A 553,737-nucleotide genomic window follows, 5' to 3' on the forward strand; every position below is an offset into this window, starting at 1 on the left:
CGTGAGCCTGTTTTGTATGATGCTGGTGGTTGTCACTGTGTTTTGTTGTAGCTGGGGGTCCAGCTGTACTTACCTCTCACATCTCCCCTTGGCTCTGGGCTCTCTCATGTTTTGTCTTGTCAAGGTCATTTCTGGCAGCTCCCAAGACCACTTGAGCTCTCTGTGGCTTTGTTACCATTATTCCTTTAAGTGCCTGGACAGGGGAGGAAGTGCAGAGGCAGAGAGAAGGAAGCTGAAAACCAAAAGTACCAAACAAAGACAAGGCGTCGCTCTGGCAGCCTGGGATCTGTTGAAGATGTCTCACTGCAGCTTGGCTGTGCCTGCTGGCCTCCCCCGGCTTTGGGAGCAGCCAGGAATTGCCCCAGTGCTGCTGGGATCGCTGAGCAATGCTCTCACCAGGAGCTGGGGAGGCTTGGTGACGTGTTCTTCCCTCGCTCCCATCCCCTGCCAGCAGCCTGGGGATGCTCAGGGGGAGCAGGGGGTGCATCAGCTTTTGTACAAGTGGGGGCTGAGAGCTTCGTCCTCAAAAACAAAACAAACCACCACCAGGCTTTTTCTGCTGTGCCTGAGCTGCCCTGGTGTGTCTTTGCCCTCTGGAGAGCTGGGTGAGAGCTGCTGGAGGAGCTCTGGAGGCAGCACACGCTGGGGACAATCTCCCACCCTGCTGCTGAGCACATCCCAAATCCCAGCTGGGGCGTGGGGTCCCCCTGGGTGGGCTGTGACCCTGCTGAGGTGGGTCCCCAGGGAGCAGGTGTGACCCCAGGCTGGGCTGGGCTGGCTGTCCCTGCTCCTGGAGCAGAGGATTTGCCTTTCCTGGAATGCCAGCAGCGTGTGTTGGAGAAACTCTGCGATTAGAAGAGCAAAAGGGCAGGGCCTGATTACTTCAGCAGGCTGAGCAGGGCTGTAAGCTCATTAAGGGGCTTGGCCTCTGCCTGCCAAGGAGGCACAGCTCAGTCCTGGCTGCTGGAGGTCCTGCAGTGCTGCTCCCGGGCCCCTGCACTGCCCTGGCCATGCTGGGCACCCTGATGACAGCGCTGTTCTTCGTGGTGAGGGTGGTCACACAGGTGAGTGCCCGCAGGGAGCTGCTGGTGCTGCTCTCACCTGCCTGGGCTGGGGAGGAGCAGCAGCTCCTCCTGCCCTGCTGGGAATGGCTCCTGTGCCTCCCAAAGCAGCCTGGGCTGAGGGCTGGGAGCGCTCTGGGGGCAGGGGAGGGCTGTGGTCTCTGCTGCTGAGTGTGGCTGAGCGGCTCTTTCTCTTCCTCTTCCTCTCCTGTCCTCTTCCCTGCTGGAAAACCTTCCCCGTGGGCAGCTGGGCACCAACCTGTTCCGTGAGGAGCCCCTGCCTTACCTGGTGTACCAGCCCCTGCCCTGGCAGATCCAGTGCGTGTCCCAGAGCCGCCGCACCAGCCGGGACAGCGAGGTGAGGGACACAGGGACAGCCAAGGGAGGGACACAGGGACAGACACCTGGTACCTGCCTGCCTAGGGAGGTGAGGGACACAGGGACAGCCAGGGGAGGGACCCTGGGACAGGGAGCTGAGGGACCCTGGGACAGGGGGCTGAGGGACACTGGGACAACCAGGACAGCCAGGGAGGGCCACTGGCACTGCCAGGACAGCCAGGTGGGGTGAGGGATGCTGGCACTGCCAGGACAGCCAGGGGAGGGACACTGGGACAGGGAGGTGAGGGACACTGGGACAGCGAGGTGAGGGACACTGGGACAGGGAGCTGAGGGACCCTGGGACTGCCAGGTGAGGCTGCTGGCATTGCCAAGACAATGAGGGGAGGGACACTGGCACTGCCAGGACAGCCAGGGGAGGGACACTGGGACAGCCAGGTGAGGCTGCTGGCATTGCCAGGACAATGAGGGGAGGGACACTGGCACTGCCAGGATAGCCAGGTGAGGGATGCTGGCACTGCCAGGACAGCTGGCTCAGGGGGTGGCAGTGCTGCTGCAGGGGCAGCCTGGAGGTTTAGGCAAGGGGGAAATGTAATGCCAGGAGGGCAGGGTAAGCTGGAAGCTGTTGGAGAGGTATTTGCAGACAAATTCAAGCTTATTTTTGGAAATGGAAATTTCCCCTGGAAGACCTGGCAGCCCAGGAGCTGCAGGTTGGTTCATGGTGTAGGGCTCCTTACTGGTTTGAAGTGCAGACCCAGTGAGGATAGCGTGTGCCAACATCCATCCATGGGCTGCAGCACCTCACAGCTCTGAGCTTGGATGCAAAGCTGTTTCCTGCCTCTCCTTGGAGGTCATCTCATAAATGCAGATTAATTAATCAGTGCTCTTTAAGGGAACCACAGGAAGATGTTCCAGTTTCCTAAAGGGACGGGAGAGTGGAAGGGTCCCTGGCTGGGCTATAAAGGGCTGCCCTCACTGCCTCTGTCTGGGATAGAGCTAACTTTTGGTTTATTTCTCTCCCTTTCCAGAGAGGCAGGAACTCCCGGCACAACAGCATCTACTCGCTTTCTGGAGAGAAAGGTGAGTGTGGAACAGGCAGGGAGGCAGGAAAAAACCCCAATCAACACAAGTTGGGGACTGTGGGTGCAGCAGGAGAGCAGGCATTGCAGTACCTGCACCCTTCTTGGCCTCTCTCTCCTTCCACAGATCTGCCTGTGACATTACTAAGGGCTGTTTGATGATGAGATGTTTGTCAGTGTGTGCAGCCTCAGCCAGTGAGGGTCCCAGTGCTGCAGGGCTGAATTTATAACCCCTCAGGTGTCTGTGCAGACCATCCCAGGAAACCTGCCCCCTTCTCCTTGTCCTGGCAGAACCACCTGGCTTTCTCCCCCTCCTCTCTCCGGGCTTGTCTCGAGGCTCTGCAGGGCTCAGCAAAGAGGATTTGAGCCCTTCTATTCCTGGACAATGCCCGTGGGGGCTGGGGGTGCCAGCCCTCCTCATGGCCTGGGGGTTCTCTGCAAGCAGGGGCAGGTCTGGGGGTGCCAGGGGAGGCTGTGGCAGAGCTGCACAGCCAGGGCTCACCCTCGCTGCCCAGCAGTGCCAGAGCTGCACAGCCAGGGCTCACCCTCGCTGCCCAGCAGTGCCCGTCCTCAACCTCTGCCCCTGGCAGGATTCACAGCTGGCAGTGTTGAACAGGGCAGGGGGGACTCCACTCCCTCCTGTTTTTCCCTTTACACCCCAGTTTCTTTCAGGCGGGAAGGGAAATGGGTTCGGGTGGGTTTACCCAGCAGCATCTGGCCCGGGGTTGCTGATGGCTGCTCGGGGGGTGCTCAGCAGTGACACACCGGCTCAGAGGAGCACCGCTGAGTGGCTTTGATGCAGTTCCTGTTGAATTTCACAATACTTCCCTGATGCCACATTAAGCGGGAGTGGGGAGGGCTCCCGTTTGTCAGCGTGAGAGCTTTATTGCTCTCAATAGCGGGGCCGGGCTTGCTCCTAATCTTATTTGTGTGCGCGAAAGTCAGCGAGCATCATAGTGCTGATTGAACGTGGGGAAGCTGCTGCCTTCGGGGAGTGGGGCTGGGTAAACAGAGGGCTCGGCAGCGCCAGGGAGGCTGGGCTTTGCTCTGCCTCCTGCTCCCTGCTCCTTCTGCCCTGGGTGCGTTCATGCCGTGGGCTCTGCAGCAAGGACAGCTGTCCTGTCTGGGGGATGGAGAGGCCACTGAGCCCAGGGGAGCCTGCTCAGGGCTGCTGGCAGGGCACTGTCTGTGCTCACTGTGATGCTGTTTGTCCCCCAGGTGATGTGACCCCTGATGCCAGCAAGGAGAGCAAGGCCACTGACCCATCTGAGAGGGCAGCCATCACCATCCAGACCCACTTCAGGAGGTACCAGCAGCAGAAGCAGGAGAAGAAGTAGCCACAGCAGGCACCTGTGGCCTGCACTGTCCCTCCTGTTTGTGTGTTCTGTACCCCAGAGACATTTGGGGTGGGGACTGTGGGCCTGCCCCCAAAAGTAGCTCCTGGTGCAGGTGTAGGTTCTCTGCCCTTGTGTTGGTGCTCACAGGGACTTCTCTGTCCTGCTCAGTCCTTCCCCAGACAGCATCACCCCCTGGGCCAGGTCACAGCTGCTGGGGACAGGGCACAGGTGTGACAGCACGTTTGGGAGCCTTGGCCAGCCCTTGAGTGATGCTGTGAGCCCCAGCAGCTGCCTGGCTGGGAGGGGGTGCTGCACAGCAGGGTCTGGTGTGCAGGCTGGTCACTGCCCAGCTGGGGTTTGTTTCACCCCAAGAACCCTCCCCTGTGCCTCCTCCTCCTCCTCCACCCTGCCTCTGGAGCCGGGTGGAAAAGTTGCCTTTGTCCCCTGGAGGCTAGGAGGGGAGCAGGAGGTGAGCTGGGAGCTGCTCTTACCTTGGGCAGAGCTGCTTGGGGTGTCCCGGCTCCAGAGCAGCCCTGGGTGGGGTCTGTCCTGAGGGTGACCCCGCTTTCCTTGCCCACACAGCCCCCTGGCAATGCCTGGAGCCCACCCAGCCCCTGGCTGCTCCTCGGCTGCATTCCTGAGCCTGATGGCTCCTTCTCTGCTGCTGGAAGGCAGAGCTGGCCTGAGGGGGCTGTTCTCCTTCCCATCCTGCTGTCGTGAGGGGCAGGGGGCTCCCTGGGGGCTCAGGGCACTGCTGGGAACTCGTGCTGTGTTAAACTGTGCAGGGCCAGGGCTGTGCCTGCTGGGGAAGGGAAGGGGAATCCTTGCTGAGATGTAGAAGGAAATCTGTACTAGCCAATTCCAATAAAGTTGTGTTAATCTCTGTTAATCTGTTCCTCTTTTTATCTTGCTAATCTGCTTACTCTCACAGCTGAACACGCTTGCCTTTGCTTCTATTTTTAACTCCCTTTCCCCCTTCTATTTCTATTGTAAGCCTGGGGTTGGTATTTTGGAGGTGCTGCCTGGCTGTGACCCTGCTTTAAGGGCTGGGCACTTGCCTTTCTTTAAAAGCTGTCTTATGTAATGGTTTATAAATGTTATGTGCTCTGATGCCTCCCCACCAGCCTGGCTGGGAAGGGTGCCCCTCTCCACATGGGATCTTCCTTGACAGAGGTTGGCTCTGAGTGGTACCTGAATAATGGCCAAAAATGATAAAAAATGGGCACAAGAAATTGTCTTAGCAGCTTGTTTCTCAAGCCCCAGAGGTGAACAGCTGCCAGGCTCTGGCCAAGGCACTTCCAGCTCTGCAGGATTCCAGGAGTTACCTTCGTTAGGAAGAAGCAGATGGCAAAGGAGGATCTGCTGGCCAGTGTGCCAGCAGGCTGGGAAGGGCACTGCAGAGCTGCAGTAACATCACTGCATTTGCATGTCATTTTAATTTGGGTACTCCAATTAAAATAAAAAAAAATCAAGGAGAGAGAGGTTGAAAAAATGACCTCTGCAGTGCTTGATTATAGCTGATGAATTAAACCCTGTCAAGAGCAAAAAAAAAAAAAAGAATAAAGAATGGTACAAATCTGTGTGTAGATACTCCAACTGCTTTGGGCTAAGATAGGAAATGGATCTGTTTGTAAGGAAAGAGCTGGAACCAGTTGGTAGCAAGCATGGAGGGGAAAGTAATGAAAACTTGAGCTCATAAATTACAGGAAAAAAAGGAAATGAAGGTGCAGTTAGTTAACTACACCTCAGACAGCACCAGAAGCTCCTTAGGAAGGGGAAGTTCTAGTTTGGGTAACTAAAACAAGAGTTAATAGTGGCCTGAGCTGTTTTTTGCCTTCGGAGCAGGTAACGAGAGGCTAGCAGCTTTCACAATCTTGTGTGAAAGGGGGGAAGTGGCATCAGCATTTCTTTGGTCTGATATTGGTGTGGCTGGTGGTGAAAACTAAGGGGAAAATAAGAACAAATTACAGGGTGAGGCGTGCTGGGTCTCACCGTGGTTCTCTGTGCTGCCCCGTGTCCTGGGGCACCTGTGCTGCCCTGAGCCACGATTCACCAGGATTCAGGGAGGCAGAGACACCAGGGTCAGGGCTCTGTGTGCATTCCAGGCTGGGCTGGATCCACCACCAAGGACAGCGGTGCTCCTTCTGCTCCCAGCTGGGGCTGGGACACATCCCAGGGAACAAAACCCTGCCCGGAGGAGCTGCTGTGCCTGGCTGGATGCTGGATCCCCTGCTGGAGCCACGCTGCACTTACCGTGAGCTGCCAGAGCTGTGCTGTGGCTCCCGAGGGCTGGGCAGCCGTTCACCCCTCCGGACGAGCTGGACCAGGATTCCTGTTTGGCACCAAGCTTTGTCCTGGGCTGGAGCTGCACTTGGTACTGCTCTCTCAGTGCTGGGGCACACTCTGGTCTGTCCTGCTCCATGGAACCATTCCCAGGTCGCTGCTCCAGTTCCTGACCCTCCTGCTGCCCCACAGCCCTGCAGGTGGCTAATTGCCTTATTATTTAATAGTCAACTCCTTGTCTTTGTATTTCTGTACTTTGGCTGCCCTGGGCTGTCCCTCTCCATCCTCCTGCCCTGTCCTGCCCCAGCCCTGCTCTGCCTCATTCCCTGCTCACTTCACAAACGCCCCGCGTATAAACATAACCTTTATTGCACACAGCGCTGGGTTTTTTTTCATAGAAAAAGGTATTAACACATAAGCATTTGCAAATTGAAGCAACTCCTGCTGTTTTCAGAACAGTAAAATAGCATGCAATGTCTCGGAGACGTTCCTTTTTTAAAACCACCGACAAGATCAGGGAGAGAAAAAAAAAAAAAAAGTCGCTGAGTCTTTCCTTGTGCCCCTTTCAAAATGATGTGAAATATATATATATGTTTACATATATATTATATTTTTAAATCTGTAACATCAAATTCTTTGTGCCCTGGTTTCTTTTTCTGTTCGGAGAAGAAGAAAATAGCTTCATTTATACAAAAGAGTCCGTTATGTACAAGTTTGTTAATTAAATATAAACGGCGCGGGGAAACGAGCAGCATCCGGCGGCGGCCCTACACCAGCGTGTAGGACTTGGAGTAGGCTCCGGCACCCTGTTTTTGAGACCTGCCCACCCCCGACGTGCTCATCTCCAGCAGTGAGTCCCTGGAGCCCCCCACTTTGGAGTGCGTGGGCACCCGCGCCTCGGCGGTGGAGACCCTGCTGCCCCCCACCCTCTGGGCATGTTGGCGTTGGGCTACGGAGAACCTGTGCTGTGGAGAACACGTTGGGCTATGGAGAACACGTTGGGCTATGGAGAACATGTTGGGCTATGGAGAGTGAGTTGGGCTATAGAGAATCTGGTCTATGGAGAACACGTTGGGCTACAGAGAACACGTTGGGCTATGGAGAGTGAGTTGGGCTATGGAGAACCTGTTCTATGGAGAGCATATTGAGCTACAAGAGAACACGTTGGGCTATGGAGAACCTGGTCTATGGAGAACGCATTGGGCTACAGAGAATGACTTGGGCTATAGAGAATGAGTTGGGCTGCAGAGAACCTGGTCTACAAGGCCTCCGACTTGACGTACAGCGGGAGGTTGCAGTAGTCACCTGCCGAGGGAAGAGCAGGCAGGTAAGGCTCTGTGGAGACCCTGCTGCCCCCCACCCTCTGGACATGTTGGCGTTGGGCTACGGAGAACCTGTGCTGTGGAGAACACGTTGGGCTACGGAGAACACATTGGGCTACAGAGAACACATTGGGCTACAGAGAATGAGTTGGGCTACGGAGAACCTGTTCTGTGGAGAACATATTGGGCTACAAAGAACACATTGGGCTATGGAGAACCTGGTCTACGGAGAACACGTTGAGCTACAGAGAACGCGTTGGGCTACAGAGAACGAGTTGGGCTATGGAGAACCTGGTCTATGGAGAACACGTTGGGCTACAGAGAACACGTTGGGCTATGGAGAGTGAGTTGGGCTATGGAGAACCTGTTCTATGGAGAGCATATTGAGCTACAAGAGAACACGTTGGGCTATGGAGAACCTGGTCTATGGAGAACGCATTGGGCTACAGAGAATGACTTGGGCTATAGAGAATGAGTTGGGCTGCAGAGAACCTGGTCTACGGAGAACACGTTGGGCTACAGAGAACACGTTGGGCTATAGAGAACACATTGGGCTATGGAGAATGACTTGGACTACGGAGAACCTGTGCTACAGAGAATGTGTTGGGCTACAGAGAACATGTTGAGCTATTGAGAACATGCTGGCCCATGGAAAATGAGTTGGGTGACAAGAACATGTTGGGCTATGAAGAAAACATTGGGCTACAGAGAACATGTTGGGCTATGGAGAACACACTGGCCCATGGAAAATGAGTTGGGCTACAGAGAACATGTTGGGCTATGAAGAAAACATTGGGCTACAGAGAATGACTTGGGCTATGGAGAACCTGTGCTACAGAGAGTGCATTGGGCTACAGAGAATGGGTCCTGTCGAGAACATGTTGTGCTACAGAGAATATGTTGGGCTCTGGAGAAGCTGTGTGCCGCAGAGAACGTGTTGTTCTATCGAGAACGTGTTGTGCTACACAGACCAGGTCCTGCAGTAGAGGGAGGACGGGCTGTGCTATAGAGAACACGCTGTGCTATAAAGAATGTGTCACATAATCATCCCAAAATTGTCCCACTCCACGCAGCGCCTGGGATGCGTCAAGCTCTAGCGTTCAACGCTGTACACAGTGTCCTGTAAAGTATGGTGATGAAATAGTGTTAATTATAACACTAAATGCACAGTGATAAATGTTACAATGTGATGTAATGCTGAATGTTCAGTGTAATACAGTATTATAATAATAACAACGTGATGCTGGAGTTCTGCTACAGGGCAGGCACAGATCCCGTTCTGTAAAGGACAGGGGGAAACGCTCCTTGTGCTCTGTGTCCCACCTGTGCCAGCGCCCAGCAGAGGGATGTGGTGTGTCCCACACCCAGCTTTACTGTGCCAAGGTGAGTGGCTGTGCTGTCATAAACCACAGCTTCTGCTGTGCTGTGTTATGGCATCATCTATAGTTAGTGCCCAAATTTAGGGCTTTTATGTCTGTGTATGGATAACCCGTGTTGTTATATTGGCTCTTATCAGTGTTGTAGGGTTTTATTTCTGTTCCATTACACTGCTCCCTTTGTGTTCTACAGCATCACCTCCAGCTGTAGGGCTTTCATTTAAGGATTTTATATGTGCATAGATGTAAAGGCCTGTTATTAGTTTGCCTTTTATATTTGCAATATATTACACCCCTAGCCACAGAGCATTACTCCTTTAATTGTACATATTGTGCAGTGTGTGCTCTAAGGGCATGGTCCTCTCTTCACAGGATGTGGAGAGAATGTGCTGCAGGATCTGTGGTATTAATAAAGGATACAGCACATATATATATGGGATTATATGTATTAGTACCTTAAGTTTACGAGTTATGGTTATGTGTATATATATAAACTTTTACATTTAAAATAAATTATGTATATTTAAATAAATATTATATTTAATAAAATAACTAGATAATAAATAAAATATAAAAATATAAGAATATAAATATTATTTGTCTAGATAAATGTACATAAATCTCTATAGAAATACATATAAATTTCTATAATAAAATATAAAAACTTTTCTATGTAGATATGTACATAAATCTATATATAAATATATAAAAATTTACATATAAGTATACATAAACCTATATGTATAAATTTTTGTATGGAAATTTAGAAATTTCTATATGAAATATAGAAATTTATATACAAATATATAAAAATCTATGTATAAATTTATTTTATAAAAAGGTATATCTTTGCAAATAAACATATAAAAATATATAGTTAAATATATAAAAATTATATAATATTTATTTTTATCTAGATAAGGCCCTGTGTTATTATATTGTCTCTTGCAGGTGTTATATTTGTTTTATTATAGCACTATTGCCTTGAAACTTGTATGCTGTATTATAGGTTCTGTAAATTCATTTTTTTTAAGGTTACAATGGTGTAATACCTAATACACTCTGTGCTACTTAAACTATGCCATAAAAATATGTGGTCTAATTTGAGGAGAAAGATGGTCCCATCATATTGTGTGTTATATAATCAGTAAATAAATTAACTATCAATTCCCACCTATGTATTTTTTTATAATCTTCCAGGTGTTGTTCTATTTCGAGGTAATAAAACTCATGGGGGTGGGAGATTGTTGGGGTCTAGCACTAAGGATAGGGGAGAAATACTGAGGAATACAAAGGAATACTGATGAATTCCACTAGAGCAGGGGGAAAATGCTGATAAACACTGAGGAATACTAAAAACAAGGCAGGAGAACCCTGAGAACACCAAAAAGTGGGAAAGGTCCTGAGGGTCTGGGGCAGTGCTGAAAAATGGGGGCGGGGAATAACAAGGAATACTGATGGATATTAAAAATGATAAAGAATATTAAGGAAGGGGAAGGAAGAGTAAAGAATAGCCAGGGATACTAAAAATGGGATGGAACACTAAAGAATGGAAAAGAATACTAAAAAACAACAACAAAAAAAGAAAAATATCAATGAATGAGGAAAGAACAGTAGGGATGCCAACAAATAGGAAGGAATTCTGAAGAATGGGAAGGAACAGTAAAGAATAGCCCGGGATACTAAAAAATTGAAGGAATCCTTAAGAATGGAAAGGAACAATAAAAAGTAGCCAGGATACTGAAAATGGGAAAGAATAATTAAAAAAAAACCATGGGGAAATACCGAGGGATGTGGAAAGAACGGTAAGGAATGCTACCAAATAGGGAGGAATACTGAAAAATGGGAAGGAACAGTAAAATACAGGGAAAAAATACTAGGGTATGGGAAGAAATCCTAAAAAATGGGGAGAAATACCAAGGAACTGGGCAAAAAAATACCGAAGATTGGGTGGAATCCCAAGGAATGGATGGAATGCCAAGGAAAGGATGAAATACTAAGAAATGGGGAACGGCGTTAAGCAGTGGAGAAAGAACATTACAGCACAGGGAGAAACACCAAGGAATATGGGACTGGGAGGACTGGGCAGGCCTCCTAAGGGTTTTGGGGAGCTTTGGGGTGCTGAGGGCGGGCAGGACCCCCACGGAGCCCGCGGGAACCTACTCTTGCTGGCGCGGTGCGGGATGGGCACGGCCACGCCCTTGCCGCGCTCGCTGTCCTGGGGCTTGGGCGGGGAGGCGGTGAAGCGGCAGATGCCGGGCTCCGACGGGGTGCTCATGGAGGTCATGCTGTCGGCGTTGTCCGTGGTGCCCGTGGTCATCTGGTCCGAGGAGCTGTCGGAGATGAAGCACTCGGTGATCTCGAACTTGGCGTGCTGCAGCTGCTCCTCCAGCTTGGCGTGCTCGTAGGCGCGCGCCAGCTCCTCGTAGGTGGACGAGGCGCTCTCCGTGGACACCATGCTGTTCCGCCCCTTGTCTGTGGGGAGAGGATGTGTCACCCACCTTGAGTTCTCCCTGGCACCAGGATTTCTCCCTGCCTTTGTCCACGGCATGGGAATGCCCCGGCTGTCCCTGCTGGGATACACCTGGCCACCTTCAAGGCCAGGTTGGATGGGACATGGAGCAACCTGGTCTAGTGGAAGGGTGGAACAAGATGAGCAATAAGGTCCCTTCCAACCCAAACCACTTGGTTTTTTAATGACTCTATCTATTTTTAATTCTACCATTTTTAATGATTCTATCCCCATAGCTGATCATGGCCCTGGCTGCTCATGGTTCCACAATCCCACTGATAAGTTTTCAGTCACCCTGAACTCACAGTTTGGGGTCTCTGTGCTCCCCAAAGCAGCAGGTCGCTGCCAGCAGCAGTGCCAGGAGGCGGTGGCCCTGCATACCTGTGTCCTGCGAGAGGCTGGCGCTGTAGCTGTCACTCTCGGTGACCGTGATGCCGTGCTGGGAGCCCACTGTCCTCCAGTCCGAGGTGAGGGTCCGTGCGGGGGTGGACGCCTGGCACTTGGTGAGTGTCCACTGGCTGGAGTACCTGTTGCGGGTGCTGTGTGCAGACTTCACGCTCTTCCTCGACACGGGGTCTATGGCACAAAGGTGGCAGAGTCACGGTGGGTCCCTTCCACTCACACCCTTCCCTCTCCCTGGAGCACAGCCTACCCCTTCTGCCTTCCCAGCAGCTGTTTTTGGGCACAGCCAGGGCTGGAGGACAGTTCCCCCACCCCTGTCCCGTGTGTACAGCCCCCAGCCTGGCCCCACACACTCACTGGTGCCGGGACGGATGTCGGACATGTCGATGAGGGGCCCCGTGTTCTGGATCAGGGCTGGGTGGTGCAGAGAGACGCCCGTGCAGAAGCTCTGGGGGTTCACTGCCTGGCTGAACTCCGTGTCGGTCACTGGGATCGTGGCTTTGTCATCCCCTGTGGGAGGGAGCTGGAGCTCAGACTCTCTCTGGCCAGGTGCTGTAGGCACCTGCTGGCCCACAGCCCATCCGTGGGTCCCCAGCACTCTGGGGCAGCAGGGGATGGCACTCTGCCTGTGCTTACCCAGCTGCTTGATGCCCTCCTTGTCCTCGATGAGGAGCTGCACCCGCGGGATGTCGATGTGCAGGCGGGGGCCCTGAGGGGGCCCCTTCACCGGCGTGTCAAAGCTGCGGTTATTCTTGCTGTGAGGTGAGAGGGGACGCAGACCCGCCCATTACCGGACAGAGCCCCGGCGGCTCCAGCCTGGCACGGGCTGGGGAATGCCACCAGCCAGCCCACCCGGGGCTCAGCTCTGCCCAGGCAAGCTCCAGTGTGGCTGCTGGGACCCTCGGGCAGGCAGGAGCAGCCAGGAGCACTGGGCTGCTGTGCCACAGAGTCACTGCCACAACCTTAAGGTCTGAAACCCAGTGAGGGCTGTACCCAGGCTTAAAAGCAGCCACGACCACCCCCAGCACCACCTCTTCCCTGCCTGCCCACCCAGTCCCAGCCACAGGCAGATGTGAGACTCACCTGATCAGCATTTCTGCCAAACTCTTCGCATCTGTGGAGGAGACACAAAAACCAAGAAGTTTTTTGTAGGGAGCAGTTTAGGGCACAACGAGGCAGCCCAGGAACACAATCTGGGGTCCCGTGCGCTGTGCCTCTGAATCCCATCTCACCTCGAAGCCTCTTCAGCCGCTTCTCCTTCCTCTTCTTGCGGATGATGAAGAGCAGGGCCACTCCCAGCGTGGCCAGGATCACGGGGCAGGCGATGGTGAAGAGCTTCTTCACGTCATCACCTTCCCCTTGGGCAGACTTGATGGGGGGGATGGTGCCTAGGGCAGAGCAGGGGCGGGTGGGCACTCAGCGTGCCGGGACCCCCCTCTCTGGCGGCGCTCCCCCAGCCCGTGTCCCCACTCACTGCCGTCGTAGTCCAGCGTGGCGAACTGCGCGGTCTCGTTGCCGCAGCCGGCGCTGTTGCAGGCCTTCATGCGCAGCTCGTACCAGGTGGCCTCGCGCAGCTCGGTCAGGAACACCTCGCTGGAGCTGTTGGTGCGCAGGCTCTGCCACACCCAGTTGCCCTTGGGCCGGTACTCCAGCACGATGGCGGTGATGGGGCAGCCCCCGCTGCTCCAGCCCTGCAGGTTCAGCCTGGCGTGCGTGGAGTTGATGTGGGTGAAGAGGTGCTGGTCCTTGCTGAAGGAGGGTTCTGCGGGAGAGGAGCAGTCAGGAGGGTGGGGAGGGGACCCTCGTGGCCTCTGGCGGGGCAGGGATGCCGCAGGCCGGGCTCACCTCTGCCGTGGGTCTTGGCCTCGATGATCTCGCTGATGCGGCCGGCGCCCACGCTGTTCTTGGCCGCCAGCTTCACCTTGTACCAGGTGCCACACTTGAGGCTCTCCAGCTTGAAGGAGCGCTCGGAGGAGCTGATGAACACGTCCTTCCACTCCTCGCTGTTGTCCACCGAGTACTGCAGCACGAAGCCTGTGGGAGCGAGGAGGGGGTCACCTCTGAGTGAAGGGGTTATGGCTGGCACAAAGCCTGTGCCCACGTCCAGCACAGCCTTGCAGTGCCAGGGCATCCATCACACACCAATTCCTGCACGGGTGGTGGTGAAACCTGCCTGCTGTGCCCACCACACAGAGCCAGGCAGAAGCCATTGCCAAGAGGAGTGTGGGCACACCCAGAACCTCCTGAGAGCTCTGGCCACACCTCGCCTGCCCCCAGCACACCCGGGATGGCCCCGCTGCTCATTTCCACGAGGGAGTGCACGCTGTGATTGACTGGTGCGAGGCTATAAAGGGAAAGCCGGAATGAAGCAGCTCCCTCGGGAGGCTGCAGGGAAGTTGCTTCTGTCATTGCAGACCGCCTCCTCTGCCGTGATGAGGAGTATTAGGAAGCACACTGTGTCCTAGATGAGCAAACCTGTTACGCTGCCATCACCAAGGCACCTGGAGACGGCTGGTCTGGGCTTCCTGGGAGAGCACAGGGACACAGGGACAGCCCCAAGGGCATCGGGGCATCTCAGGACAGCACATCCCTGCTGCCCTGGCCCTGCTGACCAAACTTTCCTGGTGCACTGAGAGGTTTGGCTGTTTCTGCAGGATATTTAGCCAATTCTCAAATAAAAATAGCAGGGAAGAGTAGGCTTCCTGCCTTGCTGTGTGCATAATGAGCTGCACGAAGCAGGGCTGGCAGGACAGCCCCGGTGCCAACACCACCCAGGTACCACCGTGGCAACGCCAGAGGGTTCAGGTGAAGGAGCTCTGGGAACACCCAGCTCCAGCTCAGTGGGGACACTTCTCACACCTTCCCACGGCCAAGGATTCCCTGTGGATGGTGACACCAGGAGCTTCCCAAAGCCACGGGCATGTGACTGCCAGCAGTGTTGACACCAGCCCTGACACCCCCGCACCACCCACCCTGGTGCCTGCCACTGCTTATTTATTTATTTTGTACATGCGGTGTGTTTTTAATATTTCTAATCCAATTATAACCAAATTTATCAACAGAGTCCGCTGGAGTGAAAGGCTGCTGGCTGGGGAGATTTGCTTGTAATTACTTTCATGCTTTTAATTAATTGTAAGCGAGGTCTCCTTCCTCGCTCCCCGCTCCCCCCTCCGCATGCAGCTGTTTCAACCTATAATTCATGAGATGAATCAGAGCAGAAAGGAGACTTGGGAAGGCTGGGATGCTCCTGGAGCCCTCCCAAAGCCCCCAGCCTGTCAGGGATGTGGGACAGCTCCTGCTCTGGTGGGTTCAGTGTGGCACCCAATGCCAGGAGACACGGAGCAACACTGGGGCTGGCCCTGGCCACCACCACCTTAGCACCCAGTGATGTGCCCTTCTTTAGCTACATCAGCCCCTGCAGCTTGTCCTAAACTCCTGACAAACCCCTCCTCAGGGCTGGCAGCCCCTGCTAAGAGCTCAGAGCCATCAGCCTCACTCTGAAGCATTTCTGAGGCATTTTGGAGAGGGGGAAACTGAGGTGCAGGTACAAAAACGTGGCACAGCGTGCCTGCAAACATGCTCCATGAGAATGAACCAGTCACAGGTCTGGGATGAGCTGCTGGCAGCAGCCCCATCGCTCACAGCAGCCCTACCTCGGATGGAGCTGCCCCCGTTGTCCCCAGGGATCCAGGCCAGCGTGATGGACGACGCCGAGGTCTTGGAGACGGTCAGGCGGGGCTGGTCTGGGGGCACTAGGGAGGAGGGAAAGCCCATGAGCACCTCACACATGCAGAGTGCCCCAAACTGTGCCCCCAAAAGTGGCAAGGAGACCTCACACTCATCCCTGCAGCAGGATGGACCCCGGGCACTGGGGATGGAGCGTGTCCGTGCAGGGCAGGCATGCGGGTGGAGCCCTCACCTTGCACCAGCAGGTTGATGATGATGGTGTCGAAGCCCCAGGTGTTGGTGGCAGTGCAGGTGTAGTAGCCGGAGTCCTCGGCCTTCACTGAGCGCAGCACCAGCGTCCCGTTGGCCTGGATCAGGCGGTGGCCGTCCACCGTCACCGGGATGGCAGAGTCCTCGCTGCCAGCAGGACAGGGGGCACATCAGCCTTGTGTGGCACAGCAGATGGCTGTGGCAACATCCCCCAGCACGGCTGGCAGCCCCCTCCATACCTGTCCTTGGTCCACTTGATGGCAGGGACCGGCTCCCCGACGGAGTTGCACGGCAGCCTCACGTCCTTCATCCAGGGCGTGGTGACGGTGCCTCCGAAGGAGATGATCTTGGCGGGGGCTTGGGGACAAGGAGGAGATCAGCCTGGGGGCAGGCCCCGTGCACAGACCCCCCCAGGTGTAAGGACACCTGGGACCCCACTGCTGCCCCTGCTCTGCCCTGGGGTCCCCCAGCCGCCGCTCCCTGCCCTGGGGCAGGGCACAGCAGCGGGGTGTGCCCCCAGGCTGGCAGCCCCCCGTACCTTTGCCCGCGGGCTCGATGGTGACCTTCTCGCTGATGTTGCCGCGGCCGGCGGAGGTGACGGCGGCCACCCAGAGCAGGTACTGCTGGCCCCGGTTCAGGTGGGCGATGCGGTAGAAGAGCTGGTCCGGGCTGGTCTCGTACTCGCTGGGAGCCTGAGGAGGGGGACACGGGAGAAGGGGAAGCTTCTGTGAGACCCCCAGCGCAGACCCCAGAGCCCCTCGCGGGTTTACCCCGGCTCGGCTCCGCTCACACCCCTCAATGCCCGGGAGAGCCGGCGGGTGTCGTGGTTCCTCCAGGGAGCCGGCAGCAGATGGCTGAGCCGGCATGCTTGTTCCCAGGAAAGGACTCTGCCCTGGCACCGCCGAGCTGCAGCAGGGCCAGCCTGCAGGCAACCCCAGCCGGGATGGCCCAAAGCCACGAGAGGCCAAGGGGGTCCCCAAAACCCACAGGGGGTCACCGCATCGCCTGCCCCAGCCCGGTGTGTGCACTGAGGACAGGGCTGGCTGTGTGCGAGCACTGGGGACAGTCCCCATCACGGCAGGGACAAAGTCAACCTGCCCCATGAGTGCCACGAGGGGATGGACACAGCACCTGGCGGTGCCACCATGCCAGCACCGGGCAGGGATGGGCTCCATGGCCCCATGGCACAGGATGGGTCTATTAAAGCATGACTTGGCAGGTGCCTGTGTGCTCACTGTCCCCACGTGTGCCCTTGTGGGGACACGGATGTGAACGTACCCCAAAACAGACACACCTATATGAATATTGCATAGTATACATAATTTTTTTTTTACCCAAATGACAGTTTTGACAAGATGCCAAGAAAACAATATCGGATCCCAGCGGTTTTACCAGTTGCTTTGATGAAAAGATTATGTTGCCCTGGAAACCAGAGGCTCAGATAGTGAAATGAGTTTGAGAAGGAGCTTTTGATAAGCACTAGTCTGCAGACCTCCCATCAACCTCTCCCTCACCAAGGAGGGATGGGGCCAGGTTGGATTTCTATTTCATTTTCGGTCAGCTGCTGGCATGTTTCCCCCTCTGGAGCAGGCGCTGAGCAGGGCAGATGCCAGAGACTGGGAACAGAGAGACCATGGGACCATTCCCTGCTGCACAGTGCCCACAGATGCCCTTGGACAATTCCGCAGTGCACCCCAAGAGGTCTTTGCTGCGGCTGCTGCCTGGCATCAGCTCTCCCTCCCGCTCCTGCCTGGCCAGCTCATCATTCCCTGGCCATTCCCAGCCCCGTTGCCATCTCGTACCGGCTGCCCCGAGCCGGGGCTGGAGCAGAAGATGGTGTACTTCCGAATGATGCCGTTGGGCTTGGCCGGCGGCAGCCAGGACACCACCACGCTGCTGGCAGAGGACGGCACAGCCTTGATCCCAGCTGGGGGACCTGGAACTGAGGAGGGACAGCGTGGCAGAGCTGGTGCCAGGAGGTTTCCAGGGTCTCTGCCCAGCTGGGAGGTGTGGCAGCACCCTGCTGTGGGGCTGGCATCCCAACCACACCCTGGGAAGCAGCTGCAATGGTGGTGGCACACACAGGCAGGGACAGGTCTGCCTGCAGGACACCTCTCCACGGGTGGCTCTGGTCCCCGTGTCAGCCAGAGGCAGGAGGGTTAATTGCAGCCCAAGCTCTGCTTTAGAAACCATGATTGGCTTTTAATGGCCATCTCCTTAATCTGTCAGCCGTACCCTGCCCAGCTGCGCCTCCCTCCCAGCATCTGGCACTTCCTAGGACACAGGCCCAGGGATGCTCTGCTAGCGAGCTAATGGCATTAAAGTAGGGCAGGCGGGGTGTAAATATTTAAATATCAGCACTTAAGGAAAAGGAAAGAGAGGGAAAGGGAAATGCCCTGCCCATGGCTGTACACAGGGGGGTTTCCCCTGTGCCCCACACAGCCCCTGGGCACGAGCGGGTGGCAAAGGCACTTACTGTCCTCCTTGGTCTGGATGTAGAGCACGCTGCTGCGGACGCCGTCGCCCGCCTGGGTGTAGGCCAGCACCTGCACGCTGTAGTTGGTGAATTTCTCCATGCCCCGCAGCTCCACTCGCTCCCGCGTGGTCGTGATGTTCTGCATCTCGCCCCACTCTGCGGGAGACAGGCCCTGTCAGCCCCTGTGCCCCCAGGGCCCCCGTGCCACCCGCTGCCCACGTGCGCTCACCTCCGTCCATGTAGAGGGACCAGAAGATGACCCGGTAGCCCTTGAGCACCCCGTTGAGGGTGCTGCGGGGGGGCTCCGACCACGAGATCACCGCCACGTCCGAGGTGATGGAGATGGCGCGCACGTTCTCGGGGGGCTGGCTGGGAACTGAGGGGGGATGAGGAGGACAATCAGCAGGAGGCTGGAGATGCCAGGCTGAAGAAGCTGTGTCCCACACAGCTGACTGCACCCACACGGACCCCGCTGTGCTGCTGGAAGCCCTCAGCCCGTCCTGCCTCCAACATCAGTTTTCCTTCTCCTGGGCCAGCGAGGTGGGTGTGAACCCTGTGCTGGTGGTGACAGGGAGGATGCTTTCCAGGAGGGGAGAGTGGGAGAGCTGACTGGATGCGAGGTAATTAGATCCCATTGCCCCGCAAGAGGTAACTCTAATTTTTATGAGCATTTAAATGATAATACATCACCATAACGATCCTCTTTGAAAATGATTATTGTTTCATATTACTTAGGTGCAAAAATATAAGCACCATGTAATTAGGGACAGAGTATAATAAACTAATACAGATAGTCCGTTTGAACAAAATGAAGGTAATATAATTATGGAAAAGACACTATTGCTAAAACAGGGGCCCTTGAATACCCCGGGAGGAGTGCTAATGCAGCCAGGAAACGATCGCGGTTTGACAGGCTAACGAGAGCCTTAATTAAGTATGAAAAACTGCTGAGCAAACGCACTGCAAAACTTTTTCCTCATTGTTTTTAAAACGACCGAGGCCATCAGTGACTGTGTCCCAGACAGAAACCTGCCTGGCACCTCAGCAGTGCCAAAATCCACCTTGCACCCTTTAGCTGTGCCACAAACCCAGTGCCACGGGTGTCCTGTGCTCCCGGCTCCTTCCCAGGGAGCTGTGAGGGCGCACACAGCCACCACCCCGGACCTGTGTGATGGGATGGGCACCAGCTGAGCGCCCTGGGTGGCACCTGGACGTGGTTTGGTCACTGGGCCATCCTTACCATCCTCCAGCGTGGTGGCGTTGATCTCGCTGGACGAGGGTCCCGTGCCCGCGCGGTTGAACGCCTGCACCACCACCCCGTACTGGGCAAACTTCTTGAGGTTGTCCAGCGTGTAGACCTCGCTGTCCCCCGTGGCCTTCATCTCCACGATGCTGTACTGCCCGTTGCTGCCCGGGCTGTTCTCCCGGTAGCCAATCTGGTAGCCACGGATCACCCCGTTCTGCAGCTCCTTCTTGGGGGCCTGAGCACAGCGAGGGCAGGACGGAGCAGTGTCACAGGGGTGGGAGGCTCGCAGGGCTCTGTGCCCCAACCATCTCTCCACAGGGGCTTTTCCCAAGGCTTTCAAGTTGTTTTCCCTCCCCAATTTTTACTGAGTGGCAAAATAGTGATAAAAAAGGTCCAGCGGGTCCTCAGAGCCACCAGAGAGGAAAGCGCTGCCTGGACAACACCAGTCCCCAGCTGGAGCAGGAGAAATCCCAAGTCTGGCAGCCTGAGAGGCCAGATTGAGATCAATCTAAACAATATTTCTCTGAAGCATTAACAAATCAATAGGGTTGATTGCAAATTTATGTTACAATGCCAGGGCGATCCATCTTGCTGAAATACTCCTAAAACGAAGTGACTTATCTTTCAAGTGAATCTTACTTTTCATTAATCTGTTTTTCAGTGCTTAAGGGGAGGTGGGGGGAGAAGCTGGAACCCTAAATTTATTGACTTAGCAGTTCATTCCCAAGTCCTAACTTTATAATCAATTTTATTTTTCATTAGGCAGCTTCGGAAAAATAAATCCGGTTCTAAGTTTTATTGATCTCTGCTCAAACACTTTGCAGTGCAGCACCTGAGTTTTTACATATTTAGCCTCTCTGCCCCATGGTCCCCCACGGACACCCTATGAGATAATGAGCTTGTTGTAAAACATGATTGATAAGAGCCCTGAGCAATAAGGCGAGCTGCTTGCCCAGCCTGCAGATTTTCCCTTTTCCTGGGAGATTCTTCCCGATTCTTGTAATATTGATGGCATGCTGGGTCTCAGGACAAGCTGGGACAGCATTTAGCCAAACCGCCATAGCTAAAAAAAGCCCACACACCATCCCAGCCTCACTCACCTTCCAGGTGACCTGGATGCTCTGGGAGGTGATGGGCTGCAAGGTGACATCCATCGGAGGGCCATCGGGAGCTGAGAGAGATGAACACAAAATTGCACATTGAGAAGGTTCAGGAGCTCCTCACCAGGAAACCCCCTGGCTTTAGCAGAGCTGTACCTCAGCCAGCTTCCCCGTGCTCCCCCTGCCCACCAGCCCCACGCCAGGAGCCCAGGGAGGCACCTGCTTCCTCGGTGCTGATGGTGAGCTCCTTGCTGGGCTCGCTGCGCCCGATCTTGTTGAAGGAGTACATGCGGATGCTGTACACCGAGGCGGGGTGCAGGTCCACGATGTTCGCCTGGTTGATGGTCGGGGAGATGTTGCGTGTGGACTGCTTAAAATCCCAGGAATCTGGAAGAGCAGCAGAGCGGGGCAGAAGGGTCAGAGCCTGGATCCCACCCAGGGTCTGCAGTGCTGAGGGGCCATGCTCAGGCAGGTGAGGTCCCCAGGCACCCCCAGCTCTTGTACCCCTGGAGAGGTGCTGCTTCTCTCTCTCGCTGTTGTGCGCTGGGGTTCAACTTTTTGCAAATATTGTCTCTTTTAATATTCCCTTTCAAATGCTTCCATCCAACAGAAATTACCATATTTCATTAATGCCGCTCTCTCCTTTCTTCATCAAAGGAACCGGGATGCAGAATATTCCCTTGGAGGCACCGGTGGGGCAGTCCCGCACCTGCCTGTGCAGGCCAGCCCCCAGCCCCACTGTGCCATGGGGAGGGGACATCACTGTCACCTACCTGACTTGTTCTTGTACTCGATATCGAAGCCGGTGATGATGCTGTTGCCGTCGAAGCGCTGCGTCCACCGCAGATTCATACTGCGGGCCTTCACCTCACGGATCTCCAGCTCCGGCGGGTCGGGGGGCTCTTGGGGACACAGGCAGGTTAGGGGCACAGCCAGAGGAGGCCCCCAGGAGCAGGGGGACGCTCCCAGCAAGGCTTTGCACCGCAGGGCTCACGCAGGGGGGATGGAGTACCTTGCACAGTGAGCTGGATCAAGCCTCTGTCCTCGCCGTAGGAGTTGATGGCGTGACAGGAGAAGAAGACGGAGTCCCCGCGGTCGGCTGGCTTCAGCTGCCAGTGTTCCAGGGAGAGGAGCCAGTTCAGACTGAGCTGCCCCAGCACCGTGCCCTGCCTACCCCTTCCATCGCTGCCTGCTCCCACCACAGTGCCACTTGCTGGAGCCGCAATCCTTCCCATGGCACTCCCAACACCCCTCTGAGCTCAGCTTTGCCACTCAGGGAGCCCAGGGCAGTGCCAAGCTCTGTGACACTCCTGGGAACCACCACACCCTCCCTGCACCTCCCTTCTTCTCTCCCACACCCAGCAAGACATCATCCTGAACATGGATGCCAGGGAGAAGAAAGAAGAAGGACAGGGCATGCCTAAGTCCCTCCATCTTGGAACCCCTGACCCCCACGTACAGAATTCCAAACCCCCCTGTACCATGCTCCAAAATTTTTCCCTTCACCCTGTGATTGCTACTACCATGCTACTTCAACTTCTGTGACCTGTAATTCTTCATACAATGTTGGTAATTTGCTCCGTGAGTTGAGATCAAATTCCCAGGTGCCTTTGGCTTCCTGCCAGTGTCTCTGAGCCCCGGCCAGGATCTTGAGCCATGCAGAGACCCCAGAGGGATGTGCTGGGTCCTGGGCAGCCCAGGCAGGCGCAGGACGCGCAGCCCTCACCTTGAGGGTGGAGATGACCTCGTCGCCGTTGTCCTTGGTGGCGATGGCGTAGCGCATGTTGCGGTCGGGGTCGATGACGGTGTCCCCCTTCTCCCAGCGGATGATGATGGGCCGCTCGCCCCGCGCCGTGCAGTTCAGCTCCTTGCTCTGGCCCTTGATGGCGATGGTGGTGTTGGGGTGGGAGGTGATCATGGCCGGGACTGCGGGCGGGCACAGTGTCACCTGTGGCTGCGGGGCCCTGCGGAGCCCAGGGAGCCAGCGAGGGCACGGCGCATGTGGCGCTCGCCCAGCGGCCCCGCAGCCGCCGGCGGAACCGTCGCGCTGCATTATACAGCTCGGGATCATAAAATAATGAAGCAGATAAATTTTATAATGCATAGCATTACACCGGGGTAGACAATAAAACGTGAAAGACAAATAACCAAGTGCACACTATAATGAAGAGAAAGCCTCCAGTCTGAGACGTGCGGGTATGAATTATTGACTAAGGTTTTACACTCCCGAGGATGAGAGGAAGAATGTTTTCCATCACGGATTTGCATAATTCACTCGTATAAACCTGGGCAGAATACAGAGTGTGATTTCCCATCAGCAAGGCCGCCTTTGCACTGCAGATGCCAGAGATATTTTTTTCCATATTCACCCCAATATACAAAGGGGGCCAGTGGGGACACCCTGTGCTGTGGTCACCACCTGGCAGGGGTGCAGGACCCAGAGGTGCTCGAGCACGGGTGCAGCCCAGATGGGGATGGCTGATCAGTGCTGTGAGGGTGCTGCACTGATCCCTGGCCTGGCTCTTCCCTGCTCCAGGAGCCAAGCTCTTTGTGCCACTCCAGTGCCTTGCAGCGGGCTGGCTGTGGCTGGCACCACACAGGAGGAACGGGCTGGGGGACCGAGGGCAGGCTGGGTAAGCAGAAAAAAATGTAATGCATAAACAAACAGCAGTGCTGAGTCCTGCAGTAATGTATGATAATGACAATCCGCAAAGGCAACACACACTGTTCTAATGGGACACAAGAGGCTCTAATGAGCTACGACTCCTCGGCTTTCTGTGGCAATGTAATTCAATTAACAGCGAAGGAAACCTTTCCTCCTGAGCTGCTGGAGTTTGTGGGGTGCAGGACAGTGCAGTGCCCACCTTGGTGCCCGTGTGACAATCCTGCCCCAAGGGGAGCACGGCACCCCCGAGCTGGCAGGGCATGGCAAAGAGCAGGGATGTTGTGGCAGCACAGCCTGGGGCACCAAGGGCCACAAGAAGCAGCCCAAGGCTTCTCCAAACTCTGCCCTGTCCCATCCCCAGTGCTCTGACACCTCTGCCTGCCTGGGTCAGGGACACACGGGGACAGAGGCAGGGCTGGGAAGGACTGTCACACCCCAGCCTCCCGTGTCCCATGGGGTGGGGACAGAGCACAGCGACAGCCGGGGGCTCTTGCCCTTGCCCCAGAGCAGGGCTGGCTGCACAGCACAGCACGAGGGCACACACAGCTGGAGGAGGGGCTCAGCACCCACTCCTGGCATGCCTTGCCATGCTCCTGCCCGCTGTCCCCTGCTCCTGCCGTGGAAAACCACTGAGAGGCATTATTTGGGACACAGGGACACTGGGGATGTGGTCCCTGCACTCAGCCCTCGTTCAGCCCAGACTGCAGCACGTGCAGCAGCAGAGGCTGTGAGGCCGTGGGGCCGAAGGGGCAGGAGAGCCCCCCAGGGCTGCAGAGCCTTGGCTGCACCGGCCCCTTCCCAGCAAGCACAGACCCCAGGAGAGGAGCTCCTTTTCAGGCTCTGCTTCACTGAAATGCACTTATTGATGTTTGATTAAAAGCAGCTCCTTGGATGTAAACATATCAACTTCTCTCAATTGCCAGCGTCCCACGGGAGCTGCACGTAGTCCAGAGCAGGAAAAGAGCACAACAAACCCCAAGAAATCCCCAAGCAGCTGTGAGGGTAGCACAGATTGGGGCACTGGTGCCTAGCACCTGCCCTGGAGCAGCTCTGCAGCTTGCAGAGGGACCACATTGCTTGGGACTGGCTGCAGGGACCTCCGTGGGTGGCTGGGGCTGCTCCTCGCCCCTCTGTGATCCTTCCCTGGGTGCAGGGACACCAATAACGTGGCATCAGCCACAGCTCACGCAGCACTCTGGGCACACAGGCTTCCTTGGAGGAGAGCTCACCTCCAACGCCTCCTGTGCCCTCCATTCTGTGCCCACCCCACCCAGCCAGCCTCTCCAGGTGCCCACAGCCTTGTTAACAAGGCCACAAGCAGAGCTGCTCCCCCTGGCAGGGCAGAGATAAGCCTGGGAACAAAGGGAGCCGACAGCCACCAGCACGCTGCTGTCCCACACCCAAATTAAGGGGCACGAGCCGCTTGGCAGAGCGCTGGTGACAACTGAATGAGAACAGTGACAAGGGTGACAAGGGCTGTGCCTGCCTCCCTCGCCCCCCTCGTTCTTGTTTGGAGCTGGCTCTGTGATGTTAATTTGATTGCACCCGTCTCAGCTTCCTTTCTACACTGATTAGCTGAGCTTCACCTGAAGCATGAGATTAATTCAAATTGCATGGAAGCAATCAGTTATGCTCGTGCTGGGTGGCAGCGAACTTCCAAAGAGGGCCGTGCCACGACCAGGGACAGGGAGCCCTCCACCTGCCCCCTGGCTGGACCCCTGGCACCGAGGTGCTGGCAGGAGCAGGCAGAGGAGCCCCCTCCCCAGTGCCCAGGGTGCTGCCGCTCCTGCAGGACCCCCGGGGAGGTGACTGTCCCCACCCCACACGCTCCCGACACCCGGGCAGGTGTGCAGCCATGTGCTAAATGGCATTTTTCACGCGCTGCTGGGCCCCTCACCTGCGCCCAGCCCAGCCCCGGGCGCACACTCAGATACTGCAGCACTGCCCACCTTCCACTCCCCGCTGGCTGCTGGTGAGCTCCTTGGACAGGGAAGGACAGGCTGCCATGCTGTGGCACCCAGGGACAGGAAAGCTTCCACCCCGTGGGTGACATTCCCCAAGCAAACCTGGTGGCTTTCCCCACCCACCACCCCCTGGCAAAAGCATCACCCAGCTGCTCCTGGCTCTGCCCAGCCCAGGGAATTCAGCGTGCCCAGAGTGTCACCCGGCTGTCCCAGCTCACCCCTGGAGTGGTACCAGGGCAGGGGATGTGTGACACCAGCAGGCTGTGGCACTGCCCTCTCCCCTGCTGACCGCCAGCACGCTTTGTTTGGGCTCTGATTAACTCTCATTTAACTCAGTCCGCAGCGGCCTGACTTTCAGGGAAAGCCAGCGCTGATCTCCCTTTAATTGGGCTGACATTTCGCTAAACAAACAAAAACCCCAAAATGAAACAAAACAAAGAGCCCATCTAATGCTTAATTGGCTGTGGCGCCTCGTCTACCTATTCATCCAAACCTTTTCAAAGGCGGCGAGGGCTCCGAGGGCTCGGGGAGATGCAAAAGCACTCGCATAATAAGGTTATGTGCTATTCAAGTCAGCAAGCAACCTGTCCTGGGATGCAATTACGGGAGCTAGCAGGGACACGGCACCAGCTCGGGCTCCCAGACTTCGCCTGCTCACTCGGGATTAATCGCCTCGACTTTGTACCTGCTCCTCATTGAAGTGCCTTGTTTGAAGTCGCTGGGTTTGATTCATCACTTGCAGGGATAAATTAAACAGCTGACAGCGAGGGGAACAGGAACCCGGGAAGGCTGAGGCTGGGTGGGGAGGGAGGGGAGAAGCCCCTGAGAGGAAGAGCTGCTGGTGTTGGGGAAGAAAGCACCAGGCTGGGGAGGGGAGGCCAGGGCATGGTGGTGACCAGAGAGGGCTGCACGTCCCCTCTGCCACAGCATCCTGGGTGGCTCCACGGCTTCACCAGCAGCCTGCATCCCCTCTGGCACAGCGTGCTCACTGCCCCATTCCCGGCATGGCCAAGGCAAAGTTTAGTCCTTCTGAGCCCAGTCCTGACCCCAGCCCCTCCTGGAGACACCAGGAGTGAGGGTGATTGCTCTGGACCCCCTCCACCACCTCCTTTTGGAGGTTTGAATGCTCCCAGCAGCAAGGAGCCCGATAACTAACACGGAGCTGGCAATTATACATTCTGCTGATAGCAACGGGAGAGCAATCCAATAACACACACAGTTCAAACACGGTGTCTAACAACACTTCCCAGCCCATCCCTGTCAAAGCAGCCCAGCTATTTCCTTTCCTGCTGGATGATGTAGATTGATTGCCTGGTTTTATTAAAGACAAAGTGTGTTTAATAGCAAAAGGGAAGCGGGTCCCTGGAGGGGAGGAATCGATGCCCTCCCGTGCCCTGCATTGATCGTGGGGATGCGTGGGGCCGAGGCTGGAGCACGGCTGGTGTGGTTGGAACCCTCAGAGCAGAGAGGGAGGCTGTGCCAGACCAGGCTCATGTCCCACAGCCACCCTCACTGTGCCCACTGACCCCCGGGGTCACCGCTGTGGCCCTGCCAGGAGCAGCTCCCTGTCCTGGTGACGACGCCCCGTGGCACTGCCCTGGGTACCTACTCTTGACGGTGAGGAACATGGACTTGCTGATGTCTGTGCCCACGCCGTTGCTGGCCTGGCAGAGGTAGTAGCCGATGTCCTCCTCCAGCACGTGGCGGATGAGCAGGGAGCTGTTGGGCAGGATCTGGATGCGGCCCGTCAGGGGGATGGGGTGGTACTGCTGGGGGTTGCCACTTCCTAGCAGGAGACACAGAGGGACAGAGTTCAGCTGAGGCAGAGCAGCTCTCGTGAGGCTCAGAGCTGGGGTGGCCATGCCCGAGGGACTGTCCCCACTCTGCACTGCCATCCCCACACACTGCCGTGACCCATCCCTACCTTTAGCGTGCTTCCACATGACTTTGGGAGGGGGGTACCCATCAACAGAGCAGTTCAGCACCCCGGCTTTTCCATAAATGCCATCTTGGTTGTTGGGCTGGACCACAAAGCGAGGAGGCACTGCGGAGTTTGGGAGAAAGGACGGTCACTGCAGGAAAATCCCCGTCAGATCCCTACAGCTCACACTGCCTGTGGGCACCGGGGTGCCGTGGCTCAGCCTGGCTCCTCACCCTCCCAAATTCCCTCTGCTGCCCTCCCTCCCAGCGGCACCGGGTGGGATTTGGGGCCGGGGGACCCCGGGCTCACCCCGCACGATGAGCTGCCGCTCGCGGCTGACGGTGGCCGCGTCGTTGCTGGCGATGCAGGTGTAGTTCCCGTTGTGCTTGAGGGACACGCTGGAGATCTGCAGGGAGCTCATGAACTCCTTGCTCTCGATGGTGACCCCGGAGCCAGAGAGGATGACGTGCCCGTCCTTCCTCCAGGTGATGTGGATGGGCATGTCCCCGGAGGAGACCACGCAGGGGATGTAGAGGAGCTGTCCGATGGAGGCTGGCGGGAACTCGAAGGGCTGGATCAGAGGAGGGACTGTCGAGGGGAGAGGCAGAGGATGCTGCAGAGCCCATCCCTGGAAAGCCTTCCTCGAGTGGGGATGGGCTGCACTGGGGCTTGGGGAAGATGTTATCCCGGGAGGAGAAGCCCAGAAACTAAAACAGGCTTTTGATGCCACCAGGAACAAGGCCAGGGGACAGCAGGAGGTGCCATCAAGCAGAGAACAGCAGGAAGATTCTCCCACCTGGCAGGGCCACCCTGCTGAGGGTGGGGTGGAGAAACGCTGACCCTGCACTGGGGAAAGCCCTGGCCACCCCCAGCACGTGCCACCCGAAATTCCAGCTCAGCATTTATCCACTCCCAGAAAAGCCATTATTAGATGGATGCTTTTCTTAAAGGCGCTGCATTCAGAACCAGCCATTATCTTTCTGATAACTTAATTAGGCAACTGCAGCAGCATCTCTGGCAATGTGGGAGGGGGAAGAAAGCGGAGAGAGGGAGACAATTAGCTTAACAAGGCTCAGCACCTGGTAGATGAGATCCTCGTTCTGCAGTCTCCATAATTAAATTAGCAGCCTGCCAATTGTCCCTTCAGCAGCAGGGAGCTGCCCTCTCGTGCAGGCACGGGGGCAGTTCCCTGGACCCCCACGCACTTCCCTGGGCTCCCACCTCCACCCTGTGCCCGTCCTGCCACTCAGGCCTTGGCACTGCTGCCTGGTCCAGGGCACGGCAAGCAGAGGCTGTCACTGTCCCCAGGTGGGAGCCACTGCCAAGGACAGGCAGGTACAGGCAGGGCTGGCCTGTCCCCCTGCCGGTGGCAGCAACGTGGCTCGAGCTGCCAGAGCCATGGAGCCAGTGCTGCCTGTTTTCCATAATTAATGAATAATTAATTGGGAATGCACTGCAGTCTATTGCAGAGCGGGGATGGCCTTGTGGACCACGCCTCTCCAAACACGCCCCTCCGGCCGCTCTGCCTGCTCCAGCTTCCCACAAACAGAGCTCACAACTCCCCTTTCCTGCCCAGATCGCTTCCCACTGCCATTCTCCTTCCTCCAGAGCTTCCAGGCTCTCGCTTGCCCGCATCCTGGAGAAGTCCTGGTTGCCCATGGTGCCACCACAGAGCCCATCCCAGCAGCTCCAATGCAGAGGTGACCCTGTGAGCAGCCTCTGCCTTCCTGTAGGGCAAAGCATCACCTCACTGTGCCCTGGTCAACCCTGCGCTCCCCAAAACTGCAGCCACCTGAGCAGAGCTGTGTGGGAGCCCCAGGACAGCACCAACCCACATGGGATTAATTAAAACCTTCAAAGATGTCTGCAGGAGTAAGGAGCTGTCAGGGCACCTTGGGGGAGGCTGGATTTTGGATTGTGTGCAGGGAAGAGGCCCCAGCAGCATCCCTGACCAGCAAAGCCCTGTGGAGCAGGGAGGTTTAAACTGGGATCCTGGGGCTCCCTGGCCAAGCAGCAGCAGCTTCACCTGGGCAGGAGTTTCCCTCAGCACGAGATGGGGATGAGGCCTCCCAAACAGGGCTGCACATCCCTGCTCCTGGGGGAGCAGTGCCAGAGGGAGCTGTAAAGCTTTTACTGCTGCGAGATGGAAGGACCTGCATAACTCACTGGTGGGATTTCACGTGGTCACCAGCACTTGGGGCCGTAAAAGCTTTATGGTGCTCCACGCCACCCCGCGCTCCTCGGGCTACACAGTGATGTTTATTCACTCCCTGACTCTCTCCTAGGGCCTTTGCTATTCTTTTCCACAGGCCTTTTATCTGAGGGCCGGAGGAATTGAGGAATTCAGCTGGGTGTAAATCTCCAGCAGTGGAATGAAGACGTCTGGCCTGTGCTGCACCATGCTCCAGCCTGCTCACCTTCCTCAGCCCGTCACCGGCCACTAATCGAGGCAGTAAATCCACACTGGGAAGGGTTCAGTAGCTGCTGCTTCCCAGGATACACAAATCCTCTGCTGAACTTCAGCATCCTGCACCCTCTGAGGGCACCTCCCAGCGAATCCCGTTATTTAAGTGCTCACAAACCCCCTGAGATGATGTCCCCACATCAGCCCTGCCTGTCCCAAGACAAGACCAACATCTCTGGCCTCTTTCCAAGCCCTGGGGCTCCACATGGATAGGGATTTATGTGAGGTGAGGAAAGCGGAGCTGGCCAAGCCCTGCAGACCCTGCACTGCCCTCAGACAGGTTATCCACAGCGTCCTCTCCCCTTTGGAAGGCTGGGAGAAGAGCATTAGCTAATCAAGTGGCAGCATCTCTAATCAGCTTGATGCGCTCTCTCGCTAACCTGATTCCTAATAAGAAAATGGTGGCTGGGAGGGGAGGGAGGGGGATCAGAGTAAATCCAGTGCACGAATCCCCAGCTGGGTGAGGGGCAGCGTGACAATTGGCCGGCTCTGTCCCCAGTGCCGCCGTGTTTGTCTGAATGATTTACTGCCAGCCCCGAGCTGGCGACGGGTAGAGGCGACCCCACAACTCCTGAGGAGGGGAGACCCGGGAGCTCCCAGCACAATCTCAGCCAGTCACTGGGAGGGAATGCATCCGGCTCAATTCATTAGGACTGATAGCTCCCTCAATGGGGCTGAATAATTGATGGCCTGGAGAAGCTTTTAAGATGTTCTGTGCGCTCGGAAGACCGAGAGTATTATTTTTTTAAAAGCTAGCACACACAGAAAAACATCGGTGAAGGTGATCCAAGCACAGGTTAGATGTTTTAATACGTTATGTTTACACCATAAATCCTTGCTCCATCACTTGTAAGGGGAAATGGATACGGCGTGGCTCGGGGCAGCTGCTGGCAGCTGGCAGGACCAGGTAGCCAAGCCAGCTCCTGAGGACTGAGCTCCACTACAGAGCATAGCCCCACCTGGCCATGCAGGCGCTCCTCTGCCTCCATCCCACGCAGGGAGATCCCAAAAGCAAGCTGGATGAGCTCTCTGAGCTCTCCCTGCCATCCATCAAGCACCCTCTCACCTTTGACGGTGACGTGGACGCTCTGGCTGATGGAGAGCTGGGGCTGGATCAGCACGCTGCACAGGTACTCTCCTTCATCCATGCCCTTCTGCACATCCATCAGCTTCAGGGTGCCGTTCTCAAAGACCACTTGGCGGTGGTTGTCGGGCAGCAGCAGGGAGTCCTTGTACCACTTGATGGAGTAATAGGGGTACCCGATGACCCTGCAGTTGATGAAAGTGTCCCTACCCGCGACCGCTGTTATGTTCTTCATGGCGCGGATGCTGGGGGGACCTACATATTGGGGAGGAAGGAAGAGGCAGGCTAGGTTAATTCCGAAGGGCCACTTGCTTGCGTGCAGATCTGCTGCTATTCCAGAGCTTCACAGGCTGAGGAGGTGACCAGGGCAGCCGGGAGCCAGCCTGGTTTGGGTGAGGAGGCGGCACGGGCTCCTCTCAGCTCGCGTGGGGACGGCTGCAGCCTCCAGCTGCTCTCCCTCACCTACCAACAGGGCTGTGCTCCCGGGGCACAGCCACACTTCAGACGGCAATCCCACTCAGTGCTGGGGGAGCTGAGCCCACACACACCACTGCTGCCCACTGCGGGAGGTTGGATGGTGTTAATTTTCTGCTCTGGGCACCGTGCCTGCCCAGCGTGCCTCCACCTGGCTCCTCTGGCAGCACCAGAGCTATGGGAGAGATGGGGAGAGCTCCCCCACCATCACAGCCTCTCTCTGCCTCTCCCAGGAGGAAGTTGCCTGCATTGTGCCAAACATCCTTGGCAAGAGCTGCTGTGGGAACCTGACTTCCACTGGCAAAAACACTTCACCTCCCTGAACCCCACTTTTCTGTGCCCCCCACTGCCAACCTGCGTGTCACTGAAAAGCCAGACAGCCACCAGTCTCTGTCTGGCTTTGGAGCTGCCTGAGGACTGGGAGAATGCTGCAGGTGAGCCTTTAAACGAGAGGTTTCATGCATCAATAATTACATTGTTCTCCCAGTCGCTGCATAAAATAGCAAAGTAATCTAAAGATTAACCCTGTCTTGACTCCTCATCCTGAGGGTGTAGCAAGATAACAGCTTAACAGGCACTCAGGATCGGCTGATGGACAGTGTTTTTCATTCTAGGACACGTTAAGAGAAGGAGCAGGAAGAAAGGAATTAGCATCTGGCTCTGTAACCATGTCTTGGGCCTGTTTGAGGGACGTGCTCTGTGCCACTGAAAAAGAAACCCGCATCTTATCTAGTGACAGCCCATCAAGAGCTGAGAGAGGGGAAAAAGGGAGACAAGGGAACATCCTCATTGAAAACGCTGCTCTGGCTTCTCCTGGCTGAGGGATGAACTTCCTCCAAATTCAGCAGTAAACGGCAGCAAAATTCCGACTCTCCTGGGATCCCAGCCAAAAAGCCACTAGATCCATTTCAAACCTGAGACACAGACAAACACAGCCCTTCAACCCTCATTCTCAGCAGACAAATAAACGCTCCCTTATCTTGTCTCGCTCCCACCTGTAAGCCTGGGAGCTTTAATTGGGGATTATTAATGGGCAGGGGCTTACACCACACCCCGTGCCTGAGAGCGCTCCCCGGCACACAGCGAGCGACGCGCTGCAGCCGTAATAACACGGTGATTAACGCGGCCATGGCTTTTAGCAGACAAAGAAAATACAGACATGACAAATCAAAGCTCATTTTCCACGATTTCACGTGCTGCCTCATCATCGTTTGTCATGGAGATCCTGGTGCCACCCGGCGCGGTGGCTGCCAAAGAGTGGGGCTCCAGTGGGGAACAGGGGCAGCTGGCAGGGCACAGGGGACCTGGGACACTTCTGGGGCTGCCACCTCCTTCTCCATGCCTGGGGTCCCTCAGGGGGTGCCTGCCCACCCCGTGCAGACCCCAAGGCGGGGCTTGGCAGAGTGAGAGCAGACCCCAATGTGGACAGTGCTGCCCTTTGACTCCTGCAAAGCCAAGCTCCAGCTCTCCAAGCCTCTGGAATGCTTTCCACTTTGTTAAACTCCCTGCTTTAAGCATCAGAGAAGCTCAACCCTGAGGGTGTGCAAGGAGTGGGGCAGGGCTTAGGGGGCGAGGCTGGGGCAGCCAGGGAGACCCACAGGGCTGGGAAGAAGAGGGAGAGGCAAGGAGGAGCGATCAGCCGGGGGGACAGAACCAAAACCAAAAAAAAAAAAGCCCAGTAAAAGTCCTATTCTGATATTTAAAAGTAGACAGGCACCTCTTACGTTTATTCGCGCTTGGTATTCGGCGCTGCCCACCGAGTTCCGCGCGGTGCACCGGTACACGCCGCCGTCCTTGATCTGCGGGCTGCTCACGTTCATGTGGCTCACGGTGGTGCCATCAGACATGGTGTACTGGTTGGAGCGGTGCCCGCTGTCCCGCGGGATGGGCTCGTCGTCCAGCGCCCAGGTGACGGTGGGTGGCGGGGCCCCCTTGGCGGCACACATCAGGGAGAACTGCTCCCCGGGGTTGACCACCTTCTCGCTGAAGGAGGAGACGATGCGGGGGGTCCCATCTGGGGGGCACCCAGCGGGATGGGGGTCAGGGAGCGGCAGCCACAGGCAGCAGCAGTCACCCGCCAGCAGGATGGCACTGAGCTCCCGCCCCGGGTTCAGCTGGGACAGGAGCCCAGCTGGTGTCCCTGTGGCAGGGAGATGCAGGCAGGGGCGAGGGGGCACAGATGCCAGCTTGAGGGGACACCTCCCTCAGCAGAGCCCATCCCTTATTACACTCAGTGGGCTGGATCATGGAGGCTGCCTGGCGAATGGGGCTGGGGATGGCAAGTCAACGCTTATTTTGGTCCTTCCCCATCCTGGCCGTGCTGTGCCCCCTGCAGCACAGAGCCCAGCAACAGGCTGGCAGCAGCCTCAGGACCCCCACCCCAGCGGGTCTCCCTGCCCTCCAGCCATGCACAAGCATCCCCTCAGAGAGGGGCAGAGGAAGAAGCCCCCAGCCCGGGAAGCCTGCTCACCCTCCAGCGTGATGATGGAGAAGTCCTGTGCCGTCTGGGACTTGCGGGTGGCGAAGCACTGGTAGGCCCCGGAGTGGCTCTTCTGGGCGGCCGTGATGAGCAGGGTCTCGTTGCTGATGCCCCGGATGGAGATGTAGTCATCCACCGCCACCAGGTCCGTGTTGCGGTACCAGCGGATGACGTACTCGGGGGACCCGCTGAGGGCACAAGAGAGGATGACGGTGCTGCCGATGCCCGTTTTGAGCTTCTTTGGTGTGAGGGTCACACGCAGAGGGTCTGTGAGAGAGGGGACAGGCGTTGGTGGTGCCGGGCAGTGCCGCGGGAGGCGGCTCATCCCCGCTGTGCTCTCCGCTCCTCCTGCCCCAGGAGTGCCAGCCTGGCTGGGTGGTAAATGTCACTGCACAATAAGGCAGGTGGCCCTGCCACCATCCTGGCTGCTGACAGCCCCTGCTTTTAACGTCAGGGTACTGTGGGCAGGATGGCTGCAAGAAGATGTGGTCCATGTGACGGGCACAGTGCTGAGCTGGGGGCACACCAGGCTGGCTCTCAGCAGGCTGGCACCGTGCTCCAGGTAAGGCAGGCACAGTGGCTCTGGCACTGCCAGGATCCTGGTGACAGGAGGAACCCCCAGGAAAGCAGCACGTGATAAATACTTGGCCTGCCCAGATGGTATTTACTGTTTGGCTAGAGCTTATTTTATGTAAATCGACATAAATTTTATGTAAATCAACAAAGCAAAGCACAGAAGCACCCAACACGTCGGACATGTGCAAGACAGTGGCTTCCAGCGAGCCAAACACTGTGCCAAAACACCAGGCTGTTGTTTGTACAGCTGTACAAGCCCCTAAAGCCGTACCCTGCTAAAGGCTGCACGTGTCAGAAGGCAGCGGGACTAAGCCCCACGCCGCTCCTCCCCGCCGGCTCTCACCTATGACCGTGAGGGTCCCGGTGACCTCTGCGGAGCCGAAGGTGTTGGTCACCTCGCAGATGTAGGTGCCGCTGTCCTCCACGCGCAGGTCGCTGATGGTCAGCCCCGTGATGCGCTTGCTCCAGCGGCTGTCGGCGGGCAGCGGCCGCCCGTCCTTGATCCACCGCACGGCCGGGTTGGGGTAGCCCGAGGCGATGCAGGGCAGCTCCACCAGCCGGCCCGCCTTCACCTCCCTGGACTGGAAGCTGTCTAACATCGTGGGGATGGACTCTGCCGGGTCTGGGGTGGGAGAAGAATTGGGCTCACCCAGGGAAGAGGGGGACGTGAGGTGTCTCGGGGACACTGGGAGACGCCCTGGCATGGTGACATCCACGAGAGACTGGCTCTCCCCACTCCCCTGAGCTGCTGGCACTGCCAGGAGTGCGTGATGCACCCCGTTATCCTTGCTGTGCCCTGTCCCACCCGGCCAGCACAGCCCTTGGCAGCCAGGACAGCAGGCACAGGTGGAGGAGGGAGGAAAACACATCCTAAATAGCTGATGGGAGGAATAAACTCAGCATCGGAGGAATTACTCAAGGTGACACCTAATTGGTGCAAAATACACAAATTTTGTGGCACATTTCAAAATTTACAAGCAAAAGGGCCCATCAGGCAGCTGGGAAAGGAGAAAATTAATCACTAAGTCTCAGGCGTGAAATTAAATTCCAGGGGAAAGAAACCTCTTTCATTACTCCCAAGCAGAAGTAAAACGCCGTGACGTGTAAATAATGACAGCGACCAGGAGGGGACCGGGCCAGATCGAAGAGCGTGATTTGGGGATGACACCTCCGGTGATGCCCCCGCACCGCCGGGACGCGTGGCAGGACGGGCACGGCCGGACCCGAGGTCCCCGAGGGGCAGGATTCGGGATCCGGCAAGCCCTGCATCTCTTCCCTGCCCTGCGGGGGTTAATTCTTGGAGCCGGTGCGGGAGCACCCGAGGATGGGAGCAGCATATGGCAGGGAGCGGGCGCGCTGCGCCGAGCGGCTGGAGCCGGGCGAACTCCCTCCCTCCCTCCCTCCCTGCCTCCCGAGTGGAGTAATTTGGGCAGTCAGCGGAGCCGGGAGCGCCCCGAGACACCCGGCACTCCGGACTGCACTGCCTCCGCCGCAGTATCGCTTGCATGTTCGTCACATCGCGTCAGGCTGCTCACATCGCGGGCTGTCACATCGCATCGCCTCCCGCTCGGGGTGACGCGCGGCACTGCCACCGCCGCGCCCGGCTCGGGCCGGGGGGCTGCGCGCTGGGGGGGCACAGCCCGGGCACTGCCAGCCCCCGGGGGGCCCCCACGGCACCTCCTGCCCCGCACCGGGGTGTCCCCTGGCTGCGGGGAGCAGAGGTGGCGGTGCCAGCGCTCCCTGTGCGCGGTGGCAGTGCTGCCCGCAGCACGGAGGGGAGTGGACAGAGGGCAGGGCTGGGTCCATCCCGGGCACAAGGGTCCCCTCCCGGGCACAGGGGCAGCCCCCCGGCCGCGCTGGCAGCCGCACGGGCTCACCTGAGACGGAGAGGCGGGCGCCGTTGCTCTGCCGCGTCTCCCCGCTGTACTTGTGCTTGGTGATACACCTGTAGGTGGACAAGGCATCTTCCTTCTGCACGTCCGATATGTACAAACCTCCATAAGAAGTAATAAAAAACCTATTTTCTGGAGACACAAAGGGAGGAGAAGAGTGAGCGAGCCTCCCCCGGCCCCAGGCCGAGCAGCCGGGTCAGGCAGAGCCCCTGCACTCCGAGCTGGCACCGGAGCTGCGGCAGGGAAAGAGGGACCCTGCTCCACCTCCCTGCACCCCCACCACATCGGGGTGCAGCTCTGGCTGAAGTTTTGGGCAGGCTGGTGAAGTTGGCTGAGCCACAGGAGCCTCGAGTGTGCAGCAGCAGCCCTGGCACTGTGGGCACAGCATTGTGGGCACAGCCTCGCCCCATCGCTCCCCCTGGCCAAGCACTCACACCTGCCCAGTGTGAAGGTGGCTTTGGGGTGTGTTTACACACACCTGGGCTGGCAGGGCTCGGGTTCAGGCGTGTGGCACAGCTCTGGCACACGCTGCTCCGCCGCCGTGCCACGCGCTCCATGGCAACGCGGCAATTAAAAGTGAATCCGTCCCGCTGAGTTAATAATTAGCTTAACTTACTTAGAATCGTGTGAAAACAAATAAGGGCTTGAGCTGATGTTTGAGCCCCGGGAGGAGGGTGGCGGGAGAGCAGCCCCCTCAGGCCAGCTGGTTTTGGAGCCTGGCACAGGGGGAAGGAGTCTTTGGCTGGCGCCTGACCCCTGTAATTCATCATGAATTATAACAGTAATTAACACCAATAGAAAGGCCCGTGTAGTGGCTACATGGAGAGCAGGATAAGCTGAGGCTCTGGAGAGGCTCCCTGCCCACCTGGAAAGCACTTTGCCCTGCCCCTCCGTGCCAAGCAAGGCTTTCACCCCCAGCTCTGTGGGGCTCTGGGGTTTATTCCAGCACAGTCCCAGCTGGGAGGGGATGCTCCATCTGCTCGGCTGCACCGTGCTGCCAGCCAAACCACCCCCTACCAAACCCCACCACTGCAGAAGGTAATTTAGTGCAGCTGAATGCTCAGAGTGAAAACCTTTAAACCCAGCCTGTAAATCAGCAACATCTGCAAATGGCTCCCTCAAGCCCTGCACAACGCCTGCTAAGCCAGGATCTAGCTGATGAGGCCAAACAACTGCTTCTACTTCCAGCACCTTTTGGAGGCACCTGGATATTCTTAATTTAGGCAAGAAGAGAGCTCCGTGGTCAGACTCAGGAGTGCAGAGTGAGCACGAGTGAGAGAGGACGAGAGGCAGATGCTCCCAGGGCACTCTGGCTCCCACACCCTGGCAGGACCCCAGGCCCAATTCCCTGCAAATACTGTGGGTGACAGACCAGCAGAGAGCAGGGATCCTCACCCAGGGAACCTGGGAGTGTCCCTGGCATGAGCCAAGGCAATGGCAGTGCCAAGCTGTGCTGGCATCACCCATTCCAGCCAGATGTGAGTGTTTACTCCAACTGCTTGATACAAGACAGTGGGGGACTCCAAACAGCAAAAAACCAGCAAATAATTAATCATAATGCCAGTCAACTGTGGCTAACAGAGGCACGGGCACCCGCCAGGCTGGCACCCCGTGCTGATCCTCCCTGGATCAGCGGGAGCTGCCATCCCCACATCTCCAGCAACACCCCTGCGACTCCATCCCTGCTGGGAGGGTTATGAGCCAAAACCTCAGCCCAAACCTCTGTGCCACGGCGTGTGGGCCCCGGCGTAGCAGCACGGGGCCCACAGCAGGCTGCAGCTGGCACCAGAGGGGCCGTGAGCGGGGTTTGTGCCCAGTGGAGCCGCCCCGGGCTCTGTGCGACCCCCGCGGAAGGGCAGGGGGAGCAGCCCCACAGCACCGCAGTCACATGCAAATCAAACATTAATTTTTCATCTCCCATCAAACCAGTAAGCGGAGAACATTGGCTGCACTGGAATTTGAGATGGGGGGAGCCGGTTTCCATGGTAACGGGGCTGTATTTTGCCAAGTGCTGGCAGCCCCAGCCCACACCCTCACACGCGGCCGTGCCTGGGGATCCACAGCCCTGTGCTGCGTGCTCTGGGCTGCAAACAAAGCCTTGTGCCCGAGATCCAGGCTCTGCACGGAGCTCCAGCCACAGCAACCTCCCCGGGGACAGGAGCTGGCAGAGATCCTGCGGGTTTAGGACCCACGGCTCCACCATGGAGTGACAGGAGGCATCTGTCTCTTGCACGGTGTGGTGACACTGCTCCATCCCGCGTGAGATCCACCCAAGCTGACAGCACAGCTTCCTTGTTTGTTTATTTATTTATTTATTTGTTTATTTATTTATTTTTCCTGGGAGGGGACAAGCGGCTCTGTCGAGGAACGTTCTGCTGGCCCCGGGGAGATGCGGGGCTGTAACTGGTGTAAGCTGCTCCAGCAGACCTCACCCAAGCGACTTATTGCTGAGTTTGCCAGGCAGATTAACGTCTGAGGGCTCCAAATAAAATCAGATCTGTCTGCCAGGAGGTGGAAAGGCTTTACAGGAAGCAGAGGATTAAGCACATCCGTGGCCAGGCTGGGGCGAGGTGCCTCTAATAACTCTTCCAGCGAGACTTGAGCTGCTGCCTTTGGAGACACCTCACCAAACCCTTGGATCAAACCAAGAGCCCACCACGAGCTGAATTCCACCTAAATTCCCAGGACCTGGCTCCTCACCTGTGGAAAGCACAAGGGTGAGAGGGGGGCTCTCCTGTGGGGTCTCACTGAGTGCACACACCCCTCTCCCACATCCAGCTGCCAGCGGAGGCCCTGAAACCCCAGCATCATTCCCAAGGGGCTCCCAATTCCAGGAGAAAGATTCCAGCCGGTGCAGGTTACCAGCTCCTGCTCCATCCAAGATAGATTTATCAAAACACCGGGGTCAGGGCTTCGGGAGGGAGCACGGTTTGTAGTTCATAAGACTAATGAGATAACTTTCCCCTGGTACTGCTGCACAATCAATAGGTGCCAGCGTTTATGAATTGGCCGCACTCGGAGCATGTGCATCCCAAGGCATCCCGGACAAATCCAATCACTCTTCGGTGTTATTTCTGGCCGCGTTTAAAGTGACAAACGCCTCCCGGGGGGAAGGCACGGAGGGGGAAGCCCCAAAGAGCAAAGGCTGTAATTTTCCACCGCTGCCACAGCGGCACTTTTCTGCTGTGGCTGCTGCTCCACCGTGCCATTTGCCCGGCATGGAGCTCGCCTGGGGTCAGGGAACATCCACAGAAATCCCAGCCAGGATGGGAACTGCGGCCTGCCCCATGGCACTGATCCCCAGTGCAGTGCCCAGTGGGGCAGGGGACACAGGCACAGGAGCGGGCTGGCATCGGTGGCCGTGCACCAGAGCTGCCTTTCATCTCAGCAGGCCGAGCCCAGCTCGTGCCACGGCAAATGCTGAGAGCAGAGGGGGCCTGGGCCGGGCACTGAGATTAAAGCTCCTGCATCCCTCCCTGGTGGAGGTGTTAAAGAGGAGCTGTGAGCCGAGCCCAATGCAAATTTCATAGGACCTGCACAAATCTGACAGATTTATTTACGTGTTTGCTGCCGTGGGGATCCCAGGGGAGCTGCAGGGCAGTCGCTGCTCCCAGCCCTTCCAAAGGCAGCAGAGCTGCGAGCTCAGCCAAAGGTTCCCACCTGGAAGAGCCATGGGCATTTGTAACATGAGTGGTGCCAGCTGAGCCAGCAGCTCGGGCTCCTCCTCATCCTCCTCATCCTCCTCTCCTCCTCATCCTCCTAATCCTCCTCTCCTCTTCATCCTTCTCTCCTCCTCATCCTCCTCTCCTCCTCATCCTCCTCTCATCCTCATCCTCCACTCCTCCTCACCCTCCTCATCCTCCTAGCCTCCCCATCTTCCTCATCCTCCTCTCCTCCTCATCTCCTCATCGTCCTCTCCTCCTCTCCTCTGCTCTTCCTCATCCTCTCCTCCTCTGCTCCTCATCCTCTCCTCCTCACCCTCCTCTCCTCATCCTCCCAGGAGCAGTGGCCCTTTTCCAACAGAAGGACCCGGTGGTTTCTGTGGGAATCAGGGCAGAGGGAGCAGCAGAGGAGGGGTGGAAATCAGGGATTCGTGACGGGCTTTCCACCTCCCCTCCCCGAGCTCCTTAACAAGCATGGCTCCATCTCCTCCCGTTACAGGATTAACACCCATCTCTCATTCTCCTCCCGCAACAAGATTTTATTTCTAATTACGCTGTAATAAAACTGGGCGTGCTCCCAGGGCTCCTTCCAAATGACTTGTCGGCACTCGGCGAGATTGAATCCTGCTCGGGCCGTTTCCGGCACCTCTGCCGGCTGTTCATTAGGCATGCATGAGGGAGAGGGTTTAAGAACAGAATTACATTTAAATGGCTTTTCTGAGAGGGAGACGTGAAACAAGAGAGAGAAGAAAAAGCAGGAAAGGTTTACAAGGAGGGTGTCACTGTCACCTCCGTGTCACACTGCTGTCCAGCAGCTGTTGTGCCAAGCCTCCACTCCTGGGGCTCCAGGGATCTCACGAGCCAAAAAAATCCAAAAGAAAACACTGGAGGGGATTTCTGAGCATCAAAATTTTGCAACAGGATGGCAACCGGGGACAGGTGTCACCAAACACTGTCACCCTGCCCAGGACACTGCACACTGGCTGCTGTGCTGGTGGAGAGGTTTTCCAGCAAAACCAGGGATTTTCCTGTCAGGAAAACACACAACCAGAACAAATATGGGATGGGCATGATCAGGAGCTGGCACTGCCAATCTGGGTGCGAGCAGGCAGCCCATGGAGCACCGGGAGCACCGCCTTTCCCTGAGGTTTTCCATTCTCCCTGGCAGTGGGCAGTTTCTGCTGCCTGGATGTTCCTTCCCAGATCCAGGCTCACGAGTCGGCAAAAACTGGGAAAACAGATGTTAGGAAAGATCTCTCTCTATTAGCTCCCTCGGAAGTGAGGTATCCTGCAGGGCTGGCAGGAGTTATTAAATCAAGAGTCATTATTTACCCAAGGGCCAGTCTTGCAAGTCATGTTCCTAGAAGTAAATCCGGAATTATGCTACCCACGGAAATGGATTCACACGGGTGTGAGGGAGAGCACAGTTTGCCTCTCCGGGTTTTAATCCACCTCTGAGTCACCGGAGCGCTTGGCAGAGGAACCCAGCAGTGTTTGGGGACACTTGGGTTTGTTTGCGTAAGCGACTTCGGGAGTGACTTACTTCCACTGAACCAGAGCACCGAGGAGGAGGAGGAGGAGAGGGGGAGGAGGAGGGATCCCCTGGGGGGGCCACGGGGCCGGGGCTTGCCCATGGAGCAGCCCCCTGCCACCAGCCACGCTGGCACTGCCAAAAGAGGAGGAATTATTCTCCCGAGGTGGTCCGGAGCCGCCTAATGCCAGCAGAAAATTACAGAACAGGATGAAGAGCATTACAAAATGAATAGGAGGGGACTAGAGATTTCCATGGCTAATCCTGTTAACGAGACAATTTCTTATCAAACTCATTATGTGGTGGAAAGCAGCGGGGAGGGAGGGAGGGGCTGGGCAGGGATGCTGGGGAGGGGGAGGGCGATGCCAGGCGAGAGGCATTCCCGGAGCATCGGGAATCGGGACGCGGCGCTGGCAGGGGAGCGGGGCAGCTCCCGAGCCCGGCTCAGCACGCCAGCCAGGGTTGTATTTCTATTTCCGAGCAGAGCTGAGTATTACTAGTGACATTTACCACCAAATAGTGCCGTCTGCTCCGGCTCCATCAGCAGCCCTCTCCCAGCGCTGAGCTGGGATTACGGCGGGCATAAAAACGTATAAAATCCACCAAGAGAACACTCAATTCAAAGAGGGAATTTTGGAGCGTCGGTTCTTTTTTCCCTTTTTTTTTTTAACCTCCAGTTACGACGAGTCTCGTTTTCCTGGAGGATGCCAAACAAAAACACTGCGGTCCACAGCTGAGCCTGTGTCTGCCCAGCTCAGGGCGGGTGGGCTGGGAGGGCAGCCCAGGGTGCCGGGGAGCCGGGCAGGGCTCTGCCCACGGAATTTTGGAGCTTCGGTTCTTTTTTCTTTTTTTTTTTTTTTGCCTTTTTTTTTCTTCTTTTTTTTAACCTCCGGTTACGACGAGTCTCGTTTTCCTGGAGGATGCCAAACAAAAACACTGCGGTCCACAGCTGAGCCTGTGTCTGCCCAGCTCAGGGCGGGTGGGCTGGGAGGGCAGCCCAGGGTGCCGGGGAGCCGGGCAGGGCTCTGCCCACCAAACCCTCCGTGCTGATTCCCGCATCCCGCTCAGCCACGCACGGGCAGAGCTGAGCAGCCTGGCGTGGAGAAACGCGGCTGTGGCTGAGTGATTCCCAAAAATCCTCACCAGCCCCTCCACCTCCAGCCCCCGAGAATCACGGGGGGGCTTCGCCGCTACTTTGTGCCCAGCATTTAATTTTCTTTTTTTTTTCTTTTTAAATTTTTTTTTCATTTGCTATTTAAAAAACCGCGGAACTAGTCAGATTTCATGCTAATGAGGAGAAAATCTGGATCGAGGACTGTGCAAAAATTTGCATCTCAAAGAGGAAAACAGGAAGTCGCTAAGAAAGGAAATTCCACGCAGAGGTAGCGGGTATGGCCATAATTAGGCTAATGCTGCTGCGTTCTGTCAGCTCGGTTCCATCAGCCCCGGGCTGGCAGGGACAGCAGAGCTCCTGCCACCGCCGCGAGTGCCAGCCCCGAGAGGGAGGCTGAGGGATGCGGGCACCAGGCTGGCAGTGCGGGATGGCACGGGACGGAGGATGGCACGGGATGGGGGATGGCATGGGATGGAACGTGGCATGGGATGGGGATGGCAAGGGATGGAACATGGCATGGGATGCATGGCACAGGATAGAACATGGCATGGGGTGGAAGATGATATGGGATGGAGGATGGCACGGGATGAAGGATGGCAAAGGATGGAGGATGGCATGGGATGGAGGATGGCAAAGGATGGAGGATGGCATGGGATGGAGGATGATATGGGATGGAGGATGATTTGGGATGGAGGATGGCACGGGATGAAGGATGGCAAAGGATGGAGGATGGCATGGGGTGGAGGATGATATGGGATGGAGGATGATATGGGATGGAACATGGCACGGGATGGAACGTGGCATAGGATGGAGGATGGCATGGGGTGGAAGATGGCAAGGGATGGAAGATGGCATGGAATGGAGGATGGCACAGGATAGAGGATGATATGGGATGGAGGATGGCACGGGACGGAGGATGGAACAGGAAATGTGGTGACCCCAATGCCCTGAGAAGAACGGCTCACAGAGAATCTGGAGCTTTTCTGACAGCACCCCCAACACCCTGGCACTGCCCACAGCCAAAGGGAGAAACCCTCATGGCCCCAGCCCCCCTGCCCACCCCAAGGCAGGTGAAGCCAGCCCCATGTGCCCAGCCCAGGCAGGTGAACCCAGCCCCAGGCAGGTGAAGCCAGCCCCACCGCCTGCCTCAGCACAGAACGAGCCATCGCTGTCCCCCATCTTGAGAGGGGCTGATTTGCAGTTTTGCATCAATTTTCCTCTGATTTTTTAATTGGGTTTTGCTGCCGCTGCAGACATTACTGTGCAAACAATTCCGAATGGCTCGAACCAAGATATTTGCTCATAAAAATCCATCACCAGCGCCGAGAATGACAGAAATGGAAAATGCCTAATGAAAACAAAGGGGAAAACAACAGGTACCCTGGTCCTTCGCCATCCATCACCAACCTCGGATTATTGATGGGAGGGGAAAAAAATTCTCCCATCTGCAATCAAATCTTGAGAAATCTTGAAAAGCCAAACACCACATAGGAGGAAATTCTTTGCCCCCACTTCAGTCTGCAGGAGTTTCGCCATAATTATAATAAGAGTGAGGCTGCTGGATAACACGAGAATTATTTTCCCCACTTACATTGTCAAATGATCATTTTGCCCTGCAGTGAAATCTCAATAATTATAATGCCGAACCGTGAAAGAACAAAGAAATAAAAAAAGCAGTGTTTTCTTCCAGGGAGCGGGGGGAGGGGGGAGCCGCCATTGCAGAACTCAAAGTGCATCCTTCCCCTAATTATCTTTTCCAGGGCTGTGCATCCCTCACCCCTTCCCCACGGCCTGAGCCCCCCGATACCTCCCTCAGCTGGAGGGGGTTGTGTGGATGGGAGCAGCCACCTCTGTGCCCAGCGTGGCAGAGATTCCCCGCTGAGGAGCGAAGCGGGAGCGGGGTTTGGGGTCCCTGGCATCGCCCCCAGCCCCAATGCCAGCCCCAGCTCTGCCAGGAGCTCCCCAGAGCGGCTGCCCACGGGCTGGGGGGAGTGCCACGGCCAAGCCAGCTGTGCCTCAGTGTCCCCTCACACCCATCCCAACCCCGACAGCCCCTCGGCAGGGGAGAGGCAAGGAGAGAGGAGAGAAAGGGGACAGAAAGCAGAGGGGGGCGTGGGGGGGTAAAGGAGGCGAGCAAGAAAAACAAGACGACAGAACGCTTGCTCCACAGCCCTCGGCTAAATTACAAACCAGTTTACTGAGGTGGAAAGCTGCAGTGAGCTGAGGAGGAATATGTGGAAACCATCTGCAGATTTAAAAATAATCTATTTTACGATCACCCTCGAACATATTCTTTTGCAGAAACCAAATAGGATTTGTTGTTGTTGTTTTGTGCAAACTGTTAGGGAAAAATTACTAGAAACATGCAGGGGGTTTTGCCTTCTTGAGTACTGAGAGGCTAAATATGCCCTTCCTTATGTTTAGAATAGTAACAGTCATCTTAAAATTAACTTGGTCTGCATCAGAGCTTAAAACAGTTGCAATTCAGAGCCTGCAAAAGCAGGACAAACCTGCGCCGGGATATCTAGCGCGTCGAGCTGACAGATGTCTTCCTACATACAGTAAATATAGGTCGTCTTTTCCTACCCAGAGAACTGTAGATCTTAATTAACCAGGCCACTAGCAGCATATGCAATGATTTTTTTCAGCTTGCTAAGTAAACCCTCCCGTGATGAGAGGGAAGGGAAACCAGAGGCACGTGAGGGGGACCCCCCTCTCTCTGCCGCGGTCAGCGCGGCCCTGGCGCCGCTGTTATTTCACGCTATAAAATCTGCCTAACGAGATGGGAAGGGTGTGGAGTGCCACATCCCCCTCCCTGTGCGTGGCCCAGCCGTGCCCAGCCAGCCCCGAGCCCCGAGCCCTGAGCCCTGAGCCCGGCTGGGCCGTGGGGCTCCGCGGACTGAACCGCGCCTGGCCTCGTCAACCGCCCCGGGATTGAATCATCCCCGGGCCCAGAGGCAAACGAGCTAATGAAATTCATGCTGCATTATGATAGAGTCGTGCCGGGCCCTCGTGGAGGGGCGCTGGGGTGGGTGGCAGGGCCTGTCACCGCCAGGCACAGGGTCCCTGTGCTCAGGGCTGAGCCTGGGCTAGCCACGTCCCAGAGGAAGGAAAGAAGTGGGTGAAGTTTTACCAGACCCTCCTGAATGAGGGTACCAGCGAGCCCCCTGCCCTCCCAGCAGCTCTCACACACAGGGTGCTCTGAACTGGTTTTTAAAAAGGCTGGATTGGAAGGAAGGGAGAGCAGAGCCCATGGCCACATCCTTGCACAGCCTGTGTTCCTACAGCCAGAATTGTGCTTGGCAGGGCGAGGACAGCACACAGAGCTCTGGAAAGGGCAGGACTGGTGCAGGCTCCCCAGAAAAAAGCTACCCAGAGACTGCAGGAAGAATTCGAGGTCAGAAACTCCCTCTGCAAAGTGGAAAACTGCGAGAGAGCTGCACATCACTGCCCTGCACCAGCTCTGAAAGAATCCTGCTGGAGCCCAGACCTCGTTTTGATCTGATGAGAAAACCCAGAAGCCTCACAAAAGAAGCTCTGTCACCTGAAGCTCAGGGGTGAAGCGGAACGATCCCGTTCGCTGTCCTGGTCCCACGTGCCTCCCATCCCCTCCTCCCCTCCCTGCTACTCACTGGGGAAAAAAAAATTCAGTGAACGCCACTCGAACAAAGAGTAGAACTTCCTCCCTGCTCATTAGTGCTGGAAAAGCAACAGAAAAAAAAAATCCCCAGGACATAACCTCCTCTTCAGCTCTGAAGTCTGAGCGGCTTGGAGAGGGTGGTTGGGTTTGTTCTTTGCCTTTCACCTCGCTGGAGCTGGCCTGCTTTGATTGTGGAGGCTCAGAGAGGGGCCCACGGCGAGGAGGGGACCCCAGACCCAGGGGGTGTGGGGAGGGCTGGCTCTGCACAGCCCCGGATCCCCACGGCTGTGGGCACAGCCCCACCAGCGCCTGGCTTGGAGGCTGGGGGCAGCTTGGTGCAGCTCACAGCGACCCTCCCAGCCCGGGGACACTCCGAGCCTTCCTCCCACCCTCCAGAGGGGTGACTCCGGGAGAAAACCACTTCTCCTCCCGTTCCCCGCGGCCAGGAGCACTCCTGGGGCTGGTGGCAGGAGAGGAGGGAGTGTGGGGTGGGACGGGGCCATCCCCTGCTCTCCCTTCCCACCATGGCCCAGCAAACACGGACTGGGACGTGTGTGAGCACAGCACCCCTTTGGGAAGGGAACAGAGGGGAGCAAGGGCCCTGCAGCCACCACAGCCACCAGTGTGCCACCACGAGCCCTTCTCCATTCCCTGCCACCCTCCCGTGGAAAGGCCCAGAGAGAACCGGGGAGCTGCACACGTTCCCGGGGGGAATCGAGCCTGGTGTTCCACCAGAGCCATGGCACAAATCCTCTGCAGAGCATCTGCCACGGGCGGGGGCTGCTCGGGCAGTGGGGAGGAGCAGCCCCGTCCTGCACCGCACATGATCCCCTGCAGCTTATCAATAATTATTAAGACAAGGCAAATGCACGTTGACCTAGTTAGATGTCCAAGGAGAAAAGCAGCCCCGGTGGCTTTGTTGAGCAACCTGGCAGTCCTGGGGGAGGCAGGCTTGGCACGGACCCTTCCCATCCAAATAATTCCCTCCTGGCCATGGGGAGCCTCGTGTGGGCACTTGTGGGTAACAGTTTAGGCTTCAGAGCCAGCAGGGAGCTACTCAAAATAATTCCCTCCTGGCCATGGGGAGCCTCGTGTGGGCACTTGTGGGTAACAGTTTAGGCTTCAAAGCCAGCAGGGAAGTATTCGGAGTTCACAACATGACCACAAAAATCATTCTGGGCCAGAAGAATTAGTGAGGTGCTGTGGGGTGCAGCATAACCCCTGTGAACCCAGCTCTGAGCAGCTCTGAGGACACCACAGGCACAGGGAAGAGAGACCCCGTGTCCTCCTGGCCCTGGCACATCCCTGGCCCCTGAGCTCGACTTAGGCAAACGCAGCCCTGCAATCAGATGTGATTTCCTAGCAACGAGCAACGAGGTGCTGGGGCAGCTCACCAGGAGAGCAGCGACCTCCACATGACTCCAAGGCCTTAAATGAGGTGAGATGCTGTCACACCACGCTGTCACCAGGTGTCCAGGGGACAGAGGGGGCTGCCCTGGCTCCCAGCACTGCTGTTAGGCCATTCGGGTTTACACAGAGCAGGACAAGAGGGCTTGGCACCCTTGGGCAGTGCCACCAGGCTGCCCATCAGCTTTGGAGGGGGAACATCCATTTGTCACCCAGACACGCACACAGCCCCCACACCCCACGCTCTAATCCCCTCAGTTTGGGGGATCAGGGAGAGCTGGGACCCCAGAACTCTCTCAGAAGGTGTGAGCCTCATCTCGCTCCCCTGCCTGACAGCTTTATGTGAGCCCTGAGCTCGCGGTGTGCTCTGCTTCCCTGCAGTGGCATTCTGGATGAATTCCCCTCATCTCGTGCAGACTCTGAAGGCTCTCGGGGTGCCCCCCACCCCGCCAGGTCGGAGCATGGCTCAGGGCAAGGGACGTGAGGGCAGTGGGGACACTGCCTGGCCAGCCTGGGGGACCCCTCCTCAGCCCCTGCCCCCTGCCCGGGGCTCCCTCGTGCTCTGCACGGTTCAGCGGTGCCTGCACAGCACTGGCTGTGCCAGGACAGCCCGAGGCCTCAGTGCCAGCTCCAGCAGGCACGGCTGGGCTGGGGACAGGCAGCAGCCCAGCCCAGGGAGCCACCACGGCTGGGTCCCCTCGGAGCAAGGGACACGGAGGGCAAAGGGACAGGATGGCATGGGCTGGGCAGTGCTCTGTGCCACTCCCCAGGGTGGCACACAGCACCCAGCCTCCCGTGCCCAGCTCCAGAGGTGACAGACCCCCTGGGCACAGCCCTTCTGTGGAGGGCAGGCACCCAAATCTCCCCCACCGGCAGCCTGGGAGCGCTGAGCCCTTCTCCCCAGCCCAGGTCCCTCTGTCCCCGCCGCGCTGCAGCCAGATCCGCCTCCAAGCGCCTCTCCAAAGGGACGGGATGCAAATGATTCCTCCCTTTCAGCTGCTCCTGGAGCCTCGCTGGCCGCTGCGCTCCCAGCAGCTGCTGCCTCGCACAGGGAGGGACGGGGAGGGCTCGGGGCTGGTTTTGGGAGCGAGGAGGGGCGAGTATTTGCACATATTTCCCTTCAGCAGCACCAAAGCTGCTGGGCACTTGTGATGGCAGCACCGTGCCCACCCTCGCTGTGCCCTTCCTGCAAGTTCCTACTCTGCCAGCTGCCTTTGCCTCCAAATTGTGACTCTCCAAACCCTGGCACCCACCACGGGCACACAAAGAAGCTCCTCGCCCAGCCTGCACAGAGGGCAGGAGGAGCTTTGGCTGCAAAAAGCTGAGCTGTCCCAGCGAGGGTGACACGGGGACAGTGGCACGGCCAGGCCAGGGCTGCTCCTCGCTGACAGACATCCATGGGTGCACAGGCTAGAGCAGCAGGGCCAGCAGCCAGCCAGTTCACACATGTTTTATTCATAAAAACACCGCAAAGTTCACGCGCGTTCGCTAATTACTCAACCTGCTCCTCTGTCAGGTGAATAATGAGGGGAAAAATAATCAGCAATTTGTTCAAAACCGCATGGAGAAGTTCCGAGTGCGTCGTGGCAGGGCTGTGCTCTGCACGCTGGAACCTGGGGCTGATGTGGTGCTGTAAAAAACCTGGGCCACCCGCCAGGGACCCCAATGTCCCAAATGCCACCGTGCCCCACACAGCCAGGGGCATTTCCAGGGGCTCCAGGGCTGTCACCGCTGCAGCTCGGAGGGGAAATGTCTTTAAAAAGCACCGAGGAGAGGAGCTCCTGCCTCCTCGGAGCGCTCAAAGCCCAGCCAGGCCTCGCTCTCTGCAGCGCTGCTAATTACCAGGGCTTTCCAGAAGGCAGGAATAATTAAAGCACCTTCCCTTTCCCTGGAGAACCAGAGCAGGAGCCTTAGTGGATGGCACAGGGAAGGGAAAGCATTCCCCAAACTTCTGTGGTTTCCTCAGGAGCCTGGCAGTGGGGCAGAGCAGGCAGGAGCCTCCCGCGGGGATGCTCCCGTCAGCACCCCAAAAGTGGGGATGGAGCCAGGGAAAAGCAGCCAGCACCACACAGCTGGGTGGGAAACCTCGGGCTGCGAGCTGGAGGAGCACTGAGGAGCCAGCACATCTGCTCCCAAGGAGCCACTTCAGCCAGGGGATTCCTGCCTCGGCACAGCAATTATTTTAAAATAAAACGATCCTCTGGAAAGGCATGACGGAGCATCAGCCCTGGAAGTTCCCTTTGCTCTCCCAAAAATCCCCATGTGCTGTGGGTGTAAAGGCAGGGCCACCAAGAGGGAGCTCTGTGGCCACTGAGAGGCCTCCTTTGGCCACCACTGCCTTTGGGCTCTGCAGCCACAGCAAAGTTGCAGTCAAGCATCAGCATCTCCACAGCAGCAAACGGGAGCGTAATCACAGAGAGGTGAGGGGAGGGAGGGAACAAAAAGCAGCAATAAATCACTCCCCTGCTGCTACCCGAGGAGATATAATTAAGTTTATGCTTAGAGTGGCATTGCTGACAGTAGTCCTGGAATGAGATAAACACATGGCATGAGGTTAAGCTGTGTGCTGAGTGGCAGGTGACACGTGTGCTCAGGAATGTCCTTGATTAGGGAGTCCCCAGACACGGAGAGCACCAGGAAATGCCTGGAAAGCTGCACACTGCGGGGCTCAGGGCAGCAGTGCTCACCCAGAACGGGCTCTGCTCCACTCAGCCCGGGGTGTCCCCCCTTCCCTGGTGCCCACCGTCACCCGTGGGTGCCCAGCTCGCCAGCCTGAGTCCTGCTTGTGCTTAAGCACAGGCTTAAATTTAAGCACAGGCTTAACTTTAAGCACATGAAATGTCCACTTATCTGCAGAGGATTACTGGTGGGCTCAGCTGCACACGCCAGGGGCCCAGCAGGGGCTGGGATGCTCAGTGTCACCTCCCGGGACAAAGGGCAGAGACAAACCCTGCAGAGGGGGTGAGAAATGACAGGGGTGCCCAGGGGACAGCCACAGAGGCTGACACTGAGCTGGCCCAGGACACTGTGGGCACTGCAGACCCTCTACTCAAACACTCCTGCACCTTTTCAAAGGCTTTCCTCGATTCTCTTAGGGGAAATTCCACAAGGCTGTGTTAATTTCCACTTACAGAAAAGAGCTTGGTGTGGGTTTTCTGGTAGCATGCAGTAATTGAAGACAACCCCCAAACAGGAGCAAGTTTTCCTAATCCAGCCTTATGACCTATTTCAAACCTTCTCATTTTAAAGAATCAGTGGAACCCTCATTCTGCCCATCCCAGAGGTTTGATGAAGACATTTCTGCAGAGAGTGACGCCGCTCCTGGGTGCTGCCCCAGGTTTTATTACCTGCTGTCCCCTCCACTGAGAGAGAGCTCAGGCCTGGCTTTAGCAGCTCAGGCCAAGGAGCAGAGAAGGACACCCCAAATGCAGCTGAGGGGACATCCAAGAGGAGCCTCTTGCTGCCCTGCAGACCCTGCCAGAGCCATCAGCGTGCCACCTCCAGCCCCTGATCCCACCCTGGCCAGGAGGAGCCTTCCAAAGCCAGCGCACGGCCCAGCTCAGCTGAGAGCCTCCAGCTGCCATCTGGACGGATCACAGGATTTTTTTTTTTTTCCATGCAAATATGAAAGAGGGGGTGGGGGAAGGCTGAGGAGAAACGAGGCTGCAAAATGAATTCAGCATCAATTATTCTAAAATATGCGTGTTAATATGGGAAGGGCTCCATGGCTGCATCCATCTCCACTTCTGTTCATTCTGAGCAGCAAAATGTGACCCGGGAAGATGACAGCATCTCGAGTCTCACTTACACAAACACGAGCCGGGCAAGGGGGGATATTAAAACGGGAGACAATGCTGCATATTAAAATGCCACAGATGGAGCTTTCTGCAGCCTTTGCAGTCTGCCTCGGAGATTATTGCTGGGCCATATTGTATTAAAAAATGGGGGGTGGGTGTGTTATTTATTTAATTTTTAAACAAATTCCATCTCCTACTCATGCCGGATGGATAAAGTGAGCTCTTGAGCTCCAGCCAGCTTTGCCAGCAAACCCACATGAAAAATGCATTTTCATTAATACAAACTGTTTGCAGTAGGTAAATTAATTCGGGAAATGGTTTTCATACATGGCAAATTATACGTTCAGTGGAAACACTGGATGACACTCCACAGTCCTAATAAAAGCCCCGTGTTTCCTGTAATGAAGCGGGACTGCCAGGTAAAGGCGGCGAGCTGGAACAATTAAACAAACAAACAAGTCAACAGCAAAGTGAAAGCTGCTGGGGCTGGGAGCCTTTCAGGCTGCTGCAGCCATCCCAGGATCCAGCTCCGCAGGTGGGCTTTCCCAGAGAGGAGGAGGAGGAGAGGAAGGAGCAGCCTGGGTCCCTTCCATCACCATGTGAGGGTCCTGCCAGGGAAGGTGCGGTGGGTTCTGAGGGCACACGGGTGTGGGCACAGCCAGGGCAGGCCCTGCCAACACTCCACCATCTCCCAAACAGGGAACAAGCCAGATCAAGCTCTTCCCTCTCGAGTTTCTCTTTGCCCTCAACCCTTCAACGTCTCCTTCAGCAGTCCCGTCCTGGGCGCCTGCTGGTGGCGAGGGAAGCGATCTATAATTGATGGGTGAGGCTGTGCCACGGCCCAGCCCCAGCCAGGATTCATCTGTTCTGCACGTAGCCTGCTCAGGTGCTGTCACGCCGCATTTACCGCGGCGTTTCACAGCCCGGCTGCTGCGGGGCCAGCCCTGGGCCTGACACCCTCGGCTCGGGGAGTCAGGGCCTCAGAGATGGCACTCGAGGTGTTCTCCATCCTGGTTTCAGGTGTATTTCCACATATTTCCCTTCAGCAGCACCAAAGCTGCTGGGCACTTGTGATGGCAGCACCGTGCCCACCCTCGCTGTGCCCTTCCTGCACCCTCTTGGGCAAGTTCCTACTCTGCCAACAGCCTTTGCCTCCAAATTGTGACTCTCCAAACCCTGGGCCAGGCAGAAGGCAGGCACAGCACCTTGGAAGTGGAGGAGCTCAGAGTGATTTGAAGAGCAGAACAAACCTCCATCCCTGCATTTGTCACGGGGAACCGAACACCACGGAAGGAGGGGGCAGCATTTCATAACAGCCTGCCACGTTAGAAAACAAAGAGTGATAAAGAATCTTTTAGTCACCTCTTAATTACATATTCCGGGTGCATTAAGAAAGGAGAAACGTATCTCAGGTCACTGCCTGTCACTGCGACAAAGGCCCGTGATGAGTTCTGTATTCAAAATATTTGCACTAATTATCAGCAGAGCTCCCCTTTGAAAGCGCTCGGAGGGGAGGCTGGTGTTTCACCCGAGGGAATCAGCTCGCAGCCCGCGCTGCCTTCGCTGCACTACACAGAAATATACTCGTGCACGGGTGTATTTTTACCAACGTGCCCGGCTATGTATCCATGGAGAAAAACCTATAAATGCCTAATGCTCGTCTTGTGGGGCTGGGGAGGGGGAGCAGCACGAGAGGGGCTCTGCTCCTCTCTCCTGCAGACGCTGGCTCAGCCACCACGGGCTCTGCTGGGTTTCCAAAGGTGGGAGCAGAGACTCTCAGCCCCGGGCGACGGCTCCAGCCACGGCTTGGTCAAATGGAAAACAAGCCTCTGCCAATGCAAATGCCCAGGGAAGGAGAGAAACGCGCTGAATGTAAATGGGACTGACCTTTAATTAGTGCATAAGGAGGCACAAGATGGGGAAAAGGCAGAACTTCCCTAGGCACCTTCCCTTTCTCCAGCACAGCAGGAATCGCTGCGTCCCCACAGCGGTGACTCTGATTTTTCAGGCAGGAGCTCCCCCAGAACATCCTCCCCCTCTCTGCCTGCTCCAGTGTCCCAGGAGGGCCAAGAGGAGGGTGAGGGATGGGCAAACAGAGGTCCCAGGCTCCCACCAGGGCTGTCTGCAGGAACCTGGGCTTGGCCTCTTCTCCCAGGCACCTTCTGGCAGGACAGGAGGCCACAGCCCCAAGCTGCACTGGGGAGGTTCAGGGCGGACATCAAGAAGAATTAAAGGGGTGTTAAACGTTGGGAGAGGCTGCCCAGGGAGGTTTGGAGTCTCCATCCCCAGAGGTGTCCAAGGAATGACAGGATGTGGCACTCAGAGCTCTGGGTGACAAGCTGGGGATTGGTCACAGGTTGGACTCGATCTTGGAGGTCTTTTCCAAACAAAATGATTCTGTGATTGTGTGCTCCTCTTGTAAGGCAAGAGAAGGGCCACAGGCACCCAGCAGGAGCTGCTTGCCCCCACGTGGCCCCTGTCAGCCAGCAGGACACAGCACAGCTCCTGCCCCTGGCTATCGTCCCCATTTGACACAAACTGACCACACCAAACGCCCTCGACAGCCCTGGAGCTGCCTGGGGCCAGCAGCCACCTCACCCCACCCCTGGGTGACATCTCGGTGTCACTCTCACAGAATTCCACATTATTTCCCTGCTTGTTGCCACCCAAGAACCAGGGAGCCCTCCCTGACCCAGCTCCTGCTCCTCAGCCAGCGTTTAATCTGAGTGGACAGCAGCAAAACCATGCAGATATAAATGGGGCAAGGAGAAAATAGCACGCTTCAGGTTCCTCGGGGAAGCATACGGGACCAGGAGACTTATTAATAAATTCTTCTTTGTTCTGTGTTGTCTGTGATAAATAGCCACACTCAGCATCAATAACCACGAACATCCTTGGCAGAGAGAGACATGCAGGAGCCCATCATGCTGCTGAGGGCAGAGAATGGATTCAATTTCGGGGCTGAAGGCAGATTTCACAGCCCTAAACAAAATTATCAGAGGGGGCTGCTGTGGCCACACGTGCAATAAATGTAAGGTTACAGCTACTGGAGCAGCAGAACGTCACCCAGGAGTTGTAAACCCTTAAGTGAGAGGATAAGAAAGAATAGCCCCGTTCAGGAGGGCGCCTTTGGAAAAATAACATTTATGTTTCTGAATCAGAAGTGTTTTTATTAAGGGAACACAACACTTCTGGAATGTTATTGCCCTAGAGATTACTCAAACTCCCACCCCTTTGCTGGCATCCAAAAGTAAATTTCCACGAGATTTTAAACACTGCTGAGACCTCAATAATTTGGGAGTAGGAGGGAAAAGAGAGCAGCAGCAAGAGACATTCCTAATGGTGAAGACATGAAAAACGCAGCTTTATTTTTTGATGATTGCATTAGATTTTTTTTTTTTTTTATCACAGAGATGAAAAATGAGCAGCTACCACCTCCTAATTCACTGCCTGGGGACTGGATTCCTCTCCGCTGCCATTTGAGGAGAGGCACTGGAAGCAGCACTGAACAGGAAATGAGTTATACTGGGGAAGAGCCTGTTCCATTGTGGAAAAATGGGGGGAAAATAGGGAAAAATAGGAACCTGGTGTAAAGGGCATACACTGAGGGCAGCAGAAAGCCCAGCACTGTGCTTAGAATGTAGAATCATGGAGTTGTTGAGGTTTGAAATCATCTAAAACCATCTGGAATTACCCAGCACTGCCAAGCCCAGCCCAATCCACGTCCCCAAGTGCCACATCTTTTAAACACTCCCAGAGATGGTGACCCCAACACTGCCCTGGGCAGCTGTGCCAGTGCCTGACAACCTTTCTGCTGAGGAAATTTCCCCTAATACCCCATCTGAACCTGTTCTGGCACCACGTGAGGCCCGTTTCCTCTTGTCCCTGACCCCTCGTGGCTGCACCCTTCTGCTGGGAGTTATGGAGAGTGTGGAGGTTCCTCTGGGGGTGGTCAGCACTGTGGACTGGTCAGCACCATGGACTGGTCAGCAAGGACTGGTCAGCACCAGGACTGTCAGCACCAGGGACTGGTCAGCAGCAGGACTGTCAGCACCATGGAGAGGTCAGCGCGGCAGAGCCGTCAGCACCGCGGACAGCGCCCGCCCAGCCGCAGGGACACCTCTCCTCTCCGCACCCATAAAAGCTGGGTTTTTGCCTTATTTTTGCCTTATTTGCCTTGTTTTTGCCTTATTCTTTCGGGGTTGTCCATGCCCAGGAGGGCGAGCAGCGGCTGCTCCGTGCCCCAGCTCTCGCACACCGCGGGCTCCCAGCGTGCCAGCGCGGCACAGGCAGCATCGGGCTCCTCATCTCTCCCTCCTCCCCCAGACACCTTTCAGCTGCCAGCGTGTGCGCCCACCCCCAGATCTGGTGACTTCCCCGGGAAGCTCCGAGGAGTAGGCAGTGCCATCCGAGGTGGCCCAGGAAGCGTACAACCGCCCGGAACACGCACGTGGACGGGAGGGGACGTGATCCAGAACCCCCATTTCCCCCAGACAGCTTCTCCCCTGAGGTATCAGCAGGATAGACACAAAATGAAGAGGAGAAACGGTTTCAAACCAGAACAGGGTCAACTGAGAGTAGATGTAAGGAAGAGATTTTTGCAATGAGGTGGTGAAACACTGGCACGGGTTGCCCAGGGAGAGGTGGCAGATGCCCCGTCCCTGGAATGTTTAAGGTCAGGTTGGACAGGGCTCCGAGCAGCCTGGCCTAGTTGAAGATGTCCCTGCTCACTGCGGTGGGCTGGACTGGATGGCCTTTAAATGTCTCTTCCAGATGAAACAATTCCATGAGTCCAAAAGGCCACCAGTGGCCACAAGCCCCAGGCCAGCTGTGCAGGCACAGAGCACCTCCCCTCCTGTCACTGCAGAGTTTGTGCAGGCACCTGGGATTGCCTGCCCACTGTGACCATATCAGCCCTTTTCCAACAGCATTAAGAGCTCAGCACTGCTGCTGAAGCTCCCTTTGGGCAACACAAGCAAGTTTCAGGCTGTTGTCACAAAAGTGAACGTGTCTTGCTGAATTTGAACCCGACTGAAAGGCACAAGTGCTCAAGGAAGCAGTTTGCACAGCAGCCTTGCATCAGGGCATCCCCCTTTTCTTTCTTGTTACTCCTCTGCTCTGTAACCACCTTTTTTTCCCCCCTCATGCTTTCACTTGGAGCACCAGAGGTTGAAAGGATAAAGTACATTAAGAGTTTTAATGCTGAGGAAGATATCAGCCTGACATTTTAATAACACTAAAGCTCTGGAATTTGCAGCATTATCACTGTAGTGCACACCTCAACGCCAGTCCCTCCACTGCGGTTCATACAAGCTCTACACCACATTAAACACCACCAGGAAAGAAATCAGCCCCTTCCATGGTGCCTGGGACAAGGATTTTCCAGCACCACGTGCAGAGACATCCCAGGGATCACCAGCTTCCCTCCCATCAGGCTGCAGACAGCTGCTCCTCGCCCTCTGCCTCCCGAAGAGCTGAGCTGTGACAACTGAAGCAATGATGCAGAGATACAAACACTGCTTCTAGCAGGGCTTTTTGTCTCAGCACAAAACCAAGCCCTCTCAAGCTCCAGTTTCCCAGTTTTCTGCACCTTGCAGGATCACCCCCAATCCTTTCCTTCTACACACCACAGTTCAGTTCAGCATCACCCGCTTCCCTTGGTGCTGTGCCTGTGTCAAGGCTGAAATTCATCCTAAATTCATCCGGTGCGTGCAAACCACGAGGATAGGATGAAGTTTGGATGACGCAGCGAGGGACAGACGAATGGGAGGGACTCTCTTAAAAACAAAGAGGGCCATTTCTGTCCACAGAAACAGGGTGGAAAGAAACAGACACCAACGAGCTCTGCTGAGAGGGACGGCTGCTCCAGCGCCCACCAGAGCTGCACAACGGGCCTGGGTGGCTGCAGGAAATTCTGGGAGCTCAGGAAAAGCAGCAGCTGCCCCATCCCTGTGTGTCCTGAGTCCCTGAGTCAGCAGCAGCCACAGCTTCACCTTCCCCCTGCTCTCACACCTTCTGTCCTGCAAGAGGAGCAGCTAAAACCATGTAAATCCAGCAGCAGAGACAAACAGAGAAGGGAAACACTCGGGTTCAGTCCTGAAACATCCCCCACCTGCACCTTCTGGTGTCTCTGCTCCAGGAACCAGCAAAGCTCTGGCCATGAAACACCCACTCAAACCCTGGTTCTGCTTCCTCAGAGGAAACCAAATTCTGTCCCTTTCTGCCCTGCTTTTATGTCTGAGTACAAAAAACCCTAAACGGGCTACAAGCATCAATCACATCTGATGTAAAAATGTAGATGTCTTAAAAAGTTACAGCCCACAAGTCTGTAAAAAATACACAACTAAAATGCAGCCAAAGCCCAGGCATTTTGGGAAGTTCAGACCAAGTGATGGGAGGGCAGAAACTGCTTCCTCTGCTGGCTTTTTGAAACACACACACACACACAGTTCTGCAAAGCCTAATGGCAACAGGCACCAGGGGACTTTGCTGGCTTCCAAAACCCCTCTCCTGTGCATGCAGCCCACACACTGGGACTGGGCTTAATGAGCAGGAATTTGAAAGCCAGCTTCGACAGAGGCTAAAAACGAGCTTAAGTTTCATGTGCAAAGTCAAATGCAAAAGTAAGTAAGTGACAGGAAGCCCGAAGAGTAAATGAGACTGTTACATCTTGTGTCTAATGAGTGACACCAGGTAACACTGGCAAATTGCTCACCTAGAGACAGCTTCAGTGAATTTCTGATGGATGAACAAGCCTTTTTTTTCCCCTCATCAGCGCACATCACAGTGAATGATGGAGCATGTTTTCCTGATGGTGCTGGGGATTGTCACAATCATTCGCTAAATCCGGTTCTGCCGGTAACACTGTGGCAGGAGAGCAAAGTGGCACTGAGTCAAATCCTCAGCTGGCATGAGCTGGAAAAGCTCCCCAAGGGTCAGCCAAGAGCAGCTGAGGGGCTCCCACCCTTGGCTTCCCACAGACAGCATCCTGGGGATAACCAAGGTGCAAGGCAGGGCGAAGCACAAATGGGCAGTGTGAGAACACCGAAGAGGCTCAGAGAGAGAGAGAGACAGTTCTGCAAGGGAGAACAAGGCGATTGTGGCCAATCTGCAGCCAGAATGAGCTGAAAACCACAACGTTTTGTGGGTTCTTCCACCAAACCAGGCCCTGAAAGCTCTGCCACGGCCAGCACTGGCACGGGCCGTGGCCGGTGTGGCAGGGCCAGGCAGCGCTGCCCGTCACGTGAGGCAGCCTCACGGCTGGGCTGCCATGCGTAAAAGGATTTACAGATGTAAAGCCACATCTCGATAACGCTTGGAACAAATCCCTGACATTCTTCACACAGCTCTGCACTAACAGGTTAGGCTCTAGCAGAGTGGAAACGGCAGCTCCCCGCTATTTCCACGTCTCCATCCCCGTTAACTGTTTGAAGGCTTCTCCCCTCGGAAGCAAGGTGGAGCTGGCTCGGAGGAGGCAGGACTCTCCGTGCTGACAATTATTCTCCATTCAGGACTAGCCATTTGCATGCAGTTCATTTGTGATGCAGAAAAGCTTGAACCTGTCATTATTGCTTGGCATCAGTACAGTGCTGTGAAAAGACACCGCTCGGAACATGCGCACAGCGCTGCACCCTGTTTTCTTTAATCTAGGCTAAAATGACAATGAGGAAAAGCAGGAGGCAGGGAGGGAGGAAGATGGGAGTGGGGAAAGCATCGTTTCCACAAACAGGAGCGATTCTCCGACAACCCAGGCGTGGGTACTGCCAGCAGAGCTCCAAAGGTTTGTCCAGGGATGATCTTGGCCGGGCTGGAAGCGAGGGGCTCCCCAGTGCCAGGGCATGCAGGTGACATTGGTGTGGTCCCCTCTGCACTGCTGCAATCTCCTCAGCAGGACGATCCCCTGGAAGGCTCCAGGAGCCACCATTTTGCTGTGCAACACCCTCTGGCCAAGCAGGAGGAGCCCAGGGGTCCTCCCTGACACGAGCCCAGCACAGCCTCCCCCCTGCTGTCCCCAAGCACAGAGAGATGGGGGTGGCAGTCAGGGCAGGGGAGCAGATGGAAGGCAAAAACCCCTTGAAAGCTCTGCTCCCCATGGCCATTTCCTGTCTCTTCCCAACACGCAGGGATCACAAATGCTTCCTCTCCAAGACCACGCTGCTGCAGCCTGCGGGGAGGGGGCAGTGCCCTCCTTTGCCAGGGGAAGGGCTGCCAGGGAACAGGGATGGAACGGCTGACACCCTGGAGAGGCCTGGGGGACAGTGGGGGACAGTGCCAGGCAGCTCTAGCCCCAGCCCCTCCATCAGCAAGCACTCCAGACCCCCCCACGTATGCTGATATTTGTGGCCATCTGTGTTCCGGACGGTGCCAGCGCCCAGCCTCTCAACACCTCCCTCCTCTCCCCGATCCAGCACCCGACACAGGCACAAAAGCACAAAAAAATCCCAGCCTTGGCAGACGCGGACCAGCCCGAGTGGTCAAAGATCAGCTCAAGCCCTGCCTGTAGCCAAGGCTTTAACAGCTCTGTCAGAACGTCTGTCAGGAACTGTTCTCGCTCCGCAGCGTCTCCCTGTCATGTCAACATCCAATTGCTTTTGGCTAACAACTCGACCTCCGTGACTGCTTGTGGTGAGACACTCCAGATCCCCAGCACAAGAGCTGCGGGAAAGCATCTCCCGGTGCCAGCCCTGTCCGTGCTGCCCGGCCGCCCCCAGCCCAGCCCAGCCCAGCCCACGCCGGGAGGAGGCAGCTCCGCCATGCGCAGGTGATTTAGGAGCCCAGATCCCATTACGATTCGTTGCCAGCAGGGAATCCAACTCCCTTGTTACCTTTCAAATGAGCAGAGCTACACATGAATATTAAACAGCACCGCGTTCTAGTCCCAGGGAAAAAAAAAAAAAAAAAGCCAGTCTTTGAGAATCCCTCATTAAGATGCACTGGACGCCTTGCTCAGGGAACCCGAGAGCCAATTAAGCAGGACTGTAACAACCCTAAAACGAAGCCGTGCCTCGTTGGGTTCCAAGCACTGGCGGAGCTGGTGCGGGTGCTCTCCCCGCGGTGCCCTGGCTGCTCCCAGTCTGTCCCAGAACACGACCCCAGTACCGAGCTATCGGCCAGGAACTGCCTCCCCCCTCCCTGCCAGGGATGAGGCTCTCCCCAAACCCCCTTCCTGCCAGCCCCTTGCCTCCTTGCTCTCTTTCCAGCGCCTTCAGCAAAGTTTATTTGCTGACTTTCAAACCCCTTTATTTCCAGGCTGGATCGAGGTAACACGATCTCACAAGCCTGACGTGTTCTCCTGACTTTGGAGGGACTCTCTCCTCCTTCTGCTCCTCATCTTCATCCTCCCTGCCTCTGCTCAGCCCCTTCTTCCAGTGCCAGCAACCCTCGCTCAAAATCAATTTCTATATTTCAGATACAAAGGTTGTTTTACTTGAAAAATGGAGCTGCCCTTCACAGAGGTAATAGAGAGATCAATACTAGTTACATCGAGTTTCCTCCTGAAAACGAGGAACTGCTGGCATTTTTCTCCTCCTGATGCAGCCAGGTGGGCTGAGCCTGCATCCCAGACCCGGGTGGGTGCTCTGCCAGAGAGCCCTGGCACCCACAGACCTTGGGAGTGGCTCCTCAAGGTCCCCTCTCCCTGCCAGCGACAGGAGGGGGTGGCGGGAAATGGAAGAGAAAATTGTGGATATAATTTATAATGCCTCATTAATTTGACAAATGCCGCTTCATGCGTGCTCTCCGTCAGCCCGTCACTGTCCCAGAAGCCACTAGATCAGCAGCTACTTCAGATGGAAAATCTACCTGCAGACCCTGCTGCTTAGAGGGAGGATTAATTGCTGCTGGTGCTCACGGGGCTGTCCTGGGTGGCGGCTGCTGCGACCCCTGCACGGGGGACAGCCACCCCACAAGGGATGAGAACAGAGATGGGGAAGGCAAGGATCACAAACAGCTCTCAGAGAAAGCATTTGACCAGCTGTAATAGCTCCTTACCAAGGCTTTTGTACAGAAGCAATCCCATAGGAAACGATTCTTCACCAAAATGAAGCTTCTGTGGAAACTTCTCATTTCAGTCACGCACTGAATTCAATTTTGTCTCCATCTGAGAGAAAGTTTCCTTTCTTCAAATCTCCCCTGCCCACAGACTGTTTGTTTCTCTACTGGAAAAGCAGTGAGATGGAAAGGGAAAAAGACACTGGGATCAGGTGGATCCTGCCTAGTGCACACCTGCAGCTTCCCCCTTCCCTGGGAGATCCCATCAGCTCCCACCGGAGCGATATTTTGGGCAGAGCCGATGGGAGAGGCAGGGGGCAGCCAGGAATGGAGCTGGTCAATCCTCCCAAAGCCAGGCAGCTCCAGCTGGAGTCCTGCAGAGCCAGACCGAGCTGGTTCCCACACCTACGGGCGCCCAGGATTGCAATCCCACCAGGAAAACAGGGAGAGGTGGCTGGAGAAGATGTATGTGCACAAGGCACCGTTAGCACAACTCCACTCACTCTGCGTTAAATAACTCTTCCAGGCCATGAGTTAAATGGCAGCACAGAGCAATCAGGGGACAATAAATCCCTGGTTATAAATTCTGGCACTAGACTGAGATGAAAATCATCATCCCCGGCTGGCCACAACTGGTCCTGGGAGCAGGCCAGGAGGGAGGAATGTCTGCTCCCAGCCCCACTCACCCTCCCCAGGGGCTGCTGCTCCCTTTGTGCCCCCTCAAAGACCCCCAGCCATCCCCAGGTGCTCCCTGGGGCGGTTTCAGCACAGTTTGCTCAGCCCCATAGCAGATTCCATTCCTTTTCCAAGCCCCGAGCTCCTGGGGTGCCCTGTGGCCACGGCCTTGTCCTCACATCCCTGCACAAGCAGCAGCCAAGGAGACAGCACATTCCCAAAGGGCTTGCAGCAGGGGGAGGGGTGCGAGGTGTCACCGATTTACCTTGCTGCATCTCAGCTCTGCCTGCTGCAGCAGTTATTTCCTGCAAATATATTGCGCTGTGGGATGCCTGCGATATTTTATAAAGTTAATAACTTTTTTTTAATTGGATGAGTTTATAGAATCGTGCGAGCAATTAACAATAATTACGTTTAAGACACTTAAATTCCAGGATGCACCACAAACACTGGAATATTAAGCTATAAAAACCCTCAATTGTACATTCAAATTACATTAAGGGTCTGTTGGAAGGAATACACTCTCAAGTTTCAAGAGCCCCACTCTGTTCTGTTTCTACAATGAGCTTACATCAGATGTTGCAGCAGCAGCCCTGTCCCCATCCTCACCCAAAGCTCGGGCAGCACACGGATCCCACACGGATGACCCTGGTTTCTCAGGGTGGTGAGCCCCAGGGCGCAGGGAAAGCTCCCCTTGCCTTTCAGCACAGCCACGGACGCTGCTCTGGGAAGGGAGCTGGGCCCAGTGCTTATTTCATTTTAATCACCAGGTGCCAAACTAAATTATTGATGTCGGTTCTCAGTGACAGGTAAGGCATTTTATCACCGTGCCTTTAATAATGCAGGAGTCATGATCCTCGGCGCTCACATGTCAGGCAATTCTCAGGTTGCCCCGCCACGCCGCCGACGTTTCCCTGTCCTCCCTTGCTCTGAGGGCTCAGCACCAGCACCCACCTGCTCCCTGGGCACGCTGCCCTCCCTGTGGGACCTGTCCCCACCTGAGCAGGAGCCTGGCTGGCAGCAGGGACAGCAGGAAGGCGGCCAGGTGAGAGAAGGGGTGGGCAGAGCCTGGCACCTCTGGAAACCCACCCCAAACGCTGTGCTGAGAAGGGGAACCCCCAATGAGGAGGGCGTGCGTCCTCCCCGTGCCCCATGCTGCAAACAGAGCCATTCCACACAGCCTGGCCACCAAGAGGGACAGGTTCAGAGCCACCAAGCTTCAGGCTGAGGAACAGAATGAACAATAGCTGCTAATGTCTCCATTTTGAGCCGTGCACACACAGCTGGCGCTGCCTCCGGGAGGGAAAGGCCTCTCCAGAGCCAGCACGGGCAGGGATTCTGGGGGAGCACGAGGTGCTCAGGAAGGGAACAACAAAGATCTGGCCGTGGGCAGCACTGCAGAGGGAGGTGGGCACCACTGGCAGCTCAGGAGCCCGGGGTGGCAGAGCCCACCTGGCACAGGCTCTGATCCAGCCCCACGGAGCAGCAGAGCCAGCAGCCAGGCCCAGGTGGCACAAAGCAAGGGGCACGGCAGAGCCAGCGCCAGGGATGCAGGGGCACTGCCAGCAGGTCCCGTGGCAGGTGCAGGTGGCTCCTGTGAGGGTCAGGGGTGGGCAGCACCCTGTCCTGCCTCCAGACCCTGCTGCACCCAGCACGGGTCTGATCCAGCCTTTGTGTTCCAACAGCACAGCCTGACATTTACAGGGGGAAAATTTTATTCCTGCTGTAAATAACCTCTAATAGTGCAGGTCATTACACTAATTACAGAAGATAATTAATTTTCCGATTCTTGTTAGGCCGCTGCATATTCCAAGAAGAGTGCTGTTCATTATTTTGCCGTGCAATTATGACCTCCCTCTCCTTCCCCTGCCAGCCCCGCCTTCAGGATTTCAACACTTTGTCAAGTTGTTTATCATGCAGCCACGGAGCTGTTGTGAAGCTGAGGGGGCGCAGGGGCTCCTCTCTGCCTCCCACCCCACCACAGGGACCACGAGAGCTCTGGGGGTGCTGCAGAACCTCCTCTCTGTCCTCAGCACCATTCCTTGGCCACGACAGGAGGATCCCAGCGAGATCACCAGCCCTTCCTGCAGCTCCAGCCACGTGCTGGATGCAGGAGAGGCCACACACCTCCCAGAGCCGTTGGGACATTCCAGCAGCCAAGGAGGGCACAGCCTCATCGACAGCAGGAAAGCTCTGTTCACTTGCTTGGAAAAGTCCCCTCCAAGAGCCCGAGCTGCTGGTGATGATTAATCTGCAGCAGATTGATGATGGCTCTCCCAGGGCAGCGCTCATTACTGAACTCAGCCTGGGAGCAGAACATCTGCAGGACCTCACTGCACCGCAGGGCTCGGTGTAGGGGCAGCCACCACCTCCCACACGCAGAGCACACAATGAAAACAACCTGGCACCAGCAGCTCTCGCAGCTTCATCATCCTCACCCTGCTCAGGACCGTAAAATGTGGCAGTGAAACAATGCACGGTGCTGGAGCTGCAGGATGTGCTTCCCAGGAGCCGAGGAGTGGCAAGGGAAAAGCAGCTTCTCCTTGGCCAGACACCTGTGGAGAGCCAGCTCTGGCTGGAGGAGTGTGCCAGATCCGGGCTGCCTGGCCCTCCAGCCACGCCGTAAATCTGGGTATCAGACGGGTTTTAGTGATAATCAATTGTAATAACTAACATGGAGCCCTTGACCAGATAAGTGGAATATTATCAGTCCAGCTGCAATTAGCAGGGGCAGATGGATGGGGGCTCAGGCAGCAGTCTGGGTGTTTTCCAGCTGCTGAGTGCCCACGATGCTTCTCCATTTGCTGCCCCCATGAATTCACCAGCAAAACCCCGTGGCTGTAGGAACCCGACACCCAGGGCCTTGCCAGGGGAGCCGGCAGAGAGCGAGGCTGCCTTCACCTGGCTCAGGTGACACGGGGAACTCGCTGTCACAGGACACCCAGCAGGTCTGAGGGGCCTCAGCAGGGCAGCTGATAACACACACACCTGCTGGCAGAGCAGAGAGAATGAATTTTTAAAAGGCACATAAACCCCTGATGCTTCAAGGCATCAGCTGAGCGCTAAGGAGGATTAGCGGGAAATATCTCCCGTGGAAAGCTTATTCCACATGATTTCCACTGAAGGGATCCTTTCATCTCCCCCTGGAGCATCTCTTCCCCTGGCCTGATGCGCCTTGGCACTTGCTGAGCTCCTGGAAGGCACAGGCAGCCCGCAAAGGTTGACAGCTGTCTCTGTTCCAATGTCACCTCCTGACTGACACCGATGTGACAGGCAGCGTGACACGGCCCAGACAGGGCAGCTATCCATCCCCGGCAGGACAGAGCTCTTCCTGATGGGACAGATGTCCCTGGGACACACAGAGGCTGTGCTTGGTGGGACAGAGCCATTCCCAATGGGACAGATGTCCCTGGGACACACAGAGGCTGTGCTTGGTGGGACAGAGCCATTCCCAATGGGACAGAAATCCCTGGGACACACAGACACCGTGCCTGGTGGGACAGAGCCGTTCCCAATGGGACAGAAATCCCTGGGACACACAGACCCCGTGCCTGGCAGGACAGAGCCATTCCTGATGGGACAGAAATCCCTGGGACACACAGACCCCGTGCCTGGCTCCGGGCAGGTGAGGTGTGAGCCTGTTTTGCTCCCACAGAGCAGCACAGTGAGGATTTGCAGCTCAGCACAGCCAGTGGTGCAGCGCAGCGCTGGGGCCTCCATGGAGCTCCACACTTCCCCACCATCTGCTCGGAAAGGGAATAAATCCCTGCCCTGGGCATTCCCTGGCAGCTTTTCCTGCCCAGCACCTCTCGGAGCACTTGCCCTGTGCCACTGTGCCAACAAGGAAGCATCAGCTGCCCCTCAGAGCCAGAGGAAGGGAAAGGGTTAAAGGAATGCCATCTCCCCTCTCCTTTGCCTTGGAAGGAGAGGCACCGAGTGCATTAAAATCTGGGTTAAAAATGGCTCTGCTCTACCTATCTTATCTTCTTTGTACTAAAAGCCTGGAAGAGCGGCAGGTTTTCACGCGGAATTTTCCCGTCTAATCCCCTTTTGTTAGCTCTGATACTGGCATTGCAATACAAACCTCGTCCGGGCGATTTAGGAGGGATTACACGCCCTCAATCCTACAGCATGTGGGAGAAAAATGTTTCCTCAAATCAAATTTTACACAAACCGGTATTTGAAAATAATCAAAGCGCAAATCCGCGCCGTGGGGATTTCTGCAGGGAGGTGAGTGGGGGGCAGGAGCTGGTGCCACCAGCACCAGGACACTGTGCCAGGGCACCCACAGGAACTCAGAGCACACCAAAAAATAACCCACGCTGGGACCTGGGTAGGAGATATGCAGAGACACGAGCAAAGTGAGGGCTTGGGAGCTGCTCCTCACCCCCTTCCCATGCCAGGTGGGTGGCAAGAGGGCACAGAAATCCAGTGCCACAGCAGCCAGGCGACAGCTCTGCCTTCTGCACGGCCAAATGAGCTCTCCAGGGCTCTGCACTCGTGTGTTTGGCTCGGCTTTCCCGATGAAATATTGCTGGTGCTGCTCCTGTAATATATATGTCACAGATGCAACCTCATTTTATTGATCTCTCCTAGCTGCCGGGATATCCATCGTGGAATTAATACGTCTGTATCACCACCAAAAAAAAAAAAAAAAAAAAAAAAAAAAAAAAGGTAAAGCCCATCTGACAGTTTCAATTAAGGAAGCGTGAAAAGCGATTTGCGTAAGAGGCTGGGGCTTGGCGGGGGAGAGCGGGGCAGCCCGCGGGCAGCGCGGCTGTACGCTCACATCTGGGTAAGTGAAGTGATTTCCTACAGGAGTTGATGGAGGCCAGACCCGAGTCGGGGCCGTGGCCATCTCCGCCTGACGAGCCCCCCGTGCCCGCTGTGCCACCCGGGGCGACAGCGGGGCCAGCGCCCTGGGCCCGGGCAGGGCACCACACGGGGGGCCAGGGAGGTGCCACAGCCCCCCGAGCTCCCGGGACACCCCCCGAGAAAGTTACACCCAAAGTAAGCATCAGGAAACAGGGAAACGCGATTTCCTGCCGAGCTCCCTGCGGTCCTCATTGCAAACTCCTTCCCTGCATCACGCCAGAGCCCCCGGACACCCTGAGCATCCTTCGCTGGGCACCGGGAAAAGCCGGGCACGGGCACTGGGAAAAGCCGGGCAGGGACAGTGGGAAAAGCCCGGCAGGGACCATGGGAAAAGCCCCGCACGGGCACTGGGAAAAGCCGGGCACGGGCACTGGGAAAAGCCGGGCACGGGCATCCGGAAAAGCCCGGCACGCTGCCAGGGGATGCCCAGGTGACACAGCTCTCCCTCCCCGGGCATTTCAGGAAGGACAGCAGGGAGCGGGAGGCTCCGGGATCGTGGCACTTGTCAAGTAAAATGATCTCCCCACATCCATGGGCTCCCGGCCGGCGGAGAGGAGGGAAATATTTCTGGTTCTGCCACGCACAGGAGAGGAAGGACAGCAGGGAGCGGGAGGCTCCGGGATCGTGGCACTTGTCAAGTAAAATGATCTCCCCACATCCATGGGCTCCCGGCCGGCGGAGAGCTGGGAAATGTTCCCGGTTCTGCCACGCACAGGAGAAGATCCCCTCGGTGCTTCCCCTCCTCTCCGCAGCATTTTGGAGAGGATCAGCAGGGAAGAAGGGAGGGAGCGCTGCCATGCCCGTGCCCTCTGCACCCAGGTGCCCCCAGCTGTCCCAGGTCCTTTTAGGCTCCTCAGCTCCACTCTGGAGCAGAGTGGAAATCCCAGATGAGCAGGGGATGTGGGGCACTCCTGCCATGCACAGTGCCCCACAAACCCTGAATGCAGACACGCTGCATCAGCTCCTTTCTCTCCCCTTGCCCCTGATTTGGGGCAAAGCTCTTAACTCCACCATAAAATTAAAAGTCGTGTGTCCAGATAAATCAATTAAGACCTTGTTTGCAACACCTACAGCTCAAGTCCCCCTGATCCCGGGTCTGACCAGCTGTCGGAACATTTGGCTTCTTCTCAGCAGGACACACAACAACACACGAGTGTTTAAAAGCACTCATCTACCAGAGGAGTAAAGCCCCTTCCTAATCCACCCTGCTGCTGAACGTGGGGCTGCCGGGTGGTCTGCAAAGCTGCTGGCCCCCAGGAGAGGGGAGGAGAGCCTGCTGGCCCCGGGAAGAGGAGGAGGAGGAGCAGTGGGAGCTGCTGGGAACCCTCTGGTCCAGCTGCCCTGAGCATCCTTTGCCCCCAGCCAGCTCCTGCCCAGCAGCTCTTTGCCCTGTCTGGTCACTGCTCAGAGCAGCACAAAGTGCTGGATGGGCCAGCCCAGACACCACGGGCAGGGAAGCAGCCCTGCTCAGCCCCTGGAAGCTGGGCTGGCACCACAGGCTGCCAGTGTCACCCCCTGTGGCCCCCAGGACTGTTCATCACTGCTGGCAGAGCAGGACAAAGAGAGATGCAGGTGAATTAGAAACCAAACCTCAGGTGCAGCTTGCTGGCTGTTCTCAGGCACAGCAAATGAAGATTCCCTCCCCAGTTTCCCCGGACTCCTGCAAACCAGCTGCTGCTCACACAGCGCTGAGCTCAGGGCCCTCGGGTGCCTTTGGCTGCCCCATCCCAGACAGGGCACACACATCACCCCTGCAGGGCATGCTCTGCCTCTTACTGCTCCTGAGCTGGGTTAAAGCAGAACAAAAAGAGCCAGAATCACACGGTGCCAGCCCGGAGGTGCCAAAGCCAGCCCTGCACCTGGGCACAGTGAGAGTGGGGACCTCAGCGTGCCAGCGTTTGGGAATCAGTCTGGAAGCTTGGACTTCTACACAAGCCATGGGCTCACAAGCCCCAGACCTGCTGCCTCCACTCCTTCCTTAAACCCACGATTAAAACACAGCTTTGACACTTGCAGAGAGCAAAGCTGATATTCCCTGAATCCCTGGCCATTCCCTGCGGCCAGGCACTCCTCCCCTGGGAGCCCAGCTGCCCCAGGCTCCACAGGGTGCTCCCCAGCACCACCAGGGCTTTCACCCCTCTGCACAGTGCACCCACAAGAATCCCCTTCTTTTCCACTCCTTCATCTCCTCCTCTTCCCTCAAGTCCCCCCTGTGAAGCTTCCTGTGTTGGACTCCAGGGATAAAAAAATGAAAAAAAAAAGGGGGAGAGAAAAAAGTAAAAGAAAAGCACGGAAAATCCCACAACAAAACAAACCAAAAAACCCTGACAACAAACCGCGTCCCTCCTGGCAAAACCCAGAGCGCCGCTTACACAACATCGTTACTCGCTCCATTATTTATAGGGCAACTGAAACATTTATTCCTACACAGAACTACCCGGCGTGCTGGGGAAGGTAACGGTGGAAATCCTCCTGGAAGAGCTAACTCCACAGCCAATCAATAAGCAGGGCAGCAAATTGCTATTAATTATGCTTGCTGGGAACCCTGGCCCGCCCCAGCCCTGCCTCTTTCTTCAATCAAGGAGAAGAAACGTTGGCTGCATAAAATAAACCCCATCCTGAGCACTGGCAAGAAATCAGTTTCAAAGTCAAAGCCACCAGATTCCAGAAGTTCTCATCCCAAACCAGGCAGTCCCAGAGCCTCCACACCTGCAGGGCCATGGTGTGGAGCTGGTTCACAGGGACGGGAGGTCCCTCACAACCAAGATTTTTCCGTTGAGCCCAACCCTCTCCAAAGACATTGAGCCTGATCCACCCCATCTCAAAGGCCAGGAAAAGCTGCCAGTGGCTCTTGGCAAAGCCTGGTGGCACTGCCACGCTCCTGTCAGTGCAGCTGTGCCCCCTGCCCCACAAACATCTTTCTGTGGCCACGGATTTCAGGGAAGGATGAGGTAATTACTGATGGGTTATGGGCAGGCTGGAGCTGGACTGTCTCAGAGTAAGGCTAATCAATAGCAGGCCATCAATAGGGCAATCAGTCACCTCTGCTGGGAACTGTGCCCCAAGGAGGCCCAAATCCCATTACTTGGGCCAGCCCCCAGTGCTGGTCCCGGAGGATCAGGGGCACTGCAATCTGCTGTTTGGGGCACACAGCACAGCAGCCCCGTGCCAGAGCTCACAGCTGGGCCTGCCCTGCCTGCACGGAGCAGAGTTAAAACAAAATTAAATTAACTCAGGCCAGGAGCCAGCTCGGTGCGGGTGCTGGAAATGAGGGATGAGGGGAGCGGCGCACCTGTGAGAGAGGACAGCTCTCTCCTGAAGGACACAGGGCTGGGCTCTGGTGCCAGGCAGCATCAGAGCCGTGTGCCCTCGAGTGACAGTCCCCCTGCACTACCAGGACAAGGGCAAAGGCATCCCTGTGCCCAGGAGCTGCACTGTCAGCATCCTCAGCAGCCTCCTCCTTCCCAGGTGCCAGCGATGGCCGGCGGCCCAGGACCAGCAGGACACGCCGTGCTGGAGGTCTCCCCCGCTTTAATAGGATCTGTCGTCTGGCAATCTAATTTGATCGAGGAAAACTAATGAAAACAGGCCCTGGTCTGCAGCACGGATTAGCCCAATCAGCCCAGAGTGGCTACTTGACTGTTCAGCTCCCTGGCACCAGCTGTGCCTGTGTGCAATCAGCCCCGAGAGCCAGCAGGCTGCATCCGCCCCAGCTGCCCCAGCGCAGGGCTGGGGGTGCAGGGCTCGGGCACCCGCCTGGAACCGGGCACAAGGACAAGCACAGGACGCTGAGAAGGAAGCACCTCCACCAGCACAGCTTTTCTTTGGCTTTAAGGGATGTCCCTGGGTTAAAACAAATCCCATTACTGAGGAGAACGGCGTGTCTGGTGCTGACTGCCTGCACTGTGTGTGCCCAGAGGTATTCACGGGGCAACACATCCCAGGACAAGGCTCATCTGTCCCCTCCAGACCCCAGGGCTGGGTCTCCAGGGCTCAGAGAGGTGGAGCAGACCCACACAAAGCATCAGAGTCACCCCAGAATGGTTTGGACCTTAAATATCATCCAGTTCTACCACGGGCAGGAACACCTTCCACTATACCAGGGTGCTCCAAGTCTTGTCCAACCTGGCCTGGAACAATTCCTGAGATGGGGCAGCCACAGCTGCTCTGGGCAACCTGTGCCAGTGTGTGGAGGAATGGGGTGGGAGAGGACGGGAGAGGGAAGAACAGTGTGGAAAACACCCAGACTGTGGCAGTCCTGGGACTCCTCGTCTGGGGACCTCCCTGGCAGCGTGAGCACAGGTCCTGCGTGGGTCCCTGCTCAGGATGGCACTCGGGGAGGCGGGGAGGAGCTGCACAGGGAGGGAAATACCTGCACCAGCAGGGGCTGTCTCCTGCTGCTGCACACCTTTGCTCAGCAGAGCAGATGCTCAGACACTCAGCCCTACACGTTCGATCACACGGTCTCCGGTGGTGCCAGGAGCCCCGGGGTGGCCAGAGCTTGTGGCACCTCTTTGTGGCCACCACCCAACGGGGTCAGGACCACGAGCCCCAGCCCCATTTCACATCCATGGGCAGAGCAGGAGGGAGCGCTGCTGGAAATGACACCGGCACTGAGATGGCTCACCAGGTGTGACAGCACAGGGCAGTTGGCACTGCCACCTCCAGCAGCACCTGGGGCTGGGGTGAGTCTCAGGGCAAGGGCCAGACGTGCTGGCAGCTCAGGGGGGTTTCTCAGCCTCTCTCCAGCCCCAGGTCCCCACACATAGGATACCAAAGAGGTGGGAGGGTTTTACTGACAGGGAGAACCTCCAAGCACACAGTGCTGGCAGAGAAGTGTGAAGCTTTAGGAATTACAGCCCTGAGCCACCTGGGACATGTGCGTATTGACTCAGCCCCGAGCCTTTAATAAGGCAGCTAACAGCATTGCTTTTACATTCATCCCTCTTACAAGCTGAACATGCCCAGGACAAGTTCACGTTCCAGCTGCAGCCCTCGCCGGGCTCAAGCGAGGGATTACCCAGCCTTGTAGCTACAGCTCACTCCTCTCCCCTTTCTTCCCTCTCTCTGTTCTGCCTCGGTGTCAGGTCAGGCAGCTCGTTCCTCTCCGTGTTTAGGTGTGTGCTGTGCCTGCAGATCACACCCCTGCCCCAGGTGAGGTGCCCCTGCCCTCTCCTTTGCAGGTGCTGCGGAGCAGGGCGCACACCACCGCTCTTTTCAAGTCCTGTTAAAGGATTCACCCAAACACTTCTGTTACTGCTGGGTCGGCCAGGAAAGCTCCCCAAAAATTCTGCACCTGCGCTCCAGAGCCACTCGCGCTGCCAGCGCCAGCAGGCTCAGCAGATTAATGTCACCGCCGCGCCGCACACACGTCTGCTGATGGAAAAGTGATGGCAGAGGGCAGGAGGAGACTTTGCACGGACATTAACACAGGCTGGAGTACATTAATATTATCGACGGGCTGTCAGCGAGGCTAAAGAGGCTGTGCCAGCCCTGAGCAGGGGATGGAGGCACCGCAGCGGCGTGGGGACAGACGGCAGTGGCGTGGGGACACACGACAGAGGTGTGGGGACACAGGGCAGTGGTGTGGGGACACAGAATAGTGGCGTGGGGACAGAGGACAGCGGTGTGGGGACACACGACAGAGGTGTGGGGACACAGGACAGAGGTGTGGGGACACAATAGTGAGGTGGGGACACATGATAGTGAAGTGGGGACACACAACAATGGTGTGGGGATACGGGACAGTGGCATGGGGTCAGAATAGTGAGGTGGGGGACACATGATAGTGGGGTGGAGACACAGGACAGCAGTGTAGGGACACACAATAGTAGGGTGGGGGCACACAACAGTGTTGTGGGGACACAGGACAGTGCTGTGGGGACATACAACAGTGGTGTGGGGACAAAAAATAGTGGGGACAGAGGACAGAGGTGTGGGGACACACAATAGTGAGGTGGGGGCACACAACAGCGGCGTGGGGACACAGGACAGCGGTGTGGGACACACAACAGTGAGTGCACTGCCTGTGGTGGGGACCACGGGGCTCTGGGCAGGAGGGCAGCGGTGGCAGCGCACAGAGCCGGTGCCAGCGGGGCTGTGGGGGCACGGGGGCCCGAGGAGAGGGAGGCAGCCTGCGAGTGCCCTGACCCGTGAAGGAGCGGCCCCGGGAAGGGCCCTGGGCCGCCCACATGCTCGCTGTCAGCTCCGCGCAGGCCGCGGCCCTGATGCCTCGGCCTCCCCCTCGCCAGGCTGCCCGCCGGGGATGGAGGGCGATGCTCGGGCACTGTGGCACACTCCGGGGAGCACCTCCCCGTGCCCACCGGCCTGGGGACACAGGGGGGACGCCACATCCCCGTCCTGCTCTGCCCCCGGCAGCCCCAGCTCCCGGCGACGGCGCGGTGCCAGCGGCGGAGCGCGGTCCTACGGCGGCGCTGAAATACGGCAGTGGGAAGTCCCCTACTGCTCCCTGTGTAGCATTTTATCTTAATAACGTTTTATCTTGGATGACAAGCCTGTATAATGTGGCTTAAAAGCCACGGCTACGCTGACACCAGAACAGGGGGAAGGAAGAAAGCTCTTCTCTCCCGTCTGATACATTTGCTGAGGTCACAGCTCGCGAACCTCTCGCTGTATCTCGCTCGCCAAGCTGGGAGCTGCTTTGTAGAGGCAGCGGCGGGAGCTCAGCCCTGCTCCTCCCTCCCACTCAGGGTTCCGGCTCTGAAGGCTCCGGCTCTGCCATTTCTTTGCAGTTCTGGCTGGGGGAGGACTGTTCTCCCCCCTCTCCATGCACTGAGTGCTGGAGGCTTCGAAGGGGAACTGCGAGGCCCTGCTGGCGGGAGGCCGAGTCCCAGGGGTGACCTGCCTGTCCCACCTGCCCCAGCAGCACAGCCCTTGCACGGCCCAGGCTGCCTCCACACCCAGGGTCACCACGTGGAGCAGCAGTCCTGCAAACCCAGCCCTGCAGCACCCAAATTTCCCGGGCGCGGCGTCCCTGCTGCGGCAGGCGCTGCAGCGATGCTGCACAGCACGGCATCGTTAGGGAGACAGCTATTCTGGTCTAATTGCCAGTGGTTCACGGCAAACGTGGCAGTCTGTGCTCGGAACAGAACCGGGGAACCACGTTAGAGACAAAGGATGCCCCAAAGAAAGGGGAAGAGCTGACATTGAACCAGAGAGGGGACAGCAGCACACAGCCAGGCTGACCTGGGGAGGGAGAAGACACTGACCCAGCACTGAGGGTTAAGCTCTTCTTGGGAGAGCTAATTTAAGGTCAGGCAAATCCTGCTGACAGATTATTTTTCACCTAAAACGTTCAGATCAGTGGCTCAGCCACCGCAGCACAGCAGGACCTGGAGAGCAGCTGGAGGAGCTGCTGGAAGTGCCGTGGGCCAGGCTGGGGAGCAGGACAGCCCTGTCCCTGTCCCTGTCCCTGTTCCTGTCCCTGTCCCTGTCCCTGTCCCTGTCCCTGTCCTTGTCCCGGCCCCACACTGGGATCCCCCACACAGCCACAGCAGCCCAGCAGCCTTTGCCAAGACCCAGGCAAATCCCAGCCTGTGGTGGTGTCCCAGGAGGGATGGGAGACCCCCCCCCACCCCAGGCTGTCACTCTGTCACCTCTGCTTTGCTGTGACAGACAGACAAGCCCCAGCTCGCAGGACCATCAATTATTCACACACTTTTTCTGAATATTGATGTTAAAAGCAAATTCCCGGCTTGCCCCTCGCCTGCACCTCCAAGGGGATTTTCACGCCACGAGGACCCAAGAATGGTTCCTGAGGAGCCACTGGGGGGGAGGGACACGTGGAGGGACCTTCACTGCCACCAGGGGTCTGCTGGCATTGGGGTCTGCACTTCAGGGTGGCATAAGAAACCTCCCGTACCACTGCTGAGGGATTCAGCCCAGCTGAAGGAGCGGGGAGGAAGCTCAGGGAATGAAGGGATGTGTCTGTCAGAGACAAAAGGAGCTTGCTCTCCCCCTCACTCGTTCATGAGAAAATATTTGCAAACAAATGCTTCCTGTTTGTGTTTATCCAACTTTGAGAGACTCCAAATGGAAGCCTGCTCCCCATACCGTATCATTACCCTTCATTATTGCAATTCTCCAGGCTTTAGGTGGCTGGAGAAGGAAACCACAGGATAATGCACCCCTCAGAAAGCTGCAGCAAGTTAAACTGGGAGAGAGGCAGGCCCAGGCAGCCCAGGGACACCAGGTGGGCACTGCCCATGCAGACCCAGCACAGCTCCTGCATCCAGGGCAGGAGAGCGAGAGCGATTCTGGCCCTTTGTGCCAAGAACAGCAGTGTCACAGCCACCGACACCTTGAGTGGCCCCAAACACCAGCATGCTCCAGCTGGATGCTTCTCCAGGCTGGAGCACCTCACCCAAGCCATGCCAAACCATCCTCACCCCTCCCTTGGCCTCCTCTGATGATGGTCTGAGTGTCCACTCATCACCAGAAGGTGCTGGAACAACCAAAGGGCAGCTGACAAATGCTGACAGGAAAGGAACGCTCTTGAAACAGGGAAGGGCTCCAAAAAGAAATCTCATTTGTAGATCATTGCCTTGATATCTCAGCATTTTTTACTTCACAGTTCTGTTTTATATAGCCCTGTTTATGGCACTGATCTCTCATCCTGCAGATTCATCTCGCATCATCGTTAAGGTTCCTCCCCAGCTTGCAGAGATGCCTGTGCTTGTCGTAAAACTCTATGTCGAAATTTCAGATTAATTAAAAGCTGTAAATTGCAAGGCCAGATGCGATAACTCACATCTTCCCCCTTCCAAAAAAAAAAAAAACCCACCAAAAAAAACAAACCAAAAAACCAACAAAAAAACCCATCAAAAAACCAAGAAACCAAATCAAAACCAACCAAAAACCAGGAAAATGAGAAAAGTGGGAAAGTCTCTTGGTTTGTGGCGTGGCTGCCCCCGAGATGGGCTCAGCCACGTCCCTCCATCCTCACTGTGACCCAGCCAGCGCTGCCACCGAGGGTCCCCAGCGACACCTGGCACGTGGCAGGGAGTGACACGGTGTCCCCAAGGTGCCACCCCAGCCGGGCTGGTGACACTGCTGCTGCTCAGAGTGCAGGGAGGGGTGCTGCTGGGCAGGGCACCGTGCCAAAGTGCCCCCGGGCAGGAGGGCAGCCCCCCAGTCACCCCAAATTCCACCCGACCGCGCTGCGCTGTCCCGCGGCGATGCCCGAGCGGGTCCCCACTGCCCACGCAGCTGTGGCAGCGTGCAGAGGGGACAGACGCCATCCCCCCGGGCTGGGGACGCTGCTCCCCGTGCCCAAGGACACTCAGGCAGCCGTGCCCACCATCTGCTCGCTGGCACGGCCAGCCCAGCCTCCAGCACCGCGGCGTGGCCTGAGCGCACGCACCCAACACTTCCACCCCTAAAACCACCCTGAGGGGGGGAACAGGAGGGGTTTCCTCCAATTCCCCCCCGTTCCAGCTGCCCCCAGCCCTCCTGCAGGCTGCTGCTCCTCCTGCTGCCCCCATCCTGTCCCTGCTGGGTGCCCAGGAGCGGGGCAGGAGCAGCATCCCTCCCTCCCTCCCTCGCCCACTGAGCTCCCGCTCGCTGCAGATCTCTTAATGCATTTCTTGGCCAAGGGTGAGGAGATTAAACACTCCATAGACGGCGAGCTGACACAAGCTGACAGACCTGAATCTTCTGCACATGCATAAGTGCCAGTCCTCATCACAAGGATGCTCATTTGCCAGCCTCATACCTATCACTTGGGCTGGGAGTCAATCTAAATAAAGCAAATTCGCTTCTTCTGAGGGGGAGAGGGAGTCGCTGGGCTGTCACAAGGTTGAGCTCAGCTGGCATCATTCTGAAGTGGAAGGTGCTGCAGGAGCAGGAAGCAGAGGGTTTCCAGCCTCCCAGGAGGGAGAGGAAGGCAGCTTTGCTTTGCTTGAAAGCTGCTGAGCCAGGAGAAAGTGCCAGCCCCAGGCCCAGGCTGCGAGGAGCTGGGCTGTGGAGTCAGAATCACGGCATCACCGAGGCTGGAAAAGCCCTCTGAGATCATCGAGGCCAACTCCAGACCTCCCTGGGCAGCCCTATCCGTGTGCCAGAGGTGAGACCAGAGCAAAGCCTGGCACAGGGCTGGCTGCTCCTGCTCACCTGAGCCAGCCCTGCCAGGACAGCACATTTCACCTCATGCCACTGTGACACAGAGCCCAGCCACCCCCAGGGACTCAGAGACTGGTTTGGCTTAAAAAGGACCTTAAAAATCCTGCAGTTCCACCCCCTGCCCTGGGCAGGGACACCTTCCACTAGACCAGGGTGCTCCAAGCCCTGTCCAACACTTCCAGGTAAAGAGGATCCACAACTTCTATCCCTCTCCTTCCCTCCTACCCCCCAGCACTTGGCTGCAAGGATTAAGACTCATTTCCAATGAAGTTTTCATTATTTTCTGCTCTCCTTCTTTATTCCCCAACTCATTTGCATTACAAAAAAATTAAACAAAAGCTGCTTTTTTGAATCTCCACTCATTACTCCCATTACATTTGTTAACATCATTATCTTCAGCTGAAGATGGCAACTATTATCAAATGTTGCAGAGCTGCTGCAGACCTCTTGCTATATTACTCTGGAAAATTGCTTTAATGCTTATGCTTTTAGTGGTTTGAAAAAACCAGCTATAGCATTAGAAGCCATAAAGAAGATAAAAAAGTGCATCATTCGATAATAAGTGCGTTTTTTCCCCTCTATACTGAAATATAAATACACGGAGGTAATGCAAGATGCAGAAGCTCTTCCTCCTCCTCCTCCTCCTCAGTGATCCAGCATGGACACTCTGATCTGACCCTCAGTGTCTCTCTGTCCAACACTTCTCTTCAGGAAAAGTTATTGTAATGAAAATTGGGATCAAAAGGAAATAACTCGAAGGACAAAATAGTTCAATTTTCCTGGATTTTGGCAAAATATTTCTGAGAAAGGAGAAAGGAGAAAGGAGAAAGGAGAAAGGAGAAAGGAGAAAGGAGAAAGGAGAAAGGAGAAAGGCCCAGGGCACGGGTGGTGAACCTCTGGATTTAGAGGGGAAGGAAAGCCCCAAGGGCAGGCTGAGGTGGCCTGGGTCTAATGCCAGGGACATGTCTCAGGGTCCCACTGTCCCCACTTCCACCTGGAAACCACCCCGGATGACCCTTGGAGCACTGGTACCATCTCTGCTCAGCCTGGCTCGGCTCGCTGGTGTCTGAGCAAGGAGAGAGGATCCAGAAAGAACGAGCTGAACACGAGCCTGAGGAAGCTGGGGAGGCCAGGCTTGGCAGGGCAGAACAGAACTGGGGCTGGGGCTTCCAAATCTCCCTCCCAAGGAGAGGATGTGTCCCCAGGGTCACCAGGAAAAGAAAACAGACAGGAAATCCTTCCCTGTGAGGTGGGCAGGCCCTGGCATGGCAGCTCTGCTGGGGCTGCCCCTGGATCCCTGGCAGTGCCCAAGGCCAGGCTGGATGGGCTTGGAGCAGCCTGGGGCAGTGGGAGGTGTCCCTGGGGACTGTGCTGGCCCTCACCCCGGCCATTCCAGCTGTGAGGATGGGACAGCATGGCCCAGGAGCTGGGACCATGCACAAATCCCACCCCAGCATGGGCAGGGCTGATTTACGGCAGCTGCAGGAGAGGTCAGGGCTTGATAGGCTTTCATCGATCAGTTAATTAAGCCCAGGCAAAACAAACCTAATGAACGCAAAAATTTACAGCCCCTGCCATGGTTCAGGTGCAGCTGGAGCTCAACCCACCCATCTTGTCTCCTAACAAGGCTGGGCTTTTGAGGGAGATCCAGACCCTGCTCTGGAGCGGGCAGGATGTGCTGCACTCCTACCTGCAGCACTAACAATGCTCCTAAACAAGATCAAACTGCCAAAACAAGGAGGCACAGAGGTGCTGAGCCCTGCCAGAGAGGAGCCCAGAGTGCGTGTGTCCCTTGGCACAGCCCTGGCACGCTCAGAGGGTGGCACACGAAGCGTGACTCCAACTGTGCACCAATGCAAAACTCACACAGCCCCTGCTGCGAGTTCACGCTTGGTCACACAGCCCACGAGACCCACACAAAGAGATTCCAATTATCACTTTGTTTTCCATCAGGCTTTTGGTGTTGATTTAAGCTGCCCAAACAAATAATTACGGTCTTATCTCCATCACGCAGCAGCATTAGCCACAATTCATCATTTTTAGCTTGTTTTGGGCATTGTGTATATATGGGTAAATAAAGAAGGAGCTCAGCCATTCCCAATTCATAGAACCTGGCATTGCAAGATGGGCATTTGGTTAAATCTGCTCTTGACTAGAACAAAAATGTAATCTCCAAAGAACTCTGCAGGAAAGAGAAACACGTGTGTGTTTTTAACAGCTTCGGGAAATGAGACCAGCAGATCTGCAGAGCTGAGGCACAAACGATGCTCCGTGGGGGCACACAGGGGTGTGGTCTGTACCCTTCCCTTCCCCAGCCTCAGGCAGGACATTCCCCACCAGATTTCCAGCTTGTGCAGCTGCAAACCAGAGCCCTGGGCACCCAGAGCCCTGGAAGAGCCCGAACCCGGCTCACCCCAGAGCCAGGCAGTGAGCTAGAACTCACGGGGAGTTCCCAGATACGACACGACAGGCTGTGCCAGAGCTCTGCCAAGAGAGATCACGGAGATGATGGCAAAGTCAATCCTTGACAGGGGCGGGCGCGTGCTGTCCATCCAGCGTTTGCAGCAGCCACAGCTCCTGTCCAAACACCGGGACGTGCCAGGATGGGGGATGGATTACACAGCAGCCGAGGGCAGGGAGCAGCTCTGAGCACGTGGCCCAAGGTGCAGGGAGAGTTCACCTGGGCACGGCAGCAATCCCTCCCTGCAAGGAGCAGCGTGGCTCCAACCTCGCCTGGCAGGGGGAAATCCCACCCGGGCACCCAGAGCCGGGCACCTGCTTGCCAGGAGGTGCTTCCCGAGCCCTGCTGCTGGTGAGCGCTGGCAGCGAGGCCCAGCTTTGCTGCCGGGTGTGAAACAAGCTGCAGAAACACCTCGGGAGGTGCCCGCGAAACCGCAGCGCCAGCGAGCCACGGGGCTGCAGGCACAGCCCAGGCTGAGAGCCACAGGGACACGGAATGGCACAGCAGGGACACCCCCTGAGCTGGCCCCGGCTCCTGCTGCCTGCAGCACGCTGCTCCTCGCCAGGGTGAAGGGTTTGTGGGGAGCAGCAGCTCCCAGCCGTCAGCTGAGGGATGGAGCAGGGTCTGGTGGGTGCAAAGCCATGATCAGCACGGGGTTTGCACCTCAGCCACCACCAGAACTCCTCAGGGATGGGGACACACAGACCTGTCCTTCCCCTGCTCCCCAGAAATGGGGACACACAGACCTGTCCTTCCCCTGCTCCCCAGGATGAGGACACACAGACCTGTCCTTCCCCTGCTCCCCAGGATGAGGACACACTGACCTGTCCTTCCCTTTGCTCCCAGAGATGGGGACACACAGACCTGTCCTTCCCTTACTCCCCAGGATGAGGACACACAGACCTGTCCTTCCCCTGCTCCCCAGAAATGGGGACACACAGACCTGTCCTTCCCTTTGCTCCCAGAAATGGGGACACACTGACCTGTCCTTCCCCTGCTCCCCAGGATGAGGACACACATCCCACCCTTCCCCTGCTCCCCAGGATGAGGACACACATCCCACCCTTCCCCTTGACCAGCACGGCGATGCTTTCCGTGCCCGCACCATTTGCTTCCCCAGCCCTGTGACAGCGTTTACAGCCCCTGGCAGTGCCCAGCTCCAAGCACCAGGCTGGTTTGGGTGAGAGAAGCCGCTTCTCCTGGAGCTGGGCCTGCCTGTGAAGGGTACCCCTGGCTAGGGATGCCTGGCACGGAGGGAAGAGCGGGCACGGCGAGGATGGGGAGGAGCGACAGCACTCAAGCAAAGAGGACCCAGCTGGTTGTGACACGCTCAGCCACGAAAAATTAGAGTTTTAAAGCTGCTTTCGGTGGAAAGACCCAGAACAGGCAACGGAGGCTCTGGAAAGGAATATTAAACACTGCAGAAATAAAAGGTATTGCTCAAGAGAAAACATAACAAGGCTGAAACCCAGCGTGGTGCAGCCTTCAGATGAAATGGAGATGAGCTGCGAATGAATTGCTCCCTCTTAAGGGAATTTGGGGCTTTTTAAGGAGGGAGGGCACACCCGTGTTCCCTTCCCGGGTGGGGTGGGGTCCAGAGATGCTCTCCAGGGCATGTGGAGGCTCCCTGGCTCTCCGTGCCAGGGCACAGCTCCCACTGGGCCCTGCCATGCTCTCCATCACCAGCTGGGCACCATCTCACCCCCGGAAGGTTCTGCATGCAAAATCCAGAGTCAGGGCAGAGCTGGAGCCCCTGGAGCACAGCCAGGGGAGGATGGCCCCAGCCCCAAGGCTGCCAGAGCTCCAGGGGCCTTTGGGCAACGCTGCCAGCCCAGGGTGGCATTGCTGGGGTGTCTGTGCAGGAGCAGGCCTTTGATGGGTCCCATCCAAATGAGAATATTCCACAATTCTGTGGTGCCCTGCAGATCCCCCAGCGCTGCACAGGTCCTGCCATGCCCCAGCCTCTCCACATGCCCCATTTCCTGTGGCACGTTCCACGAGAATCTCAGTTTCCAGTTAAAAATAACACCAGTTTCCAGCCCTCGAAGGTGCAGAAAAACGTGACCTCTAAAAATCCAGAAACTGAAAGGCAAAGCAAATGAGTCCCAAATTTGTCTACGCTATAAACGTCAATTTCTTTTTGAAAGAAATGAATGTTTTTGATGAATGTTTTCTTGAATGCCTGCTTTTGGCAGTGCTGCCATCTGTGAAAAATCTCTGCCACGCTCGCTATTAAGATTTCATTTCCAAGAAGAGCTCATAGCTGCTTTAATAAATGGTTAAAAGATTGTCAGGGGTCCAAAGGGCCAGCAGCTTGTTTACCACAAGTGGCTTCTGTCACCAAGCAAAGCACCTTTGACTGATAAGCTCAGAGCCTGCCAGATCACAGCAGCTCCCTCCCAGCACTTCCAGAAGCACTTCAGCACTTGGGAACCTGATCCCGAGGGCCTGGGAGGGACATTTCCAGTCCTGGAGAGCCCCGAGGGGTGCCACTCCACATCCCCCAGCCTGGACGGGCCTTTGGCACCTCTCATTGCCAAACAGCACAAACCTGACAGGGAGAGCCCCCGGGGCGGGCCCTGGGCTCTGAAACAGCCCCCAGACCCTTCAGAAGGGGTTGGGGGCACATCCAGCAGTGGCAGACTGAGCTGTGCCCACCAGCCTGGCACTGGGAGCACATCCAACAGCCCCAATCTGGGCTGTGCCCACCAGCCTGGCACTGGGGCACATCCAACAGCCCCAATCTGGGCTGTGCCCACCAGGCTGGCACTGGGGGCACATCCAGCAGCCCCAGCCTGGCACTGGGGGCACATCCAGCAGCCCCAGGCAGGCACTGGGGCACATCCAGCAGTGCCAGATTGAACTGTGCCCACCAGGCTGGCACTGGGGCACATCCAGCAGCCCCAGCCTGGCACTGGGAGCACATCCAACAGCCCCAATCTGGGCTGTGCCCACCAGCCTGGCACTGGGGCACATCCAGCAGCCCCAGCCTGGCACTGGGAGCACATCCAACAGCCCCAATCTGGGCTGTGCCCACCAGCCTGGCACTGGGGCACATCCAGCAGCCCCAGCCTGGCACTGGGGCACATCCAGCAGCCCCAGCCTGGCACTGGGGGCACATCCAGCAGCCCCAGCCTGGCTGTGCCCACCAGGCTGGCACCCTGCAGGGCAGGGCCCCAGGAGCCTCCCCTGTGTCAGCAGCAGGGCTCCACGCTGTGGGAGATGGAGGCCTGAAATGGCTGGTGTATTTGTAGATCCTCTGCGTGACTGAATCAAGAGGAACAATAAGATCTTTTTCCAGATTCGGCAAACATCAGTATAATAAAAAAAATTAATTATATGCTTGAACACATGCACCAGAGCAATGCCCTGTATTTTCTCCTAATTGTTCTCCAAGCCTTGCAGAGCCACATTTAAATAAAAATGAAGCAGTTATTTAAACCGCAATTAAAGATGGAGCAATTTATTTTTAAACTTGAACTATCGTCAGCAGAGCAGGAGGGGAGGAAGGGGGGCAGCCCCAGGACCCCTGGTGCCCCCCAGGGCAGGTTCCACTGGAGCCAGCTGCTGCAGGAGGAAGGCAGAGGAGCAGAGCAGAGGCTTCACCGCCCCACCAGGAGCTGCTGCTGCTCCCTCCCCGTCCCACAGCCGCTGGCACAGGGCACAGCAGCCCGTCCCTGAGCTCACAGCCCCGTGCTGTCCCAGGAAGGACGGGGGTTTGGGCTGAACCCCCCGGGAAGGCTCAGCCCTGGCTCCACAGCCTGGCTCAGCTCCTGCCCACCCCACGGGGGTTTTGGGGGGCATCTGCACCCCCGGGCTCCTTGCCTCCCAGCCAGGGGCTGGTTTGTTACCAGCCAGGTGCCCACCACCACAAGGTCAGGTTCTGCACCCTGGGACTCAGCCCTGGTGACAGCAGGCAGTGTCCCCTGCCTGGAGCAGCGAGAGGTGGCTGGGAGGGAGCTGGGGAGGGAGGCAGGGAGGAAGAGCTGCAACCACAACAAAAACCCACCCTCTCTTTTCATAAGGCAGCAGAATTTATCAGCCTGCAGCCCTTCACATCTGTCTCCTCATACAAAATGAAAGAGGCTTTGAAAAGCAGAGGAGATGAAATAAAGCCGTCTGTGTGAGGAAGCTGGCATCCCTGCCACTGTCACTGTCACCATGGCAGGAATAATGACCGCGATTGTTTCTGCATCTGGGGATGTGCACGGCTGCACGGGCAGCAGGGGGAGGGGGACGCACCCCCACACCCCCTCCCCTGCCCACGAGCCCCCTCTGGGGTGGGCTGCACACCACGAGAGGTGCTGGCTCCAGCGCTGCAGCTCCTGGCCCTGGCAGGCCCCGGGGCAGCAGCTCAGGCTCACACCAACGTGGTTTGGGACGAGCTTTGGGCTGTGCAGCTCTCACAGCACCGGGCTTTGCTGTGGCAATCACTGCCCGGGCAGGCTGTGCTCCGGGGAGAGCTGGGCCAGGGGACAGGAGCCAGCTCCTCCCTCGCAGGTGACATCTAAACAGAGTAGAGAAGGACAGGAGTGTTCTCCATGGAGAACCTGCCTGACAGCAAGCCCGTGTCTCTGAGCTGGCTCTGGTGGTTTTTGGGATGTTCTCAGGGCTGTCCTGAGCTGGATTTCCCTGGGTCCCTCCCAGCTCCCCATCTTCTGTGTTTCTGTTCTCTTCTGGGATTTTCATGTGGATTTTGGAGCATTCCAAGCCCATCAGGCTGGCAGCAGCCTGCAGGCAGAGGGGTCACTCCAAGGACCCCTGAGGGGAGGTGGCCCATGGTGATGGTGGGTTGCACCCCCAACCAGAGCCCCCAGCACCCACCTTGTCCTGGGCAGTGCAGGGAGTGCTGAGCACAGCCTCGGCTTGGGCTGCTCCAGTGCCCTACAGAAACTCCCATCCCAGAGGGTTTCAGCAAGGTCTTTAAAATGCACAAAAGCATCAGAATTTAGCAAGTGCCCCGTGAACAGGGACACGAGAGCACGGCCCCTGAGGTTCAGCAGGGACTCAGATGCTCCAGGCTCGGCTCTGGGGTCAGGCAGGAGGGTCCTGGGCTCAGCAAGGTGCACGAGGCAGGTGAGGCTCCAGGTTTCAATACAGAGCTCGAGCTGTGCCCCACAACCTTCCCTGGGGCTGGTGCAGAGCACAGGATCCTCTCACAGGGATGTGCAGGGCACACTCCAAGAGTTCCTGAGGGACTCCAGGGGAGCCCAGACACCTCTAAGGCTCACCAGCCCCAGCCCCCTCCTGCCCACATCACTCCCCTTCTCCCCACGCCACCAGTGGGGTGATCCAGGGGACTTCCCTCTTGTCCTGGCCACTGCCTGTGTGCCATTCAGTGCCACTGGAGCCCTGTACCCCAGCACAAAGGGTCACCCCGGGAGCCAGGAGACCAGCAGATCCTTCCTCCAGCTGATCTCTCCCTGCTCCTGCTCCCTGCTCTCCAGAGGAGATTTACAGCCCACTGCCTCCCCGGGGGTCTCCAGACCCTCAGGCCCCCATCCCACCCTCTCTCTACTCGCTGTTCGTCCCTTCCCTGCGGCACAGCTGCTGCTCAGGGTGCCCTAAAGCATGGCCCTGGCACAGGTACCCACAGCAGCCGTGCCCCATCCTGGCAGTGCCCAGGGCCAGGCTGGAGAGGCCTTGGAGCAGCCTGGCACAGCAGGAGGTGTCCCTGGCTGTGGCAGGGCTGGGGTGGGATGCTCTGAGGCCGCTTCCAGCCCAAACCATCCCAGGAGTGTGCGATTCCTTCTGCTGCTCTCAGCCAGAGCTCCCCTCCCCGCAGGCGCTGCCAGCAGCTCTGGTTTGGGACAGGCGGAGCTCGGTGCCACCAAATCCCCACCCGGGTCCTGCTGCAGGGCTGGGGCTGCGGGATTGGGGCAGCAGGAGGTGACAGGGACGCCGGGGTGGCCGCCTGGGCTCGGGGCTGTGCCAGGCTGCTGTTTACTTGTTGTGGTCCCTGCGTGTGCCGGGTGTGCATGCGTGTGGAGATTGTCTCCAACGTGACTCTGCATTATCGGGGCTATAATGAGTCCTTGTTAAAGTGGATTTGATGGAATAATTATATTCCAAAAAAACCTGCGGGAAAGCGCTCTCCCCTCTTAAAGGGCAGGATCATCAAACGTTCTCGCCACATTATTTGCAGTCACACCTTCTGCTGCATCTGCTCCTTTTAAAATCTCTAACTCCAATCTGATCTGAATATATAAATCTGAATTATCACAGCAAAAGGAGATGTGCTCACACCTTTTTTTATCTGTTGCCATGGCGATTAGATAAAATTCACGCCAAGTCTCTGGGGAAGGATGAAATGATTTCAGACAGAATCTCACCCCACTTGGTGAGAATAACGCCTGGAGCTACTTCCCTCTGTAACAGGTCTGGGCACATGTCGCAGCCAGAGAGGGTGGCAAGGGGTGGGGGAGAAGCCAGGACACCTTTGGCGATCTCGGGGCCGGCAGGGGAAGGTTTGAGGCTCCTGCAGAAGGGAAGGACAGGACGCGGCTCGCTGCCATCGCATCGCGCCCGGCTCTGCCCGGGGACAGCGGGGACAAGGCAGGGGACAGCCGGGACACGGCAGCGGGGTGGCCCCGTGCCCGGCCCGCTCCGCTCACAGCCTCCCGCTTCAAACCAGCCGGGCTCATCCCAATTCCGGGCAAAACGCACCCAAAAGCGCGACCCGCAGCGAGTCCCCCCTGCCCCAAAGCTCTGCGCGACGCCAAAGGCGAACAGGGGCGGCTGTTCCCGGCCGTGTTTGTTCTGTCCCGGCTTCCAGCTTTTCCCCAGGAACGGGAGCCTGATGGCCCCCAGAATGAGCCCATTGACACCAGGACAATGCCCAATTATCCGGGGCCAGGGGCACCCCCCCGCCCCGTGCCCCTCGGCAGGCAGCACCCGGGGAATGCTGAGCCCAGAAATCCCAGAAATCCCAGAAAAAACAGAAATCGCTGAACTCCAGAAATCACAGAAATACCAGAACTCCAGAAATCCCAGAAACCCCAGAAATCCCAGAAATTCCAGAAATCCCAGAAATCACAGAAATGCCAGAAATGCCAGAAATCCCAGAAATCCCAGAAATCACAGAAACCCCAGAAACCCCAGAAACACCAGAAATCCCAGAACTCCAGAAATCCCAGAAACCACATAAACCCCAAAAACCCCAGAAACCCCAGAAATCTCAGAAATCCCAGAAATCCCAGAACTCCAGGAATCCCAAAAACCCCAGAAATCCCAGCAATCCTGCCTCCTGCCTCACCCTGGACTCCCCACATCTGGGATGGATTGCAGTGGGGTTTGTGTGCAGTCCCACTTCTGTCATTTCAGAGAAAAGCAGCGCAGCCCTGGCCAGGTGGGCAGAGCACAGAGACATTTCTGGGGGGCTGGACTGCCTGGAACCCTGAGGAGCCGCTGCCCTTTCCTTGCCCAAGCACCAAAGAGCTGCTCAGAGGAGTTTCAGGACCCCAGACCCAGCCTCGGGGACATCTGAGGTGGGACAGAAAGGGCCACGCAGCCCAAGTGACACTCACAGCTGCAGCACCACAAGCAGATTAACTCAGGCAGAGATATTTTGGAAACTCCTGAAAGGCTCAGCCCACAACACACAAAAAAACCACGTCCGAAACTTCACAGAACTCAATTTTTTTTTTTTTTCAGCTCCTTCCTTCTGGCAAGCTTTACGTTTTGCTTTCCAGAGAAAAGGCTTTGTGGATAACCAGTGACTAAGTACATCCTCATCTGCGCAGCCCTCAGAGGATTTGTATTAGGCTGGTGACAAAGGCAGCACCCTTAGAAACGCTGCTACCTTGACAAGTGCTCTATTTAGAATTTTTCCAACACCACCTATCAAGTACACAACACTGAAGCAGCAAATAACAGCTCAGCTCGGGCTTTGCCAGGCTGGCAACACTCACAGCCTCCAAACCCCACTGCCCTCAGCCCCAGAGCTGTTTTGCCCTCTGGCACAGCCTGGAAAAGTGATATTTGTGCCCAGCAAGGCAAAGCTGGACACAGTGACACCCCTGAGCCAGCTGGGAGGGTTTGGTGTGTGCTCAGGGGGTTGGAAAAGCCAAGCAGTGCCCAAATAAACACCTGGCAACAGCTGAGCAGGGGCTGAAATGGCTCAAACCCCACTTGGTGGTGTCACCATTGTCTCCCTGGGTTGTTTTTGCAAACTGCAGCTGGACAGGCACCCCAGGAGTGCCCACACACCTGGGCTCCACGCTGCCACACAAAACAAGAATAAAATAATAAAAGCAAAGCTGTTTACAACGTTGAGTTCTAACGCAGCTTGCAGCAGGATTTTCTCACTCTCACTCCACGGGAGAGGGGTGGAGGGTGTGTAAAACTCTCTGCTCAGCTGCTGTGCTGCTCTCCAGCCCCTCAACACACGCCAAGTGCAGCAGGAGCAGCAGTTTGAGGTGTGATTGTCCCCCCAGCCCTGTCCTGTCACCCCTGCTGCCCCCCCAGGCACAGCAGCAGAGCCTGGCAGCGGGGCTGTGTCTGTGGCAAGGCTGCAACACGAGGCAAGATTGATTCTGATGTGAGCACCAGCAAGGCAAATGGGTTTTTGAAAGCCCTGTAATTTCTCTGCAACCCTTGACTTCTCTAAACACACAGCAGCAGAGTCAGGTGGGCACTAAACAAAAATGAGCTGCACTAATGATGATTTACGTGCGGGATAACCTGCCATAAAGAGTTTATCTCTGATTTCGGGGTAGGTTACGGCGTTGCCAAGTTAACCAAACAGCACAACTCGTCACCCACAGCCCGGGAGGGAGGCAGCAGCTCCCACCAGCAAGGCACCACCAAGGTTCTGCACCCACCAAAAGAGAAACAAGGTCTGGCTGAAAAAGTGTCAGGGGTTGGGAGACCTGTGATCCCAATTAAGGAAAAAAAAAACTATTCAGTCGTAGAATTAAAGAACAATTTGTGTTGGAAGAGACCTTAAAGTCCACCTTGTTCCTCCTCCTGCCATGGGCAAGGACACCTTCCACTGTCCCAGGCTGCTCCAAGCTGGCCTTGGACCCTGCAGGGATGGGGCAGTCACAGCCGCTCTGTGCCACATCAGAATCTCTTCCTAGAACCCGAGAAAGCTCAAAAAGGCTCCCTGCAGCCACATGTGTAGGCAGAGGCTGAGCTCACAAGAGCAGCCCCAGGGGAAGCGCTCTCTGCCCCTGTTTCTCAGCTGCAGGTGCTTTGGTTTGGTTGGGGAAAAGACATTTACTGTGCCAACAGTCACTTTAAAAGAGCTGTGTGCCACCAAGAAGTCTGGATGGAGATTTCCCCTGCCCTGCACGTCAGGACTGTTCCTCCCGTGCTGGGAAGATGCCCAGCCTTCCACAGGGAGCACTGGAGCAGAGTTCTGGGGAAAGCAGCGGGTTTGGCACGCTGGAGTCAGGAGAGAGCAGCAGTCCAGAGGCAGCCGTGAGCCCAGCTCAGAGCTCAGGTGCTGCAGTTCCTGCACACCCGGTGTCTCACCGGGCACAACCCTCCACTGGGACCAGCAGGGACCAGCAGGGGCCTCAGCACCACAGCCCAGCCTTCCTCACCTCCGCCCCGCCCCTCCCCTCATCCTCCTCGCTCAGAATCAGGGCAGACGCAGAGGTTCAGCAGAGGTCAGGGAAAAACATATTTTTGGTAACAGCAAAGCCACTTTTAGCTCTAACACACCAACAACAAAAAAAATAAGCTTCAGGCAGATACTATATTTGTAATCCAACGGCAAAACATGTTTGCTTGTGTTGACTCTGCACTGTAACACAATTTATATGTTCTGTCTTTAGGGTAATTATTGCTTTAGAATGTTAAAATCGTTCCACCCTAATTAAATCATCATATTAAAAAATCCACTGCCACAGCAAACCGGGGAACGAGTCTGGTTGGGATCACGCGAGTGTGCGGATGCTCACTTGGCAAACACACCACTGAGCCCGCTGGCCACACGGGCTCCATCCTCCAGAACCCCAGACCAAAAGATCCCCAAACCACGGAGGAAACAGCCCAGGCTGTCCTGTGGTGGACCTGCTGTCCCACCCAGCACAGGCAGCAGCCCACGGCGGGCAGAGCATCACCTGTACCACCCAAAACGCACCCAGAGCACCCCGGGGGTGGGCACTGCCAGCCACCACACAGAAATCCACTCGTGTTCCCACACCCACACAGCCTGGCAAGGGCACGGTGCCCGTCTGTCCCCTGCCAAAGGGTGCCTGCCCGGGTACTGCCAGCCCAGCACCTCCAGGCTGCACTCAGGGGGCACAGCCCAGCAGCAAGGGCCACCTCAGCCCCAGGAGAGCGGGTCATCACCCCCTCCAGGTGAGCACTTTGCTCCTTCAGCTGCTCCTGCAGCCCCAGCTCTGCTCCTGGAGCCCTCTGCTCCCCGTGGCAGCGCTGAGCCAAGGAGCAGCGCCGGGGCCTTCTGGCCTGTGAGCAAACGTCAAGCACAGAGCGCTCACTTCGGGCAAAATCCTTTAATTCCCTCTGGACGCCCCGGGGGAAGCAGTTATTGATTGCTTCACTGCCAGCTCACACGCGTGGATAGCAAAGGAGCCACGAGGTCACCCTGGCACACGGGGACACGGAGCTGTGCCCAGAGCCTGCCACAGCCAGGCAGGAACAGCTGCCAAAAAACCCCAGGGAAATAGCCAGGGGAAGCCAGCTGGCCCTGCAGAGGTGAGGGTGCTGTCCCTCCCACAGCCCCTTCCCCACGCAGGGAAGTCAGCTCCGAGTGGGACACAGCCCAGGACATGAGGCAGGGACATGGCACAGGCAGGCCAAGCAGGTTCCACCACAGGGAGAAGGCACGTGATGGCATTTTGACCAAACTCCTTTCCCGTGGTCGAATCAGTTGTGAAAATTGCCAAGAAAAGGGACTGGAGCATCATCCTGACAAGACAAACACCAGCCCTGGTGCAGCAGTCAGACACGGGCAGCAAGGGCAGGTGCTGTCCCTGCTGTCCAGGTACCCAACACATCCTGCAGAAACCAGGATACGAGTGCTGCCAAAATCCCACTGAGCATCCCTCACCCTGGGGACACACAGCCAGAGCACCCAGGAGAGCCTGGGCACCTCACCTCTGCTCTCACCAGCCTGGAGCTGCAGAATCACCAATGAAAGCCTTTGCTGGGCAGCAAAGCACAGACAACAAGCCAAAAACCAGTCCCTCCACGACAACAAATATCCCACACGGCAGAGCAGGTGAGATTTCCAGGAGAACAGGCGCTCCTCTCTTACCTGGGATGATAGAAACGGTGTCTTTCTCCCAGGACACAACGCTAACGTATTCCTGCACTGAGGAGGGGATGAGGCACTTGAAAACAGCCACGTTTCCACGCATCGACCTTTGGTCCTCCACCCGAACGGTGTACGGCTCCCTGAAAACTGTGCAGGAGAGCAGATGGTTGGTAGCATGACAGTGCTGCAGGAAAACACACACTTCCTTTTGCTAGAATCCCACGTTTCCCAAACAAACCAACCCACCCAGCCACACGCTGCTTCCATCCCAGGCACCTTCCCGGGGATTCTCTGCTGGGGAATGTGCTGCTGGGCTTGGGACAGGGGCACACCTGGCCCAGGTCCTGCTGCTGGCACCTGCCACGGTGCCCAGTGCCGCCTGAGCTTGCTCAGTGTGGGGACCAGTGACATTTTGTAGTTGTAATGTGCATTTCACCCCTGGATGCTGAAAATGCATCCTGGGAGGGACAGCTCGTGGCGCAGAGCCTGGGACCCCCCTCAAGGCACTGCAGGAGCATTTGAGGCAAGCAGATGACAATTTTCCATGTTGCCAGCACGTGTCCTGTCTCTCAGGGAGATGCACATCCCTTTGACAGCTCCGTGCTGCTCCCTGGACCAGCAGCAGTGCTCCAGGAGCACCCACCTCAGCCTCTCCAGCAAGACAGAGAGATGTCACCGACCCCAGCAACACAGACACCACAAACTGCTGGAATTTAAGTGCAAAATGCACTTGAGGGCAGCTCCCTTTTTACAGTGACAAAAACATGGAGACATTGCCATCGTGACAAATACATGTTCACTTTGTCATCTGACAGCTGGCCAGGGCAGGAGCAGCTCAACAAAGCCCTCAGCAGCCCCAGCAGGAAGGAAAAAAAGCCCTCAGCAGTCCCAGCAGGAAGGAAACCCCTCGTTCCCAGAAGGAAGGTGTTCTCCCTGGGTGGGAAGTCCCCGTGGACATCCCACACCTCACTCAGCCAGGCCAGCAGAGAGGGTGGCAGCATTCCCAGCCTGCTTTCTGGGCTTTCAGGGCTCCCTGCTCAGAGATGTGCCACGAGGGCACAGGGAGAAGCTGCACGGAAAGGGGCTGCAGAGCCAAAGCAGATTAAGCAGCAAAAGCTTCCTTAATCACCTGGAGCTGAGGTTTATTCACAGGCTTTAAAGGCCAGCAGGGACCACGAGGAGCATCCTGAATGCTCCCTGCCACCATGGGCACCCCAGCTGGGGACAGAGCCTGGCACAGACCCACAGCCAGGGCTCCTGCCAGCAGGAATAACCCTAGCAGGGGTTATTTTGGGAATAACCCCCAGGAGGGCAACACTCAGCCACAACCAGCCCACGTAAAGCTCTCCCCTGGCTGGAGAAATTTGCTCCATGTGCTCGCCAACAGCTTTCCCAAGACTTCCAGAGACATTTTTTTCCCCTCATATTTTCAGTTTCCAGTGCATTTTATTTTACTGCCTGCTTTCTGCAGCTGTCATTGGCTCTGTGTGCTGCGCTGCCATTGGGAAGCACTGGAGAGTGACTGGGGTGTGGCATGGCCAGGAGGGAGCAGCAGCTGGGGAATGCTCCACCACCATTCCCAGTGCCAGAGAGGCAGAGCAGCTCCAGGAGCTGGAGACATCCTGGTGGCCCCCCTGGACATCCACACCTCCTGCTGATGCTGGGGGGGCTGAGCTGCCAGCCCGGCAGCAGGGCTGCGCTCAGCAGGACGGGGAGGGGGGTGAGAGCCAGGATTCCCTCTCTGTGATCCCAGGGCACGAGGGATCCCAGCAGAGCCACACCGGGAGAGCAGCAGCTCCACGTTTACTACACCCCATCTGCTCCTCCAGCGCGCTGTGGTTTATAGGTAACCTGAGAGTGCTGGTAAATAATTCACCCTGCAGAAGGGGGTTAATACCCATTTACTCCACAGTACAAGGTATTAAAATAAAAAACCCTGTAGTCACTTCTGTCACGTTCCCTCTGCTAGCCCCACTTTTAATAGGTTACATAATGAAGCCATTCCTGGGCTATTAGCCCTCCTCAGCCTGGTCAATAATTTACTATAATGGCTTTTGGAATCAGCTCTTTGCCATATTCCTGCTTTTTTTTTATTTATTTAATATTTTTTTGTTCCTAATAAGCCTTGGCAAGCTGAGGCTGGGTGCTGCAGTGGGAACTGGGCTGTGGGACACTGAGGGGGACAGATGTGGCCCAGCCCCTCCCACAGCTGGAAAAAGCGGTTGGGTGAGACGATCCTGGCTCAAAGGGAGAGGAACTCTCCTGCCACCAGGCTGCAGCCACACCACTCACTGGACACCTCCGAGCTGCACATCCCACCCAGTGCTCTGCCCTCCTCCCCGCTCCATCCTGCTGCAAGAGCCCAAGGCAGCAGCCTGGCGCTTGGCAGGCCCCTGGCAGCCCACGGAGCAGAGCAGGGGGAGCCAGCCCCTCGTGCACAGCCCAAACCCACAGGCAGCTCCCACCTGCTTTGACGCGGATGTTCGGGCTCCTGATTTTGCCAGCCGAGTTCTCTGCCGTGCAGAAGTAGTCGTTGTCGTGGATGAAGCTGTTGAAGGCTGATGGCGAGAAGGGGTAGAGCTGCAAAGTCCCATTGGCATGGACATGCCGGATGTGGGGCACATCGTAGATGTCGTCACCTGTGGCCAGGTACCAGCGAAGGACGGCGCTGGGTGACCCTGCTGCCGGGCAGGGGATCACCACCCCCACTGTGCTGGAGAAGGTCACCTGCTGCAGGGAGTCGTTCACAAAGTAGAGGCTGGTTCCAACATCTTCAGCGCGTGCTGTGGGCAAAGCAGAGGCCACAACGGCACGGGGTCACTGCGGGGACTGCCAGGCCTGGTGGCACAGAGAGCCCCTGGCACAGAGACCCCTCCCCCTGGCACAGATATCCCCCCTGACACAGAGAGCCCCTGGCACTGAGACCCCCTGGTATAGAGACCCCCCAGCACAGAGAACCTCCTTGGCACAGAGAGCCCCTGGCACTGAGACCCCATGGCACAGAGAGCCCCCAGCACAGAGACCTCCCTGGAATAGAGACCCCCCTGACGTAGGAATCCCCCTGGCACAGAGAACCCTCCCCCTGGTACAGAGACCCCCCCAGCACAGAGACTCCCTGGAACAGAGACCCCCATGGCGCCGAGACCCCCTGGCACTGAGACCCTCAGCACAGAGATCCCTCCTGGTACAGAGACCCCCTGGCATAGAGACCCCCTGGAAAAGAGACCCCCATGGCACAGAGATGCCCCTGGCATAGAAACCCAAACCCCCATGGCATAGAGACCCCCCAGCACAGAGACCCCCCTGGCACAGAGAACCCTCCCCCTGGTACAGAGACCCCCCCCAGAACAGAGACCCCGTGGCACAGAGAGCCCCCCAGCACAGCCCTGAGCCCTGCGTGCGGAGCAGGGGAGCGCAGAGCATCCGTGCACGGCTGGAAGCACACAGACCACCTTCACAGGCCAGCGCTCCTGCTGCCAGCACGGATCAGGGATCACAGGCACCCCGGCAGGACAGCCAGGGGCTGTGCAGGCGGGGATGGGCACCCCGGGCAGCCCCCAAGGCTTCCCCAGGGGTGCCCAGCTGGCTCTGAGCACCCATGGCCCCGAGGAGAGCACGCCAAGCACGGCCACCAGCTCTGCTCCTCCTGCCAGCCCCGACATTCCTGTGACCCCCCAGCCCAGAGCGGCCCCATCCAGCACAGCAATGCCAACACAGCCAGTGCCCACCACTGCCAGGCAGGGCAGAGACCTCCCCTGCCACCCTACCAGTGCCTCCAAACCAGGAGAGGGCTGGAAAACCGGGATCAGGGCTGCTCCCCTCTCCCAGAGGCACAGGCAGGGAAGCTCAGACCCACCTCGCCCTCAGCCTGAGCTTCTCCTGGGCACCCGAACGAGGGCTGAGGTGGAGTTCAGGGGCACAGCCCAGGCAGAGCTTGTGGCCACCTGCATGCCCAGGAGCAGCTCTCACCACTGGAGAACTTCCTGGGAAGTAGGGAATGGACCTCTGCCCCCAACTCCTGGTCTCCAGGACCACGAGCTCCCCCTTCCCCACCCAAGCTGGCAAAATTGGCTATAAATAAGGGAGAGGAGGCCCCCAGTCACTTAGATCCGCTTTCTTTTTTTAGCTGCACTCTTTCCAAGTGGGCGGAAGGACAGGGATTGGGAAGGGCCCTCGGCGGGTGTATTAATAGCGCGGCTGAGCGCACGCCCGCGGTGCCGCAGAGCCAATAAGCAGATCAGCACCGTGCCGCGCTTCAGAACGAGCCACGGGGGACCCTCCTGACCTCGATTCCTTAACTTGGGGAGGAGGGGACGGCAGCACAGGGGAGAGGGGAAGCCTCACCCGCGCGCCTGGGCTCCGCCGGCCCGAGGAAGGGCTGGCTGAGCGGCCACGGGCGCTCCATCGCCGTGCCGAGCTTCTCCAGCCAGGTGCCCGTCCTGCCTTGGTGCCACCAGCCAACCCACTCAGGATGGCACACCCCGAGACACCCCAGCCCTTCTGGGAGCAGAGTCCTCTCCATCCTTCTCCCAGCTGGATGTTCAACCTCGCGCCTCTTTCGGCGTCTGACTCTTGCTCTCTGTGCACTGCACAGAATCGTCCCCAAAAGCGACCAGGGTTCCTCCTGTGCCACAGAAGGGATGAGCTGACAGGTCCAGCTGTGCCACCACATGAGACAACCAATTTAGAGGCCACGAAATCCTCTCCTTGTGTCCCCACGCGCCGATTCCCTGTGTCCCCACACGGGTGGAAGGAGACAAAGCCGTTTGTTTTTCCCTCCCTGGCTGAGGAGCACCAAAGACGGACGGACAGAGGAGCAAAACTCCAGGCGAGCCTTTGCAGAGCCACAGGGCCACCGCTGGGCCCTGCAGATGTCATTTTGTGACATCTCCGGGCTGGTTTGTCGTCATGAATCAGCATTTCCCTTCATCCCAGCAGCGCGGTGCTTCTCCCAAATACATGAAAGGGAAAAAAGCGCACATTTGCAGGCAGAGGAAGGGAAACAAAGCCTGCACGAGCAGCACAGAGCTATTTGTGGCTGAGCCTGAGCTGAGCAGAAGATGGCTGGAGCCAGGGCACAGCAAAAGCCACCTTCAGCCTGGCTTTGGACCAAGGACATCTGGCTGTGCCCCGTGCTCCATCCAGGATCTCTCCCCAGATCCCTCATTACAGCTTGAGGAGGCTCCTGGGGCACCCAGAGCCTGCCAGGGAAACATCTTCACCCTCAGCAGCACCAGGAGGGTTCAGAGCTGGGTGGGTGAGGGGCTGGGAGTGGAAAAATACCTCATAAACAGAGAAATTCAGATTACCCATGAAGCTTTTTCGGGTCAAAGGGGGAAAGGGATTTCTAATAGAAAATGGAGGTTATGGGATTGGCAATAGTTATGTGACAGACGTATGGAGTTAAATCCTCATAATCTCCTTTACCATTTAGCATTGAGCACCATCCTAATTCCATGTTTCATAAAACTGTCTCCAAATCACTGGGAGAGATTAAAAATTTAGAAATAGCACAGCAATATTTTTAAACCAGAAATCACTGCTCACATCTGGTCAGCTGTGCTGACCCTAACCTACATATCGAGGGCATTAATTCACATGAACCTGAGAGGAGGAGGCTGGGAGAGCTGAGATGGAACACTTTCTGCTGGGAGTGCAGCCTGGAGCCCAGCCTGGCTCCAGCTGGGAGCTGCACCGAGCCCAGCACAGGGCTGGACCCAGGCTGGCTCTGAAGGGCAGGTGTTTGAAGTTATCAGAGCTCAATCTTCCTAAATTGTGCTAAATTACAACCTAGAGCTATTGAAATATTAATATCTCTATTCGAGCTGGGAGAAGCAAGTCATTTTGCTATCATCCCTTCAGAATATTTACTAGTTTTGATGGCTGGGCTTGCTGAGCTCCAGCACCTTCAGTGACACAGCAAAGCACTGGGCTGTCCTGCAAACACCTCCTAGCTCCAGAGAGGGGCCACAAACTGTCCCCAGGATGTGCCACCATCTCTGGCAGAGGTGCAGGAGTGTGCCCTGCCCGAGCAGCTCAGCAATGCCAGCATGAAACCTCCCAGGTTCTTTCCTCCCAGGTTCTTTTCTCGCTGATTCCTTCCTCCCAGGTTCCTTCCTCCCAGGTTCTTTCCCCCCAGGTTCCTTCCTCCCGGGTTCCTTCCTCCCGGGTTCTTTCCTCCCAGGTTCCTTCCTCCCGGGTTCTTAAGTTATCAGAGCTCAATCTTCCTAAATTGTGCTAAATTACAACCTAGAGCTATTGAAATATTAATATCTCTATTCGAGCTGGGAGAAGCAAGTCATTTTGCTATCATCCCTTCAGAATATTTACTAGTTTTGATGGCTGGGCTTGCCGAGCTCCAGCACCTTCAGTGACACAGCAAAGCACTGGGCTGTCCTGCAAACACCTCCTAGCTCCAGAGAGGGGCCACAAACTGTCCCCAGGATGTGCCACCATCTCTGGCAGAGGTGCAGGAGTGTGCCCTGCCCGAGCAGCTCAGCAATGCCAGCATGAAACCCCGCAAATTCTTTCCTCCCAGGTTCTTTTCTCGCAGATTCTTTCCTCCCAGGTTCCTTCCTCCCGGGTTCTTTCTTCCCGGGTTCTTTCCTCCCAGGTTCTTTCCTCCCAGAAGAGCCCGTCCTTTTCTCAGAAGCAGATTTAGGAGCAGTCTTAGGCAAGGGCCAGCTCCGTGCCAGCCAGGGCTCTTCCTCCCGAGATAAGAGGCTTTTCCTGCTCTCCGTGCACGCCCATCACCTCTGCTGGCAGCACACAGCCGGCCCCGAGCCCACCCAAGGCCAGCGAGTCCCCCAGGTGCTTCAGCCGGGGGGAAACCTGACAGAGGCGGGGAAATGCTGGGAATTGGTGTTTTGGGGGGCTCCTGCCATCCCCCGGGCAGGCACTGCACTGGGGGTCACGTCACCCCACTGGCAGCAGTTTTCTGAGAGCCCCTTCCTGGTGAGGACCTGCCGGGGCTCCCCCCTGGAAAAAGCCCACCCGAGGGGCTCCGGAGGGGCCAGCAGGGATTCCCGAGCCGCGCTGCGGGGATGCTGAGGAGAGCAGCAGGCTAATGGCCACCTCGCAGCTCATTTATTATCCTCATTAAGGGTGTTTGACACCTGCCCTGCCCAAGGAGAGAGCGGACCCAGGCCTGGCGCTGGGAATTACAGGTAGGTGGCAAGTCCTGGTGGATCCTGCGTGCTGAGGAGAGGACAGCGATTCCATCACACCCTGCCTGCACCTGGGGAACGCTGGGGGAGCCTCCGGCCTTGCCCTGAGGAGCTCCCTCATCCCCTCCACAGCCCCTGTGCCAGCCAAGGGATGACCTTGGGGTCGATGGAGCGGGCAGTGGCACTGCCAAGCGCCCTGGAAGGATGAGGAGGGAAGCACAGGGGCTGGTCCCTCCCAAGGGGAGCTCAGGGGTGCCTGGGAGAGCAGCACATCCTCCCGGGGTGTCACCTCCCCAGCGTGTGCCAGCCCAGAGGGTTAAATTGTGACTCCTGCACGCTGTGCCACTCAGGGAAAGGTCTCAGGGGGGTGGAAATCGTGTCAGGAAATGCCAGGCAGGGCCCGGGGCGTTCAGCTGGTGCCCAGCACAGCAGCAGGTACCTGCCACAGCATCTTCCCTGCCCTGGCACTGCGATTTGGCCGCCACAGAGTCCCACCCTGGTGGCACAGCCCCTCTGGCTCGAGCACCACGCTCCTTCCCGAGGTGACAAAGCAGAGAGGGAGCGAAGGAGAGCCTGCCTCTGGTCCTCGGTGGGTAAGGGCACGGCTCAAACGTGCTCCAAGAGCCTGCTCCTTAATGCATCTGCATGGAAATTAGGGCCTGAGCCACCTCCAGCGATTACGACAGCACCCAGGCTGAGGCTGTAACCCTTGCCTGGGAAAAAATACTCTCCCGGCTGGATCCCTGCCTCTGGAACCTCCCGTGCTGCTCCTGAGAGGCCCCAGCCCCACCACACAGGGGCTGACCCAGAGCTGGACGTCCCCCAGCCCTGCCCCACCTCCCGTGCCCCCCAGCCTGGGGACCCTGAGCTCGGGGGGTGAGGAACGAGCCCGGGGGCCACAGGTGAGGGCCCCTCCCTCCCCTTCCAGAGCCACCTGCACGCCTTGGCCGTGCTGAACACAACGCCTGCGGTCCCGAGGGGACATCTGTGACATCACCCAGCCAGAGTGACAGCACCGTGTCCCCAGGGAGGTCGAAGGAGCGGGCACGAGGGGCAGGCAAGGGGACACACCACGCACGCCTGGCCTTGGGCTCCCTCCACAACGGCCAGGCCACGCTCCCAGGGCGTCACAACCTGCCTGGTGGCTTCGCCAGGTGGAGAGGAGGATTGCCACCACGCAGCCAGCAGCAGAACACACCTGGGCGAGCCCTGCCAGCCCCTCACCTCCTCCCCAAGCCGTGCTGGCTCCGCTGTCAGGGCCGGGAGCTGCCGCAGCCCTTGCCAGGCGCAGCTGGAGCAGGCAGAGCGCGAGCCTGGAGATGGAATTCCTGTTTGGTGCGGCTGTGCTGGCGGGTGATGGCGGCAGCCCGCGCCTGCTGGGGGACATTTCTGCGGGATCCACGGGCAGGGAGAGGGTGCCTCCCAAACCCTGATTATGTAAAGACCGAGAGCTGGCTCCCAGCGAGATTCCAGAGGCAAGGAACGCTCTGCACCCGGAGCTGCCCCGGCGCATCCTCCCTGAACAGCAGCATGGCCACGGCTGCCACGACCCGGCGCCTTCCTCCTTGGTGCCCGCTGTGGAAGTGGCACCGTGTAGCGTGCTGAGGTCCCTGCCCGGCTGCCAGGTGCCTCCATGCCACCCGAGGCGCGGCTCAGCCTCGCCTGCTGCCATGTCAGAATTCCTGCCACAAAGACTTCCAGCTTCATTCTCGCCCCCGGCTCACCAGCTGCTCCAGAGAAGGACGGAGCGCTGCCCATCCGTCCCCCCAGCACGCGGGGCACACGGGCAGGGATGCTGGCACCCCAACAGCGAGGCGCTGGAGCCACGGCTGCCCCAAGGCATGCCCCCAGCTCCAGAAGGGCTGTTCCACAGCACACCCCTGGCGCTCGCCCCGCGCACCAGGCACAGCCTCTTCCTGCAGAGGACAAACAGCCAGGAGCACCAGGGTGCCTTTACCCACCGCCCATGCCAAGGCAGGAGCAGCCCAGAGCCCACGGCAGGCGCAGGTAAAGGCTCTGGGCGAGCCGCCACGGTGGCTCCTGGTGCTGGGAAATTTTGGCAGGATAAACAAGCGCCGGGCACGGCGAGGAGCCGAGCACTGCAGGCTTCTCCTCCGTGCATTTAATGAGGTTTCCATGTTTCATTTCAGAGACAAACGAGCGCTGTGCCACACTGGGGGGCCGAGATGGGAGAGATTAGAATCCGCGAGCTGCACCGTTCGCTGCGCCCAGCGCGGGAACATCATGTAAATATAATGCCAATATAAATCAGGCGGCAGAGCCATCCAGCAGCATCACGCAGGGAGACGCTTCCCTGGCTCCCAGCCTCTCAGTTGTGGCCAGTCCGTTCCTCATCACACCACTCGCCTCCCCTCTGCCTGCCAGACCATCTCGCTGCTCAACTCTCCGCTTGCCAAGCACCCATTTCTGTTTATTTCATAAACAGGGGCAGAAATAAGCAGCTAGAGCCCATCAAGGGATTTCTAAACTTCAGGGGTCCCTTGGATCAAATGTTTATCTGCTTTCGGTTCATACTTGAGCTCTTGTTCTACAGCAGGAGCACGTTAAAAGGATGTGCTTCGATGCCCAGAAATATTAAGTATCTGAAAGGTTTATCATGCATTAAGCAATTCGTTTTTTTTATCCTATTATTCTAATGAAACTTCCATTGTATTGCTGTCCTCTCTCTGGAACCGCTTCGTGTTAACACTTTGCATCACCAGGACTGTTCAATGCTGAAGATATCTTTTAATTTTATTTTTTTTTTAAGAAATAAAATGTAAAATGAGGCCACGAGGAGTTGTGCTAATGGAGGCTTTTAATTTGCTCCTCTCCAAAGAGATAGCTCTGTGGGAAGAGATCCCTTTTCCAAGAAGCTGGGGCTGAAAAGATGCAAAAAGCAATAAACCAGTGCAGCTCTTTATTATTTTGACTATTGGGGGTCGAAAGGAATCATGGCATCCTCGACGGTTATTTGTTTCCAGGTTTGTTTTTTTCCTTTTAGCACGGTGAAAAATGCAAATGTAAGCAAAGCAGACGCTGGCACGTTCAGCTCAGCAGATCTGAAGCACAATAGCGATTTTGGGTAAAGCTCCCAAAAGCAGCTTCACCCCAGCTCGAATAAAGCCGCTATTCCATAATTAATAATTGATGGAATAATTGATCATCACCACACGACTGGAGAGGGTGCCCTATTAAACCTCGGTAAATATTTTTCATTGGATTAACATTCAGCTAACGGGGTAATGGGCAGCAAGAGAGGTCTCATGCAAGGAAGCAGCTCCGTCCCCTTTCTTTCACTTTCCTCATTTCCTAAAATTTCCCCCTTGCTGTTCTCAAATGTCAGAGACGATAATTAGGGCAAATGTCATTTTCCGTCCTCCGAGCAGACAATTTTCCAAGAGGTGGGCGCTTCCAGCACCCGCATCCGCAGGTCGGGTGGTGGGCAAAGAGGTAATTTATTACAGAAACATAATTAAAAATTCCCGCAGATCCGGAAATGGGCAATTCCTTTATGTAACACGGATCGATTGTTGTAACAAACGCAGTGGGATTTAAGTGCCCGTGCTCCGCGCAGCTCCTGCCTCTCTTTAATTGCATCTAGAGCAGAGACTCGCTTGGAGTATCACCTCGCTGGATGTGGGCAGCATCCACTTAATGCCCAACTTTAAATTAATCCGTAATCTTCCAGCGTGTGTCTCCTTGACACGCTTGTTCCACGGCTCTCCCCATCCCCCCCACACGTATGATTTATCTATAATCTGATTGATGCCAAGCCCTTGGGTTACACTTCACACGGCATTCCTAGGGGGAAGGATGCGAATTTTAAAGCATGGCTGGGTTTCGCCTGCTGACGGGATCGGGCTGAGAAGCGCTCGGGAGACGCGGAGCGCTCGGTCCCGGCGAGGCCCCGCCGGAGGATGCTGCGCCCGTCGGTGCGGGGTCCGGCCGCCCCGGGGGCTCGGCCGCGGAGCCGCTCCGGGATGCGCCGGCACCGAGCGGTCCTGCTCCGCGCTCCGAGCCCCGCTCCGAGCCCCGAGCCCCGCTCCGAGCCCCGAGCCCCGCTCCGAGCCCCGAGCCCCGCTCCGAGCCCCGAGCCCCGCGCTGCGCCGCGCCGTCCGGGGCGAGCGCTCCGGGAGAGCGCACCGACAACCCCGGCCACTCGGGGAGGGCGCAGCGACAGCGCGGCACCGAGAGCCCCGGGACCCCGGGGAGGTCACACCGAGCCCCCGGAGACCCCGGAGAGGGCATCTCGAAATCCCAGCAGGGCTCACCGAAACCCTCGGGACGCCGCTGAGGGCGCACCGAGAGCCCAGGAAGGAGCACCGAGAGCCCCGGGACCCCGGGGAGGGCGCACCGAGAGATGCGCGACGGCGAAACGGAGCACCGAGAGCCCCGGGGAGCGGGCAGCCCGTGCCACCCGCCCGGTCCCGCTGCCGGGGACCCCCCGCCGCCCCCGCCGCGGTCCGCACGTACCTTTCGGCAAAGAGTACAGCAGGAGAAAAGTTACCAGCCACATGCCATACAGAGCAGCTCTGGCCCCGGGCTGCGGCGCAATTGCGGAGGTGCGGTGCCCCGGCGTGCCGCGCTCCTGCCGCCGCTGCCAGCCCGGCTGAGGTGCCCAGCGCCGCTCCCGCTCCGCCCCGCTCCGCTCCCGCCCGTGGGCCGGGCTCCCGCCCGCGCCCGCCCCCCCCGAGCCGCGCAGGGCTGGGGGCGGCCGCGGCCCCCGCCGGCAGAGCCCCTTTCTCCTCCTCTTCGGCGTGCGCAGGGGCCGGCAGAGCCCCTGGCATCCCCCGGGCTGCGCTGCTCCCCGCGCTGTCAGCCCCGCTCGCCCAGCCCGGCAAAGCGGCACCGCGCAGCCCTGGCCCGGCTGAGCCCTGTGCTGGCCCGGCTGAGCCCCGTCCTGGCCCGGCTGAGCCCTGTCCTGGCCCGGCTGAGCCCTGTCCTGGCCCGGCTGAGCCCTGGCCTGGCCCGGCTGAGCCCTGGCCTGGCCCGGCTGAGCCCTGGCCTGGCCCGGCTGAGCCCTTGCCTGGCCCGGCTGAGCCCTGTTCTGGCCCGGCTGAGCCCTTGCCTGGCCCGGCTGAGCCCTGTTCTGGCCCGGCTGAGCCCTGTGCTGGCCGCAGGGATGCGGGTGAGTGACGCGCCTGGGCCAGCCGGGACTCGCACCCGCACTCCGCCGCTGCCCGGGCTGCCCGCACGCTGGGGACGAAAGCAGTGCAGCGGTTTGGGTGGGAAGGGACCTTGCAGACCACGGGGACACCTTTCAGGGTGCTCCGAGCCTTGTCCAGAGTGGCCTTGGACACTTCTGAGGGTGGGAGAGCTGGGCTCTGTCAGCCCGTGCTGCTCCCGTGAGAGGGGACACGAGCAAGACAGGGCCAGCAGATTCATTACACATTCATCCCTCCAGCCAGCAAATAACAAACAAATACCAGCTAATGCTTTACTTTGGGGTGTATTTATCCAAGGCTTAGCTCAAGCCGAAGCTTGTACTCCCCAAGACTTAGTCACACCAAAGCCAATTTGTCTGGACCGTTAGAGCATTCAGAGTGTCTTTTCTTGAAGTGATTATAGCAGGTTTTCTTTGCTTTCCAAAACAGCCTTTACAAGCCCAATTTGTTGGAAAATAAACAGAAAGAAAGATTAAAGCATTCAGATTTCAAACAAAACAACCAGCAGGAAAAACATTACGTTGGGATTTTTAAAAAGCGCTGTTTAGATTTAATTGAGAATGCAACTATCGTCACGGAAATTGGGAAAACAACAGCCCCATGGCCATTTCCAGCCCTCACTGCAAGCATTCACACCTAGAGGTGAAGAGCTCTCCGAGGGGTGCCCGTGGGTGGGAGGTTCCCATTTCAGAGCAGGGACACGGACCAGCTGCCAGGACTCAGGGTCCTCCATGCCCACCCCGTGTCCTCTGTCCCCTCCCTGCTCCCAGCCACGCTGTCACCTTAGTGACCAGCACAGCGAGGCCACTGCCACCTGCCCCCTCACAGAAACACCGTGCCCATGCTGTGCGGGTCTGCCACACCACAGCCTTCCCTCCTCTTCCTCCCCGAGGATGTGCCTCCTCTTCCTCGGCGCTGCCGAGCTCCGTAGCGCCGCCACCACCCCCTCCCCAGCCCGTTCCCAGGCCACCTCAGCGGCTCGTGGGTGTCGCAGCCCTCCCACGCGGGCACGTGCCGCTCGCCAGCCCCCTGGCCGGCGTCCCGAGGGGCGGCGAGGCGGCAGCTGATGCACACGCGGGTGCCCACACACCCCTCCGAGGTGCGTTTCAGTCGCCACCCACACCACCGTGCAGATGTTCGCTGATGCTTGGCCGGGAAATTGGTATGCAGGCCCATACCCAGGCAAGCGGCAAAGCCCGGGCTCTGGGGAGCCCCCAGCCACATGCCAGGCATCTGCCCCCTTCCCTCGGCGGCAGCTGCTGCAGGATGGCAGCACAGCCCGGCCCAGCCTGCTCGCAGAGAGCTGCCAGCCCCGGAACCCGCTACAGCACTTGGCAAAGCAGCACGCAGCCCGTCGGCCTCAGGTGTGATCGGTGCCCTCCTACACGGGGGAGTGAATGGAACGGGGATGTGTGGGCTGGCAGGGCACTCGCTGGCACAGCACCCACGGGCCCCCACAGATCCCTGTGCCAGGCATGTGAGCAGGGGGAGTAAATGCTGCTCGCCCGTTCATTTTTAGCTCCCGTGGCTGCTCAGCAGCTCTCGTGAGTTTCCTCACCATGCCCAGCTCAGAGGATCAACCCAGCACCCTGATGTCCCCCACCAAGGGCTCCTTCCTCCAGGACAGGAGCTGCTGGGAGCAGCACCAGCGTGCAAACAAGGCTGGCAGGGTGAGGGCTCAGCCCAGCTCACACTGGGGGAGCCCTGGCGAGTCCTTGAGCCGCCTGTGCCTCACTCCTGCCCCGTTTGCTCCTCCATGGATGGCTCAGCCCAGTCCCTTTGCATGGCTCAGCCCAGGCCCTCTGCCAGCTCGCTGAGCCCGGGCACACGTGCAGGGCTGGCAGCACTGGGCAGGCAGCCAGAGCTCCCAGAGCAGGAGCTCCTGCCAGCCCACACCTGGGGCTCAGCCCTTGCCACCGTTTGGGGACCGCAGCCTCCCCACGGCTGCGTTTGGATGAGCACAGGAAGCGTTTGTGTGCTGCCTTTGCATGCGCAAAGCCTGCAAAGCTGGTGTCCTGCTAGCAACCAGACTGCACCGTGTGCTTCGTGTGGCTGCGATGAGGAAAGGCAGGAAATCTCCACGGTAATTATTTGGGCAGCGCTGACCTGCGCTTGGGCAGCTCAGGCGGCTCGCGGGAATGCTGGCCAGCAGTGGCTCGTGAGGAGAGCCTGTCTCAGGCTGTCTGTAGCCACTGCCCTGCTCCCGGGCAGCCAGCAGCCTGCCAGAGCCAGCAGCCAGCCCAGCTGCACGGTTCAGAGGTGAAGCTCACATTGAGGAATTAATTCCCTGGCCCAAACTCTGCATGAGAGGAGAGATGATAGCAACGCATGCCCACGCACAGCTCTGGGAGGAGGGACCCTCTGTGCTTCACCAGGGCACAAACTGCACAGGGGGGTCCTGCTGCCTCCCCTGAGGGCGTGGGGCATCCTGCAGCCCTTTGGAAACAGCCCCCCACTTCCATCTTCCCCTTCCCTGGCATTTCTTCTGCCTCTGGGCAGAACCACACTCAGCCCCAGGCTACCCCAGAGCTCTGGGGATTGCCGCAGTGTCCGGTGCTCACACAGCTCACACACCCCGTTAGCCAGCGGGGCGTTTCCCCCTAAAGGCAATTCCACTAATACTCCAAAACCCCACTCTCCTGCGGGCACAGAGAGGAGAACAGGCATGGGGAGGGTTGGCACAGCATCCCCAGCCCCCGGGCAGCCCCAGCCGCAGTGTGCTGGGCACAGGCACCGCAGCCCGCATCCCTCCGGCCAGGGCACACCTCAGCCCAGCCGGGTCCCAGCCCCGTGCCCTCGGCCGCCCTCGCAGACAAATCCCCGGAGGAAGCGGTCATTAAAACAACAGGGCTACTTATCTGTCTGGAGCCGATTGCCGCAAAGCACTTCCCACGCATCATCATCGCCCACTTACCCTCGCAGCACCTCTGCGGGCAGGGCCAGCCCGCTGTGACCCCTCACTGCACACCCCGGCCCACGGGGACAAAGGGCTGAGTCCTGCCCAGCCCCTGCTGCCAGCCCAGTCCCCCAGTCGGGCTCTGGGGGTAACTGCAGCATGGGTTTCAGCTGATTTCGGGGTACATCTGTGTGGAAGTAGGATTCCTTCCAGCAAAACCTGTCCTGGAACCCCGTGCCTCTTCTCCCCAGTCACCCCCAACGCCAAGGCTGGCCCTGTGTGGATGCTGAGGGGGGGGGAGGACCCCACCTGGCCTGTGGCTGCAGCCCCCCGTGCCTCAGTTTCCCCCGTGGCAGAGGGGAGCAGGCTGTTGGATAAACGCCCTGAGGGTGGCCAGGGGCTTGTGCCTCAGTAGAACCCCTGCACAAACAGTGCCAGCAGCTCAGTGTACCCAAAATCCACATCCTGCTCGAGCCCCTTGGGTCGTGCGCTGCAGGAACAGCGTTTCCATGAGGGATCCCTGGCACTCGTGACTGTGAACAGACAGGACACGGAAACGGGGAACAGCTTCAGCCTTCCAGCCCAAACCATCCTGCGGTTCAGTTCTCTGCCGAGGGCTCCGCGTGCCCCTGGCCGGGCAGCCGGCAAGGAAAGGAAAAGCCTTCCCAAGGAAAAGCTCTGTCCCGGCAAGAAGCTGGGATTTGGTTCCCTCTAGTGTCTCCTGTAGTGTCGCTGCTCTCCGCGGCTGAGCGGGGACAGGGGGAGCGGGGACAGGGCCAGGGGCTTCACCGAGGAGAGCAGGGACCCTGGCCTCGCCAGCTCCAGCGGCTTTGCACAGTTTCAGCAAGCTCCAGGGGCTAGACAGGCTGCCCAGGACAGCCGTGGAGGGATTTAAAGCAGGGATTTAAAGGACAGATGTGTGCAGATGTGACCTCTGGGGGACAGGGTTTAGTGCTGGCCTTGGCAGCGTTGGTTAATGGACTTGGATGGTCTTAGAGGGGTTTTCCAACCTCTGTGACTCCAAGGCACGGTCCTGAGGCACAGGGCTGGGCGGGGACCCTCCTTTGCTTCCAGCCACGTCCCACTGTGAATCCCACTGGGAAGAGCCAGCCTGTCCATTCTGGGCTGCACTCCCACAGCGTGGCTGCCTGGGGCAGCTACTCCCAACCACCCCCTTAGGGGCAGGTGTGACATGAAATGAGGGCTGGAATGCCTTTCCTGGGGCTGCAGGGCAATTCCAGCCCTCGGAGCACTGCTGGTTTTGCCGAGGTGCTGCTGCTGGATGCGCTGCCTTTCCGGGAGCAGAGCAGAGCAGAGGGAGGCCGAGGCACGTGGCTGGCTCCCCGCCAGCCCAGCCCATCTCTCCTCTCTCCAGTGCTCCTCTCTGGCTCCCTGAGTCACCATTTGCTGCTCTCCTCTTTAAACTAACGAGGAGACATTTTGCATTCGCGTTTCCTCATGGGCGAAATGCGTCCCTGGCACCACGGGGCAGGGCTGGCAGCTCCTCCCTGGCTGCTGCTGCTGCTGCTGCCTCATCCCCTCGCTTGCAGTTGGGATGAGCACAGGCACGGACCAAGCCAGAGCCCCTCTCCCTCCTACCTGTCCATGCAGAGCCCAGCAAAGCAAACAGGGAATAAATAACCAGCGCCAAGGGGAAGCTGTTTGGCTCTGGAAGCCTTCCCGGAGGAAAAGGGCACTCCAGTTGTCCGCTGTATTATTTACCCAATCCCCTTTGTGCCGCAGAAAAAGATTTACTCTGAGAAGATTAATGGCTCAAGGGGCTGTGAGAGAAATCCCCCGGGATTGCCTGGTTCAGGGGAGAAGGCAAACACCTCCCTGCAAGGCCAGGGAGCACAGGGAGCAGGGGGAGCACAGGGAGAGGGCTGAGGGGCTGGCTTTGTCCCCTCTGATGGGGACAGTGACGCGCCCTGGGAGAGCAGGACTCTCTCATCGGGCCAGTGGCAGGAAGAAGGAGACACAGTGCCCTTTTCCTGGGGTAAGGCCAAAGCCCCAGGGCTCAACATCCACAACAAATGACTCTGGAGGCCTGGAGAGCTGCTGGCAGCCCCTCTACCCCGGCTCAGAGAGGGCACACCTCCTGTGCATCCTTCACTGCTTTGTGCCCGTCCTCTGCTGCTGGCTGGGCTGCTCACAGCCGAGCCCTGAGGAGACCCTGACTGCCAGATGTGCAAGGTTTGGGTGCTGGGCGTGCCCTGCCCTGCCCCTGTCCCCTGTTGGTGTCCCCAGCTGGGCTGTGGGGCCGTGCAGGTGCGGGTGTCCCCAAGCCGTGCAGAATAATGCCATTAATGCCATCTGGTGCCGAGACAGAGCCAGACAGGGCTTTTCACTCCCCTAATCCCCGGCCCCGGAGCCACGGGGGTCCTGTCTGGGGAGGGGAGGGCACGGCTGCGGCCCTGGCAGGCTCGGGAGCCGGCAAGGAGGGGAATCCTGGGGCTCGGGGCTGAGCACGGGCTCGCTTCACGCCCTGCTGCCTTCCTGCCTGCTGGCACCTTCAGCTTTTGGGGGACACAGCCCCACCACACACGGGAAGGGCAGGTCTGTGTGGCCAAAGCCTTCCGTGCTCCTAAACAGGCACTTTGCATAGAATCTCAGGATCATTTAGTTTGACAAACACCTCTAAGACGGATGGAGCTTAACCATTAACCATTTTGTCCCTCGGTGGAAGGGCTCCTGCTCCTGCTTGAGCTGTGCAAAGCTGCAACGAGTCTTTATTAGTGGGTCACTGTCAAGTCAAAATTATATTCCAAAATAATCTCCTTAGTGTGTTAAATAAGCACCTCAGATTAGACAAATTGCACGGATTTTGCCTAATAACCTTGCCCCAGCTAATCCTATTTTTCTGTCCATGTCTGACCTCCATCGGAGCCCACACGAACCCAGGGGTTGGTTTCTCCACCCCGGTGGTGCTGGGATGGTCGGGGTCACTGAAGGCAGCCCCTTGCACACCTGAACACCCCCAGTGGCTTCAGGCGAGGGGAGGAAACCCCCTGAGCTGGGGTTTCTCATCCAACCCATTCCCTGCTCAAGCACCCCCCAGAGTGATGAGGCTGGGAGTGAGTTCTGCACTGCATCCCCCCCGAACCCCTCCTGCTGTGCTTGTTTGGGTGCCCGAGGTCCCCTCTGGCCACAGGGGTGGGGGACAGGCAGCCCTGTGCCCTCGTCACTAGGTGTCACACGGGCCAGCTCTCCGCACAGAGAGCCAACCTCCCTCCTCCTCACTCTTCACCCAATTGCGGCAGAGTTTTCCTCTCTTTTGTCCTTTTTTTTTTTCGAGAGCTCCCACCGAGCTCCGTGCTTCACCCGAGCCCCGTTCCGCACAGAGAGGATCTCCCGGCAGGGCAGGGAGGGATTAAAAAGAGGAAAAATCCCCCAAACGCGTGGGTCAAGATAAAGGCAGTTTATAAAGTGAAAGCAGAGGGAGCGTGAGTGCAAGAAAAAGGAAAAAGGAAATGCAGGAGGTGAAATTCTCCCCTTGCCATCTGCAGGTGATGCCCAACCCCTTCTTGGGAAATCAGGATTGTTCTGTAAGGCAAATGTACCTCACAAACACCCCCCTTTCTCCTCCTTTCCCTTTTCTTCTCTACCTGAGCAGGTGTCACCTGCTCTGGGATGTCCCTTTGGTCGCTTTGGGGTTGTCCTGGCTCTGTCCCCTGCCAGGATCCTGCCCACCCCAGGGACAGCGCTGCTGTGGGAGCAGCAGGAACCCAAACTGGAGTGCTCCCAACACCTTCCCAGCTCCCAGCACAGCCCAGCAATGCCAGGGATGCCAGGGGGAGAATTAACCCCATCCCAGCCAGGCACGAGGGCACAAAGAGCCCCACAGAGCTGCCAGCTGCTGCCTGGGCACCGCAAGGGAAAGGCAGGTGCTGCAGGATCCAGGACCCGCAGCTGGGAGAAGAAACATCCGGAGCAAAGCCAGGGCCTGCCCCGTGCCTCGGGCTGCGGGAGCTTTGCTGGGTGTGCGAGGAAGGCGCCTGCAGGGCAGAAAAGTGGTTGGGTCTGGGCCAGGAGAGTGGGCGATTCAAACGCCTCGGGCACGCAGTTTAACCTCTGGGAGCTTGAACTTTATTAGCCAAGAAACTCTCGCTGGGTCTAAGAGAGGGGGAAGCACGAGGGCAATTTGCCTTCTGGCCGTGCGGGGTAATGGGTCCGGTGGAGCGGGGTGAGGGGTGGCCGCTGGCCAGGAGCGCTGGGCTTCGGCTGGAGCTCTGCTTCCGTGCTGGCATCGCAGCCCTGGGACTGCAGAGAGGCAGGGTGGCATGGCCAGCGTGCCCCTCTCCTCCCGGGACAGACGCCCAGGGGTGCTCCCCTGAAGCAGGAGCACCCCAAAGCATCGCTGGCAGCGCAGGGAGCCTTCAGCCTCCTACCTGCACCTACAGCTCCTCCTCGCTGCCTTGCCTGTGGAGCAAAAAGCAAAGGGAGAAGGGTTACACTGGGCAGTGTGGCTGAGAGAGGGGAACACGGGCTGAGCCCTGGCCCTGCCAGCTGGCAGGGCTGCAACAGGCAGCAGAGATGAAACCGTGCCATACCCACCTCCTCTTCTTCCTCCCTCCGCAGTGGAAGCGCTGGCCTGGGGGCGAGAGGAGCGACTGAGGCCGAGCTGCCCCCACCCCGTCACACCCACCCTGCAGCCCTGGCACTGCCCGCAGGCTCCTGCCCAGGCTGCCCCATGACTGCCAGTGCTGCTGCTTTCCATGGCTTTCTCCCTAAAATTGGTGGGCAGCATCCCTGCAGCAGCTGTGAGCGTGGGCACCCTGCACACAGCGGTGCCAGAACATCCAGGCAGGGCCACAGGGTGCCCTGCACACTTAGCACCGGGTCAGCCTGGGAGCTGCTGAGCTTTGAGGGCTCTGGGAGCGCTCTCTGGAAATGTCAGAGTTTTCTCGGCTATTTTTAATGAGTGACCTTCCCTCTGAAGCCCGGGCGCTGGCAGGGAAACACAAAATATTTACGTGGTCTCCCTCCCAACTCGCCCTGTGCTGGGAGCGTGCCTGGATGGAAAGTTCCCAGGCAGTCCCGGGGGCAGGCTGTGCCCACCCCGGTGCTGTGGGGGCAGAGTTGGTGACCCCCAGCCCCCTCCCGGCCAGAGGAGGGGCTGAGTGGAGCACGGAGCAGAGCCAAGAGGTGCCCGGCCCACCCAGGCACTTACTGAGGATGATGAGGAGCCCGATGACAAAAGCCACCACGGCGAAGATCAGCCCCCCGTTGCGGATGGTGTCATAGTCTGGGGAGGAGGAGGAGGAGAGCCGGGAGGTGTCAGGGCAGCCCCCGGGGGCACAGAGCCAGCAGGGTGGCAGGGGGCTGCCCGTGCCCCTGCCCTGCCTGCCCGGGCACACACTCACCATAGCTGAACCTGTCCTGGCCCTGCTCGGGCACTTGCTCTGAAAAGAGGAGAAACTCCAGTGAGAGCCACGTCCTCGGGGTGTGCAGGGAGAGAGACCAGGACCGAGGACTGCAAGTGACAGTGCTGTGACCTCCTTGGCACGTGGCTGAGCCTGGAAACTCCTGGGTCTCACCCCGGGAGCTCTAAGGTCCTGGGCAAACTCACGGGATGCACTTGCAGGCTGCACTGCAGGATGCTGGGGAGCCTTGGGGCTGCAGGTGCAGCTGCAGGCAGCGACGCAGCCCCACTGCCCTGCAGGGCTCCAGCAGCGGCTCTGTCCCCTCCGAGCACAGACTGAGCGACCCCTGAGGCTCACACCTCGCACCAATGCACCCCAACCGCCCCCCTGCATGTCACCGAGCTCGTCACCGTGTCACCGCTCCAGCCGCCTTACCTGAGTGCTCAGCCCTCTGCCGGGAGCAGCTTGAAGGAGAAATCGCCCTCAGGAGAAGCCAAACACCAGCTGTGCCAGGGGGCTGTGGAGCTCGGAGGGTCCAGCCCCACGTCTGCCCACCCCAAATCCTCATGGAGAGCTTCCCCCTCGCAGGGAGCTGTCCCCACGGAGGTGGCTGTCCTTACCGTCACCCATGGCCTCGGCGTGTCCGGCTGCGGCGGGCGCCTCGCTCTGCGAGTGGGCACCCACGGGAGCGCGCATTAATTGGGAGACAAACCTCATTAAACATTAATGGCCTCGGTGTAATGTTTATCGCAGTCACGAGGGGAGGCACAGGGCTCCCGCCCGCCTTTGGGAAAGACGGAGGGGAGGGAAGGGCAGGGGCAGCACCCACCGTGCCAGCCGCCAGGGAGGGCTGGGCACCCCGAGCTGCGCGTCCTTGTCCCGGCCCTCCCTCTGTTCCCATTGTCAGCCCCGCTGGCCTTCACCTCCCGCCGCGGTGACGAGCCAGGGACGGGCTCAGATACAGGCTGTGACTGCCTTTAGCTGGAGAGCAGCGGGCAGCACGGCCCGTCCTCACAGCCTGGCACCCAGGGTGTGCCCCCTTGGCCGGGTCAGCCCCTCCGTGCCAGCTCTGTGCCATCCCAGGGCCAGCAGGACCGCGATGTCCGTGTGCATCCCTGCCGGCGGTGGGCACCGGGATGCCGTGCCCTCCCCGGGCGGTGCCAGCCGGGCGTGGCCAGCTGCCAGGAGGGCTGTGCAATCCAGTTTGCTCTAATCTCGCCATCAGCGAGCCGGAGTCACGCGCAGAAGCCGATTAAGCGGGGCGGCCGGGGGGGAGCCGGCCCCGAGGGATGCTCCCCTTGGCAGGGCCGGGGAGCACCAACACCCAGAGCCCCCGGCAGCCCGGCCCCGGTGCCACGGGGTGCAGCCAAGCCCCAGGAGGGTGCTGGCGTGCCCTGTCCTTCTTCTTTCTTCTCCTTGGCATCCATGTTCAGGATGATGTTGGCACGTGTGGATTGGTTCATGGTGAAAGTGCACTTGCCAACAAGGGCGAAAAGTATTGGAAATTAAAGGTAAATATCTAATACGTAGTTTTTACTATAAAAGAGACAACTGCCCCATGGGCAGGGCAGAGTGCCCTTGGCTGTCTTGCTGATCAGACCTCGGCTGGACAGACAGAAAAACTTTGTAGACAAGGAACAATAAACTCAACTGAAGACCAAAAGCAAGAGTCCAGACTCCTTCTTTGAGAGCACGGCCTGCCCAGAACCGCCTTTTCCTGTGCTGGGGCAGAGACAAATCACAGCCGCCCCCGGCACTGGCCCAGGTGGGGCCGTCACAGCGGCTCTGCTGTCACCGCTGTCACCGTGCCCTGGCAGCGCTCAGCATCCGCCGGCGCGGCGCGCCAGCAGCCCGACCCCGCGGCTCCCAGAAAGCCCCGAAGTGTCCGTGGCTGCTCCCCCGCGCTCCCTTCCCACGGCTCTGGCTCTTGCTGGGCTGCAGAGGCGGGCTGGGGGGCACAAAGCCCGGCTGTGCTGCCCCTGCTCCCCTGGCCCGGCCACAATGGCACGGCGTGGGAAGCTGCCAGGCTGCCCTGGGAACGCCGCGGCCCTCGAGACAAGGCAGGCAGGCACCGATAGAAACGAGATTTTATTCCTTTCCCCTTAGGTCACAGCACAGAGCACACCAGCCCTCCAGCACAGCAGCACACTCGCCTATTTAAAAGGAGACACAATAGCTCAGTTTATTTTACAACAGTCAGGGTTTGGCCATTTCACACACCACAGGGAGCTCTTTGTTTCGTGGTAACACCGACGGCACACTAGGGACAGCACCGGGACACACACCGTGACACTCGGGGGCCGCCTGGGGTCTGCTCTGCCCGGGAGCTCTCTGCAACAGCCAGGACGGAGGGAAGGGACACAACACAAGAGACACACGCTCCCTCTGCCTGGCACAGAGCTGCCCGGTGCCACCAGGTGATGCCAAGCATGCAGGGACACCAAGCGCGCTGGGGCAGGGCCACCACAGTGGGATGGACACAGCAGAAACTCCTCTCAAAACCGTCCTGGGGGACAAGACCCCCTGCCTGGCGTGGGGATGGCACCCTGAGGGGTTTCTGTGAAGCCTTGGGGACCCCCCACCCAAGCTGGCAGCCCCCAGCCCCAGCTGAGGTTTTACCTGCCCATGGACTTAAGGAAGAGCCAAAAATCACAGGTTTGCCTCTGACCCATGAGGGGACACAGGGTGACAGTGACCTCTGGGCTCTGCACGTTGTCACAGTGCAAGCTCAGGTGTGCAAAAGCCCCGAGAATCACTCAGTGCCACTCACTGCTGCTCCACGGGGAGAGGGGACAGCTGGCACCGGGGGTGACAAGGGACAACACACAGCACTGACAGGGTGGCACAGGGGGTGACAAGGCGCCAGCAGGGGCAGGAGCACCAGGAGGAGATGCCAGTGCCCCTTCCGTGCCAGAACAAGCACAGACAGGATCTCTGTTTCTCTTTAGCCCTCAGACTGTGTCACCCACCCAGCTCTGGCTGGCGGGCAGGAGCTGGTTTGTGCTGGTTACTGAGGTCACTGCTGTGCTGCTGCCCTCACCCACAGTGCCACCGTGCTGGGCACCTCGCGGGCTTCTCTGCCACCAGGGCCTTGCCTCACACTTAAAGCAGCGTGCCACGGGTCTGACCAGGGACAGAAACGGGGAGTGCCAAGCAGGATGGGCAGGAGAGCTCCCTTCAGCCTTGAGTCCAGCGCCCCAGAGCCCCCAGCCAGGAGGGCTGAGCCGTGGGGTGTCCCTGCCTGGCTCACCCCCCACCATGGCTGTTGTGAGGCTGGGGGCATGCAGGGGCTTATTGCTGCAATGGGGACGGGTGGCCCTGAAGTGGCTGAAATGGCACTGCAGGTCCCCAAGCCCTGCCCAGAGCCAGGGGGGCCGTGCTGCTGGCACTGGGCAGGGAACGGGGGTCCCTGCTCCCGGTGCCCAGGCGTGGAGGGCACCCCGAAGGGCAGCAGCCTGCCGGTCCTGCAGAGCCCGAGTCACACGCACAGCACGAGAAGGGCGAGGAGAAAGTCACGGCTACAACATCAGCAACAACTAGCCCTAGAGGTGATGATCATGTCACAGCGACGTCACACACGGCGGGAGGCAGGGAGCGCGGTCAGCGGGGTTTGGTGGGGCTGGGAGACAGAGACCCGGCGCTGGGGCACGGAGGGGGCACGGGCACGGCAGCTCCGCGTCTCCTGGGAGGCTCCTGCTGCTGGGGTTTCAGTTTCCTCGCAGGCCACGGGCGTCCGCGCTCCCTCCTCGGGTCTCTGGCTCTGCGTGGGGAGCAGAGCAGTGGGTCACAGATGTATTTTATGAAAAATCCTTTTGTCAGGGTCTTTTCTCCCGAGAAGCTGGGAAGCCTCAGCTTCTCCATGTTTTGCTGCTTTAGGATGTGATTTGGAGAATTGTTCACCCAGCATGTGAAATTGTTTTTGCTTGGTGACCAATGACAGCCACCTGTGTCGAGGCTGTGAGCAATCACAAGATTTTATTATCATTCCTTTCTGTTCCTTCCCAGCCTTCTGATGGATCCTTTCTCTCTATTCTTTTTAGTATAGTTTTAGTATAGTATTGTAATGTAATATAATACCATAATATAATAAATAATATAATATATTATTAATTTATTATAATTATTATATTATATATTATTATAATTATTATATGTTATTATAGTTATTATATATTATTATAATCAATGTTATATATTTAATATTAAATAATATATAATATAATAAGTCAACCTTCTGAAACATGGAGTCAAGTCTCATCCTGAGACCCTTGAACACAACCACAGCAGTGGGTCAGGCTTTCCCCACACTGGTTGTACCCCAGCAGAAACTGCCAGCACGGGCTCCAGCCTTCCCCCTCTCCACAGCAGAGCCCAGGGGGTTGGGGAGCCCAGAGTGAGACACCCCGAGGAGTTCCCACCCAGCTTTCTGAACAGCCTAAACCCAAAACCACTCGGGGGCGGAGGAGCAGCAGCAAAGGAAGTGCAACACAAGAGAAAGTCCGGACAGATGCTTCCTTTTCCTGCCTGTGGACACTCGGGACATTGCCAGCACTGAGTTTCCTTGCTGTGGACCCCAGCAGTGCTCGCCCCCACCCCATCCCAGGCATGCAGAGCTGCCCGGTCCCACTGGTGTGCTCAGAGCCCCACAGGCAGCCCCAGCCGTCCCTCCCACGCTGATGTCCCCACCCAGCCTGGCCTGCACTCACAGCGTTGGCTCCTGCTCAGTTCTCTGCCTTCTGTGCCGCCGTTGCTGCAAAGGGAAGAGCAGAGGGATTTGTGGCGCCTGCCCAGCAGGCTGTGACACGGCGAGGTGGCACAGTGACACAGGGCAGGGACCTTACCGTTCGAGGTGATCAGGTTCTCTGCCTGAGCCTCCTCGTCCCCTGGAGCCCTGCAAGGAGAGGAGCACGGTGAGGGCAGCGGAATCTGTGCCCATCAGGGGTGGGATCTGTGCCAAATCAGGGGTAAGATCTGTGCCCATCAGGGACTGGGATCTGTGCCCATCAGGGGCTGGGATCTGTGCCCCATCAGGGGTGGGATCTGTGTCCATCAGGGGCTGGGATCTGTGCCCATCAGGGGTGGGATCTGTGCCCCATCAGGGGTGGGATCTGTGTCCATCAGGGGCTGGGATCTGTGCCCCATCAGGGGTAAGATCTGTGCCCATCAGGGGGGGGATCTGTGCCCATCAGGGCTGGGATCTGTGCCCCATCAGGGGTAAGATCTGTGCCCATCAGGGGTGGGATCTGTGTCCATCAGGGGCTGGGATCTGTGCCCCATCAGGGGTAAGATCTGTGCCCATCACGGACTGGGATCTGTGCCCATCAGGGCTGGGATCTGTGCCCATCAGGGGTGGGATCTGTGTCCATCAGAGGTGGGATCTGTGCCCATCAGGGGTGGGATCTGTGCCAAATCAGGGCTGGGATCTGTGCCCCATCAGGGCTGGGATCTGTGCCCATCAGGGGTGGGATCTGTGCCCCATCAGGAGTGGGATCTGTGCCCCATCAGGAGTGGGATCTGTGCCCATCAGGGCTGGGATCTGTGCCCATCAGGGGCTGGGGTGGCCAGGAAGGTGCACTGGGAGCAGGCAGTGCTGCTGCCCCAGTTTTGGGCACCCCAAAGGGACACCCAGAGAGTGCAGCCCCCCTGCCAGCTGTGAGAAGGAGCCAGGAGGATCAGAGGGAGCAGAGGGGCTTTCCAAGGGAGGTTCCCCACCAGGCTGCCCTCACTCACCTGGGCTTCTGCTTGAAACTGCACCTGCACCTCCTGCCTGCAAGGGGAGAGAAGCTCTCTGAGTGTGGTCCAAAGGGGAATGGTCTGAGGCCTTTCCCACCACGGGAACAGCCCCTGCTGCCCCACCTGCCAGCCCAGCACCCAGCACCTCCCCCTGACTTACTGAGGATGAGGAGAATGCCCACGGTGAACAGCACCACGGCGAACACCAGCCCCCCGATCCTCAGGCTCTGGTAATCTGGGAGGGGGACACACAGGGCTCGTTGCTGCTGGCTGCGGGGAAGGGACAGCTCTTTGCTGCCCTTGGCACCCCCAGGCTCAGCCGTGCTCACTCACCATAGTTAAAGGGATCCTCCTCCTCCTTCTCCTGGGTGGCCACTGGAAATGAGCAGACAAGGCGGGGTGTGAGCTGAGTGAGCCCCTGCCAGCTCCCCACAAAGTTCCCCAGCCCGTTCCTGAGGTGTGTGTGGCACCTACCGTCTGCCACGGCCGCTGGCACCAGCAGGGAGCACAGGAAGATGAGCGCTGCCTCCATGGCTGCTGCGAGAGAGGGGACAAGAGAGGGTGTCAGCACCAGAGAGCTCAGGAGGCCATGGGGACATGGCCAGGGGGCACGGGGGAGCTGCAGACAGCCCACGGCTGCCAGGGCCAGCCCGTGCCATGGGGAGAGCCAGGCTGCTCCTAGGAAACAGCCAGGGTGCCATGGCTGCGCCCAGCCCAGCAGGTCAGAGGCAGGGAGGGAAGGGCTTGAGCAGCCAGACAGATTTCTGTGAGGTTCTCTGATGTATTTTCCACCATCTCCACTTGGCATAAATCTCAGTGCAGTCTCATGTTTGCTCTGCAGGCGATGGGGCCAACACCCTGAAATCCCACCCTGGGCATCCCTGGCAGTGCTGTTCAAACCCTTCTGTAACACCCTGAAATCCCACCCTGGGCATCCCTGGCAGTGCTGTTCAAACCTTCCCGGAGCTCTGGCAACCTCGGGGCTGTGCCCATTCCCTGGGGAGCCTGGGCAGTGCCCAGCACCCTCTGGGGGAAGAACCTTTTCCTAATATTCAACCTAAACCTCCACAGAGACACGAATAATAAAGAAAAGAGGCTGGATTTACAGTTACCCTAGTTTGCTAAAACACTCAAGCCTAAATCCCGCTGTCTTTGGGGGAAGTTGGCATAACTTAACCAGTTTGCTGAATATTTCCAGCCTCCTAAACTGGGACAGACTCCACTCGCACTTGGGATTATTTTTTTTAATGTGTTTTTTGTTTCAATTAAAAACTTTCTCAAGAAGATTTAAGAGACACCACGGAAGAAGAGGCAAGAAGAACAATTTTCCTTTGCTCTTCCTGCGTCTGCTCTTAAAACTTCATTGGTTTTGAGCATCCCAGGGCTCCTCTCAGCACGGCGCGGCACAGCACCCGGCCATCAGCCCCCGACCCGGCCCCTGACGATGATTTGTCCCAATTAGCAGAGCAATTACACTCCCGCAATGAGGCCAGCGGCCCTGGTGGGACTGAGCTCAAAGACACTCTTGCCCTCCGGGCTCCCTGCAGCAGCGAGGAGAGGCCATAAATAACCTCGGCGTCCCCTCCCACGGGAGCCTGGCCCTGTCCCGTCACTGGGGACCCCCGGCCGGAGCACGGACCTCTCTCCCCGGCTGTGAGGACGCTGTGGCTGGGCTGGGACACTCCGTGCCAGCTCGGGCAGGGGGACACGTCCCACAGCTGCATTTGGGATGGGAGCCACCCGGCAGCGCTGCTCTGCCCAGGGAGGGCATCGCCACCCACAGCCCGCTGCCAGCATCCCTCCTCCCGGGCCTGGGAACAGCCAGGGGACAGGGGGGAGCTGCTCCCCGTCCTGCCCGCTGGCACGGGGCACTGCCCACCCGGTTCTGTGCGGGGACACCCGGTGCCAGCAGGAGAGGCGGACGCGGCCCCTCGGGGCGGGGTGGCGGCAGGCTGGCCGCTGCCCCCGTGTCCCCGGGGCTCTGCCTGCTGCTGGCAGCGGTGCCAGGCGCTCACCCCGTGCCCCAGCGCCGGGCTGGCTGCCCATACATGGTCCGGAGGGCTCATCGCTGCCTCGGGAGCGCAGGGCAGGTTATCGGGAGCCCCGGGAGCGCCGAGTGCTACAGAGCTGCTGCAGCTGCTGCGCTGGATTAGTGCCGATAAGGAGGGGGCCCTGGACACAGCAGGAATTCAGCTCGCCGACGATGCAGAGCCCGGCACAGAGCTGCTCTTCAGCCCCCGCAGAGCCTGACCTGATTCCGCTGCGACCCGAGCCCAGCCCAGCCCCGCTGCCCCCGGCTCCCCCAGAGCCTGCCGCTCCCCTTCCCGCAGCTTGAGCCGCAGGACTGGCACGGAGCAGGCTCAGCAATGCCCACCAGAGCCGGCCCCAGCAGCTCCCACTGCACCCACAGGGGCAGCGCCGGCCCCAGCGACCCTCCCGGAGCCCGCCGTGCTCCTCACAGCCCGCGGCATCCCAGGGTCGCTCCCATCCCATCCCTCCCTCCCTCCCCTGCCACGGTTTGCCATTCCCAAGGCGAAGTGTTTACCCGAACACTGGAGGGTTTTATCCTCCTCTGCTGCAGCTGCTGGGCCATTGTGCAGCACGGGGCTGCACGGGAGCGCTCCCAGACAAACCCCCTCGTTTGCTGAGATGCACATTTTGGGTAATTACCAGGTCTTAGAAACACACACAAAGAAGCCACAGCTGGTGACACAGTCACTTCGAGCTGCACATGTCCTTTCTTTCACGTTGGAAGCTGCAAAATCAGTCATTTTACCCCTCGGAGGGCTCTGTGTGTGCACAGGGGCTGTGACCCAGCTCACGGTCTGGTGCTGTGATCGATATTAATTGGCAATGTTAATTGGCTCCCATATTCCTCAAACAAATCATTCATCAGATTTTTACTGTTTTGCTGCTATTTGCCTGCTGCTGGATCACTCCCTGAAGAACACACTCCGGGAATTTTGCGTTATTTCCTGCCCTGAGCCCCTCCACGTGGCACTGGGCCCTGCCCAGCCCCTCACACCCCCTTGCTCAGCGTTTGGCTTCTCGCACGTAGCGCGGCGGAGTTCGCTGCTGGGCCGAGCCAAGCTCGCAGCACACATATGCTCTTTGTTTTTCCATCTCAGTTCCTAGAATTCACACACTTATCTCTGCACGAGTGAACCGCCAGGGCTGGCAGTGTCCCTGCTCCGAAGGCAAACACGGCGCTCCGCCGCGCAGACGAGCGCAGCTCTCCTCCAAGGGAGCATATGCCTTGCAAAGAGCCACAGGTTTTTTGGGTTGCTCCAAGCTGGCCCACCCACTTCTTCCTGAAGCTGAAATAAAGTGAGAAGAGCGAGCACTGCCGCGGGTTTGCCGCTCTCCCCGCTCCTGCCTTCCCTCCTGCTGACTCCAGCTGCGCCTTGGCACAGGAAAGGAGAGGAAAACAGCAGCTGCCACGTCCCACGGCCCAGATCTTTCCTTGTTTTCTCCCCATTGGTGACACAAAGTTTGGAGTCACCACGGGCAGTGCAATGCCTGTGACTCAACCAAAACATGGGGGTTTCCTGTTAAAACTGCGAGATCCGGTGGAACACGGAGAGAGGCGGGGCAGCAGCAGCAGCGTCCAGGACTCGCCTTCCCTCCCATCCCAGCTCAACCTGCTGCTTTCTGAGGGATACCAGACCTCTTCCCACCATCCCTACCCCCACAGCAGAGCCGGTGGTTGGAGGAGGCAGCAGGGATTTGTGAGAGGCTCAGGGGGCAGGAAGCAGCCACACCGAGCGAGGAAGCACGCGGAGTTTTTGCTGTTCTCTGGGAGGATGCGGATGAGAGTGGGCTGGGGGATTAACCCAGCCAGGGCTGGAGCTGCCCCACGGTGAGGGTCAGTTCTCGCTGCCCAGAGCAGCCGGCGGTGACACCCACAAGGCCGGGTGACGGGCAGGGTGCCAGCCTGGCAGCAGGAGCTGGGAGCCACCCACACCCACGGATGATTCACGGCCCTGCCGCCGCCCTGCCACGCGCACAGCCAGCACTCCCCCCGTGCCGAGCCCAGCCACGGCTCCTCCTCAGCCTCTTCCTCCTGGATGATCCCTCCTTGCCCATTCCCACCCTCTTGGTGTGTGTGTGCGTGCATGGAGCCCGGGTGAGGGAGAGGAGCAGGCAAATCCGGGCAGGCAGACCCAGTCCCTCCTGCCTGGCTCAGCAAACCCTGCCAGAGCAAGGCAGGTGAATCTGTAGCGCCGCTGGATCTCCAAGTCCCCTTTTCCTTTCCATTGTTTTGCATTGCTCTGCCCTGTCAGGTCTCAGCCATCACAGCGCAATTCCGGGCAGCCTTCGCCTTCCGTCAGGAGTCCTCGGGGCATCTCCCGAAGATCAGACCTAGTTAAAATCTCTGGTTTCTTTGCAAAGCCCCCCAGACCGTGACAGCAGCGCTCCGCTGCCCGGGGCGTTTGAGAGCGTGCATGTGTGAATGGACATTTCCAGCTCTGCATAGATGTGCTCTTCTGCCATTTCACGTCAGCATCAATCTGGCTATTAATGTGCCTGTTGTTGTGCCTCGTGCTTCTAAATGAGAGAGGAGAGATTTCCAGCCCTCGCCATTCTGGTCTGGATGGCCCTTCCCAAATCCGGTGCTGATTCAGAGGCTGGCTGGATGGGAGACACGCTTTGCTGCAGTCTCATCGTCTCTTCTGCTGGCTTGGGGAGTCTCTGAGTGCACCATCCCTCACCTGTGCCCAAGAACTCCCCTTGCCTCCTGCAGGGCTTCTTCCAGCCTCATGGAACTGACCCTAGACAATTGAGGAGCCTCAGCCAAGACTGCCTGGCCATGTGTGGCTCAGCACATTCTCCAGCCCCTGGTGACACCCCAGTGAGGCAGCGAGGCCAGTCCTTCAGTGGGGCAAACCTCCAGAGCAAACCCTGCCTGGCCAGGGAACCCAGCCTGGGCTCCAGCAGGTACAAAACATCACCTCGGACAGGAGTCTGCTGCTCCTGAGCCATCCTTGTTTGATTAACAGATAACCAAGGGCTGTAAACCCGACTGTGCACCTGCCTGGACCCACCACGCTCTCGTTTGGCCACACAGCAGCTGAATGAGCCCGGCTCTGCAGGGGCATCACACACGAGAATCCCACAGGTGAGGCAAAGGAGGGGTTCCTGGAGGATCCTGGTGGTGAGAGTGCCCCAGACCACCCGGACACCCTGGCAGAGCAGCGTGCAAGGAGCTGTTTGAGGCTCCTGAGCGTGCTGGGCTGCACAGCAGAGCCTGCTCTGCAGCACATCAGAGCGGACATTTTCTCCCTCCTCTCCTCTGCTGTCACCATCAGCCACGACCACCGCGAGCACGGGGCAGGCAGCAGCGCCCAGCAGCACGGCTGCTGTCCCCAACACAGTGATGGCAGCTGGCACAGCCCTGAGAAGTCCAGGACAGGACAGGACAGGACAGGACACCTCCACGCTGCCAGTGCCAACGGTGCCCTCTCCATGCTCGGGGACACAACAGCTGCAGAGCTCAGCAGCCCTGTTACACCTTGCAAACACACAGACATCCTGCAAGGCAAACACGGGGGAGAGGCTGGACACAGAGCTGCTGCTTTGCTGTGCCAGGGAGTGCCCTCCACACCCAGCACAGCCGTGGCTCCCCACCGCGTTTTACCTGAATGAGAAGGTTGAGACAAAGCAGATAAAATTTCCAGGTGAGCGCGAGCCACGAGGCTGATGGGAGGAAGGTGTAGGCTCACAGGATATCCTCCAGCAGGTTCCAAACATGCTCTAACAGGTGGCCTGCCTTGGCAGCCATGGCACTTCATGCTGGCAGCTCTCCACTTCACTCCACCCAGGAACCACGGTCCAGTTGTGCATGAGCAGGGATTCTCTGGGTTTGTCTTTGTTTCAAGCTGGGAGCAAAACCACCCAGCAGGACTGAAAATCCCCACCAGCATCTTGGAGAGCTGCGGGCTTGCCAAAATGGGTGCTCCCTTCTAATCCACACACGGCTTTCCCCGAGAGGCTGCTCCTTCACGCTGCTTGTTCACATCCACACAAACCACCTGTCACTTCCCCTCCCACAGAAACATCCCTGCAAGATCCAAGTTCCACCACATGGACTCCAAAACCCGCTTCTTTGGAAGCATTAATTCCACACCCTGAGAGAGAGACACGCTCTTCCCTTCCTCCGTACGCCTTGAGGATGAGGCGCTCGCCTGTTGACGCGCGGTGTTACTACAACATTGCACAACAGGAGCCCGAGCGCTGCCAAGGGCTGCGAGAGCGGGATCCCCCCGGTTCCCTGGGATCCCCCCGGCTCCCCCGGATCCCCCCGGCTCCCCGGGATCCCCCCGCTCCGCACAGCCCTGCCAGCCTGCCGAGCACCGCCCGTGCTCTCCCCGCGGGGGTCTCGGGTGGGGTCCGCCGGGGCATACTCCCCAGCGCGGGGGGCTGGTAACCAGGCAACGGCGGGATGAGGGAAACCGCGGTCCCCTGCGTTGCCATGGCAGCCGCCGGGCCCGGGATGCGGGCGGGCCGGGGCGAGGGGCGATGCCCCGGGGCAGCGGGGCGGGGTCGCGGCCGCCTCGCCGAGGGGAGCGGGCTGGGGGCTCGGTCCCGCACCCCGCTACCGAGACACGCACCCCCTGTGTGCGGGGCACCCCGAGCCGCGCACTGCCGGGCGCACCGCGACCCCCCGAGCCCCCCGTTCCCTCCCCACCCCGAGCCCCCCGGGCGGCCGGACCCACCTGAGCGGGCCGGGCGGAGCCGGGCAGAGCCGGGCTGGCCCGGGGCGCGGCCAGCACGGCCCGGCCCCCGGCGGCTCGCAGATCCCCCCAGAGGAAGGCACGGGATGCTCAGGGGCATGGAGAGACTCTGCGCTGGGCACCGCCGGGGGTGTCCAGCCTGCGGAAGAGGAGCTTTAGGGAGAGCTCAGAGCCCCTTCCAGCGCCTGAAGGGGCTCCAGGAAAGCTGGAGACAAGGGATGGGTTGGAGAGACAAGGGGGAACGGCTTCCACTGCCAGAGGAGAGGCTTAAATGGGATATGGAATGAAATTCTTCCCTGTGTGGGAGGTGCGGCTCTGGCACAGCGTGCCCAGAGGAGCTGTGGCTGCCCCGTCCCTGGAATCATCCAAGGCCAAGCTGGATGGGGCTTGGAGCAATCTGGAATAGTGGGGGCTGTGTCAGGGATTTGGAGCTTGATGGCCTTGAGGATCCCTTCCATTCAGAGGTGCTACAGAAGTCACGGTGCCTGCAGGGTGCAGGTGTGGAGGGGGAACGCTCACCTGGCTGTGAAAATCCCTTCCCACAGCTCTGCAGCCTGGACTCTGCCCCGAGCTCTGCTCCAGGCGTGGGGGGAGCCAGGGGCAGACTGGGAGCTCAGAAAACACACACAGATTAATTACAAACACAGCACAGAGGCCTCCTGAGAGCTGGGAAGGGGCTGCCAGGCTGCCAGGCCAGGTGCCCAGCTCACAGGGCTTCAGTCACGTCACTCAGCCCGTCTCAGGTCAGGATGGGCAGCAGGGCCACTTTTCCAGCCTGGCCTGGCTCAGTTTCAGGCACACCCAGGACATGGTGCCTGCATTGCCTGCCCTGAACCCAGCAGCATCTGGCAGCTGCAGAAAACCAGCGCTGGAGTGGCCCAGGGCAGGTCAGGAGGCAGGGCACGCTTCAGCCAGCCAGGGAGAAACGCTGTGTGGCAGAAGGGCTGCCCAGACAGCCCTGTGCAAAGCTCTGAGGGCCCTGCCACAGAGCTTTGTGGCAGGTGTTCCCATCACACAGCCAGGCAAGATGGGCAGGGAGATCCTTGTTCAGGGTGCCAGATGGGAACAGGGTGCTGGGGGCACTGCCAGGCAGCAGCTGAGAGCCACGGGCACCACCCCGTCCCAGGCCAGACTGGCACACCTCTGTCTGCCTGCTGCTGGCCTGGAGAGCCATTTCTTCTTGGAAAAACACCTCAGCAATGCTGTCAGCACGGAGCTGGCTCATCCCTGCTCACTCCAAGGCAGCTGAGATAGGGATCAGGCAGTGACGGCACCGCTGCACAGCCATCTCCCCGCTTCCAGTAAAACATAAAGGGAAAATGGAGCAGCACTGGCATTTCAAGGCAATTATTCAGAGGGTCAAGAGATACAGACCAGCACTGAGGAGCTGGAAAGCATCAAGTCCCTCTAATGCATAGGGATAACAGGATAAGGCTGTCAGTTACCCTGCACAGAGGGAGGCAGGGATCAAGGCGTTGTAATCAAGTTTTGGGCTTCTCTGACCTTATCTGCCTCTGGGCTGTCATTATCCACAGCACACAGTAAAACGTGCAGGCGTCACCGTGCCCTGGGGGCTGCACCAGCACGGTGGGGTCTGCAGAGCCCTGAGCACACATGTCCCCTGCAGCAGCAGCCAGGACACAGCTGGATGGTGCTGGGTGTGCTCCGTGCTTTCCTTCCCTTGGTTCTTTATTTACAAATTCCCAAGGAGCTGCCCAAAGTGAATAGAATAAAAAACAAAAAAAAATCAGCATCATTTTTTTTTGCTGTACAAACTCAGGTAGAATAGAGATCCCAATGTGAATGTGGAGAGGGAAGAGGACAAGCAGCTCCAGCAGTCGCTCATGGTGAGCATCTCCTCCTCAGTGCTGGGCTGCTGGAGAGGCTGTGCCGAGCTCCAGCTTCTCTTCTGGAGAAACTGGGCCAAAAGTAAAGCAGAGGCCAGGCAGGAGATGCTGATTTATGTTAACAAGGGGGCTGGGCTGGCCTGCTCAGCTGTCTGAGAGAAAGGAGCACAGCCCCCGGCTCCAGCAGGGCACGACTTCATCCCAGCCTGAGCCCCTTACCCTGGAGCAGGCATCTCGTCCCCGTGGGCCTGGGGCCGGGACAGAGCCACCTGCTCTCCAGAACCTTCCCCTCCAATTTTGAGCTCTCTCCCTGTAAAGCCAGTCCCTGAAATTGCCTGCTCAGTGGCAATGCAGCCCTTGGTGCCATCAGGGACACGGCGCAGCGGAGCAGTGACAAGGCTGTGTGCAGCCATGATGCCGTGTTCACCCCAATAACACCATTTTCCAGCAGCCCAGCCGTTCCTGGTGCCCTGGATCCCTGCAGGAGCAGGGGCTGAGCGCTGCCTGCTCCCGCGCTGCCCCGCCGAGCGCAGCTCCAGCTGAACTCCACCCGTGCCAAGCGGTGATGTTACCGACCGTGGAAAGGAACCAATCCCCAACTAGAGGAAAAGCATTTTTGCAGGGAAACATCATCGCTGAAACCCTATAAACAAATCTGTTTTGACACAGCAGAACAAAGAGCTATAAAAGGAGAGATCGGGAAAACCGCGGCTAATGGGCGGTAATTCACGTGGTGCCTGCCAGGCTGTATTTTTGTAATTTGGGTCCCTTTGGGATGCTGGCCTACGATTTCCAGGGCTCAGAGGAGCTTGGGAACAGATGTGGGGCGATGCTGAGCACCCCTTGTCTCAAGGGATGCCCTGGAGCAGGACGTTGAGCAAGAAAAGGGCTTTGCAAGAGCCACGGGTGATGCCTGGGCTGTCCCAGGAGCTCCTCGGGGCTGGGCTGGCACCCACCACAGCTCTGCTCCCCCAGGAGTGGAGGCAAGGCGGTGTCCAAGGCTCTGCTCCATCTGCACGGCGTTCGGGAACAGCACGGCGGCCGTGGCCAGGCTTCACGGGGAAATAATCACTCCTAATCTGCTTAGGAGACTCCATCCCTTGGGAAAGCACAGCTTACCTGCCTGTGGGCCTGCGGGGACACGCTGCTGGACGGCAGGTTTAGAAGAAATAAATTAAATTGGTGTTAGGGGCTGAAAGCGTTTCTCTGCTGTGAGAGACTTTCAGAAGAGCAGTAACCCCTGAGGAGGAGAAACCCACAGCAGAGGAGGAAGTCCCACACGTGCTGAAATGTTTCCATTACTGCTCCCAGGAACGCAGCTCCAGCAAGATCAGCTCTTACTGGGCTCCAGTTTTTGGGTTATTCCTTCTCAAAAGATCAGTTTCTCCAGTAATGAACCACCAGGAGCTGCTGTGACTTATCCACAGAAACCCCCAGAGCCCCTCTGGACAGACCCAGGCTGGGGCTGTGACTGAAAGCCTGCTGAATTCCCACTTTAACCAGACCAAAACAGAACAGGGAAGTCGGGGCCCCGTCTCTAACTCAAGATCAGCTGCTTCTGTTTATGGAAAACTGTTTCCCTGCACAGCGAGGGCAGGCACTGCAGCAATTTCGGGGAGGAGCAGAGCCCCCCGTCCTGCTGGAGCCCAGCAGGGCTGCCCAGGCCCTTGTCCAGGTGATGAAGAGGGGGCAGTGCCCTGCCCTGCACGCTCTGTTCTTCACGGGCTCCTGCACCCTGGGAGGTTCCTGGGCTGCTCTGAAAAGGGATCTGAGGTCAGGCTGACTTGGCTCTTCCCAAAAGGCACCGAGTCCCTCCCTTTGTTTCAGTTCAGGCCCGGGCAGCCACCCAGCAGTGTCCAAATCCCCGGAGGTGAAGCAAGGCCAGGAACTCCCCCAGCCCTTCCAGCAGCGGGCAGGTGCAGCCCCAGCCCAGGGAGAGGCAGGTGCTTTCTGCACCCAAAATCCCAATACAGACCACAGCTGCCTTCTCCAGGGGAAGTGCTGGGAGCCAGGGGATGTTCCCAGGACCTGAGCAATGAAAACATCCCTTTTCTCCTGCCACCAGCAGCACCCCTGAGGGTGACGGGCAGGAAGGGCTGCTCCACCACAACCCCACTGCCCGCTCCCCAGGGATCCTTGGCACGCTGCCGCTTCCCTCCCAGCCCATCCCAAGGAGCCATCTCCACGTGGGACACTACCAAAACATTTATTAGAAGAGTGCAGGGTGGCCAGGCTCCACAGGACCCCCCCCTGCAGCTGACCACAGGGCAGGGGAGGGGAGCAGGCAGGCTCTGCTCAGCCTGGGGATCTCCTTGTGTGCCCCAGCGTCCACCAGGAGGTGAAGGCACTCGTGCCCTCGAGGGAAATGTCCCTGCTGGGGGGACATTTCGAGGGAAATGTCCCTGTGGGTGTGGGCAGGGCGGACAGGCTGCAGGCAGGAGGGAGCATGGAGATCCAGGGCTGCTCCCTCCGGGCACTGCCCACGAGGGTGATTGCCCTGAACCACGCTCCAGCGTGGCCTTTGGCAGCCGCTGCTCCTGTCACAGCTCCCAGAGCCACCCCCAGGGCTCAGAGCGCCCCAGGGGCTGCCAAACCCTGCCCGGTGTGGCTGCGGTCCTGGGAGGGAGCGCCGGCACGGAAAAATAAACAACCCAGCGTTTCTCTGGCAGGCAGGGCAAGGCACTTCCTAAATCCCTCGGCAAACACGAGAGCAGCGGCCGCCGCTCCCGGCGGGAGGAATATCCACAGCTCGGGGCTGCCCCTGGCAGCAGAGCCGCCAGCGGAGCCCGCGGGTGTGCCAGGGTGGACACAGCTGCCACATCCTCCACCCTAAGGTGACACAGCCCGGCTAAAGGAGAGAGCTCCCTCTCCACGGGCACTGCTGGCAGCCCCTCGCCCGCCGAGTGTGCCAGGAAGCACTCACACAGCCCGTCCAGACAGGTCTATTCACAGGAGAGCCACACACAGGGGGCAGGGAGGCGTCCCCAGCCAGCACGGCCAGCTGCTGGCATGGGCTGTGTGCCCCGGGGCCTGGCTGGGTGCTGTGCCCAGCCACCACCATGCCACCCCTGGCGCCAGGCCAGGGCACTTTGCAGGGGCTGGTTCCAGAGCTCGGGGGCAGCCGCAGGTCCCTGGCTGCACGGACAGTCCAGAGAGGTGGGGGTTGGCTGGTGGCATCGTGTCCTGGCAGTGGCCCGTGCCAGCCGGAGTGGCACAGTGTCCATCCTGCCCTTAGTCGTTCTCGCTCTGCAAGGGACAGAGAGGAGAGCGGGGTGGGTGAGGTGCCCCCAGCCCAGCCCCTCTCCAGGGCCGCCCTGCCCTGCCAGCTCACCTCCATTTTGCTGTAAATCCAGCTGAGGAGCTTCGTCACACGTGTGTACACCCCGGGCTTGTTCTTCTGGCCACATCCTGTCCCCCAGCTCGTCACCCCGGCCACATACCAGCGGCCATCGTCCTCGCACACCAGGGGCCCTCCGCTGTCACCCTGGCTCAGGGGGGCAGAGCAGTGAGGAGGGGGGACGGGAGAGGCCCCTCTGTGGGCACCCAGAGCGGGGCAGCTGTGCCCGGTGCCCCCAGCTCACCTGGCAGGCGTCCTTGCCTCCCTGCAGGTAGCCGGCGCACATCATGCGGGGGGTGAGGTAGCCCTCGTACACCTTGTCGCTGTTGCAGATCTTGTAGTCGATCAGCTTCACCTCGGCCTCCCGCAGCTTCGGGGACGTGTTATCTGCAAGGCAGGAAGAGCTGTGGGGCAGGGGGGGCCTCGCCATCCCCCCACCCCGGCCCCTCACCAGCGAGGGAGGAAGCGGCTGCTTCTCTCAGGTCTCATTTCTGCAAAGCTGAAATTGCTGGCAGGGCAATCCCTGAGTTATCCCGGCGGGACAGCCCCGGAGGGCCCCAGCGGGGCCGGGCTGGGGCAGGGGCTGCCTGCGGGGAGCCGCGCTCCTGCCTCACCTTCGTTCTCCCTGGTCTTGCCGAAGCCGGTGATGAAGCAGGACCGGCCGGTCTGGAAGCGCTGGCCGTGCATGGGCAGGCAGGCGGGGCGCACCTGGGCTGCAGGAGCCGCGATGGGAGCGAGGGTGACTCACCGGGGCACAAACCAGCGCAGGGAGGAGCGTGGGCGCAGGAAAGGCTGCCCACCTCATCCATCCCCTCCCTGCCCATCCCACCGGCCCCGAGTGGGGCTGGGGGCTCAGCTGAGCCCACGGCTGCGGGTGCCAAGGTGGCCACAGCAGAGCTGGATGTGTTTCAGAACAGCCTGGATGTGGCACTCAGTGCTGTGGTTTAGCTGAGGTGTTAGGGCATGGACTCAATGATCTTTAAGGTCTCTTCCAACCCAGGGATTCTGTGAATTCTGTGGATGCTCCTGCCGGCAGCAGCCCCCCACACCCCACGGCTCCCAGGACACACCTCTCAGCCCTGCCCATCTCCCTGTGCCCCAAACCCCAGCCAGCCAAGCCCAGGTGAGCTGGGTGACCTCACCTGAGAGCGTCAGTGGCCTGGAGAGCTTCATGAGGGCGATGTCGTAGTCGTCGTGGTCGTCGCTGTAGTTGGAGTTGATGATGACCTGGGACACGGGGATGCCCTCCATGGGCTGCTTCAGGTCCGACACCCCTCCGTACACCTTCCAGTCGTCCAGGATCTTCATGCTGTTCCTGGCAGGGCGAGACGGGGCAGGAGGGAGTGAGAGCTGGGCCTGGCGCTGGGCTGGGTGCCCGGGCTGGCAGCAGCACTCACATGAAGAAGCAGTGGGCAGCGGTGAGCACCCACTGGGCGTCGATGATGGTGCCCCCGCAGATGTGGATGGGCCCGTACTGCACGCTGACCTGCCAGGGCCATTTGTTCACAGAGGTCTCCTTCCCACCAATGATCCGGCCAGAAATCCTCTGCCCGCAGGCTGGGGGGGACAGCAGGGCTGGGGGAAAGGCTTGGGGGGACACACACAGCACCCCCACCACCCACAGGAGCCACACGCATTGCAGGGAACGCAGTGTTGGTGCTTTTCTGCCACCCAGAACATTTGAAGATGTCCCATTTGCCCACCCCTGTGCTGGGAAGGGGGGAAAGCGCTCCCAAGCCTGTGGAAAAGGGACCCACCCTCGGCTGTGTCCTAGCCAGTCCTTACTTGTGCATCGCAGGGAGACGTACTTCCCCGTGAGACACTGGGAGCTGCGGGAGAGAGGAGGGAGAGGCAGCCTCAGCCCCGTCCCGGGGGCACCAGGGCAGGGGCAGGGCAGCAGCTGAGCCTGGTACCTGTTGAGGCTCTGCTGGATGGTCTCTCGCTCCTCAGTCACCGTGAGGCTCTTGCCAGAGACTCGCAGGGGGATGAACTCGGTCTGGGACGCGCTGGGAGGGGAGAGGACAGGCAGTGAGGGTCCCGCCGTGCGGGCACTGCCCACCCGGTGCCTGCCCCGTGCCCAGAGCAGCGCTGCACACGCCGCCTTCCAGTGGGAAAACACAGCACAGGGGCAAACAGCACGGCAGACCCCGCACCCCGTCACGGCAGGGCTTTGGCAGGGCCCAGCAGCCCAGCAGCACAAGCCGCCCTGCAGGAATTACTTCTGAAACCCCAGCTGCCGGCAGGTCTTCCTGGAGAGGGACTCGTCCCAGTCGCTGCTGCACACCGGCAGCCACTGGCTCTCAGTGCTGGAGTAGACGTGGAGCAAGGACTCCTCGGATGAGAAACGCACTGTGGGACGGAGCGGGAGGGTCAGGCTGCTCCCGGGGCTGTCCCCACTGCCGCCACCCCGCTGCCGTGCCTCACCACAGCCCAGCTCGTCGCTCCTCTGGGAGCAGTCGACGACGCCGTCGCAGCGCACGGCGCTGTCCTTGCAGCTCTCTGCTGGCTCCTTGTACAGGATGCCCGTCTGCGACCTCCAGAACATGACTGGAAGCAGGAGAGCACCGCGCTGAGGCCAGGGCTGGCCACGGGTGAAGGGCTGTGCCCCACCTGGGTGGGCATCTGGAGGCGTGCCGGGCACAGGAGCGTTGCCCATCACTGGGTGTGAGCGTGAGGTGTGTTTGAGCAAGAGTGAGGAGCTGCTGGGCACGGGGCTGGGGGAGGACTGGCCCCCCTGAGCACCCCCAGCTGCTGCAAGCCCCTCTCCCTTCACCCGCAGGAAATGCATTCAGCCTGGGAGTGCTTCAAGCCCACGGCTGGAGAGTGGCAGCTGGAGGGTTAAAGGCATTCCCTGGGGTCTGTGCCCCTCCTGCCTGTGGACCACGATTTGTCTTGGGGAGGGCAGCTGTGGGTGCTGCTGGGTGCCCTGCTGCCCACCAGGGCGAGCCCAGCAGAAGGAAAGCCCAGCGCAGCCCCAGCCCCCAGTGCTGGCCCCAGCCCGGGCAGCAGATCTCCTCTTCCCCTTCCCCAGCTCCCGTCTCTCCACCAGATGTCAGGAACACCCAGGGAATGGCAGGAGCACATCCCTGTCTCCGGGTTTCCCTCTGGCACTTCCCAGCGTGGGCATCCCCAGGCTGTGCTGCCCCCCAGCTCCTCCGAGGCCCCTCCAGGAGCCCCCCACTCACACAGCAGGATGAGGGCCACGAGCAGCACGATGAGCACGGAGACGCAGAAGACGAGCGCGAGGCGCCGCTGGCTCATGCACGGAGCTCTGAACATGGAGGAGCCTGGCAGCAGGGCAGAGGCAGGGTCAGGGGGCAGCTGCCTCCTGGGGGCCGTGCTGCCCACCCCAGGGCTGTGGGAGAGCAGGGCCGTGCACACCCCAGTGGTCTCTGTGCCCTCCCTTGCCCCCCACACCCCTCACAGCCCAGGGAAAGTCCAGCCCGCGGCTGGCTGTGACCTCCCTGCCTCCCTCCATCCCTCCCCAGCCTGGGAGGCACCAGGGCCACGGGTCACCCTGGGTGCCATCCTCACGTGTGCTGTCACAGGCCGAGCAGGGGCTCGGGGCCGGGCCGGACTCGGGGCTGTAGGGTTTGAAGCTGATGCCCAGGACGTTCTCTCTCGGCGGCGGAGCACGGGCACCGAAGATGCTGCTGGCCGTGGAGACATGGAGCAGGCTGGGAGGGACACTGCTGGGCGAGGCAGTGCTCTGTGGGCAGAGGGGGCTGTCACCAGCAGTGGCTGCTGCCCACCAGAGTCCCCCAGCTGCCAGCTGTGGAGGTGAAAGCAGCACAGAGAGAGAGCTGAGCCCCCCTGGCACCACAACGAGCCTGCTCCTCACAGAACCACGAGCCTCACGGAGAGCCACCACCCCAGTGCCTCTCTCTGTGCCGGAACCTGAGCCACATCCCACCCAGGACGGCCAAATTCCTCCTTGTCACTGGGTTTCTCCCCTTCAGGCAGCTGAACCTCCCAAAGGCAGCACTGTGAGCCCAGCAATCAGCCGGGTATTTGGCATCGTGACAGTCACGCCGTGGCCCAGTTCCACGGGGCCAGTGCCCCAATTTATGCATCTATCCTTAATTAGCCATTTGAAAAATACAGTGCAATTTCCAGCTGTCATTTAGTAACACTTAATAATCGGTGTTTTCCAAGCCCTGAAACGTCCTGCACCCTGGAATGCTGCTCTGCAGTTGTGTCACTCCTGATCCATGAATTCACAAAAGAATGTGTATCTGTTTCCTTTCCTCAAAATACGCTCTTCCAAGTGCTCCCTTGGCGACAGAAGCCAGAGCATCTCATTTTCCTCCAGAGAGGACCTGTGAACAAACCCCAAAATAAATGCTGTTCCTCTACCTTTTGTAGGATGGATGGGGCTTGGAGGAACCTGGTCTGGTGGGAGGTGTCCCTGCCCATGGAAGGGAGCTGGAACTGGGTGAGCCTTCAGTCCCTTTCCATCCAAACCATTCTGGGGAATGAGGACTTCTGAGGGGGAGCTGCCACCCTGCAGGGACCCCTCACCACCCAGGGATGGGCTCTAAGACGTCCCTCTGGGAGCCTGTCTCTGGTTCTGGGCCCTGCACTGCTGCAGATCACCTTTCTCCATGAGCAGTCATCCCTTTCCCTGCCAGGCTGGCGAGGAGCGCTCGGGCTGGAGCTCTGGAGCGGGCAGGGCAGGGACACGGGCACAGTGGGGACACTGCTGGGAGCCCCCTCGCCCTTCCAGCTGGGTTTTGTCCCCGCTCGTGTTTCCTGCTGGGAGCCAGGAGCCCTAATGAGCAGGTGGAGAGGCTGCTGGCGCTGTGTGAACGCGCCGTGCCCTCCCCAGCCAGGCGCTGCTGCGACTTCCTGGGCATTATCCGTGAGTCACGGCCGGCGTGGCCACGCGTCCCGAGGAGCTCCGAGCCCGGGACACACCTGTGCTGCACACAGAACACACCTGTGCTGCACACACCTGTGCTGCACACCAGACACACCTGTGCTGCACACCAGAGACACCTGTGCTGCACACCAGAGACACCCTGCACACTGGGACACACCTGTGCTGCACACTGGGACACACCTGTGCTGCACACTGGGACACACCTGTGCTGCACACCAGGGACACACGTGTGCTGCACACCACAGACACCCTGCACACCAGGATACAGCTGTGCCCTGCATACCAGAGACACCTGTGCTGCACACCAGAGACACCCTGCACACATAACACACCTGTGCTGCACACCAGGACACACCTGTGCTGCACACCAGGGACACCTGTGCTCTGCACACCAAACACACACCTGTGCTGCACACCAGCACACAGCTGCCCTGCTCGGGCTGTGCCTGCCAAGCCCATCCCCGCAGAGCCGCAGCCACACCACCCCCGGCTCCGGGCCACCTGCCCTGACCAGCAGTGGCCGTGCGGGGCCACCCCCGGCACAAACCTCCTCCCAGCCCGCGGGCCTTGGCACAGCACCCTGCTGTCCCCCGGCCATGGGGAGCCACCTCCCCACCCGCTGGAGCTCCCCGGGCTCCTGTGCAAGGGGAGGAGCGGGGAGAGGCACTTTCTGTTTCACTGCCTCAGCCCCACTCTCACCCCTCTGCACCAGCCTGGACCTGCTCCAGGTTCCCCACACCCGGATTTCCCAGCCCTGCCTCCTCCCGAGGGTGCCAGGGAGCCCAGGAGAGCCCCTCAGTGCTCTCCTCGAGGCTGGCAGGGCTGGGGGTTGCCCTGCAGTGCCCTGCCCCAACAAGCATAATGCCCATTGTGGGGCATCCCTGGTACCCTCAGTGCCCGCTGTGGGTGACAGCCAGAGCTGTGGCAGGTCCTGAGCAAAGCAATGTGGGGATGCCAGGAACCTTTCCTGGGAAAAGGATTTCTCCTGCCTGCGTTGAAATGAGGTTTCTGTAAATACCCTTTTCCCTGGCATTTGTGTGCTGTCTCCACGTCCGATGTGTCACATCTCACCCTGCAGCAGCTGTAACCCTTTGCTTATCAGAACAGTAGCACTGCAATCCTCCAAAGGAGAAGCCTCTCCACCACACACAGAAAACACAGCCCAGGGAGCCAGCAACGCTGGGTGCTGCAGCACTCCCACCTGCACTGTGCAAACACATCACATGAACACCGAAACGTGCCACAGGTCAGGCTGCTCTGAGCGCTCCTCAGCAGGCAGCACATGCCCTTCCTTACACTCAGCTGCTTATTTCCTTCAAAGCCTTAAGTCTGAATAATTCTGCAGGCTGCCAGGAAGGGTAACAGCTCCTAGCACGGTGAGCAGGGCAGGGCCACTGCAGCAGGGAGAACAGCGGTGGTTTGGCACGGATGTTTCTGCTGGGGAGAGTGCATGACCCCGCTGAGCGAGCGATGCCTCCTGCCCACAAAACCTTTACTCATCCCTCGCTGGCTTTTGAGTAAAAGTCAGAGCAGGGCCGAGCCCGGATCACAGGCGCCGCTGCGGTTTGAGCCCTTTCCCCGCCGGCCTCTGCTGCTGCAGCAGCCTCAGGGGTGCCCCACGCAGAGCTGTGGGGAGGGGGCACGGCCAGCCCCTGCCTGGCACAGCCCTGGCTTTCAGGGACACTGGGGACACTCCTGGCCAGCTTTGCTCGTCTTGCAGTGAACACCACCTGTCTGCATCTCTGCTGACCTGTCCGGAGTGCAAACACCACCTCACACCCTGTCCCTGCTCCAAAGCTCGGAGCAGAGTGGGCAAGGCACCCAAAGCCAGGGCAGCAGCGCTGAGGTGCCCGTCCCCTTCGCACTGTGCACTGACCTCCCTCCACACCCTGACGTGGAGGGAAGGCCCCCAAACCAAACCCAGGGCAGGACAAGCACCAGGGGAAAGGTGATGCTGGGCTGGAGGCTGCAGGAAGGCAGCCAGCAGGCAGCCACAGTTTCGGAGTGGGAGGGAAAGCGGAAGCCAGGGAACACCTGGGTGTTGCAACCTGACCCAGGGCCCAGTCCCGGAGGAGCAGAAGGACACAGAGCTCCCAAAAACCCGGAGCATCGAGAGGGGAGGGAGGCAGGCTGGCTTCCATGAGCTGCCTCAGATCCTCCTGCCCAGCTGAGCCTGCCCTCAGCACGGCTCCAGCCTTGTGCCCAGCCTGGGAACTCCTTCCCCTGGTTGTGAAGCTCCCATTGTCTGCGGGCAGCTCAGCCAGCACACAATGGAGACATTGTCCTCTCCAGGGATAGGGGCGTCCCCAGCCTGTGAGAGCCACTAATCCCTCTGGGTGACAGTGTCCTGCTCCAGTGCCACTGCTGGGGGGAGCTGCCTGGGAGGGGACAGAGCCCAGCACAGAACAGGGTGGGAGGGCACTGCCAAGCCCCTGGCACACACAGCAGTGAAATCCCAAAGCTAGACAGTGCCACTCTGCACTAACTGAGCCAGCTGTTGACTGAGCCAGCCCGACGTGGCCAGGGACAGCTCATCCTGTGCCAGGGTGGGCACCCTTTGGGCACAGACCCAATGTGTGTGGAAATGTTCCAGGGGCTGGGTAAGCACCGCTCACCTCGCTCCACAGAGGGGCTAACAGAGGCCTGGAAGGACAAAGAGACACTGCTGCCATTGCAGAGCCAAGGGTGGCTCCTGGCACTCCTGATGGCCCATTTAACCCAAGTGACAATGGCAAGATGGCTCAGTGAGGTTGTCCAGTATTGGGCAATTGTCTCTGCATGTGGCCGTGCCAGTTCCTGCCCCACTGTCACCAAGGCTCAGCGATGCCACCCTGCTTTGGGGCCACCCAGAGCTGCGACCGCTCTCCCTCTCCTCAGAGGCAGCCAACACCCAGCACGAGCCCGCTGTGCCCCTGCCCCTGGCACCCCCAGGCCAAGGGGCAGGAAGAGGACGGTGTCAGAGCTGGCTGTGCCTCCCCGGGGCCCCAGGCACGCCGCCACCGCCGCCTTTGTCCCGGATGTCGCTGGCACGGCCGGCGCTGCTCAGCACGGTAATTACCCGCTGCCTCGCCCGGTGCCCGGCCGGGATGGATGTTTTCCTCATGACAGGATGCTCAGCAAAGCCCCACATCCAGGGCTGAGCCGGTCCCAGTCAGCCCAGCCCAAAAGGGCGCAGGGAAAACTGCCTGGAGAGGGGAGCAGCAGGGCTGTGCCCACCAGAGGAAAGTGCCGGGGGGCTCAGAACGTGCCAAGCAGCACCAGATCCCTCTGACAGCACCAGCCGGTCCCCTCAGGTCACAGCTCCAGTGTGGCAGAGCAGCCGGGAGCCCTGTGTGCCAGCACCAGGGATGCTGCTGGCCGCCCTCCCTCCAGCTGCCGAGGGGTGCCGGAGGCAGCAGCTCCTCCGGCAGCTCCCCCGGCTCCTTCTCCCTCCGGCTGCCGCGGAGGAGCAGCCGGGAGAGCAGCGGGACAGAGCGGTCCCTCCTCCGCAGCCCAGGGGAGCGCCCCGCGGAGCCCCGCACTTACCGGGGAGGTTTTGCCGTCCATGGGCCGGGATCGGGGCTGGGCTGGGCTCAGAGCCGCGGCACGGCCATGCCAGCAGCGCGGTGCCGAGCAGGGCCAGCTCGGCGGGGCCGGGGCCGGGAGGTGTTTGGCGAGCGGGCTCGTACGTCAGTGCCAGCAGCAAACCTGTCCGACCTGCCGCCCGGCTCCGCCGCCGCTTTCCCAACACAACACCTGCGCTCTGCCGGCCGGCCCGGGGACGCGGGGCACGGCCAGGGGGCTCGGAGAGCCGGGCAGACCCGGCCCCAGCGAGCAGCAGCTCCCCGCTGCCCTCCTGGCTCACCCGAGCCCCCCTTCCTCCCCTCCGTGCCCCCCTCTCACTCTCCTGTCCCGGGGATGCTCAGCCATGCCCAGCCAGGAGAATCTCACTGCTGTGAGTCAAGAATTCCCTGTTCCAAAGGAAATTAAATGCTGTTTCCCTCTGGTTTCTCTAGAGGCCTTTTAATTCCTTTGCTGATGGAGGCAATGCTTCTTCCAGTACCAGCAGAGCCTCCTGCCTGCCCCGCAGGCACAGCCTGGGGGATGCTCTGCTTGGCCAAGGACTCAGGGAGAAAAAGGTGAAAATTCCTGGATTAAAGGAGAAAAGCCTAGCTTCATCCTGTTCTTTCTGAGAGCCAGACCCAGGACCCTCAGTGCCACAGGTTTCTCCTGGCATTGCTCTTGGTGTAAGTCCCTCTTTCATCCAGCTCCCCACCCACACCAGCTCATCAGAAGGGCAGAGATGAGTAGGGACATCCAGGCTTGGAGGATTCCCCTTCCTTTTGAGGCTGGGAAGTTTGGGCTGGATCCCTCTGATCCCTCCTGCTCCCAGCTCCCAGAGGGGTTCTGGGCCAGCCCTCACTCCACAGCACACTCCTCTGCAGTTTTCACAGGCAGGAGTGGTTTTTGGGGTTTTTTGTTTGCTTTTTGTGCCTCGGCAGGCTGTGCCTGCTGAGTGCCAGGGGTGGGCAAGCACTGAGCTGCACCTCCAGGCAGCCCTGAGCCAGCTGTGCCCTCCTGAGCTGCTGAGGCCACTCCAGAAAGGGATTCTCAGAAAGCAGCTCCAGGAGCCATTCATTGCTTGCTACAAAGCCACGTACAGACAGCAAGTTCCAGGGAACAGAGAACAGTGTGCCTTGACCTCAGCAGCCTGATGGTAAATGTCAGCATGCACACAGCTCCCGGGTGAAATCCTCACCTTTCCTGCTGCTCTGAGCCCTCTCTGCACCCTCCTGCCCTCCCAGCCATTGAAGGGATCTAAAACACACAGCCAGAGCTGGCTCCACCAGCCCAGCAGAGCTGCTCCAAGCCCCCAGGCTCGAGGGAATTGGGATGAGGTTCCCTCTGCCCTGCTCTGTCCTGCGGCAGGGCTGTGCAGAACCAGCCCTCCGGGGCCATCCCTGCCCTGCACCACCTGCCTGATCCTGCTGTCACCCTGGGAAAGCTTCCTGAGGCACAGCAGGGAGGGAAATGCACAGCCCGGGGTGCTCCTGGGCTGGGTTTCTCCGTGGTGTGTCCATTTCAGGGTCAGCCACATCCCCCCAGCTCTCGCTGTCCCCTCAGCAGCCTCTCCCGTGGCCCCTGGCCGTGCCCTCCCTGCAGAGCTCCAGCCCCGGTGCCCCTGGCCATCCAAGCATTCTGCAGAACTCTCGTTCCTCCTCAGCCTCTTTCGCTTTCCTCTAAATTGCCAACTACTTCTCCTGTTCTCTGAACCGCAGGGCCAGCCCCGCCGTGCCTCTTCCACACAACTCCCACTTTCCTGCCTTCTGCTCCCGCTGCTTTTCGTTGTTGTGGCTTCCACAGAACACAGCCTGTGGCTTTGTGTGGGACTGGCCGTGCCTCATCTCGGGGCTCCTCAGCTCGTGGCTGCCAGCTGTGCCTCGGGGGCCAAGAGCAGAGTGGCAGGACATCAGTGCTCTGCTCTGGCTGGGGATAAACCCAGGGCAGGGGGGGATCTGCTGCTGGTGCTCCTGCCAGGCTGTGAGTTTGTGGCAGCTCTTGGCCTTTGTCAGGAGGATAAGGCAGGGAAAACAGGAGAAATCTCCCACTTCAGGCCTTTAGGATGGTTCTTCAAAGAGCAGCCTGCATCTCTGTGCCCACCGTGATGCTCTGACTCCGTCCACAGCACTTTTGGTTTCTCTTGCTCTTTTTGTCTGTGTTCTTTCCACTAATTCCCCAGTGGGAAATTCCTCTTTTTGAGGAAAATCACTCTCCATCACATGAGGGCCCCAGGAAAGCCCTCAAGCAAGCTCTGAGGCAAAGCAGAGCACTCGCACAGTCTGCTGGTGGCGATTCAGGTCCCAGCACCAGCACACAGGCAGGACAGCACCGTGGGCAGACCCCACAGCCATGGGGTCACAGACTGACCTGGGGGGTCACCAGAGCCCTGGGGACAGTGGCAGCCCCGTGTCACACTGGAAATCAGTGTCACCCCTGTGTGAGGGTGTTGCAGGACACAGGACAGCCCAGAGGTTCTCACTCAGCCCCAGAAAAGGAGAGAGGGGAACTGCAGGCTGAGCCCAAAGGAAAGGAAAGCCAGAACCCCTCGTGGGGCTCCAGGGCTGTCAGAACCCGGCTGGATTCAGCTGGTTCAGGACAGGACACGGTGCTGTGCTCAGGAAAGCCCCTGTGCCAGGTCACCTCGGTGCTGACACTCACCTGCGCCGTGCTTCTAACATCTCATTTCACAACAAAGCGGCAAGGGCAGAGACACCCCTTACTCTGCTTGCCTTTCTCAGCACGGCCCAGCTTTGCTCAGAAAAGCCCCAGAACTGTTCCTCCCCAGCTCTGTCGGAAAGCCCAGCCCAGGCTGAGGCTTTGCCTGGGGGTGAGTGGGTGGACAGCGAAGAGAAGTGGAAGTGACTGCTCGGTGACTTTCCTGGCGCTGTTTGAACGCCTCCGAGACGTCACTGAGCCAGCCCCCGGGGGAAAAACGAGCGCTCGGCCGCCGCCGGGGCACAGCCCGGCCCCGCTCGCCCTGCGGCCGCGGAGGATGCCATGGTCCCCTCTGCCACCGCCCTGGCGCTGTGCCTGGCGCTGCTCCTCGCCTGCCCCACGCACGGTGAGTCTCTCCTGATGGTTTTCATCCCCCTGTGGCCGGGGCTGAGCCTCACAGCTCGGGGTGGGATGTTTGGGAGGGGGAATAAGACTGGAGCCACAGCCTGGACACCTTTGGTGGGTGCTCAGCCCTCAGATCAGCGCTTGGGAGAGGGGCATGGCCAGGGCTCCCTGCTCACTGCTCGCCTTTCACTGCTGGTTGGGAGAAAAAGGCTCGGCGAGGGGCACCAGCCTGGCTTGTCCCCACTGGTGTCACCGTGAGGGGCCACAGGCACTGGGGACACAGCGCTGCGCTGGGGGTTTGCCAGCAGGCAGCAGCTGCCAGGGACACCTGCAAGGGAAAGGTGGCAGATGTCATCAGCGGGGCTTTTCTGCCAGGTGACAACGCCGAGGTCAGGCGGGAGGTGTGAAAAGTCTGGTTTCACCCAGGCAGCAGATGAGCAAAACAGGAAAGCCGAGTCCAAACAGAGCTGGTGGCGAACGGCAGGGGATAGCTCCTTTCCTGGGGCTGAAAACACCAAGAAACCCCAGCTGGGCTGTCCCAGAAAAAGAAAGAGGAAGGAGAAGAGGGGGCTGAACAAATCCTGGAAACTGGAGAGAGAAATCTGGGCAAAGGCTTGCACGTTTCGGGTGGTCAGCGCTGTCACGTCACGGGTGGTGCTGCAGGAGGCCCCCCAAGGCTCCTGGGGGCTGAGGTGGGACGGGGCTGTGCAGCCCCCCCTGAGCTCAGCGTGTGCCCCACAGGTGAGGAGCTGGCCGGGCCCCGCTCCGTGCGCTTCGTCGTGGAGATGGGGAGGAACCTGCTGAGGTGGGAGCCGGGGCACGGCTGCCCCAGCAACGCCAGCTACGACGTGGAGTACATAGTGTGAGTAGCAGCCAGGGGAGCCCGCGTCCCGCCCTGCCCGGCACCCTCTGCTCACCCCTGCTGCCTCTCCCCACAGCTACGGCTCCAGAATCCCCTGGACAGCCATCCCGGAGTGCAGCAACACCTCGGAGCACTCCTGTGACCTCACGCACTACACCCCGGACCCGAAGCAGCGCTACCACGCGCGGGTCAGGGCCGTGGCCGGGAACAGCACGTCCTCCTGGGAAAAGACTGGCAGCTTCTTCCCGCAGCAAGGTGGCGTGGGCTCTTCTCCAGCCTGTGCTGGAGCTGGGGTCGGGGTGCTGAGCTGCTTGGAAAGAGCTGTGGGAGGAATGAGAGCTGGGATATTGCCCTCCACGCCTTGCTGGAGGGCAGGGGGGTGTGCAGGGGGATGGGGCAGCCCGGGGATGGGTGGGACGGTCACAGCTCAGTCTGCTGCTGCAGGGGCTGCGAGCTGTGAGCAGGAAACAGCCCTGACCTGCTGTCTGACTGTTCTGCTTCCAGCTGGCCTTCACCTGGCCAGCCAGAGCCTCTCCGTGGTGGGCAACTCCATCCAGGTGCGGCTGCAGCTGCTGCTCCGCTCCGGGAACAGCACCCTGGAGTACAGCGACTTCCAGAAGGAAATGACCCGCTGCCACGTGTACCTCAGGAGGACACGGGACAACCACACGGTGAGACCAGCTGCTGCTCCCGCGCTGTCCCCCTCTGTCCCTGCTCAAGGGGAAAACCAGGTTGTTAAGGCAGGGCTGTCTGTAGGAGTAAATGCTGAGCTTTCTCACAGCCACAGCAGCACGGAGAGGCTTCTCTGCGTGTTTTATGGCAGAGTTTTCCAGCCCCAGTGGGGATTTTGGATCTAGCTGCTGTCATCATGATCGCACCACAACCTGGGGACTTTCCCAGGGGACAGAGGAGGAGGAGGGAGGGAAGCAGGAGCTGGGTGCTCCCAGGTTCCAGCCCGTGCTGTTCCTTGCAGATCACCGTGGTGAAGAACAGCACCGAGTTCAGCATCGGCAAGCTGTTCTGGCTCACAGAGTACTGCCTGAGCGTGGAGCCCAGCCTGGCCAACTGGGCCGTCCCCGCCGCGCGCTCGGGCGAGCAGTGCGTCACCACCGGCCACAGGGACAGTGAGTGGGGCCAGGGAAGGGGGAACCAGGGCATGCTGACCCCCCCAGCCTCCTGGGAGCGTGGGGATCCACGCCAGGGCAGGCTCTGGGTGCTGAGGAATCCCCTCACCTGGTCATGTCCTCTCTTGCAGGGAGTGCGGAGCTTCTCCCAGACATCCTCAGCTCCTCCTTCATCATCCTGTCCTTGCTGGGCCTCCTGGGGGCTCTGCTGGTGTGTACCTACACCAGGAAACCCGTGAGGACACCGTCTGCCCTGGTAAGGCAGGGACAGTGCCCTTGGGGCCAGGCTGGGAGAGGCAGGCAGCAAGCAGGGATGAAGCACAGCTCACTCTCCTCTTCCTCTCCCTCCCAGAAGTCCCTCATGAAGCAGAGCTCGCTCTGGGGGGAGCATGAGCCCCCCTCCTGGGGCAGCCTGGATGCAGACCCCGTCCAGCAGCTCTTCCTGTGGCAGAAGGAGCCCCAGCCGGGCAGCAGCCCTGACGGCAGCACCAGCACGGCCCAGCTGCCCCTGGAGCAGGGCTGGAAGCTCCCAGCGTGGCCCAAGGACCAGCTGGGGCCCACGGGGAGCAGAGACAGCAGCGGCACCAGCACCGACAGCGGCATCTGCCTGCACCTCCCTTCCTCCTCCTCATCCTCCTCCTCCCTGAGCTGCTCGGCGGACCCCCAGCCCCAGGGCTACAGGCAGCAGCTGCCCACGGCTGAGGACAGCGGGGTGGGCTTGGAGAGCCCCTGCCCTGCTGCTGCCTGCTCCTCTGGCAGCGGGAATGCCAGCCCAGGGCTGTGCCCTGGCACCGGCCAGGCAGAGCTGCAGTTCCGGGGCTACCTGCAGCAGTCCAAGGGCACCGTGGAGCCAGAGCGGGCCCCGGGGGAGGCAGAGCCCCCCTCGGGCTGGGCAGGCTCCGTGCAGGGCCCGGGCAGCAGCGACACCGCGCTGGACGTGGAGTGCCCCGAGCTGGCCGTGTCCCAAGGGTATCTGAAGCAGTGCTCCCCCGAGCATGCCCTCACACGGGACCTGGCTCCTTGGGGAGCCCCTGCCTGCGACTTCCCCAGGCAGGCGGGGCCCCCAGCGCCCACCCTGCTGAGCTGGGCAGCCCCGGCTGCTCCAGTGACCTGCAAAGGCAGCCCCGATCTGAGAACTCCCTTCGAGCTGAGCCTCTTCAGCAACAGCAACACTGCCCTCCTGGGGACGCTGCTGTCCCCCAGCCTCAGCCCCAGCTGGATCACCCTGCCCACCGTGCCCCCGGGCCAGCTCAGCGGGGACAGCAAGGACAGCCGCCTGTGACCCGTGCCCGGGGGCCACCAGCCCCGGGCTCTGACCCAACTACCTCGTCTGCCACTGGATAAGCTACTGCTGACCCTGACCGCCCAGGCTGCCAGGCCCAGGAGCACCAGCTCAGCCGCTGCGGGGCTGCTGTGCCCCCGTCCTGCCGTGGGCACCCCTCCAGCATCCCCAGCGAACGGGAGCAGGGATGGGCTGTGCTGGAGGGGCTCCTCCCGACCTCCTTGTGCCACCCAGGACACCTCTGCACCCCATGCCCTCCTCAGCAGCCCAGCACGGGGTGCAGGGCTCCCCTTGGGGCTGGGCTGGTCCCGTGCTTCACTTCCCCTTGCCTGGCCAGCCGGGCTCCTGTGCTGGCGTGCCCGTGCTGGTGTCAATCCCAGCCTTTCACAACGCTGCGGGCACAGGGCAGGCTGGCACCAGCTCCCTGCTGCTGGCAGCTCGGGGCTCCTCCTCTGCCTGACCCCACGTGGATGGACCAAGAGACTCTGCTGACCCTACGGAGACCCCTCAGCAGCCAGCCCCTCTGGGAGAGCCCCAGGGCAGGATCCGGGATGCACCCAGAGCCCGGCACGAGCCAGGGCAGCCCCACCCACACTATGGTCTGTGCTCTGCCACTGTGGGACGCAGACATTATTTATTTGTTTCATTTGTAAATACAGAAAGGACGTGGTGTTATTTATTTGATCCTTTTGTCTGTCCATCCTCTCCCAAGGCCAAGCTGAGCTTCCTGTTTCCACATTTGGACGTTCCCCATCAGCACGGGGCAATGAGCCTTTGCCTCGTGTGGGGAGGAGCATTTCCACATCACAGCTGGGACAAGGAGAACCAAGCCACTCTCCAGGAGCTCCTGGGGAATTTGTGGGGGCAATCACCACAGGAGCAGCAGGGAAAAGGAGCTGGGCTGCTCCCAGCGATCCCACAGGGATGCCCACCCCATGGGAAGGACAGGAGGACAAATCCAACCCAGGGGGGAGGAAAGAAAACAGTCAGGGCTCTGCTCAGCCACGCGGTGCTCAGCCACAGGTTGGGCTCCATGACGGACAGGAGGACAAATCCAACCCAGGGGGGAGGAAAGAAAACAGTCAGGGCTCTGCTCAGCCACAGGTTGGGCTCCATGATCTCAGAGGCCTTTTCCCAACAAATTGATTCTGTGATGCTGTGACCAGCTGTCATCAGGACAGAAACAGGATGAGCCCCAGCCCTGGGTCACCCTCCAGGTGTGAAGGAAGTTTTTCCAAAAGTCACTCCATTTCCAGGAACCCTCAGGGTGGGAAGTAAAACTGCTGGTGGAAACTCTCCTCGGGGAATGTGGTTTTCTGGTGAAGGGTTTGGGGTTTATTTTCAGGTTTTCCAGCGCAGGGAGGAGGAGAGGGCTGACCCTTGCTGCGTTTCCTCCTCTTACATCTCCCACGTGAGATCCAGCCCTGCATCCCACGGGGAGGTGGAGGGCACTGGGAGCCTCCTCCTGCCCCTCCACTGGCCCCATCTCTTCTGCCTCTGCGTAATTTGGGGGCTAGAACTTTTTGCTTTCTTTTTTTTTTTTCTTTCAACTTCCTCTGGAAATCAGAGTCATCAAAAGCATGACACTTTTTTTGTTGTTTTTCTTTTAAACGCCGCTGACGTCGGGCCCCACGGGCGGATCCTGCGTCACGCAGGGCTCTGCTGGTTCCTGCTCCCCACGGAGGGCTCCCAGCCCCCGGGAGATGGCATTTCCCCCTCTCCTGGGCAGGCAGAGATCTCCTTCCAGCCAGGAGAAAGCTGCAGACCACAGGGTTTAGCTTCGATGGCCGAGAGCAGAGCCGCTCCCTCTGACTCCCTGGAAATCCCACTCTGTCCTACACACGTGGCTCTCGTGAGTTTTTCTTTTTCTTCTGAGAGAAAGTTGCAAAGAAATGAATCCCAAGGCCCCCTCCAGCCCTGCTGGCCAAGCAGAGCCCCTCTCTGTGACCGCAGAACGTCCCCACGGCTGTTCCTGTGCTCCAGGAACTTCCACAGCCGCTTGTTCTGCTGGGACCGAGGGCAACTGGCCCTAAAAATCCAGGAGGAACTTCCACAGGGGCTTTCTGAGGCGTCTCCTTGCACTGGGAGTGTGGAGAACCAGCTTCCATGTTGGTGGATGGAGGAGGAGGAGGAGGAGGACTGAGACAGATTTCCCGTTTCCCCGCGGTGTTTTCCGAAGTTGCAGAAATCCAATCAGCCAGTTCTGAGCTCCTCCTCAGCTGCTTCCCCGAGGAACAGCCTGCTGCCAGCTCTCTGGGTGTGCAGGAGGCTGCGAGGCCTCTGAGCCGTGGGGAACGTGGCTGTTTTCTCCAGGATGTTGAGGAATCCTGGGATAAGCTGCATCCTCTTCCTCCACGCCAAGCCCAGTGCTGTTCCAGGCACCTCCTGTGCCTGAGAACTGCAGGTGGAGGAGATGCCCAGGGAATTGTGGAGTTTCCCTCTCTGGAGATGCTCCAAACCCACCTGGGTGTTCCTGTGTCACCTGCTCCAGGTCACCTTGGGCACCAGGTGGTCCCAGAGGTCCCTTCCAGCCCCAAGGACTCTGTGATTCTGGCAAGTTTTTTTAGCAACAGAAACTGCGCCGTTTCCATTTCGGTTGGAATCCAAAAATTGCAGGGGCTGTTTCTTACAGAAGTGAAAACGGAGGAATTCCCCCTGGTTGCTTTTTCTGTTGGGGCTGGGCTGAGAGTAAGAGGCAGGGAGAGGAAGCTCTGCAAGAGCACCCAGGCTCCAGCCCCATCCCTCTGTGCCCGGCCACATGTCCCATGCCAGGACAGCAGGGAAGGAAACACAACCAAAACCTGTGAGGGGAAAAACCCAACCCAGAGCTCAGGGAAAGCCTCTGAAGGGCCAGAGCCACAGGCAGGGCTTGTGCTGAAAAACCTGGGCACTGCCCTGAGGAAAGCTGTGGTGGCCAGGGGCTCCAGGAGCACAGCACTGGGGAGCAGGGGCACCAGGGGATGTCCTTCCTACCTGCCCAGCAGCCCAGCTGCCACCTCACGGCCTCTGCTTGTGGAAGGGCTCGTAGCCAGTGCCCGAGGTGCCCAGCGAGCCGCTGATGCTGAACGGGGGCACCAGCTCCAGTGCCACCGACCCCAGCCCGCTGCAGGGACAGCAGGGGGGTCACCACGCTGCCCACCCCCAGCCCCTGCCAGCAGCAGGACCGGGCGGGGAGGGGCTGTGGCACCTCGGCACAAGGAGAGCTGTGCCTGGTCCCCCCGGGGTGTCACTCACCGCGAGTGGTACAGGCTGAACACAAAGTCAGGCCCTGGGAGGCACGAGGGAGAGGAGGGAGGGGTGTCAGGGCCCCCCTTTGCTTTGCCGGGAGTAGCAGGCTGGGGACAGGCGGGACAGGCAGCAGGACAGCAGCAGGACAGCGCTGTGCATCCCCCTCCTCACCTCAGAGTGCCCCCAGCCCCCTGCACCTGGGGTTCCATCCCCCGTGTTCCCCACACCCCCGGCCCTGTGCTCTGAGCCCCCCTGTCCCCTGCCCTGTCCCCCACCCTGTCCCCTGCCCTGTCCCCCTGTCCCCTGCCTTGTCCCCTGCCCTGCCCTACTCACGCCGCTGCCCGCGGCCCCGCCGGTACCAGCGGATGAAGGTGTAGCCAAAACTGGCCAGGAAGAGCAGGGCCAGCCCGATGCCCAGGACGACCCCGATCACCTTGACGGGCTCTTGTCCTGCAAAGCAGAGCGGGGAGGGGCTCTGAGACAGACCTGGGGGGCCGGGGGTCCCGCTTGTCCCCGCAGGGCCCAGGACAGCCGGGAGCAGGGGTACAACCCTCCAGCATGGGCTGTCCCCCCGGCAGGGCTGCCAGGAGCGCGCACAGAGGGTTCTGCTGTCCCCAAAGCCCCCCGAGGAGAGCCCCGCTGTCCCCAGGTGAGCTGCCAGGTGGGACTGTCACCGGCAGGGAGGTGGCCGCCCTGGCCGTGCTTAGCCCGCTGCTGGTGCCGCTCACGCCCCGGCGGGGCGATGCTCCTTCCCTGGCGGCGCCGGGGCCATTCCTGGGCTGGCAGTTCCCTCTAGAGGATGTTTTTGTCAGGAGCAGCAGCCGGGCTGGGGCGGGACGCGGACGGGGCGGTGCGGGACCTGCGCGGGCTCCGCACCGCCCATCCCTGCGCTCCCTGAGCGGGGTCTGGCAGAACCCAGCACCGATCCGTGCCCCCGCAGCCGGCACAGCCCCCGAGCATCGATTGCTGCCGGGCAGCTCTGCGGGGCTGTGCCAGGAGGGCACCGGGGGTGTGGGCACTGCCCAGAGGAGGGCACAGCCTCGGGATTCAGTGCGGCACTCCCCGGGGGCGAGGAGACAGCGGAAAGGGATGACCTAAGAGCAGCTAAATTTAGGCAGATGCCAGCGGAGTGAGGACATTTCCCCTGTGGTGGCGGTGTTTACACAGCGAGCACGGCCGCAGCGCGTCCTGGCGGGACGGACAGACAGCCGCAGAGCTCCCAGGGCTCGCGGGAGGAGCAGGACCTGCCCTGCCCTTGCTTTCCCTCCCAGCCGACGCTCCTGGCAGCGCTCAGCGTACGTGGGTGGCCGCTTTTCCTGCCGGGGCAGGGGCGAGCGGCAGCGCCGGGACCCCCGGTGAGGGCGAGGTCCGGGAGCCGTGAGTCACGGCAGGAGCTGCGTGGTGCAACAAGAGCCTCCCTGAATCAGCCGGCTGCCGAAACTGCCCCGTCCCCACGCCCACGGCCCGTGGGAGGGTGACGTGCCCAGGCCCTGCCCCGTGCCCTGCGTGGGAGGCGTCCCTGCCCTGGCACCCTCGGGAGCATCCCCGGGGATGGCTCTGAGCAGCACTGCCCGGGCACAGCGAGCCCCAGCCCACGGGGGAGCAGGGAGGAGGGTCACCAAAGCACTGCCCGTGCCGTGAGCCCCCCACCTCTGCCCCCTGAGGGGGCAAAGACCCCCCACTCACCTGCCCGGGGGTCCATGTCCCGTGGTGTCCCACGGGAGCTGCTCTCGGTTATCCCAGCCTGGAGCTGCTGCTGAGCCCTCTGTGCTGGAGCCTGGCACGTCCTGGCTGTCCCCCTCTCTGGTGACACGGCTGCCTCCCTGCAGCGAGGCTGGGCACCAGTCCTGGCCCACTGGTCCAACTGGTTCTCAGGAGAAAGCAGAGGAGCTGCAGCAGACACGAGCCAGGGCACACGGCCCTGCCTGCGTGGGCAGCTCTGCCCTCCCGCTGCTGGAAGAGGCTGAACTGGGAGTACTGGGAGCCCGAGGGACAGGGACAGCCTGGACACGGGTGTGCCCAGCTCTGGCAAGGTGCCCGAGTGGCCGTGTCCTCTGATTGTCACCTCCAGGCAAGGCCAGCAGCCAGGAAGGGGGCAGAGAGCCACCAGAAGCCAGGCTGGGGGCCTCAGGCAGCACCCAGGGGACAGGGACGGACAGGGGTGACCCTCAGCAGCTGCCCCCAGTCAGACACCCCAAAATGAGGCACTCACAGCTCTACTTGATCGTCTCCAAGTCCCAAAGCAGAGCGTCTCTTGGCAATCAGCTCCTGTTTGTAACAAGAGGGAAAACCGCCTGCTGTGGCTGCGGGGAAAAGTGACCCACAGCTGTAACCCTGAACAGCTGGAAACCGGGCACGTCTCCCTGCTGGGTGCTGCTGTGCCAGGCCCAGCCTCTGCCCCTGCCGTGCCCCACCTCGGAGCCCAGCCCTGAGCAGCCCTGCCCAGGCCAGCACTCGGTGATGCCTGGGGGGCACGGAGGGGACAGCGGGAGCTGCAGCCCCCGGGGGTGGCACCGCCCTTGCCTTGGAGAACACAGGGATGGGGATGTGACCGTGCGGCTCCGGGATGGTCACGCAGAGCCCTGGGCCAGCCTGGCCTGTCCTCTGCCCGACCCCAGTGCCAGGAAACCTGTGCCATGCCTGGAAATGTGCCATGCCCGGAAACCTGTGCCATGCCCAAAACCTGTGCCATGACTGGAAACCTGTGCCATGCCCAAAACCTGTGCCATGACTGGAAACCTGTGCCATGCCCAAAACCTGTGCCATGACTGGAAACCTGTGCCATGCCCAAAACCTGTGCCATGACTGGAAACCTGTGCCATGCCCGGAAACCTGTGCCATGCCCGTGCCATGCCCGGAAACCTGTGCCATGCCCAAAACCTGTGCCATGACTGGAAACATGTGCCATGCCCGTGCCATGCCCGTGCCATGCCCGGAAACCTGTGCCATGCCAGGAAACATGTGCCATGCCCAAAACCTGTGCCATGCCCAAAATCTGTGCCGTGCCCGGCTCCGGGAGCAGGGAAGGGCAGCTGGCTGCAGACACAGCCACACTCCAGGAAGCAAAGCCCCGGAGGCTGTGACACAGCACTGCAAACCTGAGCTGTGTCCCCAGAGCCCCGGGTCCCCAGGGCAGGACTGGCTGCCCGCTCCGTGCCACCTCTCCCGGGCTGCTCTGCCATCCCTTCCCACCGGGATGCTCTGGGGAGGCTGCCAGGACCTGACAGGGGCACCGGGGAGCCAAGGCCAGCCCAGCTCCCGCTGCTGCAGCCCGTGAAAGGTTTCTCAAGCTGAAATGTGCCACGGGCAGCCTCTGGGGGCACCCTACATGCCACATCCTCTGGGCATCGCGGGCACCACCAGGGCTGAGGTGCCCACACCTCCAAAAGGGGCTGGATGCTCAGGGTGGGAGTGGGGAGGGTTCCCCTTACCTGCAGAGCCACAGGAGCATCCCTGGCCAGTCTGGGGCAGCGGGCAGGGCCCCTGCTGGCAGGGTGAGCTGGCACAGCCATGGCACAGCTCCCTGAGGAGCTGCAGGTCGTGGGTGCTCTGCAGCCTCCCGCTGGCAGCAGCAGGGCCCCTTGGGAAAGCTGAAGGGGGTAATTAGCAGCATTTCCACGGGAGAAGGGGGTAATTAGCTGCTCGGCACATCCTGCACACCCAGCAGCTCCAGCATCAGCGTGCAGAGGGTGGCCAGCAGCCCCCCCGACCCCCTGGGCCACCCTCACCCCTGGGGCGCTGCCTCCTGCCCTCCTCACCCTCCTCCCATCCTGCCAGGCTAAACTGCTCCATCCCAGAGGGACTGGTTATTCCCGGATAATCACAGACCCTCGGGGTACCCATGGGCACCCCCTGCCTCCCCTTCCACCTGCCCCAGCCCTGCCAGCCGTGACCCGGCCCTGGCGGGGACACACAGCCCGAGTGACCCAGGGCTCAAACTCTCCTCCTTTCCTCCTCCACCTACTCGAAGCTGGCTTTGACAACAACCCAGCGCAACGCGGAAGAGCCGGACAAAGAGCGGGGTGGCCGTGGATCCTCTTATCATCAGGAGGAGCAGGAAAAATCAGTCCGTTCACTTCTGATAAGCTGTTTGGTGACAGCAGCGCCGCAGGTGACTCACCCGCAGTGGAGATGCTCGGGAGATTACCGCAGGTGATGGTGCTGCTGATAGACCGGTGTTGTATTACAATACAAACCAGAATTCCTGTTTCACAACTCCCCTTGTGGGTTTTAAGGAGGGCTGGGGCGGTGCTGCCCCAGTGCGAGCGCGGCGTGGGCACCGAGCGCAGGGCACGGGCTGCGGGAGCATCGCGGGCCGGCTCCAGGGCAGCCGCAGCCTCCTCCCCCTGTCCCGCACCGGGGACATCTGCCGGGCTTCCGCGGGCGGCAGGACCCCGCCGGAGCGGGATGGACATGGTGAGTCCCTGCCCCGGGGTGGACACCAGCCCCCCGCACACCCCGCGCCCGGCCGCGCTCCCAGCCCCGGGAGGTGCCCAGGGCATGGGGCAGCCCGGGCACAAGGAGCTGCTGCTCCCCGGCAGCCGAGGAAGGGTTTCCCCCGTTCCTGAGAGTCCTCAGTGGCTGGACATGGAGCTTGGGTGCCGAGGAAGGGTTTCCCCCATTCCTCACACCCCTCCATGGTTGTGCACGGAGCTTAGGTGCCAGGGAAGGGTTTCCTCTGCTCCCTACATCCCTCCTTGGCTGCACACAGAGCCTGGGTGCCAGGGAAGGGTTTCCCCCGTTCCTGAGACTCCTCAGTGGCTGGACATGGAGCTTGGGTGCCGAGGAAGGGTTTCCCCCATTCCTCACAGCCCTGCATGGCTGGACACAGAGCCTGGGTACCAGGGAAGGGTTTCCCCCATTCCTGAGACTCCTCAGTGCCTGGACAGAGAGCTTGGGTACCAAGGAAGTGTTTTTCCCATTCCCCACACCCTTTTCCTCTGCTCCCTACATCCCTCCTTGGCTGCACACAGAGCCTGGGTGCCAGGGAAGGGTTTCCCCCGTTCCTGAGACTCCTCAGTGGCTGGACAGAGAGCTTGGGTACCAAGGAAGGGTTTCCCCTGCTCCTCACATCCCTCCTTGGCTGGACAGAGAGCTTGGGTGCCAAGGAAGTGTTTTTCCCATTCCTCACACCCCTCTGTGGATGCACACAGAGCTTGGGTGCCAGGGAAGGGTTTCCCCTGCTTCTCACACCCCTCCTTGGCTGTGCACGGAGCTTGGGTGCCAGGGAAGGGTTTCCCCTGCTCCCCACATCCCTCTGTGGCTGCACACAGAGCTTGGGTCCCCCCATGCTCTCACTCCCACACTTCTGGCTCTGCCTTTCCCTCTCCCGGCCTGGGCAGCAGACAAGCAAGGCAGTGCCCCCCATGCCAAGGGGAACAGGACCTCCTGAAGGGCCCCATCCCACTCCTGGGCACCCCCTGGGGCACAGCCAGGCCCTCCCAGCCCCCTGCTCAGCCCAGGGGACGCACCTGGCACCCAGTCCCTCCCTGGAGGGCACAACCAAGCTCAGCGGGCACTGCAAACCCTCCAGCAGCAGCACAGAGGGACACCAACCCTGCAGGGTGGGGAGCTCGCTCCCTGCAGTGTCTGCACACACCCACGGGGTAAATCCCCACCAAGGAGTCACCCTGGGAGTCTGATCGCTCTGCAAAGCTCGGCTTGGTGAGGGAACATCCCCCCTGCTCCCGAGGGAGGGATGGAGCCCGGCAGCACACCCTGATGGAGCTCAGCACACCCTGCAGCCCCTGCTGAAGGGGGGAAGAGGCTCAGCAGAACTCCACGGCTCCTGGGCTGGCACTGGCACAGCTGGAGCCTGGCATGGCCACGGTGGCATGAAGTGCCCCAGGAGAACACAGCAAGGGAGCTCAATCAGTCACGGTAGCACGGAGCTCTGCAGGAAATCATGTGCCTCCACTCCAAAGGAGTGGGCACGGCCCTCCCTGGCCTTGGATTTAACCAGTGCTGCTCCTGCTCGTGGTGGCCTCGAGAGGAGTCATGGAGAGGCAACCTCTGAATCCCTTTGAAACAGAAGAGGTTCATGGACTGAAGAAAATACAAAAAAAACCCCAAAACCCAATAATCACCCATCTCATCTGCATCCACACCAGACCTGCGCCTTGGAAAGGATCCCAGCCGTGGATACCGTGATGGGGACAGGCATGGGCAGTGTGGGGACAGAGGGACAGCCGTGCTGCTGCAGTGGGGCCTGCAGGATCCACCCCGAGCCATCCCGTTCCCGCTGGGAACCGTTAGGATCCCATTATCCAGGAGGCGCCCGGCCCAGGCCAGGTGACACAGGAGGTCAGCATGAGGAAGGACCAGCCCCACGTGCCCTGGGCTGGCAGGGGTTGGGGCAGCATTCCAAAACTGCCAGGCCTCCAGGAGTTCTTCCCTTCTCCGCAGAGAAGAGGCTCAGGAAGGGCAGCGAGGTGGGAGATGCAGGAGCCGGGTTCCCACCCTGCCCTCCTGCTCCCAGCAGCTCCCAGGAAACAGCCTCTGCACCCCAGAGCCCATCCAGGGCTGGGGAATTTGGCACAAGCTGCCCACACTTGGCACAGAGGGTGCCAGCTGAGGCTGGCTTGGGGAAGAAGGCTGCTGGTGTTTCCTCAAGGAGCCAGACCCCAGCGTGCTGGGACACACCACACGGCACCAGGCAGGAGCCAGTCCTGCCCTGCACAGGTCACTGCTTGTTCCCAGAACCAGCAGCCCCAGCCGCCCTGCAGGGAGGCAGCAGCTCCTGGCTCAGGAAGCCAGCCTGCCTTTGTGTGCCAGCCCGGGGATAATGGCTTGGCACTGCTGCAAACCCTGCTGGAAGGGTGTGTGTGCGTGGCTGAACATGCCCTGGCACAGTGACCCGGGCACGGAGGGCTCCCCTCTCCCCTGACCTGGGCACCTGGGAACATCCCAGTGCCCCCACGCTGCTCTGCCAGGCCTCTGAGCCTGGCATGGCACAGGCACCTCTGCTCTCCTCCGGTGTGACAAACACCCTCACCTCCGGGCTGTGCTGCTCCCGGAGCTCAGCACTGGCAGCAGAGTCTCCCAAAGCCCAAACCCTCCAGGATCTGTGGGTTTAACCCCTCCTTACCTCTGCTCATGCAGAAATCTTCTCTTACCTGTGCTGGCAGAGCCCAGAAGCAGCAGCAAAAGAGAAGATCTCACTGGGGCTGGCAGGAGCAGGCTCAGCACAGCAGAAACACCTTCCCAAAGGTGTTCTGGGGCACGGCTGGAAAAAACACGGAGCAGACAGCGGCAGAGCCCACCTGAGCCCTCCCGAGGGGGCTCTGGGCTCCAGCCCACCCCCACCCACCGAGCCCGGCCTCACAGCACTGCCCGCCCATCCTCGGGGGTTTCTCGTACAAGGAGCTGTTTCAGAGGATAATTCCGAGATAACTCCGAGGAGCTCAAGCGGATCGATGCCTGAGTCAGCCCCGCTCCAGCCCCGGCTGTGTTTACCCCGTCTCTTAGCAGCGGCACAGCCTTCCCTCCCTCCCCGCCCTGGCAGCGCAGGTTCCCCTGGCTCGGGCTGGTTCCTCTGGTGCTCCTGCAGCCCTGAAGGAGCACCCGGGCTGTGCCACCCGCTTGTGACCCTGCTGGAGCCACAGTCCCCGTCGTCGTGACATGCCCTGCCGCAGCCCCGCAGGCGTGTGTATTTTGAGTCAGGGTGGCTCTGCGCAGCAGAAAGCGCCTCTTTCGCAACACCTGTGACTTTTTAAGCCTCAGGTGTGTTAATGACAGTAACTCTGTGCCACTGCGAGCCGGTTCCTGGAACTGCACGGGTGGTGTCTATGGTGACCCTGGGTCACCCTGAGCCGGGCGTTGTCACCGCAGGACAAGCCAGCCCCATTCCCAGCAGCTCTAAAGTCACCTCAGGTGAAGCTGGGGGCTGTCTCCCCGCTCATCCCTGGGCTGCGAGCTCACCACCCTGGGCCTCCCACCCTGCAGCTGCTTTTTGCCCCCACTTTCAGCCCGTGACTGCTTTTCCTCTCTGCTTTGCAGGACTCGGCCTCGGAGCGGCTCGACGGCCGAGGTAACACCCGAGGGAGCTGGGAGAGCCGAGAGGTGCCAGGCTGAGCCCGGCCATGCAGGGCCACGCTCCTCTGTGTTGCAGGTCCCCGCACGAGACCCAAATCCTCCAGGGCACCGGAGTCCTTCAGGCGGGTGGGGATCCTGGTCCTGGCCGTGGTGCTCACCCTCGCCTGCCTGGTCGCCATCGGCTTCCTGGGTACAGCTCCTGATCTCTCCCTCTCCTTCCCCGTGGCCAACACAGACCCAGCTCCTTGCTGACCCCCCCGAGGCAGCCCCAAGCCTGCCCAGGAGCTGGAGCTCGGCACTGAGCCCCCCTCTCCCTGCAGTGAAGATTTACCTGGACCACCACTACCTGTTCTGCAAGCAGCCCCTGAAGCTGGTGCCGCTGAAGCAGGTGTGTGACGGGCAGCTGGACTGCCTGCAGGGCGAGGACGAGGCCACCTGTCCCCAGTGGGTCCCCCAGGGGCCACCAGCCGGGGGTGAGTGCAGGACAACCCCGCCAGAGCTCGGGGGGCTGGGCTGCTGCGGCCAAAGCTGACTTTGTGTCTGCCTCCAGCCCGCGTTTCCAAAGACAGATCCATCCTGCAGGTGCTCCAGAGCCACACTGGCACCTGGTCCTGTGTGTGCCACGACCACTTCACCCCGGCGCTGGCCAGAGCTGCCTGTGAGCAGATGGGCTACAGCAGGTACAGCTGCCTGCCCTGCTTCACCTTCCCTCGTCCTTAAAAGCTCTTCTGGAGCGGGGCTCTGCTGACTTGTGGAGCACTCAGAGCTCTGCACTAATGGTTTCTGTCCGTCCCCAGCACGCAGAGCACTCTGTGGGTCCTCAGGAGCTGGCACGGAGCCCTGGCAGCCTCCTGTGAGAGCAGAGAGCTGTGCCCTGCTCTGTCACAGCCCATGGGCACCCTGCCCTGCTCCTGCTCTGCCTCCATGCCCCCTACTGCACCCTGCCCTGCCCAGCTGGGAGCGAGGCCCAGGGCCCTGCACTTCCCTTTCGAGATGGGTTCTGGTGTTTGAGCCACTGTGGGAGCCCAGACTGAGTCAAACCTGGCGTTTTCCAGGTCTCAAATGCACCAGTGAGGAGCCCCCTGAGTTCCTGCAGAGCAGGGAATTCTCTCCCCTCCTTCAGTTGCTCCTGTCCCCGCTCCTGGGCCCTCCAGGGCTGTCACATCCCCACTTTGTCACCCCTGTCCCACAGAAACCCCTTTTTCCTGTGGGATCCAGGCTCTTGAGGCGCTGAGGCCATGCCTGTCTCCCCCAGCCCTGAAGCCCTGTCCCCCCGTGTCTTCCAGCACCCCAGCCTTCCAGGGCGTGGAGGTGAGCGCGGGGCAGCCTCTGCCTCCCCGCGAGGTGGTGCTGAGCAACGGGAGCCTGCAGGTGCTTGAGCCAGGCAGGTGAGTGGGGACGGTGTGTCCAGCCCCAGCAGGAGCCCCCGTGCCTGGCAGAGGAGGCAAACCCAGCTCTGCTCCTTCCTCCTGCAGGAAATGCCTCTCGGGGCTGGTCGTGTCGCTCTTCTGTTCCAGTAAGTACCACGGTGGTGCCCGGGCCTCGTGGGCACTGCGGGCTCTCTGCTGGCACTGCCCGTGGGAGTGTGGCTCCATCCCAAGCCCGTTCCGCAGTGTTTGCACGAGGAAAGATGGATTTAATTACTGCTCACCTCGTTAAGCCAGCCGTGAGACACCTACAGGAGGCTCACCCGGCTGCCTGCTTGGGTTCACCTCTACCAGCAAATTACCCTGATTAAACTAATTATCCCGGGGGGCTGGAGCAGGCAGGGGGTGGCTGGGCCCCTTCCAGCAAGCCTGGGGGTGCGGGGTGGCAGCAGCACGGCGGGGACAAGGCACCCTGGGCACGCTGCTGTCCCCGTGCCCCCCGTGCCCCCCGTGCCCGCCGTGTCCCCACAGACTGCGGGCAGAGCGTGCGGACCCCGCGGGTGCTGGGGGGCAGCCCGGCTGCCATCGAGGCGTGGCCCTGGCAGGTGAGCCTGCAGTACAGGAAGGAGCACATCTGCGGGGGCAGCATCATCGGGCCCGGCTGGGTGCTCACGGCCGCGCACTGCTTCAAGTGAGTGCAGTCCCCTGGGAATGTCCTGCAATTCCCAGCGGGATCGGGGCTCCGCGGATGGGCGGTGACGGCGCTGCCTGTGCGCAGGAACAACCCCATCATCCAGAGCTGGCGTGTGAAGGCCGGCTCCGACCTGCTGTCGGGCGCTGCCACCATCGCCGTGGAGAAGGTGTTCCTGGCCGAGGTGACGCCCGCGTCCCCCAAGGAGAACGACATCGCCCTGGTGAAGCTGCGCTCCCCCCTGCACGACTCAGGTGCGCCTGGCAAAGCCCTGCCCGGGCCAGCAGGCACAAGTGTCCCCTGCTGGCGCTGAGCACGGGGCTGGGGTGGCGATGCCTGGCCTGGCAGTGGGGTGCCTGGCTGGTGGCTGTCCCCAGCCAGCCTGGCCCCCTGCCCTGTGAGCCCCCCTCGATGTCCTTTCCAGACAGCACCAAGCCCATCTGCCTGCCCTATTTCGATGAGGAGCTGGTGCCGGGCACGCCCCTGTGGGTGATCGGCTGGGGCTACACGGAGGAGCACGGTGAGTGCCACAGCCTGGGGTGACAGGGACACGGCACAGCCTGCCAGAGGCCCCCTGCTTGCCCCGGCTCCCTCTGAGAGGCCGTGTCCCCCAGGGAAGCTGTCGGAGCAGCTGCAGCAGGCCGAGGTGGAGCTCATCGACAAGCAGAGCTGTAACCTGGCCGCCTACCACGGCGATGTCACCGACAGGATGCTGTGTGCCGGCCTGCCCCAGGGCGGCGTGGACACCTGCCAGGTGGGGCCAGGGCTGGGCACGGGGCTGGGTGGCTCTGTACCCATCGTGACACGGCTCCTGTGAGGGAAGAGCCTTTCTGCGGGGCTGTCACTGCACTGCGGGGCCATCTGAGGCTCTGTCCTTGCCAGGGGGACAGCGGCGGGCCCCTCCTGTACTCGGGAGGGCACTGGCAGGTCGTGGGCATCGTCAGCTGGGGCCAGGGCTGCGGCACCCCCAGCACACCCGGCGTCTACACCAGTGTCCGTGCCTACCTGGACTGGATCTACGCCGTGCGCAGGGTCAGTGCCACCCTGCCCGGGGGCAGGCAGCCCCCCTCGGCTGAGCCGCCTCCCGAGGGACACGGCTGCTTTCCTCTTGCTTCCAATGCCCTTCCAGAGCTTTCAATGCCCTCTGTGCCTCTCTCTCCCGGCAGTCGGAGCTCTGAGACCTGCCGGAACGGGTCGCTCCTCGCCCCGAGCCTCCCTGCCCATCCCCTGCCCTTGCTCTGGCAGCAACAGGGCCACGGATCCCCAGCCACAGCTGAGGCTCCCAAAGCCGCGCTGGCAGCTGTGATTTAGGGTGCCAGAGCCCAGCCAAGGAGGCAAAGGGTGACTCGGAGTGGCGGCCACTGATGCCTGAAGGAATCTCACCGGCTCAAGCTCCCTTCCGGAGGAAGATTAATTAATTTATTGCCCTGTGCTGACCCCGCTGTGGCAGGATGGCTCCTGGGGGGCCAAGCTGCTGTCAGCCCACTCCTGTTGTACAGAGAGAAATTATGTTTGTGCTCTACAGCCTCCCCCTCTTCCCATTAAAGGAAAGGATTTGTTTTTTCACTCAGCCTCCCAAGCCCCTGCTTCCTCACGGGGTTGTTTTTTTGTTTTTCCTCAGCCCACCCCAGACCTAACCAGACACCCACAGCAACCCCAAACACCGGCGAGTTTCTCTAGTAAACGTAAACTTTATTTCATTCAAGGCAAAGCTAACTAAACCTCTACAGTGCAAAGATGTGCTGTAAGTCATCACACAGCCCGGCGCACACCCCCCTGTGCTTACCCGCGGGTTCCTCCCACGCAGCTCCACATGTGCTTGGACACACACACACGTGTCTGTGGCAGCACACACCCCCAGGGTGCCTCTGCAGCCCCCCCAAAGCCCCGCTGACAGCAGGGACCCCGCTGGTGCTGGCACAGGCTCCCAGGGCAGCCCGCTCCCCCGGAGCCCCCGTGGGTTACACGGGGTTACGTCCCCAAAACTGCTTCAGTGGCCGTTTCCCAGCGAGCCAGAGGAGCAATCCATGCATAGTGCAGCATTGCATACCCGGCAGGAAGTGGAGCTGCGTCCACGCGCCGGCTAGAAAAGGCCAACAGGTTAGGGCAGCTAAAAATAGTCTTTAAAAAAACCTCCCTTCCTCGCCTCGCCGTCCTCCCCCGCGGGAGGGCTCCTCCAAGGGCGGGCCGGGGGTCTCTCGGGGTGACTGGGAGGTCTCAGCCTCCTGCCGGGCTCGCACAGGTGGCACTGGCGTGTCACAGCGCTGGCTGTCACAGCGCTGGCGTGTCACACCCCCTGGCACCAGAGCGGGCAGGGCGCCCCACGCCTCTCAGAGGTAGCTCAGACTCGCTGTCCCCAGCCTGCAGGTGAGGACACTGATTGGCCTGAGGGTCCCACAGCCCCTCAGGGAGATCAGGATGCCGACTCTTATCAACAGCCAAGGGACCTGCCTGGTGCCAGGTGCCAGGACCTGCCCCCTATTCTGGGCACACAGCCCTGCTCCAAGGGTGCCCCCGGGCCCAGCCTGGGGTGAGCAGCCCGCTGTGCACCAGCATCTCCAGAGACAGCAGCACCCAGCCTTTCCTTGCCACCTTGGCCACCAAATCCTCACCTCACTCCAGCGCCTGTGCCAGGACACAAACCCCACAGCAAGCCATGGCTCAGCTGTGAATCCCAGTTTACTGTGGGACAGGGGAGCTGCCTGTCCTGCAGCTTCACTGTCAGACACCCCCAGATTGGAGAAATAGGGAACAAATCACGTTAGAAAGGAAATTGTTAAGCTCAGATGCAGCTCGCTCACTTTGTGTCTCACATCCCGTGAGTTCACTCACCCCTCATCCCAGAGCACTTCGCCCTCCTAGCCAAGGAAACCTCACACCCACCCCGTGAGGTAGAGCAGTATTTTTGTCCCCATTTTACAGATGGGGAAACTGAGGCATGGAGAAGCAGAGCAACTTGCCCAGGGTTGCCCAGCAGGGGCCGGTGGCACAGCCCCGGCCCGGCTCCCCTCGCCTGGGCTCGGCTGTGCTCCCTCCCTGCCACGGCAAAAGGGAATTGGCTGCTTCCCCCTGGAATCTCATGCAAAAAACATCCACGAAGGAGCTCAGCCTTGGCAGCAGCATCAAAAGCATCGCTGCTCTGAGCGCCGAGCTCCAGAGAGAGGGGAGGGGGCAGCGCAGAGCCGGGGAGCGCTGCCCGGGGAGAAGCCCCCCTGCTCCCAGGGATGGCCCCGGGACACGGCCACGTCCCCAGCCCTGCTGCGGGAGGCACCGAGGCACAGCCAGGGGCCTGCCGCTGATTTGGTTCTCCAGTGTGCTTATCACAGCCCTGCTTCCTCCCGTCCTCCTGCGCCGCTCCATCTGCCCGGCCAGCTCTCAGCATCCCTGCCCTGCTCTAGAAAACCTTCTGGATGCTAGAGGGACACCAAGCCACCTCAGCTCAGCTCAGCTCAGCTCAGCACCCAGCGGACCCCGGTGCCCAGCACCCGGCCCTGGGCACGGCACCCCCTGCCCCTGCCCTGCCCGGCACCCTCTTGCCTGTGCTCGGAGCGGAGCCGGCGGCTCCCTGCGCCCCAGCAGCCTCCCAGTCCGATCCGCGAGAAGCTCCCAGTCCCCCCGGCAGCCGCAGCCTTGTCGGAGAAGCAGTGCAGGTTGCAGGCACGTGTGTTAATAGAAACATGTCTCAAGCGCTGGCAGTTCGGAAAGAAAACAAAAGGGGAAGGCTCGTCCCGTGCCCGGGCTCCCGCGGCGGGGCGAGGCGGGCGCGGGGCGCCGCCGCTTCCTTCATGCCTTTGGTGGTGCTTTTTGTTCCGCCTTGGAGCCGGCCAGGCCGTTCTCGGTGTTGTCGTTCCCTGACGAGCTCACCAGACACTCCTTCCTGCACGGGGAGAGCGCACGGGCAGCCCCGAGCCCCCCGAGCCCCCCCAGCCCCCAGCCCGCAGCAGTGCCCCCGCACTCACTTGCCGTCCTGCGTCTTCTTGATGATGAACAGCACCACCCTCTTGATGAGCATGAAGAGGATGAGGAGGCCGATGAGCCCCCCCACCACGCCCACGATGATGAGGGTCACAGTGTTGTCCGTCTCCACCACTGCGGGAGAGAAGGTGCTGAGGGGATGGGAGCAGGGCTGCACGTCCCACCCCAAAATCCCATAACCTCCTCCACCCGAGGCTTCCAGGGACGCCAGCCACCTCCGTGCACCACCACAACAGCAAACCCAGGAGCTGAGACATTGTGTGGGCATTTCCACCAGCCCAGGGCCGCCGCAGCAGCACTCACTCTTATGGACCACGGTGAGGAAGATGGTGGCATTGTGCTGGGCGTGCTTCTCCTTGGGGTTCTTGACGTGGCAGGTGTACTTGCCAGCGTCGCTGAACTCCACGTTGTTCAGCACGATGGAGATGTTGTTGTCCTTCTTGGTGGTGGAGCCCACGAACTCCACGCGCGGGTTGTGCCAGATGAGGGTGGGCTCCGTGGCCTTGTTCTTTATCTTGCCGTGGTAGATCTGCAGAGGCAGGGGGGCAGGATCAGCTGGGGAGGGAAAGGCTCACGCTCTCCTGATGGTGCTCTGCACACACAGACATCCCCACCAAATGTCCCGTTACCCCCCGTTAAAGCAGGAATGGTGAGGAACCTGATGCACATCCTGCTGGGGAGCAGCAGATCCGACCTGCCCTGAAGGGATGGAACACACCGTGCAAAAAATGGGAGATCCCCACAGAAAGTGAGCTCCTTTGCTGGCCAGAGCTGCTCCAAACCAGCCCTCCTGCTGAAGAATTGAGGAGCCAAATATTCCCAGCAGGAAGCAAATCTACACAGAGCCTTTCATATTTCAAAGCAAGTGAAGGAGAGGAAATGAACCATATTTTGCCCTAAGTGCAGATTTGCACCTGAACAGCCAATTTATGAAAACAAATGAGCCTGTGGGCAGCAGCAAATCTAGAGCAGCTTTGTGCCAAAAGCACGATGTTCTGGGGGTATTTGAGTCACCCCTTGGCACAGCCTTGTCCCCCCCAGAGCTGGTGACACTCAGAGAGAAGGACATCCTGCACAAGGAGAAAGGGAACTGGGAGAACCGCAGCGCCGAGCTGCGCTGGGCAAGCACAACAGGACCCGCCAGGAAAGCAGAGGCAGAGCCCAGAGAGCCACCCACCAGCTCTGTCGAGTTGAAATACCATGTGAAGACCAGGTCCTGGAAGCCTATGCAGGTGGTGAAGGTGCAGGGCAGCAGGACATTGGAGTTGTTCAGAGCCGTCACCGTGTTGGTTTTCCCCACCGACACCTCCAAGGCCAAGGCGATGGCGAAGACGTGCAAACCTGGCAGGGAGAGAGAGGGGAGCAGAGAGTGAGGCCAAGGCTTTGTGCCCCTCGTCCCCTTTGGCACACCAGGCTGCCATGGCAGGAGCACAGGCCTGTCCCCAGCCCTAGAACAGCTCGGTGACAGAGGGGACCTGCAGGGACTGGGGCTGGGTCACCGCAGAGACAGCGCGGGTTCAAAGGGAACCAGAATATCCCCACGAAGAAAGCGTGCAAATGAGAGCCCTGATTTGCATGTTATCCACAGGCCTCCAGCTAGACCTTAAAGGGGGAGAAAAAAGCCAAGGCGAAGCAGAGCTCTGCTCTTCAGGCGGGAGCTGGAGCAGCAATTAGCGCGGCTGTCCTGGCCGCCTGCCACCCGCCTGCCCTCCTGCTGCCCTGCCCTGCCCTCGGGAGCAGCCCCCTCACGGCCAGCAGAGCGAGCCCCGGCTCCCTCCGGAGCTGCCAGATGACCTTCAAGCTGCAGGATGCAGATCTCCTGCTCCTGGGCTCCCTGTGAGCAGAGGAGAGGGCAGGGAGAGAGGAGCAGGGAGAGAGGAGCAGGGAGAGAGGAGCAGGTAGGAGCCCAGCTGCAGCTGAGCACTCCTGGGGTGCAGGGACTGGCATTTCCCTGGGCTGGGCCACCACTGTCCCCACAGATCCCTCCTGGGAGCACAGGGATGCTCTGGTCTTGTCCAGAGGAGCAGCTCCACTCCCCATCCCCATCCCAGCCCTGCCCCGTCCTGTTTGTGCGATGTGGCATGGCAAAGATGTGGCCCAGCAAAGCACTGTCCTCCCCTTTCCCAGACCTCAGCCACCCCTGCAGAGCTTTCCCTGGGCACAAAGTCCCGGGGGCACAGCTTTTCCCACGGCTACAAGGCCATCCCCAGCTGCCCCAACCCCTTAACTCGGACACGCTGCCCTCAGCAGGGATTTGCCTCTCTCTGCAGCCGCCTCAGCTGCTGATTTATTCTCCCACACAAGCCGGTGCTAACAACTCCCCAGGCACGTCGCAGCCGGAGCCAAGCCCGAGAGCCCTGCATCCTGGGCTCCGGGCCCTGCTGCAGTGCTGCATTGCAAGCACTGCAGGCGAGGAGTTATTTAACTTTACAGAAGCACTCCTCATTCTGCTGAGAGGCCGGAGCTAACCTCAGGGAGTGGCTCCCGGCAGATGGAATCTCCTGCAGCTCCTCGAGCAGCCCTGGGGGTGCTACGGAGGGGACTTCACAGGCAGGAGTGTCCCAGGGGACAGGAGCTGTCCCCCTGGAGCAGGAGTTGGCAGAGGGATGCCTGGCTCTGCAGGTACCTCTGAGCCTGCAGCGTGCTGCAAGGGGACACTCACAGGAAAGATGATTCCTTGCAGCTTGCAACACTTTAAAACCTGTCTGCCACCCTTAGAATGTCATCTGAATTGAATGTGTGGGGTAAATCGAGGCTGACCTTGTTCCTGGCATCCTGTGCTCCCAGGAAGACAAACTGATATGTTACCACTAAATAAAGCACCAGGGGAAATGCTGGGGGAGCACTGACCGACCCTGCCACACATCAGCTCTCAGTGCTGCCTTCCCAAACCCTTCCAAAGCTGCTGCACTTTGCACCAGCAGACCCCCAGCCTCCAGGGCCACTCCCCTGGGGGCTCCAGGCTCCCTCCCCTGCCTGCAGGCTCCAGCGTTTCCCAGGGAAGCAGGGAGCAGCCACTCCTGCTGCCGCCAGAGCCTGGGCTGCCTGCGCTTTGCTCCTGCACAGGCAGAGCCCCCCTCAGCGAGGGGGCTCAGCCTGGACTGCCATCTGTGGGAGAGCTGCTCTAGAGAAACTTTCACTGCCCATAAAAGTCAGCGTGACATCCTGGAGCAGGCAGCAAGCCATGCTGGCAGGCTTGGCCGGGCTCCTCTCCAGCAGGGTTCAAAAAGAGGAGCTCCTCGGGCAGCCCCAGGCGGGTGCGGTGTGCTCCGGGACAGGACACCCGGCCCTCGCCTCTGCCACGGCACGGGCTGTGCCCTGGCTCCCTGCTGCGGCCAGGAGCCGCCTCTCCCTGCGGAGCACGGCATCCCACAGGCACAGAGACCCGCCCTGCCCTCCCCTGTTCCCAGCCCACCTGAGCGGCTTGCTCCCACCTCCACGCCCTGCACCCCAGAGCCCTGAGTGGTCTCAAGCATTCCGAGTGTCTCCTGCCACCCCACTGCCAGCTCGGCTGCTGGCACCCAAATCTTGCAGGGGCTCAGGTACTTACGTGCTCTTTTGTGTCTCCAGCATCCTTTAACTTAAGAACTTTGCCCTCTAAAACGCCTCCCACGGGAGCGCCCCAGCAGCAAGCGCTGCACAGCCAGCCCTGGGCTCCAGGCTGACGCGAGGGTGACCCAGGGGAGCAGCAGTGCAGCGGGTGCGTGAGGCTGGTGCGGGCGGCTGGAGCCTGCCCAGGTGTGCAGCGGGCAGGGAACGGCTGCCAGCCCCTCCCCGTACCCTGTGCTGGGGTACCTCGGGCATCCCTGCCCTCAGGGCTGGCCAGCATGCTCCAAGCAGCGGCCCCGCAGCGCGGGTCGGTCCCCGCGCCGGGGACAAGCACATGCGGGCGGTCCTTGTACCACACGAACTGGAAGACAATGACCTGTCGGCGGGCGTGCTGGCGCTGAAGCAGTGCACGGCCTCCCCGCGGCCATCCCCCGGTGCCGGGCAGGCAGGCAGCGCGGTCCCCGCTGGCCGGGCAGCGCAGGAGCGGGGCAAAGCGGGGCAAAGCCGCGGTGCTCGCAGGAGAAGCGCCGGTGCGGGCAGGGCAGGGGCCGGAGCCGGGACTTCGGAGCTGGGGCTCGGCTGCGAAGTCACCTTGGCCAAGTGACTTATCCCCGGCGCTCCGGACCGTCCGTCTGCAGAGCGGAGAGCGGCGTTAGCGCCCGCGGGCGGCATCCCGGGCGCGGCGGGCGGGGCGCGGGGGTGGGCGCGGAGCGGGGACCCCCTCCTCGGGCTGCCGCGGGTCCCGCCGGGGAGCCGGGGAGCGCCCGGCTCTGGCCGCCCCCGCGGAGGGCGAGCGGCGCCGGGCGGGGCCGCGCCGGGCGGGGCTGCGCTGAGCCCTCCTCCGCGCTCCTCCGCGCTCCTCAGCATCCCCCCGCATCCCCCCGCGCTCCTCCGCATACCCCCGAGCTCCTCCGCGCATCCCCCCGCGCATCCCCCCTGGACCGGGCAGGCACGGTCCCCCCCGGGCTCGCACTGGTGAAGCCGCATCCCGAATCCTGGGGACAGTTTTGGGCTCCTCGAAAGAACGGCATTAAGGGGATGGAGTGTGTCAAGAGAAGGGCTGGAGAAGCAGTCGGATGAGGGGGAGCTGGGGGGTTGAAACTGGAGAAAAGGAGGCTCGAGGGGACCTGCTCGCTGTCGCCGGCTCCCTGACAGGAGGGGGGAGCCAGGTGGGGGTCGGGCTTTTCTTCCAGGTAGCAAATGACAGGACAAAAGGAAACGGCCTCAAGCTGCGCCAGGGGAGGTTTAGGTTGGATTTGAGGGAAGATTTCTTCACTGAAAGGGCTGTCCAGAATGGCACAGGGCAGTGTTGGAGTCACCAGCCCTGGAAGAGCTCAAAAACGATATGGCTGTGCCACCTGGGGACACGGGTCAGTGATGGCCTTGGCAGGGCTGGGGTAATATTTGGGCTTGATCTTAGAGGTCTCTTCCAACCTCAGTGATTCAGTGCTGGCCTGAAAACACTGGGCTGGTGTTGCCCTGGGCCACCTTGTGAAGAGCCCAAAGTGCCACTAAGGCCGGTGGCTTCCCAGGACAACAAACCAGGACAAGGCTGGGGCTCCTCTCTGCTTCAGGGCACCTCAGCAGTGTGGCACCAGGTGTCCCTGCCCTCCATGCCCGGCACAGACAGCAGACACAGGTGGGATGCAAAGCCAGACCCCGATGGCTGCAGAGGGACCCGCCCGGCGCCAAAGGGAACACTCAGAACTTTTATTTTTCTCACCGTGAGCTTGTTCCGGGATAATTGTCTGCACAAAAGTTCCCGTCTCAGGCACCTTTTCTCGCATCCATTAGGAGCCCTAATGGAAGGCCCGGGGCGTGGTGCGGGCAGGCAGAGCCTCACCTCCGTGCCCAGCTCCATTAGCCAGCGAGCCCCGTGCCGTGTCCCAAAACAGCCGTGACGGGAAGGGGAGGAGGTGCTGCCGCACTCCTGGAGCAGGAACGGCACTGAATTTCCCTCTGGGCTGCGGTGACACAGGGCACACGTCCTGGCAAAGCTCACCCCAGGGACCGGGCATGGCTTCCCCGAGCTGGACTGATTGGTTTTTGGGTGTGAGAGCAGCTCACCTGCAGGGATGCTGCCTGCACGTCTAAGGTGCCACAGCCTGTCACCTTCAGGGCACCTTAAACGCTCCCCATCCCCATCCCGCCCCCTCTGCAGCGCTCCCGGCCCGCAGCACGAAGCAGCAGAGAGGAGGGGAAGCAGGAGGCTTTGCAGGGCACGGGGACATCCCAGGGGAGCCTGAGAGGATGCCAGCAGTGCCTGTGGGTTGAGGCGTTAGGGCTGCAGAGCTGGCAAGAGAAGCAGGAAAAATACCGGCGGAGCGGGCAGGGCAGCGCTGCGGGAGCGGCGTGCGCGGCTCTGCTGATGCAGCAGAAGGTGCCTTGAGGCGGGGAGGGATTCGGGGAGGGGAGGGATGCAGGAAGGGATGGATTGAGGCAGGGGAGGGGTGCCTTGGGGCGGGGAGGGATTCGGGGAGGGATGCAGGAAGGGATGGATTGAGGGAGGGGATGGATTGAGGGAGGGGAGGAATCCAGGGAGGGAATGAATTCAAGGAGGGGATGGATCGAGGGAGGGGATGGATTCAGGGAGGGGATGGATTCAGGGAGGGATGCATTCAGAGAAGGGATGGATTCAGGGAGGGGATGGATACAGGGAGGGGATGGATACAGGGAGGGGATGGATTCAGGGAGGGGATGGATTCAGGGAGGGGAGGGATTCAGGGAGGAGATGCACTCAGAAAGGATGGATTCAGGGAAGGGATGGATTTAGGGAGGGGATGGATGCAGGGAGGGGATGGATTCAGGGAAGGGATGGATTCAGGGAAGGGATAGTTTTAGGGAAGGGATGGATTGAGGGAGGGGATGGATTCAGGGAGGGGATGGATTCAGGGAGGGGATGGATGCAGGGAGGATGGATTCAGGGAGAGGGTGGATTGAGGGAGGGGATGGATGCAGGGAGGATGGACACAGCGAGGTGATGGACACAGCGAGGGGAGCAGAGCTGCAGGCGCTGTGTGGGGACACACAGGGAGGAGGAGCGCAGCGTTTGCTGGAGCATCACTAATGGTGAGAGGGCAGGCAGAGGGATCCTCGGGGCTGCAGGGACGCCTGTCACCCCCGCAGAGCTGCCTGCTGCCTGCTGGGGCCAGAGGCACAGGTGCAGGTGAGTTTGAGGCCAGCATGCAGCACACAGCACCTGCAGCAGCGGGGACTGGAAGAGCAGCACCCCTACCCTGGAGCAGGGGAAGGTGTGAAGGTGCCTGCCAAGTTTGCTTGCATTTGGGATGCAAGCTGGGATGCATTTGGCTGAACTGCTGCTGAGAATCTTGCCAGCAGAGCCCTAAATCCTTCTGGAGACAGGAAGGCTGGGAAGCCTGGCTGCAAGGGATGGCCAGTAAACACGACAGAGCTCCTGCAGGCACGGCACAAACGGGGTGCACTGGGCAGGTGGGCACCCCACTAATTCCGTGCTGACATGGCCCTGCAGCATGAGCAGGGTGGCAGCCTGGCATCCCCGTGCCCGGGGAGCTGTGCCCACGCAGCCCCGGGGCTGGCAGCGGGACGCTGGCTGTCACCAGCCTGATGGAGCTGTCACACTCGGCAGCTCCAGCCGGTCTCCTCGGCCGGCTGATCCCGTGGGACAGCTGCCACTGCTCTGCTGTTCCCAGCCCTGTGACAGGAAGGGCACCGGCAGCAGCTGGCCCTGGCATTTCGGCAGGACACAGATGTCCGGTGTGGGACCCGGAGCTCCTGCGGCTCAGCGGAAACTTGTCCTGCTGAGCCCAGCACAGGCTGCTGCGTCTGCTCCAGGGAGGGCGAGCACCCTGTCCTCGGGCACTGTCACCTCCCTGGGGACAGGAAGGAGGGCTCGCGGTGCTGCCAGCTGCCTCGCAGCCTGCCGGGGGCACAGTGGCTGCCTGTGTACCCTCATCCCTCTCACCTTGCACTGGCGGAGCGGGGAGGGTTAAATGCCAGGCTGCTGCTCTCCGAGGAGGGCTCCTGCCTCCCTCCACGTGGCTACCGAGCAGGTAGGGCTGAGCAGAGCAGCTGGGCTGCAGCTCCAGCGCAGCAGGCACAGCGCTGGCCCCGGCTGCCCTGGAGCACCCTGCTTCCCCCGGAGGACAGCCCCAGCCCCCTCCCAAACGTGCCCGAGCCAGACGATGCTGTGCTCCCGGAGCCGGCAGAGCCCTCCTGCCGGTGGAGGGGGAGGAGGAGGTGGCAGCGCTGGAACAGAGCTTCCCATCAGCACCTTATATTTACTGCAAGGTCCTCTGGCTGTGACCTTTAAAAGACAAGGTGGCCTGGCATCCCGGCAGCTGGCAGTGGGCAGCAGGCGCCGCAGGGATCGGGCTCTGCAGGACTGTCCTGGCCGGGCTGGAAGCTGAGCGAGAAGTCCCGGGCACAGACTGCGGGTGAGTACCTGGCTGCTTTTGTCATTCCAGCTCTCGGCTGCCCGCAGCTCTCCCTCGGAGCGGTGCTCGCCCCTCTCCCTGCGCTGCCGCTGCTTGCTCGCCCCCTCCCGCGGAGCCGCCTGCCCTCCGGAGCGCACAGCCTCCTCGCCCCTTCCACCGGCCCCTTAAACACGCAGGGCGAGAGCAGCCGTGTCCCCCGGCAGCCACTGCAGAGCATCTGCAAGGATCGCTCAGGCAACCCCGCTGTATCCCAGGAGAAAGTTTGATCCTGACCCGGCAGAGCCCGAGGCCACCCCCACCGGACCCTCGCTATTGTGTCCCCCCAGAGCTGCCCGTCACACCCCTCACTGCCCCGGGCTGCTCCTCCCCGGGCTGCTCCCTTTCCAGGTGCTCTCTTCACTCCCCAGCCTCGGGAGCAGGGCAGCGTTGCAGGGACTGTGGCTCTGGACTCTCACTGAGACACCCCAGCAGTCCCTGTGACTGCACAGCACCAGGCAGAGGTCCCTGCCACCTTCCAGCCCCTCTCGTGCTCTTTAACACCTGTAATCCCTCCTGGCCCCAGGGAATTTCAGCGTTCTGTAACAAGGAATGTCCGCGGTTCTGGAGAACTTGTGAGGCCCCAGTGCTGGGGGGTTCTGTCACTGCCCTCAATCCCCTGCAGTGAGGAGAACTCACCCTTGTTGTGTCCCATGGGGTCTCCTCTGTGATCCCACTGCTCTCCTCAAGTTTTTTTGCCAAAAACATCTTAACGAGCATCTTAAAAGTGCCGAGGGGTCCCGCACTCCCTTCGCCCGTGGCTGTATTGACCCCTGAAGCCGGGTGGGGATAACCCCACGTCCTCCTCCCTGCACAGCAAAGTTGTTCCCAGGGATCGATTTGCTGCACTCCCAGCACTGCAGGCCTGTGTCAGCAGGACAGGGGAGGTGATTTGGGTGCCCTTCCTCGGGGAGGGAGAGGAGCCACGGGGAGCTGAAGTTTTCCGCAGCGCTGACCCCATGCTGAGGTACCCAGGGCGCAGTGCCCGGCAGGGACAGGGACACCGGGACAGCTCATCCCACTGCCACTGCTGCTGGGAACGTGGGGGCTGAGCGAGGTGGGGAGGGGGCAAGGCAGGGCTGGAAGGTGGAAAGAGGCGCTGGCAGTGCCTGGGGGCCAGACCCTGCCTGTGTAAGGAATTGGGATGCACCGGCGCTTGGAGCCTGGAGTGAAGGGCAGCAGGGAGAGGCAGGGTGGGGGCAGCTCTCAGAGCTTCCCTCGTGTCTCCAGGGTGGCTGAGCTGATGGATGTGCCCATTAATGTGCCCCAGTTGTGTCGTGCTGCTCCGGAGCATCCCCACGGTGTTGCTGGAGCAGAACAATCAGTGTCCATCACCCAGAGCGTGCCCTGGGCTCTGCTGGAGCCTGCTGAGCCTTACCTGCCACGAGCTGCCATCAATGCCAGCTCTCTGACAAGCACAGTGGACAGGCTGACAGGCCACAGGTCCTGGAAGCCCCACAGAGGGTGTGGAGCACCCCTGGAATCTCCCTGTGGGAAGGCTGGGGCAGCACTGGCCACTCTCCCACCCTGGGGCCACCTCCCGGGGACAGAGCTGTGGACACACAGGGTGCCCTGGGCTCCCTCAGCACCCAAAACACCCCAGCAGGACCAAGCTCCACTCTGGAGCTGGCTCATCCCCCCAGGCAGAGCAGGTGAGGGGCCTGTCCCGCCCCTCCGGGCTGCGGAACAAAAGCATCGAGGGCAAAGTCGGTGTTTTGTTGTTCTTTTGTTTGTTTGACTGTACAAAGAGCAATAAAAACATCCCACGCTCGGCAGAGTGCTCGGCCAGAGAAGGCCGGGGAAGGCGCCCGAGGCAGAGCAGCCCCTCCCGAGTGAACAGATCTGTATTTGTCAGCTCTGCTGGCCACAGCCACGTACAGACAGATGCATTGGCAAGTTGCAATCCAAGGATAGTGCACGAGAAGAAATGAAAGGCAGATGCAAGACTGGTCGTGTGCGGCACTCGGAGGCCTCTGTGCCCCCGAGGTGCTGGCTCAGCCCCCCGGAGCCGGGGACAGCCCGGCTCTGGCGGAAAGCGGCGCGGGAGCCCTGCGGCACCGCTGGCACTGTGCGGGGTGGGGACAGCCCGGCCCTCCCGGGGCAGCGGCGCCCGGGGAGGGAGGCAGGCGTGGGACACGGCACATTCCTGCTGCGGATGGGAGGGGAGCAGCGTGGAGCCCAGCGGGGTCGAGTGCGATGGGCGGGGCACGCGGGGCCGGGGTGGGAAGCGATGGGGCAGAGCGGGGAGGGCACAGCTGTCCCGCCATCCCTGGGGCCTGATGGCACTGCCAGGGTGGCACCTACACAGGGACGTGGCAAAGGTGTCCCTTCTCCCCTGGCAGTGCTGCTCGTGGGTGACAGGACCTCCATCACCTGTCCCTGGGCAGTGTCCCCTGTGGCTCCGGGCACTGTCCCCCTCCTGGCAGCCACGGGAGGAGAAAAGCTCAGGCCTGGTGCCATAGGGGACACTGTCCTGGGGCATTCCCTGCCTGAAGGCCCGGTGCTGCAGCCAGCAGAGCTCACCTGCCCGGTGAGGCAGGTGGCACAGGGGGCTGGGCAGGCTGGCAGTGCATTGCCATGGCAGTTACAGTGTGCAGTGCTCTGCAGGGAGGCTGCAGGAGGCCGTCTCAGCAGCGCAGAGCTGCTCCAGGGTGACAGAGCTGTCCTAACTCTGGGCCTGCTGTTGTGCCCAGTCCTTCCCAGCAAGTGCCCAAAAGCTCCTCTCCCTTTCAGCAGCTCCTTGTCCCGAGCAGCCTCACCCCAGCACTCCCCACCACCCCAGTTTGACATCAGCAGGACATTTTCCACTACAACCACCCTTCCCAAGAAGGAAACGAGCACAAAAAGGTCAGCCCAGCACCTTGGGCTGAGATGCTCAGACCCCAAACCAGCCCGAGAGGCAGAAGGGTCCATCCCTCACACACCAAGGACTGTTCATGGTTCCAAAACACTGCAAAGCTCCAAGACACTGGATGGGCTCATGGCCTTGACTCCTGAGCAGCCCGGGACAGTCCCTGAGGAGCACGAGCTGGCAAAGAGGAGACTGGCAGCTCTCAGGATCCCTCGGGATGGGAACACCAGTGCCAGTGGCCCAGGCACAGCAGGAGCACCTGGGGATGAGTCCTGACCCAAGGGCAGACTGCTGGCCCCTGCTCACATTTTCTACTGGGACACAGAGCAGACAATGGGGCAGGGGGCTGCCCAGACCCCTCTGTCCCTCCTGGCACCCCCTGCTCCAGTCCCTCCATGAGTAGGGGCTGCACAGGGCCCCCCTCACCCACCCCAGCCTGTCCCCAGCACCTCCTCACAACGCTGGCACTCAGAGCAGGGGACAGGTCCCAGCTCAGCCTCAGGGGCTTCAGCCCCCCTCCCCAGCCCTGCCCAGCGGGCTGCACAGGGCCCCCCTCACCCACCCCAGCCTGTCCCCAGCACCTCCTCACAACGCTGGCACTCAGAGCAGGGGACAGGTCCCAGCTCAGCCTCCCCAGCCCTGCCCAGCACAGCCAGGCTCCAGGGACCTTCTCTCTGCGCCCTGCTCCAGGCTGGGTTGGGTGTTTGCATGGAAGGAAGGATGCTCTGGGGAGACAGAAATCCTTGCTCTGGGAAGCACATCAAGAGGGTGACACTGTACAGGGGACAGGAGGGAGGGGCGGGCAGGGGGCCTTTACTTGGTGCCCTCGTCCGGGTTGCCTTCACCATCTGTCTTCCCCTCCTCCTCTGTCTTCTGGTCGTCCGTGTTGAGCCTCTGCTGCTTTTTCCGGCGCACGCATTTCACCACCATCAGCACCAGGATCACCACGGCCAGGAAGCCGCCCACGGAGGCGCCCACGATCACGGCCACCGTCGAGTCGTGCTTCGGGGGCTCTGGGGACACAGGGCACAGGCTCAGGGCACGCTGTGGCCGTGGGGACTGGCGGGGCTCTGCGAGCAAACCCTGCCCCCGCAGGTGCCCCCAGCACTGACCTTTGGTGAGCACCTTCAGGCTGATCTTGCCGTGGCCCCGGTGCCGGTCCGGGGGGTTCAGCACGTAGCAGTTGTAGGTGCCCTCGTCCTCCAGCTGCACGTTTTTGAGGGTGAAGGACACGTCGTACTTGGCAGGGTTGCCGGTGAACTCCACGCGGTTCCCGAAGCGGTCCAGCTGCTTGTTCATGATCTTGGTGCGGAACTGCAGGAACTGGGCAGCCGTGGGGACAGCAGGTGAGGCAGCGTGTGGCACCCCACGGGCTCGTTTCCCAGCCAGGCACCCCCTCCCTGCACGTGCTGCCCTGTAAGAAGCCCCGAGCAACGCCCTTCGAGCTGGTGCCAGGACCCCAGCAGATCCCCAGCCAGACTCACCAGCTCCTCCGAGCAGTTACTGCACTCCTGGTACGTCCAGTTGAGGGAAAACTGCTTGTTCTCCACCTTGTAGCAGGAGTTGAAGGTGCAGGAGAGCTTCACAGAGGAGCCATTCATGGCATTGATGATGGCAGGGGCCATGACCTCCATGCCCAGTCTCGGGGGTGCTGCCGAATGCAGATGGATTTGGGGGTGTCACAGGCAGCCACCCTGGCAGCTGAGCCCATGTCCCCGTGCTGCCCTGCCTGCACAGAGCTCTCCCTGGGGCCTGGCATTGCCTTCCAGGCACACCCACACACTCTGCATGCAGCCAGGACCGGAATTTCCCTGCCCAGCAGAACAAGGGCAGCAGCCCTGGCACTGTCCCTGGGCTGGGTGGGCAGAGCATCATCCCTGCTGTGCCAGGGCTGATGTCCCTGCTGTGCCAGGGCTGATGTCCCTGCTGTGCCACCCCGGTGCCGCCTGCAGGCCAGCCCTGCTCCTGGCTGTCCCCGAGGCTGTGCCGCTGCGGGATCGATGGCGCTGTGCGAGGCTGCAGCATCAGCACGCGGGGCCGGCGCCACAGCCGCACGCAAATTACGGCTGAGCTCATCACACTGCATTCCCGGCAGGACACAGGAGGGCCGGCATCTGCCACAGGCTCTGGGGAATGCAGATCCCTGCCAGCAAGGATTCTCCAGCTGGGAATGACCAGAGAGATCCAGGTCTCTGCTGGGGGACAAGGCCAGTCCCTGATCCCTGGGCTTGCTGAGAAAGAGGGGCAGGTCCTGGTGCAGCTGGCAGGGCAGGACTCACCTGGGGAGGGCAGGGATGGGAGTCTGTGCCCTGCTCACTCCTCCATCCTTCCCTGCAGCTCCCCTCAGCAGCACCCAAACCCAGCTCCTCACTGGTCCCCAGGCTGGGCAGGGGGAACAGGCTGCTGTGCAGCCACGCTGGCTGCAAACACCAGGCCCTGAGGGGCACAGGGACACGGGGACAGCTGGGAGGGACCAGAGTGTCCTGGGGGGACTGTGACACCCTCCAGGGCAGGCACAGGGACACTGCCACCAGGTGCTTTATTGATCACCTCACCTCTCCCCTCGGGCTGCTGCTCTTTGCTCTCAAACCTTCTTGCCGAGGCCAAGCTGGGCTCATGTCAGGGCTGCTCCGCTGCGCTCCGCCTGCAAGCAGGGCAGGAAAGGGGCCAGGCTCTGCAGCCAGGGACAGGAGCCTCGCCCGAGCTGCAGGCACAGCTCTGCCGAGCAGCTCCCACTGCCAGGTGGGACCCAGCAGCACCCTGAGGCTCCTGGGGGCACAGCAGTATGGCCAAACCCTGGGATGGCTCCTGGCTGTGCTGGCAGCCATGGGGACACCCCACATCCAGCCCCAGAGCAGGGAGGGCTCCCACGGGGCTCAGGGATACAGGGATGGGCACAGCTGGTGCATGGGGATGGGTCACAGCACCGCAGGCAGGAAGAAGTGTCCCAAGGCAGTGTCACAGCCTTGCTGCCCCGTGGCAGCCACCACCTTTGATGCCTCCAAGAAAACCTCTCAGGGATGGGAGAGAAGAGCCAGGAGCTGGCCTGTCCCAACAAGAGTGGTTGGAGGGCATCCCTGCATGGAATCATTGTCTGAGTGGCCCTGCCACGGGGCCCTGTGTGCCTGCAGGTGGGTGACCTGGCCTTATCCTGTGTCCTCAGGGCTCTACAGACGGATGAGGTGCTACCAGCAGCAAACCTGTCACCACCCCAAGCAGGGACACCACGGCCTGGCAGGACCTAGGGGCACCCAAGTGGGTCCAAACTTTGCCACTGGCTGGGCACTCAACCCTGGGGGACAACAGAGGTGGGGGAAGGAACCCCCAGAACCCCAGGGACCATCCAGGCTGTGTCCCCCCAGCGCTCTGTCAAGCTGCACCCAGGCTCGGGGGACAACCACAGCAGCCCTGACCGGGTTTTGTACCCTCCTTTCCCAGGCTCTCTCCTCGGGGATAAGCAGCCCGGCAGGAGGGACAGTGCTTCAGAGGAGCAATGGTTCGGCTGTCGGAGCTGCTGACAGCGCACTGCTGCTGCTGCTGCTGCAGGGCATGCACGGAGCATGGCCCCAGCACGGCCACTGGCCCGGGGACAGCCACAGCCACAGTACCCCTGAAGCACCCAAAGGACAGCCACAGGGTAGCAGAGCCACTGCCAGCACCCAAAGGACGGCCACAGGGCAGCGCAGCCACCTGGCAACTGTGACAAGGCAGCAGAGCCCACCTAGCAGCACCCAAGGGACAGCCACAAAGCAGCGCAGCCCCCAAGGGACAGGCACAGGGCAGCACAGCCCCTGGCGGTCCCCAAAGGACAGCAGGCACAGGTCAGCACAGCACCCAAAGGACAGGCACGGGGCAGCACAGCCCACCTGGCAGCCCCAACAAGGCAGCCCTGTCCCCCCTGGCAGCACAGCCCTGTCCCCACGCAGCCCGCTGCCCTGCCCGGCCTGCCAAGGGCTCTGTGCTCGGCATGCAGCGCGTTTTTAGGAGGAGATGCAGCAGAGCCCCCACCCCGCCCGAAAGCAGGTCACCCTGGCTGCCGGCTCTCGGCAGGGCCAGACCACCATCCCCACCCCTGCGGCACGGTGCCACCAGGCTGGCACACGGCAGGGCTCCTGGCCGGGACACGGCTGAATCCCCAGCTGGGCACATGCAAGGGGGGCTCAAGCCGACACTTACCCAGCGAGAGCAGCAAGGTGAGGCCAGTAAGGAGCAAGGTGGGCTGCGGGAGCCAGCCTTCCGGGCTCATTTTGACGGACTTTTGTGTGTGGCGAGGACGTGGTGTTGGTGTGGATTGTGGAGGTGGTGGAGGTGCTTTTTCGAGCCCTGCCCGGGTTATTTGCAGGTGACATAGAACATTAGAGCCGCTCGCTCCCCACAGCCCAATATGGCTGGAGCGGCGCTGAGGGGAAAAAAGCAGTAAATCCTGTGGTTGGTGGATTGCAGCCGCCGGAGTGGGAGGGCGGAAAAATTTTCCCCTGAACTGCAGGCGACGGCTCCTGGCACTGCCAGCTCCGTGCCCTGTGGACACGGTGGGTTCTGAACTCCTGGCACTGCCAGCTCCGTGCCCTGTGGACACGGTGGGTTCTGAACTCCTGGCACTGCCAGCTCCGTGCCCTGTGGCACACGGTGGGTTCTGAGCTCCTGGCACTGCCAGCTCCGTGCCCGGTGGCACACGGTGGGTTCTGAGCTCCTGACACTGCCAGCTCCGTGCCCTGTGGCACACGGTGGGTTCTGAGCTCCTGGCACTGCCAGCTCCGTGCCCGGTGGCACACGGTGGGTTCTGAGCTCCTGACACTGCCAGCTCCGTGCCCTGTGGCACACGGTGGGTTCTGAGCTCCTGGCACTGCCAGCTCCTGGCACTGCCAGCTCCGGGACACCTCCATTGCTTCCCAGAGCTGCCGGTGGGTTCTGAGCTCCTGGCACTGCCAGCTCCGTGCCCTGTGGCACATGGTGGGTTCTGAGCTCCTGGCACTGCCAGCTCCGTGCCCTGTGGCATACGGTGGGTTCTGAGCTCCTGGCACTGCCAGCTCCGTGCCCTGTGGCATACGGTGGGTTCTGAGCCCCGGGGACAGCTCCTGGCACTGCCAGCTCCCGGACACCTCCATCGCTTCCCAGGGCTGCCAGACTGCTGCAGGCTCCCTGCCCTTCTCCAGCAGCCTCTTGTCCCGGGATTTCAGCTCTCCTCTCCCAGCGAAGACAAGGAGTGACCTCCTGGAGCCCACAGGGACAGTGACAGCGCTGCTCGGGCCCCGGGACACGGTGTGGTGGCATTTGCGGGGACAGATCCCTGGGCACAGGGGCGAGCATGCCCCAGAGCCCGGGCAGAGCTCTGTGCAGCCCGGGGAGGCAGGAGGGATGCAGAGGGGAGCTTTGCAGATAGGAGAGGGATGCAGAGGGGAGCGAGGCAGAGGGAGAGATGCAGAGGGGGAGCGATGCAGAGGGAGCAATGCAGAGGGAGCGATGCAGAGGGGAGCGATGCAGAGGGGAGCCTTGCAGAGGGGCTCTGCTGCCTGACCACAGCCAGGAGGGGAAGCAGGACAGCCGGGAGAGGAGGCACGGCAGCTCTGCTCAGCAAACAGCCCTTTTCCACCCGTCCTGAGCAGGAAAAGCCCCCTCTGTTTGCTGCCAGGGCTGCCACGACCCTCCAAAGTCCCCGTGCGACCCCCGGCCCCCACCCAGCCCCGGGGCTGCCTCATCCTAATCTGGGTCCGCGCGAAAAGAGAGCCGGGTGTCAACGAGAACCAAGGAGCGCAGCGCGGCGCTGCAGTGAGGCGGCGTGAGGCGGAGGGTCCCGCTGCCTCCGCACCTGCAGCTGTCAAACATCTATAGATAGCGCCCGGCTCCCGGGACAGATAGCGCCCGGCTCCCGGGACAGAGCGGGAGCAGCGCCAGCGCTGCCTCGGGTCCCCTGAGGGGCGGCTGCGCTGCCCCGGGGCCGCGTGAGGGGCGGCTGCGCTCCCCCGACCAGCACTGCCTTTATTGCCCCGTGAGGGGCGGCTGTGCTCCCCCGGCCGGCGCTGCCCGGGGCCCGTGAGGGGCGGCTGTGCTCTCCCGACCAGCGCTGGGGGTCCCGTGAGGGGCGGCTGTGCTCCCCCGGCCGGCGCTGCCCGGGGCCCGTGAGGGGCGGCTGTGCTCCCCCGGCCTGCACTGCCCAAGGCTCTCTGAGGGGCGGCTGTGCTCTCCCGGCCAGTGCTGCCCGTCACCGGCTGCTCGCCCATGGACAGGGGACACATGTGGAGACCCCACTGCCCTGGGCTCTGTGCTGCTCCCCTCAGCCCCCATCCTGCTGCCTCTATTGCCCCGTTTGGCTTTGCTGCCGCCTGGGGCTGGCGGGCCCGTGAGGGGCGGCTGTGCTCCCCCGGGGTCCCGTGAGGGGCGGCTGTGCTCCCCCGGCCTGCACTGCCCGGGGCTCTGTGAGGAGCGGCTGTGCTCTCCCGGCCGGCGCTGCCCCGGGGCTCTGTGAGGGGAGGCTGTGCTCTCCCGGCCAGTGCTGCCCATCACCGGCTGCTCACCCATGGACAGGGGACACACGTGGAGACCCCACTGCCCTGGGCTCTGTGCTGCTCCCCTCAGCCCCCATCCTGCTGCCTCTATTGCCCCGTTTGGCTTTGCTGCCGCCTGGGGCTGGCGGGTGCCCCGTGCCAGGCTGCACTTGGGTTCAGGGGCTGCCAGGCCCCGGGCCAGGCGGATTTTGGCATGCTTGGACATCACATGGTCAGGCTGGAGGTAAAACGAAGACAGCATCAGGGAGGACTCCCTGAGTTTTATTATCTACAGAACAATACTCTCACGGCTCCTGCTGTGTCTCCCCCCTTGGGGATCCTCACCCTGGGCCAGGATCAGAGCTGGAGCATGAGCTGTGCCCACCCTCGAGTCCAGGGGGCAAGAGCTGGGGGCACAGGGGTCCCCTGGTCCCCTGCAGACAGCTGGGGTGGCCCAGCAGTGCCTTGGCATGGGGCACACAGTGACGTGTCACCAGTTCTCAGTCCTCACAGTGACAAAGATGTCCTGGGCACACCTGGAAAGGGGCTGCCATGCCACAGCACAGCTACTTCTGCCTCTCTGGGGGCTGGGGAAGTGCCTCCTCTGGCCTGCTGTGGGGCTCCTGGCTCTGTCCATGCCCCTGTGCCCCCTCTGCCATCCATTCTGACGGGATGGCCCTCTTGGCCAGCTCCACGTAGACGCCGTTGTCCCGGCAGTGAGATGGGTGCTGCAGGGAGCAAGGGACAAGGTGTGAGCCTCACCACGGGTGCCAGGCTGAGTTTGGAGGGGGCAGGGGGCACGGGATGGGACCTGGCACAGGGAGTGAGGCCCTGGCGAGGGGGGCAGTGGTGTGGGGATCCCACCACGCCTGCTGCAGCTCCTCACCATGGTTATGTACGTGTCCTCAGCTCTCCGCTTCTTCTTTGCTTCCTGCTCAGCCTTGGGCACCTCAGCACCAGGGATTGAGGAGTAAAGTGCTTCCTGCGAGGGGCAGACCAGGCTCTTTGGGACTGAGCAGCCCCCAAACACACCCGGGGGCTGCCTGAGCCCAGCCACAGGACAAGCTGCAGGAGCCACGGCTGGAGCTGGCCAGCAAACGGCCCCCGGTGCCGGGGCAGGGTGGGATCCCCTCCCCAGCCCACACCCCCAGCCCGGTGACCCCTCCACTCTCAGCTCTCACCTCAGCTTTGCCCTTGTTGCTGCTCCTCCCCATCCTCTCCAGGGCTGTGACGGTTGCGAACCTCGAGGGAAGGCAGCGGCAGTGTCACTGTCACCTCCGGCCAGAGCATCACCCGCTGCTCCTGTCCCTCCCTCCTTTTCCCGGGACACTGACATCCCTTAGCACACGCCCGGGCCGGGCTACCCGTGCTGCTGGCACAGCCCAGGAGGTTTGGGAGCCGAGGGGACACGGTGACACTAGATGGCAGCAGGAGGCTGGCACCCCCGACCTGGGCAGCACCAGGGCAAAGCCCGGCCAGGGAGGGAGGGCTGCAGGGAGCGGCTTCCTCCCCCCTCAACCCAGAGCAGCGTTTTTACCTCTTCCTCACGCACAGCCCGGCCAGGAACGCCACCACCACGGCCACGCAGCCACAGCCCACCACTGCCGGCCAGAACCCGGAGTCTCTCGGGGCCGCGACATCCTCGGCACCTGCGGGGGGACAGCGAGCGGGGGATGGCACCGCGGGGACCCGCAGAGCCGGGGCAGGCGGGCGGGGAGCGTGGCGCACCTCTGGGTGCCGCGGGGCTGACGAGCAGCACCGTGCGGCTCCTGAAGACGCTGCTGGTCTCCAGCAGCCGCAGCTCGCACTCGTAGGTGCCGCTGTCGTTGAGGCGCAGGTCCTGCAGCAGGATGGAGCCGTCCCAGCGGGACGTGTTCCCCCGCCACTGCACCCGCTGCTTGAAGCGGCCCGCGGGGACGCCGTGGTTGCTGTAGTAAAAAAACACCATCTCCTCCTGCCAGGGCAGGTACAGGATGGCAGGTTCGGGATGTCAGGTGCGGGATGGCAGGTACAGGATGGCAGGTTCGGGATGTCAGGTGCGGGATGGCAGGTGCCCGTCCCTCCTCAAGAGCTCTCAGTTCACACTTTCTCCCTGTGCACTCCCAGAGCCCTCCCAGGGAAAGCCCCAGGATGCAGCACGCAGAGCACAGCTCCCCCTCTGCTGTGAGAACTGCCCCCACACGGGCACCCTTCTTCCTCTTACGAAAACTTCCTCTCCTCATGGCCTGGTGACCACAATGGGCTTCCCCACAGCCTTCCCATGGCTGCTTCCCCTGCAGCCTGCCCACGGCTGCCTCACCCTCCCTCCCCTGCCACCAGCCCCATGTCCCCTCTCCTGCCAGTCCTGGCCTGACCCACCTGCGTGCCAGCTCCTGCCTTGTGCAGCCAGTCCACCTTGTGCAGGGTCCATCCCTTGCTGTCGGGGTCCAGGAAGAGGCACTGCAGCAGCACGGAGTCTCCAGCCCTAGCTCGGAGCTGGGGCTCCGTGAACACCGCAGCAGTGCCGCTGCACCGCCCTGCCGGGGACAGGGCCAGCAGGATGAGCCCAGGGAGGACGGCCAGCTGCAGCCTGCCTGTCCCCATCGCTCTCTGCTCTCCGGGGAAGCCTGGGGCTCACGGCCCTGAGCGGGGCAGAGGCCCAGCCCGTGCCTGACCCCTGCTCGTGGCGTGCCTGGGATGTGGGGCAGCACATCCTGCCGCCGCCACACCAAGGGCTGCTGCCTGTGATGCAGCCGAGGGGGAGCTGGGAAGCACAACCCCTGCCCTCTCCACGCCTCGGAGCCAAAGCCTGCAGCTCCTGCAGGGCTGTGCCTGTGACTCACAGGCTGGGAGAACCTGTGCTGCTCTCATCTGTACCAGGCCAGGGGCGATTCGAGCGCTTCACACGAATTTCAGTTCCTCCCTCACTGCCCATTTGGCTTCCTTCCCCTTTGCTCACAGGCTCCAGACCTGGGCTTGTGCTTGTCTGGCCATGTAACCACAGCTTTCTAGAGTAGCTGGACAGTGGGAAAAAAGCAAACCAGGGGAACATCAAAGAGCACAGAGCTGGCAACATTCACAAGGCAGCTGCGGCTGACTGGGCTGCAGACTGTGTGGCAAGAAGGGGATTAAAAGTCTTCTCTGTACCAAAAGGTTTTCTGAAATGACTGGGGCAGAAAACGTCACTGGAGCTCATCAGCCCCACCTGCCCCAGCCTGCAGTGGCCCTGAAGGGGGGCTGAGGCTCTGGTGCTGTTTGCTGAGAGCTGGCTGAGCTGATTCAGCTCCGGGGAGCTGCTCAGACAGGTAGGCTCGTCCTCGTGGCTGAGCCACTGCGCCCAGCCTGTCCACAGCCACCGAGGGCTGGGCCCTGGCCAAGCACCAAGTGTTTGTCTGAAACCCTGTAAATAATGAATGCAAAGTGCTGCAGCTTCCCAAACAAGTTCTGTTGGTCTTGACCAGCTGAGGAGCTGGAAATGACAAATATTTGCCAGCGGAGAAGGCCAAGGGAGCTGCCTGCCTCGAGCAGAGCCAAAATCAATACCTTGGGAACCTCTCCCTGTGTTTAGACTTGGTGAAGCAGTTCTGCTTCTTTCAAAGCCTTGGAGCCTCAGTCCAGGGATGGCAGTGCAGCTTGCAGCACACTCAGGGCCAGAGAGGGACTGGCACCCAGGACAGGAGCAGCTCCAGGGGTGCTCACCACAGGAGGAGAGACACTGATGGCTCTGAGAGCAAAGGCAGAGGGGAAAGCAAAGGGGAATAAAACTCAGAGCTTACCCAGCCATGTCAGCACCAGGGCCAGGCTCAGCAACACCTTCATCTCCCTCTGAAAAGAACAGCACAGGTGACACATGCTCCAGTGTCCCTGGGGCAGGACACCAAGGACTGGCAGCCAGCTCAAGGTCAGAGGAAGACTCTGGTGTGCAGCCTCCGAGGTTGGGAGGCTGGAATTCAGCACAGCACAGAGGGCAAGGACAGGGCTCTGGTTTGTGAGCCTGGAAAGGAAGAGTGAACATGGGGGAGAGGGCTCAGCCCCCTCATCTTTTCCTCTAAGTAAGTCACTATGCTTTCCAGTGTTTTAGGGGTCAAGCCTCTGACATCTGAGCTGAGATGTTCACAGGTGTTGACTCTGTTCCTCAGAGAAGCGGGGTCCTAAAACAAGACCCCCTACTCCAGATCTAATCCTTGCTCCTGGGTGCTGCAGGCCATGAGAGGCTCTGCTGGAGCAGAGCCACACCTGATCCCTGGGTTCAGCTCAACCTGCTCCACATCTCTCACGATAAAGCTGACATCTCCTCTCTGCACGTTGTGGATTTATCCTGCAGCCCGGGAAGGACTGGCTGGCACCACCAGGAGCGTGCCAGGCAGTGCCCCAAGGCAGGCAGGGCTCAGCACCCTGCTGCCCTGTCCCTGCTCCACCACTCCCAGCTGTGCCCTGCTGTTAAGGGTGAGTGCTTATGAGAGCAGCTCTCCTGCCCGAGAGCCTTCAATGAAGCTGCAATTGAGGCTGCATTACAGCAGGTCTTTTCCAATAGTGCAGAAATGAAATAATAGAAAGACAAGAGCTGAATCATCTCTGGCATTTTGGTGGCTTCTCTCGTTTTGCTCCACTGTGCAAGCGAGAGGCTCAGACAGGGATTCCAGACCCAGAATCAGCTGCTGGGGACCCTTGGATCAGTTCTAGGCTGAGAAAATCACTACAGATTTGTACCTTCATCACCCTGCCCTTTGCACAAGCAAAAAACCCTGAGAAGTGGCAGCAAACCTTCTGGAATTCTCTGGCATCTGCCTCTCCAAGCACAGGACCCCTCTGGGCTGGGTTTTTGCGTGCTTTGCTGTGCTCTGTGCAGCTCTGCCGTGACACACTTCACTGCACAGCCGACCTACAAACACAGCTCCTGCTCAGCCCCAGGGCCCTCAGCACAGCTCAGGGCAGCAGGCACAGCACCCTGCTTTCCCAGAGCCACTGCCAAAACCTGCAGAGCTGCACCTCCCAGGACCTGCAGCAGCCAAAACAGCAGCCAGCTCAACCCCAGTCCTGTCTGACTGCAGAGCTGAGATTTCTGCACCCAGAGCCTCCCAGAGCTCCTGGGGCTCTGGGCTGTATTTGCCACCAGGTCCTCGCTGGATTTATTGCCCTGGTTTTGAGGAGGATTTCTGGTCCTGGCTGGGAGCACATTTTTGCAGGGTCTCCCTCAGTGACACACAGCAGGGAGAGGGTGCTGGGAGGCACCAGCTGGAGCCAGCACCCACTCACCAGGCTGCTCTGTGCGTGCCAGTGCTGACACATCCAAATCACCTCTCCCAAACAGACTGGGGAAAGGGGCACAGCCACCACATGGCCTTCACATCCCCTGCTTTTGTACATGGCGCCCGAGTCACCAACATTTCTGCTCCCCTGATTCGCTTCTCAGGAAAAACAAATTTAAAAAACCATCCAGAAATAAATATTACAGCAAAAATCACTCACCTAGAGTGGCCTGGAAAAGTCAGCTCACCTTGCGTTCTTCAGCAGCTGATTCAGTGTCTGAATTGGGAACATCTGAAACAGTTGCTAAATCATCAGGAGGTTGCATATGCAAGGTCTTTCTTGGCAGGTTGGGTCTGATGGTCACTTTCACACGCAAGAGGAAGCAGAACAAAAAATTAGGATGTGCAACAGAGAGGGGAAACCAGCTGCAGACGCATCGGCCCGAGAGGGGTGATGGGGCAGCTCCAGGAGGCACCTGACAGGGAGAGCTGGGGCTCAGGCCCAGCTGAGGACTGGCCTGACCAGTCACAATGACCACTCCTGGACACAGAGGTTCCTGCACACACCCTGTGCTCCCTCCTGCGTTGTTTTAGGACCAGAGCTGCTGAGAGATCTGTCAGTCTGCACCCTGGATCCTGTCCCAGTGGGGCAGCAGCAGCAGCTCTGGGTGACGTGGCTGTGCCTTCCTCCTGGGGCTGCCAGGGCCCTCGACCTGCCTGGCACAGACAGCACGGGCAGCTGCCTCCTTCTGAAACACACACCACACTCTGATCTGCCTCTGCTGCAACCCCCCTGGCCGCTTTGAAAGCCCATCGTCACCTTTCCTCTTTCCTTGAAACACCAGAGCAGATCTGTGCTCCATGCCAGCATCCCATTTTTACCCATGCCAGTACCCCACTATTCCCCATTCCAGCATCCCCTCTCCCCACTCCAGTATCCCACTGCTCCCCATTCCAGCATCCCTCTCTCCATTCCAGTTTTCCCTCTCCCCATTCCAGCATCCCTCTCTCCATTCCAGTTTTCCCTCTCCCCATTCCAGCATCCCTCTCTCCATTCCAGTTTTCCCTCTCCCCATTCCAGTATCACTAGCTCCCATGGCACACTGCTGCAATAAAGCAGACAGGACTCAGTTTTTCATGCAGAAAAGCCCCTTCTTTACTCACATAACTCATTTTTCACAGACCCTGTGTTCAGTTCCAATTGGGTAGCAGATTCCTTGCTCATTCCTTGGTTGGTAAATGGCATTTTAACTTTCCATCAAATCTCTCTATTTTTGGATTGTTTGCATATTTCGTTCACTGATTCTCACAGGACAAATTTCTTGTTATTACAAGTGCAGCCTGTTTTCCTCTCTGGAACAGGTTGTTTGGTTAACTTATGAGAAACTTGGAGCTAGCTGCACTTAGGAGTGTCAGGCCAGCTGGCAATTTAGCCTGATTTTAGGTAATTTAGGCCTGATTTTCTAAGGCCTTTCTTTTATAATATCTCTACTTGCATGCATCACCACACCAAGAAATCTCTGTATGTGTGGCAGAGGAGAAGAAAGCCCAGCACCCCTCACAGCTCCAAGGTGGCAGCTCAGCTTTGCACCAGCAATATTTACCCAGGATCCACACACTCATGGCCAAGGAGGCAGAGCTGAAACACAGCATTTTTCAGCAAAAAAGAGCTTTTGGTGCCCCAGGGGAAGTCGTGAGTGCTGAGAGGGGAACAGCAAAGCCACTTCCCCCGGGCTGTTGATCCCCCAGCAGCCTTTCCCAGGAAAGCTGGGCTGACAGAGATGTTGTGTCACCAGGGAGCACAAACACTTGAAATATTGTTTTTTAGCAGACAGGGGAAAATGCATTTATCTGGAGGCACAGATCTACAGCTGACCTACTTCTCAGGGAGAGCTTCACCACACCTGAAAGCTGCAGAGATGCTCAAGGGGGGCCTGGTACTTCTCCTCTTTAGGGTTAAATCTGCTCCCTAAAAACCTTTAGGGGTTTTTTTTTATATAATTTTTCCACGTCCGCATGGGAGTTTTATGGGTTCAGCTGTATTTAGCCAAATAAACAGACCCAGAGCCCAGAATGGAATAATGCAATTTATTGGTAATTGCACAGCAAAATCAGCAGTAAACCTGGAGCACATCTGTAAAAGGAGAATGTTTGACTGATACAGAAAGAAAACAGCTTTTTAGGGATTGAGTGGGTGAATTCCACTGCTCTCTGCCATTCCTTGGTGGATAAGGCTGGTGAAAGAGGAAATGCCCTTCATCGAGGGGAAGTAACAGTGAACCATTTCCCTAAAGCAGGTCCTAGAAGAAGGGAGGAAGAAAACAACTACTGCAAAGAGAACATTCCTTTGGGCAGTGCTTGAGTCCGTGGCTGAGGTAGATGGGGTTGTGTGTCCCCAGAAACAGAGTCCCCATTTGCATTTCTGATTTCAAAAAAGAAAAATAAATTGTTTTCTGTGACTTGTGCTTCGCTTCTACAGGTAGAAGGAGCAGTACCCAGTGATGCAGCTGAATAAAAAAATACAAAAATACTTCAAAAGCAGTAGGTTCTCTTCACTCCAGCACAGAGGATGCCAGATATCACTTCATCAAACTGGTGTGAGTCAGCACGTTCCAAAAACCTGAGAATAAACCTTGGCAGTGCCCAGACAGCTGGAGCAGCCTTTACTTCAAAAAGTTGGATTTCCAGAGCTCGGGAAAAGAGAGATGTCACCAAAAAAACCCCAAAAACCAATGAACCAAAGCAACTTGCAGGAAAACCAAGGCACATTGGCACTGTAGGCCCTGAGGCTTCTCTGGGCCCCACAGATCCGAGGACAAGAGATTTTCTTTTCCCCAATAAATGAGAAAGATTCTTAGAAAATCGTTATTTTGTGTTTAAACAGAAGTGAATGATCCCATCAGCATTATTCCTCCAATCCACCAAGAGCAGAGCACGTCCTTCAGTCTGCACTGGTTAGCCAGCAGCCTCTGGGAGGGTCTGACCATGATTTTCAGTGCTGTAATTTTGGTCTTTTTCCACAGCTTCAGTCAGTAGGGATCTTCCTCATCTGTGTCCTAAATGGGGAACATGGAGAGAAACTGAGATTATGTGTGAAGAAATGAACCAAGCCATGAGCTCAGCCAAAGGCTGAGCCTGCCTGGGCTTCTGGCACGAGCCTAAATGCTTCCCAAAAATCCTGCTGTGCTTGAACAAGCCAGAGGACTTGCAAAACCACTGCTAGAAATAGAAATATAAATATACAGGAATATAGAAATATAGACATGGAGGAATATAGAAATACAGAAATACAGACATATAGATCTAGATATAAATATAATTATGAATATAGGTATAAATATAAACATAAATATAACTATAAATATGAATATGTAAATATATAAATACAAATCTATAAAAAATAAAAGTAAATCACTGAATCTGTTTGACTTCTCCCAGACATAACCACCATGCTATAACCCACAGGTGAAATGCATTTTAAGAGAAGCAGCAGCTAAAGATGAGCCAGGAAGTGCAGCACAGCCCTGAGCAGCCCCAATTTTTGGTTTTCAGCCACTTTTAGAAGCCCCTGGCTGCTGTGATCACAGCAGGCAGTTGATGGTGTCCCCACAATCTGAGATCTCACCCAAACACCTCAGCTCTGCAAGGCTGGCACTGACACCCAGATACTGCAGGCTAAAGAGATTTTCCATTGGCTTCACAATTTTAATTTTTTTGTCACATTTAAAGCACGAGAAAGCACAATAGAGAGACCTCAAAACTGCAGAATTGTTAAAGTGAGAGGGCAGCAATCTCAGAGACGTGGGCAGGTAAATATTTCAGTACCAGGCAGCACAGGATCACACCTGACAGCACTGCCATGGGAGCAGCAGGGTTTCATCATTCCGGTCTGACTCCTCCCGCGGGATGAGAGGACAGTTTTCAACTTTTAGATCTCCCATGTCCTGACCGCATTTCCTCACCGAGCTGGGGCTCCATCCTTCCCCATCTCTCCTCCCGGCGCCTCCCTGATTCCAGGACATCACCGGGAGCAGCCCTCCCACCTCCCGAGGCAGCTCTGGCATTTCCTGCTTCCCCCACCTCTCCAAAACCTCGTTCCCAGCTCTGTGCCTGCGGTGCCTCATGCAGAACTGTAAATATTTTATGTACAACTTACATAATTGCCTGGTTTTCACCCTGTATCTAATAGAAACCATCAGCACACGCCTGTCTGAAGGCTGGGGCATTTAGGACGTTTAAAATCACTGCCATTAGGAGAGCGAATCAAACAACACATATTTAAACCCTCCTTAACTCACGTCCTGAGCGTGTGCATGAGAGGCAAAGGTGCCCCAGAGGGAAATGCGCCCTGCAGGACACCGAAAGAATGAAAGCCCTCTCGAACTGGGCATTACTCTGGAATGTGGCTGCCCATTCCAGCAGGCAGGACTCACACAAAACAAGGGCAGCAGGTGGCAAAAGCACTCAGGGGCCGGAGCGCAGGCACTGATTAACAGGAGCTGCTGCCGGGCTGGGGAGGGAAGCAGCAGAATTACAAGGCAGCCGCCACTTCAGAGAGCGCGACAAACAAAAAAGCAGAAACAAACAAACAAACAAACCAACCGCGAGGGTTTCGCAATGCTCCGCTGGATGGAAAGGAAGGAAAAGGAGGGAAAAGGAGGAAGATCAGCTCTGCAAACACACAGAGGGCTGAGGGGCACTGCCAGCCCCGAGCTGCTCGTGCAGAGCTCCTAAAGGAACCCCAGAGCAGCTGGCACTTCAACCCCGATTTGTCACCTCAAAGTGACAGCTTTGACTCAATCAAGTCCAGAAAAATCAGTTTGATGGATGTCAGGACAGCCTCCCCAGCAGCTCTCGCTCCCTGCAGCTGGGAAGCTCCGAGGAACCTTTGGCACAGCCCTGGGCACCCAGGGGTGTTGGGACTCTCTACCTGCTGCCCTCAGCACCTCCTCTGAGCACCCAAGTTGGCAGAAGCGCTGTGAAAACACCAACTTTCACTTACCACGCAGTTCAGGCACCACTCCTTGAGTTTGCCCCCGCAGCCAGCTGTGTCTGAGGGCTCAGGCCTGCAGGGAAAGCAGAAATCAGGTTGGACTTTCGCCCAGACACTCCAGTGCCTCCTCTGGCCTGTGAATTCTGGTGGCACCACACGGAACTGAAGCTTTTCATGGTGAGGAAAAGCCTTTAAGTCAGCACAGCAAAGCCAAAAGGACTGAAAGCTGCCAGATGCCTCATTTTGAAGGTGGCACTTCAGTGCCACAAAGATCCAAACAAAAGTTGCTTTTAGGCTGGCAAATCTTACACCATCAATCAAATCATTAAAAGACTGCAGTAAAAAAAATCATTCTGCAAGGGGTTGAGCAGAAGGGAGTTCAGCACCTGGCATCCCTGCTCAGCCCACCACAGATAGCATTATTAGATTTATTTTGCTGTTGTGGAGACTTCACCCCAAAATGCAGCACACACATGCAAAACACCCTGCTGACTCAGGCTCAAATAAACCTCATTACAGAAGTGAAATATGTCTGACCCCAAACTGCCTCAGTTCCATGGCATTCCTCACACGAATGGCAGCAAGAAGGGGATGTGCAGCACTGGGTCTGTGCTCCAGCTCAGGGATTTCCCAAAGCTCTCTGCCTGCTGGGTGAGCAGCAGACACCAGTGACTGACTGCACTGGGCTTGTGCTGAAGGACAGTGGGGAAATCATCCCTCGTGCCTGAGCCAACACCCCGAAGTGGAAATACAGGCTCCAGCCAGGACTTACTCATCAGACACTTCGATGGAGGATTTCTTGTAGCCATATTTTCCTTTCTCCTTCAGCACCCGGAATTTCCTCCTCATCCTCAGCAGCAGCAGAATGACCACGAGGGCAGAAGGGAGGAACACCAGGATGGACAGCAGCTCAGCTGAGCTCAGCTGGAAGACCAGGCCTGAAACACAGCGAGGCACGGCTTGCCTGAGCCTCTGGGACAAAAACTGGGCCTGGTGGCCCTGCCATGAGAGACATGGGGCTGGCAGGCTGGAAACAGCCTGTCCCCACACCTGTGGTCCCCAAACTTGTGGGGCTCCTTCCACCAAACCCGTGGGGCTCCTGTCCCCAAGCCTGCAGTCCCCAAATCTGTGTGATGCCTGACCCCAAACCTGTGGGGCTCCTGACCCCAAACCTGAGGTCCCCAAATCTGTGGGGCTTCTGTCCCCAAACCTGCATGAGCCTCTGGGACAAAAACTGGGCCTGGTGGCCCTGCCATGAGAGACATGGGGCTGGCAGGCTGGAAACAGCCTGTCCCCACACCTGTGGTCCCCAAACTTGTGGGGCTCCTTCCACCAAACCCGTGGGGCTCCTGCCACCAAACCTGAGGTCCCCAAACCTGTGGGGCTCCTGACCCCAAACCTGAGGTCCCCAAATCTGTGGGGCTTCTGTCCCCAAACCTGCAGTCCCCAAACCTGCAGCCCCCAAACCTGCAGGGCTCCTGTCCCCAAAGCCAGCCCAGGCTCAGGTGCAGAGGGAGGGAGCTGCAGAGGGAGGCACGACACAGCCCCATCAGCACGGCTGAGCTGGGAATTTGGGGCAGGGCTGGCACGCAGGGCAGATGAGGAAATTGGTACTGACAATCAGTGCTGTGATGTGGAGATTATTTTTAGGCCAGCGTTTCCTCAATGTTTAACTTGTTCTGCTGCAATTTGCGGAGGCTGAAACCTTCAGAACAAAGGGCCACTTTTGATTTCTGCTGTCACCACAGCTCCCCCCGTCCCTTGCTGCCCCAAATCAATTCAGCAGTTCACAAAGCACTGGGCTCAGAGAGCGGGGCTGAGGCAACCCCTGCTGAAACTCCAGCGTGGAAGCCCAGGGAGCATTTCCCACGTGATGCTCAGAATCCCAAGATGCCACAAAGCAGCTCTTGTCACAGGGCGAGGCCAAAGCGAGGGCAGGGAGCCTTACCCCGCTCTGTAACCACCAGCACGGTCTGGGGAATGTTGTGATAAACATCTGGAGGGTTCTTCACGCTGCAGATGAACGTCCCGTTGTCACTGAGCTCTGGGTTTAGGATGGCGATGGAGGCGTCACCCTTAGCGACATTCCCGACCCAGGATATCCTGTCCTTGAACCTGCCCCCTGTCGTGGGGTGGGGGACGGACTGATAATGGAAAATCTGCGAGGAGGGAAAGGCAGGAATTGTGGCAGTAGAACACGCAGAGTGAACTGCTTTTGCATTGCAAAAGTAAAGGAATTTTGCATTGTAAAAAGAAAGGAATAATGTCACATTAAGAAGTCAGGAAGAATATTTCCTATATAAGAGAAATAAAGCAACAAAGTGAATCTTTTCAGCCATCCTGTGCAGTACTTGTGAAAATCCCCTAAATATATCTACTTTAGCGTTATTATGCCATTTTGTATTTACCTGGAACATTTTTTTCCCCCAAAATACACCAAAGAAATTTTACAGAGGAAAGAAGACAACAAGGAGCATCCCAAACCGCAAAGTGAGGCAGCAGCCCAGCAAAGCAAACAGAAAATTCCGATTTCCAGCATGCCAGAGGCCTGGCCCTGTTCCACCTACGGGCTCCATCTGGCCCCCAGCGAGGGGCCGGTAGGTCCAGTCCACCAGCAGGCTGTCCGTGATGGGCAAGCTGGACTTGAAGGAGCATTTCAGCAGCACTTGCTCTCCCACAAAAGCTCGGACTTTAGCACTGGCTTTAATTTCCAGGGAAAGAGCATTGCAGACACCTGATGGAACAGGCACAAAAGGCAGGGATTCATTTCTTGCTACCTGAGAGGTGCAAAAATTGTTCCAAAAACGTGCGGGTCAGGCAGAATTCGGGCACTAAAGCACAGCAGTGACTCCCTCCCCAGCACTGAACTTTGCAGGAACCACGGGGGATGTTGAGATGTGGAGACAAGGAGCTGAGAAATGGCACCAGCCGGGTCTCTGACGGGTTACCAAGGACCAGCTCTAGGCACTTAAAGCAATGCTGCTCTGCGGTTCTGCCCACAGCGCCTGAATTTCACACGCGCAGGGTCAAAGCTCTCCCCACAGCAGCGAATGCTCTCAGTTCTGGTTTCCAGGGTGCGCAGCCGCCTCTGCCCCGCTCAGCTCCGGCCGTTCCCGAGTCTCCCTCTGCCCCGGGACACCCGCCGCTCCGGGCAGCCCTTTGCCCGAGCCTCCCACGGCTCCGGGACGGCTCTTCCCGAGCCCCCCCAATCCCCCAGAGTACCGAAATCCCCTTTCCCGAGCCTCCCCGATCCCCCAGAGTACCGGGATGGCTCTTCCCCACCCTCCCCGATCCCCCAGAGTACCGGGATGGCTCTTCCCCACCCTCCCCAATCCCCCAGAGTACCGGGATGGCTCTTCCCGAGCCCCCCCAATCCCCCAGAGTACCGAAATCCCCTTTCCCGAGCCTCCCCGATCCCCCAGAGTACCGGGATGGCTCTTCCCCACCCTCCCCGATCCCCCAGAGTACCGGGATGGCTCTTCCCGAGCCCCCCCAATCCCCCAGCCAGAGTACCGGGACCCCCCTTCCCGAGCCTCCCCCTGCCCCGGGACCACCCCCGGCCCTGGAGCCGCTGCCGGCCCGGTTCCAGCGCGGGACCCCCGGGCGCCGCCGCCCCCGTCCCGTGCCGGCCCCGGAGCCCCCCGTTACCGAGCAGCAGCAGCAGAGCCCCCCGCGGCAGGACGAGGAGGGGGAGGCGGCCGCGGGCCCCCGCCGGCCCTGGGCGCCGCATCCCGGCCGGGCTCAGCCCCGGAACATGGCGCTCACCTGGCGCAGGTGAGGGCGGGGCAGCCCCGAAATGGCCGCGGCGCCTGGGAACGTCTGGTACAGCTGGGAGGGAACACCTGGGAGGGAACACCTGGGAGGGAACATCTGGGAACACCTGGAAACACCTGGGAGGGAACACCGGGGCACACCTGGGAGGGAACACCTGGGAACACCTGGGCACACCAGGGCAGGAACACCTGGCTGGAAACACCTGGGCACACCTGGGAGGGGACACCTGGGCATAGCTGGGTACACCTGGGAACATCTGAGGACACCTGGGCACACCTGGTACACCAGGGCAGGAACACCTGGCTGGAAACACCTGGGCACACCTGGGAAGATCTGGGTGGGCACACCTGGGTACACTTGGGAACACCTGGGCACACCTGGATAGGAACACCTGGGAGGGAATACCTGGGCACACCTGGGAGGGAACACCTGGGCACACCTGGATGGGAACACCTGGGAGGAAACTCCTGGAAACACCTGGGTGGGAACACCTGGGCACCCCTGGGAGGGAACACCTGGGCACACCTGGGAAGATCTGGGTGGGAAACCTGGGTACACTTGGGAACACCTGGGCACACCTGTGTGGGAACACCTGGGCACACCTGGGAAGATCCGGGTGGGCACACCTGGGCAGCCCTGCTGGGAAAGGCCAGCACGGCCACCGCCTTGTCCCCAAATCCCCAAGGCTCCTGTCACCGCCAGCCCGCTCGCTGAGCTTTGGGGTTTTTTTTGGGTGCCCACAAAACGAGGAATGTGTCAGGATTACATTATTAAGCTCCTTGCTGTGAGATCTGTGTAGATTTTCAAGCACAATCAGGAAATAAAAAAGACCTAATCAGGGGAACATCCTGCATGCCTTAGCCAAGGACACCTGGAACACACAAGTTTTAGGGATGCAATAAATCAAGATGTTGATGTGTGTCTGTGTGTACATTGCTAATTGTGCTAAACACCTGAGATTTATATATCCTAGAGCTGAACTATCTTGGTTATAATACCAAAAATCACACCTAGAGGTCAAAAAGACCCCGGCCAGGTGAAGAGCCTGCCCCTGAGCAGGCACAGAAGTTGCCTAGGGTGACACAACTTGTATGGGAATTAATAACCCATTGTAAGAGAGGGGCTGGACTTGGAGAGTTACTGACTCTGAATTCTGTGCACAAATAATGGTGGTAAAAGTCCAGTGGATGTGCTGGATTTGTGGGACACCACCAAGCACCCGGGCTTGGGCTCCTCTGCAGTCAGTATCAATGTCTCCCTGAAGTATTTTATTATTGGTTTGTTGCACATGGGGTAACAAATCTGATTTTGGGGACGAACAGTGCAAATCTGCTCATTTGAGGAGTCAGGGGTCCCCAGGGCACAGCCCACTCCACACCAGCACAGCTCGCAGCAAGGTGCCTTTATTTACAAGACAGGCGAGTGCAAATGAAAACAGCCAGGCAGGGAAGAGCCAGGGAACGCTGGCACTTCACGGGTTATAAAGCCATAAAGACACTCTACAAACAATCAGGCCAATGCTGTGATTTGGGGCTGGGTAAACACTGTAACAGGATCGGTTTGGGGCTGGTTAGACACCGTTAGAAATCCATGGGTTCCAGTTTTGGGGAACAGGGGGGAGCACTGGGATAGCAAGAGTGGGAATGGGAACGGGGAGAGATGCTGAACCCAGGCAGAAAACTCTCCTCAACCCCCAAATTCCCCCAAAGCTGCCAGAGAAGGATGTGCAAAGCACCCTGGCTGGTGAATGTCATCCCTGATGACAAACAGCAGACCTTGCTCAGCTCTAACTCTGTCCCTCTAACGTAGAAAAGGGATTCCAAGGAGGTTTCTTGTGCCAGCTGAGACCTCTCTGCTCAGTCTTCCTTCTCAGGATGCCAGGGAGGAGTCTCAGGGAGTAAAGCCAGGGCAGCACGAAGGCACCTTGTGGTTTCTAAGGTGCAGGAGTGCATCTGCTCCAACGCCTCCCAGCCCTCTGTTCAGTCAGCCTTGGCACTTTCATCTTCCAGAGGAGCCGAGCTCCCATCCCGCAGGTGAGAAGATGAAGGGAAGTTCTTTGTTCGTGGGGCAAGATCCTCCTGCTTTGCTTCACTGGAGGGAATTCACAGCTCATGTAAAGTCACCCTCTTTCCATGCAAGACTTTCAGGTTGAGCAGAGGTTCCGAACCGGCAGCGTGGGGCGTCTGTAATCCAGCTTTGTTCTAACACCCCAAATTACAAGCTTTCACCAGCTGCTTTGGAAGCACCTGAGAAGAAAGATTGTAAGAAAAACAAACACCCATTACTCAGGGTTATTGTCAAAAACCAAAATAATAGAGGCAACTGCTGACCTCAGAAAGTGTGGGTCAAATTTGTGCTGACACGTTTAAGCAAAGACAATGAATATGGACACAGTGCCAGACTTCCTGTTGCAATTGTAAAACAATAAGGGTTAAAGTAATCAAAAAGCAGATTCTAAACTGACAAAAGGGAAGTAATTCATTCCTCTTCACCTACAAAGCAGGAATGCCATGGAAAGCAGCAACAATGGCTTTCCTACAAACGCTCCTCAACGGCAGGGTGGAGGAATCTCTTGTACATTAAAAGGCTGTGATTGTTCAGCTGTCTCTGAAGGATCCTCACAGCAAAGTGTGACTGTGGCCTCAGTTCTGACTCTGAACAGCAGGGAAATACCCGAGGGGAGTCCACAGGAGCACTGAGACGTTAATCAGAGAAGGTTTGGATGGGTACCTGCATTGTGCACACCAGCAAAGACCTTTAATCTTCCAATGGAATGTGTTCCTTTTCTTCCCCCATCTTCAGGCTCTCCTTTTCTTTACTGTTATAACAAAAAAAAGAGAAAAGAAGCCCAAATCAGCGTCAGGCAGAGCAGCAGGATGTCCTGAGTCACACGCAGCACACCCGAGGTGAGATGGTGAGTGTGCCACACCAGGGGTGACCACAGCTCAGGGTGGTCATCTGCCCACCACCACCTCAGCAGCTGTGTCCTGAGAGAGGAGCCACTGAGAAGGACAAGAGCCAGCTGAGGACTCCAGAGCTTCTCCATCCTGGGGCTCTGTTCTGCCTGCACGCGGCCAATTAGCGCTAATTGGCTCGGCCGTTTTGCATCCGTGCAGGGTCCAAGCCCAGGATTCAGGAGGGCCGTGGAGATCAGTCCCACGGTGTCCCGGGAGCCTCCCCTGCGCGGCCTCACCGCTCGGCGTCTGCCGCCTCCTGCCTCCTGCCCCGCGCCTTCCTGCGGCGCTGCCGGCAGATGATCACGGCCGTCACCACGATGATCATCAGCGCCGAGGCAGAGCCGATGGCCACGGCCAGGAAATGGATTTCGGAGAAGCTCACTGTGGGGAGAGACACAGGAATGGAGCAGAGGGGCGCACAGGAGGAACGGGGCTGGGGTGCTGTATCTGTGAATGAAACCTGTCCTCGGGCTCCTCTTTTCCCCTCGTGCTTTCTGCTTGCCACCCCTCTTCTCCCATGATTTCCACATTGGAAATCCACGTGGGAAATCCCATGATTTTCCCAGGTGTGGAAGAATCACAGAATATTGAGGTTGGAAGAGACCTCTAAGATCCTCGAGTCCAACCTATGTCCCAACACCTCAACTCAGAATCCAGACCACAGCCCCAAGTGCCGTGTCCAGCCTTTTTTTTAAACACATCAGAGATGGTGATTCCACCACCTCTCTGGGAAGAGCATTCCAGTGCTTTATTACTCTTTCGGTGAAATTTTTTTTTCCTAAAAGAATGCCACTCTGCTCAAACCCACACGACCTCTGGGGGTTTCTTGGCCTCTCACCTTTCTGCACAACCCGGAGCCGCACCTCCCCGATGGTGCCGTAGACGTCTGGCCAGTTTGTCACCTGGCAGGTGAAGGTCCCGTTGTCACTGGGCTTCAGGTTCCAGACGATGATGGAAACATCGTGGCGCTCAATGTTCCCATCCCAGGTGACTCGGTCCTTGAACCTTCCCGAGGGGGGCTCGTAGGGCTCCTTCAGGTAATAAAACACCTGCAAAAGTCACGGGAACATCCAATGGCCTGGGCTGGAAGGGACCTGGGAGATTCCCGAAGTCTGTCAGGTGCAGGATGTCACCTAAGACAGGGCTCAGCCGTGGGGTCAGCTTTGTAAAGCCACAAATATTGTCACCTGACCATCCAAAACCAAACACGAGAGTGTTTTTTAGGCAGAGTCCATAAACAGGACTCGATTAATCACCGCAAGTGACGAAGGCCCGGGTGTACCTGTGGCTTTGGGTGTGCCTGTACCCACTCACTGCTCACCCAGCGCTGGCTTTTGGGGTGGGGGGAGCCCCTGGAAGGGAGCACGGGGATCTCACTCACCGGCTCGTGAGCGCTCAGGTCCTCGGGCTGGAAGTTCCAGCTGACGGAGAGCTGCTGGCTCACGGGGCTGCTGCTGGAGAAGGTGCATTTCAGCCGCTGGTTGGTGCCGTTCACGGCCACCACCTCCTTGGCAGTGTGAACTTCCACTGCTGCCGCCAGCCACACTGCAGGGCAAAAAATCAGTGAAAAAAAAAAAATCAGGGGGAAATCAGTGTCCGGAGTGAGCTCAGCCCTGCTCTTATCGGCTCTACCTCCCCGGGAGCCTTATCTGTGCTGGCAAGGGATCGCCCCTCAGGCATTCCAGGGGGGGTGGTCCTGCAGATTTATTCAGAAAAACCCTTTCAAACCGGACTGGACCCACCCAATAATTGCTATTTCCCATGCTGGAATTTCCCTTTCTACACTTTCTACTCAGCCTCGTGCACGCCTCGTGCTGGCACATCCAGAGCCAGTTTTAGAGGATTTACAGCCCAGCTGGGCAACTGCAGGTAAATTCAGTCGGGTCTAGAGGAAATCCTCAAGGTAAATGTGGGTTTGTTTTTCCAAGAAACATCCCCACAACCACCATGGCTGCTGCTTTAATAAGTGAGCATCGCTCACTCGATGCTGCCCTGGAAAAGGGACAAGCAGCAGGAAGGAGAGCAAGGAGAAGAGAGGAGGAAAATTAAAAATAAGAAAAATTAATGGTTTGCTGGTGAATGAAAGAGAAAGTATCAATATCCTGTCGCATTAGGAAGATAGCTCACCCCAGTGTGATTCAAGCCAAAAAAAAGCTTATATAGGGTTGTAAAACACAGCTTCAGAATAAAGACGTATTTGGAAATAATTTATGACTAAACACTTCCTTCCAAATAATTCCTTATCTCAAAGGGAAAAAGACGTGGAATGCCAAAGCATTGAGAGTATTCACACGTGAGAAACCTCGCTGGCAGAGATCACGTTGCTCATACATTGACTCGGTGCCAAATCGTTTCATTTTAAACTCCTTGAAAAGAACTAAGCGAGAAATAAGAGTAAAATGCTTTTTTCCAACTCAGATTACATCCGTGTGCTGATGAATTTGGGACAGGAAGATGTGTTGTTATTAAAATCCAGGTGTTTTTATATCAACCACTGAAAATTCAGGTGAGTTTCGTGTCAGTCTGGAGCCTTTGCTGTGTAAAGATCTGAAGCCGGAGCTCCTGGACAATCCCCGACTGTTTAGGAACAAAGGTAGCAAAAAAAAAAAAAAAAAAAGAAAAAGAAGAAAGGCTGGGAGTAAAGTTCAGACTCCTGGCAGGAGGGAAAAAGGCGTTGCAAGCGGAGCTGAGGAGGAAATCAGGGAGGAGATCGGTGCTCTTCCTCCGGAATACGCCCAAACCTGTTGGGGAAGAAACTCAACCGCTTCGTGCCGCTTCCAGCGAGCCCCGAGCAGGAAGAATCGTAGAGGGAACGGGGGGAAAGCCTCATCCTTGGGGATATTCAGGGATCGGAAGAGGGGAGTGAGGGCGGGACAGGTTTCCTTACCTCGGAGCTGCGCCCCAAGGACGAGCGCAGCGCCCAGCCAGGCGCGGCCGCGCATCGGGGCGACAAACCCGGGCTGCAAAAGCAAATCCTCCTCGGGTTCTCCGTGACCGGCTAAAAGATGAGTTTCTCGAAGTCTTCCCAGCACAGCGGGGCGGGTTCCTTGCCCCCAGCCCGGCCTGCCAGGGAAGGTGGGCGCTGCCCTGCCCGTGCCCAGGTGTGCCCGGCCCCGCTCAGCCCTGCTGTAAATCAGCGATTCCCAAGGTAAGATGAATTTCTTCTCCCTCCCATATTCCCCTGCTCTTTTGTGTTGCAATCATTCCTCCTCCCAGCCGCCACCCGAAACCACTCCCCTCTTGTGGGAGGTAAAAGAACACTTGCCCGGAGGTGTTCATAGGTGGCTCGAAGGAATGAGGGCCATTTGTTCGGCAAAAAAAACCTGCAAACGATCCTAAAAAGAGCCGCCCCAAACCGCCAGTCCGTGGCCGCACTGCGGGCCCTCGCCCAGAGGATGGAAATGTCCCACCAAGCACAGACACCCTAAAGTGATTTAAACGTTCCTTGGTTGTAGCCAACTTCCCAAGCTTGGGAAATTCTGAGAAAAATCGGGTGGAAAATGGGCCCAGCCCGGCCATATTCCAACAAGTGAGAAATTCCGTGCGACACAAAATATTCCGCAGTCGGCACGTGGCTGCTGTGAGAGCGTGAAACCGCCCAGAGCCTGTGTGCTGGCAAAATGAGGATGTTTGCACTCGAGGGCCATAAATCACCGAGTGGCAGTGCTTGTGTCTGCTTCACCCTCCGTCCCGAGAAGTCATCCCAGGTCACCGCTTCCACTCGTGCCTGGTGCCCATTTCCCTTGCAGGGTGCCCCAACCTCTGCGTGTTTGGGGGTTCCCTTCAGAGATTCTCGATGGAAACCCAGCACTGAGGCCGTCAGCTCGCTGGATTGTCCCAGAGCAGAGCAGGGAATCCCGTGTGTGCTAACGCCCCTGGGACACCAAGGGTCTCCGTTTTCCTGGAATGATTTGGTCCCGCGTTAGCCCTTCATCACTTCATCTCCTCAGATTTCCACTCAGTTACAATTCCAGCATATCGCCTCCTTTTGTTCCCTGCCACCGTGAATATTTATCACTCTGGGGCTTTGTTCAGGCTGCGTTTAAAGTTTAGCAGCCAATTTGCTACCACTTCCTAACCCTGGTTCTGCGCAGGGCTGGCAACAGCCCCTTTGCCTGCAGACTTCTGCTGATCTTCATCCTTGTACGAAACACCAACTTTTAAGAGAAGAGCCCGTCCCTGGCACGCTCACCAGTAACCTGCATTCTCTGATGTTCTACTTGGAAACATAAATAAGGAAAAGAAAGCCCTGACGGCCAAGGAGAGCCCCCCAATAAAGGAAATGGAGCACAGCAGCCTCCCCCCGTGTCCCTTTAGAGCCTTTACAGGCACTCTGCACTTCATCCCAAACCAGCGGGCATCCCAGCTGCCCCCTGATGTCCCACCAAGGCAGGATCACCCAAGGGTGATGGCTGCCAGCATCCATGCCCGCGGGCAGAGCCCGGAGCTGCCCTGGCCCGTGGCCCGGGGGCTGTGCGTGCCCCAAGCCCCGGCTGGCACGGACCCGGAGCGGGTGCGGCGCTGGCCGGGCCTGGAGCCCCCTCTAGTGGGGCCAGCCGCTTCCATCGGGAGCGCCCGAGCCGGAGAACCTGCCAAAAATGCTGCTGGGATAGGGCCTGGAGAGAGGGGCGGGTGGGCAGGGGATGGGCAGGGGGCGATGGCCTCGGCTCCGTGCCCGGGCACGGCTCGGGGTGCTCAGCTTTGGGTGCAGCTCCTGGCTCCTTCCTTCCAACCCGCCAGTGCCTGCAGGGAGATGGAGAGGGGACAGTGGTCAGCAGCTGTGGGGACAGTGGGAGTGGGTTCACACTGCCACAGGGCAGGGATGGATGGGGTATTGGGAACTGGGAATTGTTCCCTGGGAGTGGGGGTGCCTGGCACAGGGTGCCCAGAGCAGCTGGGGCTGCCCCTGGATCCCTGGCAGTGCCCAAGGCCAGGCTGGACAGCTTGGAGCAGCCTGGGACAGTGGAAGGTGTCTCTGTTTGTGACAGGGATGGGATGGGCTTTATAGATGGGCTTTATGGTCCCTTCCCACCCAAACCCTGCTGGCATTCCACGTGAAGTCCTTTGCTGCAGTTGGAGCCTCTCAAGCTCTCACTTTGAGAAGCTGTTGGGAAGGTCCTGATGGCAAACCTGATTCCAGCTCGTTTCTCTCTCCTCCCAGGAGCTGTCCCGAGCCCTGCAGAGCTGCTGTGGAGCAGAGCAGCCACCCCTGGCTGGCAGTGACGTCCCACAAAGACATTTTGAGCCTCTGCACTTCCTGACCTGGGCTGATTTCACGTGTCTGGGTCTGCCTTGGCTGATCTGGAAACAGTGAGTCCCCCAGCCCTGCTCGGGTCGGTGGAAATTCTGGGAAAAACAATCTTCTTTCTAGAAAAGCCTCCCTGTCCTTTCCTGCCACAGCCACGCCAGTCTGATGTGGTGGAGAGGAGCAGCAGGAGGAGGAACGCGAGGATGAGGCTGGAGCAGTGCCTGCCCCTCCTGGGGCTCCTGCTGTGTGCAGGTGAGTCCCCAAACCTCAGCAGCAGGGCCCGAGCTCGGTGCAGTGTGAGCTGCAAGCTTCCACGCTCCTTCATTTGTTTGATCCTTTATCCCTGTCCTTTCCTCCGAGTTTGGTGGTCCTGGGTAGGTGGTTCGGGCTTGGTGGGATGTCAGGGGTGTGGTGGCAGTTTGGGGTGCCCCTGGTTTGGGATGAAGTGCAGAGTACCTGCAAAGGCTCTAAATAACCCAGTAATGAGGAGAGATTAATGGGCAAGGTAATGCATTTAGAGTTGTTACAAGACTCCAACTACTCTGCCAAAGTGCTGCAAATGCCAATCTTGTGAAGAGAAAAGACGTGGTTTATCAGTGGTCTGTTCTTTTTCCAGATTTAAATGTACCTATGTTAAATAAAAACCATCAGGTCACCTTCTCTCCAGCCAAGTCCGCTGTGGAATTCAAATCTGCAGTTGCTTATTTTTGTTACTTTTTGCAAAAGGACAAATGTCTTTAAAGGAAATCACAAATATGATTCACACCTCTTAAAAACTCTTTCTTTAATATTCCAGCTCAGAGCCTCTCATGGAGCAAAGTTGTTTCCTACAAGGCAGAAAACCCACACAGATAAACTGGTTTACAGCGAGTTCTCTCGCAGAGGACAGGGGTTCTTACCAGGATTTCCCAGCAGTGTTTGCTCCATGATAACAAAGCAGAATTTCGGGGTTTGCATCTTGCAATAACAACCCTTGCTCTGAGCTGGGTTGGAAAATGATTCAAGTTTCCATTCTGCGTTAGGCTGTGTTGAAAATGGCTTCCAAGTTCACAACAACATCCTGTCTCACCACCAGAACATTTCTGATGCCTTCAGCATGAACGTGAGATTATAAACATCTCTCTCGAGCAGCTGAGCTCAGAAAGGGTGTCCTGGGAGTAGGAAAGGTGTGTGATATCTGAACCTCAATTAATTAACTTTTCTTATTCTTCTTTTAATTTTCTTTTGCAGTTGGCACCACATCTCAGCAGGGTAAGTGTATTTTACTGCCATCCTTGACTATTTATCATGCTAAAAACCCCAAATATGCCTCAAAAGTGAGGACTAAGAGTCAAATAGAAAGATTTGAATTTTGTAAATATTGCAGGATAGGAAAAAATCACTGTTCATTGATTGGCAGTGGTCTTACTGATTGGAGAAATTGGTCCCTAATTATTACCAGTGTTGGGCATTTCCAACACTGTGAGGCAATGGCGAGATGATTTTTTAACACTCCTTATTTTCTGTTTTGCTGATGAAGAACTGGAGGGTAAGTGCATTTTACCATCATTCTTTAGTGTTTAGCGGGATATAAAGACTGTACTGGTTAAAAAATCAGGTAGAAATATTTGACTTTTGCCCTTGGTTTCCTGTCTCATTGGTGTGTCTTCCCAAGGGGAATTCCTGGTGGAGATTTCTGGCACCACGGTGACCATCACGTGTCCCTTGGAGGACGAGGACATCCGGTGGGACCTGTTTGGGAAAACCCAGGACACCAGGGAGAGGAAGTTCATTATAAAGGACCATGACAGCACTCCTGCCAACCTCAGCTGCTCCTTGGGCACCGAGAAGCATCAGCTGTACCTGCACGCCAAAGGTGAGCGCAGCCCCCTCACCTCACATGGCAGTGCTTTTGGGGCTGACCCTGGGTTTCCAGTGCTGGGTGAACGTGGTGCTGCTGAGGCCAGCCCCAGAGCCCGTTTTTGGCAGAAGGACTCTCCCTTTCCCCCTCAGTTTGCCCTTTTCCCCTTCCCAGCTGCCCGTAGCCCCGTGCCAGCCCTCGGGTGTGCCAGGCCTGGGCTCTGAGCATCCCCTGCCCTCATCCCTGCAGTGTGTGCCACCTGCGAGGAGCTGGACGCCCTGACCGTGGCAGGGATCATCACTGCAGACCTCCTCATCACCCTGGGCGTGCTGATCCTGGTCTATTACTTCAGCAAAAGCAGGAAGGGACGAGCCAGCGCTGCTGGGGACAGTCGGCCACGAGGTGAGAGCCATTGCAGGCATCCCTGCAAAGGGATCCGTGCCACCCTCTGAGCACCCAGAGAACCCTCTCATTGCATCCTCCGCTCCCCACGAGCTCCCAGGCAATGCTGCTGCTCCCCTGGGGTGTTCTCCAGGCTGGCTCTGTGCAGGGATGGGCTGGCTGCTGCAATGGAGCCCATTTCCAGGCCGCTGTGCTGGAGCCAGCCCTGCAGCTCCTGGCAGCAGCCGGCCCTTCAGGAGCTCGGGATAAATCCATGGGAGCTGTTCCGTGGTGTGCCTGGCCCTGGGATCAGCCTGGAGGCCCCTCGTGGCAGGAACCCCAGGGATTCACCCTCTGTGTGCCTCTGTTCCAGGTCAGAGGATGCAGCGGCCTCCCCCTGTCCCCAACCCGGACTACGAGGTGAGGACAGTCCCTTTCCATCCCTGGGGAGGGACAGCCAGGGCTGGGGCTGTTTCAGGTCAATTATCCTTGAAGAAGCATCCAGCCAAGCTCCCAGATTTCCTGGCAGGAAAAGGGAAAAGGGTGGTGGGGGCACAGCCCGTTTCCCTGGCGCTGCCATGGGATTTATGTGGGGGCAGAGCTGCCGCTCCCGGGGCACTGCCCCTGCTCTGCCGTGCTTTTCTCCACGCCCTGTGGGCTCAGGTGAGGATTCCTGACAGGGATCTCTGCTCATGTCTCCCCACAGCCCATCCGCAAGGGCCAGCGGGAGGTGTACGCAGGCCTGGCACCCAGGGCCATCTGAACCTCCGTGATGGCAGCCTGGCACCAGCAGCTCTGCCCAGCCCGTCCCCAGCTCCCTGCAGCTCTGCTGGGCCTCTGGCACTCTGGGCTCAGCCAGGTGGCCACAGGACAGGGATGTGCTGTCCCACCCCGGCGTGTGCTTGGGTGTGCCAGCCCGGAGCAGAAACGAGCACATTGGCAAGAGATTTCCTTCCCATTAAAGGACTGCAGCCTCACTGGGCGTTCCTGGTCTCCTTCTCCCCTCACACTTCTCCCTGCCCCTGCTGCTTTTCCCTCAGGTTTAATTTCTGCCCTCAGTGCCCCCATTTGCTTTTGGTGTTCCCTGGGCCGAGAATGGATCCTCCTCAGGGGGATTTGCTCCTGCTGCTTTTCCCTCAGGTTTTATTTCTACCCTGTGTGCCCCCACTTGCTTTTGGTGTTCCCTGGGTCAAGAATGGATCCTCCTCAGGGGGATTTGCTCCTGCTGCTTTTCCCTCAGGTTTTATTTCTACCCTGTGTGCCCCCACTCGCTTTTGGTGTTCCTTAGGCTGAGAATGGATCCTCCCCAGGGGGATTGCTCCTGCTGCTTTTCCCTTGGGTTTAATTTCTGCCCTGAGTGTTTCCACTTGCTTCTGGTGGTTCCCTGGGCAGAGAATGGATCCTCCTCACGGGGATTTGCTCCTGCTGCTTTTCCCTCAGGTTTAATTTCTACTCTGAGTGTTTCCACTCGCTTTTGGTGTTCCTTGGGCTGGGAGCGGATCCTCCTCAGGGGATTTTCCCCTGACCTGGTCCTGCTCTCCCCTCTCCGCCTGGCCTCCGTTTGCAGCCCTGCAGGCAGTGAAACCCCACAAGTGGGGTGCAGCACGGGTGAAGAGGGGCCCGTGGGTTGTTTTGTGCCCGTTTCAGCTCGAAGCCTGGCCGAGGCAGCCCTGAGCAGAGGAAGCAGCAGCAGAGCGGGGCAGGGGGGGTTCAGCTGCACCCCAGAGCTCCAGGATGCGGTTTAGAGGCACAGCTGGGCTCGTTCACCACAGCAGGCCCCACGCCCGAGCGGGGAGATGGAGAGATACACAGAGCACAACCATCCCCCAGAGCTCCAAACCCACGCAGGGCCACGCTCTCACCCTCTGCAAGCCAGCCCTGCTCAGCCACCCCTGGGCTGGGACAAGCTTGCACTGCTCTGGGTGTACAGGTCTACATTTTGCTTCAAAAAAACCCCTAAATTTTCCTACACCCCAGTGCTGTCACCATTTTTGGGGTATATCTATGTACGAGTGTGCCCCAGTGTTTGTCCCAGCCAGGGCCATCCCACAGAGCAGGGTCAGCACCCACCCATGGCAGCAGCCCTGTCTCTGTTCTTACCTGCACCAGGGGAATATTTCCGTGTCCTTCCAGGGTGAGGTGATGCTGCCTGGCCCTGTCTGTGTCCCTTTTTGGGGACTCAGACCATGTGAGCTGTTTCTGCTTGGGGCTGGGGAGTGGAGACCTGGCACTGCCACCCTAAATCCCATCTCTATGCACCATCCCAGTGATCAGATCCCATCCCAGTGACCAGACCCCATCCCTGTGCTCCTTCCCAGTGACCAGACCCCATCCCAGTGACCAGACCCCATCCCAGTGACCAGACCCCTTCCCAGTGACCAGACCCCTTCCCTGTGCCCCTTCCCCAGGAGCAGGACACAGCAGATGGAGCAGGGAGCCCGTGGGACAGGCTCATCTTTAATGGCAGGAGTTTAGGGGTGCAAGAGGTGGTGGAATGAGCACAGGGGTGCAAGCAGCCCACCCTGGAGGGACCCCCAGGCAAAGGCAGCACGCTGATGAAGGCAGTCTCAGAGTCTTCCTCTTCACCTGCGGGCACGGGCGGGAGCCAGCCGGCTGTACTGCTCCTCCCGCTCCCCCAGGGGCTGCCGGGGGGAAAAAAGGGGAGATGAGCCCAAACTGCACCTGCCCAGCCCTGGGAGGCAGAGCTGGGCCAGCCTGTGGCAAGATGCTCTCCACACTGAGGGGCTGAAGGTGCCCCAAACACACACAGGGGCTGAAGGTGTCCCCACACACACACAGGGGGGCTGAAGGTGCCCCAAACACACAGAGGGGGGCTGAAGGTGTCCCCCCACACCCAGGGTGGGGGTTAAACGTGTCCCCACACACACAGGGGTGTGAAGGTGTCCCCAAACACAAACAGAGGTGCTAAAGGTGTCACCACACACACACAGAGGGGCCGAAGGTGCCCCAAACACACACAGGGATGCTGAAAGTGTCCCCACACACAGGGGTGGGGGTTAAACGTGTCCCCCCACACACAGGGGTGTGAAGGTGTCCCCACACACAGGGGTGCCCCCACACTCACCTGGTAGAGCTCGTTGGAGATCAGGTTCTGCTTGTCAGAAGCTGGAGGAAGAAAGAAGCACAAGCTCAGGGGAGCCACGGGCAGCGTGGGGAGCATTTCCCAACAAACCCAGGAGCTGGCTGCACCCCCCGGTGCCGCACAGAGCCCCCAGGGGTGCCAGCACAGCCCTGGGGTGGCTCACCTCGCGAGGCGTGTCCCCTGTCGTGGCCAGTGATGCAGAACACGGCCACTGCCAGGAGCAGCGTGGCCACCACGTCGGCGATGACGATGCCCGAGATGGTGGGAGCGTCCACCTCGATGCAGTTCTGGCACACTGCAAGCCCAAAAGGACACAGACACTGAGGGCAGGGGCACTGCCACAGGGCCCAGCCAGCTCTGCCAGCCCAGCAGAGAGCAGTGGGGTCCCACAAGCTGCCACGTGTCCCCCACAGCCCGTGCAGGGCCAGAGGAGCAGGTCATGTCACAGTGACACCACACGCACAGGAACCTGCAGCAAAGCCATGGAGGCACTCCCAGATGAGGGGAAACTCCCTCAAGACTTGGCTTGGGGGAACACTCCAAGCAGTTCTGGCTCTGGCAAAGCAGAGTGCAGCACTTACTGCGATAGTGCACCTGGAGGCTGCTCCTTTTTCCCCCTGTCTCACACACGTAGAGGCCCCTGGGGTCATCGTAGACCCCGCTCAGGTCCAGCTGTGCCTCGTGTCCAACAGGGCTCCCATCTCTCCACCACGTGATGTCGTTGCCTGGGCTCCTCACACACTCCAGGAACACCTTCCCGCTGAATTCCTTCACGAATATCTGCCCTGTGCAAGGAGAAGGGAGCAGAGAGCTTCACCTCTGCGTGATGAACAGCAGCGCCGAGCTCGGAGCTCCTTCCTGGGCAAGGAAGCATCACATCAGGCTGTCCCAAAACAGCTCTGGGCCAAGCAGGCTCCCCCACCCTCTGATGATGGCCCTGTGTCTGTGTCCCTTTTTGGGGACTCAGACCATGTGAGCTGTTTCTGCTTGGGGCTGGGGAGTGGAGACCTGGCACTGCCACCCTAAATCCCATCTCTATGCACCATCCCAGTGATCAGATCCCTTCCCAGTGACCAGATCCCATCCCAGTGACCAGATCCCATCCCAGTGACCAGATCCCATCCTCCTGCACTGATTCCTTTTTCCCCTTGGACATTCCAAATGGATCCCCACAGACCTCACCAAGCCCTGGGGTTCCTTCAGGAGGTGAGACAGGTCTGAGATCACCTGTCCCACACCCAGGGACCACGGCGAGTGTCCGGCTCTGACCCCACGCCTCTGGACTCACCTCGGACCCCCAGGCTGGCCGCGGCCAGGCTGGCCAGCAGAGCCCAGGCCCCCAGGGCCGTTGCCCCCGGCATGGCACGGCGGTGCTGGCTCGGTGGCCCTGCAGGACGTGGGGAGAGCTGTCAGCACAAGGCACCTCCCGCCCGGGCTGCGTCAGGCACCGGATGCCGGGGCTGATCCTGCCTCCCCCGGGAGGGATGGGGGGCACCCACGGAGCCCTGCAGGAGCCGCTGAGCCCCACATCTCCCTGCGCCCCTGCAGCCATGGGCATCTCCTGGTGCCCCCCAGCCCGGAAACACTGCACCCCAAAACTTCCACATCCCCCTGCGGTCAGTGGTCCCCCACAGCCACGGACCCGGCATCCACTGCTAGCCACAGACCTTCAGCATCCACTGGTGTCCTCCTGCATCCACGGGTCACGCCACCCACGGATCCCCCGGCATCTCCGTGTCCCCAGACCCGCGGTCCCCGATGCCCCCCGTTTCCAGTTGTCCCCGGGCGGTCTCGAACCCGCGGCCACCCGCTCGCGCTCCGCGCCGCGGTCCCGTGTCCGTCGCGGCCACCGTAGGGCGCGCAGCCATGGCGGCGCGGGCGGGCTCGCTGGTGGCGGCCGTGCTGGCGCACTCGGGCCGGCTGGACAAGGAGCACCTGGGGGCCCGCGTCGGCCGCCTCTCCCGCCGCGTCGAGGAGCTCAAGGCAAGCGACGGGGAACGCGGGGAGACGCGCGGGGGCGGCGCTGCGGCGGAGCCGGCCAGGAGCGGGTGTCCAGCCCTGGGTCAGCTGGATCGGGGTGCCCAGCCTTGGTTCAGCCCCGGGTGTCAGTCTTGGTTCTTCCCGGAGTGCCCCAGCCCTGGTCAGGGGTGCGTCGAGGAGCTCAAGGCAAGCGACGGGGAACGCGGGGAGACGCGCGGGGGCGGCGCTGCGGCGGAGCCGGCCAGGAGCGGGTGTCCAGCCCTGGGTCAGCTGGATCGGGGTGCCCAGCCTTGGTTCAGCCCCGGGTGTCAGTCTTGGTTCTTCCCGGAGTGCCCCAGCCCTGGTCAGGGTTGTCCCAGCCCTCTGCATCCCGCAGTGCCCAGCCCTGGCAGGGCCATCCCAGCCCTCTCCATCCCGGGGTATCCCAGCCCTTTCCATCCTGGGGTTCCCAGCCCTGGCAGCAGTGCCCAGCCCCAGCCAGGAGTGCCCAGCCCTCTCTATTCCCAGGGTACCCAGGGGTGCCCAGCCCTGGTCAGGGGTGTCCACCCCTGGTTGGGGTGCCCAGCCCTCTCCATCCCGCGGTGTCCCAGCCCTGCCCTGCTCTCTCACCCCACCCCGGCCATCCTGTCCCTCTGCCGCCGAGGTGACGCTGTGCCCCTGCTCCTCCTCAGGGCGAGGTGTGCACCATGATCAACAAGAAGTACAGCGAGTTCCTGCCCAGCATGCAGAGCGCCGAGGAGCTGGTGGCACAGGTGGAGGGGCTGTCCAACAACATCGACCTGCTCAAGGCGGGCATCGAGAACGAGGTGACTCCCAGAGCACCTTCTGCTCCATTTCACCCCAAATCTGGAGCCCCCACCCCATCCTGGGGGGTTTGGTCACAGCCCCAAACCCGCCAGAGCTTGAGGAGTGTCCAGAAAACACTTTCATGATGGGATTTGGGGGTTTGTGGAGGACCCTTCCGGCTCAGGAGGTTCTGTGGCTCTGTGGCTGGCATCCCTGGGTGATGTCAGCCCTAAAGAATGCCTTGAGGTGACACCAGGCTGTACAGTGAGGGCTGGCATTAAGGGATTGCCACTCTTGCCTGGGTGGAAAAGTGTGTCACTGCGTCCTTCAGGGAGAAGGACCAGCCTTGGCTGGGACACAGGGAAGGTTCTGTGGCTCTGTGGCTGGCATCCCTGGGTGATGTCAGCCCTAAAGAATGCCTTGAGGTGACACCAGGCTGTACAGTGAGGGCTGGCATTAAGGGATTGCCACTCTTGCCTGGGTGGAAAAGTGTGTCACTGCGTCCTTCAGGGAGAAGGACAGGGGCTGGGACACAGGGCTAAAAAGGATGGAGTTTTTCCCTCCTCACCCAATCATTCTATGAACAGGAATAAATGTAAATGAAATTTAATTCCCTCCTCACCCAATCATTCTATGAACAGGAATAAATGGTAAATGAAATTTAAGAGGAAAAGGTGTGTGCTCAAATCATTCCATGAACAGAAATAAATGAAATTTAGGAGGAGGATGTGTGTGCTAACCAGTGCTGCCAGTGAACTGAAAGCTGCTGTTGTTTTAGGTGCAGCGAGATCTAAACGTGGCTGTGGCTGAGTTCACAGAGCTGAAGCAGCAGCTGGACAGGGACACGCTGGTCCTGAGTGTCCTGAAGAAGCTGCAGGAGGTGAGGAGGGGAGCGGAATAATCCTGCTCCTCAGTGTGAGACATTGTTCTGGGCTTCTCTTTTGGATGAGTGCCTGTAGCTCACAGGTTTGGGTGTGTGTAGCTCACAGACTGGGTGAATGTAGCTCACAGGTTTGGGTGAGTGTTTGTAGCTCACAGGTTTGGGTGTCTGTAGCTCACAGGTTTGGATGAGTGTCTGTAACTCACAGGTTTGGGTATCTGTGTGTAGTTTCCCAGTTTGGGTGTCTGTCTGTCTGTATGTCCCAGTCTGGATGAGTGTCTGTGGTCAGAGCAGAGCTGCAGTGACACCCCTGTGTGTTTGCCCTTTGCAGTTTGATACAACCATCAAGGAGTGCAGCTGTGCCCTGCAGGAGAAGCAGTACGTGGCAGCAGCTCGGCAGCTGGAGAAGGTAGCAGTGCCCCTTGGCAGGGTGCTGAATGCCCTGCCTGGTGGCACAGGATGGTGCCCTGGCAGGGAGTGCTTGCTCAGCTGTGTCTGCTCTCCCCCAGGCACAATGCCCTGGCTGGTGGCACAGGATGGTGCCCTGGCAGGGAGTGCTTGCTCAGCTGTGTCTGCTCTCCCCCAGGCACAATGCCCTGGCTGGTGGCACAGGATGGTGCCCTGGCAGGGAGTGCTTGCTCAGCTGTGTCTGCCCTGGCTGGTGGCACAGGATGGTGCCCTGGCTGGTGGCACAGGGTGGTGCCCTGGCAGGGAGTGCTTGCTCAGCTGTGTCTGCTCTCCCCCAGGCACGCAGCAGCCTCAGGAGCCTGGAGTCCCGCAAGGGCTTTGAGCTGAAGATCCTCAAGGCCCTGAGCACAGAGCTCACGGTGCAGACACAGAACATGATCTACCACCTCGGGGAGGAGTGGCAGAAGCTCATTGTGTGGAAGCTTCCCCCTTGCAAAGGTCTTTTTTCACCCTTTCTGCCCCACTGAAGCGCCTGCTCTCCCCTGCAGGGTGGGACGTGCAGTGAAGCTGTGGGGCTGAGGGGGTGGGAGGAGCTGGTGCTCTGGGGAGGGCTGATCTCTGCTGCTGTGATCTGTCCTGTGACAGCCCTGGGTGTGCTTTGTGTGCAGGAAGCAGCAGCCTGGAGGCCGTGGTGCTCTCGGAGCTGCACCTGCACACGGTGCCACCCCAGGACAAGGACACTGCTGTCCCCCCCGTGGCTGCTGTGCTGCAGGCCTTGGCTGTCCTGGGAGAGCTGCACTCCAAGCTCAAAGATTTTGGTAAGACAGACCCCAAAAACAGCCCCAGTAGCTCGGGGGGATGCTTCAGGCTTGTTTTAACATGGATAGTGGCATCCACTTCACTCCAGCAGGACACTGGAAAACTTCTTCCTCTCCTGTTTCCCACTGAGGTGAATGCTGCAGCTCTTACTGATAGGAAAATATTTATCCCATTATCTCTCTGGAATAATTTCTCCTTTCCTGACAATGCAGTGTACTTCTGATCTGTGACTATGTGGTTTCATAGCCCGATGCTTGAAGAGTTTTACCTCATTAGTAATTCCCTGACAGAGCTGATTATTCCTCCCATTTCCTGCAGTCTCTAAATCCAGAAAAGTCAGGGCTGGACCTCACTGCAGCAATCTGCTGCTGGAAAACCTCAGTTTTTCCCTTTCCTCAGGCCACTTGTTGCTGCAGTACATCCTGAAGCCTCTGATCTCACACCCATCTCTGGAGCCAGTCCCAGAGGAGCAGCCAGATGTGTTCATCCTGAGGTTCAGGTCCCAGGAGCTTGCTCTGGATGAGTCCTCTCCTATGAAGGTGTTTGAGAAGATCAAGCTGGTGTTTGAAGTTCTGCACAAAAACCTGCTCAGTATGTAGCTGCTCTCTTCTGGAGTTAGTTGTGATCAGTACCTTGTTCATTTAGTGGGAGTTTTCTAGAATATCTGATTGTTAATCAGCTTTATGTGCAAGGAAAATGGAGGAAAGGCTTTTGAGCTGATGGAGGGTCTGGCCCAGGAAGCAGCTGTATTAAAATCTGTTTTTCTTCTCTGGGATGCAGATGTGCCTCTGGAGCAGCCTGGGGAAGGCAGAGTCACCCTGGCAGAGCTGCTGGGGGAGCTCATCTGGGAGGAGCTCTCAGACTGCCTCATCCACAACTGCCTGGTGAGCTCCATCCCAACCAACAGCAGCAAACTGGAGCAGTACAAAGAGGTGGGTCCCAAAAAGCCCCTCAGGCTTGAACACAGAGCCCAGGCACTCCAGTGGGATGGCATTCCAGTGGTCAGTGCCCTCCAAAACCTCGTTCATCTTTTGCTTTCAGCCTTTACACCCAGTTTAACTTTGTTCCCTGGTTTTTGGAGGCTGTGCTAACACAGAGCACATCTGCTCTCCTCAGGTGATCGAGTCCACAGAGCAGTTTGAGAAGGCCCTGAAGAAGATGCAGTTTTTGAAGGAGGACACGACGGCCTTGCTGAAATACGCCTGCAATGTCGATTCCCACTTTGCCAACAAGAAGTGCCAGGATGTGATCATGGCAGCCAGGAGCCTGATGACCTCAGAGATACACAACACTGTGAAGGTGCTGGGGATGCCTCACACAGTTTTTCCATCTGGAAAACAATCTCTAAATATTTTTTAACACTGCTGCAGTGTTGTGTTTATCTTGAGTCTTAAATCTCTGCCATTGAGTGCTTTTTAATCTTGCAGATTCTCCTTTCAGAGCTCCAAATTCTCTTACCCTCCCTCTTTCCCTTAGATCACACCTGATTCCAGCGTTGCCCTCCCCGAGCTCCCTGATCCTTGCTCAGGAGACCACGTGAAGGTGCACAGAGGCTCCAGGCTGCTGCACGGTGGCACGGTGCCCGTGGGCAGTGAGAGCAGGCTGAGCCCCCTCACCCTGAGCCTGCCCACGTGCCGCATCAGCTGCTCCGTGCAGCAGCTCGTGGGGCTGGCTTACCACACCCTGCTGGAGGCCACGACCAGCACAGACCTCTGGTAGGCCTGCTTGGGCATTCCTCTGTTAGCATTATTGATCAAAACAGGATTTATTTATTTGTTTAGTAGCCTCTGTGTCAGCCTCTAGCAGCACCAAGCATCTGGTAATAGATTTAAAGAACTTTAAAAATTAGACTGAGTCATTGCTCTTGTTTTGGCTGGAGGATGTATGCCTGGGTTTGGGCAGGAGACTGATACTGCTGCAGGCTGTTCCTTCAGGTTTTTAGAAAAATCAGTTGTTTAGAAAAATCAAACTCGTCTCTTTTTCTCAAAACCAAGTGCTGGCCTCAGTGTGAACAGAGTTCTTTGTGCTGGTGAAAACAAAGAACTCCAGCCTGCAGCTGGCAGGGAAAAACAAACAGGATCCACATAAACTTTACTTTAACCACAGCCCTGAGGCAGCAGAGTTGCCCAGGTAACAGCTGCCCTCGAGGGGCAGAGAGGGGGCTGAGTGTTCCTGCACACCTGGAGGGACAGGGACAGTGTCCCCTTTGTTCTGGGCTGTCATGGATCTCCCTTCCACACTGACCCTCAAGGTCACCACGGCCTTTGAGAGCTTTCCAGAGTGTTGACAGTGCTGTCATTGATCCTGACAATCCCCTCTTTGTGCCAGTGCTTCACTGCTCATAAAACCTTGTTGAGGGGCAGCTGTGAATGGGGCATGGGTGCCAGGCTGACAGGAGCCCTGTTTGGGCAGGCTGAGGGGCAGCTGTGAACAGGACATTAATGCCAGGCTGACAGGAGCTCTCTTTCTCTCATAGCTGTGTGCAGCTCTTTGACTGTGTCAGGAACATCTTCCAGCTCTTCTATGAGGTAGTGCCCACATACCACAGGTGAGTGTGTCCACATTTCGTGCTCTGAGGGGGAGTGCTGCTGTTGGAACAGTCCCACTTGTCCACTACAGCTCCATCTGCAAAAATCAACTGCCCAATCTCTAATTAAACCTTACCTGTGCAAAGCAGGTGCTTGAGAGTTTCTGTGTTGTCAATCTATGATCAATCTCACACAGCTGTATTTGTTTCCAGCCACGTAACTTTGACCTCAGGTCTGATGCACAGATTTTTCAGGATGTTTCTCCTGTGAAGAAGCAGCAATGATGATGGAAAGTTCACAATCCTGTCAGAGACCTTCCCTCCCTTTTCCTCACTGTGACTTTGCTCTAACATAGTATATTCCTGTGTGAAAGGCCATGGCTGGAAACAGTGTGGGATAACACAGGGTTCACATGCATGTCTCAGTGCCCTTCAGACCCTTTTCCTGCCAGTTCCTGTGGCTTTGTGAGAGGTTAAATGTTTTTACTCTGATGTCAGTCAGGCCTTGCCAGCACCACCTGCTGACAAGACCGCGCGTTCCTCTAGGATAGCCACGAGCCTTTCTATAACAGAACCAGCTCTAAACAAACCCATTTCTCCTTTTCCCTCCTTGCTGGGCCAGGGAGAACCTGCAGAAGCTGCCGCAGCTGGCTGCCATCCACCACAACAACTGCATGTACATGGCCCACCACCTGCTGACGCTGGGCCACCAGTTCCGCTACGGCGGCACCAGCGCGCTCAGCAACGGCGCCGCCACCTTCGTGGACCTGGTGCCTGGCTTCAGGAGGCTGGGTAACTTCCCTCCCCCCTTCCCCTCTGCTTCTGGATCACCTGGGAGTTCACCCTGCCACTTGCTGAGTGGTTTAGTGGAGGTGGGGCTGCTCGCTCAGATTTGTATTGTTCGGACAAGTTGTTGTTTGGCAGAGACATTTTCTGAGTTAGGAAGTTTTGGCTCTTTGAAACCTGTGTTCCTTGTGAACTTAGTCCCAAGAACAGCTCAGTATCCAGCAAGATGTGTTCTGGGATCTGCTGCTCAGTCCTTTGATATTTTCATTAGTTATTCCACAGAAATAAATTAATAAAATTGTGTGAGCTAACAGGAGTCATCCACAGTTCATTCTGCTGCTCTGCTTTTTTCCAGCAGTGTTGCAGCAATGCAAGCTGCACTAGAGCTCACTGGTTAAACTGGCTCTAGGAGACTGTTTGGAGACTGGAAATTTGATTAAAAATAAAACATTATAGCAAGTTCATTATTCAGCGCTTACAGTCATAAATAGGCAGAGCAGATTTAGTAATTGTTTAATTGCTTCTCTCTGCTTGCTTTGCTCCTAAAGGGATGGAGTGTTTTCTGGCCCAGATGCGAGTGCAGAAGGGAGAAATCCTGGAGAGGCTCTCGAGTGCCAGGAATTTTTCCAACATGGATGATGAGGAGAATTACTGTGCAGCAAATAAAGCCATAAAGCAGGTGAGGAGGGCAGAGAAAGAGCATCCAGTGCCTGCAGGGATCCTGGGGAGCTGCAGTGTGGAATCTCAGCCCTGGCAGCTGTGCAGCTGCTAAAAAACCTATTTTCTGATGTGCTGGTTTGGGTTTTTTGACCTGGGCTGTGTCTTGAGCAGGATTGCTCCATTGTTTCTCCCCGTTTGTACTCTCCTGATGCCCTGGTGCCTTTCCCAGGGTTCTGTCTGGTGTCACACTGTGCTGTTCCTTGCAGGTTTTGCACCAGCTGAGGAGGCTGGGCATGGTGTGGCAGGATGTGCTCCCTGTGAACGTGTACTGCAAGGCCATGGGGGCCTTACTGAACACAGCCCTGGCAGAGATTGTCACCAGGATTGCTGCCCTGGAGGTAACAGCCATGGGGGGTGCTGGGGACAGTGTTTGTCACCTCCAGAAACTCTCCCCAAAATCACATTTCAGGGGAGCAGTTCATCCACACACAAATTATAATCATGTGTCCACAGGAAATGTTCACAGTCCCAATTTTTCATTTCACTTGGCACTCCAGAAACAAACCTCACTTGAGCTCTGTTCTTGTCCTCCCCATTCCAGGATATCTCTGCACAGGATGCAGACAGGCTGTACTCACTCTGCAGGATCATGGTGGAGGAGGGACCCCAAGTTTTCACCCCTCTGCTTGAAGAAGACAAAAACAAGAAGTACCAAGAGGAGGTTCCAGTCTATGTGCAGAAGTGGATGACATTCAAGGAGCTGATGATCATCCTGCAGGCCAACCTCCAAGAAATCGTGGATCAGTAGGTGTTTTCCTTTCCAGCTGCTTCTCCAGACCTGTGCCAGGGAGCTGCAGTTCACAGGAAGAGCAGAAACTTTTCCTTTTTTTCCCTTTTCCTCTCCTTTTCCTTTCTGTTTCCTTTTCCAGAGGAAAGGGTCAGGATCAGCTGCTGGCACAGGTCCTTGGAGGGTTGTTGGAGGTGCCATTTCTGGGCAGGTTGGTGACATAAAGCTCTCCCTGTCTCCCATCCAGGTGGGCAGATGGCAAGGGGCCTCTGGCAGAGGAATTTTCAGCAGCTGAGGTGAAGAGCCTGATCCGAGCCCTGTTCCAGAACACAGAGAGGAGAGCAGCAGCACTGGCCAAGATCAAGTGATCCAGTTCACACCTGCATCTTGTGACACAGCAAGAGCAAACTGACACTTCCAAATACTTTTTTTGATTTCACTTTTCTTATTTCCACTGGTCTGGGAAGTGTTGGGATTGGGTAAGTGCTTCCTGGAGCTTGCCTGGGGGAAGGAGCATTTCCTGGCTCGGTGTTTCTGTAACCTCATCTCAGGCTGGGCCTTTCCAGTGCTCAGCTGGGACTCTTCTATGCACTTCTACACCTGGACCTGCAGCCCCTCTGTGACCTCTTCTGTCCCCAAAGCACACGTGGAACCCACAGGCTGGGAGAGCTTTTGATGTCCCTCCAGGAAGGGCCAAAGTTTCCCACCTCAGCTTCCTCAAGGCAGAGACACTTCAGAGGGGGATGTGGGGAAAGAGGTCCTGTGCTGAGTGCACCATTGATCACAGGGTTTCTCACAAGTAGGAAAATTCTCTTTCTCATGGAAAATAGCTTCTAACTGATTTAGAGCTTTTCAGTGTCACTTTTCCAAGTGCAGAAGGCAGTTCAGCTCCTCCCTTTCTGTTTGTTGGGTGTGCACTGCATAACTCTGTGTCTTTCTGGTGTATGTTCTGTCCTTCAACAGTGATCAGAGAAATGTAAACCAGTATGCAAAGGGAATGAAAGGTGCTCTTACAGCGTGGAGTCACAAAAGGCTGTGTTTGACACTTGGATTATTGTATATTTCTTTTATTTGAGATCATTCACTGAGCTCAGCCCACAGAGCAAGGTGCTGCACACGTGGAGCAAAGTCCTTCCTGCCCTGCAGTGCTTAGAAGAGTTTCAGTCCCAGTTTAATGTTTTAATCTGTTGTCTCCTGTTGTCTCCTTGCCATTGGCACTTCTGTCCCACTCCTGTTCCCCTTTCCAGGCATTTCTGCAGGGGCTGAGGCTTTCCTGTCACCCCAGAGCATTTGTGTTTTTATGTTTCCCCCCTCCAAGTGTTCCCAGAACACCTCACGGGATCCCCTGTTCCTTCACACACAGTAATCCAAAATTGTCTATTTTGAAAAACACTTCTCCCCTGTTGATTGTTCACAGAATTGGAATTTGCTATTTTCTTTAATAAACTATTTATACTGAGCACTTTTGGGAGTCTGTGTGGATACAGTGAGGCAGGAGGAGCCAGTCCTGGGCTGTTCTTCACTTGTGGGAAGGGTTCTGTGTGCAGTCTGTCCTGTCCTGGCTCCTAGTGCATCTAAGAAAATCAGTACAAGAAACAAACAAAAAAAAATCAGTACCATAAGAAAGGTTGTCCTAAAGGCTTGTGCATGCAGGGAAGGAGTTCAGGATGCTGGGATTTGTCTGAGGAACCAGCAAGGCACAGAGCTGGGCTCACCTGGGTGACCTGGTGGATCCAGGGCAGCAGCTGAGCCACGTTGGTGTAGACCCCGGGGTGGTTGGGCTCAGCACAGCCCTGGCCCCAGCTCACAACGCCCACCAGGCGCCACGTGTCCCCATCCCAGCACACCAGCGGGCCCCCACTGTCCCCCTGGGGGGCAGAGCCAGCACAGCACAGTCACAGCCTGCCTGGGGTCCCTGGGGCTCACCCAGTGCCCCCCCTGCCCGGTGCCACCACCCCAGGCTGCTCCAGGCCCTGTCCAGCCCGGCCTCGAGCTGCTCAGGGGGCACCCAAACCTCAGGGCAGGCTCTGTCTCACCAGGGCTGTCCCCAGGGTGGCTGCAGGTACCCAGGGGTGTCCCCAGGGTGGTGCAGGCACCCCCAGCTGTCCCTGTGCCTCCCCAGGGGTGTCCCCAGGTACCCCTGGCTGTCCCTGTCCCTCTCCAGGGCTGTCCCCAGAGTGGCTGCAGGTACCCAGGGGTGTCCCCAGAGTGGCTGCAGGTACCCAGGGGTGTCCCCAGGGTGGTGCAGGCACCCCCAGCTGTCCCAGCCCTACCTGGCAGGCGTCCACGTGTCCCCTCAGGTGTCCTGCACACAGCATCCTGGCCGTGAGCTCACCCTTGTACACGCAGGAGCTGTTGCACCTCCGGGTGCCGATCAGGGGCACCAGCGCCTCCTTCAGCGTCCCGGCCACCTGTGCTGGGGACAGGGACACAGAGGAGCCAGGAGGGAATCACAGGGAGCAGAAGGGGTGGCAGGGAAAGATGGCACTGCTTCGGGGTGAGGTTTGGCCAGGGACACAGAGGAGCCAGGAGGGAACCACAGGGAGCAGAAGGGGAAGGTGGCACTGCCTCGGGGTGAGGTTTGGCCAGGCCCCCAGGAGCAGGGAGGGCAGGGAGAGTGGAACGGGCAGGGCAGGGCAGAGCTCACCTTGGCCGGGGGCGGTGTGGCCCCAGCCCGACACCCAGCACGGCGTGCCCTGCAGCAGGTCCCGCGGGGCGGGCGGCAGGCACACGGCTCGGATGGCACCTGCGGCGACAGCGACAGTCACAGGGGACAGCAGGGGCGGGCTGCACAGCCCTCAGCCTGCCTGGGGACGGGAAAGGCTCCTGGTGCAGGGGCTGTGGCACTGCAGCCCCACAGCCACCCCCGGGACTGCCAGCTCGGGGCACGCTGCGCTGCCCGTGCCAGCCGGGCTGTCCCGCAGCAGGGTCGGGGACCTGGAGCCCCCCGGGACAGTGGGAGGTGTCCGTGCCACGCTGGGGTGGAACTGGAGGAGCCTTCAGCCCCTTCCAACCCAAACCACCTGGGATTCTTCTGCCACGAGGCTCAGAAGAGGCTGGGGTTGGGCAAATTGTCACTGAGGGTAGGACGGAAAACAACGGGGAAGGACAGGACAGGACGGGGACAGGACCGGGACAGGACGGGGACAGGACCGGGACAGGACGGGGACAGGACCGGGACAGGACCGGGACAGCCCGTTCCTTACGTGAGAAGTTGAGCGGCGCCTGGAGCCTGATCAGGGCCATGTCGTAGTCCAGGCTGCTGTCGTTGTAGAGCGGGTGGGCGATGATGGCCCGGACTGGCACGCCCGCCTCCGGCCGCAGCGAGCCGTGCGTGACCATGCCCGCAAACACCAGCCAGGCCGGGGCTGGCAGCTGCCTGCAACCGCGGCACCGGCACTGCGGGCTGCCGGCACCGGGCTGCGGGCTAGCAGGGGCACGGGAGCGGGAGGGGCACGGGGAGCTTGGGATTGGCACACAGGGAACCGGGATGGGGACAAGGAGCTCGGGATTGGCACCGGGAGCCGGGGATGGGCACACAGAGAGCTCGAGATGGTGACAGAGAGCCCGGGGATGGGCACAGGGAGCTCGGGATGGGCATGGGGAGCCAGGATGGGCATACAGGGACCCGGGGATGGGCACAGGGAGCCTAGGACTGGCACACAGGGAGCCAGGGATGGGCACGGGCAGCCCAGGGAAGGGCACACAGGGAACACGGTGATGGGGACAGGGAGCTGGGGATGGGCACAGGGAGCCCGGGATGGGGACAGGAAACCCAGTGATGGGCACAGAGAGCCGGGGATGGGCACGAGGAGCTCGGGGTGGGAACAGAGACCCTGGATGGGCACGAGGAGCTCAGGATGGGCACACAGGGAGCTGGGGATGGATACAAGGAGCCCGGGATGGGCACAGGGAGCCCGGGATGGGCACAGGGAGCAGGGGATGGGCACAAGGAGCCCGGGATGGGCACAGGGGGCTGGGGATGGATACAAGGAGCCTGGCATGGGCACAGGCAGCAGGGGTACCTGTGCACGCAGTGAGCTGCCGTCAGGATCCACTCGGGGGCCAGCACGGAGCCCCCACAGCGGTGCTGGGAGCCCTGGCACACACTGACCTGCCAGGGCCAGCGCCCGGGGGACACGTCTGTGCCCCCCACCACCCTGACAGCCCCCGCCTGCAGCCCACACTCTGCAAGGAACGGGGGAGGCTCCAGCCCAGCCCCTCCTGCTGGGGGGAGCAGGGGCAGCGGGGGAAGGAGCTGCTGCCTCCAGGGACAGACCCTGGGGCTCAGGAGGGAGGGAATCGCTCACCTGAGCACTGCAGAGCCACGATGCGCCCCGACTGGCAGCTGCTCCTGTGTGGGCAGGCTCTGGTCAGGACAAACAGCAGCCAAAGCCCTGGGGAGCCCCAGGGCGGCTGCAGCAGCTCCCCAAGGGGTGTTTGCTGCACAGCACCCTCACATCTCCGTGGTTCAGCCTGAGGAGAGGCTCCAGCAAGCCGTGCTTGCCCCAGAGCTGCCCTTACCTGACCTGCCACATGTCCTCCAGGCTGCCTTCCTGCCGGGCTCTCACCTGCAGGAACTGCTGCCCAGCACTCACCTGGACATCCCTCAGGCTCACTGCCTTCTGCTGGGTCATGCTGCAGAGCGACAGGAACGTCCCGGGAAGGGGTCAGGGCTGTGCCCCTGCCACAGTCCCACAGCTGGGAATGACCTGCTGGGCTGCAAGGAGCTCCTGGAGCTGCTCCTGCAGGTCCCAGGCCTGGTTTCCCCAGGGAATGCTGTGGCCTGGCTCTGCCCTGCCAAAGCCCAGCTGGTTTTGCCAAGGCCATCCCCCTGGAAGGGGGCAGCAGGAGCTGCCTGTGCCGTGCCCACCTGAGGTAGCCCAGCTGCTGGCAGAGCAGGGTGCCCAGGGAGGGCTCCCAGTGCCCGTGGCACACCAGGAGCCAGCCAGGGTGTGCCTCCAGCCGTGCTTCCAGCAAGGAATTGGCTGTGCTGATCCTGAAAGACACTGAAGGCATTCCATTGCAGACAACCTGTGAGCTCCCTCCCCCTGCACAGCCAAAACCCCACCTTAAACCACCTGAGGAGTTGGAAACCCTAAATGAGCCCAGCCAGAGGGGTCCCAGGCAAAGGAGTCATGGAAGAGCTGCCCTTGCTGTGGGATCCCTGTGTGCAGTGAAGCTGCAGTGCTGGGGGCTCAGAGAAAAACAAAGCTGCAAAATGCAGCAGGAACTGATTTTTAAAGAGTATTTTGTGCCCTTGCCTGGCTGGCTTCCCTCTCCCCACACGGGACACCAACCAAAGGTGCAAACCTGTGCTGGGAGCCCCCCGGACCACGGGCTCCTCCTCCTCCTCATTGTCACACGCTGGGGTCACCTCCAGCTCCTGCTCCTGGGGGGAGCCCTGCTCGGGCTGGGGCTCCTTCAGGTGCTTCACTTCAGGAGACAGAGCAGGTGAGAGGTGAGGGTGGGCTCCCACAGCCTGGCAGCACCCAGCGATGCCCAGAGCTGGGCACAGCCCTGCCTGCTGCCAGAGCCTCTCCAGGAGCACAGCCACCCCAGGCAGGGCTGAGCAGGGGGCTGCCACCCCACACTGCTGGCAGCCCCAGCTGGCTCTCAGAGGGCAGCAGGGCTGTGCTGGGGCACTGACCGAGCTGCCACGTCCCCGCTGCCATCGCTGCCAGCAGCCCCGCCAGCCCCAGCAGCAGCAGCAGCCTCCTGGCGCTGCACAGAGCCCCCAGGGACACCTGGGCAGGGTCTGCAAGGGAGGGACAGCGCGTCAGCAGGGCCTCCCCTGCTCTGCCAAGGCCCTGCACTGATTTCCAGGGCTCAGCTGCTCCCGTCCTGCAGGAGGAGCTGAAATGAGCACGGGTTCTGACAGAGCCTGGGACCCAGAGCCTGGGATCCAGCACCCAGAATCCAGAGCCCAGCAACCAGAGCCCAGAGCCCAGAGCCAGAGCCTGGGACCCAGCATCCAACACCCAGCACCCAGAGCACAGATCCCAGAATCCATCACCCAGAGTCCAGAATCCAGCACCCAGAGTCCAGAATCCATCACCCAGAGCCCAGATCTCAGGACCCAGAGCCTGGGACCCAGCACCCAGAATCCAACACCCAGCGCCCAGAATCCAACACCCAGCACCCAGAGACCAGATCCCAGAATCCATCACCCAGAGTCCAGAATCCAGAATCCAGCACCCAGAGCCCAGATCTCAGGACCCAGAGCCCCAAGCCCAGCACCCAGAGCCCCCCTGTTCCCAAAGGCCAGCAGCAGCTCACCCACCGTGCTCCGGGCAGGGCTGTGTCCCGCTCCTGGGCTCGGCCATGCCGGGGCTGTGCTGAGCTCTGGGGCAGAGCGGAGCCGGAGCAGCCCGGGGCTGAGCTCTGAGGGGCAGAGAGAGCCGCAGCAGCTCCGGGCAGGGTCGGCACCCTCAGGGGCAGGGCTGTGTCCCGGTCCTGGGCTCGGCCATGCCGGGGCTGTGCTGGCACCCTCAGGATGAGCTGTGAGGGCAGAGCGGAGCCGGAGCAGCCCGGGCAGGCCGGGTGAGGGCAGAGCGGAGCCGGAGCAGCCCGGGGCTGAGCGGTGATGGCAGAGCGGAGCCAGGGCAGCCCGGGCAGGCCGGGGCTGATCTCTGAGGGGCAGAGCAGAGCCGAAGCAGCCCGGGCAGGGCCGGAGCAGCCCGGGGCTGATCTCTGAAGGCAGAGCGGAGCCCGGGCAGGGCCGGGCAGGGCCGGGCTGTGGGCTCAGCACGGCAGGAGCAGCAGCCAGCTCAGCTCAGGTTGCCGTGCATGCGCCGCAGGCTCTGCCTGTCCCCAGACCCCCTCCTCCTGCTGCCAGGGCCCTGCAGGGCCCCCTCAGCCCCCTCCAGCCCCAGGTGTCCCAGGGGATGCTCCTGTCCCCCCCGGGCCCAGAGCAGCAGCTGAGGGGCTGCTCAGCCCCCAGAGCCATCTCCCACCTGCTGCCCCCTTCCCCTCCCGTTCCTGCCACACGAGGAGCCCCAGGAGCAGCTGAGGGGCTGCAGCTCCTGCCAGCTCAGACTCCTTTGGGGATCAAAACTTCCTAAACAAGGAAAAACCCAGGAAAAAAAAAAATAAAAACAAAACTCCATGTGCTTTGTAACACCCCCACACTGCAGCCAGGCGCAGGTGAAGGAAGGCGAGGGCTGCTGGGTGCCCCAGGATCCCCTCAGCTCCCCAGGAGCTGGCTGTGCCTGCCTGGAGCCCCCCGGGAGCAGCGGGGGCCAGGCAGCAGCTCCCAGCTGGCTCCTGCCTCTCCAGGAAATGTCTTGCTGCTGAAAGAGGAGTTTCCAGCCCGTGGCCGTGCTGGGGCACAGGATGATTTTCTGTTCTGGTGGAACAGAAATCCCTCGGGCTGCTGCAGCCCCTCATCCTCCTCTGCCACAGCCCCCCAAACCAAGAGCAGCTGAGCAGACTGGAAGAGCTGTCCCATGGAATAAAGGCTTTTTTCCCCTATTTCTCCATCCCTGACAGCCGCAGCTGCTGGCTTGGGGCTCCAGTGAAGCACCAATGAATTTTTAATGCTGTTTAACCAAAGGAACTCCCATGAATGTTTCATGACCTGTCCTGCAGGTTCAGGGGAGTTTTGTTCTCCCTCTGAGCAGCACCAGCTGTCTTGTGGCACAAACCCACCCTGTGCTGGGCAGCTGCTGGGAAAACGGGGGGCTTTGGGCTTGGTTTGGATTGTTTTTCTCCAAGCTCTCTGTCTCACTTAGAGTTCAGGCCAGAAAAGCTGCAAATATTCCCCAGATCACCTGGCTCAGCTCTGACCCCTTCCTGTGCCTCTGGAGCATCCCGGCAGGACTGTAGATGGTGCTGGAGCACCGGTGGGAAAGGAAGGAAGAGCCCAGGCACAGAATCCAGCCCGAGCATCCTTTGACAGCTTTTCTGGGCACACAGGGACTCACCAGGCTGCTCCTCCCAGCCCGGGGCTGCTGCTGGGCCAGGACTCACGGTGGAGGAAAAAATCCTGGAGTGCGTTTTCCCAGGTCAAAATAAAGAAAATAAAATTAAAAAGAAAAAAAATAATGATAAAGAGGAATTAATAATAAGCTCTGAAACAGCCTCCCATGCCTCCCCTCCTCAGGCTGATGTGAAGGAATGGAGTTTAAAGCCCTGGACAGAGCCAGGAACATCCTTGGTGTGGGGTGTGAGTGCCAGGACAGGCACAGCTCCGGGCACAGCTCCTGGTGGATTTTCTGCTCATCTCCCACTGCAGAGCAGCCCTCACCCCCTGCCCTGCTCCAGCCTCCCTCCCGAGGCAATTTGCCGGGTAATGATCACGGAGCTGAGAAGGCAATTTCAGGAAAACTGGTTTCTGCCTGGAAGGAGCTGAAGGCAGGCACTGCTCTAACCGGGTACGATAATCTGTTTAAAAAGCAGCTGGCACGGCGTGAAGCACAGACAATTTCCAGGCAATTCCCTGCAGGGATGGTGCCAGCCTCCCCAGAGGCAGGGAATGGGCACGCTGCTCCCCTCCTGAGCCCGGTGACACGATGGGGACACCCCAGTGCTCGCCCTGAGCAGGGCACTGTCACCTCCCGCCTGGCACAGGTGAGGGGCAGGGATCTGGTGCCCCTCCGTTGTGTTTCTGCAGAGCACGGGCAGCCAGGAGAGGGCTGGGCCCTGGGTTCTCATCCATCAGCCAATAAAGAGAGAATTTAGGGATGTCAGGGATGAAATGTTTTCATTCTCTGTACCAGCACAAAGATATCCCGAGGGATTTATTCTCGGAGATGAGTCAAAGAGGAAGAATAATTGTTTGAGAGAAATTAATTTATGCTCTTTTCCCTCCCATTTCCAAACAGTTTATTTGCCACTTGACAGCTGAACCTTTGCCCTTGCAAGCTGCTGAGGACCCAAATCCCAGGAACGGAAGAGGAAAAGCTTTGTCAGGAGGCTGGGTGGCATTTCTGCCTTGTTGTACCTCACTGCCTGCATTGAAACCAGAGCTTTTAACCGCGGGGAGGTCACCAGAGCCAGCCCAGACAGGTGCCCGGGCTGTGACACTCGGGGCCCCTCGCCCTCCCCGGCAGCCCGCATGAAGTCACAGCTGATGTCACCGCGGCTGGCGGCTCCTGCAGCATCACCGTGTGCACTGCTCTGCCCAGCCCTTCCCTTTTTAGAGCCAAAACCCAGCAGAAACCCCCCAGCCCCGGGGTTCTCAGCGCTTCCTCAGGCTCTGAGCGGCCCCGGGTGCAGCAGAGGGGAAATCTGGCAGTGCCCAGTGGGCAGGAGCCCGGACGTGTGCCAGTCCCGAGGTGCCACCCCCTCACCAAGAACATCTGCCTCCAAGCTCCCTCCCACAGCCTCATTATGGATCCTAATTAAATAATTGCACATTTGCATTCTCTGTAATTACAGCCACGGCTGATGTAAATAAATACGCTGCCTGCAATTATGAAGTTATGAAAAGCTATTAGAAAATATAGATTTGGTTAAAGAGAAAATCACTTCAGGGAGCTCCTGCCCGGGCCCAAGCAGGTCCCCTTCACACCCTGACACCTCCTTTAGCACCAGGAACCCCCTTCCCACCTGGAATTCTCTGCATTTCTCCAGGTTACAAAGTGAAACACCTTTAATTCATCTTGGCAGAGAAATAACTCCCCCTGTGCCAGCGATAACCAGCAGCAAGGCACAAAGGCACGGCATTCAGGGAGTGAAGGTCCAAAATAGCCTTTCCTTCACCTTTCTTATTTATTTCCTCCACCTTCCTTATTTATTTCCTCCCATAAATTCACTCGGGGGCGTTCCTCAGCACTTTAAAGCAGCGGCCTCGATATCTCCCTGAAGGATCACCTAAAGAAAATCCCACTTTTCTCTTTCTGTTTCATTCCTGCAGCAGTTTGGCAATCACAGCCTTTCCTGGGCATGCAGCTTCCTGCAGCTCGGGAATGCTCAGGTTTGCAAAGCAGCTCGTGCCGACTGGAAAAGGGGGAAAAAATTAAAAGGGATTTTATTTAGGAAGTGCCTGAATGGGAGAACAACGATCCTGACCCCTGGGATTGTGTCACCCCTTGTGGCCCAGCATGGCTAAGAAGGTGCTTGGCTTGACAGAGCTGCTATCTGTGACTCAAAAATATCACATATTTTAGGAGGTCCCAGCAACCCAAAGATATCTCCTCTCCTTGTAGGACTCTCAGCGCAGCTGTAAAGCCCCAAACACGCCGCGCTGACACACGTATAGCGAAGGGGCTGAAGTTTCTAACTCATTAATTCTGTTTTTCCAGCAGCTGGAGCTGCGCAGGGCTCAGGGCAGTGACTCAGCCCGGCTCCCCCGGCTGTGAATCCTCATTAAACGCCGATGGAGCCGCGGGCAGCGCTGTCCGCCCAGCCCAGAACGGGGAATTTTTGGCCGCTCTGAACCCCCCGAGCACAACATCCTCACCCCATCAGCAACATCGCTCCTCACTCACGTTTTGAGAGGCAGTTTGCAATAAATCACCCCAAACACAGCGCCGGGACAGAGCTCCCGTGTCGGAGCCCAGAGCTCGGGTTTCTCAGCCCGGCATCACAGAGATGCTCTGCACGTGGAAGAAAACATCATTTTCCCCAGCGCCGGGGGGATTTTCGCTTTTCTCACCTGCGAGGTGAGAAATTTCGGGCAGGAGCAGGGATTTTGGGCACCCTTCGGCAGCCGGGATGGTTCTGCTGGTGGTTCTCCTGGTTCTGCTCGCTCCGGGCTGCCCGGACCCATCCCCGGGGCCGAGTTTCCCTGCGGGGGGGGTTGGCAGGGAGAGCAGGGAGGCGGCCAGGGGGAGGTTTGGGGTTTGCTGCTGCTCCAGGGATGCTGCTCTCTCCACCCTCGGAAAAATAAAATATAATTTTAAAAAGACATTTCCGCAGCTCACAGGGATTTCTGCACCAAAGGGGTGCCCCGTCAGTGACACCAGCGCTGCCTTCCTCCCGGTTTCACTTTAAAAGTCAAATTTGATCCCTCCTGGGCAAGGTGGAGAGCTGATTTACCCCGTTCACCCTGCAAAGAAAGCAGAATTCCGACCCTTCCTGCAGCTGGATGATGTTTTTACCCCACTGTGGGCATTGGACAGCCCCTCAGGAGCCACCTCTGGAAGGGATTTGTGTCCCAAAACAATCCCAGCTCCCATCCCAGAGAACCAAAGCAGCCTCCAGAGCTGCCTGCCAGGCTTTCCTCAAAGCAGGTTTATTGCTTCCTCATTTCAGAGGTGATGCTCTAATGAGTCATTAAAGGCAAACAAGAAATAGGAGAAAGCGTTTGACTTAGCACTTCTTCTTCCAAAAAACCCTGTAACTGCAGAATTTTAAGCAGAGCGAGCCAGAGCAATTTTAATAATATTAAGCTTAAATTGACAGCGCAAAGGGTGAATACAAAAGGGTAACAAAAACCCAAATATATATAAACCATAAGGCTTTGTGAAAAGAAGATGATTAAGCTTCCAAAGTTATACATTGAAAATCGAGGCAGTGCCGGGAGCGAGGGCTTGTTCTTCCCTCCCATGAACAAAGGCTGCAATAATTCATCCAAAGGGACTTGGTGCCTTCTGCTTCGCATGTCCAGCTCTGGTGGCACAGCCTGGGCACGTGTGGCACCACAATTGTCGCCTTTTCTGCCGGGGAAAGCAGGAATTGGTGCCCAGCAGTGAGAGCAGAGCCCAGCTCGGTGTGCCGCTCTCCCTCAGCCCCAGGCAGAAACTGCAGATTTACAGTAAAAACAAACGTGCCGTGTTACCGTGCAAACTCACGTGAAGGTCCCCACGCGTGTTAATTGTCATTGCTAATTGTCGTTGTTAATTGTCGCTGTCGCAGAGTGAAAACCGGAGCCGGGCTGTCACAGGGGGCTGGCATCCCCCAGCAGAGCAGGGGGGATGCTGCGGGGCAGGGCTGCAGCCGCAGCCCCCAAAAGCTCCCTGGGGATGGAGTTTTGCCCCTCAGCTCTGCCCTGACGCTCGCTTTGCCGGGCTGCACAGAGCAGGGCACATCTCCAGAGCATCACACACCAAAAAGAGCCTTTGGGGCTCTGATTTGGGACAAACCCCAGCATTTCCCGGGGACATCCAGCCTGCAGGAGCTGTGGGCACCCGCTGCCTCCCCAGCCCTGGAGCTGTCTGTGAAACGGCTCCATTGATGCCAGCAGGTCATTACTGGTTAATGATGGCGTTGCTGCTAATTGCAGCTCCTGCAGTGGCTCTGTCACTTCTCTCCAGGTGAGCGCTGATAAATTGTCACCTCCTGTTTGACGCCTTAACGGGTTTGCAGTTCTTTTGTTTGTTTGTTTGTTTTTTGAAGGGTGGTGGAGGGATTAAAAGAGCAGAGCGAGTCTGTGGTGGATCTGTCCCCTCCTCAAAAGTGTCGCCTGTCCCTTTGACCACCCGTGGGGCACTTTGGGGTGACACTGCCCCGAGAGACTGCAGGACTCAGGGTGGTAAGAGAGCAACTGAGATTTGGCAAATGAACGGTAAATAATTAAGGATATGACTCCTACAGGGCTGATTTTTCACTGTCACATAAACAACAGCAATAATAACAGGCCAATATTGCCAGATACCAGGGGGATTAAACATCAAATTAATACTTAGCAAGGTTAGGATTAAGCAGAAATAACAGCTTTATGATTAGAGCCTGAAACTGCCGCTGATAATGACTGATTATGCTCCTGCAGAGGAAGAATTACAAGTACTTAAGGACAAATAACCCTCCCGAAGTTGCTGGCAGCCTAAAGCTGAGAGGCACAGACATAAATCGTCTGTGTAATGGGGCTGGAGCTCTGTGGACAGAGCAGGGAGGTGAGGGAGGATGTGAGTGGTTTCCAAGAGATAAAACACTCGCTTGTCTCCATGTCACCGCTACCAAAGTGCCGGGGAGGAGTTAAACTGAGCAAAAAAGGATAAAAAAAAAATCTTCTCAAGTCCTCTCTGCGTGGGATTTGGAGCCCTTGTGGCAGAGCCCTTGTTTATGTGGAATGATTTTATCTGGAGTCTGTCTGCAGGTTCCAGCCCATTAGGTTGGTGTTTCTGGAGCTCCTCAGCTCCTCTGGGCTCCCTTGGCTTTGTTCCTCCCAGCCTGGGCACGGCAGTGAGGCAGAGACAGCAAACCCGTGCCTTTGGGCAAAGCTGGGACAGAGACAATCCTGGGGAGAATCCCCCTCAGCACGAGGGGAGAGACGGAGCAAGCCCTGAGAGAGCCTTGCACAGGGCAGAGCTGGAAATGGGGGGGACACACTTGTGGGGGGCAGAGCAGTCATGGACTCAGTCCTGTGCTCTGGGCTGAGCAGGGAGCTGGGACCACGGGGTGCTTCCAGCCTGACCCTTCCTGGGATCCTTTCCACTGAGATAACAACATCTGATCAATTTATAAACAGAATTTTCTGGGCCATTATCACAGAAAACGAAACCCTGTTGTACATTGATCTGTGTGTTTGCAGGAGAACCTGAAGGGGAAAAAAAAAAAATCTCAAATATTTAACCAATTAAAGAAATTTCGTGGGATGGTGGCACTGGAACACATTTGGAAACAGATGAAACTCTGCAACACATTAAAGGGAAACCAGAGGAATCTGTGATGTGTGTGTGCCACATCCTCCCCGTGTCCCCTGTCACTTAACCACCATGGGGAGAATTTATTGTTGTCTACTCTGCAGTCAGTCTGGGCTCTCCAATCAAAATGAATGTTTAAAACCAACCTTTAGCAGCACTGGAGTGACACAGAATGCGGGAGATGCTGGGAGACTGGCAGAACTGAAAATTGTCCATTTAAAGGAAGTGTCCTTTGAGAGTGCCAGCCCCGGCAGGAGGGTTGTTAAAATCTGGTGACTAATTGCAATTAATAAGCCGAGGGGAGCTGTGGTAACTCCTCCTCATTGCCCCTCCATCTGTCTGCAGGCAAACACCAGCGAGGTGTTTCCTCTCTCTGGAATTGAGGCAAAAACCAGAGAAAGCAGAGAAAAGCCAGCACCAACTCTGCGAGGGAGGAACGAGGAGCCTGTGGCACAATGGGGACGTTGGAGGTTTCTGGTTTCAGGTAAAAAACAGAGAAAGCAGAGAAAAACCAACACAAATTTGGGAGGGAGGAACGAGGAGCCTGTGGCACAATGGGGACGTTGGAGGTTTCTGGTTTCAGGTCTCACTGGGCAAAGCCCTGGTGTTTGGAAGGTGCTGCTGCACACTGAAGTGATGCTCGGGGGCTCCAAGCCCTGGTGCTGAGCTGCAGAAAGGACTTTGGGTCTGCAGCACCTGAGCTGGATGGAACTGGGGTGCCAAGGCAATAATTGGGGTGCCAAGACAATAACTGTGATACCAAGGCAGGAACTGTGGTACCAAGGCAATAACTGGGGTGCCAAGGCAATAACTGTGGTACCAAGGCAGGAACTGTGGTACCAAGGCAATAACTGTGGTACCAAGGCAATAACTGGGGTGCCAAGGCAGTAACTGGGGTGCCAAGGCAATAACTGTGGTACCAAGGCAATAACAGGGGTGCCAAGGCAATAACTGTGGTACCAAGGCAATAACTGGGGTACCAAGGTAATAACTGGGGTACCAAGGCAATAACTGGGGTACCAAGGCAATAACTATGGTACCAAGGCAATAACAGGGGTGCCAAGGCAGTAACTGGGGTACCAAGGCAGTTACTCTGGTGCCAAGGCAATAACAGAGGTGCCAAGGCAGTAACTGGGGTACCAAGGCAGTAACTGCGGTGCCAAGGCCCGGAGAGAAGCTCTGTGCCAGGCTGGTGAGGACGAAGAGCTCTTCCTCCCTTTGCTGGTGGCTCCCAGCTCTGGGATTTTCCAGCTTTCCTGCAGCACTGTTCATTCCCCCACCTCGCCCTCTCTGGCTGATTTACTGCCCCCACGACAGTCTGGCCATGGAGCTCGGCCCGTCTGGCTCCAGCTGGCTGCTGCCCCTTGCAGAGCTTCCCTCAGCCCTGTCCCTGTCCCCCACCTCCTGCCGAGCCTCTCCTGACCCTTCCCAGCCCTCTCGGAGCTGCGCTGGGAAGGAGGGCCCAGGAGCTGTGATGGATGGAGCCTGCAGGGCTGGGTGCTCCCAAATCCTCTGAGCCTGACACAAACCCAGCCCGGGGCTCTGATTCACGGCCACACGAGGCCTCCAGGAGCACCTCTCCCACTTAGCTGATCAAATGAGAGGAGAAGGAATTAAGTGTTCAATTAATCTTCCCCCCTCCTCGCCGAGGCTCGCCTGTGCTGCTGAACTGATCCACAGCAATTTGCCAGCAGCCAGCAGGGAGAGGGAAGCAAGCTGGGAGAAGAAGCAGCTCAGATGTTTTGTCTAAACATCAACAAGAAGCCAAAGAGGAAAAAGCCCAGGTTGTGACTAAAAAGTTTTTATTTTAAAGTTGATTTTTTTTACTCACCTCAACATTAGGAGTTATTTTATAAGGATCAACACCTCTGACATTCATCTGTGACCTCAAAATTTATGTTGGTCCTAAAGCTTGGCCAGCCCAAGCCCAGGTGAGGGGGAAGGAAAGTCAGCGGTGCCTGAGAGAACCCCCAGGTGTGATGCCCAGAGAGGGGCAGAAAGTTTGGCCAAAAACCAAGCACCACTGCCAGTGTGGGGTGAAAATGATCAAATGAGAGGAGAAGGAATTAAGTGTTCAATTAATCTTCCCCTCTCCTCGCCGAGGCTCGCCTGTGCTGCTGAACTGATCCACAGCAATTTGCCAGCAGCCAGCAGGGAGAGGGAAGCAAGCTGGGAGAAGAAGCAGCTCAGATGTTTTGTCTAAACATCAACAAGAAGCCAAAGAGGAAAAAGCCCAGGTTGTGACTAAAAAGTTTTTATTTTAAAGTTGATTTTTTTACTCACCGCAACATTAGTAGCTATTAGGAGTTATTTTGAAAGTTTGGCCAAAAAACCAAGCACCACTGCCAGTGTGGGGTGAAAATGGTGCTGAGCCCCCTCTCCTGAGATCGTGGAATATCTCCTGCACCTCTGGATGGCTTCCAGCTCAGGGCCTGGGTGTGGGCAGGGACACAAGGATGGGTTATTCTCCATGAATCCATCAGGGCCTGGGTTTGGGCAGGGACACAAGGATGGGTTATTGGTGAATCCATCAGGGCCTGGGTGTGGGCAGGGACACAAGGATGGGTTATTGGTGAATCCATCAGGGCCTGGGTGTGGGCAGGGACACAAGGATGGGTTATTCTCCATGAATCCATCAGGGCACTGGGTTTGCTTCGCTGCTTGGCCGCCAAAGGCAACGAAAAGGAACTTATAGGAAATATAGACTGGGCTGCTGGCAGCTGGGTTAATGAGGTTACACAACTGCCTGGCTCTCCCTGGGGATGGGGTGCAGAGCCATGGGATGAGGGAGTGGAATTAACCCGAGCCCACAGGGCTCTGTGTCTCCCCACATGGATTCGATTTCTTTGATCTTTGTCGAGGGCGAGGATCGATTTTATTAAAAATGATGCAGAGCAAAAGCCCTTTTTCTCATTTACTGCAGCTGCATCCAACCAGGCTGTGTGAAAACAGCTCCCTGGTCCTTGGAAAGTGCCCTGCTGGAACTTTGCTCTTGGTATTTGTACCAGTTTGGGCTGGATTAGCCAGAACCCATGAAGGACAGTTTTCTTTCCCCACTCCTGGATTATCCTGGATGATCTGAATGTTTTCAAGCTGAGAAATAAAATGACCAAGACAAACATCCCTCCTCAAGCCTGAGAGCTGAGCTCTGCCATGGGGATGGCCGCTGTTTAATTACTCTGCAGATGTAAAGGGTCTTTTCTTTATTTAATGCCCTCTGTGTGCCAAGCAGGAGGAAGGACAGGGAAGGAAAAGAAGGCTCCCAGAAGAGCTGCCAGCAATTCCTCCCCTGCCAAGAGCCAGCATCCCCATGCAGCTGGGTGAAGAGTTCTCCCTCCTGCCTACACAGCCAGGTAAACGTGGGCTGGCAATTAAAGTCCGGATTTCAAACTCTGAACGAGTTTGCCTTTGATTGCCGTGCGTCAGTCGCAGAGCAAATCATGTTTATTCATGACCCTGCCTCCCAGCCCGCCCGGCTCAGGGGGAGCTGCTGCTCCCTCCACATCCAGAGCAGCTCCTGGCTCCTGCTTTCCAAAACCGCCCAGCCAGAGGTGTCTGCAAAGCCCAGCCCAGCAGACCTGGACACTTGCTCTTGGTTATAACCATGTGGTGGAACAGAAACCTGCACAGCTGAACAACCCCAGGCTCTCTTTCCCAGGCAATTTCCTCTTCCAGGCTGCTGAAACAACTGCTGGTGGAAATTACTGAGGGCAGCTGTGGGAAATCAGAGCCTGGGCTGGTCACAACCTTGTTTTTCATTCATATTTATGCATTTGGCTTCATTTTTCCATGGATGTGTTTGCACCAAGCCTGGACACCCCAATAAGGCATTTTCCACATCTCCAGTGGGCAGAGCCTTGCCTTGCACTGCTCTTTTCTGCTCTTTGCACATCCAGACACTAAAACAGCACTGAACACCTACCAGCACAGAGGACAGGGTGGAGCACTGGCTGAGACCCATAGATTTCTCCAATATTCCTTCAGAGATGGTGTAAAACAAAAAATAAAACCAGTTTGTGTGAAGGCCTGAGTGTCACGGGCCGAGCTGTGCCTCACTCCCTGCTCTGGGAATGCTGGAAATGGAACATTCTCCAGTGGCTGAAAACCTTCCCTGCCTCAAGAGCTCTCCCCAGGTGGAGTAACGTCCTGCAAGCTGTGCTAAGAGGTTTCAGAGATCCCTTATTTCACACAAATCTTATTTGTCAGAACATTTCTGAGCCATGGGAGATGAGAGTGGCTCCCACTGGCAGGTTTAATTCTGGTCTTGGTGCAGCCACAGAGCCTGACCCTTGGGAGGAGATGAGGGAGAACCTGGGAAGACTTTTCCCCTAATCAAACCTTAGCTCTGATTCTCATTTTGTGAAATATTCAATATTTTTGGTGTAGGTCTGACACAGTTTTTCACACCTGTACATCACTCTCAAGGAATGTCCAGCAGAAAATCCACATTCTGCTCCATTTACTTGCTATTTTGGAGAGCCAGAGGAACAAAAGATGGTTTTATTTATTTTTTTTTATTCTTCTTCTTTTTTTTTTTTTTTTCCTGCAGGCTTGAATCATAATCTTTATTCTCCCAAGATCCAGAGAGCGCAAAATAAGGAGATATCACCTCTTATCCTCAAAAAATGAGGAAGAGATTTATCACTGGGGAGGTTTCTGAGCTGTCTGGCAACACCTGGAGAGATTTAGGGAAGTTTTGTTGTGCTGTGACACACAGAACCCTGATCCTGGGCTGGGAGGATCCTGAGAGCACAACCCAAGGTGAAGCAGTGGACTGAGACTCGATCTGGGCAGTCCCAGAAAAGTCCTCTAAAAACCTCCCATGCCTTATTTTAATAACACACAAAAAAGTTATAATTTCTGTCATTTGAATTTCAAATCCAACAGAAAGATCTACCTGATGCTTCTATTTTAAAATGCAATTCTTTCTTCTCTTTTCTTTTCAACTCCTTTGCAGAACCAAACATCATGTTTCATCTCCAAGCACTGAGATTAAAAAAAGCCAAAACAATTAGTGGGGAGCTGATGAAGGTGACAGGGTCATAATTAGTGCTGTTCCTCTCCAGCATGTGTTTATCATGCTAACAGAACAAGTCACTCACAGTGTTAGAGTCATGAGCTGCAGGAGCACACATGCCTTGTGCAGCTCTCACACTGCTGGGGCTGCTCTGCAGGGGAAAAAAAAAAAAGCCCAAATTTAATGTTTTAAAGCCAGTTAGAGAGGTAAATAAACAGGAATGGTTTGGATGCTGCTGGTGGCTGAGTTCAACTGGCTTTGCACAGCTTCCAAATTGCCTCTGTTTGGCGTTTTGAGGGTGGGAGCAGCCCTGGTGATAATTCTGGGATGTTCCAGAAGGAAATGGGTTGGTAGCACCAGGATCTGCAGCATCCTGCACACAGAGCAGGAGGAGCTGGAGGCAAATCCCTCAGGAGCCCCACACCAAACTGGGGGAAATCTGTGCAATTAAAGACTTTTAAAGAACCCTTTGTAAATCCCTCCTTTCCACTCAAACGCTGCGTGCTCCTCGCAGGTTTTGCAGGGAATTGAATAATCTCCCTACAACAATTTTGTCTTCCTCTATCCTGAGCTGAAAATGAGCAGCAATTACCCAGGGAGGATGTCCCTGTGAGAGTCCCTTGCTAATTAGGTCTTAAGTGATTAGTTCCCTTCCCATCCTTCCCTACATCTCTGCATTTCCCCCCTGGTGTTGGAAAGTCAACTGGAGAAAAAGAAACAATTGGTAACTCTTATTGAGGACAGGCAAACAAATGTCCAGGAGGAGCAGAGCAAGTGGGAAAAGGGAATTGTGGAAGCTATGGAATGATCTCTACATGGAATGTAAGGTCTCCCTCCAAAACTGGATTAAAAATGGGATGATTTTGGATGATTTTGAGGAGATAGAGACACCTCTGCTTCAAGATCCACCAGCCCTCCACTGAGAGGCCAAGGGAGAGCTCTCCCTGCTTTTTCCATCCTGCAGTTCTGTGCCACATCCCACTGCCAAACCCCAGAGCCACTTGCCAAACTGCATTTCATGGCTAAATCCTTGCTTTTGCTGGGCATTTTTGCACTTTTGACGGGAATTGTTTTGTATTTGTTTTGCATTTGTTGGGCAGAAATCTGCAGGAGAACACCCTGAGCCATGAGAAATGGCTTTAAATCAGCCCAGCTCTATCTGCTCCACACCAAAATGGTAATTAACCCAGAGCCATGACTCCTTAACGAGCAGGGGGGCTGTCACTGCTGGCCCTCAGCTCCAGAGCCCTGATCTGGGAGGAAAATTCTTCATTGAGCTCATTGACACCTGCCTCCCAAACCCACAGAGCAGGCATTTGCATTGGGGATTTCTTGCTGCCACACGTGGGCAAATTTTAGTGCAAGAAAAGTGGGAATAGGGCGTCTCACCTCCCAACAAATTCCAGCAGAGCTGGGGCAGCCCCAGCCCCTCTCTCCCTGCCTGGTGTTTGCACGGGGCTGTTTGGAGCAGGGGCAGAGGATGCTCCAGGTTCTTGGAGCAGGAGCTGAGGCTCGAGGCAGGACAGGGTGCTGGGCATTCCAGAGCTGATCCCGGCCAGCAACAGGCAGATCCTGCTGGATTTGCTGGTGACAGACCCAGAGTTCTTCTGTTCCTGTCACCTGCCACGCTGGGAACGCCCTTTGGAGATCACGTTGGGATGGGGATCAATACTGGGATCGATGGGGCTGTCTGACAGCCAGGGTGGGCTCGGGGTGCAGCAGAAAGCAGGGACGGGGGTTTGGGTGATGAAATGGAGCAGCAGCAGCAGCAGGGGTGACAGGCAGGGAAAACGCCTGCATGGATCCTGCAAAAGGATCTCCTGCTTCCCGAATTCCGGCCCAGCAGCCAGACAAGAGCCCTGCCAAGTCCCACAGCTTTGCCAGCAGCTTCTAAAGACAGAGCTTTCCTGTCTGTTGGTTCAATAAGCAGAAGCCTGTTATCATATTTATTTGCCGATTGAATCTAAATTACAAGCGAGCTGCGAGCTGCGGAATGGCTCTGTGGAATTAGCAGCTCAATCCCGCTCCTTTTTAATAAGGATTCTGATTGCAGCACTGATACATCCTGCAGGCTCCGCGGGTAAGCCTGAAATGAATTCCAAATAAAGGGGAAAACGAGAGTGGAGATAATCTCCAAGTGTTAATTTGCCTTTTAAACCCGATTTACCAACTCCTGAAGCAGCTCTTTGCTGGCAAAGGAATCAGCAGTGGGAACGCTCTTGAGATGTTTTATCCCTAAATAAGCTGGGTTTAAACGTTTAACTGGGTAAAACTCAGGGAAAAGCCAGGCCTGGGGGCTGTGGGAGCCCGGGTCAGCTGCTGTCCCCTGGGCAGAGCCTGCTCATCAGGCATGCAGCGCTGACCTTTGCTGCTTTTATTGCAGAAGGGCTGAGCGGCTCCTCGGGGAGCGCCCGGCGCAGCAGGTGAGCTCTGGGCAAACACAGGTGAGGCTCCTCCTGAACTTTGCACAGCTTCCCAGAGGAGGGCTGAGCCAGGGATGAGCATCCCGGCCCTGTAACCCCTTCGGGGGTGTCCTGGTGAAAAGAAAATGCCGTGAATCCAACCCCATCCCCTTTCCCCCATGGTTTTTGGGAGATTTCCTCGGAAAAAGGTCCTGCAAACACAGATCCATGATAGGTGGCTTTTCCCTCCTAAAGGATGAAATAGGTGGGGAAAAAGGCAGAGTTTATGGGATTTGCTTTGAATTTCTCACCCTCAGATGCTGAGAACAGACTTTTCCCAGGCTACCTCAGCACAACAAAATGCCCCATGGATAAAAAGCCACCCCAACTCCAAGGAGAGGAGCTAAAAAGAGAGGAAGAAGTGCCAAGTTCACCTTCCTGCGTGTGACAATTCAAAGATGTAATTTCCATGACAGTTTTTCTCCCTAATTAGACGCATAATTAAAAATTACACTTGGGGGGAAAAAAAAAAGAAAAAAAAGAGAGCAGTTTGTGCTTTCCCACCCCACCCATTTAAGGGAACAAAATCCTTTGAGGATCGGTCTAAAAGCAAGATTGAGCTGAACACTTGGGAGTTCAACTCTCACTGTGCCCACTCCAATTTGGGTGGGAAAGCAGTGGATGGACATTAGCTCCATGTCAAGCCCTGCCCTTGTTTGCCTTTTTCCTCCTTTTATTGCCCAGGTCACAGGGTAATTTCCTCTCAGAGCACAGCCCTCATTAGACACTCCAAAACCCAACAGTGAGGGCACAAAGTGCAGGGAATGAGGCAATTTCTGCTGCTCTTTGGCAGTTTTGGGGCATCAGGACATTGAACCCAGTCGGTTTGGTGTCAGTGGTAAATGCAGGGAGGTTTTGGGCAGAAACACGTGCAGGGCATCTGAAACAGAGCTGAAATCAAAAATCTGCTCTGCAGGTGAATAGCTAAAGTCGAGGAGTTTGAATTTTCAAACCGAGCCTTCCTTCTCTCCATCCTGCATAAAGCCATAACGATGAAACACCCCTGATGAGATGCTTTAGAATCTTTATTGATTTCTGCCTCCTGTGTGATGGTTTTACCAACAAACACGCGAACCAAGGATGGAAAACTCAGACTTCAGGCAATAAAAGAGCCCGTGAACGTTCACCCTTCCACGGGAGCAGCCCCATTTCTGTGATGACAGGCAGAGCTTCAGAACACTCAGCTAATTACACGGTGAGGGTAATTATTGGTATAAAACCGACGTTAAAGGCAGATGAAAAGTGCTGGTGTCATTTTTAAGGCACAGAGTTGCAGGGCTCAGAAATGTCAAGTCAAAATTTCGGTTTGAAACGCAATTCCGAGCCTTTTTTTGCGTGTGTGGTTTTTTAATCCAATGGCAAGCGGGAAGCCTGCACTCAGAGGAATCACATTTCCAGAGGAAAGCTCTCGGGTTTTATGGATCCTCTTCCTTCTTCACAAGGGCACTTCCAGACCTGTTTTAAGGGAGGTTTTTTGGAATGATTTGGTTTAAAGGATCCTGTTGTGTGCAGTGATCAGCTCTGCCTGGAGCAGCCTGGCCCAGTGGAAGGCGTCCCTGCTCATGGCAAACTGGAACGAGATGATTTTTACGGTCCTTCCCAGCCAAAATGTTTTTGGGATTCCACGTTTTTATGGAATGCTGCCTGTCCCAGCTCCTGCTCAGCCCCACAGGTGGGTCAGGGCTGCCTGTGCCTTCAGCAGGCTGACAGCAGCGCGGGAAGAACTCTCCATATTAATGTAAATTACACTTAATTAGTAAAAGACAGTAAACCCTTGCTATAGGCAAAGAGATACAAGATGGGATGCAACCACACACAGCAGGGCCATCTGCTGAGAGCCAGCCCTGCTCTGAAGACTCCCATGCCTTGATTATGCAAATCAGGGCGATTATTCCATCCTCAAGACTGCGGCAAGATAATTAGCCAGCAATAAATCAGCCCAACTCGAGCGGCTGCAAATGAATTTGGAGCTTTATGGCCACCGCTGCAATTGGATGGTGGTTATGAAGTGAGCAGGAGAGAGGACATCAGGCCCCCAGAGCCCTCCCTGCTGCTGGGGAGGGGAAGTGGAATGGTTTGGATTTGCTCAGCCTGCCAGGGGGCTGCAGAGGGGTTCATTGGCAGGAATATATATAAATATATATATTTTAAAAAATTAATATAAAAATATATAATATATGTAATATATAATATATAAAAATATAAATATATATATAGATCTATACAAAATATAAAATATATTGCATATAATATATAAAAATAGATATTACGTAGAATAATTATATATGAAATAGAATATATATAATATAAATAAAATATATAATATGTATAAAATAAATATTTTATATATAATATATATACAATATAAATATAGAACACATATAATATATAAAATACATTCTAGAAATAAATAAATAAATAAATAAATAAATAAATAAATAAATAAATAGAAAAATACATAATTTTCTATATATTTCCAGCTTCTCTATAAATACAATTTTCACCTGCCCACCAGGTTGGTTTCTGGCTGGGTCAGGCTCTCACAAGGACTGAGGTTTTAGCAAGACCTGAGCCTGATTTTGTCCAAATTATCAGCATTTGCGAGGAAAAAACTCAGCCTGTCACCTAAACCAGTTTGCTGGGGACTCTTTCCTGGCTGGAGGTGTCCAAGTTTCTGAGGATGAGAAAATAAACTCAGGTAAAACCTTAAAATCAAGCAAAGCACAGCTCCTATAACGAGCTCTAGAGAACAGAGGGGAAATCCCCAGGCATGTTTTGCCATAAAAGTTAAAAATTGTCACTTTTGGCTGCTTCAGACTGCGTTTTCTTTGGGAAAAGGGAGAAGGAGCCTGGCCTGGAATTCCCTCCATTCCCCATCCCCGTGCCCCCCGTGCCTGTGGCGCTCCCACAAACCAGACGAGGTTTCCTCCGAGGTTAATTCAATTGATGCTCAAACAGAATCAATTCTATGGATTTAGGACAGACGTTTGAGGTGATAAAGGATGAGATCAATTACAAACACGTTTACAAAGGAGGGAAATGCCTGATGCTTTGGGAAATTTAGAGATATTGAAAGTGTTTGACGTCTATATTAACTCAAAGCCCTAAATGGGCTGGGCTTGTTTACATTGCTGCAGTCTTATTACAGGGTGAATTTTACCAGCTGTCTTGCTGAGCAGTCATTTAGCCTTAAACTATAGTTAAAACTGTCATGGTTTTAAGCAAATTATCTTGCGTAAAGTAATTATTTCCCGAACTGCAAAGAGGATCCAGGTAGCTCGTGAATCTCATTTCTGAAAAGGAGCTGGGGAAGCGCCCTGGGTGTGAGAGCCTGGAGTGGGGAAGGTGCCACTGTCACATTTTATGGAAAAATCCTTTTTGCCAGGATTTTCTCCTGGGGAAGCTGAGAAGCCTCAGAGAAAAAGGAAAACAATAATTGTCTGATTTGCTTCTGCTGTGTTTTGCTGCTTTGGAATGTGGTTGGACATTGTTTATCCACAGGGGATTGTTTAGTTGGTTTCATGGGAATTGTTTTTATTCATTGGCCAATCAGGGTCAGGCTGTGTCAGACTCTGGAAAGAGTCTCGGGTTTTTCTTTAGTATATTTCTAGCTTTCTGTCTGTATCCTTTCTGTATTCTTTAGTATAGTTTTAGCATAGCAGAATATAATAAATATAATAAATATAATAAATATAATAAATATAATATAATATAATATAATGATATAATTAATATAATGCAATGTAATATAGTATAATATAATAGACTGTAATATAATATAGTATAATCTAATAAATAGACTATAATATAATATAATATAATATAATATAATATAAATTATTAACATAATATAAATTATTTATATAATATAATTAATATAATATAATATATAGAATAGAATAGAATAGAATAGAATAGAGTAGAATAGAATAGAATAGAATAGAATAGAATAGAATAGAATAATATATTAATCTTCTAAGAACATGGAGTCAAATTTCATCATTTCCTCCCGAAAATCCCACAGGAAGGGTTTTGTGCTCCAGAAGAGGCTGAGCCAGCTGGATTTGGTGAGCTGAGCACATCTGGGTGCAGAGCAGGCAGGAAGGGATCAGGCTCCTGCTCCCTGAACGCCTTCACCACTGACCCCAAAATTCCCAGCAGAGCCCGTTTTCCTCCCCTAAGTGTTCCTGCAGCAATAAAGATTCATCCTGGTGATTAACACACACTTTGAAAGCACCAAAGAGGTGTTTTGGGGGAAATAAAGGACAGGAATAAAGGGATGGGCAGCGAAAGGAGGGATATCCTTCATGTTTGATCTGGCAGCAGCATGCAGAGCTCTCAGAGAACCTCAAAAATCCCTTTGCAGCCCAAACTCTCTCCATGAACCCCAAAAATGCCCTTTGCAGACCAAATTCCCCTCAGAGAACCCCAGAAATGCCCTTTGCAGACCAAATTCCCCTCAGAGAACCCCAGAAATGCCCTTTGCAGACCAAATTCATGGAGTGCAACAGACAGCTTCCCTCCGAGAACCCCCAAAATGCCCTTTCCATCCCCAATTCCCCTCCGAGAACCCCAAAAATATGGAGTGCAACAGACAGCTTCCCTCCGAGAACCCCCAAAATGCCCTTGGCACCCCCAATTCCCTCAGAGAACCCCAAAAATGCCTTTCCATCCCCAGTTTAAATCAGACAACCCCAAAAATGCCCTTTCCATCTCGGATTCCCCATGTGCAGCAGGTAAATTCCCTCAGAGAACCCCAAAAATGCCTTTCCATCCCCAGTTTAAATCAGACAACCCCAAAAATGCCCTTTCCATCTCGGATTCCCCATGTGCAGCAGGTAAATTCCCTCAGAGAACCCCAAAAACCCCTTTCCATCCCCAGTTCCCCTCAGAGAACCCCAAAAACCCCTCTCCATCCCCGTTCCCCGCGTGCAGCCGGGGCGCGCGGGATTCTCTGTAATTATTCAAAGCTTTGTCTCGCAGCCTCGCAGCAGCAGCCCGCGGCCCGTGGGCGGCTGTCCCCGGGGTTTTCTCTCATCCCCAGCACGTTCAGCTCTCCTGCCTCATTGAGAAGCCGCCTTCCCCCCGTTGTGAGCCTCCCCAGCTCCCCCAGTTCCCCCCGGCTCCCGCTCCCAGGCGCTGTTTGGTGTTTTCCTCCCACTCTGGAGATGTGTGTGTGGCACCAGGACGGGCCCATCTGTTCCCCTCCTCTCTGCTCTTTTCTGTCTCAAAGTAAAAAATGAAGAGTTTCAGCCCAGGGTGGTCCCCTCCTGAGGGTGGGGCTGGGATTTGGGGTTTGTGCTGCCCAAAAATCCAGCAATTAAATCCCTGTCATCACAGCAGGGCAAAGCACCATCCACTGTCCAGAGTGGCCACTGCAGCAGCCCAGAATTATGTCAATTAGGGATTTTGAAAGCTATTAAAATGCTTTTTTTTTTTCTCCCAGCAGGCCAAGCAGGTTATTTAATGCAGATCTTCTGAAATCCCAGCATGACAGAGACACAACGACGCAAAATTCCCAGAGGGTTCTGGATCCCAGAAAGGGCAGGAGTCAGCTCTGGGCTGGGTGTTGGGCTGTGAGATGTGACAAGAGTGGCTTTGATCGTCTATCAAAGTGTTGTCACCTCCCCCTGGGCCTCGGGGAGGAAAAACTGCAGCTGGGGCATTGATCAGCACCAGAGATCTGTCAGCACCAGCCTCAAAAACCGACAGCAAACGGAAGGTACCTGCACGAGGTGACACTGCCACCTCCCCTGGGACCAGGCAGAGGAGCAGGACGAAACCCCAGCGCTGTGGGGGCTCTGTCCTGCTGGAATATTCCCATTCCCTGGGAGCCTGAAGCACCCTGAAGTCAGTGGGGGGCTGTTGCATCACCGAGCAATCACAATTAACTCTAATTACACGTCTTCACTGGCTGCCGAGCTTTGCAAGAATAACAAGGAGGCAAGAAAGGAAAAACAGCTCGGAAAAGGCAGCAGAGAGGCTCTTGCGATGCAGGTGAATTTTGCCGAGCTGATTGCCAACACTCCAGGCTCCCAAGGGCCTTTGTTAGCAGAGAGAAAGCACCAGACAAAGAGATGGAGAGAACTGGAACACTCATCTCCTTCTACCTTTTAAAGTTACCCACTTAGGACCCACAACTTGGGACACTCAGATGTCTGGGGCCATCACAGGCTGGCATTTCTCTGCCTCCCTGGTGAGGCACGGCTCTGACAACACCTGAGCAGCCCCACGGGTGCTGGAACAGCGAGGAGCTGGATTTTCTCTGGTTGAATGAGAATTAATAACCTGCACCCAGCCAGGTGCTTTGAAATCCTCCTCCTCTTGTCCTTATCTGTCCTGCAAAATATTGCATTTGGGGAGAAACAAAGGGCCTGCCACGGAATCCCTTTCAGCAGCACATCCTTTATCCCTGGCCGCCAGAAGGAAATGAAGAGAGGTTTTTCAGCTCCCAAAAAGCTGCTCTGGGAAGGGGGTGTGTGTGCTGTGCCAGCCCATGTGCACAGCCCAGCCTTTCCACGGATAAATCATTGTGGGCTCTGCTCCGAGCCTGGCTTTGCTCTCCTGAGAGCTCAGCCCGTGTTGTTACAAACACCACCACAGCAAATTTTGTTCTGTTTGAATGTGCACTGATAGCATTTCCCCAGTCGGATCCTGTGGGGACTGCACAGAACAATTCAGAGGATAAAAACAGCCGTGAGAAACGGCAATTGATTAAAGAATTATCAAATATGTGTCAAGTCCACGCCCGTGACAATCCAGAAGTCTGCCCTAACTTTAGGCTAAGACAGAGAAAAGGCCAAAATGTGCCGAGTGCTCCCCAGGAAATCACTGGCATGGGAAGGTCAGATCCCTTTGCCAGCCCTCCCTCTCAGATTAGAACTTTCTGGTGATTGCTTTTTGGAAAAAAGGAAATATTTTGAGGCCACTATTGACATATTGATTCATGGGAGTAGCAGCATCCTCCTGGCCCATCCAGGGGAACGAGCAAGGAGAGGAGAATTCATTTCCTTGCCAGAGATATCAATACCCATCTTGGCTTCTGAAGGAATCTCACACCCAAGGCTATTGATTTCCTGCGCTTGAAATGAGCTGGTTCAGGCAATTCCAGAGCTGGGGGGACAGACGGGGCTCCAGTGCTCTGGGAGTGACTGGGAATGACTGGGAATGCACTGGGAATGACTGGGAGTGACTGGGAATGACTAGGGATGACTGGGGATGACTGGGGATGACTGGGAATGACTGGGAATGACTGGGAATGACTGGGAATGCACTGGGAGTGCTCTGGGAATGCACTGGGAATGACTGGGAGTGACTGGGAATGACTGGGGATGACTGGGAATGACTGGGAATGACTGGGAATGACTAGGGATGACTGGGGATGACTGGGGATGACTGTGGATGCACTGGGAGTGCACTGGTAATGACTGGGAATGACGGAATGCACTGGGAATGCTCTGGGAATGCACTGGGAATGACTGGGAGTGCACTGGGAACACACTGGAAATGCTCTGGGAATGCTCTGGGAATGCAGCAGGTCTGGGGCACCAGAACCCCCTGGGGGTGCCAGGGCTGGGCTGGAACCCGGTGTGCTCCACAGCCGCCTGCCCCGCAGGGCAGCACCCTCCAGGCCCCTCCTTCTGCAGCCCAGGCACCCGAAGATGGCAATTCCCTTTTTGGGGACTCATTCCACGGGAGTCTGCAGCACTCAAAGCACAGGCCTTGCCCTCAGACCACCAGCCCCGCTCTGCTCTCCAGCTGATGAGTCAGTGGCTTCATTAAAGCACAGCTCGTTTGATGGGACACTTCCTGACGGATCCGTGTCCAGAGCCTGCCTTTCCCAGGGCTGCTTCTAACATCTGCCATTAACAGCCAGCCCCTGCCAGGCCCTGGGAGCTGCCACTCCCCAGTGCAGGGCACGGGGACAGAGCCATCCCACCGGGACAATCAGCCAATCCTGACCAAAATTCCCTGAGCCTGTTCTGCTGAGCAAAGCAAAGGCTCCCTCCACACTCCAAGCGTGCACAGGGGGCTGGGAGTGCTGCTTGTTTTGGCAGAGGAGATGAGAAAAACCGCAGAGCATTCGAGTTCAGAAGGCTCATTATGACTAATCTGCCTTCCTGAGCTGCAGGTCTTTTATTCCAGAGTCAGATGTAGGCCTGCCCTGGGAGGGAACATCTGCAAGGGATGCTAATTTAGAGATTTGTGAGAAAGGTGGCACAAGCTGCAGCCAGATGAGTCTGCAGCAGCTCTGGGAGGGAGAGGTGGGGTCTGCACCAGGGTCCAGCCCTGCTGCTGGAGAGGCAGGCTGGGCTCTCACTGGGGAGCTGCGACTTGCATTTTCACCCCTGAGCAGGGTTTAGCATTTCACATGTAACTTTTGGGCTGGGCTGTGGGTGCTGCAGAGGAAGGCTGAGCAGCCTGGGCTGGTTCTTGCATTTTCCTCACTCTCCTCAGCTGCACAGAGCTGACACCTGGTTTTTAGGGGTGAAGAACTGGTGGTTTGGAGCATCTCCCATGAGTTACCAAGCACCCTGCAGTGAAGCAGACCAAGTTCTGCGCTGTTCTGGGCTTGTCTTTGTGATTTTGTGGGGTTTTTTTCACTTTATATGATCCTGAGCAGCGTTTAGGAGTGTGAGTGATGCTCTTGTACCAGTTAATCAAAGGGCTTGAGTGGGTCAAGTGGCTCCTTTAGGAGTGTGAGTGATGCTCTTGTACCAGTTAATCAAAGGGCTTGAGTGGGTCTGGTTTCTGCAGGAGGAGGAACTGAGTGCAAACTGGAAAATCTTCCTCATTTTTGTATCTGTTGAATGTTGGTACCAGAAAGAGACAGGCCTGACACAGAAAGCAACAAAGTTGTGATAAACTTGCAGGGAAGTTCATTCTACAGCTCAGGACTGGCCCTTAAAAACCTCTGCCTTACCCCAGAGGTGCCAGAAATGTTTCCTCTTCAGCATTTGTGGCCAACTGCTCCTCTCATCAGAGAAATCAAATCACCACTCAAGACCTCAGCGCTCTCCCCAAAGCTTTCCACACCAGCAGCCTGTGGCAGAGCAGCAAAAGAATGAATTTTCTCCTTGGCAGGGGCTGCTATCCCACTGGCATTCCCCTTTTTCTGTGCAGGAGACCCTGATCCCCTTCCAGTCCCTGTGCTGCTCTGAGTCCTCTGTTACAGGAGCAAAAAATGAACACATGGTCAGGAAATACAGAACGTTCAGGATGTTTATCAATATTTGCCCCAGGAACAGCACTCCACAAACCAGAAAAGCCCCGAAAAGAAAAGATTTTGCTCCTTATGAGAAGGTTGCACTCGTGGGTTTGAAGTTTCATTTTGTTTTGGCTTTGCCTTTCTTGTTATTGAGCTTTATTTTCTCCCGTGATTCATCTGACTCTAGGGCATTTATTGAAATCCTTGATACGGAATGCAAGGGAAATGAATCTCACTTTAAACTTCCTAAAGACATCTCCATCACCTGATTAAAGTCTCCTGCAGTTTTTTGCAGCTCTTCCCATGGCAGACCCAGAGACAAGGTGCATTTCTGGCAGAGGCAGATGTGATTTGTAGCACATCTCCCATCAGACAAGCCGTTATTTTAATCCATCGTTTTCCAGGGGAAAGAATAAATTCTTCTTTTCTTTAGTAGGGCTGAAAAAAAGCCCCACACAGAGATGAGTTTTACAAGCAGTGAAACGCTGTAAATCAACAGGCTGAGGCAGATGGCAGAGAGTCAGTGAGACTCAGAGCTCGTCCATTAAACACCTCACCCAGTTCTCAGTTATTAAATTGCTCTTCTCCTGACTCACATTGGAGTTGATTTTTCTTATGGATGGCTGGATGGAAAATATTCTTGTGATCCAACTGGAAGCCCAAGGAGTCAAGGAGAGGACAGGTTCTTCTTGGCCTCAGAGAAAGAGTAAACATCTCCAAGAAGTCTTGGCCATCCATTAAATAAATATCTTTATTTTGAGGCAAGCAAAGCGTGTGAGAGCTTTTGCTGTCCTGCTTTGCAGAAGAAATAATTGTTCTGTGCTGAGCTCATTTGGCTCCTTTGGCATTGCAACACTCACATAAATCGGAGGAAAAGGAAATTATTGCAGTAGCACTTGGAAAGTTCAGGAGAATTCAGTCTGACTTTCGCTCTGAAGATGACTCAGAAAGTCAGGAGTGTACATGTAGCAGCTCAGGAATGCAACTGCCCAGGAGATTTAGGGTTCCACCATCCAGAGAGGTTGAAAGCAGCATTTGAAATCCACTCTTTTGGGGAAAAAAAACAACCCAGATATTGAATTTCTTTAAACCTCACCACAGAGATGGGTTTCACTCTGTTCTCTCCTTGTCTAGGGCTGTTTGATAATATGAAAAATACATTCAGAAAAGGTTTAGAGCTACTACTGGGGAAATAAAGAGGAGCTTTCTCAGGAAACACCCTTCAGATGAGGGACTGCCAATGCTCCGGAGGTGAGCTGGCGTGAGCGATATTAAACTATAAGATATTAAATATTGCAACTGCAGCCACACTTTGGGGAAATGGTATTTGGATTGCAAAGAGATCTCTTTAGCAGCACAGGGGGTGTTTAAACAAGGAGCACAGCTGAGAATTCAGCCGGGGTTTTTAGCAAATGCCCGGGACGTGCTGGGACTGGGAAGGATGCGGTGCCCTGTTCCCTGACACCGGAGCTCTACGAGCTGTGAACAGCGGGGATAACAGCTCCTTCTCACACAGAAATCCCTGCTCTCCGTGCTGGGGGGACACTCTGAGCTTTCCCTGTGTGCTGGGGGAGACACTCCGAGCTGTCCCTGTGTGCTGGGGACACTCCGAGCTTTCCCTGCTGTCCCCACAGCCGGGCACACGCGGGGACAGCCCTGACCTTGGGGCTCGGAGGGTGCCAGCGCTCCAGGAGCTCGCAGAGCATCCCCGGCCGAGCATCCCTGAGCGAGCATCCCTGAATCAGCTCATTCCTGACCGAACATCCCTGGCGGAGCATCCCTGACCGAACATCCCTGGCGGAGCATCCCTGAGCGAGCATCCCCGGCCGAGAATCCCTCTCAGAGCACCCCTGGCAGAGAATCCCTGAACGAGCATCCCTGAGCCAACATTCCTGACCGAACATCCCTGGAGAAGCATCCCTGACCGAGCATCCCTGGCAGAGCATCCCTGAATCAGTTCATTCCTGACCGAATATCCCTGAGTGAGCATCCCCGGCCGAGAATCCCTGACCTAACATCCTTAAGCCAACATCCCTGGCAGAGCATCCCTGGCAGAGCATCCCTGGCAGAGCATCCCTGACCGAGCACCCCCGGCGCTCACCCGGGAGCTCTGGCGGGGCAAAGCAGCCTTCAGGGAAGGGCCGCTCCCCCGCGAGGGGTTCCTGGGGGTGGGAACCCATCTCTCTCCTCTCCCCGGGGCTGCGGTGGGGGCGGCTGAGCCCCCCCGGCCCCGGCCCCGCGCTCCGCCCGGCGCTGTCCCGGTGCCGGGGCCGCATCCCCGGGGCTGGAGCCGCCCATCCCCGCCGGGGTGAGTCCGTGGGATTCGGGGGAGGAAACTTCGCCCCCTCCCCTCCCCTTCCCTCCCCTCCCCGCAGCAGCGGCAGCGGCAGCGGCGGGCGAGGCAGAGGGGGAAGCGCTGCGGGAATTCGCACCCCGCGGCCGGAGAAGGGAGCTGGAGTGGAAACAGGTTGTTGGGATCTGTCCGTGGGAGGAAGGGGCGGCTCTGCTCAGCCGCCAGCCGAGCCTGGGCTCTGGGAAATGGAGCCGGAGCTGCTGCCTCGCCAGCCGGCCGGGTGCTGAAGGGGATGGACAGCGAATTGCTGCGGGGGAGCCTGGCCCCGGCGAGCTGAGCCCTTCCCGGGGAGCTGAGCCCTTCCCGGGGAGCTGAGCCCTTCCCGGGGAGCTGAGCCCTTCCCGGGGAGCTGAGCCCTTCCCCAGCTCCCCAAGTTCCAGCAGCGCTCAGCCCGGGCTTACCCACGGCGAGTTGCACCTGCCCGCTCCGGGCTGGCAGGGGTCAGGCAGGTGATCGCCTTGCTTTTTGCTCCGCTGCTGAATACCGAGAAGGGTGCCTGGAAGCCTGGGAGAGCTTGGGAAAAGCCACGGTGGAGAGTTGTGGTGTTGTGGATTTATTTGGCACAAAGTGCTCGCGCCTCTGCTCGAGGGATTCGTATGGCGTGAAGGTAAGAGATTCGTGTTGTGCTTTTCTCCCAGAAATAGAAATGTTGTGAATATCCTGGTGAGGGAACACAGGCAGCACTGGCTGCTGTGATCACCACTGCCTAGAGATGTAAATAAAGACAGGAGAATAAGGGAAATATTTGTCATTACACCGAAAGGATCCATTAAGCTGTTCCCTTCCGCCAGACAAGAGGCGAGAGCGGGTTTTCAAACTGGAATTCAGGCTGTCTCATTTCTCCACCTAAACCACTCACTGCGAAGCAACAAACAATTGTTATTGCGTGCTAAAGAGGCATTTGGAGCTGCTGCGAAGCTCGGCTGGTTTTTAGAAGTTTGATGTTTAACGCTGCTCTCACGCAGACACAATGCAGAGAGAGTGACAGGGAGAAGTGGAGGAGGAGGATGTGTGCAGAGGATAGAATGTGGGTACATTCCAGCTCCCCAAGGAACAAGGTTGTTCAGTCAAATTATTTGAGGGAAAACACTCTTTTTTCCTCTTACCACACTCAGTCTTTTACATCAAGGCAAGACTGGCATCCTTTCAGACTTCGTGCTCAGCGCCACTCCTGATGTAGAACAATCTTCCCCAGTGGAGAACAGGGGATCTGTCACCTTTCCCGAAGAACCCCAGGAAGGAAACCTCTCAGAAATTCTTCTCTGAACGCTGCAAGCAGATTTTGTGTTTACAACCACCATAATTTCTTTTTTTTCCCATTCCCCCCAGCTCTAAGTTCCATCCAGCTTTTTGAAACCAGTGCAAAGTGTGCCTTTAGGGCAGGGAACCAAACCCCAGGACGCTGCTGGGTCCTGCTCAGCGCTGGAGTATTTTTGTTGTTGTCTGTAGGTTGTTTCTACCCCAGATCACACATCCCCACTCGGTAATTCTCAAGTCTCTCCCTCTCATCCCGACTTTCCCACATGCCAGGCGTGGAACTGCAGAGCTCCCAGCATGTGTGTGGAGCATGAATCACTTGGAGTGGAGCTCCAAGTCGAAAAGAAAAGCAGCCTGGGTTGTTTTATAAATACCCAGGGTTATAACAGAGCTGGTCAGATAGGTTACACATGCAAAACAGCGTGGGCTGGGTTTCCTGCGTGCTCAGGGTTTTTGGCATGATTGTTCTTTACATGCACCGTGGTATTAAGAACTCACACCCCTGGTTTTTATCTCTCTTGAAGTAATTGCTTGTAGTAATCTAGAAAAAAACTCTTGGCAATATTTCTGACTCCATCAAGTAAAGACTGCTGTAGTTTTTGTTATTCCCCCCCCCACCAAACTTCTTTTCCATGCTGCAGAAATTCTGTTTCGCTCAAGGCTTCCTTCCTTACTTCTGAACAGAGTTTTGTAAAAGAGTTTTCTACTGATTGATGAACCCCTGTGTAAAATCTGCTGTGCTTTCTACATTTCCACCTGACTTCCATGGGCACACACACCCTGTGTGGGGAAAAGAGCTTCCCTGGCACACTGGAGGAGAAAACGTGCAAGCTTTGGGCTTAGAGAGAAGCCTGTGACCCCACAAAGCAGGGGAGCAGTCAGTGGGGTGTCTTTAAGAGCTCCTTCCCTGTGACATCCTGCTCCTGTGCCACTGCCACCCTGCAGGAAAGGGTTTGGATGGGATGAGTGGCCACACAGTGCCTCCCGTTCCCGTCCTGATGCTGCCCCACACCCCAAATCACCCCGAGCTGAGGGGGATCCCCCCCTGAGCCTGCCTGGCCGTGGGGATTGAGTGATTTGTCCCCACAGAGGTGTCAGGGTGACCCCTCTGTGCCCCCGTGCCAGGCAGCAGGACACAGGGTGCCCTTTGTGTGCCCAGCCCTGCTCAGGAGCCACACAGGGACACAGCTCTGCCCCATGGCACTGCCTGGATAGGCCTGGAAGTGTCCCCTCTGCCCTGCCCTGGCTGCTCCAGGCTGCTCCAGGCTGTTCCTGGATGCTCCAGGCTGCTCCAGGCTGCTCCTGGATGCTGCCCCAGGTTGCTCCAGGTTGCTCAAGGCTGTTCCTGGCTGCTCCAGGCTGCTCCTGGATGCTCCTGGCTGTTCCAGGTTGCTCCAGGCTGCTCCTGGCTGTGGCTCCAGGCTGCTCCAGGTTGCTCCTGGATGCTCCTGGCTGCTCCTGGATGCTCCAGGCTGTTCCAGGTTGCTCCAGGCTGTTCCAGGTTGCTCCAGGCTGTGGCTCCAGGCTGCTCCAGGCTGCTCCAGGCTGCTCCTGGATGCTCCAGGCTGCTCCAGGCTGCCCCAGGCTGCTCCAGGCTGCCCCAGGCTGCCCCAGGCTGCTCCAGGCTGCTCCAGGCTGCAGGCTCCAGGCAGGGTTCACAGCAGGGACACACCTGCTGGGAGATGCAGCTGGAGCAGCAGAAAAAGCTCACTGTGCAGCTCGGAGCAGCTCAGAGCAGGCAGGAGCCGTGACAGAGCTGCTCCCCCTCTGTGGCACAGGCCTGGCACAAAAAGGGCCATTCCCTGGGGGTTCTTCTCCTCAAACCCACCCTTTGCTCTAATTTAGCAAATCTCCACCCTCCCATCCTCTGGGTACTTCAGCTCTGGATTTGCAAGTGAAGCTGATGGAGCCAGGAATATCCTGAGCTGGAGGGACCCACAAGAATCATTCTGTGACAATCACCAGACACAAATTCCTAAAACAGCAGCCAAAAAAACCCACCAAACCCTTTGAAAAACATTCATCTTCATGGTTTTGTGGCTCTCCAGTTACAAACAGGATGGATTTGGCTCACGCCCCTCACAATCCTTTCAGGATAACTCGTTTTCAATTTCACCCTCTGTGCACAAATTCCTTGTGAGGAGGGAAAATCTGGGACTCAGATTTGGATTTCCCACGTGCCCGGAGCTGACTTTCCACGGCAGGAGGTGCAGGACAGTGAACACGTCCACCCTGAGCTGGAGAGCCCTGGCACAGGGCTCTGGATGCAGAACGTTCCCAGGTGCTGTGGACCCTGGGGAATTGCAGTTCCGAGGGAGAGAAGTCCACAGATTGTTAATGAATGCACAGAAACCAGGCTGGCACAGCAAACAGTTGGGTGGTGGGGGAGTGTTTGCAGAAACATCATAAACATTTCTCCATCCTCACACTCCTGCCCAGGCGAAGGCAGGATGGGATAAAGAGATCCCAGACTGGTGGAACTTTGGCCTGCCAGGGTTATTTTTCTAAGGCTACAAGTGAAAATACAGTGGGCTGAAGATTAAAATGCATTAAGGCTTGGAATGTAGATTTGGAAAGCTTTGTCTGGGATCAAACTTTGCTGACTTTTACCCCTAAAAACTTGGAGCAGCTCCTGAGGAGCAGGGACACTGAGCAGTGAGTGCCAGCGAGATCCTCTGGGGAAGGGGGAGGCAATTGTTTAAGTCCTGTCAGATGCATCATCGCCTGTGCTGTTACAAAACCAGCCCAGATTCAATCCGAAGTGATTGCTAATAACTATTAACTCCTCTCCCAATTGTTCTGCTTCAATCATGTTTTCTCTCGCTGTCCTTCACCTGGGTATTTTTAGCATTGTGATTTTTTTTTCTTTTTTTTTTTTTTTTTGGAGATGTGACTGTGTGTTCAGTTGCTGCTTCTCTGTACATCCCTCCCAATTATCCCGGTGGGTATTTTTCTCTCAACCCCCCAGCATGGGTTTATTTCTGGTTTACTCTTCCCTGTTGCTTTCCATGTGGTTATGTGGGAGGCTGCGCTTTCTTTATCAAAGCAGAGAGCCATGATTAGTCCATTCAGAAAATGTAAATGCAGCTTTATGTGTTCTGGAGCGCTGGGGAGAGGGGGAGACTGCAAGGAGCAATAAAAGCTGAGATAACAGAGCAGCACCAGCCCTGCAGGGCTGCCCGGCTCGGGCACGGCCACACTTCACACCTGAGAGAGGCATAAATAAACCCAGGAGCGCCTGGGGACAGGTAATCACCGAGTCACCGAGAGAGGAACCTCTGCAGCCTCTGCTGGGCATCCTCCCGCGTTTGGAGCTCCTTTCCTTCACCCCAAATTTCTCTGTAGCCTCGGCTGTGCCCGTGTGAGGTGTGCCAGGGTCTGCCAGCACTCAGGGGCTGATCAATGCACACAAAAATACAAATACTGGGTCCTTCTCACTGATAAACACACACAGAAATACAAATACTGGGTCCTGCTCTCTGATAAATACACACAGAAATACAAATACTGATTCCTGCTCTTTGATAAATACAAAATAAAAATACTGGATCCTGCTTGCTGATACACACAGAAATACAAATACTAGATCCTGCTTGTTGATAAATGCTCACAAAAGTACTAATACTGGATCCTGCTTGTTGGTAAATGCACACAGAAATACAAATACTGGGTCCTTCTCACTGATAAATGCACACAAAAATACAAATACTGGATGCTGCTCATTGATAAATGCACACAAAAATACAAATACTGGGTCCTTCTCACTGATAAATGCACACAAAAATACAAATACTGGGTCCTTCTCACTGATAAATGCACACAAAAATACAAATACTGGACCCTGCTCTCTGATAAATGCACACAAAAATACAAATACTGGATCCTGCTCACTGATAAATGCACACAAAAATACAAATACTGGGTCCTTCTCACTGATAAATGCACACAGAAATACAAATACTGGGTCCTGCTTGTTGGTAAATGCACACAAAAATACAAATACTGGACCCTGCTCACTGATAAATGCACACAAAAATACAAATTCTGGGTCCTGCCCGCTGCCCCAGGCTGCCAACTGCCGGCACTGGGGATGGATCAGCAAAATCAGCGCCATTGAGAGTGTGCTCTGTGCAATCTGCAGCTCCGGGGAGAGAAATGAGCCCTCCACCAGCAGCTCAGGTTCTTCACTCAGCTCCCCCGAAAGCTGCAGCTGACACACTCCAGCAGAGAGCTCTGAGCTATCACCTGAAATGTGGCACCTCGAGATGACTTGTCTGAACTCCAGCCTGTTTTGGGCAGTCTGGAGCTCCAGCAAATTAAGATTCCCTGCAACAAGCACTCTCTGACCCCCAGCCCCTTTGTATCTCCTTATTCCAAGCTTTTGCATATTTGCAGCTGAGAAAAATGTGATTATCTCTGGGATTGGTGAGTCTGGAATTAGGTGTCCAGCACTTGATCTGTTTGCTCTGAGCACCTTTCAGTTCCAGCCTTATCTCCATCCTTGGGACCCACCCCAGAGAGGGGCCAGGGCACCTCCAGCCTCCCTGAGACGTCCCCACACAGATCTGGGAGGTGAATTTTAGTCACCCGGGTTTGAAGAGCCACAATTATAAAGAACTTGCTAATTCCGAAGCCCTCAGAAATAGCAACACCCCCCCACGTTCACATACATATTGTTGAACAGGAAGAATCACTCATGTCCCAGCACATGAATCATTCATCATCCCCGTGAGGTTATGGATGCTCTAAAAATGTGTTTGTGAGTACTAAAATGGGGATTAGAATAAATATTACAGCAATGCTTCAGCCCACCATGTCCAGGCATGTGTAAAGCTCCTTATTTACACTTTGATGGCAAAACTGTTAGGATTAGAGAATTTTCTTTATTTCACTAACAAGGGAGTCAAAAAGTCAGAATTTCCATGAGAGTGGAGTCCCACACATTGGTTTATTTTTATTTGTGAGGCAGGTTGTGATCCATGCCCGGGGCCTGTGCTGTGAAACAGGAGCTTATTAAAGCCTGACAGTTATTATTATAAAGCACTGCCATTATTATTATTGTTATTATTATTTTGAAACGGCACATGAGGTACCTGTGAGACTCAGGCTGCTGCTTGTCTTTCCTCTCTAGAAAATCTGACTGAAAGAGGAGCAAAATTCAAATTCAGCAAGAGGATGCAGAGCAGGATTTAGCATTTCCAAGGACAGCACTGAGGGAGCAGGTCAGGGGGCTCTGGGTTTATTTCCACGCCGAAGCCAAGGACTGAGGGTGAATTCCAGCCCCTCTGGGCACGTGCAGCTCCCACCCACACGGATTTCCACCCAGGAATAATTCCAGGGCTCCCTCCCTGCCTGCTGCTGCTCCCTGGATCATGGGATGGGTCAGTTTATTGGGATTGGGCTGGGACCAGCAGCACAGAGCTCTGCCCACTGCAAACTGGGTTTATCAGAGTTCCACCCCAATTTTTTAAGGTTTTCTAAGGCTTCTGATGTTTGCATTCTTGTAGCAAACTTTCTCCCACACTTTATATAAATAACTTATTGTTTTGCATTCTTTTATGGAGGAGGAGACATTTGATGGGCTGTTGGTTTGTGCAGTGTCACTGGAGAGGTGGCACTGTCACCTTCCAATCCACTGTCACCCTCCAATCCACTGTCACCTTTGGAAATCTATAAATGTTGGAGTCAGGAAATGAACTGCCCTCTCTACCTTGAGAGCAGCAGCGTGATCGTGTTGTGGTTTTTTCCTTACAGTGGCAGGAAGCCACAGCAGGGAGGTGCTCAGGCTGTGCCCCAGGCACACAGAGCCTTTCCCAGGCCTGTCCTGGCCCAGCACTGGGGTTTTTTCCTGGAGCATTTGGAGGAAAAAGGACTCTGAGAGTCCCAGGGGCTGCAGCACGGCGAGGGCTCAGGGCACCACCACTTCTGGAGGAAATTGGGCAGATTGTCCTGTCCCTGTAGCCAAAGGAAGTGTGCACGTAGAGCAAATGTGGTGGGATGAGGCTGCACTTTTAAAAATCCCTTATTTTGATAGTTAATCTTGGTTCTGGAGAGCTGAAAGAGCCAGGCCTGGCCTAAACCCTTCCCCTTGGAAATGAATGTAAATCAGCACTGGCACAAACTCTGCTTTGCTCAGAGCTCTCTGCTTTCCTGCCCCCCAGCACAGGTTTGGTGATTTCAGGGCCAGGTGCTCCCTGCAGGGGCTCAGGGAGCAGAGCTGGGGTGGATGTCCCAGCCAAGGGACATCCTGGCACTGCCCCTCTGCCATCCCCTGGAGCCCAAACCTGCATTTCCTGCGAGATGTTTCACTGAGGAGAGGAGAAATCCATGTGCAGGAACCCATCCTGTGGGAGGATGTTTGTCTACATGTGATGTCTGGTGCTCTGCACTCGCCTTTGTCATCCTTTACAAGGGTTATTTTTATTTATCTCAAGATTTTTATTTTTTTTCCTCTCTCAGTGTGAAGGAAGAATCAATTAGGAAATCACAATCCTAACAGAAACTGACAAGGAGGGATAATAATAATAATAATAATAATAATAATAATAATAATAATAATAAAGTTTCTTCGGGTCTACACTTCGCAATTTAATTTTTACCACTGAAAATTTCAAATTTCTGATTCAGGAGGCCTCAGAATCGCAACCATCAAAATTTAGCTTAAGAGGCATTGTTTGTAGAGAGAATAAACACAGATTAAAAAAAAGAATGGAAACAAAAAATAACAGGCAGAGCAATTACTAAAGAGGGAGTTCAATAACTTGCACATGTCCATCAGCTTTCAGCATTCCCATAAAAATATTCTATTTGCTGGGTCAGGTGGGACAACACAGAGAGCACTGTGAGTGATTCCTGGGGCCACAGAAAAAACAAAGTCCCAGAGCAGCAACCACAGCAGTGTTTTCCTGGGGATTTTCCCTGGAGAGAACCCCAGTGCTGCCTGAGCTTGTAAAAGAGAATATTTATTGCAGGATGGCCAAGAGCAGAGCCTGCAGGAGGCTTTCCTTGGGTTCCTGTGCCTGGCTCACCTTCAGCAAGTTGGGCACATTCAGATCATAATTTTAGTCTCTGCACCCTGTGATTTTTATTGCTGATGAATTAAACAGTCCTGGCTTCAGTCCTGCCTGAACTTCCACAACAACTCGCACCCAGCACCTTAATTAAAAACATTAGAGCGCCTTGTAATGCTTCATCTGAAAGAAAATCTGCTGCCTGCCAAGCAGGGGAAAATATTCATGGCTTTGTGGAGCCCTGCTAATGACTTTGTGGATTAAAGGGAAATGGCAATCATGTGCAATTCACTGTCCCAGTCACTGGATTTAGGAATTGGGCTCATAATGGATGGAGTGTGCACTTCCCAGCAGGCTGGAAATTTTGCTGACTGTGTAAAAGTCAAATAAAATTCAGGAGAGCAGCAGCTGAGCACGTGCAGTGATCCCAGGGACAGAGAGAGAGAAATTCCTCCAATCAGCCAAAAAATGCAGCACTGAACGTTCCCATTTTTCCCCTGGCTGGGGATTTGTCAGTGATGTTCCCAACAAGTTCTGTGGAATATGGGAAGAAGGTATTTGTATTTCCAAGGTGTATTTTTGGGCAGGATCAGCCCAAAACCATGAAGTGAGCAAGGCATCCTCTCTCAAAAGGTTGGAGACGTCTGGAAAGTCCAATCTGTGCTCCACACCTGAGCTGGGGCTCCACTGCAGCACCTCAAGGAGCTTGCCTGAGTTTTAATGAGCCCTTGATGGGAGAAGTTCAGTTTGGTGGCTCCTGCTGGTGAAAACAAGAGAAAACCTTAAACCACTTTTGTAACAGGCAGAAGGCAAAATAGACACGATTTCTCCTGGAAAATAGTAATGATTTCACCTGAGAATAGCCATGATTTCACCTGAAAATAGCCATGATTTCACCTGAAAATAGCCATGATTTCACCTGAAAATAGCCATGATTTCACCTGGAAATAGCCATGATTTCACCTCAAAATAGCCATGATTTCACCTGGAAATAGCCATGATTTCACCTCAAAATAGCCATGATTTCACCTGGAAATAGCCATGATTTCACCTCAAAATAGCCATGATTTCACCTGGAAATAGCCACAATTTTACCTGAAAATAGCTACAATTTCACCTGGAAAACAGGTGGTACCACACCTGATGGAAGCAAAATCCTTCCACTACCAGACTTCAATAAACGTGAGAGAATTTAAAATGTGGTGTGGGACCCCTCTGCTCTTGGGAAGTTTGATTGACCACGCAAAGATTTCCAAAGGCCAGGCAGGGAAAAATATTGCCCAAAATGCACAAAAGCACCCAGAGGGCACCCAGCTGAGCATCGTTCTTAGGGGAAATACCTGGGAACGATGATTTTCCTAAGAATGTCAGTTTTGTGGCAAAACAAGGAGCAGCACAGAGGAGAATTGGTGGCTCTGTGAGTGGGGCAAGCTGAGCAGAGAGGGGACAGGACGATGCAGCAGCGCCAGGGTGGGGAGGCAGAGCAGGGAGCGATGAAATATTGCAGCTATCAAGGGCAATGAAGCGTTCTGTGCATCTGGGAGCCCCTGGGGAAGGTCACACCGAGGAGGGCAGGCAAACACTTGCGGTGGAAAAGCCCCAGGGCAGAGCAGGAGCTGCAGGGCTCCCCAGGAGGAACAGATGCTGGTTTGCAGAGCTGCTGATCCAGCACAATTCCTGCAGGGCTCAGTGCCCACAGCAGCTGGGAAAGGACGAATCCAGGAGGAGAGGTGGCTTCTCCTCCTCTCCTTTTGCCCGCAAAGATGACAGAGGTGGGTGCTGGAGTCAGGGTCTGAATAGCTGAGCTGGTGTAGCCCAGGGATTAAATGATTAAGGATCATTAGGAGTTGAAATTTGAGGGGAACTGGATGGAGGAATCTCTCTGAGATGGGAGCTGGCTGTGCTCCTTGGCCAGGAGGGACAGGACAATAATTCACTGTGCTTTCTTGGGGTTTGAAGTGGCCCCTGGAGCAAGGGGAGCCATGTGGCCGTGCTGATTGACACATCCTCATCAAGGCTGTGCAAGGGACTGGGGCAAAGCTCAGCCATGGATGGTTTGGGGCTAAATCCCCCAAATCTGAGAACAGGGGGGAGGGAAAGGGGATAAAAAGAGCTCTGCTCTGGAACTCGCTGCTTTTGGCAAACATTTTTGCAAACAAGCTCAGGGGGAGGAGTGGCAATGGAAAGAGCAGATGTTCAACGAGTGCTCGCTGACATAAGTGGAGGGCAAATATTTGATGGCTTCAATCTGAATCATTATTATTTACTTTTAATAAAGTGTGGCTGGAGGACTCAAGAGCTACAGTATCCCTGTGCCAGGTGCTGCATAAACAGGGGAAGCCTGGCTGGAGGGGAAGCAAAAAGGGTTTGTTCAGCCAAGGAATTAACACAACCTATTTCTGCAATTAAATTGTTTTACACTTCAAATGCCAAGTACCAAAACGTGAACATTAGACAGACAAAAACAAATCATGAAAAAAAATCCCCACTCTTAAATATTTGCCACATTTTATCCAGCACTTAAAAGTATTTTGTTCAAATTTCAGCCACTTCTGTACATAACTAAAGGGGGTGGGAAGTGAAGAGATTCAACCTTTCCAATTCCTCAAAATTAACACAATTGGCTGTGTGACTGATTAAGAGTTATTTGCAGACATTGGTGGATGATCTCAAACACAGCACAGATCTAAAGAAATACAGATCACCAGCATTCATGAAGCTGGGAATTTATTAGATTAGTCAGAGGCTCAGATCTCGTCAGAGAGATTTGGCATTAGGATACAGATAAAGGAATTATGAGGAGGAAAAAAAGAGCTTTTGTAGAGAACAGGATGTTGGGTCTATAGCAATGCAATGTTTAATAAGAACCAATATCTTCCAGGCTGAAGAGCTGCCTCTGACAGAGACCATCCCTGTGTGAGAGCACAGGGAAGGGAAAAATCCTTCCCTTTAACCACTGAAAATCGAGATGGGCCCAGTGTTTCTGGTTGTGTGTCCAAAGCTGAGAGCACAGAGTCAGAAATGATTTTTTAAAAAGCCTTTTCTGCCCATCCTCTCCACCCAGCTGAGAAGGGCTCAAGTGGGCTGTGTCTGGAGCAGCTCCAGCTTGAAAAATTCGTCTGCCAAATGTTGCAGAGATCAAAGCTTGCCCTGCACCCACAGATTCTTAACGAACAGGAGGAACCCGAGGCTCTGCTCCAGCAGGACCCAAACCTCTCCTGAATTCCAGGTGGGCAGGGGCAGTGCTGGGCTTTTCTGGGAGGAGGTTGGTGCTGGAAGGAGCTATTTATACCCCAAACTGGTCCTAAAAGGATTATTCATGTTTGCTACCCCAAAGCAAACAACACAAACCCATCCATTACGACCTCTCCTTGCTGAAGTTTAACATGTTGGAGTGAGAAAATGTTAAAATTGGAGGATTTCTGATAAAACCATATTTGGTTGCAAGACTTGGATGAAGACAAGGCCTTAATCTTTAATTTTAAAGACTCCTTTGAAAGTGGAACCTGCTTTTTTATTAGCAGAAGGGCAGGTTGAAGGAAGTTACAGGAGCATTCCTCCTCCTCTAGGGAAGATATCTCTGAATTCTTCCCTTCCATGAGGACTTGCTAAGAAACCTGGAAGGATGAGATTTTTCAGAGGACCTGAAAGCAGCAGGCAGTGAAAACCCAGAGAAATTCAGCTTTAGGACATCCTTCTGCAGGGGGTCCAGCCTGGATTTCAGCTGGGAGGGCAGAGCACCGTCCTGGGAAGGTTCTGGTCCATCACAGGGATGAAGGACGAAATGGGAAAAAGCTTCTTCCCTTTCCTTCCTGCGACACAAACCCAAACTGCAAAAATTCCATAGGGAAAGAGGGATGATGGAAGGAGCAGCACCACCAATGGAGAACTGAGAAATCTGCCTTAAAACCCGGGCTCAGCCCTGACATTCTGGAGTCCCCAGGCGCTGGGCTTGTCCTGCCACCCTCTCCCAGAGGCAGGAAACCCTCCGTGCACTCCAGAGGAGGCTCCTGAGGGTCTCTGCTGCCTGGGAGGGGGTGAATCACAGCCTGGAGCTGGTGCAGGGAGCTCGGAGCCCTGCCATTGCCAGGCTGGGAACAGAAAATAGCGCGGCATCAGCAGGAGCAGCTCGGCTGGGAGACTCAGAGGCCGCGGTGCTGTCACCCCCTGAGCTCTGCTGAGCGCCAGGCAGAGCTGGCATCACCTGCTCAGGGGGACTGAGAACACCTAGCAAGAGCGCCCAATTAGGTATTGTGCAGAAGCAGGGTTGTTTCTGAATCAGAAGTGAGCAATAGCTGCAATTAACACACCCTTGATGTCTCGGGTAGCAAAGGATCTGGGGAATGGGAGCCAGGAGAGAAGCAAAGGAAGATTTTCCAGAGGTTTTTTGGAAGGAGCTGACGGCAGAACTGTTGTCTTGATCGATACGAAGGCTGCAGTGTTGAAATTAGAATTCAGCCCCCTGCAAGCCCCAGCCTGGGCAGGATTTTTGTAGGAATAGTTCTCACAAGACCTGGCTCGAGGAGATCCCTGCATCAGATTTTTGTCCCTAACTCTGCCCCTGTGGGTGCAGGGGTGGCCAAACCTCCTGCTCGTGAAACGTGCTGGTTGCTGGGCACCAGAGAGGGCTCGGGGAGTGTGGAAGGCAGAGCTGAGCCTCCTGCAAGCCGTGCTCAGGTGCAATTACTGCCAGGCCCTCAGTCACGGCTGTCACCTCCCCTGTCACCTCCCCGCTGCAGCTGCATCAACCACAGAGTGCCCGGGGGAGGCTGGTTTATTTAAAGCCACCAGGGCTCTGCTGGGTGACTTCTGTGCCAGCTGAGGAGCCCAGGCAGGGCACGGGCATTTGCAGCAGCACCAGCAGCGCTCCCAGGTCAAGGATTTACAATGTTTTCCTCACTGCTGGCTCTCCTCCTCCTCCTCAGTGCCTGCAGACCTGTCCCCCGAGCAGAAATGAATAGCTAAAGGTTCTCATTTTTTAAGTAAGGTATTAGTGAGATGTCACACGCCCAGCTGCTGGAAAAATGTTTGCAGGGAGGTTTTCTGGAGCAGGGATGAGCAGCAGGGTGCTGCTGCACTGCTGCCATCAAACACTGCAACCTTGCAGCCCCGTCCTGCCCTTGACCCTGCAGCTAATCCATGGCTGGATCAGCTCAGCCACCCTGGAAATCTCCGGGGTGGGAATTACAGTGGCTTTGCTGCCCTTAATTCTCAAGGGAATTTGGTCCTTTTTGGGCTCTTCCTCCCTCAGACCAAGGCTCTGTTTTATCTCTGCTCAGGAACTTCAGCCAGGCCAGAGCCAGGTGCTGTTTGTGCCTTTTCCCTGTGGTTTTTAATCCCTTCCCTCTCCCTTTTCGCCAGGAAAATGCATTTTTTGGGCCGGGCAGGGAAAAGCCCTCCCTTTCCCAGCCAGCTCTTTAAGTGCTTCTTTCTTTCCTCTTCTGAGGAACTGTCAGCACTAAAATCCAAATTGCTCCTCAAAGCAGGACTGAGAGACTCACAAACCTCCTTAATGGCCACCAAGAACGCTTCCAAGTGCTGCCAGTTCCGGGGCTGGGGAAAAGAAGCTTCTTTTTAGGACTGAAAACTCCAATTTTCCAAAGCTGGGAATTTACAGAGTTGTCCATGTAGCTGCAGTTTGTGCCACCAGGATGTGTACTGCATACAGCCTTTAATTGTGTGATCACACCGTTTTAATTCCGAGGTTTGGGTGTTTAAGTTTCCCTCTTTCATGCAAAATATTTGGAACTTTTCTTCTGTTTCATGTTCCCAAATTAAAACATTTTTTTTTTTAAATAGAAACACCAAATCTTTTCCTTTGTACAATATTCAAACATTAACTTTTCCCATGATGCACATAAGGACAAAAATTATTACTGTGAAAATTGTTCTATTTAAAGAAAGAAAAAAAAGCTCTTGAGGAAGAGAGAGAAGGCGAAATGAAAGGAAATGTTGATTACTTTATCCAGGGATTTTTACACACTCCCTAAGCACCATTGAGTAAATTCCTGATGAATGGACACAAGAGATGAGCTATAAATGACTCCTCCAACTCCAGCAGGGAGCTGGAACAGCCTGGAAAAGGCTGGAATTGCTGAGCCCATCTCCCTCTCTGTGGCCTTTCCCTTTTAAAGCCAATTTTATTCCTGCACTCAGAGCTCAGAAAATCCAGCACAGGCCCAAGGGGCTGATCCTGCACACTTCTCCACGTCCCTGCTTTTTTTAATTTTTTTTTTTTTTGTCCCACCCTGCATTTTCTGCATGGTTCTGCCTCCTCGAGATAGTTTTGCATTATGAAAGGGCAACAGGAGAGGAGAAAAAAACTGTTGCTGTATTTAGCATTGATTTTTCCCCTTCACTCTGAGTCACAGAAGCTAACATTTAATTAATTTCTGACACTTTGACAGCTCCTAAGAAGACATTTGTAGAGCTATCAAGTGCTGCTGATAGCACTGTCAGACAGACACTTTTTGAATTATCAGCTATTAAGGACCCATATGCAACAAATTTCCAAGGATTATTATCCAAATTGTTCTCTGAATGAGAAAAGCACACAAAAGCTCAGTGAAACATAAAGAAACCATTGTTCCCAGGTGAATTTGATATTTGCAAATGTTTTGCTATTTTGATCACTTACGTGGTTTAATAAATCGAAGTCACTTTTGTCTTTTATTAAGGAAATTAAGTGGCCTTGGTTTGGGGTGTCTGAGAGCAGGGCCAGATCTGCCAGTGTGGTCTTTGTGGAGATGCAGCTTGGGAAACACGGAATATTTGATCCTTCCACCAAACATGGAATATTTTATCTTTCCACAAAATAGGGAATATTTGATCAATATTTGATCCTTCCCCCAAACATGGAATATTTGATCCTTCCACTAAACATGGAATATTTGATTCTTCCCTCAAATATGGAATATTTTATCCTTCCACAAAATGTGGAATATTTGATCAATATTTGATCAATATTTGATCCTTCCCTCAAACGTGGAATATTTGGTCCTTCCCTCAAACGTGGAATATTTGATCAATATTTGATCCTTCCCCCAAACATGGAATATTTGATCCTTCCACTAAACATGGAATATTTGATTCTTCCCTCAAATATGGAATATTTTATCCTTCCACAAAATGTGGAATATTTGATCAATATTTGATCAATATTTGATCCCTCCCTAAAACATGGAATATTTGATCCTTCCATCCAACATGGAATATTTGATCCTAGGAAGGGCTGAGCAGGGCATGAGGCCCCTGAAACGTGGAATTATTTAGGTGGGAAAGGCCTGGCCAAAGCAGCACCACCAGGAGCCACATCCCCAGGGATCTGGGCCCTTCCAGGGATGCTGACTCCAGCACTGCCCCGTCCCAGTGCCTGACAGCCCTTTCCATGGATTGTTTTCCCATAATATCCAAATAAACCTCCCCTGGCACAACGTGAGGCCTCTGTGACAGGCTCAGGAAAAATCTCTCCCAGGGCCCAGGGAAAACCTCTCCTATGGACCAGGAGAAACCTCTCCCAAGAGACAGGAAAAACCTCTTCCAAGGACCAGGAAAAATTTCTCTTAGGGAACAGGAAAAACCTCTCCCAGGGACGAGGAAAATCCTTTCCATGGGGCCAGGAAAAGCCTCTCCCAGGGCCCAGGAAAAACCTTTCCCAGGAGACAGGAGAAACCTCTCCCAGGAACCAGGAAAAACCTCTCCTCAGGACCAAGAAAAATCTCTCCCAGAGCCCAGGGAAAACCTCTCCCAGGAGACAGGAGAAACCTCTCCCATGGACCAGGAAAATCCTCTCCCAAGAGACAGGAGAAATCTCTCCCAGGGCCCAGGGAAAACCTCTCCCTGTGGCCAGGAAAATCCTCTCCCAAGGACCAGGAAAAACCTCTCCATGGGGTCAGGAAAATCCTCTCCCAAGGACCAGGAGAAACCTCTCCTAGGGACCAGGAAAAATCTGTCCCAGGAGACAGGAGAAACCTCTCCAAGGGCCCAGGAGAAACCTCTCCCAGGGGCCAAACATCCTGCAGGTCTCCCTGCAAATATGGAATTTACATTTTCATACCCTGGCACCAGAGAGAGCCCAAACCAGCAGCACCCAGAGCTCCCCTCCACTCTCCACATCCTCCTCGAGCTTGGTTTGTTCACCTCCCTCAGCACGGAGGAGATTTTGTTGTCTGAATTTCAAGCTAATGACACACAAACCTCTGTCCCAGCAGCTGAATTTCTTTAGGGCGTTGTGACAGAACAGAGAGACAGAAAAAGTCCAGAAGCCACTCTCAGTGGGTAAAACAAGCAGCAGAGCTCCCAGGTTTAGGCACTGCACAGGAATCCCATGGTTTTTTATGTTTTACATGGTTTTTTATGTTTTATATGTTTTTTTATGTTTTACCTCTGGAGGAGTACACAGCTGGTGGCCATGGGCCAGGGAATGCTGGGGGTGTTGCTGTGGTGATAAGATTTTCCAAGGAAAAACCAGGAAAGCCGTGTTGTCACTGCCAGGAGCTGCTGAGGGCTGTGGGGTGGCAGCAGAGCTGTCCCCACCATGTCCCCCTTCACTGTCACCTCACTGGGGCAGTGGCAGAGGCAGCACAGCCCAGCCCTGGCTGCAAAAGCTGCTGCTGTCAAGTCCCATCATTGTCACTGTTCAGGTCTAGGGGTTTAAAATTTATTTATTTCACTGCTGGAGGAAAAAAAAAAACAAACATATAAGGAAAAGACAAAAGAAGAAAAAATGAAAAGAATACAGCCCAAAGCCCCACGAAGCACATGGGAAATAAACAAAGTGGGTCATGGCACTTGTGCCCTGAACTGTGCACACCTAAGAGGGAGCAGGGAATGGCAGGGCACAAAACATCCCAGGCACTCTGAGTCACTGGCACAGAAACCTGGGGGTGAGCTGGCAGTAAAACCAAATTCTGCAATCCCTGCCTGGGTCAGTAGCTCTGCATCCATCCCATTTCCAGGCAAACATTTCACCAGGGCAGGGAGAACAGGGAAATCAGAGAATGACCAGGTTGGAAGAGATTTTAAAGATCGAGTCCAACCCAGCCCAAACACCTCAACTCAACCCTGGCACCCAGTGCCACATCCAGGCTTTGTTAAACACCCCCAGGGATGGTGACTGCACCACCCCCCAGTCCCTAGGAATTCCCAAAATTCACAGAATTCACAGAATCACAGAATGACCAGGTTGGAAGAGACCTCCAAGATCAATGAGTCCAATCCAATCCCAGCACCTCAGTAAACCTTGGCACCCAGTGCCCATCCAGGTTTGTTAAACACCCCCAGGGATGGTGACTGCACCACCTCCCCATTTCCTAGGAATTTCCAAAATTCCCAAAATTCACAGAACCACAGAATTCACAGAATCGCTGGGTTGGAAGAGACCTCCAAGACCTTCGTGTCCAACCCAGCCCCAGCACTTCAACTCAACCCTGGCACCCAGTGCCACATCCAGGCTTTGTTACACACACCCAGGGATGGTGACTGCACCACCTCCCTAGTCCTGAGAATTCCCAAAATTCACAGAATTCACAGAATCACAGAATTACCAGCTTGGAAGAGACCTTAAATATCATAGAGTCCAACCCAGCCCCAACCCCTCACTAAACCCTGGCACCCAGTGCCACATCCAGGCTTTGTCAAACACCCCCAGGGATGGTGACTGCAGCACCTCCCCGGGCAGGTCACGAGCGAGGCAGCAAAAACTTGATTTTTTTTTTTTTCACTCTTTTCATTTTTTCCCCACTTTTTCATTTTTTCCACGTCCTCTCCCCCACCCGTGTGGCAGGGCGGAGCTGGCAGCTGGCACCTGGGCCCCCATGGATCCCCTCAACCTCTCGTGGTACGACGGGGACAGGAACTGGAGCAGGGCCCTGAACGCCTCGGAGGCGGCGCAGAAGCCGCACTACAACTACTACGCCGTGCTGCTGGCCCTCCTCATCTTCATCATCGTCTTTGGCAACGTCCTGGTGTGCATGGCAGTGTCCAGGGAGAGGGCCCTGCAGACCACCACCAACTACCTGATCGTCAGCCTGGCCGTGGCTGACCTGCTGGTGGCCACGCTCTGCATGCCCTGGGTGGTCTACATGGAGGTAAGGGCTTGGGGTGTGGCCTGAGGAAGGATGGGGAGGGTTTAGCAGCCTGGAAATCAGCCTTCTGAATCCTCCCCAAGTGGTTTTCGTGCCCTAAATACAGGTTTTTTTGTTCCCTGAAGTGTAGGTTTTTTCGTTCCCGAAATTGCATTTTTCTGTTCCTGAAATTGTAGCTTTTTTATCCGTGAAATTGCCATTTTTTTTCCAGGAGAAGGATGGGAGAGCAGGTAGTTTGAAGCCCCACTGGTGCTCAGAGTTCTAAATGATGGCCCAATTGCACCAGAAATTCGGGGTCAAGAGGGAAAGGACCCCAATTTTGTGTTCAAAACTCCACCATGGGCATCACACTGAAACCACATGAAATTTGTGGAGGTGGAAGGGACCCACAAGGATCATTGAATCCAGCAATCAGAAAAAAAAAAATAGCAATCAAGGCCCTGCTTCTGAAGGGCTGCAGGAAGGCAATTGTGGAAGCAGGATGGGAATCCACAGCTTTATATCACAATATAAGGGGGGGAAAAAAATCACTTTTCCCAGCTCAGCCTTCAGCACAAACCATGCTGAGTGTCCATCATGAGGGATGATAACAAGGGAGGAGAGCAGGGGAAGGAGGGATCACCAACGAGCCCAGTAAGTCCTGATGCAAAGCCAAACAAAGCCACTGACATAGCAGGGCTGTGAGAGAGCACAATGCTAATTAGCACTGAGTTAATGATTGTTTTCATGGCGCTGGAGCCTCTGCTGAAGCTCATTAATGTGGCCACAGGCTGGTGGGAGGCAGGCACTGCCTCTGGGGCTTCCATCTCCTGCTCTTCTTCCTTTTCCACCAGTTTGAAGCAGAAGCTGGTGCTGGGAGAAGCTCCTGCTCCCTCAGGTCCAGCCAGAAGAACCTCTCAGACCCTTTTGAATTTTAAGGCAGAACAAACCACAAATGATGCAAAATTCTATCCTTTTTCTGGACTCACATACAGGGCTGGTCAGGAACCACAGCTGCCTCATCTGGGACAATTCTCTCCAGGTTTTGTGTCACAGGCTTGGCCTAAAACTCAAAATCAAAATGAAACACTTGAAAAAAACCCAGCCTTGGTGCAAACAGATCTTTTACCCCCCAAATTCTGGAGGTTTCTCCAACACAAATGAAAGCACCGAGAGAAAGAACTGCTGCAGTTCCCAGCTTCCCCCAAACCGTGCCCTCGGGAAATTGGTTTCCCAGAGGTTTGGATCTGGCTGGAAACCTTTGCCTTTGGGCAAATTCTCCTCGAAGTTCCTGATGTAACTGTCTCTTAAGTGCTTTTTTAATCACTGAGTATTCATCTGTCACTCAGGCTTCAATGCAGTCATTCTCCCTTCTTTATGCTGCCTATGGTTATGTATATCAGAGCAGAAATAACTGAAGAATAGATATCTTATTCATTCTATTTTCAAATGCAGTAGGGCTCTATTTTTGTTAGAGGGAAATATACTTTTTTTCATCACATGTCAAACACAGCAGTCCGAATAATTGCTATTAAACTTAATTGGCAAAGTTCAGCTTCAACAGCAAGAGAAGTGAAGAGAAAAAAGGCTACTGGTGCCTGGAAGTGTTATCATTAGTTCTTTGTCTTTAGCACATCGTGTGGAGTGTTAAAGGCTTTCACTCTGAATTAAGCTCATTTTGTTCACCAAAAATAAAAAAAGGTGAGGAATGCCTACCCCGATTTTTTAAACTAAGAAATGAAGGGAAGCTCTTGCTTGTCTGCTGCTGACCTTTGCTGGGTGTAATTGGAAAAACTGTCTGGGAAAAAGCTGTAAGTAAAATTAGAGGTGCTTGGGAATCAACATGAATGTATTTCCCTCCTCATTCTGCCTTGAAGTGCTTCAGGGAGCTGTTTAAGCTCCTTTATCCTCCCTTGTGGGTTGGAGGAGCCTCGTGCTCCCTGGTGGCACTGGAATGTGAGCCCAGCCTTGTGCTGGGGCTGCCCAAACCCACAGAGAGCAGGAGAGGCAACCACAGCAGCCCCTTGGAAGGGGCAGAGCTCTGCCTTTGACCCAGCACAGCCCCAACCACCCACCAGCCTCTCCAAACCCTGCCAAACCCTCCTTTGGTGTCCTACCAGCAGCCCGGCCCCTGGGATTGCTCTGTAGCCCTAGAGAATTGCTTACTAGCCCCAAGGATTGCTCACCAGCCCCAGGAACTGCTCACCAGCCCCAGGGAATGCTCATTAGTCCCAAGGATTGCTCTCCAGCCTCAGGGATTCCTCACCAGCCCCAGGGAATGCTCATTAGTCCCAAGGATTGCTCTCCAGCCTCAGGGATTCCTCACCAGCCCCAGGGAATGCTCATTAGTCCCAAGGATTGCTCTCCAGCCTCAGGGATTCCTCACCAGCCCCAGGGATTGCTCTCCATCCCCAGGGATTGCTGTCCAGCCTCAGGGATTGCTCTCCAGCCTCAGGGATTCCTCACCAACCCCAGGGATTGCTCTCCAGCCCCAGGGATTGCTGTCCATCCCCAAGAATTGCTCACCAACCCCAGGGATTGCTCTCCAGCCCCAGGGATTGCTGTCCAGCCCCAGGGATTGTTCTCCAGCCCCAGGGATTGTTCTCCAGCCCCAGGGACTGATCTCCAGCCCCAGGGATTCCTGTCCAGCCCCAGGGATTGCTCACTAACCCCAAGGATTGCTGTCCATCCCCAGGGATTGCTCTCCAGCCCCAAGGATTGCTCTCCATCCCCAGGGATTGCTCTCCAGCCCCAGGAACTGCTCTCCAGCCCCAGGAACTGCTCACCAGCCCCTTCTCTCTCTGCAGGTGGTGGGGGAGTGGCGGTTCAGCCGCATCCACTGCGACATCTTTGTCACCCTGGATGTCATGATGTGCACTGCCAGCATCCTCAACCTCTGTGCCATCAGCATTGACAGGTGAGGGCTCCGTGCCACCAGGCTGTGCCAAAGCCAGGGTGGCAAGTCCCAGCCACCTCTGCGTGGCCACATTTTACCCGGGACTCAGGGGCTCGGAATCAGTGGGAGTTTTCTGAAGAGCAGCTTAGAGGATCTCGAGGAGCTGTGAGCAGGGAGCTCTGTCAGGAGGCACAGAAACGCTGCTCCTGGGGCTGCAGATGGAATTGCTCTGTGTCCCATGGGTCTGGCACTTTTTCTGCTCTGGGGTGGTGCAGGGGTGTCGGTGGGAAGGGTGGGAGGAGAACATCATGCTGAGCTGACCCAGCTCACCCCTCCTGGTGTGGCTGCAGCCCGCTGGGACACACAGCCTGGGCAGTGGCAGGGTGACAGCAGCCTGGGGGTGTGTCCCTGCAGGTACACGGCCGTGGCCATGCCCATGCTCTACAACACCCGCTACAGCTCCAAGCGCAGGGTCACCGTCATGATCGCCGTGGTCTGGGTGCTCTCCTTTGCCATCTCCTGCCCGCTCCTCTTCGGCCTCAACAACACAGGTGAGGGCTCTGCCTCCTGCAGCCGCCTCCTGCTGTCCTCCCGGGCAGCCAGGGATGAAGGTGGGATCGGGTTTGAGGTGTGTTGGGGATGTTCTGTCCCTCTGCCACCTGCAGCCGCCTCCTGCCTCCCAAATAGACAGGAATAAAGGTGGGACCAGGTCTGAGGTGTATTTTGGAAGTTTTCTGTCCCTCTGCCACCTGCAGCTGGCTCCTGCTGCCCTCCTGGGTCCCCAGATAGAAAGGAATAAAGGTGGGATCAGGTTTGAGGTGTATTTTGGAAGTTTTCTGTCCCTCTGCCACCTGCAGCTGCCCCTGCTGTCCTCCCAGGCAGCCAGGAATGAAGGTGGGATCGGGTTTGAGGTGTGTTGGAAGTGTTCTGAGGTGTATTTTGGAAGTGTTCTCTCCCACTGCCACCCCTCACTGTTTGCACGCTGGCTCTGGGTCTGTTTCATCTCCAGCTGTTCCAGAGCAGGGTTTCACACTCACCAGGACTGGGGTGATGCAGAAGTTCACACAACACCAATCTCTGTTACCTTAACATTTGTCCACTACAAATTCAAAACCCTCCCTCTATTAAAACACACAAAAGGGAAAGCCGTGGGATGAAACCTTCCCCGAGGCAGGAGGGAAAAGGACTGGTGTTCAGGCAGCAGTTTCCTGGGAATGCTGGTTGGATACAGCATGGGATCAGCAGGAGTTTTTGGGGGTGACGTGCCTCCCTCCAGCCCCGGGGCAGCCAGCACCGCGACCCCCTGAGCAGGGCACGCCCACCCTGCAAGGCTTTCTCTTCCAGACGAGAAGGAGTGCATCATTGGCAACCCTGCCTTCGTGGTGTACTCCTCCATCGTGTCCTTCTACGTGCCCTTCATCGTCACGCTGCTGGTGTACGTGCAGATCTACATCGTGCTGCGGCGGCGCAGGAAGCGCGTCAGCACCAAGCGCAGCAGCCACGTGCTGGACTCGGACACGCAGGCCCCCCTGAAGGTACCAGCCTCTGCACGCTCCCCCGCCCTGCTCCCCCTGCCCCACGCCGCCCAGAGCTCCCGAAGGTGGGTGCTGTGCTGGGTTTGGGGTCCTGGCTGCACATCCCGGGGCTCCCAGCTCGCTGGCTGGGGCTCCTGGGGCCTCGCTGGATCTCAGGGGTGTTTGCAGCAGCAGAGCTGCAGCAGGAGCTGCTGCAGTGACCCCGAGCATTGCCTTGGGCTGGGCTGGGGTAGGCAGGAGGCTGCGCCGTTGCGTGGGTCAGTCCTGCAGGATCACAGAATGGAGGAGTGGTTTGGGGCAGGAGGGACAGTAAAGCCCACGGGCAGGGACACCTTCCACATCCCACGTGGCTCCAAGCCCCATCCGACCTGGCCTTGGACACTGCCAGGGATGGGGCAGCCACAGCTTCTCTGGACACCCTGTGCCAGGCCTCCCCACGCTCCCAGGGAGGAATTTCTATCTAACATCCAACCTAAACCCATCCTCCTCCAGCTTAAGGCCATTCCCTTGTGTCCCACCACTCCAAGCCCCTCTCCAGCTCTTGTGGAACCCCCCTTTAGGCTGTCAGGTGTCCCCAAAGCTCAGTGGCAGTGCCTGGGGTGCACAGCTCCTCTGAGGTGTCCCCAAGGCTTGGTGGCAGTGCCTGGGGTGCACAGCTCCTCTGAGGTGTCCCCAAGGCTTGGGCGCAGGGCCGACAGTGCACAGCCTCTGTCAGGTGTCCCCAATGGCAATGCCTGGGGTGCACAGCTCCTCTGAGGTGTCCCCAAGGCTTGGTGGCAGTGCCTGGGGTGCACAGCTCCTCTGAGGTGTCCCCAAGGCTTGGTGGCAGTGCCGAGGGTGCACAGCCTCTGTCAGGTGTCCCCAAGGCTTGGTGGCAGTGCTGACAGCTCCTCTCAGGTGTCCCCCAAGCTCGGTGGCAGTGCCTGGGGTGCACAGCTCCTCCCTGGGAAGGACAGCTCTGCAGGACCAGCCTGTCCCTGCAGGAGCTGCGTGTCAGGGAGCCCAGCTGGGCTGTGACTCCTCTTGTCAAGCAGGGCTCTGGCAGCACAGGCAGCACAGGCAGGGCCGTGCTGCAGCTCCAAACCGTGCTGCCTGCAGAGGAGGCAGCGACAGGGGGACACACAAACACAGCAGAGCTTCGTGGCCTCCATCCCTGCTCCTCCAGGGCAGTTCTCCATCAGTTCTCCATCCTGCTCGGCACCTCAGCTCCTGATTCATCCCTCTGTATTCCCACGTGCCTCCCTTACCAGCTTCCCCTCCCGACCCCTCTCTGCCTGTGTAACCTCTGAGCTGGTGCTTGCCCCTTAGGACAAATGCACTCATCCAGAAGACGTCAAGCTCTGCACAGTTATTGTGAAGTCCAATGGGAGCTTCCAAGTTAATAAGCGCAAAGTGGTGAGTGTTAAAAGAGAAGTGGGAGCTTTCCAGAGCCTTCAGCCTTCCCCTTCTCCCTCAGGACACGAGGTTGATTTATGTAGGGTGGGAGAAAAATAAACCTAAGAGCAAAGGTTACCGTTCAATCTCAAAATTTAAATAGTCTTCCCATTCCTTGGAGTGAAGCAGGGGGTTTAAGCTCACAGAGCTCACAAAGCCAGATTAAGCTCACCGAAAGATCAGCTCTAAAAGCCACGGCATTTGAACATTTTTGTGCCTTTGATTTCCTTCTCCTCTCTGTTATTTAAATCTTGGACTGCATTGGCTTTGTTGGGTTTTGGTTGTCAATTCCAGTTTTATCCATTTGCATTCTGAAAACCTGAATAAAATCTGTAGAGAGTGGAGACAGCGTCTCCCCCATTTCTGAGCCTCTTTGTGCCCAAAAAGAGAATCCTCCAGTGCAGCTCTGTCCATCCCACCTGCCCAGAACACCCAAACACAGCACAGCCCTTTCTGCAGGCGCCAGGCAGGGAGGGAGAAGAGGGACTGACTGTTCTCCAGCATCATCCAGCTTCACTCTGTAAGGAATGCTCGTTGCTCCTCTCTGTGTATTTACCTGTCATTATGTTGTGGACATTTGATTCTTGTCCAGGAGGCAGAGAGTCACATAGAAGAGATGGAAATGGAGATGGTGTCCAGTACCAGTCCCCCTGAGAAAACGGCCCTCAAACCCACAGCACCAAGTAACCACCAGTTGATTGTGCCAGTTGCTTCTAATCGGGGCAACAACTCTACCCTGCAGGCACCCCTGAGCAGCCCTGGGAAGGTGGAGAAGAATGGCCACGCCAAAGAATCCCACCACACAGCCAAGGTCTTCGAGATCCACTCCCTGCCCAACGGCAAGACGAGGAACTTGCTCAAGGCCGTGATCAGGAGGAAACTGTCCCAGCAGAAGGAGAAGAAAGCCACGCAGATGCTGGCCATCGTGCTCGGTGAGAGCGTGCCCTGGCTGCCCTGGGCTCCCTGCAGAAATCCCAGTGCCCGTGTGCCCTGCAGGCTGATTTCCCAACCCCCTCAGAACCCATTTCCCGTCACACATCAGAAGCAAAGGGCTGCCCAGGGGAGGGTCCCTGCTCCCCAGCCACGCACAGCTGGCAGTGCTGCACTAAGGGTGCCCAAAGCTGCCCCTCTCGGGGGCATCTGAGCTCCCAAAATGGGGGAGAGCTCCTGGGCTTGCTGGGGCAAAAGGCAGCAGAGCTCAGCAGAGCTGGCACCCTTGAAGGGCAGAGTTTCTGCTGCGTCTGGGCTGTTCCACGAGCAGAGGAGTTCTTTAGTACCAGGGCAGAACGCAGACCAGGACACTGAGCACGCAAACACAAATCTCATTCCTCCGGGAAATAAATTCCCCTTCCACCAAAGAGAACCTTGCTGAGAATCTGCCCAGCTTTCAGCAATCAAAACCCTCCTCTCTGCTTTTTTCCCCCCCCAGGTGTTTTCATCATCTGCTGGCTCCCCTTCTTCATCACTCACATCCTGAACATGCACTGCGACTGCAACATCCCGCCGGCCATGTACAGCGCCTTCACGTGGCTCGGCTATGTCAACAGCGCTGTCAACCCGATTATCTACACCACCTTCAACATCGAGTTTCGCAAGGCTTTCATGAAGATCCTCCACTGCTAAAAGTCACAAACAGCACCCGCATTTATTTTTTAGGAGCGCAGGGGGGAGAGGACGCGATGCCATCCACGCGCGGCGGGGCAGCCGGGGAGGGGGCTGGAGCTCTTGAGCTGGGCACGGCGCGGTGCCCGAGCGCCTGCTGGGGATGCAGCGAGGCGGGAGGGTCTCTCACCCCGCTGGGTGACCTCTGGACCGCTCCCAAGGGCGCTTTTCAGAGCCACCCCCGCGCTGTGTTGGAAGTGGAAGCGCAAGAATCGAGGCGCTCTCGCTCGGTTCTCGCCCGTGGCCACCCAGCCTGGAGTGGCCTGGACACAGGGTGGACACGGGGTGGCCACGGGGCCAGCAGGACGTGGCGCTGGGTCAGCGGCACAACTCTCACCAAAGACAAGGCCATCCCTGCCGCTTGGAGCAGGAGCCAGCCAGGGCCTCTGCAAGCTCCGTGCAATAGCTTTGCCTTCACCTCGAGCTGACTCACCCGGTGTTTAACTGCTGAAGCCTTCGGAAATTACATAAAAAACAACCCAAAAGACTTTCAGAGGTCCCCAGGCGGGTCGAGAAGGTTCTGCCACCCACAGACCCTGCAGCAGTGTGAGCCTACAAGCCATGGGTGGAAGGGAGGAGGGGGCATCAGTCTCACGTCAAACCATGTGTAAATAGCAATGAATAGGAGGGATTTTGGAGCCCCAAGCCAAAAAAAAAAAAAAAAGAGATGGAGAGAGAAAGTCAAGGAGTGGAACCCTGTCTTGCATGGTGTGCATCCAACAGGACCCCCTCACCTCCCATCAGTGATTTCTGCCCACCAGCATCTCATGTCCAGGCTCTGCCCAGGCTGACAGCAGGGGAGGGGTGGCAGCGTGGTGAATGTACAGACACGAGGACACTGTGCCAGGGGAGGCACCCGCAGCGCCAGGGGCACCCTGAGCACGCCAGCCAGGCCAGGGCTGGCTCTTCTCACCTAAACCAGGGGCCCCAAGGAGCACCTCGGGTCTGATTTGCCTCTGTCTCTCCCCAGGGAGTGCAGAATAACATTGTGCCTAATTTAAATCAACAGTCAAGGAGATAAAACTGTGCATTTTGGAAAAAGCCAGAATAAAAAGCCAAGAAAGCCCCTGCCTGGACCAGCTCCTGTGTCCAAGCTGGACTCTGGAAAGGTCTGGATGTTTCCAGCATCCCTTACTCTCTGCTATCTATTTTTCCATGGATTTTAGGAATGGAAGCCCCACAAGAGCATCATTTCACCACGCTGAATCTGGCACTGCCAAACCCACGCTGTACGTGCTGTTTGTACTCAGTTCACATGACATTTTGCAATATCTCTGTAAATAAAACACAGCAAGGTGAATAAAGCGAGGTGGAAATAGGTTTGGCTAGAAATTCCTGCAGGATGTGGAGCAGCAGAGGGTTGCAATAGCCATAAACAGGGGCAGGCTCCCAGGGTGCAGTTTCCTGCTGTTTTCTAAAGGAGTAAAAACACAATTGGGAGAGCAATAGAATCCCTTTTTTCTCTATGCAGTCTGTGGAATATTCACTCCGTTTCTGCTTCAGATGAGGTGGAGATCTGGCAAGGGTTCCTTTAATTCCCTGGATTTCCTGTATTGCTAACAGAGCACTCCAGCTCTGAGGCAGGAGGAGATTACACCAAGCAGCTCTAGCACATAATCTCAGCTGTTTTCTAAAATGGAAGCAGCAGTCCCACCTTAATCCACAGGTTTCTGTTCCAAACCTGGCATTCCTGGGATGGGCTGGCATCCAGGGGTTTTGATTTTCAGCCCACAGCCTTGTGTAACATTTGAACCTGGCTCTTCACAGCTGAAAACTGCAAAATTGGGAACGCCAACTCGAGAGATCTCAGGCACGCACGAGCTGTTCTTTCTTCCCCACGGTTTTCACCAAACAAATTCACTCAGTGATGGGAATCACCTCAGACTTGTACCCAATAGTCACAGAATGATGCAAGGTTTTGGGGCAGAAAAATAGCAACAAGCTACTGGTCCATCTTTTAATGTATTTATAAGCAGAAAGATCCATTTGACTCGGGGAATTAACAGGTGGGGAGCTGAGCAAAAATAGCAAAAATTACATCTATAGACAAAAAAAGCTTTAAAGCATTTGGAAGTTGCCATAGGTGATGTTTGCCCTGTACTAAAGGCTGGTGTGAGCCCTCAGGATAAGTGGAATAATAATATCCCTCAGGATAACGTGGATAATATCTTCACTTTGTGCCATAATTTTACTTTGTGTTCATTTTTAACCCGAGGAAAATCCTCATTCCAATGGTGTGTACCTCGCTCCCAGGTTTTTTTTTTCTGAATCCAGAAGCAGAACCTTATAGCTCAACCCACCTGAACCACTACCTGAAAAACTCTTCCAAAATGCCACGGAGGGAAAAAAAGCTGCAGGAAAAGCCTCTGTCCTTGATGTGGAGCAAAAAACCCAGGTGGGGTTTTTGGATTTTGGAATAGGATGGATTTCCCAGAGCTGCAATACTGGCTGTGAGGAATCACCTGCAGCCCACCCTTCATCCCCGGGACACTCGAAGCTGCTCCTTCCTCACACTCCAGGCTAAATCGTGGGAATGTGAATGTCCCCAGTGCCCTTGGGAAGGTGGCAGTGCCAGCTCTGGCCGTCTCTGCAGCAGCTTTTCCTTCCCCACAAAACTCCTGCACTTCCAGACAACAAATGAAGCACTTTGAAAGCCAGGACTGAGCCTTCCCCTTCTGCAGACAGCACCAAAGTCATCCTCACCTCTGGCTTCCCAAGGAGGTAAGCAGTGCCAGGAGCAGAGGCAGAGTGTGCTGACTCAAGGAGAACCCGGGAGCTGTTTCTGGAATTCCTCGGAGCCCATCCTGAGTCAGGGACTTGGGAGCCTCTGCCACAGCTCTGAGCCTGGCAAACCTCGCTGTTCCTTCCACCCTGGAAAAAACAAACCTCTGCTTCCCCGAGGACCTCTGCTGGCAGGACGTGCTGGTGTGGGATGGGCACTGAGCTGGTTTTTAAAAACACCTTAAGCAGAAGATTTCATTTCTTTGTTCCTCCAGAACTCCAGAGCCTTGCTCTAGCCCCTCTTTTGGGATTCATGATTTATAACTGAAGCTTTCGTTCTGCTTATTGAGTCTTCCTGTTCCTGCTTTCCCTCCCTGTGATTCCCAGCTTGCTGAAGCCCTGGCTGGGGACCTCTGCACCCCCAAAGAGGTTTGAATTAAAAGCCAGTGAATTCTGCCTGCACTGTATTTGCTGCTTGCCTGCTTGCTCCCATTCCACAGAACTGTTAATCTTCCTGGCTGAAGAGTAAATGAACTCCAGTAGGTCTAACCAGCTTATCCAATCCTGCTGAAATAAAAAAATAATAATAATTAAAAAAAAGGAAAACAGGAAAAATAAAGCCACTACCTCTTGTGGTGAAAATCTCCAGTGCAACCACGGCTCCCCAGGAGTCAGGAATGTATAAATGCCCATCACAGGTACGTGTGACACCAACCAATGTCTTCATGCAGCTCTGTCATTAAATAGAGACTTGCACAAGCCACCCTGATGTCCATCTGCTTGTTTTGTTCTGGTTTACTCTGTGGGAGGCTCCAGGGGCTGTGGTTCTGCTGCAGAGCTCAAACACGCAGAGGAAAAGCTGCCCTCACATGAGATTTGCCTTTTTTTGACTTGCTTTTCAAATTATGTTCCTTTTTCCTCCCTTACCCCTGTCTATCCCTGAGAGTTCTGCTGTTTGCCTTGCCTGCAGCCACGAGAATCAGACACGAGGAAGGGAAGATGCAGAAAGGCACAGACAGAAGGGAAATGGTCTGAAATCCCAGACAGGAGTGGGCTGGGAAGGGGTGGAAGGCAGAGGTGCCCAGCTGGGTTCATGCTGGACGACTTAATTAATTTATTTTGGAATATTTTAATTTATGTTGCACTGTTTTCTCAGGCTACACACTCAGGTTTGGTGTTTGTGCAGGTGGAGCCTCAGCCAGGCTTAATCAGCACTTTTAAAATAATGATTATTTTCTTTATATAAAAGAAGAAGAAAAAATAGTACAAAGGAAATCCCTCCCACTGCTGGGAAAGGAAGCTGTCTGTCCATCTCTAAGAACTAACACGCTAAAATTTCAGTTTAATGGCATTTCAAATCCAAAGGTTTACCCAGTTTTGACCCAACACAGAATAATCCCTGCCCCGAAGCCCTCCGTTTGTGCAGAAACCAGAATCTCCAGAACTGCTGAGTTCAAACGAGGCTGAATTCTCCCTGGTGGATGATTCACCTCAGTGCCACCGTGAAAATGAGAGAAAATGAGGAGCTCCAGTGCCCCCTCCCCTCCCAAACACGGCAGAATAAACGATATTTTCACATCAAACAGGACACACCAGGCTGTTTTCAGCCAGTCTGCCCTGAGCCCGGCAGGATCAAAGGCTCTGAGCTTCACCCTTACAGCCAAATTTCGTTTCTAAGCCTGTGGACAGAAGCCATTGACAGCACCCAAAAGAGATAAAAGGAACGATCTGCCCGTCTCCTGGGGCTCTGAGTGATCCTGCTGCTCCAGGTGAGCCCTGACACATCCCTGGGTGTGCTCTGTTCTGCACACCCAGGGGAAAAAAAAAAAAAAAGACAGAGAAAACCAGTTACTCTTGTTAAATTAACTCCCTGTCTTTAATCAAAGCTTCTTTTAATAATTCCAACTGCTCCCCCAAGCCTTTCTGACGATTCCAGCCTGTCTGCTTCATAAAGAGCTTTTGACTCACAAATAACAACTTTCCTCACCAAAGAAAGAGCGATCACAGTGGACTAAACATAATCACGGCGTCATGAATAATTAACAGACCTAGGAATGCCTTTAGAGAGACTTAAGAAGGCAAGCAAAACCCTTTTACAGGAGAGGAAACCATGGTGCCTCCCCAAGCTGCCATGCTGGGCCCGGGAAGGAGGAGTGGGCTGATGAGAGGGAGCGAGCACATTTACCAGGGCAGCTCTGCCTCCCTGCTGCCATCCTGCCTGCCTGGCACGCAATCAGCCGCAGCCCTGATGAGCTGCCAGGGCTCACGAGGTGCCCCCAGCTCGGCTGCAGCATCAGTGCCAGGCTCGGGGAGGGAGGGAGCAGCCCAGCTTTGTCCTTGCCCTCGGTGAAAAGCAGTTTTTCCTGGTTTTACCTTGGGTGAAAGGGGAGTTGGTGGCACATGCCAGGGGCACGAGGTGTGGCACGGCAGCAGAACTGGCACCAGTGCATGGGCAGCTGGAAAATGGGATGTGCAAGGGGCAAGGGATGGGGTTCAGCTGCTGGCCCTGCGCTGGGGAGGCTCCTCAGCTCAGGATCAGCAACCAGCCCCCCGAGCTCCTGGCACACACACTCCTCTGTGTGTGACCCTGCAGGAACAGCAGGGAGCCTTCATCCCCTCCATCACCCCACGGCCCATTCCAGAGAATTCCCTGCTGCCCCTGAGCCCCTCTGGGGCAGTCACAGCTCCTGTGGGGCAGTCACAGCTCCTGTGGGGCAGCCACAGCTCCTCTGGGGCAGTCACAGCTCCTCTGGGGCAGTCACAGCTCCTGTGGGGCAGTCACAGCTCCTGTGGGGCAGGAGCTGCCTCAGCTCCTCCCCTGGAGCCTGGAACCCTTGGGCTGGCGAGTTTTTAAGGATGTGGCCAGCTCCTGAGCACAGCCTGCCCCATCAGCCTGAGCTCAGGAGAGCAGGACAGAGCAGGACAGAGCAGGCAGTCACCACCCAGATCCTCCTCCCGTGGCTGGTGTTGTGGGGTTTGAACTCTGCACACGGGGGAAAAATAAACCAGCAGGATTCAAGGGTCCTGATGGCTGTTTCTGCTTCTTATCTGCATCCAGCTGTTCCATAAATCCTTCTGAGCTGTGTGCAGGGCAGATGGAAAGGGCTGCAAACCTCACCTGGCAGAAAAGCAGGTCAGAGCCTCAGCCCTTGTCACTGCATCCAATGGTTCCTGACAGCCATCGTTAGTATTTATTGAACAGTGCAGCCACAATGCTGATTTTTTTTATTCAGGCCGCGTGAAAAAAAGCAAGAAAAGCCCAAACTGACATCAGCCAGAAATGGAATCTCATCTCCAAGTGCTAACAGCAACACAGGGAATCTCTGAGCAGCTCCTGAGCACGAGTTCAGAGAGCTCTGTCAAATCACCAGCTGGAAAATGTACAAAGCTTCAGAGGGAAACCCAGGAGCTGCAAATCTGATTGAACAAGACAGGTTATGAGCTGGGAGCTCGTCTGTGTGAAGAAATGGGCAGTCAGTGCCAGGCTAAACAAATCTGTACATCTCCTCTGAGCACCTCCCTCCCCCTGGGACAGCTCCTGTCAAACACAAGAAGTGACTTTGAGCTGCCACCATTCTTTGAGTTTGCTGGGAAAAAATAAAACCAAAAACCAGCAAAGATGGCAGAGCAGCTGCTGGGGGTCCTGCAGAGGAACCTGTGCTCACAGCAGGGCCAGCTCTGTGTGTGACGAGCTCTGGGGAGGGCTGAGCCCACCCTGGATCCAATCCACGGCATGGGACGATGCCACGACAGCAAAGAGTGACGATTCTGTGACATGAAAGAGCTGAGCTCCTGCCTCTGCCTCCCTCTGGGCCGTGGGCTGTGTTCCCTGCAAGAGAATGATGGAAATGGGAGGGTTTGACCCAGAATGGAGCTGGGGATGGGCCCCAGAACCCCTGAGGGGGCTGGGAGCAGGGACAGGGGTGTAAGAGCTGCAATGAGGGCTAGGGGACCCCAGGCAGCCCCTCCAAATGCAGTTTATTGTATCCGAGGTGTCACAGCAGCCCAGGGTGTGGGGCACAGAGCCTGTGCCTGCAGCTGGCAGCTCCAGCTGAGGCAGGCCTGGGACCTTTAATTTTGGTTACAATGCATTCTATGCTTTTCTTTGCTGAGCATCTCAATATAGTAGAACCAATCTATACCTTAACCTTTACCTATAGCCCATAACTACCATAATTACCACATTCATGTCACTATTCTCCAATCACTCAATGTTAGTACATTACAGTTTAAGCCAGAAGTTGTTTTTCAGTTTTCTTGCAGTGGAAAATTCTGAGACCTTTTTTCTACTTGCAACATCTGCTAGTCAGCAGGTGTGGTTTGGTTTTTTGGGTTTTTTTTGTTTGTTTTTGTTTTTTAAGGTTTTTTTTTTTTTTTTTTTGTTCACTGTGCTATCTTTCTGCTTGATAAAAACATCTTCTGTTTGGGCTGGGTTTATCCCATAATTCATAAAAACCCCTCCTAACTAACAAACCCTTTGCCTCCTTGGTTATCCAGTAACACTGGCTCAGCAATTCTTTGCTTCCATATCAAATCTTGCTTTCATTTCTATTCCTTCTTCAGCTTCTACATTCAAAAATCTTTCTGCCAAGCACCCATATCTGTGATTCTTTCCTGTCAAACTTCCATCCTTCCCAGCACACGGGGGAAATGTTGGTGCCTCTGTGTCCCTGCACACCCAGCTGGCCCTGGAGGCTGCGGCCAGAGCCAAAGTCACACCAAATTAACCTTGGGGACGCAGATTTATGGCTGAATTCTCGGCGCTGGCAATTTCCTGCTGCACTAATTGAGTCTGTGCCCGTTCCCAGCTGGTGGCAGATGCTGCAGGTCACATTCCTCCGTCGTGTTTACATTGAAATGCCCACCTGGAGCTTGCTGGGGGGGCAGGCTGGGCTCAGGTACTGCCTGCCAACCTGTTTAGCTCTGCCTTTGTGTCTGAGCCCCCCCAGCAAAGGGAATATTCGGCGCCCTGGCACTTCCAGGGTGTCTGGGAAGGAACGAGTCTGATTGCCTTTGTGATAAACAAGCCCTAAATCACTTCAAAGCTGAGGCCAGGATCGCTGGGGAAGATTGCAGACAGTGAAATAGTAGGGCCTGGAACGTGATTCAGAGATACCAGGGAAAATCACAGCAAATTCTACACTTCCAGGGTGTCTGGGAAGGAACGAGTCTGATTGCCTTTGTGATAAACAAGCCCTAAATCACTTCAAAGCTGAGGCCAGGATCGCTGGGGAAGATTGCAGACAGTGAAATAGTAGGGCCTGGAACGTGATTCAGAGATACCAGGGAAAATCACAGTAAATTCTACCTCCTTTTAATTAAAAGAAAAAAAAAAGGCAGCAAAAGGAAGTGTTCCATGAGCAGACTGACTGAGCCACTCTTCTTCACCCAGCCAGGCTGGCAGAGCTGGGAAGAGGCATTTAAACCTCCAGGGCCTGGGGAAATCTGTCCTGCTGTGGGTGACATCCAGGGGCTCAGCCCAGCACACCCCTGTGCTGCAGGGGAGGGCAGGAGGAGCTGCACTGACTGCTTTAACTCATTGCAAAAAGCTCTTTCTGCAGCCAGACTCATCCTCCAAGTCTCCAAAACCCCCAACTCCATGCTCGTGTTTCAGGCACAGGTTGGAATTTCCCCCTCAGCCTCCAAACACAGTGAGGCCAGGCCCTGCCCCAGACTTTCCAGGTGGGTTCCAGGGCTGGGCACCAACCCTTCCCTGCTGTCCTGGCTGTACAAAAGATTGGAAAATATGATCTTCGAGACCTTTCCCAGCATCAGTGCTCCTGTGGGGCCAAGGAGATGCAGCAGGAAGCCCCAGGAGCTGCTCCCAGACTCCCAAAATTGCCTCAAAATCTGCATTTTCCAAGCTCACTGGATTTCAGGTGAATTCCACCTTTTCTCTGGTTTTGTCTCTCTCTCTCATGATTCCTCCCTGCCACTTTTTAATGTCTGAGCGGGCTCACGTCCTGTGGCATTTTCCAGCATTCCCTGGAGCAGAACATGACCCTGCTCAGCCAAAAGGAGCAGCACACTGGGCAGCAAAGAGCACTGCTCAGCTCTCCTGGGAGAAATCCTGGCAGAAACCCTTACAAAACAAAGACTTCAACAAAATAAAGGCAAGGCAGCCTCAGCAAAACCTTTTGGCGGCCTGCAGTCTTTTCCAAGGCGAGAAAATTAATTCCCTGAACGCCTTGTAAGGATTTTTTTTCCTGCTTAGAGCAGATATTAAGGGTTTGCCCAAAGAACTGCAATAAAATCTTGCTGGTGATAAGAGGGCTGGTGCTGGAGAGCAGAGCAAGTGCCGTGGAACCAGGCCAGAAATGCCCCAAACCTCAGTTCTGTCAATTCTCAGTGTCTGTAAGGTTTCCCTTTTCTTTCTCAAGTCCTGGCCTTGCAGCTCAGCAGCAAACAAAGGTTCAGTTTAGCCCTTATTGCAGCTAATTACTGCTCCTCCTGATTGCTGACCCGGCCTAATGCTCCTCTCTGTCATTGCTCCAGAAGGACTTGGGGTCTTTAATGGGACATTTTCTATCCAGCAAGGCTGGGGGGGATTATTCATTTATTTTTATTCAGAAGAAATTCCCTCCAGAACGGGGAGTTAGTTGTGATCTCTGGATTTTCTCCTGCCTCATTTGGAGGTGATCTCTGATAGATTTTTAAGGGAAACTCAGAGCAGGGATGTTCAAGGGGTGATTTTCTGCTCCTCCCAGCACACTGCCATGGGTAGCACCAATCCCTGCCACACAAAAAGCTGTTTGGGCTCACAGATTCCATGGTTCCATGACCCCCCAAACCCAGGCTGGGCAGATTTCGGGCTCTGCACCTCTGAGGTGCCCTCAGAGGGATGTAAATCTTTTCCTGGGCTTTGTGTGGGTACAAAAGATTTTTCCCAAGGCCACAGAGGGTGTGAGGAGCACTGAACTGCCAAAGTGAGAGCCTGAACTGTGATATCTCCTCCCCAAACTGTCCCCACAGAGCTGAACTCCACCTCTCACTGCCAAGAACCTCAGGCTTTAAAAACAATCACTTTTGGGCTCGGGCTTGTGGGGCTTTTTATTTATTTATTTTTTTTCCCAGAGAAGGAGGCCAGCAGCAAATTGCAGAGGAGAAGGGTTCCCTGCTGTGCTCTGAGCCAGAGGAGAGGAAAGCAGCAGCTGATCAAAAGATGTTGAACTTGCTGGGGATGAGCTGCCTGCTAGGAGCAAACAGCAAGAGCTCCTTGATTCCCAGCCAGGCCCTTTCCCATTATTCTAATGCGAGTGGAGCTCACACCTGCACTGATGGAGCTGGCTGGGAGCTGCTTTTGGAGGGGATTTCATTGCAAAGGAAGGGCCAAAACCCCTCCCTGGGGCTGGGGAGAGCACAGGGGAGCGCTGGCTGGGCTGGGGAGGGAGCAGGAGGAATCCTGCCAGGCCAGGGAGAGGCTGAGCACGTCTCACACTGACGTCTGCCACAGCACAGAGCCTACCACCACCTCCTTGCAAGGAAAAGAAACACAGAGAATTCACTATTCCTTCTTACATTAAAATCACTGCCTCCTACATCCACATCATTGCTGTCAGAAACATCTTGATTTTCCACACCTAAGGGGCTATGGAAAAAAACAAGCATTTCTGCTAAAAATAAGGGGTTTTTTCCCCCCCACAAGCTGTATTTATTCAGATCCCTTTTCCTCTAAAACGCAGCATTATTTTAATTTTCATTTAATCCCATATCTGCATAATTGCAGCGCTGCCAAACAAACAAATCACAGTCGCTGGGAAGAAGGAGCAATGCAAAACGTGTATTTAACCAAATTCAATTCCCAACATTTTCCTGTGAACATTCCCTCACAGAAGAGCCACACTTCCCACAGAAATGTCCACGTTTTCATCACAACAAGCAGCTCCCCTTCAAAGGAATTTTGCATCAGAGAATTTATATTGCAGTCAGATCCAGCTCTGAGAGAGCACTTAGGAAATCAGCGCCAGCCCCTTGTGAAACCATCCCCTGCTCTGCTGATTGATTTATCTGAGTTTCTTGGTGTGCTGCTGGTGGGGAACACGGGGTCCTGACAATCCCATCCATTTCCCCACTGCCTGGAGATGGTGGAGAGGGAGAGCAGGCAGCCCCAAGCACGTCCAGCACTTACAGAGCTCGGGGTGGCTCCAGCAGGGAGCAGGGCTGGAGCAAGACCAGCTTGAAGGGACCTTCAATTTCCCTCCTCTGGTTTTGTGTCTTAACCACCCCAAACCACGCTGGGATCCTCTGAGGGGTTTGAAGAGCAGTTGGATTGGAAATATCGCCGTGGTTCAGGAGCTGCTCAGCACAGGGATGCTCAGGGCAGCACTTGAGTCATTCCACAACTCCTGCCAACACCAGACACACCACCCTGCTCACCCAGGCAGCTCTGGGTATCCCAAAACCACGATTTTTGAGCCATAAGGGCTAATAATTTTGATTTTTTGGAATCTAAACGAGCTGTTTAGGAGGTTTCTGCCCTGCTGCTGCTGCCTGGGCCGTGAACTTTGGGTAAGAACACGAGATAATCAGCAGCAGATTCATCAGCAGGGACAAAAGACTGAAACGGAGTTGAAAAAGGGGAAAGAAAAAAAAAAAAGAGGGGGGATGGAGATCTACGAATAATTTTAGAAATAAGCTGCAAGTTGCACAGTCACAAAGCGGAGGCTGGAATGCACTTTTCCAGAGTTTGTAAAGACTCATTTAATTTCTATAGAAACTGAGCAGCAAACAGGTAATTTTCTCTGCAAATTGCTTCTATCACCTCTGGAATGCTCTGCAAGAGCAGTGTATTTCCCTCGTGTCTTCTTAATCCCCTGTTATTTTCATTATAAATTTAATTAAGCTCTTGTAGAGAACATTCCATGACATATGAGCTGAGTTTTGTTTTTCTGCCGGAGCAGGGACAGAAAGGAGCTGCTGAATTGTGTGGCAATTGGATTTCTTTCTTTCTGGGTAAATATTTCAAATGACACCGAGCAGAGGAAACATTTGCTGAATCAATACAGCTGAAGCTGAGGGAAGGAGCTGCACAGGGAGGTCTGAGCATCCCAAGAATTCCTTCAGCCAGGCCTTTCCTCCTTGGACAAACTTAGGGAATATCAAGAGCGAGTAAATCAGTGAAATGCCAAGATTTTTGGGGTTTCTTTTTGGTGGTTGCAATAAAAAAGCCAATTTTTTACACTCCCTGCAAGCCAAAATGTCACCAGCATTTCATTTCATAACCTGCCCAGCTCCCCACTTCACCAATGGCAAATGTTAAAAATGAATAATTTCATTACAATTTATTTTAAATGAGATCTGAAGGCTCTGGTGCCAAAGCATCACGAAAAACTGAGTTTGAATACAATTCACATCAATATCTTAAGTTAATATAAAATGAAAACTACATTAGCAGAGGTTGGGCATTTTAACCCCTGTTCTTAACCTGTTTAATCTCATGTTACCAGGCAATAACAGCTCCCCTGCAGAGCTGGGGTTGTTTGTTTCTATTTCAGCCTCTTCCCAGCTCAAGGCCATGACAAGTCACCCTCCCAGCAGGCACGTTTGGGGACTCGGGAGTCACAGCAGGCCTGTCAGAGCTGCACACCAGGGAATCAAATCCACCAAGAAGATGTTTTTCACAGCACTGATCGAGCTCTGGAACATCTTCCTGAAGGAAAGCAGGAATTATTTCCCCCAGAGACACGACTCAAAGCTTGACCTGCAAGCAGCCAGATCTCGTGTGTGATTATGCTGGAATTTCTGTTCCCTGTGCTGCATCCATTTCAATGCTCTCTAGCAGTGATTCTTCCTCCCTGCCTTGTTTTATTTGATTCTTGTCACAGAAAGGAGATGTCAGGAAATCTGACAATTGCTGTGCCAGCAGCAGGTGAGAATCTCACGATTCAATTCCCACCTGTGCCAGGGCCATTTTACACCAATTTTCTCTGTAGGAAAACATGGGATGAAAGCAATAAAAGCTGTGGAAGACGTGTGTGTGCTGTGCACAGCTTCAGCACTGCCTGCATGAACAGGGAGTGCATAAATCCCTGCTCAGGAAGGATTCGGTGGGAAAGCACTGCCTAAAGTATCACCGTTCTACAAGCTTGGGAAAGATCTTGTCATCAAATAACCGCATTTACTTTTACTCTCTGAGTGTTCACGCTTAAAAATCTTCCATTAAAAAGGGCAAATATTTTCCTGTAATCAGCAGGGGACAGGACAAGGTGCTTTAAGGCACCACAGCTGATGTGGGAAAGCTCAAGCTGCAGATCCCAGAGCTGGTGAATTCACAGATCTGTCCTTCCTGGGATCAGCCTGGCTCTGGGGACCTTCACCTCGTTCACAGTCCTGCTCCCGGCTTTGCCCGCCGCGGCCTCCTGCAGCAGGGTGATGATGTTCTCCCGCTGGTGCCTCACGGCCAGCTGCAGGGCCGTGCACCCAGCGATGTCCTCCACGTCCAGCAGCGCCCCTGCCTTCAGCAGGGTCTTGATGATGGCCATGTTGCCCTTGAGCACCGCCAGGTGCAGCGGCGTCCAGCCCACCTTGTTCCTGGCGTTGACGTCGGCCCGGCACTCCAGGAGGTGGATGACGCTGAGGAAGGAGCCCCTGAGCACGGCGAAGTGCAGGGGGGCCCAGTGGGCCCTCTCGGCCGTGTTGGGGTCGGCCCCGCAGCGCAGCAGCTCGCTGACCACCGGCTCGTCGCCGTAGCGCGTGGCCAGGTGCAGCGGCGTCCAGTCCATGCCGCCCTTGGCGTCCAGCCGGGCGCGGCTGCCCTTCAGCAGCCGGATGATCTCGATGTGCCCCTTGAAGGAGGCCAGGTGCAGCGGGGTCCAGCCTTTGTCCGTCCTCAGCTCCACGTTGGCCCCGTATTTGATGAGTTTCTCGCAGATCAGGTACTTGCCCCTGACCACGGCCAGGTGCAGGGCGCTGTAGTGGTTCTGGTCCAGGCTGTTGACGGAGATGCCGTTCTTCAGCAGGTACTGCACCACCCTGAACTTGCCCCTCTCCACGGCCACGTGCAGCGGCGTCCTGAGGTTCTTCTGCTTCCTCTCCAGGTCGGCGCCCTGGCTGGCCAGCAGCTTGACCAGGCCGACGTGCCCGAAGCACGCGGCCACGTGCAGGGCGGTCTTGCCGTCCACCTCCTGCGTGTTGCAGTCGGCCTGGCGGGACAGCAGCACCCGCGCCACGTTCTCAAAGTTGTTCTGCGCCGCCAGGTGCAGCGGCGTCCACCCGTCGCGCTCCTGCGCGTCCACGCGGGCCTGGTGGTCCAGCAGCAGCCGCACGGCGCGGTCGTCGCCGTGCTGGGCCGCGAAGTGCAGCGGGCTCCAGCCGTCCTCGTCGGCCGCGTTGACGTCGGCGCCGTGCTCGATGAGGACGGCGCAGATCTCGGGGAGCCGGCGCTGCACGGCCAGCAGCAGCGGGGTGCAGCCGCCGCCCGCCGCGCCGTTGACGCCGGCCCCGCGGCCCAGCAGCAAGCGCACCCTGGCCACGTTGCCCTGCAGCACCAGCAGGTGCAGCAGGGTCAGGCCGTTCTCCTGCACCCTGCCCAGCTCCTCGGGCCCCAGCTCCTCGGGGCTGCCGGCCTCCCCGTGTGGAGCGGGGAGAGGAACCTCCTGGGGGGCCTTTCCTACAGGCAGGGACGCAAAATGGGAGAAAAAGAGTGAAAAACTGCCAGGAAGGGAGGAGAGCCTGTGACTCTTTGTAGAATGACATGAAATTGAGTCATTTGAGAGATAAGGAATGTAAAATAATGCCAAACATGCACTGGGACATTTGGTCTCTCTCTCACAGTATCTATTTCCTGAATAGTTCATTTTCCTTAAATTTTTCCTTAACTTAAAATTTTCCTTAATTTGAAATGTCCCCCACAAGGACAACCTTATGAGCCACATCTTTCTACAACCAAACAGACAACTTTTATAGCTTCCCCTTTTTTCATTTGCAATTCTAAAGCCAGTCCTCTACTTACCCCCACTCCTGGTGTCTCGGGGGAAGGTGAACTCCTCTTTGTCACCCTTATTTTCAGAAAGGAGGAAAGAAGGATAAAATAGTGTTTATTTCCATTCTGTAATGTTTGCACCCAGCCCTTTGCTGCTGCTCTGCAGTTTTTTGTCATCGTTTGAGAGTTTTTTATCCAATGCTGTTTTGGCACCCAAAACTCAGCTCAGCCAATCACGTCGCAGCAGGAATGGGGGAACATGAAGATGATCTCTGGGTATCCATGAGCTTTTCCTCCTTGTGCTCATTTGCTCCCAAACACACCCATATTCTACTTCCTGACTGCATGGCAGCATCCCAAAATTATTTCCTTTGTTGTTTAGGGACCCCCAAGCCCCTACTGCAGGCCTCTGGTTTCTTGCACAGCTCTAAAAACCAATAATTCCCAATTCCTATCTCTCCCTGTTTTCTAGGCATAATTACTCCACTAGCTGGGATTACATTGCGACTATCCAGAAGCATGATTTTTTTTCTTAGCCAGAGAAACATGGATTTAAAACTGTTTTTAAAAAATTTCTGTAAGAGTTGTTCAAAATGGAACATCCTTAGTTTTTTGTGCTGTGAACAGAACCCTGTGATTCTGTGTTTGCTTGTGTTTCTTTTAGTGATTGAATAATAAACCCACTTCACCTGAGCAGGTCCAGAAAAGGGTTTTCCTCTCCGACTCTTTATCATTTAGTGCATTTGTTAATTAATTTGCAAGTGTCTTATCCCCACCAATGAATTACAGAGGCACAGCCTGTGCAGCCACCCAGTGAAGGTGCTGAGGTGCACCTTTGGGAGGGGAGAGAGCCTCAAGTTCTGGTAAGACCAAGGAGCAGCCTCAGAGGATTTCCTGAGAGGCTCAGGGGGTTCTCCTCACCTGCTGGCTCCTGGAGATGGCCGGTTTGTGGGACATCTTCCTGACCAGGCGCTCGTTCTCCGGGTCCTGCACCAGGCTCTGGATCAGAGCCAGCAGCACGTCTGTCTCCACAGGGATATCTGCCAGGGCACAGCAGGTCAGCCCTGCAGGCTGCCCCAGCTCCAGAGCCGGGCAGGACCCACGTGGGAAGGGAGGGAAAGGGGATGAGGGGATGGGTGACAGTAAAAGGGCACCCGCTGTTAAACCTCGGGGTGGAACGGGGAAAACTGCACACAAACCCTGCTTATCACCCCACGGGGCTGACCCTCGGCTGATGCACACCCCAGTCCCACCTGCAAAGCTGGGCCTTTGCTTGGGGTCCTGGTCCCAGCACCTCTTCATCAGGTCGACCATCTGGTGGCACTCGCCGGGCCAGTCGTCCCTGACGAGCTCCAGCCCCGGCCTCTTCCCCGCTGCCACCTTCACGATGATGGCCATCATGTTGGCCCCTGCAAAAACCCAGCACACCCTGGGTGCTCTCCCTGGGAAAAGGGCTGCAGTAAACCTTCCAGGGCTGCAGGGTTGGTGTTTACCTGTGTAAGGCTTTTTCTGCATGAGCACCTCCCAGATGACGATGCCGAAGCTGCGGGAGAGGAGAGACAGTGAGCACTTGGACATGGAATGCACTCACTGCTTCTGCCTTCTGCAGAAATGGGAGGATCAGGAAGGAAGTTCTTCAGGAGGGAAGGATTTCATCTCCCAGAGCAGACGGATTTCATCCCCCAGGCCACAAGGATCAGGCCTTGTGCTTCTGCCTCATGCATCTCCCTTCAGAGTGGGGTCATCACCTTCCAAAGGGTCTGAGCAGTGAATCAGTGACTTGGAGCCTTTCCTGGCACAGTCAGGCTCTCAGTGCCTTTTTCCCACTCTATTCACATTGGGGTTTCAAGCCCTTGGCTCCTGCAAGTCCCTGTGGCTGTGCAAATCCTCCTTTCCCTCTTGCCTCTGCCCTCTGTGCTGCAAAGGCCAAGGAGCTGAGCAATTTCCAGACATGGACGTGGAGCTTGTGTGAATGTGCTGCAAAGCTCCTCGCCCAAAAGGGCAAAAGCCAAGCTGAAATCTCTCCTCTGCCCGTTCCTGACCAGAATGAAGCTGAACACGGAGGCAGATAAACCAATATTGGAATTGTTTTACAATCAGTCTCAGCAGGGACTGTGATGGAAGAGCAGCACTGGCTGTTTGGGCTCTGCTCTCACTCCTTTTCATGGGAACAGGGTGTGATGGCACCTGGGCCAGTGCAGCCTGCAGCTCCCTTGGGAGGTGCATTGGGATGATGATTACCCACAGAGAACCCCCCTCCCTGTCAGTCTCACCACCAAGGCTGGGGCACCCCAGTGTGTTCCCCACATTCTGTGAGGCAGAAAACCAGAATTGTAACAACCTGAGGCAGAGTGCAGCCCCCCTTGCTGGGTGTCACAGCTCGGGGACACCCCTGGGTGCCCTGGGCCAGCCCTCACCTGTACACATCGTACTTGATGCCCGGGGGTTTGCTGTTCTGCAGGAACATTTCGGGGGGGATGTAGCTCAGGGTGCCCCTCAGAGCTGAGCTCTCGATGTACTGCATCCTGCTGGATTGCTCCATCCACTTGGACAGCCCAAAGTCGGAGATCTGCAGGCAGGAACAGGGAAGCTGCCCCAAAATGCTCACACTCTCCCCTCCTGCTGCCACCCAGACATCTCCCATCTTTGGATCAGGGACAGGAGGAGGTGTGAGCAGCTGGAGCCTGACAAAACCTGACAACCTGTCCAGGTGAGTCCAGCTGGAGCCTTAAATCCCCAGTGCTGGCCCAGAGTCCCTGTGTGACCCTGAGAACACCGTGTAATTTGCTCAGCAGCTGCTTGTTAAACACCCCCCGGGTCACTCTGTCCCGGGCTGTTCCTGAAGAACCTGATGTGCTGGGGTTCTGGCAGAAACAGCCTGGCTCTGACGGGAGGGATGGCCGCACCTTGACGTGCATGTTCCCATCCAGGAGGACATTCCCTGGCTTCAGATCCAAGTGCAGCAGGGGAGGGCTCATGCTGTGCAGGAAATTCATGGCCAAGCCCATCTCGTGGATCACCCGGAATTTCAGCTGCCAGGACATTCTGTGGGTGGGAAGGATCCTCTCCAAGGACCCCCTGGCCATGTATTCCATCACTATCCCCAGAGGGCTGTTGCACACCCCGTAGATGGTGACAATGTGCTGGAATTTGATTTTCTCCATCTTGCTTGCCTCCTCCATTAGACAGTTCATGCTGGTCCTGGAAAGTGGAAAATAAAAAATAAAAAATACACTGGGATCAAGAAATGTTATCAGCTGATTCACAGGCTCAGTAACTCTGTAGTAACTTAGTGACACCCAGCCTTTCCAAGCACTGCCTACCTCAAAAAGATTCATCCCAAATTCCCCCTTGAGCTCATGATAATGCTGCCACACAGGGTTCTTTTGCAGACTAAAATCTGACATGGATGCTGTTGTGACTTCTCACAAAGTGAGAATGTGAGGTTTACTTGAGCTGAGGTTTATTTGGTGGTTTATTCAGCCACCACAGGGAAAGAGATGAAAACCTGGCACTTGTTTCAATCCTTAGCAGTGAGGACAGAGAGCCTGTGCCTGTGACACTGGGGAAATGGCTTTAAACTGCCCCAGGGCAGGGTTAGATGGGGAGGAATCCTTCCCTGTGAGAGTGAGGAGGGGCTGGCATGGATTTCGCATCCCAGGGCAGGGTTAGATGGGGAGGAATCCTTCCCTGTGAGAGTGAGGAGGGGCTGGCATGGAATTCACATAGGCTGCCCCCTCCCTGCAAGTGTCCAAGGCCAGGCTGGAGCAGCCTGGGACAGGGGAAGGTGCCCCTGGCCACGGCAGGGAGGACTGAGATCAGCTTTAAGGCTCCTCCCAGCCCAAAGCACTCTGTAGACCCACGAAATGCCCAGTGTTCCCTGGCAGCAGGATGCCAGGAGCAGGCACAGCTCCGTGGCCGCTCCTGCAGCTCCTGCCGTGCCTGCAGCTCTGTCCCTGGCTGTCTCTGTCCCACGGTGACTCTGCTCCCAGGGCCAGCCTGCCGTGCCTGCAGCTCTGTCCCTGGCTGTCTCTGTCCCACGGTGACTCTGCTCCCAGGGCCAGCCTGCCGTGCCTGCTGCTGCCTGCCAGCTCTGGCAGACCTGTTTCTCCAAGTTCTCCCAAGGCTCACCCCTCCCGACCTGCTGAACGAGTTTGGGGGAGCAGCCAGGCAGCAAAGTGCCAGGAGTGCCTTTAAAAAGCACAGCCTGGGAACGGAGCTGAGCTGCCAGCAATTAGGCCGGGCCATTAATTGATCTAAAATGGTTCAGCCAAGCAAAATCTTCTGCCAGACTTCCTCGGGCAGGCTCCTCACCGTGAGACCTACCCGTAGGCTGAGGAATCTCAGGTATTTTACTACAATTGATAAGATACAGAATTAAAACTGATTATTTGACTCTTTTTTCCCCCCACACAAACAAGAACAAAATGCAAGTGTAGAATCTGCAGAGCAAACTGAGGACAGCCAGTGCTCAGTCTGAACTCAGTTGTTGTCTGTAACAAGAAATCACAGGAGTGAGATTTTTATCCAGGCAGGATCTTTCCAAATTGAAGGGAATAAAATTTTAAATTAAATAAGTCCATCAACTCTGCTGGTTTCCCATCAGCTCTGCCTGTATTGGATGTGTTATCAGCAGTGGTTGTGATGACCTGGCCCTGCTCCATCTCCAGACACAAGGTGGGCACCAGCAGAGTCTCTGGTGAGAGAGAGCAGGCAGCAGAGAGGAGCTGCAGGTGCACCACGGAGAGACAAGAGATGTCTGGAGGCTCCGGGAGCAGGGCAGCAAAACCAGCTGGAAATCCTCTGCCCCTCATTTTAAACTGGAGCTTTTGGTGATTAATTGAGTCTGATGGCTACACCTCAGCCCAGAGTGCAGCGGGAGCTGTAAATGACCCACCAGGCTGCTTTTATCCCTGGGTAAGGGGCTGACCTCAGCCCTGCTCCATCCCCCGTGTTCCTTGTGCACCCACACGAGACAGGGAAAGGCAGAACTCCTATTTCCCACTCCCTCTGGGTACCCAACCCTTCCCACGGAGCAGAAACTCCTTCCTGCAGAGTTTTATCCCCCAATCCATCCAGCTGGGGTGGCCAGAGCCAAGCAGGGCTTACCTGTCCAGGCTGGAGTCCTGCAGCAGGAACGGGGAGCACTTCACTGCATAGACCGTCCTCCACCTCCTGTGCTTCACCTGGTACACGTGGCCAAAGCCCCCGCTGGCCACCTTCAGCCACTCATCCTCGAAATCCTCCCTGCTGAACACGGTCAGGCTGCCCAGCTGCCCGCCCCGCTCCGTGCCCATGGCACAGCTGGCTCTGCTGCCTGCTGGGGAGGCACAGAGGCTCCTCCTGCCCTGCCCTGCCCTGCCCTGCCCTGCCCTGCCCTGCCCTGCCCTGCCCTGCCCTGCCCTGCCCGGGGAGGTGGGGATTCACCCCAGGGCAGCCCTGGCAGCTCCTGCCAAGAGGTGGATCCTCAGCGTGGCTGCTCACATATTCTGTTTTTCACTCAGGCTCAGCTCCAGCCTGGCAGCGTGGCTCTGCTCTCTCATATCCAGCACTGCATGGGCAAAGAATTTCGGGTGGGAAAGGGTGCAAAGGATGAGACTTCAGTGGTTGCTGTGCGCTGAGGGTGGCATTCCTCAGATGGAGCGTTTGGGGAAAGGGAGGTGGGACCTGGGCAGGGTGAGGCTTGGAGGGAACAGAGAAAACCACCAGGCAGAATTGTACATGAGGGACGTGGAAAACACTCCAGAGAGAACAGAGGGAAAAAACCCAGAAGTAGCTGGATGGAGAGGTGGAAAACACTCCAGAAAGATAAAAAAACTGAGTTAAAAAACCCTCCAGAAGTAACTGGATGGAGAGGTGGAAAACACTCCAGAAAGATTAAAAACTGAGTTTAAAAACTCCCTAGAAGTAGTTAGATGGAGATGTGGAAGACACTTGAAAGACAAAAAACTGAGTTAAACCCCCCCAGAAGTAGCTGGATGGAGAGGTTCTAGGAAAAAAAACACTCTAGAAAGATAAAGAACAGGAAAAACCCCGAACAACCAGAACTGCCATATGAGTGCATGAGGCTGAGAAAAACCTCAGCAGAAATACCAGAAATGTGGCAAACCAGAGCAGTTCCCTCAGGCATAGAATAAAACCTCCCTGGAAGTGGGTGTTTGGAGGAGCACAGACTGGTCAGAGCAGTTTAACCCTCACCGTGTGAGCGCCAGGAGCAGCACACACACCTTCAGCTGAAAAGGGGTTAAAAACTCTCGTCTGGGTTTGTGCCTTTGTGCCTTTAATGCCTCAGCTCTCTCTGGAGGTAGCTCAGTGTCAAATACGAGGTGGTGCTGATTCCCTCAGCGCTACTGCAATACAAATAATAATTAGCACTGCTGCAGGGTAATTGTCTCAGTGCCAGCAAGCCTTGGCCTGGGATTTTTAGTTCTGTGGCAGAATCTTGAGGAAATCCTTGGAGGAAGTCTGGCCCAGGTGGAAATGTGAGTTACTTGTGTTACACTGACCCCAGGGGCTCTGGCGGTGAACTCCCTTCTTTTCAGGAGAGGGGAGAAAAAAGGAAAAAAGGCTCTGCAGCATTTAGGGAGGGAAAGCCCCAGTTAGAAGGAGATCGCTGCCAATTCCCTGGCACTCCCCAGGAGCTGCCCACCTGGAGTGATGCCCTGCTGCCCTCCACTCCCAGCTGCCAACACAATTTTGGAGCCGAGGACAAGGACAGAGATCCCCATTCCCTCCCCTGCAGACACAGACCAGACAAACACTGCGAGGCTCAGGTTTATTGCAGAGTTCGGGAGCAGGGGAACACTCAGCCCACGGCTGCAGAGGGGCAGCAGCTGCTGCTTCTCTCCCTCCCCACACCTTCCAGGGGCATTTCTGTGCCAACAGGAACGCCCCAGAGCTCAGGAACGCCCCAGAGCTCAGCAGTTCCAGCTCCGAGGGCAGGAGGAGCAGGAGGTGAGGTGCTGCTGGTCATTCCCAGCACGGGCAGATCCCTCTCTCTCCCCAGAGGTGCTTTCCTTGCTCACTCTCCCGGTGCTGCAGCAGGTCCCGCACAGGATGGAGCAGCCCCAGCTCCTCTGGGATGTGGGGCTGGAGCCTGGAGGGGCTCTCACAGTCCCCCCTGGCTGCTCTCCCCACATCCAGCCCCTGAAGCCCCCAACAGAGCCCTTTTCGTGTCCCCCATCCCATGGATGCCTTTCCCCAGTGCATTCCAGCAGATTCTGGAGTTCTCTGACCGTCAGTGGGGATTTGGTGAGAACAGGAGAGGACTAAAGGGAAGGAGGAAGGGAAGGAGGAAAGCACTTGGCTCCTCGGAGGTGAGAGAAGCTGTAAATCCGAGGGGACACACCTGTGGGGCTCTGGGTGCTGTCCACACACCCAGCTCCATCCTTTTCTCCATCGCCTCCCCCTGGGGGCAGGCTCCAGTGCCCAGTGCTGGATTTCACCTGGCTCTCCCCTCACACACCCAGCTCCATCCTTTTCTCCATCGCCTCCCCCTGGGGGCAGGCTCCAGTGCCCAGTGCTGGATTTCACCTGGCTCTCCCCTCTGCTGTGCCCAGCCTGGGCTGGCCTTGCCAGTCTGGGGCACACAGCGATTCCTCCTCTACCCTGCAGTCTGTGGGCTCTGATGCAGAAGGAAAGGAAGGGAGGAGAGGAAGACTCGGGGCAGAGGTGGCATCTCCTGCTCCCTGGTCAGCAGGGGTTCTACAGAAGCCAAGCAAATTCAGCTGCTTCTCTGGTGGCTGGGGAGCTGCAGGAGCGGTTCAGCTGCTGGGATCAGAGCCCGTGGCATTCTCCAGACGGGGGATAACGGCTGGGCTTGGCTCTGTGCCGCTGGTGCAGCCACAGCCCCATGAAAGCACTGGCCAGGAGTGCACAGGCAGCCAGGGCCCCCAGCAGGACGGGCAGCAGCGGGGCAGGAGCAGCACCTGGACACACAGAGAGGGAACGGAGCGGTGAGAAATGTTCTTGGCACAGCCACAAGGAGTTAGGGATGGTGCCAGCGGGTTTTGAGAAGTCTCTCGTGTTTTACCAGCTCAGTGTCACTCTTTTCTAATAGCTGTAAACATGTAATTAACATCAGCCAGCTTCTGTGTTTCACCTGTAAACACTCCTGACCTATGGCCAGTTTAATTCTGCTCCAAAATGCTGCAATTCTTTATAGACAGAACATTCTGCCTCATTTTTCTCCCCTTCCCTCCTCCTAAAGCTTCAGTTCCCTCACAGGGTGCCTTTGAACTGTGTTGGATGTGACACTGATTAACCCCCACGTCTGGGATTCAGGGAGGCCAAAGCAAAGGTGAGGAGTTATTGGGATATGACCTAATCAAGAAAGTTATTAAAAATGTGCTGGTTTCCTGCAGGAAAAGCTGAGCAAAAACCTCTGCAAGAGAAATGAAACTAGGAGAGCCCCACCTTCCACTGGCTTGTACAGAAACCTGTTGTTCATCCTCCAAACAGGCCCGAGGGACACCAGACTGTGCAGGTTTCCATGGCTGGTCCTGTCACTGGGCTGGGCCAGGGGCTCCACACTTTCCAAGCAGCTCTGGGAAAGAGATGGAAAACACCTGAAGTGTCCTGAACAGAACCCCAGGGCCTCCTCAGTCTTTTCCACCTCTGCTGTCATTCCTAAAGGTGAATTTCCAATCCTTGCACCAGCACATGTGTAAATCTTAATTCCCTTTTTTAGGGATTACCAACTATTGGCACCCTTCCACACCTTTAACTCCTCTCCCAGACTTTAACCAGGGCTTGGCCATGGGGTGGAGGCTCTGGAAGCACCAAGGGAGCAGATCCTCCCCCCCAGTACCTGTTCACATCCCGGCTGGCCGGGCAGGCAGACCCGCAGCTCGCAGTGCAGGTAGGCCACGGAGTGGTTCAGCATCTGGAACAGCTGGATGGAGAAGCTGCTGGCTCTGGAGCTGCCACCCTCCAGCAGCTGGATGTGTCTGCACTCCAAGGGCAGCCTGGCAGGAGCGACCAGCAAACAGCTGCAGATCCCAGCTCTGCACAAGCTGCACAGCCCAGCCCGTTCCGAGGGGCAGGAAAATCCAGCACTCCCTGCTGGAGCTGCCCTGCCCAGAGCTCAGAGCAGCAGAGCTCTTTTGGGAGGTTGGTTTTGCTGCAGTGTGCCCATCACCCCCTGAGCTGCTGGAACCCACATTTCACCCCCCTGTGGCTTTACAAACCCCAGGCAATGACTCCTCCATGCCCCTGGGGGGATGAAATGGGGTGTGGGGTTCCAAGTGCCTGGCACCCCTGCCCTGCTCTGTCCTGGATGTGCCTCCCCAGCAGGACGGGGACCTTGCACCGCTGTGACAGCCCCCGGGGGAGCAGGACGGGCTATTTCCATCCATAAATCCCACCCCAAGGGAGCCGTTCCCCATTCCCACCTGCGGAACAGGCAGCACTGGGCCCCCGCAGCGCCGGGGCTGGCCGAGGGGGACACGCAGCACGAGTGCAGCTGCAGCAGGGCCTGGCTGCTGTCGCTCTGCAGGGCCACCAGGGCCACGAAGGTGTCGTGGGGCCGCCCCGAGCCCGGCTCCCCGCGGGCCGTGTCCCCTGCAGGGCTCAGGCTCAGCCGCACCGAGTGGTTCCCGGCGCCGCAGGAGTCGCTGACGATGGCGAGGCTGGGGACAGAGGGGACAGAGGGAATAGAACAGAAAAGAAGGGAATATGTAGTGATGGTATTTTCTGAAAAATCCTTTTGCCGTGATTTTTTTCTCCTGAGAAGCTGAGGAGCCTCAGGAAAGAAATGTAAACAATAACTATCTGCTGCTGCAGAATGCAACAGGTGCATCTGTGATATTGGTGCATGTGGATTGTTTCTAACTGATGGCCAATCCCAGTCAGCTGAGATGATGAGCTTTTGTTTTTCTGAGACTCATGAGCTTTTGTTATCATTCCTCTCCTTTCTAGCCTTCTGATGAACCTTTTCTCTCCATTCTTTTTAGTGTAGTTTTAGTATAGCATTTAATATAATATAATTATATTTTATAATTTATAATTATATTATATAAGTTAATATAATATAATATAATATAATATAATATAATATAATATAATATAATATAATATAATATAATATAATATAATATAATATAAATCAATATAATATAATATAATATAAATCAATATAATATATATACCATAATAAAAGAAATCAACCTTCTGAAACGTGGAGTCAAGATTCAGATCTCTTCACTCATCCCGGGAGCCCCTGTCAGTTCAACCATAGGAATGGAATAGGATAGGATAGGATGGAATGGAATGGAATGGAACAGAATAGAATAAAATGGAATAGAACAGAATGGAACAGAATAGAATAAAATTGGAATGGAATGGAATGGGATGGAATGGAATGGAATGGAATGGAATGGAATGGAATGGAATGGAAAGGAAAAGCAGGCGGGCTGCAGCGGAGCAGCCCAAGGGAGCCAGCGGTACTTGCCCGTCCAGCGCAGGGACATCCGAGCGCAGCGCCCTGCTCTGGTGCCAGTCGCTCCGCAGCGCTCCGGGCTCCAGGGTCACCGCTGTCCCCAAGCCTTCAGCTGCTCCGTCTGTCACCTCCCCGCTCCTGCCCTCCTGCTCCGTGCCTGCGGCCCCCAGCCCGGGCTGCCCCGGCGCTGTGCCAGCCCGGCTCCCGGCGGGGCTGCGGGGGCTCTGCGGGCCCGGGGACACCCGGGGAAGGGGCTCGGGGTCCCTGCCATGGCCAGGGGTGTCAGCTGTGCCCTCGTGAGCCAGCCTGGCAGAGGTGACAGCAGCTGCTGTGGGCCTGGGGGGGCGGGCAGCAGTGCCAGGGCTGGAGTGACCAGGGTCCGGTTCTGTGGCACCCTCCTCCGGAGGGGGGGACACCTCCAAAAGGGGGGACACCTTGTCCACAGGGTGGGACATCTCCTCCAGAGGGTGGGACATCTCCTCCAGAGGGGGGGACATCTCCTCCAGAGGGTGGGATATGTTATCCTGAGGGTGGGACACCTCCAGAGCACGGAACATCTCCTCCAGAGGATGGGATACATTCTCCAAAGAGTGGGATACCTTCTCCAGAGGGAGGGACACCTCCAGAGTGTGGGATACATTCTCCAGAGGATGGGATAGGTTCTCCTGAGGGTGCAACATCTCCTCCAGAGGGAGGGATATGTTCTCCAGAAGGTGGGACACCTTCTCCAGAGGGTGGGACATCTCCTCGTGAGGGTGGGACACCGTCTTCTGAGGGTGGAATACGTTCTCCAGGAGGTGGGATATATTCTCCAGAGGGTGGGACACCTTGTCCAGAGGGTGGGATATGTTCTCCAGAGGGTGGGATACATTCTCCAGTGAGTGGGACATCTCCAGAGGGTGAGACACCTTCTCCAGAGGGTGGGACATCTCCAGAGGGTGGGATATGTTCTCCAGAGGGTGGGATACCTTCTCCAGAGGGTGGGACACCTTGTCCAGAGGGTGGGACATCTCCAGAGGGTGGGATATGTTCTCCAGAGGGTGGGACACCTCCAGCAGAAGTCTGTGTGACGCTGGCTGTGCAGCTGGCACGGGTGCCTGGGTGGGCAGCTGCCTGGTGGGGGCTGCCTCTCCTCCTGCTGCCCCCTCAGCGCTCCCCAGCAGCACAGGGAGCTGCCCCGGGGGCTCCAGCACCGCCCTGGGCTCGGGCTGCCCAGCTGGGGCTGGCAGGAGGAGCAGCTCAGTGCCCCTGAGCGGGGCAGTGCCACCGGCACCCTTGGCCGCAGGGACAGCAGTGCCCTGGCTGGGGCTGGGGTGTCCCCCCAGGGCAGGGACAGAGCCTGGCTGGGCTGGAGTTAAACCCAGCTCGTGTCCCAGGGCTGCGGGGGGTGGCTGAGCTGTCCTGGGGCTGGACACGGTAGAGGGGGACACGCTGCTGCTCGGGGAGCCAGGAGAGCCAGCAGAGCCAGCAGCTCCTGCCCTGCTGCTGCCCCCAGCCGGCCCCGAGCTGGGCTGGGGGGACAGCTCAGCGGGGACAGGGGCAGGAGAGCTGGCAGACATCCCTGCAGGGCTCCCCACAGCCACAGCCTGCCCAGGAATGGCTGCTTGCCTTCGGGCCCCTGTGGGGAGCACAGCCTGCTCTGCTGCCGGTCTCTGCGTGGTGGTGAAGGGCACAGCGGGGCTCAGTTCCAGCTCCAAACGGGGAGTGGGACCAGGTGTGCCAGCAGTGCTGGGCACTGGAGCTGCTGTGGCAGGCACAGCCACTGCAGGCCGGGCTGTGCTGCCCACTGGAAGCACGAAGGAGGCTGAGGATGTGCTGGGAGCTGCTGGAGATGGCAGCAGCTCGGTGCCTGGCAGCCTTTGAGTGGGGGGCTGCAGGGCTTTGGGGCTGGGCAATGCCCTGGGAGGGGCTGTGGAAGGCAAACACCCCGTGCAGGGGGCATGGGCTGGGCTGGGGGTGGGCACTGAGCCCAGCTGCCCTGCAGCCTCTGAGCTGCTCCCAGCCTGGGCAGGCTCTGGGGAGCCCCGGGGTCCCTTTGCTGCCAGGAAAGGAGCTCCAGGTGAAGACTGTGGCCTTTCAGTGGTGAAATTCTCTTTGGGGGAAGATTGGAGGCTCTGAGTGGACACCAGCTCTGGCGGCACAGGGGAGGTGCCAGGCTGTGCTGCCAGGGAAAGCAAAGCAGTGCCCTGCTGGGGATGGGGAGCAGGAATCTGCATCTCCTCGGGCAGCCTGGGCATGGTGTGCACCGTGGGGCTCATCCTTGGCTCCAGCACACGGCCTGGGGCTGAGGGGACAGCTGGGGACAGGCCCCTGAGGGCTGCAGGAACAGGACTGGCTGGCACTGGCTCAGAACTGACTTCTGCTCCCTGTGCTTGCTGCGTGGGCACAGTGGGCAGAGCAGTTCCAGGTCCCACAGTGGCATAGGAGGCACTGGTTTGCCCTGGGGTACCCTGGCTGCTCCCAGTTGTCCCCACACTGGTGGCCTGCTGGGCCATTCTGTGGTCACCCTGAGGAGAGGGCAGCACCTGTGCCCTGTCACTGGGCAGCAGGACAAACACAGGCCTGACCAGGACCAGGCTGGAGGGGCCCAGGTGGGAGTTTGCCAGGCCCAGCGCTGAAGAGTTGGGTGCTGCCAGGATCTGCTGGATGGAAAGCAGCCCCCCGAGGCTGGAATTGGGGAATTCTGGGGGCAGAGGGGAATCCTGCAGGGGCTGCAGGCAGATCATGCCATCAGTGCTCTTCAGCACGAAGGACAAGTGTGGGGACGAGGGCAGCAGGGCCAGGGGGGCCCCTCTGGCTGTGCCGGGGGTCTCGGCAGCTGCAGCAGGGGACGTCCTGAGCTGCTGCACCAGAGCCTGTGCCAGGGCTGCTGGCACCTCCCTGGGCACCCCTGGGCCAGGCTGGGCTGTGGGAGAGCTGGGATGGCCTCCCTGGGCATGGGAGGAGAGCAGGGCAGGAGCTGCCAGCTCGGGGGGGCTGGGGGGGACAAGGCTGGGAACTGCCTGGTCCCTGTGGCTGGGTGCCCCAGAGGGGCTGGGGACAGGGCTGGCTGCTGGGGACAGGGCTGGAGAACCAGCTCTGGGGACAGGGCTGGCTGCTGGGGACAGGGCTGGAGGAGCAGGTCTGGGGACAGGGCTGGCAGCTGGGGACAGGACCGGAGAATCAATTCTGGGGACAGGGCTGGCTGCTGGGGACAGGGCCGGAGAATCAATTTTGGGGACAAAACTGGCTGCTGGGGTCATTTGAGGAGAATCTTTTTTGGGGATGGGGCTGGCTGCTGGGGTCAGGGCTGGAGAATCAATCTTGGGGACAGGGCTGGCTGCTGGGGTCAGGGCTGGAGCACCAGGTTTGCTCCTTCTCCCTGTGCTCACCTGCAGCATCCCAGGCAAGGCTCCCTGGGGCACAGGAGGGGCAGAAGCTCCTCGGAGCTGGGAGCCAGAGCCAGGGGGTGAGGATGAGGTGCTCGGGGTGTGGAGGCCCGTGGGCTGCAAACCAGCACGAGCAGCAGCAGAGGCAGCAGGAGGCTGGAGCCCTGCTGGGACAGAATCCCAGGGCTGGAGGTCACCATTCCCAAAGGTGGGCATTCCTGGAGAGGGGGCAGCTGTTGCTTCTTTGAGCTCTTTAGTAGTTGGGGAAGGTTTGGATGTGGCAATCCACAGCTGGATGAATGAGGAGGAGCTCAGAGGAGGCTGTGGGCTCTCAGGGGAGGGAGGTTGTCCAGGGCTCCCCGTCACTTCTCGAGGAGCAGCATCTCCTTGAAGTGCCATTTCCTGGGAGCTCCTGCTGCTCTCTGGGGGAAGGTGCTTGGTGCAGTTGAGAGCCCTGTGCAAAGAGAGGGGCTGCTGTCCATCCCTGCTGCCAGCTTGGAATGGAGATGGAAGGGATTCCTCAGGAGCTGGGGCTTCCATCCAGAATGAAGAATTCCCAGTGCCTGCAGGGAGGGTGTGAGGAGCAGGCAGCTGGGCTGGGTGTCCTGAGCCCGTTGTGACAGCTGAGCTTGAATCCCTGCCTTTGCTGCCCGTGCCTTCCTGCTGCAGAGGGGAGAGCTCAGCGGGGCTGGCCTGGGTTGTTCTGGCATAGACTGAGCCCAGGAACCCTGCAGCTGGCTGCGCTGGGGTGGCAGAAGTTCCAGCATCCGAGCTCTGAGTCCTCCTCAGGCGGGCAGGTGTTCCCCCTGCCGTGGGGTTGGTGGCCGTGGGCCCTTTCTCTGTGGGCAGCATTCCCGTGGGCCCTTTTCTTGTGGGCATCATCCCTGTGGGCCCTTTCCCTGTGGGCAGCATCCCTGTAGGCAGAACCCCTGTGGGCCCTTTCTCTGTGGGCAGCACTCCTGTGGGCCCTTTCCCCATGGGCATCATTCCTGTGGGCAGCACTCTTGTGGGCCCTTTCCCTGTGGGCAGCACTCCCATGGGCAGGACTTCTGTGGGCCCTTTTCCTGTGGGCATCATTCCCGTGGGCCCTTTCTCCTTGGGCAGCACTCCTGTGGGCATCATCCCCGTGGGCCCTTTCCCTGTGGGCACCATCCCCGTGGGCTCTTTCCCTGTGGGAATCATCCCTGTGGGCCCTTTCCCTGTGGGCACCATCCCCGTGGGCAGCACTCCCGTGGGCAGCCAGCCCTCCCCTGCCCTTCCCACGGAGATCCCAGCTCCGGGGGGAATTGCAGACGCTGCCATTTCTCTCCTTGGCGGATGAAAATCCAGCGCTGGGGTCACAGGAGAAGTTTTAGGGCTTGGCACCTCCCCGTGCTTGATGGCAGGAGGGGGAGAGAGAGCCGTGAGCTGGGGAGAGTGCTGGTGTGTCCCTGCACTGGCAAAGGGCTGGGGCAGCCCCGAGATGGAGCTGGGAGGGCTGAGCCCAGCCCCAGGAGCACCTCCTGCTTCTCTCCGCAGGGCTGTGGGGGCCTGTGTGGAGCTGTTCCAGAACCTTCCAGGAGGTGAGTGTCCATCCTGGGCTGTGGGAGCCTGTGATCCCTGTGTGGAGCTCCAGAACCTTCCAGGAGGTGAGTGTCCATCCTGGGCTGTGGGGGCTGTCCTGTTTGCAGCTCTCCCCGTGTGGGACACGGGCTCAGGGCTTGTTCCAGAGGTGGGAGCAGCTCCTGGGCTCTGGAAGGTCCCCTCAGCCCAGTCCCCCTCGGTGACGGGCTCGGGGCTGCTCGGGGCTGCTCCAGCAGAGCTCAGGGCCAGCGCCCCGCTGCCAGCACGGCCACTCCTGGAGGCACCTGGGGACAGAGGACAGGCCTTGGGCTCAGCTGGAACCAGGACTAAACTGCTGCAGCAGCACCTCAGCACAGCTGGACTGAGCAGGCATGGGAGCTCTGGCACTGCCAGCCCCAGTGCCAGCCCCAGTGCCGGTGCCATTGCCAGTCCCATTGCTAGTCCCATTCCAATTCCCAATCCCATTCCCTTTCCCATTTCCCAATCTCATTCATTGTCCCAGTCCCATTCCTGGTCCCAGTCCCATTCCCATTCCAATTCCCAGTTCCATTCCCAGTCCCAATCCCACTCAAATTCCCATTCCCATTCTCAATCCCATTCCAATTCCCCAGTTCCATTCCCAGTCCCAATCCCATTCCCATTGCTATTCCCATTCCCAGTCCCAATCCCACTCAAATTCCCATTCCCAGTCCCAGTCCCATTCCCATTCCCACCACCCTCCTCCTCTGCTGCTGCCATCCAGCACCACCTGAAGCACCCAAGGCATGAAGCAGCCAGAGAGGAGCCCTTGATTTCCAGAGGGGAACCAGGACAGGCTGGGAGCTCAAAACAAGATTGAGATAAACCTGAAGGAGCTCCCTCCAGCAGCGTCCCAGTGCCACCAGGAGTTTCCTGGTGAGAGAAACCTGAAGGAGCTCCCTCCAGCAGCGTCCCAGTGCCACCAGGAGTTTCCTGGTGAGATAAACCTAAAGGAGCTCCCTCCAGCAGTGTCCCAGTGCCACCAGGAGTTTCCTGGTCCCTACAGGGTGTCCAGGAGCTTTGTTTTGGAGCAGAGAGAACACGGCAACTTCTCAGCCCCAAAGCTGCCACTTTGTCACTGAAAAAAGCAGCCCCTTGGTTTAAAAGGCTATTCTTTTCTCCACACTTTTTTCTTTTTCTGTCTTCACATCAGAAGGTTGATTTCCAAATTACCCTTTGCAAACCACAGACTGAAATGGATTTTCCTCCCCAAAATCTTTAAGCATTTTTCCTTAGGCACCTGCCAGGATAAACACAAATCTAAAGGCTTAAGTGTCATGCATTTAAATTGTGATTTTTGACAAAAGCGAAGCAGAGGCTTAGCAGCTTCACAAAAAGAATAAAATTATTGATTAGGCAGAAAATTCTTTGCCATTTCCTGAGTTTTTCTCTCCTGAAGAGAACAGGCAGCCTGAGGACGCAGCAGTGCTTCCAGCAGCCCAGGGAACGCTGTGCCCTGGCAGGGATGCTCCCAGGCAGCAGCAAGGTGGAAAGGGCAGGCTGGAGCCCTGCTGGGAGTGACAGCAGCCCCGGGAGCTCTGCTGGGCACAGCACCCACCCAGCACTGACTGCATGCTCTCAGAAATGTTTGGCAGGACAGCTGTTCCCAAAGCACAGCATGGCCTGGAAAAGGGACTCCGAGCAAGCCTTCAGCAGCACCAGCCTGATCCTCAGTGCTGCTTGGAGTTCCTCAGGAAAAGGGATTTTTAATTTGTTTTCCCCTTAAAAACAGTGTTTCCTTTGGGGCGCTGAGCAGCACAGCATGTCCTGATGAGGGGCCACTCACACCCCAAGGTGAAAGCATTGCACCCAAACCCTGGGCTGCACAAACAGGGTGAGGCTGCTCCTGCATCCCAGAGCTGCTCCTGCATCCCAGAGCTGCCCCACACCCGAGCCTGGTGGGGTTTAGAGCAAGAGCAGAGGCAGAAAAGCAGCAGGAGCAGAACCAGAGAGGCAGAAGAGCAGCAGGAGCAGAACCAGAGAGGCAGAAAAGCAGCAGTTCTGGGGAGCAGAACAAAGCCCAGCACTCACCAGACAGATCCAGCAGTGCAGCTGCCAGCAGGACAAAGAGGGGGAATTTTTCCTGCATCTCCTGAGCCATCCCAGTAAAGAATGTCCCAGCTGGCAGCAGCTCCCTGGGGAGCCACGGCCGCCTCCCAGCCACGGGCATGGGCTGCTCTGCAGGGCAGCAGAGGGTTGGGTCACTTTATAAGAGCTTAGGCCACACACCAACCAATAACCTGGTCCAGGAAAAAAAAACAAACCCTGCGCCAATTGGAATCAATCGGTTTTTAACAAAAGAACAGAGGTGGGCAGGTGGGTTGTGCATCCAAAAGGTGGAAAATGCGACTGTGAGCACCAGAGGGTGCTTGAGCAGCCCTGGGGGAGAGCTGAAAGGCTCCCTGGAGGGCTGGGGGAGGATGTGGAGGGGCTTGGATGCAGCCAGGGGAGGGGGACAGAGCTGGGAGTGCCTCCTGCCAGGCTCAGGGCTCTGGGGCTGCTCACTTTGGAGAAAAGCAGCTCAGGGGAGACCTCCTGGCTCCCTGCAGCTCCCCAGGAGGACGTGGAAGGGAGGTGCTGGGTTCAAACTGGCTTTTAGGAGGCATTTTTTAGCCAAGGAGGGGGTAAAACACTGGAAGGGCTCCCCGGAGAGGGGATTTTGTACAATGCCCTGAACACACTTTGACCTCTGCTCAGCCCTGGAGTGCTCAGGCAGCTGCATTGGGTGTAGGTCCTTTTTAACGGAACTGTTCTGTAATTCTGACTTTTTTTTTGCCAGTTTGTGGCAATGAAAACATCCCCAGGGATCAGCCTGGATCCCAGGCAGGAACAGAAACCACAGTGAAACCAGCACAGAACTCAAACCTTCCTGACAGTCCAGAGGCTTCTTGGGCACAATCACAGCTACACCCTTTTTTTTTAGCAATAAAGCCCCCAATAAATGTAAACATTCCCTGCAGGCAGCAAGCAGCACCCGGCAGGGATCTCTCAGTGCCAGGCACACAAACCTGCAGCCAGGCTGAGAGAGGATCCTGACTCAGCCCTGCCTGTGTGAGGCACTGAACACCTGAGCAGAGGCAGATAAGGGCCCTAATGACAGCTGGGAACAACAATGTTCAACAATATTCTCCAATATTCAACAATATTCTCCATTCTTCAACAACATTCCCCATTATTCAGCACTATTCTCCCCGTTCCCCAGGCTGAGGAGGGATCCAGCAGGAGCTCACCGAGCCCAGGGCCAGCCCAGCCCTGCCCTCCCCTCCCTGGCAGGACCAAGGGCAGGGCCCTGCAGCTTTTCTCCTCCCTGGAAGGAAAATTCCTGCCACTTTCAGAGCACCTGAAGCCTCCTGGTGGGGTTTGTTCCCTGTAACCCCAAACGAGGGATCCAGCAGGAGCTCACCGAGCCCAGGGCCAGCCCAGCCCTGCCCTCCCCTCCCTGGCAGGACCAAGGGCAGGGCCCTGCAGCTTTTCTCCTCCCTGGAAGGAAAATTCCTGCCACTTTCAGAGCACCTCCCGGTGGGGTTTGTTCCCTGTAACCCCAAATCCCCCAGATAATGAAACTGAGGTGATCCATTGCAGGCTTTGCATCCCAGAATATCCCTCCTCTGCAGGGGGATTCAGCTGCTCTCTCTCTCTGGAAAAAGCTGCTGGACAAAGGCTCCCCACAGAGCTGACACCCCCAGGGCCAAGGAGGGGAGCTGCGGAGCCATTTTAAACTCAAGCTGGGCTGAACTGTGCTTGTTCTTCACAGGAATGTAATAAATTCTTCTGTTTCCTGTGGTCAAAACCAACCAAAAAAAGCTACGCTGGATTTATGGCCATTAATTAAATTTATGTCAGTTATTGCAGCAAAGGCAGCCTAATGCAAGGGGGTGTTTTGGTTGGTAGGTGAGATAATAAATCAACTCCTTCCTCCTGATTTTGTTTCACTGGCTTCTGTGGGGGACCAAAACCACTCCAAAAAGCCACTGAAAAGTTGAATTCATTTTATTAAAGCAAAGAAAACTCAAGAGCAGTGAGACGAAGGGCACTTGTGGGGGACTCTGAGGAGCTCAGCTGCTGTGCACGTGTTTCATGGAGGAGTTCAGGACGGCCAGGCCATTGAGCTTCCTCAGCTGAGGGATGTGCCTGCAGAGACAACAGGGGGACAGCTGGTGACTAAAAATTAAAGTTTTAAACTCTCACTGCTCTGCCCAAGACTTCAGGGGTGTTTAATGCTGTATTCAATATAAAACAGGGTTTCTAAATAATAATAATAATAATAATAATAATAATAATAATAATAATAATAATAATACAGAGTTAATGCAGATACTCTTAATAGAGTTTCTAGATAATTACTGCCCTCAGAAAGGCACATAACATTCTACAAATAGGTTAATTTCAGATTAACAAAACTAAGAAAATAAAAGAGTTTCTCTTCTATCTCTGTTGTTTCAGACAAATCTCAGGGCTGATATTTTTTGCACTGCTCATTTGGGATCTACAGACTTTAACATCCCTTCTGTCCTTCCAGCACAGGTCAGTGAAGTCCTTGAGAGATGTGGGGACACTGCACTGTGGGGAACTGGCACCCCAGCAGCCCTAAAGCAGGATTTGGGGACAGATCACAAGGGGGAATTCTGGCTGGAGGAAGGAAATAGAATTCATGGAGTTAAATTAACCTAACAGCTCTAGATTTGGCTCACCCTGGTTGGTTTCTCAGGGATTATAACAGAAAAGGGGAATAAAAAAAGGGACTTTTGGTGCCTACCTTGGCTCAGCCACGCAGAGCCTGCCCAGGGCAATGGCTGAGTTGTGCTGCACCGAGCTCCTGAGAGCATCACCCCCAGCCTGCCTGAGCAGCAGCTGCACCACGCTGGAGCCCAGCAGCGACGAGGCAGCCCCGGGCAGCAGCAGGCACTGGCTGAGGCAGAAAGCTGCATTGCCCACAGTCAGCTCATCGCCTGCCTGCAGCAGCCTCAGCAGCACCTGGAACCCTGGCAGGAGGGGGAATCTCGGTGAGACACAGCCAGGGCTCTCCAGCTGCTCCCTGCTGGCTGCAGGGACTGACTCTGGAGCTGTTTCCCTGGAAAATCTGGGGAGCAAGGGGATTTCGTGGTGATTTAGTGGCAATTTCAGCAGCCAGGAGCTGCCTCAGCTCCTCTTGCCCGGAGTCTCTCTCATAGAGAGCTCACCTGGAACCCTGGCAGGAGGGGGAATCTCGGTGAGACACAGCCAGGGCTCTCCAGCTGCTCCCTGCTGGCTGCAGGGAGTGATTTTGATGCTTTTCCCATGGAAAAGCTGGGGAGCAAGGGGATTTCGTGGCAATTGCAATGGGATTTTGTGGCAGTTTCAGCAGCCAGGAGCTGCTTCAGCTCCTCTTGCCCAGTCTCTCTCACAGAGAGCTGAAGGTGCCAGGTTAACTGCCTTAAAGCAGAGATGCTGCTGTGGAAAGAACAGCTGGGAAAAGGAACATAAAAAAAAAAAAAGCTTTCTGTGCATCCAGGTGTTATTTTAATAGAATAATCAGGGGTTGTATTAATAGGAAATCAGGGGTTATAGTAATAGGAAATCAGGGGTTATATTAATGGGAAATCAGGGGTTATAGTCATAGGAAATCAGGGGTTTATATTAATGGGAAATCAGGGGTTATTTTAATAGGGAAATCAGGGTTTATATTAATAGGAAATCAGGGGTTATATTCCTAGGAAATGACCACTTTCACTTACTTTTATCCCCCTTCAGCAGCTCTTGCTGGGCTCTGCTGCTGCTCCGGGTGCAGATGGCGAGGGTCTTTATGGCATAGCTGGATGTGAGCTGTCCCCCAGCCTGGGGTTGAACACAGGGGGCAAACACAGCTCAGCCACGGTGACCAGAGCAGCCTGGGCACCAGGGCACACTCAGGGAAACGAAAACCTTCACAGGGATTCATCTCACAGGCTGAGAATCTCATAAATCTCATTTAATTCCTGCCAGTAATGAACCCACAACATTCCCTGGGTCTCTGCAGGCCAATCCTTTTTAAATCAACTCCCCCTTGATAAGAGCCCAGTGCCACAGATTTTTTTCTATACTAACTTGATCTGCATAAACACCTGCTGGGTATAGATATACAGCAAAAACTGAAGAAATAAAATTAAAGAAGAATTAGAATTAAGAATTTTTTTTTTAAATGTAAGAAAGAATTAAAGGAAGAAATTAAATGGAAAAAAATTAAAGAAAAAATTAAAGAATAATTAGAATTAAGAACTAAAAAATTTAAGAACAATTAAAGAAAAAATAAAAGAAAAAATTAAGGGAAAAAATTAAAGAAAAACATTAAAGAAGAATTAGAATGAAGAATTTTAAAATAATTTGAAATGAAACCTGGGAGCAGTGTCACAATGGAGAAAGATGCAGACACATCCTCCAGGGAAAGGAGGATAAACCCAAGGGGAGTTAGATTTGCTCAGGGCAGGCAGAAATGAAGGAAATTGGATTTACTTTCAAGAATTTGAGCATTTTCTTCACCACTCCTCCTTCCACCACTTCCTCCACGGCTGAGGGGGACGCTGGCAGGACACGGCTCAGCACTCCTGTGGCTCTCTAAATGAGGGGGAAAGGAGAGGGAGAAGCAAAAGCAAACTTTTATTGCTCCGGGCAGCTGAAAATGCAGCTTTTGTGGTGACTTACTGTGACAATCCTTCCGTCCTGATGGCTGAGCAGAGCCAGGCACCTGCCACTGATGGGCACAGCAAAGTCCTGGAAAACACAGGGGAAACTCAGGGGGAAAATGGGGAAACACAGGGGGAAAATGGGGAAAACACAGAGGAAACTCAGGGGGAAAATGGGGAAAACACAGGGGAAACTCAGGGGGAAAATGGGGAAAACACAGAGGAAACTCAGGGGGAAAACACAGGGGAAACTCAGGGGGAAAATGGGGAAACACAGGGGGAAAATGGGGAAAACAAAGGGGAAACGCAGGGGGAAAACACAGGGGAAACTCAGGGGGGAAATGGGGAAACACAGGGGAAACTCAGGGGGGAAATGGGAAAACACAGGGGGAAAATGGGGAAAACACAGGGGGAAAATGGGGAAAACACAGGGAAAACAGGGGAAACAACACAGGGAATACTCAGGGAAAAGACGGAAATCTCTGGGGAAACTCAGGAAAAAGTCAGGGGAAACTCAGGGTTTCAGCTGAGCTGCAGCTGGGGCAGAAAGGGGCCCAAGGCCAGAGGAATCCCCTGGAGATCAGGGGACAGCTCTGCAGCACCCCAGGGGAATTCTGCCCTTCCTGTGGGACCCTGAGCTTTGATAATTTGGGAAGGTAACCAGGACCTCAGAACAACTGGAGAGTGGATCCAAACAAAATAACTCAGGGTTTCAGCTGAGCTGCAGCTGGGGCAGAAAGGGGCCCAAGGCCAGAGGAATCCCCTGGAGATCAGGGGACAGCTCTGCAGCACCCCAGGGGAATTCTGCCCTTCCTGTGGGACCCTGAGCTTTGGATATTTTGGGAAGGTAAGCAGGACCTCAGAACAACTGGAGAGTGGGTCCAAACAAAACATTTATACCACATGGAAAGATAATTTATGCACTTTACACTGGTTTTTCCTCATAACTGTTTATATACTGGAGGTGGTGGCAGAGGAGAAAATTCTGTAGCTTTTTTCACTTTTCAGCCTACTTAAATTATCAACTACCCTTAAAAACAACCTGCAACACTGCAATTTATTTATTTTTCTTTTAATTCCCAGCTGTTGCTTACCTGGATGGTGCCATTGGATTCAAGCAGCAGGTTCATCATCAGCCCCAGCACTGCAAACACACACTGCTGATACCCAGGGCTGGCACCAGGACACCCATCCTGGGACAGAGCAGGGCAGGAAAATCAGCTCCAGGGCCAGGACAGCCCTGCCTCAGCCTGCTGGGGCAGCTCCAGGGGAGGAAGGGTTCTGCGAGAAGCAGAGCTGAGGACACTGTGACACAAACCCACGTGTTTGGGACCCAGAGCTGCACCCCCCAAACTTGGCATGTTTGGGATGTCACAAAGATCCCTTCCCACCCCATGAACCTTCAGGTTTTGGGGACTGTGCTCACGGCACAGCCTCACCTGGGAGGTGTTAGAATCCTAGAATTTTCAGCTTTCTGTGCTGAAGAATTTTAAACTTTCTGTGCTGAGGAATTTTAAGCTAGAATTTCAAATGTTTTGTGCTGAAGAATTTTAAACAAGAATTTTAAACTTTCTCTGCTGAAGAACTTTAAACTAGAATTTCAAACTTTCTGTGCTGAGGAATTTTAAACTAGAATTTCAATCTTTCTGTGCTGAGGGATTTTAAACTAGAATTTTAAAGTTTCCCACTAGAAAATACTTTATGTGACCTGAGGCCACAGAACAAGCTTCCAGCAGGAAGGGGCCACTTTGAAGGGACACAGCAGAGGGGGAGCAGCTCTGAGACCTCCCCCCAAAAGCTGGAGGGAAGGGCTCAGGGCTGTGAGGGGAGCACACAAACAGGGAGGTTCCTTACCAGCAGCTCCAGGCAGGCCTGCCAGCACTCCCTGCTCTGAGCCAGCTGTGCCCGCAGCCCAACATCTGCACAGAGGCTGCCCAGCACGGCCACGGCACGGGCCAGGGCTGCCTGCTGCACCTGCCTGGCACACGCCTGCAAACACAGCAAGGCAAGGCACAATCAGCCCAAAAAAAAAGAAAATCAGCCCAAAAAACCCCAGAAAATCAGCCCAAAAACCCCAGAAAATCAGCCCAAAAAAAGCACCAGCAAACAGCACTCTGTGTGTGTGTGTGCCACCCCTCTGGCACTCCAGGAGCTCTCAGGCAAACCCCAGCTGCCCAAGGTGTCACAGTCATATTTTCTGGAAAAATCCCTTTGCCCAGGATTCTGCTCCTGGGAAGCTGAGAAGCCTCAGAGAAAAATGAAAACAATAATTATCTGATTTGCTTCTCCTGTGTTTTGCTGCTTTGGAATGCGGTTGGACATTGTTTACCCACAGGGGATTGTTTTGTTGGTTTCGTGTAAATTGTTTTGACTTATTGGCCAATCACAGCCAAGCTGTGTCAGACTCTGGAAAGAGTCCAAAGTTTTCATTATCTTTTTAGCATTCTGTAAGTATCCTTTATATATTCTTTACTATAGCTTAGTTTAGTATTCTTTAATATAATATAGTATAATAAAATAATAAATTACCCTTCTGAGAACATGGACTCAGATTGATCATTCCTTCCTGCCACGGGGGACCCGCAAACACAACACCAAGGTTTGCAGGTTTCCCTCATTTTCACTTTATCTCCTGCTTTATGAGCCCTGGGCAAAGGGGATTTTGTGTCCCCTAATGCCTGAGTGTGAACATTTCCTGCAGTCACTCCCTGGGGGCACAGAGCAGCTGCTGCAGCTGGAATTCCAGCAAGAACAGCCACAAACAATTGAGAGTTCTGGAATTATTGTCTTGCTGCTCATTTGGAGAAATGGGAGTATTTTACTGCCCAGCAGAACCCATCTGCCCCCTTCCTCAGGACAGGTTTCTGCACCAGCACATTTTAAATTTGCTGTTGGATAAAGGATGCTCAGGGAAGGGATTCTTTATCTCAGCACCCAATGCCATCTCCTCACCCTGATCCCTCAGATCAGAAGGCAAAAATCACCATCCAAGACAGAACAGGGGATTAAAGTCACAGCAAGAAGAGCAAAACTCAAAGCTGAAGGTGAAATTATCACTGGAAATCCGCAACCAAGGCCAGAGTTTATACTGAATATTAAACTAAGAATGTGTAGGACAAAATATTGGAGAAAAGGAACATTTTCGTGACAAAACTCAATCTCTTACACTCATAGAGCAGACACAGGACGTGCTACAGAAAAACAAACTGGAAATACAAAATCAGATCTTCCCTACCAGCAACTGGGTGAATAAAGGTAAAACATCCGTGGAAAACGTGGCCCTACACTGGCTTTGGAACCTGTTGGGGGATAAAAACCCAAAGTTTTAGTCACAAACCACAGCTGAAGGCAAGAGAAGAGCAGTAGAAAAACCTCAGTAAGCTCAGAGCAAATGTCCCTGGCTCATTTCACACAACTCACAGCGCAGCTTTAGAGAAATGAATGAGGAATTTAAATAAATTACCTTTCCTCCCCAGTTAAGTCAGACAGGATGTTCATGGCAGTATCAGCCCTTGCATCAGTGCACTTGACAAATGCCATCAAAATCTGCAGCCATCTGGTGTCAAAATAATACAAAAAAACAACCAAAAATTGGTGTCAGCCTTGGTTTAATCATTATAGATCAAAATTCTATTTTTTTTGGGTTGTTGGTGTTTCAAGCCACAGTTAAATCTGCCCTTTTAAAGCACTCTCTGAGATGTGGCTCATTCCTTCCACCTTTCCTCCCCAGGAAAATGGACAATGCCACCTGATCATCATTATTGCCCAAACCAGTAAATGGACATTTCTCAGAGGGAGGATAAGGGACAAAGGCAATGGCATGGGGTTTCCTTCCCCACCCAGTGAGCCATGGCAACACTAAACAACCCCAAATCCTGATTTTTAAATGAGGAGAGACTCTCAGCTGCAACCCAGGAGATTTTAGAGGCACCAGGGCGAGCTCTGCCTGAGTGCTACACGGGTTTAGAGCAGGGGACTCCGAATTATTAAATTAATTTAAATCCTGCTTTGTTTCAGACATCAAAACTTCCTGCAGCTCTACCCCACACATCCAAGTTCCACTTCTGCCAGCCCAGGCCTGTCCCCAAGGGGCAGAAGCCTCAGTGCCACTGTGTCCCTTCAGGAATTCCCAGAATCACCGGGTTGGAAGAGAATTTAAAGATCACTGAGTGCAACCCAGCCCCAACAGCTCAGCTAAACCCTGGCACCCAGGGCACATCCAGGCTTTGTTAAACACACCCAGGGATGGTGACTGCTCCACCTCCCTGGGCAGAACATTCCAGAACTTTATCACCTTTCTGGGAAAAACTTCTTCCTGATATCCAGCCTGTATTTCCCTTGGCACAGCTGGAGGCTGTGTGCTCTGGTTCTGTCAGTGCCTGGAGAAGGAGCCCAGCTGAGCATGGGCACCTTTCAGGGTGATGAGGGCACCTTTCAGGGTGATGAGGGCACCCCTGAGTCTCCTTTTCCCCTCAGCTGGGGCAGCTCTGAGCCCTCCAGGACATTTTCCTGGCGCTGCTCACCTGCTCAGGTCCTGCCTGCCCAGCAGCCTCCGGCCCTCCTCGTGCTCAGAGTAGAGAGAGATCAGTGCCAAGGTCTCCCTCTGGATCTGGGCTGTGCCACAGGAGAGCAGCTCTGGCAGCTGGGCACCCACCTCGGGCTGGGCCAGCAGGAGACGCTGATTTTCTTCTGGAAGGAGAGAGAAAATCTCACTGCAATGTCACTCACTGGCTTCCTTTAATTTATGTATTAATAAATATTTATTTAATATTTATTTAATATTTAATTTATTTTATTTTTTTCAGCATGAATATTTTATTTAAACAGCTGAACCCCACAAGTCCACACAATATTCTGCATTTCCACTTTACCACCCACCCCAGCCCATTTCTCACCCACTAAAAACAGAGGCAGGTACCTGCCCAAGCACTATTGTTTGATAATTCTAAAATAATTCAGCCTTCTCTTCTGTAAAACTCTGCTTTTTGCAGGTGCAACTGCTTAAAACAGAGAAAATTGTGCAAGTGGTATTACCTTAAGAGCAGCAAAAATCGCAGGGAATTGACTTCCCACCCCTTGGGTGGATTGGAAATGCTCAGAGAGTGGGAATTTCACCCTCCCAAAATGATGCCACCTCCTCTGACCTGCAAAACTTGGGTTCCAACCACGTCTGGATGGGTGCAGGTGCTCCGGGAGAGGGGTGAAATGCCAAATTAATCTCCCATTAACGAGGGTGAGGGGGATTGCAGGGCTTTACCATTCCCAGCACAGGCAGCTTGCCACAGGAGGAGAAGGGAAACGCAGAGCTCCACCTCAGCAGGGCTTTTGCTCTCTGCACAGAAGGCCCTGGATGAGAAAAGTCAGCTTGAGAAAGAGCAGAGGAGGGATCAAACCATGGGAGACACCCAGGGAATGGGAATTTGGGTCACCCCTCAGGTCTGCCTGCAGCCCTGCCCAAAGTAGGGATGAACCCAAAAAAGTCTCAGTGCTGCAGGTGCCAGGAACACCCAAATATCCCCTGGCGCCCAACCCCAGCTCCAGGGGGTGCAGGCAGAGCCTTCAGATGTTCTTTTCCACTCAGAGTTTTTCTGCTCTCAGCACCGGGGACGGGATGACTGCCCAGAAAGGGCAGACACAAACAGCAACCCACAGATTCTCCTCCCTGCATCTCAGGAGCACCGCGTGTGCCAGGGCCAGGTACAAGCCCCTCCATTCAGACACCAAAATCTGGCATTACATCCTCCTCTGATCAGTTCATCTGCGTTTCAAGAGGCGATTCTGTTTCTTGAAAACAATATTGCATTTCCCCAGGCTGGAGTGGCCCTCTGGAGAGCTCTCACCCTCTGACAGCCTCGCTCCTCAGCACACTGAAGCCTTTGTTTGTCCTGAAGAACGTTTGCCCGGTGCCTGGAAGAGGCAGAGACAGCTCAGCTGTGTGACAGCCAGGCAGGCTGCTGCTCTTCCTGACCAGTGCTAAAAGAAAAGGTCACTGCAGCAGCAGCTCTGGGGAAAAACACCCTTGGAAACGGGGGAAGATTCGGGAAGGAATGAAGCAGGAGTGGTTCTGAAGCTGGGATTTGCTCTGATTCATGCCTGCTGCTGTTGGTTTCAAGTGAAAGATTATTCAGGAAGGCTGAAACACAAAACTGGCTTTGTAACTCAACGGCCTTTAACAGAGAATTACAAATATTTATAAACAAATGAGACCCCCCACTCCCCAAGAACTCTCAGCAGCTCAGCTACAGCATCAGTCTGATTCTAAAAAGTGCTGTAAACACCCATGGCCATGCTGAAATACCCACCATTGGCAGTTTTGTGGTTTAAATTGTTTTAAATACAGCAACACTTACTGTGTGGCCACAACTGAAATACCCACCATTGGCAGTTTTGTGGTTTAAATTGTTTTAAATACAGCAACACTTACTGTGTGGCCACAACTGAAATACCCACCATTGGCAGTTTTGTGGTTTAAATTGTTTTAAATACAGCAACACTTACTGTGCTCCTTTAAAACCTGCTCCCCTGCCTGGGTTACACTTCCCAAAATTAACAATGAACAAAATGAACAAAATTAACATTTTTCAGCAAAGACTCACAGCTGTTGAGAGCTGCTGCCAGCAGCCTGATGGCCCCTGTGTAGTAGGGGAGGGGGTGCCCGGGGGTGCTGATGCTCTGCAGCAATTTTTGGATGGATGCAGCAGCCACGCTCCCAGCCTGCAGCTCCCTCTCTGCCCTCTGCTCCTCCCTCAGCCTCTTCTCCTCCAGCCTGGCCTCGTTCATGCAATCTGCGAGGTCACGGGAGCCAGGAGTGGCAGGGAAATTCTGCTCCCTCTTCAGACAAAAAGGGGTGAAAGGATTTATTTCCTACCTTTGAACAGGTTTTCCTTCTGGGGGTCAATCTGCAGCATCTTCTCATAGCACTGCCTGGACTGCAGGGGGACAAAAAAAGGGTTCTCAGCTGCAGCTGGAAATAGGAATCAGTGATATCAGTGATATCCCAAAGGTTTCTGGGGCCACAGTCCTCAATAAACGTGAAAAGTAACATTTATGGAGACGCAGATGTCAAAACTCTCAGAAAAGTCAAATATTTTCAGTCCCTGCTTTTGCTGTTGCAAAGTCAAAGGGAATTTTCCAGTAAAACCCAAGGAGCAAAATATCAGAGCTCCGGTGAGAAAACAGAACCTGAGGCATGGAAAGTGTCCCCCTGTCACCCCCCAAGCAGAACAAAGCACAGGTTCAGCCAGCTCACCTCAGAGAAGTGCTGCAGGGCCAGGTGAGCCTTCCCCATCAGGAAATAGGCTTTGAGGCAGCTCTTGTTGCACTGAGGTAAACCAGAAATTATTATCAGTCACGTCTTTAGAACATTGCAGCCTTTCGGTATTTTTTTTTTCAGCATTCTGATTAATTATTAGAGCTGCCCAAAGCAAAGATGAGGGTGTTTATATCATTTATTAGTGGTGGATAAAGTTTTTATGCTGAATTACTGCCCCCAGGGACTGAAGAAAGGCTTGAGGTGAGGGTGGAAAGCAGGGTTTCCAAAAGGTGATTATTTCTCCTGTTTGTTTCAGTAAAAAAATATGGATTTCTGTAAATAATGCTGATTTCAGGGGTCTTTCCCACTTGGCAGTTCTGGAATTACCTTTAATGCCCACTCACAGTCACTGATGGCTTTCTCATACTCACGGAGCTTCAGGTAGGCCTGAAATAAACCAAAAAATAGTCCGGGCAGAAGAATTAGAATCCTTTAAACAACTTCTGCTCATTGTTGCACAAACACTGGCTAATTAAAAAGAATAAAATTAGGCTGCTGGTTGGCCTGGCCATTGATTTTGCAGGGTAATTTCCATGCTTAGCTTGTCTGCCATCTCCCTGGATTTTCTAATTTAGAATCAATGGAACAGAATTATAGACATACAAAAACATGGAGCATGCAAGGCAAACAGAGACTGCAAAGCAAATATTTCACTCTGCAGTTACAGAAGTGATTCCTGGGAAAGTATTAATCATAAAATATTTGCTATTTTATTAATAATAAAAAATTTGAATTAAACTGGGAACTGGAAGGATTTTCCCCACTTGCTGTGCAGGAGCAGGGATGCTCCACATGCAAGGGGTGTAAAAGAACAATGCTTTGGCCTTTTACCCTGCACAGCCACACAAAAACCAGCCCGAGGAGGCTCCTTCCCTGCACTGACCTGGGCCCTGTTTGTGTAGAGCTCCTGCTTGTCCCTCAGCTTCTGCAGCCCCTCCGAGTACCTCTGGATGGCCAGGGCAAAGTCTCCTGCCCTGAAGGCTTCGTTGCCCTGCTCCTTCAGGGCTGCAGAGCAGCAGAAAGCATTGAGAACAGCAGCAATGTCCATCAGCATTGAATGCATTTAATTAATATTTAATTTATTTCATTCTCCCAGTGGGACTGAGCAGGCAGAGGCCATGCTGTCCTGCTGGAACAGCTCCAGGGTTCCAGCCCAGCCATTATTTCCTTTATTTCCATGATTTCCATGATTTCATTTCCATTATTTCCATGATTTCCATGATTTCATTTCCATTATTTCCATTATTTCCATGATTTCATTTCCATTATTTCCATGATTTCCACGATATCATTTCCATTATTTCCATGATTTCCATTATTTCCATGATTTCCATTATTTCCATTATTTCCATGATTTCATTCCCATTATTTCCATTATTTCCATGATTTCCACGATTTCATTTCCATTATTTCCACGATTTCCATGATTTAATTTCCATTATTTCCATTATTTTCATTATTTCATTTCCATTATTTCCATGATTTCATTTCCATTATTTCCATTATTTCCATGATTTCATTTCCATTATTTCCATGATTTCATTTCCATTATTTCCATTATTTCCATTATTTAATTTCCATTATTTCCATGATTTCCACGATTTAATTTCCATTATTTCCATTATTTAATTTCCATGATTTCCATGATTTCATTTCCATTATTTCCATGATTTCCACGATATCATTTCCATTATTTCCATGATTTCCATTATTTCCATGATTTCCATTATTTCCATTATTTCCATGATTTCATTCCCATTATTTCCATTATTTCCATGATTTCCATTATTTCTATTATTTCCACGATTTAATTTCCATTATTTCCATTATTTAATTTCCATTATTTCCATGATTTCCACGATTTCATTTCCATTATTTCCATTATTTAATTTCCATTATTTCCACGATTTCCATTATTTCATTTCCATTATTTCCATTATTTTCATTATTTCCATGATTTCCATTATTTCCCTGCAACCATTCCCCTTCCAGAGGGAAGCCCGAGTGCTCCCCTCCCTCCCAGCCCCACCACCAGGAGATCATGCAGAGAACCAGGAGCCCTGACGCTGCCCCGGGGCTGGGGACAGGACAAGCCCAGCTGTGCCTCCCTCAGCCCCCGGTGGGTGATTTCTGGAGGCAGAGCCTGCAGAGCCCTCAGCAGTCACCGTTTGCCAGCTGCTCGTTCCTCCTCCTGCGCTGGGCTCGTTCCTTGGCATCCTGCTCCAAAGCTGCCAGGAAGCCATCTTCCACCAGGCATTTCAGGGAGGGGAAAAAAGAGCAAACTTCATTAAACAGAGAAGGAACAATAACGCCCAGGGTGCTTCTGAGTCAGTTCTTCATAAAAGCCAATACTAAGGGGGCATTTCAGTAATTAAAGTGGAAGTGGCTGGCGAGCTGTCACAGACAAGGATGTGACAGCCCTGAGGATCTGCACACCTGCCTCGCTCCTCTCCAAACCAACAGGTTTGCTCTGAAACCCGCAATAAAAACTGTAAAAAGATGAGGAGCCAGAAGAGAACAAGGCTCCCACCTGTGAGAAACACAGCCAGGCTGCTGAGAGCTTGAGTGTGGTCCTAGACCTGGCTGAATTTTGGTTCAGACACCAGGAAAAGCCAGCTTGGACTTTGGCAGGGGTGGAGTCAGCTCTCAATGAGCTCCATCCCTGCTGGAACTGGTTTTGGGGCTGTGGCAGAGTGAGAGGAGCAGTGTCCTACCTGCATCTGCTGCCTGCACCCTCGGCGTGCCCTGGAAAAACACAAACAGCACAAGTGGTTTGGGAAAAGCCACAGCAGCAGAGGGACACTTGGCTGGGCTGGACAAAGCCACAGCGAGCATCAGGAATGTCTGGTGCATCCCAAATTCCCAGCCTGACACACAGCAGGAGCAGCTTGATATTTTTTGTTTGATATTTAAACAAAGCAGGCAAGGATCTCATCAATTTTGGCGTTCCTGGAACGTTTCCATTTGTGTTTTTATCGAGGGAAGACCTGGACTGAGCCCAGCTTTAATTTCAGAGGGAAAAGCCCTTACAGAGGTGTTGATGAGTGTCCTGTTCACCGTGGTCCTGCTCTCCTCCTCCTCCTCCTCCTCCCTGCTGGCCCCTTGCTCTCGGAGCCTTTTCTCTGTCTCAGCAATGGCTTTTTCCTGCACAGCCGAGTCCGGGGACTTCAGGCCTTGCAGCAAATTGGCTAAAAAGTCATAGAAAACACCCAAATAAAATATATTTACACACAGAACTTCAAAAGTGGAAGCAGCAGGAGTCCAGGTGGCACCTGCTTTGAAGGCAGCGCTGACCAGGATGGCTTTTACCACAAAACCACAAAATCCCAGACTGGTTTGGGGTGGAAAAGACCTTAAACCCCAGCCAGTCCCACGGGCAGGGACCCCTCCCATAGACCAGGGTGCTCCAGCGGGGCCTTGGGCACTTGGGATGAACAGAATCGTCCCCAGGGTGGATTTCCCGGCACTTTCAGGAGCCACCTGCGGTTTCTGCCAACATTAACGAAATTCACAGAGGCGAGCGGCTCCAGCATCCCCAGTAAAAGCGAGAGCCCCGCAAAACCTCCCAGAGCAGAGAGGGCAGGGAAACACGGAATAAACCGAGCCGGGGAGGGGCACAGAGGCGCTTTCCCCGTTCCCACCGGCCCCGGCCCTGCCCTTCTCCGCTGTCCCCGCGCTGTCCCCGCGCTGTCCCCGCGCTGTCCCCGCGCTGTCCCCGGGCCCCTCCGGCACTCACTGACATCGTCCACGCGGCGCAGGAAGCGCTGGAAATCCGCCTCGGTGTCCTCGTCGCGCAGCATGGCCGGGGGACACCGGGGGGACACCGGGGGGACACCGGGGGGACAGCGAGGGGACAGCGAGGGGACAGCGCCGGGGCCGGGCTCGAACCCGCGGCGCCGTTGCCGGGGGAACGCGCCTGACGCCGCACGCGCGGGTGGGCGTGGCGATGCAAATGAAGGGCGGGGTTATGCAAATAAGAGACACGCCCGTTATTCAAATTAAAGAGGCGGGGCTATGCAAATGAGCCGGTAATTTGGCTCGGGATGCCGGGGTTGTCCCGGCTGGGAAGGAGCCCCGGCAGCCCCGAGCCCTCCCCGGGACCCGTGCCCACCCTGTCCCCAGCCCAGAGCTCGGGTGACACGTCCAGGCCCCCCCGGGATGGGCACCCAACCCCCCGGGCAGCCCCTGCCGATGGTTAAAGCTTGCCATGAAACATTCCTGCGGTGCCCAGCCTCAAGCTCGTGCCCATTTTAGTGCCAGCCTGGGATCATTTTCCCGTTCCGATCTCCCTGAAGGCTTCCCGGCTCTCTGCCATGGAAGCTGTCGGCCACCGCAGGGAGCCCGAGCACCGCGGAGCCGCGCTGGCCGGGGTTGGCATTCCCGGTACATCCTCAACCCGGGACTGGCATTCCCGATACATCCTCAGCCCGGGATTGACATTCCCGGCACATCCTCAAGCCGGGACTGGCATTCCCGGTCTTCCCGGTACATCCTCAACCCGGGATTGACATTCCCGGTACATCCTCAGCCCGGGACTGGCATTCCCGGTACATCCTCAGCCCGGGATTGGCATTCCCGGCACATCCTCCACCCGGGATTGGCATTCCCGGTACATCCTCAGCCCGGGATTGGCATTCCCGGTCCATCCTCAACCCGGGATTGGCATTCCCGGTCCATCCCCACCCCGGGCTGGCACATTCCGGGCAGGGACAGGGACAGGGAGCGGCAGCACAGGGACAGCCCGGCCGCAGCCACTGCCCCGCTTCCCCGTCCATCCTCATCAGCTGGAGATGGGATCCCGAGTGCCAGAGAGGTGCTGAGCTCTGCAGGCAGCCAGAGTCCCCATCCCTGCCAGCCCTTGGCTGTGGGAACAGCCAGGACACCCCCTTTCCTTGTGGGAACAGCCAGCACATCCCTTTTCCTTGTAGGAATAGCCAGGATATCCCTTTTCCTTGTGGGAACAGCCAGGATACCCCTTTTCCTTGTAGGAACAGCCAGGTTATCCCTTTTCCTTGTGGGCACAGCCAGGAAACCCCTTCTCCTTGTAGGAACAGCCAGGTTATTCCTTTTCCTTGTGGGAACAGCCAGGACACCCCCTTTCCTTGTAGGAACAGCCAGCACATCCCTTTTCCTTGCAGGAACAGCCAGGTTATCCCTCTTCCTTGTAGGAACAGCCAGAATACCCCTTTTCCTTGTGGGAACAGCCAGGTTATTCCTTTTCCTTGTGGGAACAGCCAGCACATCCCTTTTCCTTGTAGGAACAACCAGGTTATCCCTTTTCCTTGCAGGAACAGCCAGGTTATCCCTTTTCCTTGCAGGAACAGCCAGGATACCCCTTTCCCCCCTCATGCCCCAAACTCAAACAGTTCCCATCCCTCCCCTCACTGCCATCAGCTCTGCCTGCACCACCCTCCATCCCAAAGGGTTTTATTTTCTCTCTAATGAAGCTGTTCCCAGCCAGTGTCCAATTAAAAACACCCACAAGGCCACAGCTGGGGTGGTGGGAAGCTCGGGAATTTGGGGTTTATTTGTTATCCCACAAAACCTGGGGAATAAAGCCACACAGGGCAGTGAATGTGCAGGGGGGAGAGGCACCTTTAGTCTCTGAATGCTTCAAAAAGCACTTAAAACGGTGCTCTGAAGCTCATGCACGATATTCAGATACTGAAATCTGGTAAAAGGCCAGCTAACGATGATTTCTAGAAAGGGGCAGCACAAAATTCTCCCTCCAGCCCCCCAGCCCCGCTCAGACTTACCCCAAATTCAGCCCGGGGGAAAAGGAGCCACACTGAGCCAAGGTGACACTGCCAGTCGGGTGCCATGGCCTTAACAGAGGGAGAGACGAGGGAGAATTACAATTAAATGGAAACGAAAAGGTCTGAGGGTTGAGAAAACGGCTGAGGAAACGCAAAGATCTAACAAGGGATCTGTCAGTGGTTTTGTCACCGAGCACGGCCCCAGCTCCAGGGGCAGGAAAATCCCTTTTCACTTCTCTGGGAGAAGGGGAGAGGTGCAGAGGGAGCCGGGCACGGGCAGGGCACAGCTCCCACCCGGCTGGCACACACACACGGACCGGGGGCACTGAGGGGTCTCTGAAGCCAGGACAACCCCAAATGTCCAGGGGCGACCCCACTGCCTCCCCTCCAACCCCAACTGGGCCCATTGCTGCCTCCCCACTGGGAGCTGCGGGTGTTTTTTACATCAGGGAGGGACTTAAAGAGCTTTTTTTTCAGCTGAATGGGAACTTCCATGTGAGAATCAGCTTTATTTTGCACAAATTGGTGAAGGTAAAACAACCCTTCCCTCCCCATAATCCCCAGAGTAAAAAAAAAATTAAAGTTGGGCATTTGGGCAATTTTTAGCTAGGATTTAGAAAGAAAAAATCAAGACTTTAAAATGAATTAATTGAATAAATTAATTACATTTAAATCTCATGAAGTTTGGGCTCCCAATTCAGGCTGGGAAGAGGTCACCTCTTACACCCAACACTCAGTCACCCCATCCATAGCCAGGCACCAGAAAAATGCCTTTTTTGGGGGAAAAAGCTTCCTAGCAGCTGTAAAACTGCATTTCTGTGTTTGCTATCTCCAGGAAAGAAGAAAATAAATGTAGAGGGACAAAGAAATAAACTTGCAAGGGGGACAAGGCAGCTAAAGAAGGGCAGACTGCAGGCATCGGCTTTTTTTTTTTTTTTTTTTGTAGTTTTTATTTGAACACAGTATTCTGACAGAATGCAAAGTCAAAATCCTCAGTTAGTATCAGTATTTACACCAGTGAGAATGGGGATAAAGGTGGAGTCGATGTTTCACTCGGTAAAAAGATTTTTTGATTTTTTTTCCGTTTTTTAACAAGATAGAAGGCCCCCAAAAGTAGGGAATGCTGGGGAAGGATGGCCATGGAGGGGCTGAGAACAACGATCAGAACAGCCTGGTGGTGAAGGACGCGGGCCCTGAAGGCTCCTGGGGAAGGGTGAAAGAAAACGCCACGCTGGAAGCTGACGGGCGGGATGCACTATTGTCACCGGCACGAATGGTGCAGCACGAGATGGCACCGCTCCTGCGACACTGGGGACAGGCAGGGGGCAGCCACGGCAGCGCCACCAGCCCCGGAGGGACACGGAGCCATGGCAGTGCCACCAAGCCTGGGAGGGACACGGAGCCATGGCAGTGCCACCAGCCCGGGGATGGACACACAGAGCCATGGCAGTGCCACCAACCCCAGAGATGGACACACAGAGCCATGGCAGTGTCACCAACCCCAGAGATGGACACACAGAGCCATGGCAGTGTCACCAGCCCTGGAGCAGCCATGGCAGTGCCAACAAGCCTGGGGATGGACACACAGAGCCATGGCAGTGCCACCAACCCTGGAGCAGCCATGGCAGTGTCACCAAGCCTGGGATGGACACAGAGCCACGGCAGTGCCACCAAGCCTGGAGCAGCCATGGCAGTGTCACCATCCCTGGGGATGGACACATGGAGCAGCCACAGCAGAGTCACCAACCCCAGGGATGGACACCAGCCCTGGAGCAGCCATGGCAGTGCCAACAAGCCTGGGGATGGACACACAGAGCCATGGCAGTGCCACCAAGCCTGGAGCAGCCATGGCAGAGTCACCAACCCCGGGATGGACATGGAACAGTCACAGCAGTGTCACTAACCCTGGAGCAGCCATGGCAGTGCCACCAAGGCCAGGGATGACACCCAGAGCCACAGCAGTGCCACCAAGCCCGGAGCAGCCACGGCAGTGCCACCACGCTCAGGCTGGTGTCCCCTGAGGGGACAGATCCCAGCTGTGAGGCTGCAGCTGGCTGGACCAGGGCAGCTGGAAATGAAATCTGGAATTCTTTGCTGCTGAGCCCAGCACGGTGTGGGGACGGTCACTGGAAGGAGCTGCTCCCTCCTGAGCTCGCTCCATCCACCCCAAACCAGAGCTCTGGGATGGAAGGGACCTGAAATCCCAGCCAGTGCCACCCCAGACTGTCACCGGCGCTGGGCTGGGCTCTGAGCTCGTCCCCTTTTGGGACAAACCCTCCAGTCCAGGTGGGGATCTCAGAGCCCCTGGCAGGTGCTGGTGGAGGTCCCTGATTGGGACAAACCCTCCAGTCCAGGTGGGGATCTCCCCAGAGCCCTGGCAGGTGCTGGTGGAGGTCCCTGGGCAGGTTTTTGGGGTGGTGCTGTGGTTCCCACCAGCTGCTGAGCTTTGGGGGTCACAGCACACACAGGTGACAAAACCAGCCAGAACTGGGCACAAAAAGGGACAAACTGTGCTCAGCCCCGGGGATGGAGGCACCGCTGCTGCCCAGCTGGTTTATGGACTCATTTCTTTGAGGAAAAGAAAGGAATCCTCGTGACCAAGGTCCCCAGAGGTCAGGGACACTGCTGTGAGGGTGACACCGGGGCTGGGTTTGGGGACAAGGCCCCATCCTGCCCAAAATCCAGGCAGGAGTGGGGGGCAGCCTCAGGCTGCACCCTCCCCGTGCCCCCCAGGAGCTGAGCAAAACAAAACCAAGAAACCCCACAGTTAGCAAAGACAAGAGCATTGTTTCTCACAGCTGGGATGGTGGGATGCCACTGAACAGAGTGCATGTTCCCAAAAAACACACGGACACAGCCTCCACACCCCTCCTCCTCCTCCTGGAGTCACCTCGGCTCGCTTCTCTCCTTTCAAGGCTTCTGCTCTTTCTAAGAGTTGTTCTCTTTCTCTCTTTGTTTTAAATTAATTCCTGAATGTTGATATTTTTTATTTTTGTTTCTCAAATCTGAACTAGCGCTACACCTTCCACATCCAAACTATGTTGAAGCTTTTATTATTTCAATACTATGACAAAAAACACGGTTCACACTAAAATAGTCACGCACCCACAGTGCACAAGCTTGCAGATCTAAAGTAGAATTAAAAAAAAAAAGAAAATAAAAGGGAAAATAAAATAAAAATTTAAAAAAAGAGGAAATAATATCCAAAACCCCAACAGGAGGAACATCTCTATACAATGGGCTGGTCTCTCCCTACACTCTCTGCCTTCCTTCTGCTCAAAGCTCCTTTTCACCCCCAAATCTCAGTGTGCTCCACGATTCCTGATAACAAATCCCACTGATCAGCTCCCCAAATCTCAGTGCTCCACAATTCCTGATAACAAATCCCACTGATCAGCTCCCCATCCCAAATCTCAGTGTGCTCCACGATTCCTGATAACAAATCCCACTGATAGCCCCCAAATCTCAGAGTGCTCCACGATTCCTGATAACAAATCCCACTGATCAGCTCCCCATCCCAAATCTCAGTGTGCTCCACGATTCCTGATAACAAATCCCACTGATCAGCCCCCAAATCTCAGTGTGCTCCACGATTCCTGATAACAAATCCCACTGATCAGCTCCCATCCCAAATCTCAGTGTGCTCCACGATTCCTGATAACAAATCCCACTGATCAGCCCCAAATCTCAGAGTGCTCCACGATTCCTGATAACAAATCCCACTGATCAGCTCCCCATCCCAAATCTCAGTGTGCTCCACGATTCCTGGTAACAAATCCCATTGATCAGCCCCCAAATCTCAGTGTGCTCCACGATTCCTGATAACAAATCCCACTGATCAGCTCCCATCCCAAATCTCAGTGTGCTCCACGATTCCTGATAACAAATCCCATTGAGCAGCCCCCAAATCTCAGTGAGCTCCACGATTCCTGATAACAAATCCCATTGAGCAGCCCCCAAATCTCAGTGAGCTCCACGATTCCTGATAACAAATCCCACTGATCAGCTCCCCCATCCATAATTTAATTTTTAGGGTGCTGCCTCAGCCCTGCCCAGGGATGGCCCTGGCACAGAATTCCTGTCCTGATTCCAGGGCTGGTCCTGCTGGAGCTGGACCTGCAGGAAGGGTCTGGGGTCTGCCCAGCACCCGTGGGGAAAAAAATCTTCGCTTTTGGGTTTTACTTTTAGGGTCAGAGGACATGGTATTTTCTGAAATTGGGATTTTCTGAAACTGGTGTTTACTGAAATTGGGATTTTCTGAAACTGGGATTTTCTGAAATTGTGACTTTCTGAAATTGGTGTTTACTGAAATAGGAATTTTTCTGAAATTGGGATTTACGGAAATTGGTGTTTACTGAAATTGGGATTTACTGAAATTGGTGTTTACTGAAATAGGAATTTACTGAAATTGGTGTTTACTGAAATAGGAATTTACTGAAATTGGTGTTTACTGAAATTGGGATTTTCTGAAACTGAGACTTTCTGCAATTGGTGTTTACTGAAATTGATGTTTACTGAAATAGGAATTTACTGAAATTGGTGTTTACTGAAATTGGGATTTTACTGAAATTGGGATTTTCTGAAATTGCTATTTACCGAAATTGCTATTTTCTGAAATGGATATTTTCTGAAATTGATATTTTCCAAAACTGGAATTTGCTGAAATTGGAATTTACTGAAATCGGAATTTACTGAAATTGGGATTTTTCTGCAACTGGAACTCTCTGCCCCAGTCAGGAGGGATGGATTTGGTCACACACATGAGCCCAGACCAGCCCAAACTGTCCAACCTCCCTTGTGCCCCCCAGAGCTGCGGGAGGGCTCCGTGAAGGAAAGGGGAGAATGTCCTAAAAAAGCAGAGATGATATTTCTCTTAATGCAGTCAGGCCCAGGTCCAGCGAGGGACTTCAAACGAAATTTTAAGCACAGAAGGATTTTCTCCAGCAACTCCCTGACCCCAAGCAGGTTTGGGGATTGCTGGCTAAAGCCCTTGACTGGTGGCAAGTGGTTTGAACACACCCACCCCCCCAAAAAAAACCCCAAACCAAACCCCAGCATCGCTTTTCTTCTTACTCCAGTAAGAAATAATAATAATAATAATAACAATAATAATAATAATAACAATAATTAAGAAAAGAGAAAAGGGGAAACGACTACTGTAAACATCCATGGTTGAAAATGTCTCCCTTTGCAAAGCAAGCATGCTGCTACCCTAGTGTCTACAGGACTGGATTGACTGAAAAACCAAAAAAAAAAAAAGGAAAAAAAAAAGGCAGCTATTTTACACATCCATTTCAACACAACAGAAGTTAAAAAAATATCTGTCAATTGTAAACACTGGAAAGAACCAAAGTTGGCCAAAACAAAAAAAAAAAAAAAAAAATTAAAATGGAACGTAAAATTGGAAAAAAGAAATGTAGAGTCTGAATACTGCAAATTGAAATACATCCCCCAGAGCTGCAATTTTGGCATTCTTCCTAAAAAATAGATAATAATAATAAACCCCAAATAAAGGTCTAACGTGGCGAGCAGGATTCAGTCACAAAGAGCTCGAGACACTTTGCATACTGACCAGATACAAGGTGAACAGAAATTATAACTTATTTATGAGGCTTTACATATTTCAAACTCGACTGAAAAGTATAAAAATAAATTGTGGACTTTGTTCTTTAAGCACCAGCTGTGCCCAGCAGCACAGTGGCTATCTCTGCTATACTAACAAAGGAAACAACAGGGTCTCTTTTCTTTTTTTTTGTCTTTTTTGTGGTTTTTTTTGCATCTAGGACTACTTGATTTTGAGCTTCCCAACCACATTGCAACCAGCACTGCAATGTTTGCTTTTTTGAATATACACAGGGCCAGCTGAGCCCTGATTTGGTGACGGGTTTAACCCTGTTTTTAACATGGTTTACTTTTTAAAAGCAAGTGCACAACGAATAGAACCTTTCTAGAAATCTCAAAGAAAGCAAAAAATGGAAATTAAAATTAAAAAAAAAAAAAGAAAATAAGAGAAAAAAAAGAAAGTAAGAGAAAAAAAAAAAGAAAAAATAGACATTCCCTCCCTCCCCCCATTTATGCATTTTTCTGGTTGGTTGGTTTGTCTTTCTCTTTTAAAAAAAGGCAACAGACACTAGAGGAATGAGATGGGTGTGTGGGTTGTGATTTCAATGCTCGGGTGGAGGTTTCCGCCGTCCCCTCTGCCGTGCTGATCATGCTTTGCTCTCGCCCTCGTTTGTTTGTGTGGCTTCGTTGGGCACCGTCTTCACTTCTGCCGCGGGGCTCTTCCTGTCCTGCGCGGCGCCTTGGTCCTCTGCTGGCATTTTCCTGGGGAGAAGCACCACAAGGACAGCGTTCAGAGGCACGGAAACACAGCTGGGCTGGCTTAGCCAGGGAACACATCCCTCTGGGAGAGCAGAGCCACCATTTCCTGAGCAGGGTAAGGAGAATCGAGCTCAGCTCGCCCACCCTGCTTCCTTTAGGTCCAAATTAACTTTTTTTTGGCTTGCCCTGGCTTGGTTCAGGGCTCAGCTGCAGGAGCAGCAAGGAAACCTCCCCCAGCTGCAGGATTTGGTTTTAGCACCCCAAGTCCTTGACAATTTAGCAGCAATCCCATTTTTTGTGCTCCTGCCAGTCCTGAGATCCCCGGGATGCTGGAGAAAGGGGAACACAGAAGACAGGAATTCTGTCACAGACATTTTCACAAGCCTGAGGGAGGTGACCACCCTCAAGAGGTGACAACTGCCAGCCCAGCCAGGGTCCAACATCTGCAGCACAGCTGGGACCCCCCAGCCCCCAGGGGCTGTTCTCTCTCTCCTGCCCAGCTCAGGGACAACTCCAGAGCTTCCCGTGCTGCCACCCCTGCCCAGGGCACTGCGTGCTGCCCAGCCTGGCCCTGAGTGAGCCCTGAGGCTCCTCTGACCTGCAGGAGATGGGATTTGGGGGCTGTGCTCACTGACCTGCAGAACCTCAGCACTCTGAGAAGAGCTCTTCACACCAACCTGAACTATTTCTGCTCTTCATAATGAAAGAACAACCCAGGGCAGACAAAGCTGCCCAAGAGCCTGAGGAACCACACATTTCTGATCAATCCCCACCTTCCTGTCCCCTGCCTCCCTGGCACAGCCTACCCCTGCTCTCCTCTGGCACCTTCCAAGCCAAGCCCCGCGGGCTCTCAGGTGAGTTAGGTGGCTAAGGAAACAGCGAGATTAGTCAAGAGAACACCCAACAGAGGACACAGCACGAGCACCAGGGCACGAGGGACACAGCACACAACCAACACAAGAGTAAAGGCGGCCGTACTCGGTCTTTGCAGGGGCAGAGCTGTCTGCAGCGGCAGCAGCAGCCTCGGGGGCTTGCCCACCAGCCCCGCTGGCAGCTGGAGGAGAAGCAGTGCCAAGAGCTGCAAAAACATCCTTGGCAAGGTCAATGTCTGGTGGCTTGAAGGTCCCTTCGTCCATTTTAAAGTCCTCATTCTGCGAGGGGTTGGCGGCGCTGCCCGAGGCAGCCTCGCTCTTCACGCTGCTCGGGTTCTTGGGGGTCTCTGCTGGGCTCTTCACCGTGCTGGGCTGCACGGGCTCCTTCTCGGGGCTCTTGGCCACCTCCTGCTTGGCCTCTGAGGGAGCTGCGGGGCTGGTGAGGCTGGCGGGGCTGGGGGCGGCCGCCTTGCTCCCGGCTTTGGCGGCGTCGGCGGCGCTGGGGCTGAGCACGGCCTGCCCCGGCAGGACACCTGAAGATAAATTACCGGCGGCCGGAGCGGAGCTGGGGGTGTCGCTGAGATCGACAAGAGGGGCCACTTTGGGGCTGGAGGAGGGCGGCGGTGACGACGCCGAGGCGGCGGCCGCGCCTTTGGCCGGGGTGGCCTGGCCGGGCCCGGCGGCGTCGGGAGCGGCCGCGGCCGGAGCAGGGGCAAGGCTGGAGGTCAGCGTGGTGCTCTCGCTGGTGGGGCTGTTCTGGGCAGTGGCAAAGGTTTCAGTGATAGTGTCAGAGTTAGTGGTGCCCGTGGTGACAGAAGGCAGCATGTCCTCCACGGTGGCCGCGGTGTCGGCGGGGTGCCTGCGAGGGGGACACGGGGACGAGAGAGAGAGAGAAACAGAGAAAGAGAGAGAAGAGAGAGAGACAATGAAGGCCCGAAACGACAGCAGGGAGAGGGGGCAGAGAGGGAGAGTGAGGACAGCACACACACGTGACATGGAGGGGGACTGAGGAGCAGAGACATGCAGAGGTCAGACGTGCAAAGGGAGCCAGGCTGGGATGGCTGAGGAGCATCAGCAAGAGGAAAAAGCCAAGAGGACGTGACCTGCAGGAATGGTTTGTTCACGTGCACTGTTCGGGCTGAGGCAAATGGATCCTGTCAGCTTGCAGAGACTCTTCTCTCCTCATCTAAAACTCTCCTGTCAGCCTGCTGGTCCTGACCTCTCCAGGCAGCTCTGCCACCCCCCTGAGCCTGCAACCCTGTGCCACCTGCCACCAGCACAACACAGTGCCACAACACAACTCCAGCTTTTCCAGGAGCTGTCACCCCCAAATTCCTGCTCTGACGGGCACAGACCCCCGTGCTCTCCCCTGGATCCAGCCTCTCAGCTGCTGCAGGTCTGTCTGAAGGCCTGCACAGCCCCCCTCAGACCCAGACTCCTTTCTCACACGTGAGTGCACACTCAGGCTCTCAGCTCTCTCTCACAATGCTCAGCCTTGCTGTGACTCCACATCCTGGGGAGGATCTCTCCCCACGGCTTCGGCTCTCACCCAGCACTGCTGGGGCTGGTTTTGCTCTGGATCCTTCGCAGCGACCCTGGATCTCCACATGGGACAGAGCCTTTCAGGAAATGCTGCTTCCTTCCCCCTTCCCTTCCAGTGCTGGCAACAGCAACCACTGAAGCTCGACAGGAGGCACTTCCTCACTGGCACGTGGAGATTTTACCTTTCTTCCTCTCTTCCTGCCCTAACTGGTGTTCCTGAGGGACTGGGGCAGCTGAGGGCAATGCAGTGACCCTGTGCTAGGGCTGCCTAAGGCCACATACTCTGGCTCTGTCAGCGGGGTGGTCTCGTTGGGCTCCGTGTGCTTCCCCCCGTCGTGGTTGGGGGTCCTCTCCTCCTCCGTCCGCACCTCCACGATGGGCTCCTTGGACTCATCCTTCCTGTAACGAGGAACAGCATGGGGAGTGATGGCTGCCCCTGCAGAGACAGCCTGCCACTGGGAGGCACGGCCACGGGCTGAGCGGGAGCGCTCCGGGGTCACTGCTCCTGCTCTGGGGTCACTGATCTCCCTCCAGGGTCACTGCTCCTGCTCCGGGGTCACTGCTCCTGCCTGACTGGGATGTCCAGCACTGGGATGTCCAGCACTGGGATGTCCAGAACTGGGAAATTCAGCACTGGGATGTCCAGAACTGGGGTGACTGGGATGTCCAGCACTGGGATGTCCAGAACTGGGGTGACTGGGATATCCAGCACTGGGATGTCCAGAACTCGGGTGACTGGGATGTCCAGCACTGGGATGTCCAGCACTGGATGTCCAGCTCTGGGATGTCCAGCTCTGGGATGTCCAGCACTGAGGCCAGCTATTTGATATCCACCAAGAGGAATGAGACAAAACCCCAGAGGAACAACCCCAAACCCACCTTCCTGCCACCCCCTCCCCACAGAGCCCAGAGCCCCCCTCCCTGAGGCAGCTCCTTTGCTGCCTGTGGGGCCCAGGGGGGATTTGGGGCACGGAGGGGAGACCTGGGGCACAGAGGGGGGACCTGGGGGGCAGTACTCACGAGAAGGCCGCCTTGCCCTCCTCCATGTCCTTGCCCTTGGCCCCCGGGCCCGACTTGCCGCACATGTTGACAGCGATGCACATGAGCAGCCCACACTTGTTCAGGAAGTAGCAGGTGACATCCACGGCCACCAGCAGCGCCACGAAGACCACCACGAGGATGCCAATGATGGCAGCGGTGCCCAGGCTCGAGGCAGGGCTAGTGCTGGCTTCAGACACCAAGGGAGAGAAGAAGAGAAGGCGTTCGGGTTAAAATTTAGGGTTTCAGGGCTCAGATCTGGCTGCACTAAGTTGCCTTTTTACAAGTCCACCCTCTGTACCAGCCCTGTGCAAGAACCAGTGCTTCACCCTACAGACAATCTGCCTGAAAGGATGGCCCTGATGGGGCTTCTCCCACCCCTGCTGGCAAGCAAAGAGCAGAATCCCTGCTGTGCACACAGGGCAGGGCTCCTGCTTCCCTCCTCCTCCTCCTCCTCAAGAGGAAGGTCCAGAGTGGCCCTGGCCCTGCCCAAGGGGCAGTGGGAGCAAAGCCCAGAGTCAGCAGCAGGGTTTTCCTGGCGGGATACAAATCACTGGGGGCTGCTCAGTGCTGGTGAGCCCTGGGGGGTGACACTGACTTGAAGCCCTCCCCAGAGCTCAGGTGAGCCCCAGCTCTGCAGAAGCTCCTCATGGCCCCCCAGCCTCTCACCACCCCACCCCTGCAGCCCCAAACCCCTGGGATCTTGGCTCTGCAGAGCAGAACTTGGACAGGTGAGAAGACCCTTCCCAGGGCTCCAGCCCGAGCCACAGCCTCTGCCGTGCATTTGTCTGGTTGAAAACAGGAGGCACAGAGGTGTTGTTCCATTCTGTGACCCCGAGATGGATCAAGGAGTGCAGATTCCAGCAGGAGAAGTGCAGAACAGCCACTGTGAGGCACCCGAGTGGCTCTGGGATCACAAGTCCAGCCCCTGGTGAGCAGAACATTGTCCCACAGCCCAGCCCCTGCCAGCAATCTGCATGAAGACACGGATTCACCACCTCTGATGCCTGCAGGGAGTGAGGAGGGCAGGGATTTTGGGTGTGCTCAGGATCCCTGCAGGGATGATTCAACAATTCAGGTGCTCCTGGAGCTGTGCCACACTTCCCATCCACCCCTTTTCGTGGGCAGGAGCTCCTGAGGGTGAGCCAAGGGGATCACGCTTCCCTGGGTGCCCCCAGAGCTGCAATATTCCCTTCTGGAGAATTCCCCTCACACCAGAGTGCTGCTCTGTGCCTCCTCTGCCCCCTCCAGCTTTCCCAGGAGCTGTCACCCCCAAATTCCTGCTCGGACAGGCACAGACCCCTGTGCTGCCCCCAGAGCTCTGAGCAGGCACCAACCCCCTGCCCTGCTCCTCTGCCCCGGGAGGAGGATGGACCCTAACCCTAAGTCCAGCTTTTCCAGGAGCTGTCACCCCCAAATTCCTGCACAGACCCCTCTGCTCCCCCCTGAGCAGGCACCAACCCCTGCCCTGCTCCTCTGCCCCGGGAGGAGGAGGATGGAGCTGGATGAAGCAGGCCAGGCCTGCAGAGGAATGTCCCCGTTCTTGTGCTCTTCTGGGATTTCACACCTCACACAAGGAAACTGGGCCAAGGTAATTGCCTGCAATTTGGGTTTCTAGGCTGGTCAGGCAGCCCTGCAATTTGCAGGAACTTTCCAGCCTTTTCCATTGGCTGTGGTTTCATAAATCCTCACTCGTGGCATGAACTGAGATTCCAAACCTTCCAGGGACTGGCATAAGGAAACATAATACAAAAATCCTCCACCAGCCCGTGGACTCAGGAGGCTCTTGGTGCTGCCTTTCTTTTTCCTTGTAAAGGAATTTTGCTGCTCCTACAAAATGCAGGAATCATAGTGGAGATTATTCTTTTCACAGACTGTCCCATCTGATTAAACTGAATTGATCTCCAAATACTTTCTGGAACCATTCCCTCCATCCTGTAGCTGGATTTATGTTGTATTTAATGAAACTAATGTTTAAACATCCCTGAAGGGTTTGCTGGGGCCTAGAACAACTCTGTGTACAAAAGAAATGTATAAATAAATGGGCTGTGGAGCAGCTGCTCACACTGTGTGTATGAAATAAATGTAATAAATTGATGTTGGACATTTCTGACCTGATCCACATCCAGCCCTTCCATTAATCCCCTTTTGCCATTCTCAGGACATGGAGGAAAAACATTTCCACCGGTTAAATAAGGAAACACAAACCATTAAAGAACTTCTGGAGTCCTTAATTCTAAAGAAGTGAAGAATTTATTAATTACAAATTATGTTTTCCAATGGAAAATGAGCTTCCTGTGAGAGTGGCTTTTCTAATCCCCCTCATTTCACAGTGCACAGGAAAACCACCCAGCATTTTAATTTCTGCACAACACCTGCCCTGCCAGAGAGAGCTCAGCTGTGTCTTCCTAGGGGGGTCTCAGCTACAGAATGTCCAGGCACAGGCAAAGAGACAAAGAGGCTGGAGAGAAGCAGGTGGGACTGCAGGCATGTCAAAGATCCTCCAGGATTTGGCAAAAGGAAGGGACAAACCAAACAAAAATCCACTCTGTGCAGCCACAGCAAAGCCCAGGACAGCTCTTTGTTTCTGTGGGTGCCAACAGCTCCCAGGGGGAAATTCCCTTTGCAGGAGGTTTTTCAGGGCTGTTTTTTCAGGTTTTCCCTCAGACACTGCCCAGCCCACCCTGGGGACAAGGACCCAGCTCTGCCAGGCACAGAAATCCACGTTCCAAACCCCACGAGTGAGCTCACAGCTGGCCTGGGCCAGGAGAGGGGCATTCCCAGAGCTGCCCTGGATTCCTGGGCATTGTGGCCTCAGAGCTCTGCTCCTTCTGCCTCTGCTGTTTCCCTGGGCCTGTCTAAAAATCCTATTTAAATTTCATTTTACTCACATCAAGGGACCCTGAAATGCCACCCCAAGGGCCTGACAGATCTCTGGTACCTGGAGTGTTACAAACCTGCACAAATTAGTGCTAAAAACCCTAAATCCCATCCATCCCTCCCCCTGCCACCTTCCACTGTCCAGGCTGCTCCAAGCCCCATCCAAGCTGGAACACTTCCAGGGATCCTGGCATTTCCATCCCAGCCCCTCCCCACCTTCACAGGGAAGAATTCCTTCCCAAGATCCCACTAACCCTGCCCTCTTGGCAGTTTGAAGCCATTCCTGTCCCTCCATCCCATGGAAATCATAATCCCTCTCCTCTTTTCCTGCCAGATCCTTCAGGTCCTGCAAGGGGCACTTTGTCACCCCAAATCTTCTCCTTTGCAGGCTGAACACAGAATGACATCAAAATCCTCTTTCCTGCCCCAAAATCACCCCCCTGCCCACCCCACCCCAGCAGCTCCAAGAGTCAGGAGAAGCTGGTTTTAAAACCTTTTAGATAAAACCTTCATTTTATCCCCCAGAACCTCGCAGGTGCAGACACCTGCAGCTGCTCCTGGTGGAGCAGCACGTCCCCAAACCTTCCGGCCCATGAAAACAGCCCAACAGTGCTCTGAGGAACAGCTCTGGGAATGTGGAGGGACCTCAGCAAACTGGGAATCCTGCGAGGCTCTGCAGCCCCTCACACACACACAGGAACTGCAGGTGCCCATGCCATGGAAATCCCAGGGTTTGAGCATCTTCTGCTCCCACACCTGAGCCTCTGCCTCCTCTCTGGCTTGTCTAAAAACCCTATTTAAATTTCATTTTACTCATATCAAGGACCCTGAAATGTCACCCCAAGGCCCTACAGATCTCTGGTACCTGGAGTGTTACAAACCTGCACAAATTAGTGCTAAAAACCCAATTCTGCTCCTTATTTTAAGCAGCAGAAAGAAAGAAGCACTTTCTGTCTCCATTCCATGCTGGCTGGGCTCCTGGTTGCTGTGGAGTTTGGGATTTGTTTCAGCCACATGAAGGGTGTCTCAGCTGCTGTTCTCTCTCTGCTCAGAGAATCCTGAACCCGTCCCCAGGGACAGAGCCCCCTCCCCAGGTGCTGCTCTCTCTCCACACCAACCACACAAAGTTCCAGATATCATTTTAATAACTGTGATTTTGGTGAGAAACATCTCAGCCTCAGGCAGGGACCTCCCTGTGGATGGGGGGAAACCCACACAAAGCTGATCCCAGATCTACAACGAGCTCAATTAATCCAGTTAGAGGGCAAATCACACAGTTTTTTAGTACCAGGATTATTCTGCTGCACTTCAGCAAGCTGCAAAGCTCTAACCAAGCGTCTACACTCTACAACACTGGAAATGAGGGGGTCTGTAAAACAAAATAAACCCACAGGCTTTTGTGTGTGGCACCCGGCCCAAGTTTTAAATCCAGACAGGAAAGTTCCCAGCTCATAAAGAACGAGCTCTGAACCAAGAGAGCAGAGCAGAAAAGGCAGAGTCAGACACAGGTGAGGGCAGGATTTTGTCTGTCCCTGTGAGGATTCTGCCAGGAAGATGAACCCCACCCAGCTGAGAGGGCTGGAGACATTCTGGACAGACAGTTCAAGGGAGAGAGCCCTGATTTTAGGAGAGCATCAGAGGGGATGGATTTCATACCCCAATGGATTTCCTGCTGCAATGGATTTCATATCCCAATGGATTTCCTGTTCCAATGGATTTTATATCCCAATGGATTTCCTATCACAATGGATTTCCTGTTCCAAAGGATTTCATATCCCAATGGATTTCCTCTTCCAATGGATTTCCTATCATAATGGATCTCCTGTTTCAATGGATTTTATATCCCAATGTATTTCCTGTTCCATTGGACTTCCTGTTCCAATGGACTTTATATCCCAATGGATTTCCTATCACAATGGATTTCCTGTTCCAAAGGATTTTATATCCCAATGGATTTCCTGTCCCAATGATTTTCCTATCACGAAGAATTCATTGGGGTTGTTGTGTCAGGGTTTTTGTGGTGTTTTTGTTTGTTTGTTGGGGTTTTTTTGTTTGTTTGGGTTTTTATTTTTTGGGGGGTTTTTTTAGCTTTTTTTTCGGGTGGGGACTTCTATTGTTTTGGTTTTTTTTAAGAAGCAATGCAAAAATTTTCATTTTTTGCCAAAAATCTCTTTTATCCAAGGGAATGCCCAGGATTTGACACCAAAGATGGCTCTCCTGCACCAGTTCAGCCCAGAGATGAATCCTGCCACACTCACAGCTAGCCAGGAAGATGCTTAAGGATCAGCAACAACAACTCTGCTGCTCAGCTAACTCCACCCAAGGCAAGATCTCCTGTTGGCACAGCGAGGGAAGGGATCTCTGTGGCAGCACAGTGCAAACCCAGGCGGGTTGGGGAAGCACTGGCACTGCGAGCGCCCGGCTCCAGCAGGAGCAGCCTGCAGCCCAGGCAGGGACAAGGACAAGGAGCAGCAGCAGTGCCCCAGGGGGGTCCCAGCAGGTGTTTATGGTCAGAGCAGCACGGCAGGAAAACCTTCCAGGCACTGGAATCCACGTGCAAAAGCCCCCAGAGACATCTGGGCAATCAGCAGGATGTTCTCTGGCAAATCTTCTCTTTCTTTTTTTACAGTCTGTGGGTTTGTGGATGGGGCCTCCTTTTGCACAAGATCAGCACCAGATGTGCAGAGAGATCAGTAAAAAGCAGGATCTTAAAGGCTTTCAGCATTGCACCTTCCTTTGATGAAAACAGCAAGCAAACAACACAAAAAAAGTCTTTCTTTACATCCATTTAAAAGGGCAAATTCATTACAAGTAACAAAAAAAAAAGTTAAAGAGAAAAAACTTGGCTTAAACCTTTTTTCCTTGTTACAAAATACTGACTCTTTCAAATTAAACATTTTTAAGTGTTCTGTGTTTGTTTTCTTTTTTTTTTTTTTCTCTGAACTGACACGATCCTCTGAAGCAAAGTTATCTCCTTCCACACCTTGGTGGGACCCAGGCCTTCCCAAGCAAATATTGCTTCATTTGACTCTTTTTTTTTGAAAGTTTCTAACAGAGCAAAAGCAGAGTCACTGCAGAAAGAAGCAATGAGACAAAGGAGGACGACGTTGATGGACTTCCCAAGGTCGCTGCAGGTGCCAGACAATGGTTCCCAGGAGGGGGGAATATGGTTGTTTTAAAAACAAATTTGGTGCATGTGGCAAGCGTGGATGTTCCCCGTGAGATCCAAGGTGACCATGGATGACAGACATAGGAAAGGAATTGGGGGAAAAGGGAGAGGGGAGGGAAAGAAAGGAAGAGAGGAAGAAAAAAAGAAAGAAAAAGAGAGAGAGAGAGAGAAAGAGAGAGAAAAATAGATAAAAAAAATTAGGTCATAAATACAGAAAACATAAGAATCAAAGGTTTATTTAATATCGTAAATTAAAATGGCTCAGGGTTCCAGGAGCAGCACATTCACCACAAAAGGGGCAGAAGCTCAGCAAAGCCCAAAGCTGCAGAGCAGGGTCCAAGGCAGGGTGGGTGGGGGTTGCAAGCAAATGAGATTAAAAATGAAGGGACAGAAGGGGCTCAGCGAGAGACAGGGAGATGTGTCTGGAGCCTGAGAGCACAACGTGCCTCCAACAGGGGAAAAAAGGAGAACAAGAAAAGCTTTGGTGCAGCAGAGAATCCACCTGCCTGTCCAAGCCCTGCCCCAAAGCCTGGAGAAAAAATCCACTTTATCCTGAAGGTCTCAGGAATGCTCTGACTTTGCCATTCAGCTGCTTGGGAACCACTCCAAAGCCAGTGTGATGATTGTTGTTATTAGAGTTATTATTGTTATTATTACTGAAAATAACACCCTTATCCTTCCAGCCACTCAGAACTCTGCACAGGTGAGGGGAACAAAGGACTCCACACAATAAATAAATGCACATTTTCCTGCAGGGAGTGCCTGGTTATTGCTGTCAGGCACAGCACAATTCCTCTTACAGCACTGGCTCTGACCCCTGCACGGCTCATTCTGAGACAAAACAAGAAATGCCACGGGAACAGAACAAGGAAAGGAAAGGAAAGGGACACACAGAGCCTCTTCCCTGCTGCAGCTTGGCAATAAAACCCGTGGGGCTGCACTGCAGAGGAAAACCAACCTGGCCCTGAAATATTCTCCTCAGAATTCAGTCTGGGCACCAGGGGACACCTTGGGAGGCCAAAATGACAAAAAACCCAGGAGAGAGAGTGACAGAGGCAGCGATAACCACGGCACTGCACAAGGACACAGCACTTTGTGAGGAGCTCCAGCTCCTGGGGCAACCCTGCACGCCCAAAAACTGCTTTTCCTCCTGCAACATCTGAGTGTCAGCCTCAGATCCCGGCTCCTCCTGGGCTTCACACCAAGCTAAGCAAGGAATAACTGCAGAGAGGGCAGAGAAGTTTCAGCCCTGGTAACAAACTGGCTTTTCCCTGTTTTTCAGAGGGCTCCTGCTCATGTTACATGGATTTAAAGAGCTCAGAGGGGGAGCAAGGGTTAGAGCTGTTGAAAATGAGAACCACAGAGTGAGTTAATGAGTTACTGAGGGTCCTTCCACCCAAAACTACGCCCTGTTCAAGCACCCCCAGGCTCTCCTTTGGTCCATTTCCCTCCTGCTCACTGCCAGTCCCACTTTTCCCACTTTTTCACCCATTTCTGTGCTCAACAAGGTGACCTGCCGGAGCCAAGGGGGCTGAGCTCTTCCCTCCAGCCAGGGAATGGGCTCAGGGGAGCAGGGACTGAATTTTCAGGGAAAGACGATGGAAACTCTCTACTTTCAAGAGAAAACATGAATTAAATCCCTTCCGGAGGGCTGGCAGCACCAACCCTGCCTGTGCAGGGAGGCCCTGACTCAGCAGCCCTGTTTGTAACCACCACAACCTCAATCTACAGCTACTCCAGCCATCCATCCTCAGGTTTTGGTTGCTTTGTGTGGGTTTCCCCCCTGCTTTTTTAAAATGTCCACATGTAGAAAAGAAATCCTCACTGTCCTTCCAACAGATTGCCACAAAGTGCTCAGTTCCAGTTTCCCAGCTGAGAGTTCTGCAGGAATTGTCCTTATCCCTCACTTTATGAGCACACTAATAAGTACAGTCTGTTTTAGCAGCACCCTAAACCTTTGAGTTATTTTCTCCTCATGTCCTCCTCAACACTGAACCGTTGCTGCTTGAAAATCACTGTCATTTGGTAATTTGACCTGAAAAATGTTCTGAGGGATTTTTAACTGCCTTCTCATCCAACTGCCAGCAAACTCCTGATTATTGCCTTTATTCCTCCACAGATGGACTTGGGAAATCTGCCCTGTGAGGAACATAACCCTGCGGAGCTGAAGGGAACAGCAATTCCACTTTCTGCTCTCAGAAAGCTTTTCCTACCCCACACGAGGCGCCAACATTCCCTGGAAACAGCCAGGCAAAGGGAAGGGTTTTGCCACGGGGAGCACTCCCACATACCTGCCACAGGTATGCACGCAGCCACAACCCTCAGCTTCGGATGGGGGACCAACCATGAGAGAATGGGCTGGAAGCAAGCGAGCTCTGGGGGTTACTGGGGCACATTAGGGCAGCTCGGTGGCATTAAGGGGCAGCAGGACCCGGGTGGGGGGCACAGCAGCAGTACCTGGGATCACCGTGGGCTGGGCTGAGGTGCGGAAGGCGTAGTGGGCGGGCTTGGACTTGCCCTGCTGGTTCTCGGCCACCACGTACACCTCGTAGTCGGCGTTCCAGTCCAGGGATTTCAGCATCACGTGGTCGCTGCCCGACGGCAGCCGGATCTCGGGCTTCCACTCCGCGGAGTGCTTCTGCAGGGAGGGCACAGGGCATGGCTGTCACAGTCAAATCTGGGATCCACACAAAACTCACTGCGACAAATGTGTGTTTTATTTCACAGGGCGTGGCTGTCAAAATCAGCACTGGCTCTGGGATCCATACAAAACTCACTGTGAAAAATGCTTATTTTATTTTATTTTATTTTATTTTATAGGACGCGGCTCTCAAAATCAGCACTGACTCTGGGATCCACGCAAAACTCATTGTGAAAAATGAAATTTTATTTTATTTTATTTTATTTTATTGGGCATGGCTGTCAAAATCAGCACTGACTCTGGGATCCACACAAAGCTGATTCTGAAAAATGTGTATTTTACTTTATTTTATTTTATTTTATTTTATTTTATTTTATTTTATTTTATTTTATTTTATTTTATTTGACAGGGCGTGGCTGTCATAATTAGCACTGACCCTGTGATCCACATAAAGGTGATTGTAAAAAATGTGTATTTTATTTGACAGGCCATTGCTGTCACAATCAGCACTGACCCTGTGATCCACAGAAGGCTGATCAGTCGATCTTTGTTAATGTCCCACACTGCAAGGCCCTGTGTGTTCTATTTGCCATCTGTTAGATGGTTCTCTTCCATTCATTGGGCAGGTTTCTTTATCTCTCCCACAGCCAATCCTCCCTCCAGGAGATCTCTGCTGTCCATGGCCACTGAGTGTCCCTGCATGGCTGATCAAATTCCAGCATCCCACTGGGAGAGGCTCCGCCCAGGGGAGGAGCCAAGCCTTCCTACCTGGATACAATCTGAGGTTTGGAACACCAGCACAGCCTTTCCACTGGATTCCCAGAGAAGCAGCTGCCTTTTCCATGGGATCATCAGAGGAAGACTCCACCCTCACTTCCTCCTCTCATTCTGCCCCTAACTAAACTATTTCCAGAAGCCAAAAGCTGCAAGTTCTGCTCCTACAAAAGCGCTCCTTCACATCTCAGCACTTCAAATCTAAACCAGCTGAGTGGCAGAGATTCCTCTCCTCGATCCAGCCCCGCCCAGAGCCCAGGGGGCTCAGAAGCTCACAGCCTGGGCTGTGCCACACTTACAGCTTTGTACTTGATCAGGTAGTGCCTGATCGGGGAGCCACCGTCGTCCTGCTTGATGACGTTCACCTTGATGGAGTTGCCATCCTCTCCTATGTGACCTTCCAGCTTGGGGGCACTGGGTTCCCCTGCAACAACGGGGCAGTCAGGGTTATTGTGGGGAAAAGAAGAAAAAAAAATTAATAACCTCATTATCAAGAAAAAAATGCTCGTAAAAAATCAGAATACTTTATCATCCTCAGCTCAGGGTATGAGCTGACACAGAGGACACCGTGTGTGTGAGGTAAATACTTCCCACACTCAAGTACTTCTTGCATCTGAAACACCAAATTTCCATTTTTGCGTGTGCTGGAATGGAGTCAGAGCAAAGGACATTCCTCTTCCCAAGAAAACCCCAAAGCAATGAGGAATTCCTTGCTGCTTCTGCTGTAAGAACTGCTGCAGAACACCTGGCAAACACCTGGGAGGGCTCTGGGGCTGCTCCTGGAGGATGGATGTACAGAACACCACTGGAAAGGACCTCACACCTCTCAGACAGACCCAGGTCTGCACTCTGATTTTGTTTAGGGGTTTTAGAGTTGCTGGACCACTTAAGGGAGTGTGAAAACACCTGAACAGAACCCAGAGCACACCCCCTCACTCAGCCTGACTGTGCAACTCCAGGGAACGCTGGAGAGAAATTCACAGAAAGCCCTTTGCTCCTCTGCAATAACCATTTCCAGGAGAAAAAGGCCATCATGTCCCAGGCTGCACCCTGCCACCAGCAGAAAATGGAAATGTCCCTTCCTCTGCAGCACACTCTGATTTACATCCCCAGCCCTGCAACCCACAGCCCCCAAACTGCTTTTCCTACCCAGCTCCTCAATTCCTCCCTGCCAGGGAGGATCCCAGTCCCACCCTGCAGCTCTGGTAGAAAAGCCAACCACAGAAGGTCTGAGTGCAGATTTGCACCCCTGGATTTGTGTCCAGCTCCTCGTGGACAGCTCAGGCACTCCTGACTGGCCACAGGCAGGTTCCTCTCCCAACATCCTTCAAAAGTTCACAAGGAATCTGAAGCCCTTTCCCCTCCCTCCTCCCTTTCAAAGCAATATGAGCAGTTTTTTTGTGAAACACCAATGGGAAAACTGCAAGGAACTGTGACTGAAGATGAATTCCGTGCTGTTGCACTGTTCCAGGAAGGGAATCCATCACACTCCAGGCGTGTGGGACACACACATTTGTGTTTAACAACACAGCAGCTCCTCTGACGGATGTAAAGAGGCAACACTCCTTTTTTTCCAGGCTGTTTTGCTTTTCCAAATCCTTTCCTCTGCCTTTATCCCCAGTGCAGGGCTCCCACGCCCCCTGGATGTGGATCCCACCCTGGGACATCTTTCTCAGTGCTGAACATAGAAAGGTGACACAAGTGTGGTTTAAGGCACAGATAAACAGGAAAACTCCATCCTCACCTGGGCACATTGAAAACATCAGTTAAACAATGAGGTTTTTTTCCCTCCATCCCAAAAGACAAACAGCACCACCAAGTCCCTGCTTTTAGCTGTGGAGCTGAGTGGCAGGAGCTGCTCTGCAGAAACTGAGCTGGTTCATCAGAGCAGGACAAGCCTGCTTCTGTCACCCTGTCACCCAGGGCAGCCCTGGCCCTGCTCTGGGTGTGCCCGAGCCCTGCGCGAGCAGCTGGGCTGAATTCTCACAGTGCTGAGGCAGAGGGACAGAGCAAGAGCAGCATCTCCTTGCTCCTTCCCATCTCAGAGATGATCAATAATGAGCACAGGGATCCTCAAGTGCTGAGGGAACACTGCACTTACAGAATCTGACCTTTTCTCTAACACTGCCTGCAGTTTTTTCCCAGTGATTGAGCACTGAGACTAAGAGGAACATCCTTTGCAAAGATGCTTAGTCTTGATTTCAAATGTCAGAGATTCTGCTGCACCTTACACACAGCCATTCCCTTGATTAATTACCTGCTCTGCTGAAATTTTTCTTCCTTTTCCTCACTTTGAATTATCTAATTTCTAGCTCCTGATTCACTCCTTCCTTCCCCAATAGTTTAAATTCATTTCAGCTTTGAGAAACATTTCTTGGCAAAGAGAAGAACACTCCTAAGTGCTGAAAACCAACAGGTGGAGCAGTGCAAGCCCTGGTAAGGCATAGTTTTCTCTCCAGAAATAAGGCTTTATTTCATTTATCTCAAGCAGGTGGATGCAATCCAGACACAGGGCTGTAAAATGAAAACTGGGTTAGTGTGTCAAACAGAGGAGGAAGAGGTTTAGTGGGAAAAGTTTAGTCCAGCAGAACCAGCAACCCTATAATGAGTGAAAATGTGAGTAGCTGCAGAGAGAAGTGGTCAGAGGAGCTCAGAGCAGGACTCATGCTCAGACATGCATGGGGCTGCAAAGCAGAACATCCCAGGGCAGCTCCTGCTCAGCCAGGGCAGAAACCAGCCTGTCCCTCCCAGCCCCTAGAGCAGGGCAATCCTTGAGGGACCCCACGTGCTGCTGCTGGGGAGGGCCAGCAGCTCCACGGAGCCCAGGTTTGCTGTCTGATCACCAAATATCTGATTGAAGTCCTCTCTGGGCAGGAGGATGCAGGACCTGGTGCTCCCAGCGACTGAGGGATTGAGGCTGATGCTCAAACTGGACACTCAGCAGAGGAGACAAGGGCCAGACAGGAGCTCCAGCTGTGAGAGGAGCAGCCTTTGCTGTGCTGGGATCCAGGGCAGCCCAGCCATCCCTCTCCTGGGCTCCACAGGAACCAGGGGGAGCCTGATCAAGGAAATGAGGATTTTTCTCTGGGCTTCCAAAGCCTGAAGGGTTTCCCAAAGCTGCTGGTGGCAGGGGAGCTGAGGGCAGGGCTCGGAGCCATGACATTTCCAATTTATTTCTCACCCAATCCCAGCTAAGCCACCAGCACTCCGCTCATCTGCTGCTGCTGGGAGCAGGAAATGTTTCCTGGTATCCTCTCAATCTTTTGGTTTCTATTCAGGGCTTCCCTGCCCTAACACTGGTCTGCTGGATTGCAGAAATTCTTGTTTTAATTTTGTTTTTCAGAGGGTGCCACGAGCACCAGGAGTGGGTGCCACTTGAGGCGGGGAGAAAAGGGAAAATGAAAAATCACTGAGGTGAAATCCTTGCCCAGCTGGCAGCAAGGCAAGGTCCTGCATCCTCCCTGTGCTCAGAGAGCAAAGCTGGAGAATTGTGCAGCAGAGGAACGAGGAGAGGGCTGATTTCTGCAACCTCTGAGCACCACCAAACCAGGACTGGGAACAGACACCAGGCAGAGCCTCCAGGAGGGCAAAAACACAGAGCAAGAGCAGCTGGGGTCGGGGTGCACACGAGGGGAGCAGAGAGCAGAAATAAACAGCAGCAGAGCATGCAGAAACGAGACAGGCACATCTCCCACCCTGCTGGAAGCCCAGCTCAGGGAGGGGACAGGGACAGGGCTCTGGTGTGCATGCAGCCACGTGGGGACGTTACTGGTGTTAGTTCTGTTCTCCTGGCAAAGCCCAGCCTCAATCCTTGCCTGGGGGTGGTCCCAGCCAAAAAGGTGATTCCAGAAGTCCTGGATTGTACAAAGCCAATTCCTGCCTGGCTCTCACAGCTCCTCCTCCGGCTGGGGCAGCAGCAGAGCAGGAGCTTCCCTCCCTCCCCTGCTGGGACTGGGCTCAGAGTGAAGTGTGGCACTGCTGCAGGGGCTGCTCTGCACCAGCCCAGCCTGGGCTGCAGGCTGCTCCAGCCAGGCACTGCCAGGCTCAGTCTGCTCCTTGGTGTGCTGGGACCAGCAGCTCTGTGAGCTGAGCTGAGCTGAGCTCAAAGCCTTGCCAGGCTCAATCTCTGCTCCTTGCTCTGCTAGGGACCAGCAGCTCTGTGAGCTGAGCTCAGCTCAAAGCCTTGCCAGGCTCAGTCTTTGCTCCTTGGTGTGCTGGGACCAGCAGCTCCTGGGAGCTCAGCTCAGCCTAAAGCCTTGCCAGGCTCAGTCTTTGTTCCTCGCTCTGCTAGGGACCAGCAGCTCCTGTGAGTTGAGCTCAGCCTAAAGCCTTTCCAGGCTCAGTCTCTGCTCCTTGGTGTGCTGGGACCAGCAGCTCGGAGCTGAGCTCAGCCTAAAGCCTTGCCAGGCTCCCAGAGCCTCAGTGGGAGGAAGGAGAGGCTCTGGCAGGAGCCAGATTCTCCCTCTGATGAGATCTGGGTGAGGTCTGGCTCCCACCATGGACTCTGTGTGTGCTGTTTCACAGGATTTATATGCATTTTATACAGGGAGAGGATTTTATAACAGCATTTTATAGAGAGTATTTCATAGCACAGCTCTCATTCCAGCTATGCTTTACTCACAATAAAAAGGGAATTGGAATTATTTCTTAAATCAAATTGTGACATACTCCAAATAACCAGATTTCAGAGAATTCAGGATTTTTTTGGAAGGTTACTAAACAGTGTGGATATGTGCACAATCTCTATGTAAATGTGTATTTTATAGGGTCAAAATGCTGCTAAAGCAAGAGGAGAGAGGGTGCTCCCAGAAGTGAGCCCTCATTTCCCATCAGATTCGAGTCTGTGGTCGGTCCCACAGAGAGGCAAAAGGATTTTGGCCTTTGGTGCTCACTCCAGAGGATTTTTAGCACCTTCCTAGGACAGTTCCTTGCTGGACTCTGAGAATGAAGAAGCAAATGACTGAGCCAGGTGATTTTTTTGTTTCTTTTTCCTGTTTTCCCTCCAAGTCTTTTCCAGCTCAAGGCAGAGGACTGAAGTCGAGTTCTTCCCATGCAGACAGTGAGGAGCAACTCCTCCAAAGAGGCTCGGTGGGATTTTTTAAAATTTTTTTTTTTTTTGGAATTTGGAGATCCCACAGGGGAATCCTCACCCCAAAAATCTAGGCAACCAATCAGAACAAAGTGTTTTACCTTCTGTTCACCAGCGAGGACGACATCATCAGCACCATGCAAGCCACATGACAAATTCACATGATACGCACGCACATGAGTTTGGTTGAAAGGAAAGTGGAGGAGGTCACATGGAAAATACAAAAAAATTAAAAAACTGATGTAAACAATGGGCAAGGGAAAAAAATCAACAACAGAATTACAGAGTAAATAAAAATAGGAGCAAAATTAAATTAGCCAGCATATATCAGAAACACTGGGGGGGGGACAGTAAAACCGCCTGGAAAATAAGAATATTAAACCACAGCAAGCACTGAGTTATGGCCTCGTGTTAGGCACAGCTGCGTCACTGCTTAGTCATACAAGGAACAAAAGGGACAAAAGTCATTGTGCTGTGTGCCAGGATTGCTGGAGGGATCCACAAAACTGCTGGGAAGAAAAAGGCAATATTGTTATTAGGAGGCAGCAGAGGTGAGAGGGTGAAAACCAGCCCAAAACGAGGACAAACCCTGCACCCCACAGCGCCGTGTCCTCCCTCTGCAGCACAAACTGCTCCTGACCAACAACAAAAACTGCTGAGGTGACCAGGACAAGGACACTTTTCTCATCCAGGAGCTGGACGGGGTCGGTGGAGGCAGAGCAGTGACACCGAGGGGCTGGGTGGCTCAGCCAGGACAGGGAATCCATCACCAGCAGGGCCCAGGGAAGGCAGCAGCTGCTGGGAGGGATGGGCAGTGCAGGGACAGTGGCAGGGAATGAGGAAAATGAGGAAAAATCAGCTGCCAGCCCAAGTTCCCCTCCCAGGTCGCTCCAAACTCGCGTTTCTCTCACTCGTGCCTCTGTCTCGTCCTAATGAGGCCACTCCACAGTGCTCTGGTAGTTCCCTGCTAATTTGATGTATAGAGAATTAAACCCTTCATCTTGTGGCTGCTTGTCTCTGACAAGATTAAGGACAGACCATTACTGATGGCACAAAATGTAAAATCCATTTGTTACAGCCAAGCTCTCAATCCATTCTCTTCAAACACAGGCTCGCAGAACTCTGGGCACTGTGCAGGAGGGAGGTTTGGGAGCTGCTGTGAGGTTGCCTGGAAGGAAGATCTGTGTCTTCTGGTCAGGAAAAAACCTCTCCCAAACGGAAGTAAACTCAATATAACCTCAGATTTCAAACCAGGCAAGAGAGGGTCCTGTCCTCAGGAGAGGAGCTTTAGGTAAAGACCAAGGGCAGAGTTAGCAGCATAGAGACAATAAAATGGTTTGGGTTGGAAGGAACCTTAAAGATTATCCAGACCTAGGCAGGGGCACTTTCCAGCAGAGCAGGTTGCTCCAAGCCCCCTCCAACCTGAAAAAAAATCCCTTTTTCAAGTGAGCTCAACCACTGCAAGGCAAAGCAGGTCCCAGAGAGGAGAGAGCTGCAAGAAAAACGTCAAAACTGGCACAGAACTGTTTCCTGGAGCAACCTCAGAGGGTTAAATCCAAGGAGAGACATTCCTAAACCTGCCCCACGGTTTAGGAACAGACATCTCCCACGTGCCCCTGATCCCACCCCCCAAAAACCAGCGCAGCCTCATTGGGTTTCTGTCCCTGCCTCCGTGGTGCCACAGGGCACCTCTCATCCCCTAACTGCTGCTGCTTCCATTCCCTGAAGCCCAGCAGAGGCCAGGGGACAGCACAGATCACTCCCACAGCAGCAATTAAATGATGCAGAGCTAGAGGAGCATCTGCCCCGTGCCACTGCCCTTCCTCTGCTGCTCCACTCCAGCTTTGCACTGGCACAGCCCAGCCCAGCACACCAACGTGGGCAGTGCCTGCACACACGGAGTGCACACCCAAAATAACAGCTCTGCTCCTGCTCAGAGCTCAGCCCCAGGGCAGGGAAAGGGAAACGTTCACCCTCCTCCTCCTCCCCACGCCAACAGAAATGTGGGAAATGTTTATCGTTAATTAATCGGCTCTTAGGAGCTTTTCTGGGTAAAGATTCTCTTTTTAAAGAACAAACTGTTCTGTAAAACATGAAGCCAAGGTTTTCCCTCCAAGGGAAGCTGTCCAGCCCACACAGGAACGGCCAGAAGGGAGTCTCTGCTGCTGGGGAATGAGGATGATGAGCAGAGCCTGCCCTTCGGCCTCTCCAGCCCACCCTCCAAGGCTGGCAGGAATGAAAAGGTCTCTTCAGTGCATCAGGGATCGGGGTTTGGCACTTTGGAAATGAAAATTACTGCACAAGGAACACGCTGCTGGCAGGAAAAGGACATTTAAAGCCACCTGTGAGACCACGAAAGGTGCCAGTCATAAATGCATTCATTATAATTAATTATAAATTCATTTGACTGGCCACGCTCTCCTCTCCCTCCATCCCAACCCCAAGATCATCCCACACTTCATGCCTGGAGCCTTTTCCATCCAGAAAACCATTCCTGCCCCAGCTCAGGTGAACACCCCAGCGACCCCACATGCCACAAACACACTTTTGATTATTGCACGTCACAAGGAGAGCGTTTGGCCTGGCAGAGATCGTTAGTGCTCAAAACACACCCATGCACCAGGGAGCTCAGAGCTTCACCCAGGGGCTTCCTTCTCCCTTCACCACCCAACCAAGGCAGTCTGAATCCCGTTCCCATCTCACACATGGAATTTTCTGGAAGCCTGTGGCCTCTTTTAAGGCAAGCAGGGCCCTGGGACCTCTCCTGCGGGGTATTTTACATCCTCATTTGCATCTTCTAATTTTAATATCAACTCTATCTCCCTGTATTCAAAGCAAACAGAGCAAGGCAGGGCAGCAAGAAAACGATTTCATGCACATCCCTTTTGCAAAGGCAGCTGCAACCCTAAAATGGGGAACACTAAAAGAAAACATCCCTTTTGGAAAGGATGATTCGGGGGGGTTGTTCCTCTTTCCCTCCCTCTCTGTGCTTTTCCTGACCCTGTTATTCCCATTTTTCAACCCGTGCTGGGCAGAACGGGGTTAGAGGGGGCAGCATGCTGGGTGTGGACGTGCTCGCAGGGCACTCTGCTGCCAGCACACCCTCAGCCCTGGCACGGGGGCACCCCGGGCTCCTGCAGCCCCACAGCAGCCCCAGGTACTCACTCGGCGCCGGGGATGCAGCGGCGGCTGGCGTTGCTATGGAAACAGAAGGATGCACAGGGCAGTCAGGGTGGGAACCAGGGAAACAGAGCAGCTTCGAGGAGGAGGGGACTCAGGGGGACAGCCAGGGCTGTGTCACCCAGAAATGCTGCCCTGCTGCAGGGAGGGGGGTCCTGGCAGCCCCAGGGGGGTCCTGGCAGCCCCAGGGCCCTCCAGGGCATCCTGCCCTGAGGCTTTCCTCATCCCCAAGAGTTCTGAAGCTCCAAATTCCCATTTTTGCCTCCTCGTGGCCCCACCCTGCCCATCAATGGAATATTTTGGGAGGCCTCCAGGGGCAGCTCCTGAGGAGAAGTGAGCTCCTGCTTGCTCCCACCTCCCTGCACCACACCCAGGAACACAGAGAGGGGAGGAGAACAGGGCTGAGAACCCCAAAAATGTGAGCACCTCGGGAAAGAAATGGGTCTGGAGAGAAGGCTGCCCTCCCCAGAGCACAGCCTGTGCCAGCCCTGCCACCAGCACCGCCAGGGCACAAGGACAAGGAATGTCTCTGCTCCAGAAGTCCTGGGAAGAACCCGGCAGGAGGAACACAGGCTGGAGATTGATTTCTCTGGTAGTCCCCACAAAACCTTCAAAACCAAAGGAATTCTCACTGCTGTGCCTCCGAGAGGCAGGGACATGAGAGGGGGAAATCAGACCTTGGGAGGCTGCAGAGCAGCTCCAGGGAGGGAGATCTGGGGGGGAAAAAAATCTCCAGGGAAGCAGGAGAACATCCAGGGATATTGCAGGAGGGTGGACTTAACGTGGTAATAATTAGCATTGATTTTATGATTTTAGAAGGCTAATTATTTATTATACTGTATTATACTACACTATTCTACTAAAACTCATTGCTTTTGCAATGGGTATCTAGATAATTACACAATTTCAAGAATCTTTTTCCTAGGCAGAAATGATAAGATTATTGAACAGCAGGTTCGTTTATTATTACTTTTTTTTTTGTTTGCCAAAATTTACTGCCTCATCATTGTGTGGTAGAATTAGATGTAGTTTTGTTTTACATGTATCTTATACAGTTTATAGGAATTTGATATGACTTCCTTAGAATCCAAGTGCTTAGCAAGATAAATTAAACTTGCATTCTGACCATGTAGAGTATTGAATCACTCCCTGCTTTTCAGTTTTTTAGGCACTGATCCTTCTGAGCTGCTTGACATTTTCACCTCCTTGATTTCAGTCCAATAAAGGACACAGTCCAATACAGCTCTGACCTCACTGGTCCTGGAATCTAAAATTATCATTAGTGGCTAATTAACAAATCACCTTTTGGTGAACAAATCTCTGTCACACATCCCACATGTGCACCAGTGAAGGTAAGAACTGCTTCCCATTCTTTTTCCTGATCTTTCTCACGGCTTCCCAGGAAAATGCTGGTGTGTGGTGAGCACCCCGGGGTGTCAGAGATGCAGCACACGGGGAGGGTCATGCAGAGCCCCCAGAGCCCCCCTGCCATACTCACTGCCTGCTGGAGGGGAGCTGGGGGCAGCAGCCCTGGCTGAGGGAAGAGAAATCAGGTGAGCATTGCTGGAAATGCTGCCAGGCCCAGGAAATGAGCACACCTGGGCTCATTGCTGTTTGTACATTTTGTATTTTGGTCCCAGCCCCACACACGCTCTCCTTGAACACTTTTGGGTTCAAACCCCACCCCTGTCCCCCAGGATTTTGGCTGCAGATTTGTGAGGAAAAGGAAATGAAGAAAAGCAGTAAATGGTTACAATGAAAAGACAAACCCAGGTCAACTCAGACACTCTCCCAACCTCCAGAGCTCTCATCTGTGCCACTGTAATCCATAATTATCACTAATTACCTCATGGAGAGGCCCTCTAAGATAGACAGAAACTTCTTTTTCTTATTGAGGGAAATTAAATAAATCAAAATGACTTCAGACTTATCCCAGCAGGCACTAAAAACTGTGTCAGGTTTTACATTCAGACAGAAACTTTAAATAATAGGGCAAAGAAAATAAGTGGCCTTGGTTAATCTGAGCTGTAAAATTCCTGAGCCATCTCTGTGACCTTCAAATCACATTTGAGGGGACAAAAAATTCCTCCTGCTCGTGACTCTGGCCACGAAGAGGTGATTGGAGTTCCAGCAGAGATGGAAAAAAGGCATTTTGGTGGTGCCAGCTCCTCGGGCAGGGTCCCAGATGGGCTCTGGGAAGGAGCAGAGAGAACTGGGGACAGAGCCCAGCAGGATCCCAGCTTCGAGAGCAGGATGGAACTGTGAATGAAAAACCAGCTAAAGGAGGAAGAAGTGCAACTTACCCTGCACTGGGGAGCACGGAGGGGCTGGCAGCTCAATGACACACGAAAATAATTTAAAAAAACCAAAAGACTCCAGTGCAGGAGTGCTGCAATGTTGTGCAAAGCCACTACCTGTCCTGGGGCTGGGCTCACAGCTCTGGGGCTGCAGCAGAGCTTTCCATGCTCTTTCTCCTCTCTTTCAGCTGCATTTCCCCTTTTCCTGCAGCTCTGCTGGGGATCCCCACCCTGCTCTCCCTGGGGTTTTATCTCCAGGAGGGCCCCAATCCTCAGCCTGGGCTCTAACCCTGACCACCACCCTCACACCATTAATTTTTTTTTTTTGTATTTTTGTAAAATTTTTTTGTATTTTTGTTTATTGTATTTTTATTTTTTACTGCTCCTGGAATTAACAGGATCCAAAACAACCTCAGCCTGCACAGATGTTCTGGAAATGCCTCCCAGTGCTCCCTAACTGCTGCAGTTTGCAGCCCTGCCTGTCCATCTGTCCATCCATCCTTCCCCTGCCTGCTCCCCTGCATCCAAGCTTTTGTCCAATGCAATCTTTAAGGGGAAAAGGCACAAGCGGGATTCAAAATAAAAATATCAAAAATTCCTCTTTTTTTTCCACTTCAGGAATCTCAAAGAGGTTTCTTCATCCGTCTGTCCATCCATCCTTCCCCTGCCTGCTCCCCTGCATCCCAGCTTCTGTCCAATGCAATCTTTAAGGGGAAAAGGCACAAGCGGGATTCAAAACAAAAATATCAAAAATTCCTCTTTTTTTTCACTTCAGGAATCTCAAAGAGGTTTCTTGGAGCTTGTCCTTGTACTCTTGGGAGGCGCAGCAGCTCCCCAGGAGGATGCACTGATCAGTGCAATAATGCTCACTGGGACAAAGAGGATTTTTAGCTCCATTGATCAGGTTTGATTGGAAAGGCACAAAGCAATGGAGCCATCTCCATATTTCACTCACAATTACACAAATCCATCACATTCCAGGCTCATTCTGCAAGGGGAAGTGGGGAACATGCCATTTTTTAAAATTTAGTATGAGGTTTATTTATTTAATCACACGATCTACAAAAGTGCTGGAAGACTGTCCAATGGTAAAAACCATTAGTGAGAAGAGGAAAAGAAATTGAATTTTTTCCTTCAATTTTGTGCTTTCAGAATTGTGGAGATATTCAAAATGTTGAAGTTTTTGGTTGGCTCTGGTCTAAACCAGATCTGCAATTCAGCTGAATTGATTTCCCTGAATTATCTCAGTATCATTAAAATTGAACTATCTTTAATGGATTCATAAATATGAAGCCTTCCACTACTCCAGTCTGAGTCAACAAGCTAACTACTATTATTTTTATTATTATTATGATTAGATAATCACTACATTAAATATTTCAACTGCATGCTGTAGAGCACAGACAAAGACAAACCCTAATTCTGTTCTAAATAAGAGCAGTGGCTACTCCAGAGTCAGTGTTGTTAGGAAATTACCAGTTACTCCAATCCTACAGCCCCTGAGAGAAAAAAGGCACTAAATTAAAAGTTCTGGGTGTTAGAGGAACACTCTAAAAACACAAAAAGAGAGTGAAAGAAATGCAGAGAGCACTTACGTGGGTGAGGGATGCCTGCAGTTTATCCATGGATGGGACACAGACCAAAAACGAAATAAAAAGACAGAAATAGACACACACATACAAAAAAAAAATAAATGTAGAAGATGTGAGGTGACAGAGAATATGGAGCTGGAAATCAGCATCCAGGTGAGCCCTGCTCAGCAGGGATGGGCAGAGCCTGGGCACAGCTCAGGGACTCCAGACATGCTCGGGGTGGGCTGGGACAGCCCCGGGTCCAGCAGAGGGGTCTGGAGAGAGAATTCCAGCTCGGGGCTGGGAACAACGTCAGGGCTGGATGCAGGAGAAGGGGAAAGCAGAACACCTCTCCCTGCCCTGGTCACACCTGGCCTGGCCACACCTGCCCTGGCCACACCTGCCCTGGTCACACCTGCCCTGGTCACACCTGCCCTGGTCACACCTGGACTGGTCACACCTGCCCTGGTCACACCTGGCCTGGCCACACCTGCCCTGGTCACACCTGCCCTGGCCACAGCTGCCCTGCCCGCTCCACCTTTAATCCTTTCCTCCTGCTCTCCTCCCCACCCTGCAGAGCTCCCTGGGATTCCTCTCTTTCCTGGAAGAGCAGCACAGTGCTGGGCCACAGCAGAACATGGAAACGGCCCAGGCAGAGCAGGGAAGAGCCTGAGGAATCCATGGGATCCCCTCAGGAGCTGCAGGGGCATCTCCAAGCAGAACAGAGCAGCCCTCCCTCCCTTCACCTTCACAAGGCCAGTCCCGTGCTGAGCACCTCAAAGTGCAAAACAAAGCAGCCCTGTGACAGTGACAGCACACTCTGTGTGACCAAAACCCCTCTCAGCTGCTTCTCCTCATTCAAATTCTCCTTCACAGCCCCTTCTCCTCGGCACCACCAAGGCTGGACTGGAAACACCATCACACCAAACAGCTCCTCCCTTTGAATTACCAACAAAACCCACCCCAACCCAGGACCACGGAGAGAGCAGAGGGTGCAGCGAGGTCTGTGAGAGAGAAAAGGTGAGATCCATGCACGGCAGAGGCTCAGGAGAGGGAGGCTGGCCTGTACTTACGGACTGGCTGTGTCTTGAACTCGGCGGGCAGGCTGAGCTCCCCCACGCCCTTGCCATTGACTGCTGACAGCCTCACTGCATAGGTGGTCTCAGGCTTCAGCCCCGTGATGGTCACTGTCCCCTCCACGTTGGCTTGGGGGAAAAGCAGAGAAAAGCTCGGGACTCCATGAAATAAATGAACAAACTTTGTTTTCCCCACGCGGGGAGAGAAGGGATAAATGGAGCTGGCTCAAGCTGGGATCACACCACTGCAGGGGGGAATAAAATCAGAATTTCAGCTCCACATGGCATTGGTGGTGGAGGATTCAGCTCTGGAGCAGAACCCTCCTTTGTACAGACCTCCCCAGATCAAAACTCTTTTGCTTTATTTGACTCCAAGATGGATTTTGTGCTATAGATCATTCTAACAGGACGGGTTGGCTGCCGGAATAGCTGAGTTTATTTTCCAAGGGGTGACAGATGAGGGTTCAAAAGCCTCCTGTGGGAGGCAGCAAGTGAAAACTGTAATTCCAAACACAGGGAGCTCCCAGCAAAGCCCAACCCTCATTTCCAGCTGAAAATTCCACGTGTCCCTCACAGCAAATGTTTAAAGATGTGATTGGAGCCTCCAACCTGATCCCTCCACCCTCCCTGGCTTTTCCACACAGGAAAACCAATGTTTTTTAGTGCTGGTGGGGAAGGAAGCAGGTTTTCTTGTCGCTCCTACCTTCCTTGGCATCGTAGAGCCTGGAGTGCCAGAGCCCCTCGCCCAGCGCCCTCCACTCCGCCTTGTACCTGAGGATGGGCACCCCGCCCGTGGCCTCGGGCTCCTCGAACTCCACCTGGGCACTGCTGGAGTAGGGCTCCACCCTGCCGATGGACGGCGACGAGGGCGTGTCTGGGGACAAGGGACAGCCGGTGAGACACAGCCGGGAGCGCCCCACAGCCCCTGGGCACAGGACAAGGCTGGGGCCGAGCCTCGAGAGGGGTCAGGCAGGTTTAGAGGTGTTAATTAGGGCACAGAGATTAATTTTGTCTCCTCTTGAACAAGCAAGAGACTCCCAGTCCCTTCTCCAATAGAGAACAACCAGGGCAGTGCAGCAAAAGCATCCTGGATGTCACTCTGTCCCCAAGTGTCCCCTGACAGGGCACTGCAGTGCTGGATGGCACTCTGTCCCCAGTGTCCCCTCACAGGGCTGTGCACTCCTGGGTGCCACTCTGTCCCCAGTGTCCCCTGACCATCCCCAAAGCCCTGAGGCCACCCTGGAGCCCTTTGTGCCCCCCAGCTCTCAGACCCTGCCCTGGGGCTCTGCCTGAGCTGGGGGGCACAAATCAAAGACCCCAGGGAAGAACAAACCCCTGGAGGAACAAGGACCAGAGGTGCTGAGCAGCCCCAGCGCAGCAGGAAAGCCAAGAACAGCCTCTCTGAGGGCAGAGGCTGCTCTCCTGCTGCCCCAGGGACAGCAGGCAGCAGAGCAGGGCACGTGGCCCTGCTGGCCCGGCTGCTCACCTGCCTGCACCAGGATGAACTCGGAGGACTCCTGCCCGATGCGGTTCACGGCCGTGCAGTTGTAGTTCCCAAAGTCATTCTCCGAGTCCGGGGTCACCTGAGGGAGAAGGAAGGCTCAGGATGGGATCACAGAACCCTTTTCACTCTGCCAAGGCACCCTGAACTTAGCTGGGGAGAAGCTACAATGAAACCCGGGAGTTTGTGCATGGAGAGCTGCAGTGGGCAAAAAGCAGAGGCAAGCATTCTCTTCTGCTACCAGATTTTCTCTTCTGTCTCTTCTGCTACCAGAGTTTCTCTTCTGCTACAGATTTTCTCCCGTTTCCTCCTCCTCTTTATCTTCTACAACCCGATTTTCTCAGGATTTACACGCTAGAAACACCACCCCAACTTCATTTCTACCAAGAGGACAAGACTGAGTTCCTTAAACACCGATTATCTGATGGCACTCGTGGCATTTCCTCACCTCCAGGTAGCTTGCTGAGGGGGTGTTGTAGATCTTGATGTTGCTGTAGTTGGAGCTGGGCAGGAGCTGCCCGTCCCGGAACCAGGAGATGACAGCACTGGGGTAGGCAAACACCTCACAGGTGATGTTCACCTGGTTCCCTTCCCAGGTGTACACGGCCACGGGGCCCTGCAGCTTGGGGGCATCTGAAAGACACGTTTGGGAAGGCAATGGAGCCAGCTGAGCTCCCAAAAAATCCTCCCTGTAAGGATCCCTTGGCTGGAGTCCACCTCAATGCGGGCAGGGGAATATTGGAATATTCCATCAATACTGGAAATGGGAACTGTCCTCTCCCCCAGGGCTGGGAACAGCTTTTGGTGAAGGGCACAGGGAGAAATCCTGCTGAGCTGCTGCTGGGCAGCGTGGGAGGAGCAGGCAGCAGGACGGGGCTGGGAAGGGGAGAACTTCATTCAAGTGCTCTAGGGGAGAACCTGATTCCCAACAAACAGGAGTGCAGAGCCGTGGTGAGGTGCAAAGGGCACCCAGGCAGAGAGAACACCCTGAGACATCTCACTGGGAGACTTCCACCCCTCATCCTCAGCACAGGGAGGGAACAGGGAATGAACCAGCCCCATGAGCCCCCCAGGGCACCCCCAGGTACATGGCCTGTGAGCACCCAGGCTGGAGATGGGCAGGGAGAACACCCTGAGACATCTCACTGGGAGACTTCCACCCCTCACCCTCAGCACCACGCGCATTCCCAGCCTCAGGGAGGGAACAGGGAAGGAGCCAGCCCCCCGCGCCAGGGAATGAACCAGCCCCATGAGCCCCCCAGGGCACCCCCAGGTACATGGCAGGCACCCAGGCTGGAGATGGGCAGGGAGAACACCCTGAGACATCTCACTGGGAGACTTCCACCCCTCACCCTCAGCACCACGCGCATTCCCAGCCTCAGGGAGGGAACAGGGAAGGAGCCAGCCCCCGTGAGGCCCCAGGGCACTTACACTGCACCTCCAGGTACATGGCCTGCGAGTCCTGGCCGATGGTGTTGCTGGCCGTGCACACGTACTCGCCCGCGTCCGTGTACTGGATGTCCTTGAGCGTCAGCGAGGAGACGCGCGCGTGGCTGCGCACCACGATGCGCCCGTCCAGCGTCTGCGACAGCACAGCCCGTCACACAGGGCACACGGCCTGGCACAGCCCCAGCAGGGCACACGACCTGGCACAGCCCAGGGCACACGGCCTGGCACAGCCCGTCACACAGGGCACACGGCCTGGCACAGCCCGTCACACAGGGCACAGCCCAGGGCACACGGCCTGGCACAGCCCGACACACAGGGCACAGCCCAGGGCACACGGCCTGGCACAGCCCGTCACACAGGGCACACGGCCTGGCACAGCCCACAGGGCACACAGCCTGGCACAGCCCGTCACACAGGGCACACAGCCTGGCACAGCCCGACACACAGGGCACAGCCCAGGGCACACGGCCTGGCACAGCCCGACACACAGGGCACACAGCCTGGCACAGCCCCAGCAGGGCACACAGCCTGGCCAGGATAGCACAGAGCCTGCCCCAGGATGGCACACAGCCTGCCCCAGCCCCGGGGCAGCCCCAGGATGGCAAACAGCCCACCCCAGTGTGGCACACAGCCTGCCCGTGGCAGCCCCAGGATGGCACACCCCCTGGCCCTGCCTGCCCCAGGATGGCACACCCCCTAGCACAGGATGGCAGCCCCAGGATGGCACACAGCCTGCCCAGAAGGGCACACCCCCTGCCCCTGGCAGCCCCGCAGCGCTGCGCATCCCTCACCTGAGGCCAGGTGAGAGCACCAGGGACAGCTCCCTGTCACACAGGAGCAGCTCCCTGGCACCCAGGGGCAACTCCCTGGCACACAGGAGCAGCTCCCTGGCACACAGGGGCAGCATCCTGGCACCCAGGGGCAGTTCCCTGGCACACAGGGGCAGCTCCCTGGCACCCAGGGCACACTGCAGTGGCTCAGAGCACTCAGGGGAAGGGGCAAGCACCAAAAGCAGGACCCAAGGATCAGCCCCACGTGGCTGAGAACACTGCACAACTGAGAACAAAGCTTCTCCCCAGGGTGGGAACTGCAGACATCCAGCTCTGGTTCAAACGTATTGCCAGCAAAGAGGAAAAAAAAAAAAAAAAGAAAAAAAGAAAAGGAAACCTCCCCAAAAGCTTTGAGTCAGAGAATGCAGCCCTTCCTGTCCCCTCAGCAACACTGGTTTTATCTCAGTGCCCCTGAAATGGGTAAGGCAGAACAGATCCAAAGCTCAGAGTTGAATCAGACCAAAAGGAAGCCCAGAACTTTCACCTGAACGTGGCACACCAAGAGAGGAAAGTGCAGAGAAAAGGGCAAGAAAGCCTCTAGAGACAGCCCTGCCTCAAGAAAATTCCAGAAGCACTTCCCACACTCAAGAGATTGTGGGGATGCCACTGGCAGAGAGAAACGGGGAGTGTAAAATCCCAGGGGATGGCCAAGGGACTGCAGGCTGCGTGGTTTTCCTCTCCAGTTTGTCACCAAACCCATGAAAACACCGAGCCAGGGACTCCTCTCTCCCTCCTGCTGCTCCTGCCTCAGCCTGGAAGCTCCCAAGCACCAACTCCCTCCTCTCATTTCTGCTTTTGCAGCACAAACACAAGGGAGTAAATCTGGCACCCTCGTGGCCGTGCCTGCTGCCACTCTCCAGGAGCATCTGTTTCCTTGGAAGGTACAGGACAAGCGCTGATAAATGAGTAAAACCCCGAGGATTTCCAACAGCCAAGTGCACAAAAAGCACCTCTCAGGTGTCAGACTCTGGGCCTGAGCCTCTCTCTGTGCTGAGCCTGACAAAGTTTCTACAAATAAATGCCTTTTGTCACCTCAGTTAGCTCCAGAATCAGCTCGTGGGCACCAGGCCAATTTCCAATGCACAGAAATAGTATTTTTTGATGGCACATAAACAACTGGGTGGATTTATCTCCTCTCCCCTTCCCTGCTGCAATGGCCAGTGCCATGAGCTACAGCCTCCATCCCTGTCCTGGAACAGTTATTCCATGGACTCGTGCTGCTGTGGGCATCATTTTAGAGCCTGACAGGAAACTACAGTGGTACCACATCACCAAAATCTGCTTTTATCTGACTGCACTGCTCTCCTCTGTCTGCCTTTGGATTCCCCTCCAAACCCAGCTCATTCCAGCAGCACCCATGGGTGCCAGGACTCCACACCTGGGGGAATATTCTCAATATTTGTCTCTGACCTCACCAGCAGAGTGGAAGGGACAAATCACCAGTGTGGGATCACCAGAAAAGGCAGTTTTACACCCAAATGGCTCCTGACTGCCCCCACTCCCTCAAGATCCACCATGAAGGAGGGCCAGGAAATCATGGGCAGGGATGATTTCATGAGCAATGCAACTCATTCTGAAGACAAAGCTCTGGGTTTTAATGCAAAAAGGCATAAGGGAAGGAAAAGAGAGCTCAGGAAAAGCGCGCTAAGAAGAGAAAAAGGCTTAGCCAAGCAAGCAATCCAAGCTTTCTCCCTCCCTGCTGCAGCCCACCAGGAGCTCTGGCTGCTGGAGACAGGACGGGCAGGAATTTGGGAGCCAGATGTTGACATCTGTAACCCTTTTACTCAAATCCCCCAGCTGCAAGGATCTGGGCTAACAGAACAACAAACTCCTGGTGCTGGGAGAGCAGCTCAGGGACACGGGGAATCACTCCTCAGAACAGAGCAGCACGTTCTCTATATTGCCAATTACTGCAATTTATCCCGAGCTACTGCAGAATTCCCCCAAATTCTGGCCATGCCTTGGGGCACAGATCACAGCTGGGCAAGAGCTCAGGGCCAAGGGGGAGAGCAGAGATAAATAAACTGCATTTATCCCCTTCCCTTCACCTTCTGAGCTTTCAGGCTTTCCCAAACAAGCACCCAGGGATAATTCTGCACATCGTGTCTGCTCCTCAGCCACTTCCCCACCCTCACAAAGCCCTGAAAACTCCACCCCAGGGAGGAATGGCACTGAGGAAGAGGAGGGGTCTCTCCTTCCTCTGTGCTTGCAGAGCAGTGTTTGATATTTGCATTTAACTGCAGCCCAAAATATTCCTAAGGCTGCACCAGTTACCAGTCTGGGGTGTGACTGAGGTACCCAGAGGTGCTGCCAGGACTGACTTCAACTCCTCACCCGATATCCCTTCAGGAAAAGTGAAATATTTGATGCCAAACATTCCCTGACCTTCATCCTGCGGCTGGAACCCACTGCTAAAAGCCCCCAGGCAACTTTAAAGCAATTTAAAAGCAATTTTAGAGAGATATCCTGCACCCCACTGGGGTATTTTAAGACACAGAGGCAGTAAGAAATTTAGAGACAGCAAACTTAATAGTATTAGTGCTCATATTAATGAAAAGCTGGAGAGAGAGAGCACGGAGGAAACACTGGGGCAGGGAGGGGACAGCTGTGACAGGAATTCCTGAGTCCTGGAGAGATGCAGCTACTCAAATTGCAAATCCTTCAGTGCAAACTGCTCAGAGAATCTGATGCCTCCACCTGCCACAACCCCGGAGATTATTCTGAAGGAAGAATGGGCAGGATCTGCCCAGGAAACACAGCTGGGTGGTGCTCAGGTTACAGCTTCACGCTGCTCAGTCTCTGGGATTTAGGATGGCTTCAAAATGATTTAAAAAATCACAGCCTCCACAGAGTTGATCCTAAAAATACAAATCCAAGTCACCCAGTTCTGAGAGCTCATTCTGTTCTCCACCTGACCCCTGTTATTTGCTTGGGATCTTTCCTTCTGGTCCATTTTGAAGCAAGAGTGCTACAAATCAGCTGCATTATTATTGTTGTTGTTGTTATTATTATGATTAAAGCACAGCACTGAATGTGAAATAAAATCAAACCCCATTTGCAGCGACCCCAGTCACTGCATCATCCCACCTCCCCCTCGCTGACCCTTGCAGATCAAAGACAAATGAAAAGAATTGAGCAATTTGGGGCATTTTCTGGAGAAATGCCCCTCGTGCAAGGTTTCTCTGCATTGCCTTGGAAATGGAACATGATGCAGTTTCCTTCACAGAGAAGGTCAAACTGAAATGAAGGAGTGCCATGAGCAAATAGGTGAGTTGGCTGGAGCAGAGGAGGCTTTCCTGGGGAAAAATGACTTTCCCAAAACACAGGTTGGTGCTAATTCTTCCCTCTCTGAAGGAGAGGATGATTCACACTGGTGAAAAAAAAAAACGGTGAAAAGAGCATTTTACATTTGCCTTTCATTTTAATTGCCTTTTCTTTCATTTTGAAGTGACAGGCCGAGTTCCTCACTCCCAACACAGCTACTTTGCTCATCCAAAAATTACATCACTACACGCCAAGCAATTTCTACCTCTAGAAGCTTCTTGTATGTACTGGCATTTAACTGGGTCAGATTAATGCTCGTTTAGTTGGTTACTGCACTAGAGATTTGTTAATCTGTAATGCTTAGAAGAGAAACCAAAAACCAACGACCTAAAGAAGTTTGCTAAAGGTCTGGGAATCTTATACCTCTTGTTTCTCGGGCCGGGTCCACGAAGCCTGGAGAGAACAGATATAGAACACGACAACAACAACAGAAAAAAAGCAATAAGAGTTTATCAAAGGCTGCTTTCAGGCACCAGGCTCTGCAGCACACTGAGCTGCGTGCACATGCAGGCTCCAAGCTGAACACCTCCTGTGTGTCTTGGGGGGGTCACAGCTTCATTTCCCATCAATTTAGGCTGGCATTCACCATTCACAGCCTTGCTTTGGGCTTTAAATGGCCAAGCAAAGGCTGCTGGCACCTCAGGAGTGATTTATTACATCAGGGATCGTTTCCTTTGTCACATCTCACCTTTCCTACACACCTGGTGCTCAGGAAGTGGCTCTGGCCACTGCACTGCAGAGGACAGACCTGGTGCTGTGCCCCTGTCTGCCACCCCACAGCGGTTAATTAACACTGATTAACGTGCTCATCATGCATTTGGAGGCCTGGTTCCATGCAGGCTGTGCCAGGAGGAGGAGCAGCCCCAGAGCTGCAGGGGACCCCCAGCTGCAGCTCCCTGTGCTCAGGGAGGGACCCCCAGCCCCACAGCAGTGAAACATGCCCAGACCTTACTGCAAAGCAAACATTTCCCACCCAGAAAAAGGCACCAGCAGCAAGGACCACGCTCCCTGTGCTCACAGAGAGCCAACTGCTGTTCCATCCCCCCGGTAATTTATATTTCAGCTCTCTGTGGTCTTCCCACCCAGAAAAAGGCACCAGCAGCAAGGACCACGCTCCCTGTGGCTCACAGGGAGCCAACTGCTGTTCCATCCCCCCTGTAATTTATATTTCAGCTCTCTGTGGTTTGTTCAGGAGTCAGAAGTCACCTGCAGGATGGCACCGCTGGCTGGGAGGCACAGTGACATTGTGGGGGTGTCACAGCACACACGGGTGACAGGGATGGAGATGGAGGCTCAGGGAATGAGAATCAGAACCAGAGCCCTGCTGCCAGGGAACACTGAGACTGAAATACCCACAGATGGGACACACACCTCTCTGCCAGCTCTGGGGAAAGAAAAATGGGCTCTTTGTGAGGGCTGGGACACCCCCAGAGCTGCTCACTTCTGGGTGCACACACCCTGCTGTGCTTGGAAGCTGAGCAGGAGCCCAACAATCCAGAATAATCCCTTTGCTCAGTGCCAGGGATGGCCCTGTGAGTCCCTGCCACTGCTGCTCGCTGCAGTCAGCACAGGGAGACCCTTTCATCCCTGGTGTCAGCCTCAGGGAGGATGAAGAAGGACACCCATTCCCAATTCCCTGCAGTGACCCTTGGGAGCAGGAGAACAGGCAGAGCCACGTTCCCCACCCCGGGGGAGTTGAAGATGCCCCTTCTCCTTGCAGGGAGACAAAATGGCCTTGAAAGGTCCCTTCCAACCCGAACCATTCTGTGATTCCATGATTCAGAGTTTCTCAGCAATGCTGAAGCCAACTTGGAGAAAATCACCCTAAGAGATGAAATACTGTTGGACACATCAAGCTGATTTTGAGTCTGTTGTTATTTCTGTGATCACACATGGATTCTGCCTGTGCTGTGCTCTCTGAAACAGTGTCTGCAGCCCACAGGAGCAAGCAGGGCTAATTACCTCTTCAGATGTGCTTTCCATCTAGGAAAGCACATATGAACAGGTCATTATTTATTTTTACCTGTTCATATGTGCTTTCCATCTAGGTTTATTCTCACTTGTTCACACGTGCTTTCCATCTAGGTTTATTTTTACTTGTTCATAAGTATGTGCTTTCCATCTAGGTTTGTTTTATAGGTATTAACCTGAAATTGAGTCAGCACAAAAGAAAGAGATAAACTTTTATCTTTTGTGAAGAGAGAATGCCAGACTAAGTCTTCCTCACCCAGACAGAGCCAGAGCAGCTCCAGCCAGCACCAGGCAGGCAATGAGGGGCAATGCAAGGCCTCCTTCAGATTCCTAAATTCTGAAAATCTCCTCCCCCTGCTTTGGCTGCCCACAGCAGAGAGCTGAGAGAGGCAGAACAGCAACCCAGACAGCAGAGGAAGGATGGGCTGGGCTGTTCCTAGGACCATGCTGAGATGGAATTCACCTGCCAGACACAGAAATTCAGCCAAGCCCTCAGATCCATGCAGGAATCTGCATTTTCCTGCTGGAGGAACAGGGAGCCTTGTGGGGAAAGGGACAGCACAGGGGCTGAGGTGTGTTTGGGATGCAGGAGGGAGAAACCAGAGCTGATCCCTCTGCTCTTCACCCCCTGTGTTTCTGCCCTGCAGGGAGAGCAGCTCCAGGAGATCCAGCCCTGGATGAAGGACCAAGGACCTGCAGGGTGCTCCCCTCCCATCCCCACAGGCTGAGCTGCCCTGCTGGGTGACAAAGCCAGCACTGTCCCCACAGCTGCTCCTGGAGGGCTGGCTGAGCTCTCCCAGCTGGGACAGCCCAAAATCTGCCAGGAGACACAGCTGAACCAAAGCTTCCTTTTCCTTTAGGGTTTGGGTGGGTTTTGCAGAATGTTGTGGGAGTTAAGGCATCTCTACACCTCAAAAAACCTGCACTGAGGGATGACTGCAAGAGCAAACAACACAGAGCAAGAGAGAAGCATCCAAGCACCTGGATAACAGAAATGTTCAAAAGTAGGCTTGAAAATCCTTAAAATAGCATTGTTTGTCCTGCACCAAAGACCATCCACTTCCCTGTGCTGTCCCACAGAGAGAAAGTGGAGAATAAACCGAATCTATTTGTAACAGAATATTTAACAGAATTAAATATTCTAATAGAATTTGTAGTAGAATATTTAGAGAGCTGTTCTGACCTCAGGATTTTCTGGACATGTGAAACGTTTCCCTCAACTTAGAGCACAAGAGAGAGAATGAGAAAAGTACAAGACAAACCAAAACAAAATGCACACACACACACACACAAGAATCCAGCCTAGAAAGTGCATGGGACATGAGAAAATAATGTTTGCCCTGAAGGTTTGAAGCAGCCCATGAACACATGGCAGCACCTCAAACCTTGGCTTTTCCCCCATCTCAGAGCATGAACATTCCCCTTGCTACTGATCACCCAGCTGAGAGCGTCAAGCAGAGCCTCAAAACTCAGCAAAAATGAGTTAGCAGTTTTGCACTGAGCTGTGATGGTGTCACTGGGCTGCAGAGGGGGGCTCCTCTACACTTGGTTCAGCTTTTACACTCTGCTCCCTGCCCAAGCTCTGGCCCTGGCTGGGATCCAAATCCAGAGCCAGCAGCACTGGAGCCTTGGCACCTGCCAGGGCTGTCCTGAGACAAACCCGTGAATAAATACCCTCAAATCCTGCCCAAGCAGGTGCCCCAGTCAGGCTGCAGCTTCTGCAGGCGCTGGAGACCTCTCCCTGAACATTGCAGGGATTCACAGCAGCCCTGGGATCCAGAAGATGCTGAGAAAGAAACTGAAGCTGGAAAACTCTGGCACCCTGATTAATAAAGTCACACATGAACAACGTGGGGAGGGGCTGACGTCATGGGGGCAATTAAAAAAGCTCATTTACGAGCTGCAGGGCAGGACAGCAGCTGTGGGGACAAGGGACAGTGGACACCTCTGTTGCTCCAAGACTTTCAGAGTGTCACCTGCTGCCTCCACGCCGAGCCAGAACCCCTGGCATGGCCAAGGCAGCTGAGCCCTGAAGCATCCTCTTATTAGGAGATTATTAATTAGCAGCAACTCCTCACTCCTACTTCTGTCTAGGCTCCAAATTCTGCCTTCTGATCACTCATGAAACATCCCCAGTACAGCAGCACACCCCAGCCTGCTCTAATTAAAGGAATTATTGTCACCAATAACAACACCAGCGATCCCTTTCAAGAGGAAGAAAAAACTGCTAATTATTTTTGCCTTTTAAGAACAAAATGGTATTGATGGGATCCACAGAACAGGTGAGCACAAAAGGCAGGCAGGCTTTTGTGCTTCGGGGATGTGCAGTGCCAGAGGGCAGCAGGGAGGAGGATGGACAGGCTCCTTTTGGATCCCTGCCCAGCTCGGGGCTCAGGGGGCTCAGTGCCATCCCCCAGAACTCCTGGGACAGGGCTCAGGGTCCCTCCAACGGAATTCACCCGCAGTGAGCACAGCAGCGATGGCAGAATGACTGCCCAGCTGTCCTGAGCCGAGGTGGCTCTCACAGGAGGGCACCTGTGGCCCTGGTGTGGCACCTGTGGCACTACTCCAGGTGTGGCACTGTTCCAGGTGTGCACCTGTGGCACTACTCCAGGTGTGGCACTGTTCCAGGTGTGCACCTGTGGCACTACTCCAGGTGTGGCACTGTTCCAGGTGTGCACCTGTGGCACTGTTCCAGGTGTGGCACTGGCCTAGATGTGCACCTGTGGCACTGTTCCAGGTGTGGCACCTGTGGCCCTGCCCCAGGGGTGGCACTGCCCCAGATGTGCACCTGTGACACTACTCCAGGTGTGGCACTGGTCCAGGTGTGCACCTGTGACATTGCCCCAGGTGTGGCACTGCCCCAGGTGTGGCACTGCCCCAGGTGTGGCACTGGCCCAGATGTACACCTGTGGCACTGCCCCAGGTGTGGCACCCATGGAACTGTCCCAGGTGTGGCTGTGCCCCAAGTGTGGCCGTGCCCCTGGTGTGGCACCTGTGACATTGCTCCAGCTGTGCCCCTGCCCCAGCTGTGCCCCTGCCCCAGGTGTGACACCCATGGCCCTGCCCCAGGTGTGCCCCTGCCCCAGGTGTGCCCCTGCCCCAGGTGTGGCCGTGCCCAGGCCCTGCAGAGCAGCCCCCAGGTGCCCCTCATGCAGCTGCAGGCCGTGCCAGGCCGTGCCAGGCCGGGCAGGAGGAGCTGTGCTGCTCCCACCCCCGGGGCTCGGGGAGGGCTGTACCTTCTCCTCGCTGCTGATGTTCCTGCTGGAGGTTCTCCAGGTGATGGAGGGGATGGGGTCCCCCGAGGCCTCGCAGGTCAGCGTGATCTGATCCTCCAGCTCCATGGCCGTCTTGTTCTCCACGTAGGTGATTTTGGGTTTGGCTGGGGAGGAGGAGGAAGAGGAGCCTTGGCTCAGGTGGGGCTCAGGGTGAACTGCCTGTCACCAGCAGCGCTGGGGACAACTGGGGCCACCTCCTGCCAGCTGGGGAAGGAGCAGAGGGACTTCTACCAGGACCCTCCTTGCAGAAGGGAAGGAGCTGAAAAACCTCTTGTGCTCATTCCCAGAGCTGAGGCTCCAGGAGAGGAGCCAGTGCAGAGGGTACCACACTCACCCCGGGATTGCCAGCTCCCCTTGCACCTCCCTGCCCCAAAGCAGCCCTTTGCTAAGCAGTGGGTCAGCTGCACACAGGGCAGGGGGAATTCCAAATTCCAAACACTTCCAGGCTCCTGGGAGCCAGGGAAGCTCCTGCACACAGGGCAGGGGGAATTCCATGTTCCTCAACACCTCCAGGCTCCTGGGAGCCAGGGAAGCTCCTGCACACAGGGAAGGGGTAATTCCATGTTTCTCAACACTTCCAGGCTCCTGGGAGGCAGGGAAGCTCCTGCACACCAAAGCAGGGACAATTCCATGTTCCTCAACACTTCCAGGTCCCTGGGAGCCAGGGAAGCTCCCAATTCCCCCCTCCAAGCCTGAGGTCACTCCCACAGTGCTGGGCTGGAGCCCACCTCCCCATCCAGGCTGCAGCAAGCCCCACTCAAGTGGCTGAAACCCTTTCAACAGCAGCTTTGGTGGATTTGGAAATATCCTGGTGGACATTTCCAGCAGCCTGTGGGTCTGACCCACCAGCCCTACTGTGTTTGAGCCGACAGGAGCAGGGATGAGCTCCCCCCACACCCAGAGGGGCACAGGCACAGCTGGGGTGATACCCCCAGCAGGATTAGGTGGGACACAGAGCTCCCCCCAGGGTGAGCAGCACCCAGCTGGGCTGCCAGGGCTGCTCTGGGCGCTGTTACCAAAGACTTTGAGGTGGATGGTGGCGTCGGCCTCGCCAGCCTTGTTCTCAGCAATGCAGATGTACTCGGCCTCGTCGCTCTTGTCCACCCTGTGGATGCTCAGCTCGGAGCCGTCCGAGGTGAAGCTGTATTTGTCCTCGTCCTCCACCTCCTCCACGGGCTCTCCATCCCTGGGGGCACAGGGCACACGGGGCTGAGCTGGCAGAAGCCACGCCAGCCTGCTTCAGGCCTGTCCGTGCAGTTGTTACACTGCAGTTCAGAGGGAGCAGCCCCTTCTCCCCTCCCCGTGGGCTCCAGAGCTCAGCTCCAGACCATTCCCAACCCTTCCTGCCCCAGGGCTCTTGGCAGCTGCAGCGCTCCCCTCCTGGCACACCACAGAGCAGCTGGAACCCCACCAGAGGTGCTCATTGCACACCAAGGCACCACTCCAAGCTGCCATCAGCTTTTCCAGGTCCATTTGTGCTCCTAACCTTCACCAAAGGCTGCAGAACTCCAAGAATTCTGGAATTCCAGAGTCCCTGGAGTGGGAATCACTGCCTGACGGGGCAGTGCAGGAAGCTGGGTGAGGACACAGCTGAACAACAGGGTGCACTGAAGGAGTTCCTTGGTTTGCTCTACTTTATTAAACTGTTTTTATCTCAACCAACAGGATTTTCACCCTCAGATTCTCCTCCCTGCGTGGGCTCTGTGGGCTTCTTCCCAGCAGAAAGTGATTTCAGCCTCACCACGAAGCCTTTCTTGTGAGCAAAACCAGCTCATCCCAGCCAGAGCATTCCCCCCCTCACCTGGCCTGGCAGGGAAGCACCCCCAGGCCAGCAGGACACTGCACACAGCATCTTACTTGGTCCAGGTGACGGTGGGCTCGGGAAAGCCATCAGCATCACAGGCCAGGGTGACAGACTGGCTGAGGTTGGCGGTGGCATTCATGGTGCTCTGCCTGGCACGCACCGAGGGAGGCACTGCAAGAGAACAGAGCCACGGCTCAGCTGGGAGGATGAAGCTGTGACCTCAGGGAGCTCCCTGGGCACCTCTGGTGGCACCAAACCCTGTCAGCAGCACCAGCTGCAGGGTTTCATCACTGAGTCTGAGGCATGGCCAAAGTCATCAGCACAGGGGAGAAAGAACAAAAAAACTCAGCGTGGTGGCCAGAGCCACTCGTGAGTGCCACCAAGCCCAGCTCCTCACCCTAACCTTCAGGTTCCTCGAGGTGCTATTCCTGTAAACACCTGGCCAACACTCCCTGAGCTCCATGGACATTTTTATTGGACACAGCAGAGGAAGAGGATGGTGTGAATGAGAGGCAGCACCTCCTGCAGCAGCCTGGGGGGAGGTGCTGCCGCGCCCCTCACCATTCACGATGACCTGGATGTCCTTGAAGTTGATCTCCCCTCGGGCCAGGATCCTCCCCTCACACCTGTAGGTGCCCTCATCTGTCTTCTTGATGCCCCGGATCTGCAGGTAGTTGTTGGACAGGACGATGAAGCGCACTGCAAAGCACAAAGGCACGGGGAGCTCGCTCAGCCTCTGCTCTGACAGCCCAGGGAGGTGACACAGCAGTGTCCCACTGACACAGCCCAGGGAGGTGACACAGCAGTGTCCCACTGACACAGCCCAGGGTGGTGACACAGCAGTGTCCCACTGACACAGCCCAGGGAGGTGACACAGCAGTGTCCCACTGACACTGTGTGGGATGGAGGTGGACATCTGACCCCAGAATGGACAAAAACCAAGCCCTTACCATCCTTCTTTAGGATGACATCCCTGCCTTTGTGCTTCCAGATGATGGTGGGGGGCAGAGAGCTGACCACGTCACACACGATCACAGCATCGTCCCCCTCCTTGAACTCCTGAGGGGTGGGAGCGTTCTTGAACATCAGCTTTTCTGGAAAATGGGACAGGAAAAGGTCACTGCAGCTTTCCTAGGAAGGTGGAACAGCTTCCTGCCTAACCCTGCCTCACCCATGAGCAAGGAAAGGGCCAGGGGGGCAAGAAAGGAGTAAGGGGGCAAGGAAAGAGCCAGGGAGAAAGGAAAGAGACAGGGGAGCAAGGAAAGAAAGAAGCAAGAGGGTAAGGAAAGGGCCAGGGGGGCAAGAAAGAAACAAAGGGGCAAGGAAAGAGCCAGGGGGGAAAGGAAAGAAAGAGCCAAGGAAAGAGCCAGGGGGGCAAGAAAGGAGCAAGGGGGGGCAAGGAAAGAACCAAGGGGAAAGAAAAGGGCCAAGGAGGGCAAGACAAGAGCCAGGGGGGCAAGGAAAGAAAAGAGCCAAGGAAAGAAATATCCAGGGGGGCAAGAAAAGGGCTGGAGGGGCAAGGAAAGAAAGAGCCAAGGAAAGAAAGAGCCAAGGAAAGAAAGAACCAAGGAAAGAAAGAGCCAGTGGGGCAAGAAAAGGGCTGGGGGGGACAAAGAAAGAACTAAGAGGGGAAAGGAAAGAGGCAGGGGGAGCTGCCTTACGGAAAATCTTGACGTTGACGGTGGCCTCGGAGTCGCCCTCCTCGGGGCTGCTGACCACACACTTGTAGATGCCGGCGTCGTCGATGTTGGCGTTGTAGATGGTGAGCGTGGAGGAGAAGTCATCGTTGCGCACCACCGAGATGCGCTGCTGGTTGGGGCTGAGCCGCTCCCCGTTTGGGGAGAACCACGAGATGTCCTTGAACTTGGCCTCCCCGGCCACTGCGGGGACAGAGCGGGGTGAGACAGCCCGGCCCTGCATGGCCCCAAAGCCCAGGGGCTGCTCCAAAACCCAGGAGAGCCCCAAACCCCAGGGGCTGTCCCAAAACTCAGGGGCTGCTTCAAACCCCAGGGGCTGCCCCAAAACCCCAGCGGCTGCTCCAAACCCCACAACACAGTGAGACAGCCCAGCTCTGCATGTCCCAAACCCCAGTGGCTGCCCCAAAAACCCAAGGGGATGCCCCAAACCCCACTGCCAGTGAGACAGCCTGGCCCTGCATGGCCCCAAACCCCAGGGGCTGCCCCAAAACCCAGAGCACAGTGAGACAGCCCGGCCCTGCATGGCCCCAAACCCTAAGGTCTGCTCCAAAACCCCATTGCTGAGGCTCTGACTAACCCCACAGCACTGTGAGACAGCCTAGCTCTGCATGTCCCAAACCCCAGGCTCTGCCCCAAACCCCAGGATCTGCCCCCAAACCCCAGAGCACAATGAGACAGCCCAGCTCTGCTTCATCCCCAAACCCCAGGGTCTCACTGACCCCAGAGCACGGTGAGACAGCCCAGCTCTGCTTCACCCCCAAACCCCAGGGTCTCACTGACCCCAGAGCACGGTGAGACAGCCCAGCTCTGCACGCCCCAAACCCCAGGCTCTGCCCCAAACCCCCCGTGAGGCTCTGACCACCCCACAGCAGCAATACCACCCCAGCAGGGTCTGTCTCATTTCTAAATGGTCAATGAGCCCAGGGGCCTTCGGCCAGCACGCACCTTGACATAAGAAGAACTTGGACTCTCCAACGCTGATCTCCCCCTGGCTGGGAACGATGTCCACTTGGAGAGAGGCTGGAAGGGAATGAGCACAGTCAGACACGGGCTGGGGGTACGGCAAAACACCTGTGCCAGCCTCACCATCCCCACGGATCCTTTATTCAACTCACAGTCCTGGATGACACCTGTTTTCTGATCTGAACTGCTGCTTTTAAACACCAGAGGAAGGTTTTAAACATGAGAAGAAGGTTTTTTAACAAGAGAGAAGGGCTTTAAACAAAAGAACAAGATTTTCAACACCAGAACAAGGTTTTCAACACCAGAGAAAGGTTTTAAACAGCAAAGGACAGCACCCCTGCCCTGTCCATTCCCATTTACCAGCAGCCCCTCCCAGTGCACACCCACGCAGGCCCAGTGCCCTTTTCCCCCAGCATCATCCCTGCCTCCTTCTTCATTGCATAAATTATGACCCATTAGGCAGAAAATGTAATTGGATTCTGGCTCTCCTCCAGCTATAGCTTAATTCCACAGCAGATCTGTGGCCTAACAAGCCCGGGTCAAGTTGAATTTGAGGACGCCAAAATAGGTTTTCTTTGGAAAACACCCTCTGTGCTTTCATGAAAATCTGAAAATCTCTCTCCCAGAGCAGCTAATTTTACCTCCAGACCACAGAGGCGTTATTGCAGCTGCCAAGCACACCTGGGGTTATGAGAAACAAGCAGAAGAAATGAAAACCTGGCTGCGCGTGCCAATGGCAACATTCCTTAAATGTGGGGAAACACACGGGCTGGGGGTCAGGCACTGAGCCTGGGGCTCCCAGAGCTGAGAGAACACAGGAATATCAGGAATGATGAATCTCACTCCATGTTCTCAGGTTAATTTATATTATATTATATTATATTATATTATATTATATTATATTATATTATATTATATTATATCATATTATGCTATACTAAAACTATACTGCGGAATAGAGAAAGGGTACAGACAGAAGGCTGAAAAGAGAACAATGAAAACTCCTGACTCCTTCCAGAGTCCTGCCACAGCCTGACCATGATTGGCCAATAAGTCAAAACAATTCCCATGAAACCAACGAAACAACCACTTGTGGATAAACAATGTCCAAGCACACTCCGAAGCAGCACAACACAGGAGAAGCAAAGGAGAAAACATTGTTTTCCTTTTCTCTGAGGCTTCTCAGCTTCCCAGGAGCATTTCAGAAATCCTGGGCAAAGGGATTTTTCAGAGCCTATGAGTGTGACAATCCCAGCTCCCCTGTCCCCGTTTCACACCACAGAGCTCAGCCCTGGGGGATTTGCTGTCACTGTCACCTGGACAAACAGGTCCCCAGGACAATGGGCTGTGCCTGCAACCTCACAAACCACCCCCAGTCCTCAGCTCGGGCTGTGATCACACTGACAAAGCCAGCACTGCTGGTTTTAATCGCTGTTTAATCGTTATTTTTGCTTTGCAGTTCAGGGAAATGGGGACTATTTTTTCCACTCTTCATTTAATAGACACTGCGAGCCCATTTGTATTCTGCTTCCAACTTCAAGCAATAAAGGCCTTTTTAGCATCACATAATAACTGCATTAAAAGGCCTCTTCATAATCACACAATAACACTTTTTATAGCTCTGCCCTCCCCCATATCTTTTATCTGGTTATAAAGTTCCCCAGCCCCCAAAAAATGCTGAATAATTCCCCATTGATTAAAAAAAAAAAAAAAAAGACAACAAATTTGCTAATGCAACTTCCTGTTCATCTGTAGTTCAATATAATTAGTTTTGCATCTCAACAAAAGAAATTAGCTCAAATTAAGCCGTGGTTCTGGTAATAGGCAGGGAGGCTGTGTCCCTGCTGGGCTCAGGCTGAGCTTAAGGCAGGAGGCTGTACCTGGGCACTAAATAAAGCAAATAAAGTGAATTATGGGGGACTGGGCCTGCGGCTGCCCAAATTCCAAAGGTGACACGCCAGGAACAGGAATAGGAGCGGTCACACTGCTCTGGCTCCACAAAAGGAATGTCCTGGAACAAGAAATACACCCAATTAGTTAGTGGGGTTCTATTCTCTCAGATGAATGGAGGTCAGCCCCTCACGTCCCTCCCTTCCCACAAAACCACTGCTCCTTTCCAGCCCTCAGCACTGACCCCGAGAGGTCCCAGTTTGGGCTTGGAGGTCAGCAAGGACTGAAATCCTCTGGCCTCACCCCACTCCAGCACTGGGGTCACTGCAGACTCACATCCCCAGGGATGTGCCCACACTGCAGCTCCCATCGAGGGCTAAACTCGGTTCCAAGGGCTAAACTCAGTTCTAAGGGCTGATCTCAGTTCCAAGGGCTCTTCCTCTGAGCCCAAGAGGGAATTTGGATGGGGTTTGCCTTGGAGGGGGTCTCCATCCAGAAGCAGGAATTCTGTCACAGGTAACCCAGGTAACGATGCTTTACTGCAACAAAGCCCAGAGAAAACCCAGAATCAAAAAACCCAGAATAATTAAAAAAAAATAAATCCAGAATTAAAAATAAATTTTAAAAAATCCAGAATAAAAAAATCCAAAAGATCTGGGCACAGAAAACCCAGCAGGGATGAATTCAGCCGTGACCAAACCCCTGCTCCATTCTCACGGGCTGCACCTTTAATTTCGCTCATTTCTAGCAACGATTCACCAATTAAACCTGATTCCAGAAATAAAAACCATCAGGAAAGAAACATCTCCCGGATCTAACTGCCGGGATTTGCAGAGCTCGTGAGGGAAGCAGATTATGGTGAAAGCCCTCGGGGTTTAATGCACAACAAAGGCTTAACGAGACAAAGACAAGGCTCCTGTGCACGGTCACTTTATTAAAAATACGCTGAGTGCTCGGGAGGAGGAGGAGGCAGCAGCTGGGATTGATCCCAGCTGGGATGCAGATCCAATTCCTGCCCCGTCGCCATGGCAACGGCTCCCTAAATCTGCCAGGAGCGGGAGGAGGGGATGGCTGGGTCCTGTGGGAATATGGGATCCTGGAGAGGCGGCAGCTGAGCGCACAACAGCGGGGAAGGTGTGCCCAGAGAGCCCGGAAATAGAATAAAGGTGTGCCCAGAAAACCCCAAAATAAAATACAGGTGTGCCCAGAGAGCCCCGAAATAAAATACAGGTGTGCCCAGAGAACCCCGAAATAAAATACAGGTGTGCCCAGAGAACCCCAAAATAAAATAAAGGTGTGCCCAGAAAACCCCAAAATAAAATAAAGGTGTGCCCAGAAAACCCCAAAATAAAATACAGGTGTGCCCAGAGAGCCCCGAAATAAAATGAAGATGTGCCCAGAAAACCCCAAAATAAAATACAGGTGTGCCCAGAGAACCCCAAAATAAAATAAAGGTGTGCCCAGAGCACCCCAAAATAAAATAAAGGCGTGCCCAGAGAGCCCCGAAATAAAATAACAGTGTGCCCAGAGAGCCCTGAAATAAAATAACAGTGTGCCCAGAGAGCCCCGAAATAAAATAAAGGTGTGCCCAGAACACCCCAAAATAAAATAAAATAAAGGTGTGCCCAGAGAACCCCGAAATAAAATAAAGGTGTACCCAGAACACCCAAAAATAAAATAAAATAAAGGTGTGCTCAGAGCACCTCTGGGGGAGGAATCCCAAAATAAAGGTGTGCCCAAAGGGGAGGGACACCCCAAAATAAAGACACCAAAGCCACCTCCAGGGAAGGGACATCCCTAAATAAAGACACCAAAGCCACCTTCTGGGAAGGAACACCCCAAAATAAAGACACCAAAGCCACCTCCAGGGAAGGGACGTCCCTAAATAAAGGTGTGCTTGGCCACCCAGCTGAAATCAGGGGCCCAGGCAGCTGTGGCAGCACAAAAACACAGACAGGGATCTCAGAGAGGTTTCTCCTCTGTTCCATTTCAGTCAGAATTATTCTGCTCCTGAACAGAGTGACAGGGCCAAGCTGATGCAGGGAATCTGTGCAGGGAGAAGGGAATAATCCCAATTATGTCCACCTTGTGAGCCCATCCTTTCCTTGTACAAGATCTGCTCACAAGCGCTTTTAATTTTTAAATGACCACAAGGCACACCAAAAAATGATCCTATTAACACCTTTTCCTACAGGAATTTATGAACTGCAGTAAAACTTCCCAGACACCCCCGTATTTTTACATGGAACACAATTTTATGCCTCTTTTGATGACATTCTTGATAAAAGCTTTTTATTGCTATGGATCATAAAACTAATAGTCCTATTTACCACAGCAAATATTTTCATTTACCTGAGGCTGGGTAAGCCAGGATGCTTTATGGAGCCATTAAATCAGAGAATGGACAACTTTAATTAAAAACCAAGCAAGTTACAACCTCGTGCTGAAAGAGAAATCTGGGTGGGTGACAGTGAGCTGAGGGAAGAACCCGGAGCAGATGAGGAAAGCAGGAATTGTAAAAGCTCAGGAGTCAAGGATCTGTCGGGATCTCTTGGTCCAGATGACCCCGAGGTGTCAGAAAGTCTCTTTTCCCCAGCCTCAGGACAGAAGAAGAAGTTGGGATTCCTCAGCTCTGCTTTCCAAGGTTGTTTATTTTCTCTTATCTAACACGTTGGAAGAAGTTGGGATTCCTCAGCTCTGCTTTCCAAGGTTGTTTATTTTCTCTTACCTAACACGTTCTCTCTCCAACCCGCTGAGCTCTGTCAGCTTCAGCTGGGGCTGGCAGAGCACAGCCAAGGTGAAGGCAATAAATCAGAGCCCCTCCGACGCACACAACAGGAACAGTTCACACAGCCCCGAATTTAGACATTTACAGCTCAAAAATAGGTGATGCCAAGGGAGAAACAGAAAGAATCTGCACCCAGCCAGGAGGCCAAAGGCTTTAAGCATCAGCTGCGACTGACAGGATAAATAAACACTCCCCAGATTGCCAGGAGCCAAGAAAAGCCTTCATCCTCATCCCTGTGCTCAGGGAAGGCTCCTGGAAACCCAGGAGAATGCAGCCCAGCAAACACACGAAATGCAATCACTGCACCTCATCAGTTATGCAAGGCAGACAAAGAATGCTTCAGCTGAGCTTTTGTGCCCCAAAATTTAAGGGAACTGTCAGGAGCTCAGCTCCGAACCTCCCCTGGCCTCTACAAGCAGCACACTCCTTGAAATAACTTATTCCTACTTGCAAGAATTCACTCCGAGACTTGCAAGAATTCACTCCAAGAAAGCACCAAAAGAAAACCTCCAGTGAACCCCAAACACAAAATGGATTTCACTGGGTTTTCACACCTCTCTCCCCACCGATCTCCAAACACAAAATGGATTTTCACACTTCTTACGCAGTAAAATCCAGGATAGGGGGAAAATTGAAGGAAAGGGAAGCAGACTCCAGACTTCAATTTCCCAAATTCTGCACTTGAATTTCATGAATTCCACACCTGAATTTCATGAATTCTACACTTGAATTTCCCAAATTCTACACCTGAATTTTATGAATTCTACACCTGAATTTCCTGAATTCTGCACTTGAATTTCCCAAATTCTACACCTGAATTTCCCAAATTCTAGAACAACACTCCCAGGGACAGGGTGGGATTGCTGGGGAGTCCTGCAGGGCCACGAGTTGGACTTGGTGATTTTTCTGAGTCCCTTCCAGCTCAGGATGTTCTGGGGTGGCTTTTGCAGAGGGTTACAAGTCCCAAAATCTTGACATGACTTTGAACACTGATGCTAACAACAGGGCTCTCATATAATCAGGTTTGCCACGTTTTCCTGGTACCTGCAATGTCTTAATTGGAATTATGGTGTAAGAACTACTCACTGCAAGGGAGCAGGAAGGGAAGGAGATGCTCAGTGATCTGTGAGGGCACAGACCTTTAAAGCACCTGAGGATTCCTGAATTCCTCCCCTCCCACACTGCCTGCTCTCTCCTGGGTGTGAAAGGACAGCACAAGAACAGCAGCACTGCTCTGGAATACAGAAAACAGCCAGAAAAGGCAGCAGGAGCCAGAGAAATGTGCTCAGAGAGCAGCAGCAGGGTGGAAACGTCCCCAGAATGACAAAGCCAAAGGCAGACACGCAGCAGGGATGGATGTGCTGAAGGACAAAGCCAAGTGTCAGAGCCCAGCCACGACTCCTGCCCCACTGCAAACCCTCCTGCAATCATTAATTAAAGCTCTTTGCTGTAAAACATCCCCAGGGAGCAGTGAGAGGCACAGCGGAACATCCCAGATCCAGTATCCTGCTGCCATCCCCACCCCCAGGAGCCCCTCTCTGGTTTTCCAGCCCAAATCCCAGCCCTGCACTCCCCACCCAGAACAAGGAACACGAGGGGAAATCGACTCTCTGCAAACTGCCCTCATTATTTCAGGCTGAAAAAAGGAATTTGACCAGTGCAAAAATTCAGTTGGGACAACACAACATTGTGTGGACAGGCAGCATGAAACCAGCCATGGCAGAAGGTTCTGGAAGGGATGAAACTTCTTGCCAAAAATTCCCATTAAATGATCAGTTGTGCTCTTTGTTATCTGCATTTCTCTGGTTATTTGCAAGGCCCTTTCCTCACCATCTCCCAAAAACCAGGGTTCAGAATGCCACCTTTCCCCTTGGATATAAAATCCCTGCCCTACCAACACAGATCAGAAAAAAACCCCACACAAATCAAAACCTGCCGAGTTTACCTGACTGAATGGACAGTAAAACGTAAATGCAGTTTTTTTTGGTTTAAAGTAAAAACAACACTGGTGGAAACTGGGGCAAATAAGGCCAGAAAGGACAAAGAGCAGATGTAGGCAGCAGCAGAAAATCCAGACAGGATGAGCAATGTCCCTGACATTCTTCAGTGGCAGTAGAAGTGGAGAACTGAACCTTCCTTATAGAAAATAAAAAGGAAAACATGTCTTCAGCCCTGCTCCCCTCATCCCCTGCCCAGCAAGCACATGAAATAATCCTTTGTAACTGTGCCTGAAAACCGGGATTGCTGCCAGTTTCCTGAATTACACATGGATGGGGTTTGCCCTCCTAAACCATATATTTTAAGGTCAGAAAGCACCACTCTGCTGATCTGCTCCTTCAAAGGATCCAGACAGGAATCAAGGCAAAACCTGCCAGGAATGGCTCAGCTCAGCCCCAAAATTCATTGTGGACAATCTGGATTGGGACAGGTCAGGACAGCCAAGGAACTGCCTTTATTTCAGTGAAATTAAATTTCAGTGAAATTAATCCAAATTTCAATGAAATTAAACCAGATTTCAGAGAAATTAATCCAAATTTCAGAGAAATTAAACCAAATTTCAGAGAAATTAAACCAAATTTCTTTGTGCATACAAGTCAGGCACTCACAGCACAGGATTCCAAGCCTGCCCTCTCTCACTCAAATGAAGTTCTCCTAAAATCCAAGCACAAAGCTTGGATTACACACAGAGCCAGGAACCACACTGCACCCAAGGACAGCAGCATTTTCCACTCTAATTCAGAAAAGGCCTGGACTCAGCCAGACAGCACAAGGTTAATGGCCATGGAAGGGCAAAAAGGACTTTGTGTTCCCATTTCCAGGATGCCTTCTGAGGGAGAAAGAGCTGGCATCAAATTAAAAAAAAAAAAAAAGCAGCATTAACTTTCTGCCGCTGAAGGCAGCAGGTTTGAGATGCTCACTTCCACCAGGATGCCTCAAGACATCGAGGTCCACAAACCTCCAGCTCAACCACCTCCCACCCACGGCTCCACTCAAATAATCCCAGTTACAGCACGGAATTTGTGCCAGAAAAGCAGGAAAAGTGACCAATTTTTTCAGCCCTCCAGTCTGTGGCTTTCACGGGAAATCAAGGCAAAGCACAGCTTCGAATTCCTCCTAAAAATCCCTGTGATATCCTGGTGCCTTAAATAACAGCAGAGCATTTCTGAACTCCTCCAGAGGTGAAACCAGCCCCACCACGAGCTGGGGTGCCCCAGGTACATCCCAATTTCACCTGCCTGGGCTGCACAAACAGGATTTGGGGTGTCTGTGCTGGACCTGGCTGCTCCTGGTGCCTCCAGGAATTCTGAGATTCCGGGCAGATGCAGAAAGGAGTGGCAGGAGGCAGCAGCCACCACTTCTCTGGATTTCCTCTCCCTACATTTTTACCAGCAGCAGATGGAGCCTGCTCCAGCTCCCCACACAATTCCCCAGCCCTGCCACTGCTATTTCTGCCTCTCTGGGACAGATTTCTGCTGCCACTAACAACTGCTTGCTGCTGGAATGAAGGCCACAGCGGGGCTGGGAGGCTCTCTCCCTGTCTGGAGGGTTTATTTTTGTATTCCTGCATCCCACAACGAAATCCCATGAATCCCACAATGAAATCCCATGAACGTGGCCCCTGCCCAGGAGGAAAAAAAAAAAAAAAGCAGCTGCGAGAAGCACGAGCACAATGCAGAGCAGAGAGGTAAAATAATCAAAATAATCAACATTCCTTATCCCAGAGCCACTGGATGGGAAAGGAAAACTTGTCCAGTGCTTCTGTTCTGCTTGGGTCAGTCCAAAATGCAAACCCAGCCCAGGAGCTGGCACAGACAGCAAATCCTCTCTGAATGACGGCCTCAGTTTGGGCACAGTGACCCCAGAAATGCCACAGCAGGTTCCTGGGAGCAGAGCAACATGTGCAATAAAGAGAAAAAAGGAGGAAAACCCAGCCCAGGCAGAACTGAGCTGCACCTTCCTCGCAGGATCTGCCTGCTCCCCCTTTGCTGGGATCACAGATGTAGGACAGGTCCCTGCTGCACTCCCAGGTCCCACTCAGAGTTTCAGCATTTCTTTGCACCACCCCACAAACCCACCCAAACGCCTTCTAATTTCCTGACAGCAAAATGACCCCAGCTCCTCCAAACAAACCAACCCGGCCACTAACTCATCATTGCCCAGGGCTGCATTTGGGTTTGAAGCCTTTTCTTTCTGTACCCACGGGGTGAGAACTCAAAAAAAGCATCCCTGGGAGTGCCAAGGCCAGGCTGGACAGGGCTGGGAGCAGCTGGGACAGGGAAGGTGTCCCTGCCATGGCAGGGGTGGCACTGGGTGGGCTTTGGGGTCCCCTCCAGCCCAAATCCTTCATCACTTCCATGATTGTCACCCCAGATTCACACACTGCCAGCTCCCAGTCCTTCAGACCCTCCAATGGAATGCAGAAATGGAAAGGCAAATCCCTTCCCCAGCCCTTTTTGGGGTTATTTTCCATTTCTCACTCAGCATCGGGGCCTCCAACCTTCCTGCAGATTGGAAGACCCCCAAGAATGAAGGGGCTGCTGCTCAGGGCAGAGCTGCCTTCCCCACAATTATCAGTACAGATTATAACAATAACAATAATAATGATAATGATAATAATAATATTTATAATATATTATATTATATTATATTATATTATATATATAATATAGTAATAGTATATTATATATACTATATATATATAGCACAATAGTAATATTATAACAATAACAATACCACCATCACCACCACCACTAATAATAAATAATAAATAATAAATATAACAACAACAACAATAATGATAATAATGATGATGATAATGTCTTTCTCAATAATTTATTAATAATAATAAATAATGATTGACATAACTATTATAATAATTGACATAATATTATAATAATTGACATAACTAAAATAATAAATAATCAGCAACGTGCCCCCAGTGCCTTTCCCCTCCCCAGGCACAACCAAGGCAATAAAGCAGCCCCAGTGCAGCCTGGATAAAAGCAGGGCTCAGGTAAGGGAAGGATGTGGCCAGGAAAGGAGCAGGGGCTCTCTCTGGGATGTTAATGAACGCAGCATCATTAACACCAAACCGCAGAGCTGAACACACAATCTGAACCCGGCCGAGCACGTCGATGCTCGCACCAAACAAGCGGGTCAAGCCTTGCCCTGCCCCCGTTATTAAAACGGGAATTCTCCTGGGTTGTAGGATGGCATTAAAAGGAATTTACGGGCCCTTTTCTGTTTTACACTGCTACAGTTATTCAAAGTATTTGGCACCCGGCTTGCAGCCACAAAGGGCGTTTTGTTTCTGCTGGGGAGAAGGACAAGACGGACAAGGACAGACAAAAATAAGAGGAAGAAAAGGAGACAGGGGATGGCGGAGCAACGCAAGTGCAGCTGAAAATCTGAGGGGAAAACTTCCTAAAAGGAAAAAAAAATCTTCCTAAAACAAAGGCAAGGGCCACAGAGCACGGAGGAATTTCACTGTGCGGGGTAATTGCAGCATTTTCCTGCATGACCAACAGCAGCAAGCCAGGCAGACCCTGCCAGCAGCCACCACACCACCCAAAAACTGCATTTTCAGCTTTTATTTTGCACCCAGCCCGGCTAAAGGCAGATAAAATATCAGCAGAGCAATGCCACACTCCGGAGCTGCTCCGGCACAAATCAATTCCTTCTCGCCATTCCAGCTCTTTTCCAGGCAGGATTTTTCCCCTGTCCTGAGCTGAATTTCTATTTCCTGCAGTAAAGCAGCTCCCCGGGCTGGGCAGGGCACACAGCTCCACTTAATGAGGTTTTAACGGGATTTGCAGCACACAGCCCTGCTCCTGCAGCACCTGCCAGGGGAGGGCAGATCCCACAATAAAAATAAAAAAAAAACAGGGAAAATCCTACAGATCCCACAGGAGGGGAGGAAAAACTGGAAAAATCCTACAGAAGGGAAGGAAAAAAAAAACCAGGAAAAAATCCTATAGATGCCACAGAAGGAGAGCGGGGGGGGGGGAAAAAATCACACCAGGAAAAATCCTACAGATCTCACAGAAGGAGAGGGAAAAAAAAAATTTTAAAAAAAATCCTACAGACAGGAAAAAAAAAAAAGGAAAATACCTGATATTTTATATATATTATCCCTATTTTATACATGATATTTGGTAAAAACTCCTTGCTGCAAAGATAAAAATCTGCCTGACTTGCAGCAGGATCTGTCCCAAATTCCAGCAAAGAGCCGGGGCCAGAGGAGGGCTGGGCTGATCAAGGTGTGAAGCAGCTCCCAAAACCTCGGGTTTGGTTCAGGGAATGGATCTGGGACCAACAGCCTCAATTTGGGGATGAGAATTTTTATTTCCTAAGAAAGCCGAGCAGCAGGTTGGGACATTTGCTGTAATTATTTCTGGAAAAATCTCTTTATTCACGAATTTCTCCTGGAAAGCTGAGAAGTCTCTCAGAAAAAAAGAAAAAAAAAAAGAAAACAATATTATTTCATTTATTTCTCCCGTGTTTTGCTGCTTTAGAGCGGAGTTAGAGATTCTTTATCCACAGGTGGTTGTTTCATTGGTTTCATGTGAATTATTTTGATTTATTGGCCAATTGAAGCCAAGCTGTGTTGAGGCTCTGGAAAGAGTCACGAGTTTTCATTATTCTCTTTTCAGCCTTCTGCCTGTATCCTTTCTGTATTCTTTAGTATAGTTTAGTATTCTTTAATATAATATCGATTATAAAATAATAAATTAGCCTTTGAGAACATGGAGTCAGATCCATCACTCCTCCCTTCATCTGGGAACCCCACAAATAAAAGATCCAAACCTCCCCACTCCGTGCCCTCCATCAGCACCTGTGAAAATCGCAAAGAAATCTATGCTTTGGTTAATTAAAATAAATAAATCTGTGCCTTTTCTTCGCGGGATGAAAAGCCAGGGGGAAAAAGAACTGCAAGAGGCAAAGGAAAGGCGGCCAGGGAGCTGTGTGACACCTGCCCAGCCCTCCCGGGATGTCTGCATGAGTAAAGTACCCACAAAAAACATTCTCCCCTCAAAAAAAAGGGGGAAAAAAAAAGAAAAAAAAGGAAAAGAAAGAGGAAAAAGAGAGGAAAAAAAAGAGAAAAAAGAGGAAAAAATGAGAAAAAATACAATAAAAAAAAAGAAAAATAAAAAAGAGGGGGAAAAGAAAAAAATGGAAAAATAAATAGGAAAAAAAAAGAAAATAAAAAAGAAGAAAAAATATAGAAAAAAACTAGAAAGAGGAAAATAAAAGCCGTGCTGGCGGTAAATGAGAGCACTCAGGTCACTGCAGTAAATCACAGCCCTTAATTTCATGTGAAAGGAGGGAATGTTAGAGACCACAGGACCCTCAAAGAGGCCTTTGTTAGGAGGAGCCCTGTGCATAAATACATTTCAGAAGCCTGGAGAAAGGAGGCTTAGAAAGCAAAATGCCTCTGGAGTTTTTGGCCTTATTTTCTCACCTTTCAGAGGATAAAGAAGCTGAAAATCAAGAAGAGCTCCAAGTGACAATTAAGCCATTAGCACCCACCAGGAGCCCTTGGGCTGCGCTGTTTCAGCAGCACAAGCTCCTCCAAGGGCTCTGCTGCACCTGGGAAGCCACAAGGACTCGGGAGGAGCAGGAAAAAAACAGGAAAAAAACCAGGAAAAAAACCCAGGACATTTACAGCTTATTTACAGCTAATTAATGGATGAAATTGAGGGGGAAAAACGATCTCCTGCAGGAGGAGGATGCTGCAGGTGGTGTCAATGATTCTGCCCCAAGCAGCAATGCCCAAGGTGGATTCGCTTCTGAAATTCCATCTTTTTTCCCCTAAAAAAGCGTGAGGATGGAAGGATTCTCAGCTGGAATGAACTCAATTCCCCTGTGCCCTGACACAACAGGCTGGGTCTGGAATGGAAGAGCTTGGGCAAGGAGGAACTGAAGCCCAGAATAACCCCAAACTGCAGCCCAAAGTAAGGCGAGATGAATCCCAAACTGAACCCCAAACTGAAGCCCAGATGAATCCCAAATTGAATCCCAAACTGAACCCCAAAGTGAAGCCCAGATGAATCCCAAATTGAAAAAAAATTTGGGGCCCAAATTGGACCCCAAACTGAAGCCCAGATGAATCCCAAACTGAAGCCCAAATTGAAGGCCAGAGGAATCCCAAACTGAACCCCAAACTGAAGACCAGATGAACCCCAAACTGAACCCCAAATTGGACCCAAACTGAAGCCCAAATCAGTCCCAGGCTCTTGGAGCCCCTGCACAGTGCTGGGGCACAGACAGGACTGGCCATGGGACCAGCTGGGGACAAAAGGCTGAGCTCGTGTTCCGTGGACTCCGTGCTCCTTCCCAATGTGTGCAACCCACAGTGGATCCAACCCTGCCCAAATTCAGTGCCAGGAGTCCTGGGCTGTGTGGCATGTGGGAATTAACACAATAAACACAACAAACCCAAGCAGGGCCTTACTGACTCAGCTGAACACGGTGGACAAAGCATTAAACAAATTGGAGCTTTTAAATAATAAACACCTGCCCTCAATCCATGAGAACAGGGCAGAAATCTCCATGTAGAGAGCAGCCAGCTCCTGCAAACAAGAACTGGCACCACTCCAGAGCCAAAACTGGGCTTCCAGGACGGAGCAAAATTTGGAACTCGGCGGAGGAGAGGCCTGGAACGAGTTTGTTATCACGTAATTAAAGCACTGCTAATTCCTTGAGCAGCAAATGCAGAACTCTGCTCCTCGCAGGGTGGATGGATGGGTGGGTGGGTGGACAGCAGCAGGGATGAGGACCAGGCAGGCAGCAGCAAACACAAGTCCATGGGGAATGGATTATACATGGCTTAAATGGCCTAATCCACTTTGCCTTCAACAGGTCCCACATAAACAAGGCTCCAGTGCATGTTAAATAAAAGCCCCATGAAATTTTAATGAAAAGCAATATGCAGTTACAGAAACTAATCTGCTAAATGGAATCATTTCATAAGTGGCAAATTCTGCGAGGCAAGAGGAGTGGTGAAATAACCTTATCTAATACCCAATATCTGAGAGCAGCGTGAACATCGGGTTTAGGGCACAGCAGAGTGGAACAGGAGCTTTTTCCAGCCTGAATTACTGAATTAGGAAGCTGTTCTGAACTCTGCCATTGTGCTTTACCTTGAGCAGAACACTGCCCATCCTTGTGCTCCCCCTGCGGCGCTTCAGCCTGACTCGTTATTTTAATATTTCCTTCAGCTCGGTGACAAGTCCAATAAGGCCCCAGTCCTGCCAGGGCACTGGAGACTCCTGTCACCCGAATCACTGCAATTATGGCCAGGAACAGGAGCCATAGCCCAGTGCCAGCAGCAATCCTGTCTCTGAGCACGTCCCATCCCCTGCCATGGCCGTGATCGTGGAGATGAACACAACAACCCAAACCCCTCTGCACCCCTGAGAGCCCAGCAGTGCAAATGAGATTTCCCTGCAGCACACCCACCAGGCATTCCTGAATCCCTGGTTTAGGGCCCGGGGGGCAGCAGCATTAGAACCCAGGAGTAGATTTTGCCACAAGGTAAAACAGGATTAGGGAAAAACCCCTCGGTCTTTCTTTTCAGGGCTCAGCCACTCCCTCAGGCTGGATCCAGCCTTGGTACAAAGCACAGCACACAAACAGCATTTGTTGTCTGCAGAGCTTCCTTCCACACACGTTTCACTCCTCACCCCTTGGAAAGGAATTAAACCCAACCAAAGTGCTGCTGCAGGCAGCTGAGCTGTGGCTCGGGCTGACAAAGGATGTGAGGAGCAGACCATGGAGGAGAGGGAGTGGTGTAAATCAGATTATAGGGACCTGTGGCACTGGGAAGCCTCAGCAGCCACTGAGGGTTATCAATCGTTATCTGTGGGCAGGCAGCTGATGTGATCACCTCTGAGTCTGAGCAACAGCAAGGCCTGAGCACAGCTAAACACTGACCAAAACCTGATCAATGGAGTGACTGAAACCTGATCAATGGAGTGACTGAAACCTGATCAATGGAGTGATTGAAACCTGATCAATGGAGTGACCAGAGCCTGATCAATGGAGTGACCAAAACCTGATCAATGGAGTGATTGAAACCTGATCAATGGAGTGATCAGAGCCTGATCAATGGAGTGACTGAAACCTGATCAATGGAGTGATTGAAACCTGATCAATGCACTGACCAGAGCCTGATCAATGGAGTGACCAAAACCTGATCAATGGAGTGATCAGAGCCTGATCAACGGAGTGATCAGAACCTGATCAATGGAGTGCCCAGAACCTGATCAATGGACTCACTGAAACCTGATCAATGGAGTGACCAGAACCTGCTAATTCACTGATCAGAACTTGGTAATTCACTGATCAGAACCCGATAATTCAATGTATTGATCAGAACCCAATCAATTCAGTTCACTGGAAATGATCAATGTCCTGTAGAACCCCACGAGTCTGTCCCTGCAGGAGAGGAGGGGTTTGCTCTGACCCTGATCCCTGAGGATTCACAGCCACACTTCCAGCTGTCCCCTGGAATCACAGGGAAGGGGAGGACACGTTCCCTGCCCCAACACCACCCCAAAACTGAAATGTTGTTCCCTGCCCCAACACCACCCCAAAACTGAAATGTTGTTCCCTGCCCCAACACCACCCCAAAACTGAAATGTTGTTCCCTGCCTCAGCATCCACCCCAAAACTGAAATGTCCTTCCCTGCCTCAACACCCACCCCAAAACTGAAATGCCACCACAAAACCCATCCACATATGCAGCCAGCCAAGCAGAAACATTCCAGGGATGAGAGAGAGATGAGGGGAAAAAAAATCAGAAAGATAAATTAGATTAGTCTTTTGTTCACTGTGTCACATCAGATTCTCTCAGAACAACTTGAAAAATGAATGTGTCAGGAAATTGGGGCTGCTTATCAACTCTGCAAACTGCAGCACCAAAGCAAGCAGACACACTGTGTATTTCCCCCCTCTAATGTGCAAGATAATTGCCATAAATCATATGTTTCATTCCTTAATTATTTTGAAAAAGGAACAGATGATAAAGAACGAAACACCAGGAAAAAACAAGCTGCAGTGGGAATGCAGAGGGAGGGGAAAGGCTGTGCAGGAGGGGCACAGCTGATGGAACTGGATTCTCTGATCACTGATGAAAAATCAATGCCCCTCCCCAAGCCCACGTGTCCTGCCACAAACATTTTCTACCTGGGTGTGGAGATTTAAAACCTAAAGCAGCTTTGGGTTGCTTTTAGGCCACTTTCTTTCCTTTCGAAAGTAAATAATACATATCCGTGTTTGTTTTCCGATGAGTCCCATTCAATAATCCATTTCAGAAAGCAGATTTCTCCCAGAGAAATGTCACAGCCAAGGATCCAACACAGCCACTGGCTCCCAAAATACAATCCCAAGGGTTTTTTGCAACACTGAGTATGCATTCTATTATTTAAAAGCACTGAATATACATTCTGTTATTTAAAAGCACTGAATATGCATTCTATTATTGAAAAACGTTATGTAGCCCTTGGGAGCAGCCAAAAAAAAAAGGAGAGGCAATCTGATTTATAACCCAGGGAGAGGGAAAACAAGGAAAATTCAAACTGAAATCTGTTTGGGGACGAGAAGCGATGCAATTTCCTTATTTTCCATATTGTCTCTGTAGGGAAACTCGGCCATGAATGAGTCTCTTGTTCGTTCTGGGGCATCACAAGGCACAAAGTGCAGCCAAATCCTGCCCCGAGCTCTGGGAGCTTCCACTGGACAGGAACAGCAGGGCAAGGAGAGGGGGCCTGTCCTCGTGGGACACCGCCACCTTCATTAGGGTCACAGCCGCTAATTACAGCCAGCAGCGCTGCCAGGCTCCTTGCCAAGCAGATGTGCAGCGAATCCCGTGCCACCAGGATATCTTCTGGAAAATCCTCTTTGCCCAGGGTTTTTCTCCCGAGAAGCCTCAGAAAAGAAATGTAAACAACGAGGATCTGATTGCTTGGAATGTGCTTTGGGCTTGTTCACCAGCAGGTGCAGCTCTGACTGCTTCCTGTGGATTTTTTACTTCATGACCACTCACAGCCCGGCTCTGCCAGGACTTTGGAGAGCCACAGGTTTTTATTATTCATTCTTGTCCAGCCTTCTGATGTATCCTTTATTCTTTTTAGTACAGCTTTAGTATAACAATATAATGCAGTATAATGTGATACAATAGGATATAATGTAATATAAATTTGATAATATAATATATAATATCTAAGATAATATAATAAATATAGTAAGTGTGCTATATAATATAATAAAATAAATATAAAGAATATAATATAATAAATGTAATGTAATGTAATATAATATAACATAATACCATATAATATAATATAAATAATATAATATAATATAATATAATATAATATAGATATCAGCCTTCTGAGACATGGAGTCCAGGTTCTCATCTCCTCCCTCGCCCTGGGGACCCTCGAGCACACCCACAAACCCCCAGCGTTTCTGGCCAGTGAGGATGATGATGGTGAGGCTGGGTGAGGGTGGCTGCAGAATTCCAGCTGCCCCAGAAGCAATCCCAGCTGCATTTCCCCACCTTGGCACTGGCAGCAGTGGCAGCTCCCGGATCTCTCTGCCTGTGGCACGCTGAATTAACCCTGAAATCTCCTTCAGGAGGAAGAAAACACCTTTGGCACTTGGGTGCTGAACTGGGTAAGAGCACAGAAACCAAGTGGAAATTCAGGTGGCGTGGCAAGGAAAATGTTCCAAACACAGCACGGCCCCTGGGCGTCCTGCACACACTCAGGGCACTATCACAGCAATTAAAACCCATCAGAAACCCAAAGGCTGCGATTCCTGCCCCGAGAACAGGCACGCTCTGTTCCCTGCACAGAGTCCTGCTCCCTCCACAGCTCAGTGCCCGTTTTCTTGGCACAATTTTATCATTTTTAACCACGATTTGCACGCCTGTCCCTGGCAGGGCAAGGAAGCTCTGGGGGCTCCCCACACCTTGGGAGAATGAGGGAATTCCCCCCAGGATTGTGCTGTCCCAGCTCCATCCTGCACAAAAACTGGGAATTCTGTGCCCAGGGACACCAACCTGGCTGAAATGGCTTTTGAGCAGGGAAAAACGGGAAAAATCAGCTGCCTCTCCCATTCAACAATGCTGGAAGCCAAGTGTGACCCCAAAATGCTGCAGTGGGACACCCCAAACCCAGGGGTACTGGGGGATCTCCCCAAACCCAGGGGCACTGGGGGGAATGTCCCCAAACCCAGGGGCACTGGGGGATCTCCCCAAACCCAGGGACTCAGCAGCCTCCCCTTCCCACCCAGATATTCCAGGGTATGCTCTCAGCCCCCTCAGCCACACAACTTCCAGAAAAGATAAGGACAAGCTTTCCCACTCATGGAAAATTCCAGCAACCTCACGTTATTGGGGGGAAAAATAATGTAATAAATCAACTCCCAGCACTGCCAAAACCCTCCCCACAATCAAGGACTGACAGGGATTTGAGCTGCTCACATCCAGCAGGAACAGCCTCGTGTGCCTGGCTTGGAGAAGCCTCAAACCAAGGACACTGAGTCAGGATTGTCTGCAGGAGATGATAATTTAAATTAATTAAAAAAAAATAAAAATCAAGCAGCTGCTGCCAAGGGAAATGTTGGCTCTGAGTTTCTCTGGAAGTGCTCTGTGGGCAGGCAGTGAAAGCTCCTATACAGCACTGCTGGCATCCCATAATTTCCTGTTCTCCCTCCTCTGGCTGCAGGGATGGTTTTCCTTGCACAAGGAAGCCCAGTGCTGGAAAAGGGTATCTGTGCTGAGCAGGGTTTCATGCTCGCTTTTCAGCATTAAAAATGGCATTTTTGGTCAAGCCTGCGGGTGGCAGGGGAGGCAGGAATTCAGCTGGGGGGTTCAGGTTCCCAGGGAGAAGGGTTTTTATTGGGAAAAAAACCAAAAATCAGAATTTTTTATTGAAAAAAAAAATCAATTTGAAACCCACTGAAATCCAGATCCCATAAAACAAACATTCTAAATCAAACACTCCATTTCATCTCCACAGGGTTTTCCAGAAGCACCCGAAGGTGAAGAGCTCAATACAAAGATGGCAAAAACTTCTGTGAGCACCAGAGATCAGCAGAGAAAATGCTCCCAAAGGGTTCATGGGGCTAGAAAAGGTGTTGGTAGCTGGGTCTAACAGGATATCCAGGGAAACACAACGCATTTAATGCACATTTTAATGCACATTTTAATGCACACCAGACACTGCAGAGGATGCTTTCACAGCCAGAAACTCAGGACCTGCTCTGCAAGATGCTCCCGGCTGCAATCTGGTTTTTAAGAGCAGAAAATGCAGCGTGGGCAGAACTGCCCCTCGGGAATGTCCCATTTTATCAGGCAAGGCAGGACAGCTGGAGCCAGGAGCAGGACAGGGTGCAGGACACAGCCTGGGGTGCAGGAAAAACCCTGGGAGCAGGAAAAACCCTGGGCTGCAGGACAGACACTGAGGTGTAGGGGACACCCTCGAGATGCAGGACACAGCCTGGGATGCAGGAGAAACCCTGGAAGCAGAACAAAGAACCTTCAGGAGCTGCTCCATCAGGAGTTGCTCCATCAGGAGCAGCCTCTGCAGGCTGGGCCAGCAGCAGTGCAGGGTGCTCAGCAGCAGTGCAGGATGCCCTGCAGCACTGCAGCATGCCCTGCAGCACTCCCAGCACCCCGGAACCCTCCCTGGGGATGCTCAGGAAAGCTCATTCCGGGCTGAACCCCAGCAGGATATTTGGATTTGGGGATCTCTCGGCTGCCAAGGGGAGGGTTGCTCAGGCGGGCCCATCAGCCAGGCACCCAGACACATCTCCTGCAGAAACAACCTGCAGAAATAACCGCAGAAACAACCCCTCTGCTCCCAGACTGGGTCTGCCACGCTCAGACCACCCAGGCAGGCTGGCAAGAGCTTTTTTAAGGGAACTGCTGCTCGTTGCTCATCACTGTCCCCTGGCCGACGCTTCTCAGCTCACCTTCTGCACTTCAGCAATGCTCAGTTTATTCGAGTTCAGCACAGCAGCAGCAGCCAGCTCTGCTCTCCCCAGAGCTGTCACTCTTACCTTGATTTAATTCCCTCACCCAGCCCAGTCCGAGTGACATTCCAGCAAACAAAATCACCCTGAAGGCGACTCCAGCCAACCCAAAACCCTCAGGAAGCCCACAGCGTGCACAGCAGCACCGACAAACATTCCTGCCACCGTGCAGCACTCAAATTTCCTTCAAACAACGGGATTAGCTGCTGGATTTGGGTGGATTGGATGCTCAGCACAGCTAATAATACCTGACATGGGGCAGAGCAGCCAAAGCTGATCTGTCACGGCCAGGTCCATGATTATTCCCTGCATCTGGACACCACTGACACCAGAGCAGAGCAGGAACAACTCCAGGCTGCTCTTCCCCAAAGGTTCAGAAAACCATGAACAAGATCATTCACAGCTCTTAATAAGTGTATTGTGCCTTCTAGGGGAAAAAATATATTAATAAATAAAAAAATCAAGGCTGTAAGAGGATAAAAGGGTTTAGGCTGTACAAAACCTGACTCTGAGGAGCCCCAGGAGCCCCCACTGAGATCCAGCTGCTCCTGTCTCAGGTTTAAGCACAATTCCACTTTGAGGTACCTAAAACACCCCCAATGTTTTCTCTTTCAATGCAGAAAGAGCCAAAAGCACGACCTTGAACCAAAGCTGACCCTCACATCTGGGGGCAGATGTGCCCAGTGAATTCTCACTCTTCAGGCAATGAGGGGAAAGAAAAAGGATTTGGTGCCTAAATCAGCGTGGTCAGGGAACCCAAAGTGCAGGTGGAATCTGTCTGTGTGACAGAAAAAGATTAAAAAAAAATAAAAATCAAAGCTTGCTAATTGAATCTTTGAAGGGAAAGATTAAAATGTTCTGTTATAAATTCTTTACAGAAAGCAGAGCTGTAGGCACAGTTCTGCCTTCAATCCTGCAGCTGCACAGATAAAAATACCCACAGTAACCCAAGATAATTTCAACTCTGGAGTAGCATCTACGTAATTCATGTCCAATCAACTCCTTCCTAAAATCAGCCCTGACTCATGAATGACGGGGGATTTCGGTTTTAAGAAACATTTTCATCCCCTGTGGGAAAAACACAAAGTGTTGTTTGCTCATCCGTGTTGAAAAGTCTGCTTCGAGCATCACATAACGAAGTGGGAGCTTTGTACCACTACAACACAAATAATTAAAGATGTCTTTGGATAGGGGTTTTATTCCTTTTTTGTATCTGCTGAAGAAAAAGCCAAACCCAAAGGATAATTCCCACAGAATCATTAAGGACTGTGGCCAAGCAGAGAACTGCAAACAGCACAAGCCAGCAATTGTCTGTGCAGGGAACAATGGATCTGTCCACGGGGTGAGCTCATTAAAAAATGCACTCTGGAGGCCGGGCTGGCGCTCAGAGCTCAGTGCAAGGTGATTTTTGTTATCAGCCAGCACCTCCTGGGACATCCTCACCCCTGCCTCCACCACAACAGAGATAATGAGCTGCAATTACAGCCACACTCCACTGAAAATACAGAAATAAATTGAAATTTGGTTCATGACAGGGGGAATAGAGTCAGAATATTTGAGTGAAACCATCTTCTGTCAGAGGCTGCTGAATTTAGTGAAGCCCCACTCCAGGCACTCTTCATTTTTAATTTCCTGGTCATTACACCCATGTTTTACATCACTTGAATCCTCCTTTTAATCACCTGCTCTATTTCCCCCACTCTCCCTCAAATTGCTGCAAACTGGGAAAAACAAAACCCTCCAAGTTTGGTAACAGATGGCAGCAGGAATGTGGGATCTCCTACATGCCTGCGAGCAGGAATTCACTCACTGCTGTCAGGAGGCAACAGCCACAAAAACCCGGGGAGAAGGTGACTCACTGGGATCCTGCCAGAGGTCTGGGGAAAACAGAAATGAGAATGGAGCTCGGAGCTTAATGAGCCACGGGTTTGGGCTGTGTGAGGCAAAAACGGGAGATTTTTAGGGAGAGAAGGGAAAGAAGCACCTGGGAGTGTTATTTCACACCAGCCCTAACCCAGAGCACTGGGATGGGGCTTCTGTCACCCCATTATCCCATGGCCATCCCTCCCAGTTCCTCCTCCTCACAAACACACGGATCCACCACCTCTGCTCTTCTGGCTCTTTTCACAGCACCTCACTTTGCAGAAATTCAGATTTCCTGCACTGAGACTCCTCCTTTGCTGCACAAATCAGAAAGGGATTACCCAAAAATTTCTGGGTGTCCACTGCATAAAATACCCCAAGAAAACGTGGGCACATTCTCCAGAAAAAACAGACAGAAACAGATAAATTTCCCTTGTGCACAAGAACATTTCTTGTGATCTCTCAGCTGTCTCTATCTACACCAGAAGTCTTCTCCCCCTTAATTACACTTTGCTCTGAATTAAGCTGGATTTTCCCCTCCTCAAGGAGGACAATTTCCCCCTTCATCCTCATTTATCTGCCAGCATTAAAATTCTGCTGCCTCCCAAGTGCATCCCTGCCGAAACCCTGACGTCCCAGTGATGGCATTTGGGAGCAATTTCCTGCCCGAGATTTCCATCTCGTGTCGCCCCTCACGTCCTCCCCACTGCCAGAGCCCCCAGACAAAGAGCACACAGCAAGGAGAGGCACTCTGGAGCTGGAACAGTGACCCCATTGTCCTGCAGGACATCAAAGTCCAGCCTGCAGCTGCTCCTGATGGGCACCAGGACAAGAACGGGGGTCCTGCCTGGCTCCGATGAACTGGCACCAGGGTTTGGAAGGGGATTTTCTGATCCTGCAGCAGGAGCCTGCCCTGCATCAGGCAGGAGCTGCTTGTTTTCATCAGCATCATGTGCTGGCACTTCCTTTTTCTGCCTCTCCCAGGCAGCACAGGGAGAAATTCAGGGAGGGAAATTCAGGTCCTGCTCTGATGGGGAACAGAAAGGCAGAGACTGAAATGGACACTGAGATGGTGAGAATATCTCAGTGCTCATTTCAATCTCTGGGTCTCGCTGTAAATGGCACTGCCAGATCCAAGTGGTTGATGTAAAAAATGGGAAAGCACTGGGAGTGCATGGATGGGAGATTCCCACTTCCCTACAGCCAACGTTGGTGCCATGGATGGATTTTAGTGAGAAGGAAAACCCAAACATTGCCTGGAGCTGTGTCCAAAGCTGTAAGGGGGAATCTCCCAGGTTTCTGCTGGGATTGCCCAGGAATTCGGGGATCTTGGTGCCATCCCCTCTATGTGTCCCTGACATTGTGAGCAGCATTTCCCCCTCCAGGAGCTCCGAGGGACATTTAATGTGCCCTGGATATTGAATAAAGCACTCACACCGCAGCGCTGACAGCGCTGAGCCAGGAGAGCAGCCTGGGCCAGGTGTCCCCAGGGAATTCAGGGGATTTAGGTTAAGATCCCATCTGTCTGATTCCTCCCAGGCTTTGTGTTTGCTCCAGCCCCAGTCACAAACCCTTGGTGCTGTTTCTGTGCAGCCCAAGTGCTTTAGGAACCTCAGCAGTGCCTGATCACAGCCTGGAGGGCACAGCGCACACGCCCAGAGGCAATTAATTACCCAAAACTGCAAAACCCCCATTGCCAAGTGCTCTTATCTGCCCTCCCACCCCCAGAGCCCTTTTTTCATCTTTGCAGGGTGAGAACTCCCCGGTGTGAAACTCGCTAAAGGCAAAACCTCCCCCACCAAAACAAAGAAACAAGTTAATTAATTGCCCTCTTGAAGAAAAGCACAAACAAAGGCCAACTACACCACAAACATGTCACGGCTGCAAAGGGCACTTCACTGCTCACCGATCCGACCCTTCATTCACCTGCTCCCTCTTTAATTAGCTGCTTTTACCCTTAGCATCTCCTTTTTCTCCACCATCAAATAGAGAGGTTTATTCCGCACTAAAAAAATGCAAATGTGGGATGAGAACCAAGCAGAGCTCGCTGCGCTTCTCAGCTGTCGTTTTATTCCCATTTCTTCCTTCCATTTCCCACGTTCAGAGTGGATGTCTCTTTTATCCATCTCGACAGCAGGAGCGGGAACACCACACAAGTTTCCTTCCAACAACAAGGAATGACTTCATGCTTGTTTTCCTAAACATGCAAAAAAACCAAGGGGGGAAGGACATATGCAAAGCCTGCTCCCACAATCCTTTCCCTTGCAAATTCACAGGCAGAGTGGTTTCCATCTGTTTGCCAAGAATGTCAGATAATAAATTACTATTCCACCTTCTGTGCTGGAAAACAGAACAGCAAACGGAGCCTGGAGTCCCCAGCCAGCCCTGCCTGATTCTCCCAGCAGCACAAACCAAAAAAACCCAGCCATGCTCCTCTAAATCCCCCCTTTTTGGGGGCCAATTTACAAGCAGAGCTGTGAGATCCAAGGGACAGCAGGCACCCGGTCCCCACCCACCCCTGGGGACAGTTCCCAGGCACTGCACATGATCAATTTATTAATAATCCATTTATCCAGGAACATCCAGGCTTCAGCAGGCAGCAAACAAGAGATAAACGTTGTGAAAAAGAAGAAAAAAATGGCATTGGGAAAAAAGTCAGGAAATAATGGAATTAGGAATTAATAATATATAAAGCCCAGAATGAAATGGAATAGATATAAATCACAGAGTCAGGAAACAATGGCATTAGGAATGAATTCAAAGCCAGGGAACGTCACCTAACACTTCCCCACCAAGGGTAAAATTCATAAATTTATGTAAAAATTAATGGTGTCAGAAGGAAAAAAAAAATAGAAAAAGCCAACCCTGCCAATGTCACAGGAAGGAGTCCCACAGACTGCAGTGAGCTGGGCCTGAGAAACATCACTAATTATGAACTAATTATGAACTGGAGGCCAAAGTTACAACTGAACCTCCAGTTTGAGAGGAGGGGAAAGCACCAAGAAACCCCAAAGCAGACAGGGAATATCAGCACATCAGCCCCAGTTCGGGGGACTGGAACCACAAAACTGGGTTTCTGTCCCTCCCTGCAGGGCCCTGGCTGCTGAGCCCCTGCCAACGCCTCCCTGCAGCCTTTGGGGAGGGGGAACACAAATTCCCCAGGGGAACACAGGAACCGCACCCACAGCCCCAAAACCTGCAGCTGGAGCAAGCAGCAGCAGCCACAGAATGCTGAATTTTGGGGAGTCACTGCTGGTTTTATCTGAGCTGGTCCCTCCAACCACAGGCCGGGCAGAGAACTGATCCTTCCGATGGAAAATTGAGGCTGAGCTCCTTGGAAAACCATTGAACTGCAGATGCCTTGAAGGAAGGCGAGGAAGCAGAGGGAGGCAGAGCTGCAGGGACAGCTCCTCTCGTGAGGCAGCAGCTGAAAACACCCACGAGTGCTGGAGTCAAGCGAGGCCAGCCTGCAGCACCGCTCAGCTCCCCCTCAGCCGCCAGGGATGGGAGATTACAGCAGGAAAACGAGGTGGAACCGAGCCTAAACTCAGGTTTATCCCCGTGGAGCATCCCAAATGCTGAGCAGAACATCTCCTGTGTGCCCCCAGGGCAGCGTGTGGTGGCACAGGGGATGCAGGAGAGGACAGGAGAGATGGAATTACAGATTCCATCTGGGGCTCCTCGCTGCCCTTCCACCCTGGGCAGCAGGACACAGGAGGTGCTGGGGAGAATCTGGGCACCAAATTTACCAGAAGAACTCTTGTGGCCATTTTCTGGAATAATTAATTATTGGCTCCCACCCTGTGGCCTCCAGCACCACCACAATGAAATCACTTTTGTCTGAACCAGAACTGGCACTGTGGGACTGGAACCCACCAGGAACCCTCTTTTCTTATCAGAAAGAGAAGAATTTCTATTTATCCTGGATTCTGTGATGGTTTGAGACACAGTTATGGCAAACCCAGCTGCCTGCACCAACACTGGCCCAGCTTCTTCCTTCAACTTCCTTCCTTCTACACAAAGAGGATTAAAAAAACCAGATATTTATTTAGAGATGTCTTCCCAGTGCTAAATATTTCAAAGATATGCTCACCCCACCCAAAACTGCACGTCAGAAGCAAGAGGTCATGAAGGAAACTATCAATGCACCCAGCAGACAAACAAATAAATATTGAGCATCCTCATCACCTCCTTTATGGCTTCTGTTCAAAAAATAAAAGTCTCCCACTGCATTTGATGGGTTTTTATCAACAGCACAATAAATCAGTGCCATCTAGTGGAGTCCAAAATGTTAACCTGGACCACGGCTCCCAAACCTTACCTGTCTGGAATTTACAGCCTCTCACAGAGCCCTCCCTGCAGTGCAGGCAGCTGATCCATCAAACTGATGAGTTTAACACTGCTCAGCTCCCTCACCTTCCACAAAGCTGCAGGACCAACACCTGGAGCCCAAAACACCCCCCCAGCATCAGCAGGAACTCACCTTTGGAGCTCCTGAATGTGCAGCCAGCAGCTCTGCAGTCACACAAAACACGGGCCAAAAATCAACAGAAATGTTCAGTGTAAGCGGAAAAATCCTGCATTGATTTATTGGGATTTTCCAGCAGTTTAGAACTCATAATGCATGAGGGTGTTTAACACGGTGCTACCACCACATTTCATTAAAAACACCCCAATTAGCACCGTGGGATTCTGTGTTTCTCTGGTTCAGCCCCTCCAGAAGGGCACTGAGATCATTTCACTGCTCTGGGAATGTCAAATTTGTCCCAACAGAACAGGAGCACACGCCACAAGCTCAATCAAAACACCCTGCCTTGTCCTAGTGAAACTCCAGGCTTTAGGTAAACACAAAATGTGATTATTTCCCTTTGCACTGGTGCAATACCAGGTCTGGGGTCTGGGTTATAAACCCTAATGCAGTGCTCACACACCATTATTCACAAAAACCCAAACTATCAGCAGTGAGTGAATTAATTTGCACCAGAATTGACCAACAAGGCGTGGACCAGATGCTACAAGAACCCAACCCAAAGTTACAAACCAATTCCTGTCAAGGCTCTCACATGTCCAAGGAGAGAACGACACACCTGTCTGCAACAAAAATCACCTTTTTTTGTCCTTAACAAAAATCACCTTTTCCTTCCCAAACGCTGCTTCTGTGGGCTCCCTCTTTAGCAACCCCCAGGAATTTCACAATTATCCCCAACCCTGCTGCTCCAGTGAAGAATCCTGGCTCCCCTTCACAAGGCTCCCCCTCAGCTCCAACGTGGGAATCTTTAGAAATTGCCATCAAACGTGGAAATGCAGATACCCTGGAAGGCTCTGACGCAATGCCAGGCAGGGATATTTTTAGTTCTAATCCATTTAAAGTGCTAAATTCCAAGGGAATCAGCAGCATTGCTTTCACTCACCACTCCAGCTGAATTCCTCTGGTCCCACTACTGCTGCAATCTTCAAGGAAAAAGAGATAAGAGAGCCCTTCACCCGATAAGAAAATACCTTTATCTTTTGTTCCTTTAATGCTTGGAGGTTCTTCTGCATGTGCCACTAAATAAGAAATCACACCCCATAAATCCCCTGGACACGGAGGACACTGCAGGAACCATCAATAATGCAGGGTCCAAACCAGGAGTGGGGGATTTGCTATTTTTATCTCCAGGCTGACCAATTTAGGTTGATGAAAAGCAGCTCCTGGGAATACACAGAAGCTTTGGAATAAGGCACTGATCACCCTCCAGACCTGCCAGAGTGCCTGCAGCTACAAACCAGAGCCTGAAATTCAGGGCTGAACACAAAAATGGTCCTGAAATTCTGGGCTGAACACAAAAATGGTCCTGAAATTCAGGGCTGAACACAAGAAAAATGATCCTGAAATCAGGGCTGAACACAAGAAAAATGATCCTGAAATTCAGGGCTGAACACACAAAAATGGTCCTGAAATTCAGGGCTGAACACAACAAAAATGGGCCACAATGGCTTTGTGCTTTCATCTAAATCCAGATCCAGTCTCATGAAGCAAGAATTCTTCATAGAAAAATGGCTTCTTTGAACCAAAATAATGGGGATTGCAAAATTTGGGACCTTCATTGGCACACTCAGCCTTTTTTGGGGGATTAACAGTAAAATGTAACTAAAACAGAGACTGAGGCACACCTAGTAAAAAGCAAAAAAAGCTTTTATTTATTGGTATTAGATAGCACTAAGAGATTGTCCTAAAGGCCAGCTTTTAAAGTTCCCTCATCTTTTAATGTGAAAATAATACCACAAGGCATTAAAATAATGCAATCCCACAAGCTTGTGCACAAACCATTTATTTCTAGTACTGTTTTATCAGCAAACACCAACCACTGCCATTGATAAAAGCAGAAATACCTGAAGTGTGTTTGCCCAGAACACAAAAAAACCCATGACAAACACACTCCAGGGACTGCGCCAAGGGCACCTTTTCACCTGGAATATTCAATAAAATAATGGGAAAAGCTGCTCCAGAAACTGTGTGTTTTAAAAAAGAGCCCAATCAAAGGGTTTGAAGTGCAGTTTTCTCCTGGAACAGACTGAGTGAGAAAATCCCTCAGGGGTTTGTGCTTTGTGATGATGTTGAGGATTTTATTCTACAACAGAACCCAAGTGTGGGACAGCACAAAATGCTGGGAGATTGGTTCAAACTCCCCAAATCTGCCCTTCTCAGAGCAAGGAAAAGAGGACAATTTACATCAATTTCTGTGCAAGGAATTCATGAGCAGCAGGTCACATGAATTCCAGTGTGAGCAGCCAGGCAGGGCCTGGGTGAGAAAAAAACACATTTTATCCTTCAATTAAAAGCCTGGTTTTTCACCAGGTGTAAGAAAGATCAGCTCAAGGCATTTATTTAAAAAGAAATGGTCCTTGAGCAGATTTACATTGATTTTTACTCATGTAGGCACTTGGAATTTTCATGGGGATCCCTCAGTACCTGTGGACAGGTGAGAAAAATTCCTCCCTGGATATTCCCTGGGAGTGGATAAAAGCAGGATTTACCTCCTTGTGCCTCAAACTGTGCAAAACCAAACTGCACACCACAAAACCCCCCCCTTATCTGCCAGGAATAAAATCATCCTACCAACAGAAACACCCATTTCCAGACAGAAATAACTTTTACTCTCTACAGAATATAAATAACTAAATAACTTTTTATTTACTAGTGTTTATACTAAATAACTTTTACTCCAAACAAATATTTCACAGTATTTCCTGCTCTGGAGCTACCAGTCACGCCAGCCTGCAGTGGGAAATTAAAATCACAAACAATCACTGCAGCATTATGTTATTTTTGTCCATGAAGCACAAACTACTCCAAGTTTGCTTGTATTTCATGAAATATTCATTTCACAGAGAAATGGGGAAAAATCAAAGAGCGAAATGACCAAAGCCCATCCCCAAATAAAACCCCGTGGCAAAACCAGAAGTGAATCAAGATGAAATTAAATCTCTGATGCTGCAGCACTTCTTACAGAGAAAAAGAGAAAAAAAAAGAAGAAAAAAAAATGTTGTTCCAGTTGTCTACAATAAATAAATTTAAATTTTATCCCCTTCATGTGTTCCAGCCTCCCTCCTTCATTCCCAACAAACCCCAGCCAGGAGGGAGCAGGGAATAAACGGAATAAACAGAATAAATGGAATAAATGCTGCGAGCCTTCGCAGAGATCACGGGGAGATTAAAGTGCAGGAGGATTTAGGGAGTGGGCAGTAATTCCTGTGTCAGTGCAGCCCTGCAGCACGCTGCACTGGGGGATTATCTGCTGCAAACACAACTGCAGCACTCTGCAGCTCTGGTCTTTTGACTCCTCTCAGGAATTGACTCAGTTCCTTGGCCAAGCAGCTGCTGGCTGTGTTTTGTTAAAATGCCATGCACAAGGGTCTTCCTCTCACTATTAACACAGGGAAAAATGCAAAATTAAACCCTCCAGTGCTGTAATTACCAATAATGACTGGGCATTTTGCTCACGAGATCCCGGACTGCACGGGATCTCTGATGCACGTTAACAAGTTTAAAAGAAGTCTGAAAATGGTTGTTTTGAAGATTTCAAAGCACACCCAGGTGGGCTCCAAGTGCTTGATCAGAGCAGTGCCACAGCCTGCACACAATTAATCTAAATTTAATATAAAACCAAGATGAGGCAGCTCTCACTGCAGGGAAATGCCAGCACTGGCTGTACTCAGGATTTCCTGCTACACCTCACTCCAAATTCTGCATTGCAATGGGCTTTAGGTGGGTTTTGAGGGAAATAAATGGGAATTGGCTGGCATGGATGGTTTGGGGGCTTCCTTCTGACTGCAGTGACGCAGGCAGGGCTCTGCTGCACCATGAGAATCCACCCCAAAACATCCACACATAAACCCAACAATTCTCACTCAAATACAGCAGAATGAACACTGAGCAGAAAAATGCTCTCCCCATCTTGCTGCCTTAACAGCATTACCAAATTACACAAAAATCCCTCGTGTTCCCTACAAAAATGCCCCAAAAAATTCCATTTGGAACACAGAGAACAACACCAAACACACCGAAAGCTCCACTCTGGTGATTCATTTCCACCGAGACCATCCCACGTTAACACCAACCTCAGCCCAGCCTGACCATCACCCCTCAAGGCTTTCTCAGCTCCCTGGACACCTCTGTGGATCTGCTGCTCTCCACAACCTCACTCCTGAAATTCTCACCAGCAGGGAACTCTGGCAGTGCCCTCGCAGAACAAAATAATCAAGTGTGAGAAAACGTGCCCAAGAGTTGATAAAAGGAGGAAAAGCAGGAGCAAAGAGACACCAAGGACTCGGCAAACAGCTCAATAATATTGATTAAACACAACCCAGGTAACAGCTTTGCATTTGGGGAGCAGTGTGGTATTTCACTGCTTGTCTGAAATGCAGATTTTGCCTTCCAACAAAAGGTTTGCTTCAGCACAACCAGGACCAGTTTTCACCTGTCCTCACAACGTGAGCTGGTGCTAATTCACAACCCAGTCTGCAGCCCAATTCTTTACTGATTGCAACAAAATTCCTGCGCTGGAACATTTGTGTGTAAATCTGTAACCATCTTGAGATAGATATATTTTTTATCTGCCCATTTTCTCCTTCAGAGTACCAACCACCACCCACTGAAACATCTCTACGGCTCACTGAAGTCCATGTTTCAGTATCTGTGGAGGTTTGAGATTTGTACCAAGAGAAGGATCCAAAATCTCTCATTTTCTGGATTTTTTCACACCGACACAGCTCATTAGCACCTCACCTCACTGCCCCAGAGCAGCAGCTGGAGTTACATAAAACCACATCACCAGAGGAATGCTGTGTTATTCCCAAACCCACTCAACCTGAATTTCCCCACCCTTTACTGGGAGAAATCCTGTTATTCCCAAACTCACAAATCTGACATTTCACCACGCTGTACCTGGGAAATCCTCTTATTCCCAAATTATACTATCTGAGATTTCCATGACCTTTTCCTGGGAGAAATCCTGTTATTCCCAAACTCACAGAACTGAGATTTCTGTAACTTTTATCTGGGAGAAATCCTGTCGTTCCCAAACCCACACAATCTGAAATTTCCATAATCTTTACCTGCGAGAAATCCTGTTATTCCCAAACTCACAAATCTGACATTTCACCACGCTGTACCTGGAAAATCCTGTAATTCCCAAAGTCACACTATCTGAGATTTCCACAACCTTTACCTGGGAGAAATCCTGTCATTCCCAAACCCACAGAATCTGAATTTCCCCACTCTTTACTGGGTCCAAGTTTCCCAACGGGATCAAGACCTCGAGCTCGGCCTGCTGAGACCCCAACCGGGCAATATTTTATTTCACCCCCCAGCTGAGGAGCAGGGACACCCGAGGGTGAATATTTAACTATTCTGTGACCATTTGGCAGGACAGAGCTCCAGGCAGAGCGGGGCTGTCCCTCCCCAAACCCCAAACACTGCCCGGATTCTGCTGCTCTCAGCCCCGCCACTTGAATGGAATAAAAACCCTTTTGAGCAGCACAATCCCCGAGCCTGCACAATGCACATCAGAGCTCCTTTGAGAGGGTGATTAATATGCAAGGACAGCCTGGGCTCCGAGGAACCACCAGCGAGCATCCCCAGCCCTGAGCTGCCCTCAATCCCTGCTGGGTTTATTTTAAATTGTGCAATAATGCCCCAGATCAGAGCCCAGTTTGCCAATATTGGCCAAACACCACTGAACTGGCTGCTCCTATTTTAAATTTTGCAATAAAACCACAGATTAGAGCCCACTTTGCCAATATTGTACCAAACTGGCTGCTCCTATTTTAAATTCTGCAATAATTTCACTAATCAGAGCCCTGTTTGCCAATACTGTGCCAACACCTCCAAACTGGCTGCTCCTATTTAAAATTGTGCAATAATGCCTCAGATTAGAGCCCAGTTTGCCAATATTGTGCCAAACTGGCTGCTCCTATTTTAAATTCTGCAATAATTTCACTAATCAGAGCCCTGTTTGCCAATACTGTGCCAACACCACCAAACTGGCTGCTCCTATTTTAAATGGTGCAATAATGCCATCAGTCTTCACTGTAAAAAGAACTGCACTTTATAAATAAATTTTTAGGGTTTTTTTCCATGAAACAAGGACATTTGCAATCCTACAGTTTGATTTCAGGGACAATTAACTAAATTCTGCAGGAAGATATTGCAGTTTCAGTAACATTTGAAGTATTTTTATGCAGTTGCTTTTGGGACAAGAGATATTAAACATCTGGAAGAGCCCATTCAAATTTGGAGGCAACAATTCTCTATTTCCATTGTCTAAGATCTTCATCACTTCATCTCATCATTTATCACCTGCTCAATTCCACAGCTCAGCCAGGGCTCTCCTCTGGAAAGGACCTTGAATTTCAAGCACTGATTTTGACCAAACTCTGCCCAAAACGTGGCCTGAATGTTACCTGGCTCATTTCTTCCTCTAACCCTTCATTTCACACAATTCCCCATTTCTGTACACAGATTTACACACCCCCTTTCATGTCTTTGGAGTTACATTCCAAGTTAATCAATGTGGAAAATCATAATTAACCATAAACCAGCAACCAACAATTAACATTCCTGTTTATCCTAAAGATTCAAGGGTGATAAATGTCATGAATATAAACAAAGAAGGAAAAGTGAATTAAATATTTAAATAAGCTTCTCTTGTAACTATTTTAATAAGAGTAGAGGTAGGAAAATCACAGAATTATTGGGGTTGGAAGGGACATCTTGAATTATCCAGTCCAGGAGGGGAAGGCAGGAGGTCCCCAGGGGTCTGGCCAGGGGTGTTCTGAAGGTCCATGGATGGAGAATCCACAATCTCTCCACTCAACCTGGTCCAGGATTCATCCAACAACAAAAAAAATAAAAACAAAAAGAGGGATTTTGGTGCGTTTTCATCCGTGCAGAGAGGATTTGCTGTATTCCAGTTTGTTCCGATGCTGGGCGTCCCTGGGACATGCTGGGATCTTCACTCCTTCCACATCCACAGCCCCTCCAGCCTTCTCCAGCAGTCTCAGCTCCTCCTCACACCGAGCTGCTCCTCCAGTCCCTCGGCAGGAAATCCACAAATCCACTGATTGTTCTGGCACTGGGGAGCCCAGAACTGCGCCCCACGTTCCAAATGTGGCCTCGGCAGGTGGATTTTCAGAGAATTAACCTGACTGGCCTGATTTTAATAACAAATTGTGGAAAGTACCTACCCTGATTTACCTTAAAAACTCAGCTAGAAAGAAAACACAAATATTTCTGTTCAAGACATGATGAAATTGACAATTCTGGAACAATTCAAGCAGGCAAGAGTTCCTTTAAATGGATTTTGTCCCGGCCAATGATGCCCTGGTGAAGTGATGGACATTTGTTTTGACTCAAAAGAAATCAAATCTGCTCCCTGATTTAAGAAATTGAGCATTTCAGTGGGTTTCCCAATATTTTTCCAGGTTGTACTGAACCAGCCAACTCCCACTGTCCCAGCACCCCCTGCATGTGTCCTGTCACAAGATGTGGATGAAAAGAGAGGATGGATCAGCCCTGCCAGGGATGCCCTCGCTGCCCGCAGCCCCAGCTGCATTTCCCTGCGGCAGAGGTGGCTCTGGGGCTGCAGCCCTGCCTGGCCAGAGCAGCAGGAATGCTGTGGCACCAGGGCCTGCCAGCCCTGCGCTCTGTCCCCTCTCTGACCTGCTTTTCAGCCTGAATTCACCTGGCACCTTTGGTCCCTCCATCCCTGGGCAGGGCAGCAGCACCGAGCCCGCACCGAGCAGCGCCAGAGCAAACAGAGATTCCTGAAAATCCCCCCATTTCCCATCCCCAGCTCCTGCAGACATTCATCTTCAGGCACAAGCAGAATTTTCATCTTGTTCCGACCCTCTGTGATTTCTGCTGCGAACGCCAGCTCTCCATCCTCATTATTATTCACGTGTAAGAATTCAGATAACTCCCCCTGCTCTTAAGCACAGCTCTGTGTGACTCTACCCCACAGCTGCTGCTGCTGCTTCTTCAGAGGAATCTCAAAGCAATTTGCACTTGCTTTGCAGGATAAACCTCCCATTGTGTGCTGTTCCCCCAAAATCAGCTTTTCCGGCAGCTGCCTGCAGATCTGCAGCTCTCAGGACTGAGGCTGCTGATGCCCCACATTTGTCCCAGTCAGAATTTAGCTGAAGTACATAAATTCTTGGGTCAAAAGCAACCTCAGAAGCCAAAGCTCTACTCTGAGGAAGTTTTAAAAGAGGTCAGCAGCTCCCCTGGACAGCCCAGCGTGCTGTGGCACGAGGTTTGCCATGGAAAAGCCTCCAAGCTGTGAGCAGTCCCCACCTTGCCCAGCAATTCCCTGGACACCTCAGGGATGGGGAATCCAAAGCTCCCAGGGCAGCCCTGCCCATGTTTAACCCTTGCCATGAAGAAATTCCTCCTGAAATTGCTTTTTGTGGAACCAGAGAATCGTTAAGGTTGGAAAAGACCTCTGAGATCATCAAGTGTCACTGTCAACGCTGCACCAGCAGCATGGTCAGCACCAAACCCTGCCCCTAGTGCCATGGTCACGTATTTTCTGGGCACTTCCAGGGATGGTGACTCCATGCTGTGTGTGTCATTTGTCCTGGGAAGGTCTGGAATCTGCATCTATGGAGAGGGATTATCTGCTTTACCACCAATACAGTGGAAACCACTGCATTTAAAGCCATACATTTATTTTAATCTGAATTTTACCCTAGATTTTGATCTGTTTTCCCCATTTTACACACACTACAAACCCAAACCCCCAGAACAGCTCCGTGCAGAGGCAATCCCAAAGGCAGGCGGGCAGGAGCAGGAGCTGCCGTTTGGCTCTGGGGTCACTCCAAAAGGCATCGCTGCTAATGAGCAGCTGCATTTCCCCACCAGGAACCCAGAGCGGCCCTGCTGCCAAGCCCTGCTCATTTCCATCCCTGTGCACAGCCAGCCCTTTGCTCCATGCTAATGTGTTTTCCTAAACAAAAGGAGCCACAGCCAGCCCAGAGCTGACCTTCACATTCGCTCCTGTGATTTGGATGGCTCGAAGTCTATTTGCCTGGTGGCTCTTTTTTATTTTTTTTTTTTTTTTGGGGGGTGGGGGGGTGAAAAGCGACACATTAATTCCTGAAAAACATGCGCAAAGGAACATCCAGGAGAGAGGAGAGGAGCTGCTGGGAGCCGTAGTTCCCTGCCAGACACACCCTCAGCCCAGTTATTCCCATTCTCCCGGTTTACAAACAGCAAGGAAAACACAATTCTGTTTCCTGGTGGTTTTCAAAGCTCCGTATTTACAAGTGAGTCGCTTTGTTTCACATCCGTGAGAAATTGAAAATGACAGAAATGGGAAATGAACAAAGCAATGAACACGCTCTTCAGAGAGCACCTGGAAAACCCTGCCCTGGTAGCATCAGATCCTTGAAGCTTGCTCGGAATTCCCCGCACAAAAGCCACGACACAAATCCAGGGGAAACAGCTCCTGCCAGGCTGCTCAGAGAGGCATTTGGGGAAGTTCATAATGCCCATCTCAAGCTGAACACCCTGCAAAAACGATGCTGCCAAACCAGCCCAGAAACCCACCAAAAAAAAAAAACCAAACCAGGAATGTGCCTTTTTTCTATCACCAGGTGTGTAAAATAATGAGGAAAACCTCGCGATGGCCTTTTTGAAATGAGGAAATTAACTGTGCTTTGTCTGCTCGCCGAGCTATCCCTCTGCTCCTCGCAGACTGATGGCAGCAGATGCAGGATCCCCTCCTCCTCCTCCTCCTCCTCCTCCTCCCCCCCCCCAGCCTCCTCTTCCTCCTCCTCCTCCTCCTCCTCCTCCTCCTCCCCCAGCAATTGGTTCTGCTTCCCTGGCAGCCCGTGCAGGAGAGCCATGGCATCGCCCTCCCACCCCAAACACACGGGAAAACCATCAAAACCCCCCATGGCATTCTCTGTGCAGGAGGAAGCAGAGCAGTTATCCTTAAAATACATTTCTGGAGGCCAGCCAGGAAAAGTGAAGGCACTTTCAGCCTGGAGAGCAGCCACAATGTTTAACACTTCAAAACCGGGTAGTCCTGAAGTTACTCATTTGAAATGGCCTTAAAAAAACCTCTGACAAAACCAAGACCCAAAAAAAAACCCCAGCCCAAGAGTCAATTTGGGAATTTTCAAGTTCATGTGTCAAGGGGATAGAGTTGATACAAAATCCTCTCTATTCTTTAGGAAACCACAGTTCTCAGGATGTACATGAAAGGAGAGGAGCCATCTGCTCTGTCTATAAATCAGCCTCTAAATTATCAGAGAATGTTTTAATTTTACAGCAGACTAAATAAAATAAATCATCACTGTCACAGGCCACGGGGGTACACACGAAATGTGGAATTATTCTAAAAGACATAAAAGACACGGTTTGGTTGTGAGCCTACCCCACAACTGTGCTCACACAACAGCTCCCTCACTGATGAATATCTCTCTCTTGCTCCTCTTACATTTAAGCTTGAGGTTTTTTTAGCAGCACAATCATAAAATAAATAACAATAAATAAAACACCCTCTTGCACTGACATCTCCACAGCTTTCAAAGCAAAATTCCTTCTCCCCATCACAGACTGGTGAGCTCAGCTGGGCAAAAAAAGAAGGAACACGACCAGAGCATCCTTTAGGGTGGAAAGCAGAGCTGGATGTGCTTGGTGCTGCTTTCACCACAAACACTGCTGCTGCTTTGTTCTAGCTTTTTAATATTTTATTTGGTTTTTGTGTTCTCCATTTTATGCTGATTTAACAGATCCAGCTGTGCAGCTCCCTAGGCAGTCTCCATATTCATAATTATTATTATTGGATAAACACGCATTTGAGTGGGGCAACAGATGCAGATAATTTTTTCTTTTGCTTACTCCCATTTATTCCCCCTGAAAAAAAAAAAAACCAAAAAAAATCCCCAAAGCAAGGCGCTTCCTCGTGCCCTCCCGCAGCTGGGGAGGCGGCGGGGAGGCGGTGGCAGTGCGGTGGCAGGAGCAGGCTGGCAGCAGCGATGGGCACCGCGGGCATGGCAGGGTGTGGCCGGGCGGGATGCGGAGCTGGGCACGGCAGGAGCGGCTGGAACGGGAGCGCGACCCCCCCACAACCACTCTTCTCTTTGATTTTCGTTCCAGAGAGGCTCGCCAGCGGCGGGAGAGGCGGGCAGGGCGCGGCGTGGGCGCTGCGCTGCTGCTGAACAGGTGGCTCGGGGCTGGCGGCAGCCCTGGGGACACTGGTGGCACTGCTCCGCCACGACAGCCACCGCCACCCCAGCGGCGGTGATTGCTCAAGGAGATGAAAATCCTCGGCGTGGAGGGCAGGGATGGAGCGCGGCAAGGACACAGCGACAGCTCCGGGAGCGCGGGGACACGGACACACGGACACGGCGCCGGGAAAAACGCGGAGCCCGGGGGGACAGCGGCGAGGTGGCGATGGCACAGCCAGCCCGGGGTGCTCTCCAGGGACGCGGAACCGGGGCTGAGGAGACGGGACGGGACGGGACAGGCAGCAAACACCGGCGGAGCCCAGCGCGGCTCGGGAGCGCTCCCCGGGGAGCGCCGCACGGACAGCGCCGGGGAGGGACAGACGGACGGGCGGGTGGATGGATGGATAGCACAGGGATGGAGCTCGGAGCAGGGATGGAGAGCACAGGGATGGAGAGCACAGGGATGGAGAGCACAGGGATGGAACAGAGGGATGGAGAGCACAGGGATGCAGCTCGGAGCAGGGATGCTGGCTGGGGCGGGGCCGGCGCAGGTGTGGCCGCTCCATCCTGCCGCTCCCAGCCCACCTGCCGCTCCCGGACCCGGGGGTGGCGACCCGGGCGGGTCACCGGCGGCTACCGAGCGGCCACGGCGGGGCCACCGCACCACCGCTCGCGCCGGGGGCCGCTCCACAACGGCAGCGCCCCGCGCCCCTCCTTTTTTTTTTTCTTTCTTTTTTTTTTTTTTTTTTTTTTTTTTAATTTTTTTTCCCCCCTCTCCTTTCATGATTCCAGCCGCTCCACGGCACCCCTCGCTCCCCGCCCGGCCGCGTCCGTGCCCCGCGGGCGGAGGGCGGCGGCCGCGGCAGCATCCTCGCGGTGCGCACCGAGCCCGCACGCAGCATCCCCTCCGCGCCCATTGTCTGCGCCCCCCGCGCACCGACCCCGGCCGCGGGGGAGCCCAGCCCGGCCCAACCCAGCCGCCACCTCCTCCTCCTCCTCCTCCTCCCGCTGCGGGCAGCGCGGGGTCCGCCCGACCCCATTGTTCGCGGCGCGCCCCCGCCCCGCCGTACCTGCGGCCCGCAGCAGGACGAAGGCGCAGGGCAGCACGGCGAGCGGCAGCAGCATCGCACCGGCGGGAGGGCGAGCCGCGGGCCGGGGCTGAGGCCCCCTTTTGTCGGCGCCCCCCCCCCCCCCCGCCGTACCTGCGGCCCGCAGCAGGACGAAGGCGCAGGGCAGCACGGCGAGCGGCAGCAGCATCGCACCGGCGGGAGGGCGAGGGTGGGGGGGGGGAGATCTGGGGGGGGTAAAGGAGGAAAGGGGTGAGGGAGTAGGTAGTTATTGTGATTGCTTTGTTAATATTAGCATAACGGCTTTGTTAATTGTTATTGTATTGTTATATATTTATTGCATGTTGTTACTTATTATTGCATATTAATAATATAATATCACATAATATAATACTATATAATATACTATATATACTATACTATACTACACTATAATATAATATAATGTCATATAATATAATGTAATATAATGTAAATATAATATAATATAATATAATATAATATAATATAATATAACATATGCTAGAATACACTAGACCATAATATAATATGATATAATGTCATATAATATAATAGAATGTCATATCATATAACAAAATATAGTATAATATACTATACCACAATACACTATACTATACCTCAATATACTATACTATAATATATTATAATATGCTATAATATGCTATGCTATGCTATGCTATGCTATGCTATGCTATGCTATGCTATGCTATAATATAATATAATATAATATAATATAATATAATATAATATAATATAATATAATATAATATAATATAACATAATATATGTTATAATACTATATATGGTATAGTATATAGTATTGATATTTTTAATAATATCACCTTATCGTTAATTATCACAGCCTCATTATTAATTATTATCATATAATGTTACAGTATTAGAATATTAATACTATATATGGTATAGTATATAGTATTGATATTTTTAATAATATCACCTTATCGTTAATTATCATAGCCTCATTATTAATTATTATCATATCATATCATGTATTAGAATAGAAATTTTTCTCACGTGGATATAATGTGTATTTCATAGGTCTGTAAATATGTGTATGTGATATGTATTATGTGCTATAGAAAATAGGTAGTTAATACTTACACAAATAAATATTATTATATTATTATATATTGCAATATGCAGCATTCTATTCTATTCTATTCTATTCTATTCTATTCTATTCTATTCTATTCTATTCTATTCATTTCATTTTATTTCATTTCATTTCATTTCATTTCATTTCATTTCATTCCATTCCATTCCATTCCATTCCATTCCATTCCATTCATTATTATATTATAGTGTTAGAATATAAATTATTCTGATGTATATATACTATGTATTAATATGTGTGTAAATATGTGTATGTTATATGTATTATGCACTATTGAAAATAGGTATTTAATATTTATGCAAAAATGTGTATATACTATGTATTATATGCTATGGAAAATTGTATATATTATGTATCATATGCCACATAGAAAGACAATCATGTATGTAGCTTGTATTAATTAAAGCATATTATTGACAATGTAATAGTAATTATGGCAATGTTAACAGGAACCCCAGAAGAGAACAAAGCAGGATTTCACAGCTTTATTTTTATTTGCATGGGCAGATGGTGGCAGGACAAGGGCGATGGTTTCAGGCCTGGGGAGGGGATGTGGAGATGGAATTTTGGGGAGGAATTCCTGCCCCGTCCCTGGGAGTGTCCAAGGCCAGGCACAGTGGGAGGTGTCCCTGTCCCCTTGTGAAAATGACCTTTAGAGCATCCAGAAAATGAAATTGTGGCGGTGCACAGGCTGCTATTGACACAATTTTATAAACCGAGGGGTTTCCACGAAATCCCAGCCATCTTCTCCACAAAAATCCACAAATCCTTGCAGAGCAGGAGTATTCCTCGGTGGTAAACAATAGTCTTGGAGAGAACATTCCATCAATTAAGGCAGCTCTCCTTCCCTGCAAGCTGACATCCCCAAAAATTGGAACAGAAGGATCTGTGAAGAGAGAATATTGCAGACAACAAATACCATGAATTATTGTGTACTGTGGGGGAGCAGTTGTTTGTGTTGGAGATACCAGCAGATCTTTATTCCTATTTAACAATATTTTAGGCCGTGGTGTGGGAGTTTTAACTCCCAGGGTGGATAAGGGGAAGAACTCACATGGAAATCAGAGGAGGAAAAATCACCCCAAACCCCCTCCAGCCCAGGGATGGGGCAGAAAAAAAGGAAAATCTGGAGACACCTGGAATAAAATTCCAGAAATATGAGCTTTTCTCTTCAAAAGACTTGACAGAGCAAAGACACCAAGTGCCTAGCCTGAATTTGAGCCTCCGAGTAATTTAAAAACAAAATCATGGGTTTTATGATGAAAATCCAATGGAGACGAGTCCCAGGCATATCCAAATGGAATGAGGTGCTCCAAGTACATTACCTGACACATTTCCCTTTTTTTCTGGCCATTAACAGAGGTTTATGGGCCATGCCTGTGCATTTCTTTTTTGTTAATATATAAAATGAAAAGGGGGAAAAATTCCCATCAATCAATAACTGAAGTGCAAGTCTCAGTTCCTGACTTCACTGGGTACTTGGCATAAAAGTGAGCAGGAAATGTGAAGTTTTCTGCCACATTTAAAAGCAGCAGCAGTGGAATCTGTCAAATTAATTCCACTTCTGCTATGCAAATATAATAAAAGTGAATTTTAACTCTACAGGCATTTCGCAAATATTAGACCCAGATTCTTAAACCACAAAGCAGAGTTGTCCCTTATTTGTAGGCTCTGGAAAAGGGGAATAATTGGGGAACGCACCTCAGAATTCCTCCTGGCCACAGGGGAATTATTCTGTGCTCTGCAGATGTTTATGGTGATGGATAAGAACACTATGCAAAATTACCTCAGATCAATATTCTTCACAGCCAGGCAATAAAAGCAGAGATAGTCCCTTGAAACATCCCTGTCTTCGCCATGGATTATTTTTAAAAGTCTTAATATAGAAGAAAAGGAAGAGTATGTCCCTTTCCTTGTTTAGACAACGTGGCTCACAAGGATATTCCTGTGCTCTCTGATGTCACCAACCATGGGAATGAGGGTGAAGTCATCAGAACTGGAGAGGTAAAATTACAGGCCAGAAATTCAGGATCTGAGCACTCAAAACCTCTGCTTTACGTGCACACCTTGAGCCAACCCCTGGATCTCTCCTGGAGTTCTCCTGGCGTTCTGCTTCCCACAGGCAGGGAGGGTTCCTGCCCAGAGCTGGGAGGAACTGGAGACCAGTGGAGCTGTTAGTCATGGAAATACCCAGGGAAAGGATATGCCATGCTCTGTCACCCTGACTCACAGCTCACATGTCACCCGGCTGATGGCATTCCTGGAAGTCACCTGGCACTTGTGGGAATGCAGGAAATCTCCCATCTCTGAAGCCCAAATGTTACATTCAGCCTGCATGCTTCCATCTATGAAACAACTACACACTGCCAGTGTGCGCTAAATGTCTCATTTTAATATTTTTAACCTACCCAGTCAACTCTGGTGCTTCAATTCAAAGGAGAAAAGGATTCTCAGCTGAGCAGAATCACAGAAATTAAAAGGGGTGTAAAGAGTACGTGAGGATTAATTGACTGTTCTCTTCCACTCTCCCCATGGTGTCACTGGTTTCTGTTTTAATTTAAAATATTGAAGGTATTTAAAGCACCTCCATCACCCAGTGCCTCTAAATAACAGACATCAGCATCACTAATACTATTTTAAAAGAACAGCTGTTCTAGTTGCTGCTTTTATTTATAATAATATTTATTCCAAGCCTCACCGTCACATCACGTGCATGAATGCAAGTGTAAAACCAGTGTGTGCAAAATTAGCATAGAAGAGACTAAAACAAGAGGGTGTCTCATGGTAGCAAGCAATAAAGGATTGTTTTAATTGAAAAAATCCATCCCTCGCTCTGCTTTGATTTAAAAAAAAAGTCTAAATATGCCTGGCAGGAATGTTGAAGCACATGTGAAAGCTCTGAGGAGCCACATTCCCTGCACATGGAGTGCACTGCCAGCCCCACACTCAGCAGATTTATTCCCCAGAGCTGCCTCTAAAGCTTCAATGACCAGTGGACTCGCTTTGAAACTCAATGAAGGCTCCCCCATCCCCCAAAAGCAAAGAGCTGTCCAAAACACGACAAAAAAAGGGTAATTTACAACTTTTTGCTCCTCTCTTTCCTTACCACAGGGAGCTCCTTGCCAGTCAAAGCTGCAGAAGATGAATCCACTGGAGCAGAACTGTGCTTTAATTTTTCCTCTTGCTGAGAGGCAACGAAACAGGATTATGCTGATTGCCCACAAGGCAGGCAGGTAGGCAGTCATTCCAAGAGAAGAAGGAATAATTCCGTTTTGAAATCAGCCCAGAGCAGAGCTGAATGTTTCCCCAACATTCTTTGGTTGTGACTGGGTTTCAGGCACACAAGAATAAAACTTGTAACAGAATCTCACTCTCTGACTCTGTGTTATGTCAGCCTCACATTTCTCTAAAAATATTGAGGAGAGGATAAAAATATGAGTAAAGGAGTGTTTCTATTTTTACATAATGGTCTTAAGATGGTGCTGAAATGCAGTGAGAAAGAAAAAGATCCTGGAAAATTCTTGCTGTTGAGGCAAAAGTAATTTTTTTTCTGGAATTGATACATCCTCTGCTTTGTTACCAAAGCCTGGATGGAGGCTCTGGGATTTACAGCATCCAGGTTGTCTTGAGGCAGCTTCCCAGGCACATCTGGATGCTAAAATCCAGCCATGAAACCTTTGGGCACCACTTTGGGAATTTAATCTTTGCCATCACCGGTGTGAGGGCCCGAATTCACTCGTGAGCATCACCCCCAGACCCCAGGGCAGCTGCTGCCCCTGCAGTCCTGACCATGATTTTCAGAGCTCATGGATCTATCCTTGGTTTTTAGGCAGTTTTTACTGCTGCTCTTGTGCTCCTCTGAATTAAAGTGATAGTCAGTGATTTCCTAAACACAAGATGCTGCTCCACAGGCAGGTTCTTCATGCAAAGCACCCACCAATAACAGATGTGGTGGCTTTCATCTTCACACCAGGGTTAGGAGGTCCCAGGTTGCCACGAATGCCACTGCAGCCACCCAGACGGGATGAGGAGAGCACCTTTAGTGTGGCTTTAGCTCTCCTCACCCGAGTTTTGTCTCTGATGAGGAATTGTTGGGCGACAAATGAGCGGCTCTGAGCTGGCAGGAGCGGTGCCAGATGATGTAAGATGATGCATTTCTCTGGCAGATGTCTGCCATCTGCACAGCTGCTCCAGCCTCTCCTGGAGAAGGGCCGTGCTCGTTCTGGAAGGGGAAAAAACCACCACAAAAAGCTTTGCTGTGGCTCAGGATCCTCTTTGGAGCCATTTGGATCCCACTCAGGTAGGACAATCAGGGACAGACAGGGGGGTCCCCTGGGCCTGTAACTTGTCGTGATAAATCTGGAGACAAAAACATCATCACCCCTAAACACAGCTCAGCTCGTGCAGCCTTCCCTGCCCTCCAGCCCTGGAATCCAGCATGTTCCCCCGTTATTTCATATTTCTCCTTTTACAAAACTTGGTTTCTCCAAGTCCTCCTTGTTCTGTAACCCCAAACTCGGGGAATTTTCCCGGCACAGCCCCTGCTGAGGACACAGCCCAAAGTCACCTCAGCCGGGCACACTTTGATTTAGTGATGTGTCTGGTGCTTCCCCGTAGGAAAGCTGTGGCCAAAAGGGAGCTGGAAACAGAGCTCAGCTTCAACCTGAGCACAAGGGCAATCCTGAAAGCAGCAGGATGGAAATAAATGCAAGAAAAACAAAATATCCCTTCCCCGCTCCCTCAAGCCCTTCTCCAAAAGCTCCATTGCAGTAATGTGAGTAATTAAAACCTAAGCTGTGATTTGTCCTTTCAAGTGCATTTAATGCTACAAAGCCTCTGGAACTACGGGATCTTGCCCTTTTTTTTTTGCCATTTCAAGGTTTGTTTCTTGTTTTTCCAGTTCCAGATTAGAAGGGATGTAAATATTTTCCTTCTCAAAGCCAAGCTATTCTGCAAAGATGTTTTTTTGAATGAAAGTCATTGCCATTCCACAGCCCACACTCCCTTTGTAATTCCCTTTTTTTATTTTTTTGAAGCCTAAACCAGCCCCTTGGGCACGCTAACACTCAGCAGTGTATCAGAGGAAATGACTCACGATTCCAGGGCTAATCAATATCCACAGTGCACTTCATTCCCGGCATGGCTGGGGGTCAGAGCCACCACAGCACCAGGCCATTAAACACGGCCATTTGAGCTGGGCTTAACTCTGACATCAGCTTTTGTCTTACAAACAGTCAAACACTTAGCAGAGTTGTTGCACTGAAGGAAATCACTTTCGGTATTTCGAATCACTTTCAAGATTGCAAATTTCCATCTTTCGTGTCTGACCAAGCTTCACTTCTAAAATAATCCCGCTACAGAAGACCCTCCGACCCTGCAGGGAAAGGATCCTGTCCTAGTGTCAGGCTGGTATTTCCTATTTTTGCTACCAAGATCAAAATATGCAGCAGAGGGAGCAAAACTGTTTATTTGTAGGAGCTTTAAAATGCATGTGGAACGTGCGTGTTCCTGCAGGACTCTTGTTGAACACGTAAACTGCATTTTTAAACTCCATGAACTCCTTTTCTTCTGGGGCTCTTCCTCCTCCCACTCTTCTTCCAGCTCTGTGCAATGTCTGTGAAGTTGTTCACACCATTAAAGATGGAAATGTGAGAAATGTTTTTTTTCTCCCAAAAGTACGTTCTGCTATGTAATCAAAATATATTTCAGAATTGGGAAATTTACATGAAAAAGAAAATCCTGCTTAATTACAGGTTCATCTTCTGCCCGTTGCTCCTATTTATGATTTAACAGCATGGGAAAGCTGCAAAATAATTCATCTTGGCATCAAGGGTGAGTGGTCTCACTGCTGGCACAATGCAATCTTCCAAATTGTGCTCTCCATATAAATCACAGCACAAATGGAGCAGAGAAAAGGAAAATCCAATAGCAGAAGATTCTGTTTCATGTTTCTGTGCTGTGTTTCCAGCTCATTTAAGGCGTGCACAGGGTGAGGAGGGCTGAGCTGACATGGGGCACCTCTCTAGAACTGGGGGAGAATCACCTTTATGGCCAGCCAGGTGCCAGCATTGTTACCTGGGACTGTTGGGGCTTTTTCCTCACTCTTTTCTGACTTCATGAGGAAAAAAAAATCATTTTCAGCAATAAATGATGGAATTTGCCCCTGGATTTCTAGCTTGATATCTGCTTCATTTAAGCTAAAAGTACAACTCACCCTATTTTTTTTCCGTAATGCAGCCTCAGGGTTGGAATTTTTTGCATAACAATCCTTTGTACATCAAGACCTGGTTTTCTACTTTCTTAGCTGAGGAGTAATTTTGTATTTCTGGCCTTTTTGGAAGAAAATCCCAGTTGGAAATTGGTGCTCACCCATGAATAGAGGCATCATTTTCCCTCCATCCCCAGCAGCACAAAGTGCCCTTGTCAGGGCAGAGCTGGACATAAACAAATCCCAGATGGGGGCTGCAGCACATCCCTCCCTGGAATACTGATCCTGGAGCAGGGATGGCACTCGAAATCAGAGATGTTTTTATAGAAGGAAAGGGGGAAACCCTCCAAGGTGTCGGGTTTGTGTTTGGGGCGGCACTGAGAGCTGCCAGCAGCACCAGAGTGCTCCTGGCCCTGCCCAGGGGCACACGAGGCAGGCTCAGGGTAATTACCTGCCTTGGGCCCCTGCCAGGGGAAGGGATCAGCAGCACGCTCGTCGTGTAGGACACGGGGGAGCTGTAATGCCATTCATTTATGGCAGTGGCTCAGGAAGGGAGGGACACGGGCTTGTGCTCCATCAGGGTGACAGCAGGGCCGCAGACGGAGGCAAAAGGTGGCACTGCCAGCACCACCCGAAGCTCTGCAGGCTGGGAAAGGTTCTCCCCTTCTGCTGGGGGCTTCAGCCTGTGAGAACCCACAGCTGCAAACCCTCTGCTGCCAGGGACAGGAGAGAATTCCCTTTATTCTGCATTTATTATCCCCCCTGGTTTGCTGGAGGCAGGGGGCTGCAGTGTGGGCTCCCTGTCTCACTGCAGGCTAAATCCTGCACAGAATCCTGTGGGTTTCGAGCTCACACAAACTCAGTGCAGGTGCTTCTCAGCTCAGACTGGCAGCTTTCATCAGAAAGAACAATTGCCACGGTCTCCTAGCCATAATAATCATTATTCACTTTTATTTTATGTGGTTACAGGTGGAAAAAACGGGGCTGGGGAGCTCAGGCAGTCGGATTTCAGAGGCTGAACAGACCTGCTGAGTCCTGGTGCTCACTAATCCATCGCCTGCTGCCTTCTGCTGTGACCTTCTGCAGTTCTTCACAGTGCCCCAGCCTGTGAAATGTTCCCAGACTAATTAACCAAAGTGTTTAATAAAGAACGGGGCTATTGCTGGTAATTTCGCATCTCATTTCTGATGTATGGCGTTACTGAGTGTATTCCTGAAATCAGCCATTAATTCAGGCAACACATTTTCTGGCTTTGGGAAGATAATGGCTCCCAATTTTCCTTGGTTTAACCTCCTGCAAATCTGCAAGACTTTCTGCAAGAATAATTTCCATTCCAACATCCCCTGACTTGAGTTGTCTTCCTTTCCAGAGAAAACAATAAAAGGAACCAAAGAAAAAAAGAAAAAAAGCCCAGAATAGAATTAAAAATGGAAGATTTCTCTCTCCCAGCAGAAAGTGACAGAGGCCAGCTTGGAAAAGTCCAGGATTTGTTACAAGCAAGCTGCATCCTGGCAGTCAAACCCAATTCCAAGCAGCTGCCTGAGCCAGAACTTTGCTGTGTTATTATGGGGGTGCTCAGAGCAGAAAATTGCTGGGATTTTCCACAGCCACACAAAAAGTTCCTGCGAGCAGCTGCACCTGAGGTTTCTGCCATTCCACAAATAAATGGGGACGGGGCAGCGTCCCAGCCAGCCCTGGGAGCTGTGTGAGTCTTGGGGCTCTGTTGGATGTGGGGATAGCTCAAAGGATTTTGGGGCACACAAAAAATTCCACTGCCTTGGTGGAGCTCTGGGCTCCAGTGCCAGGATGCTCTGCCCAGGGAACAATGGGAATTCTGCTGGAATCTCCTGAGGAAGGCACTGAAAGAGTTTCCCATCCTTCCTCCTTGCTGCAGAGCCCTTTTTGGGAGTCATGCTTTGCCTTTCCTCTTCTGTTTTTTGCTGATTTATGCCCTGACACCCCACACAGGTAGAAAATAGCTGGAATCCCTTTGGAATAACCCAAATTCATCTCTCCCAGTGAGCCCACAGCTGACTGGGCTGGTGAGAGGGGCTCAGGGATCCTTGCATTTGGGATTTGGAGCTCAGTGCCAGGAAGGACATGGTTCCACCAGGGAATGGCTCTGAGATGAGCAGGTAACAGTGTGTAAGGAAAAGTCCTGAACTGAAGGAAGAAGGCTGGGCTGATGAAGGCAATTTGTATTTTGCCATGGAAATCCTTTTTTTCCAAAGCCTCCTGGCAGGGAAGAGCAGCTGTGGCAGGGCCACAGGACCTGGGCTCACCCATCAGCCTTCCTGTGACACTCCTGCAGTCCTGCTCCTACTCGCTGCTTGCATTTGTCCCAAGAGGAGCTCAAAAGAAAGAAGAAAAGTGAGATTTTACATTTACAGCCTGTCTATGGCCCATTGTGTCCTTGTTGTTATCTGTGAGGGGAGAAAAAAAAATCCATTAAAATTTGGAGGTGGGAGATAAATAAATGCAATTATATTTCTGGATATCAGCAGCAAACTCCTGACAAAGTTCCAACGTTGTTTTGGTGCTGGGGATTAGCTGATAGTGTAAAAAAAACAAGGCTGAAATAAAGAAACCTTTAACTGACAATACACAGACTTTCCCTTCCTGCTGCTACCAAATGTTTAGGAATAAAGGGTGTAAACTGTGATTAGGAGGCAAAATATTTGGCTCAGAGCAGGTCTGGAATTTACCAAAGGCACGGGTGAAAGCTGGAGTGTTTGAGTGTGAGTGGTGATTATGTCCTGGTCACTAATTACAGCCTTTGAGCCCGACAAAACACTGAAATTCCATTAAATCCTGAGATTTAAGGTGGACTGGGCCAGATTTCCCATCCTGCTCATCATCTGCAAGCACCTGCAGATTAGAAAAAAAAGATCTTCACTTGAGGAAAACCCACAGCACCACCTGGGCTTGGAATTCTCTCAGAAGAGAGGCTTCCCCCCCTTTTTTTATAATGTTTGCATTTCAGTTGTGGTTTCTTTTGATGAGTTCATTTGCCTTTGTGTGGTTTGTCTGATTGCGAGGCATTCCTCCACTGAAAGAACATAAATATTTACAGAGCACCCTCCATCAGAAATGGCTTTTGTAGCGAGATTCCATCACTTACAGCCTGCAAGGAAAACTTGCAATTAACTGCCACGGGTTGCTGGCATTAGCATCCAGGAGACAAATCCAATTTACCGGGTTTGATAGCACCAGGATTGGAGGTTTTCTCAGGGAAACGTGGAGCTTTCCTGCTGTTGAAAGGCAATTCTGGCCTGAATTCCCCACTGGGATCAGGCAGGGAGAGGGTATAAAAGTGAGCTCTGTAAAAACTTGGGTTTGGTGCCAAGGCGTGGCAGCTGATGGGGACCAAGGGAGCCCATCCCTGGGGAATCCACACACTTCTGAGGAGGCTTCAAAGGCTGCAGCTCCAGCTCCTGCCCCACCAGAGCCACCCAGGCTGCGACAGCAGCTCCGTCCTGGCTCAGCCCCTCCAGGCCCAGCCCAGCTCACACCAGGACCTTTTCACAGCCCCAAATCCTCCAGGGACAGGGGGCAGGACGCCCTGAATGCCTCTGGGTCTCCAAATATCCCTTCCCATGTCCTGTCTTACTGTCATGGGAAGTTTTGGGGTTGGTGAAAATCCCCAGGGAGGTTTGGAGCGCCCGTCCCTGGAGTGGCCCAGGAAGGGCTGGAGGTGGCACTGAGGGCTCTGGGCTGGGCACAAGGTGGGGATAGGACACAGCTGGGACTCGATGGTCTCACAGGGCTTTTCTAACCTCAGTGATGCCGTGATTCCATGGAAAATGATGGTTTAAGCACCCGGGATGGAGGCTGGAGAGCAGTCAGGCCCTGCCCAGGCAGCCTTGCTGTTGCCATGGCGATGTGGCATTGGGCTCAGCGCTAAAGTTCAGCTCAGCTGGGCTAAACCCGGCTTTTCTTTGTTCACTCTGGGATGCTGTGGTGGTAGCAGAGCCTGGGGGATCTGCTCGGTGTGGGTGGCTCCTGCCAGGGAGGGGCAGGAAGGGCACCCATGGCTGGAGAAGCGGCACTGCCAGGGCATCCTCCCCTCTGCAGGGTGATCCCGGGGTTCCTGTACCTGGAATTAATTAATTTAACTGCAATTCAAGAGCAATTCTGGTAATTCCATTGCTTCTTTTGTTTGGCCAAACAGGAAAATCCCAGCAGCACCTTCTCTCAGCGTTCCAGCCTGGTCATTTCGTGATTCTGTGAAAACCAGCCCCAGTCCCTCCTGTCCTGCTGCTGGGGCATCCTCCCCTCTGCAGGGTGATCCTGGGGTTCCTGTACCTGGAATTAATTAATTTAACTGCAATTCAGGAGCACATTCTGGTAATTCCATTCCACTCTGCACATCTCAGCCCCTTGTCACAGCGTCCTTCACACGCTGCCCTGCACCTCCTGCCTGCCAGCTCAGGGTTAAACACTCTGCAGATCTCCTTTCCCCTGGGCAAGGGAGCCTGAGTGGCACAAGGGGTCCCAAACCCCCTGAGTGGCACAAGGGGTCCCAAAACCCCTGAGTGGGACAAGGGGTCACAAAACCCCCTGAGTGGGACAAGGGGTCCCAAAACCCTGAGTCTGAGTGGGACAACGGGGTCACAAACCCCCTGAGTGGGACAAGGGGTCCCAAAACCTCACCCCTGAGGAAATTCCCAGTGCTGCAGTCCAGCAGGAAGCTTGGAGAAGGCCTGGAGAATTTTCTTTCTCAAAAAAAAAGAGCTGATTTTCTCCTTGCTGTCCACCCACCTGGCCCAGCAGGGCAGAGAGGATCCGATGTCGTGTGGGTGAGGAATGCATGGCCATGAAAACAAACACGCTCTGGTGATTAAAGCCAGCACTGGGGGGGACACAGGGGACAGGCTCTGGGAAGGGAAGTGGGAGCTGGCTCCTGTTCCTGGCCACTGCTCCGCTGTGTGACCTGGAGCACATCCCAGCTCCTTTCTGGGCTGCTTCTCTCCGGGTGGCGAGGGGAGCTGGCCCTGCCCGGGTTCCCAGGCACAGGAGGGCACAGAGAGGCACAGGAGGGCACAGGAAGACACAGAGAGGCACAGAGAGGCAGGCCCAGCTTTTTCCCATGTCTTGGGACAGTGTCAGTGGCACTGTGGGGCACTGGCACTGCTGGGACAGTGTCACTGCTGCCAGCTCTGCTTTTCCTTTGTCACCTGCTCACCACCCACCCCAGAGCGACCAGAGGAGCAGAAACTCTCAGAACACCCTCATGTCCTCCTCAAAAGCTTTCCAAAGCTCTGAGAGCACCAGCAGGGTGGCTTTGCCACCAGCAGGGTGGCTTTGCCACAACAAGCTCTGAGCTCTGAAGTTCCCCTTCCCTGCCACATCTGAGCTGCTGCCCCGGGGCGCTGGGGAAACACCCCTGCAGTGCTGCAGGCTGCTCTGGAGCTGCAGGTGTGCCCAGGTGTGCCCAGGTGTGCCCAGGTGTGCCCAGGGCAGGGACAGCTCGTGCTCAGGTGTCTCTGGGTCTCAGGGGAGGGGGGCACAGGCAGCCCTGGGGACAGCAGCACAAACACAGAGCCCAAAAAGCAGCAGCGAGGGGATGGAAAGCTCTTGGGTTTTGGGGCAGAAGTGCCCAGCTGCTGATGTGGGCATGCAGAGCTGTTTGCACCCACTCCTGATGGGCAGACACCCCAGCTGGGCACTGGAAGGTGCCTGGCAGTGAAATCACTGCTGCTCGGAAGAACCAGGGGGATGCAGCTCCCTGTTTGCAGGAAATGACCCCAGCAGTGACCAGCAGAGCAGGGCAGGACCTGGAGGTGTTTGTCCCACCTGTGCCCCCTCAGAGGGCAGCTCTGGCCAATATTGCCACAGCTGGAGGGGGCACCGTGGGCATGCTGGGGCTGGGAGAGGCTCAGCAGTGCCAGCCTTTGTAGGACACACCTGAGAAAGCAGCAGAACATCCCTGGGGAAAATGGGGAGGTGGGAGTGCTCAGCCTTGGGGCGCCGACCCACTTAATCCTCCACACCTTGAACCCTTCAAACACTTGACAAATGACTGCCACACCTTTTGGGCTTGGGCTGTTTTTCATCTGCACACGGAGATGCTGCTTTGATAAAGGTTTCTTTTCCTCGTCTGGCAGAGTTTCCGTGGGAAAACAGCCCAGCTCCCTCCTGCAAGCTGAAATGGGCACAGGGAATTCAAGCCCAGGGCAGTTTGGGGCAGCTCTGAGGGGCAGAGAGGAGCCTCTCCACTGAAAATGCTTTTTTGGGCCCAAATCCTTGCTCTGCACCCAGACATCCCTCTCCTGGCTGGCAGTGATGCCCATTTGCTGCCCAGGAGTCCAGAGCATCCCTCATCCCCTCCTGCCCGAGGAAGCAGCAGGGACATCCAGCTTACCCTCTCCTTAGCTGTGTTTCATAGCACCAATGCTCACCTCTACATTGAATTGCCTGGATTTTAATTGCCTCTCTCCCCCCACAAGATAAATGCAAAGCTCACAGAACCCATTCAGGGAGGAAAAAACAAAGGGCTGGTAGTAAAACTGGCATTTCCTAATGTATTCTTCCTCCCAGAGACTCCTGGCCTGCAAGAACTCATCTCTCAGTGCAGGGAGGGTTCGGAAGCATTCAGATCATGCACACCTTATCAGGTCGGGAAGTAATAAATAATAATAGCAATAATAATTAGCAATTACTTCCCGGAGTAATTTAGATTTCTAAAGAGGAGCTCCAAGAGCCCTTCCCTGTTCCTGAAGAGGCTGTGACCCGGGCCCAGAGGGACTGGGAGGGTTTAATTGTGGCACTGAGCAATTTCTCTGCTGTGCAGCTGAAGTGGAGCAGGCTGGCACAGCCAGAGCTGTCTCGGGACCTTGCTGACACTCAGCTCTTGTGAGAATAATTGGGGGGCAGGGAGGTGCCTTTTGACCTGCTCAGGGCTCACCTGCAGCCTTTGAAGCCCCATCCTGCAGGGTCCTACCCAGTAAAATTGTCCTTTCCTGCCTTTGAGAAGGAGCAGAGCAGGTGCTTTATGAGCTGCTGGAGTTTGGGCGAGGATGTGGCCTCCCCCTCCTTTGTTTTTCACTTTCCTTCTCAGCAGAGGAAGCAGGACTGGCCTCTGAGGCATTAAACCCTAAGAGATTTGATATCTAGGGCTGCAGCTGCACCAACAGCCACTGCCTGAGCCCATTCTGAATTCAGTTTGGGGGCTGGCTTCTGTGCTGAGCCAGAAATGAGGGAGCCCCCTTCTTTTAGGGCATTGGATGGAGGTGGCTGCCAGGACCTCCTGATTGAAGATCCTTGACCTTCATTTGCATGGTTGCAGCACAGACCAATCAATTCTGGTTTTACAGGAAAACTGGCTTTGCAGCTCTCTTTATTTGATTGCATTTCTCCATTAAAATGTGACACATCAACAAGATAAGATGAAACACTTTTTTTAAAGATGCCAAGCTAAGGTTTCCATGCAGCCATGGAAGACTGGGGACGTCTGGGGTGGAGAGTTTAAATATCAGTGCAAACACTTTCTAGAGGCTTTCTAAAGATCTGGAACACAAATATCATCCTGAACTGCTCTGAATTTCTCTCTTCTGTCAGAAATGAACCCTTTTTGCCCCGTGAATGCTGTGCTGGCTGTGTTTTGTGAAGGACACACATCTCCCAGGTGAGCACAAGGAGCTCTGTGTGTGTGTGAAACTGGGCACACTCCCCTCTCCCTTCCTCCATCTGAGCAGTTCCTCCCCTGCTGAAGGACTGGGTGTGTTTGCAGCCTGACAGATTCACCTGTGCCTGCGTTTCCAGTCCTGAGGAGAAGCTGGATGAACTGCAGAGTGAATAATTCTTCCTCCCCTCAGGGCCTCCTGAAAGCTCCCAGCTGCCATCAGACATTATTCCCTGGGCAACACAAGGATCCTGTCCATGGTGACCTCAGATTTTTTATGGTATTCATGATAGAAAGGTGGGAGGGCAGCAGAGAAACTGGGCTGCCAAAAATTGGGAAGAGACACGAGGAGTAAATTCCACTTTTGTGTGAATATTCAACCCTTTCTTTACAGCATCACGGATCTTGGCAGGTTATCAGCTTGATAAATGTCCTTTCTAGACTGACAGATGATTACAGATCATTCTCTGCACTCTGCTGACCCACAGCAGCTGAAAATTCAAGGCAGCTGTTGCTGCTGAGCCTTGCTCCCCTCTCTGCTCCCTCCACATCCTCATCACCCCTCTGGCTCGCTGCTCCTCCCAGGATTCTCCTTTCCCTGCTTTGTGGCCCAGTTTGCAGCACTATTTTTGAGAGCAAACCCTGCTCCACTCCCACGTCGGGATGGATTAGGAGCTTGTAATTGCTGCTGCTTTAAACTCCTCGTTAAGGAGCTGCCCAGAGCAGGTTTAATCAAGGCAGCAGCAGCTGCCTGCCCCCAGGAAGGCTCCGGTGGTGACAACAAGCAGTGGCAGCTGGGGACACATCCCTGCTACCTGGGGGCCTCCAGCAGGTGTGAAAACAAGGCTGCTCCCCACGGAACTGCTGTGCCAGGGGAGCCCGAGGTGCTGCTGGGCTTTTCCTGGGCTTCCCTCCCACCCCAGAGCTCTCCCTGCCAGCATCACTCCAAGTGCTCCCCCAGGCTCTGCCAGGACACAGCAGACTCCTCAGAGGAGGGATTTGGTCACAAAGCCTCCCTCGGATTTTCCTGAAAAGAAAGGAAAAAAAAAAAAAAACAAACCCAAACCCTTAAGACATTCTCATTCTAAATCTGCAGCTCTGAGAGATTTGGAACCCTCCCACACCTCACTCTGCCAGGCTGAAACTGCCCCAGATCCCAGCCTGGAGAGCCCTCAGCAGCATCCCCACAGCCCTGCTGCTCCTGCCCCCTCCCTGGCAGCTGTGCCAGCCCTGCTGCCCCCCTGCCCCTGCCAGCCTCCCTCTGCAGGGTCCCCTCCCAGAAATGGGCAGCGTGGCAGGGAAGGAGCACACAGCAGGGCTGAGGGAGGGGTGGGAGTGCTGAGCAAACAGAGGCAGCACAGGAGGGGCACAATTCCTTCCTCAGTGGCTCCTGAGTCAATCTCCAGGGCAGGGGGTGGGAGGAGGGAGAGCTCAGCCCCTTCCCCAGTGATTTCTGCGCTCTCCATGCCTTGCTTGATCCTTCCCCTGCAAGGACTTTTTTGGCAGCTGCAAGCAGGATTTGTGACTTTAATTTTTGCTGGTTGCTGCTGCTCAGTGTCTGTCTCCAAAGCAACCCTCAATTTCTGGGTGGTTCCAAATCCAGGTCTCTTGGCCAGCAATGAGAGAGCCCCAGGAATCTCTGCTCCTTTCCTCTTGGAGGGCACAAAGTGAAGGAATTCCAGAGTCTAAGCTGAGGATGGAAATGCTGCTTTCACACAAGATGCAAACAGGGAACTCCTCACAACGAGTCCTAAATATGGCAAGGGAGCTGAGACAATCCCACATTTGAGGTATTTAGTGTCCTGTTTAAAACCAGAGTCTGACTTCCAGCCACTCTGAGCAGACTCCTCGTGCAGCATCTGTCATCCCTCCTCCCTCCAAAATGAGGATTCTCCTCCTTTTCCTTGGGCAGAGGACACGGGCTGGGCTGGCCACAGAGGGTCTTGGCTTGAGACCACCACGCCTGGAGAGCTCTCAGATGGATTAACTGCCAAGGCCAGGGTGGAGAGCTGGGGCCAGCACGGTGTGGAGCAGCCAGGTGTGCTCAGCTCACAGGGATTTTCCTGCATTGGATATTGAGTTGAAAATAATTGGGCTGGCCAATTTCAGCACGTGCCTGCTGGAATGGCAAACCCACAGGGAGGGCAGCTCTTCCCAGGCTGGTTCCTGCGTAAAAACAACAAACATCTGCAGAACTTGGTACCACAGCAACGATTCTGCTCCAAGCCTTTCTCATTCAGCAAAACTCAAATCAAACCCGTGGTGAAATTCCTCCTGAAATGCTGTGAGCTTGCCTCTGGAAGGAAACCTGTCTGAGCTGCAAGGACTGCTTGGATTAGGAACAGTCTGACTTTGAAAGCTCCCGGTCTTCCTGGAAGGATGGGGATCTCAATATTCACTAATTAACCTATTAGTATGAATTAGATACCACCACAGCCACTTCTTTTCTAATCTGGAAAACGAGCATTCCACATGCAAAGGGGATGATTTCTTTTTCTCTCACTCATTCTTTCTTTCTTTTCTTCCCTTTATTTCTTTTTCTGCTCGGCGAAATGTTTAAATGCCTTGTCAACACAGAAGAAACACGGGGGGGAAAAAAAGTGACACGATGAAAGATTCAGGAAAATGGGGAAGATTAACAAAGCTTGATGGGCAGGCAATTAAAACCGAAGTGAAGGATCGTTAGTATTCATTACAAGAAAACACGGGCAGGGAGGATTGTGCAGCTGCTGAAAATCCCCGGGATGTGAGTGGCGAGAAGTCATCCCAAAAACCCACTTGCTCTTTTGGCTGCCGAAGTCTCCCCTGGCAGTTAAGTGGATTAGCTGCTTTTTGTTGCCTCTTCACCCTTCAAGCCTTATCTGGGCTAAAGAGTGTTTGAAAGGCCTTTGAAATGAGCTTCTTGTCAGGGCTTCCAGGAGGTGAGATGTTTAATAACTCCAGCAGTGACAGGCACTGATTGCACCAGCCCAGCCAGGCCAGCACCTCTGGAGCAGGAGACAGGCAGGGAACAGGGAGGGAACGAGGGATTCAGGGCTCTCACTCTCCCAGGCATCACCAGGACGTGAAGGGAAGAGGAGAGGAGCAGAAAAGGTGAGAAGGGTGAAGCAATCTGTTCAGGCTCAAAGGCTGACAGGATTGAGAGTGTCTGTGAGAGGAATTTGGGGAAAAGGGAAGAGGAATGGGCTGGGAGGTGATCCCTGCAGCAGGAACGCTCCAAGCCACCTCACAGGAGAGTCAGGCTGCTGTGTCCAGGAGCAGATCCCACAGCCAAGCAACCCCCAGGACCATCAGACACCATGGAAACCTCCCTCAGCTGCAGGAACAGCAATTCCAAACCAGACACCTTGAACGTGAGCTTAAAAGTGCCTAAAAAACCTGCCAGGAGATCCTGACACAGCTCGAGAACACAGCAAAGTTGTTTTCATGCAACATCTTCCAAGACTGGGAGACTTTGAACCACTTCTTTCTGAGGGAAGAAGTCAAAGCTGGTCTGTTCCTCGAGGAATAATGAAGTGCGTTAATTGATCCTTTGGGCTTCCTGTAGGTTCCTGAAAGTCTCTGGATGGAGGAAGAGGGATTTATAAACTTGTTTTTAATGGTTATGGGTGTGAGGGGATGAAATTCCACCTGATGTCACCTCCATCCCTAGGACACCACGGCACTTTTCCTGGCTCCCAGCAAACTTGTTAATCACCAAGCAGGTGCTAATCACCTTAAACACCATGTCAGGGACGTCAGAAAAGGAGCCAGAAAGCTTTGGGAAGCCTTTCCTGCCCTGAAGCTGTGGTTCTGCTGCTGGGAGAGAGCAAATCCTGCCCTGTGCCCCAGGGAAAAGCCCCAAAGCAGCGCAGGAGCAGTGCGGGCAGTAGTCCCAGCCTAACCCCCTGGGCCTGGCTTTTCCTGCCTCTCACTGGGGACTCCTCCAGCCCAGGCACTGATCTGCTGCTGGGCAGCTTCAGGCTCCTGCCTTTCATGTTGATCATCTGTGATCTGACAGACTGAGGGGATTATTTAGGGCTGGAGCCCCAATTAATGATGCTCCTGAGGGGCAGAGCAGAGATGAAAACTCCCCGTGGCTTTTCATCTCCCTGTTGTAAACACAAACTCTGTCTAGGAGGGATCTTGGAAGGGAGACACAGCCTGGACCAAGCCCTGAAGCTGAGGGCACTTCAGCTGTAAGCAGAGGACGAAAGGCTCTGGAAAAGGGGCAGGCTTAAGTCCCACAAGGAATCTGCATTATTCCTGCTCCCCACTGATGCTGCTGGTGGTGTTCACCCCTCTCCTTTCCCAGGAACTCTCTTGGACACCTCACCTTTCACAGAACTTGTCTGCCAGGAGACAAACGGCAGGACACAACCATTTTCCACGTTTGGTTTGGGATTATTGATTTTTTTGCCTTCTAACCTTTCAGAAGCGAGTGAAAGTGCAGGAACCTTGCAGTGGCGTTGCTGTCGCTGCCTCCCTGCAGCTCCAGGTGGCTCCAGGTGCCTCTCACTGCCATTAGTGCCTTCCCTGTGTGCATGCAGCACTGGGATCACACAAATTGGTCCCTGGGGAGGACAAGGATGTGTGGCAGCCCTGGTTTGCATCAGCCAAGCAGCAGCATCCAAACAGCCAGGCCAGCCCACCCCACAGCAGGGGCTTTGGAGCCTGGGGACAGCGATCCACCTGGGCATCATTAAGGCACTACTGGGGCTTTTCTGTGTATTTTGGGATTTAAAACCTCCTCCATTTCAAAGCAGGGCAGGCTCTGAACGTGCTGCAGCCCAAGCAGAGAGTTCAGGCAAGAGGGGAAGGTGTTTGCATCACTGAGAACCTTTTAAAATTGCAAAGCTGCCTAAAAGATTCCTTAAAGCAAATATCCTTCCCTGGCAGGCAGCTGGGGATGGGATCAGTGTCCCACGTCAGGCTCTGCAGTCTGGCATCCCTGCCCCCAGATCCATGGGAAATGCATCTCTGGAGAACAGTGAAAGGTGCCCAGCAGGTGCCCAAACAGCCTGATTTGACCCCCGTGGTGTCTTGGTTAGGAGGAAACCTCAGCTTTCATTGGGACACCCCGAGTCTGCCCCAGGGTGGCACTGTGAAGGTCCTGGCCCGGTGCCTGAGGTGGATTTGGCTGTGTGTCCTTGCTGAGAGCTGAGGCTGGGGCTGATCTGCCACGAGAACATTCCCAGCTCTGCCCAGGTCAATTCTGCTCTGGAATTGCGAGCGTTTAATGAACGCAGGGAAGGTTCAGGATTCCTGTTTCATTCAATGTTTGTTGCCTCCCCCAGCTGCTGTCTGGGCTCTTTGGATATGGAAGGAACCCCTCAGTAGATCCACAAGCTGTGAAACCCTGAACTCCTTCCTTCTGCCAGCCCTCCCACCTGCCAGAACCCACAGCTCCCAGCTCTCCCCAACAACATCACTGTTTCCTCCTGCTTGTGCTTCCTGTGAAAATCCACACGCCTGCCTTGCTGGATGATCACCAGGACATGCAATCCAAATCCCTCCTGCTCCACAGATGGAGAGGGAGACCTGCAGCCAGGAGAGGGGTGGGGATGGCTCAGTTCCCCACAGCTCCTGGGGCTTTTTTGCACCGAGGCTGCAGAGTTGGTGCCTTCCCTGCCCCATGTCCAGAGTATTGATGCAGCTCCTATTCCCTGGGCCCAGGAGAGCTCCCTGACAGGGTAACCTGTGCTTTCGTCCCTTTGATAAATGAGGCACTGTGTTCTGAGCATCTTCTTGATATCTTTTTCCTGGCCTAAAGCATCCAACACGTTTCTTTTTAATATCTGGGCTGAACTTTGCAGCTTGACCAGCCCCAGCCAGAACATCTCCCTGTTCATCACTCAGCTTCTGCTCCATCTGGGAGTGCCATCCATGCCCTGCTGGCGGTTCCTTTCCTGCCTCATATTGGTCACTCTATCACCACTGACAGCCCTGGGGGTGCAGGGGAGGAATTCAGAGCTTCTGGACAAAGGTTTGAGCCCGGTGGTTCACAGCTCGTGGTTTGGATACTGGGATAACCAAGGCTGCAGTTTTAGCTCAGTGCTTCTGGTTTCCTTCCAAAAGTGGGAGAGAAATGCTCCTGATAATTCCCAAACACAGAGCCAAGGCAGGATTCAGGTTACCTGAACATCCTGAAGGATATCCCAAGTGAGGATCGTGCTGGTCCCCTCTACATCCTCTGCACTGGAGGGTTTTTAACCCCTGAGCATCTGTCACAAGCACCTGTTCTCCCCTTTTCCCAGCTTTGGAAAGAATGCAGCTGGAATGGGAATTGCTCGGCCATTTGCTCCTGCTGGGCTGGCTGGAGAGCTCGGTGAAGCCAGGAGCCACTCACACACAACAAACCCCTCTTTATCCCCCGGGGGATCCGTGCCAGCTCATCCTCCCAGCGCCAGCAGCTCCACGTGATTCACCAGCAATTTCTGCAAAACAAAGCCAGGACCCAATCCTGGCTGCAAACCAGGAGCTGGGAAACTTCCCACACATCCTACAAGTCTTTGCAACAAGGGCTTGAGCTCAGCTGTGAGGGCTGGGCTCCCTCGGGATGGGCTCTTCTCCCTGCTCTCCACAGCAATGCCCAACATCTCCGGGGGGATCTCTGGATCCAGGCTGCTCCCACGGGAAACACGGGGTTCCTGGAGCTGCTCCTTGCAGGCACTTTGGTTGCTGGCTGATCCTGGAATCAGCTGCCTGAGGTCTGGGCTGACTCAGCTCCGTGATTCATTTTTCATTGATGAATTGGGAGAGCTGCTCGAAACCAGAAACTTGGCAGCAGCGAGGCAAAAGAAACATCCCTTAGAATGAAGAAGTGACAATGGCGGTGAGCGGGGCATGAGGAATAAGACAGAACCTGCCTCATGGCACTGCAGGTGCTGTTTGTTCCCAGGTTTTCCCCCAGCTGGACTGCATGGAGAGGAAGTGCTGGCAGGGCTGGAATGGCAGAGCAGTCTCTGGGGCGCAATCCCCACCTGTGAAATGGGAGAGCTGGAGCTCCTGTGGCTGGGGCTCCCTCTGGGGAGGCTGAGGTGGGAAATGCTCCTTCCCAGAGCCCCCATGGAATCCATGGGCAATCTCCAGCTGGCAGGGAGGCTCACACGCCCAGGGAGCTCTGCTCTGCAAGTTTAACTCTTGGAAGAAGTGTTTGCTCTTTCAGTGTTTGTTCTTCTTTCTCTTCCTCTTTCAAATAAAAGCAAATCTGTGCGTCAAGCACTGATGGAAGGAGTGAGACCATCCCTACAATCCCTGCCTCAGTTCTCACCCTTCACTTCTAACACTTCTGCCTCAGCCTGATCCCTCTCATTGCAGCCCTGTCTCTGCTGCTTTCCCCCTGGAGATTGCACCATGTTGTCTTTAGCAGAGGAAAAGGGGTGAGTTTCCAGCTGGGGCAGGTTGGACGAGCTGCAGCGCTGTCAGCAGAGCTGGGATGATTTACTCTGACCAAGCACGAGCAGCTACAATAACTCACAGCTCTGTGCTGCTGGAGGGCTCTGCACCCCCTGCTTGTGGCAGCTTGGCAATGTGCCCCCAGCCCATCACACGTGGGCTCCATCCCTGGCAGCCTCCAGCGCTGAGGAGACACGGAGGGAGAGCTGATTCCCCTGCCCTGGAAGCTGATCCTGGTGTGAGACACACTGGGGATGCACGAAGTTTGGGGATCAGGCTGAGATCTTTATAGAAAAAACATTTCCCCTCAGTGATGGAGGGAAAAATCCTCTTTTTTTCCCAATTTCAAGCCTTGCCCACGGTGAAGGTGCCATTCAAACCACTAAGAGGGAGCTGTAGGTCTGGAAAAGGGGGGTGCCCTGCTCCTCAATCCCCTTTTTTTTGAACTCCAGACACAGCTTTTCCAAGCCAAGCCTTGTCTCCTTGCCAAGCCGTCTGTTAAATATTGCGAAAATGTTCGGAGCAAACAACATATTTATGCTTTCAGAGCAAATGATGGGTTTGTTTCCAAGCAAGCCCCCGTTCTGCAGTGATTTATCCCTGCAGCCTGCACCTCTCATTCCCTTTTAAAAAACTCACTGAATGCAGGTGATGTATTTTTGACATGATTGATTTTGACCTGCCTGGGCCTGAGCTAAATGAATCAACACTGGCAGCTCCTGTGCCTGTGCCTGAGGAACAGCCCGGTGGATCAGGACATCCTCCTTCCATCTGGAATGTTCCAGCAGTGGCCCTTGTTCTGCAGCTCAGGAATCATCTCCATCACTCCAAAGTGCAGCTGGGAAAAGATGGGAGTTCATACCCTCTGCTTTCCCTTGTTTTAAAGGACTTTAATCCAGGCTGACAAAGGAATTTAAATGGCTTGATAGTGGCAACTTGTTGAAACACCATCATTATTATTATTTCCCATTAATATTTCCATTAATGTTTCCATCTCAGCTTTCTGATGAGAAATCCTCTTGTCTTGCAGCACTTTCCCCTTCCCATTTCAGCTCTCAGAGGCTCAATTAAACGGCTCCACTCTCTGCTGAGTGTGGACTTCTCATCCTCGGGGATTTTGTTTCCTGGCAAGCTGCACCTCGGGAATGCCGAGGTGTGCCCGGGTTTGATGTTTATCACACAGCCACAAACACAGCCTTCCCAAGAATGATGGGTTTGGCAGCAAACAGCTCCTGGAGCCAGCCACTGGAGGGAGCCGCTGGCAGGAGCTGGCCTTGGGCAATTGAAACCCGTGAAAATGGGATTTCAAAGGCCTTGGAGTCCCAGGGGCTCCTGCCTGCCAGCAGAGCTGGGGAGGGATGGAAATGCCCAAGTCACGGGCAGGTGGAGAGGGAGGGCTCCAGCCCAGGTGCCACCATTCTCCAGACCTGCTGAGCCTCTCACAACCCACGGAAAATACTGCAATATTTTGTCAGAATGTGTGCAAACACCCTGGTGTGGGGTGGAGGCCAAGGCTGGAGGAAATCCCCAAAATGGGAGCAGAAATAAACCCTCACTGACAGGAAGAAACCCTCCCTCAGCACCCCCTGAGCCTCCTCTGCCCAGGCTCAGCCCCTCAGCCTCTCCTCACACAGGCAGCTCCAGTCCCTTCACCTCCCACCATCCCAGGCTGCTCCATCCCTGTCCAACCCTGTCCATCCCTGTCCCTGTCAGGGATGCAGGGACAGCCACGTCCTCACAGGGGAATAAAAAGATGGCCCAGGTGATTTGTGTTCGTGCTGGGGGCAGGAAACCTCCTGCATTTCGTGCTCGTTCCCAGCCAGGGTGTTTGGTATTTCTGGGAAGGTTCCTGATTCCCCTTCCAGCCACTGCAGCCCCTCAGCCGAGCTCTGCAGAGGCTGAGATGTTAAAATGGAAATGCAGGTCAAAGGCATAAACGCTGCTGTAACCTCCCCTCGCTCCTGTGCTGCCCTGGAACCGACCCAGCCTCGGCTTTTATTTTGCAAAACCAAGGCCCAGCCTCACAAAGGTTTCAAAGGCAGCCCTCGCTTGGCCTCTCCTGCATCCACTGGCAGCAGATGGGAATTCCTGGAGCTGAGCGCCTGCAGGGATGCAGTGCCTTTCAACACCCTCCATAAATAAAATGTGCTCCCAGGAGAACAAAGCAGGGGCTGGGCGCAGGACAAGGGCCCGTGGGGGTGGCACAGGGACACCTGGCCCAGGAGGGGCTGCCCAGCCTGGATGGACTCTGGGGACACACGGGGACATCTGCCTCGCTTCCTTCACTCGGGAGGGGCTGCCCCTCAGCTGGCTCCTTCCTTGATGAGCTCTCCGAGTGATCTTAGCTAATTGAATTATCTCCTAATGAGGTCTGGGCTCTGAATGGGCTGAGAAGAGAAGAGAAGAGAAGAGAAGAGAAGAGAAGAGAAGAGAAGAGAGAACTACTCAGTAGGCTGTTCAATATTCAGATTTTTCTCACACATGCCATGCACTGGATGTCACCAACACCCTCCTCTGTCACCCAGGCTAATCCACTGTCCAGAGCTTGCCCTGGAGCACTGCTGTGATCCCCTGGGAAATGGAGCCAGAGGAAGGAGGGAAAGGAAGGGAAGGAAGGAAAGAAGGTCCTTCCAACACCAGGAAACATCCCCACCACAAGCATCTGAAGGGGTGGGTGTTCACAGGCAGAGGAGAGCAGAGCAGTGCTGAAGGGGAAATGGAAATGGCATCAGCTGGGAATGGAGCACAATGCTATGTTTAGCCTCACCAGGCACGGAAAAATATTTATTTCCAGCCCCAGGGATAGAGCAGGGGCACGTAATTAAGCAGCATCAGTGATGAAGGCCACTCTTTGATGCCTTTCTGACCCCAGGGAGCAGCTGCAGCAGCCCAGCAGCAGAGCTGGGGACACTAAAGCAGCACCAGCGTCACCACTCAGGAGTTTTGGAGTTTTGGCCCCTGTTTGTTCCTCTTGTCTCAAGGCAGGAATTGCCAGGGATGCTCTGGAAATCCCTTTTCTCCCAGTTCTGGGGCTGGGAATCTCCTTGAGCTTCCTCTGGTGCTCTGCTGCTGAAGCATCCCCAAAACACCGCTGGAACAAATCCATCAGGGCCCATTTCTCTCCTTCCTCTCTGTCCTGGAGCCTTTCCAGGCTGCTCTGCCCGAGCTCTGGGCACCTCCAGCAGCCCCAGGGCTGCTTTCACCCATTCCCAGCCCGTCTCAGACTTCCAGGCAGAGTTTTAAGGGAATAAAAGCAGGGTTTGCAGCAGGAGCTGTCTGAAGGGACTCCAAGTGGCCAGGCTGGTGGTTTGTGGAATTCCCGTTGCATTCCCAGCAGGAATCTCCTCCAGGGAATCCCGTGGCTTTAGCAAAGGTTCTCCTGCCTCTTCACCTGCAAATCCCTGGCTCAGATTTCACCCAAAGTGTGGCACAGCTGCACCAGGGACACCTGGGGAACTGAGTCCAGCAGGAACTGAAATGCAGGATAAATGTTCTGCACCTCTGGGATGTGGCTCTGCAGGAATCCAGCTCTGCCTTTGGCGTCTCAACACCTTTGGTGGCACAAAAAAACCATTTCATGAGCAAGGAAAAGGGCAGAAAATGACAGACGAGCTTTCCTAGAATGAACACTCGGTGGAATCCTCCCTCCTGAAAGCTGCTCCCTGTGCCAATTTCAATGGAAAACAAGTTATTCCTATTGGATCAGCACATCTGTCCTTAAAATTCCGGGTTCCCAAATTTCCTGCTTAAAGACTTGGATGGGAAACAACTCACAGGAGGTGCCAGCCTGTTTTTTGTGTGTCTGACACTCCTTGTACACTCCTGGTGACCTATAAATAATTAATAGTAATAAATCTGCATATGCAGAGCTGCAGGCAGAGCCTCTCTCATGCCTGTACCCACACAAAGAGTTGAGCAGAGGCTTTTAGAGCAAAAATAACTCCATTTTCTGCCCCACTTAGGGATGAAATTATAGCACAGACTTTTAGCAGATTTACAGTCCCAAAATTTTAATGTGCAGGGCCAGATTTTGGGCAAAAGGAGGAGTTGCGTTGCCCTGTTCAGCAGAGGGGTGAAGAGAAAAGGGTGTTTGTCTCATTTTTCCCTCTCCAAGCTGCCTCTACCTCTCATTCCCACATTATTTTGCCCCTTTCCAAACTGCACCGTCAGGAAAAATCATCCCAATAAATGACACATTGTGTGCAACCTCATTCTGGGCTTTCCAAACAATGGCAGAGTGGGACTTCACAAAAACCTGAGTTTTCAATGCTTCGTACATTCATTTTTTTTTTTTTACAAGGGTTTTATTTCCCATTACAAACGGTGCATTCATGCATTGACAGAAGTTATGCCTGGGTTCCCTGCGCTCAGGGATCCACATGGATTTACTGATTTACTCCTTTTCTCCCTCATGCAACTCTGATTTTCCCCAAGCACTTTCCAGATTGTGCCTCTGCACGAGGATAAAATAAAAAGTTGATTAATTATGAGAGATAGCTCATGATTAACTCTACAGGCAGAGAGTAATTTTTGATTTCCAAAGGGCACATTTATTTCAATATTTGAAAGCCATCACACATCCAAGGGACCTCCTGAGAGAGAGCAAAATTCACCATCCAGAACTTTTAATTCCCCTTGAATTTGTGGTTCCAGGACAGTACAAGGGGCTCACTCAGCTCATGAGAGAATATGAATTTTCTCATGGAGAAATGGCTAGAAACAGGTCACCAGCATTCTCATTTTAAATATTTGGGGTATTTTTCCCTAGGATCCCCTATCACTGTGTGGCTGCTCAAGCTGCACTGCCATTTTTCCTGTTTATCCTCCTGTTTGTGGGTTTCTGTTCCATTTCCCCTCCCCTTCTGGTTTTAAAATGCTCTTTGGAGAGTTCTGTTAGTGTTCAACTCCATTTATTCCTCCAATTGACAAACCAGGCAGGAAAACTTCCACTTCATGGTCCAGCACAAGCTCTGTGTAAATTGTGCTGCCTTGAGAGAGCTCTTTTTAAGGAAAGATATTTAATTTTATGTTTTAATTGACATGGGGGCTTTTAAAGTTTGCTGCATTCCAATCTCACCTTCCATGGATTTAATCTTCCATTAAACTCCTATTTTTATCCAGCCGTGGCACAATTTGGAGGGTGATTTCTCATTTCCCAGTAAACGTGGAGCAGAATTTCCTCCCTCCAGACCTCCCTGACCTCTGTTGTGACAAAACCCCAAATCTTTGGGAACAGCTCCCGTTCCAGGCCTCCCATTTGGATCTGCACACAGAGTCCACTTTAAATCCAGCCCTGCCAGGAGCCAGAGCTGCCAACTGCAATTTTCTGCCTGGGGGCAAGCGGGCAACTTTCAGGCATATGTTAAATTCAGCCTGAAATGAGCATTTTTGGTCCCAAAGCCATGGTGGGCAGGCAGAGCAGGCCCTGCTCCCTCTGCTCCTGGTTTGAGGGGACGAGGGATGCTCACCAGAATAACCCCCCCACTCCAGATTTCTCCAGTCATTTGTAACAACAATGGCCCAGATCTGTATCTCAGAAAAGCCAAAATCAGCTCAGCTGCGCTGAGCCAGAGCAGGAGGAAAGTGTGGCCCAGCTCCAAAAAAGCCAGCAGAGCTGCGAGCGCTGACACCCAGCAAGGATCTGGCCATATGTGGATCTGCAGGAATATTTTGACTTTCTGTTTTCCCCGTGAAACGTTGGCTAATTGGCAGAGTTTGTGTTCCAAAGGCAGCTGAAAAAGGAGCTTTTGTGGTTTTGTGTCCGTGTGTAGGGGGTGAGGAGTGGCAGGGGGGAGCCCCACGGGTGGGATCTTTGGGATCTTTGGGAAGGGAAAAACAAGAATTCACTTTTAGAGCAGCAGATTCCCTTTCCAAGATCTGGCCCTTAAATTCCAGCCTGCTTCTTTGCACACCTTCCATTTTTCTGGGTATTGGTTGGGTTGGGTGTTTTTTATTCATTTAGAGAAAAGAAAAACTGGGATTCTTAAACAAGCAAGGTGGGGAAAACTGAGCCCAACCCCATTCTCTGTCCTCCCAGCTGCTGGGGGAGAGGAGGTTCAGAAAAATGGGAGTAAAACTGAGCTTGGAAGGGAGGGAAGGTCTTTTAGGGTGAGGTTTTATTTAGTCTGATGGGATTGGTCATAAATTAAATTAATTTTCCCCAAGTGGAGGCTGTTCTGCCCATGACAGCAAATGGGGAGGGATCTCCCCTAGGCAGGGTCAGCCCACCCCAGATGGGCAAATATTGAGTTTGGGTTTGTTTGTGTGGAGCCTGAGATGAATCCCCACACAAACCCAGCTATTTATCAAGCAAAAAAACCCCTCTCCCCTTCGGAGTCCCTGCTGCAGAACCAATATTTGATTTTAATTTGCTGTGTACAGGCCCTTGCAAAGCAAACAGGGCTGTTGACATTGTTACCTGGGCTCCTGGGGACACTCAGTCAGACCTGCTGCTCTCCTCAGCTCGTCCTGCCCACAACAACTTCACTCAGAAGTTTTAGGTAGCCAGCCAGGCCTTTTCTCAGTAATTCCAGTGATGCCCCAGCTCTGGCAGCTGCCCCGTGCTCCCAGCTCCTCCTGGCATTGCTCACACTGCCAGTTTACACCAAACCTGAGCTTCCCCCATCCCTGGTGTCTCAAAGGCTCTTTGGGGCTAAAAAACCCCAAATTTTCAGCAGCTCTAGAGCCAGACATTGATATGCCTTCAGCCCTGGGACTGTCCCTTCCCACACCCCACAGCTGAAGCACAAACTGGGTGGCTGCAGGGAGTAAAGTTCCACCAGGAGCAGAGGACACCGATTTTTGGGGGATGTAACCATGAAACCTCCTGGGAAATACATCAATAAATGCCCCCATTTCCCTCAGCTGATGATTTTCCCTCTCCCAGGCACTGGGGCCAGGCCCAGCACACAATTTCACCATCAAACAATTTTTTTTCACATCAACCCCATCTCCATCCCACTCAGAGGGGTTCAGCATCCAAAGCCTTGCACGAGCTGCACCTTGTTCTCCTCAGTACTGCAGCAAGGGAGCGTTTTTCCTCAGCATGGGAGGGAACTTCAGACCCTCTGGAATGTTTTATGATGCACAGTCAACACTAAAGCTTCACAGGTTGTATTAAAATATCCACTTTCAAGAAGCCTTTTCTAGCAGAAGCTTTGAACATTGAAAATGTGGCCTCTGTGAATGCCCAGGATAATGTTATTCCTAAGATTTCCCTCTGAGTTCTTTCACAGCTTTTTTTTCTCTGAAATAACCCTTTTGTTTTTGCTCTTATGGGGACCAGGAGCCCAGGTTGGATGCAGCTTTTCCATTTCTTCTCCAGACCCCCCCTTGCAGCTGCTCATCTGCATCTGGAGCTTCCAAGGCAGATGTTTTCAAAGACAGAGAGGTCACCAGAGGAAAAATCCAGCTGTGTCCTGCTGGACTCGGTGTCTTCACTCTGTCATCCCCGTTTCCCTCCCTGCTCCCTCAGGGAAAGGAATCCAATTCTGTTTGCTTTGATCAGACAAATGTTTCTCCCCCAGCTGCTCCATTAGGGGCCTGTTCAGAGCCCTAATTAAGGGTTCTGCCACTTAAATCAAGTCCAACGCCACGCAGAGAGCTGAGTAATGGGACCCAGCTCCCCACAGCAGTTCTGTTGTTTTCTGCATAAAGGGAAATAAATGACATTTGTGCAAGTCCCCAGTCTGCTGGGTTTTCCAGCAGCGGCCTCCAATGAAAATTTCTCTTCCAGGAAAAAGAGGGAAGTGAGACACATTGAAATGAGACCCTTGAAAGAGGGAAATCCTCATTTACAGCCAGAAGGTGTGAGCTGGGAAAATCCTCTCTGCTCCCTAAAATCCCCATTCCAAATCTCAACAGCATCTGCATTCCAAACCTTCCTTTGGAAGGCTGCTCCGGCTGCAGGGATGCTGCCATGAGGGAGATGCATTTTCCCTGCTGAATTCTTTACGATTTCATGGCTTCTTTTCTGGGGAGATCCTGCATCCCTTCTGCAGAGAAAGGGGATCAGACACAGCCACAGGGGCAGCCAGGTGCTGCTGTCCCAGCTGCTGGGCTCTGCAGGGACAACCCCATTTCTACAGATCAAACCCCAGCTCCACCTTCTAATTCCTCTCCTTTCCACGGGAAAAAGGCCTCAAAATCAAACTCATCTCCACCTTTTAACTCCTCTCCTTCCTGAGGCAGAAATGCCTCAAAATCAAACCCCAGCTCCACCTTCTAACTCCTCTCCTTCCTGGGGCAGAAAGGCTTCAAAATCCAACTCATCTCCACCTTCTAATTCCTCCCCTTTCCATGGCAGAATGGCTTCAAAATCAAACCCCAGATCCACATTCTAATTCCTCTCCTTTCTGAGTCATAAAGGCCTCAAAATCAAACCCCAGCTCCACCCTTAATGCCTCTCCTTTCCATGGGAGAAATGCCTCAAAATCAAACCCCAGCTCCACGTTTTTATTCCTCTCCTTTCCATGGGAAAAAGGCCTCAAAATCAAACCCCAGCTCTACCTCCTAATTCCTCTCCTTTCCACAGGAGAAAGGCCTCAAAATCAAACCCCAGCTCCGTGTTCTAACTCCTCTCCTTTCCATGGGAGAAAGGCCTCAAAATCAAACTCATCTCCACCTTCTAATTCCTCTCCTTTCCACGGGAAAAAGGCCTCAAAATCAACCCCCAGCTCCACGTTTTTATTCCTCTCCTTTCCACAGCAGAAGCGCCTCGAAGCACAGCGATTCTGTGGGACATTCCCTGGAACCTCACCTGGGCAAGGTGAGCCCGGCTGTGCCCTACAACGGAGCCAGGAAAACCCAGCAGAGCCCCACATTCTGCTGGCAGGCAGGAGCAGCTTGCCAGGAGGATTTTCAAGCGCGTGTTGCCGGAGAGGTTAAACCCAAAGGCTGCTGCCATCCCCCGTGTGAGCAGCAATAAATGGTGCTGCTGCTCCAAACGCTCCGTCTGGCTGGGGCTGAGGTGTGAACGGAGCCATCCCAGGGCAGCCTGACCCCGCGGGTGCCAGGCACAGCCCTCCCTCCTCTCTGCTCACAGCCTGACAGCAGACACCAAAACATTCCTCCCCTTCCCGAGGAGACTTCCACAAGCTGCTCCAAGTTATTTTTTGCTCGCGGTGCCGCCCAGGAGCTCCAGGGAAGCCTCTCCCTGCAGAAGCACAGACTGCAAATCGTTTGCCACGCTCCCTCCTCTCTCCTTGGCAGCGCAGTTTGCTTGTTCCTCCCTCGTGTGAATCCTTCTGGACTCAGAATCCCAGCTGGGACCTCCAGCAGCCCTCGGGAAGCTGGTCCAGCCACGTCTCCCTGCAGAACACTCTGCAAACTCCAGTCAAATCCCTTTTTCCTGAATGAATGGCCATCAAATGGATGTGACCAGGCTGCAGGAATCCCTCTGTCATATTTAATTTTGTAGAAAATAACAGTGAAAATGGGTTTGGTTTCTCCCATTAACAAATAGGCTTTGTTTATTTTAATAAACACTTTTTTTGGGTACAACCCTCCTCCAGTCTAAGAGATCAAACCATAGATACTAAAGGCTGAGTCTTCCCAAAACCACCACAAAATTCCTCCAATAATCCCAGGAAAACCAGGACTGGCAGGAGCCAGCTCAGGTATCCTGAGTGCAGAATTCAAGACTTTGGAATGGTTATTAATAAATACTAAAATACTAAATAATATTTCGAAGTGTCAAAGCCCTAAACAGCCCAGGCAGTGTCACTGAGCTGTGCTGAGCTCTGTGTTCCATGCCTCTATCAAAGGCAGGCAGTATTTAACCCCTCTGTCCCCAGACCCTGATCCCTCCCCAGTGCAGCCCCCTCGATTTTGAGTTCAGATTCACACCCTGGAGCTGGGGCCATTTGTAAACTTATTTTTTGCTGTGATCAGAAGTTGCTTTGATTCTTCTGCTCTCCTGCTGACAATCCTTCCCAAGGGATCCAAATGCCAGTGGTGCCTGCCAGCTGTGCCAGCTGTGCCAGCTGGGCCTTAAGCCAGAGCTTAGAATGAAACCCAGGATTTGATCTGAGACCTTGGAAAAGCCTTCCAAACTTAATGCTAGAAGAGAGAATGTGGATTTGTAGTTTAAAGCAGAGACACATTAAGCTGAGTAGAGGAAAGCTTAGAGTTTTAGAGTTTAAGATATAGAAAAAAATAGAAATAGTTACAAAGGTAACAACAAGTTTAGGTGTAGTACTGTGGGTTTGTGTGTCATAACATGATTGGCTAAGAAAGTTTAGACTGTAATATTTAAGGATTTAATTATTTAAAGATTGGGTCAAAATATATTTAATATATAATATTAAAATATATTTAATATATAATATTTAAGGATTGGGTCAATATATATTTAATATATAATATTTAAAATATAATATTTAAGGATTGGGTCAAAAGCATAAATATCCTTGCCAGCTGTGCCACCTGCTCTGCTCAGGCCCTCGAGGTAAACTCGCCTCAGTGGGAACAACTCCACGGCCCATAATTCCAAATCTATTAACTCTGAACATCACACAGCACATAAACTTAACTGGCCCTTGCAAGAGTGCAGCTCCTGTGCCAGGGCTGGCCATAAATCCATAAATCAGCGCCGAGGCTGGCCCCGATCGATGGGCAGGAATTATCCCCCAGCATCAGGTCTGATCATACACGACTGCAGCGATTCCCTGGCTGTCCTGTGGCTGAAGGATCACGAGAATTAATGGGCTCCCTGTGCCCAACCGAAATGTTTATGGGGCAGCATCACCCAGCCTGTATTTCTTACTTAAAACCCTGCATTAATTTCTTTGTGCTACAAGCAGTTGATCGTTTTTTAGATTTGCTGGTGTATCAAACCCACTGAAACTTTATGGGATTTTTTGGTTTCTTTTTAGCTATTGTTTTCGTCTCCTTGTCCAGCAAGCTTTTAGTGTTCCCTGCACAGAAGTGGGATTTGTCTGGGGCTGCTGCACAGTCAGGGCAGTGAGAGCTGACCTGGGCACAGGCTGTGTCACTGGGGCTGTTTGGGGACAAATTGCTGTCCCCCTGCTCCAGAGCTGTCACTCAGCACGAGCTGCTGAGGATCACCCAGGCAATCCGGGCTGCTGCGGGGCTCAGAGGGGATTTTCCTAAACATTGGAAGCTTTGAGCTCAGCTGCTGGAGCAAGTGAAGGGTTCAAGCTGTGATTTTCTATCTCAAATATTTATCAGTGTCATCGAACGGCGCTGACAGCGTGTGCAGAGTCCGTGGGGGATGGAAGCCCTGTGGAAAGGACTCCAGACACGCCAGGCTCTGCTCTCCTGACTCCCCTGCAGCTCCACGGGGGAAATATTTTGTGCAGCTGCCACGAGCAGAGGCGGTTCCACCTCTGAAGGTTTCTGAAAGATCTGCTTTCAGCCTTATTCTGGATTTCTGTGCAAGTCACAGGCAGATTTCAGAGCTGTTTTGATGCCTGAAGATGCAATCTTTGTGACCTTGGCGCTTTATAAACAACATCCCATCCTTACCTGGCTTTAGGTACCAAAATCTCCCCCTTAATCTCTTGGCTTCCCAGCTGTCAATTTTTTTTTTTTTAATTTTTTTTTTTTTGCATCTTGGGAGCTCCAGAGATTAATTTGCAGAGCTGTTTTGATGCCTGAAGATGCAATCTTTGTGACCTTGGCGCCTTATAAACAACATCCCATCCTTACCTGGCTTTAGGTACCAAAATCTCCCCCTTAATCTCTTGGCTTCCCAGCTGTCAAATATTTATTTTTTTTTTTTTTTTTTTTTTTGTATCTTGGGAGCTCCAGAGATTAATTTGTTCACATAAATGGTGTGAGACATGGGGAGGAAAACATCATTAGTAGGAGAGGACAGCAAACAAATTTTAAGCAAGAAATGTTTTTTGATGCAGTTACCTTCAGGTGGGAGGGGAAGGAGGTGGGAAAGGCTGATTTTTCCTTTCTTTAGAAAGGTAGCAATTAAAACCCTCACATTTTTGTGCATGAAGGGAGTGAAAAAGTTTCCAAAATCCGCCACAACAATCTCCAGACTGTCAAAATTTTTCAGATGATTGCGATGTTGAGAAAACAAATTCCATTGTGAGACAACCTCCTGAAAGGAGCCCCTCCAAGTGCTCTGCAAACATCACAACAGGATGTTTTGACACTGAAGGCACTTCACCCCCGTGGTGAGTATGGGGAATGTTGTCAGAATTGACACCAATTCCTACAACACATCAATTCCAGCAGCAGGGAAGCGTTTATTGAGAGTGAAATGGGAAAAAGCTCGGCGTCTCCAAGCCAGAGGAGCAGCTGAGGGTGCAGCAGCAGCTCCTGGGATGCTGCGTCCCCACAACCCTGCCAGAATTAATGTCTGCCCAGGATGGATGAGAATCACGAGGTTTTTGGGCAGATCTGTTTGGTCTATTTGCATATCAGGGGTTAATTGTCCAATTACAGCTTCAGGTAATGAAGTCCCATTTCCCCTTTGCTTCTCCCTCCCATTCACTTTTGTTTGTCCTTTTTGGGCCCGGGGCTGTGATGATAACCTTATTCCCAGGCCCAAAAAGATTGTTCAGTCTGCCCAGAGTTAAGCAGCATTCTAATAGAGCTCAGAAAGCAGCACAGAACCTGAAAACCAGAAAAGCTGAGAAGCTCAGGCGTCACCCAAGCCTCTGCTCAGCTGCTGTCAGGTCCAGGGAGGTGACAGTGCCAGCCAGCCCGGGCTCAGACAGGGCACAACTCCAGTCCACGTCAGCAGGGCTGGGGCAGAGCAGGGGCTGGCAGCACCTGACCCGTGCCCGTCCTCATGCTCCTGATCGATCCCCCTGCAGCCACCAACAACCCCGGAGCCGAGAGATCGATGGGCACTGGGGACAGAATGGAAAATCCTCTCTTGTCCTGGGCTTTGAGCCACAGGAACAGCTCTGGGCCACAGAACAGAACAGCTCTGGGCCACAGGAACAGCTCTGGGCCACAGAACAGAACAGCTCTGGGCCACAGGAACAGCTCTGGGCCACAGGAACAGCTCTGGGCCAAGGGAACAGCTCTGGGCCACAGAACAGAACAGCTCTGGGCCAAGGGAACAGCTCTGGGCCACAGAACAGAACAGCTCTGGGCCACAGGAACAGCTCTGGCCAGGTTTTGGTCCTGCAGAGCCACACCTGGGCTGCTGCTGCATTTAAAAGGGAGCCAGGCAGGGCTGGGGCAGCCTGTGGAGCTCCTGAAGGCATGGCTCCTGCCTTGCTGCTGCTGCCTCTGGGTTTGCACACACCTACAAAGAGGAGCCAGTTGTTGTGTCTTCAGATGGATTTTCCATTGCTCTGCCTGTCCAGAGCAGCTCAGTGCCTGTGTGCTGTGTGTGGGTGCACAAGCATTGTCTGGTTCTCATCTGCTCTTTGTCAAAAATCCATTTTCTTCTATTTGGAAGTAAAAAAAAAAATCCAAAAACCAAAAAAACCCCAAAGCAGTGATGTTATGAAGAGCAGTGCCAGCATTTCTGAGCTGGTTCAGGACCAGAACAGCCCATGAGGGATGGTGGGGTGGGCTCTGCACCCTGAATTTGGCTGCTCAGTTTGTGCAGGCTCTGCAGCAGCAGCCTGAGCTCACGTCTGCCTGCAGAGCTGGCTGCAAATGAGCTCTGGGTGCTCACAAACTCAGCCCAGCTGGAGAACTTTGACCTGAAATAGCCCCTTTTCTCAGCCCTGGTACGGTTTCATCATTCCTGTGCCACACAGAAGCAGACCAGCAGCGTGCCTGCCCTGGGAGCCCTCCAGCACAGAGCTGCCAGCGTGCTCTGAGAGCTCAGGGTGCTGAATTCCTCGTGGAAAGGGACAAAGCTCACTCCAGGGCTCCACACCAAACCCTGAGCTGACTTTGTACTTCATCCTCCCATTTTTCCACCCACTCATTCCTCCTCCTCCTCCTCCTTATGTCACATTTGGTTTACATTTAGTTGTTACAGAAACCCCCAAGTTTTGCAAATGTAAGAACAATTTTCCCTCTAGAATATCGAGTTTCCCCTGGCAACTGCCTCAACTCCTGGATTCCAAAATGTTATTTTCTTGACCTATAAATAGGAGAAAGAGGCCAGCTGTAGTGCAGATGAAACGTGTCCTGCATGCTCTGGGATTCTCTCCCAAATCCTGGGAGCTGGAATCAACTTTGGTTCCTCTCCTCCCTTTTCCACCTTTTCTTTTTTAGGAGCTGAAATCTGATAAAACACGTGAGGAGCCGCAGGAACCTGCACTCCAGGTCTGTCAGAGCTGGTGTTTCCTGTCACAAATGATTCCCTGGAAGTCAGCAGCCCTTGCTGTGGCTCCAGCAGAGCAGAAATCCAAGGAACAGCTTTTCTCAGTCACTTTTCTCAGGGTGAGTTTTTATTCCCTTGTGAGCATCACCCAACTTCTCCAAGATAAAGGGAAGTTCTGTGACTTCATCTCACTCTCAAACAGATGCTGTGTGGGCTATGAACAATCCTCTAAAATGTGAAAAAATAAAAGCTTCTTGCTTTTATATAATTTAATAAAATCCAGACTTGCTGTTCTGATGGAGGTGCAGGGGGGCTGTGTTCTGGAGAAGGGAATGAGACAAAGCTGAGCTTAAATAAGAACCCTGGGATCTGAGGAGGAGGGAGCTGTTCTGCTGATACCAGAATTCATAATTTCTGAATCTGCAGAGATTCAGAAAGAACTGTGTGGAGTTTGCACCAAAATCTGCTTTTGTTTCATAATTTCCAGCAATTCCTGAAGTAAAACTCATCCTGGAAGAGCTGGGAAAAGCCAGAACTCAGCAGAGGCTCCTCTGGCAGGATCAAGTTCCAGAATCCCAAGGAAGGAAGGGATTGACCCCTTGGGAATGGTCTGGTACCTGCTGCTCCCTGGGACAGCTCCCAGCCAGACTGGAGTTCTGGAATTTCACCAGGGTGGGTTCATTGAGCCAAACTGGAGCTCTGGAATTCCACCAGGTTGGTTTATCCAGCCAAACTGGAGCTCTGGAATTTCTCCAGGGTGGTTTATCCAGCCAAACTAGAGCTCTGGAATTTCATCAGGATGGGTTCACTGAGCCAAACTGGAGCTCTGGAATTCCACCATTTCACCAGGGTGGTTTATCCAGCCAGACTGGGGCTCTGGAATTCCACCAGGGTGGTTTATCCACAGGAGGAGCCCAGCTGGGGGGGCTGCAGCCACTTTTAGGGGGGTTCTGATCTCTGAGCAAAGGAATGGAGGCAAATCCAGCAAAGCAAAGGATCCCTGCTGGTGGCAGCCTGGAATTCCTGTGAGCTGTGCCTGGGATGATCCCATCAGCAGCCTGACACATCCTGGCACGTGGGAAAAAGGGCCCAGGAGCTTGGAAGTGCTCCCAGCTGGAAGCAGGGCTCTGACAGACCTGGGCTGGCTCGGCGGGGAGGGCTGAGCCAGCGCCAGCTCCTGCAGGGGCTGGAGCACGGCCAGAAATGAAGGATTCCTCCCTCCCCTCCAAAGGACAAACTGCAGAGCCATCCCACAAGGCGATCGGGGCCAGTCTGATCCCAAAGAATGGGGAATGCTGCCGCACATCGATCCCCAAATCCAGCAGGAACTGTTCCAGGTCCTAGCAGCAGGCATGGGAGAATAAAGGAAGATTAAGGCAAAGTCCTTAAGGGGTGGTGCTGAAGATTATTTCTCTGAACCAATTAAGCATACAAATTAATTTCCTGAGGGGATGATGTTTTATTAGAAAACAGCTTTTGCAGAGACCCTGGAGTTTGTTTTGCTTGTGATTATTGTATTTTTTTTCCCCCCGAATTTGTTGTGGATGCTGCCATCACAGCAGGGAGAACATTTGCTTAGTCAGGCTGTGCTTTTCTTTCTTTTTTTTCCAGTGATTTTGCTAGAAGCAGACAAATCCTAAACTGGCTGAAAGGGAGGATTCACAACCAAAACTTAACAACTGCCCTTTAATGCAAGGACAATGAGGCTGTTGTGTGTCAGCTCTGGATCAATACCTGACTCCATCAGAGGCACCAGCCTTTCCTAAGTGCCTTGCAAGGTGCACAAATGCATCCTAAAGCTGCCCTTTAACCTTTAGACCCCAAAATTTTGTCCTGGCCAACTGTCAATGATCTCCCGTAAATGCTGTAAGAAGCAGGAATCTTAATAAGCCTAATTTATGTCAGGTTCTCTTTCTTTTCCTCTCCCCTTCACCACAAATATAAAATCATTCTTTGCATCACAGGTGGGCCCTTTCCAAAGGGTCTGAGCTGCCCTAAGATCCCCTAAAAGCTAAACTTGGTATTAAGAGCTCAGGCTGAGCCCATAAAAGAGAGGCAAAGAAATTCCTTGTTTCCTGGCTCCCTAATCCCATATATAGGGCAGTGTGGGATGAGGGCAGATTTAGGGGATGGTGCTGAGCCAGGAGCACCTTTGGGAGGGATTCCTGTGGATGGGTGACTCCAGCAGGGCCTTTCTGGGAAGCTTCTCCCCATGGGGCTGAGCTCCTCAGCAGCCTGATGTGCTCCAGACGAGCAGGCACTCCGACTGGGAGCTCTAATTGGAAAGGCACCAATGAAAAAAACACGGGGGGGAGGAAAAAATAAAGTTCTTCTCTTGCTCGTAGCCTAAACCTGGTGTTTTTCTGCAAATTGCACGAAATGAGGGACTGATAACGAGCCCTAATGAAAGGACAGGCAGTGATGTATGGATGTGTCTGCAAGCACAACAGCCAAGGTCTCTGCTGGGGCAGACTGGGAGGGAGGTTTGGCACTTTTTCAGACCACAAGTTTATTTTTATGAGCTGGCCTGCACGGGTCAGCAGTGTGCCTGCAGCCTGGAACAACACAAGGAGAAGCTGCTCCTATTTTGAAGGACTTCTGGATAAATGTCTCCTTATGTCTCCTTGTTCCTCCTTATTTCTCCCCATTTCTCCTCATTTCTCCTCATTTCTCCTCATTTCTCCTTATTTCTCCTTGTTTATTTCCAGAGCTGCTTCCTGCACACCAGTGTCTGTCTGCAGGAGGGGCAGCTGCTCATCAGCTCCATCCCTTGCTCTGCTGAGCAGAACTCTTCTCTGAGTTAAACTTTTCCATCCTGCAGACTTTTTAGGCAAAGAAAACCTTGGAAAGGAATTCAACAGATGTAGGAGTTGAATTTTGTTCCAAAGGTCAGCGACTTCTCCCTCTAAAATTTATTACTGGCCTCAGCATTTACTTTAAAATCACTGAGCTCTGCATTGGCAAAGGGTTCAGTCTTAACTCTCTGGAATCTGAGAGTGATTTATTTACGGTTTTGTGGAAGAGGCAAAACTCTGAATTTCCAGCAGAGCCCATCCTGTGCCTGCAGGGACTGGATCAGGCTGGAGCCTGGTGTGAGGAAGACAAAGTGAGCTCTGCTGAGCCCTGATGAAGGCTCCGGGGGGTTCTTTGGGGATGCCAACCCCTGTTTGGTGGCAGCCGTCGGTGACAGATGCCTGCCCTGCCCTCTGCACTCCAGCCAGGGCCTCTGCACACTTCTGTCCCTTTTTATGGGGCTGAGGAGAGCTGGCCTTGCCTGAACGCTCCCCATGCCCAGAAAATGGAACCAGGCGCAGGAGCAGAAGTGGCAGCAGCAGCAAGAAAAGGAAATCCTGCTCTGGAGAGGGTTGGGAGCAACATTCCCTGCCTGGAGCTTTGGCTGGGGGCTGCTTTGAGTTTGGGGGCCTGGGAATGCTTGAACCTGGGAATGGAAAGTGAGAGGAGCTGCAGGAGTGACATCCTCACACAAACTGGGGGTGCCAGCACTGATCCTCACACAAACTGGGGGTGCCAGCACAAACTGGGGGTGCCAGCACTGATCCTCACACAAACTGGGGGTGCCAGCATTGATCCTCACACAAACTGGGGGTGCCAGCACTGATCCTCACACAAACTGGGGGTGCCAGCACAAACTGGGGGTGCCAGCATTGATCCTCACACAAACTGGGGGTGCCAGCACTGATCCTCACACAAACTGGGGGTGCCAGCACAAACTGGGGGTGCCAGCACTGATCCTCACACAAACTGGGGGTGCCAGCACAAACTTGTGCTGCTGCTGGCAAACCACCACCTCATTTCCCCTCTGGATTCCTGGCTGCTGGGCTCGAATTCTGAATTTCCAAGGCACACCTCACCCTGGACACAAAAATATCTGAAGGGGATGAATCTTTGGTGACCCCTCCATGGACACAAAACTCCCCTGCTCAATCAGTTTATTGGCTCTGTTCCTCAGCCCCTGCTCCTCCAGCAGCAGGAACAGGGGTTAGGTGATCAAACCAGATTTTTTTTGGCTCCTCTGAGCTCACCCCTGGCCATTTGGATTTTGCATTTCCCTGTCCCACCCTCGAGCTCATCCCTTCACTCTGGGAATCGATGCTCCAGACTGGAAAGTTGTCATTTATCTCCCCTGCACATCCCTTGGGAGGATCCCAATAGATCTGTAAGCCCTGGAGTTTATGGGGATGGATGGGCACAGAACTGAAGGATGATCTTAGCAGGAGCTGCTCAGGGAATATGGATGGGATTCTGTGCCATGGAATTGGGAGATCCATCATAGCCTGGGCTGCACAGAGCAAAGCCCTGCTGATGGATCTGGGCCATTAAAAAGGCATTTGGAACAGCTCCTCTCTATCCTGAGTGCCAGGGGCTGGAAATCCCGAGGGAAGGGTTCTCCTGCCCCTGAATATTCCTCAGGGGTCACAGCTGCTCACCCAGAAAAGGGATTTCCCTCTTATCAAGCACCTGCTGCTTGTAGGGAGAGGATTTAGGCTCAGAAATTGGTCCAAAGGAGATAAAAGTGCCTCAGTTTGAGTCCCCACTTTGTGTTTCAGCTTCATCCATCCTGGCCTTGGGCACTTCCAGGGCTGGGGCTGCCACAGCTCCTTTGGAATTCCTTCCCAAAATCCCAAACCTCCCCTCTCAGTTTGAAACCATTCCCCTCGTCCTGAATTGGGAAAATCCCTCTCCATGTTCTCCTATTATCAGGTGTTATTTCCTCCTGTCCTGGTCATTCTCTGTTCACCCTCTGAAGCCTCTAAATGCTCTGGTGTCCATTGATCACGGCCAGGACATTTTTACCTTAAAATTCTACCTCTTCAGCCTCAAAAATGACAAAATCTCAGCCTTTCCAAACCCACCTTGCCCCGTGGGATGAAAATGCATCCAGAAACTCTTGCACAGGTTGGGTTTGTTCCCTCCACTCTTCCTCTTTGCATCTCCTGGAAATGCCAGCCAACAAGAAATCATGTTTTAAATCAGGGAAATAAAAAGGTGTCAGGACTTGGAGAATGCCCTGAATTCCCCAGGCCAAAATTCCCACCCGAGGAGCAGAGAGCTGTGAACCACTGGAGGGATGATGGAACTTCAGAGAGCAGCATCTCCTTGTGACAAAACGTGGTGAAAAAAGCTTCACTCCCATGACAGATCCAGAGCAGCCACGTTGGAGGCGCTGCAAAGGAGAACACCTTGCCAGCCAGCATTAACATCCCAGGAAAAAATAACAGCTCTGCCTCTCAGTGCTCTGGATTTGAACAGGCCCAGAGCACATAAAAGCTCCCCGAGAGCTGAGACAGACGGGTTTAAATCAGTCAGACAGAAAGCTCTGCCAGCCCCTCCCTCAGCCCTATAGGAGCTCCTTTATGATCTCATATTTTATTGACGAGGCTGACGTTGGTAAAAGTGCCCTGGCACGAGTGGTTATGAATGTGCATCGTCTGCTCCGTCAGATCCATTAACTCATTAAAATAATTGTCTTAATTTGATTGTTAAAGTGATTAATAGGGCAAGAGTTAAAGGAAATTAATACTCCAAATTGAAGCATAACTGCAGCAGAAAAATAACTCCGTGGGATTGATGTGGTAACAAGGTGCAGGCTCGTGCTTAATGAGCCTTGGGGAGTTAAATATAGAGAGGAGAGACAGGAAGAAAATTCCTCCGTGCAGCCTGGCTGGAATGGTTTGGGATCTGCAGCCCAAAGTCCTGTTCATTCTAATACTGATAGATCAGAGGAGGGGGATATTTAATATCAGCTCCTGTTAAGTTTTAGATGTGGGAGTGCTCAGGTAAAGCCTGTGGCTGCAGGATCACAGAATATTCCAGAACCAGTAAATCCTGGGGGGATAAGCACAAGCACACTGCAGCTGTCTGGGGTGGGAAGGAAAAGCTCCCTCTGGATCCCTCCCAGTTTGCTTCAGTTCTGTTCACACTCACTCTTTGGTTTCGTGCCCTGCTTTACCGAAATCCATTTTTTCCTTTCACGTGTTTGGATTTGGGGATGGATTTTTTCTGCTGCCTGGAGCACAGGGAGGAAACGCCACACTGGAAAGCGCCACTTAAAATTCCCCATGCAAACACTGCTGGGCTTAGGAGTCTCCTGGCATTTTCCTCCCTGGGTTAAGAGTGTTTGTTTTGCTCAGTTCAAACAGAAACTCAAGGCTCCCAACTGGATGAGGGTGGCCCAAGGCAGCTCCTGCTTTGCACCTGTTTCTGTGCTGCTCTTTCCCTGCTGCTCTGATTTCCCCTCCTTACCAGAATTTTGGGGTTGGATTAATCAGTCTCAGGGATTAAAACACTCCCTTTGGCATGGTGGGCCTGCTCTGATGGCAGCTTTGGTCTTTAGCAGAGGAAATCTTAAATTTCTTTCAATTCTCTGCAGAACCTGCCACTCGTGGGCTCTTAAAGCTGTGAAAAAACCCCAAACAACCCCAAAACCTGTAATAAATACAGCTAGAGGCAGAATGCACACATTCCTTGTCAGCCCTCTTGCTATCCAATGTTCAAAAGAGCAGAAAAATAGGGGCAACGAAATAAATATTGGATGAAATGAATGTTTGGGGAGATTGCTCCACACAGATAAGGCTGAACAGGCTGGACCAGGGCTTTGCAGCCCTGGGCAAGTGGAGCAGAAAATATTGCAGAGCTCCCAGGCTGCAAACACCTGGGAACCCTGGGGCAACTGGAGATTCTATAACTCAGCTCGGACAAGCCCCTTTGAACAAGTAAATTGGATATGAAAGGGGGGAAACTGAGAGTGAGAGAAAACCAGCAAAGCATGGGCAGGAGAGAGCGAGGCAAAAAGAGAGAACAACTCAATTTATTTCCCATCCGCGGCGTGGACAGCAGGAGCCCCTTGCCACGAGCTGGATATATATATTTAATGTTTTCTTTCTGCACTCCTTGATTCTCTCTGACAACAAAAGCTGGCTTCCCAGATGTGCAGTGAGTAACAGAGGGAGGGGATGAGGGCTCTGAGCAGGGCTGCAGCTTCCAAAAGCAGCTGGGGCTGAGCTTTTGAACAGATTTCTCCAGGACCACGGGAAGGAGGTGCAGGCACAGCACAGAGCTGAGCAAACCCAATTTGGCTCCATCTCCTGCTGGAACAGTCTGCACTGACTGCTCTAAAACTGAAGGGCAGGCATTTATCTCTATTTTTTTTTCCTTTTTCCCAACAAGCTGAAGGTTTGAGCTGAGTTCCAGTGGGTATTTACGGGCTGGGGGGCTGGAGCACACGAGCTGGGAGCAGCTCCCACTTGGAGGGAGAGAGGAAAGCCACAGAACACTCAGTCAGCAGCCAGAGGCACAGAATTAATCAGTAAATGATGTGTTTATTGCCCCAGTGGAAGGGGAAGGCAGACTGAGGTCTGCAGCAAGAATAACTCGTCTCTTTTTTTGAGGCTGCAGAAGTTTCACTGATTTCCTCCGTCGGAAATGTCTGGGGCAGCTCTCACAGAGCCACGTGGCAAAATTCCTGCTGCTCCTGAGAACAAATCGATGCTTGCAGAAACCACCAGGATGAAACCTCGTGTTCCTAAAAGCAGACAGAGCATTACACAGGGCTGTTAATTCAATTAATGGCTTTAGCTTAACTACCCCCGTGCTGCTGCTGGTGGGCTGATGGAAAATCCAGATTTCAGCAGAACCAGCAAAGATTTTGGGTGTGTTTGACCCCACTCTGTGCCCTTCCTGGATCTGAAGCTCCAAAGATATTCTGGAGTGTTTTTAAATGCAGAGCCAAAGGGACAGACAGAGCTGGAGTTCAACAAAGTGATTATTCCTAAACTGGAGCGTTCACAATGGAGCCAGATTGTAATCACACCCTTGGGATCCTGCAATCACCAGCAGCTCCCACCAGCCCTGGCCCTGCTCTTCTGGGGAGATGGGAAATGAGAAAATACATTTTCTTCTGGTTCTGGATGCTCAGCAGGACTTCCTTGGGCTTGCCAGGAGCATTTTTTTCTCTAATTCCCCAAAATACCTAAAGACCCTTTACAACCCCAGGCTGAGATGTTGCAGCACTGCCCTGGAACAGGTTCTCCAGGAAAAGAGAACACTGGGAAGCAGATCTGTGATAACCTCATCCCAGAGGCTTTCCTAGCAGCCTGTCCCTGCCCTGCTCTCCGTGCTTTGTTCCACAAGAGGCAGAAAAAGCAGGGCTGGCTCAGGGCAGCTGCCAAAGCCCAGCGTGGAGGTTCTCCCACCCCTGGAAGGGTCCAAACCCTGAGTGGATGGGGTTTGGGATGGTGGGAGGTGTCCCTGCCCCTGGACTGGGAAAAAAGAGAGCAATTCCTGGCCAGGGGAGGGGGTGTCCCGTGCCTGTTTGAGCTGTGCCTGTTTGAGCTGTGCCTGTTTGAGCTGTGTCTGTTTGAGCTCTGTCTGTCTGAGCTCTGTCTGTCTGAGCTGTGTCCATCCAGCTGAAGCAGAGGTGTTTATTAACTCCCAGATCCTGCTCCTCAGGGCCCCTGGTGGGAAATCAACCTGCCAGCTTGGGAGCAGGAGTTCAGCAGCACCGAGGGGCTCCAGGAGCACTGGGATAATGGAGTTCATTGCAGGGAGGGGTTTAAGAGTCCCAGGAGTCCCTGGAGCAGCCAGAGGGAAGCAGAGCAGCAGCTCTGCCCAGGCAGAGCCCTTCAAAGAAACAGATTTGTTCCCATGTCCAAAAATGGGAATTACTCCTGCTTATTTTAAGAGCAAGCCTCACTCAAATGTCATCTTCTTCAAGTGTCATCCAGAGGGATGATGACACAGACAATAATCCATTTCTGCTTCAAATTAGCCATCGTACCTCGTGCACCCTTTTCCTGGAGGTAGAATTTGCTGTGACACTGGGGCTTGGCTGCCAGCCTGTCGCTGCTCCCTGCCAGCTGTGCACGGCCCCTGGGGACACCAGTGACACCCAGGGAGGGATGGCAGGGGCTGGCAGGCACCAGGGGGGCTGTGGAGCATCCTCCTGCCAGGCACGTGGGCATGGATCAGTCCCACAGCCTGCTCCCATTCCTGGACAAACCTGACCTGAGTTCTGCCCCAGCTGTGCCCATTCCTGCACAAACCTGCCCCAGCTGTGCCCAGCTGTGCCCATTCCTGGACAAACCCAAATTCTGCCCCAGCTGTGCCCATTCCTGCACAAAACCTGCCCCAGCTGTGCCCAGCTGTGCCCATTCCTGCAAAAACCCTGCCCAGCTGTGCCCATTCCTGGACAAACCCAAATTCTGCCCCAGCTGTGCCCATTCCTGCACAAAACCTGCCCCAGTTCTGCCTCCCATTCCTGGACAAACCTGACCTGAGTTCTGCCCCAGCTGTGCCCATTCCTGCACAAACCTGCCCCAGCTGTGCCCAGCTGTGCCCATTCCTGGACAAACCCCAGTTCTGCCCCAGCTGTGCCCATTCCTGCACAAACCTGCCCCAGCTGTGCCCAGCTGTGCCCATTCCTGCAAAAACCCTGCCCAGCTGTGCCCATTCCTGGACAAACCCCAGTTCTGCCCCAGCTGTGCCCATTCCTGCCCACCCCTGCCCCAGTTCTGCCCCAGCAGCCTCAGCCCTGCAGCTCCCCCCTGCCCTGGCGTGGATTCCCTCTGGCTGAGAGCTGAGGATCCCCCCCCACTTTAGGAGGGATTTTCCAAGGAGAATTTCCTAGGAGAATGGCCCAGCCAGCTCTAATTGCTCCCGGTTAATTAGTCTGTAGCTCTCAGGGCTGCTGGGACAAGGCTGGGGCCAGAATCACCAGGAAAAAATGGGATTTTGGGGCAGAGAAGAGGGTTTAAACTCGCTGTGCCTGCTGCAGCCATCAGATGGATCCAAGCTGAGCTGTGTCCCTGTCCCTGGGAGCTGTCACTGGTCACTGCACCCCCTCCCCTCCTTCCTCTGCCCCCTTCTCACATGGGTGACATTGTTAAAGTTAAATTTAGGTTTTCCCACCTGGCAGCTCCTGCTGCTGGGGTTTTCCACGCTCAGGGCTGGGTGATGGCATCCAGCATCCCCCAGCAGCAAGTGGAGGTGCTGGATGTGTCACCTGGCATGACATAAAAAATAACATTTGCCCTACGTGTTCTGCTTGAAATTGCTCTGTAATCCAAAGGCCAGCTCCTGCTCGAGATAAGAGTTTTAGCATTTCCCTGACAGGCCTGTGACATCCCAAGGAACACCAGACAAGGCAAATTGTTAATCTGCCAGCTCTGGCATTAAATATCCCCCTTTGTGTGTCGACAACACATTAGCAACAAGTCAGACCTGGGACCGTTTTCCTCCCGAAAATGTTGTGTATAATTCATTTCCTCACAGAAATGGGAACTCCAGGGCACATGAAAAGCATAAAATGGAATCTGTGGGAAGTGCCTGAACTCTTCAAGACATTTTTGTGCCCACTCCAAGCCCACTTTGGCTCGAAAACAACTGCAGAGAAAACAACTTCAAAGCTGGGGAAGGGTCTGCTTGGGATCTCGGGAGCTGGGGCAGGAATTCTGGATAAAAACCCCTTTTCCCTCTTGTTTGCTCACAGGTTGTGTTTGCAGAGCTCTCCTGGGAGCTCTGGGAAAGGGGAGAAGCCTGGCTGTGCCTTTTGGATGCCTTTGATGTTTCCATCAGCTCCCACAGGTGACTGTGGAGCAGGGAACGATGCACCTGAAACAAAAGAGAGGCTCCTGAAACAAAAGCTCTTTCCAGGCTTTCTGCAACCCTGGCACCTCTGCAAACTTCCTGCTGCTTTCAGACCAGGGGGGCATTTACAGGCACCCTAAAATGCTGCTCTGCTGCTGCTTTTGGCAATCGAAGGGGAGAATGATGCTGAAGGGTTGGAAATGGGGGGATTTATTTGCTCTGCTCTGCAAGGGGCGTTCAGAAAGGTGAATATCTGAGGCGTGGGGTCTGCACAGCCCTGAGCACCAGGTTTGTGCTTTCCACCACAAAAGCAGTCCCTTGTTCTGCCTGGGATGCCCCTGGATTTTCAGCCCAGCTGGATTTTATTCCAAGGAATTATCCCCCTGCACAGTGGCACTGCTGCCTCACTGGGTCAAACCTCTCCTCTTGTCTCAACAGTCCAGCCACAAATGTGTATATTTATAATAATGTGTAAATCCCAGAAGGAAAACCTTGTCTTTCAGGTATTTGGGAAGGCTAAATATCTCTTCTCCATTGTCAGGATTATTTTTTTTTCCCCACAAGGCTTTGAAATGAAAGCCTCAAAGGGAGAGGAAAATGTAGAAGAGATAAATTTCAGAGGGGAGCGGGATTTGTGATGCTGATCTGCTAGAGGGACGTGCCATCTAAACCCTGCCCTTTCTATTTGCAGCCAGCACAGGCATTTTCCCTCTTTAAATATCCCTTCAAGAGCACCAAGGGAGCCCTGCCTCCAACCAGCACCCCCCTGGAACCAGCACTGCCTCGGGAGCAAGCTGGGCACAAAAGGAAAAAGATCTCTTGCTTATTTTTGTTTCCACCTTGCAGAGTTATTTATTATCAGCTGCTTGCAGGTACACACGCAGCCTCCCCAGGGGCCAGGGCTGCAGAGACAGAGCTGAGTTTCCTCACACGCTGCTGTCTCTGCTGCACTCTAAAATTAGACTTTGTCTCCCTGGATGCTGTGTTTGGATGCAAAGGAGCGACAAGAATTTCTCCCTCTCTCTTTTCCTCTATAATCAGCACTTAGAGGATGGGAGTCGCTCAGGTTTTTGACAGAAAGGGGAGGGGAAAAAAATGCATTTTGAGGTGGCAGATTGATCAGCAGCAGGCTTGGGGGCAGCCCAGGTGTAAATCAGGAGGGCAGAGGAGCTGCTGCCATCCCCTGCCAGGCTGCTCCCACGGGAGGAACAGCAACAAACAGAGGGGTTATTCCACAATAACAGGGAAAAAAACTGAGCAGGGAGGGGTGGGAAAACGGGCTGGTGAGGGAGGATAAATGGAGCTGCTGTGGAGGGAGCACAGCTGGATAAAGGTGAGCTCAGGGGAGCTCTGAAATTCTGCTTCATCTCCATCACCCCCGGCTTTGCTCAGCCCCTCTGGCCCAGGTGGTGCAAACCACCCCTTGAACAATAACAAAATTCACCTGTCCTTTGCCTCTGTACACAGAGGATCCCCCATTTCCATGCAGAAAGCTTGGGAGGTAATTAATGTCATTTGAAATGGAGCAAATTCTGGCTTGGCTGCCCAATAACCAGGCTGGGCTCTCAGTGGGGCTGAGCCCTGTCCCCAAGCCTGCCTGCTCCACTCCACACTGCTCCCAACAAGGTTAGCCCACGACAGGAAAGTGGAGTTGGAGCCCTTTTGTTTACTGTGTTACACAAATTCAATTTGTCAGAGAGCTGGGTTATGAATTAGGAATGAGGGACGTTAGCAAAATTGAATGATAAGGCCTTGGCCAGCATCTGCTGCAGCTGAGATGGGGCTGATAAACTGGAGCAGCAGGCAGGATTTGGGGAGCTAAAACAAAGGCAGGGTGGAAATATGTAAAAAAAAATTGGTTTGGGGCGTGAATATCTTGTATCTCCTTCTTCCCTGCCCTTGTGGTACAGAAAACTGGGGAAGGAGCATTAAAAAAATCAGGATTTCTGCTTTCCCCACGTCCCAGGCTGGTGCTTGGCCCTGGTTTGGGGCAGCTCTGCAGCTCCAGCCTGTATTTTGGGAGCAGCCTGGCACAACAATCCCATGGCAACACCTGATCCCCATCCCTGCTCAGGGAAAGCTCCAAACCCCTGGAAATGGAAGGGCCCCAGCAGGGAGGGATACAGGGTGTGAAGCAGGAGAAGGAATTCACACCTCAGGGGGTGGAAGCACTTCCAGGCAGGGTTTGTGCGGGGGTCGGCTGTCACTTGTCTCTGCCCCAGCACGGGAAAAGGCGGTTCTGGGCAGGCCGTGCTTTGAAGAAGGAGTCTGGACTCTTGCTTTTGGTCTTCAGTTGAGTTTATTGTTCCTTGTCTACAAAGTTTTTCTGTCTGTCCAGCCGAGGTCTGATCAGCAAGACAGCCAAGGGCACTCTCCCCCCCCACGGGGCGGTTGTCTCTTTTATAGTAAAAACTATGTATTAGATATTTACCTTCAATTTCCAATACTTTTCACCCTTGTTGGCAAGTGCACTTTCACCATGAACCAATCCACACGTGCCAACATCATCCTGAACATGGATGCCAAGGAGAAGAAAGAAGAAGGACAGGGCACGCCCAGATCCCTCCATCCTGGGACTCCTGACCCCCACGTACAGGATTCCAAACCCCCCTGTACAACACACAAAACCCCCCTGTACAGTGCATTATAATTCAAGTTTTATCTAGTGAATATCATCCCCTCACCATTCAGGCCTGAAATTCTCTCATTTCCTCACACTCAGGTGTCATTTCTTTAGAAGGATCAAAGTCAAGCCACCAGGTACTTTTGGCAACATTCCAGGGCCTCCGAGCCCCCCAAGGGTTGTCTCGGTAGCTCTGGACATCCCAAACCCACAGGTTTGGGTTTCCCAGGATCACCAAGGATTCCCAGAATCCCATAAAGCACAGCAGGAGCTGCAGACTCTGAGGGGCTCTCCAGGACCCCAGGCAGGGAGGAGGAATGCTCTGTTTGGCTTTCTGAGACAGCTGGGTGGGAAGGACAGAGGCATTTCCATGTCCCCCACTGCTGTACCTGCTTTGGAGTCGATCTTTCACAAGTCACTGCTCTGCTGACACCTGAATTTATGGAGCTGGAGGCACCTGGCTCTTGAAGGATCGTTCCTTGGGGGAGAAAAATGGTTTGCTTTGCATGGTTTGGCCTTGCTTGGAAAAAATTCTGAGTTTTTCTTGCTAAGCTCTGTTTCTAACTGTTTTCATCAAAAAAAAAAAAAAAAAAAAGGATAAAACTTGCCCTCAGTGCTGGGGGAGTGAGAGGGGAGGAGGAAGAAACCAAGGGAAGAATCATTATAAAAGACACAGCAAATTACTCAGCTGCTGTGACATGGCTCCAGGGGGAAGAGGAAAGTTCCTTGGCTGGCTGCAGTTGGAAACTTCCTGCCTGTCACTCTGCAGAGAAAACCATCAGATATTTCATGTTAATTGTCACTTAGGAAAATTTCATCCTGCAAATGCTTCAGTGATAATTTCCATTTTCTGAGAATGACACCTGAGCCAAAGGAGTTTCTTTCTCTCATTTCCTTCTTGCCCTAAAGAGGAGGAGAAGATTTTAAGGAAAATACAACTTTGCACCTGAATGTTCATGGATTGATCTCCCAGAGCTGCTGCTAATCAAGAGTTATCTCTGTTAATTCAATCTTAGATCAACCTTTCCACCAACACTCCTCTCCAAGTCCAGAGAAATTCATTACCCAGAGAAGCCCAAGCGGAGCAAGGACTTCTCTCATCGGTTGTTGGACAAAATCTGAGTCAAGCAGCCCTGGCCCCAAAGTCCTGGTCTCTAAGCAGGCAGATAATGAGAAATTTAATGCTGGGAGACAGGAGACAGCTCGGAGAGGTTATAGGAGTGGGCACCCAGCCCAGAGCAGCAGCACAGGCACCTCAGACCCCTCCCTGCCCTGCCCTGCCCTGCCCAGGGCTCCAGGAGGAGCTGGTGGGAGGTGGAAATGGATTCTTTTATCTGTGCAAAGCAGAAATACCTGAACTGGAAGCATCATCTCAAGTTTTACCATTTTTTTCCCCCTGTAATGCCTCAATTGTGCTTCCTGGGCCATGGGTCTTGAGGAGGAAAAGGTCCTTGTATGATTCTCTGTAAAGGAGGCAAGGGAAGCACTCAGTGAATGCACCTTTGACAGCCTTGAGATAACTCAGAGCAGTCCCCATGCTGTGAAACCTGTAAGGATTTAGGGAAAACCCAACCAAACCAAACGAAACCCAACCAAACCAAACCTAACACAAACAAACCCAACCAAATCCAACCAAACCAACCAAACCCAACCAACCCAACCCATCCAAACCCAACAAACCAAACCAAACCCAACCCAACCAAACCAAACCAAACCAAACCAAACCAAACCAACCAAACCCAACCCAACCAAACCAAACCAAACCAACCAAACCAACCAAACCAAAGCCTGCACCACTGCCAGCAGCACAAACATCCCGGGGTGTGCAGTGCATTTACAGCTCCTTTATTCCATCCTGTTTCAAAGCAAAACCCTCCTGGTAAAAGGCAGGATAAATCCCCCTTTTGAGCAGAATCACCTCGGGTTCCTTGGGTTCTCACGAGGTGAGCAGAGTGATTTGTACCTTGCTCGGGTGATCTTGGAACAAGCTCATTAAATGAAGTTATTAATAGGCCTGTGGCTGGCTGGAAATCGGGGATGTGCTGCAGAGGGAACTCCTGGGGCTGGGCAGGGCAGCAGCTCCCGGTGCCAGGAATAAAGCTCTGCCCTGAGGGGTAAACTGGGTGTGCTGCAGGGCAAGGGGCTGGGATTAGACTGGGACTGCAGGGGTGCAGCGCTCCCCTGGCAGGCCTGCAGGGTTTATTGCTTATTTTGATTTCATTCTTCAGTGCAGTTATTTTAAAGTGGTTCCCTGGCACCTTGCTCTGACAGTCACACACTGCATTTTCCCAAAGAGCCCACGGCTCCTAATTCCTGAATATTCCAGGGGCAAACCCCAGAGCACTTTGCTGAGTGCTCACACTCCCTGCATCAAAAAAATGCAATTTTTCAGCTGCAGCTGTAGCACACCATGGCTTTAGGGAGCACAGCAGCTCTGCATTTCTGCGTGTGCAAACTGGGAATGTGACTGCACAAGGTGGAGCCTTCCTGGAAGGTGTTTTATCCACAGGGGTGGCCCCTCACTGCCAGTGTCAGCTGGGACGTTTGTCCCTGGCCATTTCCAGGGATGGCACATCCATAGTTTGGCTCCTGTCCCGTTTAAAGTTTCAGGTTGCATCAATCCTCTGTCCAGAACCCCTGAGATCTCCATCTACCCATCCAAAAAAAACCAGGGAATTTCTCTCTGTTATCAAACTCTGCAGATAACACCTCTGCTCTAGCCAGAAACCCTTTGGAAAATATGAATTAAATCTCTTCAAAAGCTTTTTTTTGGTAGTTATTATCTTTAAAATACTACATTTCCCTGATCCAAAATGGAATCAAGTGCAGAGATATTCAGGATGGAGCAGAGTTATTTTCACTTAGGAGCCAACATCAAACAACCTTAACAACACAGCTCCAGACACATAATGAAAATTAAAACCAAGGAACATGCAGATCTAATTACATTTTTAAATAGCGAGGCATCGAGAGGAAGGCAGAGAGAAGTGATTTACAATTTTTCCTGGTGGTGACTCTGCAGTAAAAGCAGAGCTATTCCCTGAGGGCTCCTGAATCACTGAATATTCTGCTTTTCTCCCGAGGCTCTTTTCTATTATGTTCTCTCTACAGAGGGGTATTTGTGAGAGAGAAGAGAAGAGAAGAGCAGGGCCTGGACAAAACAGCAAGAAAATGAAATGATCTGTGCAATTCCCAAATTGCTTCCTGTGAGACAGCAGCTGTGTTATCACCACAAAACCAGGAGGGGCATTGCCCTGTGCCCTGCAGGGCTCAGATACATTTGTTTGTGGGGAAAAACATCCCCAGGCACGGGCAGGAGTTTGGGATTTGGCAGCAGCTGGGGTTATCCTGACAAACCCAGCCAATAAGAGCAGGGGAATATTGAACAGAAATTGGGTTAAACCAAGAAATGCTCTTATCAGGGTTTGAATTTCCCATTCCAGACCCTGCCCGTGGATTGCAGTCCATAGCAGCTCCAGGACATCTCTGCAGTCACTCCAGGAGCTGCTCGAGTTCAGCCTCTCGCACCCAAACCCTGGCACTGCCCAGCTCCTGCTGCAGCCAGGAACAAAGAGCCCTGCCCAGAAAAGCAGGAATTCATCAATGTGCCCGTGGCAGGGAAATCCCTCAGCCCCTGCCCAGGCTGGCATGGCTCTGTGCCATCCGGGAATTGAGCTGGCCAAGGGTGCCAGGCTGGGTTTGCCCTGGAGCACCCTGCCAGCTGCTCCCCATGGAGGAGCAGTGGATTTGTGGGGCTGCTGCTGGGTAAAACCAGCACCGGGAGATAAAAGAAACAATGGGAAGGATTCACTGAGTGGTGAATGGAAAAAGAGATTTGCTTTTACAAATAAACTTTGGGTTTGCTGATAAATGAAATTAGAAAGATGGAAGATGAAAGATTATGACTTCCATTGAAAGATGGAAGAAACAATGGGGAAGAAAAAGCCCTAAATTCTGTAAGAATTAAAAATTCAAAGGGAGGGTTGTACATTACAGGGGAATCTCTGGGATCAGGTGTTCTGGGAAGTCTGAACCTCTCAGGTACCTCAGCCAATGGGAAAGAGAGAGGGAAATGTGGGAAATTGGGATAAAAGGGAGGCTGCGTCCTCCAAAAATTGTTGAGACCCCAGGGGAATGCCCCATGACCTCTCCCTTGATTGGAATAAAGTTCCAGGACTCCTCTGTCTGCTTTTTGGACATCAACCTCTGCTGTTTGTGGGTTAATTTTCCTGACACCCCCCGGGGCCAGGAAGGCTCTGGAGCCTCCACTGGTTCCATTCTCTGCCCAGAGTTCCCACCCACGGAGTTCCCAGCCCAGGGAGAGCAGCAGGAGGCTCACACAGGGGCAGGGAAGGACTTTTTGTGCCAGGAGCAAACACTCCCAGGCTGCTGCTATTCATTTCTTCACCCTGGCCACTCAAGCTGGAGGATTTCCCTGGCAGAGCTGAGCTGCTGAGGAGAGGGAGGCTCTGGCACGTTGTGTGGTGATTTCCAGACACAAAGGGTCCTCAGGGGACTCCTCCTGACCCAGAGGGAGCAGAACCTGCCCTCTGTGTCCTTTTCTTGCAGGGATTGGTGCTCAAAGATCATTTTCCTCCCCAGGAGCAGGGTTTAGGCACGGGCAGCTCTGAGCAGCAGCAGCACCCTGCATTCTCCCCCTCTGGCTGCATTTTGGGCACTTTCTGCCAGGGTTTTGCCAGCTCAGCCCATTTTGGGGGTGCTCCCACTGCAGATCCCTCGGCAGGACAGGAGAGAGGAAAACCAAAGCAGTGTGTGACCAATATTTCATCAATTTGCATGTTTGCTGCTGGCCCATTCTGGAGCTACAGCAGGACAGGGGGACAGGGGAGGTGAGAGCTGCTCTGGGCTCTGCTGCTGGCTCCAGGTGCCACCAGAGATCAGGACCGGGCTCCTGGAGCTGGGCTTGGGGCTTGTCCTTCCCTGTCGAGCTCCTGGTGGGGAAGGGAATGTTATTTACCAAGCTGATTTCCCCCACAACTTGGTGGTTTTGGGGTTTTTTGTGCACATTTTGCGAAGGACCCAAGCCCTGTAAGGCCACCCAGAGCACCCAAGAGGGCTGAGAGAGCTCCTGTCCCCAGGGTCAGGCACTGCAGCCCCTGCCAGGGGACACGAAATGGCTCTGAAAGGGCTTTTCAGGAGGCTCTGGGAAAGGCCAGGCTCTGCTGCCCTGCACTAATTCCTCCCCACACTTGTTTTCTTAACCCTGTGCTGAGCTGAGCCCAGCCCTGCCCCACAGAGAAACCCATTCCCAAATTCTGGAATGGCAGCACAGCCGGGGAGGTGGCACTGCAGCAGGAGGGGATCACCCAGGGAGGCAAAAACTGGGGGGGACTAATGACACAGGGGCTCAGGGGGAAAGAAAACTCTGTGAGAGGCACTGGGAGAGAGGTGCTGGCCAGGCAGGGCAGCTGGAGCCAGTGGTTAATCCAATAAAATGCAATATTGGTGGCATTAAAACAGATCTGGATAAAGCACCACCACTAAAAGGGACAATTTGAAGTCAGGCAGTGGAAGGAGGCACATGTGGGGAGGGGGTCAGCAGCAAAAGGAGCAGACCCAGCCCTGCCACAAGGGAAGTTAGGAGAGAAAAGCCTGAGGGAGTGCTGGAAACCTGCAAGGGAGACTCAGATGATGTAACAGAAAGAACAAAAACAAAACAAAAAAAAACAAAAACAACAACAACAAAAAACCCAAACCAAACCAAAACCTAAAAAACCCAAACAAAAAAAAACCCCAAAACCCAACAAAAAAAACCCAAACAAACAAACAAAAAAAAAGACCAAAAAACAAAGACCCCAAAACCCCCCCCCCCCCAAAAAAACCCCAAAACCCAACAAAAAAGCCAAACAAACAAACAAAAAAAAAGACCAAAAAACAAAGACCCCAAAACCCCCCCCCCCCCAAAAAAACCCCAAAACCCAACAAAAAAGCCAAACAAACAAACAAAAAAAAAAGACCAAAAAACAAAGACCCCAAAAAACCCCCCCCCCAAAAAAACTCCAAAAAGCAGCTTGATGACAAATGAGCCACTTCAGGGCTGTGGGATTTTCTCTTGTTCAAAGCAGCCAGTGTGAGCCTCCAAAAATAACAAATATTACAAGAAACACCATGGAAAAACATCCCAGCAGCAGGCACCTTTACATCCCTGAGCAAACCCCAGCTTTGCTCTTCCCCTGACAGTGCTTCCCCTCTCTGCTGGCAGCCTCCCACTTTTATGGGCTCTGGGTTAGAGATGTTTAGCACATTTTTATATATATTTTTTTATATATAGGTATATTTATATATATATATATATATAGCTTTTGCTCCAGATTTACAGGCAAGGGTATTTTTCACAGCAGCCAGGCTCCCGTTTGTTGGAGTTTTTGCAGGAGCCCCGAGGAAGGAGAACCTTTAAATCACCAGGAAGCTGTGACAATGCAGGCCCTACTGTGCAAGACTGCTTTTAAAAAGCACTTACATTTTATGGCCTCATTTAAGGCGACATTGAAGGTTCTCAGGAAAACCTCCTGGTTCCTCCAAGGGTCCTGCCCTGCTGGAGCTTCTGGAAGTTCCTTCTGCATCAATCCCAAGCCAAACGCTCTGTGAGCCCCTTGGAGCTGCACCAAATGACAGAATTTGTGTCACCATCGCTGGGATAAATCAGCAGGCTGGGTTGGGGTGAGTCCTGCAGGGTTTGGGGGCCAGGGCTGCTTTCCTTCCACCCACACTGGTGCTGCTCCTGTGGTGACCTGTGACTGCTGCTGGGGTGATGATGGGCAGCTAAAGGCTTCTAAAACCCCAAAATTCAGCCACAACAAACGAAGTGAGTGCACCCCAAGCTCTGTGCTGCACACAGGGCTGCTGCCCAAAGCATCTCCACGGGAATGCTTCGCTTTGCAGGTGTTGCACAAGGAGCAGGTGGTGGAAAGGAGCTGAACCTGCCAGCACTGCCAGCTCCAAAGCAGCTTCAAAAGGGAGGAGGCTGCAGAAAATTCCCTTTTCTGCCCCATAAAAACCCCACCTTCGGCCCAATCTGGCGCAGAGCTGCCCAAGACACAAACCCTGCACAAGGTCAAGGGTGTCACAAATCCTTCCAGCAGCTCCTCTCCCCACACCTGCAGGAATTTTTGTTGGTTTCTTCGTCTGGATGGGGTTGGAGGGAAAGGATTGCTCACCACCAGAGCAGAGGGGCTTTGTGAGGCTGGGGGTGCTCCCTGCCAGGCCCAGGGGGTTTTGGGGTGCTGCATTTGCACATCACAAAAGCACACGGCACTCATTATTCACCCCAAGGGATGGCCCAGCACAATCAGGGCTGGGAGCAAATTGCCTTCTCTCATCTCCAGTACAACATTTAATGCATCCAATGCATAATATAACAGGCTGGGAGACCCAGCACAGGGCCCTGCAGCACAATCCCCTGCAAACTGAGCTGCCTTGGTGGGAAGACAACTCTCAGCCCCTTCTCTCCCAGTGCCTGCCCAGTTCCAGCTCAATTCCCTTGCAGGAGCAGCTCACCCAGGAGCGCTGGGCTCCGTGTGAGCCTCCCCATCTGATTAGATTTATGCAAATTCCTGTATTTATTAGCATAACAGGAAGATTGTTCTGCTGCCTGGGAAGGAAGGAGCCCCTTTATTCCAATAGATGTGTCAGCTTGGAGCAGTTAATAAGATCTATTTGTAATCCATAGGTAGGCAGGATAAAAGCAGGAGAACTCAGCACTTCCACTGGCAGAGGAGCTGCTGGGAATATGGGTACAGGGAACTCGCTGTAATTATTAGGAGAGATATTTAAATACTCTTCAGGGTAATTCTGGAGAGTGCAAGGCAAGCCAAACACGCTGAAAATGTCATTTGAGCTCCAGCTGTTGGCTGGAGGAGGCAGGAGGGAGGTGATGGCCCAGCCCAGAGAAGATCCGTGGGGTGATGGGAGGGGAGAGCTGGCAGAAGGCAAAGCTCCCACAGCCCAAGGAACAGACCTCAGGGGCCTTTTAGTGCTAAATTCACCTGTTTTCCTTGTGTCAGGACTTGAGGGCGTCAGAAACTTGGGTTGGAGTTGGGTTAGCCACAAGATAGCTGCTGTCTCCAGGTTTCAGTTTTATTTAGAATTAATCAGTCACAGTTGGAAGGGATCATCCAAGTCCTCCACAGGGCATCCCCAAGGATTTAACCTGGTTCCTACCAGCCTGTAAAGCCTGCAAGAAATCCCACCCTGATTTATTCTGTGGGGGAGAGAGTTCTGAGCAGTCCTGTGCACCAGCTCAGCCCAGACCCCAAGGAGCATCCAGGAATTCCAAAGGCAGATCCCAGCGCACACCTCCCACCACAGGAGAGTCTGGGCCCTGTGGTGGACACCGGCACTGCTGTTTTCATTTGTCCCTAATTAGCAATGAAATGATGTTTGCAACCTGCTAAAATGCCCACTTAGGCTGGGGGGGAGCAAACATTGGCCCATCTGCCAAGAGGTTCTGCAGCAGACGTTTATCTAAATAGAGAAATCAGCCTGCTATTCACATCTGATTAACAAACACAGCCTCTAATTAGCCCATGTGATTAAGATTCATTTGAGGAGTGACTCCAGCACATCCATTAAACCATCACTCCTGTGCTCAGTGATCAGTCAGGGGAGGGGTGGTCCTGCCTGGCTGCAGCTCTGGGGAGGAAAAGCAGAAATATTTAAGGCCATGCTCAGAACAAAGGGTCAAACCACTGCTGGGACAATATTCCACCGGGTTTATCCCTCCAGGAGGTTGCTGTAGTCCAGACACACCACTGGGCTGGCAAAAATTGCAATTTTATACCAGCCCAACAGCACTGGATCCAAAACCTGGCTCTTGCAGCACAAGAAGAAATCCCCCAGGATGTAGGAAAGACCCTCCCAGCCCAAACTGCTGGAATTTCTCAGTCAGAACTTCCCAGAGCCATCCATGGACTATCCATGGACCATCCATGGACCCTGCAGCTCTCCCACGGGATTTGACTGCTGCCAAAGTTGCTGCCCGAGTGTTGTTAAATAACATTTTGCCCATTGTTCCCCTCCTTTGCTGCAACAATTGCCACAATCAGTGTGATTGTAAGGTGTCCTGTCCTCTGGATCTCTGAGTTATTAACCTTAACAATGTCAACGAACTGCTGCAGTAATTGAGTCGCAGCAAATTAAGGGTTGACGTAATTATTAAGGGCTGCTTAGTACACAGGAATATATTAATTTGTTACTGATGGCAGCAGAGTGGGGGCTTGCAAGGAGAGGAGGATGCAGAGTGACTGCAGCAAGGGGATGAAGCTGGGCAGCCCCAAATCCAACAGGTCTGATGGGATATCAATTCAGTTTCCTGGGATTTCCCTTCCATATTTCACATGGCGATGCTGAATTCCCAATTATTGGCCTGTTTTCCTCCCAGATAAGGGGCTTTGCCAGCCAGGGGAAGGAGGAAAAGTCAAATTTTGTGGGTTTTTAGCCATTTCAGGATCTTTGTTTGGAATTTCAGTTCAGTCCCAGTCCATTCCAAGGTAAAATGGGCAAAGAGCACATCCAGAATATTTTGGTATAAAGGCACAACCTGACGTGCTTTCTTTAAGTGACTCACTGGGGTAATGTTGCTGTTGCTTTCATGAACATTAAGTGTGCCATTAACTCCTTTATTCTAATTAAAACCATATTGAAATCTAAAACAAAGTTTCTGAAGTGGCTAAAACCCATTAAAAGAAATCACCCCAACCCTAGAACAGAGAGAAAAGCTGCAACCTCCCAAATGATGGGATGGGAATGAGAAATTCCATAATGGCTCCTTAAAAAAAATCCCAATTACCTGGAAGGGTTTTGGAGCTGCACCAACAGGACAATCTGCTCCATCAGCTGTATTATATAAATAAATTATATAAACACCAAAAAAACCTCTTATCACTGCTTTATCCTGCAAAGAATCACCTGAGTTGTTTCCAAAGCATTCCAATGGAATGGACAAAAGAATTTTCTGGGGGGAAATGTGTTCAGGGTTTGTTGCTCCTGCTAAATATTAACCTGGATTTCCTCTTGTGCTGCCCTGCTCCTGCAGATGAGTTACCTATTCCTGCAGGCCCTATTTTAAAAGCTGCTTTCTTTTCCTGGAGATCATTTCCCTGTCCAGCCCCCGCTCCCCGAGCTGATAGTGGCTGCAGGAAAGTGAGAGGCAATTTCTCACCTGCCCGATGGGATTCTGCTATCTCCACCCGGAGCACAAAATCTCCCATTGCCTCGGCCATGCAGAGCATGCAAAAACCTCCCCTGGCTTCATTTCCCAGGCAGGGAGATGTGATAGCAGCCAGAAGGAAAAATCTCCCTGCAAATATTCCTCCCCTGGGCAATCTGTGTCCTCAAAGTTCTCTTTTTCCCCAGACAAATGCAATGTTTGTGCTCCTGGAGCAGCTTCCTTTGCTGCAGGTGAGGGCTGTCAGTGACTCCAGACACCAAAGATCCTTTTAAATCTCTTTGGTCTGGGATGGGGATTATTCCTTTCCCTTTCCACAGGAATTAGGGAATTCTCTCCTGCAGGGTTCTGTGGCACAAACTGCAAGAGAGGAGATCCAAAGGGCGAGGGAGGCAAGGCAGACCCAGGAATCTCAGCTGGATTTTGAGGATAAAAAACCATTTCCCAGCTGCTCAGGTTCTCTCTGTGCAGCCTCTGTGGGTGCTGAGGATCATCGGGGTCTCTGTGGGAGCAGATCCTGCACGCTCCTCCCTCCCTGGAAACCATCCCAGCTCTGCTCTTGTCCCCCTTTCCCTGTCCTGGTGCTTGTTTTAAAGCTCCAGCTGCAGCTGAAATCCCAGATCTGACAGCAAACCAGGCCTGGCAGGGGGAGCCCGGCTGGATGTGGAAGTGTTCAGCTGGGAGGGATTGGGATGGGACCAGGATTCCCCATTAGAATGGTTTCATCTTTTTGGGTTGGGATGGTTTCATCTCTCACAGCAGCCAAGCCCTGCTTTCTGACAGGTTGATTTGCAGGGCAGGTGAGTGGGCCCTGGGAATGGAGAAAACTGGGCTGGAGAGAAAATTTGGGCACTGCTTCTTTCCTTCTCTCTTGACCCTGGTGAGGCTCTGCCAAACACCACTGAGATAAAAAAATGGAGTTAAAATAATTTGGGAGAACAATTCCCAAGGAAGTTCCCGAGCAGGAATGGTCCCTCCACCTCCCTGCATGTCCCATCCCCACACCCCACGTGTGTCCAAGCACACAGCCCAGGCAGGGCTGCTCACACCTCAGCTGCCCCCTCTGCCTTCTCCTTGGGACAGAGCCTCCCTCCAGGCTCCCAGGGAACAATCAGTGGGAGGAAATCAGGGAAGCAAAACCTGCCAAAGCAGATTGCTGTGCTGGGGATAATCAGCGTGGCAGCTGCCTATGGTCCCTGTCAGGAGGGATGGGAACTCATTGTTCTAAAAACGCTTCCTAGGCGAGGTTGGGATGCAGATTTTCGGGTGGTATTTGGAACTTTTTCTGAAGTTCTTCTGTCTAATTGAGGAAGGAGTGAGTGGAGGCATTGGGAGTTCATCCAAGGGGGAGCAGAGGGTGCTCTGGGGCTGATGGACAGGGAGATGATGCCCCCAGAGCCACCCAAAACACTGGCAGAGGCTGAGCTGGAGCCAGCTCAGCCCAGCCTTGTGTCTCTAAAACCAAGCCTTTGGGAAGGGGCTTTTCAATAGACCTAGAGAGAGTGAGAGCTGCTGATCGTTTCTCATTAGGGGGAAAAGGAATTGTTTTCCCCGAGTTCCCTCTGTGATTTCATCCCTTGGAAGCAGCCAAAAATACCCCAGCACCCTGGCTCAGAAAGGAGCTCATTGTTCCCCTGTCTCCTGGCAGAGGGAGGGGTGAGGAGCAGGTCAAGCACGAAAATGGGCTCCAAAATCCCCCAGGCCCCAGCAGCCTCCCCTGGGCGTCCCCCCAAACATCCACACCCAGCCGGGGCAGCAGCTCCAGGTGATTCCCAGCTCCAGGGACCTTCTCAGGCTCCTCTGGGGCAGGGAGGGAGATTCTCTCCCTAATCAGGGCTGACATGGCAATTTTCTCCATCATGTCACTTGTCACGGGGGCCAGCAGTGTCCCTGCCAGCCCAGGGCTTCCCTGGGAGCCTCCCTGGGACCTGCTGAGGAGAAAGAACCAATTGTGGAGCCCAGGGAGATGAGGAGCTGTGGGAAAGGGACAAAGAGAGTAGCCCCAGCTCCTCTGGGCACCCTTTCTGTCACTGTCACTATTTGGGGACACAGAGAGCAGCCCCAGCTCCTCTGGGCGCCCTTTCTGTCCATTGTCACCTGTTTGGGGACAAAGAGCAGCCCCAGATCCTCTGGGCACCCTGTTCTGCTCATTGTCACCTCTCTGGGGTCAAAGAGAGCAGCCCCAGCTCCTCTGGGCACCTTGCTCTGTCACTGTCACCTCTCTGGGACCAGAGAGAGCAGTTCCAGCTCTGGCAGGGGAGCAGCAGGGAGTGTTCAGGAGCTGCTCCACCCCGTGCTCCCATCCAGCTTTATTCTCCAAGGACAAACAGCCCCAAGGGGCTGCAGTCGTGGTTCAAACGTTCGGTTCATGTAGAGTAAAAGCAGAAGGACGGAGCAGCACTGAGGCAGGAGGGAGCTGTGCAGGCAGGACTGAGATCAGCCATCCCAGAGCCCCCCAGCCTTCTGAAGGTCCTGGTGCATCACTGCCCCTCTGGTGGGCTGAGGGAATGAGAAATTCTCCCCCCAGCCTTCGGCCTTGTGTAGCCAAAGCTCATTTTGCAGAGAGATCTGTGACACATCCCGTTCAAAGGCTCATCTCCTGTGCGTGGCCACCCCACGGCACAGGAGCCTGGCATCATCCCCCTCTCCTTCCTGAGTCATCTCCAGCTCTGGGTAATTGGATCCAACAGCAGAAACTCTCCTTGCAGAGTTCATGGCACCATTAAGCCTCCAGGCAGGGGGATTATCACCAGCAGGTGATTTTAATTTGCTGCAGCAGCCACAAAGGTAAAAACGACACCGATGTGTTTGGAATCCTGGGCTGCTGCCTCAGTTCTTCAGCGTGGGAGGGATAAACTGAGGGACAGGAAGCTCTGGAGGACGAAAATTAAGGAAAAAACCACAAAGCCTGGGATGTTTAAGGCTGAAATGGAGCAGTGAAGGGGTGCTCAGGAGTTCTGTGCCAGTTTGTGACAGGAACATGACGTTCCTCTGGGCTTAGCAGTGATTCCCAGGAACTGCTGAGCAACCTCAGCTCTGTGCCCTCTCAATATCCCTCATCCCCATCCCAGGATAAACGGCAGAGATGAAACCCCTGATTCAGGGAGGGGACCAGGGCAGTACAGATGTTATTTTGTGGTTTGTCACACTACAAACCAGCTGTACTATTTTGTGGTGCTGCTGATGGGATGGACTGAGAGCTTTTGGCACTCTGCAAGTTTCCAGTGCTGGAAGCTTTTAGGATTCTCAGATTCCAATAAGGAAAGATTGATTTTAATTGCTAAGAGGAGGAATTAAGCTTCCTCCTGGATTCTTTCCCCTCAGTGCCACAGCAGCACCACCCTTCCCTCCTCCACCCCTCACAGGGAAGGGTTTTCCCCCAATATCCCCTAAACCTCCTCCCTGTCCCTTTGAGGCATCCCCCTCGTCCTGTCACTGCACATCCTTGGGAAAAGCCCCTCTCCCTCTCTCCTGCAGGCTCCAGTGCCTCACACCTGAGGAATTCTGTGCCAGCCTGGCTTAAATCAGTTCTGAGGCTGCTGCAAACAGCATCAGAGGATGCTGTGTGTGTGTGTGTGCCCAGAGGATGGAGAAGGGACTGGAAGTGGGACACTGCTCGTCTGGCCCTCAGACCCCGAGTGTGTCACACCAACAAGGGCAGAGGGGCCGAGCTCCATTCCCTGGGATTGTATTTCTCCTCACAACACGGGAAATTCAGCTTGGTGCTGTTCTCTACATCGTGCCCTTGGTCTGAATGGGAGAAAGTGAAACGGGAGCACCAGTGAAACAGCAGTGCTTAAATAAACCATGAACACACAAAAACCATCAGCCCCTCCATAATCCTTCTTCCCCCACCCCTGAGTGACCCTCCTTCTGGAAATCACAGCAGGCAAAGGGTTAAGGGAGAGGAGAAGTGGGAAATGGGGAATTGGGTGAAACCCAAAGGGGAAAATCCACCCCTGTGCATCCCGGGAGCTGGGCTGGAAACACAACTGCAGCCAGCCCGGGGATTAATTCAATTCCCAGGTATCATCTTTTATTTCAGAGGGAAAACAAGGGGAGGGGGGGAGAAATCAATGTGAACATTTTCCTGCTGATATTGTCAGACAAGTGTGGTAACCATGGCAACAGAGGAGCAGCATCTCCGGGGCTCTGTGGCTGGTAAACACATTCCCTGGGTCGCCTTTCCTCCTGGTGCCCAGCAGAATGTTTGTGTGAGCCCTGGCACAGGCAATTAGCACCCCGATATCACCCAGGCCACGGCTCCGGGCTGGCTGCTCAGCACGGTCACCAAAGGTGGGAAAAGCAAAGATTCCCCGTGGGGAAAACCAAGCCAGAGCCCTGCCCGGTGCTGCTGAGCTCTGCTCCCCTCTGCTCTCCTGGAGAGAGGGCTCTGTCCCTGTCCACACCGAGTTTGGGGGGTTTGGGGTCTCCTCCCAAGGGCTGAGCCTGATTTCTGTTCGGAAAATTCACCCACAAACACCAGAGGCTGATATCCAGAAAGGAGACAGAGGAGTCCTTTGGCTTTATTCCAATCAGGGGAGAGGCCATGGGGCATTCCCCTGGGGTCTCAACAATTTTTGGAGGATGCAGCCTCCTTTTTATCCCAATTCCCCACATTTCCCTCTCTCCTGAGGTACCTGAGAGGTTCAGACTTCCCAGAACACCTGATCCCAGAGATTCCCCTCTAATGCACAACCCTCCCTTTGAATTTTTAATTCTTACAGAATTTAGGGCTTTTTCTTCCCCATTGTTTCTTCCATCTTTCAATGACTAATTTCATTTATCAGCAAACCCAAAGTTTATTTGTAAAAGCAATTTTTTTTTTCCATTCACCACTCAGTGGAATCCTTCCCATTGTTTCTTTTATCTCCCAGTGCTGGTTTTATCTACCAGCAGCCCCACAGCTGGTTTGGAAAGACAAATCCCCTGCTCCTCTCATTTCTGAGCTGGAGGAGCCTTTGCATCCCTGCTGTTCACCTGCCCACCTGAGCTGGGAGCCACAAAAACCAGGGCAGTTCTCACACCAGCCTTGCCTCTCAGCACAAACCTTAAAAACCGATTTATTGTAACATTTTCCTGCTCTCCAGCTCTCTCCAGCCCTGCTTCCACTGCTGGAGAGGAGGAAAAGCTGAGCCTGGTGTGGAGTGGGAGCAGAACTGGGCACTTCAAGAGTGAGAAGCTGTCCTGTGCTGAGAGCACCAGAGTGGATGAAAGGAAATCTTTTGCTGTGTGGCCCCTGTGTGGGTGTTTTCCCGAGGAATGTGGAAATTGGTGCTGCCCCCAGGGGGGTGCTCACCCCCAGCCCCCTCCAGCACTGCAGGCCTGGCCATTTCCTCGCTGCTAACATCACTAATAAAATAAACAAAGAAAACATCTTTGTTTTATTCGGGAGCTTTCCAAGCTCCAGGCTGAGCTCCACACACGTCTGCCAAGTTTGATGCTGGGGTCGAGGCAGGAAGAAAAGAAATTCGAGCAATGTGCAATTCTGCCTGAAAATCCAGCCCGAAGAGCTCCCAGATGGAGTTTTTGTCCAAGTTCCTTCCCCTTTCAGCCACTGGGTGCAATCGAGACCTGGCCTCGTTTCCAAGACAGCTTCTCCTCACGTTTTTCTGCCTTTGCTTTTCTGGAATCAGTCTGGTGCTGAAGGGAACTTGAGCAGCTTCTGCTGCTCTGCTCAGAGCCCTGAACCTCAGCAAAAGTTCACTGAGTGCAGCAGTAAAAGAGTCAGGAACAACTGTTCTTAGAAGGGGAAGGAAACACAGAGATTTCTGCATGTTTTGCCTAATAATCCAATTACTGAACTGGGCCTGCTCCCTTGCCTTGATAATTTTTGACAAGCAGCTTTGGGAATCAGGAAATTCAGCTGCACACCTGAAATGTGCTGCTCATTTTAAAAAGAGACATCTGAGGGAGCCTGCTTGGTTACAAAGCAGAAATATACTTATTTTATCAGTTTTTTTTTCTTTCAGAGTGCGCATTTTTATCTCGGGAAACCCATTGAGAAAAAGCAAATCTGGGGCACGAATAATAGCAGGCTGCAAAAAGAGAGAGCTGGGCTGAGGGCCCTGTGCAAGGTTTACCAAAAAGCTTCAATTCCGTGTTTTGTTCCTCCATTTCACATTAAAAATAAAACCCCTTGCTGAACAAATTTCCCCAGAGGCAACATCCTCTGAAGGTGGAATCTCTGCTTATCTCAGTGCCGAGGCTCTGCCTGTGTTTTCCAGCTGCCAACAAAGAGATTTGGGTTTGTTTGTCCATCCCAGAGTGGCACAAACAGATCGGGGTCAGAATGGGGGGAGTGAAAAGGAAATTGTTTATATATCGGTTTATACTATTCTGATGCTCCAAAGTTTTCTGGACTCTGCCCAGAATACAGCAGGGAAATAAGAATACAGCAGAATAAAGCAGAAAAAGCAGCGTTTTTGCCAGGCTGGGTGGCCCTGCTGGGTTTTAGGGGCTGGGGAGGGACCAGGCACTCCTGGCAAGGGGCTGGCACAGGGACAGGAGCTGCAAATCCCCTCTGGAGGTGGATCTGGGCACGGCCAGCCACGTGGAAGAGGGAGTGAGGGAAAAGTCTCCTGTCCACTCAGCAACTCCAGGGTGCTCCTGCTGCCCTGCTGGAGCTGCCAGGAGCACAAAGAGCAGACAGGGCTGTCCCAAAAGGACTGTGAGGATGCTCCTGCCTGATTCACCTTCCTGGCATTTCTTTGTCCTTTCCCACTTCTCCTGTTGGATTAAAAACCTTTAATATCCCTACAAAAGGTTAACATCACTGGGAGAGCTGACAAGAATCCCCCTTTCTGCAGCTTTTCTGATCCAATCCTTCTCTCTCCCCTTTTCCCTAGAACCAAAGGGATTTGCTCTCCTTCCTTGGACTTTCCCCAAGCCTTTCCCACTCTCCTGTGGGAATTCTAACTCGGGACCACACCAGGGGCATTGACTCCTTGCCCAACAGCAAACGTGCTCTGATTTTGTCCCTGTGTGGGAGGTGATGAACTCCACCCTGACCTCCCTCCCTGCCTGGCAGGGCCTTTCAGAGCTTCCAGGCAGCTTTTAAGCAGCTCCAGGAGCTCAATCATCCCTGCAGAGGCTTTTTGTGGCCGGGAATGGAGCATCCCTGTGCTCGTGGGGAGGTGAGATGGATGGCTGGGGGATTTCAGTATCCATGGCATGGGGAGAGAGATGTGCTGATGGTGATGGAGAGACCTGCAGCACCACTGCAGCCCCAGTGCAGCCTCACCTCTGCTCCTGGGAGCCCTCACTGGGAAGGGAGAAATGCTTTCTTGTCCTTCCTGTGCCATGCAGGACACGGTGCTGATGATTCTGCAGGGTTTCCCTCAGTTTTTCCTCAGTGTTTTTCTCCTGAACACTGAGATCCCACAGTTCCTACCCCTCCTTTCACTGCTAGCAAGAGTTTTCCTTGGCAATGAAATGGTAAATCCTCTCTTCCTGGCGCCTTGGATGTTTTTTTCTCTCCCCATAACACCTGAAGAAGTCTCACAAATCAGACAGAAGCCCTTTCAATTTATTTTCACTCTGATTTAATCAGGGCAGCTGTGGAGGAGCTACACCCTGATCAAAGCAGAGCAGAGGCAGCGTGCACTGCCCCAATTTATCTGTTTTTATACATATATGTATAAAATACCTGCTCAACGAAGCACAGCAACCCATTCCTGAGCATCCAGAGCTCCTTGGAATCTCTGCAGCCTCGTGGAGGTTCCAACCCCTCCCTGCCTGGGTTTTTCACTGCCTGGGGTTCTCTGGGGGGGTTCCTTCCCAAAATCCAGGAGCCTGAGATCAACCTGAGCAAGGAGGGGAGCTGGGGAGCGCACTCACCCCAGCAGAGAGGAAAATCGAGCTGGTTCTCTGTGCTCCTCTCAGCTGGGACAGCTGGAAACAGCTCCAGGAATTCCCCCTGGAGCTCACTGAGAGGCCTCAGCTCAGAGCCGTGTCCCCTTCAGGGGCAGCAGTGACTTTGTGCTGAGTGGCATCTGTGTCCCTGCTGCCTGCCTGGCACGGGGCACCCCAAACCCTGCAACAAATCCCATTTTGGAACCCCAGTTCCAGGAGGCAAAGCAGCAGCACCAAGGATTCCACAGCAGGATCAACCAGCAGCTACGAAGAGTTGGAACCAATCCAACCACCAGACTTTGAAAAGCTAAAAAAAACCCAAACAAACAAACAAAAAAAAACAAACCCCAACAACCCAGAAATGGTCTAATTTTGCCTCCTGGCTCCGTGGCAGCAGCACAGAGCCCAGGGCTGCAGACTGTCAGGCTCGTTTTTCCCTGGCTGTCACCCACTGCCTTCTGTGTGAGGACATTCTGCTTTTCAAGGGTCAGGCCTGGGTTCTTCACTTTACACCAACAGCTGAGAAAACCCAACAAGCATTTGAGAGACTCCTCAGAGCTGGGGTGAGAAGGGGCTGGAAGAGCTTCTTGATCCCCAAGGCAGGATCAGCCTCACTCACCCCTTGCTGAGAAAGTCTGTTCCCTTCACGTGGTGAACTCCTACCAAACCATTTATTTACTCCTGGAACAACCCTGCAGCTTTTCCTCACGTCTAACTGGAAACCAAGCTGTTAAATAAAGCAGTGGTCAAAAAAATGACAATTTATGGGACTTGTACAAATCAAAAGGGAAGGGGGATGGAGTCCCCTTGTAAGTCGCCCACGAGAGCAGCCGTGCACAAATAAATATTTATGGGATTGTTTCAAGCTGCAGCCAGCTCTGTCTCCAACTTCCCGGTTTCTGCCTTTAATCTGCCACGAGGTTTGCAGCAGATCACAGGGAATCTCAGGGCTGACATTCCAGCAAATCACTGCAGCTCTCAGGTGTCACTGCTGCTCCATCCCCCCATTCCCTGGTGCTGCTTTTGTGGATGAGGCAACAAAACAGGAAAGCTGGAGCTGGCAAAGCAAGCACAGATCTACAGCTCAGCCTCCTACCAACTCTTTCCTGTGCAAGAGCTGAATTAATGATCATTTCTCCCACCTTAGCTGAGCTTGATGTCCTTCTCAGAGCAGGTTTCATCAAGGATTTTACAGCAGCGTCATGCACGGACTTAGCATTAATTATTTGGCCATTAAAAGGAGCAAATAATTTTAAAATCCAAGCCCCAACCAGAGTTATGGTGTAGTCCTGCCGTTCATTACAGGATCACCAATCCATGCAGGGGATCATTAATATGTTGTATTTAATTAGATCTTGTCCTGGTCACGTAGTGGTGCCTGCAGTTAAAGAAAACAGATTGCTGATTACAAGGAATGCATTGAGAGGTGGATCAGATTAGTCACAGAATTCATGTCCATGATGTCTGACCATCCTTAAGCAGGTCCAAAAGCTCAGCTTGGGAGGTTCAGAAATGAAAACAGGGAATGCTGCAGGGTCTGAATCCATCTGGATCCCTGCCTGGATCCCTGCCTGCCCCAGGGAAACCTCTCTGTGTGTTCCAGGGGGAGCAGCCCAGCCCAGCCCTGCTTTGAAAGCAGCACAAGGAAATTCTGTGCTGGTGAAGGGCAGGTTTCCAGTGGCACTGCCAGGACCCCAAAGGCCAGCCCTGTGCATCCAGCCCAGCCTCCTGCTGCTCCCTGCCCCAGCCTGCTCCTCCCAGCACCTTGCAGCCCTGTGGAAAGGTTCCACGTGCTTTAGTCCCAAAACCAGAGCCAGGGCTGCCATTCCTGAGAAAAGGAACACTGATGGAACCCCCCCCAGCTGGGAGGGACCCAGGGCCACCACCCTGTCCTGGTCCCTGCCTCGCTGCAAGCCAGCTCTCAACACCCACAGGTACTGGGCCAGCTCACTGAACCCTTACAGGGAGCTGGAGCAGAGAGCTTGGAGCAAATGTTGGGGAAATCACCTCAGCCCAGCTCATCTGAGCCCTTACAGGGAGCTTGGAGCACAAAGTTTTGGGGAAATCACCTCAGCCCAGATCATCTGAACCCTTACAGGGAGCTGGGAGCACAAAGTGTTGGGGAAATCATCTCAGCTCAGCTCATTGAACCCCTTACATGGAGCTATGAGGAAAGGAGAGCTTGGAGCACAGAAAGTGTTGGGGAAATCATCTCAGCCCAGCTCATGAAAACCCTTACAGGGAGCTTGGAGCACAAAGTTTTGGGGAAATCATCTCAGTTCAGCCCATCTAAGCCCTTACAGGGAGCTGTGAGCACAAACTGTTGAGGAAATCATCTCAGCCCAGCTCATTGAACCCTTACAGGGAGCTGGGAGCACAAAGTGTTGGGGAAATCATCTCAGCCCAGCTCATGAAATCCCTTACAGAGAGTTTGGAGCACAGAGTGTTGAAGAAATCATCTCAGCCCACTGTGCCTCCCTGCACGTGCTCCTGGCAGTTCCCAGCCCTTGGCAGAGCTGAGTGCCCAGGCAGCAGAGGCTGCAGAGCCTGGAGAACAATTCCCTGCCATCACCAAGGATCTTTCCCTGACTCTGGATCCGTGGCTCTCTCCCAGCAATCCTCCCCACTGTGCCAGAGAGCTCCTTAAAAAACGCATTAAAGTCACACAAGTGGGCTCTTCACTCCTCTCTCTTCTCCCTGAGAGGAATAATGCACTTGATTCCCTTTGATTTTTTAATTTTAATCCCTTTGTTAGGCACACATGGCACTGCTGGAAGTGGCACAGAAGAAGTGCTTTGTACCAGGAGGGGAGAGCTGAGCTCAGACCCATTGCAGACCTGTCTGTCACAGCCCTCCTGGGCTTAAAAACTTCATTGTGGGTGTTGGGACCATCCCAAATTCTACATTTGGATCCTTTCAGTTATCCTGATGAGCTCCTGTTCTCATGGAGAGCCAGGGAAAGGCCTGACAGGCTCAGGAGAGGCTGAGCCTTCGCTAGGAATATCAAAGTTCATTTTAATTTGACATTTGCCACTCAAATAAGTGCCTTGATCCCCTCTGTCCCCATCTGATCTGTGCTCATCTGTTTTTCCTGCAAGCTCTTCTCCCAGCTGAGACATTCTCTGAGTCTCTGCTCCTGTCACTGAGACTGGACAGACTTTCCATCAAGTTATTCCCAGAAAATCAGAACTTTTCACTGCAGCTGGTCATGGAACGTGCCTCTGATTTATCACTGGGCTTAAATTAGGTTTAGATGGGAAAGCAGAGCGTCAGCTGCAGCTCAGGGTGTTGGATGTGTAGATAAAGCAAGGATTAGACTCATGCCATGAGTAAGGAAATCCCTGTCCAGGCACAGCCCTGGCTGCAGGGATCCCTCAGAGCTGGAACAGGGAGCAGCTGGCAAAGCTGGAACAAAACTCCGGGAATTCCTGCACTGTTTGCAGGGACAGGATCCCCCGGAGCCAGGAGAACCCTCCCAGCTCTCCAGCAGCTGAATCCCACAGGGATTGAGGGATGGGACGAGCTCTGGCTCCAGGACAGAGCTGGGATGACCCTGCAGAGCTCTGCTGGTGATGCTGCTTGGGTTTTACACTCACAGCCCCTCCCTCCCACACATCGCTGAGCTGAGCCCTGGAGAAAACAACACCCAGGGCCACCACGACCTGGGGGGACACTGGGGGCCCTGACCACGGTGATCCTTTAAAAAAGGGATAATTCCAAGTCCCAGCATAGAAGATGTCATTACAACTGCTTTAATGTGGTCATAAAACACAGACAAGCTTTGAAAGCTCATAATTCTTTCATAGAGATATTGTTTAAATATTTAATGCCCACATTAATGATATTCTAATCCTTTTGGAATATGTGAATTTGCACTCATTTGCATTAATTTTGACTTGCTGGCAGTTTTGTTAAATCACATTAGAAAGGGGCCACAGACAATGGCTGGCTGTTTGTTAATTCTCACCACAACGCCTGCCCAGCACCACCAGGGCCTTAAAACCAGCCAGGGAGAAAGTCCAGGAAGGCAAAAGCAGCTGGGGTAGGAGCAGAGACCCAGCCCAGCTTTTGCCCTCCCCAGGAGAAGAGCTCCCAGTGAGGTGGGATCTCAAACAGCACTTCATAATTCAAATTAAAAAACAAACAAACAAACAAACAAAACAAAAAGGAAAGGATTCCCATTCCCTGTTAAAAAAGCAACATCATCTTCTTTTCTGGACTTCCTCCCTGCACAAAAATAAATAAATATTTCTGGGATAAAAAAGGTGGTTTTAAGGCCCTGATGGTGCTGGCCCAGGCAATGTGGTGAGAATTAACAACCAGCCCACTGACAGCCATTGTCCATGGCCCCTTTCTGATGTAACAAACAAAACTTCAGGCTCTACAGCTGAATAATGAATGTTTGATACCTTCATGAGGTCTGGTTTGACTCCAGCCTGAGACAAGGCACGTGCAGTTGTGTTTGCACATTTGAAGCACAGAGCACGCCGAGCCAATCCAACATTCCATGCAACACCTGCCAGGAGCTGTTCTCAGGGCCACAGGAACTTCCCAAAGCACACACAGGAGGGGCTTGGCAGGCAGGAACTGCTCCCAGGCGTGGGACTGTCACAATCACATTTTCTGGAAAAATCCCTTTGCCCAGGATTTCTCTTCTGGGAAGCTGAGAAGCCTCAGAGAAAAATGAAAACAATTTATCTGATTTGCTTCTCCTGTGTTTTGCTGCTTTGGAATGTGGTTGGAGATTGTTTACCAACAGGTGATTGTTTCATTGGCTTCATGTGAATTGTTTTTATTCAATCGAGCACGCCGAGCCAATCCAACATTCCATGCAACACCTGCCAGGAGCTGTTCTCAGGGCCACAGGAACTTCCCAAAGCACACACAGGAGGGGCTTGGCAGGCAGGAACTGCTCCCAGGCGTGGGACTGTCACAATCACATTTTCTGGAAAAATCCCTTTGCCCAGGATTTCTCTTCTGGGAAGCTGAGAAGCCTCAGAGAAAAATGAAAACAATTTATCTGATTTGCTTCTCCTGTGTTTTGCTGCTTTGGAATGTGGTTGGAGATTGTTTACCAACAGGTGATTGTTTCATTGGTTTCATGTGAATTGTTTTTATTCATTGGCCAATCCCAACCAAGCTGTGTCAAGACTCTGAAGAGAGTCACAAGTTTTCATTATTATCTTTTTAGCCTTCTGCCTGTATCCTTTCTGTATTCTTTAGTATAGTTTATTATAGCATTCTTTAGTACAATATATCATAAAATAATCAATTAGCCTTCTGAGAACATGGAGTCAGATCCATCATTTCCTTCCTTGGTCTGGGAACCCCACAAACACAAGATGGGACTCTGCTCCTCGCCTCTCACTACCCTTCATTTCCCCTTCAGACTCCTCCTATGGATCTCCAAATTAGCCAAGCATGTGACAAATGCACCTGCCTGGACATCCCTAGGAGCCCTGGGAGCTGCAGCTATTCCAATTCAAACCATCAATGAATCAATGCCTTTGTTTTCCCAGCGCCTCCAGCTCGGGCAGGAGGGGGCTGGCAGAGCCTGGGGGCTCATCCGGGCCAGCAGCAGGACAACGTTCCCACATCCATCCTGCACTCGGAGCCTTGGAACCGCAGGCACAGCCTGTCAGAGGCTCTGGAACATCTGGACGTTCCTGCCAGCCGTGCAGGGGGTTGTGGTAAACAGGGATGAGCTCTAGTGGGGCTTCACATTCAGAATTTGCCCTGATAAAGCCCAGCTTAAAGATGCTGGAACAAACTGGGTGGGGTTTGGGGATGAACTCCACCAGGAGGAGACAGTGCTGAAGCTCTTCCCTCTTGTCCCCTGCCCCAAAACTCTTCCCTGTTCCCCTTTTTGCCCTGCTCTCCTTCCCAGTGACACTTCCACTTTATATTCAGCGCTGATTTTCTCCTCTGTCCCCCAGGTGACCTTTGCCAGGAGGGGACAGTGATGTGCTGCACCTCCTCCCTCTTTCCCCTGCCCCAAAACTGTCCCCCTGTCCCCTTCTTGTCCCTCTGCGACGCTCCCCCACTCCTGCTTTACATTCAGCTCCAATTTTCTCCTCTGTCTCCCATGTGATGTTTCCATTTGGACGCTCTCCTAACGACCTTTTGGCTGAATCTATGTCTTAATAACATCAGGATGTCTCTAACAAGTGTCTGCTGATATATGCAAGAACCTTCTGCTCCGGACTTTAATCATGAATAATAGAAACAATTTACGAGGCCCAGGGAGAGCCAGTTATGAATCTCCTGGCTGGGAGCAGACAAGATAAAGCAGATGAAAAGGACACGTTGTCCATTTAGTTATTTTTAAAGGTTTGTTTGCTCTGGCAGCACGTGAGGAATGATCAAACACCTGTTAGCTTGTTCAGCCCCTTATCTCCCCCGTTTTGCTGCCTGAGGTGGCATTTTTTACACCCCTCCAATCTGCTCCTCAGCCTGGATTTATGGCAGCAGGGAAACGTTTAAGAGCAGGGCTTAGAGGAGATTTGTTACCGGGGAATTTAGCCATGTTGCAAATGGAGGTGTGAAGAGTGGCAGGAGAAAGGGGAGGAGGCAGGAAAACCCAGCTTTTCAGAAGGGAAAACACACATTTCCAGCAGGTAAAGCAGTGGCATCTTCTCTGCAGTTGTTTGTGGTCTGCAGAATGAGATAAAAATGGCAGGGTTCCACTGGGGTCCCCTCAGCTCCCTGCCACACAGGATGAAGATGGGAATTTCTAGGAAAACTGGCACACTTTGGGGCTGTTTCCCCTTTTCCTGTTGCTCCCTGGGAGCAGAGCCCGATCCCAGCTGGCTGCACCCTCCTGTCAGGGAACTGCAGAGGGAAAAGTCTCCTGAGCCTCCTTTAAACATCCCCAAATTACTGCAGCAACCCCCGGCCAGAGCCTGGCAGGGATGAGGAAACTCAATTTCCACTGCCACAAACCAGGGGCTCACCCCAAGGGGTGGCACAGGCAGGACGAGCACTCAGCCTTGGATTATCACCCCAAAATCCAACTTTTTCTCACCTCCAGCAGCTGGAATTGTGCTCAGGTCCCTGAGATGCTCTCAGCCTGTAGGACAGCAGAGAGGAGCGGTTGTGAGTGTGGGGTTTTCCAGCCCTGGGATGATCCAAAGGATGGATCCAGCAGCTGAATCAGGACCCTCCTGCAGGGGAATCTCCCTCTGAAGCAGGGTGGGTGAAAAAGCAGATTTCAGTGAGATGTGGCAGAAAAAACTGCTCTGGGAGCTCCCAGCTCTGGCAGAGTGTTTCCCACAGCAGCACAGATCAAACATCCTCATCCCAAACCCAACAGAGCCTGAGCTGCTCTCAGTGTTTTCCTTTCCTCTTTGCAAGATACACAGAGCCCCCAAACTTCCTGCAAGTTCAGGGAAAAAAAAAAAAAAGAAAGAATCCACACCTAAAGCTGTTTCTGGTTATCAGATTTTTTTTTCCCCATGAGTTTTAGCTCAAATATTAATATTTCTTTTCACACATAAAGTGCTTTACACTTCCTGCTCTGTTGATAGAATGTCCTGGCTTCAGCAGTGTCTGATCCATGTCTGGGTGGAAAAATAAACTCCTTTAGCTCAGCCCCCAAAGCTGCAGCCACTAAAAGCCAAACCTTCAGCTGATGTGAAGGGAACAGATCCTGTCCCAGCTCTGTAAGGCTGGGACGTTTTCCACCCTGTTGGCTGTCTGGAATGAGGCTGGAGCTGGAAGCTTTGGGACAGCTCAAAGATATCTTTCCCTATGGAAAAAAAAATTAAAGAGAGCTTTTAATGCATTCTGGTGGAAGAAGATTTAATTTTATGTTTTATGACTGCTTTTGCAGACGGAGCTGGCTGTTTCCCCACAAGGAGCAGCCACAAATCCTGACTAAGGGGTTGTTCTGAGATTAAAAACTTCCCTGGGACACGCAGGGAATTCCTGACAGCAGCAGGAAGGAGAGCTGAGCTCTGTATCCACCCTGGAGCTCCCCTTGGAGCTGGGACTGCCCCTCCCACAGCCCAAAAATGTCATTGCAAGGATGGAAAACGTGCTGAGCTCACAAACAGCAGCCCTGGCCCTGGCTGGGAGGGGAGGAAGGGGAGAAGCCAGAGGCAGTTTGGAAATGAACCTTCCTGGGGCAGAGATCACATTTCCCAAAGCCCTGCAGGAAATTCTGTTCAAAAAGAAGTTTAGGAACTGCAGGGAGGGAATTTGGTCACCAAAGCCACGCCAAAATCCTGCAGGGTATGGAAACCTAAACCCCAAAGAATCAGCTCCAGGCACAGCTCTGGATTTGTTCCTTTTGTTCTCTTGATTCTACTAATTCCTATTTGTTTCTATTTTTGGTGCTGGTTTTACAAGGCCAGTAATGGAGAATTCCTATTGATTCCTGTTTGGGGGCCAATAAATCCCATTAAAGGTAAATTGGCCAGTTTGGTTAAAATTAACCTTTCAGGTCAAAGCCTGGAATGGTGCTGAATAAATCCCATTTTATGAGCAGCTGGACAAGGTCATGGACATGGGACTGGAGCAAAATTGCTTTTCCTTTTTACAGCTGGAGAGCAACTGGACCCCACTCCTTGTGCTTGCCCTGAAAAGCATTGCTGAAAACAAGAAACAGAAAAGCTAAATGAGCTCCAGGATTCCTGAAAAACCCATTTTCCCCCTTTTAATAATGCAGAAACCCAGTTCCATTCTAAATACAGAAAGTGCTGATTCCATTCACACCCCAGCATTTGAGTGGGAAAATGAGATTTAATCTAAGAGGGGAAGATGCTGAAAGACAGAAAGTTCATAGCAAATAACTCAGTGCAAGGCTTGGTAATTAAACAATTTCAGAGCAACATTTGCTCTGGGTGCTTTCTGTGAAGGAAAATGAGTTGTTTATGAAAATGAAATCCATTATTTATTCACAGCAACTTCAAATAACTTCTCTGCAGTTAAATATATTTAACTCTGCAATTTAATGCTGGACTGGATTGCCCTGTCTGGGTTTGCTGTGGTTCTGCTTTGGCTTCCCACCCTTTTTGGGGATAAAGAGAGTTTTGGTTTTTTTTGGTTTTTTTTTTGCCTCTGTACCGCTTATTTCCAAAAATAAAAGAAACCAGTTTGAAATATACTTCTCAATCTTGTACATAATCTATTTTTTAGATTGTGCTTCTGCTTGTGACCAAAGTACAATTTTTTTCTGAGTTTCAGTCCCTTCAGACCTTTTAATTTCCTCCCCTCAACAGACTGATAAGGATTCATAATAACACCTGACACAAAGGCAACAAGGAGAGATAAGTTATTACAATTCTGGGACAGTAGCACGGTCCCTGCCTTTAGAGATGACAGAAAATGCAGGGAAAATTACAAATTTTTTGCCAACAAAAGGTTTTTAAAAATCCTGCTGATAGATGAGATCTATCCATCAGCAGCAGCCTCACAAACAGCTCACACTGCCATCCTTGGGGGGTTTTGCAGAGTCCGAGGATGAAGGAATGGCATGGGTTGGAAGGGAAATTGGCACCTCCAGCCTGGCCTTGGCACTGCCAGGGGCTGGGCAGCCACGGGAAATCCATTCCAGGGCCTCCCCAACCTCCCAGGGAAGGATTTTCCCCTCATTTCCCATCTAAACCTCCTCTCTGTCAGACCTCTCTGGAGCCAGGCCAGACTCAGAGCATTGGGAATGACAAATGATGAATTCTCAGGGGGCACAGGGCCAGGTGGGCAGTGCCAGGCCGGGTTCAGAGAAGGAAAAGCCAGGCCTTGACAGCGGGTTCAGAGAAGGAAAAGCCAGGCCTTGACAGCGGGCTTAGAGAAGGAAAAGCCAGGCCTTGACAGCGGGTTTAGAGAAGGAAAAGCCAGGCCTTGACAGCGGGTTCAGAGAAGGAAAAGCCAGGCCTTGACACAATCACTGAGCCTGGCTTAGGCCTGCAGATCCAGCCCTCATCAGGGCACGGTGGCCCTCAGACTGATGAAATGCATTCTTGGCTGCAGACATGAAATATTCATGTGCAGGGACTGCAGGAGGAGCAGCCACACGTGCCCAGGGCTGTGGAGGTGACAGCAGAGGGTGCCAGGCTGTGCCTGTGCATGGCAATGGGGAGAAATCCAGCTGGGACAGGTGACAGAGGGCTGGGGACACACAGGGACAGCAGGGCAGGGATTTTCCTCCTTGTCCCTAATTCACCCTGGAAAAAGCAAAGCCTGAGTCAAGGTGGAAGGCTGGGGAGCAGAGAGCTGAGCCATCTGCTCGGGCTGGGACAGAGCTCAGAGCCAGCCTGGAGAAACGGGAGGCACTTTCCCTGAGAGCCCCAAATCTGCTGGGAACCAAGGGGCAACCCCCATGGTTTATCCCAAGGGGCAAACCCCATGGTTTATCCCACAGATAAACCATGCCTGGCAAAGCTGGGCCCTGCTGGGGCAGCTCAGAGCTGAATCCTGGCTGAGATGTTTTCCTGCTCCACTCTCAGCCCTTCACAGAGCGGGATTTATCAGCTCTGCCCTCTGCACTCTGGTTTTCATTAACACCAGTGTAGACTGGCAATTCTTTACAGCCCTCATTACCCAAGTCAAAATAAAAGCAAGAAGCCCTAATGAGCTGCTGAAGTTGCCAAATGGAACAGAAGCTCTGAAGAGATACCACAGAGTGAGAGCAGTTTTAAAAATAAAGCTTTGGGGTTAGGGCTTAAAGGAAAAGAGGCACCAGGCTTGGAAATCTGGATGCTGAGATTCTTCCAAGCATTTCCCTTCCCGATTTCCCATTTCTATCTGATTAAAAAATCTGAGTTCAAAAGAAAAGCAGAACACAACAGTAGGATTATTGAAATAAATCCTTATTTCCTTATAATTAACAGCTACACTAGGATTTGATTTAATTGTTCCTGGCTTTATAAATTATCCCAAAACTCAGCTGGAAAATGGGAATACAGGGCTGGGGCACAGTTGAGTTTAACATGCTGGGGGACAGGGAAGGAATAGACATTAATATAAAAAATGTCATTCAGCCTCCTGTTCTTTCCAGAACCATCCCTCTAAGTGCAGGCCTGGCCCCCTGCCAGGGCTGCTGCTCGCAGGGTCACGGTGCCTTCGGAGCAGCTGTAATTTCATTTCTGCTGAGCTGCCATCATCCGATTGCTCAGCTTGGTGGATTTGTGCCACACCCAGGCAGGGGGCTCTGAGCTGCTGCTGGCTCTGCTTGCAGGGGGTTTGCACCTCCACATTTCCCATAAATCAGGGATGTTTCTGTGCACGCTTGGGAATCATGGAATGTGGACTGGTTTGGGTGGGAAGGGATCCCAAATCCCATCCCACTCCCACTGCCCCAGCTTCCTCCAAGCCCTATCCTTGGGCTGGAAGGTTTTTTTTCCTGCTGGAAAGGTTTTTTCCAACCTGGAATAAAAGATTTTTTACCTGCTGGCCCAACAAGTGTCCTGGGATGTGGAGCATGGAATGGGAGCTGGGATCATTCAGGAGGGCAGGAAAGGGAGAGCTTGGGAAGGGAAGAGGCCCAGAGGTTTTGGGGAGGATGGGAATGAGGCAGATTTCTGCAGGAGGCACCTCAGACCCTCTCTAGAACTTGAGGCTGATGCTCCCAGCTGGACACAGAGCTCCTACCTTGCTCTGGGCAGCGTTTTTCCCCCTTTCCCACAACTGATCCCTCTTTTCTCTCTGCAAACTGAGGACTCCTGCAGCACCTGCCAGCAGCCCCGGCCTGGGATGATTTAATTTGCTCCATTACAGCCAGGAAGGGCTGGGACCCTCGGGGTGCACTGATAATGATGCCTTTGCCTGTGTTAATTGACTTTTGGATGTCCTTCCCAAGCAATCCACAAATGCCTGCTCAGGAAGCTCCCTGCAAACTGCTGCCATGCTGCTCCTCATTTGGACACAGGATAATTTCCTGTGAAATTCTGTGTGTTTCTATTTTTCCTGGGTTTTTTTCCCCCATTTTTAATTTATTTGGCTATTCCACAGAGTCCTGGAAGCAACTGGCACTCTCACACATGGACAAATGATCCTGTGTGATCCTGACTGAAGACACTTAAAATCAGATTTAGGAGCACCAGGAGGGCAGGGAAAGCAGTTTGGCTGAGAAAAGGGGAAAAAACAGATAAAATACAGAATGAACTCCAGCAGGCAGAATTAACAGGGAAAATGGGGATATGAAATAAGGGAGGGAGCCACAGAGACAAAACTGGGAATTTCCCCCTCCCTGATTTACAATCCTGCATTTCCCCTCTCGCGGCTCTCATTTATTGAGGACTCCATGCCAAGGAGTGTTTTTCTACCCTAACTTTAAGCTGAATTTCATTATATTAAAGATACATAAAGCCTAAACCTGATTTTATTTCAATTTAAGTGCTCAGAGAAGTAGAAAGAATTGATACATCAGTAATAACAGAGGGGCAAGGGGAGAATTTATGGCTCCAGAAATGCTGAGGCACCGCAATAAGAAGCTGCATTTCAGCCTTTCTATTAAAGTTCCTCCCATTAAAAAGTAATGGAAGTTTGAAGTCCCCCAAGGCTGTCCTCATCCCATCAGAGTGATCCTAAGAAGCAGCAATTTGTCATCACCAGAGGGCTGAAAACACCTCAGCTCCAAAACCGGGCATGAGGGGCTGCTTTTGTCAGCCAAAATCCATCTTTGTGTGCACCCAAATGTGGCAGTGACAGGGATCAAACCCCAAAAATGGGAATGATCAGCACCAGAAGGAAGAGGGTGAATGCCCCAGCACCAAATGTCATTTTCCCAGGGAGGAATGAGCCCTAAGTTTGGTATTCCAGAGAAATCCATGAATCTTCTCACAGGAAGGATGGAAATCATGCTGGAAATTCAATTTTTCTCCAAAAATCTTATAACTTGTCACATCCCAGCCGAAGCCAGGCAGCAGCTGTAGGGAGCTGATTATTCTCCAACTCCGGTGCTCACCAGTAAATGATTTTTTCTCTGTTTTGCTCATGCCCTGAGTGTTTTACTCCACCCAAGGGTCAGAAACACTGGAGACTTTTTTTCTCAGCGCTGAGACATCAGCGTTTGCCCTGTGCTGCACTCAGAGCTGGGCTTGTCAGCCCTAATTGATTTGCAGAGCCTTTGGTCAGAGACTGAGCTAAACTTAAATTCAGGAGGGGAAAGGTTGGTTCAATAGCTCTCCCTGTTATCAACCCTTCCTTCTCCCTGCTCTGACAGGAAAAGGTGAGGCAAAGGAATTGAGTCCTAAATGAAGCTTTCACTTCATTTACATGAGGTTTTCACTTCATTTACATGAGGTTTTCACTCCATTTACTGTGTTTGTGTTAGGATTCCTACTGCAATAAAGAAATTACCTTTGCATGATGAATGGAGGAGTAGAAGTGGGCTAATAAACCCCGGAATTGGCTTGTGAATAGATCCAATGTCACTTTATTCCGTATTTCAGCTCTTGTTTTGAACAGTTTCCATTAGTTCAGAATTTCCCCCAGCTCACAGCTCCCTTAGCCACTGTCAGAAAAGTAAAATTTGTAGGAGAAAAGGGGCAAGAAAATGAGAATATCCAAGGTCTTGCACTGTTGCTACCTCATGCTTCAAGTCCTTCACCTGCCACAACTACAAAGAGCAGGATCACTCTAAATCTAAGCTTGAAAATGTGACACCCCAATTTCTGTAATTCTTCCAGCTGCCCAGTCCTTCGCAGCTTCTTCCTTTGCTCTTCCATCAGTGTTTCCAGGCTCAAATATTTGCCAGGGGAGCACAGATCACCCAGAGCACAGGATTTTACCCCACTTTCCTATTTTATTGCTCAGCATCCCTGCCCATTCAGCATTTCTCACCAGCCTGGTGAGGAGTTCGGGGCATTTTGGTGGTTTGCTCTTCAGGAGAGCGTTTGCTCCCCAAATTCCCTGGTGAAGAGTGACAGAACTCAACAGAAGCCATCTCGCTTGGTTTCCAGTGTGTGAACCTCGGGACAGTTTCCCATTTGGGGCTGAGGTCACGGGGCCCCGTTGGCTTTGCAGCGCGTCACTTTTTGCGTTCCCACTTTTGTGTCCCCTAATCAGCCCGTGAGAGCCCGCGCTCCTCTGTGCCTGCCGGGAATGTGTGCCTCCCTTCTGCTGGGAACAAAGCGCCGTGGCTGGAGCAGTTGGTGTGACAGCCCGGGCTCAGTAATGATGCAGGAGCCGTTTGTTCCCTTTTCATCAGCGCCGTTAATGACGGAGCCCACAAGAACAGGCAGGACTGGGCCCCTTTGTTTTCAAACAGATTTTTTTCTTCTTCTTCTTCCCCCTCTTTTCTTGTGTACACCAGACGATCTAAATTAATCTCTCCTCTTCGGGAATCAGAAATAGCTGTGATAGCCTTTCCCAGTTCTTGCCTCCTCCAAGTCTTTCGGTTCCCCTCTCCTGCAGTGACCTGATTAGAGCCCACCTCCATCTGGCTCCTTGGCAGGGCACACGAGCTGGGAGCTGCTGGGAGGGCAATTCCTGCTCCATAGCTCTTCCCAGAGGCCACAAGGAGTAGTTTCCTTCGGGGAAATCCTCCACCAGCAGCGGCCAGAACTGAGGCGAGTGATATTTCAAAGGAGAGCTGTTAGAGAAGGGAGCAAAGCAGCGTTTGCTCATCAGATCTAGATGGGAAAATTAACTTGGATTTACTTCTGGTAGCTTATTGAAAAGAGAGTTTCATGCTGAACAAACAGTCCTGGGAGCAAAGCAGCGTTTGCTCATCAGATCTAGATGGGAAAATTAACTTGGATTTACTTCTGGTAGCTTATTGAAAAGGGGAAGCACCAAAAGAGTGTTTCATGCTGAACAAACAGTCCCGAACTCTTTTTTTTGCCTGCCCCAGCCTTGCTCTGGGTTTTCTCCTCACTGCCTGGGATGAGCTTGCTGGCATGGGGCAGCAAGAGCTGTTTGCAGGCACAGCAAGGGTGAACAGGGAAACCAGGATTACCTTTCCTCCCTCAACCACTCGTGGGCAAGGCTGGCCAGCCCCAAACCAGAGATCTCTTCGCTGTCTGTGCCATTCGTTCGAAGCAGAAAGTTCCTCCCAGCCAGAGATGTGGGGTCCCATCAGCTCTTCTGAGCCCTCTCAGCTGTTCAGCCACTGATTTCTCTTCCCAAAAACTTTGACAAGTCCTGAAAGTTCTGTCCCAGAGCTCATCCCCAGCAGGGCTGAGGGGGAGCTGCTCCTCTTGGGTGGCCACACTCGGAGCCTCAGTCACGCCTGTCAGGACACTGAAGGGAGCTGAGCACTCCCAGGAATTCTGGAACCTTTGAGGAGTCTGGGTGGGTATGAAGGGAATAAACATCCACTCAAGGCTGCTGTGACACCCCAGTCCCTCTCCTGTGCCCTGCCAATGTTTACACTGAGCTGGGAGACCCTGGAATGCTGAGCCTGGAAAATCAGGACACGATTCAGGCTGCAGAGGGGGCCAGGCTGGCCAGAGCAGGATGCCAAAACCGGCATTAGTTCCAGGGATCAGGGGAGACAAAACCCCACGTTTAACATCTCACTCGAACAGCCCACCAGCCAAATCTCCCTGCCTGAGGAATGCTTGTGCCCCTGACTTCCTGAACCGTTTGCTCTGGAACCTTCTGAAGGGAGGGAATGAAAAAACAACAAATGAGTTCAGTTGATTGCAAAGCAAGGCAGGGCTCGAGGTGCTGAGGAGACCAAAAAGGGCTTTAATGTCACAGAGTGGGCACCTGCTGCACCTGAGAGCGCCGGTTTATTTTAAGGTGAGCATTAATTGATTTCTGACTGTAATCACAATTACAGTGTCTTACCCTGATTAATGGAGGGCTTGATTAAGCCACAGGAACGTGCTCGTGTTTTCATCCTGGGGAGAGGAGGTGAAATATGTTTTGATGCCATGGCTGGAGTGATAATTTCACCAGAGAACGTGGTGCTAATGCCAGGCAATTAATCATCTCTGGTGGTGATTTACAGCAATAAATGATTCCTCATGGCACAGAATGGGGTGGATTAAATTTAAGGCTTTGGATTATATTTGGCTTTACCTCAGCCATGCTTCAGCTTTAGCGTGCTTGACACAGCAGTTTGAATTTCTGGGTTGCAAAGCATCTTTGTGCTGCTTTTTTAGAGCTTCTGCTACATAATAGAACCACATTACTCCGAGATTTACCATTGCTTGTACTTATTGATAGTGCTGCTCTTAAACTGAGACCAAGGCAGGGCCTTGGGAAGAGCTTCAGGACCACAGGCAATTTAAACCCAACATTTTCTAAGGGTACAATTTGAGAGCTGGCCTTGGGAGAGCTCCTATCTATTTCCCTCCTGGTAAACACGACCACAGAGAGGGGAGGCAGAGAAAAACCAGCTCAAAGCCTTAATTATAAGGCAGAGAGCTAAAATTAGAGTGGCTCTCTGCACCAAAGAGCCACGAAACAGCTCCTGCTTTCCCCTCCCACCTGGTTTGGCCCCAAAACCAAGGGGCAGAGGGAAATCAGCAAAGGGCAGTGCTTGGAGGGAGGTGTCCCCTGACATTTCCAGACCCTGGTGGGTGATTCAGCTGCTCTGAGTCAGGAGAGGGATAAATCTGTGGATTTGGGGCTAATTATTATCATAGAGATGAACACTGACCAAGGGTTTTGGGGTGTTTTCATCCCAATCCACGGTGATTCTTTCCCTTTTAGCCCACGGTGCTCCTGCCAAGGGAGGGAGTTTCAGGAGCACTAAAAGTATTCCCAAATCCAGCATTTTCCTCATTTATGGATGAAATAGTGACATCGTTGGCCAGCATGTCTGCCCCAGAAATGGCAATTTTTCCTCATTTTGCTGAGGGATTAAAACCAAATCAGACTCACCAGAGAAAACCCAGTGTAAATTATCAAAGTCTGTGAAATCAGTGGAGCCACGCTGACTTTTACTGCAGAACCACACAGTTCTTTGTGTTTGAGCTGGTTTTCTTCTTTTCTATTTGTGCAAAACCATCCAGCCAGAGGGCAAAGAACAGGAATGTCTTCCACACAGCCCTTCCAGGATCTCCTGCCACTGGGAGCCAGGAAAATCCCTGGGCAGGGGCTGATAAGGCTGAGCACAAAAACCAGGCAGGACAGAGACCTTCATCACCCACCTCTGCCCAGAGGAATCATTTATTGGGGGAGAATGGAGCTAACAGCCCTGGGCAGCTGCAGGAGGCCAGAGGAGCAGATAAAATCTCCTTTTCTGTACCCCAGAAAAGGCTGCTCAGCCTGCCTGGCTGTTTGCAGAGTGCCAGCAGTGTTTGCTTTGGGCTGCTGGGCAGAGGAGAGGCCTGGAAGGAAACAAAAAGCAGGCAATGAACGGCAGAAATGGGATTTTACAATGGGCACATCTGCTGGGTAGCAGCTTGGACGCCAGGCTTCCTAATCACACTTTTATGGATTGGTACCAGAGCAAAATAAAACTCAGCTCTGTCTGAGCGTGGCAAATAGGGCAGGGCCAGAGTGGGTTCTTTGCAGCTCTTGAAGTGCCTCTTATTCCATCAAGTCCTGTCTTCTCTCAACCACTTTCCTCAGTCTTATTGAAATAAAAACTTCTGGCCTATTACAAATTTCAGTGGAAAAAAAACCCCTGGAAATCTTTCAAATTAAAAAAATAAAAAAGCATTGTTTGGCTTCGATTTATTCCAGTTTTCTCCTGTAGGTTTTTCCCCCCTCAAAAGAGATCACAGCACAAACACAACAGATTTTTGCCCTGGCCACAGAACCAGTCAAACTGCACTTCAAAAAAAATCAGGGAAAAAAATGCAGGGCAGGAGCTGCTGCAAACATTCCCAAAAGCTGCTGTGAAGCTGCAGCTTCTTCTGTGCACGTGGCTGCTGCTGCTGCTGCGGGGCTTTGTGAACACCAGGAACAATTCTGAGGGGAAAAGCACCATCAGAGCAGTTCAGGGCAGGTCAGGCCTTCCCTCCCTTCTTCTCTGCCCCTGACAAACTGTGCTGGAGCATTTGGGATCCAGTCCTCTGGAGGATCTGAGCAGACTTGGGATGCTGGAACTCCCCAGCCCAGATTTCCAGGGGCAGGGGAAGCTCAGGGCCAGCTCTGGAGCCCAGAACATCCCTGCCCTCCTCACAAGATGAATGAGCCCATTAAAGGACCTTAAACCACCACAGTCCAGTTTAAATTCCCCATTTCAGGGGCTGCAATGAGGCAGTCTGAGCTCAGGCACAAGATTCATTCATCCTCCAGCTCCTGCCAGCTCCTCTTCAAAATTCTCACACATGTCCTGCTCCACTTGTTCTCCAAACAGAGCCTTAATGAAAGGGATTTAAAATGCTGTCTTTCTGTTTGCTAATAAACACTGTTCATTTCCCTGCTCCGACGTTTGTGCCACTTGCATGCTGTTAAATGTCACAAGTGTTTCCTTGAGCCATCCATCCCTTCAGAGACACTGAAGTTCTCAGGGGATCTGACTTCCTGTCACTGCAGTTCATCCTTGCACTCCATCCCATATGCACAGGGAAAATTTCAAAATCTGCAAGGCTTCCTCATCACCAAAAATAATTACTGTCTGGGAGAAAGTAATAAAGTAATCTGTGCTAATTGAAACAGTGAAATATCTGCTTCTCCATCAGCTCGTTCAATACCTTGGATAAAACACGCAGCCCCTGAATTCAGCTCCTGTGCTCTGGATTATAAATTCCCCTCATTTTCTCTCTCTCCCAGCACTTAAAAACTGCAAGTGCTGATATTAATTATTTCAAGATTTTTTTGGCAGTCATTTCCTCTAATAAAATTCTCTCCCCTTAGGGAATTATACATCAATCAATCTAACTTTCCTTGTGTCTCTCACGAAATGAGACATTTCAGCCTGTGCTCCAGCCTTCCACTCCCTCTCTGCTTTTGAAGGTCACATCAACAGGCAAGAAGAATCTTTCTCCCAAACTCTATAAAAAAAGGCCCAGAAAGAGAAACTCCTGCAGGTTCTTACAGAGACACTGAGAGGATTTAGCCCGGGCTGGTTGTAGACCCACAGAACTCCTGGGAAATTGTATTTATATCTATAATATATCTAATTATTTCACCCCAGCTCCTCTGCACACTGCCCATCAGTGCTGTGCCCTCTCAGCTGCAGAGCCACTTCCAGCTAAATGATTTTTTAGGGATATCCAGAGGTTTTCTCCTCTTTCTCTCCTGAGGAGAATCAAACTCCTTCTCTAAGTGCTTCTGTCTCTGATATGACACAGAGCTGAGCTGCCCTGGAAAACAGAACCACCTGGAAGTGGAATCCAGCAAATGGTGCTTGCAGAAGGAGCTTTATTGGCTGCACTCTGCTCATCAGGAGAGGCAACACGTCTGGAGCAGCGAGAGGAGCAGAACGTGGCCTGGAGGGGTTCAAGCAGAATTTAGGCAAGAGCAAGTCCCTGAGTTCCAGAAATCGGGCAAATTTCTGAGGAAATCAGGAAAAAAAAAATAAAAATCAGGACATTTCTGAGGAGCAGAAAATCTTGTGGTGCTGAATAGAGGCAGGAGCAGAGTGCAGCACAGGGACTGAGATCGTGAGACCCCAACTCCCTCCTGCTCAGGACTGCTCCTCCCTCCCCTTCCTCCCACACCCCAAAAGGTTTGGGGAAGAATCCATTCCCAGTTCTCTCTCTGGAGCGTTTTACACAACAGATTGCAGCAGCAAACCACCTCCTAAATTGCATTTAGGACAAATATCCCAGCCCTGGCCTCTCAGGAGCTGTTTCCCAGGCCTCCCAAGCACGGAATTTGCCAGGAGAGCCACAGGAGCAGCTCCTTCCTGGACATCAGTGATGTCCCCTCACCCTGAGCTGCTGGAAATCATCTGGAAATGGCCAAGCTCAGGAATAAAAAGCAAAAGCCACCAGTTTCACCCACCAGCAGCAGGAAAGGAGGAAGCACTGAGTTCTTATCCCAAATGTTTACTTTTATATAAACATGGCCTTAATTACAGTATCAACTTCAAAGCCCTGAGGATGGATGCTCTGAATCCCTCTGCCTCTGCAAGCAGCCACATTCCAGCAGAAAAGCCAAAGCCATGAAAGCCCTGCTCACATTTCTGGGTGGCTTCTGTTTCAAAACAAACCTCGTGGAGATGCTCACACTGTTCTGGAGATGGCTGGCTTCGCATCCAGCTGAGGCTGTCCAGCTTTTCCACAAATATTGTTCTTTTCATGGGACTGAAGGAATTTCCTGCTCCCCAAAGCTGTTTATGTTTGGCTCAGCTTTGCCCCTACAAACTCTCTCTCAAAGGAGATGCAGGCTCGACCAAAAATGTCTCAGCCACACAAATAAATTCCTCTTTTCACACACGCCCTCCACTCTTCACCAGATAAATTGATATTTTGTGTGGAAAGCCCCAAATCTTTGCATACAAAGGCCCAGTCCCAGAGGTGCTGGTGGCTCATTCCCAGGGAATCAGGGAAGCCAAGGGTCAGTTTTCACAAGTCCTGGGTGAAAAATCAACAAGAAGTTGATTCTTGGTGGCTCAGATTTCGGGAGGATTGGGATGCTTTGATACAGAGTTAATTAGGCATTAAAAGAGTCCCATCAGAGCTAGAGAAATATCATCCATAAATCTCTGTACTGCCTCATTAGCCTTTAGGACAGCAGCTCCAAGTAAATCAATTGATTGGAAAAAAAAACCAAAACCAAACCAACAAACCAGGAGGAAGATTCGAGATTATTCAGAAATCTCTATTCCTACTTTGATCACAGGAGAAAAATAAACTCTAATTCCCAAAACCCCCATTTTAAAGGAACAGATGTAAATAATGGGCCAAAGATCTCATTCACCTTGTGCTATGGAACCCAAATCCAATACATTTCCAATATTTTCTCAGTCTCCTCCCAGATAATTCATATTTTAGAGACTTAAATGAGACTCTTGAAGAGGAGTGAGCTGTTATAATCAGGGGAGAGAACAGAACTGTGGTGACTGAGGTTCTTGCAGCAAAGAAAAAGTATCAGAGCATAACTTGGAGGGTAAAAGATGATGCTGTTTATAGAGACAGGAGAAATTAAAGCTGAAATGTTTAATTATGAAAAGCAGAACAGAGAAAGTACCAGACACTCTCAAGCCCAGCTTTGAAATGAACTCATTTCCAGCCAGGCTGCACAGAGGATACTGGAGATGAGGCAGGGAATCTGGGCTGAGTTAATCAGCCGGGATCCTCTTCCCAGGCAGGGAATTATTGATCCCACGTGCCTGGGGGCTGCTTCCCCCTTCCCTGCCTGTTCACACGTGGCTTTCATTGCAGCAGCCCTGGGGAAACACTTGGGTGAAGGAGCAGCAGCCTGGGTGGGCTGGGACAGGGGATTCTTCACTCCAGCTTTCCCCTGAATGATCTGCTCTAAAAACAAACCCAGACACATCCCAACCTCACACACACAGCGCGATCCCAGCGTCACATTTGCATTTTTCAGCCCTAATTTCGCTTTAACTGCTCTGCAAAGCCGTTAAAGCCCCGAATGTTGAAACAGAATTCCCTGAATTCCTGCCAGGAGCATCCTCAGTTCCAGGGCAGCTGGATGCACCAGGAAACGGCTCCCCCCTGTATTAACAGCTTTCACTCGAGCACCGCGTTCTGCATCCAAGACCCCTTATTTACACCCCGTAATTACCCTAATTAGCAGTGGGGAGAACTGCACGACTCAAATAAGAGAGCCAGGAATGCTGGAAAGAGCCGGGATGTTCATTCAGGCTCCTCCTGGAGATCCAGGTGTGCAGAGAGTGCAGGTGCAGGGGAGCTCCTGGACCTGGGGAAACTGAGGCAGTGCCACAGCTGGGAGTGGGGTTGCTCCACTTGGGAAGGGTTCTCCTGATTTGGAAGGGAAAGGATTTTCAGCATTATTTCCCTACCAGTGAATTCCAGAAGTCCTGGAGCTCCAGGGAGTGATGAGTCCAGGGATTTCAGAGTCCTGATAATCGAGGCAAAGCCCACCCAGAGAATGGGGCTGTGCCAATAAAAATCCATGGGGCTGCTTTTCCCTTTGTTTCCCTGGGACTTCTTGTCCAAAAGTGCCCCAAATTAAAGGCCAGGAGGGTTTTTTCCCCATTTTTTGGACTGTCCTTTGTGCACTAGGTCGGGATGAGGATTTGGACAAATCTTCCCTAAAAGTTCAAGCTCTGGCTTCAGTACTTTGGTGTTGCTGAGTTAGGAATGTTCCTTGGCTCCAGCATCCCAGACAGGACCAGGGCATTTTTGGGTCATTAAAGAGCAAATATTTCACCACCATAAATACATTTATAGTCATAAATCAAAGTTTTTCATATGAGAATATTTAAATTAATTCCTATTTGCACAAAACTTTTGCCGTTCCCCCTTTTTCCAAGGCTCTCGGGGACATCTTATGCTGCTCCTGCCTGCTGCCCTTTGTCAGGAGGGACACCCAGCTCCCAGCTGGGAGCCATCCAAGCCAGGGTGACATCAGGGACTGCTTTCCTTGGCTGCCTTTTCCCCGGGAGCCTGTGCAAACTCCCAGGCTGCTGCTGTCCCTTATCTCTGCCCTGCACAAACAACTCCTGGGCTGCCCTTTGTGAGGGGATCGGCCCTGCAGGGCTGCCACAGCTGATGTGAGCCCTGCAAATGAGATTTCTCCTTGCTTCGAGCTCCCTGCGCAGTTTTGATGGGTTGCAGGGAAGGGTGGAGGAGTCCAAAAGAGCAAACTTTTCATCAAGGCAGCACAACAATGAACCCCAAGATGACAAAGTGCTCCAGGCCACTTCCATCTCTTTTACTTCTTTCCTCTCTTAAAGCCAAGGAAAAGAAATGGCAGGCCAAAAGCTACACGCTGCAAGATTTGGAGGGCAGGGAGGGTTTTGCAGGCTCTCGTGGGATCATTCCTTGCACAGTTCAACAACTTGGAATTGGAAGCTCCTTCAGACAGCAGAGCAGAGAAGGAGCCCACTGATGTTCTGACTCCTTTACAGAGTACTTCTCTTCCCCTAATTCTTGCACTTCAATAGTAGAGAAAATGGAGGTACCAAACCCTCTCAAGAGAACGTTTGTACCACTGAAATCCCTGAGAAATCTTATGTCTGTGGAGTCAAGACTTACCCAAGGAGATGAACAATAATTTCTCCAACTATTTTAGCCCAGAAAAAGGAGAATAAACTATCCTGGCTCTCTGGAGAGGGGCACCAGCCACAGAAGTTTCTATTTTGAGTAAAACCAAACTGCAAAGCCAAGAGGAAAACCAAAAAAACAAGCACAGAGCAGAGCAAACAATCCCAAGCCACACAAAAAGGGACTTGAACTCTACCAGCAGCCAGGGGTGGTAGAGAGAAGCAGCAGCCAGGTTGGATCTGCCAGCCCAGAGCTCTCTTGCAGACGCTGAGGGGGCAGAGGGCAGCCAGGAAGCTCCTGGTGAAGGTTGGTTTTCTCTGTGCTGGGCATTTTCTGTTCTGCTGGATCTTTTGGGCTGGAGAAGATCCTCACGGCTGATTCCATCAATGATCCTGCTGAAAAGCTGCATTTTCTGGAGCAAGAGGGCAGGCCAGGGGCTGATCGGTGGGGTTGGCACCGTGGGTGTTCCATCCTCACTTCCAGAGCTTGGCACAAATCCACGAGCTCCCCCAGCCCAAAACCCTGGCAGAGCCTGGCAGGACTTGCTGTTGATGCTCATCCTCCCCTCAAAGGACTTGGAAATTCTCTCAGGGTTTGATTAACTCAGTGCTCCGAATTTGAGGGCTGAGATTATCTGATCATTGCTGCAGCAATGGGGGATCCCAGATTTTCTACGGGAAAATGCCTGTGGAACCCACGGGAGTTCCATGGAAAACTCTCCCATCAGCTAAACCCATCAAAACCTGCCCCATTTTCAAGCCAGGTTCTCAGTTCATGAGCAATCTCAACGTCAAGGGCTGAAATCCCAGAGCCAGACTCTCCTAAAATGGGATTTTGAGGGAAATGAAGTTTTTACCCCAGGACATGCAGTTACAGAGATGGTTCTGAGTTATGTGAAATGGGACAGGGTGAAAAAGGACACGGAGAATCCTTCTCCTGGGGATCTCCATCCTGTAGATCCTTCTCCTGTGCATCAGGAGGCTCAGCATCATGAGGAAGAGGAGGGAAGGTAAATCCTGAGGGGTTCTTTACAGCTGATCCTGCCAGCTTTTCCTGCACAACCCACAGATTTCTGTCCCAAATCACAGCCCCTGCCTCCTCAGCTGTTCTTTCCAGCCACATGTTGAGCGTGTAACTCACCCAAAGAACATTTTCCAGCACCATTTTGGGTTCTAACTCCAGAGGGAACAGCTCTGAAAGAGCAGGGAGCTCTTCCCAAAGGTCCTATTTCAGTCCCCAGCCATTGGGACATTTGTGTGGGTGCCCTGCTCAGGAGCTGCAAGGGACACCTGCACCTTTCCAGACTGGCAAACCCAGTCTGTGAATTCCCCCTCCTCCTCTGGAGCCACCCCCAAACGCCCCTTTCATGGCCAGGACGGGGGTTCCTGCACAAATGTGTCCATTTTGGGCCCTGCTGGGCTGGGGGAGCTGCTCCTCGTCTCCTTTTGGGAGGAACAATGGGTGAAACCCCAGTGACCCAGTTCCCAAGGGCAGCCCCGTTCCAGCTGCCTGGCCTCGGCTGGCACATGAGTTTGAAAGATAAGCAAAGAAACCCAAGGCTTTAATTTCACCAGAACTTTTTACCAAGGGCTGCTTGGGAAAGCAGGGACGTGCAGACACAAAATTCCAGCTCTGGGGGAATTTTAAACCCAAAACTGGCAACATCAAAATTTGACTGGGACACATTTTAATTTTTCCTGTCATAATGTTTAGCTCAAGAGTATAAATTCTGGACTTCATGTCATCTGTGAGATGCAAGTTTATCCAAAGAAGTTAATTTTTTCTCCTCATTGATGACACACAGAGCCTAAATCCCAGCTAGGAAATAATCCTTGCATTAAATGAAAGCTCAGACTCAGACATGCACCCAGCTAAACAAATTAATAGAACTTAAATAAAGTTATAAATCTCAGTATTTGCCTCTGTGCACCCCACTAGTCCATGGCAAAAAATCCAATTGAGCCTAAACTTTTACTGTCATACCCTAAATCCTGATTTTTCTCGTGTTTGTCTGAGGTTACACCCCATAAAATCACTGCATCCACAGTGGCTCAGTGAGGGGCAGGAGCTGGATCCTGCACCTGCAGCTGAACTCCTGCCCCTTTGTCATTGCTCAATGCAGCAGAAGCAATAAAAGCTAACGAAGGGGAAGGCCCCGTTGTTTGTGGGCATGAGAAGACAGAGCCAGGAGTTGGCAGTTAGGAGAATGAAAAGCAGGCCTCCATCAGCTGCTGATTTGCCTCTTTTTTTTTTATTTTTTTTATTTAAACTCTCTCCAAGGGAAAAAAAAACCACAACCCAACGTAATTCTGCAGGAGCCACGAGTTAATTGCAGATAAATTGATGGAGTTTGCACAGGAACTGGAGTTGGGGATTAATTCAATTTAAAGGCATCTGGCTGAGCAAAGCAGAGCTGCTGGTGCTGGGTTTGTGCGGGTGCAGGGTTTGACATCCCAGGAACCCCTGGAGCCTGCACTGAGCACCTGGAGCACGGAATTTGGGGCAGAGGAGCTCCTGGGAGGCTCCAGGAGGGTCCTGGCCCTGTGTCCCCTCTGCTCAGGCCATCCTCACCCCAATCCCAAACTTCCAGAGGAATTCAGCAGGTGCAGGGTGGAATTTGGGGCTGCTCCAGGCTCTGTTTGTGCTTTCATTGCAGCAGCTGAGGGTTGTGCACAAGCACAGCAGTGCATGAAGCCCGGAATCACAGAGCTTGTCCCCAAATCCAGCCAGGCCACGGTGGCAGAGTGGCCCTGGCACAGAGGACACAGCAGATCCTGGCTGGAAGGAGCAGATCTGGGTGGGGAGAGAAGAGCTGGAACAGCAGCCCGGGGGTCAGGAGAGCCAGGCCTGCCCACCAGGGATTCTGCCCTGAGAGGGGAACAAGGGGAAAATCAGCAATAAAACACAAGGGAAGCTTTTTGTCCTCCGAGGAGCAGAAATGAGGGTTAGAAGTGACCAAGTCTTGTAAATAACGAAGCACATCCCAAATCCTTCTTCATTTTCCTCCAGCCAGCAAATCACACACTTCAGCCCCTAATTTTCAGTCCTGGTTTCAGTCTCTGCTCAGCCCAGGCTGACAGGAGGCAGCTGCTGCAGGGCTGGGGACTGAGCTGCTGCCAAGGCTTCCCCTGGAACAAAATCCCAACTTTTCCAGCATTCCACACGAGGTGAGGCCCTGTGGCAATGCCGAGAGGCTCCTTCCACACTGGATTTCTCCATCTAAGCACAGAGAGAACAAACATCTCGTTACAACAGAAGGTGTTGATCAGTTTTGTTGGGAAAAGCCTCCCTTCCCTGGGGAAAATGGCAAAACCTCTCCAAGAAAGCAAAGTTGGGGATGTGTGATCTCATTTGTGCTGTGTGGGGAGGTAGAGCCCATCTCTGTCAAGCACAGGGCTGGAAATTCACTCCACACCCTCTGATCTTCCTTTCTGCTACCTCCCTCCCAAGAAACAGCCTCCAAAAAAAAAAAAAAAGAAAAAAAAAATCAAATAAATGTGTACACAAACTGCAGCCATGATAAGATTCCAATATGGAACAACAGTTTGTGAAAACTCCCTAATAGAGCTGTCAGAGCTGCTTTGTGTACCCATATGCTGCTCTGAACAAATGCTTCCAATCCTTAAAGGTCGTGTTGGAAGTGTTCCCCACACCCCTTCCCATCCCTCCCATGCCTCCCAAACCTCCCGGAGATGGTTGCTATGCCATGGGTGAGCTGGGTGCTTGGTATGGAGCAGGGAGAGTGGCTTGTTTTGATTTGAGTTTAAATATTTAGACATAATTTGCATCTAATTAGCATGCTGATGGTTAGGGAAGCGCAGCGCACAGCCTGCAGCAGCTTTGTTCAAATGTCACATCCAAGACAACGCCGTGACAGCCACCTCACCTCAAAATTAGCAACCAGCCTGCTGGAGGAGGGGGTTCCCACCTGATGTGCAGATGATCAGCCCTGGCTCTTGGAAAGAAAAGGAGAAATTCCTTGGAAAACCTTCCAAATGCTGAGGTGGAGACTCAAACTTTGAAATTTCACCCCAAAGAAGGGTTGGATAGCACAAGCACACTGATAACTGCTGATGGAGAAATATGGATTTAAAATGTTTTCCTGTGACATTTCTGTTGTTCCAGTGGTCCATTCCAGGAAAAAAAAACCAAAACAACCACTTTTACACCAGTCAGTACCACACAAATGTCATTTTTCCCCCAAAAAAGGCTCATCCAAGCCTTGCTTCCCAATTTCCAGCCAGGCAGCCCAGGGCATGAGCTCAGCTGGACAGCACTGAAAGTTCTACCCAGCAATTCCAGAGCACCAGGGCAAATCTGGTGGGAAAAAATCCAGTTGTCCCAATTCTCCTGGGACCACTGCACCTAGGCAGGGATATAATCCTGCCAGACACAGAAATGAGGGAATTCAGCACCTCCTGTTAATTATTTAATGGCCTTCTTTGCTTGCTTCTGCTGCCCCAAACCCCCCTAACAAACACAAATGAAGGAATATCCTGCAGATGAACTGAACATCAAACCCAGAGCTGGGCTGGGAGTCAATAAAAATCAATAAAAAGCATCCAGAGCTGTGGGTGACATTGCCCTGGCTGCACTGGGGAGCAGCTTTTGGTCACAATCACTCGCCCACAGCACCTACAGAAAGATGGGAGAGCCAAAACTGAGTCTTGTGGGAGTCTCCTGTGCTTTCCAGCTCATCTTTCTCCTCAGTGATCCATCATTTTCTTCCTGGCTCCTCTGTCCAGTTGACTTCAGGTGCAAACGGGGGAAATTGAGCAAAAATCTATATCTACATTTCAAAAAAGCAGGAGACAAATGGACTTGTTATCTTCAAAACTCTCTCTCAGCCTTGAAAAGCAAGAAAGAAAATGTACAAAAGACCTATGCACAGAATTTAAAAAAAAAAAAATTATTAAAAAGTGTCCATTGAAGTGTGTCCAAATCTGAGAACAATCTGTGAGGCTTCAGGACGGGAGGAGAGGCCATGGTTCCCCCCAGACACAAAACATTCCCACTCCCTGCTCAAAAAAAAAAAGGGCCTGAGAAGCAGTGGGGCATTTTCAGTTTGGAGAATGGTTTCCAACACAATACACTCCCATAATAGCCTCGAGATGTAAAGCTAATCAGAGGGGACACATTCACAGAAATCAAACCTGGCCAAGTGGCCACCTTGACAGATTCTTCTATTGATAATTTCTTGACCTCTTTTCTTGCAGGGGATTTTTCTTGCTGCCTCGCATTCCCTTTCAACAGGCCCTGCTCTTGTTCCTGAGCATTTCCCTTGGATGGACAAAAAATGGGGTGTGGGGGAGAAGCTTTGTGATGAAGCCAAAATCCCTGGGCTGGGGCACAGCAAAGGGTGAAGTGGCTTTTCTGCAGGGAGCTGCTTTTCTGAATTCTGCTCTTTTTGAAGCACCCATCTTCCTTCAGGTGAATGCTAATAAGCCATGGAAAAAATAAATAAAGAGGAGTCAGTGCTCAGCAGCTTGTAAGCTTGGATTATATTAATCAATAAATACTCAGGACAAATCAGCACAGCTCTGTAAAAGGCTTTTCCAGCACAGATTGTTATCCAGCTGCTATAATTAGAAATGAGGGATCAGAGCCCTTTAGAGGGCAGAAAATTTCAGATATTACAAGTTCTGTTCCAACACACAAAACCTGGGCTGCATCAGGACCTGCTGACTTTTGGGTCTCGCCAACTCTGAGGAAGTTTCCTTGGCATAGAGACAGGCATTATGCAGCACCTGGACTGTTTTAATTTGAATTTTTTTCCCCTTGAATCAGATATCCTCTTACCAAGTGCTCAGCACTGAGCAGGTACAGGAAGGCAGAGGCTGCTGCACTGGTGTCAGGGCTGATATTTGTCCAAGAAATTTGGAAAGAGCCAGTTCTTTGTCACATCCCAGAGCCCAGTGACAGCCATCAGGAATGTAAAGCCATACCTTGCTTTGAGGCTGCGATATCCAATTCCAAATTTTTGGGTGCACTTCATTTTGCTTCAATGTGTTTAACTCGCTTTTAATGGCCCCGTTAATTGCCTAATTGTGAAACCGAGGCTGCCTCTATCTCTGAAGCACATTCCTTGATGGAAAAAATCTGTTTGTGTGAATGGATGCCCCTGCACTTCCCCAGCAGGTGCTAATTTGGTTTGTGTGAGTGGGTAAATAGCTCTGAAGTGTCTGGGTGTGCAGCAGTACCTCACATTTTCTATCACTCTTACCTTCCGAGTGCTGGAGATGACAGATGTTCATTAGTCAGAGCAGTTAGAACCATTCCCTCCCCTGGAATATTACCTTGCCTCATGAATATTAATGAACTCTCCTTGTGACAGAGCAGGGCAGGGTTTGATCTCATTTTATAGGCCAGGAGCAAAGGAAGTTCAATAATTCCCATGAGGCAGGATGCAGGACCTGCACAGACCCTGGGCATTGGGCTGTTTCACCTTTTATTTGCTTTTTGTTTGGCTTTTCTCTGGGCATGCTGCTGGGGGATGCAAAGGAAGGACACCAGGGATTTACACCCTGTGCCACCTTCTCCCTCTCCCCAGGGCAGTGAGCTGAGCCCTGTCCCAGCCTCACAAACCTCCTCCAGAATATCCTGGACACCAGAGGCATCCCCTGATGGGCACTGGTGCTTTGCAAGGAGCTGCAATCCTTGTTTTGATCAGCATCCCTCATGCAGACGGTGCCTGTGGACATCTCCGGGTGCTCTGCAGGGAGGGAAAAATGCAGAGCAGCCTCTCCCCTGCTCCCGAGGCAGCACATCCCCTCCTGCTCCTGATTTCCCCTCCTGCTCCTGATTTCCCCCACTCTCTGATTTCCCCTCTCCGATTTCCACTCCTGCCTCTGATTTCCCCCTCTCTTTCTGATTTCCCCTCCTGCTCCTGATTTCCCCTCCTTTCTCTGATTTTCCCTCCTGCCTCCATTTCCCCTCCTGCCTGTAATTTCCCCTCATGCTTCCAATCTACCTCCCCCCCACCTCCTATTTCCCTCCTCTTTCTGATTCCCTCCTCTCTCTGATTTCTCCTCCTGACCCCATTTCCCCTCTCTGATTTCCCCCCATCCCTGATTTTCCCTCTCTCTCTGATTTCCCTCCTTTCTCTGATTCCCCCCTCTCTCTGATTCCCTCCCCTCTCTGATTTCCCCCGTCCCTGATTTCCCCTCTCTCTGATTTCTCCCCTCTCTCTGATTTCCCTCCTTTCTCTGATTCCCCCCTCTCTCTGATTTCTCCCCTCTCCCTGATTTCCCTCCTTGTCTGATTTCCCTCCTCTCTCTAATTTCCCCCCTGTCCCTGATTTCCCCTCAGAAATGCTGGAATTCCGAACTCAAACCCCCAGCAAAGGCCTCGGCCGCCCCTGCCCCAAGAGCCGCAGGGCCTGGGGCCCATCCCGGGCCTCGGCTGAGGGAGGGAAATGCCCTGGAAACCATCAGAGGGGAAGAATCATTAGCCAGCCATCTTGTAATGATCATTTGAAGTGGATGTGCAATTTATGGGGAGGATAATTAGCAGCAAGGCCCTTTACCCATAAGGAGTGCACTCAGCTAATGGTCACTGGTGGCTCCCTCAGGGTGACAGGGACACAGTGGGACAGGCAGCAAAACCCCACAGCCAGGCCAGCCCCGGGTGGGGAAGGGCTGCTCAGACCCAGAACCGGCAGCCCTTGCTCCGTGTGTGCCTGCTGGAGCAGCAAGGGCAAGCTCAGCCTAACAGGGAGCAGCTCTGGGCCTAGCCAGGCCCTGCCTTCAGCCTGGGCTTACCCCAGACCCCAGGAGCCTGGGCTGCAGGGTTCAGGAGGGGATTTCACCCCAAAAACTCCAAAATCTGTGCTCTACCCCAATCCCCCAGAGCCTGGGCTGCAGGGTCAGGAGGGGATTTCACCCTCAAACCCCCAAAACCTGGGCTTTACCCCAATCCCCCAGAGCCTGGGCTGCAGGGTCAGGAAAGGATTTCACCCCCAAAATCTGAGCTCTACCCCAAATCCCCAGAGCCCAGGTTGCAGGGTCAGGAGGGGATTTCACTCCAATCCCCCAGAGCCTGGGCTGCAGGGTCAGGATGGGGTTTCACCCCCAAAACCCAGGCTGCAGGGTCAGGAGGGGATTTCACCCCCCAAAACCCAGGCTGCAGGGTCAGGAGGGGGTTTCACCCCCCAAAACCCAGGTCAGGAGAGGTTCTCACCCTGCAGAGCAGCTCTGAGCAGCAGTCCCAGCCCCCAGAGCACTGCTGAGGCTCCCAGGTGATGCTGGGGAGAAGCAAGAGGAGCCAAACCCCACCAGAGATGATGGTGTGGGGTAAGAGGGAGCAGCAAGGAGATTTTTTTGAGCAGGAAGCATTTTCTCACCTTTTTTTGCTGTTGATGTAATGAACTCCCAGTGGTCAGAGTAACCTCCAGGGCCATTTTCTCTGTAGCTACCACTGGAATATAAATAACCATCCCAAGAAGAAAAATGTGGGTTGGTTTGAACTCAGCACACCATTTAGCCTGCCTGGAAAAAACCCACAGACTTTTGGAAGAAATGTGACAATAACTGGACTTTAAAGTTGTTAAAAGTAAAAAAAAACAACCGTGTTCTTTAATTTAGGGCCAGAGTGACCTGGCAATTAGTCATAGGCCAGGCTGCAGCTCAATTAAGACAAACAGCCCAGGGTAATGGAATTGGTAATGTGACCAACAGGAGCAACCTGAGTTATAGCCTCAATTTTCTCCATGCCTGATGGGTTTGAAATAAGTTCAAAGAAGGTCAAGTGGTTGGATTTTCATCTGCTGATCTCACACAACGTTTTCCCCTCCATTTCCCTCTCCCTGTGAACCCTCTGGACTTGTCATCACTGCTCTGCCTCCCGGGCCTGAGGCTCCCCCAGCTGTGGCCGTGCTCTGAAGAAGGTCCAGAACAGCATCTAAGCAAGGGTGACCTGCAAAGTTTCTCAGCACAGTCCAAGAAATGTCATTTCTCATTCTCTCTGCAAGTTTTCTCCCGCCTGGTGTTTCTTGGGTTTTTCCATTTCTCCTAAGTCAGCTCAGACATGGAGAAGGAGCAGAAAGCAAAGCCCTGAGAGTCTTTGGAAAGCCACAAAGTAGAGGCTGAAGCCACCTCGGGGCACCAAGAATGGCAGGAAGGTTTGGGATCCATCTGTCCCCTGCTCCTGGGCAGCCCTGAGGGGTGGCTGACCCCACCTCTGCCAAATCCAGGCTGGGAAAACGGCACAGCCCCATCCCAGAGGGAATGTGCCCAGGCTGAGGGCTCCCAGGACCATTCCCACCTGGGGACCACTCCCGGCTCCTCTGGCCCTCGCTGACAGAAGCACCCAGCCGTGGTGACATGTGCCAAGGGGCACCCCAGAGCTCTGTCCCTGGCAGCATTCCCTTCCTCCCTCCCGGCTGCAGGCAGCTCCTCCCGGATTTGTGCAAGGCAGCAGTGCCATCCAGTGGCCCCAGCCCCGAGCCCCCAGCCCCACCTCGGGGCCAGAGCAGCTCTGCTCTCCCTGCAGCCCAGGGCAGGAGCAGCCAAGGGCTCTGCAGGGCTCGGGGATGAGGGAGCAGCAGCTGGGCACGGCCAGGGAGCTGCTCCTGCAACAAAATTGTGGGGTCTGAGAGCTTCTGTTGCCCTGGAGCCACCCAATGGACTTGGGGGAGCACCTCAACAGCAGCAGGGCTGGGATGATCTGGCAAATCCAGGTGGGATTAACCCTTCCCATGTCCTTGGACATCCCCAGGGCTGCAGCTCGCAGCCAGCCCATCCCTTGCACTACCCAAGGTCTCCACACTCTGCGCAGCTCTCAGACCCATCCTGTGGCATGCCAAGCCTTAGCTGCCATTTCCTCCACCCGCTAACCCACTTTCCCCTTGGTTTAGACCCAAACTCTTCAATTCCCAAGGCAGGAAATTCCAAAAGTTGCCCTCTGATCCCTCTGGGGCTCCTGAGCTCTGCTGCCAGCACCAGTGAAGTGCAAAGCTCCATTTTGGCAGGATCCAGGTGCTCTGTTTATCCAGGGGCAGCATTCCCCCTCACATCCATCACCTCTCCCTGTTCCAGCCCCTGTGGCACTGGGGGAGGTTTGCTGGAACTGCCAAGGCTACAGAAAATCTCCTTTGCTCCTCAGAGCTGAGATCCCTCAGGATTCCTCAGGGAGGACTTGATTCTCTCTCAAAAGAGTGATTTATTCTCTCTCAGAAGAGAGTAAAGCTCAAGAGCAGCAGTTACAGCATCCACAAGAGACTGACATATCCAGCCTGTCTGAAATACGGGGATTTTAGGGAGCATGGACCCTTCAGGACAGCGTGCGTGGGGAAAAGCAGCTCCAGAATTCCAGCTGATGCAGATCCTGTCCAGAGCAAGCTCCCACACATGGTGAAATCAGTAGCCAGCAAACAGAATTTCCAAACCAGAAATTCCTGGGAAGCAGGGAATAGCTTGGAATTCCTTGAGAAAACTGCTGCTCCCACATTCTCCATGTAAAACATCCACCTCACCTGCCCAGCCTCTTTCATTTCAGGGCATGTTTCCCCCAGCACATTAAAAATCAAAGCAATAATGAAGTGTCCAACCCCTCAAGAGCTCAGGGCTGACCCCGGGGAGCAGCAGCACCCCCAAACCCCTCAGGCACACCCAGAGCATCTCCCCCCCTCGGGTGAGCTTTGTTTCCTGTTTGCATCCTCAGCCCCAGCCAGCAATTTCCCTGCTGCTGCTCAATTCCAACATAAATCAGCCACATTAGGCCAGGAGTCTCAGGAGCTATTAATTCCTGAGAAAAGGATAATGAAGCCAATAAAATCAGAGCTTGCTGTCCCCAGAAGGCCACCGGGAGTCAGCTCTGAGGTGCAGAATGCCACGAGCTCACCTAATTGCACCGTGTGGGCCTGGGGCTGCTGGGGAACTCTTTTTTTTCTCAGGGATTATTAGGGAAAAAAGATGTGATTTGCTTCTAAAACACTGCTCTGGAACTGCAGCCGGGCAAGGTTTGTAAGGGGGAGGCAACCACAAAGAAATAGGCAGGGTAAGAGTAAAAAATGAGGAATGTCCCAGATCCAACCCCAGTTCCTCAGATCCAATTTAGCTTCACTTGTCCCCACCCACCCAGGGGCTGAAAAAGCGGAGAAAAGCACCAAAATCTGCATCTGGGAGAGACAGGAATTCTGTCAAGGTGTTTCATTCCTCACACGTTGCTGCTTGTTTTGTCCTCAGCTCCGCCATCACATCTCCCTTCTGCTCCCAGGAGAGAAAAAAAAATCTGTCTGAGAATTTAAATTCAGGAGCCTCTTTTTAAAAACATTTCCAGCCCAAATCCTTCCGACCTGATGGGCTTTTCAGTGTCCCAGACAATGGGGGCTGCTGAGCTTCCCAGCTTATCTGTGACCCCCTGAATATTTGTTTGAAAGTGAAGATGTTGAAGTGGCCCACTTGTAAAAATCAATCCTGTGGTGTCAGCAGCAGTGCTGCCTCATTTCTCCGGAAGAGATTCCCTCTTCTGACCCCCTGCAGTCCTTTTGAACCCCAAAGGTCCTTTCCTATTAAGATAAGGGCACTTTGTTGATGTGGGGGAGGTTTCTATCAGCTCCTTCACTTGTAGGGTTGGATAGAAATGGCCTGGATGATGGGATCAGGATAAAGCCGTTTCTGGCTCCAGAGAAACAACATCAAATGAATTTTTCCAGCTCTTTTCCCCAGAAAATGGCTGGGAACCTGAAAGCTTTTACAGCCCACAGTATGTGCAGAAATGGTTCCATTTTCAAACACTGGGAAGTAAAAATCTAAGCTTTAGTCATAGTGACATTCTCCGAGACTGAGATTCTCTGATGATCATTTTAAGAAGTTATACAGGAAAATAATCCTACTAAAAATTTAATTTTCATCCAGCAGCCTCTTCTCATCCCCAAACATCCCAAAAATACCTTTTGCCAGCATCCCCTCCCTGCTTTGAAGCCTGGCTCTCCCAGACATTGTTTCCCATATGCTGCAGGCAGATGCTCACTTGGAGCCTCCAGGATTTGTTTGGGGGAGAAATTTTCCTTCCAGGAAAGAGGCCTAAAATCCCAGCTCTATTCTGATGTACCTCCTCATTCCATGGCAGCAGAGCCACGGGGATGGGAAGGGCAGAAAGGGGTGCTCAGATTCCCCCCAGGCTCATCCTGGAAATGGGAATTGAGTGCTGGGAATGAGGGCCAGGGGTGCTGCTAAAAATCCAACTGCTGAGCCATTCCCAAGGAATGGGAAATGCTGAGTCAGCAGGCCCTGGTGCCAAATGAAAGGTTTTCCTCAGAGTAATTACAGGTGGGACTAATTAACAATCGATAATCCCAATAAAATTGACATTAAAGTCCATAAGGGGCAGGGGCTGATCTTGGGTGCTCACCAAGCAGAGCCCTGGCAGCCAGGTCAGACAGAAAACAGCTGGGAATGACCTTGGGGCCACCAAAATGACAAAATATTTGGGGTTTCAGTCTTCAGCTTCCTGAGAGCTCAAGGTAGAGGCAGCAGGGGGAAAACAGAGCAGAATTAATCACTGTGAGCACCTCTCCAGCCTGGAATCTGGAGGTGGGAAAGCCAGAGCAGCAGGCAGAGGGACCTGGCAGCGAGGGTTGACTTTAAATTGTGAGACTGGGGTTGGGTTCTACCCAGTAGAATGTTGGGGCATCAGAGTTGCTCCTGCATTAAAAAGGTGTAATATCCATCAATAACAATAATAATAATAATAATTATAATAATAATAATCAATGTCATCTCCCAGAGCTCATTCCAACTCATCTGAGCTCTCCAGAACACTGATCCACATCTCAAGGAAACAAAGGAAACCCCAAATTCTCCCGTCTCCAACCAAAACTGGCACACCCAAGCTGACTTTACAATCTGAAGCAATATCAAGTTTGCCATCAGTGGGGGTTTTTTTCCCCTCAGAGTTCTGTTAATTCCTTACATGGCACCCATGGCAGGGAAAGCAGAGGCTGTGGGATGGGAGCTCTGCCAGAGCACAGCAAGCTCAGGATGAGGAAACCAATGGGAAGGGGCCTCATTTTTAGGAAACATCAGCCAAGGGAGCCCAAGAAGGACTGGGAGACCCCTGAGCACAGAGGAGCCCCGGTGCAGCCAGGGGGTTGTGCTGGAGCTGGGGTTTGCCCTGGGGAGCCTCCAGAGGAGCCTGGGGGACAAACCCCCTGTGGGACAGAGGTGCTGGCCCAGCAGGATCCCACAGAGCCAGGGCTCAGGGCTCCCCCAGCTCAGCTGAACCCCCAGCAGGACAGAGAACACCTGGAACAGGAATGGAGAAGGCACCAGGAACAGGAGGAGGCTGCAAGGATCATGTCTGTGACATTAATCTTTGTATAAAACCCTAATTTGACAATTTAGATTTAACATTCACCTAAACCCAAGCTATGAAATCATTTTTGGAGTACCCAGAGAACTCAGAGCTAATAGGTTCAAAGAAAACTTTTTTATTTTTCAAGTACAGGACAGAAATATGAAGGAAGCAGCAGGTCTGGGCTCCCTTCTGTTCTTCAGGCCCTGATAAAGCCCAAGTTCAGCTGTTCCACCAGCAGAGAGCTTTGCCCAGCATTAATCAAGTCACTGCAAGCAAATGACATCCCCAAATTTGCCATTTCTTATGACCTTTGGGTTCCTAATTAATTTCATTCCTCATAATGAGACATCTTTATTTATTGCCTTGTTCCTCACAGTTCACAGGGAGCATCTCTGCTACTCAGAGCCATTTACAACCTGTAGTAGGTTACCCTTTAGACACCCCAATAATGACAGCAGCTGAGATTTGGGGCATTTACTGCAAATTAAACTTTGAGCAGGAGGGAGAGCTTGTTTTTTTCTTTTTTTTTTTCAGAAAGTAATTTTTGTCAGGCCCTCTCCAGTAGAAGAACACCTCCTCAAACCACAAACAGAATCCAGATGTACAAACAGCTGGGAGCCTTCCTGCCTTGGAGCAGGGCTTCAAGCCTTGCATCCATCTCCCTGTCACCTTCAGCCCCTGCTCCGTGTCCTCCCTGGCTCCACAGCCAGAAGGAAAAGTTTCAACCACAGTTCAACCACAAACTCAGGCACAGGCTGAGATGATTTGCACTGAATGGGGGTCTCTGGTGGGGCCCAGCACCTCCTGCCCTGGGCACAGGGGTTTATCCACACCCCGAGAGGTGCCAGCTCTAAAGGCACAGCTCCTGGAGGACACTTTGATCCTCCTGCCCCAAGCACAGGGGTTGGCACACCCTGAGAGGTGCCAGCCCTAAAGGCACAGCTCCTGGAGGACACTTTGATCCTCCACAAGTTTAATTTGATCCTCCTGCCCCAAGCACAGGGGTTGGCACACCCCGAGAGGTGCCAGCCCTAAAGGCACAGCTCCTGGAGGACACTTTGATCCTCCTGCCCCAAGCACAGGGGTTTATCCACACCCCGAGAGGTGCCAGCCCTAAAGGCACAGCTCCTGGAGGACACTTTGATCCTCCTGCCCCAAGCACAGGGGTTGGCACACCCTGAGAGGTGCCAGCCCTAAAGGCACAGCTCCTGGAGGACACTTTGATCCTCCACAAGTTTAACTCCAGCTGTGGCTCAGTGAAAGCAGGGAGAAACCAGCAGCACTGCCTCCTGTCCAGAGCATTCCTACAGGTCATGTGCAAGGTTAAAAATTCATCAGGAATCAAGCAAAAGTGTCCTTTGTGCAGCTCCTCTCTTGGCTCAGGCCTCGAGTCTCCCTCCTAACCCTCCTGGTGCTCAGGGGGAACCACCCAGGACCCTGCTCTGAGCCACCCCAGTGACTGCACTGGAGAGGAATTTGGGTGGAAAAGGAGCCTTAAAAGGGAATCACTTGGAAGTGCCTCTGCCTGGTGAGGAGCACAAAAGGATTAGATCACTGGAGGAATATTTACAGCTTCGCTGCATTGCTGCAGAAAGAAAAGCTCCTACTGCCATGTTCCATTTATTTCAGGCTTGGGGGAATAAATCTCATTAGGAGCCAGGGCTTTCTTCCCACCAGGATTGGAAGCATGTGTTCACACTTAGGGTAATTGCAAACATCCCTGGCTTTAAAGAAAAGAAACCCTGGTGCATCAGCATGGGCTCTGAAGCCACAAATCCATGAATCCATGCCTGGAAGAGGCTCCAGGAACCTGGCAGGAGGGGCCCAAACTGAGCATCAGGGGGTGAGGAATCCTCAGAGGGAGGAATTGCTCCCTGTGAGCACAGCCACTGCTCCAAAATAGAAATTACACAGGGTTCTCCCCATTAAAAGCCATCCCAGTACAACCAGGGCAGGTTCCCACTGCTCAACCCCCCTACCTGTGCTGCTTCCACTGAGCTCCTGCTCTACAAATATTTTCTTCCTCTGCACTAAAATACCTACAGCAATCCATCCCTGACCCAAATTTACCAAGGAAACTTTAAGCACAAGGCCACAAACATCCTTAAATGCACTGCCAGCCTCAGAAGCAGAGAAAATCACTTGAAGCAAACTCCTGCTGCTATTTTTTATATTTTTTTAACTGCACATTCACCTCTGGGTTACAGATTTTACTGTTTGGACGTGTGCAGCCCGAGCCAGGGAGCCAAACCCATTTCATGGCTCTGCTGCTGATTTTTATTGCAGAGAAAATCCCTGTCTGCTCATATCCACATAAAGACCAACGGTGCAAGGCACAGATGTTGTGTTTGCCAGCAGAAGCGAGGGAACAGAGGAGGAAAAGGGAAATTTTACACACACAGAGGATCCACCTCACCTGAGGAGACCCAGCAGATGCTGATCTTGAAGGGGGTAATGCAGAGCATTCACTGGGGCTCCCAAAACTCCTAAAATTCTATAAACTGTGCTTAATGGAGAGTGTGGGCAGGAGGAGAAGTGGTTCCTGCAGTAATGGGCTCTGTGCAGCACAGCTCTGGCAGCAGGGAGCTTTATGGGGATGGGAATCTGCTGTGCCTGGAGCTGGAGTGGGAGAAGTTTCCTTTAAACACCAGCACTGCAAAGCACTTTGAATGGAAAACAGGGAGTGGGATGCATCCAGGCATCTGCCTTGCGCTGTCCCAGCAAAATTAAGGGGTTAGAAATGTTTGGGTTTGGGTTTTATGCAGGTTTTATTTTGATTTTTGTGGTTGCTTCAGTCTGAGGGGAGCTGTGAGGACAAAGATTTCCTGCCTTGGCCAGGGCGTGGGGAAGCAGAGGTTGGAACAGCCTGGCAGGAGAGCAGCCCCTGCTCTCAGGGGTCCCAGAGCTGAAATGGGCTTTGGTGTCCCTGCCAGAGGAACCAGGGCACAGCCACGGATCCCTCCATGCTCCTGGATTGGGAATGTCAGATGGGACAGCAAAGGAAACGTTTCCGCTCCATGGAGCAGCCTCACCCCCCTCCCCAGCCCCCCTGAAAACTGGGGCTGGATTCTCCTGGTTATCACTGCTTTAATGTGCCTTCAAAAATCTCTATCCCCTTTAAACTTAGGTGTGAAACTCGATTTTAGCTGTTATCCCAGGTGTGATTTAGCTGCCATTGATACACAAGCCATGCAAGCTGCTGCCCATTCTCATTTTGAGGCCCATCCCAGCTCCCTCAGGATGGTTTTGTCCCTTCCCCAGCTCCCAGCTCCCCTCCCTTTGCTGAAAGCACCCAGAGGGGGTGGAAGCTGCTGGCCCTGCTCCGTGCTGGGTGCTCCTGCAGGGTCTGAGTGCTGCCCAAAGATTCATTCACTCACTCCCAGCCAGGAGCAGCACAGGGAGTGCCCAGGGTTGGTTTTATCCTCCCCACCCCACCAAACCCTGCTGAAGAGAGGAGTCTCCAGCTGCTGCCCCCTGCCTGGCTGTGTTGAGGCAGGTGATTAATTGATTTATTTCCTCCCTCGGGGCTGCTGGAATCACCAGCAGCACCCTGCAGCCTCCATCTCCTCCTCTCTGGTGGTGCCTCAGTGCAGGTTTGACATCTCAGTGCAGCATCCCTGCAGAGGGGACAGCCACTGCAGCCCAGAAAACACTGCTCAAAAACCTGATTTTTCATTCATTCATTTCATTTGGGTTGTTTTTCCCCACACCTATCTGACAGCCACACAGGCATTTTTCGTTTCTGTTCCTCCAGGTTTTTTGTCCTTCAAGCACATCCCAGAATATCCTCCTGCTGATTGCCTGAGCACATGGAGAAAACATCTCCACGCTCCCCTCTCCCACCTGTCTGCCTGCTGATGGATCCATCTCCTGAACAGCAGCAAGAGCCACGTGTGGCTCCCCTGACTAAAGATAAAAAGCTGAATTCACCAGGCACCTCTGTGGAGCCCAACACCACAAACTGGCTTCCCTGAGACGGTGCACGAGCTTTGTGCAGGAGATTTCAGAAGAAAAGGTGTCAGGGATGATATTATATTATATTATATTATATTATATTATATTATATTATATTATATTATATTATATTATATTATATTATATTATATTATATTATATTATCATCCACATCATATTATATTTTATATTCCACATTATATTCTATATTCTATTCTATATTCCATTCTGTTCTATTATGATTATATAAAATAAGCAAAGGCAATGAAGCACTGCTGCAAGGAACGCTGGTGCAGCCAGGGAATGGGTTCCTGCCACAAAAACCAGGCTGAAATGGAATTTTGCCTGACCTGCAGCCCAGCAGCCTGCATGACACACTTTCCCTGGCAGGTCCTGCCCTCTCATCCTGCAGTTCTTCACTGGCTCCATCCTCCCCCTCAGAAGGCACCTGGGGAAGGCCTTGGGCAAAGTCAGGTGCAGAAATGAGGGTAAATGTGGGTGGGATGGCACAAACTGCAGGTATTTAACATGAGAAGTGATTTCAGTATAAATGGGCAGCACAAGCAATTCCACATCGTGGAGAAAAAAACTCCCTGTGCTGGAACAGATGGGCCTTGCAGCTCCAATTATTGCATTTCATTGTCTTGTGCTGGCAAAGTCCGGCCTTCGTTGTGCTCCAAAAACAGCCAGGGGCTGCTGGAGGCTGCGCTTTGGGGAGGTGTGAAAAATGCCTATTTTATTGGCTTTTCTCAAATATTCAAATGAATATTGTGTGTGTTATGTTAGAAAGTGATGCTGTATTAATTTTCTTAAGCAGTGTGTTAAATATAGTTTTAGGTTAGAACATAATGGTAAAATAGAAACTATGCATGTGGGATATTTTTTTAAAGAAAGGAACAAGGTACTCACACCCGACAGCAGCCACAGGACACCTAAATCTTTCAGAGAAAGAGAATTTATTGCTCCATTATCAGCAAAAATGAACTTCTTCCCACCTTGCTCAGCCCTGAAGACACCCTCAGGATTCGGAGGAAGAAGCTGACACTGACCATCCAGAATCCTGTGTTTGAATGGAATTTATGCATCGTGTGAATATGCAACAGGCTGCTGTTTTTAAGGGTTAATCCTCTGTTAATATGTGTCCTTTTTCGGGTTTATTTTGCCCAGAAAGAGGTACCTGGACTGTCTGTAACTCTTTGTTTTTATTGTCTCATATTGTCCTGAATCCCAGCTGTCCAAATTTTCATTACTCTAATTATATTACTATTTTAATAACCATTTTATTACTGTTAAACTTTTACAATTTTAAAAACAAGTGATTGACCAAGAGATGCCAAAACTGAGAATTTCTAGAGGGATACAAGAGCCACTGGCTCCTCACACTTCAGTCCAAGCCTGGAGAGACCCAATTCCTGCTCCTCACTGTTCACATCATGGAAGCCCAAGGCATTTAAAACATGAAAATGTTATTTTTAGAATTTCTAGAGGGATACAAGAGCCACTGGCTCCTCACTTCAGTTCAAGCCTGGAGAGATCCAATTCCTGCTCCTCACTCTTCACATCATGGAGGCCCAAAGCATTTAAAACATGAAAATGTTATTTTCCAAACCAAGGAGGAATAAAGCATTGGGAAAGGGCAGTTTTGCATTGCGTGAAGCCTCTTGGAAACACTTTTCCCGTGAAAATAAAGTAAAAGATACTGATGGTGCCCTAAAACTTGAAGGCTTAAAGTCTTCTAAACATGGATAATTATTGATGAACAGGGACTTTTTAAATGGGTCTTGTCCCAGCCCTTGCTAACTCAGAATTTCCAGCCTTCCTGGAACCAGGCTGAGCTTCTTTCTGCCCAAAAAACTCTGTAGTATCACATTCTAGGAAGGGTGGAGCCCGTAATTTATCCCTCTCCGACCTGCCTCCAGTCCTTTTCCAAACGGTTAAAGTGCTTGACATAATTAGCAGCTAATTGTTAGCAGCTGTAGCCATTATCAGTTTAATTTCTAATTAATTGTTACAATTATTGTTGCCTTGCTTACCCCGTCTCAAGAAATGTTTGTTAGAGAGGCAAATGTTACGTGGTAATTAACTCGCTGCCGAATTTTCAGCGCTTAATTAAATATTCTGAAGCTGTCGCTATCTTCCCCCTTAAACAATTAATGAGTCAGGGGTCAATTAAGTGTGTTTTAACCTGGTCTCCTGGCAGAGAATTTATTGCATCGGGAGGAAATCTGACGTTGCTTCTCATCCACAAAAAAATTGTAGGAAACCGAAGTGCTCCAAGCACATCCTTGAGGGGCTTTTTGCTTGGTTTTTAACATTGTTACACCTCAATTTCCTCACTCTGGTGAAGAAAAAATCCCTCCGAGCTTTAGAATGGAAATAAATGCACCTCTCAGTTGGGTTATCCAGAGCAGGATAAGGAGGGAGCTTTCCCTGCAGCAGCCAAGATAATTCTTGGATAATTCAGGTTGTCCAAAACAGCTTTGGACAAGCACACGTAGAATTTTGGGGACACCGTGCAACACACAGAGCCCTTCCTTCCCTGGCACTCCCGCCCCACTTGGACAATTATTCCCCTTTTCTGGTCACTGTCAGTTTGTCCCTGTTCACCACACAGGTGATTATTTCTCTGAATTTTGCTGCTTTAAGTAGCCAGGGCTTGGTTCTGTGCTGCCTCACCCTCCTCCCCCAGCCCAGCTGTGTTTTCCACAGCCAGAGTTCTCCATCTACCGCAGGCTGCTCAAAAACAAGTCCCCAAAACTTCATTTATTTGCTGCCACAGCTTGGAACAGCTCAATCCCCAGCCCAGCCACGTGTGGGATCTGCAGCCAGCGGAAGAAATCTGATTTTTGAGTTTGGTTTAAACCGCATGGGCAGGATGCATGGAACCACGATTTAACCCCCAAATCCATGTGTTCCACACACCTCTCACGACGTTTTACCAGAAAAAGCCTCATTTTCCCATTCCCCACTCTCAGAAATTCCCTTTGTGCCCCTTTTTTTTGGGACTGGCAGGATTCCCTCCCTCCCCAAGCCCATCCCTGCAGCAGGGCCGCTCTTTGCACCATGGGTGAGGAATATTAATTCCCTGAACATCTCGTTGTGCTCGGGCCCAGCGCCTTGCCCTGCTTTGGCTCGTTGCTAGGGAACTGGGAATGGCAACCCGTGGATTTATTTCATCTGCTCCAGGGCTGCAAAGCACAGCACCATCCGCCTGTTAATTATTTAGAGGCTAATAAAAGAAAGGGAAAAAGGTGGAGAAAAAAAAAAATCAGTGTTTTTTCTGTCTCTCCCGGTTTGGTTTTCAGATTCCACGGGGTCATTAATCCCCAGGGCCAGGCGGGTTTTGTCACAGCCCCTGGAGCAGGGCAGGGACAGCAGGGCTGAGCTGCGCCTCCCTGAGCCTCAGCTCGCTGGGGTTTAATTGCCCGGAGATCGTCAGCATCGCGTTCCCCGTTTCAGTGCTAATTCGGGATGTAAACAAGGCGGGCAGAGTGCTCGCTCAGCCTGTCCCCGGGCAGGGACTGTCCCCGCTGCTCCTGCTGCCACCAGCCCAGCCCCGGGGTGTCACTTCGAGGGGACCAGCCTGGGGGTGTCCCCTCCCTGCCCCTTTGCCCCAGTGCTGGCCCCACTGGTGGGTTTGCTTCTGGCTGGATAGAACGAGGGATGGAAGGAATTTATTCCTCACTTTTAAAATCTGCCACAGAACCCACCTGAGTGACTGTTCCCCTACAGAACCCAGATGGCTTTGGGGACATCAGGGTGAGCCATGTGCCCCATGCCACCCTCCTTGCTCAGAGCACAGGGCTCTCCTCTGCTCCACTGCTCCAGACACAGAATCCTGGGATGCTTTGGGATGGAAGGACCTTCGATCCCATCCATGGGGCACCTCCCACTGTGCCAGGCTGCTCCAGCCCTGGGCACTGCCAGGGATCCAGAGCAGCCACAGCTCCTCTGGCAACTCCTGCCCACCCCCAGGGGAGGATTCCTTCCCAAAATCCCATCTGAAGCTGTTCCTGCACACCTCATGCCCTGACACACGTCAGTAAAACCACAATTAGCTGGGGATAATTGTCATTGCTCATCCCCGTCCTCAGCCTTCCAGCGATGTTTATCTGTTCTTCTGCACCCACTTGCTCGGAGTTGGTTTTACAAGGATCCTCCTGCTTTGGCAACGGGGAGATTGATTACAGCGATTATTTTAATAGTTGGGGAAAAGGAGTTTTAGACACTGCAGGCTGGCTTGCCCTTGCTTTCACTCCCAGGCATTACAAGTGTGCATTTATTGGGGGAATTTAGCTCCCAAAGCTGTGTTAAGGGATTCACTGTGCTCCCTAAAGTGTCAGAATTTACCTGTGGCCTCCACTCACCTGCAGGGGAAAATGAGAACAGGGCAGGAAAAAGATGCAAGATTGCAACATGTTAATATGGCAACAAATAATATTTATTGTTCAGTGATTTCACTTGATTTAAAGTATAAATGAGTAAGGCTGATGTGGTCCAGGCATGATTTTTTCTGATCTAGTTGGAAATTCTCTAAAATTTCATCAACACAACCCAGGTCATTTCTCTCAGATCCATTACAAGACACTCAACCAACCCAGGCAAATCAACACAAGACCACGAGGGGAACTCAGCACCTTGAAATTAAATTATCGTGGACACCGAATGGCTGCCCCAAATCCCCAGAACAGGGATGAGCCTGTGTGATAAACAACTTTTAATGGCTCTGCTGGCACCGCGGAGCCTGTGAAATGTCACTGCTTCCCTAAATACCTTTGGAGGGGAGCTGCTCTGTCTGTACACTGAATTTCCCCCTTATTATCAGTGCCTGCAAAGCTGGCACTGCACAGGGGCTGCAGATCTCCCCACGCTCATTTCCCTCTCTGTTCACATCAGTATCCAAGGGGAATTGTTCCTTGGGGCAGCTCCAAAGCAAAGCAGCACATTCCCCCTCTGGAATTCCATCCTCCTGGAGATCCACGAGCAGCCAGGTCAATGCCAGCCCAAATCCAGATTTATTCTGCAGTAAAACACAAGTCCCCACTATCAACAGCTTCTCCCTGTTTCCCTTTTGGGGCTTGCTTGAATATTCTCATCACTCTCATGCTTTTATTTCACAATTCCGCGTTGGAGCTGGTGAAAATAAGTTGCAGTTTTTTTAGGTTTTGCTTTGTGGCTGAGTGCTCATGGTTAAAGATTGCAGCTCATTACACCGACTGCACTTCCCTGGATTCTTCGCGGGGTGCATGGACTGCTTTGCAAAACAACAACAACAACAAAGCAGTGTTGGAGCTCATTATATTTTAACTTTCACTCCCATTGTACTGCCTGTGAGTTTCTCTTTAATCATCTCGATTACAGCGAATTCGGGATTTAGCAGGAAACCAAGTGCCTGGAATGGGGAAAAGGGAGGATTCAGAAATTCTTGCACATTTGGGAAGGCAGCAGGTCCTGTCCTCCCAAGCAGTGCCAGGTGCTCAGTGCCATGAATGTCTCAGATCTTGATCTACTGATTCCATCGAAGGTGCCAGAGGATTTTAATCAGGGGCAAAAGCAATATAGGAAGGGTAGGAAATGCTAAATGAAACAGGTGGCCAGTGGCAATTTATCCCTTTTGTCTCCATGAGCCGCTTTCAGCTTTGGCCTCTTCAGGGGAAGCACCACCTGTGAGGTCCAAGCCACAAAAAAAAATCACAGAAATCAGGAATTCCAGTGCCCACAGCCTTCCCATCCCTGTGGCAGCGCCCCATCCTCTGCCAGAGTTCATCCCCACTTCCCTGGGTTCATTCCTCCATCACAGTGTGCTGCTGTCCCTAATTTCCCTGCATTCACTCCTCCATCCCGGTGTGCTCCTCTCCCTAATTTCCCTGTGTTGATTCCTCCATCCCGATGCTCTGCTCTCCCTAATTCCATTCCCTGGGTTCATTCCTCCATCCCGGTGTGCTCCTCTCCCTGATTTCCCTGTGTTGATTCCTCCATCCCGATGCTCTGCTCTCCCTAATTCCATTTCCCTGCATTCACTCCTCCGTCCTGGTGTGTTCCTCTCCCTAACTTCATGTCCCTGCATTCATTCTTCCATCTTGGTGCTGCTCCTCTCCCTAGTTCCATTCCCTGGGTTCATTCCTCCACCCCAGCGCTGCTCCTCTCCCTAATTCCATTCCCTGGGTCCCCTCCTCCCTCCCTTTGCCACTCCCTTATCATCAGGCGCTGCAGCCGCCGCTCCCTGAGCTGTCGCCGTGCCAGGTGCCACCGTGTCGCTGTCACAGATGACGCCGCTCCTGCTCCTTCCCTGCCTGCCTCCCTCCGCTCCCGTTCTCCCCTCGGAGCTCCCTTTCTTCTCCCCACTGCGAGCGCACAAGGGCCGCTCTCGGATTCCGCTGTCCTGTGTCTCTGAGGAAGGGAAAACTCTGATTTCATCACCTTATTTCCCCTGTGTGAGCAGTGAACTGCCATTCCTGTTTTCAGAGCTGAGGAGTGAACAGAGCCCCTGCCATGAAACCTGTCAAATTCCAAATTCCCTGTGAGCATTCCCTCTGCTGCTGCTCACACCCACAGCCTCCATCCCTAGAGAATTCTTCCTTTGAGCTCTTTTCCAGGGGCACAAAATGCACCAGCAGGACATTCCCTGCCAGGTGGAATTCCCAGGGGAGTGTTTTCCCTGACGTTTCCCCAAAAATCTGAATTTCCAGCGCCATTCCTGGGTGCCACAGCAGAACCTGCCAGGCGTGGGTCACAAAATTAAGCAGCAGCATCACCCACGCTCTATGTTGCAGAGGATCATCCAGTGTTTCTCCAGTCACTGTAAATTCCACAATAATGACATTTTTTTGCAGCAGGAATCTCATTCCAATTGAATCAGGGTTGTTGGAGCTGCTGTTGTTACCCCACCGTCACTAAACTCAGCTTAGCACAGAAAACCAAGAGTAAAACTGCCCTGGGGGGCTGGGAGTGTGGGGTTCTTCCTCTTCCACTTGGTTCTCTTCTGCTGCTAACAAGGACAAGGAACCCACTGGAGCTGCTTGGCACCTTTTAATGGGTGTCAAAATCAGAGCCCCGTCCAGCTGGGCAGTGAAATGGATGAGTGTGAGGAAAAAACTGGGAATTTCAGTCCAAACCAACAATCCCTGGAGGTGAGGAGCTGAGAAGGAGCCTCAGATTGGAGCAAATCTCACCCAGGGCCTAGCATCTCCTTTATTCCCTGCTGATGACTCAAGTTACATTTAAAAAGTTTAAACTTTGTGTAATTTCTAACAATTATATCCCTGTGATGGACAGCTGAGGGGATTTTTGATTAGACCTTGATGGGTTTTCCTTCCATCAGTGAGTCCAAGCTCTCTTCACACCCAGATGAGCAGTTCAAGGATGGTTCAGATGCCAAGGGATGGTTTGGGATGCTGGGGAGAGGCTGAACTCTCCTCTCCTGCCTCCCCCAGATCCCACACAAAGCTAAAAAGCAGCACCATTCAGCACCACAGATAAAACCCTCCCGAGTTTCACAAGCAGAAAAAGTATTTTATTGGCACAGACTCTTTTTTACTAACCTGGCATAAAAGCTATCAAACTATATAAATAAACCTGGGGAATGATCTCCTCCCTCAGCCAGGACCCTCGCTGGGCCCTGAATGGATTCATTTTAAATGGGTTATAAATTTCTGATAAAGGATATTTCAGCTCCAAATTGCAGATTTAACGAGGCTTTTGCTGCTCTGCTCCTCCACCCCAGCAGGGCAAGGGGGGCTGGAGCAGTGGGATTTGGGGCTGGGCTGTGCCCTGTCCCCTCTCCTCACCCCACAGAGGGGCTGGGGGGGCTCAGCCCCCTCTGGAGCTGAGGAAAACCTCTGGGATCTTTCCCACCCTCTGGGGCTGGAAGATTTGAAGCTCCCAGAGCTAACCCAGGCTCAGCTTGGCAAATTTGGTGTGGATGTGTCTGAGCTGCTGGGACATGGGGGACAGGGGACAGCCCAGCCAGGCGTGGGCTGCTGCTGTGCATTCACTGCCCACCGGTGCTTTTCCCAGTGAATTTTAAAGCAAATTCGGGAATGGAACTGTTGTGGGGAGAAGGGAGGGAGATCCAGACAGAAAACCAGTCCGTGCTGGTGCCTGGAGCACAAAAACACAGAGTGCCTGGGCAGGGGAACCCCCAGAGCAGGGTGGGGATCCAGGGATGCACCCGACTGAGGGATCACTCCTCCCCACAGCTCCTCATCCACCCCTTTCTGCAGCAACGAAATACAACTGGAGCGAGGTCAGAGGATGAAAAGCTGTGCCTGAATTCCCAGCTCAGCTGAGAGGAAGAAGCTGGGAGGTGTGGGAGCAGAACCCGGGTGCTGCTGGGCAGAGGGGACCTTTGCCACCACAGGTGTTTTGTCACCAGGGATGTTCTGCTGAGCTGCCAGTGCTTCCCTTTGATCCACCCGCCGTTAAATGTGCTCACGTTCCCCCCCCAGAGCCCTTCCAGAAGAAAGGCAGATGCTAACTGGGGGACAGGGGACAGCCCAGCCAGGCGTGGGCTGCTGCTGTGCATTCACTGCCCACCGGTGCTTTTCCCAGTGAATTTTAAAGCAAATTCGGGAATGGAACTGTTGTGGGGAGAAGGGAGGGAGATCCAGACAGAAAACCAGTCCGTGCTGGTGCCTGGAGCACAAAAACACAGAGTGCCTGGGCAGGGGAACCCCCAGAGCAGGGTGGGGATCCAGGGATGCACCCGACTGAGGGATCACTCCTCCCCACAGCTCCTCATCCACCCCTTTCTGCAGCAACGAAATACAACTGGAGCGAGGTCAGAGGATGAAAAGCTGTGCCTGAATTCCCAGCTCAGCTGAGAGGAAGAAGCTGGGAGGTGTGGGAGCAGAACCCGGGTGCTGCTGGGCAGAGGGGACCTTTGCCACCACAGGTGTGCTGCTACCAGGGATGTTCTGCTGAGCTGCCAGTGCTTCCCTTTGATCCACCCGCCGTTAAATGTGCTCACGTTCCCCCCCCAGAGCCCTTCCAGAAGAAAGGCAGATGCTAATGAGTGTTGTTGGTTCTGCAGGCTTTCAAACCCGTGCTTTCTCCTTTGGTCAGAGAAAGTTCTTTTATCCGCGGCGTTTGCAGAAGAGCTCTGCTCGTGCTGCAGGACTTCACAAGAGAGGAAATTTGATTAGCAGCTCCTCATGGAGGGCTGGGACTGGCAAATTAAAACCCAGTCCACACACTTCAGACAAACCTGCCGGTGATCTGCTCCCTTCCCTCCAGGAGCTGCTGCCAGAGCTGCCTCTGCCATAGCAAGTAACGGAGAGAGGGAAGCTCCCGCATTTCAGGGCAGAGATTTTTAACAATTTTTTATCTTCATAAAGGCTGGATCCAAACCCCATTGAATTCTAAATCCTACTGGCCCCAAGGTTGTGCTGCAAAGTTGTTTTTCATGTGGTATTTCTGGGGTTTTGATCTAGGTAGAAACACCAGCACAGCTTTTTCCTTTGATATTTCCCCACTGTCTCCAAGAGCTCTCCCTGCCCAGCTGCACTGGCACAGGCACCTTCCAGCTGCTTTCCAGTGGGAATTTTCAACAGAGATTTTTAACAATTTTTTATCTTCATAAAGGCTGGATCCAAACCCCATTGAATTCTAAATCCTACTGGCCCCAAGGTTGTGCTGCAAAGTTGTTTTTCATGTGGTATTTCTGGGGTTTTGATCTAGGTAGAAACACCAGCACAGCTTTTTCCTTTGATATTTCCCCACTGTCTCCAAGAGCTCTCCCTGCCCAGCTGCACTGGCACAGGCACCTTCCAGCTGCTTTCCAGTGGGAATTCTCAGCTGCAAACAGCTCCAGTGTTTTAAGGAAGCAGGACACTCATAGAGGAGGAATGCCTGACCTTCCCTGCAGCCTTGGGCCTGAATAATTTGCTTTTTCACCAATGCCCTCTTGAAGAAATCCAGTGGAACAGACCTGGAGCATCCAGCCCTTGTGGACAGCACTTCAAATGCTCCCATCCCAGAGCCCTAAACCCCTTTGGATCTCTGTGACCACCACAAGGAGACTTGGGGAGACTTTTCCTGATGGAAGGGACTTTAAATGCTCCCATCCCAGAGCCCTAAAACCCCTGGATCTCTGTGACACCACAAGGAGAGTCAGGAATGCCCATGCCTTATGGAAAGGACTTGAAATGCTCCCATCCCAGAGCCCTAAACCCCTTTGGATCTCCCTGGGCACCACAAGGAGACTTGGGAAGACTTTTCCTTATGAAAATGACTTTAAATGCTCCCATCCCAGAGCCCTAACCCCCCTGGGGGTCTCCCTGGGCACCCCAAGGAGCTCTGCCCTGCCTGGGAAATCAAAACCCCCAGAGCTGCACATCTGGGGCTGCAGCCAGGGATTCATGTTTTGGAAGACACTTTGATTTGATTGACTTTAAATAGATGTTTCCCTCGCCATTCATAATGAAGTGAAGGAAGCCAGAGGCAGAAATTATAAAGCCAGCCTGCCCATTGCTTTGGAAGCAGCTTTAAATATTTCCCTCCCACAGCCAGTGCTGGCTCTGAGTAACAAATGACAGGCAGAGGAGAGCAGATGAGTATCTATTTATGCAGGAAAATGAAGTGTATGAATAGTTATTTTCAGGACAAATGTATTTTGACAGGTATCTAATTTCACTCTGTTGATAAAATGCACTTTCTTGCTTTCTGGAGTTGATGACTGGTTGGGTTGTTGGGGGTTTTTTTTATTTTATTTGCAATCGTTGTCAGTAGGAAAAAAAAAAGATTAAAAAAACCACCCTGAAAATTATATTTGTCAAACATCAGAAAGCAATTTAATTTATTGTCATCACAAATGTGTTTAAGAAAAAAATAAAATCAAATAGCCAGACAACTATTTATTCAGCACAAACCCCAAATTAACAGGGAGTTGTGGTGAGGCACAAACACCCAGGGGAGGACCCTGTGTAATCTGGCCATGAAGAAGAGCCCACAAATGTCTTCCCAACCTGGAATTCCAAACAAAAGAGAGGAGAAAAACAGCGCTAAAGCTGAATAATTTGATTATTTATCTCCGAGATAATTCCATCACTTCACTCCCAGGCCCAGCTCTCCTCTGCTGGAGTTGCTGCTGTGGTGGTGGTGGAAGTGGTTTTGTGATGCCTGCGGTATTTCCTGGGGCTGCTTCCCTTTGGGAATATTTTTTTGGAGGATACCACACCCCCAGGAACAGAAACTGCCCCTCTTTGTGGGACGGGACCGTTCCTGAGCCCTGAACCATCCTGGGGAGCAGAGCCCAGCCCCTGAGCCCCTGGCCCAAACCCCACTGGCACGGGCACAGGAGGCTGGCATGGGCACAGGAGGCTGGCATGGGCAGAGGAGGATGGCATGGGCAGAGGGGAGGATGGCATGGGCAGAGGAGGCTGGCATGGGCAGAGGAGGCTGGCATGGGCAGAGGAGGCTGGCATGGGCAGAGGGGAGGATGGCATGGGCAGAGGAGGCTGGCATGGGCAGAGGAGGGTGGCATGGGCGGAGAGGGGGATGGCATGGGCAGAGAGGAGGCTGGCATGGGCAGAGGAGGCTGGCATGGGCAGAGGAGGCTGGCATGGGCAGAGGAGGCTGGCATGGGCAGAGGAGGCTGGCATGGGCAGAGGGGAGGATGGCATGGGCAGAGGAGGCTGGCATGGGCAGAGAGGAGGATGGCATTGGCAGAGGGGAGGATGGCATGGGCAGAGGAGGCTGGCACGGGCAGAGGGAGGCAGGTGAGGGCAGGGATGCTGCTGCACGGTCGCGCTGTTGCTTGGCAACCCCGCGGCTCCCGGGGATGCGCCGGAGCCTCCGCCGGGGCTGGAGCAGTCACTGCCGGCCGCGAGTGACCACGAGTGACCACGGCCAGCCCTGCCCTGGCTGTCCAGCAGCTGCACAGCCCAGGGCCGCCTGTCCTGCCCGAACCGGGGCTCCACCAGCCCCGTGTCCCCACAGCCAGGCTGCTCCTCCCCGTCAGGCTTTGGGATCCCCCCAGGGCAGATCTGCTCTCAGCTCCAGAGCTGCCCTTTCCCTTTGCTTGGAAAGCAAAGCAGAGTAAAATCCACAAGCTGCTCTGAGCCCAAATCCGAGGGGTTAAACCAGCCCTATCCCCCCTGCTCCCGGTTTTTGGCAGGTTTTGGGATCCCCATCCCTATTCCAGCCCTGTCCCGGCACATCTGCAGTGCTGACAGCACCGGGCTCCCCCCAGCCCCCCTGAGACTGCCCAGATGGACCCGGCCTCTCCCCTCCTCAGCAGTGATCCAGATTGCTCTCCCCTTCTGGGTTTAGTGCTTAATCCCAAACATTTATCACATTTTACCCCGAGCCTCCCACTCCCGTGCGTGCCCGTTCTTCCCAAATCTGCTTTTTCTCCTCAATCTCTCACGATCTGCTCTGCAGCAGCGGCTGCAGCCGGTGGGCTCTGCCTCCCTCGGGGCAGGAGCTGTCCCCGGCTGGGGCAGGGAGGGAGGACAGCGGTGACATCGTGTCCTGGCAGGCAGAGCACTTCAGAGGGCTGCAAAGGAAACTGCTCCGTTCAGAGGGGGAAAGGAACGATGAGGGCTGAGCCACCCGCCCTGTGCCACCTCAGCCACGTGTCCTGGGCAGCAGGGACGGGCACATCTGCTGGCACAGCCCCCGGAGCACTGCTCTGGCCGCATTCCCACCCTGATTTCCCCTTTTCCTTGCTTTTCCTTGCTCTTGGGGCCATTTCCCGGAAAAAGCGATAAAAACCTGATGCTGGTCAGAGCAGGGAGTGTTTATTTGTGGCATTTCCAATGGCTTTGACCCTGCAGGAGCAAGGACACGATTCCCTTTCCTTCCCCAGGAAAAACCCAGAACAAATCAGCTGCTTTGCTTTCAGGACACCACGGCTCGTGTAACCACTGCCTGCTCGGCTCCCCTGCAGTTTTATTGCTCTTCTGGCCGGGGTTTCTTCATCCAAAGGCTGACAGTCAGGAAAATTCTGCTTTTTTTTAAGGAATAACTGCAAAACCAAACCCAAACCAGTTGTAGCTGCAAAAGCAAACCCACGGGGACGCTGGGACACATTTGGGCTGCCGAGCCCCTGCTCAGGGCGGCGTGGAGAAGCCCCCAGGATCCCAATTCCCCGTTTCTGTCCCAGAAAAGGGCTGTGCCCGGCTGCTGGGCGTTGCCATGGTTACCGCACGGTGTCGCGTAGCAACGAGCTAAGCCGAGCATCACCGAGGCGCTGTGCCTCCCCTCCATCCCTTCCCCTGGCGTACGCAGCCAAGCGAGCGGGATTGATCTGCAGCGGGAGCAGCCCCCGAGTGGTGGCGGAGCCGGCCCGGCCCTGGGGCTGTGGCTGCAGCGGGGGCTGCCCCGGGAACCGGGCGTGGGACCCGCCGGGATGGGCTGGCACAGCCCCGGGGGCTCGGGGTGGGGATTCCGGGGATTGGGAATGGGAATTGCAGGGGATGGGAATTCCAGGGGGATGAGGATGGGGATTCCAGGGGGATGGGAATTGCAGGGGGATGGGGATGAGAATTCCAGGGGATGGAAATTCCAGGGGGATGGGAATTCCGTGGGGGTGGCCACAGGCTGGAGATCCCGTGTGCAGCAGGGCCAGGTCCCAGCTGGAACCACATTTACACCCCCACATTGTGCAGGCAGCTCTTCCAGGGCCACACAAAGGTGCCCAACACCTCCCCAGCACTCCTCACCCATTTCTCCCTGTGCTCTGGAGGCTTCCGAGCTTCCCAGCACTGCCATTCCTGGCAAGGGAAGCGTCCATCCCTCTCCTCCTGCTCCAGGAGAGGCCTGACAAGCGTGGCTGGCACTCAGGAATCCCGCCCGGGCTGTGCCAGGGGACAAAGCTGCTTTTGTCACCAGGATTTGTGCCCACGCCGTTCCCTCTCTGACACCCCCTGTGAGCATTCTCCTGTCCCCAAACATCCCCCAGGGCCGTGCTGGGGACATCTGCACTGCTGCAGGGACATCCCTGTGTGCATCCCTGCCCCCGGGGGTGTCCCCAGCTCGTGTGTCACTCAGGAGCTGCTGCAGGAGAGGTTTTTGTCCCTTTCCTCGTGGCTGTGGCTGTGAGGGGCTGTCCCAGCAGGTCTGACTCAAGGATAAAGGTGAGCCCAGCGTTTAGAGAGATGATTTCCCACCCAGGAGCTCAGCCCTGCTGGTCTCCAGCCCTCTCCCCTCAGCCAGAGCCGTGCTCCCCTCTCCCTGTGTTGGCTCTTTGCCATCAGTTCTCTGGGAAATAAAAGGGGGTAAAACTTCTTTCTGAAAGGCTGACATGGAGAATCAGCTGCTGCTTTCATGTGCTGTTGGTGGGAGTTCTGGGAAGTTCTGAGGGTTCTGAGCAGTCAGGCATGGGGGAAAAAAACAACAGAAAATACTCACAAAGCCATTCAAGGCAGAAAAGTCCCCTTGCAGATTCACCTTCAAGCTCAGAAGTGAAACTTTTCCCTTTTTTCTTATCAAGCACAGAACTGAGGCTGGGTGGAAGTCCCTGAAGGGGGCTCTGAGCTTTGGATACCTCCCTGGATCTCTACAAGAAATTTTTATATAAAATATGAGCTCTTGGGGCTCTTGGCACCTGCTTTGTGCAGCACAGACAGACACCAGAAAGGTTTCTGCAGGAGACCTCGGGTTCAGCTGCCCAAAAACGACAAAAGAATGAAAACATCAGAAAGGAGAGAGGCAAACCAGGAGCAGCAGGGCTGAGGAACCCCACTGGGAGCAGAACAAAGGCAGATTTTGCGTTTGATGAGCACTGGTGGCTCCAGGAGTGAAGGATTCAGGAGTTTCAGCCTCACCCTGAGCTCACAGGGAGCAGCCCAGGACCACCAGAGCATCCTCCCAGCCCTGGGGGGCACCGAGCCCTTTCTCCATCCCCCTGGGAGCCCAAACCACAGTGACAGCCTTGTCCCCACTCTGTGTGCCCAGCTCAGACACCCAGAGCAGGGGCTGCTCCCCAGTTTGCTGCACAGAGCCTCGGGCAGCAGCAGCTCTGCAGGGACACAGCCAGGGCATCCTGGATGATCCAAAAAACACTTCCAGGCAGCAGAACGAGCTCGACTACAGGCTCTGCATGGATTTCACAAGGATTCCTTTTGGGATTTGGGATACCCAGGCTGATTTTCTTTGCACGGGGACGCAGCAACATCAGCTCTGTCTGTGCTTTTATTTCAAATAACTCCTGACACTTCCCCTGCCTGCAGCTGCCACTCAACTTGTCCCCCCAGCAGAGGCTTGGGGCTCCTTTTGTCACCATCTGGGAGCTGTCACTTGGCTGTGTGACCCAGGCCAGCTGCAGGAGCCCCTGGCTGGGTGGTGGCTGGCACAGATCAGGCTGTGCCACAGAAGGGAGGCTGTGCCCTCCTGGGTCAAACCATCCCCACCACCCTCCTTCCCAGGAAAACCCCGTTTTCCTGAAATCCATGTGAGTCTGGTTCCCAGAGGGCAGAATTTCCAAAAAACTCTGGTTTGGCATCGCTGGTAGGGCAAGGGCTGCGCTTCAGGGCTCCCCATTGCCCCAAGAGAATATTTAAAGCTGAGCCTTTCCTTCACAGGTGAGCCTTTGATATCTTAAATTCCTTTTTTATTGAGGGAATTCCATGGCTTCTGGCACTCAGAACAGGTAGAACCACTCCAAATTTCAGCTGGAACTGAGACAACAACGTTTGCATTGTTTTTTCCTCTGGCAGATCATCTTCCAGATTAAAAAACAAAAACCACAAAAAAAAATTACAAAAACAAACCACCACAACAAGAAAAACAAATTGTTACAACCCAACCAACAGGTGGCAAGGGAACAGCTTGCCTTAAACTCTTATTTGTAACTAAGGAAATCTCCAGGGATCAGCGTTGTTCTTGCCAATATGAGAAGTTTATCTGTGATTTTCCACCCAAAAAGCCAGCTGCTTTTCCCTGGGGGCTGTGGCTGAGCTCCAGGCTGAGCAGCCTGGCACAATCATGGCTTAAATCCAATTAATGGGAAAGGTTCAGAGCTCATTCCTAGAGCAAGGAGGGCATCTCCTGCTGGGAAAGCACTGGCAGCAGAGGGAGGCTTCCCCAGGGAAAGGTTCTCACTCCGGGAGCTGTCACATCACCTGCCTGGAAAGGGGTGGAGTGGGAGGAGGCCCCGAGCATCATCCCTGCCTGCCCGGGGACCTCCCCTCTGCCTCCAGATCCGGCTGACGCCCTTTGGGCAAATCGCAGCCCCAAAGGTGAGTTTGGGCACCAGCTGTGCCCAGCACATCCCTCCCCGAGCCCAGGCAGTGCTGGGGGCATCTCTAAGGGCATCCTGGGGGCAGGGCCAGCCTGGAAAAGATGATTTGGGCAGCAGAGTTCTCTCACTGATCCCTAAGAAACCTGTCCCTAACAAACCTGTCCCTAACGAACCTTTCCCTAATGAACCTTTCCCTAACAAACCTTTCCCTAACGAACCTTTCCCTAACAAATCATTCCCTAACAAATAATTCCCTAACAAACCTTTCCCTAACAAATCATCCCCTAACAAATAATTCCCTAACAAACCATTCCCTATCAAACCTGTCCCTACAAACTTGTCCCTACCAAACCTGTCCCTACCAAACCTGTCCCTATGAAACCTGTCCCTAACAAATAATTCCCTAACAAACCTGTCCCTACAAATCTGTCCCTACCAAACCTGTCCCTACAAACCATTCCCTATCAGACCTTTCCTTACCAAACCTTTCCCATGAAACCTGTCCCTAACAAATAATTCCCTAACAAATCATTCCCTAACAAACCATTCCCTAACAAACCATTCCCTACCAAACCTGTCCCTACAAACCTGTCCCTATCAAACCTGTCCCTACAAACCTGAGCATATCAGGACTTTTTCGGGGATCCATGGAGCTGCAGAGCAAGAAGAGCTGGTGTCTGATCCCCTGGAGTCACAAGCTGTCACTGAGCGCTGCCTCACGCTGCCAAAAAAAATCTGATTTCTCAGAGCTCCTCGCTTATCACATTAGCAGGAGACTGCGCAAGTTTCTGGTGGTTCATTTCCACTGATTAGTGGGGAGCAGCAGAGCAATAAAGAATATCCAGAGACAGCTTCCACCACCAGGCAGCATCACAGGATGAGAGCTGATTAATGAGGTCGTTGGGGTAAGAGGAATTACTGCTCCATCCCTGTGCTGGAGATCACTGGAGCACTTGGCTGATCCTCTCCTTTTATCAACAGCAGTTCCTCTTCCCTTCAGAGGCTTGTGCAGGGTTCACGCTGCCTAAACACTCTTTAAACACTATTTAAACACTATTTAAACACTCCATGTCCTGCTTTCCAGACTCCTGCTCATCCTCCAGGGGTTTTGTTAACTCCCCTTTGTGTCTCGTGGGCACAAACCCCACCAGGTGAAGCTGTGCCAGCTCACAGCTTTGATTTCCCATTGCTGGGACCTTTATTAGGCAGCAAATCAAGGCACTGAACTACTGAACTGCAGCAAAACCTGGAGCCCCTTTTATGCAGAACCCAAAAATTTATGTTCCACTTAAGAGCAGAAAGCCAAAATATTCTGTATAATCTGGTTAACAAGCACGTTCCTGCTCGTGCCTCAGCTGGTTCTGAGCAGGGCGTTCCGGCTGCTCAGCAGAGCAGAGCTGATGCTATTCACAAAATCCAAATTGGTCACTTGGCTCTGCTTGTCACCAGCCAGGTCCCAGGACCTTTGCAACCTCTGATGGGATTAGCACCAGTTAAAGAAAACACAGCAGCTCTGGTGCACCCGTGGTGTTGGGCAGGTTAAACCTCAAATTTAACCTCTCTCCCCTGGGATTGTGTAAGAGTTAAATAACAATGCGTGGGTGAATGAAATAATGGGAGTGTGAGAATTAAATAACAATGCATGGGCAAATTAAATAACAATGCGTGTGTAAGAGTTAAATAACAATGCATGTGTAAGAGTTAAATAACAATACATGGGTAAGAGATAAATAACAATGCATGTGTAACAGTTAGATAACAATACATGGGTAAGAGTTAAATAAAAATACACGTGTAGAAGAGAAATGATACATGGCTAAGAGATAAATAACAATACATGGCTAAGAATTTAACAATACATGTGTAAGAATTAAATAGCAAAACATCTGTAAAAGTTAAATAACAATACACAGGTAAATGAAATAACAATACATGGGTAAGAATTAAACAGTAATACCTCTGTTGCAGTTAAAAGACAATACCTGTGTAAGAGATAAATAACAATACATGAGTAAGAGTTAAATAACAATGCATGGGTAAGAGATAAATAACAATACATGAGTAAGAATTAAATAACAGTGCATGGGTAAGAGTTATTTAACAGTGCATGGGTAAGAGTTAAATAACAATACATGGGTAAGAGTTAAATGACAATACATCAGCACAGAGGGTCAGGCAGTGGAGAATTCAGGTTTTTTGGCCAGTTTAGCTGTACTGACCCAAGTTCCCCCTCTGTCAGAAGAGGGCACAGCCCAGGGCTGCAAACACCAAGGCCTTTTGCTGAAGAACAAGCTGAAAACCCAGCAGACTGCCATCAGAATTTGCTGTTTGGCTGGTTCCCAGCCCAAACCCTCTTGTATTTGTGGGGTTCCCAGACAAGGGAAGGAATGATGGATTGGACTCCATGTTCTCAGAAAGCTGATGTATTATTTTATAATATTAGATTATATTAAAGAATACTAAACTATACTAAAGAATACAGAAAGGATACAGACAGAAGGCTAAAAAGAGAATAATGAAAACTTGTGACTCTCTCCAGAGTCTGACACAGCTTGGCACTGCTTGGCCAATGAGTCAAAACAATTCCCATGAAACCAACGAAACAATCACCTGTGGGTAAACAATCTCCAACCACATTCCAAAGCAGCAAAACACAGGAGAAGCAAATCAGACAATTATTGTTTTCCTTTTCTCTGAGGCTTCTCAGCTCCCCAGGACAGAAATCCTGGGCAAAGGGATTTTTCCAGAGAATGTGACTGTGACAAAACCCCACCAGAACCAGGCACAGGGCTTCAAGGATCACATCTCCTTGCTCTGCTCCAGCTCTTTGCTTCCCTCTGGCTCCCAGCAGCAGCAGCAGCCTGGATCCCCCACCCCTCCATCTATTTTGGGTGTGCTGTGACATCTAATGCTGTTGCACAACAGCTGCTCTGCTGCCAGTGTCAACCTGGGCTATTTTTAGCTTTATTTCAGTGAAAGGAAGCTTAAAGGAGGCAAGTGTGTTCATTACAGTCTCAAGAGCAATTCCCAGCCATCAGCCACTGTCTCCATCAATTCTTTTGTTAATTTGAGTGCAGCACTCGGGCCAGGAACATGTGCAGCACTCTCAGCTGCACGCTGGCCCCAGCCTAGAGCCATTTAATTACCTCCATTAATAAGCAATAAGGCTCTTAAGAGCAACAATTTCCTTCTGCAGATCATTTCTGGGGCTCCCAGACAGAAAATGCTCTCTTTTTAACTGGTCTGGAAGGATAAGAGCTGTGGATCACGGAGGAAATTTCAGGCAGCTTTAATGGGCAGGATGTTTTTAATGCAGATCCTGCTGCTTTTTGTGGCTTTAATTGCACAAGAAATGTGCATAACCAAACTCACAGCCTGGGAGAGTGGAAAACTTTAAATTAAGGATGACTGATCCCACCGGAGCATATGAAAAAAGGACATCTCAGGTACTGATGGGGAAAAAGAGGCGTGGAAATGGAGTTTGGGACAGTGACAGAAAAAAAAGCACAGCTCGGTCTTGGCATCAGCTCCTTCCTGGCTGGATTCAAGGACAGGTAGCTCTGAAAACTCCATCCAAAATAGCTTTACAGGGCTGCAATAAAATGCTTTTTACCTCTCAGGTTCGGAGGTATCTCTGTCTCTTGTGGGTTCTGTGGTTTCACTTTTGTTTGCCCGTTCTTTAGGGAGAGTCACAGTTTGATATCCTGAGTGGTGAGTGAAGCCTCCCAGGACACAGAACTCCCTAAAGCCTCCAGGAGGGTGATCCAGGCTCTCCCAGATCCCAGAGCCACCTTTCCCAAGGAAATCAATCCCCAGCAATAAATTCAGGAGGGAAGGGTTGGGTTGGATGCTGCAGGATTTCACCTCCCAGGTCAGCTTTAGGCACTAATTAAGAAAAAAATAGTAAAAAAGTAAGACTTCTTAGAGAAGATTTCACCCAAAACCAGAAGGGACAGGACAGCAATAAATTCAGGAGGGAAGGGTTGGGTTGGATGCTGCAGGATTTCACCTCCCAGGTCAGCTTTAGGCACTAATTAAGAAAAAAATAGTAAAAAAAAAATACTTCTTAGAGGATATTTCACCCAAAACCAGAAGGGACAGGATGTAAAATGCTGCTGAAAATAGTTTATAAGAGAAATTTGGGAAAGGAGAAATCCCAAACCTGGAGGAGCCCTCAGAGGATTCTTGTCAGGAGGAAGTTCTCCAAGACTATTTAAAATGATCCAATATCTGCTGCCTTTTCAATGCTAATGGTCCCAGGAATGGCTGGTCTTAAGCACTGTCTGGAAAATGCTCTTGATATAACAAGACAAGAAAGGTTTCAAGATGTTACTGCAAAATTCATGAGTGTTTTTGAGGCACAGGCAAAAATAAGAGTCAATTTAAAAATACCCTGGTTTTCGTAGCAAAAAACAGTTCCTGACGTGCAACTGCACTGAAAATCTCCCTCCATGAGGAAAAACACAGAAACCCAGAAAAGTCAGAACTGAAAATGCTCATATTGGGATTTATTTCTGCTCTGGGGCTAAGAAATCACAGAACGTGGGCTCAGTGAGGTTTCTAGGCCACGCTCCCATCGTACAAAGGCTGCCTAAAAAAGGAGTTTGTGCTGCTCCTGTGCAGCAGGGGAACCCCCAGCTCCTGCTGAGCACTGCAAACACCTCTAAGTGTCAGCTCTTAATTAGACATTTAGTCTTAAAAAACCTTGTAACAAAAGATTGTTAACTATTTTATACCTTAGTACTGAGCCTAGAGTTGCAGAAGTGTTTTACTGATATGAAATAATAAACACCTAAGTCCAAACAGGAAAATCCCATCTCAAGGGCCTTCAATCCAAACCCAAAGAAACCAATAACTGCTGTCCTGTGTAAAAGAGAAACTGCTTTACTAATAAGAAATAATAAACACCAAAGTCCAAAGATAAAACTACCATCTCAAGTGCCCTCAACCCAAAACCAATAACTGGTGCCCCATGTAAAAGATACTGATAAGAAATAATAAACACCAAAGTCCAAAGATAAAACTACCATCTCAAGTGCCCTCAATCCAAACTGAAAGAAACCAATAACTGCTGTCCTGCGTAAAAGAGAAACTGCTTTACTAATAAGACATAATAAACACCAAAGTCCAAAGGTAAAACTACCATCTCAAGTGCCCTCAATCCAAACTGAAAGAAACCAATAACTGCTGTCCTGCGTAAAAGAGAAACTGCTTTACTAATAAGACATAATAAACACCAAAGTCCAAAGGTAAAACTACCATCTCAAGTGCCCTCAATCCAAACTGAAAGAAACCAATAACTGGAGCCCCATGTAAAAGATCCTGATAAGAAATAATAAACACATGAGTTTGATCAGGAAAATCCCATCTCAAGGGCCTGCAATCCAAACCCAAAGAAACCAATAACTGCTGTCCTGTGTAAAAGAGAAACTGCTTTACTAATAAGAAATAATAAACACCAAAGTCCAAAGATAAAACTACCATCTCAAGTGCCCTCAACCCAAAACCAATAACTGGTGCCCCATGTAAAAGATACTGATAAGAAATAATAAACACCTGAGTTTGATCAGGAAAATCCCATCTCAAGGGCCTTCAATCCCAAATAAACCAATAACTGCTGTCCTGTGTAAAAGAGAAACTGTTTTACTCATAAGAAATAATAAACACCAAACTCCAAAGATAAAACTACCATCTCAAGTGCCCTCAATCCAAACCCAAATAATTCTGTGCCGCAGCCAGGCTGAGCACCCAGCACAGGAATTCCAAACCCTGCCTATCCCTGCCCTGTTTTAAGCTGGGTTTAAGCAGCATTTCCTTGCAGGAGCTGTGCTGATGGAGTTTGTGCCATGGTCACTTTTAGGGGGTCATTTTTGGTGCCTCCCTGGTCTTCACAAACCTCACCAGGGATGTTTCCCCCTCAGGGGATTGCTACATTCATATTTTCTGAAAAATCCCTTTGCCAGGATTTTTCTCCTGGGAAGCTGAGAAGCCTCAGAGAAAAAGGAAAACAGTTTTATCTCATTTGCTTCTCCTGTGTTTTGCTGCTTTGGTATGTGTTTGGAGATTGTTTCATTGGTTTCAGCTCTGAATTATTTTGACTCATTGGCCAACCAGTGCCAAGCTGTGTCGAGGCTCCAGAGAGAGTTTTCATTATTATCTTTTTAGCCTTCTGTAAGTATCCTTGCTGTATTCTTTAGTATAGTATAGTGTACTATCCTTTAATATAATATAATTTGTTATCATAAAATAATAAATTAGCCTTCTGAGAACATGGAGTCAGATCCATCATTCCTTCCCTTGTCTGGGAACCCCTCAAATATTCCCCCAGCAGAGCAGGGATCCAAGGGTCCAGCCCCAGCCTGAGATGGTCTAAACTGGAATTTAATTAGGTCACTCCCCGGATACATTAAGCACAGATGTCCAGATTCAGGAGATTACAGATTTATTGGGCATTGATTAAATGAAAAAAAAAAATCAAATAAGAGTCACAGCTGAGTGCTGCAGCCATGTGCCAGCTCTCCCTGAGGGCAGCTGGAGCAGGCTGTAATTAATATTACACAGTCCTGACAGGCAAGATAAAAGTTCTGGCCAGGCCAGGGTGTAATTTAGGATCTATTTATTCTCCAGCAGAATTTATTAACTCGAGCAAAGCCAGCACAGGCAGATTTGTGGCTGGTGTCCCTGCAAAGGGTGTCAGGAGCTCTCTGCACGTGCTCTTCTCCTCCCCTAAACGTGGCAAAGAGCTCTGCCACCAGCACAGCTGAAAATCCAGGGAGAACTCCCCAGGGCTGGATCCCATCCCTCCCTGGCAGCCCTTCCTGCAGCAGAAAGTGCTGAAATAAATGTTAAAAAGCCCTGGCATCAGTGCCTGCTCTGGGCACTGCCAGGGATGGGCAATCCAGTGAAACCCATGGCAAAAAATCCCCAGCCAGAATTCCAGGCACAGCCAGAATTCCCTGAGCAGAGCCATTTCTGTGCCCATCGTGGAGCCCATTTCTGGAGCCCATTTGTGGTGCCCATTTGTGGTTCCCATCTGTGGTGCCCACACGGGCTCTACCAACACCACCAGCCATCACTTTGTGATCCCAGCATTAAAAAGGAGAGCAGGCTCCTGGTGCTGAAGTGATTTCAGCATTTATTGTAATAAAACAAAGGCCTAAAGCATGAGGGCCTGCAGGCCGGGCAGGAGCGATCCCGCTGCCATGTCCCCATGGCCCAGATGGAGCAGCACAGACTCAGTGGGTCAGAAGCCCCTTTTTATCCTGGTTTTTGTCCCTCTGGATTGGTTTCTGTTTGGATCCTTTGTTTGCATGAGGGTTTAAGGCGCTCGATGGGCCCATGGCAGCTCTGTCCAGGCTGGCTCGTGGTGCACTTTCCTGAGGTGTGTTATGGTGTTCAGTACCATATATAACTACCTTTTAACCCTTTTACAATATAATAACCAATCTAACAGCACATGCTTCACAATTATCAGCTATTTTATGACAGTTTCTAACCTATTTTTAACACCTGCATGCTGCTGGGCCAGGGCCCAGCCAGCCCCAGAGCTGAGGAAGCCACAGCAGAGGCACCAGGGCAAGCCTTGGAGCTCTTTGCCTCTTTCCCCTCCATCCTGACAGAGTTTCAGCTCCATCTGGGTGGTTCTTAATCCCCACAGCTCAGGGAAGGGCTGGGCACTGAAAGAGCAGCCGTGCCCTGGAGGTGCTGGAGGTATTTGGGTAACATTTCAGGAGCTCAGCTGCAGCCCTGCCCCAGAAATGTCACTGCCCCGGGCTCTGCCAGCCCCATCTGCACCCACAGAGGGGCATTTGCTGTGAGACAGCCTCTGCGTCCAAAATATCTGGGGGAGTGCCAGGGGTTTGCTGAAAATCAGTGAGGGGAGAAGGTGTGGGGTTTTCCCCGAATTTTTGGAGCTGTCCCACACCTCTGTCCTTCTCCTGGGGATCTCCTGCTCCCCAACACCTCTGTCCTCATCCTGGGGAACTCCTTCTCCCCACACTTCTGTCCTTCTCCTGAGAAACTCCTGCTCCCCTCAGCCCTGTCCTTCTTCTCCCCACACCTCTGTCCTTCTCCTGGGGATCTTTCTCCCCACTCCTCTGTCCTTCTCCTGCTCCCCACAGCCCTGTCCTTCTCCTGCTCCTCACTCCTCTGTCCTTCTCCTGGGGATCTCCTTCTCCCCACATCTCTGTCCTCCTGGGGAACTCCTGCTCCCCACACTTTTGTCCTTCTCCTGAATGGTTCCTGCTCCCATCAGCCCTCTCCTTCTCCTGGGGATCCCCTGCTCCCCACTCCTCTGTCCTTCTCCTGGGGATCCCCGGCTCCCCACAGCCCTGTTCTTCTCCTGAAGGGCTCCTGCTCCTCTCAGCCGTGTCCTTCTGCACCTCACACCTCTGTCCTCCTCCTGAGGATCTCCTGCTCCCCTCAGTCCTGGCCTTCTCCTGGGGATCTCCTTCTTCCCACATCTCTGTCCTTCCTCCCACACCTCCTCCTGCTCCCCACACCTCTGTCCTCCTCCTGAGGATCTCCTGCTCCCCTCAGTCCTGGCCTTCTCCTGGGGATCTCCTTCTTCCCACATCTCTGTCCTTCCTCCCACACCTCCTCCTGCTCCCCACACCTCTGTCCTCCTCCTGAGGATCTCCTGCTCCCCTCAGTCCTGGCCTTCTCCTGGGGATCTCCTTCTTCCCACATCTCTGTCCTTCCTCCCACACCTCCTCCTGCTCCCCACAGCCCCGTCCCACCCAGCTGCACCATCCCCACTGGAATTTCCCCTGTGCCCCTGCCTGCACTGCCCTGGCTGCTCCCTGTGTCCCCAGAGCCCCGGGGTGCAGCAGGGCTGGAGCTGCTGTCCCTTGCCCTGCCAGGCTGTGTGAGCAGCTCCACCACTGCAGGAAATATTTCATTTGCAGTGCCAGCCTGCCTTCAGCCCAGGGACTGAGGTCCTTGTCACTTTGAGGATCCCAGCTATTTGACTGCTTTGGATTCATTTGTTTAATGAACCTCAGGGGGCCTCTGCGCTAAAGCATTCCCAAACAAGTTCAGAGCTTTGCAGTTTCTCCACTAATTAGGGACTCCTTTGGGGCTAAACACAAGAGGTTCTGCTGCTGTGTTTGAAGCCGGCAGAAAGCCAAGGCAGGGCTGAATCTCCAGCTCAAGTGAAGCATTTTTAATGTTCTTCCTCCTCTATTTTTTTTTCCCTCTCCAGCGAGTGCAGAGTTGCCAGGCACGAACACAAATGAGGAGGTCAAGGTGCTCTGGGGCAGGGGGAAGGGTTTCAGCAAAGCCAGGGTGAAGCAGCCCAGTTCTGCAGAGTTTCCCTGCCCTTGTGCCTCTTCCACATCCCTTTCCCCAGTGCTGCTCGCCCACTCACTGCCAAAGGCTCCTGCAGCAAAGCTGGGATGGCTCTGGAGGAGCTGTCCAGGAGCAGCCAAGCTCAGCTCCCGCAGGGTCAGAGCAGGGAGCAGCTGCTGCATCCCATCCACACAGCACAGGCCACACCTTGCAGCCCTTAGGGTGGGAAATCAGGGGGCAAATTCTCTTTTTAAACTGCCCCAAGGATGTGAGAGTCTCACAGCTGAGAGATGCAAGGCAAAATCTACTCATAGCAACTTTTCCCAATTTTACCTTTTTTTAATCTCTTTCCTTTTTCTCTTTCCTTTCCTTCCTTTCCCTGCCTGGTCCTTGTCCTCCAAAAAGTGAAATGCCCATGTCCTGGTTTAAAAAAAAAATAATTAAAAATCCATACTAATTAGAAGGAATCAGGAAGGAAATTGATATCTCTTGCAATTCATCACAGCAAATTCATCACTGCTCAGAACTCCCCCAAAGTAAGAAAAGGGCTGCTCAGAATCCACCCTGAGCTGCTCAGGGCACCGAGAGCCCCACAGAATTAATTGCCAGGCACATTAATTACTGATTAAATGGGAAATCCCCAAATACCATCATGAAGGGATGATTAAACACGGATCCATGTCCTCCCAGCCTGGCTGGAAGTCACCTTCCTGGTGCTCACAAATAGATCACAGCAGGTAAAGAAATTTAGGGAGCTGGGAGCCCCTCCCTGGGATAAAGCTGCACATTCCTCATCCAGGACCAAACGCCTTGGCTTGGCAGCCAAAAAATGCTCATTTTGCACCTTGGAGTGGGCGGCTGTGGCAGCAGCATCAGGCGCTGCTCCCAGCTCTGGGCTCAGCGAGGGCTGCCAGGAAAACCTCTGGGTCCAGGAGGGAAACCTGGAGCTGGGAAGGGGCTCGGGTCAGGGGGGACAGCCCTGAGGTGCTTTGCTGGCACAGAGCAAGGGGACAGGCGCGGTGGCAGCAGCCAGGACAGAGCCTGGCACAGTGGGAGGCTGCTGCCATCTCCTGGGCACCCCCTGCCCCTTCCAGCTGCTCTTCCCCAGGGCTGCTGCTCCCTCCTGCCTGGCCTGGGGAGCCGGGGTGGCACCGGGACAGGTGTCACCCCCCTGGCAGCAGGGCTGGAGACGCACAGAGCGCGTGGCACGGGGACAGCCGGGCTCTGAGCGCGGGCAAACTCCCGGGAATCACCCGGGAATCACCTGGGAATGAATCACCTGGGCACCCATCACAGCAGCGCTGTGACACCGAGACACCTGGGCAGGCTCCTGTCCCCTCGCCAGGGCTGGGGATGCCGGGGATGGAGCTGGGGACACCAGGGATGGAGGTGGGACACCAGGGATGGAGCTGGGGACATGAGGGATGGAGCTGGGAACATGAGGGATGGAGCTGGGACACCAGGGATGGAACTGGGGAAACCAGGGATGGAGCTGGGGACACCAGGAATGGAGTTGGGGACACCAGGGATGGAGGTGGGACACCAGGGATGGAGCTGGGAACATGAGGGATGGAGCTGGGACACCAGGGATGGAACTGGGGACACCAGGGATGGAAGTGGGGACATCAGGGATGGAAGTGGGGACACCAGGGATGGAACTGGGGACACCAGGGATGGAGCTGGGGACACCAGGAATGGAGTTGGGGACACCAGGGATGGAGGTGGGACACCAGGGATGGAGCTGGGAACATGAGGGATGGAGTTAGGAACACCAGGGATGGAGCTGGGACACCAGGGATGAAACTGGGGACAGCAGGGATGGAACTGGGGACAGCAGGGATGGAACTAGGGATGCCAGGGATGGAGCTGGGGACACCAGGGATCCATCCCAGGGCTGGGGACACCAGAGATGGAGCTGGGAGCACCAGAGATGGAGGTGGGGACACCAGAGATGGAGCTGGGGGCACCAGAGATGGAGCTGGGAGCACCAGAGATGGAGGTGGGACACCAGGGATGGAGCTGGGGACAGTAGGGATGGAGCTGGGGGCACCAGGGATCCAGCCCAGGCTGGGGCAGGGCTCTGCAGCAAAGGCACCAGCCCGGCCAGCCCGGGTTGGGACACCAGGGATCCAGCCCAGGCTGGGGCAGGGCTCTGCAGCAAAGGCACCAGCCTGGGGGTGTCCCAGGAGGGCTCTGCAGACCCAGGAGAGCAGAGCTCTGCTCCTGCAGGGAGGGTTGTCTGCAGGGGCAGGTGAGCCCAGCGCTGCCCAGAAGAAGCTCCTGGCTGCTGCTTCTCCTGCTCCTGTGGGCAGGGAGCTCCTCAGGAGTCCAGAGAAGCAGGAGAGCTGCTCACTTTGGGGAAGAGCCTTTTGACAGAATGTTTGTCCTTCCTTCCCCCTCTCTGTGGGTTACGAGGGGGCTTTCAGGAGCTCATCCCTGCAGAGAACAATCCAGCTTTTGTTATTCTATTATTATTGTTATTTATACTGGACAGAGCCCTGCCGGGCTGGGATCAGCCTCAGAGCTGAAGATTCTCCTGCTGCCTGTGGGAAATGCAAAAATCCATTCCAAGGCTCATTTACAAGCCCAGCGAGGCACAGGGCCCTGCCTGCCCTGCTGCCCTCTCTGGGTTCCCTCCTGGCTGGAGGCATGGGGTGGATTTCTGTAGCTGCCAAGTCCCACACCTCCAGCAGGACAAGGAGGCTGTTCAAGCCAGCTCAGCAGTTCAGGCTGTAAAAAACCCCTTCATCCCTGCATTTACAAAACACAATATTTGCAAAACAGCCCAGTAAACCTCAACTGTTCTTCACCCAGAGCAAATAACCCCATAAAGGCTGGTGAGGAGTGAGAGCAAACACAGCTCACCTGGATGGGGCTGGGCAGAGTCCAGAGTGCCAGGGAGGGAGAGGAGAGGAGAGGAGAGGAGAGGAGAGGAGAGGAGAGGATGCCCTGATGTGCAGGGTGGCTGCAGCCCAGCCCAGCCAGACGGTTCCAGCACCAGGAAATGGAACAGGGGATCTCCCTGGCCCTGCCTTCCCCAGCAGCCTGCCCTGCTCTCACCTGTGCCTGACCCAGGCACAGCCTGAGGCGCTTTCCCTGTGGTTGACATTTCCCTGCTCCCGGGCAGGTGCTCATGCAGTGTTTATTCTGTTTTATCCCCTGTCACTGCTGCATTTTGCCCCAAAGCCCCCTCCCTGGCCATCCCCTCCAGGTGAGGCACAGGTGGGAGGAGGTTTGGCTTTCCTGGACCTGCTCCTCCCTGGATAATTCCTGCCGTGCTGGAGGGCTCCAGCTGCACTCCTGAAGCACAGCCCCGAGCTCCAAGTGCTGCTCCTTGCCCAGGGATATTCACTGACCTCATTCCCCTCCCAGCTCCACCAGGAGCAGGCACGGGGGGGCCCAGCTGAGAGCTCCTGCCAGGAGGGAGCAGCACCCCAACCATCCCCTCTGGAGCAATGCTGACCTTGTGGGTGGCACCAGGGGAACATTTCCAAGCTCTGAGCACCAGAGCTGGGGCTGCTGCCCTTTCCCAGAGCCTCTGTTTGCTCTGGCTCCCAAAGGCAAGCTGGGGCTGTCACCTGGCTGGGGCTGTCCAGCTCCACCAGGAGCAGGCACGGGGGGGGCCCAGCTGAGAGCTCCTGTCAGGAGGGAGCAGCACCCCAACCATCCCCTCTGGAGCAATGCTGACCTTGTGGGTGGCACCAGGGGAACATTTCCAAGCTCTGAGCACCAGAGCTGGGGCTGCTGCCCTTTCCCAGAGCCTCTGTTTGCTCTGGCTCCCAAAGGCAAGCTGGGGCTGTCACCTGGCTGGAGCTGTCACCTGGCTGGGGCTGTCACCTGGCTGGAGCTGTCACCTGGCTGGGGCCACATCCTGCAGTGCCACCCCAGGGCTGCTCCTGCCCCAGCCCCAGCCCCACGGGCTCCCTGCATGCTGCTCTCAGCAGTTTCAGCCCTCTCCAAATGTTTTGGGCACTCTAGAAGCTCAGGTCCCTCTGTAACACACAAATCTCCCACAGAAATTTCTGTTTGCTGCCCTTCCTCCCCTGGGCTTCACACCCATTGGATTGGCTTTGTTTCATGGCTTTATCCCCGGCTGAATGGATGATTGTGCAGCCACCTTTAGGGATAAAAACATTAATTTTATTGCTTCCCGGAGCTCTCTGGTTGTAGCCTCTCCTCAAGGCAGGGCTCGGCTCCCACAGAAGATCAACCTCTTCAAGAACCAGCAAAACTGAAAAGCCCCAGAGGGGGATCATGCACCAAAAATTGTCACTTCCAGCGCCCCTCACAAGGCTCTCCTCAGCCCTGGGGAGGTTTTTGTAGCACTCCCATCCTGCCTGCTGTGTCCCAGATGGAATTCTCTGGGAGAGCACAGTGACACCCCACTGAGTCACCCCCACCACCCAGAGATGGCACCGAGCTTTTGCAAGGAGGATTCAACACGAAACTGCCCGGGGCAAACAGCACCCCTGGCAGCCGGGCTTGCAAAACCCTCTGCTTCCATTGCCTGTGCTCCCAGGCTGCTGGCACCCTTCCCCTGCTCCTCAGGGGCTCCCAGGAAAGGTTTCCCAGCAGCTGGGAAGAGCAGCTCCCATTCCCCAGGAGCCTTTGCCGCCCCAGGCACTGCCCAGGGAAGCTCCCAGAAGGGCAGAAAAGACAAAAACCCCACAAAAATGAGGCTCTGCAGACCAGAAAATCTCAATTTTATTTTTTTTTCCCCACACTCTGCATTGGGGCCAATTCACCTCCAGCCAATGCAGCACCACTGGAAATTCTTCCAACACCTTTCCTGCTGCTCCCCTCTTTGCCCTGAACTCCCCTAATTCCTCCTCCTTCTCCCACTTCTGTTCCACTTTCATTGGAAGTATTTTCCACAGCAGCTCTCCAGAGCTGCAGCCCGCTGGGTGAGGAGCTCTGGGGCTGGGGCACAGGAAGATGAGCCCAGGGAAGGAAACCCAAACTCCCACTCAGGCAGCACGAGTGACTCAGCAGGGCCAGGCAGGAGGAGGAGGAGGAGGATGACGGAGTGAGCTTGGCACAACCACAGCATGAGGGCATCAGAAACACCAGGGAGGTTTATCCCCTTCTGCAGGGGAGGAGCAGAGGAAAAAAAATCAGAAAAAAAGAGTGGTCAGGCATTGGAAGAAGTGTGGGGTGTGCTTTAGAGTCTCTTCCACCCTCCATGACCCTGAGGTTCTGCAAGGCAGAAAAAGAGGCCATTCCCTTTTTTTTTTGGAGGGATCCAGCTCATTTGGAGTGCCTGTGTTGCTCATTTTGGCTGCTGGAAGCAGCCACCCTCAGTGGAACCATCCTGGGAGCGGATCTGGAGCCATCCCTGCTGATTCAGGGTCATCACCTCTAATTACTGGGTGTCTGACACGCCGGGTTTCGCTCTGGTCCCAGTTCCTTCTCCTGTCCCAAGGAGGTGGAAGGTGAGCGGGAGGAATCCCACATTTCAGGGACAGGAAAGTGCTGTCCTTGTCCCCAGCACTGATCCCTCAGCGCTGCCCCAACAGCTGCCAAATCAACCTTGAAATCAGCCTCAAAAACAGCCTCATCAGCGCTGCTGAAAGCTTCAAAATCAGCTTCAAAATCAGCCTTGAAATATTACAAAATCAGCCTCAAGATCAGCTTCAAAGTCAACCTCAAAATCAGCATCATCAACCTTGAAATCAGCCTTGAAATAATTAAAAATCAGCTTCAAAATCAGCCTCAAAATCAGCCTTGAAATCAGCTTCAAAATCAGCCTTGAAATATTTCAAAATCAGCCTCAAAATCAGCTTCAAAACTTTCAGAATCAGCCTCAAAACCTGCTTTGAAAGCTTCAAGATCAGCCTCAAAACCAGAACCAAAATCAACCTTGAAATATTCAAAATCAGCTTCAAGATCAGCCGAAGACCTGAGGGGGAAATGGGGGAAAATCCAGGAAGGAGAGGAGAGAGAAGCTCGAGCTGTTTTCCTTGTGTGGTGTTGTTTGAGGTGTTCAGAATTATTGGGGGAATCTCCTCAGGGATGTGTCCCCAGCAGGAAAACACCGAGTTCACCAGGGAGGGGCTGTGAGAGGGGATCAGGAGAGACCAACCCTCCCCATCCTGGCCCTTCATGACCCAGCTCCTTCCCAGCAGGATCAGAAGCTGAATTTGAGCATTTGTACAAGGCTGTTCTGGGTTTTTCACATTTTTTGGAACTCCAGGAAAAGGCTGGACCAGAGCTGGGAGCAAGACTGGAGGCTCCTCCACATTTCCAGGGTTTCTGCAAGAGGTCACAGGGCTGGTCACCATTCTTGGGGACACAGACCTTGGTGTCCAGCCCAGCATTCCTCAGGGATGTCCCCCCTGCCCATCTGAACCCCTTCAAGGGGGGTCACCCCTTGTTTTTCACCCCTTCTCTCCAAGGCTGGGCAGGTAGGAGGAAGTGTCTCTATCAGTGAAACCTCCGGGGGGGTGTGGACCTGTGAGCTGGACGGGGAGGAGGAAATATTTGCATTTACCTCATCAGAGCCCGGCTATAAAAGGGGCTGGGGAGGCCTGAGGCTTCCTCAGTTCCCAGGGCAGGTGGGCGAGGAGGAGGCACCGAGGGGGTCATGGCAGCTTTCCTCCTCTTGGCACCTCTCCTCCTGCTGGGGACAGCGGCCGGCCAGGCAGACACGGAGATGGAAGGGTGCCTTTGGCTCTGGAACACCACCGAAGGGAATTTCTCTGTGGAAACAACACCTGAGACTTACCAGGCCAACACAACCTACCTGGGTAAGCCAGCCCTGGCTGGAGCTCACAGACTGGCCCTGCACAGAAATCTCTGTGCCTGCCTCAGCTGCTCTCACGTCTGCTTCAGCTGGAGCTTTCTGCTTCTGCTTTAATTCTTTTTCGTTTCAGGCAGGAGATGGGTGAGCAGTGCTGTTGTTACCTCTTTATTCCTATTTCACCTTCCCCTCCGCAGCTCAATCCCAAATCCTCTTTCTCTCCTCAGGATGATTTTTTTTCTCCCTTTATTTTTTTGCCTGAACTTGCACAGAAGGAGCTGAATGCTCTTGAAAAGACAGAACTTGGGGAAGTTGTTTTGTGGTTTGGCTCCCTCCCCTCTTCTCGGACTCTGCCTTTCTGCACAGACAAAGGGGAAGAGATAACTTTGGTGCTGACAAACGTTCAGCATCACGGTAGGAAATGGATTTCACGCTGCAGAAGGATGGGAAAACACAGCCTGGCCCTGCCAACAAAGCTCCCTGTGCCCTGAGGCCCAGCAAAACCCAGAAAACAGTGGAGGAGATATATCCCGACCCCTTATCCTGACACCTTCCTGCAGGGAGGAGGTGTGAGCCACAGGATTCCCTCACATCGCCCACAGCAGTCAGTTGGGCTCCTTTCATTTGCTCACTGCTATTTCAATTTTTGAGCAGGGAGTTGAGGTTTGATGGCAGTTCCTGCCTCAGCTCAGCTCCTGGAGGGTCTGGCAGCTTTGGTTTGAAGCAGGGCTGGCCCCAGGGGTGCTGGAGGCTGAGAGGGACGTGGCAGGACAAGCACAGGGACCTGGGCAGCCTCTGGTGCTGGGCAGCATCTCCCGTGCCCAGCCTGAGCAGGGTCCAGCTCCTGCTGGGGAGAAAAGCCCCGAGAGCCCCGGGGCAGGCAGGGTGAGGCACATCCAGCCAGAGGTTCCTCCTGCAGCCCTTCCCCTCTGCACGGCTGCTCAGGGTGCAGGAGGGGCTGAGCCCCGAGCCTGGGCAGATCAGGGGCAGAAAAAGGGGATTTGGGGTGAAATACCTCCTGGGCTGGCTGATGTCACCATGGGTGCCACACAGGGGGGCACTGAGGGCTCGGGGTCCTGGCAGGGCAGAAATGGCATTTTGGCAGAAATTTAATATTGGCAGAAATGTAATATTAGCAGAAATTTAATATTGGCAGCAATCTCATTTTGGCAGAAATGTAATTTTGGTAGAAATTTAATATTGACAGGAATGTAATTTTGGTAGAAATTTAATATTGGCAGGAATGTAATTTTGGTAGAAATGTCATTTTGGTAGAAATCCCATTTTGGCAGAAATTTAATATTGGCAGAAATGTAATTTTAGTAAAAATGAAATTTTGGTAGAAATCTCATTTTGGCAGCAATCTCATTTTGGCAGAAATGTAATTTTGGTAGCAATCCCATTTTGGCAGCAATCTCATTTTGGTAGAAATCTCATTTTGGCAGAAATGTAATTTTGGTAGCAATCCCATTTTGGCAGCAATCTCATTTTGGTAGAAATCTCATTTTGGCAGAAATGTAATTTTGGCAGCAATCCCATTTTGGCAGCAATGTCATTGTGTCCAACTTGCTCTGCCCCCAGTGACGATAAAGGACGACAGGAACCACAGCAACAGCTCGGGGCAGCTGCTGCTGCAGGCGCTGTCCCCCCAGAACGCCTCGGTGGGGCGGTGGGAGGATGCAGCCACGGCGAGCTGCAGCTCTGTGCTCACAGCAGTGCTCAACATCTCCGAGAGAGAGAGCACGGCCCGCTGGACATCCCCCGGCAGCGACCTCTCCTCCGTGCACTTCAGGTGAGGATTTGCTCCCTCCGAGCCTCCAGGTGGGACAAACCCAGAGCCAGCTCCTCCTCCAGAGCAGGGGCTGAGCTCCTGGATTTTCCCTCTTCTTTACTTTTTCCTTCTCCTTTTCTTTCTTCTCCTTCTCCTTTTCTTTCTTCTCCTTCTCCTTCTCCTTCTCCTTCTCCTTCTCCTTCTCCTTCTCCTTCTCCTTTTTGTTTTTTCATTTTCCTTTTTTTCCTTTTCCTTCTCCTTCTCATTTTCCAAGGAAATCTTTTGCTGCCAAAAGCCCCCCCGGGGTGCCGTGGGAGCCTGGAGATGCTCCCAGAGCAGAAATGCGGATTATCCCCATGGGAATGGCCCCGAGCCCTTCCCTCAGCCCCGTGGGAGGTGTTTGGCCAGGGGAAGCAGAGCCTTCAGCCTCATCTGCAGGAGGAAGGACAGCCAGCTCCTGCCAGGAGTGCTGCTAATTACAGGCAGCAGATGGTTCCCAGTTAATTGCCACCCTGGTACCAGGCATCCCCAGCCCAGAACGGCCAAAATGTGATGGAGAAACAATTTCAGATGTTAAAAATACCCCCCAAAA

At 54.0% G+C, this 553,737-nt stretch overlaps 23 protein-coding genes and 1 long non-coding RNA gene across 52 annotated transcripts in view; 8 read left to right on the forward strand and 16 right to left on the reverse strand.

Annotated features, from left to right (window-relative positions):
• The window catches only part of CEP164 (centrosomal protein 164), a 25,934-nt gene extending 25,917 nt beyond the window's left edge, over positions 1–17 (forward strand). For both annotated transcript variants that reach the window (XM_039722007.1, XM_039722008.1), the window contains one exon: positions 1–17. This exon is cut by the window's left edge and continues 640 nt beyond it. The gene's annotated coding sequence lies outside the window, so the exon portion shown is untranslated.
• Positions 18–6,447: 6,430 nt separating this feature from the next.
• DSCAML1 (DS cell adhesion molecule like 1) lies at positions 6,448–102,354 on the reverse strand. The gene is made up of 34 exons (XM_039721756.1): positions 102,147–102,354; positions 92,970–93,287; positions 90,505–90,651; positions 35,971–36,117; positions 34,437–34,715; positions 33,509–33,784; positions 32,756–33,052; positions 30,547–30,819; positions 27,326–27,604; positions 27,020–27,139; positions 26,705–26,881; positions 22,193–22,392; positions 21,479–21,575; positions 21,240–21,368; positions 20,686–20,853; positions 20,467–20,537; positions 19,361–19,601; positions 18,350–18,496; positions 18,121–18,276; positions 17,447–17,586; positions 16,183–16,336; positions 15,884–16,001; positions 15,628–15,791; positions 15,362–15,460; positions 13,554–13,742; positions 13,183–13,470; positions 12,941–13,096; positions 12,792–12,822; positions 12,345–12,463; positions 12,066–12,218; positions 11,688–11,882; positions 10,958–11,269; positions 7,359–7,401; positions 6,448–7,080 (listed from the first exon to the last, which is right to left on the reverse strand). Exons 1-34 carry the CDS (start codon positions 102,187–102,189, stop codon positions 6,864–6,866), a joined length of 5,943 nt encoding a protein of 1,980 aa, XP_039577690.1. The 5' UTR covers positions 102,190–102,354; the 3' UTR covers positions 6,448–6,863.
• Positions 102,355–109,797: 7,443 nt separating this feature from the next.
• Positions 109,798–111,862, reverse strand: FXYD2 (FXYD domain containing ion transport regulator 2). Of its 2 annotated transcripts, none has more exons than XM_039721939.1 (6): positions 111,718–111,862; positions 111,098–111,136; positions 110,905–110,979; positions 110,289–110,325; positions 110,123–110,153; positions 109,798–109,994 (listed from the first exon to the last, which is right to left on the reverse strand). In XM_039721939.1, the coding sequence occupies exons 1-5, from the start codon at positions 111,812–111,814 to the stop codon at positions 110,129–110,131; spliced, it is 273 nt and encodes a 90-aa protein (XP_039577873.1). In that variant the 5' UTR covers positions 111,815–111,862; the 3' UTR covers positions 109,798–109,994; positions 110,123–110,128. The 2 variants fall into 2 exon arrangements, with proteins under 2 accessions (XP_039577873.1, XP_039577872.1); XM_039721938.1 differs by lacking the exon at positions 111,718–111,862 and adding an exon at positions 111,533–111,687.
• Positions 111,863–113,167: 1,305 nt separating this feature from the next.
• Positions 113,168–123,591, reverse strand: LOC120508387 (FXYD domain-containing ion transport regulator 6-like). Of its 2 annotated transcripts, none has more exons than XM_039721941.1 (8): positions 123,547–123,591; positions 117,305–117,364; positions 117,164–117,205; positions 116,991–117,065; positions 116,828–116,864; positions 115,939–115,988; positions 115,804–115,847; positions 113,168–114,857 (listed from the first exon to the last, which is right to left on the reverse strand). In XM_039721941.1, exons 2-7 carry the CDS (start codon positions 117,360–117,362, stop codon positions 115,819–115,821), a joined length of 291 nt encoding a protein of 96 aa, XP_039577875.1. In that variant the 5' UTR covers positions 117,363–117,364; positions 123,547–123,591; the 3' UTR covers positions 113,168–114,857; positions 115,804–115,818. The 2 variants fall into 2 exon arrangements, with proteins under 2 accessions (XP_039577875.1, XP_039577874.1); XM_039721940.1 differs by having other exon boundaries at positions 117,305–117,367.
• LOC120508385 lies at positions 119,349–123,527 on the reverse strand. The gene is made up of 2 exons (XM_039721937.1): positions 122,469–123,527; positions 119,349–122,387 (listed from the first exon to the last, which is right to left on the reverse strand). The coding sequence occupies exons 1-2, from the start codon at positions 122,579–122,581 to the stop codon at positions 121,589–121,591; spliced, it is 912 nt and encodes a 303-aa protein (XP_039577871.1). The 5' UTR covers positions 122,582–123,527; the 3' UTR covers positions 119,349–121,588.
• Positions 123,592–127,601: 4,010 nt separating the features above from the next.
• TMPRSS13 (transmembrane serine protease 13) lies at positions 127,602–148,457 on the reverse strand (the record flags this gene model as incomplete). The annotated part of the gene is made up of 13 exons (XM_039721757.1): positions 127,602–128,657; positions 128,743–128,895; positions 128,993–129,135; positions 129,363–129,461; positions 129,891–130,063; positions 130,146–130,305; positions 130,534–130,577; positions 130,662–130,754; positions 130,968–131,097; positions 131,173–131,295; positions 131,934–132,035; positions 132,283–132,457; positions 148,413–148,457. Coding segments are annotated over 13 exons (1,455 nt in total), but the record flags the coding sequence as incomplete, so codon positions are not given.
• IL10RA (interleukin 10 receptor subunit alpha) lies at positions 140,112–146,883 on the forward strand. The gene is made up of 8 exons (XM_039722147.1): positions 140,112–140,231; positions 140,972–141,092; positions 141,169–141,347; positions 141,597–141,763; positions 142,066–142,216; positions 142,348–142,472; positions 142,569–144,521; positions 144,603–146,883. The coding sequence occupies exons 1-7, from the start codon at positions 140,168–140,170 to the stop codon at positions 143,496–143,498; spliced, it is 1,737 nt and encodes a 578-aa protein (XP_039578081.1). The 5' UTR covers positions 140,112–140,167; the 3' UTR covers positions 143,499–144,521; positions 144,603–146,883.
• A 19-nt stretch (positions 148,458–148,476) lies between the features above and the next one.
• Positions 148,477–154,714, reverse strand: LOC120508491. 2 transcript variants are annotated; one of them, XR_005628993.1, is made up of 4 exons: positions 153,842–154,714; positions 150,691–150,887; positions 148,939–148,994; positions 148,477–148,590 (listed from the first exon to the last, which is right to left on the reverse strand). It is a non-coding gene; the product is annotated as an uncharacterized LOC120508491 (long non-coding RNA). The 2 variants fall into 2 exon arrangements; XR_005628994.1 differs by lacking the exon at positions 150,691–150,887.
• On the forward strand, positions 151,013–158,401 carry TMPRSS4 (transmembrane serine protease 4). The gene is made up of 13 exons (XM_039722152.1): positions 151,013–151,142; positions 154,725–154,755; positions 154,837–154,950; positions 155,081–155,233; positions 155,311–155,440; positions 156,047–156,148; positions 156,236–156,276; positions 156,659–156,818; positions 156,906–157,072; positions 157,243–157,338; positions 157,433–157,572; positions 157,701–157,850; positions 157,985–158,401. The coding sequence occupies exons 1-13, from the start codon at positions 151,134–151,136 to the stop codon at positions 157,994–157,996; spliced, it is 1,305 nt and encodes a 434-aa protein (XP_039578086.1). The 5' UTR covers positions 151,013–151,133; the 3' UTR covers positions 157,997–158,401.
• An 88-nt stretch (positions 158,402–158,489) lies between these two features.
• On the reverse strand, positions 158,490–165,143 carry SCN4B (sodium voltage-gated channel beta subunit 4). Of its 2 annotated transcripts, none has more exons than XM_039722159.1 (5): positions 164,719–165,143; positions 161,971–162,134; positions 161,097–161,322; positions 160,778–160,907; positions 158,490–160,695 (listed from the first exon to the last, which is right to left on the reverse strand). In XM_039722159.1, the coding sequence occupies exons 1-5, from the start codon at positions 164,768–164,770 to the stop codon at positions 160,602–160,604; spliced, it is 666 nt and encodes a 221-aa protein (XP_039578093.1). In that variant the 5' UTR covers positions 164,771–165,143; the 3' UTR covers positions 158,490–160,601. The 2 variants fall into 2 exon arrangements, with proteins under 2 accessions (XP_039578093.1, XP_039578094.1); XM_039722160.1 differs by having other exon boundaries at positions 161,993–162,134; positions 164,934–165,007.
• A 7,130-nt stretch (positions 165,144–172,273) lies between these two features.
• SCN2B (sodium voltage-gated channel beta subunit 2) lies at positions 172,274–176,058 on the reverse strand. Of its 2 annotated transcripts, none has more exons than XM_039722161.1 (4): positions 175,821–176,058; positions 173,129–173,295; positions 172,757–172,967; positions 172,274–172,657 (listed from the first exon to the last, which is right to left on the reverse strand). In XM_039722161.1, the coding sequence occupies exons 1-4, from the start codon at positions 175,888–175,890 to the stop codon at positions 172,458–172,460; spliced, it is 648 nt and encodes a 215-aa protein (XP_039578095.1). In that variant the 5' UTR covers positions 175,891–176,058; the 3' UTR covers positions 172,274–172,457. The 2 variants fall into 2 exon arrangements, with proteins under 2 accessions (XP_039578095.1, XP_039578096.1); XM_039722162.1 differs by lacking the exon at positions 175,821–176,058 and adding an exon at positions 174,200–174,338.
• LOC120508480 lies at positions 174,234–186,216 on the forward strand. 4 transcript variants are annotated; one of them, XM_039722149.1, is made up of 3 exons: positions 174,234–175,837; positions 185,649–185,729; positions 185,834–186,216. In XM_039722149.1, exon 1 carries the CDS (start codon positions 174,261–174,263, stop codon positions 175,626–175,628), a length of 1,368 nt encoding a protein of 455 aa, XP_039578083.1. In that variant the 5' UTR covers positions 174,234–174,260; the 3' UTR covers positions 175,629–175,837; positions 185,649–185,729; positions 185,834–186,216. The 4 variants fall into 4 exon arrangements, with proteins under 4 accessions (XP_039578083.1, XP_039578084.1, XP_039578082.1 ...); XM_039722150.1 differs by having other exon boundaries at positions 185,652–185,729; XM_039722148.1 differs by lacking the exon at positions 185,649–185,729.
• Positions 178,214–184,712, reverse strand: LOC120508482 (junctional adhesion molecule-like). 4 transcript variants are annotated; one of them, XM_039722154.1, is made up of 9 exons: positions 184,519–184,712; positions 183,575–183,718; positions 181,882–182,099; positions 180,485–180,642; positions 179,855–180,080; positions 179,664–179,775; positions 179,308–179,368; positions 179,013–179,108; positions 178,214–178,854 (listed from the first exon to the last, which is right to left on the reverse strand). In XM_039722154.1, exons 3-9 carry the CDS (start codon positions 181,955–181,957, stop codon positions 178,693–178,695), a joined length of 891 nt encoding a protein of 296 aa, XP_039578088.1. In that variant the 5' UTR covers positions 181,958–182,099; positions 183,575–183,718; positions 184,519–184,712; the 3' UTR covers positions 178,214–178,692. The 4 variants fall into 4 exon arrangements, with proteins under 4 accessions (XP_039578088.1, XP_039578090.1, XP_039578087.1 ...); XM_039722156.1 differs by having other exon boundaries at positions 181,882–181,930; positions 183,575–184,712; XM_039722153.1 differs by having other exon boundaries at positions 183,575–184,712.
• Positions 186,217–186,272: 56 nt separating the features above from the next.
• On the reverse strand, positions 186,273–192,123 carry MPZL3 (myelin protein zero like 3). Its single transcript, XM_039722157.1, has 6 exons — positions 191,996–192,123; positions 190,915–191,081; positions 190,296–190,506; positions 189,120–189,285; positions 188,357–188,420; positions 186,273–186,410 (listed from the first exon to the last, which is right to left on the reverse strand). The coding sequence occupies exons 1-6, from the start codon at positions 192,075–192,077 to the stop codon at positions 186,384–186,386; spliced, it is 717 nt and encodes a 238-aa protein (XP_039578091.1). The 5' UTR covers positions 192,078–192,123; the 3' UTR covers positions 186,273–186,383.
• Positions 192,124–193,508: 1,385 nt separating this feature from the next.
• Positions 193,509–198,270, reverse strand: MPZL2 (myelin protein zero like 2). Its single transcript, XM_039722163.1, has 6 exons — positions 197,966–198,270; positions 196,460–196,623; positions 195,917–196,127; positions 195,315–195,459; positions 194,852–194,939; positions 193,509–194,367 (listed from the first exon to the last, which is right to left on the reverse strand). Exons 1-5 carry the CDS (start codon positions 198,018–198,020, stop codon positions 194,879–194,881), a joined length of 636 nt encoding a protein of 211 aa, XP_039578097.1. The 5' UTR covers positions 198,021–198,270; the 3' UTR covers positions 193,509–194,367; positions 194,852–194,878.
• A 2,061-nt stretch (positions 198,271–200,331) lies between these two features.
• CD3E (CD3e molecule) lies at positions 200,332–203,518 on the forward strand. Its single transcript, XM_039722164.1, has 6 exons — positions 200,332–200,578; positions 201,557–201,577; positions 201,981–202,181; positions 202,416–202,568; positions 202,921–202,967; positions 203,254–203,518. Exons 1-6 carry the CDS (start codon positions 200,530–200,532, stop codon positions 203,308–203,310), a joined length of 528 nt encoding a protein of 175 aa, XP_039578098.1. The 5' UTR covers positions 200,332–200,529; the 3' UTR covers positions 203,311–203,518.
• Positions 203,519–204,972: 1,454 nt separating this feature from the next.
• Positions 204,973–207,345, reverse strand: CD3D (CD3d molecule). Its single transcript, XM_039722165.1, has 6 exons — positions 207,318–207,345; positions 206,939–207,037; positions 206,232–206,435; positions 205,814–205,945; positions 205,633–205,673; positions 204,973–205,189 (listed from the first exon to the last, which is right to left on the reverse strand). Exons 2-6 carry the CDS (start codon positions 207,009–207,011, stop codon positions 205,130–205,132), a joined length of 510 nt encoding a protein of 169 aa, XP_039578099.1. The 5' UTR covers positions 207,012–207,037; positions 207,318–207,345; the 3' UTR covers positions 204,973–205,129.
• Positions 207,346–207,506: 161 nt separating this feature from the next.
• Positions 207,507–216,745, forward strand: ZW10 (zw10 kinetochore protein). Its single transcript, XM_039722146.1, has 16 exons — positions 207,507–207,633; positions 208,302–208,436; positions 209,195–209,296; positions 209,628–209,705; positions 210,043–210,202; positions 210,373–210,522; positions 210,923–211,114; positions 211,304–211,455; positions 211,640–211,822; positions 212,000–212,238; positions 213,000–213,071; positions 213,673–213,842; positions 214,385–214,515; positions 214,763–214,894; positions 215,098–215,300; positions 215,531–216,745. Exons 1-16 carry the CDS (start codon positions 207,517–207,519, stop codon positions 215,649–215,651), a joined length of 2,337 nt encoding a protein of 778 aa, XP_039578080.1. The 5' UTR covers positions 207,507–207,516; the 3' UTR covers positions 215,652–216,745.
• Positions 216,746–216,848: 103 nt separating this feature from the next.
• Positions 216,849–221,009, reverse strand: TMPRSS5 (transmembrane serine protease 5; the record flags this gene model as incomplete). The annotated part of the gene is made up of 11 exons (XM_039721759.1): positions 216,849–216,857; positions 216,999–217,151; positions 217,557–217,699; positions 217,931–218,029; positions 218,490–218,710; positions 219,309–219,471; positions 219,594–219,637; positions 219,808–219,921; positions 220,157–220,292; positions 220,597–220,719; positions 220,922–221,009. Coding segments are annotated over 11 exons (1,293 nt in total), but the record flags the coding sequence as incomplete, so codon positions are not given.
• A 26,917-nt stretch (positions 221,010–247,926) lies between these two features.
• On the forward strand, positions 247,927–274,374 carry DRD2 (dopamine receptor D2). 3 transcript variants are annotated; one of them, XM_039722181.1, is made up of 8 exons: positions 247,927–248,459; positions 265,904–266,207; positions 268,991–269,100; positions 269,494–269,630; positions 270,424–270,614; positions 271,923–272,009; positions 272,641–272,980; positions 273,478–274,374. In XM_039722181.1, exons 2-8 carry the CDS (start codon positions 265,935–265,937, stop codon positions 273,669–273,671), a joined length of 1,332 nt encoding a protein of 443 aa, XP_039578115.1. In that variant the 5' UTR covers positions 247,927–248,459; positions 265,904–265,934; the 3' UTR covers positions 273,672–274,374. The 3 variants fall into 3 exon arrangements, with proteins under 3 accessions (XP_039578115.1, XP_039578116.1, XP_039578117.1); XM_039722182.1 differs by having other exon boundaries at positions 272,791–272,980; positions 273,478–273,671; XM_039722183.1 differs by lacking the exon at positions 271,923–272,009 and having other exon boundaries at positions 272,791–272,980.
• A 12,325-nt stretch (positions 274,375–286,699) lies between these two features.
• ANKK1 (ankyrin repeat and kinase domain containing 1) lies at positions 286,700–293,894 on the reverse strand. The gene is made up of 9 exons (XM_039721760.1): positions 293,836–293,894; positions 293,461–293,661; positions 291,258–291,552; positions 290,769–290,920; positions 289,845–289,894; positions 289,605–289,760; positions 289,273–289,391; positions 288,382–288,427; positions 286,700–288,039 (listed from the first exon to the last, which is right to left on the reverse strand). Exons 1-9 carry the CDS (start codon positions 293,892–293,894, stop codon positions 286,700–286,702), a joined length of 2,418 nt encoding a protein of 805 aa, XP_039577694.1.
• Positions 293,895–307,742: 13,848 nt separating this feature from the next.
• On the reverse strand, positions 307,743–321,573 carry TTC12 (tetratricopeptide repeat domain 12). Its single transcript, XM_039721911.1, has 21 exons — positions 321,425–321,573; positions 320,719–320,876; positions 320,403–320,433; positions 319,854–319,931; positions 318,572–318,693; positions 318,016–318,075; positions 317,626–317,697; positions 317,245–317,305; positions 316,973–317,161; positions 316,217–316,283; positions 315,634–315,722; positions 314,900–315,065; positions 313,840–313,932; positions 313,612–313,675; positions 312,231–312,365; positions 311,471–311,569; positions 310,396–310,464; positions 310,207–310,308; positions 309,453–309,552; positions 308,495–308,720; positions 307,743–307,869 (listed from the first exon to the last, which is right to left on the reverse strand). The coding sequence occupies exons 1-21, from the start codon at positions 321,486–321,488 to the stop codon at positions 307,794–307,796; spliced, it is 2,121 nt and encodes a 706-aa protein (XP_039577845.1). The 5' UTR covers positions 321,489–321,573; the 3' UTR covers positions 307,743–307,793.
• A 6,295-nt stretch (positions 321,574–327,868) lies between these two features.
• NCAM1 (neural cell adhesion molecule 1) lies at positions 327,869–411,176 on the reverse strand. 15 transcript variants are annotated; one of them, XM_039721912.1, is made up of 24 exons: positions 411,085–411,176; positions 372,694–372,768; positions 371,713–371,931; positions 371,002–371,145; positions 370,613–370,750; positions 370,105–370,222; positions 369,264–369,433; positions 368,209–368,351; positions 363,362–363,391; positions 358,827–358,977; positions 357,844–358,028; positions 357,381–357,477; positions 356,598–356,768; positions 355,892–356,023; positions 354,843–354,857; positions 352,449–352,484; positions 350,936–350,968; positions 347,872–347,874; positions 342,981–343,105; positions 341,724–341,904; positions 333,200–333,407; positions 332,462–332,578; positions 330,744–331,496; positions 327,869–329,768 (listed from the first exon to the last, which is right to left on the reverse strand). In XM_039721912.1, the coding sequence occupies exons 1-24, from the start codon at positions 411,137–411,139 to the stop codon at positions 329,654–329,656; spliced, it is 3,414 nt and encodes a 1,137-aa protein (XP_039577846.1). In that variant the 5' UTR covers positions 411,140–411,176; the 3' UTR covers positions 327,869–329,653. The 15 variants fall into 15 exon arrangements, with proteins under 15 accessions (XP_039577846.1, XP_039577848.1, XP_039577849.1 ...); XM_039721914.1 differs by lacking the exon at positions 352,449–352,484; XM_039721915.1 differs by lacking the exons at positions 350,936–350,968; positions 352,449–352,484.
• A 140,021-nt stretch (positions 411,177–551,197) lies between these two features.
• The window catches only part of LOC120508418 (placenta-expressed transcript 1 protein-like), a 4,905-nt gene continuing 2,365 nt past the window's right edge, over positions 551,198–553,737 (forward strand). The window contains exons 1-2 of the mRNA XM_039721991.1: positions 551,198–551,381; positions 552,956–553,166. Coding sequence (XP_039577925.1) covers positions 551,219–551,381; positions 552,956–553,166 — 374 coding nt within the window. The 5' untranslated portion in view covers positions 551,198–551,218. The remainder of the gene's footprint in view (positions 551,382–552,955; positions 553,167–553,737) is intronic.

This window comes from Passer montanus, unplaced genomic scaffold (genome assembly GCF_014805655.1).
Source record: "Passer montanus isolate IOZ18808 unplaced genomic scaffold, ASM1480565v1 scaffold47, whole genome shotgun sequence".
In the NCBI taxonomy this organism is placed as follows: domain Eukaryota; kingdom Metazoa; phylum Chordata; class Aves; order Passeriformes; family Passeridae; genus Passer; species Passer montanus.

Coding starts and splice junctions, on each gene's coding strand:
- IL10RA (XM_039722147.1), top strand. CDS start 140,168: ATGGTCCCCTCTGCCACCGCCCTGGCGCTGTGCCTGGCGCTGCTCCTC. Junction 140,232..140,971: donor CCTCGCCTGCCCCACGCACG/GTGAGTCTCTCC, acceptor TGTGCCCCACAG/GTGAGGAGCTGGCCGGGCCC. Junction 141,093..141,168: donor TACGACGTGGAGTACATAGT/GTGAGTAGCAGC, acceptor CTCTCCCCACAG/CTACGGCTCCAGAATCCCCT.
- DRD2 (XM_039722181.1), top strand. CDS start 265,935: ATGGATCCCCTCAACCTCTCGTGGTACGACGGGGACAGGAACTGGAGC. Junction 269,631..270,423: donor CTTCGGCCTCAACAACACAG/GTGAGGGCTCTG, acceptor TTTCTCTTCCAG/ACGAGAAGGAGTGCATCATT. Junction 272,981..273,477: donor GATGCTGGCCATCGTGCTCG/GTGAGAGCGTGC, acceptor TTCCCCCCCCAG/GTGTTTTCATCATCTGCTGG.
- SCN2B (XM_039722161.1), bottom strand. CDS start 175,890: ATGAGCCCGGAAGGCTGGCTCCCGCAGCCCACCTTGCTCCTTACTGGC. Junction 173,296..175,820: donor CACCTTGCTGCTCTCGCTGG/GTAAGTGTCGGC, acceptor TGCATTCGGCAG/CACCCCCGAGACTGGGCATG. Junction 172,658..172,756: donor CCTGAAGGTGCTCACCAAAG/GTCAGTGCTGGG, acceptor CTGTGTCCCCAG/AGCCCCCGAAGCACGACTCG.
- ANKK1 (XM_039721760.1), bottom strand. CDS start 293,894: ATGAGAGAGCAGAGCCACGCTGCCAGGCTGGAGCTGAGCCTGAGTGAA. Junction 291,553..293,460: donor CAGGACTCCAGCCTGGACAG/GTAAGCCCTGCT, acceptor TCCACTTTCCAG/GACCAGCATGAACTGTCTAA. Junction 289,895..290,768: donor ATCAAGTACGATGTGTACAG/GTGAGGGCTGGC, acceptor CCTCTCCCGCAG/CTTCGGCATCGTCATCTGGG.
- LOC120508387 (XM_039721941.1), bottom strand. CDS start 117,362: ATGGAGGCAGCGCTCATCTTCCTGTGCTCCCTGCTGGTGCCAGCGGCC. Junction 117,066..117,163: donor GGAGGATCCCTTTAACTATG/GTGAGTGAGCAC, acceptor TCCCCCTCCCAG/ATTACCAGAGCCTGAGGATC. Junction 115,989..116,827: donor AGTTTCAAGCAGAAGCCCAG/GTGAGTGAGGGC, acceptor CTCTCCTTGCAG/GGCTCCAGGGGACGAGGAGG.
- MPZL2 (XM_039722163.1), bottom strand. CDS start 198,020: ATGCGCGGCCGCGCCTGGCTGGGCGCTGCGCTCGTCCTTGGGGCGCAG. Junction 196,128..196,459: donor ACCTGAGCGCTCACGAGCCG/GTGAGTGAGATC, acceptor TGACTTTTGCAG/GTGTTTTATTACCTGAAGGA. Junction 195,460..195,916: donor GCTCCGGGTTGTGCAGAAAG/GTGAGAGGCCAA, acceptor CTCTCCCCACAG/TGAGCTTCTCCGAAATCCAT.
- CD3D (XM_039722165.1), bottom strand. CDS start 207,011: ATGCCGGGGGCAACGGCCCTGGGGGCCTGGGCTCTGCTGGCCAGCCTG. Junction 206,436..206,938: donor GGCCAGCCTGGGGGTCCGAG/GTGAGTCCAGAG, acceptor CTCCTTGCACAG/GGCAGATATTCGTGAAGGAA. Junction 205,946..206,231: donor CCTCCAGGTGCACTATCGCA/GTAAGTGCTGCA, acceptor TTGGGCTTGCAG/TGTGCCAGAACTGCATCGAG.
- TTC12 (XM_039721911.1), bottom strand. CDS start 321,488: ATGCTGCGCGACGAGGACACCGAGGCGGATTTCCAGCGCTTCCTGCGC. Junction 319,932..320,402: donor GGTGCAGGCAGCAGATGCAG/GTAGGACACTGC, acceptor GCCTGGTGGAAG/ATGGCTTCCTGGCAGCTTTG. Junction 317,306..317,625: donor CCCTGCAGCACTTCTCTGAG/GTGAGCTGGCTG, acceptor GTCCCCCTGCAG/TCCAGGCAGTGCTATGAGAA.
- NCAM1 (XM_039721912.1), bottom strand. CDS start 411,139: ATGCTGCTGCCGCTCGCCGTGCTGCCCTGCGCCTTCGTCCTGCTGCGG. Junction 371,932..372,693: donor CAAGTTCTTCTTATGTCAAG/GTGCGTGCTGGC, acceptor CTGTCCCCGCAG/TGGCCGGGGAGGCCAAGTTC. Junction 329,769..330,743: donor TCTGCCCCTGCAAAGACCGA/GTACGGCCGCCT, acceptor GCTTCTCCCCAG/GAAAATGCCAGCAGAGGACC.
- LOC120508482 (XM_039722154.1), bottom strand. CDS start 181,957: ATGTGTCACCTGTGCTGTTCTTTTCAGAGGGAGATGAAGGTGTTGCTG. Junction 180,643..181,881: donor CCTGGTGCTGACATGGCTGG/GTAAGCTCTGAG, acceptor TGTCCCCGGCAG/GGCGGTGCAGCGGCACTGCT. Junction 180,081..180,484: donor AGGCAGGAGCTGGCACGCAG/GTGGGTCAGGCC, acceptor CTGCCCTGGCAG/GAGGAGATGGTGTTTTTTTA.
- LOC120508385 (XM_039721937.1), bottom strand. CDS start 122,581: ATGTTTGGAACCTGCTGGAGGATATCCTGTGAGCCTACACCTTCCTCC. Junction 122,388..122,468: donor GTCTCAACCTTCTCATTCAG/GTAAAACGCGGT, acceptor CTCTGTGTCCAG/CCTCTCCCCCGTGTTTGCCT.
- MPZL3 (XM_039722157.1), bottom strand. CDS start 192,077: ATGCGGCGCCCAGGGCCGGCGGGGGCCCGCGGCCGCCTCCCCCTCCTC. Junction 189,286..190,295: donor GCTGGTGGTTACAGAGCGGG/GTAAGGCTCCCT, acceptor GCTGTGTTTCAG/GCCTGGTCTTCCAGCTGAGC. Junction 186,411..188,356: donor AGTGGTGCCTGAACTGCGTG/GTAAGTGAAAGT, acceptor TTCCCCATTTAG/GACACAGATGAGGAAGATCC.
- FXYD2 (XM_039721938.1), bottom strand. CDS start 111,665: ATGAGGATTTGGGGTGGGCAGACGTGGGGCTGGACCCTCCGAGCTCCA. Junction 110,980..111,097: donor CCAGGACAGGTTCAGCTATG/GTGAGTGTGTGC, acceptor CCTCCTCCCCAG/ACTATGACACCATCCGCAAC. Junction 110,326..110,904: donor CGGGCTCCTCATCATCCTCA/GTAAGTGCCTGG, acceptor TCTCGCCCCCAG/GCCAGCGCTTCCACTGCGGA.
- SCN4B (XM_039722159.1), bottom strand. CDS start 164,770: ATGGCCGCGGGGAGGCCGTGCACTGCTTCAGCGCCAGCACGCCCGCCG. Junction 162,135..164,718: donor GCCAGCACGCCCGCCGACAG/GTCATTGTCTTC, acceptor TCTCCCTGCCAG/GTTTGCACGTCTTCGCCATC. Junction 160,696..160,777: donor AAGAAGACGCAGGACGGCAA/GTGAGTGCGGGG, acceptor CTCCCCGTGCAG/GAAGGAGTGTCTGGTGAGCT.
- CD3E (XM_039722164.1), top strand. CDS start 200,530: ATGAGGCTGGAGCAGTGCCTGCCCCTCCTGGGGCTCCTGCTGTGTGCA. Junction 201,578..201,980: donor TGGCACCACATCTCAGCAGG/GTAAGTGTATTT, acceptor TGTCTTCCCAAG/GGGAATTCCTGGTGGAGATT. Junction 202,968..203,253: donor TCCCCAACCCGGACTACGAG/GTGAGGACAGTC, acceptor GTCTCCCCACAG/CCCATCCGCAAGGGCCAGCG.
- LOC120508480 (XM_039722149.1), top strand. CDS start 174,261: ATGTCAGGGCTGCTCCGCTGCGCTCCGCCTGCAAGCAGGGCAGGAAAG.
- DSCAML1 (XM_039721756.1), bottom strand. CDS start 102,189: ATGTGGCTGGTAACTTTTCTCCTGCTGTACTCTTTGCCGAAAG. Junction 33,785..34,436: donor CGGGACCCTCACGGTCATAG/GTGAGAGCCGGC, acceptor CCTCTCTCACAG/ACCCTCTGCGTGTGACCCTC. Junction 17,587..18,120: donor CATCCAGACCAAGGAGGACA/GTAAGTGCCTTT, acceptor GTCCCTCCTCAG/TTCCAGGTCCCCCAGCTGGG.
- ZW10 (XM_039722146.1), top strand. CDS start 207,517: ATGGCGGCGCGGGCGGGCTCGCTGGTGGCGGCCGTGCTGGCGCACTCG. Junction 209,297..209,627: donor TCCTGAAGAAGCTGCAGGAG/GTGAGGAGGGGA, acceptor TGCCCTTTGCAG/TTTGATACAACCATCAAGGA. Junction 209,706..210,042: donor CAGCTCGGCAGCTGGAGAAG/GTAGCAGTGCCC, acceptor GCTCTCCCCCAG/GCACGCAGCAGCCTCAGGAG.
- TMPRSS4 (XM_039722152.1), top strand. Junction 155,234..155,310: donor CCAGGGGCCACCAGCCGGGG/GTGAGTGCAGGA, acceptor GTCTGCCTCCAG/CCCGCGTTTCCAAAGACAGA. Junction 157,073..157,242: donor CTCCCCCCTGCACGACTCAG/GTGCGCCTGGCA, acceptor TGTCCTTTCCAG/ACAGCACCAAGCCCATCTGC.